This window comes from Gymnogyps californianus, chromosome 7 (assembly GCF_018139145.2).
Source record: "Gymnogyps californianus isolate 813 chromosome 7, ASM1813914v2, whole genome shotgun sequence".
Classification (NCBI taxonomy): domain Eukaryota; kingdom Metazoa; phylum Chordata; class Aves; order Accipitriformes; family Cathartidae; genus Gymnogyps; species Gymnogyps californianus.
Window position 1 is genome coordinate 43,905,300 of NC_059477.1, and position 487,587 is coordinate 44,392,886.

The 487,587-nt window shown below is 44.3% G+C and overlaps 9 protein-coding genes and 1 long non-coding RNA gene across 16 annotated transcripts; 4 read left to right on the forward strand and 6 right to left on the reverse strand.

Moving 5' to 3' along the window:
* The first annotated feature begins 36,549 nt into the window (after nucleotides 1-36,549).
* GALNT5 (polypeptide N-acetylgalactosaminyltransferase 5) lies at nucleotides 36,550-54,671 on the forward strand. The gene is made up of 11 exons (XM_050900061.1): nucleotides 36,550-36,726; nucleotides 37,215-37,828; nucleotides 42,619-42,785; nucleotides 45,026-45,145; nucleotides 45,615-45,750; nucleotides 46,129-46,248; nucleotides 46,737-46,854; nucleotides 47,057-47,380; nucleotides 50,684-50,764; nucleotides 51,565-51,726; nucleotides 54,150-54,671. The coding sequence occupies exons 1-11, from the start codon at nucleotides 36,550-36,552 to the stop codon at nucleotides 54,288-54,290; spliced, it is 2,160 nt and encodes a 719-aa protein (XP_050756018.1). The 3' UTR covers nucleotides 54,291-54,671.
* A 5,508-nt stretch (nucleotides 54,672-60,179) lies between these two features.
* On the reverse strand, nucleotides 60,180-63,589 carry ERMN (ermin). The gene is made up of 3 exons (XM_050899557.1): nucleotides 63,343-63,589; nucleotides 62,931-63,017; nucleotides 60,180-60,616 (listed from the first exon to the last, which is right to left on the reverse strand). The coding sequence occupies exons 1-3, from the start codon at nucleotides 63,587-63,589 to the stop codon at nucleotides 60,180-60,182; spliced, it is 771 nt and encodes a 256-aa protein (XP_050755514.1).
* Nucleotides 63,590-71,633: 8,044 nt separating this feature from the next.
* On the reverse strand, nucleotides 71,634-84,114 carry CYTIP (cytohesin 1 interacting protein). Its single transcript, XM_050899558.1, has 8 exons — nucleotides 83,935-84,114; nucleotides 80,648-80,697; nucleotides 80,258-80,312; nucleotides 77,404-77,506; nucleotides 77,177-77,270; nucleotides 76,634-76,703; nucleotides 73,027-73,093; nucleotides 71,634-72,493 (listed from the first exon to the last, which is right to left on the reverse strand). The coding sequence occupies exons 1-8, from the start codon at nucleotides 84,097-84,099 to the stop codon at nucleotides 72,021-72,023; spliced, it is 1,077 nt and encodes a 358-aa protein (XP_050755515.1). The 5' UTR covers nucleotides 84,100-84,114; the 3' UTR covers nucleotides 71,634-72,020.
* Nucleotides 84,115-102,248: 18,134 nt separating this feature from the next.
* ACVR1C (activin A receptor type 1C) lies at nucleotides 102,249-119,715 on the reverse strand. 5 transcript variants are annotated; one of them, XM_050899552.1, is made up of 9 exons: nucleotides 119,551-119,715; nucleotides 108,276-108,282; nucleotides 107,343-107,588; nucleotides 104,801-105,031; nucleotides 104,399-104,566; nucleotides 103,707-103,863; nucleotides 103,068-103,192; nucleotides 102,703-102,833; nucleotides 102,249-102,374 (listed from the first exon to the last, which is right to left on the reverse strand). In XM_050899552.1, exons 1-9 carry the CDS (start codon nucleotides 119,698-119,700, stop codon nucleotides 102,249-102,251), a joined length of 1,341 nt encoding a protein of 446 aa, XP_050755509.1. In that variant the 5' UTR covers nucleotides 119,701-119,715. The 5 variants fall into 5 exon arrangements, with proteins under 5 accessions (XP_050755509.1, XP_050755511.1, XP_050755510.1 ...); XM_050899554.1 differs by lacking the exon at nucleotides 108,276-108,282 and adding an exon at nucleotides 110,999-111,017 and having other exon boundaries at nucleotides 107,343-107,567; XM_050899553.1 differs by lacking the exon at nucleotides 108,276-108,282 and having other exon boundaries at nucleotides 119,547-119,715.
* A 31,950-nt stretch (nucleotides 119,716-151,665) lies between these two features.
* On the reverse strand, nucleotides 151,666-220,687 carry ACVR1 (activin A receptor type 1). Its single transcript, XM_050899549.1, has 10 exons — nucleotides 220,597-220,687; nucleotides 186,210-186,283; nucleotides 176,998-177,264; nucleotides 176,291-176,508; nucleotides 169,623-169,722; nucleotides 167,161-167,307; nucleotides 164,327-164,602; nucleotides 160,596-160,793; nucleotides 153,991-154,121; nucleotides 151,666-152,920 (listed from the first exon to the last, which is right to left on the reverse strand). Exons 1-10 carry the CDS (start codon nucleotides 220,602-220,604, stop codon nucleotides 152,786-152,788), a joined length of 1,554 nt encoding a protein of 517 aa, XP_050755506.1. The 5' UTR covers nucleotides 220,605-220,687; the 3' UTR covers nucleotides 151,666-152,785.
* A 31,844-nt stretch (nucleotides 220,688-252,531) lies between these two features.
* Nucleotides 252,532-260,120, forward strand: UPP2 (uridine phosphorylase 2). Its single transcript, XM_050900307.1, has 7 exons — nucleotides 252,532-252,557; nucleotides 253,212-253,329; nucleotides 254,410-254,568; nucleotides 256,790-256,904; nucleotides 257,546-257,755; nucleotides 259,372-259,518; nucleotides 259,948-260,120. Exons 1-7 carry the CDS (start codon nucleotides 252,532-252,534, stop codon nucleotides 260,118-260,120), a joined length of 948 nt encoding a protein of 315 aa, XP_050756264.1.
* A 4,944-nt stretch (nucleotides 260,121-265,064) lies between these two features.
* On the reverse strand, nucleotides 265,065-346,859 carry CCDC148 (coiled-coil domain containing 148). 3 transcript variants are annotated; one of them, XM_050900204.1, is made up of 15 exons: nucleotides 346,818-346,859; nucleotides 326,833-326,902; nucleotides 321,656-321,777; nucleotides 315,247-315,350; nucleotides 314,533-314,615; nucleotides 314,204-314,367; nucleotides 313,847-313,942; nucleotides 313,574-313,755; nucleotides 305,096-305,234; nucleotides 302,739-302,945; nucleotides 283,921-284,061; nucleotides 275,422-275,540; nucleotides 269,943-270,060; nucleotides 267,179-267,319; nucleotides 265,065-265,211 (listed from the first exon to the last, which is right to left on the reverse strand). In XM_050900204.1, the coding sequence occupies exons 2-15, from the start codon at nucleotides 326,885-326,887 to the stop codon at nucleotides 265,065-265,067; spliced, it is 1,818 nt and encodes a 605-aa protein (XP_050756161.1). In that variant the 5' UTR covers nucleotides 326,888-326,902; nucleotides 346,818-346,859. The 3 variants fall into 3 exon arrangements, with proteins under 3 accessions (XP_050756161.1, XP_050756162.1, XP_050756163.1); XM_050900205.1 differs by lacking the exons at nucleotides 265,065-265,211; nucleotides 267,179-267,319 and adding an exon at nucleotides 269,020-269,342; XM_050900206.1 differs by lacking the exons at nucleotides 265,065-265,211; nucleotides 267,179-267,319; nucleotides 283,921-284,061 and adding an exon at nucleotides 269,020-269,342.
* A 475-nt stretch (nucleotides 346,860-347,334) lies between these two features.
* On the forward strand, nucleotides 347,335-450,448 carry PKP4 (plakophilin 4). Its single transcript, XM_050899494.1, has 22 exons — nucleotides 347,335-347,379; nucleotides 377,509-377,642; nucleotides 391,639-391,751; nucleotides 404,147-404,181; nucleotides 407,953-408,078; nucleotides 408,236-408,426; nucleotides 409,248-409,806; nucleotides 414,022-414,213; nucleotides 415,779-415,999; nucleotides 418,456-418,584; nucleotides 422,716-422,929; nucleotides 436,335-436,518; nucleotides 437,960-438,077; nucleotides 438,571-438,762; nucleotides 438,901-439,074; nucleotides 439,932-440,082; nucleotides 442,234-442,429; nucleotides 444,383-444,467; nucleotides 444,571-444,688; nucleotides 447,342-447,473; nucleotides 448,206-448,279; nucleotides 448,877-450,448. Exons 2-22 carry the CDS (start codon nucleotides 377,514-377,516, stop codon nucleotides 449,123-449,125), a joined length of 3,582 nt encoding a protein of 1,193 aa, XP_050755451.1. The 5' UTR covers nucleotides 347,335-347,379; nucleotides 377,509-377,513; the 3' UTR covers nucleotides 449,126-450,448.
* Nucleotides 450,449-468,579: 18,131 nt separating this feature from the next.
* Nucleotides 468,580-476,019, reverse strand: LOC127018127 (uncharacterized). Its single transcript, XR_007766719.1, has 3 exons — nucleotides 475,972-476,019; nucleotides 473,144-473,233; nucleotides 468,580-468,679 (listed from the first exon to the last, which is right to left on the reverse strand). It is a non-coding gene; the product is annotated as an uncharacterized LOC127018127 (long non-coding RNA).
* Nucleotides 476,020-476,365: 346 nt separating this feature from the next.
* On the forward strand, nucleotides 476,366-486,241 carry DAPL1 (death associated protein like 1). Its single transcript, XM_050899499.1, has 4 exons — nucleotides 476,366-476,465; nucleotides 480,494-480,581; nucleotides 484,506-484,569; nucleotides 485,951-486,241. Exons 1-4 carry the CDS (start codon nucleotides 476,408-476,410, stop codon nucleotides 486,068-486,070), a joined length of 330 nt encoding a protein of 109 aa, XP_050755456.1. The 5' UTR covers nucleotides 476,366-476,407; the 3' UTR covers nucleotides 486,071-486,241.
* The last annotated feature ends 1,346 nt before the right edge of the window (nucleotides 486,242-487,587 follow it).

The following is a 487,587-nucleotide window of genomic DNA, read 5'->3' on the forward strand; positions in this document are numbered from 1 at the left end:
AACGACTTGGCAGCGGACTCGCTGTTTGACGCTACCAGGTAGGAGGCAATTGGTCAGAGCACGAAGTAAAATGTCACCCAAATGTCACAGCAATTTCCTAAGTGTCCACAAAATGGCAGATGCTCCTTTTCAATGGCACGTCGGCTTCTTCTTGGAACCGCAGCACCTCGCTCCTATCCGCTGTCCCCCTTGTCGTTGCTCTGCGCTAGCTCGGGGTGCTGAGGGACACGGCTGCCATCGCACTGGAAAAAGAGACGTCGTCGCATTAGAAGAAGAGCCCGTTCCCGGTCACCGAAGCAGGCAAGTTCATCACAGCCTTCGCCTGTTCCGGCTTGGCTGGGGAGTAGCTGGTGTCCACTCAGCGGCCGAGGCAGCCCATGTCTGCCGGCCTGGCTCTTCCTCCCTTTGACGTCGAGCCCCGCAGCCAGAAGGAGGTCAAGCGCTTTCCAGGGCTGAACAAACAAACTAATCCAGTCTATGTTTCCTCTAATTGTAGAAGGGCAGAGCTGAGGGGTAGCGCTCTGAAACCAGTGGCAAACATGGACAAACAAGTGCCCGCACGTGCCTCCTCGGGGCTGGGGACCCTTCACACTCACACTGCCATGTACGCTCACCTCTCATCTCCCAAACCATTAACCACTGGATTAAACAGTGTGACCGCAAAATTATCCTGGGCCACCCTAAGCACCTTGCATGCTTTCGCTAGGATGGTCGCTCCGCATCTGCCTCACCTGTGGAGATGCTCTCCTAGGTGCACTAGACTTGAGAGCCACCTGAAGTCCTTCGTGGAGGCTTCCAGAGTCTGTTCATGGTTAAGGACCAAGCTGCTATTTGCAGTACTTGCAGAACCACTGCACACCACTTTCTGTGGACACCTGAGGTTGCCTGGACTGCACCAGGTGGGGAAGAGGAGAAGCTGCCTCCAGCCCATCCTGTTCCCAAACCCTCCCAAGGTCTGTGAGAAAGCCCTCACCCCACTCCTCAGACATGGGTGATCTTTTTGCGCTTCTGATTCCTGCAGGACTGGCTTCCAACAGAGACAGCTGGGCAAACCCTGGTATCACCAGGGCTCGATTCCTGATGGTGGGATAGCTCTTCCTGGTGCTGCTGCTCCCGACTAGCAGGTTTCCCACAGCAGCAGCAGATGGTCACCCTGAACAGGGCTCCAGTTTGGTCTCACCTCCTCTTGTGCCTGGCCATCTTCATACCATACATACTGCTGGTACTGCACTTGCTTCAAAGGAGTGGAAGATGCCCTCTAACAAATATGGCCATGATGGCACGCTGGCAAGGTGGATTCATCTTCACAAGTCTGCTGCGTGTGCGGTGTCTTGCTGTGCCTAGCACTCCCGTACAACACGCACCGCTAAAGTCTGAGCTGGAACATTTCTGGCGAGGCTGGCAGAGCCGCACAGCCTGCTCCCTCCTGGCAGCACGCTTTCTTGGACATGACCTCATGCGACTGAAAAGACGTTGCAGTAGGAACACCTCTCCCTTCTCTCCTGCTCATCATCAGCGCGTATGCAATACAACACAACAGTGACACATGCTCACAACGTAAGACAAGTGTCAGAAACAGCGAGCTCTGACTGCTCCGATGAATATGTAAAAATATCACCAAGAGCCACAGAGGAAAATGGACCAGAAATAAGAATACATATTCTGAAATAGCACACCATCTGCTGCATAAAAAAAACCTTATACAACCACAGACAACCCATTGGTACGTGATGTATGGAGACACATCTCCCCTTCCCAAACTTCTTCAGCAGTCTATTCTTTACAAACCTGGAGGGAAGCCACATCTTCTGCAAGAGCAGGAGACCCAGCAGAGGGTCCTGCCACACATGTGGTCTTCTTTCAGTTGAGCCCTGTTGCTTATCCAACAGCAACCACACCGTCATCCCACCACGGCACCAGCACACAAACTATTGACTTAGTGGAGGTGAAACCCTGGCCCTGTCCAAATCATGGCAAAAATCCTATTTATGTGGCTATGAGGACGCAAATTCTCCAGCTGAGTTTGAGGGCGGTATGTAAAGCCGCACGTTGGCTGTTGCACGCAGCTGCTGTGCTGATGGGATTGTTTTGCCTGTGATCACCCCGTTATTTTGCAACATTAATTCGTCTGATCCCTTCATGCTTGTATGTGCATTTAGTTCTCGCAACTTCAGGATCGGTTTTCTAAATATCTATATAAATGTATGCATAAATAGCTACACTTTCTATTTTGCCTGCTTAGTGCATTAAGGACTCTAGACATTGCTTTAACTGACTTGTCAGACACCTACGAAATATGCATTAACATCATAGCTAATTTGATGAGCTGCGGTTTGATAGCTCGCTTCTGATGAAAGCCCCCACCCCTGCAAATACAGGAAATTATAGTGTTACAGAATGCGCAGCCCCTGCATGGCAGTGCTGTAATTATACAACTTCTAACAATTAAGTGCTTACTGATTATGTGTTGAAAGGAAGCTGAACACCATCAGATCATATCATTGCTGGTTTATTGAGTTATTATTGGCCACATCCTGAAGCTCTGACTGTCCTTCCTTGATCAAAACTCCTCACTTACCTGAATAAAGATGAAGAATTTCGCCCTGTAGTATTTCAGGCAATAGTGTGTAATCTCAAAACCTTTTCAAATGCTATTTATAATCCTGAAGCATATTGTTTTATGCTTCTTGGGTTTTATAAACAACTATTCTTCCTGCAAGGATAAAAATAAAGTCAACCAATGGCTTCTGCATTTAAGTCAGGTCACCACAAAGTGCAATAGGCAGGATTTTAAAAGGTCTGGTTTTACAATTTATTGAAGACGAAAGAAAGAAGACTCTTGAAATCTTCCCGATTTTGTGTGCGCTACAGTACGTTGTGTATAAAATAAGGTCATACATGCATTATCTTTATGCTAGACATTAGGCATGAAATGAAACAAAGCTGACAAGCAGTTTACTGCATGTTTTTTGTTAATATCACAAACTTAATTCAGCCGCGAGAAGACTCTTTGCATAGAGCATGTCATTGACAAAAAGGTACTAGACAATCATAAAGAGAACAAGGTAAGTGATCTTCATCATTATTATTATTATTTATTCCATCTCTTCCCTTTTCCCCCATTAAGCATTTCATTTGGAAATTCACTGGGGAAAAAGAATGGGAGGAAATGCATTCTGCTTTCCCATCTGAATATCCTTAAGTCACATATGTTATAATATATTTGCATTTTTAAATAAATACCCCTCACAAAAACAAATTAGAAATGGTTATTTATGTCTTACGAAGCTCTGTTACCCTGCAGTGCTGTCAAAAGGTCAACCATTGCCTCTAACTTTGCTGTGCACACAATGACCTGGAAGTACCATCGATAATGACCCTATGGCTGCAAGTCTTGAAGACTTAATCATCTGACATACAAGGAGCCCTACGGCGTTCGTACTTGGCATTTGCCTTATTGAAATGTACACAGACAATATGCATTTTAAACAATTCCAAGCTGCGTGCCTAAAATAGTCATCGGGCCACAGATCCCTTTCTGAAACAGGCTTCTCGCTATTTCAGCTCTCTCGCCTTGATGAGCAAGTCAGCTAACGAAACAATCTGATGCATCTGGAGCTAGAAACTAGCTGCATTTATTATTGGCATTTGCTCCATATTGCAAGGGAAAGTTATCATCTGCGTCATCTGGAACTTAATTACTATCTGCCACCAGCCAAATTTGATTTTAAGCCTCTCTTAGAGAGAGTTCATAAAACACAACAACAAAAAGGAGGGGAAATTCTGCATTAAAAAAGAAACCCATACAAAACTGAGTTCCCCTGCAAAAGCAGCTGCACCTTGAAGCCCTGCGCAGCTTTGGTGCTCGGTCAGGGGGGTCTGCCTGCAGAGCCAATGCTCTGCCCCAGGTCTGAAAATGGTCCAAAAAAGCTAATTACTGCAAGTCTTCCTTCGGGCCGATAGAGCAAACCCAAACCTACAAGGAGGGAGGTGAGAACTCCCTTGAGTAGGAAAGCCAAAGTCAACGTTAACTATTGCGATCACGAAGTACGTTATTTAACGATCCCCTGCTTAGGAACACTTTTGCAAGACCACCATATGCTGCCGAGTGAAACAGGCCTAGCAGGAACAATTTCTGATGTATAGCCACCGGCAGGCTCTGCAGAGCATATGCTCTCACCTTGAGTGTCTGCGGACACGCAGATCGGGAGAAGTGCCTGCTCACCTCTTGCTGTGGTCGTCACGCTCCTTCCAGCTAATTAAAAGCGGCTCTTGCAGAAGTCAAACCCCCAGAGACCCACGGCTGTCTCTGGGTAATGGTGAACCTCTGGGTCCGTGATGAGCCCGCAGTCCTCTAGTAACACCCATATGATCCTCCTGAGATGGTGTCCTGTGCCCCCCAGCCCCGGCGAGGGGGGACGGTGTGGTGGGCAGGGATGGACATCCCCCCCCTCCAGGTCTGGCCAAGGGGCTGGGAACGGCCACGCACCGGCTCTGCCCGCTCCACCGGAGAGCGGGTCTGCTCCACGGGGGAATTTTTGAGGATTTTGAAGATCCTGGAGCCCTCGCTGCCGACTGGGCAGAGGCAGACGGTTTTGAGATGGCGTCCAGCTGGTGGTGGGTAGGTCGGACAAGGTGGGATGTCACCGCATTGCCCGGAGTGACCTCCGTTGATGGGAGAAGCCCGTGCACACCTACAAGTTCACATGGGCAATAACGACCGTACCAAGGGGAGAAGCTGGAGGCACCCGGGCCCCGCAGCGATGCCGGGGCACTGCAGTGCCAGCAGCCCAGTCCGCCCCGGGCAGCCCCCGGCCCGGACCCTCGGTCCCTCACGCTGCCGCAGGGGATCGTGGAGACGTGGTGGCTGCTTGGAAGAAGAGGCGACATATGTTAGTGGAGACGTAGCTGTTTTCTCTTGCGTGTTTACCCTCCTACGTATCTTCTCGGAGGCTCGGCGGAATTATGCTTGATACAGAAAAAAAGAAAAAAACTCAGAAAAAAATCTTCCCTTTTCTACCCACCCTTGAAAAATATGCCCAAGTGATGTCTCTTTCTGGTATTTCACATTGCTGGGAGTCAGGAAAACTAGCCCGTGCACTTTCCATGTCTTCTGTTTTAATAAACTGCACATTAGTTTCATTCAGCAGCTCCAGCCTCTGGCTATCCGTTGCGCTGTATATTAGTTTTAAATACACATTGCTTGCAATAACACTGGAGCAGGAAGCTGTGCCTCAAGTTAAGAAATGGTTAGGATTGCTTTACATTTGCAGTCTCATTGAAAACATTTATTCAATCAAAGGGAAAAATAAATGTGGTCCCTCCGCTCTGTCAAGTATAAACTGCTATTGATCCCCTAAATGAAATTTGTCCATGCTGATCGATCAAACACATTATCTTTTTTCCCCAGTCTATTACCAGCAATTGGAAACTCTCAAGCATCAATAGCAGATTGACCACACACAACTGTAAATTTAGCCTATCAGCTCCCAAAATCCGAATTACTCCGGTCCCCCTCCTTTCCCTGCAAACAGCGGGATCTCTGCATTATGACTATATTTTTCCTGAGCTGAAGGTTAGAAAAAGTTAAATTTCATAAAATGCTGGGAATCATTTGTGTCGTGTTAAACTCCAGCCGCGTGGTAATGGCTGTGTGACAGCGCGGGGACGGCACCGGCGCCTGCCCGGGCTCTCCGGTGGGGTCCTGGGGACGTGCCTGCACGCCAGCCCGCGGCTTCCCGGCTGGCCACGTCCGCCGGAGCAAACCAGCGGATTTTAGTATTTCCTAGTATTTCATTTTTGATGAAACTGATATTTATCATGAACACTCTGCCATATAAGCTGCCTCGCGTGTTCCCGCCTCCGGAGCCGGCCCCATGACCCAACACCAAACTGCGGGCCCGAGCGAGGCATCCCACTGCACGGGCACCCTCCGCTCTGCAGCACGGCTGGCACCGTGCCCCGCTGCTCTCCTAATTCCCTCCTTCATCTTGCCTTCCTGGGAGCTGCACCACTTCGGCACAGCCCCGGCCCCCGCTCAGGGCCGGGCAGGATCTGGCCATTCCTCCCCATCCCTGCCCTTGTGCCACTCTCTAAGAGTCTGCAGAAGGTGCCAGGGGCAGACAGCACAGAGTACACACAGGGCTTTGATGGGTCGTCACGTTACCGGTCCTGTTTGTGGTACTCCTCATCTTCACAAACTAGTGAGAGCTAGGGAAGAGGGGAAGGTTTACACATCCTTTTCTGACTATCGGGCTTTTTATATAAGGATGTGGAAATGCCGTGTCACATGAACCTGGCTAATGAGAAAGCTCAGTAGATCGCTAATCACAAAATCTTCACCATCCCCAGGGCCAGGCTACGCTCGCGGTGCTCTCAGCAAGGGAAGATGCTCCAGGGAGAGGACGGCGTACGCAGGTGCTGCAGGCAACCCAGTGCTTCCCGTGGGTGCGGGAGCAGGAGCGGGGTCCTGGTGAGGTTACCCCTGCCCGGGGACGCAGCCTAATCCTGCCCTTGCAAACCGCCTGCCTTACGGACACGCTGAGGTCGTCTGACGTGAACTCCCAGGGTTCAGCAGAGCACCGATCTTCAAAAAGAACTTAATTTCAGGTAGGCTCTGGAAAAAAAGGTAACGCTTGTCTCTTAATAGCCATCATGAGGGGCTTACTCTCCGCCGCTGTCAATAGCTCATGTGTTTGTCTTCTGTCTTGCTGATAGGTAATAATTTTCCAAGCAAGCTTAGGGAGCAGTGACTCTTTATTAAAACTAATAAGGGAGGGAGTCACGGGTTTTTAAAAATCACTCAGGAAATTATTACTGACAACTCTTTCTTGCCTCACTCTACAGAAGGAAAGCAATGAGAAGTTAAGATGCCATGCATGCTGTCAGCTCGTGGTTTTGCTGCCACATACGCTCAGGACATACAGGCTTTATAATGCAATGCCTTGCAACAGTGGCTTACGCTGCAAGTAAAACAGTCCTGAAACTTCCCCTGGAGTAATAGAAGCTTCAAGTGTAAGTTGTTACAAATGTCTAATTTTGGCTAAATATGGCAGAAATTACATTTTAAGGAAATAAATAACCGTGAAACACTCTGGGTGCTTTTTAGCGCCTGCTTAGGTACTGAAAATTCAAATCCTGAGAAAAAGTAGTGAAAGACAGCACCGACCCTATGAAGGCGGAAGAGCCAAGCGCTGGGCACGTCAGAGGCTCCGCAGAGCCCATCTTCTTCCCAGGTGTAAGACAAGGGCACAGCACAGCACAGTAAAGCCGACCCCTCTGCCCGGCTCCCCTGGGGCAAACCCTTCCTGGTCTGTCCCTCTGCCCCGGGGAGCCGCACCGCACAGGAGAGCTACCGACGTCTGCAACCCCCAGCCGTCAGCAGGCTCGTGGGTTTTAAGGGACCATGACAGAACATAGCCAGAGCTTTTTTGCAACCAGACCAAAAACTTCACCCATCCGTATCAAGATCAAATCTCCTGAGCTCACATATCTCTCTAAAAAAACCCTTATCTTGGCACAGCGCAGAACCAACCCTGTCCCTAGACGGGCTGTTCTGACGGTTCATTGCCCGCACAAAGCTGGACCGTATTTCAGTCTGAATTAACGCAGCTTCCGCTTCCCGCTGCTGCTCTTCATGCCGCCTTCGCTTCCCATAGCTGGAGCCGGGCAGCCCGCGGAGCATGGCGGGTTCACCACGATAAATGAAACCGACTTTCTAAGCGTCGTGCCTCCAGGCAGATTTGCTGCATCTCTGGTTACTCTCACGACTGTTTTCTGGCCACTTTCTGACTTCTAAATCTCCTTCCCAAGGAGCAGGCACCAGACCTGGATGCAGCGTTCCCATGATGCTCCCGCTGGTCCTGCAAGCCTCACTTCACCTTTCCCGGCCGTTTCTCCTTCCCTTTCAGACACCCAGTAGTTTTTCCCCCACCTTGGCTTTGGCACAGCCGCAGGGACTCAGGCTTGGCCGTCTGCCGGGCAGTCCCTTCTGCACCACGCTGCACGGCCGGACACACTCTGGCCGCATGGGCACGGCTGCACTCGGAGCCTGCCGGCGTATTGCCGCCCGCCAACTTGTTCCCCTCTTTATTTAATATTTTCCATCGCTTTACCCACAGCATTTATGTGGCATGTGTGACATCTTTCCCCTCCCAAGCCCCAGGGTGGTATTTCCCCCTGCCCCATCCCACGGGCTGGCCAGGTCCTCGCCCCCCCAGGGTGGGAACCACCACGCTGGGTGCTCATTTTGGGTGATATTTAGCCCAAAGTCTGCTGCTTCTGTTTCAGACCTCAAGAACAGCCCGTGCGCCCAAAGCCTTGTCTGTTTTGCAACCACACAAGCAGGTCTAATAACAGCGATGACCTCTGCCCGTGCTTCAGCTGAGAATGTGATCCCAATGAAGTTACTTTTATCAATCACGCTTTTAACCTAATAAAAGAGATGGCGGAGGAAACGACATAAAGACCAGTTTCTTGCCAATATTGTTGCATTTCATACTATTATAACAATCTTCTGTGAAAAAAAAAAGAACATGACCATGTGCGGCCACATCCATTTCCGTCTTGAGAAATGTCGGCAGAAACGCTGCCTTATTACCCGCCGGGATTTGTCCCGCCGCGGGGAGCAATCCTTCTCCCTTACTGGCGGGGGGGTTGCCTCGGTCGCCTGCAGAGCTCCTCCTGATTTTCCCCATCGTGGGATTTTCCTCCTGTGCTGGTTCACAGCTGGACTATCACAAAGATAGTGATGTGATTTCTACTTCATCACCCATGACAAGGGAAAGAGAGAGCCATTTTTTCCGGAAAATTTTGAAATATTGACGGTGTTGTCGGGACAGCAGCAGAGGAGGTCAGAAACTGGCCTTGGCTAAGGTGCAGTGTGGGCATCACCAAGAACCGGTGCCACCGGCCACGGCCCCCGCGAGGCTCCCTCCCAGCGCCGCCGTCACACCGGCAGAGCCTCCCGCGCCCCGAGATGCTCCTGCACGCCAAGCCTTCTTCAAAGACAAACATCCAGTGCATCTGTGGGAAGCTCTCGCAGGCTGCCGAGGCCAGGGGGGCAGGCAGACGGCCGGCGGACGACTCTTCACCCCAGCCACGGATCTCCCGGTTCAGCTCGGTCACGCACAGCCGTGCCTGAAGCTAGGCAGGGCCGCTGGCACCCGGCGTGAAAAGCACTTTGGCTGCACCGCGTCCTGCCAGGCACGTCGGTTACAGGGCTGCACGGGCTTTTCCTGATTTTCTGGTTTTTGCATGCCTTGGTCTGCTCCCTTCGCAAAGGTGGGAGGGTTCCCCCGCCGGCGCATGGCCACGGCAGTCCTTCCAGAGGCCCCTGCCCCAGGCCAGCTCGTTTGTGCTGGGCGGACTGGGAGACTGTCCAGCGGCGTATTTACAGGAGGGAGGAGGAAAATGGAGACGAGGAATGGGATGCCCTCCCTGTGTTGCACTGGGATGTGCCTGCATGCATAAGCGACCTGCCAGTTCAGTCGCAATGTATTAGCACTATCAGCCCCACAATACGACCATGGTTTTCCATTAGTATTTCACTTTTTCATTCTCTTTGTGTTTAACTTCCAGGCTATGGGAACATAAGTGCCTGGGCCGGAGCGAGTGCCAATGCCAGACCCGAAGGAGAGAGGCGGAGAGTGCAGGGGCTTCCCAGGCTGGGACCCGCACCCGGGTGCCTGCCCGGCAGGCAGGGCGAGGGGAGAGCTGGGGTCCCATGGGGCAGAGGAGCGGCAGCAGGAGGGCTCCCACCGCGGGCACCGGCTGCTCAGACGACGCTAACCCGGGCAATCCCTCTGCGCTCATTCGGTACCAAAAAAAGTTACTTTTTTTGCAAAGCAATCTGGATTTCGAGGTTCAAAACCAACAGTGATGATTGAAAAATTTAAGTTATTAAGTGTGCAATGATGCAGGATTGGCAGGGGGTGGTTTCTGCTGCTCTTCCACAGGTCCCCTGAAGCAAAGGAAAGCGCTCTGTGGTCTGGGATGGGCATGGGTATTTGGGATGGGACCCCACGGCTGGGTTTGGTGCCAGGTAGGTTTGGGGGGCACCTTGTAACAAAGTCCTCCGAGTCCTAAGGGCGGCCCGAGCTTCTACAAACGAAATTAAAAGGAAAACAAAACTCGAAGAATAAAGTGGCACAAAGCACTCTTGGTGCGAGACCTGCCTTTGCCCTTGGGGCTGCGCTGGAAGGAGGAAGGCTCCCCCAGCCCCCACCTGCCTCCGAGCGCGTGGCATCACAGCGCGGTGACACGAGTTGCAGCAGGTCTCAGCCTGCCTCAGGTCCCGCCCTCCCAGCGGGAGGGCAGTTGGCTATGTTCTTAATTACCAAAGCCAAAGTGGCATCAACTAATAGAACAGAATAGAATAAGAATAAGAATAAGAATAAGAATAGAATAGAATAGAATAGAATAGAACAGAATAGAATAGAATAGAAAAGAAAAGAAAATAAGAATAGAATAAAAACTAAGAAATAGAATAGAACTAAGGACCCTTAGTCCTGAACTTAGACTTAAAAACAAAAAGTTAACTTTTAATATACCTCTTTTTTCTTTCTGTTTGTCCATCTAGATAAAAACAACCGATTTAATTATGCTCTGGTGCCTCTTCTCCCATGACCCCTTTGGCTCTTTAACAAATTATATCAAAATGCGGATGTTCTTCCCCAAAACATCCCTTTTCTCCTTTACTTGCATTTTTCTGGCCGTGTGCCTATTCCATTTTCCATCTGAGTGATAAATTCCCTTACTCTAAAGAACCAGACAGAAAAAGAAATCCACTTTACGTGAGGCTTTCTGGAAGGGCCACGCAGCTTCAGCAACCGCAGATGCTCCTGCATCCTCCTGCCTGCGCTCGGCCCCAGCCGGCCGGGGGGGCGAAGGGCTGGCACCAGCAGGCTGATGGCAAAGCACTGGCGGGGCCCTTCAGGACCTGAAATTTTAGCAACCTGGCGGTCTTAGTTTGCAGAGGAAATAAGTTTAAACATTTTTTTTTTTTTTAATTCTAAGTGTGGAGAAATATGGAGTGCACCGTGAACTCCCATAACGCTGCCAGGTTTATCCTCCGGAGCATATACCACGCACTAATGGCGTGAGACATGCCAGCTTTCCGTGTGCTCCTGCCTGCCCTTCCTCTGACACCTTGGACTCAGCAAAAGCCTCAGAGCCTCGAAAAATAAAACTCACCCTAAAGAGACGTGGCTTTATTAGGTGCCCAGCATCTCCTAGTTCAATACGTTGTAATTACACAAGCCGATTTTTCTCTTCAGTCATGGGGTGGGCTTTTAAAAGGAAAACAGCCAAGTTAGTCAGGTTCTATATATGATATTTGCTGGTAGATAATTCAATTATTGTAGAAAATTATTTTAAACATTAAGATGCACAAAGTTCAGTTTTTCCCCGTTTCTGCTACTATCACACAAGCTATTGATAAGATGTCTAAATTTATTGCAGAATAATTCTGCAGGAAAAGAGATAAAAGGTTCCTGAATAAAATATGAGGCGAGAGCTGTAAATTGTAGCAATGCATATCATTTCATTCAAATGTAGGAAGCAATTACCATCTGCTATACTCATCAGTTCCCTCCTTTATGACTTAATTATATGTTTAATGCTATCAGATCAAGGAAAGGGCACAATAGATGAATGAGTGAAAGAAATAGAAAAGATTCAGCAACAAGACAAAAGGCAGATGAAAAGTAACCCAAGAACAGAATTGATTTCATTTGTTGGGAGAGAAGTTAATTTAAATAGTATATTCTATCATCTCCTGTGCTGTGCTGAGATAATATAAATCATGTGTTTGTGAATTTGCTTCATACAATTTTAACAAAAGCATTCAAGTTTCTGAAAACCTAGGGTCTGCAGGTTTTGATTTATTTATGAAATGAGTAACATTTACAAAGACAGAGCAGTGACTGACAACCAAAGCATTTAAATTATTATTAACAGTACTTTGCTGTACAAGTATGAGATGACAGAAGGAAAGCTGACGAGCTCTTCTCGTTCCCCTCCTATCTGGGTTTCAATATCGGCCGAGATCACCTCCCGGCAGCCACGGCCTCGCCGGGGCCGAAGGCGCGGGGCGGTGAAGGGACCCGGCCACTGCAACCACCTCCATCCACCGTGCCGCCTCCTCGCCGGCTGGGCCGGAGGGACGGGGCGACGCGCTGGGCTGGCAGCCCTGGGACAACTCAGCATCCCTCCACGGGATGCCCTGCACCCTACACCCCTGCACGCTGCACCCTTGGATCCTGCATCCTACACTCTGCATCCTACACCCCTGCACCCTGCATCCTACATCCCTGCACCCTGCATCCAACACCTTGCACCCTGCATCCTGTACCTTGCACCCCCAGCCCTAGAGCTGGCTGTGCCTGCTTCCCTCACAAGTACGGAAAGCTGGGAAAGCTGTCTGTCTGTCTGACACCGTGGCCTGTGCCCTGCTTGTTCCTCCCTTCAAGCAGCTCCCCCGCGCCCTTGGGCTGTGTCATGGTCCCGCCTTCCTCAGTCCGAGACAGATCACATCTCTTACCATTAGCAGTGAAATAACAGGTCACATGTTGCTGAAACCCTTAGCGCCAAGTATTTTCCTACATTTGAAGGTCCTGCTGCTTTAAAATATTTATCAGTTAAGTTTGACAACACACCTGCCTGCTAAATATTGTTTTTATATTGAGGGCGCTGCATACTCGCATGCAGCCTGGCTCCAAACAGAGGGGTTCCTCCTCGGCCTTGGGGGTGCAGAGGTGAGCGGGGACCCCACCGACACAGCGCAGGTCACGCATTGCCACAGAAAGCTGAAACTGCCTTTTCTTGACATTTAGAAAGGATAAGTGCTCGATTTAAACTAATCCACTTTAGCTAGCCCTCGTTTGTCGGGGATTGTTTTGACAAAACAGTGTGACACCCTCCAAAACTCTGGGAAATTGGTGGAACAGAGAGTACCTGGCTGTGAGCCCACCCGCCTTGCCTTCGCCGGAGCATCCCGGGTCCTGCTCCCCCCCAAACGAGAACCAGGAGTTGTGCCCAGGCTGCCCGGGAGGCAGGGGCCGGTGCTGAGCAGAGCCAGCCCGCGGAGGTGGCAGCCCAGGGGAGCAGCCGGCGATCCAGATCTGCCTGTCCCGAGTCCGGCTGAGCCGGGCGGCAGCCGGTGGGGCTGCCCAGGGTCGGGGCTCGGGCTGTCGGGAGAAGGGAACCAAGCAGCTGCAGGCAGCGATGCTCAGGAGGGAGCCTGATCTGCGCCGATGGACTCGAGACAGCTCTGCCGCTTTCAGCCGTCTCAAAAGCCCTTTTGCTGAAGTTCGTGTAGAGTACGAGCAGCAGAACTCAGGCTCAACGGCTTTCCAGAGCAGTCCTGTCGAAGGGGCCGTATCCACCCCCTGCGAGAGCAGTTTGGGACCGCTGAACCCAACCAGGGACCTGTGTGACATTGCAGGTGAGACAGACGCTGCCTGGCCGGGTCCCCCAAGCCTGGACAGAGAGGAGAAGCAGCTCCGCGGCCCCAGCGGGGCTCCCACAGGCGATGCCGGCCACGTGCCATAGTCCACGTTAACCTCGAGGACAGCAGCACAGCTACGCATCCGAAATGCATCGCCTCTGCAGAGTGCTCCGAGGGAGAAGGCTAACGCGCTGCTCCAGGCACCCAGCCTGCAGGATGGAGGCTGGTCCTCCTGCTCTTCCCCGTCGGAAAGGCCACAGCCGGGCTGGGGTGACCGGACTGGGCCACGGCGTTTCAGAGAAGCCACGGGCAGGCAGAAAAGGGAGCGCAGCGGGAAGAGCCGGGGTGCAGGACGCCTGCCTGCGGAGGGGAATCACTCCGGCGGCCACACCACGAGGGGCAACGGCGGGGCCCGGGGCGGGGGAGACGGCAGCCACGGCATGGGTTGCAGAAGAGGCCAGCGACAGGGACTGTCACCGCAGCGAGGGGGTGAGGATGAGCGCGGAAGACACTTTTGGACAGTGGAGGAGTCTGGCAGAGGAAGAGGGGCGGAGGGGAGGAGGAGGGAGCTGCCTTACGTGGGACCTTACAGAGCAGGTTAAATGCACATCTGCTGCGACGGAGACGGGGCCACCCAGGGAGCGGGTGGCCTGTGGAGGTCCCTTCAAGCCTGTCCTTCAGGGGCTGTGTCATGTCTGGGCTCCCCCCCCCCAGGTCAGGTACTGCCGGTCCTCGATGAGATCAGGGTTGTAACCTGAAAACTGGACTCAGCAAATAATCATGAAGTCCTGCTTTCATTCCTAATGTCCAGAAGACTGGCCTTTGTTTTGAAACACCCAGTTGCGGGAGGCTTCCCACAGCTGACAGAGCAACGGCCACAAAGACAAAGGCATTGCTCGCTGTGGATAACCAACTAGGAAATAAGAAACCCCGGAATAATCCTGGCAGCAAGCATCCGTAATTCGTCCAAGGGCTCAGACTTTCTTAACTTGCTTAACTATTTATTTTTGCCTTCCCCTTTTCTTCCCGGCAGGGTCAGTCACCAGAGGGAGCTTGGGATGTCCGTATGGCACCGAGGACAACGGGGGACTGTGCCGAGCTGTGGACAGTGGGGCTGGGACCTCCGGGCTGGAGCGGAGCCCAGTCTGAGTCGCCGTGAAGAGTTTCCACGTGACGTTTGAGATAAATTGTGAGCCGAGCCTGCTGTGGAGCCGGGGGCTGGGCTGGGGGAGCAGCGCCCGGAGGGGCGGTCGGGGGGTCCTGCGGGCACGCTGGCTGGTGGCACGGGGGTGCTTTGTGCTTTCGGGGCAGTGAAGGCGAGCTCCGGCTGCCTCTTCCTCAGCTAGCTGGGTTGCAAAGGGAAGAGGGGAATGCTGCAGCCGTAACCGCTAACTGTACCTCCTCGCCACCGCCCCTGCCCTCGCACAGCACACCGGCCACACTCTGGGGTGCCCCAGACGAGCGGCAGTGGGTCGAACACTTGCCGCCCACGCACGTCCCCATCGCCCGGAGGGGCCACCACATCCATAACAGGGCACCGGCACAAAGGGCACTTCGCGTGTGCTTTGCAGCCTGGCACGTTAACACCAGCAGAAGCTGATTTCTTCAGAAATCAGACCTGTTGCCTTGCCCCAGCACGAAGGCAGAGCCAGGGACTGTTTGAGATACTGGGAGAGGGGTGGGAATGTGGGAAACTCACGGGAGACCAAAGCCATCCCTGCTGTCCAGGTGAAGGCTGCAGCGCGGATCCTGCCGGGGAACCCACCTGCAGACGCCGGAGATCAGCACACAGGTCTGATGTTCTCCCTGCATGGGGCTGCGCCTAATAGAAAAGCAGCGGCTCCCTGCACTAACTTCATTTCCCGGATGGTTTTAAGGTACAGCCCCATGTTGAGTCTATTGCATTAATCTGTCCTTAATGGCATTGCATACGCAGGCATTTCATTAAGTGCCTTCCCTTTATCTACGTGCTCTCACCGATGTTGATGGGTCTGAGAAACTTGCCATTGATTCCAGTGGGAACTGTCTGGTCCTCTCCGTGTGAAACGCAGTCTATTTTCCAGCAGCTATCGGAAGTGAAAATTAAGGCACAGGCTCTCTCTTTCCACATTTCTCAGCGTTTCCAGAGCTGGGCTGGCTGGGTTCAGCAGCGAGCTCGGCGCCGGAGGGGATGTGAGGGCGCGGGGGGATTTTCAAGGGGGCGGAGGGGATGAGCGGAGGACGGTGCAGGGTTAAGGGCTGTGAGGTGGCCTGGGCTGTTGTGGGGGGACAGGGAAGCCACGTGCCAGCCCATCCTCTCCCCTTGGTTTGCTCTGCAGCCGCAGCCACAGCCACAGCTCTCCATTGCGTCCATCCCCACGGCTGGGACCCCCGGACCCCCCACAGCTGAGCTCTGCACTGGAGCAAGCGAGGGGCTCGTGCAGCGCTGCAACCTCCCTGACCACACGTGTCCATACAGGAAAATAATAATGGAATAATGCAATTTGCTTAAATATCACATGGTGGGGTTAGGACACAAAAAAGTACGTCATCTTTTAACATACCTTCTGATGCTTTTAATTTCCCCTACTGCTTTCAGTAATGTGCACAAGGCAATTATATTGCAGCCAGAAAACATGGGGTTGTAGGAAATAAAGCAGTATGCCTTTTCAGAACACCCAAGCAAAACTGGAGTTACAGACTAGCTAGGCAGTTACAGACGCAGTAACTTCCCCACGGGTGGTATCTAGAAGTACTCATCCCAAGAGTTAAATGCGATGGGCACCGAGTGTTCCTCTAAAAGAGTAAAGCAAATAAAGTTTTAACGCTTCTTACTTGAAGTCTGAATCCAGGTTACATTCAGATCGCAGCATCACACTGTTTCTTGCAAGCTCAAACAGTATAGCTTGTTTGTCTACAAACGTTTTTCTCACTTGCATACATGAAGCACAAATTATTCGAGTGGCTGATGGCACCAAGGCGGCTTCAGTCAGCCACTGGACCCCTCCCTAAATTAAAATAAATATCTGCTTTGAGTCCCCAAGCACCACTGAACGTGCTGAGGAGCAATCGTGGCAGGTCAGCTAAGCGTGCCGGAGCTGGCGCTGCCGAGGCCCACTGCAGAGTGCCAGGGGAAATGCCCAGTCCTGCCCTGACGTGACAGCGCTCGGGGTGCAGGCAGTCAGTAGGGCCCAGGGCACACAGAGCAGGCAGGGGGGAGAAAGCAAGCGGAGTCGTTACCTGAGGCTGCCCGCGCGGTGCCTGGAGCAGGCAGGAGCCTGGCAGCGCAGCAGACTTCACACGGCATGCCAACCTCGTACAAGGGGTCACAATGAAACACGGGCGGCCAGCCGCCGCTCCGGCCCCTCCAGGGTCTCCGAGCAGCTGAGGGGCACGTTGGCAGCGCGCCGAGCGTCGGGTTTGCTGGCTGGCCCTACGCTCCGCAACCGGCAGCCGGCGAGAGCGTTAGGGCTGCTTTCTTGGGACCAAGCCGGCTGCACGGTGGTGCGCGAAATCCCAGCGGGGATGCCTCGGCTCCAGAGTCGGGTCAGAGCCTGCGGAGCCGGAGGGAGGAGGTGGGATGTAGTGACGGGGTCTCAGTTTTGGACCATCCCCCTGCGATGGCTGCTGTACACTGCTGCATTCCCCCGGCACAGCAGGGTACCTACCGACGGGTTGTGCCCCCGCTAAGGACGCGCAGGGGTACTGAGAACGGCTGAGGAGACATCGTCCTGCGCCGCGCTGCAGAGCTGCCCTAGGGCTGTCTCTTCATTCCTTTGTGGACACACAGACACCGTTGCCTTTACAGAGGCTACCCTTACCAAATGTACGTGCGTGCAGATATGTGCTGGGAAGTCTATGAAGAAAGAACGCAGTTTTATACTAATTCCCTTAATTTATTCACATCAAATGTCAGTGCAGTGTCATATAAAAATCTTTAATGATTTTAAAACAAATGGTCCCTGAGGCAGGAAAATAGTTATAGTGCCATTTCTAAAATTAATTTAATTCCTGTGGAATAGAAATAAAAAAAAAGTGCCTGCTCAGTTGCATATGCATTACAAATAGCATTAGAAAATATCTGAAGAGTCTTTTCAGCTGAAATCACACAGGGTTTCCCAGCCTTTCTGCCAACTCTCTCGACACGCCAGTGCTGGGAGCACCTCGCTTTGCTCCCTTGCGCCTCGGCAGCGTGCTGAGGGCAGCCCTCTGCCTGCTGCACCCCTCCTCGCTGCTCCCCTGTGCCACGGAGAGCACCCAGATTAATTAGTATCTGTTATTTTCTTTACACAGTAGCAGAACCTATTTTTATTACATTTCTCAATGACTCATAATAGTATATCTTCTCTGCCATATGCGCACAAGCTCAGGGCAGCACTGCACTGATATTCTGGGCCTGGAATCCTTCCTCTCGCAAGCTCATGGGATGATCATATACGGTCCCGCTTCACTGCCCACCACCCCGCTCAGATGCTGTCGTACCTACTCACCATATGGTACGTTGGTTTCACACTGGGACGGTGCTGGCAGCGGCTCCGATGGGCAGCCAGCACCGTCTTCATGCCACCGGTTTCCCCTCATCCTTCTGGCGGGGGGGGCATGCTGCTGTCGCACCCCACTCGGCTCTGCCCGGCGAGCCCGGCCATCTCCCGACGGAGGAGGGCAGCCGAAAAGCTACTCGGCTCCCGCAGCTCTGGGCGCGATGTGCCAAACTCAGGGAGTTGGAGAAGCGGCACGAGCATCGCTGTGCTTGGTGCGGGGCTGCTGCGGGCTCTGCCTCCACATCCTCCAGACCGGGGAGCTGGGGGGCCGCAGCGAGCCCGGCCGGCGGCAGGGGGCCAGGGAAGGTCTCAGCCCATTTGTGTCAGGGACCACGTGCTTTCCGGAAGAAACCAAGTCAATGGAGCAAAGATGAGCTTAAGCAAATGTTAAAATTAAGCTCAGCCCAAGAAATCGGTAGCAAAAGCCAGTCCCTCGGCTCGAGCTGCCACAGAACGGAGGTTTGGCTGGCTTTCGCACAACAGCTCCACCTGACCAGCTGGGACCTCTGGGGACACAAGCAATAAATTCAGTGTAAGCACCAAACATTCAGGTCGGTCACTGCCCCCAACCCACGAGTTTCTCTCAGAAATCAAGCACGCTTATTTTAAAGATGATACTATGATATTGAATTTTCATCCGCATTTTTAGATCATTTGTGTACCCCACCAAGTCTGAATTTGTCGCCAGACCTCCTAAGTGCCCTGAATGAGATGAATTTGGAGCTAATAATCCTCCATGCTGCGCATTTGTACAAATTTCCTAGTCTCTTCCCAGACTTCCAGATCCTAACTAATGATTTTTCCCCTTGCCCCAGCCCCGAAATGAGTTACATATGCCTTGGTGGTCTCCCACCAAGAGGCAAAGTAACTCTGATGTTTCCGAAGTTTAAAGTGTTTGACTTTGCAACCTAAAAGAACTAATCTTCTGGCTTTTTTAATGATGCTTCTTTAACAAAAGCATCATTCACCCTCTGCAGCTCAGCCCCTCTAAAGCCAGAAGTCATTCTGCCTTGCTGCTGTGGAAGCTGTTGGTTCCCTCCACCGCTCCCACTGGTTCCCTCCCCTCAGCGAATGGGTTAACAGGAAAGCTAGGCAAAGGAAAAGTACCTCTTGCCAGATTCCTCGATAGAAGCCGAGAAGGGACAGCATCCGATGGCGCTGCAGAAATCGGCAGCCCCTTCCCGGCTGGAGTTGCAGGGCAGCTCCATGTGCGGGGCAGGGATTGCCCCCGCCTGCCCTCCCGGGGGAGACGGGTCCCCGCTGGAGCAGAGGGACATGGGTCCCGGCCGGAGGGGCACGGACAGTCCTGCAGCAGTTGGGACATTGGTCTGCACCTTTTGTGCTGAAGTTGAAAAGGGATTTCCAGAATTTACAGACTAAGTTTTGGCTCGTGAACCGGCGGAGAATGTACGGAAAAGAAGGATCCAGCAAAGGGCCCCGCAATGAGAGGGGCTGTTGGGAGGCTGCTGGTGCACCCACCTCCCGCTTCTCTGCCTGATGAGTCAGTCAGGACATCGGGACTTGGCTCTCAGCCTGAGATCCGGTCCTTGCACGATTAAGGAGAGGCTGGCGCGCTAGGGAAAGCAAAGGGAAGAGTTGGCCATAATAATTTTCAGCACCTTGAACGAAGAAATGTGTTTGCCGTTTGTAAATCACTTTTGCTGAAAGGGTTTCTCAGTAATTCTGTGGTACCTGTAACCAAAGACATCGCTGGTACGTTGCTGTCTGTAGCTGGGATGACACAAACGTGCAGTGCTTTCTTCCAGGTACAGAACAGTAGCCTTATCCATCCTTCCATCTCTTGGACACTGAAGTCATCGCTGCATGTCCTGCATGCACAGTTGCAGCACAAGACCACCTGTAAAGGCAGACTAATATCAAATACAGCTGCCTTTTTATGAAAAGGTGCCTGTGATTGATAAATCAGCCATTCGTTCCATAATTTCACCTTCTAAGTAAACCTCTGGGACGGCACAGGGCCAGACTACTTGAAGGATAAGCCTCTTCCCCAGCCTTGCCGTCATGGTTGTGCTCAGCCCGTGTCTCGGGCCGGGAGCAGAGGCGGGTTGCTGGCTCTGTGCTGTGAAAGCAGGCCGGCAAAAGCGGCGATGCTAACCCATGCCTCCCATGGATGCTGGCGTCCGTGCTGGTACCCAGAGGGGAGCACTGGGAGGAGCACAAAGGTGGGAGATTTCCTGAAAACTGCCGGTGTGGATAATTAAAATAAAACCCAAACACATGAAATTATGTTCAGTGACTCAGTCCACACACTCCCACTCTCCTCCCACACGCCTTCTGATGCTCGGGGAGAAATTAAGCACTTACGGCTTTTTCATGCTTTGTGCTTAGGGCTTCACATTTTCTCTCTCCTTCTGCCCATCTGAGGCCACCTCCAGCGTGATGGTGGGTTTGCAAACCTACCGGAGATGCCTTCAGCTATCCCGGCTAACCTGAAACCCTTCTGGAGAGAAAACTCACAGCAGCACAGCTGCGTTTTTAGGATAATTATTTTACATTACTTATGGTATCATTTTGTCCTGGTTTCGGCGGCTGCATGGTGCTTAGTTGCTGGCTGGGGTTAAACCACGACACATTTAAAGTACCCAACGGGTATAAGCTTCCTTAAAAAATTGAGAGATCATTTAACTACTGGGTTCAGGGTTCAGAGCAGAGCTGGAACTTGCTGTGAATTATGCTCATTATGATTTTGATGGAATTCTGTGGAATAATTGTGCATTCATTTTTCAGCCCTTCTCCCTTTTGCGTGGTGGAAGTAGTTCACAAATGCCTCAGGTTTGTGCTGTCTGGTGCTGAACTGTTGGTTGGTGGAGCTATTCACCAGGATCCTTCTCTTGGTTCTCCTGGAAAACCCCAGAAAATCACACGCAGCGATGTGACGCGTGGATCCTCCAGCCAGCACACAGACCAGCCGTTCCCTCAGCTTTTAATGACTCCTCTGGGAGAGCGGGTGTGGTAAAAGCCAGGATCCCAGAGGAAGAGAAAAAGAGAGAAATGCTCTTAAATACTTCTGTTTAATTTCAATTCTACTCAATCAATTACCAGACAGGCGGTCTCTATTGTGGAGCTAACACTATGTTTAAAGGAAAACATTTCCAAAGGCATAAAAGGGAGCTAGGTGCCTAAATCACATTCGCTTTAATTAAGGAAGAGGTAAACAAATCTGTTTAAATGTATAGAAAAGATCTGCTGTCAACAATTCAGTGCCCGTATTTCCAGCACTGCTGTGAAGTAAGCTAAACACCATGACTTTGAATTAGTGGCTGCACTTAAGCTGAGGTGCCAGGTTCTAATTATTAACAGATTCGATAGCATCCACATGAGAGTAGATTACATTTCAAATGAAGATTTGACATGTTAATTTCAGCTGTGCCTTTAAATTTATTCACGTGGAAAACAGAGCAAATGACCATCTCCAAATACATCGTTAAGCCATATGTTCTTAGCCTGACTCTCCTTTCCTTTTCGTTTAAAAACTGAGCTAAAATGCATGTGTACTCCAAAAAAGCTCCAGTCCCAGCCAGCTGAAATGCTTGTTGTCACCCAGGGTGGCCACTCTGCCCAGCTCCTTACCAACGGCCGTGAATTTCTGAACCTTCCAGAAGCGTGGGGAGAGGACAGAAGCGTTTGAACGTGGCAGCAGACTTCATACGGTGGGCACGTGTGATCCGGGCAGCTGCGGGGCCGGCAGCCGTGCATCTCCCACGCACCCGGCACCTCGTGCGTCTCCTGCCCACCCTCACCATGCTTGCCAGCCCTGAGTGCCAAGGACTGCGACAGCACCAGTAACGCCTGCGCAAATGAATTTGCAAGTCACTTATGGACCAAAACACTTTCAGGTCTTTGAGAAACCTGTCTGTGTAGGACGGGGCCTGCCAAGGGCCATATGGCTTAGAGCCACAAACTTTTCTGACTCCTGAAACTCCGTTGTACGTGCTTATACTCCTTGCAATAGGCCTTGCAACAGGTCTTGTGCTCCAAGATCTTTCCAAGCATTTTAAAAAATCTGTCCTCAGGGTCATCAGCTTCTTCCATACTGGCCAGCCTCTGAAGGATGGGAATCATTTTTTGGACGTGAACATCAGGAAGATTGGAACAAACAGCAGAAATCCTCAGCATCCTGGACAGATGATTGAACATCATTTCCGAAGCCACCAGTTCCATCTGTAGGATGTGCAATTCAGGAAAATAATGGGGGGGTAAAGAGTCAGGGCGTTAAGCGCTGGTGGGGTATCAGCTGGCGACACATGGAGGGCCAATGACAGATTTTAACATTGTTTGTGCATGGAAATAAGCTATTGCGGCTCCACACACAGAGTCGCACCCAGCTTTAGCGCTCAGACCTCTCTTGAAAGTAACTTTTGCAAGAACGGTCTGATCCACTTTAACCTAACTACTGAAAAGTGGCACCAGCCATCACCTGGGAGAGCCCACAAATCCGCCTCCCAGCAGAGCCAGAGCCTTCATAAAATGCAAATGAAATTGTATTAAACCCTTAGAAAAATTTAAAGATCGCTAAACTTGGGACAAGTGAGAAGAGGAAAGTAGTATCATTCCCGCTCCATTTAACATTTTTGGACAGAGCAAGCCAAAATGTAGAAGCCTGCCCAGCCCGTGGCCAGGGTACCGCAGTCTCTGCTCTGGCATCACCCTTACTGAACCCCAGCGGGGCGGGCGTGGGGTCAGCTCGGTGTGGGGTGATGGGCGGGGTGCTCCCACCAGGATTTTGGAGGGGCCAGCCTCTGGTGGGGCGTGTGACGGGTCCTCGTGTCCCCAGGCTGGGTGAGTCCTCGTGTTCTCTGCCTGACCAAGGCTGAAAAGGGGCAGAAGCAGCTCGTGGTCCAGCACAGCACGGCATGCCTCTGCAAAGGGACAAGGCACGGGATTGCTGTGCTTATGCCTTGGCGGGTAAAACGTGTCTGAAACAGGTCACGTAGAGCAGAACAGGGAACGACAGCACTTACGTAGATATTTGAAAGTGTCCTGCAGAAAGCAGATAGGCAATTACACCTCTGCTACAAAACCTTCTGACGCAGCTAATAAAACATAAGGAAACGTACTTCATTTCTGTATTTGCAGAGCAGGGCTCACCTTGGCTCAGTCACTATGAAATCCCGACAGACTTTCCCACGAGGAAAGAGGCTGCGAGGGTGTGGAGTTGCTTCACGTGTTGTTTATACAAAGGCCTTCACGGGTTGCGGCCGGCGTCCTGCGGGCAGGCGGGCGGGCAGGCGGGTGGGTAGGTAGGTGGGCAGGCAGGTGGGTAGGCGGGTGGGTAGGTAGGTGGGCAGGCAGGTGGGTAGGCAGGTGGGCAGGTGGGCAGGCAGGTGGGCAGGCAGGCAGGCGGGCAGGCAGGCGGGCAGGCCGGCAGGCCGCAGCAGGCTGCTCACACCCAGCAGCAGCCCTGCCAGGAGCAGAGCCTTGCCTCAGCCCCGGCGCTTCACAGCAGCCCCCGGTCCTGAGGGGACAACACCGGAGTCCCTGGGGGGTGAACGGGGCGGGGGGGCGAAGCCTTCCACTCCCACCTCCGCACCCGCAGGAGTTCCCGCGGGGTGCGGGGGGCCGGTGGTGCGGGGCCAGGGCCTGGCGGCCTGCGGGGCCCTCCCGAGCCTGCAGGCCCCGGCCCGCGGCCCGGCGGGCGATCCGGCGGGCAAAGGCACCACCCTGCGGCGGCCGGGAGATGCATCCCCGGCGGCACCGGCCCGCCGCTGCCGCGGGGGCTCCGCCTTCAGCCCTCCGAAAGCGGGGTGCCGCCGGCAGCGCCCCGCGGCTGCCGAGAGCCAGCCCCGGGGTCCTCCGAACCCTGAAATCCTCCCCCGACATGCCCTCCGCTTCCCGCGAGGGAAAGCAGGCAGATGCATCGCGTTCCTGGAAGGGAAACGGTGTTTTTCGGTCCAGGCCCTTGCATTAAGGCTGGATCGTTAGTGCACCCCGGACGGTAGCCCAGGAGAGCCCCCGGCCGCAGGCAGGGCGTGAAGCTCGCAGGCTCCCGGGCTCCAGGCAGCCCCTCGCACCCCGACGCCGGCCGAGCGAGGCACGCCTGTTCAGCCAGCCGCCCTTTGTGACCATGAAGGTGTCCTGGTTTCGGCTGGGATAGAGCTGATTTTCTTCCCAGTAGCTGTGTTTTGGGTTTAGGATGAGAATAATGTTGATAACACACTGATGTTTTTAGTTGTTGCTAAGTAGCGTTTATACTAAGTCAAGGACTTCTCAGCTTCTCATGCCCAGCCGGCACGAAGGCTGGAGGGGCACATGAAGCGGGGAGGGGACACAGCCAGGACAGCTGACCCCAACTGGCCAAAGGGATATTCCATACCATAGGATGTCATGCCCAGTATATAAACTGGGGGAGTTGGCCAGGAGGGGCGGATTGCTGCTCCGGAACTGGCTGGGCATCGGCCAGCGAGTGGTGAGCAGTTGCGTTGTGCATCACTTGTTTTGTATATTCTAATTCTTTTATTATTATTACTGTCATTTATTATTATTATCATCATCATCATCATCATCATTATTATTATTTTCTTCCTTTCCATCCTATTAAACTGTCCTTATCTCAACCCACGAGTTTTACTTTTTTCCCCGATTCTCTCCCCCATCCCACTGGGTGGGGGCAGTGAGGGAGCGGCTGCGCGGTGCTGAGTTGCCGGCTGGGGTTAAACCACGACAGAAGGAAAACTCATGGTGGCCGTTTTGCTTCAGTTTCCCTAAATCTGCAGTTGTTTTTTCCTCCGTGAAAGGGAGGGAGGCAGCCAGCCCTCGTGCCCCGCTGCCTCCCCGTACCATCCAAAAAAATCCTCCTGTGTTATGTCCATAGCCTACAATGCCAGATCTAGTCCTGACCAACCTCGGTGGGACAGATCAGTTTCTCAGTTTATTATCACTGCTATGATGAAGAACAACTTTAAAATATCAATTCCTGGTTATTTGCTTCTTCCTTTCTAAGCAGCAGGGTCAGCAGCGGCAGCCTGATGAGCCTGTTCCTTCCTACAAGCACCGGTGTGTGATGGGGACAGTTGGGACTTGATTTTGGACGCACCAGGAACAAGACCAGGAATTCATTGTTAAATAACCTATGGGCTTTTGAAATTGCTTAGGAAACCATTTTGATTGGCAAGTCCAAGGAGAGTACGTTACATATTACTGATTACTTTCCCGGGCTTGCAATATAGATTACTGATTATTGTTACCTTCTTATGCATCATGCATGTGAATTGCTCAGCAAGACAATGACAGACTGCCTTATGGCGATCGTGCTGACTATCTTTACATGACATATCATTTCATGGCCATCAAACTACCAAAACATCGTCACTCATTCTCAGGACAGGACTGTCAAGCGCAATGACCGCCTGGTTACCCCAGCTTTCATGGGAGGTTTTTTTTAGATTAATCCATTTCTGTGATCACTCAGGTTAAAATATTATACAAGGAATATACATTTGCTGCTATCAGCTGCTTTACCAATTACAGTGCTTTTTAAATATTAACGTATCGCACGAGCAATTGAGGATAGAGCGCACACACTGCCCAGTGTCTTCCAGGAGAGATGAAACAGGTAACTCAAAGGGAACAGTTAATTCAATGTTGGAGGAGCCGGGGTCACGTTCAGGCAGAGCAGCACTTCTGTACCTGTGCAGAGGCGTCCTGCCCTGCCCTGCCTGGCCCTGCCTGGCCCTGCCCTGCCCTGCCTGGCCCTGCCTGGCCCTGCCCTGCCCTGCCTGGCCCTGCCCGGCCCTGCCCGCAGCGCTCAGGACAGCTTCTCCTCCCGGGGGGGAGGACACTCACAGTGCAGGTAGCTCCAAGTAACTGCGCGGGGCTCCAGTATATCATAGAGGGTTTTCAAACCTTTGCTCACCACCAGAGAGAGGGAAGTCCTGAGGGAAAAAACATCCAAACCCAATCACTTCGGTTTTGCTAACGAACCCTTTTGAACTCCCTGCTAGTTTTAATTTCTGCCAATGTCCTACTTGAAGGGATTAGCAAGATCCATGACCAAAACATTTCAAGAGCATTTCCCAGAAATATGTATGGTAACAAAATTACAAATCCCTAAATATTCACTTTGCACTAGAAAAGCGATGCTGTGCAGAGAGCGGGAGAAACCAGACTTGTGCACCTACCTGCTTCACACGCGAATGGGGAGCTGCTCCCGCCACACTATGGCACAGGAGTTAGGACCAAACACGCACCCGCCTACTGAAGAAAACGTCCCTCTTTTCTTAAAAGATTGCGTGCACAAACTGATACAAGTGATTCATTTCAATATATTTACCCAGCAGCTTTAGTCCCCAAACAGTAAAACATTATCCCTCAAAGAGAGATGAAGGAGTAAGCTGAGACTCAGAAGGGAGACTCTTATCTTTGATTTTACATTGATAAAGATAAGCAACACCACGAGCTTATTTTACCAGACTTCTGGCGATGGGCTGCACGTACTCGGGGAACAACGAGGCCTTTCTTCCCCGCCTGCAGGAACTGCCCCCAGACTTTACGTCCTGCCTTACTCACGCTTTTGCAAGTGTCGTCCAACATCGCTGGATGTCAGGGAAAAAATCAAAGGGTGGGAGGAGAGTCCCTGCACACCAAAACTCCAGGTGCCCGGCTCGCTGGGAGCGGGGAGCGGGCAGGAGAGCCCCCGCCGAGGCTCTCCGCATCACCTCAGGTGCTGCACAGGGAAGGAGCTGCAGGAGTGCCTCGACAGGGTGGAGTGTGCCTGCAGCCGTCCCCAAAACAGTGTTTGGAGACGTTTGTCTCAATTCCTGCTGGCGATATAGGTCAGCCATGTCCCGGTCCCCTGTTTGCTGTTCACTAACATATGTGTGCCCGGTCCTGCTCGTGCAAATGTTAGAGGAGAGTTGCCTTTGGTGCTAATGTCTGCTGTCACCGGCAAACAAAGGTGTGCATGATTGCACACCTATAACTCGTTCTATAGAACCAGCACTTTTGATATCTTTATTAACGGTTTTAGCCTTTCAGGCAGGAGACAGAGAAAATAATGTACAGCTGAGGTGAGCTGTCAAGTACCTCAAATATTAAATAATTATTTTGAACAGGCTTCGAACCCCCTGCCCCGTGAGCTGAGCACATACAGAAGTATATATTTACAAAAATCTGGGTCCGTCCATGCATTAATCAGGCTGAGGATGAAAGGTTGAACGCTCCTGCTAATGCATTCATGGCGGGGCCGCCATCCTCGGCACGCAGAAGGAGCCGCTGCCTTGAGCAAACGGCTGGGGTCTGCCCCGCCGGCAGGGCTGGGGGGTCCCCCCCCAGCTCCGTGGCCACCCCGCCGGCAGGGCTGCAACCCCCGTTTTGGGGTACGCCCTGCGGATGGAGTGTCGGGAAGGAAAGATGGGGACCGGGATGTGCAGAGGGCAGAAGGGCAGAGGGGAGCTGGTGGCTGCGGGGGCGTGCAGCGGGGGTCCTGGGCAACGGGGGAAGGCTTACCCCCCCCTCCCCGGGGAGTCTAATAGACGGCTGCTGGAAGGTTGGGGCAAGACTGGCTTTCCCGAACCAGTGGGCCGGGGTGGGAACAGCCCAGGAAAGTGTTGCAGTGGGCGGGATGGAGAGGTGGGGAGCAGGGCCCACACCGTCCTCCAGAAGCTGTGCACACTTGCTAAAATTCTGCGCAGAGAAAAAAGAAGAAAACGGTCCTATCAAAATGCACATGCTCATGTCCTTGTTGTTGCAACGTTGCTTCTTTTCTAAATCTCCTCCTTTAATAATTCTGGAAGTAATTTCTCTTCTATTGTGTTGTATGAAATACCCTATTTTGAAGTGACTCTTGATTTTTTTTTTTCTGGAAGTTTCTTGCAAATTCGGACACTTTTGATAATAATTTGAGCTCAAAGTTGCTGAAGTGTCAAAATCCTCCGCAGAAGGTAACTTTCCCCCTCTAGGAAGCTCTGCTGGTCAGGACGAGGAAAGGCTTCCCCTTTCACAGTGGAAACACGAGACAGTTAGACCCTGGATAACGCTTTAGCTGGGGGAAGAGGAAGGGTACCCTCCTAGGGATGTTACCCCCATAGCCCATAGCTGGGCTGCAAGGACACAGGAAAGTTACGTGCTTTGTATTTCTTTGGGTTTAGTCAGGTACAAAAGGAAAGAATTCAGGAAGCTTAAACAAAATGCTGCTGCAAATCTGTTTGCAGCAGCAGCAATGTACTGCGTCAGTGTATTTGGTGTCTGCGACCTACAGGAACAAAGTATATTTGGTGCATTAACGCCACGCTTGGGATTCCTTACTTGTCCTTACTCTCGCAGCAGCACATAAAACCTATTTAAACAAATTTCTGCATGACGGGCAGTCAGTGAAGCTTTCTAGCTCACAGCATACAGGAATGCAGGTGTCTGCCCTGACTGAGTTCATGGTTCAAGGTCTGCACTTCGAGTACCCCAGCAGACCTAGGCACTGTTTGTCCAGCACTTGGTTTTGGTTTTATCTTCCAAACTTTCTTTCATGGCTCCTGGTCCAAAAAAAGGAAATCTCAGGGTTGTGTCAAGAAAAGGAAGAAACCCGGCAGTGTGCTGTGGGCTGGACAAAGAGGCTACAAACCCAGTTTGCATTGGTACTGCCAGGCGTTGCAAAAGCCGCTTGCACTTCACCGCAATGTTTCTGCTTCCCTCCGAACGGATCTCCTCCTTGTCACGGAGGAGCCAGTTGGAAAGTTAGAGTCTTTCCTTCCGAAACTCAGAATCAGCAAATCACCCGCCAGGGCTGCTGCTGTCAGCGTGCTCGTACTGGCAGAGCACTGTCTGTCGAGGCTGGTTTTCTTTGGAGAGAAGTGCAAAGAACGCAGACGACCTCTGCCATCGCTGCCTGTCACGGGCAGCACCACTCCTCTACCAGGCGTCCCTCTCTGGCCGCACAGCTGAGCTGGGTGTCCCCGTACCCATCCCCGGGTACCCACAGGTGCCCACAGCCTTTTCACCATCCCCGACCCGGTGAACCAAACCCCACGAGAGCTGCCGACCCCAGCCTGGTCCCTGCGCAGTCCTGGGGACACGTGCCCGGGCACGGCGAGGCTGCCCAGGCAAGGCGCGGGAAACAACACTCTTTGGGGCCATGAGGAGGAGGAGGAGGAGGAGGAGGCCGACCTGGGATGCGGGTGAGGGGCGAGGGTGGCGAGGTCCGAGGTCTGCCAGGAGGGCCGGGGAGGACGCAGGGGCATTGGAGCCAGCGGAGGATGTCCGGAGGGTCCCTGCGCCCCGCGGGGAGCTGGGGCCGGGGGTGATCCCTGCGCCGTGGCGGCGGCTCCAAACATCCCAGCGCTTTGCCGACAACTTGACAAATTTAGTTTAACTATTTTGATGTAATAATGTAATTAGGTAAAAGGGTTCAGCAACCGATTGCGTTTCACTGATTTCAGCCATCTGCTTCAACATTTGTTCTTATGTGTACCAGATTTCAGAGTGTCTTTGCTCTAATAGTAATTAATGAAACTGTTAATAAGCTACATATATCATATTATGCTGCAATAATTTATCAAAGGATAATGTTATGAGACAAATTATATATAACAATTATAGAAAATGGCTTACATTACTAAATGTTGCACACTGCTAACTAGTTTCTTTACTCTTCTCTTCTTAATGAATTCCCTAATTAATTTAATGCATACTTTATGCATAATTTGAAATTTAAAAACATCGCTGGGTCAGGTTTTAACCATCCTCTTTTACATGCTGTCTGCTTCTACAAGACACATATTAGCAAAACATGACCTCTATGCAAATTACCGAGCCCCGCTGCTATTTCCATTCCCAACCCGGGTGAACGCGCTCCAGCGCGCTCCCCCTCGCACACGGGTACCCCAGCCGCCCTCGCCGGCCTCCTCGCGCCCCTCGGGTGCCACAGCGCACGTAACGGCGGCGTACTGCTGCACGAGAGCCGCAGGGAATCTGGGTCGCTGTTTATAACAGAAAATAAACATAAGTGGCTATTCTAATCTTTTATTACATAACCAGCTCCATTTTGGGGAAAGCGGCTCTCAATCACGCTTTGTGCAAACAGCCATCTAAAAATAGAGCTTTGCCGCCATCACGCACCGAAAATCACCCCGCCCCCAGAATAACGAGGTCAGCTTAAAAATCCAGAAACCTTGCAAAATAGAAATGTAAATTTTGGTTTCTTCATCTTCACATTTTTAAGCGTCCAACACACAATTGCCTGATATTTCCCAGTTTTCTACGTCTACAGCTTTGCGGTTTTCCTGTGGAACACGACCATAAACTTTTCTTTCAAAGCCAAAGTTTCCATTCTCATCTGACTGTATAACTGCTGTGTGTGGAGACTTCAAGAATATCACCAAATACCCTGGCAGTACAGACGAACTACCAGGGGATTCTAAATTCAGTGTTTCCTAAATTTTTACTGACTGAACTTCCATAGTAAGAGAAATAAGATATCCCACCATGGAGGTTACAGTTAGTAACTTACGGACCAGACTGTTCATGAAATGCACAGTGAAGGTGAAACTCCTTCTTGACAGTTACATGAGAACTGAGTCTTAATTCAAGTTTTGAGGCTTATCTGCCATTTGCCAACATACTGCAGGACACATCTGTGTTTATATAGTGCACGTACCTACTACTTCATTATATTAACAACTTATATCTGGAAAGTGATTGAATGGAAAGTTGTGGATTGCACTGAGGAGCAGGCTCTCAGCTATGCAGATGGCAGATGTGTGTTTCTGCAGCACAAACATTTGCTGACACACAAATACTCGACTCTGCCCCTCACTGCGGGGCCAGCGTTTGCCAAGGCTCCCTTGGAAAACTTCAGAGGTTCAGGCTTCTGGCCCCTGTGGTGCAAACACGGGAGGCAAACACGTGCCACGCCACCCGAGAGGCTTGGGATGGCTTTGTGCTGGCCGAAGGCTGCGATGTCCAAGACCTTCTGCTGCATGTAAACACAGCCTCACCTCTGGCATCAAATGGACAAAACCAATTCTTCCCAGCAGCAATAAATACCCAATAGGTAGAATTAAGGTTTTATTTGGAAGGGACTGCATTATTAACCAAGACTCCAGAAAGTGATCAAACGAGCCGTCGTGGCCGCGGTCACAGGCTGCCTGGGCTGTGCCCGGCCAGTGTCTCCCAGGGAAGGGTGGCCAGCATCCGTGCATCCATCCTCGCGGCTCGCAGATTCCCACTGCGTGAGTCACTGCCTGGAGCAGCGCCCAGCCCCTGCCTGACACCGCTCAGCGGCTGGCAAGGAAAGCAGCAGAAAACGAAGCAAAACAAGTAGCTCCATGACCAGAGGAACGTGCGGATCTCTGCGCCTTCGTGTTCCCTGGTGCCAGGTATCCCCGCTGAACGGGGCGAAGGTCTGGTGAAGTATGCCCTGCAGCTGAGCCCCCTGTCACAGCCCACCGGCGTGGATTCTCTGATGTCTAACAGAGCAGCTGAGCATTCTCCTCTCCCTTCAGCGGGTGCTGAGCTGGGCCTTTCTTTCCTCCACTTGGGTACTTAATGTCCTCAAGTCATGTATCTTTCTGTCAAATTCAATTAAAGTTAATTAGCGGATTCAAAAGCCAGCAGGACCTCAGAGAGGACACAAAGAGAGAGATTTATCATATCACTCTTACTTAATTGTGCTGGTTTTGGCTGGGGTAGAGTTAATTTTCTTCATAGTACCTGGTATGGGGCTATGCTTTGGATTTGTGCTGAAAAGTGTTGATTGATAACACAGGGATGTGTTCGTTACTGCTGAGCGTGCTTACACAGAGCCAAGGCCTTCTGTGCTCCTCACCCCAGCCCACCAGTGAGCAGGCTGGGGGTCCACAAGGAGCTGGGAGGGGACACAGCCGGGACAGCTGACCCCAGCTGACCACAGGGTTATCCCATACCGTATGGCATCGTGCTCAGCATATAAAGCTGGGGGAAGGAGAAGGAAGGGGGGACGTTCGGAGTGATGGCATTTGTCTTCCCAAGTCACCGTTATGTGTGATGGAGCCCTGCTTTCCTGGAGATGGCTGAACGCCTGCCTGCCGATGGGAAGTGGGGAATGAATTCCTTGTCTTGCTTTGCTTGCGTGCGCGGCTTTTGCTTTACCTATTAAACTGCCTTTATCTCAACCCACGAGTTTTCTCACTTTTACTCTTCTGATTCTCTCCCCCGTCCCACCGGGGGGGAGCGAGCGAGCGGCTGGGTGGGGCTGAGTTGCCAGCTGGGGTTAAACCACAACATTAATATAATTTATATCTTAATGAACAAATCATTCACAAATAATTCCCTACTATTCTAGTAGTATATTAACATTTGGTAGGTATGGTTGTATTTCAGAAACAAAACCATGATTTCATAGCTGGAACATGCACGAAGATACGATGTGAACTAGATGGGAAGAGCCAGCGCGCTCAGACAGCTGTAACGTTTGAGATGCCCGGGGCCCTGGGATGCAGAAGGGAAGGACCTGTCTCAGGGACCTGCTGAGAAGCTCTCACAGCTCTGGAAGTGCCAGCTGGGCACAGCCCTGCCCACGAGGAGCCAAGCACCTCACCAGGAAAGTCGCAGCTGAGACCAGCGTTTTGCAGGCAGAAGTCCTCTCCCGACTCCTGCCACAGCCACAAACTGTCCCAGCTGGAGGGCAACGGGCCCAACGACATTTTAACCACCTCGACATGACGGACACGTCGATGCCTGCAGCGCATGGAGGCATCCCGGGCTGCTAACCTGCCAGAGCCCATGCAGATGTTCTCTGTGCAAGCCTCTTCTCCCCTCCTCACTTGTTTTTCCATCAGGATTTCCCAGTTTGTATCTTTTGCTTTCATTAAGGATCATTTGCCAGATTTTGCCTGAACATCATGCCAGGCTGCAGAAAGCTTGGCGCTTTTGTGCTCGGGAGGGAAGCATTAAAGTCAGTGAAAAGTGAAATGAGGAAGATCTAAACTACTGAGATGTATTTCATTTAAAATAGCTTCTGTTACTGTGGGCAGCCCTCAAGCACTCGACGATGGAGCAGCCTGAGCTACCGCAGCCGCAAGCAGGCGTCGCGCTGCCAAAACTCCTGCTGCCCCGGACTGTCCCTGCCCGCAGGGACACGGCTCGGCTCTCAGACCTGGCACCACAGGGACGTCACCCCTCTGGGGTCACAAAACCAAGCAGGCGCACCTAAGCAGTGTGTATGGCCGTTCCCCCAGCAGAACGCGGCCACGTGTATGGCTGCAATGACAGCAAAGAAAGGTATCCTGGTCTTTCGGCAGGTTACTACAAGTCAAATAGCCACCTATTCTAGCATCACCTTTGCTATATTCGTAGGTTAAATTTTATACTCACAAATACATATACCAGTTTCTGAGTGAGATCCTCAATTGTTACATCTTTCCTTCTTATGTTTGCATTCATGCTTAAATGTGTCTGCTTTGCTGCTGTCCCCTTCTATGCACAGAGCAGGTTTCTTTAAACAAATGTCTTTTTCAACATGATTTGCTTAACGCAGTGCCTGTGTCCACACCCATGCTGGTTGCCCATGAAGAGTACACTGTTGTGCTCTATGATGGAGAAGTAATTAAGTAACCAAGTAGTTAAGATATAGCAGATCCTGCCTTGTGGGAAGAGGAAGAGCTTGATGGCTTTTTGCACTACCCGTTTGCACTATTTTCCGCTATTTTCAGACAAAAGGGCCCTTGTATTCTGCATGTTAGACTCAACCACACATGTCTAATCTTGCCCTTTGTGGACCACTGTGTTGTCTTCGACTCTGCACTGTCTCTTATGCTGCAGAGAAGAAATACAATTTACCAAGCCAGCCAGGCTTTAGCAAGAGAGCATTCCTTCATGACTTCTCTTAGGACAGTATTTTTTTTACATTACTAAAATATTATACGGAGATCCAGAGTGACTTCTTATAATGTTACCTCATCTTCTGGGACACTTCTGGCTGGAAAAAATGTTGAGTTTTCATGTTCAAGTTAGCTTGCTTCTGTGCTTTTCCATCTGACACTTCAGATTATTTTAATGATGGAGTAGCCTTGATTAAATTAATTCCTCCCTACAAAAGCAGCTGTCTTGTGTCAAGGAATCTGTTCAACTATCTGGAACATTTATACTTGCCAGGGAGGAGAGCCAAAGCGCAGACTTAGCAGAGGGAATGCCTGACCATACCAAAACAGCAACGACTTTGTCGTAACTCATAAGTGTGAAGCCGAAGTTTAGAGGAACGTCTCGGGTCCCTCTCCCGCCCCGCGCAGGGCTCGACCTTGCCGGTGATGTGCCCGGCCATTAGGAAAAAGGCTGGCTGGCCTTTTCTATCTGCAGAGGAACGCACTTCCCCGCGGCTCCTGGGGACCGAGGTCCCGGGGGGGCTCAGGGCTCACCGGCGTGCACCGCCAGGTCCCCCCGCACGGCTGCGGCTGAGCCGTGCTGCACCCCGCGGCTGGCTCCCGGGGAGGGGGCTTCGCACGGACCGAACGCCCGAAGCGCAGCCCTCGGGCACGGTGGCCCAGTCCCAGCAGTGGGGACCCCGGCCGTGCCAGGACGGCGCGCTGGAGTGGGATGCTGAGCGCTCCTGCTGCTGGGCGAGGCGGTCAGGAACGGCAAGGGAAGAAACCAGAATAAAAATGAAAAACTAGTGCCAGCGTGGTGAATGAACCCACAGTCTGTGGTTTATCTTAAACTTTTATTTCTAAACCGAAGGTAGTATTTCATTTAAGTTTAATTATGACTCCAAGCTTCCTTACTCTCAAAGAGCTACTCATTATTTTCCCCTTTTAACAGTCCTTTTGCAATCTTATCCTTCACTCCCTCTTACTGAAAGTTCTTAAGCATGCACCATCCACACACGCAAATCCTGCTGAAATCAGAACTGCCTGCCACGTCTGAGGGGAGTTTGCTTTACAAAGAAAAGCCTTGGAAAAACAACAGAATTGCCATTCCTTTTGGTTTTGATCTCACAATATAACCATAGACTGGACTTTGAAATTACTATTTTTTTAAAGTATGCATATGAACGTAATTTTTTTCCACTGATTTTTTTTCCTTTCAATATTCATATGCACTGCAGTGGGTTGGAGCCCTTTATTTAAAAAAATCTCCTGCTTTGTGATTTGGGATACCGTGCATTGCTTTTAAATTAATACCAGAGTCTGAGAGAGCTGCAAAATACTGACCAGCTCAGGCTTTTTCCTCTTCCACTTCAGTGCCTGTATCCTGAGTTTTCACAACTGATGCCCACACATTACACCTGACCTTACAGCTCTTTAGCCTGACTGTGTCTACAGGTGCAACGGATGCCACACCGACTGTGCAACGTTGTCCCCACTCGCGGGCTGCACAGTGGTCACTAACGGAGGGAAGCTGCTTGACGGGGACCCTGGCACGGGGAATCGAGTCTCCCAGACAAGGCAGTGGGCCGGTGCCTGCTGGTGACGGGGTCTCCGCTGCAAGGCTCCGGGCAGTGGTGGGACGGCAGAGACTCCCCGAGCCGCAGTTTCGCTCGGTTGGTGCAATCCAGTCATGGGGGTCCTGTGTGACCGTCCCAGCACGCGGGGCTCACCGCCACTGACGCACCTTCGCCCCGCGCAGAACGTCTCCCACGCATCCGAACCCCGCGCGGGCCGCCCGAGGCGACGACGTCTGCAGGAACAGCTTCTGCTGACGATTCGCCGCGTTCTACCCATGCACGGCCTGCCACCCCGACACCAGGGGATGCCGGGGGACACCGCGGGGGGGTCACTGCACCCAGGCCTTAACCCGCAGCCACAGCCGTACAGACAGGCGCAGCGGGCTGCCCTGCGGGTGTTTCTAGGCCTCCCCCGCAAAGCCCACCCGAGCGCTGCCCGGTCCCGGCAGGCAGCCCCAGCCCTCGCCTGCCCGCACTGCCGCCTCAGCCCGCCACGGCTCAGCCTGCGGCCCAGGGCAGGGGTGGGAGAGGGGGCTCCCCGGCTCCCTTTGTAACTCAGCTTCGGCTCAGCGCGCCGAGGGGCTGCACCGCTTCGCCTCCCGCTCCCTTGCCCGGCGCCGTTCAGCCGCGCCTCGCGTGCCCCTCTAATTGCAGTGGGTGCGCGAAAAACATCCACGTCCTCAGCAGAGAGGCTGAGCCTGCAGACTTCCGCGACGAACTGCCACGTAAAGCACTGGCACCCACACCGCTCCAATTCTCTGCGACGACCCTCTTCCCCAGAGCCCTGTCCGCAGCCGCCTTCCCGCCCGGGCTGGCCTGGCTGCCCTGCCGCCCCACCGAAAAGAGACACTTTTCGTTCACCCGGTTCACCCTGGAACGGCCCGTTCCAGCCTCTCCGCGCCGGCCGGCGGGCTAGCCCCGCGCGGGGCCGGGCACACAACACGGCCGGGGCAGCCAGGACGCCTGGCCGCGGGCGGCGGCGGAGGTGAGAGCCGGCCGGAGCTCGGCGGGCCGGGCCGGGCCGGGCCGGGCGGGTTTCCTCCGGTGTTGGGTTACAGCGCGGGCTGCCGGCGCTGGGTGGGGCGAGAGGAGCCCCGGCCCCGGCCCGGCCCCGGCCCCGGCCCCAGCCCCGGCCCCGGCCCGCCTCTCCGCTCCCTCCGGGCACGGCGTGCGGCGGCGGGGTTGTTCTCTCCGCCCGCCCGGGGCGGCCTCCGGGGATGAGCGCTCTGCGGCGGCTCTTCCGCGGCAGCGGGCGAGCGCTGGCGTTCGTCTTCGCCGCCTCCGTCGTCTGGCTGCTCCTCGACATGGCCGCGCTCCGCCTCTCCCTCGGCGACGCCGGCGGGCGGCTGCTGAAGGAGGCGGCGGGGCGCGGGCAGGGGCGCGGGCAGGGGCGGGCAGGGCTGTGGCGCGGCCCCGAGGCGCCGGCCGGCACCCCCCGGCCCGACCCCGCCGGGCTCCGCCGCGGGCGGCGCAGGGACGGAGGGAGCCCGGCCGCCCGGGCAGCCCGCCGGGAGCCCCCCGGCCGCCGAGCCCCCCGCCCTCCGCCGCCGGGGGCAGGGGGCAGCGGGGAGGGCAGGCCGGGGAGCACCCCGCGGCTCCCCCGGGGGCTCGGCTGACCCCGCCGAGGTGGGCTGCCGGCTTGCGAGGCGGTGCGGGGACCGCAGCGGCGCCGGCAGCGGGCAGACCCCTGTCGAAGGCGGCGGCGGAGTTTGTAACAGACCCCGCTGGAAACGGAGCCGGGCTGCAGCAGGCATCGCCGTCCCGGGCAGAGGCCCCGCGGCCTCCCGGCAAGCCCCTTTCCCCGGCCCCGCCGGCTCCCGGGCGCACCGAACCTGCACAGCGAGCTGGGGTCGGGGTGACAGTGGTGGGGGGACCCGGCCAGGCCGCCGACGGGAGCCGGCAGCGACCTGCCAGCACGCAGGGGAAAGCCGGCCTGCCACCCCGGGCAGCGGGGCTGGGAGCCCTGCCTGGGCCGGAGGAGGCAAAAGTGGGAAAGAAAGGAACTTCCTCCGAAAATCACTTTGTCCTTATTAGCAAAGAAGGGGTAAAACCCGTCAGCCCAGCAGCCCCGCGTCTGGGACCTGACTCTGCGGGGAACCTCACGAAGAGCCAAGAAAAGCGCAAAGAGCGGCAGCTCGCTAACGAAAACGGCGACGGTGCCCACGCTGCAAACGCCATCACCGGGGCTGCGGCGTTGGATGGCCGGAGCCGGACACTGGGTGTGACGCAAGGAGCGGCTCCCGGGACACCTGCCGCTGGCAAGGACGGGCAGGAGCAGGCAGGCAGCAGCAGCCCGGGCTTGCACAGGGTCTTGTCCGTGGATGCAACGCTTGCACCAAGAGACCCCCAAGCTCCCGGCCAGTTTGGACACCCTGTTGCAGTCCCTGATGATAAGCAAGAAGAAGCAAAAAGCAGATGGAAAGAAGGAAACTTTAATGTCTACCTCAGCGACTTGATCCCCGTAGACCGAGCCATAGCGGACACCAGGCCTGCCGGGTAAGATCTGCTTCCCTTGCACAAATACCTGTGCTGCACCCCTGGGAACCTGCTCGGTGGCTCCTGGGGAGGGCTGCTGGGCGCACCGAGGCCTTTGCATCGTGCACGCTAGCCATGAGACGGCTTTTGCCTTTCCAGGTAAGAGCAGCTTGTTGTTAAACATAAAACTGGGTAAAATTTGCAGATCGTCTTAACCTGCTAAGCCCTGCTGTCCAAAGAGGCTGGGGCACACGAGGCAGGCAATGGGGCTCAGGCCTCCTTGTGCCTTAAAACACTTTTATCTGGTTTATCAGGTGCAGCACTGAGCGCTGTTTGGTTTCCAAATTCGTGCATTTAGTTCCTGGAGCACTCCTGCACCCGGTCGATTTGTCTCGGCCGCAGAAGCCCGCCCTGCCCGGAGGTACTCTCACACCTGCAAGCTGCCGCTGCCCATCCCTCGAGGCAGAGGCACCCCAACGACCTCCCCTGCCCAAAGGGCCGGCTGGGGCTCCAAAAGCCTCCGCAGGAGACAAAGCCGTGCGCTGAGCACTGACGCGATTAAACGGGCACACACCGGCCTGCAGTCGAGGCGCTCCAGGGGACGCTCCCGGGAGCGATCCTTTATGCAGACCGGTGGCACCGCTGCCCTTGTGCTGCAGAGCACTGCGGTCAGTACCCGCTCTGCGGAGGCGGCTCGGGGGACTCGGATCTGTGGGCACACGCGGGGAGGGACGCAGAGTTTTGATTTGGAAAACTGTCATTCAGTTACAGGTGTCCCCACGAAACGTGTAGCTGATTCTGCAAATCTCAGTATTGCACTTCAAAAAAGACGCTCCTTCCCCGTAGTGCCCATAGAACAGAAGAGGGTAAGGTGCGGGCAGCACCTTGCCGATGGAGGGGGTGAGGGGCTGGAGGGGCTCCCTCTCCTGAGCTGCTGTGCCCAGGCAGCTGCAGGGAGGGTCCAGGGAAGGTGCCAGTTCAGGTGAATGGCAGGTTTGTCTTATACTTGGCTTTTCCTGCTGCAAAAGTCTCTCAGCCCCTTGGCAGGTGAGAGACCTGGCTCATGCAGAGACCCTCCCGTGTCCCTCTTCCCACGCTCACAGACGACAGGCGCGGTGGGATGGGAGTTGTGCCGTGATTTGTCCCCCATCCCACAGGACAATGCACAGACATTCCCACGACGCTGTCGGTGCTCGCCTGTGAGCCGAGGTGAGGCCCTGCACGGGAAGGAATGGGGCAGGGAAGGAGGGAGACAACTAGGACTGCTTTCTGGTGGGCAGAGGATGCCAGCTACAGAAGCTGCCTGTGCACAGAAAAAGAGCCATGGCGACTCAAAGCCAGCGCTGTGTTCTGGTCTTTGACAGCAAAGCCCTGGAGCTGTGGAGCAGAAACCACCTCCCAGGAGTGCCCGTAAGCGCAGTCCGCCTGCCGCCGGTGAATCACGTCCCTGCCCGGGAGGAGATGGCATCGCTGTTTGGGCGTCACAGGGAACGGCTTGGCCAAACAAGGGCGCGTCCCTGGCGGCGCTGCCTGGGGACAAGTGCCGCCGTGCTGGGGCACGGGGCCACGGGGAGCTCCCCTGGGTGCACCAGCGCTGGCAGGAGCCTGTCCAGGCTCTGCCCTCAGCCTGTTGGCACGGCAGAAATGGGGCCGTAAGGGCCAGCTCACGGCAACGGCTGTTGGCAGCTCTCGGTGAGCAAACAACACGTTACTTTTTTGCTGGATCGTTCCGGTCTCTCCCAGCTGAGACCCCGGTTCCTCTCTTGATCCTTGCTGGAGTGCTGGACTAGACTGCTGAAATTTGGCCAACAGGAAGCTTGTCCTGTCACAGCTTTCAGTCTGCCTATCCGTGTGCAATGCTTGCTCCTTTCTGAGCTTTACTTACCGTGCTGGTGCTTGCCGAGCACCGTGCTTCTGCAGAAGTGCGTGCAGGAAGAGTCCCACTGAGGAGGAGCGAGATGCACAAGCCGGGGTGTGCGTGGGACGCACAGGTGAAGGCGGGGGTGGCCAGGAGGCTTGCAGGGCGCGCTCCCTGCAGAGCCCGCTTCAGGAGCCCTGGCCCCATTTCAGCCCAACACTGCAGCGCCGGCAGCGAAGGTCCCTGCGTGCCTCTGGCCTCTCCCCAGGCTACCGTCGTAGCTTCTCTGGGACAATCAAGTTATCCAGGCTTAGACAGGGATCCAGATTCCCTGGCCTGGCAAAAAAAGTGTCGCGTGCTGCATGGCACGGTACAGTCTGGGTAAGTTAGCACCCGTGCCGGCAGGCGTGGGGAGGGACCCCAGCAGCGCCTGCCAGCTGGGAGAGGACGGGGCTGGGCACCCCTGCAGCTCGGGTCTTCAGTGCCAGGCTGCTTCCAGACTCAGGGGCAGCAGATCTAAGGGGACGTTTTCCCAAAGCAGCTTTAGCAACTTAAGAGCCTACGTTTTGCTGACTTTCAGGGTGATGTCAACAGAACATAAAAGGTCTGGGCTATTTTTGTTTAAAAGCCTGTTTAGGGGTGGAATTTCAAAAGGATTTGACTTCAGCTTAACATTAGTTATATATATTAAGTATTATGTATGCATATATAAAAATATGTATATGTATGTGCATATATGTATATAGTTAGCAAAGAAACGGAGCCCAAACTCACACAGGACATAGTGAAATATCTTTAGCTGGGAGTCAACAACAACAAACCCATTGCTCTCTGCCTAGAAATCCTACTTTTTTAGGCAAGAAGGGAGAAAAAGATGTTCCTCAGTTTGAGGTTTCCCATCGCCCTCGTGCAAATGCTTCCCAGCTGCCCGGGGTACGCGCAGGCTTTGGCCGACAGCCGGTTGCTGCTGCTGAAGGGGCTAAAGAGAAAAGTCCTCTTAGCAGGTACTGCCTGGCTGCACGCAGCCTTCATGGCTTGGGTCTCGGCTGCGTTTTCTCAGCTGCTCTCGCATCCCTCTCTCCACGCAGTGAAAGCTGTTGTGCTCGGCTGCTGTCTCCCGCTTTATCCATGGCCTCTGTCCCCCTCCATGGGCTGCCTCCTTGGGTTTGCTGTAAGAGCAACTACAAATTCGTCTCTTTTCTCCAAGTTTTGCTGTCCCTCGTTCTGTCTCCTCCTCGCAAGCGGCCTCCCCGGCAGTTCAGCCCCTGCCTTCTCTCCATCGACCCCGGGAGTCCCACCGGCATACCCAAACCAACCCCCGGCGCTGCAGAGAGGTCCCATCACCACGGGCCAACACCCTTATGGCTTCCAGCCAAACCATAGCAAACAGCACATCCCCTCCTGGCTGAGCCAGCCCTGGCCGCTGCCCGAGGTGAACCAGGCTACAGATGGAGGAGGAAAGACACGTCCCAAGGATTGCGACAGAGGGTAACTGGGGTTATTTTCACTTACCCAGAGCACTTCTGATTAGCTGCGAAGCCCTGAAATACCTCTGAATTTTCTTCAAAACACCACATGCTCTGAGCTGTGCGGTGCCCTGGCGTCAGCATCTGAGCCAGCACCAGCCGAACCCGAGGGCCCCTTCATTGAGACGGAAGAAAAAGAAATCAATTTTCCGTACGCTCCCATATACCTGTCCCTGTTTTCTGTCTGTTGTTGACAGCAGAGTGAGCAGTGGTTTTGATTCATCACTGAGAAATTAACTGTCTGCATCCGCGGGTAGGCTGGTGCCTGTCCTGCCTGCAGGAGGTCTGCTCTGGAAGGACAAGAGAGAAGAACCTGCTGTCAGACTTCACCTTATTGACAAGAGAAAGAAAGCAAGTCCCAGCGATTCGTGGGTATTCTGGGATAAACCAGGCGGTCTGGGGGAGAGGAGTGCTCTGCCAGCCGTTCTGCAGGCCTGGAGATCCACTCGGAGATAGGAGAGCTAGGGAGCCCCGCTCCCCAAGGCACGCAGCGAAGCGGTGCTTGAATTGCAAATGGAAGATGAGAAAAGCTGCTCATCGACCTTTTGTTCAAACACTGAAGACTCAGGCCTGACCCAGCCGTTGCATTTTTGGCTGTCACAGAATAAAATGACAAACCCATAGACACGGGAGAAATTTTATCACTCCTCAGATCCGCCGACGCGTATCGCTGGCTGTTTGCGAGGGAAGCAGGCGCCGCTCGGAGCCCCTGCACGTGGGCTCGGGGCACGGCCGGGCGGGCCGGGGCGTCCCTGGGGAGGCATGGGTGGTGAGGGCATGAGATACGGGGTGCTCAGGGAGCGGACCCGCCAGTACCATCGTACATGAAATTTGGACGCTTGAATGTTTTCCCGTCCTCCACGATCCCCCGAGTGAGGTGCAGAAGTTGGACTGGGCGACTCTTCCTCACTGTCTGCATGTTCGACAAGTTGCTGTGCTGAGTAACCCTTCATGGAAATAAATGGCCGTTTCCCTGCATTTTGAACGTAATACCAATTCTGTTCTTTTGCCGAGGCTATCTCGCGCAGCCCGGGATCCCACGTCCTGTGGGTGCTCGGAGCATCGCAGGATCCTTTCCCCGCTGGAGTCCCCGAGACCAGTGGTGCAGAGCTGCGATCAGCCTCGCTCCTGGGGCCTTTGCACTGTTTGCTCACAGAGAGGAGACATTATCACCTGGGGGTAGGGAGTTAAGAACGGGTCCCTGTTAGAAAGGAGTGAGCACGTCCTATCCCGTGGGGCTGTGTGGGGAGTTTCCCCCGCTCACCCCTCTGCTCCCTCTCCCGACAAAATCCCATTGCAGGGCTTTGCCTCCGTATTTCACATTTGGCATTTCCCCCCTCCCTGCGCGTTTTCCCAGCAAATGCTAAGCCTGGAGATGTTCAGGAGCGCGACCGGCCGTCGCCTGTGAGCCCGTGTTGCCGTTGCAGGTGCTCCGAGCAGCGGGTTCACGACGACCTCCCGACCACCACCATCATCATGTGCTTCGTGGATGAAGTGTGGTCCACCCTCCTCCGCTCCGTTCACAGCGTCCTCAGCAGATCTCCTCCGCACCTGATTGAAGAAGTCATTTTGGTGGACGACTTCAGCACTAAAGGTAGGTGAAGCTTCTTCTACCTTTATGAAACTAATATAACTTGAGGCCGAAATACAATTTGTTCTCTGTAATTCAATACTGAATAGTAGAGAGAAATCGCATTTTCTCCTTCCGATGTATTGAAGTGTGTCCCCAGCCTGCACTGTTATCTCTCCAGAGGAGGGGGATCAGAGGCCAGATGGGCACTGGGGGGTGGCTGAGGTGGATCGAGCTGCAGCTCTTGCCTAACACCCTGCCAGACTTTATCATTCACGTCTCTCCCATCCCGGTTCGCTCACTTAAACAGCTGCTGCGTTTACAGCTGTGCGTTGCTGAGTTTACCCTCGTGTGCTGCTTTGCACGTGTGCTGGAGGCTGGCGGAGGCGCTGCGGTCCGGGAGCACCAGGGAGCTCGGTCCTACCCAACCCGCACATCTTCGGGGCGTCCTGGCTTAAGGGCTTGTGCGTTCGTAAAGACGCTGTCACCCTTCTCTGTGCCATTTCCAGACAAGTGCCCCGTGTTTTCAGCGCTGGCGGCAGGGCAGGAACAGCATGCACTTCCCAGGTTGCTCAGAGAACGGGGTAGTTGCAGAAAAAGCAGTGGTGAGCCGGGCATCTGTGCATGCACGGTGGCTTTGCATGCGTACTCAGGCATTTCAGATGATGTTGAACCTCTGCTTTGTAATGCTTTGGCTCTCTGCTGAGTTCAGCCCTTAAAAATTTAGGAATGATGTAATTTTCCAACTGCTGGTTCTTCACGGAAAGTGCTGTCTCAGACAAACTTCAGAGCTCATGCCACGCATACAAAGAGCCTACAATGCAACAAGACAGCAGGTGCAAGAAAAAGGAAAAAGGCTCAATTTGCTCGTTGTTAAAATAACCATTAAAACATGTTCATACCATTTCCCCTCAAAAGCGTCTTTTCAAGTTTCCTCTTTACTTTCTCCCTATGGCTTCCCTTTGTATCTCCTCGTTAGCCAGTGAACGTCTGAAACGCTGGGTTTGCAACCGAAACCTCGCGAGTGCGGGTGAATTACGGAGAGCTGTGCTCGGCATTGCTGTCATCCAAGTAGCAGCAGCAATAACCTACAGCAAACGTGTCCACAAATGTTTCACCTTTGGAGCCTTTCAAAGCTTTTAACTGGCTTTTGAAATGCAAACGGTTATATTCCCCTGAAGAAAACCAAAGAGCACCAACGAAGCCCATCGGTGAGGGAGGTCGGGGGTCCTCCCCGCAGACCAAACGATGTAGGTGGGTGGCTGGCTCCAAACGAAGCGCTTGGAGCAGCAGCAGCCGCAGCACCGTGGCCGAGGCTCCCGGGCTCCTCTGCCGGAGGGAGAATGCCGGCGAACAGGACTGCCCAGCACTCGAGTCCCCCAGACCACCTTTCTCGCACCCTCTCTTTCCTGAGAGTTTACCACCAGCTGCCTGCACAGCCACGGGAAACCATGACAAAAGCAACCTGAAAAGTAGAGATATGCCACGGCAAACCCTCGTGCAGCTGAAACCTGGGCTGAGTCTTTAAATGTGGTGCTTAATATCGAGAAATTCGTAGAGCACAAAAAAATATTTTCTTAGGCAAAGGGAAAAAATTTACAACCAGATTTTAATTGCAATTACAGTGCAATGAAGGAAAAAACCTCATTTTGGAGTCTTTGAACAACCGTTCAATACCTGGTTTGGATCATGAACTACCCAAGTCGGGCCACTGGGATTTTGCTCATGGCCTGTCACCAAAAGCCCTGCACTTGCTGCTCTCCACTTGCCACGTCTCCTGCATGCAGCGAGTCACTGCGCTCACCCAGCACCGGGTACGGGTCCCCCTTTGCTGCGTCCGCTGGGTTTGTGCCGATGCAGAGCGGCCGCCCGCCGCGCAGGGAGCAGGAGACGATACCACCGCCCGCGGCCCCGTCCTTTGGAGGAGAAGATCCAGGGCAGCCCGTGGCGAGCCCCCAGGACCAAGCAGCGTGCTCGTTACAGAGTACCGGGAGACACGTCTCCAACAGAGATTTTTAAACTCGTCAACATCAGCCTAAACCTGCTGGCACTGACGTGGCTGGGAGTTTCACTGGAGAGCAGGCTTGGACCGCGGCGCTGTGCACCAGAAGCCCTGCAGCTGTGCCCAGATGTTCGCACCCCAGACCCGAGGGTCCTAGTGTGTCCTGGAGATGCTTCCAGGGAAAATCTGCCCACTCCTTCACCCTGGAAGCGGGTGCAAAATGGGTAAGTCAGCCTCACCCTCTCCTTCTCCTTTGCTGCAGAGTACCTCAAGGAGAAGCTGGACAAATACATGTCACAGTTCCCAAAAGTGAAGGTCCTCCATCTCAAGGAGAGGCACGGTCTGATACGGGCCAGACTGGCAGGAGCGGAGATCGCCAAAGGTAGGACGAAAGCCATTTTACAGCCCTGTCTGCCCTCCCCCAGAGGTGCCAATAAGCCATCTCCAGCACCGAGTTTTAGTCCCCTCCCAGTGAACTAAGGGCATCTTTTTGGTATGCGAAGCACGAGGGTCTGACAAGGGGACGAGCTGCGGCTTGTCCGGCACCTCAGCACAGCCCTAGCAAGCGGCAGTCGGGATCTGCAGCCGTGCCACCCCGGCTCCACGGCCTGCACAGGGCTGGGCTGTGTCAGCACCGAAACGGCCATTTCTGCCGGGAGCCGCCCCGCTGTGCTCTGCAGGCCGCGATGGCCGAGCGGTGAAAACGTGCTCTGGGCTACGGCTGGGAGGCTTTTGGGAGCCATGGAGGGTCGTGGCACCATCAGCAGCACCTCGAGCCCGCGGGGAGGCCGGCCGGCGTGGGAGGGGGACAGGGCGCCTGAGCCCTGATGCCGCCCCGGCCTCTGCCGCAGGCGCCGTCCTGACGTTCCTGGACTCGCACGTGGAGTGCAACGTGGGGTGGCTGGAGCCGCTGCTGGAGAGGGTCCGCCTCAGCCGGGCCAAGGTCGCCTGCCCCGTCATCGAGGTCATCAGCGACAAGGACATGAGGTAAGGCGGCTCGCGCCCCTGGGAAACCCAAAATCCTTGCCAGTGGCTTGAGCAAAACCTCTTGCTGGGACCACCAGCGTATTAATTACAGGAAGACGCGGGTCCAGACCTCCTAACTGGCCTTCAGCGGCGTTTCATGAGGGATACGTAACATTGCTGTACACCAGAAATTAACATTAGCAGTGGACGTGGCCCCTTCATTTATCGCATACACCTTTTGCCTTTTTCATGGCTTTTAGTACATGAAGAGGATTCCTGACGAAATTCGTTAAAATCCTGTTTTAATTATGTACAGATATTCATCTTCACTCATTAAGGGTGACATTTCAATCAGGAATGTGACTCAGAATTAGTCATCCCGATCTTTTCCCCGTTTAGTTACATGACCGTGGACAACTTTCAGCGTGGGATTTTTACTTGGCCAATGAATTTTGGATGGAGGCAGATTCCGCAAGAGGTCATCGAGAAAAATAAAATCAAGGAGACTGATATAATAAGGTAAAAAAAGCAAATGTGAGAGCTCTGTGAACCAAACTTAATAAGTTAGGAACAAAAGCTCCTTCCAGGCCGAATGTTGTTCCTTCGCTTGTAAGGACGACAGAGGCAGTGGTCGCTGTGGGCAATCACTTCACCAGACATGGGCAAAGCTCAGCAAGCCTTTCTCAGCCCTCGCGGTACCGCCGGCATTTCATCGGTGCCACCAGGGCCGGGGGGACGTACCATCCCGTGTTTCCCTTCCATGCCCCATTACGGCTTTCAGGCTGGGTAAAACCACCCAAGTACTGTCTGTTTTAACGTTGCATCTGTCGGCCTGCAGCCAAGTGGCAAATGGGGTGGTCCTTGCTGTCTCTGTAAGTGCAGGCTCCGGCACCGTCCCGGAGCATTTAGTAGCCCGCAGCTTCTCAATGATTCTCTCATCAAAGCAAAGGGAAAGGGACGGGCGCTTCCCAACCAGCTGACACGCCGTGTGGCTTCTCTGTTCCCAGGTGCCCAGTCATGGCAGGTGGCCTGTTTTCCATCGATAAGAAGTACTTTTTTGAGCTGGGAACGTACGACCCAGGACTAGATGTTTGGGGAGGTGAAAATATGGAGATTTCATTCAAGGTACGTCACTGTCTCACGCCTGCATCCCTGCCAGCCTGGCTCGGGTGATGGGGCTCAGCCAGGGTCTCCCCAGGGACAGCCCCATGCTGGAGACCCCATCTCTCCTGGCAGCTTACTTAGTTTTCTGCTTCTCTTCTGGCTTGCACAAAGCCAGCACCCAACGTTTGCCCATGTTTCTATCAAAGCAACCTCTGTTTCTCAGGTCTGGATGTGTGGAGGAGAGATTGAGATTGTTCCGTGCTCCAGAGTTGGGCACATTTTCAGGAACGACAATCCGTATTCCTTCCCAAAAGATCGGGTGAGAACGGTGGAGAGGAACTTGGCCCGTGTTGCGGAGGTCTGGCTGGACGAGTACAAGGAGTTATTCTACGGCCACGCTTACCACTTAGTCTTGAAAAACCTGGATGTCGGCGACCTGACTCAACAAATCCAACTGCGAAAGAAGCTTCAGTGCAAAAGTTTCCGGTGGTACCTGGAGAACGTCTACCCGGACCTGGAAGCTCCCCTGGTTAAAGCCAGCGGGCTGGTACGTACCCAAATGACTGGCTATCCTTCATTTAAACATGTTTTCAGTGGCTGGCTAGGCACTTGGTAGCATCCCGGTACGCTGTCTCTGAGTTGCTTCCCTGGCATTTGGTGACATTTTTGAATATTTAATATGTCACGGTGGTCTGGATTGCCCAGTGCCTTTATAAAGAAATAGGTCACGATTCCAGGAGACAGATTCCCGTTGAAGAGCCGGTGCCGTGTTTGAACACCAGGTGAGCTGCCCGTGCAGCAGCCACGGTCAGGGGACGTGCCTCCAGGGCGGGAGGTCCAGCACCCTCCCTGCCTGCACAGCTTGCTTTGGCCACGGCAGGAGAGAGAAATCGCTTTTTGGGGCTGGTTAGCGGCGCCTGGGCAGCGCAGGCAGGGAAGGGCAGGAGGCCGGGGCCGCGGGCGCAGGCAGGGTTTGTACCGGTGCTGGGCTGCCAGCAGAGCGCAGCAGAAATCCGCTTTTCCTCCGTGCAGGCAGAGGCTCTGCGCTGCCTGCGCACGGGCAGGGCAGCAGCCGGGAAGAGTCCTGGCATTGCTGCAGCCCGGGTGAAGCCTGCGCCTCGGGAGGGCTCAGTGGGCAGAAAACACCTTAAAGCCCAGTTTGGATTAAGTCTTCCGTCCTGCCTCCACAAGCCCCTTGCTGGCTGGGCGGCTGAGGAGCGTGAGCGGGTCAGGCTCCGTTTCTCCTCCACCATCCCTCCGTCTCCACGCCGGGGAACTCGTGGTGCTCTCTGGCACCGGGTCCTACTTGTGCAGCTACTCCATGGGTGTTCAGTGTCGCTTCACCAACATTAAAAGGTGAATTAAACAAGAATAAAACGCGGGTTCTGAATTTGGCCCAGCCCTGAGCCTCAGCAGAATGTCAGCTGCTGCTTTGAACGTTCAGAAACCTCAAATGTTCTGCCCAGAAAAGACACAGCATTGATTGCAATCTAGTTTTAATTGCAGTAACAAAAGTAAAATATCTGGTTTGTCAGAAAAATTACAGCGCTGCCAGGAACGAAAACTAAAGGGTTTGCTGCCTTCCCCACCCGTCCCCATCTCCCAGTGCCGTGGCAGGAGCAACGCTTGCCGAGAGGAGGTGGCCAGGAGCCGGTGACCACAGGGCTGGCACGGCCCGGGGAGTGAGAACAAGAACTGCCTGTCCCCTCGGTCCCTGCCAAGGCGCACGGCCTCCAGTTACTGCACCGGCCCTTCTGGGAGCCAGGAAAAAGCACAGCAACCATTTGGCCGCGTTTCAGGCTTGTCTGCGGGCCAAGGGCATAGCGTGATGGTTCCCCATCACAGGGATCCCTAGGGATCAAGCCAGGCTCTCTGCCAGCCGCAGCTGGTGCGTTACTTTTATGATCGAGCCGTGAAGGTGTGGGAGGGTAGCTCTGCAGAGAGCACGGGGAGGGACGCCGTGCTTCCTCTGGGTGGCTTCTTGGCACTCGTGGAAAAGCTGTAGGAAACCGCTGGGTTCGGGCACTTCAGTGGATTAAGAGCTGTGCATCCCTCCGGACGCGTCGGTCGGCCTCGCTGTGGCAGCAGCGGCCGTTGGCTGCTCCGAGCCGCTGGAAGCACACGTACCCAGGGCTGTCTGCTGGGGCAGCCGCTCCGAAACGGTTGTACGGCTGAAAGCCCGTGTCCCTGCATTGCCTTCTAGAAAGCACCGTTTGGATTAGACTGAAGGCTTCAGTGAAACATTGGCTTAAGTGACTTTTTTTTAAAAGAATTAGCAGTAATAGTCTTGAGAACATCAAAAAAATGGAAATTGCTTGAGAAATACTCACTTTTTCAGCTCTTTTGTTTCAATCAGAGCAATAAAACTTAATGTCAAATTCCGTGCAAAGCAGTTAGAGCATATAGAGAGACCTCTGTTTCAACTGAACCAAAACCTCAACTTTTCAGAGGTGTTTGTGAAAATTTTCAAGACGTTGCCTTGCTTTCTGCTGATGCAGGCCACCTGAATCGCTCTTTTATCTTCATGCTCAAAATTTAATAGGGCAGAAAATCTGTTTTGCAGCTAACTCTGCAAATTCCAGCTGTGCTGAACACTATCCAAAGTTACTTGAGAACTGTTTCCTGAATAGCCTATTTATTCACTGGGATTAATTCATAAAGTTCTTCAGAAATTCTGAAAGAAGGAGAAGGAACGGCGTTTGCAAGGAATCGGAGATGTGAGCAGCCCCGACTGACGCACCACCGGGGTTATCAGAGGAGCCGGTGCCTGCAGACTGTGGCTGACCAAGCCCTCCGCGGCTGTGAGTCCCTGCAGCGAGGTGAGCTTCAGCCCAGGAACTGGAGGGGGCTGGCAGAGCTCAGTCCAGTGTTTCCAGCTCTCCCATATAATCTCCCGTCCTCCTCAGCGACCTCTGAACGCACCGTAGGAACAGCGTTAAGAAAACGCCTCTTGCAGAGCACGCTTGCAGGCAGTAGGGTGCCGGCTCACCGGTGGGGGACGGCTGCAGGGAGAAAGAGCAAAGAGAAGCGGAGCAGAGGAGCAGAGCCTGACCAGGAGGCAGATGGCTGGGGGCCGAATACACAATGCTCTTAGAGAAGGATCTGGTCTGCACTGCCCAGGGTGCAGCGCTCACTCGTCCTCTCTTTCTCCCCACCAGCGCAAGGTAACAGCAGCTTAGTTAAAAACAGCTTGATGATGATGTTCATGCCGGGGTTCCCCACTTTGGGGGACCACGGCTGCGTTTCCACATTGATGAGGGGTGCCAAGACAACCGACCTGGATGGGAAACGGGAAGAGTTACCTCGGGGTAAGGCACTGAGCACATCACATATAGTGATGGAGTCGTTCCCCGGGGCTGGCTGTGGGGTCTGTGGTGGGCAGCCGGAGCCCCGGGCCCCGGGCCCCAGCTGGGATGGGACCGTCCAGAGCCGGGATGGGACCACCAGGCGCTTCCATCAGCTGCACACAGTGGCTGCTCGCCTCCTTCACGGTGTAGCAATGGGAAGAGATTCTGCAGTTGTTATTGTTGGGTGCTGCTGTTTTGGGGTTTTGCAAAACAGAAACATGAGCTGTGTCCAAAAAAAACCCAAAAAAGAACATGTCACATCCAGCCTTGAATGTTTCTGGAAAAGGTTCGTGTCAGGCTTCTCTCAGTAGAAAAACATATGTAGTGGACCAGATGTGCATTTACACACCCCTCCAAGGACTATGACACATCATCTCTGCTTCGCTCAGTTAAGTGGGCAGTATTAATCAGTGTCCTGTGAATCCAGCAGCTTAACTGCAGTGTAACAGCCTCTCTTTCTTGGGGATTTATGTCTAAATTTGCATTTTGGTGCTATTTTCTAGCTTGTTAACGTAGCCATGGCAAGATGCATCACTGTGGAAAACACCACTCTAGCTTTTGAGGCCTGTGATGTTAACGACAAGGTAAGGATACCCTGCATGCTGAGTATGTAATACTAGTTTTAAGGCACGGCGTAGAGCTCCTCTACCTCCCCATGCTGACCCAGCCCCCGCGAGCTAATGCAGTCCTTCGCACCGGGGGACATGGCCAAACGATGCCTGGGAGCAGCGAGGGGCAGGCATTGCCTCTGCTTGCAAAGCCTGTAGCCAAGCAACGACTCCAGAACCAGCAAACTGAGCTGGAATAGGAAAGTTTGATAAAGCCATGAGCCTGCACGTGAAAATGAGGAGAAACGTTTAAATACAAGCCTGGGTTTTGTGTGCTGCTGCAAAACATAGAGTTGCACTCCGTTGCTAGACGGGAAGCAGCTGCTGTAGAGAACCTTTCCCTTCCATTACAGACAGCGTTTCTTAGGCAGTTCCCCGCTCGTTGCTCACCACTGGCACAGGCCAGCGTTGCGGATCGGAGCCCTGTCGTGTTCGGGGGTTTATCCATTTGCACCCCAGTGCTGGGGTGCAGCCAGGGGAGGTGGCAGGGCAGAGGAGCACGCAGCGATCGGGTTTGGGGTCCGGGCTGCTGGGGCGAGAGTTGCTCCCAGAGCCTGCACCGGGGCTGTCCTGAGCCTTTTAGCTCTGCAAATCCATAGGAGAGGTCTTCCCATGGATCACGGCTTTCCTCATCCCCTGGCCCGGGGTGAGGGCAGGAGGAAGGCGAGGAGAGCCTCTGCTGGGGAGCCTCTGACAGCTGCTTGCCAGCCCCGAGCAGCCAGCCCCGCTGACGGAAGGCGAGCGGGCTCACGGCTCTCCCCGGTCTCTCCCCACAGAACCAAAAGTTCAACTACACCTGGCTGAGGCTGATCCAGCACGGAGAGCTCTGCATCGCCCCGGCCGGCGCTGCCGGCACGCTTGGCCTGCGCCGCTGCGAGGGCAGGAGCCGCAGCCTGACGTGGCTGCACAGGTCGCTGGCCGCCTTCCAGCCGGAGCTGGTGAGTGAAGCGCTGGCCAGGGCAGCCCCCGTGATCCCCAGTTTGGGTTAGCGTGCCGGCGTGCAAACTGATGGGCAGCTGCAGCCCAGTGCAAGGCGCGGGGCGTACCCCGGCCCTCTGGTCCCGGCTTTGCCAAAGCCATCTTCTTCACCTGCGGTGAAGCGTTGGTCCCCCGGCGCCGCTGCCTTTGCTCCTGGGGGTAGAGACGCACGCCCTGCCGTTGGGTTGCATCGGTCCAAGTGATGTGCAGCCCGACGCCCCGACATCGCGTGCCTGGGGGCTGGGGAGACGCTGGTCGTGCCGAGGCGTTCGCTCCGGCAGGGCTCTGCCGCTGCCTGCACGGCGGTAACAAAACATCCTGGTTTTACAGAGAAACCGCTGATAGCACTTACGTGGAGATTACTTGATAACTGATAGGCATTCAGCTCACAGTGCTTTTTTAAAAGAAAGCATTTATGAAAAGGAAAAGAATGGATACTTACATTTATTACCTGCACTGCAAAAGGCAAGAGAGTTGCGACTGTATCTCTGTCAGCCTGGTCTAAGTAGTTGTCCAAAATGCTATGAAATGGCATACTTTAAGAAAGAAATACTCTTAATTTAAGAAAGAAAAAATGTAGCTAAGTTATACACTCATCATATCGACATTCCTCTTTAGTCTGAAAAGATAAAACTTTCAAAGCCAGAACGCCGCACCGCCAAGGCTCACAAAGGCCGGGGTGTTTTGTGAAAAATACATGAAAATTGTCATCCACTTAGGAGTCCAGACAGCATTATCAGTGCACGGGCAGTTTTTGTCTCCTGTTCCAGCCTGAGCTCACCTCGAGCTGTGAGTTAGATTGATAGATATTTGGTGGTCCCCGGCAGAACAGGGGGCTGGGCACGGGCAGATGCTCCCGGCCACGGCAGGGGACGGGTCTGGCTGCCCGAAGGCACAGGCACCGACACGCTCCCTGGGGACAGGCGGCCTCGGTCGATGTGGTTGCATCAGGCTTTACTGGTGCCAGCAAGGGGAAGTCTGAAGAGCAGCTCAGTGGCTGGTGAATGCTGGCTGAAGGAATTACGATGTCTTACCTTCTTCTGACGTCACAGTCATTGTGTCGTATTAATGATGTGAAGTGCATTTACTATACGCACAAAGATCCAACTTTTGCCCAGACAACACTCTACGTGTCATTCCAGGAGTACTTCATCTAGGTATTAACCGACTGATCGTAAGAAACGCTGCAGTGCTATGCGGTGACACGGAGATGTCCCTTACCGTTGGCAGCACTTGCAGCATCGCCTTGCTGGCCACGCGGGTTAAATAGAGAAAGCCGAGCAGATGTGAAAAGCAAAAGGATGGCGATCACTGTTTTGGTTTAACCCCAGCCGGCAACTCAGCACCACGCAGCCGCTCGCTCACTCCCCCCACCCAGTGGGATGGGGGAGAGAATCGAAAAAAAGTAAAACTCATGGGTTGAGATAAAGACAGTTTAATAGGACAGAAAGGAAGGAAAAATAATGATAATGATAATAATAATAATATGACAATAATAATACTAAAAGAATTAGAATATACAAAACAAGTGAGGCACAATGCAATTGCTCATCAGTCACTGTGACCAATGCCCAGCCAGTTCCCGAGCAGCGATCCGCCCCTCCCGCCAACTCCCCCAGTTTATATACTGGGCATGACATCCTATGGTATGGAATATCCCTTTGGCCAGTTTGGGTCAGCTGTCCTGGCTGTGTCCCCTCCCAGTTTCTTGTGCCCTCCAGCCTTCTCGCTGGCTGGGCATGAGAAGCTGAAAAATCCTTGACTTAGGATAGGCACTACTTAGCAACAACTAAAACATCAGCATGTTATCAACATTATTCTCATCCTAAACCCAAAACACAGCACTGTACCAGCAACTAGGAAGAAAATTAACTCTATCTCAGCCAAAACCAGGACAATCACTCAGACTTTTCATTCTTTCATAATCCAATTTACTGTCCCAGCATTTGAACTTCAGTGCTGAATTACCTAGCATCCCTTTCAGCCCAGTAAATGTGCTTTGAGTTCATCAGCCAAGAAACTCCAAAATACAAAAATCGGTCTCCTGCTGTACGCTCCCCTATATAGCAAATACCACCCGGAGTGATTTCCCTTGCATGGTAGTTACCACTCGGACAGCGAGAGAACTAATCTTTCCATGTCCAGTGACCGAGAAGCCGCAAAGCACAGAAGGTGTGGTACGATCCTGGCTCAGCTGCAGGTGCGGGCTTTGGATCCCACCCGGAAGGCCCTGTAAGTCAGCAAAGAGATCTTATATATTAGGGAAAGGTGAAAAAAAGGGCACACCATAAAGAATCAAGCTTTCTCGGTGGAAAAATAAAGCTGCTGCTGCATGAGTCCCAAAGCCTAAGCCTACCTAAAGCCCTCTCTCTCTCCCCTGCAGAAGGACCACATCGTCTCAGAGCACCTCCAGCAGCCGGCGTGCTTGGAAGTGGATCCCTCTCACAAAGCCCTGAGGGTAAATGCCTGTGACTCCGCAAATCCTTATCAAAAGTGGCAGTTTGGCAATTACTATGCAGACTGAAGGGAACACAGTTGAACCAGAAACGCTGTGTTTTCATCTTGTGAACTCAGCAAGGACATCTCTGCGACTTGTGACAGCAATTACAAAACTGGAAGTTCATTTCCAAATGATAATTGAAATCCGTAATTTAAACCAGCATATTGAGAGATCAGAATACCAAGAGCAGCACGTGTGGTTTAACGATGTCTGAAACAGATAGGCGCGTTTTTCCCTCACTGTGGGAGACTGGCAAAAACTCAAATAATTTTCTGTATTATTAAATGGAAAAATTTTCTGAAGTCCCCCATCCTACTGTAAGCAAACCTTCATCAGTTCCCCCCGGACAGCAGCATAAGCTGCAGAAATACTTCCAGGGCTCTGTAGTCTGTAAACAGCAAATTGGTCTGCTTATTCTTCCACAGAAAATGGAAGTTTATTGACCAACGCATTAAAAAAATCCATCCGACATGCCCGTGCTGGGTCTGGCTGCAGGATCCTGCCCTGTGGGACCCATTGCTTCTGACAGATGAGTATCAGGGTTCCATTAGGAATCGATTGCTTATCGAAAAAGCCTTCTTTTAATAATGGGAGGCTTATCCTGCTTCTTGCCGGTGGCACATGCCAGAGGCCAGCCGGGGAGCACCTCGTCCCAGGGCGGCCGGGCTGTCCCCACCCTGGGGCTGCCGCGGCCCCAGCCGTGTCCCCGAGCCCCCATGGCTTTTTCGGGGCTCCCCTGGGACCACTGCAGCTTTCCTCGGCCCCCGGCTGGCCGGGGCGTTGGGTCGCGCTGGTGCCTGTGCCGGAGCCTGGTGATGCTCGGTGCAGCCCCAAGCAGGGTGGCTCGCCCTGCTCCTGCCAGGGCCGTCCCAAGGGAAGCTTTACCCACCGGCAGTGCGGGCTGGGCACCTCTCCCCATCGTGGTGTCCCCCCACCGTGAGTGGAGGGAGGGCAGAGACCTCCGGCAGGACGTCTCGCAACCCAAAATTTCTACCCGCCGGCACTCAGGATGGATGAAGATGCCCGCTGAACTCAGTGAGGGCTTTTCCTCAAAAAGGGCTGCAGAACACAAGTGCGTGTGCATGCACACGTGTGTGTGTACACACGTTTCACAGGGACGGTTGCAGAGGTGAACGCAGTGCCATGAGACCTCGCCCGGCACCAGCCGCTGCACAGCCCGGGCTGCACGGAATGGCCAGGCTCCGCACACCGAAAGTCCCTCTGAACTTACTGTCACGGGCAAATTTTTTTCTTACTGTGAAACCTTTTATCTCCAAAAGCCGTCACCCCTTTTTGAAGGGACAGATTAGATAGGAGAATAAATTCTGCTGTGACAGGACAGTGAGATGCAGGATCTGTAACACCAGTGCATCCCAGGCAGGATTTCTTCCCCCGTTTCGGTCAGGACGTTCCCGCTGTGGGAGGCTGCTCCCCCTTAGAGCTGCGGTGTTGCTGGGGAAGGTAACGCTTCTCCTCCTGCCCCGCTGCCCTGCACTGGGGTGAGGGGCTTCTCCAGCACAAGCCGCTGGGGATACGGGGGGCCGAGCATCGCACTTGGTTCTCACGCCGCTGTTGACCACAGCCGAGCCTCCACCGTCCCGCGTTCACAAAACCCCTCATACCTCTCCTTTGATTTTTCAGAAGGCCCTGGCATAACGTTACCTCTCACGTGGCGGATCAATGCTGACAGCATCTGACAGGCTGAGTCTGCCAAAATATTGACTGGCCCAACAGATTTTCCCAGTTGGCTCCTATTCCAACTGTCTTCCCGATTTTCTCTCCCTCCTTTAGTGCAGCTAGCCTGCAGTCGCCATCAGAAAAATGACACAGATGTTGTTTGTGCAGTCATCTTCTGTCAGGAGCATGAATCTCATCAAGTTCTGTTTGCTGACATTCAGTCACTTGTCACTGAGTAGGCACCAAGTGGTCATATGTCACGGTCACATCCCATTGCCAGGCTTGTCACTTGCACTCTGATTCCCCACTTGTGTAAGTAAGTGCTCACTTCCATGTTGGTAGCTTTTGCTTAAAGACTGGAGCGCGCCTTCGGGGCTGCTGGCAGTGAGCTGTGGCCCTGCTGTTACACAATATTGAGAAGCGTTCGGATTGTACCAGTCAGCCTCGTCTTCCAGAAACGAGAGCATTTTTTCCGGCACGCTCGGCAGATGTGGCAATAGGCGTCTCGCTCCTCCCCGGCGACCTGCCTGCTCCTTTTGCCGTCTCCGCTGACGGCGCCTGGGTGCGCATCGCACCTCAGGGCACGAGGAGGTTTTTGGGGCCGTGCAGGCTGTGTGAGCGTTGAGGAGAGGGAGGAAGGCACCACGGGTGGGAAGGACCGCTGCTCGGGCTGGGGATGGGGGCCCCCGCCGTCGTCCCCAGTGTCAGCGATGGGAAACAGGCGCAGCTTTTCCGAAAGAGAACAAATGCCTCCTGCGCTGTGGCAGGGAGGGACACGGCACGTTGTGCTGTGCTTCCAGCAATAAGTACCCTGAATTGAAGTGGCCACGGTTGGAGGCCCCATTTGGTTTGTTTAAAAAGAAAAAAAAAAAGTTTAAAAAAAGGGAATAAATGATAGTAGATGAAGCTTCTTCCTCTGAGCCCTGTGTGTTAACTCTGTTTCTGACTGACTTGGACCCTTTCTAGGGACTCTCCTGCCTGAGTTACTGCCAGGCTGAACCACAGAACATCACCCCGGGAAGAACCTTTAAACCACCAATTTCCCCTGACTTATGGCTGCTCTTTGGATTCTCGTTTTAGTGCGCGATTAGCACAGGCAATGGCAACAGCCGGCGCTGGCTGCTGTGCCCCACAGCTGCTGCAGATGTTGTGGCAACTGGCAAGCTTCTGCCAAAGTGGTTTAATTCATGTTCAAGTTCAGCGCACAGCGCTGCTAGAAACAGCTCCCAAAGGCGAGCCAGCACCACGCGGCAGTGTCCGGAGAGGGTGGAAAGGCGTCGCAACCCTCCAAAAGGGTCCAGCTCTTGCTTACCTGCCATCGGCCCTCATCTGGCACTGTGGAAACGGGGAGAAATTATTTTCGGGCTAAGGCTGGCTCTGTAGTTACCGCGTCCGAGAGCTGCGCATCCTGGTCAGCATCCCCACCCACTTTTCCCCCTGAAAATGCCTCTGCTCCAAGGGGCAAATTTTCAGGTCTTTGGGTGCCCTTTCCCCTCGCGCGCCAAGCGCACAGCTCTCTGCCCGGCTCCTCCACACACCTCGTCCGACTCACTGACCGCGGTTTTGGCCAGATGCAGACCCTGCCCTGTCTGACCACGGCTCCCCAGCCCCGGCGGTGCCCCGGCGCGGGTCAGCGGCGCTGCCTGCGAGCTGCCTGCAGCGCAGAGGACAAGCACGCCGCAGGAGAGCGCAAGCTGCGGTTTCTGCTCGTTTCATTGCCCGTGCACCCCTTGATTTCCATATCGCACCCACCCACCCCAGGGTTAGGCAAGAGGTGGTGTGTTCGTAGGGGAGGCCCTCAGGCCCCTAGAGCATCCCAGGACTTTTTTTATTTTTCCAGCTGCCAAGGAAAGCAAGAGAGGGAGTTGCAGTTCTCAGCTGATCAAACACTGCTTTCCAAGGAAGGTAAAAAACTAGTCCCAAGTTTCTTTAAAGTCTCAGCGAGACTCCACACTTAGCTGGAACCCGAGCCCACAGCCAGTACACCAAGCCTCTCATCCCTGCACTTACCCAAAAAGTCGGGAAACTGTGTTTTAACTGTCACCTAGGGCATAAGCCAAAAGTTAAAAACTGTTACAGACAGGCGTATGATAAAAGGAGGAAAAAATCTGCCTTTTGCTAAAGCGAGCACGGGGCCCGGCCAGCCCGTGCACCCATGGGAGAGAGCAGGAGGGTGCCCAGCTGGCCAGCCAAAGGGTTGATCCTCGCGCCCGGGCGCTGAGGGCTCGGCCAGGCGATTCCCCGGAGGAGATGGGAATCGTGACGGCGAATGGCCGGGCAATGAAACGCTGCTGCCTCTCCTGCTACCGCTCTCCTCACCCCGGGAGAGCACGGGGAAGGATTTGAACTCTGGCTTTGCGTCCCATCGGGTGTCTGCGCTGTTCTGGGACTTGCCCTTGCTCAGCCCCAGCGCTGAGCCCTCCACCCTCTTCAAAGACGACCTGCTGCAGCAGCCCATGCCTTTTGCTGCGGTACGGACAGCTTGTCCTGGCGTCTCACGCTGCTGAAAGCCAGCTCCATCATCAGCGTGAGCTGGGTGTTCGCATCCCGCCTGTCCGGCCTCGGCGGCTTTTCCAGAGCCGGGCGCGAGCACCCGCGTGTCCTGTTGACCCCCGTGGGCAGGGGCAGATACTGCCCGTCAGCCCCTGGCCTTACCGCAATACGCTGCCTTAAAAACTCCTCAGCAGTGCGCAAAGTTGCTCGCTTTGGCTCTGATTTGTATTTCGCTTTGGGGTTTTGTTGTTTTCTTCCCCGTTGCGTTTTTTAATTGCAGTAAAGCAAATTTGTAATTGACATTCTGAAGCGCAGATCGGGCCGGACGGCATGGCGGGGAGGCGGTGGCCACCAGCCCCGCCTCGGCGGGCGTGCAGATACTTGAAGCTGAGGAGCTGGTCAGCTCGGAGCAGCGCTTGGCCACCCACAACCTCAGCGGGTCACCGACAGCCCAGGCCATGGTCACATCTTTAAGAGAAATGTGCTGCTCTTACAGGAGCCGCCGCGAGAGGAGCGATGGGGGGGCAGCTGTCAGCCGGCAAACAAACCCGCAGTATAAGTTCATACAAGCAAACCTCTGAACTTCCACAAACCAAAGAGCGAATAAACAAGTCTGAATAGCACAATGAGGGCTGTGTCTGGTTTGTACAATACAGAATTGCCATTTATTATTTTCACGTTGCCAATAAATAATTGCCTTTATGCAGAACAAGAAAAGTCAAAACGATATTCAGTGCTGCTGGAGATGTAAAACTAATCCTTAAAAAAGCGCTTATGGCTGAAGGAGGCTGCTGCAGCTGAAGTTGGAGTCTTACTTCGTTCTTACCTCCTCTGCCTTTGCCAGCTGCTCTCAACTTTCCCAGATGCTTTCTGGGATGACATTTGCAAAGCTTAGTCCCAACTCGAGACATATCTGTCTGTAAAATACTTAAAAAAAGACTGCATCAACAACACTGTAGTGACACAAAGGTTTTTAAAAATGGAGAAAGGTTGTGTTCAGATGACACAAAAACAAATTATGCATAAAACTTGCCTGGCTTTGACAAAAAGATCTTTAAAGTTTTGCATCTAAACTTAGCGTGAAAATTGAGAAAGACATGGGAGGTGTTAGGGATGGCAGTGGGGGAACAGGGGCCTTGATGCCTTCCCGTCTTTATAAATTCCTGCACATCAGCATCTACCCACGAATGCAAATATCCCTCCGTCCCACGAGCACCAGGTGGAAACGGACGGTCGCTAGCAGGAGGCGGCTGTCAGCGCACCGTGAGACGCCAGCATGGACGGACAGCAAAACAGAGCGCGCTGCGGTTGCAAACACTCATCTCTTTTATTATTCACACTGCCCTGGCCAGTGTCACTGAGCTGCTGCGCTGCCAACTCATTACCAGCACGGCTGACGGCATGGATCACGTGTGTGTCGGCAGCTAGAGAAGCCCCAGCCAGTTCAAGACATCCTATTGTTTGAATATGGTTACAAAAGTGGGATAGGAAATGAGAGGATAAACTTTAAATCAAATGGTATTATATTTAGCAAACTGATTATTTATTTTCCTGCGCTATGGATGCCTCTGCCCGCTGTCAAAGCGAAGTTGTTAAATTTTCACAGTGTATTATGAAATCATGTACAAAAAGGAAAAAAGCAGTGACGTCATGTTGTGTGAAGAGACATGTCTTGGGGGAAACAAAAAAGAAAAACAAAACCAGAGTGAACACTCGGCTCGTTAAGCAATTCTCCACCTCAGTTTATAAGTGCATCATGGATTCAAATTCATCGATTCGCTGTTTGGTGTTTCCTTTTCTAATCCTCCGGTAGGAGATTGTGTTGTATCTGGAATAGCTGTGTCTGGAGATATCATTTTTTTTCCCCAGGCTGGGCTGCTCCCCCAGTTTCTCCACCTGGGAGTTGCAGCCGGGGCTGGTCGGGGGAGATGCCTCCTTGCCGCTGTCTTGCTGCTTTAGACGGGACGCCTCGCTGTTCTTGATTTCGATCACCTGAACTTCATCCTCTTCAGTGTCCTCCTCCTCCTCCTCCTCCTCCTCCGCCTCCTCCTCCTCCTTGGCTGCATTGCCTCTCCCGTCAGCGCTGGCTGCGAGGGTCTCCGCCGCCTCCCCGCCGGGGCTGGCCGCCGTCCCCAGCTCTCGCTCCCCGCTGCCCGCAGGCGTCCCCTCACTGCCCGGCCCTGCAGCAACACAGAGGGAGTGCGGGTGAGGACGGGCTCAGCACCGCCTTCGTGCCCCCCATCGTACATGCTCTTGACATAGCATCGCTCTTGGTGACTCCCCAGCGCCCGCCACCAAAGCACCCGTCCTCCAGAGGCGCCTGGTGAGGAGTGCCCCACGCCTCCAGGCTGAACCCCCATCACCACGGATGCTCGCGTGTGCTTTAGAAAGGCTTCGTACATTCTCACACTCATTCCTTAAGGCCCCCTGCCCTTGCCTTTTTTAATGCCCGTCTCTTTTGTACCACCTTTCCCATGGAGCCCTCCCCACTACCCTCCTTTACAAGGAGAGGCGATGCAGATGCCAGTGGTCGAGCCTCGAGGAGGGAAGAGCAGCACAGCATCCCCCCTGCGCCCCAGGACCAGAGGCACTGCCCCCCTGCACGCACCAGGTCTGCTCCTGCCCTCGCAGATCCACGGCTGGCAAGCATCCTACGGCAGGGCCGCCCTCCCCATGGCTCGGGGCTCCGTGCAGGCTCTGCCCACCATGTGGGGTGGGAAGGGAAAGGGAAGGGAAGGGAAGGGAAGGGAAGGGAAGGGAAGGGAAGGGAAGGGAAGGGAAGGGAAGGGAAGGGAAGGGAAGGAAGGGAAGGGAAGGGAAGGGAAGGGAAGGGAAGGAAGGGAAGGGAAGGGAAGGGAAGGGAAGGGAAGGGAAGGGAAGGGAAGGGGGGGGGAAGGGAAGGGAAGGGAAGGGAAGGGAAGGGAAGGGAAGGGAGCCCTTCTGCACGCAGCACCCAGCTGTGCCGGGGATGCAGCGGGACCCCGGCACTGCCCTCCTGGGATGCATCCCTCCTTCAGAGGTGGCCGACCAGGCTGAGATGGCTATCTCCTATCTGTCCTCTTTGGCACGTCTCTGCGCTAAATGATGCTTTAGTGTCGCAACAAATGGTCTATTCAACATTTTGCCTGTGGGGTCCTGAGTATTAATTAGACTAAATTGGTTAGGTACTAAAAAGCTGCCTGCAATTTAGAGATAAAGTGCTTGTGGCTGAGGCAAGGGGGGAGTGCGGGGGGGCTGTGCAAGATCATTTAATAGGTTTTATTGTGCACTCATAAAGCAACACAGCTGGAATATGGGTGTCAGCTCTAAGTGGGAAAGCCTCCATCACCTCCTCACAACCTATGCAGCTGCTGTGAAATATTATTTTGCCCATGACAAATGTTCGTGTATTTTTTCCTTTTCTTAAGCAAAGCAAAGTTTCTGTACGGCCCACACACTACGTTCAACGACACTAGCTTTGCCAGGACTGCGACAGCTACTCTGGGTTGTTAATCTGCTCTTCTCCGAGGAGGGGTTTCATATTTATGTGGCAGCTGACATATAGAAAATACCAACTTACTGCGGCCAGGCGGATGTGTAAATGACAAGAGGGATCCAGCACGGCCGGGTGCCGGGGAGAGGGGCAGAGCTGCCAGTCCCCCCCGGGGCCCGGGTCGGTGGTGGGGAGAGCATCGTTAGCAGCCCACAGCCCAGCCATCCCTCATCGGCCAGAACCGACGAGCTGGGCAAGAGCCCGTGGGTGGGAAACGTGGAAGGGCAGCAATGCCGAAAGCCCACCCGCAGAGAGACGTAGCTTTCCTTCTTTAATAACACTCAATAAAATACTCCTTTTTGGAGGAGTGGCTGCATTTTGCATAGTATAATTAAATATGTTCATCTATGGGTATATACATTCAATACACTTTAACTTGCTGCCGGGGACGGGCAGCGAGTGCCCCCCCGCAGCCCCGCTCACCGCAGGAGGCAGGCGCGAGGTCCAGCCTTGGCTCCAACTGATTTTTACCATTTTCCCCTAAGAATGAGGAGAGAGAGACCCAGGAGCAGAAGTTTAGGAGAGCAATTTTCTGCTAGATACTTGGGCATCAGGGGGATTTAGACACTTGGTGAATCAGGCAGGAAAAAAGTTTGGGTTTCGGGGCTGCACGTTTTTGACTGACAGCCTCCCGAGGTTATCCTCTGAGCTCCCCTGCGTGGAGCAGAAGGTAAAGCATCTCCCAGCCTCACAAGGCTGTTGGAGACCTCCTGGTTGAAGACCCCGTGGTGCTTTGATACCCCATGGTCATGGAGATACGCGCAAGCCTCAGGAAGAAAGATACCCGCCGTGTTCTCTAAGGTGTGGCAACTCTATGGATGAGAAATGAGCCACTGCTCTCCAGAATATAAGGGTCTGACCGAGCTAACAAAAAATAATAACCACCTATACGTGATTGTCTTTGAAGGCTACTCATTGCTATGCTTCGGGAAAACCTCACATCCCACAGCACTTTCCGTTACCTTCCTCTGATTCCTGGCCGTCAGTCCCTGTGTCCTGGGTATCAGCTGGTCCCTGCTGTAGTGTCCCATCGTTTTCCTCTCGCGTTTCTTTAGGAAATACAAAGCACAAGAAACGGACTGATGGAGCAGTTAGTGACGATAATTAGGTTTTAACCGGTTGCAGATTGGCAGCAGATTTTCAGAGAAGATTAAAAAACTGCTTGTTCCTTTAGTTACATTCTTTTCATCGCATCCTGTGTAACTGCTAGCTCAAATTTGTCCCTAACTCTGAATTACTCTGTGTCATTGTTACAACTACCATAGGTTAGGAATTTTGACTAACACACATAGTACATCCCATTATTCACAAGGCTACACATAAAACAGAGCTTTTCTTTCCAAACACTTAAAGAAAGGCAGCCTTGTACTTTACCTTTGCATTGCTTCTCTCCATCAAAATCCCCATGAACTACGTCCTCTGCCAACGAATTTCTGTTTTCCTCCTGATTTTCTTTTGCAGGTGGAGCATCAGCGGTCGTTTCTGCATTCGCGTAAGGAACCGTCCCGACAGATTTTGCTACTTCATCGATGACGCCGATGACCTGGAGCGGGGCCTTCTCCGGGGGTACGCTCCCATTGCACTCGGGCATGCCGGACGTTGCTGGGACTTCTTCTGTCATGCTTAGGGCCGTGCCGTGCCCGCCGACCGGGGCCGTGCACCTCCGGGGGCCCCGCTCCTGCACCCCGGGGTGGGGAGCGCTACTCCTCACCCCTTCTCCCCCGGGGATTTTGTCCCCCGGCGCAAACGGTCAAGGCGCGTCCCCTCTCCTGCGGGCGCTGCAGCAGAGCGGGCTCCGCGGCCGCACCATCAGATGTGCCGAGGGCTTGCCAGCGGGCTCTGGCCACGGGGCGATCCAATCAGCACCTCGCTCGTTGCTGAGGCTCGTCCCGTTGCATAATTAAATGCACCATTTTAATTTACATAAACAAACAATCTGAAGCAAGGAAGCTTTTGTGCTGGCATGGAGAGCGGGTCTTTCAGCATGTCAGCCCCGCGGTAATAAACAGAGATTTTGTCCTCTCGGCACAATGGCTCTTTGTGTCTCCGCCTGGCCACAGGGACGGCGATTGTTCTGACCTCTAATCCCCGGAGGGTGACCACCTTCCGTGGCGCTGCCGCTGCCACCTAACCCGCTTAACATTCCTCATCGGGTTTGTGTGCTGATAAACCTCGCCATGCGCTGGCCGGACAATGAGCGCATTTTGCACTTGTCGGGGAACAAACCGGCTGGCTGGAAGGGCACATGCCCCGCACACGGCGCAACACCGCGCTCCGCCGCCGCACGGCCTTAGCCCGGCCACGTGTGTTTTACAGGCAGGGCCGCGTCCTGCCGGATGCCGAGCATCTGCAATCACCTGCTAGGCGAAACGCATCTCAAGGGCTCGGCCCTAGAAGATGAAAACCAAAAGCACAAGCCAAAGTGACGTTTTGTGACAAGATGTGAACCGAGGTGGCAGGTCCCCGAGGCCGAGCCAGCCAGGCGACGGGACACTCGCTGCCCGCTGACCCCCAGCGGGAGCCCCCCCAGAACCCAGGCAGGTCGGCGCAGCGCTTCCCCTTCTGCACCCACAGCACAACCCACTTCTGCAGAAGCAGCTTCAGGCCACAGCAGTAGAAACTTGCTTTAAAGGAATATCAAAGGGGCAAGGGGCGAGATTAGCACTTACACCAGTAATTATCAGTCGGACCTAAAGCTAGCAGGAGCGAGAGGGGAACGTTTTACAGAGGGAAGCAGGAGGATCGCCCGAGCAGCACCGGGGCATTTTCTGACCGTAGCTGAACTCGTCTCAACCCCGGTGCCCAAAGCCAGGTTTACGTAAGAGTGTAATCTCCTGCTGTGAATGACTTTTTGTGTTCGTACAATACAACATTTTTGACATCTTTGGGCTTTAGGATTTGGAAATCCTCTTGTCGAGTTCAGACCTTGGTTAGAAATGGACCCAAAGCCTTTCCACTGGTTCTGTTCATCTGTGAGTTTGCATCTTTAAATCAAAAACTTTTCATCATTGTTATGAAGATGAGTTCAGCGTAACTGATTTATAAAATCAATCCTATGCTGGAAAAATTTGTCCAAGAAAAATGGATGATGAGGTTTGAAAGTGAGTTGACAACACACAGCGGTAGGTGCCCTCAGGAGGAGAGGCTGGGTACCCGGCACGGGCTGATGGCGAGAGTCTGGGTACCCGGCACGGGCTGGTGGCTGGAGAGGAGAAGGTTACTTTCTACTCTTATCAAGCTATTTCCACATCCCTGAGATAATCCAAAGGGCCCTGCAGGTGATTTCTCGTTTGACAGGTCCTGTCCCCAGCGTTTCCCTCAGTGTGGAAACACCACTGAAAAAGGTTTCACGGCTGGGACTCACCTGAGCATCCCTGCTGCACCGCCAGCTCGGGGCTGTGCCGTCAAGGTACCTGTGAGATCAATGAGCTGCGGGCAACAGAGGCAGCACCGACCCGGGGCACATCAGCCGAGACGCAGCCAGAGGCCCGCGCTGCCCGTCCGCGCCCTCACACCTCGCGTTGTGCAGACCCACAGCCCTGGGCAGGGGAGCCGTGGGGATGTCCCCCGCCGGCCCCGCACGGGCCAGTCCGGCTCATCACTGACCCGGCGGCGGGCGCGAGGGCAGAGCGGGGATGCGGCCATCGCACGGGGGCGAGGGGCCACGGCCGCCCCGGGACGGGCACCGCACCTTGCTCGGCGCAGCCAGCACGAATCCTGCACCGGGGCTCGAGCATGGGGCAAACTCCCGGCCAGGCTTCAAATTTGAAATAACCCGAAGCTGAAAACATGGCACCAGGCTTGACAAGCGGGGAGCCCTGCTGACCCGGGAGCCACATCAGCTCCTGCGGGGACAGGGACAGGTCCCATCCCCACATCCCCAGGAACCTGCTTGCCTGACTTCTTGATTGCAAAAAGATATTGAAACCATTTTAGGTATTTCCTGGTGCCATCTATTGGTTACACAACCCATTCTCGACAATTCACATTTTCCCAAATGAGCGCCTCGCGGTCGAAGCACGATTTGCATGAATCTGTTATAAATCATTTTCCGTGTGACCTTTAACGCAGGAAGTTTCCGTTTGAGCTATCCTTTGCTAAAATTTCAGATATAGCACCTGGGATTTCAGAGGCGTTGGGGCACAACCGGGATTTGAAAGTCAGTGAGGTAAATCATTAGAGCCACAGCAATTCCAATTCATTCCAGAAATAGGAAGAGGCCGCCATGGCAGGGTGTTGGCAGGGTGTTGCAAGGCTCTGTAGGCTCTTCTGTCCTTAACTCTCTGCTCCCAATTTCTGCCCCAGTGATGGGTTTCCAGGAGCAGCCTGTGCATGCGCCTACACCACGCACGGGCACCGGAGCAGCTCGAGAGCAGAAGCCACGTAATCCGGGGTCCCCATGAGAGATGCAATGCCACCCGAAAGCCAGGGCAGGATGACAGGCACGGTGGCACTGGAGACGAACATTCCCACCGCTGTGCACAGCCAGGAGGGATTACATTTCACTTGAACACCCAGAGAAAAACCCCTATGGATCATGTCAACAAACGACAATCAAGCATTTCCATTTTGTCAGCAAGATAAATACTTGGGATTTAAAACGTACCTTGGGATTCCTCTATCTATAGAAAATTTCAGAATTTTAACTTTTCACCCAGCGGAGGAACGAAAGGAAATGCGGAAACACGGGCATCCCCCCTGGCAGAGCTATGTCAGGCACCAGCCAGCCCTCGCACGTCCTCGGGGCTGGGATGCTGCTGCTGCTGCTGCTGCCGCTGCTGCTGCCCCGATGCTCCCGCTGGCCACGCTTGGCTGCAGAGGGGAGCTGCAGGAGGAGCAGCGTGTTCCCTCTGAAAAACAGGAATACATGCCAGAGTGATGCAGCAAGGGCGTGCTAGTTACAAACCATGGGCACATACAGGGTAATTCAAGTTTTGACAGCGTTAAAAACAGGCAGCTGCTGCTTTCTCCCTGGGAGACACTGCGCAAGGAGCCCGAAGGGATCGCTGATGAGGGGAGAGCAGCTCCTGCCTGTTTGAAGGCATTTGCCCGCACAGGTTGTTCTCCCCGTACTGTCCTCGGGAGCTGAGGGGCCGCCCGTCACCCCCAGGTCACGGCGGTGACTGAGAGCCTGGAAGCTGCTCGGATGCTGCAGCATCCCCAGCAGTATTTTTAAGCAGGCAGAGTTCACAGCTGGACTTGGAAAAAGGAAAAAGTAGCTGCGGGTTCCTCCCACCGCAGGCAGCTATTTATAAACAGAGCTGGGCAAAACCACCTCTCAAGGCTAGGAAAACATTTCATTTGCACAAACCCGAGGTGGTGTGATTTCTGCCTCTTTAAGCTTTTAAAAAAAGAAAAAGCCTGTACTGAAAGAGCCAAACGTTACGGAAGCAATTCAGGCTGCGGACCTTTCCCCGAGCAGAGCGTCGCCAGAATAGCCCTGCTCTCTGCTCCATCTGCGCTGGAGGAGCTCCTGTCCCCACCTGCCCATGGGTGCCACCGGGGCATTTCTCGGCCGTGCAGCCCGGCATTGCCAACGGCAGCAATGTGGCGTTGCCGTCCTCTGTCACAGGCCATCACCTTTGCACCAAGTTTGCAAGGCCTCAGCACTGGGGCTGGTCGGACGGGCTCTGTCTGGGCTTCGCTGGTTTGGTCTCGCTGCGACGGTGGTTTCTGTGACTATGGTGAGTTTGCTGTACTTTTGCTTATCTGTGTGTGGCACAACCATAGTTTAATGCAGACAGCAGTAAGAAGCAGCTGGTCTGTGCTGGGAGCACAGCAATAAGTTCTTGGCTTTACACACGTATAAGGTGTGCTTCCCTTTTGCCTTGCAGCGGCAGGCAGGACAAACTCAGTCACCCGCGATAACTATGTTTCGTGATCTTCTTTTCAGTGCTGCGAAAGCTGGGTGCAACCAGCTGCCACACATGAAAACTTCTAAAACAGCTGCATGAGAAAGGAAACGTCGGGTACGAAAGCAGAAATCAGCAGAGCAGAACTGCAGGCGGCAAGGCCGAAGCACAGCCATCCCTGAAAAGCGTGCACAAAAGTGGTCGCTGAAGGGATAGCCACCTGCTCCGAGCACAACTGAAATGGAGCGAAACCCAGGACACGCAGAAACACCGGTCAGACACAGAAACACAGGAACTCCTCACGGATTTCAGCAGCTTCCAGGGCTAGACCTTTAATGGGCGAGGGGAGAGTTTTTGCAGGATAGTACAGCCTTGAAGCCAGAATGATTTTCCACTGGATTTGAAATGTTCCCAGCAGAAGCCACAACCTGTTTCATGGTTTTGTGGAAAAAAACTTCCCAAGTAGAAATTACAGGCCAAGAGATCCCAGCAAAAAAAAAAAAAACAACCAAACCTGAGATACTGCAAAGGCCATAAAAAAAGGGCAAGGCTGGCTAGAGAGCTGCAAGCCAGCGTGAACGAGGTGAATAGGTCTCGGGGCAGCCCAAGAGGCACTTCTAGGCCCTTGGAAGACGCTGCTGCGATGCCCCATGATCAGCGCTGGAGCCGCAGGAACCAGCGCGTTTAGCAGAGGGGCCATGCCTGCGCCCCAGGAGCAGCGAGCGTCCCCCGGCACCGCGCCGGCCCCTTCGCCCACCCAAAGCCAGCCCCGCGGGGCTGCCCTGCTAAAGCAAATTGGATTTGCCAGCTCTTGCGCTGGAGATGCCTCAGCTCACTCCGTGCTGCGCTAAATCAAGCCAAAAGATTTAGGACCCAAATGTTCCCCTCACCTCAAGCGGGTTTTCTGCCTCTTTACTGCTAACCCAGGGGCTGAGTGCCGTGACTGTGTCTTGCCCGTATTTGATGCAGGGTCTTGAGTTCAGGGAGGGGGTGCCTAGATCTGGGCACTGGGCAAGACCCGGTTAAGCAGTTAAGATCCCTTACAAGGTCAGGCTCAGTAGCATTCAGAAACTTAATCAAAATTTTAAGTTTAAAAAGGAATTGCATTCTCCAGAGCAGCCGCACTTCTTTCTGCAGTAAACTCGCGTTGGCCCCTTTATCCACGGGGGATAAGAAGAGAAAAGGTAATCCCTTGGCTGTTAGGAAATCAAGCAAACCCTTCAATGACCCCACGATCAGTGAGAACACCTCCTCTGCTCAAGGTCCAGAGCACCTTCCACACACATTGCTCGGAGCCCCAGCCCTGTGAACCACAGCATCACCACGCAGTGTTGCCCATACGCCCACCCTCCTCCTGCCCCGACTCCCGGGAGGCAGAGCAGGGATCCTTCCAGATTGCTCTCTGCGAGGAGAGACGCCATTTTAAAAGAGTTTTCTCGTTCGTTTTGCTCTCTGAGCTGTTTGGCTTGCCTGTGAGCTCCTTCCTCCCCTCGGAAGGCTGGGGCACTGCTGATCTCGACGACGACGCAGCCGCCCCGCAGAGCTCGCCTGTCACCCACATCCTGTTTTTGATCGTGGCCGTGAACATGTCATGTTGTCATCTTGTAGCAACCAAAGCATGCTCTCGCCGCCGCTGGAAGAGCATCATTTATTTGGTCTTTCTTAAGGCCTTTCTTAAGCTTGTTGGGTGTCCAGGCTCATTCGGCCTTTCCACACTACAAGCAAGCACCTATCTCCCAAGGTATGTCAAATTAACTTTCCATACCAAAAGGAATCACTGCTTTGGACGGTAAAGCTGCACTAATTTCCACCAGAGACACAGCCTTAGGGAGTAGAGTTCATACAGTGTTTTAAATACCTGGTTTTTTCCCCTCTATAAAACAAGGCGGAGGATGTAGGCTGTGACCAAGGCACCCTGTCCAGCCCCACCTCTGCCACTGGGTCTCTATAAACCAGCTGCAACAAAGGCAAAAGGAGACTTCAATTCAGGAGCTGCAGGGGGAAAAGTGAAGCAGGCCCCAGTCAGGCTGACACTTTTTTATCGGTCTCTGCAGATCAGTCAGCCCACACTCTCCAAGGCAAAGAGCTCTGGCCTGGCTTTGGGCATGCACTGATTTTCACCCAAGTGAAAGAGTCTGTTAGCACCGGTGGGCAAAGCTTCAACCCTCTGGTCAGACACATCGGGCTAGGAATATTTTGTCTTCTGACACAAATGCATGCAACAGTCGTGGGTCCAAATACTCCTCGGCCAGGTAGAGAGCGGAGTGCTCCCGCTGCTGAGGAGGAAGGCACCACCGGCCACCCACAGCCACGTGCAGCAACGCGCCAGACTTAGACCGGCTGGAAACGTCCACGTGTTTCTGGAGGTGAGCATCCCCCAGGGGCTGGGGGATGAACTGACGGCAGAGGGGCTCACGGGCTGCACTGCAGGTGCTCGGTTCAGCAGCGCCGACAGAACATCATTCCCGTACGTAAAAACCTCGTGAGCGGCCCTCCTCATTGCCCTCCAGCTCTCCCAGAGACTTGCCATATTACCATCTACTTAATCCTTTTAAGAGAAATTACAGACACCAGTACAGACTCTGCTGGCTTAGCAATGTCCATTAATTAGAGAAGTATTGGGAACAGGTTGTTTTTATTTGGGGTTCATCTCGGAGGGAAGCTATTGGGTTTAGCCTGAGGTTTCTGAAAAGACCAGGAAATCCTGCCACAGCAGTACCTGAATGGTAAACAACCACATCGTCTGCTCGGTCAAAAGATGAATGAGTCACACAAGGTATTTAAATTATATTTTAAATTCTTCCAATTGTATTTGAAAAACATAATTAGGTTGCTTGGGCTGAACAAACAGCCTATTTCTGTGTTGCCTGAGAGGGAAATAAAATTTCTCTTTTTTCTTCACATCTATGTGCCCATATTTATTAAATCACTTCATATAAGCCATCAAGTCAATCTTACTGCCTGAAGTCTCTGCTCCTGAAGAAATGTGAACAGCTAATGATCTTCCTGCCGACGAGCAGTGGGAACACCAGCCCAAGGGGCATCTCCCCCAGCCCCCGGGTCCGCAGAGGGACCGGGTGCCAGGCATAGCCCTCGAAGGAGGTCCCCAGAGTGCAACCTGCGACCTGCCACCGCGTCCAGGCACAGAACGATCCCGCTCGTCCCTGCAGGACAATCCTCCGCCTTTACTTCTCTCGCCTTAAAGAGGTCAAACCAATCTGAGCTATACAGTTAGACCATTGTAAGCGGACGAGTATTTTCTCAAATCCGGCAAAACTGCAGAAAACGCTGTTTCTAGCACGGCTGGCAGGCACTGCAGAGAAGAGTGCCGCGACTTCGGCAGGGCATGGCAGAGCCGCGCTGGGAAGCAGGAGACGCACAGAGACCGGCCGCCCTTTGCTGGCTGCCCGCTGCCTGCCGCCTGCACCCTCCCCACGGCCAGGGGAGCCGATCCCTGCTTTGGAGACTGGGAAGCCGATTGTGGAGTTCACCCTTTCTTTTTCTGTCACACATACCGAGCGTGCACGTCCTCGAGCAGCAGCAGCGTCTCAGGGCAATGGCCTTGCACAGGCAGCGGGAGCCGGTGCGGGCAGCCCCGCGGTGAAACGGCCGGCACGGGTCCTGACGGCCACGCATGTGCCGGGGGAGTTGGCGAGTGTGCTCCTGGCCCGCTCCAGCACGCCCACGTAAATCACCCACCGCAAACCACAGGTAAATCTCTGCCCTTCGTTTCAAAACGTTACTGCCCAGGGTCTCTCTCTGTCGTACGCTCTGGGCTCCGTCCTCTTTCTAACGGGGCTCTGTCACTGGTTTTAGTAGAAGCACTTGCTTTATTAAAGACCTTTGGAAGACCATGACTTCGGTAACAGGAAATAAATAGCTATCAATTTTGCATTCAATTAAAACCTGTTATTAACACTAAAGTATGCTGAGGAAATTCTGCAAAGGTTCTTCACATTTCAGAGTTAGTCATTTTTCACGTTAATGAAGAGGTCCACAGTGTGCTCTGATTAAAAATTAAAATAATTAAAAACCCCAGAGCTTTTTAAATATCATCAGTACTGTTGTCTGGAGGACTGCCATGCAGTGCCACCACGCTTCACCCACTGCGTGCTTCTGGGTGAGCTGCTGCCCTCGGTCCCAGGCCACGCAGCAGTCCCACGTGCGGAGCCCCAGACATCAAGGATGACACGTGCGATGTCAGACCCGACTTTCTTCCTCTTCCACCGCCCGGTGAAGGCCTGGAATGAATTTCAAAAGATGCTTTCGGACACTGGATCTCCTGTTTTTCCGCGGGAGGGTCCCAAAACTACTGGTGCAGCTGCTCCCCTCCCAGAGCGGGGACATGGACCCGCTGCTGGCCAGGCTGATGCTGCGGTTCCTCCGCAGGGAGGACCTCCCGGCTGCGCCGTCCCCGTCCCTGGGGAAGAAGCAGTCGTCATCCACGCTCGACTGGCGGCTCAGGCTCTCTGCAGCCGAATCCTCGAAGGCGCCGCTCTGGTAGAAGCTGTCCTCACTGTCCACGGTCATCGAGCTCAGCCGGCTGCGGGAGCTGCTCTCGCTGGAGAAGCGAGGCTTCATCGGAAAGAGGGGAGCCGGCGTGCTGCAGCCACCAAGCGAGCTGGACTCTTCCAGCTCCAGCATGCCCAGCAGAGCGTTGTCGTTCACCTCCCCTGGAAGCAGAAGCCAAAGAGGAGCGTTATTGACCGGCATCTGCTCAAGGCCGGAGAGCAGGACGCCTGGGCCACGGTGGCAGAGGCGAACATCATGCCCAGCATCGCAGCGCAGGGAGCAGCCCCTTTCCCTCGGGGGAAGCCGCTTCCCGGCTGTGGGGTGCTCTCTGCCCCTGCCTTCCCCCATATGCAGAATCAAAGCTGCTCCCTGGGCAACCCAAAAAAACCCCAAACAAACATAACTCTCCCCTGATAAGTCCAAATTAAGAATGGAAAAAAACTTTGCAACCCACATCAACTCCTTTCCTAGAACTCATGCAAAAGAGCCTTTTGTCTGCATTAGTCAAGCAGCATCCCAATGCATTACTCGCAGAAGAAAAAGCTTTCCCTGGGCCAGCCCCCTGCCTTCATTAACAGGGGAAAAAGAAAGCAAATGAAAATCAGATTAAAGAATTGCTTTTTACTGATCAGACAGCGTTTCCGCAGAAGGACTCAGCAGCGCTGCGGTTTCCTACCCGGAAACGAGGACGTACCGTGCAGCAAGCGCTGTTCCTGTAAGAGCAGAGAGCGCAACTCCACCCATTTCTGCTGCAGAGTTTGCTGTAGAGGAGAAAGAGGGCTCTGTCACTCATACACTTTCACAGAAGCATAAAACACTTGTAAAGAAAAACATGTATCTAGAAAATACAGGTCACCTAGAGGAAGCACTTGTATGCCCCTCTTTTTACCGACACCATTTTCCCAGAGTTTAGCAAATTTCTTCCAGAAAGCACAAGCCCACTCATGTCCTGGGTGCTTCGGCTGAGCTGAGGTACCGTACACGTCTGAGTTGAAAAGCAGCAGCCTGAAATCCGGAGGGCGTGCTGCTTGCCTTCAGCCAGCAACGGCGACACCGGCTCTCCTCCGCAGCCCGCAGGCTGCCCTCCTCCAGCCCTCCGCAGCTCCGGAGCCCACCAGCCGGGAACGGGCACCCCGCTCCTCCTTCCTGGGTCCGGCAGCGCAGCGTGGGGATGGCACAGCTAACCGTCCCTGACCCTGTGTTAAGAACACACCGCCCTGCGCATCCTTACAACCTCTAAGTGCTGCATGCCATCCAACACCGAGCAACGTTTTTCTTTCCCTCTGTTGCGGGTCAGCTTTTGGTGTAAAAATAAACTGTTGCATAGTTGATTAAAATAAACAAAACCAACAGGTGAGCCTCTGCCTGGAGATAGTCGCAGCAGGCACTTCCCCAGTAACCTGCACGAGCCCGGTGCGCCTCAGACACACAGCCGGCAAATCACGCGTTTATACACCCAAAGCGACCAGACTAAGCTTGCGCGGGCGATCCTGTTACTGCATTCACATTTCTTCTCTTTCCCACATTTCGGAAAAACCAATCACAAAATGAAAACCGCGGCCCGGCTGCAGGGTGGTGAGGCACTGGGATGCCCGGCAGACAGCACCGGCACGGCAAGCCCCCGGCACCCCGCAGAGGCCAGGCAGCCCCCCCAGCAGCAGGAGGAGGGGGCGGCACGGGGGCTCCTCCTGGGGCTCCCTCGATGTACGGAGCAGGAGCCATTTACAAGGGCGCCGGGAAACAAGCCTTCTCCCAGCCGCTCTTCTCGCTGAATCACTTCCTAGCGGGTTTGGACATGCTCGGGCAGAGCGCTGGTGCATCGGGTCTGACGGGCGCCGGGCAGCTGGGCAGCCTTCGCCAAACCAGAGGTACGGGGTGGCTCCAGCTTCCCCCCAACTGCCGTTCCTACAACACTAAAACAGGCTCGCCTGCACAACGGGAGCAATGACAGCTTTTAAGCTGTCTGCTTTTACAAGCTCTACACACTGTTGAATAGGTAGTTTCTAGAAGTTTATAGTTCAACTAAACCTAGGAAATTGTACGCAAGAGGTGCTGGGGCGTTGCCCAAAGGTTTTCCCCATCCGGACCTAACCAAAAGAGCAGCGACCTCCTAGTCCTGGTTTCTCCCATCTAATTAATCTGTAATAGCAGTGGGACTGTCAGAATAACTGATGCACGGAGCGAGTACCTGCTCGCGGCAGGGTGCCCGTTCCGCCGGCACAGCAGCGGTGGGCGCAGAGGGGTGCGTGTCCCAGCTGCAGTGCCTTGCACGGGCTGCTCCGCTGGCTCCTGTGTCCCAAGGGCAGGACACGCTTGTGCAACTGCACGGCCAAACCTGTGATGCTTAGCACTCTCGGGCACGTCGTCACCTCGCTGTGGTTACAGGGGTTACAGCACAGCCTTCAGCAAGGCGTCAGAGACAATTATAAACAGAATTAGGTTCTTTCTGCTGCAGCCACACTGGTGTGAGGGCGCGGGGCCAGGCACACACCCATATCTTACTCTGTAATGATGCTCATTGCAGCGGTTTGGCACTTCTGGGAAACAGCTGTTATCTAAAAACTCCCCTCTTGAAACAGAACCTTTCACAGCAGATTTTGAGATTTTGGCTTTTTAATTTCCCTGGAAAGGGAGCGGGGGGAAAACGGCCCATTTCTGGTGACTTTACCGGTTATTTCATCCAGATCTCTAAGGGACCAGACAGAACGGCTTGTCATGGAGCACTGACTGTGGCCGGGATGGAAGCATCCTGCTGCTGCGTTCTCATTAACACAGTGATGAGCTCTCTGGCTCTGAGGTCTGGCTCGTTTCTCGCCATGTCTGGACTAACCAGCCGGCTGGGCGGTCTCAGCATCCCCGACCACTGTCCCGGCTCCCGCCAGCCTCGGGCACGGGGGACACGGTCACGTGCAGCTCCACGTGAGGCCGGTGTGGCCCCTGCACTCGCACCGGTCTCCCAACGCCTCCTGCCCTGCCAGACCACGCCGGGCGTGCAGGGGTTTGTCCCAGCCCCAGCCCCACAGGGAGCACCAGCGCTGCCTCCAGGCTCGGCTCTCCCAGCGGTTCCTGCACCCGAGAGCCGAGAGCCCCCCACAGCTTCTTGGTCAGTTTTACCTCCTTTGGAGAGAAAATAACAGCTGGCTGCAGGGGAGCAATGCCTAAAACCATCCCAGCTATTTCCAAAAGCATCCTCCATAGCCCCTGTCAATTTAACAAGCCTTGGAGGGGAAACCAAGCTCATGGGGGTCTCACCCTCGTCTCCTCGCCCCTGCCCATCTTCTAGGCTGAAGTGACGGTGACCAAGATATCGCCCGTACAGCCAGGCACTGCCCTCGGCACCCCGCCAGCCGCAGACCGGCGGAGCTTGGGAGGGAGCCCTCCTCTCCTCACCCTCCAGCCCCGACGGCTACCGGTTACATCACCTACAGCATCAGTGTCGTGCAGCAAATTACAATGCCCCTGTGCTGTACTCTCGTAAATGCAGCACAAACCAAATTAAATAAACATTGTTTTAAACATGCTAAATACTAAACATGAAATCGCCCCCGTGGCAGGACTTATATTTTATAGGCAATGGCACATATGGCAAACCCCGTCCCTGCTGCTCAGCTCTGGCAAGCCTAACCCATTTGGCATGAGGCTTATTCTAGCCAGATTAATTTTTAATGCACTTTTTGACATACCATATTCCTATGCGGAGGGTTTTGGCGTAGAGTTGCCATAAGGAAAAACCCGTCACTCAGGTCAACCGAGTCCTGGCTTTGGAAAGCCCCGGCCTTTGCGGTGCCTGCGGCACTGTGGCTGCAGCGGGGCAAGCAGAGAGGCACGCCGGGGCCCCGGCACCCGAAAACCTGCTGCCAGCCCGGCTGCCTCAGACTCGGCTGGGGGAACGGGAGTTCTGCAAGTCGGAGGTGCCGTCAGCGTGCTGTCGCTAATGAGCCTGAGCTCTGCTTGTGAAAGCCTGCCTTCCCTTTTTGCTAGATACAGAGTACATTAAAATACGCTGTTCTGTTCTTACAGGGGAGGATTGCCTGCCAGCTGGGCACAGCGGAGACACAGACAGAAACGGAAATATTTAGAGAGTTAGAGAAATTATTGTGGGGGAAAATGTTACAAAAAAAATATACAGAAAATATTACAGGGACCGTGGCTGGGGGTGCTGGCAGCAGGGGACACCCGGGTGTCTGCCCCCTGCCAGGACACCCAGCCCCACGGACACCCACCTACCCCCATTAGCAATGAATCCACAACAGCCCTCTACCTTTGACAGCAGATTAACTAATTAATTACTAAGTAATTACCTTCAGTAACTGCAGCTTGGCCTCCAGCTCCATTTTCCGCAGAAACATGGCCCCGTTGACAGTCTCTAACCTGTGAAGAACAGGCGATGTCGGCACCGAAGCGGAGAGGAGCGCCGAGCGCTGCTGGGGCTGCCGGGCCCCGCACCGCTGCTCACCGCAGCGCACCGCACCGCACCGCACCGCAGCGCGTGGTGCCGTGGTGTCCTCGGGCAGCGGCCGCGCGTGGGGACGGGGAGCACCCAGCCCGGCTGAACCCTCTCCTCCACGGCTGTCTTCAGCAGCGGCGGTGCTGGTGGAAGACGAGCAAACACATGGCGGGGCAGGAGAAAAAGGACCGGGGGAGCAATGCTGGGGCACCTTCCCGGAGCTCCCCTCTCCCTCCCCAGCCCTCACCTGCAGTAAGAGCGCAGCTCTGCACAACCAAGCCCACGGGGATTTCTGCCTCTGAGACAGCGCAGGGCTGCAGCGTAGCACGAGAAGCTTTCTTGGCTTCCAGCGGGACAGGCTATTAAGCTAAAAACCATTTGAAGGAGGGGTGCCTACCTTAAATAGTTCCCTGAAGACTTTATCAAGTCTACTATTTGCTTGTGACTAAAACCATCAGTGTTCACACCGTTGATGCTGGCGAGGATATCGCCTGTTAGAGATACAGAGAGGTGAAAATTAGCATCTGCAGCACACGCACGCCTTCCACATGCTCTACAATAAAAGCAATTGGGAGAAACGCAAGATAGAGCCACCCACAGCAGGAAAAAAACACGAATAGTTACCAATTTGAAGGCCAGAAAGATGGGCAGGACTTTCTTCTTGAATTTTGCAGACGCAAGTGCATACCTCCAGGGAGTAATCATTTTGGTGCGGAAATCTAATAGTCTGTTAATACCAAAGTGACAGTGTTACCAATATTAAAGCCATGAAAACAATTTTAAAATTAATCTTTTCACACATTTTTTCAATGAGAAACCTGTGATGAGCAGGCTATATTATCATGCAAGTGAGAACACCAAAGTGTTATAACCTAACAATTAGAAATTGCATTTTTACGATAGAGAACAGCCGACACCTGACAGATGCCTGCACGTTGTTTTTGCAAAAAACTAGTTTTAAAGCAAGCTGGTTATTCATTGTCAAAAACTCAGCGACTTCAGTCAAGAATATCTCTTAGCATGGATGCGGATTGCTTTCTGGAAAGATATTTCGTGTTCCCAGCCACAGCATGGCAGGGTGTGACTCGGGCTTTTCAAGTGATCGACTCCTACTCATTCTGAATGCCGCGTGAAGTCAGCTGGTGCTGCCAGATAGATCGGTTCGCAATGAGAACTGAAAAGCAAGAAGACTTGAACCTACTTTTGCTCTTTTGGCCCCTTAAACTCATTATCCACACACGTCCCCACACCCCCTCAAAAGTGCTTTTTATTCTTGACTTATACATTTAAATATATATTAAGTAATTCTAAGTATAAATCTATCATGTGATTATCAGTGCTGACACGTATTTAGAAAAATGCAAAAGTAGGCGATGCAGCCTGACCAGATCTTGCAACGACAGGAAATGTCTTCTTGGTTACATGCAAATATCAGTATTTAGCCACATCTTCCTACCAAAATTTAAGACTGAAGCTGAACTTCCTGAAAACCTGTGACAGCCACATCTAACCCAGATATAAGAAGTCATGTTAGATTCCCAGATTTCTCAGTCAGCGTGGGACAAATAGGGAAGAAGACTGGGTGAGTTCAGAGCTTATCTGGCCAACTCACAGTGATTTCAGCCCTTAGACCAACAGTAAAACTTTTGGCTAAACTAAGAGCGCCAAGTGAAACACGAGGGTCTTGGAGGACATGCCACTGCAGGTCACACTTGCCTTTTATTTTTTTGACCTATTTCAGAGTGGTAGGTCTCACCTACCAACCTGAAAGATTAGGCCAGCTTGAGTGATACGAGCTGGACAAGCAGGATGGGATTCGTCACACCTAAATGGAGCCATCTGGACAGAGGTGTCTCGACGTCCCCACCGGAGCCACCGGGAGAGGCGGACATCTCCAGGGTGTGACCAATGGCCCCAAGAGAAGCACTCCGACCGGGAGGGTGGACTTCCCTCTCGGGTACCACCTTCTCATGGACTGCGGAAGGCAGCTGGGCCATGGTTGAGGAGGGGACACTTAGCTTTTAGGTGAGGGGAGAGACGTGCTACGAGCGCGTCTGCTCTGCAAACACCTAGGCACTTTGGGAGCCGCACGGCGTCTGTCTCGGCCCCAGGCTCTGGTCCGCAAGTGGGAAGGAGGAGAAGAAGCGGTAACACGCAAGAAGCTCTGGTGTTTGGCCATCACTGCAGTTCTCGTGAGCTCCCTGCAGATGGTAGACCTGGAGTTTCACATCATCTTATTCTGGTTTGCCTAAATTTAACTTGCAGTAATGAAATTACAGCTTCTACATAATGGCTTATCCTTAGTATCAGACAGATGCTGCCTTTCCGTAGCCCCGACTTTCTAGTGAAGTGCTCACGCTGAATGTACGTTCAGGAAGAAAATGTGCCAAGAACAATTATTTTTAATCAGAATGTCACATATAATGAAAATCTGCCCTGACAATTTATACAAAAGCCCAATAATTGACTCAATTATCCTCTCTCCTGAAAGCTCTCCACTGTTCACGAGCTGAACGCTTACCCGCTCATTAGTCACAGAACCAAATTTGAAAAAGTTAAGCTTTTCCTAATACACTAATTTCACTGAAAATACTGTTTTCCTTTTGTGCACAGATATGGGCAAGCACTTTGAAGATGCCCTGCCACCGCAGTAATCGAAACAGAGGGGCGACGTGGGAGGGTCTCGCAGGCACCGGCTCACGAAACCGGCTCCTGCCTGCAGGTCCCGCGGCAGGCAGAGCTCTGTGGTACTGCCACAACCCGCTGCTCCCAAAATGACATCCTTTTATTCCTGGGATTATTTTTTATTTATAACCAGGATTTTAGCAGGCCTACTGATCTCAGAGTTACCTTTCTCACAAAAATCTACAGAACAAAAATCTCCCGTTAGCAGTACTCCTGACAAGATTCTGGTTTTCCTATTCGATGATTTACTGACTTCTACATCTAACAGAATTTCTTCCTATATGATTTAGCCCCCCAAAAAGTCATGCTTAGCAGTTATTTATTAAAAAACACACCGATACTGTACATGTATTTCAAAAATACATGTGTCTATATATGTTAAAGGAGGTAGCAAAATGCTAGTACAAGGTATTTTTTGGAGAGAGAGTTTTTTTATCTCCCTCTTTTTATATGAAAATATTCTCATATACAGTTCTCCCCAAAAATATTCACTTATGGAGGTAAGAAGGCATTGCCATTGCCTCATATTTGGATTTGGATGAGATCTCTCCTGCATTCAACGCTCTGACTTGTGAGGCGGCCAGAAATGCTCATCTGTGGCCTTCGCTATGAAAAAGCCTTGGAAATGCATCCTAGTTCTGTATCACTACTGTAAGCTCTTCAAATTTCACAAGGAACTGGCAGATACCTTTCTCTGCTCTATGCTGTCTTAACCTAATTTTGAGGATGTGACACTTAAGAGTTTGCACCATATTTTATTTTTAAATGAATCGACTTGTCATTTAAGTCTTACCTGGATTTCAAACCCGAATGTCTCTTTATCTTCTTTTAATATAGCAACGAGGTGTCTGTAAGAGGAATGCACAGAATTCCGTATGAACACTGGGGTGCCACACTTCGTGCACTCTGTATTTCTAACCAAAACAATCGTGTCCCCATCATTGCCCCTCCCTGTGCTAGCAGGGTGTCAGCATGCCTTCCCTCAGACATTGCAGCGGTGGTGCTTGCTCTTTCCTTACTCAAACTACATGTCACAAATTCACCTGCACGTCCCAGGTGTTGGGTACCACTCTCTGCCTTGCACCCTTATCCCACACAGGGCTGCTAAATGGGAAGATTCCCAGGACACACGTTTCATGCAGAATAAGTAAATAACAGTGATTACAGAAGAATATCTTCATACCTTTGTGGCCTGGAGGAGTCGCCCAAGGAGCTGGATCTGGCTAAGGCAAGCTGTAACCAGAAATGGGAGTGGAAAAGGGTCAGTAGGGTCATGGTTCTTTGAGGCACATGGCTAAAATCAGCAGTTCAGAGAAAAACTAGAACTAGCTGGTGGCCTCCCACCACCAGCTTGCACCAACGCAGCCTCTCCCTCAGTCAGATGAGAACTTAAACTTTCAGATCAGGAGGAAGAGCAGCTAGGTACAGGACGCAAGACAACTCATCATCATGTTCAAAGCCACTTGTTAGATGCTGATGGCGAGCTCAGCCGGGCACAGGCAGAGAGTCAGCAGCCAACAGCAATGACCTCCGGGTGTGCTGACCGCTCTCTGCAAAGCTTGGAAAAGGTGCTCCCTCCTGCCCGAGAAGTCTTCCTCCACCCTACAATTCCTTTCCGAGTGAGTTAGAGAGTATTTTTACACAGTAACAGGTCTGATAGCAGCACCCGTGGAGGATGTTTAACTGGCATTGCTGCAAGGCGAAGTATCCACTGCAACACATTCTGCTGGGAAGGATTGCACTAACCTACAAGAGGTGGTTGTTGAAGGAATTCATGTTTATTTTTATTATGTTGGAAATTAAGCCCTGGAAAACTGGCTATAGGTCTGCTTTTTCATTTTTCCAAACCTTTTAAATACAAAACTGAGTATTTCCAAAATAAAAAAAAACATGGGTACTCTTAGCACATCATAATATTGTTTCAATTGTTCACCTCCAGAAAACATCTGGGCATCCTCGCTGGGAGATGGTAATGCAGTACCCGTTCCAACTTTGTTAGAAAAAATTGGCCACCCACTAGCAATCCAGTCTTCCCTGCAATAAGTTAAAATTGAGAGCTGAGCTACCACCAGCCAATATAAAATGAAGCAACACAAGGCTTTTTTTGCGCAGGGGTGATAATTTGACATCTTCACAATTAGCTTTCATAAACTTACAAACACCTACTTTGGAGGGAGAGAGAGGTCTGGAACCAGAAGTATCTTGGCTGGGAGACCCCTGCAGCAACACCTTTTGGAAGACCCTGCGGCAGGAAGGTGCTATTTAGGGTGATAGAGGTTGCTGTGAAAAAGCATGAGGACGAGCAGAAAAATTCAGGTTGAATCCCAAGGAAAATGTTCTGATGGCAAAAGTGCTTGGAGCTTCCCCAAACTGCTGGAGGTGTAATTTCTGAGGACAGTAGAAATGGGAAAGACAAGAGGCACGACCGCTCAAGAAAACCCCTGCATCCAACAAGGCATCGGAGGCGGACCTCCCACTGGTCCTTGCAGTGTCCACAATCCTTTTGTCTTACTTTGCATAATTTAAAAAAAAAAACCTACATGGCAGCCCTGTGTTTTCAAATAAGAGAAGGAATATTCCTTCTCTGCAGATCACCTTGCTTTATTGCGGTGCACCGTTGGGGGGCAAGGGGCCAGCCAGGGCCGCAGCTCGCCCTGCAGCCGCCCCGAGCCACGGGCTGCGGCTGGGCTGCTCCGTCCTCGGGGGTGCGCAGGCACTTGTGCTCTCGTGGAAGGACGAGGGGCTGACGGGCACACAGCACCGGGGCATCTCTCCAACAGTGGGGACCCTTCAAAATGCTAAAACGGGTGAGGCTCCAAGATTTTGAAGGCCAGGGATTGCCATCATTCCCATTAACGCTGTAACTATTATCTATACAGTGCCCAAATCACGTCTCTGTTACAATAAGACCTCACCTTTCTTCTGTACCTTTCCCCTAAAAATATGTAGGCATTTATAAACTTAATGCCTGTCAGAAAAGGCAGAAAGCACGCATAAATGAAGGTGACTGCAAACAGTTCTCTCTGCAGTTTCTTGTGGTGGCTGCATAGCACTTCTGAGCTGATGCATGCATGGTCAGGGCAACGAGCATCCAGGATCCCCGCTTCAGGCTAGGTAGACCTGTGCCTGAAGAGGTCTCTGGAAAAAGCCAGGATCAGTGTTAAACATTGATTCTTCCCATAAAAATGAACCACAAATAAGGAATTACATTATCACTGAAATGTTTGTAGTCAGTGTAGCCAAATGTCTCAGGCTTCAGCAGTACAAAATGATGCCACAGCGTGACCGCCTATGGAAACGCCCTGCTTTATAAACACGCATTGACTTGGGGAGAGAAAAGGAGAGGAGGGAGAGACCACATGTGTAATCACAAACCGCACGCCAGGTGAAAGAGCGCATGGCAGGCGTACGCCTGGGCTGACGGGCCCCTGCAGCACGCCAGCATTAGGTACGGTCCGTGCAGAGCGGTCCTCGCCTGATGCCCGTGTTGTAATTCATCTTTAACAGACACAGCCACGTCACAGCCATTACCGTCAGCCTCCCCCTGCGCCGGCAGCAATTGCCACACAAAGGGCTGCTCCATCGCAGCCGCGGGAGCTGGATGCCACCCAGCAGCAGCGTTCCCAAGATTAGTCTGGCTCTGGCTTTCCTTTATCTCCCACACTTGTACAAAGAAAAGGATTAAGTGCGTTTCCGTTACTGAACAAAGCAAAGCCTTAAGTGCGCAGATATTATGTACCGGTTTTCTGATAATACTTTCAGATTACAATGTGTCTCAAACATTTTCTATTTAGGCTTCTTCATGCTAGACAAATAGACCAAAGCTGGAACTGCTCAGCTGGCAATTTACAGCAACAGCAAGAGAGAGTTTTGTGGGAATCCAGTTGCAAACAGCAGAAATGTGCTGTTCTGTGCTGTTCTGGGGGAAAAGCCCACACGAGAGAGACAGCCCAACCAGCCCCAACAGTTGTACCAAAATACTCCAAAATCCAGATGGAAATAACTCATGGTAGGTGCTTTCTGTAAGCATTGCAGAACAACGGACAGTCCAGCCAGGCCACTATACTGAAGTAAATGCGAGTTTAAAGGAACACCCAGCCAGCAAGAGCCTCTTTTGACTCGCAGCACTGCTGTAAATGGAGAAGAAACACAGCCGGGGCGGGATCTCGGCTGCAAAAGCACTTCACGCACCCAAGCCCCCGCAGGCAGAACACCTCTTCGCTCGCTCCTCTCCGGAGCTTCCCACGCTGCCAGCGCTGCAAACATTTCATTGCAATCCCCAAACCGGCTAGGCTGAAGGCGCCCGGCAGTAATCCTCCTAGCACCCTGGAATCGGGAGCCGCAGTGAACCTGTGCGGTCACCTGGGGAAACTCGGCCGTTGCCGCTCACCCCTGCAATCGCGGGCAGCAAGCGGCTCTCCGGGCAGCATGGAGCCATCAGCCTCCCGGCGCACAGGAGCGACCCCGTACCTGCTTGCGCCCGCGGGGCAGCGTCCCCACCGTGTTGGCCAGGTGCTGGATCCTTCTGCTGTCCATCGGCAGAGCCTGCTCCTCGCCGGCGGCGCAGGCGGGGCCGGCACCGAAGCCGACGAAGTTGGCGTTATGGTTCTGCTGAATGAGCCTTCTCAGAGCCATGTCGGTGGAAAGGCATTTAAAACGGCATTGCTCAGCGCTGCGGCATGGCTGAGGAAACTAAAACACAGTCACCCCTCCGCGATCAAAAAGTATGAGACCGGAAAGCCAGCCACGTGACCTGTGGTTGAGGTGCACATTACATAAATCTCTTCTAGCACATCACCAGGGCACTCGGTATGTGTTGTGCTCACAGGAGAGTTAAGAATTAGGCTTGGCAATCAAAGAAATCTGCTTAATTTTTCCATTCCTGCACACAACAATTCTCACCGAACAGCTGCTTCTCTCTGTGATGATTTGTCCTTAAAGCACTGCTTGCTTCAGACACTTGCCTGAATTCAACTTGTTCATTCCCCGACTTGCTCGGCATCCCTCGCATTCCTCAAATTACCTTTTGGCAAAGATGGGAAAAGAATGCTTTCTTTGGATAACGGTGTCGGTGCGTGACTTTCCAGCCACAGGGAGGGAAGCAAGAACTGAAGGCCACAGCCTGAGCGTAGGAGCTGGAAACGTCGCAGAGCAAGGGCAGAGCAATGCCCTCAGCAGAGCGCTTGCGTTTTGGTAGGGAGCAATGACTTAGCCAGCAAAGCAGGTTTGGGATCGAACAGCAAAGTAAATGCAGGGCCTGAAGGAAGGGACACGAGGGGCTGCCTCAGCAGAGCTAGGGGCAGGCACAGCGCCGGGGAGAGCCTTGGCCAACCCTCATCCTTGCACCTTTCCTGCCTGGCCGGGGCCAGAGGAAGATGGTGCAGGCTGCCCACAGGTGAAGAGGAAGGCAGCCACGCTGTGCCCAGCCGGGCGCCACGCACCAAGCCCACCCGGCCGGGCAAGTGGGGCGGTCGCAATTGCCAGCGACACCCCAGGTGCCCTGCGGACCCTCCCAAGGCGCTGGCTTTGCCCTCCTGCCCGACCCGACACGCCGTGCCAGCAGCCAGGGAGCCGAGCCATCGGTCCATCCCAGAGCAGAGCGTTTCCAACAGGGATCTCGCCCCGGTCTGCACCGGCCAGAGCGTGGACTGACCCGTGCAGCCAGCTGTGGCTCTAAAATCAGGTTTTACAGGGGGTTGCTCTCTTCCAAAGGATTTTGTCCCAGCATCAAACACATTTGGGAGGATTCATGACTCTGAGAATTTTTGGCTGGTTTGTTTTTTCACGCCAGTTATCGTCTGACCTGTTGTTCAGTTCAGCGTGGCTTTTAATAACCTTTAGGTTTTGATGACCTCTGGGGAGATTACTTGCTCCGGGCTTTCATGGAGAAGCAGGGGAAGCAGCCCTGAGCACGGGTGGGCAGCAGGGCTGCCTGTCCCCGCTTCCCCTTGGCCCCAGGTAAGCAAAAGGAGGACCGGCGAGCCGCGGTCAAGCCCTCGGGCAGCACAGCTTGCCAGCTCTGGCAGCCTCACCCCAGCCAAGTCCTAAACACACGTGGACCGGGAGCCACCCCCGCCGCCGCGCAGCTCTGCAGCCGGAGCCCCGTGTCCCCGGCCAGCCGGCACTGCCTGCTGTCGGTGGCCAGCAGCAGCCGCTGAGGAAGGTTGGACATCCCAATGGGACTCGTCTGAAACACACTGTCATTTTTTGTTGAGTCAGCTGGACAAATACTGGGGACAATAACTGCAAAAAGGAACCAGAGTCCGTCACAATTAACCATAGCTGGCATTTGAACCTTCGCAAGGGAAAAGCAGGGCTATTGCTATCAAAACAGAGAAGTAACAAAAATGTGCGAGTTACATTCATTTTTCTCAGTAGAGACTTTTTCTGCACCTTGACAAAGTACTGCTACAGGCGCCTTGGACACCCAGCTCCCAGAGAAAAGCTGGCAGAGGTGCAGGCAGCATGGGGCACAGGCAGAGGAGGAAGGGGAGCAGCCAGCACCGTGGGGCAAGGGCTGTTAGGTTTTGTGTCTGCTAACCCTGTGGAAGTTCAGTGCAGTCTGGTATGTGCTGTCACAACAGATTAATTCAGAGCTGATCTGCATGCCTTTTGTAATGGCCCTGTCTCTATACGTGGCAGTGGAGGAGGTGCAGGGATGGGTGCCCGGCTGTGGCCGAGAGCGCCCACCCACAGAAAAGGTAACAGCTTCGAAGTAAGGGATTACAAAAGAAGCAGAATGAGTTTTTAAAATGAGTATCATTTGAAAAAAGAAACCTGTGTCTCCTCTTGTGCTAGAAACAAGTCTGGTTTTGGACTGCTGAGCACTATAGATCACATCACGATCTCAGCAGAAACTCAGGGTAAGTAAAAAAATATGAGCATGGTGGGACGGGCCATTCAACTAAAAGATAAGTAAAATTTAACTCCTAGCACTGGAGGTGGGGGTGTGTGTGTGTGCTTTTTTGGCAGGTCTGATTTTAATCATATTTCTGACACAGTAAGTTTATTTTCCTCCTACTTGCCCAGCCCCTCGCTGCGTCAGGTCACCGGGGAGGAGCTGCCTTCCCCTTGCTCCCTGCACCACCAGTCAGCACGCGCCCGGTGACGGCACCGGCACAGGAGAGCCACTGGCTGCTCCTCCCGCAGCACCAGGAACCACGGCCAGCCGTCCACCCCACGTCCTTCTAGGTGCTCTGCCGTGCCCAAAAGGACAACCGGGAGAAGATGTTTTCACACACAGATTTCAATGTACCTGGACCGGTTGTTTGGTAAAGGTGTCACTCGCTTTTTTTTAATCTTGTGACACCTCATCTTGCCATCAAGCAAAAATTCCCAATAATTTTAGGGGCAAAGTGAAATATTCCATAAGAACAATAGCAAACAGGATACTACGTGCTATTGAAAAATACTGTATCGCTTTAAGCCTTCAGAAACAGTCAGTGCTGGAGAGGAAATCTGAAATGACTTGGAGAAGGCGCGGAGTCACCCACATTTGTGTGCCCCAGCAGAGATGCCTCGTCTGGCCGCTCACTGGAGTACTCCACCTTCACCAGTCCGCCCTGGCAGGGCTTGCAAGTCCTGGGAGTTAGAAAAAGGGAGCATACAGCCTCCTGGGCAGGCTGGGCTCTGCGCTGAAACCCGCCCCTTGAGAGCATCCCACTGCCGTGCTGAGCACGCGGACCCATCTCACGCCGCGCAACCGGGCTCTTCCCTGCCCAGGGGACAGTGCCCAGACTGGGGCTTCCGATATCGCCCGGGGCTGCGGCCGGCCGCCCGCGGGGCTGCGAGCGCCGCTGGAGCCAGGCACCGGCCGCAGCGGGCAGCCCTCCTCCTGCCCGCACAGGCAGCCGGCTCCTCGCCGGCGGTGGCCAGGCAGGGCGGGCTGCCCAGCCAAGGGAGGTGAAACGGAGGGAAAAGCAAGGGCCAGACTGGAAATCAAGACGGGAACAATGGAGCCTGGAAAATGCCTTCCCTTACAAAGCAGGCAGATAGTTATGCCCTGTGCAGGATGATTTTCCATCCGTTGAGAATTAAAGAATTTTTTCCACATTGTTGTCATCTCACAAACCATTTTTTAAAAAAATGAAATCACAAATTTTCACCAAAAAGGAATTTTTGCAGAATTGGACTGGCAGCAACTGCCGCCGGCACGCTGTCGAGGGACCCCATCGGTGTGCGGTTTCACCGCTGCCGGGGAGACCGACCACTCGCCATCCAAAGCAGCCAAAGTATGGACCCAGGGGCCTCCTGCAGCCTGACGGATCTGTATCTGCATGAAGCACCCGACTGCATGAAAAAATACTTAATTCAGAGTTTTGGCACATGAGGTTTCTGTGAGAGTCTCAGTCAAGCCATCCGAGTCCTAAGCCATAACACAACGTGTGATTATAAAACCCCAAAACAATAACCCAGTATGACATAAGCAGAAACAAGAACAATCTTAGTGCCTGTACAGATTACAATCCATTCTAACTCATTACTTCGGTAAAGTTCATTTTAAGTAATATTTAAGTAACGTTGGTTTATGCAGGTCTGTGAGCTCCGTTGGTAAATGGCATTCACCAATCAGCCTGATCTGCAGAGTGAAGCCTTTCCCCTCTACACTCCAAGACCCCAGATAACAAGACAGAGGCGAGCAGGGTGCCGGCATTTGCTGGACTCGGAGCCGCGGGCGGCTGGCCCCAGCCCTGCGCTTCGCCTTCCCGGGTCGTTACACCGGCTTCTTCAGCTCAATGGGCGCACGTCTCCTGGCTTTAGAAGTGGGTTTGTCTGTCAGCCCAAAAAGAGGAGACTGTTGGCACACTGACGCTTCTGCTTCCTGATAGCCAACTTCTAGTCTGACAAAAGCTGGATAAAACCTGGATTTTGCAGGAGATATCGGTGATACAGCAGGCAGGGAAACGGTATTTTCCACTTTTAAAGAGGTATTGGCAATGGTTTGGGATGTAATAGTCAGCGAAAGGATTTTTGGTTTTATTCTTATTGCATAGCAGTCCTGATGCCTTGCCACGGACGGCCTGTAACTGCCCCGGGGAGCGAGCCTTCAGACATGGCCGAGTCTTTATGTGAAGGACATTGCCTACCGGTATCTTCCTGGGGATCTTGAGGAACATCGTTTCTTTCGTCAGCCAAAGGCTGGGTTAGCGTTAGCATATATTATTTAGTATCACCAATTTAAAATGTGGCCACTGAAACATTTTTATATTTGGCAGATATCTGCAATGACAAAATAATATATTCTGGCCCAAGCTCAAACTATTTCAGTCTGTAAGCGCTACCAGTGCCACAGAAGTTCATGTTTCCAGTTCATGTTCCCTCTTTACACTAAACTGCTGCTACCGTTCCACCTCGCGGAGCTCCCCCATGCTCTGCCCCCCAGCCGCTCGGGAAGGCGTTTGCCGGAGCAAAGGAGCTCTCGGTGCCGTTTGCCGGAGCAGAGGAACTCCCGGTGTCAGGAAAAAGTTGGTGTGGGGCTCCCCCCACTCCAGGGGATCTACTCATTGCCCTGGATTGCTGAAGTGTTGGTACTTTCCCATCTTAAAGGTTCATCCCTCAAAAACCCAGCATCTTGCAACAGAGAAATACCCTGTCAGAAAACATCTGGTCCACACACCTGGAGGAAGGTTTGTGGCTGACGTGTGACGAGTCCCTGCGGTCCCCGTGCCTCTCCTGGCAGACAGACGGGGACAGACATGTGTGGCATGTCACAGCAGCACCATGGGGACGGTTTTAGACATCCGTCCTTTGCCCCAGAGAAGGGGAATGAGCGTCCGGGCAGATCCAAGGGGAACCCCTCCAGGTTAAGGGGCAGCACCGACCCTGCTCACAGTTTATGTCTCTCTTATCTCCTCCATGGTGCTTGTTCAGAAAAAAAATGTTAAAGCAGCAATGCACAACAGGGGGAAAGCTCTCTCCTTTTTTCTGAGAAAAGTAAGCTGTATCTCAGGGATGGCATCTTCTTACTTGCTAAAGCACACTGAGTAATGTGGGGACCGCGGTGACTCAAAGCCTCTTCCCCTTTTCCTGCTCACAATCACCCTGCTAAGTGCCTTTGAAAACAAACAAAGTGCATTTCAGTTCCTCAGGCAACCCTCTTTTACGTTTGTGAAACCAAGTGACTCATCTCCAAACAAGCTGAGAGGAGAAACAAATAAAATCTCCCATCAGAGCCAACAGCGGGACCTTGGTCCGAGCTGTCCCAGCAGCCCCATGCCACCCTCCGCACCGGCGTCGATGGGCCAGGCGCTGCCCCGGCCCTGGGCGATGCCATGCGCCCCTGCGCCAGCCACGCACCCCACGCCCCTCGCACGCACCCCGGCTGTCACAGACCGACTGCTGTCCTGCTGGCCAGGCCCGGAGCCGCACGAAGCCGAGCCGAAGGCAGAAGGGGAGCGCGAGTCAGACCCTGCTGCCCACGGCGGCTGCTCACACGTGTCCAGGGAGACCACAAAGGATGCTCCGCTCCAGCCTCCTCCCCGGCACGGCGCTGGCTCTGCATCGGGGCCGGAGCGACGGGCAGCCTCGTGTCCTCTCCAGGAGTCCCGGGGCAGCGCGGCAGAGAAGTTGTTCGCAACCCCCTGGAGAGGCAGAGCGGGAGCGTGCATCAACGCTGCTCTCGGGGCTGCCCACCACCAATGCAGAGCCTCTGCGGCTCTTCAGCCGAGTCCAGCTCGGCGCTAAACTCCCAAGCAAAGTACACACAGCAACATACAGGTGCCAGGCAGCACTGCCAGGTAATGTTTATCTTGCACTTTAAACCTCCCTAACACGCTGTTGCTGTTGGCAGACTAGCAACCCGGTGCTGTGAACACACCATCCTTTCATCCCTCTGGTCTCCTCCAATGTGCCCATGGTGCTGACACATTCTGGGCAGACACATGGCGCTGGTTCCTCCATGCTGACGGCCATCAGCTCAGGGAGGGTTGATGGGAAAGGGAAGAGCAGAGAAAGCACGTTGGCAGGGCTCTCCTTTTCTCCTACCGGTTTCTGTGGAGGGAAAGCAGAAAATCCTCATCTTCCTTCCTCGGACCCCAGAGAGCTGCTCCTTTGCTCCTCCATGGGGATCTAGTCCTTGGTCGATCCCTGTCTCTGCCCCTCCAGTCCCAGAGCTCCCAGTCTCTTTACAGGCATCCCAGTTCCCAAAAGTATCTCCAGCGCTGGTGTCCGCAGAGGGACTCCCCATCGCACATCAGAGCAGATCCCAGCCTCTCCGGCACTTCCCAGGAGCAGCACTGGTCCGAAACGGAGCTCAGGCACTGCTGGCTCTGCTCATCCCCACCGCCCTGCAACAGCTCCGACTCGTGCCCTCAGCCCGGGATTCAGGGCACAGCACCATCCTGAAGGACCACAACCCTGAGACCTGAGGCACCTTTGGGATAGCTCGATCGTGACAAGTAGCTGCTGCTCGATTGCAACCTTATCTGTCAAATCAAGCTTGCTGCTTTCTCGGTGTCGTTACCTCCATAGGTTGGGCTTGGCTTCCCCATGCACATTCAGGCCCTGGCTTCCTTGCAGACATTCAGGCTCTGCTCTAACCATTTCTCCTATTCTTTACACAGCTTCTTTGAACTGCAAATTTCTAGCTGTTTTGAAAGGAAACCAAAACTGTTGTGACACTAAGGGACTGATTGTGCATTAAAATAATTGGATGGATGACCACAGACTTAGGATGGATTTGCATTTAATGAAAAGAGAACTGGGTTCCTGCATGATCTTGCTGAGAAGGCAACATGAGGATGCTCCTGCAAGTCGGTCTAATCTGAATAACTTCATATGTTGTGATACAGACTCGTTTTATGAGTGTGCAAACCCTCCTTGAGGCTGTGATGAAATCTGCTGCATGATTTCAAACAGTCTCTCTCCATATTTTTTGAATAAGGTTTTGTATCATCATACTTAACAAGTAGACAAACCACATGAGCTATTTTAAGTAGCTGGTCCTTTGTACTACCAACTTTTCCATTTGACAAGTAGCTGGTGAACCATGCGATGACTCAGAATAACGGTTTGAGTACTGAAATGACTATCACCCCATATATCTCTCAGCATAGCTGCTGATCTATCCCATGCGCTCTTCTCTGCTTTCCTAATCAAAACGTAAATTTTTCAGAACACCAAGATATGAGGTATAGGGCTGATTTTGAAGAAGTCTTGAACAACAAGCTTCTTGCTGAGGGTTGGAATTGTCCTGAAAGTTTAGATTCCTAACCACCACATAACCTCAGTTTCCGTGATTTTATATTAGATTTTCAAACACTTGCAGAAGTGTAAGATAACAATCCCGAGCAATAATCTTGGTGACTCTTTTATAGCCAGTAAATTTCCAGCACCTCTCATTTAACTCACCAATGAAATCAGAAAGGTGTTTTAGAATGAATCAAACATGAGCAGCAATACAGAAATATGCCAAATACCTGTACAGTTCATTTTTAAACAAATACATACCAAGGACTCAATAGTACATTTAAGGAAAATAACCAGTTGGAGGGGAAAGAAAAAAAATCCCACAAACCCCTCAAATTTGTCAATGCAGTATAGAGATTTGTATGCTTCCATATAGTATGTATGAACAGGTGTGTCTGCGTACAAACACTTACAGGGAGATCTTATAGACACACAAGAAGACGCAGAGATAAGCAGTTTGTGGGCAACGTCACACGGAGCTCGGTGTCCTGCCAGCGAGGGTGGAAGAGCTGTGCTGACCCGTGGCAGGGAAGGACCCCGAAAGCCGTGCGTTTGCTTGCAGCCGCCTGCCCGTACTCCCGGTGAGCCTCGGCCACACCGGGGTTTCGCCGCGGCTGTCTGCTGCGCACCCCTGGGCCGGTGTCTCAGAAAGAGAACGCCAGGTTTGTGGTACCAGGGGTAGGTCAATACGTTTCACAGCAAACCTGGCACGTTAAAGGGGATTTCTGCCAACTAGTATCGGAGTAGATTCAGGGCACACAGCTTAGCAGCTCTACCCCCTCTCAGGAGCAGGTAAAGGGCACTCAGCTGCATGCATACACAATAACATACAGATAACTGCTTGTTCGTAACGGAAGATCCTCAGACAACTGCAGTACCACTGTGTTGTAGCATCCCATACATATTGCTGTCTCATTAAAAGGTAATTTTCACCTGTGTTCATCTTATTCGTCATTCAAAATAATCTCAAAAGCTTTAAAAGAAAGCAGATTTTAGTATTATATTCCCCCCACTATGAAAACTCAGCTGAGTATCAATTTCGTCTTAAACTTTCCCATAATTTTGCGAGCATCGAGACACCAGCTAGACCGAATCCCTCCTGTGGTGCAGTTCTGTACGTTACGGCTTCTCAGCCATTGCAGTCCAGCCCAGAGGAGAACGAGACAAATCCCATAAATCTCGCTGAACCCGAAGCCTGTCGCTGGTCTGTGCCATCACCACCACAAACCAGCACGGAGTGGCTTTACGGGGCGCCTTCCCCGCACTCTGCTCCCGCTGCAGCGGTCCCGGCATCCACGAGAGGGCCCGAAGTGTCACCACACCGATTTTTACCCCTCGTGATTTGTTCCCTGTTTCGCTGGAAATAAGTTTCCGAACAGCAAAGACAGGTGCTCCTGTTAGGGCAGTGCTGTGGAACAAGAGTGCTGCGCAGGAGGGCATTCCCCGGCTCCTGGCGGCATCTGGAGTTCCAGCAAACATTCCCAGCACTGAGCAGTTTGAAGCAAATCTTTCAGTGAGTCGCTAACCATCACCTTTGGAGCGCAGAGAGCACCTCTCCTCCCCTCAGATGCTTTACTGAAAGGCTTAGCATGAAATAGGAGAATAATGCATTTGTAGGATACGTACCAGGTCTGGAACATGAGCTTATTAAAGTATTATAAACATACTTAAACACAAAGTCCATTGCAATGTTTTAGAAAGTAATTTGCAAAGAAAAAACTTTATAAAAAGAGAATGCAAAGAAAAATCCCAGCTTCTTTCAGTCTCCTTTACATTTACTTTGAGCCCAGATTCTAGTCATATACCAGATCCTATACTCATGCTGGTATTAAGGACAGCAGTATCTAAAGTAAGTTCTTTAATATTAAACTGACAGAACCTTCAAATATAGTCCCTTGCTTCCAGTCTCCAAAGACAGGCCAGTCCTCAAACTGTGAGGCAGGTTCATAAAATGGTGTCCTACCTTCCAGACTGTGGCAGCCACAGGATGCCTGGGCAATGACAAAGAGTGCAATTAAATTGATACCAAATAATTAAGAGGCAATCAAACACTTAATGGAAGAGGAAGAGATCCTGCCTCTGCAGCATAACAACACTGCAGCCTATTGACTGGAGAGGCTTATTTTTGCTATTTTCTCCCCCTTTTTGTTTTTTTTATGGACCACCTACACATCTCCTGGGCTCTTGTGAACTCACAAACTTCCTAAATTCCCACAGTCCATCAGGCCCAGGAAAGAATTAATAAAATATTTGAAAGAAAACAAGATGCTACAGCTTTCCAAAATCCACAGTCATTTGCCAACCGGATTGTGCCATTCCCATAGCTGTGAAACAGGCGGTGCGTCGCCCGGGCAGTGACTGGGCAAGCGCTTGGCAGGTCCTGTGCAGATGCACACTTCTCTCCTCTGTGCGCACGCATGCAAGCTCTTTATACTAATCAGTGCACGCGTATACACCCTCCTTCAGCCGCTTAGAAAAGCCACAGAAATCTTTAAACTTTATAAACAATTTCCGTTACAAAACAAAGCCTTTCTGTACTGCATGCTAAGGTACAGCGGTTTCTAGTCTGCCATTTCTATGAATTCAGCTCACAGCATCATGAACAGAGACAGGAAGCACCAGCTACAGAGCTCGGAGGGGAGTTGCATCCTTATGAATAAAAGAGCAGTGGTTCGTGTCTCAGCAAGGCTTTACATTTGAGTTCACCGTTAACCAACTCTAAAATGCACAGAAAAGGGTGGGAGACTTTCCTAGGAGCAGAGCTCATGCAAAGCTGCCCGCTTCTGAAGCATCCATCCTTCTAAGGCTGAGATGCCTGCAGGGTTTCTGCCCACACTCACATTACTGGCGCAGAAGGAACCAGCGAGGAGTCATCCTCTGCAGCACATGAACCTGCACCTTCAGGGACTCATGAGCTGGCTCTTCTCCTTTGCTGCCAGCTTTGTACCGATGACTCCTGTGGACTCCTGTGGAGTCGCTTTACCTAATAACGAGAAAATGAAGAATTAGCCCTTTCTCTTTTAGACCCAAATCCTCCCCCGAGCGGTTTCTCATGAACACCTCTCCCCACGTGAAAGCCCTTGGCATTTTGCTGGCGTGCCAAGCGCCACGCCTGCCGCCGAGCCGGGATGCAGCAGCCGGGGCGCAGCACCCGCACACAAAAGCGCCCATCTGGCTCACAGGGGCGAGCAGCTCCTCCCTCCACGCGTGCTGGAAAAGGGGGTCTCCGAGGAAGCAGGAATTCCTCAGGCTGCTGGAAGTGCAGCGTTTTGCTCTGCTGGGTGATGGACATCCGCCCGGTGCGGCGCTGGCCAGGGGATGGCAGCCGACGTTTGCAGATGAGCTGCTGCTGTTCCGCTGGGGACCCGCTCCAGAGCCACCGCTTGCCTTACAGCGACCAGAACCTGCGCTTTGTAGCCAGCATCAGACCTGGCAATCAAAACTTCCTTGAAACGTGCCGTTACCAAAAAGCGAGAGCACAGTTACGATCCCACCGCCTGCTGCAGACAGACCGAACTCACAAGTAATTGCCTGTAATAGTATGGTCTTTTTAAGAAAAACATAAAAGCCCACAGTATCCTTCAAAAGCCATGGAAGTCTCGATACTCTTGGGCAGTAGCGTGGTGGATTTCATTTTGACATGCCTTAAATTTGAACAAAGCCTGACTTAAATCCCTAGGTTATGGTTATGTTAGGGGGACTTTCCAGCAAGCAGACTTCAGAATTGAAGTGCTCTGTGTGAGCGGGTCTCGCTCAGATTCACGCCACTGAAAACCTAAATAGCTGGAAAAGTGGGATCCAGGGACGCTTGTATGAAAGGGAGCTCAGTCAGAGTTCACATCAGCACAGGTGCCAGAACAACGTGCTAAGGCCGAGGGCAGGCTCTCCTCCCTACAGGTACCAGACGTCAACCCCTTATCTTGGGAAGGTTGCTCTCCAGCACGGGAGAGAAGCTGCCGTTGCCCAGACAGGGAGGCATGAGGGTAAAAGGAACGCTCCGGTTCAGCACCAGTGCTTACTAGCTGTTCACCTCCTTTACTAGAATAAGGGTTCGTCATAGCCACAAGCAGAAGCTGGATGTTCCGTGCATCACCGTGTCCGCTATACACCAGGAAGAGCACGTGCGAGGAGGAAGGGCAAGGCAGAGCTCATGCACCATCGCTGCACGCTGCATCACAGCACAGGAGTCCGGAAAGCACGCAGGATGCCCGTCCAGACATGACTTATTCCCCATTTTGCAGCGCATTGGCCAGGAGCGGCAATGGGAAGCGGAGGAAGCGGTGGCCAGCAGGAACTTGCCCTTTCCCAGTCTCTGCAGAGACCCAAGAGCCCCGTGCTGGGTGGCAGCATCCCCCTGCCCAGCACGCCTGCGGCCGCAGCCAGCTGAGGGGCTGGGGCACGTGCTGGCGGAGGAGCTTTGGTTCATGTTTGAAACCTCCAATGTCTACAAGTTACCTGAAACAGCCCTCAACCCTTTTCCCCTCACAAAATGAACATTAAAAAAATAGTTTTACACTTCATGGGAACACAATTGCACAGTGAACTTAATTTATTAAAATCACCACGTCTTTCCGAAAGTATACCAGTATGTAAAATATGCATACAAAATACAACATTTAAACAAATTATTTACATCCAGGGCAGCTGCAATATCAAGCAATAACTTTAGCAATAGTTTTAAAAATAACTTGCTGCAGTGTACACTAGATTAGGTATTTCACAATATGAAGGTTGAGTTTTAGCATTGTACTGCTATACTAAGTTCTAAAATATTACAGTACTTCCAGAGAAAATATTAAAGCTTCTTTAAAAAACAGACAACTCAGAAACTGGTTTGTAGATTGACAAAACACTACACATTTCTCTTTGGGGACTGAAAACCACAGCAGATTTAGACACAAATGTAATAGCTACATTCAAAATACATTCAGTCTATTTATGCCAAAAATACATTCAGTATAAGTTACAACTTATTGCACATCTCTTATATTCTGTAGAAATATATTGTACCTCTTAATGCTTATTCCCCGTACATTCATAAATTGTGCTGCCTGTTAAAACAGAACACAGATGTCTTTCCCTAAAAGCTTCACACGGATTGGGGTACCACAGCACGTAGGGATGATCCCTGCCGCATCGCCTGGAATCACAGACACGCAGCTTGCACCGCCAAGGTAAGAGCGGTCCGATCCACAGGAGAAGACCCACTCCCGGTGCTGCTGCTGGTAGCACCCACGCGCAGTGGCACAGGGCTCTGCATGCAGGCCAAGGACAGCTTTATAAAACCGATACTAAACCATGGCAGGAGTTTTTGAGCCATAACCTTTATCGACACGTGCTACTACACAAAAATGCGCTTGTGCATCTGTATCTGTAGACCGCAAACAAGGCGACGGAACGTCTTCCCGCCCGTCCTCGCAATGAAACCTACCGTGCGGGCGGGAGCCCTGCAGAAGCACTACCTGCCATAGCCACAAGTCCTGGTACTAAACATTTCCATGTAGTGGTGAGGCAGTTCGTAAGATACCGTCCTCAACAGCAACAAATGAAACACAAAAACTTCCTCCCTGTCAGCAAGGATGTGCTGGGGACATCCTCGAGCCCATCAATGGTCACGGGAGATCCAGGCAGACAGGGACCGTGAGATGATCTTGCTCCATTCAATTTTAAGACCCATTGTAGGGCCTAGACATATTTCTAAACAGATTTATTTATAATTCCTGAATCTATTACCAAAAAAAGAAGCGACGTAACAAGGACTAAAATATTATAGGATTCATTATAGGGTTACATGAGGGAATGATCTTGGTTAAGTGCAAACGACTATAAAAGTAGCAAAGTGCAAAAGAGATTACAGTCTGAATTTCTCAAGGGTTATTTGGGGGGAGCAGTTAAGGAAACAAAAAAAATTAGGTGTGAGAGAAAATGTCAATTAACTTTCCCTTTCAGTTCGTATTCCATGCATTAAGTTTTAGGTTGTTATTAGAAAGGAATTAAAAAAATTAGTAACTCCCCCAAACTAGAAGCATCAGTTAGGAGAGGCTAAATGTGGTGACTGGTCTTGAGCATCCTTGAGCTTGAAAATTTTTACGAGCTTAAGAACTTGTGCTTTAAATGTAGATTAGCAGGAACATTAGTAACCTCTCAAGAAACCTAAGCCTCCCTAAAACTGCAAAGAAGTGTCTCAGCATAACCTCTGTTCTTGAATTTGAACAGGACAAATCTATGCTGAGGGAAAAGGCCACTAAAACAAGGGGTGGGTTTGGTTTTTTTTAAAAGGAGCGTACAGTTTACAAACATCTTAAAGCCCAGTACAACAACATCAGCCCCTTGGCTCAGTTACGTTTAACTCTAGTTTGCTGTCCTGGTTTTGGCTAACGTTAAACCACGACATTTGCTAAAACGTACATTACCTCTCAACAACAAAAGAAAAAAGAAAACCAGTGCAAAAATATTGAGCTAAGTGAAAAGCTAGGGCAAACAGACCATAATGTCTCACACCATGAGATATGTGCAGGAAAAGATTTAAAGTATTCGCGGGGCTGGAGCTGTGACCCGAGAGAGCTGCAGCCGAGTCGGACCAGCGTGCGGCCGCGCAGAGCATCCTCCCCCTCGCACACCGCCCCAGCCTGGCACCAAAAGGGTCTTTTTCAAATTCCTGGGTGGTTCAACAATTTTCAGAGACTCCAGGAGGGAAACTGAAAAAACCATGGCCTAAAAATCCACCACCACGTAAGACTGACCGAATGGATAGGACAAAGCAAGTGGCATTTACAACTAAAAGGAAGTTACTGATGGTGGTTACGCTGCTGTCTGAAGCAAGATTAAACTAAAAAAAGCAAGGGGAGCTGGCTGTACCCCAGGGCAGACCGCGGAGGAGCCGCAGAGGAACGCAGGCTTGTGCTGGCAAGCTCCCTGCTGCACATCCTGCCCGATTCCATTACACCATGGTGTAAATAAAAACGGGGTGTGCTGTGACATAAGGCCACTCTAACAGCCGCATGAGCCTCGCAAAGGCGGGGACCACATTTATTTCAGTAGACACAACGCGTGCAGCCCGCACCTCCGTCCCTGGAGCCGGGGAGGGCTTCCCGAAACACCCAAGCAGCCGCCGGCAGCGCAGCGGCAGCAGCACCGGACCTGCAGCCAGGAGCAGACAGTACCGTCCCTGATCGCCGGTTCACTGCCATGGTACTCAGTAAACCCTCCTGTAAACATCTCCTAGCGCTACCCCGAGAGTGGGTCACCAAAGTGCCTTACGCCAAAAAGCACATTTTTTTAATTTCACAGCGCGACTTTAGTCTACCACAGCTCCTGACCCAGAGGAGCTTCTGCACAGACGCCAAATTCCGCCACTCCAATTCACAGGGAAAGAATCCTCAGGAACAGTTATCAGATACACTTCAAGGGCATAGACACTTTCAAAGGATAATATAGATAAAAAGTGCATAGGACTGAATTTAAAATGGAAGAAAAATCCCTAGAGAGCATTCTGATCACTCTCCCCGTGAAGTTCAAGGAATGCCTCAATTTTAGGCAAAAAAAATCAACACGTTTTAAAAGCGGTATAAGAGAAGCTAATGGTGTCCCTTGCTCATCTTGCATTTTGTATGGCAACTGATCAAGTTTTCACTAATGAGTCTTAATGCATCAAGACTGCTGCAAACATCACAGGCTTTGCTATCGAGACGGTTCCTTTACACTGCTCAAACACCACTCTTCCCTCTGCTCCCCCCTGAACTATCATGAACCTGCTCAAGCACAAACCGTACTGCTAACACAGACCGTGCCGGCTGTCAGCGTAGGGGCGGCTGTACTTGGGATGAACTTGATGCTATTCCATTCTCCTTTTGAAACGACAGTACTTTTTCTTTTAAAATTATTTCCTTCAGTGATTTCAGCATTATTTTAAACAACTATTTGCGTTTCGTGATTTACGGCTCCAGCGCGGGTAGGCAGTGCAGCGATTGTGCACCCGCATCACGCTGCGAGGAGCAGACGTTCAGGAACTTCAGAGTTCCTCAGGCTGGCTGTTCATGGGTACCCCATACCGGCAGGTCACTCTGGGAGACGACTCTGTCACTTCAGCAGGCTTCACTCTTTGATACGTTCTGCTTGTTGTTAATTGTTCTAAATGACTGGTTTTAATGCATATTTTAAACACACTACTCTGGTCGTTCACAAACATTTGATTCTTTTTTCTCAGAAGAAGAGCTAACGGGGCCTGCAAGCACCCAGAGCTCTGGAAAGACGGACCGTTCCTTTTGGGCACCTTCCCGAGTGCTAAAGCAATTCTGAAAAGTTCATCTCACCTGCACAGTTCAAATACTTTTGAAGAAACAGCCCTAATACTATTTTAAATTACCTTTACTCCACTACCACTGATTTCAGACACCTTATTCTGCAAATTCAAGATGAGTTGATTTCAATGGATAAGACATTTCCTTTTCCCACTTAAAAAAGAAATAATCTTTGACTGTTCCTTTTTAACGTAAGGATTTTTTTCAAGTTACGTTCTACAAGAACAAATGCTGGATCTTATGTTTGCAAATCTTTTGATACTCAAGGCAGCATCACGCTTTGGATCATGCAGTTGCAACAATTACCTCTCGAACAGCTTAGAAAGTACGCATCTGTTGGGCTCCCTGGTGTAGTTTATGCAGTTGAAGCACGTAAGAATGAAATCTGTAAGATGACTTCGACTATATCTCAGAAAGCATACTGGAGAAAAACCTACTAGCAATCTAGTAGAAATATTCTCCACCATTCAGCTAACAGCCCATGCAAAGACCTGCATTATTTAACACAAGCAGGAGTGACTAAAAGTTATGCAAACAGGTAAACTGCATTAGAGCCAATTTATGGGAGAATTAACATCCATAAAGAGTCCATAATGTCCTAGAGCGTGTCTGTCAGGATGAAACATGGAGTACTGATACTACTGACCGTCCCACTCAGTAAAAGTTTAACCCATTCTTCCACGTAGAGCCCCAATTCAAGAGGTTTCATGTCAAAGACTGAGCGGAAACACCATAATTAGCTAACAGCTTACGCTACACCGAATTTTTGCAAAGCTTTGCTATTCTGGAAATATCTCTGGGCTTAATTTCCATGGACCACCTGGATTTATAAACATTTAAAGAACCATATTATTACGAAATGTATAATTTTGGTTATTAAAAATATTAGAATACTATATTCAAATGTGTGGACCACAGAGTGGGGCAGAATTCACAAAATGCCAGAACATCAGTGAATTTTGAAAAAACACCCCGCTTTTGATAGCTTGCAGTATTATGGAAATATGATTAGAGCTGTTAATACTTTTCATCACCAGCCTGGTGCTATTACAGAAATCCACATGAAACCTCTGAAACGGGCTGTATTGGCTTCGTGCGAGGACATCAGCGCTTTAAATGTACATTTTAACAGGTCCCTGGGCTGTGACAGACGACAGCAAGCAGTGATCCAGTCCAGCGTGCAGGTACATTTGAAACATTAAGCGCCAAAAGCTAGGGTGGCAGAAAGCACGTCAATCTCCCGAAGTCACGGGCACTGCTCCGGCACGCAGCCTCAGCAGGAGCTCTGCCGCTCCCGAACGCCGCAGCGGCGGTTCCCGGTCGTGTGGGCATCCCCAAATCCTCCGACACAGCGAGGCGGGCTGCGCGGGATGTCACTGCAACGAGAAACGAACCTTTCTGCCAGGTTTCAACTGTTTTCCAAGAATAAATTTTGTTAAAGCTTCCCCCTATAACAGCAAAAGGCACTAAAAAAATGCTACCAGTGACAAATTGGCAAGATGTTGTTTAAAAATATATACTTTCTCAGTTTAGGTAGAATTTCTCCTATTCCATCCCTATGTATCTATCGGAAAAGTATTGCCTCTATTATTTTTCCTACTAACTGTTGAAAAGAAAAATTGTCCCTTGATCGATATGTTCAATGAACAAATTAACAGAGTAAAATAACTCCAAATCCTAACTATAATATTTTATATGAAATCAAGACAATAAAAATAAAAGTTAATAAAAAACTGACTAGACGCTTTTGTTCACAATATACATGCTTAGTGGAATTTTCATCTTTTTTATTTGCTTAGCTAATGATAAATATAGTATTTAAAAATGTATTTTACTGACAGCCCCTTTTCAGATTCCTGGATAAAAATATGTAAAAAGCTGGATTAAATTTGGTCTTTTACTTGGTTTGAGGATAAAACACATGGTTGCTGTTGCAAAAAGGCTTTAACCAATACCAGCTATTTCCAATACATTTGGGGTTTGACTAGGATAAAAAGCGCAATAGCGAAAGGTATTTTTACACTGTCGTGGTGTTTTAAGCCCCTTTCTGTAATTAGCCTAGTGTCTGACTTACTTTAGAAAACCAAAGCAAGTCATCGACTTGCTGTGTAAAACAGGAACTGCGAGTCAAAAGCTGCCCCTTCCAGTGGCCAAAGGTGAAGCTAGATGCCAGTGCTCTGGTTTGGGCACTTAAATACTGAACCACGTTATCTGAGGTAGACCAAAAATAAAAATAATATCACATGTCAAAAGATGAACAGAAGAATTCATTCCCCTCTCTTCCTCCAGGGAGCTCCGTCAGGCTTTGGAGTCCTCCTGCACACAGAGCTGTGAGATCGTCTTCTTAACACGCAGCGCGGTCAGCCGCGCGGCGCCGTTGGCGTACCAGCACTCGCGCATTATCCTGCCCATCACTCGCAGCGCCTGCAAATCAGAGACCAAAAGAACAGGTCAAGAATAAAACCGTCACCTCCTGCTTTTAGTTTTTCAAGTGCAACGCTGGAAGATAAAATATCGCTCTCTGAAACGGTAATACAACAGCAATGTCATAAATTAAGACCTGTATTCGAGAGAGTTCAGCACTTGGTGCAAAGACAGTTTTCTCTGTATTGATCTGGGAGCTGAGAAAGAGCTAGACATCTGAAACACATTTAAATTCAGGAGAGGCTGGACATGGCGTTCCCTTTGTCACACTGAAAAATTCTGTCTTAATTCACATGTGCTTTGTAATAAACTGGAAAACTGCTTTTACCTCACAGCTTTGCCACTGGTTTGGAATATTTGGTCTAAGCTTCTGCTCACAGACTACCCTTCTCATATCTTCTATCGAAGGATCAGAAGGCACAACGTCATAGTAAGGCAACTGGTATTCCTCAGTGATTCCTAGGAAAGATTTATTGTGTAGGTAACACAAAATCCAAAGTAGCTGCTCCAGAATAAACTCTAATTGTTTTTACAGGCAATGAGAGAGAACAGAGGAACATTTGGGGCCACCTTGGACAACTGCTCCACAACAGACTTCTATCGCCACATACTGCCAAGATAATTGAGAGTGCTTTTGTTTTATTGAAGATAAAAGCGCTCTGGATTGCAAAATGAAAAGGCCAGAAACCTCACCTCCAACGGAGCACCTTCGGGCTATCTCCCAGTATACTAGGCCAAGAGAGTATATGTCCGCACGCTTGAAGGACTCGAAGATGTTCATGTTCATCCCATCATCAAGTATCTCAGGAGCCATATACCTTTAAAGCACACAAAGGTCAATTTGCTAGAGGGAGTTCATACAGAAGACTGCAGCGGCGCTGTGGCATGCCGGGGCCAGGCAGCAGCCGGTCCTACTGGGAAAAAGGGAAAAAAATCGCTTTTGACAGCGATTCCGAGCGAAAGCAAGAGAGTCGGCCTGTGTGACGAACTTAATGCCGCGGCTGCCTACATCCACACACATCGCCGTGGCTCTTCACGGCGCTGGGAGCGATGCCCTGACTAGGCCCAGAAGCACACGGGGCGGCCGACGCGCGACGTCCATGCTGCAGAGCCGCGCTCCGTGTGGGGTGGCGAGCTCCGTCCCAGGCTGGGGCTGGCAACCACCTTCCGCACCCACCCAGCGGGGACGGAGGGCTTGGGTCTGTTCCCAACGCTCGGCAGACGCCGAAAGCAGAGGGGGAAGTCACCGATGGAGGGAAGGACCGAGAGGCTGAGAGGAGCCGTCCCCGCGGGGCGAACCGGGCCGGCGGTCGGCAGCCCGCCCTCACCCACCTCCTGGTCCCCACCCTGGGGTTCTGGGGAATGTCGATGGTGTTCAGCACCGAGTCGTGCTTCACCGCTAGGCCGAGGTCCGCGATGGCGCAGCTTTCGTTCCTCTTCACCAGGATGTTTTTGGATTTCAGATCTCGGTGCGCGATCGCTGGCTTGCCTGTTCGCAGAAAGAGAAAGCGCCGTCAATTTTGGTAACAACAGTATGGATTTTAATATAACGAGCAAGGAAGCAAAACCAGTTTTATTCAACTTTGTTACTATACCCTGTAAAAAAAACACTGAAGCCTATTTTGTACCAAGTAAAGCTCTGCTAAATGCCATCAAATTAAAAAAAAAACCTTGCAGGCATTTTTGTTCCGATATCTGTATTTCAGGAATAAAACACAAAAAGAGAAACTCAGTTCACCCTCCGAATTCATTTAGAAAATCTTTCATGAGCGCTCCCCTTTAGCACAGCTGCTCCCACAGGCATCCACTTAAAGACGGGGAAGGAGGCGCAGACAGTGCAAGTGGGAAGACAATACTCCTACTCTCTGTTTATACCGTACCACACATGCTTACGCTAATACTGTTTCTTGCCGTACAACAGTTTGTAAAATGCTTTACTATACCACGTCACCCATAAACGTTTTTGCAAATACCACTGAAGCTCCTTGAAATACTTGAAGGGCAAGCGGGAGGGAAGCACTTGCCTTGCGTGCTGACGATCTCCATGTGGAGGTGTGCCAGGCCGCTGGCCACCGACAGCGCCAGCTTGACCATGCCCTCCACCGTCACCGTGCCTCTGTTCAGGTAGTCGAACAGGGATCCTTGCTCGTGGTACTCGGAGACAAGCCAGAGCTGAGTCCACGTCCCATTATCTACCCGGAGGAAGCAAGATTATTCAGCTTTATTAAAAAAATCAGCCAGGAAAAGCCTTCCTCCCCATCTTGTGGCCAGCTCAGGCATGCAAAAGAACAAGTTCGCCGGCCACCCCACCGGGAAGGAGCTCAGGACAGCTGCGAGGTTCGAAGTGGTGTTTCAGATGGGAGCGGGGGCAGCGAAAGCAATTCTGAGACAGACACCCGGGATTTCACACACGACTCGCAGCATACCCTTGTTATCGGCAGCGATAAAGCCCAGGATGTTTTCGTGTCTCAGCATAACCGTCTGATAAATTTCTGCCTCCCGAAACCAGGACCGTTCGTCTCTGGAGGAGAAGATTTTCACAGCTACATCTTCCCCACACCATTTTCCACGCCAGACTTCGCCAAATCGGCCTTTTCCTACAATTTCCTGCAGGACAATAGTCCTTGCGATTGTTCTTTGTACGAGCAGAGGTAAACCTAGTTTAAAAAGAAGAGATTGGTATTTGTGAAATAGTTCAGCGGTGATCTTTAAATCCCGAAGTTGGACATTTTCCAGTGAGCTGTACTCATGACTTTGCTTTCAAGGAGTACCAAGGGAAAATCCTCTCCCAACCAAAATCTCCCAAACCCATCCTTTTCAATGTTACTTGCCCGATGAGTGTACATCGTGTCTGTCACTAGGTACAACAGACAACCTCAGTCCTGAAGCGATGTGGGTGCGAGCCCTCCCTGCCACCAGCTCCGTGCAGACCGAAGACCGGAGTGTCAGGTTCTGGTGCGTGCCAGTGACAGCCTAGCGCCTGTTAGTCTGCCAAGGGATACCAGGGAACCCCGCTTGCACTGGGGATACGCTCCACGGATGCCTTCAAGAGCCATAACCCAGTCTGGGTCACAACAGGAATTACATACCCCTCAGAGAAGGGGGCAGGGGACAGAAACAGCAAAGGTCTGAAAAACTGGCGTGTACGCCATGGCCTGCCTGGAAAATAAGCCCAGCTTTGCTATTGTGTTGACAAAGGAAAAAAGACTGGCTGTGACCGGTGTGTAAAAAGCCACAATAGACTGCAATAACCGTGCACTGGCAAACGCCGGGGCTGGACCTCAGCCCCGCCAGTCCCCACACCGGGCATCGCCCGCCGCATCCTTGGCAGCCTTCAGGGTCTTCCGCCCCCGGCTCTGCCCCGCCACGGCTACCAGCCCTGCCCAAGGTCACCTCTCGCTTCCCCTCCCGCTCGTCCCAGTAAACCACTACGCGGGTAAACTTCCCAGCAAAGCCAGGAGACCCGTATGACACAGGTCCCCTTCTTCCCCCACACTCCACCTCCCTAATCCCAAATAAATTTAAAAAACCCACAAAAAACAATAAAAATAAAAAAGCAGGCCTGAACTACTTAATTTGGTTTGATACGGACTACAGTTTGTTTTGCAGTCAATTAGTTGATCTGTTCTGGCTGAAATTTAAAAAAAAAAAATGAATTATCATAGCAGTTTCATTTTGTTTCACTAGCCATAAACCCCTGCCTCGTTTGATTTGATACTGTATTTGTTTGTGACTTAAAACAAAGAATTTTTTCGTTTGTTTTTTTTTTTTAAATCAAGACAACCTTGCTTTTAACAGGGCAAAATAATCGGCAGGAAAAATTAGAGTGTGAAGGCCAGCTTACTCAAATGCATCCAAATTTTCCCTCCGGTTTCCTCGACAGAGCCCTCACACCCTGCAGCCGCTACTGCCTTTAGAGGGGCTTGTCCTGGCTGCCTGTGGCCGACCCCCGGCTCGCCTCCGGGCACAGCGGGGCAAACTGGCCGTTTGGCTGACGTGAGAACAAACCGCACCGGTGCGCCTGAGGCTCGGCCTGCCTCCACTGTGGGTCAGCACAAGTAAAGCCCCGTTATTAGCTCAGGGATGTCTACGAACTGTTAGCACTTCAGGGTAAATAAAGCCAGTGTCTGCTCATTATATCTGTGAAAAAAACATTAGGGAAGTACAATCAATTAATCCTGAAAGTACGCAGTTCATGGAAAATAAATGAAATTAAGCACCATTTATAAATTTTTCACTTACAAATAAAAGTCAGCATGATTTACATATTTTTCAAGTAAATAAAAATTCTAGTTACAGAAAGCTGGGCTGTACAGACCAGATGTGCCACCAGCCTGATGAGCTGGAATTTTTGAATTCCACCTCATTTTTGCATTTCTTTGATTTAACAAGTTCTCAATAGCAATGGAGGCATCATAGTAGATAGGCTATCAGAAATGGGAAAAATATTAAAAAGGCTGGCGTTCTGCTCAAAACAAGAATTTGGAGTAACGTTATTTTGGTACCGCTATAAAAATTTCAGGAGTGGCATCCTGCCTCATTCAGTTAGACTTAGCACCTTTTATCATCAGCAATGCCACATCAGACGGCAATGTTTTGCTTCACACTTGAAACTGACTTCTGAATTAACTTGTTTAACTCTTCCATTCAAACAAAGAATGGAACTTTGTAATTTGACAGAAAAAGAGCAAACAAAGCCCTGTTGCTGCTGTAAGGTGTGGCCAAGCGTATTGGCACAAAACCTCCCTTGACATAAAACCTGTTGCTGGTGTAAGAGCCTCTGAGATAAGACCCACACCCACACCCTCTGCCCAGCAGGCAACGGTCTTCATCGCCCTACAAGCAAGGTGGCACGTTCGCCTTTGCTTTAAGCATCAAGAAAATTTGCTCCGAAAGTTGGCAGCGAAACAACGGCAGCCGCGCCGAGGCGAGGGCGGCGGGCAGGGCAGCTGGGCAGCCCCCACGTACCAGAGCCGGAGCCAGAGGTCGTCATGTCGTAGATGAGATCCTTCAGCGTCTTCCCGGAGTTCACCAGGTTGCACTCGGAGAGGGGCTCCTCCACGTTGGGCTGCTTCGCCCTGCCGCGGGCGCAGCGCCGGCCCTGGCAAGTCCACGCCGCCAGCACCGCCGCGAAGGAGAGGACGCAGACCGGCACTGCCACCGTCACCGCCAGCACCACGGGTCCCACGCTGGCTCTGCCGGGAGACTCCGACGCTTTCGGAAGACACAAGGGAGAGCAAGGGAAGAGGATGGTAAGTGAAGGGCTGCGGAGCGACAACATATTAAGATTTAATGATTTCCCACAGTCGTCCTGACTGGGACGGGCAGCAGCAAGACAGACCACATCTCTGGAAGCTACGGAGTCTTTTCCCCCCCACACACCTTTTTTGCCGGTAGCTTGGGCTCAGGTGAGCACTGTGATCACCACTGAACACCACCGTCTCAGACAGATCGCCCCACCAGCCGCTCCTCAAGGGAACACCAGTGGAGACGTCGAGCAGCGCCTGGCCGGTGGCAGCACGGCTGGAGGTAAGGAGCCGTACAGACCCTCGCCGCGCCTGCCCCCGGGAACGGCCCCAGGAAAGCTCCTCAGGCACGCTGACCCCCCCTGCACGGTACTGCCCCGTTGTACCTCCACTTATCTGTTACTAAACCCACACAGACTTCTCACAGCACAACACATCCTGGCCACCAGCTTCTCCAGCTAGTCCCACCCCACCTCTCAGTACCACTCACGACAGCAAACACCTGAAGAACATTCCCTTGCAATCGTTAGTTCCAAAAACGCAGCAGGGACCCTACAGAGAGTGCGGTTTTAATCTGTTCACGTTGGCAAAATGCCATTCGTCTGCAATCAGCTGATCCCCCCCCTCCCCACTGCAGAAGATCAAGAGACAGGACCAGCAAGCTCTCTGCGGGAGCCCGACCGAGACGTAGCCGAGTGCACCGGGCTGCGCCAGCATGCCCACCGCCCCGACGGCCAGCAACCTGCGCTTCGCACACAGCAGCACGGGCGGCAGCTCCATACGCAGGTCACCTGCGTTCAGCGAGAGATACCTTACCGGCCGTACAACCGGTGTGCACAGTGCCCTTCCCACACTTGAACGCTTGTGTACAAATTTCTCAGCACACTGTCCCTGCTGAAAGCAAATCCTTGGAAAAAACAATTTCCTAGCACTTAACGCCTACAGGAATACAAAGTTCTAGTAAATGAGGCATTAAAAGGATATCTAAGACAGAACACTTTTGGAACTTGTGTTCATGAAGCTGTATTTCACAAGGGTCAAGAAACAGGACTGTCCTAGATAATTTTCCATTTTAAAACTACAGGGGTAAAAAACATATCAAGAAGCTATAGGAAGACATTATTAAGGTATTTACTTGCACATGCACGCACACACACACAAATCCCTTAATTCCCCCAAAATTGTAAATAAGCTTAAAAAAAAAAGGGAAAAAAAAAAACAATCAACCAACCCCACCCGCCCCAAATAAAACAAAACAGAAACACGACCCAAAAAAACCCCTCAACACTCAGAATCACAAGTACCAAACAGTGGATCCAAAGGCTACGGAAGATTTAAGAATCATGACCTCCACACCATGCAAAGTCACCCCTTAGCCGTTCTAGAAAACAAAAAGGCCCTCTCTCCCTTTAGGCAAATGCTAAGCAATGTGTACACTGTAATCCGAATTTTGAGAATAACTGAGACTCCACGTCACTTCAGTGACGTGGAGTCTCAGAAGCAGCAGCCTGACGGCCCTCAGCATTGACTGCTACTTTCCTCCAGTTAATATTACAATAGAAGTACTTCTTCTTCAAAGGGCCTTGTCAAGCCACGCACTCCATCATTCAGAAGTGCCAGGAGCAGAGTCAGCTGTGCAAAGTTAACCTGTTCCTTTTTCTTCTCTTCCTTACATTATAGCACTATGCACTTTAACTATGTGAGAAAAGAAAATAACCAAAATGTTAACAACAGAAGGCCCCATGTCTATTCACAGTGCACAATTCAAACCCTTCTGAAAACAAAGCTGTTATGTGTTGCCCACAGGCTTTTCCTTTAATAGACTACAACAGGACTCTCAGGGGGTTATCTGGTAGGTTTGTAAGAGGACTCGCAAGCAGGATTCCTCCTTGCAACTACTGCTTGTTAACCGATACACCGTGATTTCCTAGGCTGTTTTTAATTATATTTCCGGGTGGCAGAGATTTCCCCCGAAGTAGGTATGAAGTGCAGTTAAGCATGTATCCTCTATCACACGAACTTCGGTGCTGTCGCTGGGCTCTGCACCTTGCAGAGCTGCTCCTGCCGCACAGGACCGCACGGCTGAGAGACGCTGCGTACAGCTGCGAGGTGCCGGCTTTGGGCACGCTGAAGGCTGCAGAGGGGGACTGCCGCGCTACGCAGCAGGGCACGTAGCTGGTGCGATGTGTCAGGGTGAGGAGTTGTCCCCTGGGTGTTCAAAACACAGCACTTCTAGTGCATCACCCACATCAACGTCCTCACCCGCAGATCCAAGCAGATTCATTATCTATCAGCAGGGGCTGTTAAAGACAAACATGCACAAGATACTTACTATGTCAGTTCTTCCCACCGACTGCTGAAAAACAACCTAGCATGAAATGAACAAAACATAAAACTTTATTGTTCTTAGGCCAGTGCAAACAGTATCACAAGGAAAATAATCAGGAAGCCTTGAACAGCAACAACCGAGCCAGTGGGAAGAGAGACTCAGATGGGCGTTTTCGCAGACTGGCACACGAGCTCAGCACCCTGAACCGGAGCAGCGATTCTCCCTGCTGCAAGCAGCAGTGACAAGCAGTCCTACCGCAAAACGTGTGCTCGTAGCAGTGAGCAATCTTAAGCACCTGCAGAGCCCGTGGGTGCTGCACGTCGCACGCCAACAGGCAGGCAGAGAGCAAGCAGTGGTCCTGCTGGGACATCCTTCACCTGCGCCTCCTGCTCGTGCCTGCGAGCCTTGCCGTACGCCCACGTCGTCTTCTGCTGGAGAGCCGATTCGCTTCATCAGCGTACGGTCTGCTGCCGGGTCACAGCAGTCCCTTCTCGCAGCGTACGTTCACCGCTGTCCTGCATCCCCCTCCCAGTCCTTCCAGCTCCTTCCTTCTCTTCCTTCTTTTCCTGCAGCTCCCTCCATTCCGGAGCACCACTCTTTCCAGAAGCAAACTTCTTAAAAATCTCCACTTCTGTTCTCTTTTTCTCTACTTTCAAGCCTGTCTCCTTGCAGTCTGGATGTTACAGGTGGCAAACCTGTACAGGCAGAAAAGAGTAACAGTTACTGTTGGCTTTCTTTTTATCTTAAAATTATATACATACCTATGTATATACATAAAACTTCCCAGGATCTCCTGAAACTGGGAAGCAGCTCCAGCAGTCCTTCAAATAGCAGAAAAGCCAAGTTTTCTAAGGGCACAGTACATTACTTTGCTTAGCTTTTCTTAGCTGCTCCTGAATGAGCTGCACATCACATTGCTGCGGTAACACCTCACCCTGCATTTAGAGAGACTGCACAGGCCATGATTTCAGACTGGCAGCTAACGGAGTAACTGGGTGACGACAACAAGCACAAAGGATTGAGGCGTGGAGCGAGGCGAGTGGAGAAACGTGCATTTCCACAAGCACTCTTTTCATTGCAGGACATGCTCCCGACTCATGATGAACCTAAAAGAAAGTACCCATCTTTGAAGGGCTTTTAATATTAAAGCCATATTACCATACTGGCTATGTCTACACTACCTTGTCATACGTTCCGCAAATCTAGGTTCGGTTCCTAGATTTGCCAACAGAATTAAGTGAGACAACAATGCGGTTTAGGCTTCTGGGACCTGACAATTTGTAACTCGCAGTGCACTGTTTGTACGCTGCAAAGCACTGAAACAGGTTTTATAGCAGAATTTTAAGGGGCTCCTAAAAAATGCTCAGTGTATCTTTAAAAAAAGCAACAAAACCATTCTTATCAGAAAAAACATCTGCAATTTTAACAGAAAAGTGATCTGACGCATTTTTACTGAAAACGTGTATGAGCGCAATTTGTATCATCAAAGAACTGCAGTGCAGGCCTTGTGAGAGAACTGCAACAGAACTTAATTTTTAGAGCTATTTCCCTCCCATACGGCATTTTGGGAGCCAGGCAAGCAGCAGGGCAGGCTGGAGAAGCGGCAGGTCTAGCAGGGACCCGGTGAGCACAGCAGGCCAGCAAGCTCATTTTGACACTCTGGGGCAAGGAGCAGGAGAAACCTTGGCTGGAGCAGGAGGACGGAGGAGGGAGCAGAGAGACAAAGACACTCACGGCCATTCTGGGGATGCAGAGCGAGACATCAGAGCAAAGCAGAAGCAAAATTCAAAGACTCTCCCACACCCACTCAGGAGGGTGACATCCAGCATCAGGAATACAAACAGACACCAGCTTTATGACTTATGCAGTGGCAGCTGTTCACAATAAAATCAAGTTCAGTGATGCTTACAGGTCTCCTCTGAGATGCCGCTAAGTTGAGAGCGCTCAGGTGCAGAAGGCAAGTTGGCAGTCGGACTGGAAGCTGAGGTGTCCGGGCCAGTTTGCACGGGGTCTCCACCGAATTCCTGGCAAATGAAGAGATCCTGACTGTCTAGAGAAGTTTCTTGGAAGGAGTCAACCGGAAACCTCCTTTGTCATCCTTTAGTCTACCGGCCGTACCAAAGACAACGTGCGGATCAAGGCTGGTGGCAACTACTCAAACCCTCTCCAGTTCTTCACAGAGCACACACAGGAGACTTGAGAAGTACCAGCGCTGCGATTTCTGCTTTACAGTTGGTTGTGGGCCATCTTCAATCCTGACCTCTTGCAGCATGGTGTCCTGCAGCCAGGACCGCAGCCGTGCCCATTTCTGGGCTTGCACACCATGACCCCTTGGGGATCCTTGGGGCTTCCCACAGCACAAACCATACACCGGAGGGGTGACAAACAGCACAAGTGCAAAATACAGAACATGCAAGGCACAAACAGTAATTAAAGGCGACATCACCAGATCAGTGTGGTAATGTTTACAGCAGTTGTGCAATGTTAAACTCTTTGGGAAATAAGAAAATCCCTCATGACTACCTAAAACCATCAAATCAACACCATTAATCATAACATTTTGCAATCTGATTTCGAATGTACTATTCAATGACTTACTAATCAAGAATAGAAGCTGAAGACATGTTGCCATGTATGAAACAAAACCAGCACATCTGGGAACATTTAGCAATTTCACAATATGGTATAGTTATATTCCAAGTTGTGTAAACAAAATAGTACTTTTAGGCAGCAAAAAAAAAGGAAGGATTTTTTTTTCCCCCTCCAATGAAAAAGACACTCACACACAATGTTTGCCTTGCTTTTTACATATAATGGGCACCGTAAGACTTCTAAAAGCCCGGAACAACACATGTTTAAGTTCCTAAGATACTCAGGGGGAAAAAATTATGTATTCTTTCCAATGTAGTAAGAAAATATATTGCATCTAATGGGGGGCTCTAGTCAGACATACAGAATATTTTTAAACAATTTCAACAATACACAATTTGGACTAGAGACTAAAATTAAGTTTCTCCAGCTTCCACCATAACTACAGACCCCGTCACCCCTTTCAGGACATTCAGAAATCAGCTGGGAAAGGTCTGCTTAAGGATCCAGAAGTTCAAGCAAACCCATCAGGGATACAGCTACGAGATAAACAGACGCATTATCTGAATTGCTATTTCCCCCCTCCCCTGGCCCCAGCCCTGCCTTCTCTTTGCATGGCTGTATTCTTACCAGTCCCTCCAGAGAACACAAATCTGGGATGGCCAAGATGGACAGAAGTATGTGAAATATTTGCGGAACAAGACATCCACAGAGCAGCTGTGACATGCGCAGGCTGGAGCTCTGCCCACAGGGGTTTTGTTGAGGAGAACCTCAGGAGATCAGTCCAACCAGGGGATTATCCCAGGAACTGCACCAGCGGTGCAGCACTGAACCGCACCGACACGAAGAGGAAACAGGTTTGGCACATCTCGTGCAGCTATTCCAGTCTCTGAGCAGCTCTGCACCACTACAACCCAAGCTGACAGCCCATGTTCTGGGTCACGGACCGCTAACCTCCTAACAGCCAGAAAGAGAACGTCCGTAATCTAGAGGCTGATGTGTTCAGGCCAGCTGTTACTGGACTGAAGCACTTCTCACACTGGCCCACCTAGGTCCCAGAGACCACATCTTCTCCGTAGCCCCTGCCCAGGCTCAGCCCACCCCTGGCAGGCTGGAAGGCACCAGACCCAGATGGAGGTTTGTCACAAGCGGCTCTTCCTCCCCACTTTTTTTTGAGTCCTGACCTCCATCCGAGGCTGTCCGTGCCACAGCAGACAAGCTCATTTTCTTCATTAAAAAAAACAAAACAGAAAACAGCCAGCTAAATCAAGTTTCTATTACTACTTTGCAGCAGAGTAGTAACACAAACTGTTAATGTTGGCTGCTGAACTCTAGCAGTGGCTTTCAGAAACCATCAGTTAAGAGGAAACAAAGCAGCCACAGAGAAGAGAGAAACAAATATATAAAAATATTTCCCCTCCTCTTCTTTTTTTGCTCCATTCCCCATCCTCCCTGCTTTTATCCATCACTAAAACGTTAGGAGAGCTAGTGAGAAGAATTGTGTTCTGTCTCTTCACTCATTGTTCAGACCTTCCTTCTAACTCTACTCTTGGACCGAGTCCATGCTGGGAAAACAAAGTGAGACCCTTTCATCCTGTTCAATAACAGATGAGCCAAAAATAAAGGAGAGGGAAAGCCAGAGCTCTGCCCTGAACCGTACCCTGCAGCACAGCCCGCACATCTCTCTGCCCTTCAGGACCTGGGGAAGCTCTCAAGGGCCATAAATGATTTAAGAGATTTCCCTTACAATTTATATTCAAACGCTGGGTTTTATTCAGCAGGTTATTGGTTGAAGGCTGATTTTTCTCATTTTCTGCATGAATATGTACCTTATAAAACTTCTGGTAGTGTCTGACTTCTTTAATACTAACATATCCATGTATATCATTTTCCTAAAAGGGCTTTAATGTCTTTAGGCATTTTCAAACAGGTAAATGAAGAGTAATTATTTGTTCATGCAAAATCTACAGATTATATTAAAAAAAACCCAAGAAAATACAAGAATCTTGCCCAACAATTAGTCTAACTGGTACCATTCGTCTCTCTTGGCAATATGAATATACTCAAGGGATTTTTGTCTTAGGAATTCTATTATATTTCCCTTTCTTTCATCCCAGTGAGTACCACTGTAGGTGATATGAGGGCCATTTGTGCCTTTGTACAGTTTGGGCAACAGAAATAAAGAAGAGAGCTGGCAAATTACTTATTATACAGTTTGTTAATCCCAGTATTAGCTTAATCTTGTTGCATAAAGCCTCCTTTCTCCTCTGACTCATCTTCCATTATGCAAATACAGAAAGAAATCATACGCTTTTTATCTCAAGTTCTGGAGATGCTGCTGTGCCAGGTCACCCAAAACAGAGCAGAGAGGAAACCGTTCTTGCTGCGTGCTGCCTTTTGCTGGAATGACAGAGATACTTTGGAAGGAAAAACCCTAAAACCAGAGAATTCTTTGCTGTGCTGAAGTTTCCCACCAGCTCACGGACGTGTGGCTGTACACACTGAACACATCCCCATGTTTTTTCTCAGGGAGGCTGACATTTTCTTTAGCCAGCCTCTGAAAGCAGTCTGGTCAGAAAGCCCAGAATCCTGTGACAAATCTGCAAACCCACCTGCACCCATCCAGCCTCAGTTGCCAGCATCTGTAAAGACAGAGACTTAATATCCAGCGTCACTAGGTGTTTCGAGATCAAGAGGTTAGAATGAGCAGCAGCGTGAACTTTTCTCCACACACCTGTAGACATGCAAAGACACCAGAGCTCAAGAAAGTCCTGTTAACTGTATCTGGTGACAAATGTAAAGCGTCTGAGCCTTCAGGCTCCGGTTCAACAGCTGCTGAGTCACTGCCTCCATCTAAGGAGGCAATTGAAGCCAACATCAACTTTGCTGCTTCGGAGAAGGGATGGGAAACAAGATCCGCAGCCTGTACTTACTCTTCCTGGGGCCAAACACCACCCTCCGCCATAACCAAATGTAAGCATCGGGTTATAAGAAGCTCCAGTAGTCTACTCCCGGGCTGCAGGTAAAGGTCCGTCATCTGCGAACAGGCTTGTGAGCGGGGTACATCCCGCTCACAAGCGGGGTGCGGGCAGAGATCACAAGCACCGTCTCCCAGATCTGAAATATGGTCTGAAAATCCTGTGAGACACAAGCCTACAACTACAAGAAGTCTTCTAGATCTTATTAGCAACTCCTCAAAATAGCCTGTTACACGCTGAGGTGCACAGAGGCAATTTCTCATAGAGAGAGAGATTCACAGAAAGGTGCAGCGAGGAAGTGGCATGCAGGTCATTTTCTGCAGCCCTGTCATGACATCCCACTGACGGGGGAAGGTCACCTCAAGCCACCTGCTGGGGCAGAAAGTATCCCAGTGAAAATGGTAGAAAACTGGAAATTAATTCAGGGTAACACAGAAAACCCCTAATTACTGCAAACTAATCCAGCACTTTGAAACTCAGCACCTGTTAATGCAAAGTACTGTAATGAAATCCCTGCCAACAAGAAGTATATAAAAAGCAGATATCCAGGTTGAATCTGTCCTTAAAGATGTGTATTTTCAGACATTGTAAAAAAAAACCAACTCAAAACAAGAACAACCTCCTCATGCAAGGCACAGTAACAAGAGCTCTGCTGCTGACTGAGGCACGCAATGCCATCTACAGTTTTACTATGGAAATTCATGCACAGGCAATCAAAACAAACAAATTGCTTTCTGCCCTCAGAGATCCTCATGCTGCAAGTCATTTGATTGTTTTCCAGTCACTCTTGATACATTTACAACATAAGCCCTTGGTAATTAACACACAGTGCAGCCAAAGCAGGTCGGCATGAAGAAGAGCTGAAGGACGGGCTTGGGTCCCCGGCTGGATGCAGCTGCAGGAACCCGGAGGGAAGAGCCTGCCGAAGCTCCTGCCTCGGCTGGCAGGGATGTGCACCACACTGGGCCTTCTCAAGGCTTCTCCTCCTCCGTGAGATTCACTCCTGCCTAAAGGCAAGCTTTTCATATCCACGTGCTCTACTTTTAAACTAGAATCTGCATAATGGAGAGAGATAGACAGACAGACAGACAGACAGAACTTCCATGTCAAGATGTCTGTACCAAGTGTCAAACTGCATGTATTATTGCTCTTTTAAGAGAGGGTGGTGGGAGGTGGGCTGGCCTAAATAAGTGCCTTGACAAAGCAGGTATATTTTAAAGACCAGAAAGCCTGCGTGCTAAGTTAGGCACTAATAAACAGACCCAGTAGCTTACTTAGTTACCCACCATGACTGGCAAGGGACAACCAACCAACACGAGACAAGCCATACAATGGTACACAGTGACATGCCGGAGGAAGAGGTGACATTACACACGGACCTCTGGGCCAAGCAATCCTGCCTGGGGCCTTGCCCCAGCACGGGCCGAGCACAGCTTTTATAATGTCAGTAAGATAACGGACTAATCACTACACCTAGAACTGCCTCCACGTTTTGTCAGACCACTTGACAGTCCCAGTGCTGGTTATTTGCTATGGTGCCTCCACTTTAAATCTCCTGCCCTCAGTCAGAGACGAACCCAAGATCTAGATTTGGATTTCTGAGTGCCATGTAAGACCAGAAGTGAAAGAAGAAAAAATGCAAGCTGAGCAAGGAGTTGCCTAAAAACTCACTTTGGAAACAGCAATTTCCTCAGCACAGGAATGCACCTACAAAGGCAGCCTAGGCAATAAACTGGTTTTCCCCGTGGCAGAGCCCGCTGCCGCCGGCACGGCAGGTACGCCTCCGGCTCGAAACCTCGGGATGCGAAGGGCGCGGGTGCTGCAGAGGCAGCCCGGCACAGCCCCGGCTCGTGCAGCCCAGCTCCCTCACCTACATACTCAGCAATGCCCCTTAGAAAGTTTATTTTTACTGGGGCCCAAATGAAGCTTTCCTACAATACGAATTATGCGAAGAAGGGCTGTCAGAAAAGACCAGCAAACAAATAACATCGGCACTGTTAAATTTTCGACTAACATGAACTCCCCCAAATGTTTAGAGCAAAGGGCTCAGGCTAAAAATTAAGTAAGTGATTTTCTCTGGTACTGAAATATGAAACCAGAGGTTTTGCAACTACCAGTTTAAGCGCTAGGACGACAGACATGCCTCCACCGCTCCTCTATAAATAGCAGTTTTCTCCCAAGATTCCAGCATCCCAACCTGAAAAAAAAAAAGCATGGTATTTTATTTCTACATTTCCAGAGCACAACCGCTATTACTATCTCCCTTCTGTTGTCAACGGAAAGAAAAATACTTAAATAATCCTTATTCCTGCCCCACGCAATGGGTGAGATGAGGTACAGGGGTTCAGACCTCCCAGCTGTCAGGCTTCTATCTACCTAGGCTGGCTCCTGCAGAGAGGCCGGTGGGAACAGACCTTCCTCTGGCAGCATCCAGCATCTGCCTGTCCGCACCAGGAGATGACGGTCCCCAAGGCTACCCCATGGTCTGCCCTCCTGTATCTTATATGATACAGCAAGCGCTTCCAGTAACAGCCTTTTAAATTCTGTTAAGTACTATATGATAGCAGCTTAGATGCAAGCTATAATTGTAAATTATGTATTGATTTGCATCCTTCTTACCTGTAACATCTCTCACTGGTATAAGTATATAAAAAGGTATCATCTGATAAAGCAGTATATTTTACAGCTTTTAAAAAGAAGCCTGGATTAAACACAAATCTTGGAAAGAAGAGTCAAATAATTAAACCTAAAAATAGTATAAATATTTATTTTTAAAAAGCACTGAATCAACTTCATTACACAATTTTGAGTCTGGCAGACTCAAGTACTGCACCAGCTGTGTAATACACAGAGCTCCTGGAAGTGCAAATCTTTTTCCTCCTAATTGGGACCAGGAATCTTACACTTTCTCGTCCCTGCTGGGCAAGAATCAATGATACCGATCTAACACCGAAGAAAAGCTGCCTTACGAGCTGCTAAAACGAACTGCAGAACCCCACAGTTCAAGACAGACTAACAAGATTGCTGAAACGGCATCAGCCGCAGACGTCCCTCAGCGATGACCCGGTGGCCTTTACCCCTCTCGCCCCCCAGCAGAAGACCCTACGTGCCGTATGACCCCTATCAACAGAGAGGACACATCTGCCTTCCTGACCGCAACGGAGCCACTGCAAACCCCTTCCTTCTAACGCACAGGCGCGCCAACGTAAGCTGCAGCCACTGCTCATCAATCCAGCTCACAACGACATGGCGCTCGGTGACACAGACCGGCCAAGGACAAGGAGGAGAGCGGCTCCTCATGTGCCGGGGGACTGCCCCATCACGGGTCGAACCGCACCGCCAACCCAGACGCTTGTCTGTCCGAAAACACAGGGGTGCATTTCCCATATACAATTCACAGTCAGCACCTACAACTAACCGCCTTCCTTCCAAATCTCTCTAGTCTGAATTCTTACCCGAGCCAGCAAAAGCAGATCTTTTAAATTGTGTGCAGAGATGTTTGGGACTGTAAAACTTCAGCCAGTGCAAGGTCTTCATTATTTCCTTGTGACACACCAGTTAACAGCTCTCAGTTCCTCACAATTGCCAATTCACAGCTGCTATACATTGCTGATCCATGCCCCATGGAAAGTCCCCAGTACATCAGATATCACCTTCCTAACATCTAGACTAATGCCAATTCAAATCACAAACGCCCTTAAGATATTCCAGCCCACAAAATCGGTGAGGTTACAAGTCTGTTTCCTTCAGACACTTCCTTTCATCTTCACGGTTAATGCCTCGTGGGATATCAAAGACAGCATTTGGAATATCTTTAGGAGATGCAAGAAAACCACTCTTCCCCAAATAGTTGCAGTTTAGATTTTTCCTGTCTGAAACAAGTTGGGAAAAAAATAGCTACTGTTTTATAGACAGCCTTGAAAATCGCCATTAGCTGGCTCTCACGGTCACGTCCTCTGCACAGCATTTCTGCACTCTCAAGCTGTCACACAAGCGTTTGAACAGTGTTTCGCACTCGGACGGCACTTACCGACGGGCAGGCGGAGGGTGATGTTGTTGCAGAAGTCGGTGTAGCAGCACTCGGTCTTCGTGATGTTCTTGGAACTGTGGCAGAAGACCTGCGCGTTCAGCTCCGGGAGGGAGACGCAGGACTTGATCACCTCCTCCCGCCCGTTGGTCAGCATGACGGAAGCCCAGCAGGCACCCTCCGTCTGGCAGGTGAAGTTGGTGTGCTCGCACAGCTGGCACACGCACTGGAGACCTGAAAAAGAGGTTTCCAGCTTTCGTGAGAAGACCCCAGGAAGACAGACCCCAGGAAGACAGACCCCCACGGCAACCGTGCCAGCTTGTCTTGCCAGTCGGCCAGGCTAGCCAGTTCACCACGAGCACCCCACGGGAGCTCCAGCGCAGGTCCCGTGCCGGGGCCGTCGCCTGTGCCGGTGAACGGGCTCCTGGGCTACAGGAGGAAGCCGGTCCTGGGAGGCCCCCGACAGCACAGGTCCCCAACACCGGCAGATGACAAGTTTTTAAACCAGGTGGTCCTTGGTCACAGGAAAGTGTACAGCATCTCTCTCATGTGGTGGCGAAGACTGACCACCCCAAGAAGAAGTTTCTGTGAAAGCTGCCTTTTGCCTAGGTGGGGAGACGGAGGTTCAAGTCTTCAGGTTTATGTTCTCTGCTCCCACGGACTCAAGACACCACCTCAGACAACACTCAGGACAAACACATGGGCACGTGCTCAATTTCGAGATGTATATTTAGACACAGCTACGTTCATTACGTACTGAATTTTAAACAATATCAACAGCCGCTGTTTAGGTAGCTGCGCTGACTTCCCGAAACACGGCCACCCCTCACCTGTGCCAGCCACCCGCCCCGCGCCAGCGGCACGCACGCCTTGCCAGAGCCGACTGGGTTAGAGCAACGAGCCTGAGGAATCGCCGAGACGCAAAGTCCTGGCACGCACCGCCCTATGCCCCGCAGACAGACACAGGCAGGAACTACGGACTTCTCCTCCCCCCGTCTTCTGAGACGATGCACCTTTTTCAGGCACACAAACAGCTGCCCAATTTCTTGTGCTGCAAAAGTCTGATGACTTCTAAACTTCGCAGGTTTTTAACCATATCTTCATGTTTTACCAAATCAAACAGAAACACATTTAATAACGCCTACATTTTTCAGGCTTCATTGACTCTTGGAAGATGAGGGGGAAACCAAAGGCACATCATCTCAGTGAAACACCAGATGTCGACAATAAAATTTTTTTTGCCTTCCTTGTTTTCTTCTCCTGCTTCATAACAAACAATTTTTGCTTGCTTCATGCCAAGTTTAGGAGCCCATATTAGCAGTGCTACGATAATCAAGACATCTTAACCTTGGGCTGAAAGCAATTTCTACAGGAAACCCTTCCGGCAGCGCTCGCCACATGGCAGGAGCAGCAGAGACTCATCTCAAACAGAGTCTCCGGAGGAGCGGAGAAGTCCTGACAGACGTCAGCGCAAATCTGATTTCTGTTTCTGTGACACTATTTGTTTTCTTTACAACAATCTTCATCCTGTGAAGATCTGAAATAACAGCTTGTAGTGTTTATCTTCAGCTCAGGCCCGCAACAAACTTCCTTGGCACCATATGTTCCTGTTTATCCTGGATGCAGGGTATGCTAGGAACCATATCACTGTCTGTCTGCTTCGGCTTTTTCTCGGTACGGGGAGTGAGCACAATCAATCACCCAGCAACAGAACAGGTGAATCTCTTCCTTAAAGACATTACCGTAGTCCTAGAAGAGATGCCAGGAGCAAGACTCATCAGATCCAAATAAATAAGACATCTAGCAGAAGAAAAACAGACACATCATCACCAATACTGCAAAATAAAAGTATTACTTGAGGAAATGAACACAAGACTGTCGCAAGCGTCTTCAGTGTTTCAGACGCGTCATTATGCTGTTTTTCTCCCCCTTCTCATGGCCTAAAAATAAAATGGGAAATGGTCTTTACGACGTCATCCACAGTAGATAACTGACAGTTTTATCCATATTCCGGTATTTTGCAGATTGCTTGAGAGAGGAGCTGATCAAAACTGTCACTGCAAGTCCTCAACAGCTCCAAGGGTATTCCTCTAAGCACTGTGAACACAGGGTGAGAAAAGGATGGCTAAGGGGCTCTCTAACCTCTCTTTGACCAAGCTAAGACAGTCACTTATTTCCAGAATGAAAGGGGCCTTGCACCACTTCGAGCCTATCTGTGACCAGAGCTGGCTGGAAGTCGTGCTGGCACACAACTCTGACGGTTGGCTCACTTGGCAGGGAAAGCAAGGGGTGCCACTGCTTGAAGATCGGTATTTTCTAATGTTGTATTCAGAGAGTGTTTAACTCCGCTGGATGTCCTTTTTTCTGTCTGCCTCACTGGTAGAAAGACTCTAACCCCATTTTTCCTTTTAGTTCTGAGTGTTTTGCTCGAAACCGACTGGTCCAATCTACTGCTCACAACCGAAAGTTCACAGACCTATGGAAATCAGCCCTGTTCCCCACAGAGTTGTTTCTGCGAGAAGCCATTATGCACAGAAGAACAACAAGAAATAAAGTTTTGGTTAAAATTCTCAATATAACCCAACCACATTATTATTGCTTCTGAAAGTGAATGCATTGAGCAACGTGATGACCAGCTGGGAGGAGCAGGGACAGGAGCATGTTGAACTCAATACTTCCAGAGAATTTTCATGCCCACTGGAGAGCAGAAAGTCCTGGAGACCAAGACGGCTCAACGAGCATTCCCTCTTCTCCTTCGGAAATACTGAGCTCACAGAAGTCATGTGAGACTGGCACGCAAACTTCTGATGGGAACGCTATGTTCAGTTTGGAAGAGGCAAAAGAGCACCCGAAGAAAAACTCGTCCACACCCAAAAACATTACATCCTAAAAACATTTTAATGTATGTTTGTCCTATCACACTCGAACTGTTGCCTTTTTTAATCATTCCTTTTAAAAAAACCTGAGAACCACTGCCCTGGCGGGTACAAAGCCTTCAGCCTGTGCTTCTCAACCCAGCTCCTTCCATCTGTCCTGTTCTGGTCCTGACTCTCACCGTGTCCCAGTCCCCATCTCCTCACCGTTAGGCAGCTCCAGCATCCCGCTGCCACCTAATCCCAGGAGCTCTCCCCAGGAGTGCCCACAGCTCCCCTCCACTGCATCCTCTGACTGCCTCTGCTCTCCCAGGGTGCCTCACACTCACTATTTACACCCCGCCAGCTCCCAAAGCCTCACTGACACATCCTCCCAGTCCACACGTCTCCTCCGTCACCCTCTCCCAGTTCCTGCTTTTCTCCCCTGCTCTCGGTCCCGCTTTCTTTCCTACAGGGTTGCCAGCTGCAGCATTATCCCCCACAGCCTCTCAGTCCCGGCTCCATTAGACTTCTCCCACATCTCTCGGCCAAGGCTTCATCCTCTCCCTGCTCGGCAGCAGCGTTCAGTGCCGGGGCAGGTGAAGCACCGTGCTGGCAGCACCGGGGAGAGGCTCCTCCGCTCTCTGCTACTTCGGACAGCCCTGCACTAGCCTGCATCTGAGATCATCTGCTCCAGCCAAGTCTTCGTAAACCGAGACTCTCTGGGCTGCAACAAACTTGGGCTGTGAGGTGATGCATGGTGGAAGTCAAACGGACAACGCCGGGAGAGCTGGGAGTAACACAATGGTTGGCAAGAATGACGACTTCACACGTCTCTGCTGCGAACAAGATTCAAAGGGGTCCTGCCGAGAGGTGAAATCTGCACTCCCTCCCCTTCAGCCTCAGGCTTCAGATTTTCCTAGCGTTGTGTCTTCTGCCATTGCCCACCCAAGGTTAAATGCTGCCCTTACACAGGAAAAAAAAACCCTGAAAACAGTGTGGCTAAATCTATTAAAAGACAAGATCAGAGTTTGAGTCGTGGGCAAGACAAGACTCTTCCCAGAAGATTTACATAGACCACTTTTAAATATAATTCTACAAAAATAGAAGCCCAAGGTTCCCCAGATATCTGCCTGTGCTACTGGCTAATTTCTCATGTAGAAAAAAAGGACAGAAAACTCAAAACAGATACAAATACCTGACCTTGTTTCCAAGAGCATTTATGTACATCAAGAATCCTTTGTTAATAGAGCAGAAAGATGATCTTGAAATATAACCATAAAAGTACAATTTTTCTGCACTCGTGCTATTTCAGCTGCCTCACCTCAGTGGAATCAGAAGAGGAGCCTGCACCCTTGTGAACATGCCCTTGGGAAGATCCACGCTTTTCCTGCTCCCAGTCCCACCGAACAGGGGTAGGTGACAAACCCCATCAGCTCTCAGCTCTCACCCAGCGTTGCGTCCCCGTGCTGCGCCACGCGCGTAGCTCCTCACAGACACTTGTGCAACCACTCGCACTCTGCCGAGCCCATATCGCCATCCCCACAGACACCCTCAGGGACACAGGACTTGCCGGAGTTTGCGACTTATCCGTGCTGATCCGCCGGGCATGTCTCAGTGCTGCTCCATTTTATTCATGACAACGTCCTCTATTATCCTGTTCTTTTTATGGAAAAAATTGTCCATAGTCAGTTCTGTAATCTGGCAATCTACAATCACTGGCAATGTATTTCAAGCTTTCACGTTACATATTTGCACAGTTTCTGCTCTAATTTGACTCCACTGCTGTCCCAGAGAAGCTGGCAAGATGCTCCCCTCAGTTTACAGACCAGGGGGATAACAGCACAGCAACGAAAGATCTTCCATGCCTCTCACACTGCTCAAGCCAACACCACCTTTGAACCATCCTTCCCCTCCAAGTAGCCATTCTATGGCACGAAGGAAGAGGAAGAATTTGCAAATATCGACTGAAATTCTGCAAGTCCCTACGTGCAGCAAGAAATGCCTATTCCCTCCCGGGGGAAGGTGCACCGCACTTCTCCAGCTCTGTTCCCAGGGATGGTCCTGGCAACGTTACCGGGGATGGATGTCGCAGGGGGAAAGTCAGGACTTCCACCGCCACGGAAACCAGAGAAGTGGAATAAGGTGATTGTGAAGGAGTTAAAGGGAAAAGGATCAAAGAGGCAGGAGGAAAACGTGCTCCCAAAGTTTCAAGATTTTTTGGAGCTCTTTAATCCAGTAACAGACAGGACTCCTTTATTTACTCAAGCACAACAACATTTCCCTTAAAACGTTGCATTCTCTGGTTGAGAAACTAGGAGAAAGTGAACAACTGCAATATGCCACGGCCTCAGAGAGCTATGTTAGGCATCCAAACTTGGTTACCAATGGTTACAGTTCTCTGAGCATGTAATTCTCCAGCAGTCATTAACAAACTTGTCCGGAATCTCCCCAAAGCACCGCACCCCCGCAGAATCTGCACCCCCGTAAGGACCACGTGCACATTGTCCTGCCGTGACCGGCTGCAGGGCCCAAGGCAGGGCCAGGGACAGAGCAGGAGAGGACGCGCCGTGGGTTCCCTTCAGTAGGGACAGCAGTTACACAGACACGGTGCACGACAGAGGTGCGCAGCTCCTCTTGTCTTCCGAAGAGAAGCGCGGCACTTGGCAAGACCCAAGGGAACAACAGGAGAAACTAACAGCCAACCGAGGCGACTGGGAAGTTGATTCACGAGTTGTCAGATGATACACAAGGAAAGCAACTTTTAGATATAGAGGCCCCAAGGAACAGGCGTTCCCTGGTTTTAGCATTTTTAAGACATACGTAGTTTTCAAGGATTTTTTTCCTGCTGTTATTGCAATAGGAGCTGAGACTATATACCAATTTCTTGGATGAGACCCACTATGAATCAAGGACAGGATGACTTGCTCTTCGGAGCAGAAAATAACCTGCACGACTTACATAAAAAGCAATGTTTTTTTTCCTTTTAGTTTTCAAAGCAACTGTAAGAAAACACACAGTACAGGCAAACACACTGCGCTATTAACTCACGTAGCAGGAAGAACTGAACTAGCATCCGATTCACAACAAATCAACACAAAGATGCACAACAGGATTTTTTTTTGTATGCTTCCACCCGTTTTTCCTCAAGTGTCAGCTTCAAATACATGAATCACTAGATAACTAAGGAACAAGAACGATACTACATGTGAACAACAGATGGAAGAATATGAGTTTAAACACCAGATTAATGAAAGCAGCTAACAATTAAAACAAGTAGATAGACATAGTGCAACCTCAAAAGTTAAATGGAAAGAACTGAGCATGTAATTGGCATAAGCTGACTAATACTGTGGGACTAGAAGAATAAACTAAAAACTATGGGAATAAAAAGCCCAGACTTGCTATCTCTTATGAACCACACAAGGTTCTACATTTCAACACAGACTTTTTACTATACAGATTAACAAGGCATTAATCTTCCGTTAAGTCATAAGCCAGCGCTACCCACAATAGTTAGCAGTTTCTTCCTGTGACTATACAGGGCAGTAGAGCATTGCAAAATTAAATTGGAAAGCAAATCTATAAGTGGCCTTACAGCAATTAATTGTCTTTAATCATGACGGGAAGGAGGGCTGAACATCCAGAACGTTTCCATCCTCGATCATTCTGTACAGTCATTCTGTATTATGCACGTCTAGATATACTTTCATTTTTATTCCCAAATTAAGGGATCTGGGGCTCATGTGAGCGTGGGCTCTCCACACTGCCCGGGTCCCCTGCCTCGGGCACAGACCCCAGCGCGAGGACACAGCTGCCCTCCAGGCCACCTTGGCACGGGAGGCGGCGTTACAGCTCCGCAGGACGCGTACCTGGACCTCACCGACCAGCCGAGCCGTCCGCCTCGCGCTCGGCAGGCTGCCAGGCGGCAAAAGCTTCACTGGTGTAAAAAGGGGCTCAGAGGAGACCCCAAAAACTACAGACTGGCTGTTTCCCGTTGTCCGGTCCGTTGGTCATGACAGAGCTAGAACAAAGACCGGAGCAGGCGCTGGTAAAGGTGCCGCAGAGTCGGTGCAGGTCTGGCACCGTCCCTCAGCAGGCGTTCTCTGACCGAGTCCACACGGCTGCTGGTAACGGACCACGGGCAAAGAAACTTCGCTGCCACGAGGCAGAGCTGCTTCAGTCTTGACCAGAGGTCAGCCCGTTTGTCTGGTAGCAGCCGAGATGAAAGGTGGGGGGAAACCGTCAGCTTTCACAGTGAGAGGCTGTTATCTGCAGAGCTGCACAGAAATGTGTGTTGTGTGCTCCAGTGATTGGGAAAGGCGAATCGATAATAAAGCAACAAGGTTTGCTGAGGATAGAAAATGCAGAACTGACTTCAGAGCATCGCAAAGAAATCTCACCATGCTGAGGGATCAAAAGCCAGAGGGGAGTACAACCATGCAGGAGAAAAAACAACTTCAGCTGTGTATGTGCAGTAACCAGCCCGATATTAGCCATCACCACTCGGAACAGAGACGGCTCTGCCTTTCTGGGGAGCTCTGGAGAACATCAGCTCAGCCTACGGCGGGAGGCACAATCAGGAGAAACCAGGAGGAGACCCGGCGCCCCGTTCTGCCATTTGGGATCGGTTCCCCTTCAAAAGGGCACAGGAGAAGCAGAAAGAGTTACGGGACAGATGGCAAGGGGGACTGGACATAGATTAAGAAACTGGGCTCCTTCATGTCAAAGGCAATTTTGGGGAGATACGAAAGTTTTACAAAGAAATCATAGATCATATCGAGAAGACGAATGGGATCAGCTACTCTCCATCTCCCATTAACTCGAAGCTCTCGGGCAGCACAGACGTTATTGACAGCAAATTTACAATAAGCAAGAGGAAGCTCTCCTCTTTCTCATGCTGCCTTCCCACCTTCCCCAACAGCATTAGGTGTCGATATTACTGCCACTGCTTAGGATAAAGCATTAGTGTATTCAAAAAGTCATTGGACAATTTTCCACCTTTATGTACTAGAGATTTATAGAAACTGCCATGCATAATGATACAAATACATCTTCTAACCAAGAGCCCTTAACCCGCAAGCTGCCGAGAGCTGGGAGAGTTCAGAAAGCGCATTCTGCACTCGCATCGTGTCCCACCCTCCTTCCTCGAGCATCTGCTGGAGGAGCAGCGGTGGTCGGGGCTGCTGAGACCACCCTTCTGCCTCCCGCACACAGCCACGAGCGCGGCCAAGCCAGGAGGGGAGAAGAATTAACTTGCAAATATTGACTGAAACTCTGCAAGTCTTTTCGTGCAGCAGGAACCACGTATTCCCTCCCAGAGCACTGCGCCCCTTCGCACGGGCAGAGAGGGATCTGTCTCCTGGAGTCAGCCGCATTCATGGAATTGACAGCGTGTCGCTGTCAAATTTATTCTCTTGTAACACATTTCTTCAGAAGAGGAAACCAGAATCTTGAGCAATGACAGGTCTTAAAAAAAACTTGCTTTTTGGACTACTATGAAAAATATGGAGAAGTTCCCTCTCTGGAAAAAAAACAGTAGGAGCAATAGTAGATTAAAAGCTCACTATATAAACATACTGCGAAAAGGACTGATACCAAACTAGGCAAAAACTGGAAAGCCGTAGAGAAGAGAGGAAAAGTAATTATTCCAGAACTGGAGAAAATGTCTTAGAACGAGAGACATCAAATAGTTCCAATGTTTTCATTTCTTAAAAATACGTACGGGAAGTGATTTTATTAACATATAGAAGTATCTGAATTTTGGAAGGAGGATACTGGATACTCAAAATCCCTGTTCTAGAAAAGCTCAGCAACCGTGACAAAAAAACAGCAGAGAGAAGCTGAGACCAGGCATTTAAATTAATATTAACTGAGCAGGGAAAGGGCAGCAAAACCCAGTGAAATCATTTTTGTTGGAATAAGCTGTCAAAGGACATCCGCTAATTTCTCATTAGCTTCAAATAGGCGAGGTATCCTTTGAAAAGTTATGCTTTATGAAACATAAGCTATGCGGCAAAACACTATGCGTGCAGGAATGTTGTGAAATACAGCATACACATAAAGCTGAAGAAGAACCTGCGGGGCTCAGTCTGTAAGGCGCTGAAGGAGGATCCAGCGTAGGGCTGGGGGTACAAATTCCATGGGGAGGCGGCTGCGATAACACAGTGCTGACAGCATTGACTGACTCCAGGTCTGAAACGGCTTGCATAAAAAACAATCCCTAGCATTGAAAACTGAATATAGTCAACACCTGAAAACAGTCTGACAAGGTATTTTACATCCAGGAAATCACACTGACTGACTTTTCCATTGCCACACAGTTCCCCTCTAGTTAAATACAGCTTTTTTCACAAAAAGTAGGTAATACTGAAGAATGAAATTTTACTTTTAAGATGAAAATTTGAATGTTTTCAAATTACTGTATTAAGAAGAGCAAAGTATGTCAAAACAACATTTGGAAACCTAAAATGTCCCTTTTACTTAACTGCCGCTGGTTTTGCCCCGTTGTATGTCAGACTGAAAATGTGTACTGCGGGAGAAGAAACAGGGATGCGAGTTCTGCAAACACTGCTCTGATTACCTAGAATCAGCTCCTGGTAAACATGGAAGCAAGAAAACATTGACTTTTTAGTGTACTTTATTTATTTTTGCCACCATCAAACTTAAGACGGACCAAGAACAGAAAGATAAAATGCCGATTCCATACTAGCAGTTGGACGAGACGATCGTTGTAGGTCCCTTCCAACTATTCTCTTCTATAAGAAAAACTGAACTTGCAAAGACCATTTATTCTGGAAGAAAGCATTCCTAAGGCTACACCCAGCAGTGAAAGGCAGCTGCCTGTGAACGAAGGCTGGCACGGGCAGGAGCGCAGCCAGGGTTACCTCCATCCCTTCAGCGCTAAGGCAATCGAAGACTTCTCGCGTCTTGGGGGACGCCGGGATGACAGCATCCCCGAGAGCGCTCAGGACAGGACAGGACGTGTGCTAACGCGACAAAACCTGCCAACCTCCATCAGAGCGACTTGCACGTGCCCGGATTCATCTACACGTGTCCAAAGTTGCGGGAGGGGCAGGGGGGGGCTATCCCCCCCTCAACAGGTATTCACAGCACCTAAATTTAGGCATCCAACTTGGGCTTCAATTAGGACTTTGTTCTCTGCATGATAGCTAGAGACAATCCAGGATAATTCAGAGCCTAACAGCACTTGAGGCACAAGAGGGGAAATTGCATTTTTGAACTGGGATTGAGTTATTATCTAAGTATCTCTTCCCTATCATCTGCTCACTGCTCAACACTTCCATGTTGCGGTTCCGTTAATTACCAGGTTATCAGAACCTTCACAGCTAGGCAGAAGCTGAATTTCTAGCCTACAAAAATAAGCACGGAAGAAAAGCCCCGAGCCTATTCCTCCCAGCACCTGATACAGAGAAGAATACGGTAACAGACTACAGCTCTGAGGGGCTTCAGCATGATGTCCGGGACCCTTTTTTCTAGGGATTTTTGCTGAAAGCTCTGACACCTCAGTGCTGTAGACAGACTTCAGCAGACGCTCCAACACAAATCTGGCTGAATCGACAGGCACGTCCGACAGCTCGCTCCCATCCTGACAGAGGGACGGACGGCTGCACTGCCGCACAGCGCACATGGAGAGCAACCGTACCGCTCTCGTTCCAGCAGTGCTCTTCAGAAGTGACAAAATATCCTGGCCAGATTAAAGCCTAGGATAATCATTTGCAAGCAACTGGTAAGGATCTAGAGCCTACTCCAAAAAAGCAGAATTCAATTACACCCACTCACCCCACATACAGTCTTTTATCTCTGCGAATTACTGGCCGACACTGTGGTAGATCATGCAGTCAGGCCATTAAGTATTTGTAGTTCTCATCCACATTGTTTCATGAAAGCTTTTTTATTATTACAGCTTTTTACTAAAAGCTAGGAAAACAGAGCTTCAGTGACCCACAGAAATGAGAAGATAGCATCATACTGATAATTTGTTACATAGCAGTGAATTAAATTGTTTAGTGAAGTACAACTGCTTTGCTATTGGGGTACTTCTTTCCAAGGACATATTTTTGGTGCTTGGCAACACATAGGCTTTTCAATGCTACCAGTTAATAAGGACTAAGCAAACCAAATTATTAAGCTAGAACAAAGATGCTTTTTGCAGAATGTGGCTCTCTGGACCTGTCAGCAACACACGCTCACACCGATGGGCAGTGGCTGCTTCACAGCTTTGTGTGCGGGCAACAGCCATCACTGTGCGTGTTACGTACCTTGGACTTTTATTCCAAGTTTACATTCTATAGGAAACATTGGAATAAATGGAGTGTGCTAAAAATTCAGACTTAAGATTCACAGGGCATTTTCAGCGACTGTTTATAACTCAATACAAGGATATTATACAGTATGGAAAAGACAAGAAGATAAAGTTATTTTAATAGAGTACTACTCACGTACCAAGAGTCCAATTTTATGCTATTTTCATGTATTTACCCTTATGTAGCAGTTTTCAATAGCAATCTATTTTTAAACAGAAAGTTTATATTATACCTGGCTGTAAGCAGTAGCTGCCCGTGCGTGTGCTCTCCGCTCTGCTTTCAGCGACACAAACCAATGGCACTCCCACAGTTACGGTGAAGGGCCACACTTGCCGTTTCACACCTACCTGTTTGACTGTACATACAGGCATCTTTGCCGTGCATCAGGGATAGCTTACGGTTTTTGTGGTTTGCTTTTTGGAGGATTAAAATGCATTTAAGTGGGAAACAAACTCTCACAAACTTAGAATACGTCTAAAGGCTCTCTTAAGAAATACAAAACAAGACAATTCAGTGCTGAGTGCTACAAGAGGCTCACATGCCACTGCCACGTACAGTAACGCGTCTCCTTACTGCAATCCACACCGTCAACTCCTTTATTTAGAAATGCTACAGCACGCTGAGTACTCTCTACCTCCCTGAAATAACGCTGTGAAGAGTATGGAAGAGTATGCAAAGCTTTTAATACAACACAGATGGAGGTGATGGAGAACAAAGGCGGCAGGAGCCAGGAAGGGGAAGCAACTTTGAGAAGCCCATACGAGGTAAGCAGATAGGAAACAGCAGGACCGTTCACCACATCAATAGCAAAATACTGTTCCGCTTAATCCTACAAATATTCCTGAATACTGGGGCACAATGGAAGTTCCTCAAGAGACCTTCACTGCCCAGCACTGCATCTTCAAACTTGCATGAGAGAGAGCAGAGGGTAAAAAGTTTACCAGAGCATGCTTAGTCGTGTACCTTAGTCAAACAGGTTTGTGGTGGAGTACGAGCAGATGCAGAGTAAATCAAGCAGATGCACAGCTAAACACTTGACACTCAACAGCAACCGCTGCTCAAGACCTGAAGACCCTTTCTAGGTACGTGTAACTCTCCTTGGTGCCCCCTCTAAAGAGCTGTACGGGTGAAGAGGATGTCTGCCTATCCTGGACCATACGCACACGTACCATACCTGATCTGGACTCTGAAAAGATAACTAACGGGGTAAGAAAAACAGAGGACAATACTATTGCAACTTCAGAGAGCAAAGCAATGCAAGATTGTTTTATATAAATAACGATCAGAGCCCATGAGATTCGTTAGTGTACTGAACAGTCTCCAGAGGGAAGTGGTAATGGCCACAGCACTGGTGACGCTTCAATTCAATTCAAGCATACCAGGGAAAAATGAGAGCAGCACGGGGTTGCCTATTTCTGTGGTTCACTTCCAAACTCGAGTAATAAAAAACTAGACAAACAAAGAGAAGAGCTCAGATAGATCAGGTTTTACGCTGCTTGAAAGTAACAAAGATTTACCAGATGTACGATACTATACAGAAGTACTTCAAACAGCAACAGCTGAGCTTTGTTACTCCTCCTTTCCTGAAAGAAGGGATTATATGAGCACTTCGATGGGGGAGCGGGCACAGTCCTTCCTTTCAGCTTGGGGCTGTGACCACCCCTCTCTGCAAGAACGTAATGAGCACCACACCAAGGAACTCTTGTGGTGAAAACATTGAGAGAAAAGTAAACTGGAGTAAACCTAACAGAAAAAATTTAACATGTTCTATTCTATACTGCCTTACTAACTGCTGGCTTACAGAACGTTATTTGAGAGCATAGGTTTAGTTTTTAAAGGAAAGATTGAGGGGAGTGAATGTTTCATACCACCTGCTGTGCAATTCAGAACCTGTATCGGAAGAACCCAGACGCCGTGGGTTTCGCACCCCTGCCCGAAGCCCTCCAGTGGGTTGTGAACTTTGTCCCATCCGCGGTGGGATGGGATGGGATAACATACGCCACCCTGGGCGGCCCCGCACGACACCCAGCACGGGGCAGACACGGGGGCCTCTCACCACGACCGACAGCGCTCAGTCTCAGAAGCTGCATCCGAGCACGAAGGAAACGCCGCGCAGAGCTTTGGGTGCATGCTCGAACACCCTCAGGGCAAGATCTGCTTGTCAAAACCCAACGGATCAAGAAGTGTTGAGAGCGCGGTACCCAAACAGTGTGGGCTGGAACCCGCTTCGGGCTGGTTATTCCCCGTAAATCCCAGCTGACCTATTTCTCGTGTATACATGTTGACCATAATTAAATGCATTAAGCTCCTTAACCTCCCGAGAAACAACGCTGACCCCGGCCGGGAGCGGGCATTGCTGCCGGGGCGCCGGGCGCATGGCGGGGCGAGTGGGGGGGTCCCGGGGCGAGGGGGTGTCCCGGGGCGAGGCGCCCCCCGCCCCGCCGCGATCGCGCATCCCGGTAGCGGCGGTGGCGCGCAGGGCGCTGCCGTTCCCGGTGCCGTTCCCGGTGCCGTTCCCCGGCTCCCGCCCTACCTGCGCACAGCGAGACGGCGGCGCCCAGCAGCGGCAGGGCCGCCCGCAGCGCGGAGCTGGGCGCCCGCCACATGGCCGCGCACCGGCGGCGGAGCCGGGACGGATCCGGATCCTGCTCCTGCTGCTCCTCCTGCTCCTGCTGCTGCTGCTGCTGCTGCTGCTGCTAGTGGTGCTGCTGCTGCTGCTAGTGGTACTGCCGCTGGTGCCGGGCGCCGGCCCCGCCGGCCCCCCGCCGGCGGCGGCAGCTATAGCGGTGCGGGGAGGGGCCCCGCCCGGCTCCGCCCGGCTCCGCCCGCCCGCACTCACCTTCCCCGCCCGGGCAGGGCCCGCGGGGCTGCGCTACCGGCGGCCCGGGGCGGGGGACGGGGACGGGGCCGGGTCCGCCCCGCCCGGGAGCCCCCGCAGCGCCCCGGCCCCGCCGGCCCTGCCCTGCTCTCCCCCCGCCGAGGCTCTGCCTTCCCTCGGGAGGGGTTCGGTGCGAGCCCCGGGGTTCGCCCGCTTGCACCCCTGCTGCCGGCGGGTCCCCGCTCCCGCGGCCGGGCTTGAGCCCCGAGGCGGGTGAGGTGCGGGGCGGTTCGGAGCTAGACACCATCTCACAGCCCAGCTGACAAGCCTTCATGGGTCATCGTTACAGCCGTCCGGGAGCGTTAGCTGCAGACGGACACGAAAGAAGCCCAGAAAAAAATGACTTCTCGTCACGTTTTTATTCGTTTGTTTGTTTGGCCAAATACCTACTAGTGCTTTTTGGCATCTTTCCCTTAGTTGCTTCATCCGGCTATGCCAAATTTTCCACAAACAGCAAAATTCTGAACTGTTTTCAGCGTCTCTTCAATATCTTGTTATGATCTATTCCGTATCGAGACTGTCATAAACCCCATCATCTCCTTACAGCCCAGAACAAGCATCCCAAAAGCTCTCTTACACACTACAAGCCCCCATGACATGTTTTGAAGCCATCGTGCCACTCTAACCCAGAACCCTCAGTAGTACTTACGGCTATCATCATAAAAATCAACGAAATTTAAATCAAGGTATAATCAAGTCTATTCTAAAAGTGTTAGTGGAGCAGAATGTGTAGTCTAAATTGTCTTTAGGAAGGCGTTGCACATGCTCCATTTCTCTGTATTTGTTTTAAAGTAAAAATGCTAGCAAGATCCCCATTTCCCACACATTGTCAGATGCACCTCTAGATTTTTATTACTGCCGTGTAATACTTTGACACCTCTATTAAGCCTTTTAGACTTCCCTAGACAGCAATTCCTAGCAGTGATCTTTTTCCAGTTTTTTGAATACTGAAGTTAGTGACATTTGTCAAATCAGCCTTTTGCAGCCTACCTTGTTCTACCTGATATTTCCGAATGCGCTGGCAGAGATTCCATAATTGTATCAAAATGCCTAGGTGGAAAAAAAAAAAGAAATCATCACCATCTGTTGGTTTTATTCATGTAATTGTCCATAAGTATTTATTCAGGGTTACAACACTGGCCATATTCACAAGGTCTTTACTAGCTCCTAATCCCAGATGTTTCTCCGCTGTAGGATCACAGCTGAGCCTCCCTCCGACTCGCTCGCTAGGCTGCTTCCACGCACCATTTCAGCCGGTGTTGTTCCAAATGCCTTTTCCGAGGCAATTATAGTTAGGGAGTTTCAGCAAGGTCCTGGGATTTGGGAATTCAATGCATTCCAATGCTTTGCTCGTCACATTAGAAAATTAATTTAGGACTCAGTTCAATTAAGAGTCTGATGCTGTGGAATGGAGACCCAAACAACCTGAATGAAAGCTTGCCGATAATAAATGCTAAGCACATGGACGTGCTGATGCTCTGGCTCCATCCCTCTGAGCTTAGGCACCACAGTGAGGCATCCCTACTGACTTGGGATCCAGCACCTCGGATCCTCCTTCATAACCTCCTTTTGAAAAATTAAGCAGATCTAACCAAACTCTTTTAAAATATCCCAGAGGAGGAGTGCCCAGCTGTGTAGAAATAGAATCAGTGATGGAAGCCTTCACCTGGGAAGTGAGAAAGCTGGGCTTGGTTCCCTCTGCAACTGGAAATGCTGTTCCGGCTCCTGGGGAAGAGCCTGGACCAGCTGACCACCGGCGAGGGCTCGCCGCGCTCTCATACGAAAGGTGTTTCCAAGGGAGGTGCCTTCCAGGGAGTCAGAAAGGAAGAGAACGCCACAACACACAGGCAGTAGCAGGGGTACGACTGCCCTCCTTACCGGCTGCACGGGCACTCGGACACAGACCAAAGGGAAATCACCCGGGGTACAGGGACAAAAGCCCCAGCACCCCCTTGTCCCCCCCCGCTGCGGAGACGTGCAGTCTTCTCTTTCTTCCCTTTCTCTCCTCTGAGAGCACTGGTTTTTGCTCAGTGTGCTGACCCAAAGGACAAAGCCTGCCAACTTAAACAGATCCAACTCGCAGTCCAGTAAACCAAACTCAGCATGGTTTTTTTGTTCATTTCAGCATTGTGGGTTTGTTCCATGAATTTTATTATGTGTTTATCTCCACTAATGTGCTCAAATTAATATTACTCAATCTGTGTTTCTGCATTACTCTTTCACAAGCAAAAATCATTTGAATAATGCTTTTAGAAAGAAAATTAATTAACCTATACCAAGATACAAATACAGGAAAGATGAAATCCAAGTAGTGTAGGATTAAGTAGCCATTAAATGAGACCAAAAAAAAGCTCCTCTTCTACAAGGTGTTGTGGGGTTTTTTTTTCCAAATTGTCATCCAAATATATCCAGGGAAGGTATTCAGGACTTCCATGTCACCCCATCATCAGTTAAATGCAATGGGAATTACAATATCTTATTACAATTAAGTCCAACATGTTGACTATTGCGTAGCAAACACTATCGGTATATGTAATATCATACTGAAATATAACACAGCAGCATATTATATACCTTACTGCTTTATAAATAATGGAGAGTGATTACAAAATACCTGGCAAGATCTAATTAAAAAAAAAAAAAAAAAAAAGGAGGTTTGTGTGTCAAAGCAATAAAATAATAGAGGAAAAATTTGCAACTCCTTCCCTTCTGAAAGCATAGCGTTAGTAACTGCTCTCTGACTACAGCTTGCCAAATGCCTGTTAAGCCATATATTACTTTCATGTAGATCCTAGCTTGCTCCTGGGAATGCCATGAGAGAATGTCAAAATCCTCACCAACATCTAGCTACTGCTCATCTTCCTGACAAAATCAGATAAACCTAACACTGCTCTTGGCAAATCCATGTTTTCTTTCTTTCCTTTTGAAGACTTACAAATAATTTACTTTATTTGCTCAGTGCTACTAGGAAGTGTAAATATATCTCATTCAGACTCATCTCTGGTTCACAGCATGTAATTATTACTTCTGCTTTTTTATTTGAAGGAAGACATAGAATTATGAATTATGTAATTGAAGTAGTTAAGGTTATTCTTCAGTTTTAAAAAAAAAATCTATAGAACACATTTGGTCACATTTTACAGAAGTGATGAAGAAAACAGTATCTCCTGTGCTTGTCAAGAACAAGAGTCAAAGTTTATAGAAAGAAATTTGCAGCACACACACTTGCAAAAAATAGTTCTTAATAAAATGTCCATTCTGTTTTTAAATAAACATTTTGATAAAAAAATGGTTAGCTATTTATTTTAATAGCATCCCCAAATGTACTTTCTATCTCACTATGTAAATAAAAGGGAAAGGCTTTTGTTCTAAAATTTTCCATTTTCATTACAAGCATTAAAGGGGTACAGCAGGAAGAATGTTCCATACTTTCTCCCTTCCAGTATAACAACAGAGCAGAGTCCAGTCATTTACTGTATATCCTTTCTCTATATGTATCCTTTCTCTATATCTCATCGCCTTTGGAAACCCATTGTGTAAACTTACTTTCAAGCAGGTGATAGAGCCAAACTCATCTCTTCCCTAACGAAGAGATCATTACAGTTGGTACCTGAGTGCTGGAGAAGACTGATTAAATCTATAAAAACACATACACTCAGCGTGACCAGGGGTAACGGTGACGACAATTTCAGCAACGTGTTTCAGTGTGACCCCGATACTGCCGGTGTACAAGTTCACCGTGTTTGGAAAGCTGTCCGATCGCCCGCTGACGTTCTTGCGTGCAGCGAGTGGTTGGATCAGGCTTTCTCTTCTGGAGCAGCGTGGCTCAGTTCATCCACGTGCTGGACACCCTGGAAGCAGGCGGTGCTGCCCACACCCCTTATACAATTCCTAGGAACCGCGTTACAGTAGGTGACAGAACCGCGTCAGTGCTAAAAGCCAAAGCCTCAGGCAGAGACAGAGGAACACAGAGAGCAAATCGCTGTGTCGGTGCAGGTGTGGGTAAACCGGGTGGTCCCTGAATTGTACGGAGGTCCTCGACGCCGCTGGCTTCGGCTGGAATGGGTTTGTTAAGCAACACCAGTGCACAAAGCCCAGGGACCGCCGAGCTCTGCCCGCCGGGGGTGTCCTGCGACCCGCGGCCGGCAGGACCCTGCGCCTCCTGCATCCCCCAGACCTGCCTCGGGGACAGGGACTCGCCAGCAGCCCCCGCCGCCTAACACAGCCTCTCCTGGCGCGGCTAAAGCACGCGTACAGGTCCTTTCCCATCCTAGGAGCATGGCCCTGGCTTATTATCAACTCCTAATTATGACTACCCTCTCCTTTTGTTTCTGTCCCATTGTTAACAGTCTGGGTTGCTCGCTTTGATAATTTTGCCGAAGCGCGGCACACCATGGAAGAGCCATGCTCCGTCTTCTCATCAGCAATGCCGAAATCAGACTTCATTTGTCCTAATTAGTTCGTCCTTAGTGTGCCATGGTTTTTATTAAGTAAAATTTGTGGATGTTAATGGTTTTTAGTTTGATTTTCAGAAAGGCAAGGTGCCTGACCTTGCATTGAAGTCAATGGGAGCTCAGGTTATAAATAGCTAGAAACACTTGTCTTGTATGTACCACCTACAACAAATTACATGAATTTGTATTGGGCATACTTCTGTCAGAGATTTGGTATCAACCCTCGCACTTCCATCACACAAATATAGAGTGGCTGCTAAATCATCTAAATAGGACAATGCAGAACGATAGTTTTCATTTAAAAGTTCATGAAGATGTCAGTCTAATTTTCTGTTCCTGCCCCCCCTTCCCCATTATAACAGTTTTTTAGCTGCATCTACATTATTCCTTGAATAATACAGATACTGAGGGTTTTTTCAAGCATTATTTTGTTCTACATCCTGGCTTTCAGGTTGGGTTTGTTGTTTTGTTTTGGTTTTTTTTAGTATCTCCTTTCCTTCTCACATCCACTATTGTAATTGCTTTTTTCCTTGAGAATCCATAATATATAAACATTGAAATAGTTAAACTCTCCCACAAGAAGTCTGCCATTTTAATTGTGTGTTGTAGCAACCTTAACCCCTTCCTTCCTATTCCTCCCTTCCCCACCTTCCCTAATAACGTGTGTGCATGAGTTTTTCTTTACTTGTTGATACCAAGAGGCATCTTGTAGTTAAACAGATCTAGACCAAGAAATGCTACCTACAATTAATCTGTTGTTAGATAGAAAAGTCTAATCGAATCTCTACTCCTTCCAAAAAATGAGGGCTGGTCTAGAATACATTTTCAAGCAAATATATATATAATGAGTACCCTAGAAACTCATAAAGAATAAAATTGGGTTTTTATATATATTATTATTATATATAAATTATTTGCAACCAGTCAGTGTTTTTGGTCATGGCACTCAGTCACAGAGATAAGAGTACGAAGTGGCTTGTTACTACAGAGTTTTGGTACGTTATTCAGCTGCTAAGTTCTACGTGACTTCTCCTTTATAAATCTGATGGCAATCTCTATCAATAGCTTTATTTCTTGTTTGGACCAAATCTAACCAAAAACGTCAGGCTGAGATGATGCACAAAGATTACAAAATTGTTTTCCAGCTATACCAATGAAACAGCATGGTTGCGTAGCTTATTACTGATGAAGAACTACATGACTAACTCTATACCACACTATTATAAAGGCGAGAAGTCGGTTTAAAAGCCAGAACCTTCGTTCTCATAGAGCACCTTGTTCAGGTGCAGAAGAAGGGTTTCTCAGGTTTGCTCAGGGATTTGGGGGTGCAGGGTGGTGTGAGCGATGCTCTAGCATTGTCTAGTGCCAGTTTTTAAATCCAGTCCACTTTTATCCTTGTTTACAATATCCCCTTTGTATTTAGGCTGCAAGGAATCTCTAAATTTGTACCCTTGTACTCTTGCCATACAGATGCAGTACCCTACGGGGAAATCACACGGGATTATTTGCACCCAGCAAAGGAACTCACCCTAGTATGCGGTCTGTCACCACAGGAACAGTACCCACTATTGCTGCTGATGCAGTGAGACAAGTGAAGAGCAGCAGAGCTGAAGGAAAAACTGTAAATGCATGCAAGTGCAGCTGTTCTGACTTCAGAAGTGCTATCCCTAACCAGGATAATCCCGTCCTCCCAGTTACTTCATGGAGCAGTGAACATAGGACACAATTCTTGAGCAGCACAAGCTTGCCTGAAATTGAAGAAGATGAATTGGAACCTTACCCCCTCCAGGATTCCTATTTTCTGTGACAGTTCTCATCTCAACTTTTTTTCCTTTTCCCCAGCAATCTTCTATCCCTAGTTCAAGATAACATTTTTAGGGTGAGGAGATCCACAGAAAATTATCACTCACCTGAATATACTCCATTTCAGAACATTTTTGTCTTCATGTCTTGACGAGACCTGGATGGGCAGATTTGCATTAGGAGCAGCAGACACAAGTGGACAATAACTAAAACCAAAATAATTTTGAAAAGGAAGTGCTCGCGTAAGAAATCCTACTTGCAGTAAAAATGGAACTTTTTGGCCTGCAAACAATATTTAAAAAAAAACAAACCACACACGAATAGCCCAGCCATGCCCCACCAACGCACGTCAAAGGACAGAAACGCATCCCACGATGCCATCCGTTACGCGCTGCTCTGCAGCGGGGTTTGTGGAAGAGCGCGGGGGGTGTAACTGTTTGAGGAGAAGCCCCTTCCCTGGGCTCCCCCCTCCGCCCCTCACCCCCAGCGAGTATCTCTCCTTGCTCAGAACCTGCTGGACATGAAGCGAGTGCTGTATTTTCTTTCCGAGCGCCTCAGGGCTCGGAGAGCTCGCATGGTGGGGGCTATTGCTAACTACAGGCAAGGATGCAAAAAGTTGAAAATGTTGCCAAAGACAATTGTTTGCTAGAAATTGTATTTCCTCTTCTGTCACGATACCAACTTTGTTCCAAGGTAACATCTACAGCGTCAGTGCCATGGAACCCTGCACAAGAGGTGGTAAATTACTTTTAATGCACTGCTGACAAATTACATGAAAAAAATTATTAAAACAATAGATAGATTTGGGGGGGGGGGGGGGGGGGGGGGGGGGGGGGGGAATGAACCAACCAGTCTTTCTTTTTTTCGTTGGAGTTACAATAGAATACTGATGATGCATTAAGGCAAGAAAGTTTCAGTGAAATGTATACTTCAAATCTAGTTCCACTGAAGTGGACAGCAAAAACTCCACCCAAATTGAAAAGAATTTAGCCATCTGAATGTAGCATCCGCACCTATCCAGCTCCCACCAAGAGATTATACATGTTATTTTACACAATTTTTATAGATAGATATATATATATAGTTTGAAAACTCTGGTTTTATTCATATCATACACATTGGGAATGAAGAAGTATCATGACAAAATCGATACATCTGTTAATTAGTGGAGCTCATCCTAAGGGATTTCAAACCATTCAGTGAACAGTGACCACCCCATTGTCAAAGGCTGGATGCGCCCAGTCAGCGTTTAGGGACTTAAGCAGAGATGGCTTCGTTTTAGAAGAGATTTGTTGAGCTCAGGAAGAGATGCCAGACATCCAATAACTGGGAAATAACTGGTACTTTTGGCGCAAGTAAGATATCTTGTCTGGGACGGGAGGCCTAATCCTCTGGCAGATGTGACCTCGAGGAGAACAGAGGGGTGGGAAAGTCCTCTCTAAAGCTGGCGCCAGGCACGAGCCTGCCCCACTGTTCTGGCCGATATTTGTTCTGTTTTGAACAAATGTTTCATCAGTAAAAGACAAGTTTAAACACCAGCTAATTACCAGTTTGGAGACACAAGCCCTATATATATAGATACATGTGTATCTAACTATCTATCTATATATGTATGAGAATCCTAGTAGGGTAATGGACTGATGGACTGAATAATTCCAATGATTGAAGACTTGTTTATGAAAAGCAATGTCGCAGATACTTGCATGCCAAAGCTGGAGTATTTTATTTGGGACCTCAATACATATCTATTAGAAATGTTAAGGCTTGTTGACGCAAATCAATCCATATTGCTTAGAATACGGATATTTGCAGTATATTTAAATATCTGACAAGTTTTTCCATTTCCCCCCTCATTTATATTTTTATTTATGAAAGAAAAGTAGTATGTCAGAATACTAATCACATTGCTCCATCATACCTATCAGGTCAAATGCTCTGTCCAGCTTTTTCATACATCACATGGCAATGCTGTCCATGTTACCTATTTTAAACAAGGCCCCCTTCGCATTATCTAATACTGATAATGCTGTGTGTCTTCAAAACACACTTGAGACCTTTTGTTTCCATCTAGGCCATCAAAACCTAATTGTCTGGGCACTTCGTATGCTATTATATTCTGTATTATACAATGTCTGCGAAATCTGGAACAATGCATTTCAAATTGTGTGTCGGGTTTTAACCTTCTTCAGTAAGGTTTCATGTAAATAAATGGCATTATAACTATTATTGATACAGAATTACAAGCTGTTTACATTTTAAAATTGTTTTGAAACTGAGTTTAAAACAAAAAAAAAAACCACCAAACCCATTCGTATTCTCTCAACCCTTCTCTGTATTTGTTTGCCTCCAGCCCTCAACCTCACCCACTGTTTAGGAAGTACCTAAGGTTACTACAATACGTAATGAAGCCCATTGCTAAAGCAGCAGCATATACGCTTAAATGCCTTTTCAGAAAGCTCGTGCTGTGAACACTGGCCCTTTTTTTGTTTTTTTCAAAGATTACCAACACTGCTTAACTCTACAGCCACGAATTTGGTGAACTGTTTGAGGTGTGATAAGAGTAGAAAATACATTTAGATTTAAATTGAACTTCTGTAATTTAAAAGTAGAATTCTCCACGTATGTTTCTACTAGTGTAGGAGTAAGAATGAAAAGCAGCGAGTGCCCCCCCTCCTCCTGCCGCCTCCCAGCGCCCCCGGTCGGGGTTCGCCTGTGCAGGTGCTGGAAGCAGCTCCTGCTGAAAACAGCTGAGCTGAGGCAGAAGTCTGTAGTAAGGGGCCGCTGGTTGAAACAGCCCTTCAGGAACTACTAAAAGGCATGCTTAAGGGTGGAGAGGGGGAGGAGAGCCAGTTCCTCGCATCTTACCGCATTTCTAGAGCGTTCAGTGATCTGCAGGTTTGGGTCCCCAGTTATCCACGATCACTGACCTTTCACCCTTGGTCTCTAATCTTCATCAGGCCTTTGACACACCAAATGCCAGTGAAAAACAAAAGAACAACAAAACAAGGGATGGAGGAAAAAAAAAAACCCACCACACTTTGAGGCTATTGTGAAGCAAATGTGCTCCCAAGTTAGATGTTTGCATGGCATGGTTCGTAGTAGGACAGAAATAGTGTATCCTGGGGATTTAAGTGTCTTTGGAAACGGGTAACACCATAAAAACGTTTGCCAACTGGAAGTACTTCTAGGGTTGGCTGGAAAACAAGAATTTTGTTTTGTAATTTGTTTTGCTCCACATCAGGACAAAACTAAGACCTATTGAAATTTTGTGCAAGCAAAACAAAACGAAATCCATAGACATCCCAGAATGGCCAGCAGGTCAGTAGTTACCACTTACCTTGGTCCTCTACCTCCCAGGTCAGTGACCTAACTATGGAGCTGTCTTGCAGTCTGTCTGTCTCCCACTCTGTTCATCCAGAAATGCTATGAAACCTCCCAAAAATTGCTATCATCAGAATGATACATTCCTGCAAAAACATTATCTTGTTGACCACGGCAATTAGAAAGACTCAAAAAATTCCCAAACTGTTCCAAGAACCATTTTACAATTCTTCAGTCACACCCCCCTCCCGCTTTCTACAGCTCTGAAATCTATTAAACAGTAGCCCATAAATCTATTGAAAAGTTCATATTAATCTGAGCAGGTGCCTTTTTCATGAGGAGGGCAATAATGGAACTTCTCGGCACATTTTAGCATCATTCAGACATCATAAGTGTCCAAAGAGTGAGCATTAGTGTAATTAAAAAGTTAGTTCTCTAATGGGACTGCCCCCTCTGCTCCTCACGTCTGTTCTCGGGATGAGTGGCAGTGTCCTCCTCTCTCACCATCTCAGCACTGACGGTGCCACCTCCTCCTCACCCGCTCTTGCTTTCCTCCTCCTCCTCCTCACGACACTGCCGGTGCCGAGACAGCAGTCGCTGCAGGGGAGACGGCGGCAGAGCCCGAGCAGGACAAAGCTGCCGACTCGGGCGCTTGGTCCTGGCTCCTCTCTGTTGCTTTCTGCAGCGTTAAGCGTGAAGCATAAGCTAAGCCCAGGCCAGCTTTTTAGCTTGTGCTCTGCTTCATGCCTGACCTAACGCAGTAAGGACTTGACCTTCCGTCCATTAATCACCAGTGAAAAGCACAAGCAGAGGGACCACTGCTCGGAGGAGGACAGTTGCTAGAGATGTTCCTGAAATGGTGTCCTCACCAGTCATTTCTGTGCTGGTGTGGACAAGAACGCACCCTTTCAGTCTTCCCATCGCTTCGTAACACTAACCCTGGGCTTTGGATCAGGTCGGGTTGTATTGGGTATTATTCAGTGTATTTTCTATGGGGAGTTCCTGGCGGCCCATTTTGGAACCATCTCCTGGGGGAGCGAGATGAGAGGAGATTCGCCAGGAACAGCAAAAGGAAGACTGAACCATCCGCTGGTAACTGCTGGAAATGGCCAAAGGAACAAAGGGTAGGAGTAAGGGAAAGGGCCGGAGCCCTTTCCCTAAAGGCTTCCATTTTAGTTCAAGATGCTTATAAAACAGAGCAGAAGACACTAAGAATATTGAATTCTGTGAAGTCTCTCGGGCAATTTTTTTAAAAAGGTGCTTGCAGAGAAAATACAATTTAAGATTATCTTATTTCAGTGAGCAATCGGAAACAGTAAAATACTTTTTTTTTTTTACTGTTATCAATGTTCTTTCTCCTAATGAAGATGGGTAGTCATGTATTTTAAATTCACACAGAATCTCATTAGAAGAGACTTGACATAGTAAATTTGTCACAGTTTTCAGCTTGTTTTCAATGTAAGTTGAAAAACAATCATTTGAACTCTAGCCACGGTATCGATCGATTGCTATACAGTTCAGGCATTACATTGTCTAAAGCATACGTTCAGTGCTTGAACTCCTGTCAGAAAACACTTGTGTTCCACATTTCTTAAACAGCTCAAGTGTATGACAAATATTAAGCTATTTTTAACTCCATGCATTAAAGATTGCAAGATCCAGATACAGTAAATAATCAAACAAGGATAAATGGGTAGACAAAAGGCATTATTTTTCCCTCCTTATTTTGCAGCTTCTTTGTACACTGAGTTATGGTAAGCTTTTCTTTGCTAGCAGTTCTGCTATTCTTATAAACTGCTCTTTAGACCTTTTAACTTCCTCCTTTTTAGCACTTATGTTAAAGATATGTTCTCTTTATTGGAGGTAGACAGTGTAATGTGATAGCTATTTTTGCATGTTTTTAGAACAAAATTCCTGACTAGCATCCGACACTTCACTATCCCGCCACCACCTTTGGTAGGTATCACATTTTAAGGCTCCAGGTTTACCAGCAGAACATTCCAAGAATGAAAAGAGATCTATGCCGTGAATCTGAAACATTTACGATATTTGGGGCAGGGGGTTTTTTGGGTGGTGAAGCATGGAGAAGACTGCTGCAGAGACCTATGGGGGAAGAGATTGGTGTGATACAAAGTCCTTAAATCTAGTTAGCAACAGCCATCAAGCTTCAGTCAAGTGTGTCATGATCTTTTAAGATCAAAAGACCAAGCTGACTGCAGGTTTTAAAGTCTTTATCAAAAAAACCCCTGGCCTAGCTAAGTCTGGTTTCCTTCTGGCACAGCTCTCCACAGCCGACGCACAACTTTTCTCCAAGCCTGAAAGGAAAAAGAGCAGTTCACGGAGGTGAGAGGCCGGTGGGCACGGCCAGAGCTGCCCTCGAGAAGAAGTCGTCCCTCCGCAGCGACGGCTCCCAGGACCAGCGAGGGAGGAACGGACACAGAGTGGGAGTTTGGGAAGGAGGAGACAGAAAGGGCGGCAGATGGGGCTCCAGCACAGCCCCGGCCGGCCCGCAGGAGGGGTGGACTGGGCTGGCAAGGGGCTGCGGGGGGGAGCGGGGCAGGACGGAGGCTTGCGCAGCTCTGCCGAAGGGCACGAGGCGCCCACCCCAGCCGTGAATCCACAGAAGCCTCACAGCCCTCGGCTGTCGCACACGTCGTGGTGAAACCGCTGGGACGGGGAAGGAGCGGGCAACGCTTCAGCAGCGGCCCTTGCCCGAGCTCAGGGGCGCCTGGGGCGGCACGGGCCTGAGCCCCCAGACCCTGCCCGGCCTCGCGGTTCCGGCAGCGGCGAAGCGGCCCGGTGCCCACGCCGCAGACCGGGCCCACACCCCGCGGCCTCTCCAGGGCCCGGCGGGAGCTCAGCGCACTGGGACATCATCCCAGCTTATTTAAGTAAGCAGCGCAACACCCGGCAAGAGCACGCAGGCTGGCCGCTGTGGGCACGAGCAAGCGGAGCGCTCAGCGAGACTTCCCAGCGCCGCAGACACCTGTATCATCATTTCCATCCAGAAAACCTGTAACGTGCACCTCATTTCCAGCAACGGCAATGAAGCTCCCTGGGCTGCGTACACAGCCACCCGGACCAACGGCACCCGGCACACCGAGCCCGACCGTCAGAGGTCCCACGCCCCGGTGAGGCATCACTGCGTGTTTAAAAGCTCTCGCTGCAGTTAAGCGATTAGAAAAACACGGAAACCACGTAAAATCCTCAAGTAACTCCCAGGGTTGGATCTTGATTTTTCACTTCTACACTGACAAGAGATGAAAATTGCAGCCTTACTCCACTAAGGCACTCCGATAGCTTAAAATCGGTAGAAAGAAGCAACCATAAAGTGCGGCATTAACTTTGGAACTGACCTGAAAGCAGTGCAGTACTGTAACCAGTGCACTCTCTGCCTCTTCCTCCCTTTCCTAAAGTACTGCTTCACCAGTTAATCAGGTCAGAGTGTGCTGGCTCCTTCTATATCCTTCTATCCACCACAAAAAACAAAATAAAAAAAAAATTAAGTTCCCCAAGATGCCTACAGGAAGAAGAAAAATACAGGTGCTGAAGCTGAACACAGCATCAGTTTTTCATTTTTTGAAAGGAACAGATTTTAGCATAGTAACAAACACACGGAGTTGCTAAAACTGATGCCAATATCTGAATGTTGTTGATTTTAGGAGTTCAGGGCTTCTGCGACAGTGAAACCCTCAGTCGTTGCACTGGAAAAGGTGGTCAGCGTTTTGGTGTGGACTGCAGTTGGAAAGTAACTATTGTTGTTAGGTAATTTTTAAAATCCACCTCGCATCATCTGCTTCATCAGTTTACAAAGATGTTTACAAACTTCGCATCAGTTTACAAAGATGAAAAAACCTGGGACAAAACCCTCAGCATGCTTCGGAGTGTGCGCTGAGGCCCCATCAACAGGCGACCGCCCGGCAGGGAGGAGGACGGAGTGGCTTTTTCGGTCAGCGGCCGCTGCGGGATGCTTCCCCCTCTCCGTCCGGGGGTGCCGCTCGTCCCGCACCCCGCGGCAAGCGCTCAGCCCTGTCCCCTGCAGCAGAGCAGCGGCCTCCCCGTCCGGTGTAACCCTGCCTCGCGCCAGGGCAGGGGGAAAGCACAGCCCCTGGGGGCTGCACAGCACTGTCCACCCAGTCACAGATATAAGGTAGGAACGTTTCGGTCTAGAACAAGCAGAGATATTTATTAGATCTGTGAGTATAAAGAGAGTCCCGAGGAGCTACACCAGACTGGAGGACAGGACGTGTACACCAGCGCTCGTGCTGCTCTGCCACGGCTACACCCCCCAGTTTAGACACGTTGCTGGGCAAATGCCACTACGCAGAGCAACACACAGCAACAACTGTGGTGGAAAGAAGGGGGACACTTTTTTTTTTTTTTTTTAAAAACCCAACAACTAAGTCTCCCAAGTCTGATAGCTGGCAGGCACTTTGGTGTATCATGTAACAGGCCACCATCCCCAAGAGGACCATGTTCCTGGACCTCTAAGCAGTCTGGCTGGTACAGAACAGGTTGACCCAGGGAGCAGATGTCCCAGACCCCTTGGAAGATTGCCTTTTGCAGACTTCACACAGCTCTCCACCACGCAGGATCTGGAGGTAGCGAGACAAGTCCGTAACCAGTGAGAAACTGCACTTTCCGCAGAGGAGGTCCCAGCTTCTCCTCCACGAGTACCAGGGGTCCCTCTCGCAGCCTCTCTTCTACCGTGACGGGCCGAGACTGACGTAAACTCTGTACGGCTGCGCTTTGCTTTTCCTGGCACGCTTTGGCTTCTGTCTTGGCACGGTTTCTTGGTTCAGGCACTAGAAGCGTGGTGGGTTTTTTCCTTCCAACTGGGGATAAAGCAAATGTGCTATTCCCAGGTGAGAGCATCTGTCACAGTACATCATTAACTCTACATTTGATAAAAAGCTTACTTTTCCCACACAAATTAGATTTAAAATGTGAAAAAAGTATTCTGTGTTTGAGAAGGATTTAACTTCTCTCTATATAAACAGAACAGCACCGGTAACATCTTTGTTTCCCTTCTCCAATGCCACCCACTATGCCAAGGCTGATCTTTTTGCACAGCAGACATTTCACCCTGCAGGGAAGAGAATTCCTCCTTGTCCCTCCCTATCAAAATAGTTGAATCCAGGTAAATAAAATTCTGGAAGGCTTGATATGGATTTTTTTCTTGGAAAATTCCAGCACAGAAGGCCCACAAGGGAAGTTACAGACAAGTGGGAGGAAGCCTTCAGTGACTTCGCTACAGCAACACTAACTTGAGTCGCTGGCCTCGGGCTGCTTTAGGCAGCTGTCCCCGGGACACCCGTCAAAGTGCAACATATTCCTAACCAATAATAAACAACCCTTCTGCATATGAAAAAGGGAAATCCAAACAAAAAGCAACCACTTCCCCCCCCCAAATCTAAAGTACCTCTGTTTTTTGGCCTAGCCTTCCTCCTGTAACTGGCAGGTGGTCATACCTACCAACAGGATAGCTGAATCGGACAGACAGTCCCACTCACGCGCTGAGGCGTCACTTTATTTATTTTTTTTACACGCAGGGCCTCTTCTTGCCAGGGCTCTGATATATGGGCAGGCACTGTTCGAATGACAACACCCCAGATCCATATTGGCTGCGTACAGTGCAAATCCGCCAGACACATGAATAATTCAACTATGGAACTGCTTGTGCCATCTCCATAGTAATAAATGCAGCGACACCCTTAATGCAGCAGATTATATATAAGCATTCCAAATCACTTTAGAAGATTAGATTCTATGGGGGTACTAGAGGAACATCGATTAATAAACAGGCTGGAAAAATAGCGTGGGAGGTGGGGGTGTTATCTTCCCGTACATCAACTGGAAACTCTCCCCCACTGCCCGAGCCTTGACACCTTGAGGGGAAAAGCAGCAACAAATTTTCTCCTGTGACTGTCCAGACACTTGAAAATGAGGTTAAATAACACAGACCACAGATAATCCTTCACTGGCTATCGCTTCTCTGCTCCCAGGTGCACCACCCTCTAGTTCCCAAGGGGACTGTTCAGAACACTGCTGTTTCTGCTATTTTTGGAAAGCATGGACCCTGACTATCCTCAGTAGCAACTATACATTGGAAAGGCACAGTGCTGAATGACTTATCCCTAAGTCAAGGGACAAGAAATTGCTGAGAAATTACTTCTCATGATTATCTTCCATCAATTTTCTTGATTCAAGTTTGCCAAATAGTCACCTAGTTAAAAAAAAAAATTAGTTAACATTTCAAATAGTTCAGTCAAAGCCTGGACCAAGAAAATACATTAGCAGGGCATGAATGTGAATTTTGTTTAAAATAATCCCTGGATGTTTTGATATGCAAAAGGAAGCTACTAGCAGCAGCACCGATGGAAATGAACTTGTCTAGCACATCGGTGAGTGCCTAGGAGTCCTAGCACTGGACAGACTTTTTTACCCTGCCAGTAGCTTGCTTGGATAATCTTCTTTACCTAACACGGGATAAACAGGATATTACTGGGGTGTTTCTATGGTTTGTGTTTTTATCCTTTAGTTGGTTATCCCTGCTTTATAGACAGGGAGAGCCAAGACTCCAGTTTTAATTCGTGCTGAAGTTGCTCAGTCAAGTCTGTATCCAAAGGCGGAAGAGGCCAGTGGGTCCCAGAGCCCAGCCCTGGAAGAGCCCCCGGAGAACTGTGCGCTTCAGTCCCGCAGGCCCCGCATCCTGCGGCATCCCAACTAGTCCTAGCACAGCTAACAGACGGGTACCCGATGCTGCGGTTAGAAAATTCAGATCTTCAGAGACAGCAGAGTAAACCGCTATAGAGCATACCGAGCTGTTTCCAACCTGAAGTCACGTCTGTCTTCTACGTACACAATACTTTTCAGAAGATGCTACAGCGCAAAGAAGAGATGGATCGAGTATTTAACATGACCATCTTCCCTAATATCTAGTAAGATGCTGTGACTCAGTACGTTAGTGTTTGAGAAAGGCACCACAAATTCAGCCAACAAGGCCAGAAGTGTTATTAATCAGTCATCAGCATGACAGATTGCCTCTCTCCTCCAACACCTGTACTGGAAAGTGCTGGAGATATGAAAACTCAAAGTAAAAAACTTAACCAGCCACTTTAAACCCACATTGCACGCTGAACTTTCACCTCTGGCTCTGTCCCTGTCCGTCTGTAGAGCTACCTCCCCTCTCGCCCTCCACTGTCCAGACGTCCCCGCTGTCCTCATCGCCGAGCACTGCAGCAGCCTGGGACCTCCACAAGCAGGCTGCCTCACTTCCCATTTGTTTTAAATACTGTTGCCTGTTCCGTCATATAAATACATGTGAAAGAAGTATATATGTGTGTGCACCAGGCACCTAGAACTAAAGAACTTCAGGCAATACTCTATATGTCAGAAAATTATCACTAATACAGCCACTCACTTTGCAGCTGTAACTGTCACTAGTTACTTCCATTCATATAGCATCTTCAGTCCAACAGACTGATTCACTCGAGTCATTGCTGAAACACTGTCCCTCCTGGGCTGCAGTTATTTAACACTTAGCCCAGCATGCATCGCATACACAAACCAGTTTAAAGCAAGCCAGAATGCGTTCAGGCAACTGAGTCTTTGACTTCCTATTAAAAACTAACAATAAAAACTAATGAGATCCTGTCCTTCCTTTGTTTTTTGCAGCACTGGATCTGCTCAGATTCTCATCAAGTATAATTAAGAGACCTACAACTGGTATCAATTCAGTCTGCTCTGCATATCGTACCATGCAGTCTCTTAGCCCCATGCAGTACCTAGCCCGCAAACTTGGCTGTTATTTCTACACTAGAAGTGTGGAAAAAGAAAGGCATGCCACTTGGCTGGAGTAGGACAAGGAAGACTGGGTCTGAGAAGGAAAAATTACAGAGAAACAAGAGAGCAGAATCTGGCGGACTTAAAGCACAAAAGGGAACCTCAGAGAAATTTTTTAACCCAGAGAGGAAACATGTCTGAACAGCTAATTACCATCCAGGTCCTTAGATTACCTGGAGGATTTCAAGCCCATGAATAAAGGAGTTCTTTTCCAAGGATGAAAGGGCACTGTCACATCCTAGTTACTCTTCCACTTGGCATAACAATTAAGATGAGAGTATCAAGAGGTACAGGCAGAGAAAACAGTTCTCTGGGTACAAAGCTGAATTCTTCCCCGTAAGGCTAGGGGATAACATACCTCCTTCTGCAGGACATGCTCTAGGAGGTCTGCACGGACATGGCTGATGTCACGTCCAAGGAGAGTACACCAGTTCCCCGCTGGACTACTTTGGGATCCAGTTCAGTACAGGAAAAACACACCCAGACAAGCAACTGTTAACAGCCTCGGTACCTTGGTGTTCCAGCCAGTATGGACCTGGACCAGCTCTATTCACCTGCGAGCATATGACTGGAGATACCCACTCCTGCATTAGTACACCTTTGTTACTAACAGGCAGTAAGAGAACTAAAACACTCTTTTGTTTGACTTGAAAACATTCTATTTAATTTATACAAATAACTACTAAATAGAAAAAGTAGATTAAAACAAAATAGTTATTTTTCTGGCAGAGTTTAAATGCATATTATATAGCTTAGAAGAAATAAAATGCATTTTCCCCACAGCATTCATGACCTAAAATTCTAGTTAATTCCTCCATTGCTTTCCTTTTCTAGATCAGTAAGATACTAGACACAATGTCATGTGGGTAATGGCTATATATGTTCCGTATTTGAACTGAAAAATATGTTACAGACCACACACCTACAAATGTGAAGCACTTAAAATGTGACTATCGAGTTGTAATATGATAATACAGAAAACAATTTATGTTTCAGGTTATATTGTGTTACAAAAACATCTGTGTAAGAAATCATGAAAGAGGCCACATAAAAATAAGCTTTAACTTTATGCACTTATTTTACAGTTTAAAAAACTGGCAAGTGCACTAGTAATAAATAATTTGCAAGTTTTGTATAAACGAGAAATTCCTAATGTTCAGCATTATTGTAAACATCAGTACACATGTAAAATGCAGCTAAAATCTGACAGTTACATTTTCAGTTTACCAAATTCATTTCCTATTATTCAGGCATAGATCAATGTAGTATACAGCCAATCATATTTTTGGCAAGTCATGTCATTAAAATTAACAGTGACAGTGCAAGTAAGGAATGCAAAGAATTCCTAGTGCAATAAAGAAGAGAAGCACAGGCAATATTGCTGATTAAAATTTACCACTTCCATGTGTTCACCCTGGGAGTGATTAGGAGAATTTAAAAAAAAAAAAAAAAAGAAAAAAGCTGTTCAAAGCCATTATTTAATGCCCTGATCTTGTCTTAGGATTTCTCTGTCTTCCTTCAGGCCACTACCTTTGCAACAGTACATCCAGCGTGAGTCCTTATAGCTTGACCATTTGTGAAATGCCCATTGTAGTCACTGAGCAAAGTCCATATGGTTCTGATGTCTCCCACACAGATGGCTTGGTAAGAACTTCTGCCTCTATAAGTAGCCACATGGGGACCAATTGTATGAACTGTCTGGCCAGACTACTTCTGAACCAGACAAATGCCTTCCTATCAGGAGAGCACCATGAGAAGAAGGTCAACAGTCAGCTTTCAGTTTATCTAGGGAATTATCAATTTTGGTCAAAGTCTTTTTGATTCGCAGGGCTGTTAGTCTCGCTGATGGATTTTGATACCAGCATTCTTTCATCAGCTTGGCAAGAGATGTTAATGTCTGGGAAAAGAATAAAAAAAAAAAAACACAACACAAAACACGCATGTAAGTACACAAATCACAAGCCAAGAAAGCACTAGATTGGGTTAAGCACTAACACAATAAGGTTTTATTGCCTTATTAATACTCAATTTTTAGAGTCCACAGAGAGTTTACTGCTATCTATCAAATATACAGCTTTCAAGTGCTGGGGGAAAAAAAAAAAAAAACCAACCCAAGTTTGATAACTTGGTTAAACCAAGAGAATAACTAAACAATGGGCTGACAAGCTAGCGTAATTTTAAACAATGGAGTTTTGGGGTTTTTTCCTAATTAAAAAAACACTCTGCAGAATCTCTTTTCAAAGAAACTGACTCCTGCAAGATCAATGAAGGAAGCCAGAGAAGGTACAGATTTTCTGCCTGTGATTTCATCATGTCCAGCACAACTTTAAATGGCTGGGATTCACAGCGGGCTGGTGCGGCAGCACAGGTCATGGCTCTACAACCAAAACCTTACAGATGGGACGTCTCGTCCTCGCTGGCCCTAGCCAGCCGTACAGATTCAAACCGACCTCCACAGCTTCAGTAATAAGGAACAAAACAGCTGGTCAACCTGGAGAGTCCGGACTGATTGCAATGAAGAAACTTCAGCACTAGCCTTTCAAAAAGAACAACAGTCCCTCATCCTGTAGGCAGGAGAGATACCAAAACTCTGTTCTAATTCTGCATGCTTATAAGCCACAGAAAGTCCTATGCAGACTACCTTCCCCTTAAAGAAATTTCCCCTTGGAGAGCGAACAACATAGGAAAAGCAGCTTTAAAATAGTTATTGTTAAATCCTGCTACTACAAGGCTAATCTGTGAATAGCTCAGACTTAACAGTCGTAAATTTGCTCATTGCATTTTCTTCCTGCTCCAACATAAAGGTCCATGCCAGCTGGCTTCTGAAATCTGTACAGGTGATGCTCCTGACAAGTAGCATTGAGATCATTTCAATTTCAAGAGATAACTGAAAATAACTTTAATGACTTTATTTCAAAAGAAGAAAGGTCAGCTCGTATCTTCTGCAAACCACGCACACCCACTTACAGGGTCTGAGAACCATCTGTTGGGAATGTTCGGCCTTTGCTGATCTACACAGACCACTTTTCTCATGTCTTCAAAACTGGGATCATTTGGAACCAAGTCATAAAATGGTGGTTTATAGTCTTCCACAATACCTGGTGAGACACAAACAAGAGAGGCATTATTTAATGACTGTGTCAGTGCAACAGCATTTCTGCACAGAAAGAGAGAACACGACCTAGCCGTCTAAGCAGCACAGAAGTCTTTTAAAAGTTAACACCACAGTGTCAAGCAGCCATTAAACAACATAATAGCACTTACTGTCACAGGAACAGCTTTTTCTACCCAAAATGTTAATTAATTGGCTCATATTACAATTCCACGAAGCAAGAACTATATCCATTTTGCAGACGCTTGAGCTGAAATGATGAGAAATAAATTCACTTCCCAAAAGGCCGTCTTTTATAATGCTTGGAGGTTTACTGACTACCACAAAACTGGGATTTCTACTAGCAAATGTAAAAAATTTAAGGTCTGCATTGTGGTTTTTAGTAGACTTACCACACACTTTGCATGGTTTTATGATTCCTGAAAGAGTCCAATAAGCATGTCAGCATCTACAGACCTTCACGCTGGTGCTTCAAATAAAATTATTTCTTGTTATTAAAATAGTAAAATACTTAGGGTAATTGGCACCACATGCCAATTGGCATCACAAAGCCAAACAGCTGAGAGTCTGTGGCACCCAGTGTCTGAATGCATTTTCTAGGATTCTGCGTTAAAAAACGACTTTGTGTGTGCTCTCACAACTTGTCACCCAGCTTACATAAAACTGGCAGGCTAAAAACCCTTTTGCCTACTCTGTAAGGCATGCTTACAGAGCACTGCTCTTTCATCAGTGGATTAAGCTGACAAACGATCTATAGGGAGCTCAACTTTCTTAGGAAGCCAACTTAAAAACTGGTGTTCAAAGACAGGCATTTGGGGCAGCAGCTTGGAAAAACACCAAGCGAATGAGGCCCTCTATGTACAGTAGAAATACGGGCAGAACAACCTTAAAACTGCTTTTTAGCAGACTGGCAGCTGTCCCACAGTCAGACGTACAGGAAATCCAGGAGAATTTCTGTTGCTTTGGATATAATGAAGTTGAAGAGAGGTTCTCAAACTTTGCTACAGTGGTTGAGTTTTAGTTTTCTTGTTCTATTGGAGATGAAGATCAAAATCCCATAGATACTCCGTAAAAATCTGTAAATCCCTATCTGTGATGACTAGTTGAAAAGGGAAATGGTCTTAAGGAAATTACAACTCCCTTAGAAAATAGTAGGACAGTTCAAAGATCTAGCTACCCAAGGGAGTTACCATAGCAAAGTCACTAGCAGACTGCAGGATTTGCCCTATGGGAGTCTGACATGGCTGCAGAAGGACAGACTATATCACATGCTGCATAAAGAAGCATCACCCACCCTCCTCCTTCGAGGAATTCATAATTGCATATGCCAAACATCACCTACAGGGCTGAAATCTTGTCTTTACACTCCTCCTGCTTCCTCCCAGAACACAGAAAAAAGTTTATTGTGAGAACTCAAGAGTACAAAAAAACCTCTCATGTATCCACATTGTCTATACTTCCGCTTCAGATAAAGTAGTGGCTTTATACGAGTCAAATGCAGAGCTTCAGAGCTACGTCATATAGCTCTGAAAATGTTTCCAGGGTCATTAGGATATTACAGATGAACTTTATCACTAAGAGAGTCTGGCTCTAATTTACTATTTTCACGTGGTCTTTCCAAAGTATAGGGTACATAACTGGCTATTTCAGATAAGACATATAGCAATAAATATGAAATGAAGTGGGTCTAGCCTTTGCTCCAATAGAGTGATTCTAGAGTACTCTGATCTACCACAGCCAAGCGTCACAGACCCCGCGGGACCACCGCCGGCTCCGCAGCAGCCCATCAGCAGTGCCAGCAAGCCACTGCAACCTCTAGCCCACACCGCTCCGCTCGCAAAACCGTCACTGAACTGTGACACGCTTCCCTCGCCCACTGCCCCGGGAAAGCGAGCCAGCTGCTCGCTACGAGGGAGACCCCAGAGTCCTTCAGCGCGACCTATAGCTTGCCACTTTCTGGACAGTTTTAAGATGACTTCTGTCATTTATAATATATTGTATTTTTTTTCCCCTGGGGTTGCTGGCTTTTTGCGACTCAAATCAACTAGAACTCACACATACAGTAGTGTTTTCTTCACCTTTATTCCTTGTTACGTTAACGTCAGCTTGTCCTATGCACGCACGAATCTAACTGTTGGAACAAAGCAAGATCTACACAAACACTTAAGCAACAGACACAGCCTTGCAGATAAAACCATGATCACACACCAGAGGTGGCTTTGAGCAGTAACCATCTTTCAGCTTCTGGTGCTACTATTAATATTGAACAAGATCACAATACTGGGAATAATAGTGAAGATTCACAAGGAACAGAAGTCCAAGTGCCAGGTAAGCAACGGTGCAAGGCACCATACACTAGGAAGGGAGCACATTTAAAAAGCAGTGAACAACCACTCTACAAGGAAAACGCACTGGTCTATTTAAAGAGAGTAAAATACTGATTTGGGGGCTTAAATCGCATTTTCAAGTACAGAGAGAAATGCTGAGTGGCTCCTGCTACAGCACAAAGACAATATGCAAGTACTCTTGGTTGTGGTGAAGGAGTTTCCTATCTCATTTTCCTCCTTATACTAAGCCACAACAGGAAAGTACTGAGAATCACTGTGTCACCTTGAGGACCATTAGATAAGTTTAAAAAAATATTTAAAATTTTAAAAATTCAAAATAAGCATTAAAACAATTAAAAAATTAAAAATAAAATTTTAAAAACTATCAGACTTATTAGTCAGATTACAACAACTTCAGAGTCTCCACAAACTGAAGTACTAAACCAGGCTGACTCACTGGAACAGACTCTGCATTTCCACCCAGTAAACGAGAGATGACAAGCGTCCATCAGTATGGGATAGCAGCAAAAATTTCTAGCATACATAACTGACAAGTGCCTCTAGCCCACCTAAGATACACCATCACCCAGTTCACAGGAGCATGCTACCTTGACCTCAGCATGCTCACTCCCAGTGCCAAAGTCTTACTACAAATCAAACAGAGTTATCTGAGTGACCACCTGATGAAGTAATGATTTCCACGCAGCTCAACACTCGGATTTGAGAGAAAATGTTTTCTCCATTTCAAACCAGTGCAAGGAAATGTAATTACTTATGGCAGCAGCCAGAAATACAGAGCAACTGGAAATAAGTACTGTGGAATTAGTACCACCATTGTCTTAAACTTAAGACTTTATTGACATGACCAATGTCATGACGTATCTGTATTACCATTAAAAGTGCTTCCATGGTGGCACTGAGCTTAGCCTGAATCAAATTACCAAAGCACTTACCTATCATCTTTGGTAGGTCTGCAGTCCATGCTGAGTTTCATAGCATCTTGGTGAAGCTGCCAGCACAATCTACGCTTGCTAGTTTAAGAGTGGCTCAGGTAAATTGTCTGTGAACTGCAGTTACTGCAGCAATACATACGTATCAAAACTTCAACACAGGAATATTTAAATAGTAGGTACCGTTTCATGGAATTTTCATTTCAATGGGTAACTAGGTAAGACTGTGTGTATTTTTTACATATATTATGTACAGTACACACACACACATATAAGTATAAACGTATATTCATATACAAAGAGAGCAAGACATCTAATATTCCACAAAGGATTACTAGCCTCCAAAACAGCACTGTGGCAAGACAGATTCCAGATGAACTACTCAAAATTCAAGACTGGCAATAAAAACAAACTTATCAAAAGCTTACATGTGAAGTTACATGTAGGCCAACTGCTATGTTCAAACAGACAATACTCTACATGGTACCTATGTGTAAGCAGGTACCCCTGTAAGCACTGCTCGTCCCGCCACCCACAGCTACAAGCATGGTCCCTCTGCCAGCAGCGTGGAGGAAGACCGACTGCCTCCTCTCATGCGCTGGCTTCCCTTCCCATCGCAGCAAGCATCACCTATTGCACAGTGAATTAATCAACCCCTGCCCAGCAAGCCCATCATATTATGGCAACTGGTAAACTACAGTGCTCACAGACTGCTGAGACAGGCAAAGTGCAGAATATAAAACTGCACTGAAAACAATGAAGTTACAGCTTAAATTCTCAAGGCACTCACACTGACGTGAATTGCAACCCAGAGGTCTCCAAATATTGGGAAATGCAATGAGCAAGTCTTCATGACTGCCTACGACATACATTTGCCAATAAACAGAGTGCATCATAAGAAAAATTAATGCCATGCATTCACAAGACTTTCCTCCTTTCTCTAACCACATACACCTTCACCTGAGATCATCATCACACTGTGATTCAGCTGATGTATGTTCTTGTATCAGAACAATACCTACTCCTTTGCTGCATACGTCTTCAAGTAACTCCTCTGACAGTGAAGGGAGAAGGAAGGCAATGTCATGAGCTAAGCTCCAGCCACCCCACAGAAAGCCTATGCAAGTTCCCTTCGGCTCCTGGAGTCAGTCCCATGACTGCCACCAGCTTCCAGCAAGACAGGAGCTGCTCGCTATGGACCCTGCAAGTTAAACTGCATCTCCCCGGAACAGCTGACCACCCACACAGATTACCCTGCTTTCTTGATTGCAGAGAACCCATTTTGGATCTCTTCACAGCTATCAAAGCAAGCTCTCACACTTACAAGGAGACTGAAATTAGCCACCTGAGCCTACCTGATGCATTTTGCTACCTCCAAGTCAGCTTTGTTGAAGCACCTTGTAAGTATCCTAGAGAAGACAGGGGCTTGGGACAGTGCTCCAGGCCCCAGGGAATCTCCCAGCAAGCTTGGAAGGTCTACAAATCTTCTCAGAAGTGCCACGTTCCAGCAGCCTTCTCATAACAAGCCTCACTGCAGTGCTTCTGGAGACAACTAGCTGCCTATGCCTGCTGTGCTGAGAATTACCCTGAACAAGGGAGCAGTACTTTTTTTTTTTCTTTTAAACTCATAGTTAAATTATTTTGGCCACCAACAGATAACAGATGAAGTAAAAGCTTCAGATTTAGAAGGAGTCCTGTACTTTAATAGAATAACAATATTTGTTTGCTTCTAGAGCTGTTGCACATGCACCTGTCCTCTCCCCGCTCCTTGTAGTCCAATGTAACACCATTTGGACAGGATTTCCACTGGGGTCAGGGAACAGAGGGAAGATAATGCACGCGAAACAACACAAGGCAAGTACCTTAACTTCCACTAGAATTTGAGGCAGGCTTTGTTACTCTGTACTGGCTACCACAAGCCTTCACTGTCATACCTTATTGCAGCCTACCTCTGTCCACTCACTGCTTCTTTGTATCCATCTCCACAAACCACTCACAGTCCCTCCTTTGGCTCTCAACAGCTGCATTTTGAGAAAATCTCCAAAGCTATCTTAATCCTTTCCTCCAAAGTCTTCCCTCAAATTCTGACTTGCAATAGTTCCCACCAAAAAAACCCCCACCCCTCAGTTCTTCAGTTAGAGCCACTCTGACTACTGCCTATTGTTCTGACCATGCCTCCTTCAAACGAGTTTGTACCTGGATCCCAAGCTGGCAGGCACCCTGGCTGGCACCAGCCCTACCTGCCCTGCGAGGTTCCAGCCTACCATCAGGGCTTGGAGGTACCGTAGCAAACAACTGACTAGTCGTCTTTTCCTGAAGAAGATAAACCCGTTGTCTGATGTCAGTTACAGAATCCCAGATTTGGATTTAGTGGGAACAGATCAGACAGACACAGAGCAAATAAGTACATACGACGATCCAGAATTTCCTCAGATTTGAACATGCCACCGTTAACAACCCATCACTGCCAGTGTCTGCAGACAGGCCTGAAGGGCATCTTCTGCGTTCTCCTGTCTGCTTGGGTCCAGAGAGCACAACCTGAGGTCCAGAAGTCAGAGAGGACTTCTGAATTGACAAGGACAAGAAATCACACCAACAGATACCCAGCTTAAAGGTTCTTAAATTCAGACACCCTTGCCAAGGAAACACGAAGCAACGCTGTGCACTACAGAACAGGATGGCAGTGGCACTTTTCCCAAGCAGAACTGTACTTTGACCAAGTGCTGCTTTGTGAGTGCATTTAACTTGGTAAAGCAAGAGCACCCCTGAATTCTGAGCGCTTCACTTCCTACATATTTTCCTTCTGTTCCTTAGGTTTTGTCACGAGAAACAGCCCCCTAAAAGTATTCACTGGGGTTTAATGACACATGGAAAAAGTTTAGAGACTTTATGATTTAAAATTTTAACTTAACTGACTATTCGGCATGAATTATTTCTCATGATTTAGAATGTAGCAGGGGACCCTCTTTCTTCTCTACCTTAACAGAAATAACAACAATATTTGGCCACTGTACCCAACATACCAACAACTTCAACACAGGCAGCAAAGTGTCAGGAATCAAAATACTTTGGAGGTCCAGATTTTACTGTGCATCCTATGCATTTTGGCAGCAGATGCTTTGCCGTGAATTACCATTTGCTTAACCCCTTCTAAAAACAAGTAGAGGAGTCCCAAATACTTACCGTTGCTAACCATGCGTCTAGCTACTTCCCAAAGGACCAGCCCAAAAGCCCAGATATCGACCCTTTTATACGAGTCAAAGCAGTCTGCCTGGATAGTTTCATCCAAGACTTCTGGAGCCATGTAGCGTTTGGTACCCACACGGGGATTGTTCCCCACATCCAACTGATTCGTGCTTTGGGAGTGCATAACTGCAAGGCCTGAAGGACAGGGAAAAAAAAAAAAAATCACTGTTAAGCCCCCTTTAAAACTATAGCAGCATACGTTTAAAATTACATGTGAGCAGTGACACCCATCAGACAGTTTCTTAAAAAGAAGGAGCTGAGAGTCCAACCGTCCAAAGACCAACTGGGTCAGCTCCAAACTAGCTATCAAAAACAGCCACTGTGTCCATAGACTTAGACCAATTATCTCCTCAGGGATTACCATTAAGCATGTTATTGCACTGTTGCAAAATGTTGTCATTAAGTGTTTTGCAGCCACTGGATGTCACCAGCACTCCAGGCACGTATACACAGAAGGCCAAGCATCTGTTACTTAGAAGAAAACAATTTTACGCAGCATTCAAATTTATTTATAGAACTTTTGGGTAGGTGGATATATCCGAACTGTGGGGAAGAGAGAAGAAAAACACTGCATGGTGGATATACACAAGTTAAAAAATAAAGCTGGAAAATAAAAAACACCGTATTTGCAGTAGCTTGAAAAATAAACATCCTCAAGCTGATCTAAAATGAGTCAGTCAAAACCACTCTACCTGGTTTCTGCTAATTACTAAACATTTAAGCAAAGAACATTATGTGAGGGACTAAATTACTGTAAATTTGGAAACGCGCAGAGTACTCATTTTGCCATGGTAAACAGAGAGCACTGCAAATTGAACAGCAACAGGTCCATGACATAACTAAGCAATAGAAAAGATGACACAAACTCTCCCCAATTTCCTCAACAAATCTTGTAAGAATAACATATACTATTTACATTTAACATGAGTTTATTTTAGCTGAAACTTAAAAAGCATTTTAACTCAGTCCCAGAAAAAATTAACCTATCACCAAATTAGTAATTTTTTTTCTTTCCAAAAAACAGTCTGTACTTCACCATAACAAAAATTTGGAAAAACACAGTCCTACAATTTAAGTGCACTTCAGGTAATTTCAAGCTGCTAAGAAAATGCTTATGGCAGCTCTAGAAAGATACCATCTACTAACCCCATGACTGCTGAGAAGATAATTTGGAAAGCCTGCTCTCCAGATAAAAAATATTTTTTGTCACACATATACACACACAGAGAGGACATACATTTACACACACACTTATACATTTATGTATTTGTTTATATTTATATTAGTTTATATTATACAATACATATGGGTTATAATATTAAAAAAAAAAATTGCACACTGGAAACAAAGGTTAGAAAACAAATTTCCTGGCAAACTCTGAAGACGTCAAGACTTTGGAGAACACTTTGATAAAAATCATAATAGTCCATCCAAATTGGGCAAAACAGATTCATTAGATTGACAGGTCAAAGGTTTAAGGCTGAGGGATGCAAGTCAGCATCCCGCACACTACAAACTAAGAACGTGTTGCAATAAGGTCAGGGGACAACAGTGTTGTAATCAGGTTCTCATCATGGTGGCATCTGTGCTGTTTATGAGAGTTAGGAAGCAGATATTGCACTGCTTCAGTTTCTTTTCACCTCAGGAGATCTGAATGCACATTTAACTTAAGGGTGCATAAGTGCTTGTCAGAGAAGTTCTTACTTTAAGATACTAATTCTTTAAAAAAAAGAAAGAAAAAGTTTGACAGGAATACAAGTGAGACACACTGGTTTTCAAGACACAAAAAAATCCTCTTTAGTATACTGGAGTATCTGCTAGAAACAAAAGTTGAGCAAATATGTTTTGTTAGCATTCTTTGCACCTTCCTAACAAACACTGGTGTTTGTTTCAAACAGACATTCACTACTCTATACAGAAGGGCAAGGGGAAGGAGGGAGTAAGAGGAGAGAGAGCTGGGCTGCTGCTTCTTCTTGTATAAGCATTATTCTGCTGTTCTACAAAGTTGCTCAACTAAGACCTACTACCATGCATGTGAATTGCTTTAGAAGTAGAAGGACAGAACTTTTCCACAGTGCTGACAGATTGAAGCGAGACTGACACCCATCCTTGGACTTTACCACACAGTTTCTGCTTAGCTAGAAGATATTTGAAACAGCCAGTTTTGTAACTGCAACTCTGGATACTCGGGTTGCTGTTTGAGATACAAGTTTCCAGCACACTTGCTGAAGGACAAGTGGCCAATTCACAAAGCTCCTGCACTTGCTGCCAGCCAGAAGGACTAGGACTGAACGGCAACAAACACCAAGCTACACTGCAGTTCAGGTGTGCGGCACCCAGGCTGCCGGCAAAACAGACAATTACAAGATACGCATCAAAGCGATTTTATTCCTCTTCGTTTTTAGAGCTGATACCTATTCTTAACAGGTACTTTGCAAGGCCAGAACCTGGTGTGACCAACAGAACCCAAGTCCAGCTTGGCTCTGGACAGCTGTAGTGAATCTTTCCATCTGCTCATACTTACCAGTCTCTAAGTGCCATTTTTCTTGTATGGTGCATGTGTTGAAACAGAGGAGACCAGAGGAGGAAAAAAAGACAAAGCTACACACAAAAAAAGGGCATGAATATATGGCAGAAGCAGCAAACTCTTTGGTAACTCTCCTTTACAGGTAAGGAACAAACAAAGAACACGTCACATATGCCCCTAAGGATTTCACGTTTTAAAAAATAGCTATTTTACCACCGTAAAAACTAACTGGGAAATGTTTATTGCTGTGCTTGCTCAGAAAACCTCTCAAATAGCTGAAGCCTCTAGATAAATAATGTAGTGGATTTCACTTTATTAGCGTGATGTCAATCAATGCCAGTATGTACTGCCCCCTCCTCAGTGTGAACTACAAATTTATTTAAAAGCCAATCTGAAGTTTTGTATTTTCAACTGACTGCTCCATTTTTTACATACTATTCCCTCTGTAAATTTAGATAGGCCCAAGTGTGTGGCTTTCATGTTTTCCCTGTGTGTATCTCGTGTCCCTCAGGCAAAAGTGATAGGAACTATGCAGCGGAATTATTATTGAAAAAAAATCCCATCTCCCAATACACTTTTTGTCTAGCCAATGACTCCCCAGTACTGTTGTTGTACCGCTATTTTCAGAGAAAATAAAAGAAATGCTGCCAGACACACCCCCGAGGTGTGAGCGAGCCATACTGCTGCAACCGTTTCGCAGCATCCTACCAGCCTACGGCCTAAAACCAGCTGGGCACGCAGAACGCCATTTCGGGCTCGCCGAACTACCTGGCAGAAGCCTCAAGCTGGATGGACCTACGGAGCTCGGGGCAGCGAGCACATAGTTCTCAGACCGCAATCGGAAGGACACCGGTGGGTTCAGCAACGGCCTCGCAGCTGCTGCCTGCCGGGATCCGCGGCGGGCCCTGAGGAGAGCAGCGCGAGGAACGGCCCGCCGCCCGCGCCCTGCTCCCGCCCCCCGCCCGCGCCGGGCCGCCTCCCCGCGGCGCGCCATTTGCAAGCCGCAGGCGCCATCTAGCGGCTGTCCCAAGCCGTCAGGGCAGAGCCGGGTGACGGCGAGGCCGGCCCAGGGTTACTGTAGGGCTGCCCCGGCTGGAGCCACCCGGGGTATGGGATCGTACCGGCACCCAAACGGACTCACCTAAATCCGCTATGCAGCACTGTCCGTTCTTCTTCACGAGGATGTTTTTGCTCTTCAAGTCCCGATGAGAAATGGCAGGCTTCCCCTGGGTTCCAAATATCTCTATGTGCAAATGTGCAAGACCGCTAGCTATGGACAGGACTATGCGTAGGCAGCTGACAGTGTCCAGGGTAGTGAGCTGCAGATAGTCATACAGAGACCCCATTTCATGGTAGTGGGTAATTAACCACAACTGGGTACTAGAGTTTCTGGAAGTCATATCGGATGCAATAAAACCTAGAGAGAGAGGAAGAAAAGAGAGGAGCAACAACAAAATAAAGTGACAGGGTTCCTTCAAGACTCCCCCGAGAAAAGAATCAATACTACTCGGCCCCTCTTGCAATTTAAAACTCTGTTTAATTAAAATTTTTCCACGATTGTACTGCACTGAAAACAGACTGCAGGTATTACCATGATGAAAAAAAAGAGCTGACATATTCTGGAACGCTAACTCAAGTCTCTTCACAGGCATGTATTTATGTACTTTGTCAGTCACGCCAAACACAACTACCTGTCAGGACCACATACTTTAAAAAACCAAACCAAAACTGTTTGGTTTTGGTTTTTTTTTTCCTTCTTTTTGAAGGACTTGGGGGTGGGGAAGTCCCCAGTTAAACAAAAAGACCACCAGGTTGTAGCACATCTGCTGCTGCCCACTCAACAGGATCACACTGGAAAGAAGCAATACCTCAAACAGACGAGTCATAAGTAATCATTTCCATTTTTAAGGACAACAAGCAGCCAGTGCAAGCTGTGAGAAAAGGGTTAAATGCGTTTCATGTAACGCACCACATCCCAATAAACAGACACTATATGCTGTGCCAGCTTCACATTTACATCCAAGGTAAGTCTGTTCAGAGCACTTCCAACAATCAGCCTCGACATGTCAAAAAGCTTGCTGTCCCCGCAGGAAACATCACACCCTTCTGACCAAATACGGATTGAAAAAAGCACATCTCACCACAGCAACAACTTGCTCTCCAATGATCTCCGATTGCTTAAAAGGCTGCAGAGGGATTGCTGCAGCCTGATAAATCATCAGACCTACGGGACTGCTCTAAACTGCTGTAAACTCCAAATGCCTGACCTGAACTGTTCACCAGCTCGCAACAGAGCCATGGGATATAAAAAGTGGCAGATGGCTAAGGACAGCGTGGCAACACCAGAAGCTTAGCATAGCAAAAACCAAAGAAGAGTAATTCTTCTACTTCAAATACTAGACAGTTCAACTGGTGTGCAACTTCCATGGTGAAGTAAGGCAGAGCACCTTCATGCATCATAGCTGTATTACACAATTATTTTCTACAAAGGAACAGAGAAAAACTTCTCTTCAAAACTCATGAACCTCAAGAACTGCTTTCAAAAATATGGAGTCTTAAAACTGAACCCAAAATTCAGGAGTAGCTCCCTTCCTGTTACCTCTGAATTTATTGTGTATCAGCACACTGTTGACCGCAACAGCTTTAGCTGGAAAGCAACAGAAGCTTTACTCCCAAGTTAGAGGAACAAATCACGTTTATTAAAAGCCCACATATGACATTTGTCAGAAAAAACACCCACTACTTTCTCTCCTGAAGTCAGATTTCTGCACAATGTGACACTTTGTAATCTGTGATATTGTTTAATATTGCATCTAAAAAAATTCTATAAAATAGCCAACAAATTTGACAGTTATCAAGAAAGACTAAACACAGACAGAGGAACATGGGAAATGTGTAATGTAATTTCAGCCAAGTTACTTGCTCTCTGGGGAAGGAAAGTTCAATAATTCACGTTTCAGGAGGCCACCAAATTATTTTTGTAGTAACAAAGGAACTGCTTCAGGAAACATTAGACAAACGTCTGACAGAGTGAGCTATAGAGCCAAGGAATATTCTCTGACAGGAAACAAGAATAAGGAGCCCAAGTAAAACTGATTGAAGACAGACAGATTGCGGGTGAGGTAATGTCAGCACTCAGAAAACAGGCTGCTGCTTTTATTTGTAAAGGTGGCACACCAGTGAAAGAAGGTCATGTCTACCAGGAATCAAAAGGGCTGCTTAAACTTCAGCCATGGCTCACAACACAAAAAAGCCATTTTCTAAGCTCTCAGAACTGAGCACACAAGGTACAAGGGATGCAGAAGATTCAAAATCATCGTACTTTTGTATTTACAGGGAAATGACATACATCATAAAGGGGCAACTATAGCTGAAGTTTAAACACCAAAGGAGCTTAGTTTGACCCTGAGCAGAACAGTTAAACAGAAGAAAATAATGGATTCATACTGCACTTTATTCAGGCACAAGGAAAAGTATTCAAATATTTAAATCTCATTATAAATTCCTCCTCACTTTTTCTCCTTTCATTTCTCCCAGATAAACTGAAGTTATAAGAAAACAAAGATCCACTAGAACTTCTCCACCTAACACACTGTGCAATACTCTTTTGCCGTTTGGCTGCCCTGCAACAAGAGCTGCAAGGGTGAATTCTTAGCACATGGGTCTGTGGCACCTCCATTCCTCTCTACACACTGTGCTGCCAACAATTGATTAATCTGGTTGACTGCTTCTTGCTAGAATATTGCAGGAGGACAATGATTCATGGTTACTACGACACTTTCTCCAGTTGAGACTCAGATTTCAGCACCCTCCTGGCAAATCTTCCCCTTAAAACTATTTATCGCAAACACAAGAACCTAATCTCAAAGACTGCAAGACATCTGGCAAATCTGCACTGCTTTCAAGTGAACTGTTCAGTTAACTCACCTTTACACCAGCTACACTAGGATACATGAATATGGTTGTCCTACTTACCTAAAATATTTTCATGCCGCAGCAATACAGTGTTGTACAATTCAGTTTCCCTGAACCAGGATTTTTCATCCCTAGAAGAGAAGATCTTCACAGCAACATTTTCTCCTTGCCACTGACCCCTCCAAACTTCTCCATAACGGCCCTTTCCTGGTGGGGGGAAAAACACAGTAGAAGTTGTCAACTAACAATCTTCATAGGGCAGAAGGACAGGATTAGCTAATAGGATGGAAACTCAACAGTCATGGCCCAAATATCACACCGGTGTAGTCTGATCACCCCTGCATACACTTTTGGCCACTTAACAGTCACGCTGTGCTCCACTGTGCCTTGTTTTTTCCTGTTTGTTTCAACTGCAAGCTCTGAGAGTATGGATCTCTCCTCCTTGAACGTTGGTACAGTATACAGAGTGTTTGTCCTGGGCAGCTGTAATCATTCAACTACCAACAATGAAAGTGCCTTTGCAGCTTAAGCAACTTAGGCAGCATACTACAAGGTCAGTGTACACAATACAAATAAATCTATGAATTCTGAAGTTAGGAGGACAGGAAGGATATATAATGCTGGGGATACAGCCTTTACACTTCTATTACATCAGCCCTTGCAAAAACACTCAGCACAGCCAGACACACAAAATGCAGAATGATGATTTTTAAAAAAAACCAACCAAACAAAAACAACAAAACAAAACAAAAAATCACCCACAAACAAAAAAGGATAAAAAACCTCCACAAAAAAAACAAAACCCCAAAAATCGACCCCTGTCCTGTGGAGATCAGGACACACTGTCTGCATGCCAAGCTTTTTACCCAAGTAGCTTAGAAGAAACATATGAAATTATCAGGTACTCAAGAGCAAAGCAACATCCTGGACAAGGCACACTGGAGAAGTTCTGGTCGTTGCCATTTTCATCACAGCCCGAATACGATAGCCTCAGGCTTCATGCAATGGATTGTGCTACATTTGACAACTATAAATACCCAAATTCTGCCTTTCATTGCTCTGCCGTTCAGCGTTCTTTAGAGGCACGTATGAATCAGCAGCAGGTATAACCAAGTGAAGAGATACCCAACACCGACGTCTCAATGCTGTCACCCAGAAGAGACTTCCTGCACAAGCGCTTTCATCTGGTTCTGCTATACAGGCTAAAACACATGGTCTCTGGAAATAGTGCCAGCCTGAGTTAACTTGTGTGTGTCTCTGGAATTATGCCCACTCCCTTACTCACACGTATATACACGCACAAAAAGATGTCTCTATATCGCAGGCAAAATCATCATGCATATCCTATTCTACACTTTCTGATGAAGAGAAATTGCAGAGCATCAGAGGATGTACACTTGGATTTAATGCAAGTGTGAACATTTGTGCCTACTCAATACATACTATAAGCCAAAAGCAAAGAAACACTGGTAAAATGTAGGCCCAGTCCCTACAGAGTCACAGATTCATCTGTTTTAGTCAGGCTTGATTTAACACCCTGAACTAGAGTTTAACTAGAGTTAAAACTTCTAGTGACTTACAGGAAGGTGTTAACCCATTCTGAGGCCAAATCACTGAAGCAGCAGCATAAAACATATTTAAAGCAGTCTTTTTTTCCTACTAGAATCAATCATTATCATGCCTTCCTCACCTCTTTAGTGCCAGTACAGCATCTTGGCTCAACGTCACTGCCTCAGGGTATCTTTGACCCAAATGCTTCCTAAAATTACTAAACTTAAATTTAACACTATTCAATTAATAATATATATATGCTGAAGAAAAATTGAATGGATCCTTAAAATTAACACTAAAGTCCTGAAAAAAAATAAAGACCCAGAAGAGTTTTAGGGAAGAACTACTAGAGAGATTCTCTCTTCAAGGGGGAAGAGAGCAGCAACAGTACATCATTGCCTGTGCAGTCCCAAAGCAACAGTGCAGAGCAACTAAGCTACAAAACATTTGGGTTTCCATTCTAATGGCACAATTACAGGTGTGTTTTGGTTTTTTTAAATGCCACATTAGCCACTTTGCTTGATGCTTCAACTCCAGATCTCAAATTCAGATGATCCTTTTTCTAATTCTAAAGATTTCTGATTGAACACCATTTCATGAACAAATGTTTGGTTTACAGTTTGACAGTTTCAGACTTCAAATTGAGCTTGCTTTTCTAAAAACATAGTTTATTTTGCTTACAAAGTAGCCAAACAAGCCTAGTTTGTATTTTCTAACATCACCTTACTAAACAAAGCTTATATTTTTCAGTTATAAAGCACAGATGACATTTGCCCCTTCTTCTGCACAGAGCTGAAAGGAATTTTTTCACTTCACTTTCCAAAACCAAGTATGTTCTGTAAGCATGAAAAGTTTCATATATTATATAAGCAACTGAGGAGAAACAGTTGATTAGGATGGGAGATAAAGCTTTCTCTCTGCATTTGTTACCAAGACTTGGCACTAGACGTGAACAAGAGACTTATACTAACCTACGCACTCTACAAGTGTGATCTGGCGAGCCACCGTTCTTTGCACCAAGAAAGGAAGTCCAGAACCACTTCCAGATGTGCACGAATGGTCCAATAAATCCTGTTCAAAAGGAAAAGCAGAAGTTTACAACCCATGAGAAACTACATTTTTCCCTGTTTAAATACACAAAGGTACACCACTTCACAGGACAGGTTAAGTTAAAGCTCACTGGTATCTCAGTAGCTCTGGTGATGCCATTTGGTCACTCAGGGTCAAGATGTACTGTTGCCATCACCATACAGATGGACAGAGAATGCTCTTCACAAGATTTTACCACTTCAAAGAACATCCCATGCATAGGAGAGACTGGTAGGGGAGCTATAACTCAGGCATAATCACTTTCTGTTGGAAGTTTTACAAACAACACAACAAGGAACAGCAAACAAATCAGGCATTGTTTCATTCTCAGATTTCTTATTCTGTCTCTATCTTATATTTGGCCTTACAGTATCATTTTGTTTAATAAATAAATCATTTTGTTTAATAAATAAATTACAATAAATTTACTGCCTGTGAACCTGGAAGCTCACTCATAGCCTACGAGCTATCCCCTGTAGTGAAATTCCATCCTTTTTCAGCACTTTGTTGTTCTCTTACTTAGCTTATGCTCTCTCAATTCTGTATCTGTCACCTATTTCAAATAGGTTAATATCAACTTTTTTTTCCCCCCAAAGTTTTCTATGTCTTGCAGTAATCTGAGCCGCCTCAGAAAGAAATAAACTTACTTTCTCTGACGTCTATACTTAAAACCTTCATCCCTATACAGTTAGGAGAAAGAAAAACAGCATTTACTTTTGAACATTCCTGCAGACTTTTCCCATTCTTCCAGTCACCTGTGGTTTCTTCCTAGTAAAGATGACTAGGAGGGCACAGCAACACAAACGTGTTTTCACTAATTAGAGCTAAGGTCGTGTCCCAGCCCCACTGACCTGTGGTATCGGATACTCTCAAAATCTATTTTACAAATTCCTATGAATACACATGTATTAGAAAGAGACATTCAGAACTTCGAACTTTTTTTATTACTATAAACAGACTCTAGAAACAGCCACAGCTGAAAGTTTCTAATTGAAATGGTAAGACAGATAAAACCAACATATTCCTGTGATACAACTTGCCTTTTCAGCACCTTTTTAATCCGTGGCCTGCACACAATTTGTGCTCAGCTGACCATTTTATCTGAAGTCATATGGGGCAGGGAGTCAGTTTTGCTGGAAAAAACCCTACAGATGGGTGTCTTTTGGGTCCATATGAGCCGAGTGGAGAGGTGACAGCCCACAGCTCGCGTCTGGGGGCTCACAGCCAGGGATGCCTCAGGGGCACCCGGACCGGAGAGGCACCCGCCCGCGGGGACAAGCCGGCTGCCGACGCTGCTGCCCGCCGGCCTCCACACGGCACGGCCGCCTAGGACACCCGCGCCGTCCTGCGCCAGCGAGTTGTGCCGCTTGGCACCGTAGAATCGGCATGATCTGTCAGTAAGGGAAAAGCATCACTTGCTTGTCAGATGTTTTCCTTCATTTTTTAATCACGCCTTCAAGGCCACTGACCTCACCAGGGCCAGAGGTTTGCTTCGCTGCTGTGCTCTCCCGGCGAGCCCCCCCCCGCGAAGCATGCTCTGGCAGGTGGAGCAGGCGAGCGCCCCAAAACCAAACCCTTCTGGAAGGGCTGAACCAGCGGGTGGGCTTGCACAGCAGCCCAGGCCCCGCATCGCCCAGGCACCATCCTCCCCACTTTTGAGTCTGAGCGTGGATTTGTGAAACTACAGGCCCCTGCAAAGCGGAGCTTCAGTTGTAACAGAGCAGGAGGAAGGCTGCTGCAGCAATCTTCACTGCCTTGCTCCTGTGTGCCCCACTTCGCTTTCGACAGAGTGGAAACCACTAGCAAACTGCTGGTTAACTGCACCCAGCGCTATTTGGGATGTCCTAGTGTATCTCGCTGAACCTCCAGACACCACCCCAGAGAAGAACAGGTATCCGAGAGGTCCTGTACCATACCCGTCAGACTTGCACAGATGCCCTAAAAACCACACAGCACCTTAATGTTTAAGGTGCCACCTCTGTTTTAGCAATCAAATCCCAAACATAAGTGCTAAAAGTTAATTTGGTAAGTAACAGAGAAGAGAAACCAAGTCATGCAATACTTTGCTGTTATGCAGGTAATCTGCCAGGTTAAGATTTGGAGATACAGAGTAGATACATCCATCCTCTGCAGTATGGCAACAAGGGCTAGCTGCAGAAGCCCACTACCTTCAGCAGGGAAGAGAAGGAGAGAGATGCATGCTTAGGTTAGAGTTTATTCCACATGCATTACACAGAAAATTGAGATAGTAGAGAACTGTTACTCCCAAACTACAGGCTCTCCTTTGCTCATTCTGCCCTGTCGTGGTTTAACCCCAGCCAGCAACTAAGCTGAGAGAGTTAACTCTGTCCCAGCCGAAAGCAGGACATGCCCCCATCCAGTTTTCTGTCCTTTTCCTCCATTCCATTTTCATCTCCTCCTTCCATCCTGGTTCCAACCTTCCTTCCCTTTCTCCTTTGCCACACGCACCTTGCCCATTTCCCACCCCAGCTCCCGTTTCTGCCCTTGCTCTCATTACTCCCTTGGCCCCATACGGTCAGCGACCGCCTCCCCCACCGCTGCCCGCCCCAAGAGGCACGAGTGCCGCACACCCTCCTCTTCTCCACCTCGGCACCCACAAAGGTGCCTCGGCTCGGGGAAGAAACATGCCCCGTCTCCATGTGGAGCACCACACAGCACCCATGGGGGAACGGACTCACATGTCTGTGAACAGATCTTTTAAACCATCAGCTTCCGAAGTGGCTCAAAACAGAGAGCCCCGAGAAGAATGGCCACGAGCACGTCTGGCACCACAGGGGTTTCTCTGATAAATTTCAAGTCCCTGACCCAAATTAGAACTTCTTTAAAAGACAACACCCAAATAGTTTATTGTAAGTCTCCCTCCCTGAAGTGGCTGAACCACACTAGACCAACAGTCCCGCAAAAAAAAAAAAAAAAAAGGTCATTCTGTGGTAGATAACAGTCAGGGGAAGTTTTCGCCCAAACTGTTCAAGTTTGGTACAGCTATTTATAACTGAAGACAGTTTTAAAATAAACAATGTGACAGGAGATTTACCTGTATCACCTACACTAGGTATGTCATTGATACTCCAGAAAATTTTCCACAACAAGTCTTTCTTAAAGGTTTTTGTCAGTTTCTGGTATTTTTAGTGCATTGAAACCAGACTTTAAGCTGTAAGATTATAAAAAAAACATGAGTAAGATTGTAATTGAATGTTAAAATCCTATTAGCCTTTTAAAGAGCTAATACCCAGATACTTTTATGGCTAGGACTTTTGTACTAGTTCAAAGCATTAACAACTGTATTACTGGACTTTTTTTTCTTTACAAAGGAAAATAGGATAAAAAAAGCATAAGCATAACCAACTTTCTAATATTTCCAGCAAACTGCACTACTGGGCTTTAACCAGATGAAATCTCATTTCTCCTAACAATTTTTTAATGATTGCTCAAGAAAAGGATAATCTAAGAATGACAAGAGACTGCTATTTTGCTTTTTAATACAAACTGAGAGCTCACTTTCCTTCCTGCTTGTATCAGAGGCAAAAAAACCCCCCAAACTTATCTGCAGTGACTGTAAAAACAAGATTTGAAGAGGCCACAGCTCTTTCCATTCCCCATTAGAAAGCTTAGGGCTTTAAGCATTGCTACACTATGGAGACTAATCCTAAGTGTAAACTAATTAATGTGTAACAAAACCAGCGATTTAAAACACACAATGGAGAAGAAAAATCTGGAATTTAAAAAAGACTTACTGTTTAGATGAACATTTAGAAGCAAGCAACTATTAATAATTTTTTTTTTTTTTTTTTTTTTTTACATCACCAACACTCAAGAGGCACACCAGAGGCACTGCAATCATAAAGCTCAGAGGGTCTGACAGCTGAGAACAAAACAGCTCCATTAGACCAAGCCTTTACAGTTAGCAACTTCTCCTATTTCTTTTAAAAAGAATTTTGATTTATTCTTCTCAGGTTTTATCACCGTTTCCAAGTAACATTAAATGACTGAAGTGCAAAAGGTTTGCAAATGGAATGGAAATGGTCTTGCACTGATAAGAGATAAAAGCTGGTAAAAGCTGGAAGTCAGTGCTTAAAGACAGATAACCAGTTGCACACATGCCTAGTTCACGGTGAACATATCAAAACTGGCTGTTTCAAAACAGTAACACAGAATCAACCCTTGTGGGCTAGTTAGAGAGCCAAAGGCATTAAAAAAAAATTACCAAGTATAGTTTATATAGGGCCAAGCTGAAGCAAAATAGCAGGGCAGCAGTAGAAAGCTGCTGCAGTTTGCACCACACTTGATCCTGCAGTTACATGAAGTGCCTGGACATTGCAAGCTCTAAGAGGGAGGCCATTTCCATTGCTCCATCTCACCAAGGAAGCTAGCATTTAAAAGCCAAAACTCTGTTATCAGAGCGGCCACCCTAAGGTCCCTCTAGCTCAGTATCTTGTCTCTGACCGTACCCAAAAGCAATGCCCTTTATTAGGGTATTAAAAGCAGAGTGAATTGGGGTAGTAGACATATAGGAGTATTAGACATATGGAAGTATATAGGGGCATTAGAGTATTGGGACACTAGAAGTGGAGTGAATTAGAGGCTAACATGGGAATACTTTAACATACACAACACTTTCCTCTAATGCTCTCCCAGCCTCCAAGCACATTCAGCTCAGGGACTTCCTTAGTTTGATTTTTTTTTTTTTTTTTTAAATGAGCTTAACAACATACAGTCTTCTCAGCCTGTTGCTCTTTGAATGTATACAAACCTGTAGCATCTAGAATAATCATCAGGCAAGGCGTTCCACTGGTTCAATTACTACTGTGTTAAGAACCACCTTCCTTATTTTTATCCTTGCTCTTACTTGCTAATTTTGATGCCTCCCCCTGTTATTGTACCGCAGAAGGCGAACAACTGATTCCTATCCATCCTCTCCTTACCCCTTGCCATGTTGTGTGTCTCCTTCATACCCCTCACCCCCTTAAGAGAACCAGGCTCTTCTTCCTGGCTGAAGCATTGGTTTACTTACTCATTCCCCATATAGGCCGTTTCAAAAATGCATATCGGGGCATCCAGATGACCAGGAGTCTGACTACTCAGTTTTAACCTATTCTTCCTTAAAGAAGAATCTTCCCTGCTCCAATGGTATCCCATTCTGGCCATCTCAAACCCTGAAAACTTACTTGTCAGGACATACTGTCTTGTGAATGAAAGGGTTTTCCACATGACTCTTCCAGCACTTATTCACAGCAGTATTTTATAGAAACATCTCTGCTTCAAAACAGAGAGATGCAAGAAATAGTTTCCAGCTCCCCAAAATACTTCCATTTTTTAAGCGGTCCCACAGATCTTTCTTTTAATAAATTCCCATAGCTGGGCCTGCAAAGAAGCTGTCAGCTTTCAGGTGAGGAGGCGCAACCATTTTCTAGGGTATTTTTTTGGACATAGTCAAAACTGTTTCCCTAATTGGTGGTAACCAACACTTTCTAAGGAAGATATCGAAAGTTATTCCTCACTTAAAGAAATACCCATATCAGTTTCTCTCTCCTACAGAGAGAAACGCAGTCCAAAACACAGAAAGAAAACACCCAGTCAATTTATTTAGTAGCATATTATTAAAAAATATTTGTGTTTTGGACCATTTTTCTTTAGCCACTTTTTAACCCTGCAGTGAAAGCACATTATGGTGGGAAAGCACCAAAATGGAAAGTATTTTCCAACCTCTTAATGTTGAAGAGATTTTATCTTAGAAATGCAGGGAGGAGAAAACTTCTCCTCTTTGCATTGGTTTCAGAAACAAACACTCAAGCTGCCTCTGAAGCCTTACTTGCTCAGTTTCGATAAAGCATGGGAAAACTGCTGGGAACACTTTTTTCCTGGCCTCAAGTGAAAGGGTAAGAGAGAGTAAGTCTTTAAAAAAGAAACAATCCTCCATGTCATTTTATTTTCCAGAGACTACGTGAACAAGAACATATTTTAAAAACTGAATTTTGATTAAGCAGTTCTCATTTCTTAAAATTCCTACCGCTCTTCTGTCTACAAAATTTCACTAGTTTCCTAGTCATCCAAGAGCCCTTCTACTAAAGTCATGGGAGTCAGGTTTGAAGTTTTTAGAAGTTAAAAATATCTGTATTTTCTTCTTCCCCTAGCATCACATCTTTCCCAACCTTTCAGGCTGTCTTTCGTATGCCAAAGATGCAGTACATTTTTACACCTTTCGTATCACTTCAGGCTGTCCAACAATCCGGCATACTCTGTTTTGCTGTTTAGACATTGCTTCTAGGAACATAAACAGTTTGACTATAGTTCATAGCAATTCTCCAGGTCAAAGGAGCTATACTTGAAAAAGCTATCTTTTGGTTAAATTTCATTTAAACTATGGCTTTGCGAGCATAGGAATGTCACCACAGAAGTCCTGACGCTAAGTGGCATCCCCTGGCAGCAAAAGGTCCTGTTATTGATGCGGCCATGCCTGAAGGGTACAAGAGAGTAGTTCGGAAGTGAGGAAAGCTCACACAAATTTTCACCACGTGCACAGGTTACTTACTGCCAACGTGCTGTCTCCAACATTTGATGCAATGAGTCCCTCAATTGTGCCATATTCTGCATCTCTAGAATTGAGCCTCTCCATATGGTTTTTCTGTATTCTCCGGATGATCAGCACAGCTACTGCAGAAAAAACTATCAACACTATCACAGGAGCCAGTATAACAATGATTAGTGTTTCCACGCTGTAACCTGCGGCTTCTCCTTGAAAGCTTTGCCCTTGGAAAGGAGAGGGGAGGAAAAAAGAAGAAAAAAAGAGAGAGAAAAAAATAAATTTGCGAATTCCCAGAGAAAGTCTTTAAAACCAGTAGCACTGACACCAACATTTAACTTGGTAGCCACCTAGTCTGAAAGAGAGGCCGTGACACAGCCAGAGCTATGAGTGTGCACTTACACAAAGGATGCTGCCGCAGCGACTCCCTGCAGAACTCTCAGAACAACCCTGTCCCTTCAGAACAAACCCCACCTGTGACTGTGCAATTCACCCACAGGCAGAAACTCAATCCTGACCCTGACTGTGCACTTTAACCCCTATCATTCATGCAGCAATACAGATCATTCAACCTGTGGACATCAGATGTGTGCCAGTGGACCCCAGGGTGGGGAACAAAGTAGAAAAGGGCCTTACTGCGTCGATTAAACCCTTACTTGCACTAGCCAAACCTTTTTTCTTTCTCAAAATTCACTATTTATTAATTAAACTCTCACCTTTAGAAGAAGGCAACTGTGCAGTGATATTCATGTTGCACAGGTATCCTTGGCAGCACTCAACAGCTTGGTCAGGAGACGGAGGTGTTTTGCACGTCATTTTCCCTTGTTCGTAGACTTGGAAGCAGCCTTTCTGGTAAACCTTAGCACCGTCATTAATGCTCAGGGAAGCAAAACATTGCTGGCCTTGGCAACGATCTCCATTCCCACAGGACATGCCTTCACACACACATTCGTAGTGGACCATATTTAGCTTCAGTTCATCATCTGTAAAAGGGGAGAGTTGAGAAAAAAACACCATTGTATTCTTAATAGCTTCAGTTATATAGAGATAATGAAATCATTAGACAATAAAAATCTTCTGTTTAAAGGAAGAAATACTACTTGCAGCTAGCACTGAAGAACCACCAAGGAGGAGCTAACGATACTAATTTAGCCGTTTCAGCAAGACAAAGATATGAGCTTGCACCATCAAAGAAATACCAGTCATATCTGCCCACTCCAAGTACTCAAATTTCAAGAGTTCAGTGACATTTTACATCACCTCTGGCACATACACCTCTGCGGGTATACAACATGGGAGGGTCATCTACACAGGGACACTTAGCAGAGGAAAAAACCTAACAAACAGTGTAAATTTAAAAACGATTTGCTAAACCACATTATATTTCTATATGGAAATAGTTATTCTCAAGCATTCCGGAAATTACTTTAACTAAATCAAATTAAGGCCATTTAAATTTGCAGTGGACGCAGCTACACAGGATTTAGCGGGCTTCACTAGCTTGCTTGAAAAGTAAATCTGGACCTACTTTCCCAGGAGGACAAGCCTTTGAGGAGTACCTTGCGAGTCTGAGTAACCACGGAGATAAAAAGTGAAGCGAGAAGCAGCACAGACTATCAGCAGGTACACCACCTCCCTTCCAACTCCAGATGCTTCAGCTAAGTAAAAGAAAGAACTTTTAAGAGAACGTATAGAGTAGGAAGCTAAACTTCTAAGTATCCTCAGCAAAGTGTCCGGAGATCCCCAGCTGGAAAAAACCCACTGTCTCTGTGCAGAACCACACACACTGCCGCTTTCAGGAATGGCACGTGCCTTTAAACACACAGCACTGGGTCACTCTGGTCACTGCAGGAGAGGACACCACTTTCAATTAGCGAATGGAGAACACTGGAAGCTCTTCAGTTTCCTGGAAAATATAGGTGCCCGTGGTGGTAAACAGCCACGTGCACTCACAGATGGCTGAGAAGAGCAGCACAGCTGTGACAGACAGAACAAGCCACTGCTCTCTATTACACACATCCCGTGCATACACACACACGTTTATGGCAACTTAACTCATGTTTACATTCTCTTTTTCAGTTCTAACACACAAGAAAAATTTCCAGCCACAAATACAGTGGATGCTCCTAAAATAGCAGCTGAGCATACCATGTGTTGGACTTTTTCAAGCCTATCATTAGAGTCTGCCCACTGGGAATGTAACTCTGTTTTCCGCTTTGTTTTCCTCCCCTCCTCCCACAATGAACAAATACACAAATATAATCTTCCATTTTTGAACCACTAACAAAAACTAAATTAGGGAAAGAATCCTGAAATCAGACAGCGTCTGTCACGTTGATTTCAAGTACTGGTATACACAATCCCAGTCATACACATACCAAGTAATAACTTCACTGATTTTGAGGAACTTTTTAAAAAAAGAAAAAAAATTATGCCAAACATTCCTACAATCAAAGTTCTGTTCCTTCTCCTCCCACGACAGCAGCACTAAAACATAACGGGTATTGTAACACACAAGCCCTTAATCTTGGTTCGTCTGGCTGGAACTGCCGAAGGCATTCAAAGCCAGAGCCCTACAAGGGTCCTCCTCCCAAGGCATAGTCACGACCTGCCTAAAAGAGTACCAGATCCGTACCTGTGGTTAGGACAGCCTTCCCCAGACAGCCCTTCAGCAGCAAGGATTTCAGTACGTCCTAGTGAGCGAGACTCTTCTGTCGTCATTGACAAACGCTGGCCTGTGAGGACAGAGCTGAGGAGGCCTGCAGGCTGCAGGAACAGCCAGTTCAGCTATTAAGTAACAGCTGGAATAGCTGCTATATGGAGTAGGACAACTAACCTACCATCCAAGAGCCATACCAAGTCCACAAGGGAAATTCACCTGGCTTGCAGCCTGATCCAGCCTAATGCTTCCCTCTTCTCTTGACCCAAGGACCCTTCAAGACTGAGCAAAGCTCACGCAAGCCAGAGGAGCAGTTCTGGCAGACAACCACCCCCCCTCGTATGCCACCTCTTGGAGGAGCTCTGCAATCCCAAAACGGGCTGGGAAGCAACTGCGCAGCCACAGGGCAGTTAATCAGCCCATGCAGAGCAAACCTGACATCCCTCACAGCAATGAACTGAGGCATTGCAACTCCAAACACGCTACCTGTCTTTTGAAAAGACTGCTCTAGTCTGAAGGCAGGGTGAGCGATCTAACATGACACACAGGCTGTGGATCCATTTAATAGAGCATGAAGACAAAGTAACGCTGACTACATACATCTGAACTGCTGCAGATCCTGATGTGTCCACGGACCAATACAGATCAATTATCTGCTGTAGAAATGAAACATTTCTGGTGAAGAACTCCTGGGTTGGAAACAGAGACACTCTCCTTCATGACTATTACTATTCCTTATGACCAAACTGCTCCTTTTTTACGTAGCTGGTGTTCCAACTCCACAGTATATTACCATGTACCAGCCACCCCTTCCCTCATTACCGCTCCTGCAGTGCCACACTCACTTAAAAAATAGGTTGAGCTTTACCCAAACAGGAAGGCTTATTCAGGCTGCAGAACCAGCCAAAGCACTGACCGTGTCCTCCCGTTCCTGCCTCTGCAGGCCACCAGCTGAGACAGAGCTGCAGGTCAGAAGCCTGAGAGCAGACAGACAGGGCGATGCTTCAGTGAACACATACAAGCTAAACACTGTACTATACCCACAAAGCACTCTCCCCGTGCACACAGCCGGCTATGAAGGGCTGGATATCAGAGCCATATTTCCCCAAAGTGAAGCCAGCTGCACTAGCAAAGCAGAGTTTTGTTGGCATACGGTGAATCCACAGCAGAGGCAGAGCTGGACTGGGTGATACTTCTCCACAGCTCTCATGAGCATGGCTGTGCGAGCAAGTCTTCGGGACAGACGTGACCAGCAAATGCCACAGGCCAGTTGCAATCAAGAGGTTATGGCTGAAGCAGATCAACTCCCCCAAACACACACGCTCAGAGGTGAGTACCTACTCAATAACAGCTCCAGGTGGGGAAAGCTGTCAGGACAACTACGTATGTAGCAGTCAGGCAACACACGCAGGCAAAAAGCCAAGCTTAAAAATACTTCCACTACCTAAACACGTTCACTGCATATATTTTTGTTTCGTAATACAGAGACTCACTGCTGCACTTCTGGCCCATATATATTGCGTGCACACACACAAAAATCTGACTTGCCACACAAAGATACAGAGATTTGCATTAACTTCTCATTAACTAGTTTATTAGTTCATTATTATGAAAGTGTCAAAACTGAAGTTCCCTTATTTTGTTTGCTTATTCACTTTGTGAAAGTCAACAATTAAGGGTGCTGACTAATTATCTAGGTATTTCAACAGAACAAGAACCAAGACACTCCACGTTTTAATCAGTAAACTGGAAGGCCCAGTGTTTAACCCTCTTGGTGACTGCACAGGACACGTTATGCTGCGTGCAGTGCTCGTGTGCAGGCACACAGCCCCAGCCGTCCCAACCTGAATCCACAGGACACCAAACTGCAAGACTCCGAGAACGCAGGTTAACGATGGAAATGCACAGGCGCAAGGCAACAAAGACAAGTTATTTATTTCTATGTGAAGGTTATTTCACACAACCAGTTACCAATCTAGACAGTTTTATTTCATATTTTATATCCAATTCCTGGACTGTAAACATTGTTAACTGTCTGGGAAAACACCAAACGACTTCTCTCCAAGGAGAGATACACTACCTATGTTTCTGGTAACACACCTTAATTTTGAGGTGATCTCTTCACATTTAGAAGAGTGATTCATTTTCCGTCGAAACAGCTAGTACAACAGGCACTTGGCTACCTTTTCTTATTGGCACTACAGCAACACAGTTTCTTCAACTATTTTTGATGTGAAAAAATGCCTATGTTAACTATGTGATATGGTCAGCAAATAGAGAATTCAAGTAATTTTTAAAAGCATAAAAATGTAAAAACATATACCAAAAGAGTCTCAATTTTCTTTCTAAAGACACAGTCTCTAATTATATTACATGTACCTTTTAAAGAAGGGCTTTAACAACATCAAATCATTTTCTTCCGGCAATGCACCACCACTGCATACCCTCCCTTTCAAAATTTCATAGAATCAGAGAATATCTCAAGTTGGAAGGGACCCATAAGGATCATCAAGTCCAACTCCCTGCTCCTCGCAGGACTAAATTTCACCTTGCGGATAAAGACTAGTGCATTTTACTACACAGATATAGTATACATTTAGCACATGCACGCAAGCAAGTGTTCAGAGGGATAACCTACATGACACCACAAGACCTCTCAGTATGTGGCTGGAAAAAAAGCCAGGTGGCCAAGGACAGACAGAGGTAAACAAGCCTTAAACAAACTAGTCCTTCGCTCACCAAGACATGACTTTATAACGGCATAAGTTTAAGAGGAACAATTCCACCTAATTGATTCCCCTTTACCGAGGAGTGAGGCAAAGCAAAGAAGGAGTGACACCTTCAGTCCCAAACGAGCGGGCAGAGAAGATCCGTCCGGGAGCTCTCCTCCAGCCCAGCCCACAGCTGTGCAGCAGGAAGGCGCCGTGCCTCCGTGGCCGCATACTGAACATGCACAGACACTGCAGTCATCGGCTAACCTCGGGCACGCGCGGCCGATCCCAGCCCTCAGAGCCACCGGGATCCGGCTTCCCAACCCGAGACCACTCGGAGCCGTACTACGGTTGTTATCCCCTTTGTAGGCTTGCTGCTAGGCTTGGAGTGGGACTACCCTTTTCAAACGGAAAACCTTGAAATCAAACCAGAAAGGTTACAAATCATAGGCGAAGCTTATTTCAGAGCGCTACTGAAAACTCTAGTCTCTGAAAGGTACTTCATGCTCAAAGGCCAAAATATTTAAAAGCAGCCATATTCTTTTTCTTTTTAAATTACTAGGATTGGGGGAAGAGGTGGATCTGCCAGGGCTTCATATCATAATGAACTGAAGATGAAGAAAAGCAGACTTGGAAAAATTAAAATCTTTAGAGTCCATTTAATTGTACATTAGACAGCTCTTTTTTGGCGGTTAGCTTCCCTTTATGACTCTTAGCCATTTCAGGGAAACAGAAAATAAATAAGCTTGTAGAGATGACTACTCCATTCAGAGTTTTATTTTCTCTTTCTCAATGCACACAGTAACAAGCATTATACAACAGCCATAATAATATTCATCATCACAGAATCATTTAGGTTGGAAAAGACCCTCAATGATCATCGAGTCCAACCGTAAACCTAACACTGCCAAGTCCACCACTAAACCATGTCCCTAAGTGCCACGTCTACGTGTCTTAAATACCTCCAGGGATGGTGACTCAACCACTTCCCTGGGCAGCCTATAATAATTGATTTTATATAGGATTTATTAATTTAACAAAAGCCTTTGAATTTTCCAGCACTGAGAAACAGCTGTTTAGCCTTATTATTGTTCTCCATATTACAAAAAAAAAACCCCAAAAACCCTAAAAGAGAAAAAGCACAAGTGCTATGGACACTGACAGTCAGTCAGAAAGCTCCCGGGCCAGGCAGAGGTGCCCGGCTCCGCAGCGGGGCAGCCTGCCCCAGCCCAGCTGCTGGAGAGGGGGTTAGGCTGTTCCCAGAGCCAGCTTCCCACGGGCCAGACAGTCGTTTCTGGAGTTTCAGTAGCTCCCAAACACTTCCTGGCCACGGTGTGACACGAGAGCCTTTCCAGCCTGCCCAGTTCTCACGCCCAGGAGAGAGGCTGTGTTTGGCAGGGAAGCCGTGGCAGCCAGAGCAGAACATGGCCCGGACACCTTCCCCCAGTCGCTAGAGAGGGCAGAAGCATCGGCAGCATTTCATGCACCGTGCTCCTAACATTGCGATCGGGATCAGGAAATGGCATTCCTGCACGGTCGCTAGTAAGTGAAAAACCTCACGCTCCTAAGCATAGGCATTACATTATTTACAAAGTGCTCTGCTTTAGTCAGGGTTTAGCTTCTTGGGAAATGAAGAAAAGCCTCTTTCCCCGCTTTACAGGGCTAATAGAGAAGTAACACGGAAGTAAGCGCTGCAATAAACCTTTAGAATAAAAGGATTTTCTGGACACTGAAGTAGGGAAGAGACGTGTTTCTGCACTTCAAATTCTACACAGTGTTTGATTTCTTGCGTTGGGTTGTGGGGTTGCCTTTTTTTTTTTAAAAATCATGTTTAATCTCATCTTCTGAAGCCTAGTGGCAATGCAGAAATAGTCAGAGTCCTTCCCTGAATGCTGCCCAAAGATATGCCCAGACATTTTTCACTCATAAAAAAAAACCACAACAAAAAAAACCCCAAAAAAACCCCAAAAAACCCAACCCCAAAACAAAAAACCTGGTCCAAATCCCAGTGAAAGGAAATTGACTGATCTCTGATAAAATACACAGGGAAAAAAATCAGAAGGTTTCACGCTTTTTTCGGTTATTTTGTGCAAAGGGAAGACAGAAATAACTGTTCTCCCCCAAAACATCAGCTTTTTTAAAAATTCAGAAAAAGCACATGGGAAAGCATGCTGCTCAGGGTGCACCAGACCCACCTCCGTGGCCTGTTAGCAGGCAGCGGAGGATCAGCTTCCATTCCCTCAAAGGATCTCCAAAGGCGCGCTCTCCCTTGAAAAACACTCCAAACACAGGTCTGTGCTTCTGGGCTTACCACCTTAGCCTGAGCACAGGCTGCTGGCTCATAAGCACCGAGCGGCACTTAGACCCTCAAGGAACAAAGTGGTGAGTTCTCCCACTGCTACTACGTGTCCGACTGGTGAGGAAGCCAAAACTGAGATGAAGAGACATGCATGAAAACTTGCTGAGGGGCCCACTAGGTATTTCTGCCTCCCCAAAAGCTCCTCTACAACCAGCTTGGAAGTAGGAAACTATTTCCAAAGGAAACAGAACAGCATTACTACTAGCAAACATGAAAAGGGGGAAGAGCAGTATTGTTTACGTGCACTAAACAAGTAATTGCTCACAGAAAAAGAAAACTCACCATAGGAAGTACAAGGGGAGGAGAAGGGAAGGAATAAAGCAACAAAAGCAAAGCAAAAGCAAGATTGTCACGTCTTCTACAAAGTCTTTCACAGGAGCTCTATCACCGTGGGAGACAAATGCAGGCCCAAACACAGAGTTCTTTAAAAACTATTATTGGACAAGGTCTCCCTCAGCACAGCAGCTCCACGTTGCGAACAGGAAACTGCTCTTTGTACATGTCCAGTTGGCACAGGGAGACGGACAGCAAGAACACAGCATCTGCACATCTCTGCTCACACGCTCCTGCCCCCACACAAACTCTGTCCAAAGCCCCTTCCAGCAGCACATCTGGCCCAGCTCTGCCTTTGCTCCCAGACGAGGCACGATCCTGTACCTCCAGCCTTCGTATCACAGACAGCCGGGAAAAGAAAGCATCTTGGCATGGATTTAGTAACTCTTCTCTTGCTGATCACTTATTGGCATCTTTTCAACAAAAAGGTAACGTTTAAGCCCTAGAACCTACTTTCCTCTTTTGAAGCGGAGTCAGGTCAAATAACTAAGATTTGAACACCTGCCGGGTAGCTCTGGAAGAGTAGGGTGGGTTGATAATGCTGCTCTATAGGTTGCACTACGCAGGCAGCGCAAGTGTCTGATTCCACACATTGTACGAGAGACATTAACCAGAACTCCAGACTTTAACATGCACCTTTCCCATGTGTTTCTCTTCTCCATCTACTGCTCTTCATGTTAAGGATGTGAAAGGCAGGTGATTTAACTTTAAGATTTTTAATATAAGCAGCTCTGAAAGCTGAAAAAAATGTTTTTGAGAAGCAGATAGCTACACTTCAGGAGTGATAAGAAGGTACAGTGTGATAACTGCTACCAAACCTTATTTCAAGATAATATTGTATCAATAACATTAGCAGTTTAATGTATTTCCACAAACATTCATCCAATGTTCCTCCCTTTTTAAATTTTGTCTCAATTTCCTATTCATAGACATGACTAAAGTAAACCACTAGACTGCCGTGCATTTTTAATCTTCGCCTTCCACCATCCACTCTAACATTCCATTTAATATACTATGCTTTTCATCAACATTTGAAAATAAATGCATTTCAGCAGAGTAGTTCAGAAAGATATTTCAAAAGGTAAATACAAAAGAGCATAGATATGCCATAACACTAGATACACCTCTCGAGTCACTTAGAATTTAAAATTGAGAAAACCAAGTTACTCACAGAAAACCTTTAGTCAACGTTTTTTAAAAGGCTGTTTGCGAAGTTGCAAGTATGCATCTTTCAGGAGGTCATCTCCCAAAACATCCAGAAGACCTTCAAACGAACCATTCCTGCGTCTCCATGGCAGCGGAAATACCCTTCTCCCATTTTGCCGAGGCAAATCTTAAACACACTGCACGTCATAAAAATCTTTATGTGCACACAACTGCGTGAACAATTTATGAGAAAGTCACTTTCCATATCCAGAGACCTTACTGGAGCAATCATGGAAAAGTTATCAAACACCATACTAAATACTCCAAAGAGCCTTCCCAGAGAAAAAACTTTGCTTTTAAGAATGCAAGCTACACAACTGCGCCTCAGCCCATGGGCTAGAAAGACTTATCCGTTACATAGCTCAATAATTTGCCATTCAACTAAGGTTTCCCATTTCCCCCCACCAGGCCCTGGCAAGACCTATGCCAATCGCACATGCTATAAATTTTATACATAAACGGGCAACAAATATCCTTTGAAGCAACTTGAAATAGAAAAGCAAACATCTCATTCCTGAGAGGCATTTGCCCGTGCTGTCAGCTCGTGAAGCGAGCAGGGTGCCGCGGAGCGGTGCCAGGCGGCTCCAACAGCTGAGCCGGCGCTCGAACCCGGCTCCTCCAGCAGCAGACGGTGACTGCACCACCACGCACGTCACTCACCTTGCCAACTCAGGGAGGGAAACACCATCATGATCAGCACAGGAAGAATCATAACTCCATCTACCATTGTAGAGCTGCAGAAAGAGAAGAGACATGAGAGCTGTGTTCACTTTCACTGTTGTCTTAAAACGTAACCCCCCCAAAATCAGTGTTTAGCAACGTCTTTCATCAATTCCTTATACAAAACACAGAACAACCAAGGTTGAGTGGTCTCTTTTTTACTGTGTCTTGTTTCCTAAGTCATTTCCTGCATTTGTAAAACTCATAATTTACTGCAATTTCTTAAATCTGATTTTTTTTTTAGATTCATAGAAACATCACATGCAACTACAGTGCACATATAGAAACATGCTAATAGGAAAACATGAATCCTTTCAGTATCAAGCAGGCATGTAAAATAGAAGGTATGTTCTTTCACCCAGGTATTAAAAAGTTAAATTATGGTGAACTCAAAAGAAGGTCTGTAAAACTGTGTATTATTTGGGCTTTGAGGGGAAACACAAAAGATCTCAGCCAGGAAACTCTGAATAACTTTCTTTAACCAGCAGAAACCATTGCTAGATGGCAAAAAAAGAGCAAGATGTATTTAAGGGAGACACCACTCTCAGAAGAGTAATTTCCCAGTTTAAGCTGCTTTTCCAAGGTTTTTCCTTTCAACGGCCCAGTTTCATTTCCCTGCTGCTGAAGACAGGAAACTACATCTTGTATGAAAACTCAGGCTGTTTCCAGCATATCAGTAGAGGCACATGCTCCCTCTAAAACAGTAAATAAAGGAGTGAATTCTCTTGTGTATTTCAAATCTTTTCCAGGATACTTGGTCTTTAGAAGAAAATAAAAGCACCGCTTTTTACTGTGAAATAAGAATTATTTAACAGGCTTCTGAAAAGAAACTTTTCTGCAGTTTCCTCAACTCTGCATTTAAATGATCACTATTACCAAGGAACAGAGATTAACTACAATCAATCTTCATTGGGATTTAACCCAACGAGCAGGACTGGATGACTCGGAATGGCTCGTCCATCCTGTGCTACTTGGTTCCTACAGAGACTCTCTGGCCTAATCATATGCCATAAAGTTTCAGTCAAAAGCAGCAGCAAGTAGTATGTGCAAAACAAAGTTACTCTCCTTGACCAAGGCACTGAGTCATTACCATTCTTCTTACATGTAAGTATTTGTCTTCATTTTTCAGATTTAATTCTAGTGAAGCAGATGAAACTTGAAAATAAATTTAATATTTCCATTTTTCTTTCAGATATGTTCTGTTGCTGCCTTTTCAAATCATTAGCAGGCTGCTTAAGTGCTTAGTGATGAAAGCCAAGCCATTTACTTCTATATTTATTTCCTGACCTGGCTTTCTTTTGCAGAATATGAGAAACATTTCAGTAATTGCTTCCTCATCAGTTAAAATGATAAAAAATTTCTGAACCCAAGTATTCAGAGTCTTTGTCCTTACAGGAAGGATCAGGCAGCGCTCACCACTTAACCTCCAGGAGTGAAACTCTCACTTTCAAACATCCATTCACCAAGTAACTTTGCCTTCCTCGTTCCTGATACACGTCAATGCATTTTTAATACATGCCAATATTTAACCTTCAACAATTATGCTGGAAACGCAATGAAATGAAGTTACACATAGCATGATCATTAAGCAATCCAATATAGGAAGTTTAAAGCAGAAGAAAGCTATCCCAGGGACCGATTAGCTGCTTAGTGCTCTGGATCAGCTCAAAGGGGTCCGTTGCTCCAAAGGGGGGCGGCTGCAGGACACGAGAGCGATACTGTCCCCCTCAGCCGCCCAGCCGCCACGTGCGCTTCCTTTGGCTGAACAGCTTACACCAGCGTTTTCCTCGGCATTACACCCGGATAACTCTCTGCAAGTCTAGACAAAGGTGGCTCATGAGACATGCCCTCTTTCTTTCAACACATCAATGGTTCAAAGAGCAGAGGCAGAAAACTTTGATTTTAATGATGCCGGCCCGCAGCCGCAGCAGAGCTGGGCGAGCCAGCCGCCCTGGAGGCTGCTGGGCGGAGGGGAGCGGAGGGGAGCACTCAGGGTGAGCCTGGCAGGGACAGGCAGCCGGTCCGCCCAGAGAGCCCGTCAGACAGCAGGGACACCAAGCCCAAGGAAAAAGGGCTTTACAAGAGACAAAAAACGAATTTAACAACACAGAGTCGGTTAAGACGTTAAACAGTAGCATGCTGCCAACGCGCAGAGCGGTTGCCGGGTGTTCTACAGATCTGTAATTCATGGGTGCATCCTCCGTGCCCAAGTAAAAAGCAACAACGGTTGTTTTCTGCTGGTGGGGAGCCATCACACCGCCTCTGGCACTGCAGGTCGGCTCGGAGACCCGCACACACCGCAGCCTCCCCTCAGCAGGGCTCTCTCCCTCCTCCCAGCCACCCAACACCTGCAAGTCCCCCCACCCTTGGCCATTTCAGCCCTTCCTCCTGTCAAACCCGGCTGAAGGAGGGAGAGCCGGAGAGGAACCTGCAATGAGTTCAGTTCAGTTCTGCCAGGAAAGGAGGCCGAACACAAGAAACACGAGCTGGCTAGAGCAGAGGAATTTAAGATACAGGAAGCAGACAACAGTACGGAAACCAGGAAAACTCTGCAAGTTGCATGTACCTATTTGTTTGCTTTTCAAACAGTTTATTTAAATTCCCTAAAATAAATAAAAAATAAATATCTATATATACACACAACCCCCTGCCCTGTATTTCTCAGAGGGAGAAGGAGGAAGGAAATCCAAACTGCACCCCTCTGAAGAGGCAAACAACCTCCCACTGGAGCTGGCCCACAGTGACTACTTCCCATCTCAAGAAAGGGAGTTGTAACACACTCTGGGTGCTAAAATCAGCTCCCCATCTTCCGATTCCACATGCCCTCATGTCCCCAGCCACGTCCACGCTTCAGGTCAAAGCCAGCACGGGTTGAGACAGACAGCAGTTCATCAACAAGTATGAGGATTTCTACCAGTCCTCACCAAAGGGATCACATCAGGAAAAAAAGCCATGAAACCACGATAATAGTAATTCTTGATCCGTCATCTGAAACACTGTTCAGAGTTCCTCTTCAACAAAGCCCAAGGATGACTTCATGGAGTAACACACCTGAAATTACAACAATTTTTTTCTGTTAAATGCATTTAAGTGCCTAGCACAAAAAAGGCTGGCATCCTTCCCCTGCTTTGCAGCTGCAAGAGAGGTGCCCACACCGAAGTGAAGCCACCTGCGGTGACTCAGCGGGCAAGCGCCGGCGGGGACGGGCAGGAGCTGGGTCAGAGACTGCTCCAGCCCGGATCCTGGTCCCGCAGGCCAGAAATGGCTTGCCCAGTGCCTATAGAAAGGCCTGCTGAACGACCCGCGTTCAGCCCTGCATTAGCAAGCAACTATTTGTGCAAGCCTCTTTGGTAGGGTTACATTTATGAACAGACTTTTCCTATTATAAATGCAAACAACAACAAAATCAGACTATTAACAGACTTTATGCATTTCACAGCATGCATGGCCCTCTCAAACAAAAGAGCCAAATACTATGAATTTAAACCCTACTTCTATGAAACTTTGTTCCTGTAGACATTCATTTTCCCAAAAGCCTCAAAGAATATTTTGTCTGCTTTCGCTGAGAAGTGCTGTGCATACTTACAACAGCCTATAAAAAAACCACCCTGCATGTACTTATCACCAATTAAAATCCTCTGCTGTGTATGTGCAGACTCAGTACAGCTATCGGGCTTTTGGCAAGCTGCCCGCACAGCCCTTAGCACGGCACAGCCCAGTTACACCACCTCAACTGGGTTTGCTGGGGTTAGGAGACTGGAGGAGGGAAGGAGTTGGGAGGGAGCCTCTGACCTTTGCAAAATACTGATTTTCCTTCAAAAATTATTTGAGAGCAAGGGCATCCACTCTAAAAATTAAAAATGACAAATAACACTCTTCACTACGTTAAAACCACGTCAAGTCCTTAATCCCTGCTCTAAGACAAGGGAATATTTCAGGTGGGATCAGGCGAGGTCTGCTCTCAGCCCACGCCGTTACCCAGCACTGGCCAACACACTGTTTTGATAGCTGAAATCCTGCCAGAGCCTCGGAAGCAGTGTCATGATCCCTTGCTGGTTGCCATTTTGCTCAGGGTATGCCATATCTGCCGCGCGCCTGTTAAATCAGCAGTTAAAAATAAGCCTGGAGAGCACGCCACTTGCAAGGCGGCTGTGGGACGCAGGGCCAGGGGTCCGGGAAGCCCCTTTCCAGGGGTCCCACCAGGCACCAGCCCCGCTCAGAGCCACCGCAGGTGCTGGGGCGGGGATGGAGCCGCGGTGTCCTGCGGCTCCGAGACGGTGCTCTGGTTTTTACAGTCATCCGCATTCCCACAGTACCCTTTTAAGTGAAGGCACAAAAACCACTCACAACACTGCAGCCAGGCTTTTGCTCTAGTTCACTTTCAGGTTATCCCAGTTGCAAACTGCAGACGCAGCAGGGGATGAGTTTAAAAGTCCTGTTTCCATCGCTTAAAAAAAAAAAAAAAAAGACTTTTTAAAAGCAATTAATAATACACATACATAAGAACCAAAATCTGGTTCTAGTGACACCAGCAAGCACGTCTCTTCCACTTACTACTTGCTTAGAGAGAAAGAAAATCTAAGTTTTAACGTAAAGAACAAAACATTCTTTAATAAAACTCCATAGCAAGTTGCTATGGATCTAGAGATCCATAAGATATCCAGTTACTATCTGGTGTTTGAATTCACAAGAACTTTTTCCCCGAAGGGGAGGACTGCGATTTAATCCAGATAAAGAAAGAGGAACTAGAAAGCAACCAGCACATAATGCACAAAATTTATTTTCCTTTCTAGACGTGTCAATCTTTACTACTATTCGACTGCAACTCGTCCGCGTGTCCTACAGGAGATCCATTCCAGCTGCAGCAGCCACTAGAGGGCATGGAAAACATGAGCACCTGGGACATCCGCACCCCACGCCACGCTGCGTACCCACCCACGCTGGACGCTGAGCTGCAGACAGGACACAGTGCCTGTGAACTTCATCCGTGTACAATGGAAAGAAGATCATCTGGTTTCAGCTTTTTCCTACAAAAGCATATCATCAGAAGTCCTGAAGCTTGCTATAGATCACGATGGAAGAGTCTCCCTTAAAGTGGCAGCTATCAGATTTCCAAACAAATCTGTTGTGAAGTGCAGACGACAAAGTGAACCTAGCTCCAGAGCAGGCTGGTATCTACTCTGAAGCCAGCTTTGGATTCCAAAGAAGGAATCAATTAAACTGTTTTCAGAAGCCTAAATGAACAATAATAAGCATATCATATGGCAGATATAATACTTGGTTAGGATACTCAACTTAACATACAGATGCACAACTGTTTTAGACAAAAGAATTGATAGAATTCTTACGGTTTGTATTCATAAAGTCCCAACACTTTAAAGAATCTATCCTGAAAACCCCAATACCTTTTGCAATTTCACAGCAAATATAAATTCCTTTCTCTTTTCTTCTTAAGAAAACTATTTGTCTCCTGTCAAATCATTCCTTTATGGCCTGACAGCAACACGGCGGTGAGGGAGACCTCAGATCCATAGCTGGGACTGCCGAGATCACTGCTGCAACAAGCCGCAGGGGAGAGAAATACCAGGAGTTAAGACGACACGAAACACCACACCGACACCAGCACAGGCTGTTGGGAAACTGTGTGTAGTCTCTAACGCCATCACCCTGACACAGAGCAAAGACCGCGCCAGACAAAAGAGCAAGTCCAATTAGTGAAGAAATTTAAGATTACATTTCATCTCAATATGACACAGACATGGGAACACGAACCATTAGAGGAGTTCAGACTTTTCGGATGAGATCAGAAGCACCCACACTATCACTGACAGTCCTGATGGCAACCCGCCAAGAGCCCAAGGGCTGTACATATTTTGCATGTACCTCACCAGATTTGTATCAAAAGAAAACATCCATAATACTGGATTGTAATTCTACCATCCACAATAGCCACACACAAGCTAAATTCATCAACAGCTGTGTCTTTAGAAGGAAAGATGTGCATTTAAAAGCAATAATTCACAGCTTGCTTTTTTTTTTTTTTAATTGAAACTCACACAAACTAACAACCTCAGAACAGCACACACAAAGGCATTCCTAATGTCACAGAACGGCAACCTTGGGTATTCCTTTCTTAAATTCTAAACTTTGTTGCCAGAATTCAGCAAGATGGAAGCCAGCCACGAACTCCATTTGGCATCCACCTGCAAGTGCACAAGGCACACATCAATACACTTCAGCTCAAGGAAATTTGCAAGATTGCCACCTTGAAAGGCTGAATGTCTCAGATTCAAATGACCACAAAAACAGAGCAAGTGAAGCGTGCAAGATACTGGTTCTCCTATACTCCTCATATACAAAGCAAAATCACGACACTGTTGAATAAGAATGAAACCGCCAGGAGGAAAACAACCTATACAATGTAAAATGTCATGAAAGTTACTCCTTGAGGTTAATAGCTCTGAATATGCTCATGAAAAGCCGCTCCCCAGGTTCTTAAAAGAAAAGAAAGAGGTAACAAAGCATGAGCGTCACTTACAGAAATAAAACCCTGTTCGGTCTCCCTCTTGGCATATGCAAGTAAGAATCCATTTATTGCCTATGCTGTCACCCAAAGGCTCCAGCTGACACACCAACTGCAGAAATGGCATAGCATGGGACAACAAATAAGAAACATTCACAATGTCAGGGTGGGGGGACAGACACATGACGACACGGAGGAACAACACAACCACTTATCCAGGAGAAAAAAAATCTTACCTAGGCAAAGAAGTGAACCAGAAGCAGCACCAGCCCTCTCCTGAGCGGGATGGGGAAGGCACGCATCACACACATAGCCTCTCCTTTAATGGAGGGGAAGGCAGGGCTCTCTTGTGCCCAGAACAGGGGTAATCCCCGGAGAACAAGCAGAGCAGCTGAAGGCCCAGGATGCACAAGGGGCAGAGAAGAGACCAAAAATAATGCTAGCTTCCCCATGCAGGTCAGCTGGTGAGCAGGTGGACTCACGACCTTGTACACGGGCAGCAGAACTTCTCCGTGTGGTTGAAGGAGACGGAAGACAGAAGTGGCTTGTCATCAGAAAGCCCAAGTGTAAAAGTTCGGGTTGTGTGTAGGTATTGCACCAATACCGGGTCTAGGCAACCTGACGGTGGATGGCTTACTCAAATGATGAAGTAAGCACAGACATTTTTAAATTGATCTGAAAACCCCAACATACATTGCAACTTCCTGGTGCCTTTGAAGCCACATGCGTATCTTTCCATATCATTTATTGCCTTGCAGGGTAAATAAACTCACCAGGAGGCAGCTATCAAGGATTAACATTGCACCGTGGAACAGCTTTCCTCTGCAGAGCCTGCACACAGCAACATCCCCTAAAAACGCTCATTCACTAAGTTACTGCGTACGGTTCACTGATCATGTCATCGCTGTGAGCATCTTGAAAGTTAGGTATGCAATTCCACATGTGCAAAGAACCAACTACACATGGTTTCGTTTATATGGGCAAATTAACAGATATGAATTTGCAAGCAGTTTCATGAGAGAGTCAAGTGAACAGTGAAGCATGCAGTAACTTCATCTTACAATACACGTGCCTGAGGCATCGAGAAGGTATCAGTTCAAGACGCTGTTAGATATACATGAATTATTGTGGCTTCTCACATATTTCACATATAAACAAAGATGTTATTTTATTATACTACATACATTTTATTGCTACACAGGTATTATTACATGGTGCACAGTTAGTTCCTACCAGAGGGGAACACTGCATTCTGTAATTGCCATGAAAAAGGCTCCATTGCGCAGCTGCAACAAAGTTTCTTGGACATTGTCCCTCCTAGAAACAATTCAGAGTTGTAGACAACCTTGGGTACCACTCACTTTGCTAAGGCCATTCCAAGTGCCCAAAGTGGAGATAATTTCCATTAACAGCTGGTGACTTAATTGGTGCTGGGGCCTTGGGCATAAGAGGCAAGCGCAATACCCTTTCAAATCCTGCTGCAAGACACGGTACTTTTTGCTCTAGAATTGTTCTCTCTCAGAAGCCAGTACCTGCTGTCAGATCTCAGCGCAGAACTTTCAATGAAGATAGAAACTCCCTTGAACCTAAACAGAAAACCTGCCTTTATCCACCAGCTGTGAATAAGACCCAAACACAAATATTTTCAACTGACAAATTATCAGAAGTTGCCTGTTTCTTCATTCTTTAGGAAAAAGAAAATAACCACACAAACCCAAAATGCACACAATAACAGCTACTTACTTTTAACTTACTCAAAGTCTACCTTTTTGAGACTTCGCCTGCTTTCATCCAGCTAGCAATACTTTATTTATTAAAGATTTTATCTGTGCAGTATGTGACGAAGGAGTTCAGGGAGGAACACACTTTCACGGCTTGCAGGTGTTTCAAAATTGCCTATCAAACACTGCTTATATCACGTCCTGGGCGCGTCTGTCTTGACAGGTGAGGAAAACAAGAAGTAGGGGTAGAAACACTGAGCTTAATTCATATCTGCACAGAAAGGGCATATAGTCTGACACAGGATCAGAGTCAAGTTTCATTAGGGTACGGTTTCACAACCAGTCTGGACCAATCTAAGATACAGCAGTGCCAAAACTGGCTGTCCAACTGTGTCCTCAGCTCACTGCCATCACTCTATGCAGGCTCTCACCCCTCCTCTTGGCTGCGGTGATCGCAAGGCTATGGGGTAAGCCGGATCAGGCCACTGATCAGACCACACACTGTTTAGTCTTCACTGTGACTAAACGTGCAAGGCTCAGCCCAGCGGTGCAACGTTGCCAGTGCTAGCACGGGAGAGGTGGTGGGAACACGGCTGATCTCAGAGACAGGCATCCCTTCAGTGGCAGCAATATCTTAGGTTGATTTAAAACAAACAAACAAAAAAAACCACCAAAAAAACCCCCAAAACCCCCAAACAAACAAGAAAAAGATCACAGTGAAAACACACCTTCAGTCCCTACGAGAGAATTAGCAAGCAGACAGCAGGGTCTTAACAATCACCCCCCATAGCTCTCCAAATAAAATATACTTTTTAAAGCAAAATCCTAACAATCTGCCAAGTAAAGAAATATTTTCATCAGAACATTCCTCTAGGTTTTTTTTGTTTTAGTCTAAAACAAAGCTCCCATTTTTATTACTCACTTTCACTTTCCTTTCATCAAGCAATTGCCAGCTCCCTCTCCTGATACAGGCTTGGTTCCGCGAAGAGCCCTCCTGGCAGGCTGCTCCTTGCCATTTCGTGAGAACACTTAAGAGAAACTGCTGGTATGTCCTCAAATAATATTTTGCTCTTGAAAACCTAAACACCTCAGTCAACCTCGGGAAAGTTTCAGACGGCAGCCTGCAAGACAGGATGACAGAAGATCTCTCTGCACTGCAGTTTTACCAGATGGTCAAATACGTTACATCATCACGTTGGACTGAAACCAGGTATCAAAACCGCTGCACCTATGTCAAGCCCTGCAGAAGTCCAAGGTTGTGTCATGGTTTGTGTACACTACCGAGATACCGAATACCCCCACACGGCCCTGTCCTACAGTTTGTTTTAACTCTTCTAGAGAGTTGCATTATAGTCTTAACAAAAAACTGAGTTGAAGTTACGGTCTAAATGAGATCAATGACTATTAATCTAAGATGAGGATTTTTAAATGCGTTTTATTAACTATTTAAATATTATATAGATTGCCTGTTAAAAGTTTCTCAACACTTCAGCCAACACAAACATTTCTGAAAACAAATCTTTAGCTTCAGTCTCACCAAAGTCCTAATTTTTCCTCAAAAAAGTTCATTTTTTTCTGGTTTTCCTCTTTTTTCTTTACACAAATTTTAAATACTCATTTCTTTGCCTTGGGTCGTTTCTGTGGGTTTTGGTTTTTTTTTTTTTTTTTCTTTTAGTAGAGAAGCCAGGGTCTGATTATATGATATGAACAGCTTTTAAAGACCATCTCTCACTCTGGCAAGGCCTGCTGAAAGATAAAAATGTAGTCTAGTTCCTACAAATGTATTAATTAAGCAGTGTCTCACTACAGTCTAGTTCTGTGTTTTCACATATGCAGGGACCTTAAGAGGTGCAAATGCTTTTTATTTTCAGCCTCTGATGTTATCAGGCCGGATGATTCAGAGCCAAACTCAGTAAGTGAATTGAAGGAGCTGCTGGAAGCTCCCTCACTGCCGCAGGACTCTCCGGGTGACCCCTTATCTGTGTCGGTATTTCACCACCAGTGAGGACCCTCATTTGCACATCAATAATCTCAGCAGGATTTTGCCTGCCTGGGTAAACCTGAACCCCTACAATTATTGTCACAGGGTCGTTACCACAATACTCTACCTACATCCCTTAGCGCAAGCATCCTAACCAGAATGCAACTCATGGTATTTTGGTAAAAAATCAGCTAAAAAAAATTTTTAATCCATTTCATTGCATTGGCAGAATAATATAACCGCAGCATGACACAGCAAATGCACAGCTGTTCGTTAAGATAAAGCCACCAAACCTATAAAAACGAGCAGGACAGGAAAGCGCCACGTGCAGAGGAGCAACTCACCGCAGCTGCCCGGTGAAAAGAGCTGCGGCGGCGCAGGGCTGCAGGCACTGCAGGCACTGCAGGAGCAGCCCCACCACGTATGGGCCCCGCTCCACGGCGAGGGGCACGGAGGAGAGGAGGACTCCGGGAGAGCCGGGTTTTACACCTCCAGCTCATCACTCACGGATTACGCTGGGATTAGAACAGCATTCTTCAGGAGTGATGGGTTGCTACAAAGTAGGAAAGGTTAAGGGACGCGAAAAAGTCAGGTATTCGTTTTGTGCGCCACTTAAGGCTTAGCTGCTCCCAAACGTCAGCGAGCCAAAGGAAGCCAAATACAAATTAACAAAATATTTTTAGAACAATCAGATTGAGAACAGAAGTTCCTAACGGTCCATAGGCACGTGTCACTGAACAGCCTTTCATCTCATCAGATTCTTTCATTAACTATTACCTTTGGAGTCCAAAAAGCTGAATGCAATTAGCAATCCAGAAAAGAAGGAAACACCCTGCTGCACGAGAAAGTAGAATTCTTCAGAGACTGTATTACACCACCACAGAATTTTAACAATATTTTTCTACAATTTGGTCTTGCCTGTTTGGACAGGCCAGAGCCGTATTATTCTGTTCTTAAATACAAAGTACAGACAAAACCAAGTTATATGGACCTGTTGGAGCGAGTCCAGAGGAGGCCACAAAGACGATCAGAGGGCTGGAGCACCTCTCCTATGAAGACAGGCTGAGAGAGTTGGGGTTGTTCAGCCTGGAGAAGAGAAGGCTCCGGGGAGACCTTATAGCAGCCTTCCAGTACCTAAAGGGGCCTACAGGAAAGATGGGGAGGGACTTTTTACAAGGGCCTGTAGTGACAGGACAAGGGCTAATGGCTTTAAGCTGAAAGAGGGGAGATTTAGGTTAGATATAGGAAGAAATTCTTTACTGTGAGGGTGGTGAGGCACTGGCACAGGTTGCCCAGAGAGTTGTGGATGCCCCATCCCTGGAAGTGTTCAAGGCCAGGCTGGATGGGGCTTTGAGCAACCTGGTCTAGTGGAAGGTATCCCTGCCCGTGGCAGGGGGGATGGAATTGGATGATCTTTAAGGTCCCTTCCAACCCAAACCATTCTATGGTTCTATATTACAGGCCTGGTGGTCCACAACCTTTCTTCTTCCGCTAGCATTATGCAAATTGGATGCTACCGCACAGAGGCATACAGAACCTCATTAACTCTAGAAACATAATATCAGAAGGTCAGTCATCACTACGGTGAATGTAACTCAAAGCTGAGTTTAAGGATCTAGTAAGGTGAAGAACAGTTGGGGTTTTTCCTCCATCCTAGACCTCTCCAATGATATTTCTGTGTCGTCCCCCCCGACACCGGCAACATAAACCTCAAAGTTACTTGTGCTGCTGTTCACAGCACAGCTTTACCCTCTGTTCTCACCCTGCACCATGACCCTTTCCCCTTGCTCTGCTCCAACTCCCTCAATGCATCCTGCAAGCTGTTCTCCTTTCTCACCTGAGGCTTCATGAGGCTCCACAACCTCCACCACAGGTCCCTGTTCGGCTCACGTCTTACCTGTGGCAGCCTCACCTGCCAACACTAATCCAGCTAACATTCAAACCTGTATGCTAAAACAGCTTGAGATCTTTCTTTCCAAGTTACTCTGTCCTGACATTCCTTAGTTGCTGTTTTAGCTGCGTCTGTCTTGATCTCACAGGCAAACATCTGTCCCCCTCCTGGTAATGGAACTACCCTTTCATAGTCACAACTGACGCTCATCATTGCCATACTACACAACCCTCACTCTACTAATCAGGCATCTTGTCACCTCTCCCTACATCAAATTTATTCCAAATATATACAATTCTGACACTTCTTTCCAGAGCTGTTATAAGTGTTCCCTTTCCACCTATTTAGCTGTAAGCTTTCAAATTCACACATCTCACATGGCCTTGCCTCACCTGACTGTACTTGTATATCTTCGGAAAACTGTTCATATATTTACCCAGACTTTTGTTTTAATTGCTGTTACAGATGCCAAAAGCCATCAATCAAATTACTATTTAACAGCTAAATTACCATGGCTGACCTCGCACATACTCCTAGCTGCAAATGTGAAGTGAAATGCAAGCTAAAATTCTCTTTACGGACAAGTCTAGCTTTGGATCTCTGAATGAAGGACTGCATAAGAGCAACTCATCTATGATCCCATAGAAACAAAGCCATACTCTCTTGCTTAAAGTGAGCTTATGACATACATTCACTGGTGATTTCCAAGGTTCAACATGTCCACACAGAGGATCCAGCCATGATTGTTAATAGACTGAAGACAACAAGTCAAAGATAACCTTCACCAAGCGCTTCTGCAAAAGGAAGTGCCCAAGTTTGCTTTGGGTCAACAGCCCTCCTCGCTAATGGGAAGTGATGGAGTAAGAGACCATTCTGAATAGGATACAAGAAAAGACAGCACTTGTTCATACGGAGTAGGTGACCACACCACTTTTTTTCAATGTCAGGAAGTATTTGGCATAAAGCCATTTTCCTCCGAGATGAGAATGCACAAGTTAAAGGAGTGAACATACTTCCCACAAATAACCTTTTATGGAAACTGTTCCTACAAAAGGGGCCAAAAGCCTTGTCAAAGGCACAAGGAACTAAATTTTGGACGCCCTGGATAGTTATTGTCATCAACCTGTCAGCACAGATGATAATACTGATGAAAAGGTCCAACAGTCAGTATGAAGAGGTTTCCATGTCCTTATTGCTGCTCAGTGGAAATGGAAAGCCAGATTGGTCAGCAAGGCCAGATCTACTTCCACAGGAATCTGTTGAGTTTTAACCTATCTCCTGGCCACAAGATAGTTCTGAGTTTCATGCTGCAAAACTTCCCACTCAAAGAAAAATAGCAACAAAAAACAACCTCAGGTTCTCACCAGTGTGGATCTAATTCTGAGCACTCTGAAGTTAGCAGGAACACGGTTGCACAGATAAAGGAGTAGCTGCCATGTCTGCCTATGAGCATTCAATTAGGCCAGGAATCATCTTAGCTTCAGCTGGACTAGACGCTAAGGAAACCACAATAAAATGGACCGAGGCATCCAAAATTATTCTCAGAAAATAGGCCAGACTGGGCATGAAAACATCTGGGCTTGGCTTGAATCATGAACCACATGAGCAAGAAAACCCACTGCTGCCTCCGGGCAGCCGAGCGAAGGAATGCAGAGCAGCACAAAGGTAGGCAGCAGGAGTCTCCTACACCCAGATTTTCTTTCTGTATCTTCCTCCAGCCAACATGTGCAACAGACCATTTATTCTGAAGCTTTTCCTACAGCCCAGTCCTGTAGGATTTCTAACGATGGTGTTTCTGGGGCATCAGCAATGCTTACACAACCACAGCTGGTCAGCCAGCCGGCTCCAGGCACGTACTCCCACCTCCGTGGCAAAAAAGGCAGAAAGGGTTAAATCATTACAATCCTAGCCTATGTTAACATGCACGTCCAACTGGCTAAGACTATACATGCTCCAAGTATCTCTTACTCTGTTACACCAACACACACCAGTTCCCTCCCACCCACCCAAAACACAAAGCCAAACCCTTGTTTCAATAAATTACACAAATTGTGACATGGACAAGTTTATCCCAATTCCAAGCAGCAAACAGACAAGACTTCAGGTATCAGAAGAGCTGTAACAGCTTGGCTCCTCTGTAACTTAGATAAGTCAGTGTCTGCACTATTAACTTTTAGCTTTATAGTATTAAACAAGGCAAGTGAACTGAGCATTCTTACAAGAACTGTTCACTGAGGTCAAAAAACCCTGAAGGACAACTATGCCACACTGGAAGGGACAGGCAATGAGGGAAGCAGGCCACTGACCAGAAACTGCTATTTCCTAGTCTCAACAGTGGAAAAAAGAAAGGAAAAAAAAAAAGATTAAGGAGGAATTAAGCAGAACTGCAGCAATCATTTAAAAATAAACTGCTCGTACATTTTAGAAATAAGCATGACAAGAGGAACAGGTCAGAAAGAGACACAGGACACAGCATACTTATATATTTAATATAACATGGAAAATGGATAGACTATTATACATACAACCTATAGACTAGTACAGGAAACTGCATTCCTGGCCACCATATATACTCCTAACAAGCATTTCAGCAGTTTTACTTCAGAGCGGATTTAGCCTGGTCCCTTTACTGGAAGTTGCCACTACCACATCTGGCTCAAAGCTGTCCAGAAGAGGCTGAGACCTTTACGCCCACGTTTTGGGATAGAGCACGTTTGGTACACACCAGAGACAGAGCTTGCAGCTTAGTTTTCTCCAGAAGGAATCCAGCACATGCATGCCCAAACCACTCTGCAACTCACAATAAATGGAGCTCATCAGGGGGATGAGCTTCAAAAACCACCCTGGTGCTCCAAGACAAAACTCTGATGTAGTTAAGAGCCATAAAGCCATCTGACCCTGAAAGCACGTTTTACTGACATCCCTTCACCCCAGCTTTGCACCCCCACTCAACATCCACAGTCAGCTACCGAAGGTAAGCAAGCAGGACTCCAAGACTGGGGGGGGGGAAGGGGGCTAAGAATTAACTTTTAACTGGGAAAAAAAAGGGGGGGGGCGGATTTGCACACCCAAACAAAACCCCACTGCTATCCAAGTAAGTAATGTTTAGTTTTACTTTAATACTTCTCAGCCTCTGCAGCTGTCTCCTCTTGCAGTTGGCACTGATCATTGCCAATCTGGGACTTATTTCCAGTGAAGACGGCATTGTTTTGTTGGCTACTTAGGCAGCGCATGCACCATTAACGGAGGTTTTATCTCTCCATTTTCCTGTCAGTACAGAACCAGCCAGTCTGACTCTGTTAACATTAAGAATGCTTATTCTTCCCCTGCTCACTATCTCCAAGCCAAAACAACATCTGGAACTTTAGCTTGCCACACAAAGAAGAGACAGATTAAAACTGGAAAAAGCTACACATCAGCTTCCAGAGCTTTATACATTTCAGCTTTTACCCAGTTTTCCCAAATGTACCTTCCAAAACAGCTCTACTGGGAGAAAAAAAAACAGTCCCTCATACAGACTCCCAAACACAATGTAAAGCCCTTTCCACTTCAAAATAACCTCAAAAAAGATTATCAGAAAAATAACAGGAACAAAACTGATACAGAAGTTTAGAGTAAGAATTTACCATAGCTCTTTAAACAAAAGAAAGGTGACATACCAGTGACCTAGAAAAGGAAATTAAACAAATATTACTGGTGTGTGTTACTTGATAAAATAATGGAAAAAAACCTGGCGCCATTTCAGCATACATAAATGTCCCACTTTAACAGACAGCTGTCTCCAGTGTCAGTTAAGTATGCTTTTTGCTTAGATCATGTTCAATGAATCATGAAAATCAATACAGAGAAAAAAAACATAAAACCACGCTGTAGACATGCACAGAAATCGAGCATGTACCAACTAGCACCAGCCTTTTCTGGAGAAAGACGTGCCAAATAAACACAGACTAGTTTTTCCAACAACATTTATTTAACTCTTAGTAGTTAATTAACAGAAGTCATGACTACTGGTTATTTTCTAACCAGCTATCACACTGAAGAGAATTACGAACTTAAGGCTTACCACCAAAGAAATACTCTCCCACTTGTTTGCCTGCCTTCTCCCCCCGACAGACGGCACACCTAGCCTTGACGAAGACCTGGCTTCCAGCCCAACACATAGCTCTCTGCCACGGGCGCACATTCAGCATAACTGGGCGCTCCAGGAAAGCAGAGCCTGGCAATCGTGGCAAAGGTGTTTCCCACCCATCGCTCACCGGCAGCGCCCGCCGTCCGAGCCCGGGGCTCCCAGAGCGCGGTGCTGCCTGCCGCTGCGGACCGGCTGCGAAACCCATCCTCGGCCCTCGCAGCAGCGGGTGCATTGAGCCAGCGCTGCCTCCTGTCCCTCCCCACGGTGCCAGCAGTTTCTGACAGCCACGCTGACGTGTGCTAGGCAATGAACGCTGTCAGAAAAGGAATTTTCACTTCTGTAATGCACAGCCCCCCCCGGAAAAATTATACAGTTTACAGTCCTGGGCCACAGGAAGCTGCCTTGCTGCTGAAGTGCTGCCAAATGCAGTATTTTCTTTCAGCTGACAATCACGTAAAACGAATTTGAATGACCAAAGCAGAATAAAGTGTATGTTTTCAGGAACAAACAAAACATATGTCACAGGTTTCTACATCTAGCAGCAGAGTTTTAACATAACACAGAGTAGAAACCAATTAAAATAGTTCCTGTTGAACAGAATCCATCGTGTTGCAAGTGGAAGGACAGAGTGCCAACTACTACATTGTACAACCGTTTTAACAAAGTCTCATAGCAATGACTATCAGCTTCAAATAGACATCTCATGCCAACTTCAGCCAGCTTCAGGGAAGCAACAACAGCATACGCTCAAATGGCAATTTGCTACTGAATACATACAAAAACACATCTACGCAACACTTCAGAAATTACTACTGTTTTAGCAGATTTTTGCTTTGCACCCAGCTGTTGCCTATTCCCAAGGCATCTATTAACTTACTAGCTATTTCCTTTTTGAAAAGAAGGATTAACTAAAAGCAATAGTACTCAGAAGCACTGACATCGCAATAGCTTCCCCGCACACCCAACTCTGCTAACAGCAGGACTGTGCCATCACCCAATGCCCCCTGCCACTGCAGGTCTCCAATCCACATCGCAGGCAGCCTGGCACTCCAAATAAAGCTAAGCACCAGCGAGCAAACAAGCAGATAAGAGCTGATCAAATGAATTCTTTATCAATGCTTTTAATACATTATTTTTCCATGTCAGTTGGCTGAGTAAACACAGAAATTACTAAAACATCTCCAAAACTCCCAGAATTGACTGAATAATATGAACTAACTTGACAACTTCAGCTAGTAAAAATAGAAGTCATCCCTACTGATTTGTGCAACAGTCATTTGCCTTTTGTTTGTGTAACATTCACCATGGACATGGGTAAGACTGCATTCATTTGTACTAGAGCTTTGGGCTTGAACTGTCTTACTGTTGTCTGATGGAAGGCACTTCCTTCTTGTCCTGCTCGCAATTTTCAGAAAAGATCATCTAGTATTCCTCATGGATTCCCAGAGCAAAGACAATCAAGACCAGGGCTAGCAGAGTTTGAAACTAACAAACCAGTGAACCACTGCATGAAGTTGTTTGTTGGTCAGGTTTGTTTTTCATGAAGAGCCATTTATACAACCAAACAAAATCTTCTCTCTGCCTAGAATTTTCCTGAATTAGAAGAGCAATGCAGCATTTTCTTAATAGCTAGTTCACAACAATGCATTAAACCGAAGTTTAGCTACCTACAAAAGTGACACGGCATAAATCATTTAACTAAGAAAAGCACTTCGATTTCTCCTCTTTTTCTGTTCCCTTACTAACACCACGACCATTTTCACTCACTCCCAAGTCCTTCAAAGCGATCATTTCCACTCCATTTTCTGGAACCTCCCCTATCCTTCACCTTGGCATCTGCCTTCCAGTCCATGCACTCTCTTTTGGGCCGCCTTCTCTTCTGGCTATCTTCTGCACTCGAAGAACTTCACATATACTACATAGCAGATAATTTTCAAACATTGTCACCATGCTTACAAAAGGATTAGATTGAACTTGTGCTAATGTCAAAGAAAGAAGTTAAGGGAGGCAATCATGAACAGTGCCTGAAATATTTCCTCCTTCAGCTGTGTAGCTGACAGGAGCGTGGAGCCTGGGGTAGATCTCATTCAGGGCACCTCAGCAGCAGAAGGCTAAGAAGAGAGAGGCAACTGACCGCCTTTTCCACCCTCACACTTTTTTTTTTTTAAAGTAGTTTTTATAACTGAATGCAGTGCATGATCTCAAACTACTTTTTTCTAGCTGGGATCAACACCTTTTTTTGTTCCCTTTTTTCCTATCAGGTTGTGAAGGGCACAGCCAGGGTGCCAGTCAGCTGTGATCTGTAGCAATGACACTAAACGTTCAACAACACAGCATCTGGGTTTTGGTGAAGACAGGTGTTGCTGGACACAAGTTAACACTGATCCACAGATATAAAAAACACTGCTGCAAGAAACATAACTACTAACAACAGATCTTTAAATAACAGCCCTTGTAAGAGATGACTTCTTACCTGCAGCTGTTTAGAGGGCCATGTATTTCTGAACCTGCAACTGTATGTTACCTTCCAGTTCTCCTCAAGCAGCGATTAAACTACATCTCACTGCTGTGCTCAGTCTGTTTTCTTTCTTTGAAGTCCTGCAACTGTTATAGCTCTGTATGACCAGAGGTAGACAATCTCATATTAGCACCACATGCAAGCCAGAGAGCATAAGGCAGTTCTCGTCTATAAACTGCTGGGAACGTGGATTCTGAGCACAGGCTCTGCTCAATGGTCTGTATCTGACCCTATCAACGCAGCCTTAGCTCACCTGTCACCAGCTGGGGAGGAAAGGGTAAGAGATATCTGAACAGCTCTGCCATCGCCCATGCAAAAGCCTGCGCTGCCATCGCACCATGACACAGGCACCAGCAGCAACGCCAGCTCAGTGCAGGCAGACTTAGCCACAGTACAAAGCTCCAAACACCGAGGTTCCCACAAGCAGGACTGCAAAGAAATCAAACAGCTTCAAAATAATTTTGCGGTAAACTTCCTAGCGGCAGAGTCGCCAAACTAGCAATTCTGGGGAGGGCTGTATGAGCTACGGATCTTTGCAGGTCTGCACTGCTCCCCAGGAGAAAACAATCCCTGGCCACCTGAAAATCCAGCCAGCCTGCACAAACTGCTTCAGGCAAGTAACACTGCACAGAATTATTTTAGCACTATATAGAGTATTTCCATCCTTCCTAGACTGCTCCAGTTCTCTGCATCACAGCTCTAGGGGCTGTGTTGTGCCACACTGGCATTAGAGAAATTTTCTTATGGAAGGGTAAAGGTTTCTTTGGACCTTCCATGCTGCTTTAAGACTTCACTCCATCTTCATCCCCTTCCTCCTGTCTCCTCTCTCAAATTCAAAATCTTACGCTTAGAAATGCATAAAATGACAGTGACATTATTTCAAAGCACTTCATACCCCCGATCCTTATCGGCTGACGTTGGATAAATCCACAGAATGAATACCCAACACCCCTGTATGCAGCCACACTCCCCCTGTTGCTGCAGCCACTTTACTTGCACAGGGAATTCTGTACTCCGGATGGATGCACAGGATGGAAGTTTCTTTGGACTACTACCAGGAAAAAAATAGCTACGGAAGTGCAAAATGAACCCTACTAAGTAATTGTGTGAGTATAATGATTCAAAGAAAAGCTAAGCAAAATTCAAGGTTAAAAAAAACAAAAACAAAAAACCCCACATCATTTGGAATTTTACCCGTTTTCTGAAGTTTTCAAACCAGCATTTTACACAGGTGGAATATTCATTTCAGGTTTTGGTATGTATTTAAATACTTCCAAGTTGATCAAGTTTATTTAAATTACCAAGTTAAGTCACAATTTAAATAACCAATTTTATATCTGATTTCGCACTTATTTTTTGTTCTTTTCTAAAGAAAGGTTAATTATTGTCCAACACAAATGAACATATTATTAAGATTAACTAAATATGGACTTTAAAGACCATTTCCCAGGGAAAAATGCAGTGTTGTTAAGACTAACAGGGGATGGAAGGGAAGATGACGACTTTTGACTGTTATTGAGAGCATGCTGTGCTGGTTTGCAGTAATGGGGAAGGACAGCCCCCAAGTTACTGCTGCAAATCTTTGCTTACCCCAACCAAGAATTCAGGCAAAAGAGATGCAAAAAGTGTGTGGAGTAACAGACAGCAAGAGAGAGAAACAGAGCAAGCATGCTGTGAGGGAAGCATACAGCACGGGAAGGAGGAGGGCACAAATGGCAGTTCACATGAAAGGGCAGCGTAAGTCACAGCTGTTTAGGAAGGTCTGCTTTACACTGCACTTGGTGTATTTCATTAACCACGCCTTAACCAAAGCAGCTCCACGCCTCTACTTTAATATCCAGGAACCCAGGTTCCTAGTTTTTATAGTTCACGTTTTACCATAATAGAAAGCAATACATTTATTTTGATTATTCACTCTCTTACAAATAGAGTATTTCAAAAGTTTACCTTTAATTGGAAGACAGGTTTACAACAGCTGGACTGTGTTAATTATGCAAGAAAAATTATCAAAACATTTTGCTCTTAAAGCCCGTTTATTAGACAAAGGACACCGTACCTGCAGTTACTGAACTAAACTAACCAAAGCCAGCCAGTTGATCGTGTTGTCTGGGTGACCTGGGGGGGGAATAAGATCGCCCTGTTTCTCAGTTCATAGATCAGATGGAAACACGCTTTTCTGCTTTCAGAAGTCCCAGCTGACTTCCCAGCTCTGAATCCACCCGCCCGGCCAGGCGGCAGGACCAGTGCCATCACAGCCGGCCTGCCGCCGTACCTGGCTGCGGGCGCTCGGCCCCCTGCCCACCCCGACCCCCTCGGCAGCAGGCACCCATCAGCCTGCGCACCACCTCGACGTGAAAGATCTGAAGAGCTTTTTAGGAATCTCTGAAATGGCTTGGATTGGGAGGGAGTGTTTTTAATCATCTTTAAATGACCTTCATTACGCAGCTGGGGTGCGCGTTTAATAAACTTTGTTTAGCATTTACTGTGTTCTTTTATGAAAAACAACAAGCAAACAAAAATACAAATTAAATTAAACTCAAAACAGTTCAACCATTTTGGTTAATTTTAACTTTTATACTCCAAACACACAACAGCAAAGGTGAAGTCTATTTCTTCAGGACCTCAGCCTCAGTATCGCTTCAGGGGTGGGTCAGCTCAGGGATTAAAATCTCATTATTTCCTCAAATTCTTCCACAGAGGTCTAAATTTTAGCTTTCCGGTTTTTAACTCAATTCAGAGTAAAAATCAAATGCTAATTTTTTTTTTGCATGTTTTACATGCAAAATCTTTACTATGTTCATTTATTTTATTTAAACATTTTAAATTACTTACAACAGAGAAGACATGTTTTTGTGGGGGTTTTTTGTTTTGTAAGAAAAGTGGTCTTTCAAGACCAGAGAATCAACAGAATCTCCTTTTAACATTTAGATACTTAAATATTTCCTCGGTGTCTCCAGAAACTGATTGAATACTACATCAGAAAACCCAGTGTACCTTTTTCTTACCATGTGAGAAAACCCACTTTAATACTAAGCTATAACTCATGGTTAGCCATACAAGCCTGATTTCTTTCCTTTGGTGTTGGCTTGTTTCTTGACACAGTAGCTACTGTAGCCTTATTGACCAATAATTATTACCCAAAAAAGAAGATAACATAATTAAGCATACTTTTTTGTTCAGTTGTTAGAACCAAAGATGATTGCATATCGGCTGTAATCCTAAGAACAATTTGGGTAAAAACTGTAAGCTGCATCAAGTTGTCAACGAACACATTTAACAGACATCTTTTTCATACAATTGTGATATGTAAATTGAGAGTGTTAAGTCAGACATTTTTGGCTTGTCCAACATTCACTTTTTAATTACTATGCCATTACGAACTGGATCTGGGACATTCTTCATCCTCCTGGGATGTTCAGCAGTGCCGACAGAGTGCACACAAGCCACCCTAAGGCACTTGCACATCTCTGTGCAGAGGCACCTGGAGCACAACACAAAGGACAAGCAAATCTTCAATATAAAGCTAAGACAAACACTAAACTAAAAAAAATGAACCGTTTTTTATGCAGTTGTTACAGGAAGGCTATAACTCCAGAAGATGAGCTCCAGAGAAACTGGAAGGAGTGTTCTCAAAGCACCTTCAAGAGCTAAGGATAAGCAGGCACATTTTCAGTACACTACATGTTTATGCACCAACTTTTAGAACTGCAATGTGTTCATTTTCAGAAGAATCCCTCACTTCACATACAACCAAACACAGCTGTGGGACTGAAACAAGATCAATCATGTCAAAAGCGCCTTAACATTTTGGAAGAATATTTCAGAACTTTGAGGGAAAAAATTACATTTCATTTCCTTTCACACTATTGGCACACCAAACCCTCAGAGATTTCATTTTACAGCTAATTGTTCACTTCTGTTCACAGTTTGTTGTTTTTTTTTTTCCTTCATGTTCACATTGGTCAGCATTTTACAAAGAAACCTTTTCTATGCACACTTAACCACCATGCAACAATTTAGCAGATGCTCACGGAGCCCTACTCCTTTGAGGGACCTTGAAGTTCAACCTGCAGAGGGTCATTGCCAGTGCAATCCACACAAGAGAGACTGCAAGGCCTCCAACCTTGCACCTCCCACTGACAAAGAGCTGTTAAAAGCCACAGTCCTCACCCTGTGAGATGTTACGTGTGCTACTAGGAACTGCTCAGGTAAGACAATCCTGAGTCAAACATGCAATCCGATGCCATCATATTTCTTCTGATTTGCCAGCAAGAACCTTATCATGGTGCCATGGTACTACGGCATACCAGTTAGTGCATCAACTAGGACACAGAAACTGCAGGGCAAACACCAAGACACACCACCGGAAATCTCAATGAAATGTTTTCAGCTACTGTTTTACCCACAGTCATGAAACGCTAAGCGTACACACAGAGCTAAACAGCACCAATTAACAGCCGATAAGCAATAACTTATTTTGTTATGGATACTCAGGCACATGCCTGGCCTTTTGCCATTAACCCCTCTCACTGTGACGCAGAGTCCCACGAAGCCTGCCTGAGCATCCCTCTTGCACCTCTACCCCCACCAGTTACTATCTGTAAAGAGAGCCAAACTCCATCTCAGTTCTCCAGAACTTCAAGAGGCCTGACAGAAGAGGAGACCGTCACTCCCAGCACATGGGTTCTTCACCCAGTAAACCTTGTGATCCCAGTGCCAGGGCCACTTCCAGTTCACAGGTGTTTGAATTCCAAGCTGAAGACCCTACACAAAGCAGGTCGCGTTGATTCTCCAAGTTCCAGGCTGGTTCCAGTCTCACTTCTACAGGCAGTTACCTACACCCAAATTCTGTGGTCCTCCTTGCCTAACATTCCCTCAGGTCTCCGCCAAAGCTTGCTGAAGGAGGCTCCTTTGCTCTCCCAGATTCTCCACAAAGTCCTCCAATTTCCCCAACTGCTGTGAAGTCCCACAATCACATAATCCTACAAAGAAGTCCATCCTGTTATGAATCTTTCAGGAACAAAAAGAGCACAGAGAGTACTCTTTAGGGAAAAGACTATGTGCTACTCTCAACTAGGCAGCATCAAGAAAAAAAGAGCCTTCTCCACTCACCCTGAACTATCAAACCCCAGCATCCCTACTAGAAGGCAGTCAAAAGCTATGAGTTAGGCTCCTTCCCTCCCCAGAAAAAGGAGGGTTTGCCAATTTGTTTTGCTTTCAGTCACCTTGTGGCACACACATGCCTGAAGAAGCACACTCGCTTCTCTTTCCAGATTTTCCATCACAGCCAGGAAAAACGGTAAATCTCCCTCTTCAGAGAGGGAACCTGTTGATTTCTTCAACCAGGTCTCAAAAGAACCATCAAGTACCACAAGACAAACACCATAGTCTTTCAAAAGCTGCAAGTTAAAGGCTTCCCTACATCAGAAAATGGCCAGGAATGTTTCTCACTATTCCTTGCGGGAATAGCGCGGGCGCTTGCAGGGAACTTGCTTAGGCCATACAAGGACTGATACTGCAGAGTAAGAATGGTGACAAGAGGACTCTGTGCAGAGGAACAGTAGCCTCTGAATTGCATCTACTTCACTTCCCAATAGCCCTAAAATATAAACAAGCTCTCAAAATCCCTTTCTTTTGTCTTCTTCTGTCACTGTGTTGATGTGCTGTGGCTCTATTAATCCAGCCTTGCGGAACAACTTCAAGTTAATTCACCTTTTCCATTTGCTTCAGTCCACTCCCCAGAGCTCTATATCCCATAGATACTTATTTTAAAGCTAAGCCAAAACCATTCAAATGCTAACATTTCAGGGCCTTCAATACTCTTGTTTGCATGCAGTAGGGCCTCTTTTAGAATAAAGAACATCCACTTTGGGAACTAAACCAACATAATTGTAATTGGTCTACATGTCAAAGCTATACAAATCCCCAGACTGCGACTAAAGCAAGTTTTACTCCTAGCAGACCCTTTGTTAAGGAAGGCATAAACCTGCATCACAGACTCAGAAACACCAATTTCTCACCAGACACTCCAGTAACTGCATAAGAAAACTGACAGCTTCTAAAAGCAAGTTTGGTCTTCTGGCTCCTAACTGCATGTAATTTTGGCCTTCCTAACAGAGAAACAAGATAAAGTTCCCTCAAAATCCTGGACATTGTTGTACAAACATTTTATTTGAATGTCTAACCAACATCCAGGATCAAATCCCAACTAAAAAGATGAAGTCCAAGACTTTTCCACTCATTAAAAAAATGCCACTTTTGCACAAGGCGTGGAAATACCGTATTTCTTTCAAATGGTATTTTAATGGTGCTGAGGTTTTTATTTCCATAATTGAGGAACAGTCATATTGATGCACTCATTTTTCAAAATACTATTTGTGTTGTAAGAACGTGTACGGAGGGAAGGGTCTAAATAGCTTCAGATTTTAGAACAGGTTTTGCAGAACAATTATGCACAAGTTTGCTTCAGAGGTATGGACATGAGTCTTACAAGTGTGTAAAATGCCTACACAAAGACAGAAAAAACACTCTAGGCAAGTTGGAACATGTTACTCATTTAGATTATTCTCTACTAAAGGCTGATGCAAACATGCCGGGTCCACAAACACACACAAAAGTGTCTACGTGGCATTTCTGGCACATTTGTAAAGGCCTAATTGACAATCAACTAATGTGAGGTTAAGAGAGATAGCAAAAGCAAAGCCAAGGAGTTGTTCAAGAATTTAAGAAGTGCACAGTCCCAACAACAAAAGCCAAGGGGCAGCATCCATGAGAACAGGCATGGAGGAAAGACCAAGTTACGACACATTTGAAAAATGGGAAGCCACCAGCCATACTCCAAGCTGTGCCTTTACTGGTGCTGCACGGGCATGATGCAGGAATTTGCAGGTAGGGGCACCCTATCCCAGGTTTCTTCGCAGTCTTTTAGGTGGAGCTTTTTCTTCTATCCCAGTGACTTGAAATAACTTGCATGTTTCTTCCTGGACAGAGAAGGGTTCAAATTATGCAAAGATGTTGGAGGACAGCCAATACTCAAATGATTTAACCTTCATCATAACCACAAAGTAAAGACGTACCTCTGCTCTTAGACAGACTTGTGTTTGGTTAGCTAGTCTGGACAGAAAGGGCTTCTAAACTGCAGCAAAAGGATTCTGCCTGAGAGAGAGGAAGGACTACATCAAGACAGACCCTGTGTCTTCACTCTTCAGTGAGGACAGCTCCTGAATCGAGATAAGCAGAGATGGTTCCACACTACATTTGCGCCTAGTTACCCCTGAGATGAAAAGCGGGCGGAGTGAAAATTGCCATGCAAGCATCTTTTTATCATCATCATTTCATTTAGACTCTGGATGCACACAGGTTTTACAACTCAGTCCAAAAATACAGGTCAAGTGAATAAAAATTACTTAGATCAATGCTCAATAAGTAAGAATGAATGTCCAGAAAAGAATTTCAGCCTAAGTTTTCTAAATATTTACTTTATTTTTCTATCGTAATCACAATCACCAAAAGCACAGCCCCCTGGTTTTTTTAATTCACAAGCATCAGCACTTTTTTCATGAGCTGAGTACATCTAAAATACTTTTCATTATCATTTAACTTGAGCCAGTATTTAAAAGTCAAATTGAAAATAGCTTTTTTAAAATGCACAACTTACTTTAATTCCACCCCTAAGTAGATACGAATTAGCTAATTTAATACTCAAACTAGTGCACTACAAGCTGTATATCTTTTCATTCTGACAATAGAAAATAAGGAGTCGCACACATAATACTACAAGATTGACTGCCACATAACATCCATTGCCAAATCATCCTACAGCCTGGGATTTATCCAGCCTATGCAATCAAAATCGATGTTTTAGCAGGCTGCTACACAGAACTGCAGCTTCAACAGGCAGTTACACTCCAGCATCAGTAAAGAGCGTAATTTAGTGGATAAAAAACAAAAAAATATTACTCCTTATGAAGTCAAGAAGAGTTGCAACACGGACATGGTTTTTACCAATAATAAACAACCTGCAAGGTACCATCTATTTTTTCTCTAACGTAACACGATACAATTAATTTATTCTCTTAAACCAAACCATTATCTTTTCATTTTATTTTCTCTTTTAAGATTCAGCCTTAAAATGACTTAATTGTTGCAGTCCACCCACACAAACACAAGAGACAGCTTTATTGCAGTGGAGAGCCCTAAATAGCACAGTCTGTTTTAGGCTGACTAATACAAACACGCATTTTGTTTAATTTTACATTTGTTCCTAGGGAGATTTAGATCTCATCTCTTCTACCTCCAATTCAATACTAACTGACATTGTAGGAAATTATCCACCCCTAAAGGGATGAGTAACACAGGGAGATCTGCCATCGTGCGCAGCGTCTCACAGAGGACAGGCTGGCCGCCATGCTAGTCACAATCCTTACAAGAAGGAAGGACAGGCAGGCGTTAGAGCCGTGGCACAAAAGCCGTGGCATGTGGAACTTCCAAAAAGGCGTGTTTGAGCAGGTCCCGGTGTAACAACCAGGGCCAAGAGCAAGCAGGCAGCAAAGAAACATGCAGGAACTCTTCCAGGAGAGTGGACCACACCAGGTCCATTCTGGCACCGACAAACCGGGCCAAGGCACTCTGCAAACAGCCTTGGTCACAGCCAGCAAACTCAACACACCCACGACGCACTCAAGTAAGGCAACGGTTTTCACAAACACATCGAGGTAGCACACACGGCCCTCCTCATCTGCCCAGCCACTCATACCCTCAGAGATCCCTCCTTAGCACCAGCACAAAAAACCAAACCAGGAATTAATTCGGGTTAGAACTAATCTGGCAAAGACAGACTAAGTTTTAACCAAATTTATGCCTTATCCAGTTGACCACATGGCCACAGAGATGCCAGAACAGGAGAAAGAACAGCACACGGAGAGGGACAAGCATGACTACTTACGTCCCTGGCATTAGTAGCCAGCGAAAAGGCTTGCGCAACCACAGCACCAACTGCCTAAAACTGCTCAGCCAGGAACCCCAGGCCATTCAGAGAGGAAGGTTGGAGGGGCCTGCTGAGGCACACCGACTCATGAAAGCAGAGATCAGCAGCTTGCAGGACTTCAAAAGGAAGCCACTTCTAGCCTCCAAGCTATCCGCCCAGCCAAAGACGGCTGTCGAAAAGCTGCCAACCTGCTCCTACTGTTACAGGATACTTGCCAGACAAACAGCAGACCTGCAATTAGAAGAGGTGTTTGTTGGCCTCTCTTCTGCAGCTTATTAGCAGAGAGGTAAGGTCTGTAGTCCCAACAAGAAATGCCTGACCTCCAGTGAGCCCAGATAGTTACAACTGCTCTGTAAGATGAGGAAGAGGTCCTCCTACCAGTTTCCATTCAACTGAGGACAATGTGTGGCTTCAGCATGCTGAGAAGGAACGTTTCAGGTACTCAGGACAGAAGGTTAAGAGATGCAGCATCATCTCCTCTTCTGTAAAAAGGCCTAGATAGTTGCCGTTGGTGTTCCCCTCCACCATCTCCTGCTTCCGTCTTTGTTCAATTCATACATGGCAAATGAAGACATGCCTTGGACAACCACCAAACTGGAGGTCTTCTGTTTTGATAAGCTTTTCCTAATCAAGCCGTAGTCTTCCTTTTCCTAAAACAGACTTGAGGTAATTTACAACAAGCTACCGACACTTCCATATGCATCTTTTCAGAAGCTACAGGTAGTGAACAGTAACATGGTTTGACACTGCCAGGAGCATTTCAAAAGGGGGAGATGCACTGACAAAAATGACTTCTGGGGACGACCAACCATTTAGCTGCCTTTTCAGGTCAACAGGAGAAACAGAAGAACAACAACATGTACACCTAACTCAACAAAAACTGGCTGACTCTAGAAGAGGCTAGCAGCAGATGCTTCGAAGAAGCATAAGGACATAGCACGCAAAGGTCATTCTTCCACCCTCCTCTGCCCCCCGACCCCATGCTTCCCAGTCAGAGGTAAATTCCCAAGCCCAAAACTGCATCTGGACCACTGCATTTAACGGTCCACCCACAGACCTATGAACATATCCAATTCCTTTCTTTTTTTAAAAAAAAAAAGTCTCTCTTGAATGTCCCACTGCAATCATTCTATAACTTAAACAGGCACCATGCAAAAACCACATTTTTTTTAAATTTTAGAACTGCTGACTATTGACTACACATGGTATTCCCTATTTCTTACATCATAAGAAATAACATAAAATCATCACTTCCCATTTACTCTTATTTCAATCGCGATTTTAAGACCTCTGTAATATTTCTGTTCAAACATTTCTCTCCTCAGCAAAAGAGTTAGTTTATTTAGACACACTGTATCTACACCATCTCACAAAGCTTTGTAGAACAAGACTGAGCCAACCCCATGTAAAACTACAACAACAGGTCCTGAGCATAAGGAAACTGCCGATCTGAAGGAACGAGTTATCCTAATTCCTTAGAGACTTATGCTGCCTTTGCACTTAAACAGAACAGAGCATGATCACTTGAGATGAGGGACGATGATCTTGGGGGCTTTAGAGGTGTTTAAGAGCTGGTGGCACATTAATTTGCAGGCACAAAGAATGCAAAACGTGTTCTAACCAGAACTGGGCAGAATCCTCTGTCCAACAGGCCCAGGGATCCAACACACTGCCTGGCCTGCCAGGCATAGCCACCATGCCACAGAGCAATATTCACGGCCAGTACTGGTTCAGCAAACAAGGTGGAGCACTGACAACCAGGATGAATTCAGCATGAAATGAAAGAGCAGATCAAAAGAACCCTGTTTAAAGACGGGATCGTATAATAACTGGCAAAGACCGTGATGCAGCACCTGATGTTGACTATTCACCGGCAGATGAATCATAAGGTCAGTTCTGGCCTTCCAGGGGAAAGTCAGCATCTGAACTGCTAGCAAAGAACATACAAAGAACACATTTCTAAAATACATTACTACTTTCTTTCACATAAAGAAGTAGTAATGTACTTATTTCACTAGGAATATCCGCACACTCTTGATGTTCCGTCTAGAAAATGGTTAGCATCCCACAGAATTAATGTCAAAGGCTAGATTCAATGCTACTTTATAATCAATTAGTTCACTATAGATCTTGTTATGAGTGTAAAATTTTGAGAGCATGTACTGAATACCAGTAAGACTTACAAATGCAAATAACTTTGAAATAGGAACCTGTGAACACTGAGCTGTATACACGTAATTGCAAAAGACCACATTTTAAGGAAGGGATTACCCATCAGCTGAAACTGGATCACATGCATACTCATGGTCCAATATAACAAAGAAAAATATTTCATTACAACTACTTACTGCTATTTGACTACACTTTTATGCTTTTGAAAGCATTAGCCTAAAACTGTGTTTTGGCTGCAAACATAGCAAAGAAAAAAAGGAATTTCTTGAAAGCATTTCCATGGATTTCCATACATTTCATAGTCAACAGCAATTTCTAAATTCATGATCCCAAAACACTTTGGAAAGCTGAATTCACATAAATTTACAACACTGCTAAGAAATACTATCATTCCTTATTTTACAGATACGTAAAAGACATAAATGACTTACATCCTTAATGTGTAGTCGCTGAACGTGTCTAGAGCAGGATTTAAAAGGTGTGTTTTTAGACAGTGTTGGATACCTTTGTAACTAACATGCTCTTAAACTGTCGCAGTCTTGACTACCCTCAGGTCCTAAAGCAAATAATCTATCCCCTAATACACGTGCATACCCTCATCAAGGCCAACCCGCAATCCACCCCAATGAATCTCCATGAATTCTCATACACAGAGAGGCTGGAAGAGATCAATTATCACTCGGAAATCTACTGCTTTCAACACCACCACCATAATCTTCTGTAGCTCTATATAGCTGCACAGGTGAGTGGGCTAAGTTTTTAACCTGTTTATACACAGTAGAAGAGATAAAAGATGCAAAAGCAGGTACTGAGATGCCCATTTGAGAGTTCAAACACATAAGAATGCAAGTGAATTCAAGCAGCTTTTTTTTTTTTGGCAGGGACGAGGGGGCTACAAGAGTGCCTAATTATTTTACAACGGCTGTCCCTAGATCCTATTTTAGCATCAGGCTTTCATTAAATTTCAGCATGACTTCAGAGTACCAGCTGGCCAAAAAAACCAAAAAACCACAAACATCACAAACGCAACCCACCCACAACACCCCACTGGTGTTCTTTCCCCCGCCTATGTGCTCGTCCTACCCCAAGAGCTTCTTCGCTGCTAAAGAGCCCACTGCTTTCTCCCTTCCCAAGAAGCATGCAGCTGGTGAAAGAGCAACGCAAGGACAGAGCAGGGGTTGAGAGAGAAAGAGGGTGTTTCTCTAAACGGTTTTCATCCCTCTCCCAGACTCATTTGCATCCCTCCCAAATAAGCTATTTGATGCCTCTGCTGCTGCTGTCTGGCAGTTTTGGCAAGATGATGCAAGTCTCCATTCCTTCCCTGCTGGACACAGGCTGAAGACAGGCAGACGATTCCATGTCGAGTTACATTGCCACATGCCTTCCCATCTCCCCCACCCCTGGTCACCAATCCCTTTGTTTTCCCCGACACCTGCACTGGGACTTAGCGACCACAGTCAGGCTGCAGACAACTACAAAGTTATCTGTGAAGAGTAAAACAGGAAAAGAAACCCCCTCCGTAGCCTTGGGAAGACATAAATTTCATTTGGAGAGCTAACCTCAAAAAAGGTAAGTTTTGCAGGAAATGGCTATGTTTAGCCCTCCCCTCTCACCTCAGCTCCTCAACACATTCACGTTCTCCTGCAGACGAATCTTTCTAAATGGTATTAGAGGTGAGCTTTAGCAGGTCACCTCAGCAGAAAAAATGCAACCAACTTAATATATGTTAATATAGACGAGTGTAAACAATCATCAGAATATCAAATATCCTGCTACTAAGGCATAAAAAAAATTTCTCATGTCTCAAAGTGCGTTAAATTGCAAGCTCCAAGAACATAATATGGCCAAAGTTACTTCATGAGTTAAGTCCATGGAGGGTGAGGCTGAACTTCTGCATGCACCATTCAGGTCTTCACAAATACTTTTGTAACTAACTAATGCAGCCATACTATTCTCTACAGAGAGTATAAACATTAAGTAACAACCTTAACTGCTATGCAACCAAAATATTTCCAGTTTCCTAATGTACATATAAAAATAAGTCATGAGAAAACAAGTTAGCAACAGTTACTGTGCAGTGGAACTTACGCAGAGACTGTCCACGATGTCTCTGGAAACATCATCAGTACCAGGTCAGTAGGATTTCCCTTTCTCAGCTTGCAACTTTGGAACATGTTATAAGACTTAAAACTAAAAATATGTAACAGTTTTCTTCCCTCAGGCTGTTTCATTTAAATAACAGCCGCACCTGCTATAGTTTTGGCCTAACTATGATCTAGGGCCGTAAAAACTGAAATGGTTGAGGGGTGATCTAAGTCACAGCAACAGACCTTAAAGTTTGTCCTGAAATGGAGACAGCAGCAGACAAAATGAAACACACCTGTCATTACAGCGTGAGAAGACAAATAAGCAGAGATTTACAATCGGTACCTACTCCCAAGTCCTGTGCCATTGGGCAAGGAGCAGCACCCCCGCCCCCCGAAACGAAGCAGAGGAATGCAGGCCTTATCCCAGCAAACAAAATACTGAGAGGGAAGGCAAACCTCTCAAAACATTGCACACACTTAACGCCTCCGAGGGAGAGCACAGTGCATACAGGAACTTTTTGTTCCCCTAAAACGGACCTGTTACACCTCCTCCAAGAAAAAGTTACTGTCATCAAAGGAACCAGACATGCACTTGAGAGCTTTCCACATCCAGGATTTCAGCTTTCGCCACAGTACTCTTCAAACAGTACTAGACCTTCAAGGACACAACTTGGAGAGTATTTACAAAGTGTCTGCTGCATTCCAGGTCACTACCGTTTCTCTTAAGATGAAGTATAAGGATCATAGTAAAGATCCTATTACAGGAAACAAAAGAAAACTGAAGATTTAAAAATAGACCTGTCATTGCCCACAGCAAACTGCTACTACCATAGGAGTCTTCTTAAATGAAAGGCTGAGATCCGTGACAGATGAGCTTCAAGGCATACCATAAAACCACGTGAGATTTGGGAAAAGAACCTGTTCTCTTCTGAAAGCTCAATGCATCATTTCTAAAAAGCGTTTCTATACAAAAGTGCCAGTTCTGCAGCTCAGTCCAGAATCTGAAAGTTTCCACCTCATGATGCCACCAGTAACAACACCGTTTGGGACAATTAGTCCCTCCAGCACACAAACCCCTACTCTTTCAAAACCTGCTGAAGATGAGTTTCTCTCTCAATTTTGGAAAATAAAGTGGTTTAGTCCCAGTTTGCTGTAAAAGTACTGCTGGAAACAAGTTACTTTAACACATTTTTACAGACTAACAGAGTTGGAAGGACTGCCCAGGCAGCTTCCCCTACTATATTCATGCCCCAGATTTCACAGACCAGCATGTGGTTTTAAAAGCCTCGAGGTTAATACGCGGATCTGAGCAGGCTGAAAGAATGACGGCCTGCTTCTAGCGACCCGTCCTCCATCACCAGCAAGAGTCTTGACAGGGGTTCAGGCGACAGTCCTGCCGTCCCCTTTGTTTCCTCCTGAAATTCAAAGCTGCATGACTGTAAATAAGCAGGCCGATTTAGACCCCTACTGACTCACTGCGCACAACGCCATCGCATCTGGCAGTGGAAGAAGTGCCTTTAACAGACTAATATGCACAAGGGACTTTGGCCTGTAACTTTCTTTTTCCTATCAAACCACGGACCTTCAGCGTATTGACATCAGTAACGCCAGCACAGACACACTTACAGAGCTCATTCTGATGTAGCGCAGCTCTGCGCCTCCAATTTGGATAAGTTTATGTAGTTTTGAGAGAGAGAGACAGACAGGCCCCAATCACTGCCCCTCTCCGCAGGCACGGCAGCCTTGTTTACCGGAGAACAGAGCAATATCGTTAACCACGACAGGCGCATTTTGCAACAGTCACAGGGAACTGAAATCCTTTGTGTCTCCTCCTGCAGTTAAGCTACAACTCCGTGTGCGCGACGAGGGGAAAGCCCGGGTGCGGAGGAAGGCGGCACCCTCAGCTTTTCTTTCGGCGAGAGCAGCCGCTCATTAGCTAAGTCTTGCCCGTGTCGGGGGGCGAATCCCTCCATCCCCCCCGCAGGAATTTCCCCTCCTGCATTTTACGACGCTCCCTCCTCCGCACCCCCCCCGGGCCGGGACCGCGGCGGAGGCAGCCGCCGGGCCGGCGGAGCGCGGGCAGGGCCCGCCGCGGGCGGGCAGAGCCCCTCACCCCCGCCCGGAGCTCCCGTCCCGGCTGGCGGCGCCCACCGCCGCGGCGCGGGGACCCGGCTCCGCCGGCTGGACCCCAGCCCCGCTCCCACGCCCCCGCCGCGGCGGCCCTCGGCCGGTCACCGGCGTCGCCGGCGGGCCGCGGCCCAAGGCGGCTCCCCTCGCAGCCCCGCGCCACCCCACCCGGCCCGCCGCGGCTGCACTCACCTCCTCATCGCGGCGGCGGCGGTCGCGCTAGGGCCGCGGCGGGCTGGCCATGGGCGGCGGGGGCGGCGCGGCCGCCGCGCTCTAGGCCCGGCGCTCGCCCTGCCCGCGGCCCGCCCGCATGCCCGCGGCGGCGGAGCGCTGACAAAGGGGACGGCGCGGCGGGCGGGGCGGCGGCGGCGGCGGGGGCAGGGGGGGGCGGCGGCGGCGGCGGCGGCGGCGGCGGCAGCGGCAGCGCCCCGCCCCGCGAATGGCCGCCGGCAGCCGTCACTCCCGGCCCTTCGCGTCACTTCCGCCCGCCGCGCCGCGCCGCGCCGCGCCCCCTGGCGGCGTCCCGCGGGGCCCGTCCGGCCCCGGCATGAGCGCGTATGGCCGGCCGGGCGAGCGGGCCGGGGGCCGGGGCCCGCGGGTCCGCCTTGCCCCTCCCGTTCCATTATCGTACGAATCATCCGCTCACCAAAGGCGGACCTCAACACACCACACCGCGCGTACCGGCCCTGCGGGGCAACGACACCCGCGCCAGCCGTAAGCGACAGAAACGCCGTCGCCCGTGCCGAAGGCGGGGCGGTCTCCACGCCGCCGGAACGGGGAGCACCCCGCGGCGCCGGCTTGGCCGGAGCACGGATCCCGTGGCTTCCACCCTAAGGAACAGGATGGCCCCGAGCCGGGGCTGAGAGGCCGGACCTCCGCACCCCGCGCCAGGCCCTGAGGGAAGGACGGCTCCAGCTGTCCCAGCTCCGGGCGGCCCTCGCGGTCAGGAGGAACATGGCGGACCCGCTGACAGGAAAACAAGGCCCACAGGGCGCCGGGCTGCCAGCTTCCCTGGCGCCGGGGGAGGCGGGCGCGCCTGCGGCCGGGCCGGGGTGGGGAGCACCCCTGCACCCCATGCGCGGCACAGCCCGGCACGGCGGGTGAAATCGCCGGGCGTGCATGGCGTCACGGTCACCCACCTCGGAGGTCTCTACAGAGCGTGAAACCTGAGGGAAGAGAAAAGCACGCGGCGACAGGAGTTGGACTATGGGCAACTGTTGCACCGCTTTAGGGTACGTTAAGGCTTCCGTGACAAAAACGCCCTTATTTTGATTGTTTTGGGTTGAACCGCCGTCACTGTGCCGGTTGCACTAAGCAAATGTCACTGGAAGTTCCTGAAAAGGCATGAGTTTCTTTCTAAGGGGGATAATGAAGCAGATTTCCAGAATAGTTGCATCTAATTACTATCAACGGAGCACTTAAATTATCACGTGAGGAATTATGGACATGAAAACCTACATTTTAAACAAGGCTGAACAATTCTGAGCAGACCGACTACATCAGAAACTCCCAAATAATACTGGCTTTCTGATGCTCCGCATACCTTCCTGACTTCAGTCCCGTGATACAGGGCTTCCCTGCCATGCTCCCTGTTTCCTCAAGACAGTGATGGGATGGCAGAGCGCTCAGTAGGCAGCGAGGAAGCGAGTCCCACGACACCAGCAGCTCAGGCTGTGTGAAACCATTCTGCCAGGTCTCGTCTGTCAAACCCTGTCTGAAACACTCACTTTGTTCCCAAAGACTTCGGACTTTATCACCAGCTATTACGTGTCCCTCTGCGATCAACGTGGGGCTACCATCATCGCCCCATGGTACACTCTCACCTGCCCGGGAGCATTGTTCTGCGCTTACGGCTGAGCTAGACCATGTTTGTTTTCCCAGGCAACACCACCGTGCACGGCTCTGCTGCTGACGGACGTGGAGCCCAGCAGGCTTTAACGACCCACAGCACATACCAGCAGGCCAACCGCAGAGGTTTCCTTCCTGATCCAGGGGAGGCAGACACCAAAGGTCTGTGCAAGGACAACGGCAAACCATGTTCTTGAGCCGGTAACGAGACCCCGAGGCTGGCTGAACCGCCGCCTGCAGCTGTGGAGGTGGCAGGGAAAGATTTCAGGCCAGAGGAGAGGCATGCTGCGCCCCGTGTCATTTCTCCTCTATGACAGAGGACGTATTTTGTTCTTTTTCTCAACACACATGGCACTTTCCAAGCAGTGACACGAGCATCTGTGAGACAGGAGGTGAGGGACTAAGAGGAGTGAAAACAGAAGACATGGAGACGTAGCATGAGTCAGGCTGGGACAATACGGGCAGTAATCACAGCGGTGGTGGTGGGGTGGGAAGCAAATGCTGGTTCCCTTGGGAAAAGGCAGGTGCACAGAGGGTTTGGCACGTGCTCCCTTAGAAGCTTCTTTGTGCGTACAGCCCATTTATGCACCACTCTCCGAATGGGGCCAGGATTTGACTCATTATGAGTAATAGGAATGTTTTAAACAGAGAAAAAATACTAATTCCCTTAAAAATACAGATAGGTCTACATTTGGCTCAACAGTGCAAGGCCAGTAATTTTCCACAGTGTACTGCCAAATAACTGAATGTGACATTCAAGTAGCTCATGTGTAGGTGTTCCTCAGGAGAAAATACAGCTCTAACAAGGACCATTTTCCAAAAGAGAAGACTAAAGGCTTGGTATCTAAATACGACTTTACAGAATCTAAGTAAACAGCTAAATTTCCAGAAATGCCAAGCTTCCCTTGAGGCTCCACAGGTGGTGCTGACAGCCAACACTTCAGAAAATCTAGCTGCTTATTTGCAGCCTAAAGCACTTTTGAAAATAGTAGCCCACGTAGTTAATAGAGCTCATAACAAAGGGTGACATTGTTGGATTAAAAGCCATCTCTAACTAATGACAGGTTGCAGGATTTCCAGGCGACATGAGAAGCTACATGGGTTAGAAACACTTTGCATGAAAAAGTTTCTACTTTACTTTTGGTAGAACAACATGAGTTTTGGAAACTGTCATTTTCTAAGTAGCCCACGCATGGCTGGCTAAGGGACAGCTGTTGCTAAGTGCTCGTTCAAAGCCACAGAAGGAACCAGTGCTAGAAACTGGAATTAGGACTCAGCAGCTCCTGCCCACAGCCTTGTGTAACTGGATCACATACAGTTTACATGCAGCTGATTTTAATTAATAGCGAAGATGAGGGAAGAATTAGGTTAGTGAAGTAATATCAGCATAATCTGTAAACATGACTGTTTTTCTGTCCTTTTGAATACCACTTCTTACTCATCATCATAAGCATCCTTACAAATAAATTTGCTTTCCAAAAGGTGCAGGGTTTTTTCAATTATCTTGTCTATCAGTATCGTAAGTGTTGATAGGAAATTCCAGCTGTGAGTAGAATTTTATCTGCAATAACGTTATTTGGGGAGAAAAACAGGGCGGAAGTCTAAGATGAATATGGTGACAAGGTGTTTCGTTGAGTGGCTGGCAGTGGTGTCTCAGAATCAGGACCGCTGGTTCTGCCGCTGACCGGTGATTTGGGGAGGATCGCAGGGCCGTCTCTCTGTGCCTTAGTTGCTGTGATGGCACAGTGAGGCCAGTAAACACCTAGCTTTTCAAGTATTTTACAGTCCCCCAAGGAAAGGTGTTACGGATTTCGTGAGCGTGCTCGTACATAGCTGACTTTGCACAGCTGTACAAGGAGCGGAGCATGATTAAATTTGGGGTCTTCCCGTTCACAGCAGAGGACCTCTTGTAGCTACTCCTTCACGCCAGTATGTAGTTTGTAACTTTTTCCCGGATAATGTTTGTATTAATCAAGGTGTAATAATGGCATGTCCATGTGAAAGGAGTACTATGCGCATAAATTGCCACACACATTAGAATAAACCCACTAATGTTAATGCAAATACCATGTTCTTTAGAAGTATGTGGGCCCCAGAAAACAATTGCAAGCAGAGCACTCCTTTTGCTGTAGAGCAGGTTCACCCTGTCATCCTTCCACGTAGAAAACTCTCCCAACAAGACAGAAAGTATAGCAAAATCAGGCTCCTCTGTTTTGAAGTTATTACCATGGTAACCTGAAGCCCCTTTGTACTTCATAAATTCTGCCCCTCTGGAGCAGCTGAAATTTCAAGTAAGACCACTTCGCAATGCTTTGTGAGTGTAGAAACAGCTCACACAGTTTAAAGATGACATAGAGGAAATTTTTGGAAGACTAAGGAGTTGTTGGACGCCAGACCAGTCACCTCATTTGGTAAAATGAGCTCCCTTTAGACTCCTGTGTCTTTTCAATAGAATGGGAGATTTGCCGTTCTCACGAGCGCGGCCCCGACTTGGCACGCGCAGCAATTAGCCAGATTACTCGGCACATACTTGGAAACATGTCTACTTCAGGAACGTTTGTGGGAATTTTCCTGTGCCGACGCAGCTCCACGCGACCCCGCGGGCGAGGCGCGGGAGGCTTCGCCGCGCAGCGGGCAGCGTGGCAGCGATGCTGCGGAGCGGCGAGCACCTTTCCCCTCCCGCCGCAGGAGAGGAGCAGGCAGGGCTGGAGGGATCTGCCCGGGTCTGGGCTGCCTGGACGGGCACCGCTGCCAGCAGAAGCGCAGTGGGATGGCTCAGGGTCAGTACGGAGCCGAACAACGAGGCCTGTCCAGCAAAAAAACCCCAGAACCAACACTCTTATTCCTTCTAAAATACACAGGAAAAGATGTTTTTGTTAAAGTACATGAAATGAGGCGGTACATGAAAAAGCCTACCTAATAATTACTTGGAATATTGCTACGGTTTTAAACTCTTTTAGCATTATTAAAATCAGTACATAAAGACTTCGCTTATGTGTTGGAGGTGAACTGCGGTACAGAAATAATAATCCAGATGACCTTCCAAGCTGCTGCTTGTCATGAATTATTTTCTTTTGCCTTGGGGAAATTTTATATATATATATGTGTGTGTATATATATACATGCAAATAAGCGAATCTTTCAGTTGTAATGTAGCGACGGTTACATCACTGCCCCTTCCCAAGCGTACAGCACAGCATCGTTCTGAGTACAGCTGCTGAGAAAACCCCGGGAAGTACTTGGGTTTGAAATTAAAGAGCTTGTTTTAATATTTAGCTGTGATAAATTTGACTGAGAGTACATGTATTTCATCAGGCGTCTGTGAGTCAGGCGCGTGAGTCACAAAAGGAGCCGCGCTCGGGCTGCTGAAGACAGCCGGCGAGGCCTGTCCTAACAGTTCCAGTGCGTGCGTGCAAAACTCCCATTAATTCCTCTGAGGAGATTTAATTAGCGTGAAAGCAGGACGGAGGACTTGTGTGCTGTCCCAGCTGCTCTGGAAAGGGTCTGACCCCGAGCACCTTCTTTGCTTCTCCTTGTTCAAGCCCTTACATTGCACGCGCACCTTTACGTCGTAAATCCGACGGACTTCGGTGGCGACGGGGAGCCAGGTGCGATTCAGTATGAGCACAGAGAGGAGAACCCAACTCCAAGTAATTAACAATAACATATAATTGCTACTAATTCGGTTTTACACAAATTACACCGTATTATTAAATTAAGCAAACCATGTTCTTGCATCTGAGCATTAGCAGCATAACTCATTTTCATTCCATTTTTTAAAATAGCGCTTGTAATTAGTCCTCTTTGCTTTCCAAACTGATCACATGCAACATTTTGTTTTTACCAAAACACCCACCAAAAAGTGTTCAAGTTCTCTAATTGCAAAGATTCACGTCACACGGCTGTGCAACTTCTTTCTGCTCTGGGTGTTATTTAGGAACAGCCAACTGGAATTTATTGAAATTATGTCGAAAAATGAACGATTAAAATTGCTCCCCAGCTGGGTGGGAGACCTCGCGTGCCAAGTTTCAGCCCATGAGAACTCTCGCAACAGAGTCGCGGGGTACGCGGCTGAGCGCGGGAGGTCCAGGTGGAAAAGCCGGCAAGCTCTTTACCATTTCGAACACCAAGACCGTACTACGGGCGAGCTCTGCCCACAGCGCGTCTCTGCGGGCGCTGGACGCTGGCATGCCTCCGCTTGGTGCTCCGCTCGGTGCCATGCTCGACGGGGCTTTGCTGAGCGATGCACCGGCCCCTTCCTCCCCGCAGCCCGAAGCACCGTGGCCAGGCCGTCCCCCCTGCCCGCTCCTGCCTGGTGTGGGCATCCCCAGCGCGCCCAGTGCCGGCCCTGCGCCCCGACAGCCCCCCAGGCGCAGTCGCCCCCTTCTCTTCCCGTTTGGCTGGGAAGGGTGCTTTTTTTGGCCTCTGCTTCTGTCATCTGGCATTTAAATGTAACGAGATCTCTCGTTGCTAACATTTATAGCAGCAAAATATTTAAGTTCCAGGGCTTGTAACACATGTTATTAATGTCCCGTTGCCAAGCCCAGCTGAAGGCTCTCCAAACCCTTCTCTGCGCTCGCTTCGGGTCCGTGCCAGCAAACGGACGTTGCCCCTGGCTGCGCGGCGGCGGGTGAGCGGGAGCTGCCGGGGATTACCGGTGAGTGCCGCCGGCACCGGCACACCCCAAGACAGCGCTGGAGCCCCAGGCGCACTCGCGGCGCCAGGACAGAGAGGAAAAGCCCACCGGCGGCACTCCCCCAAGGTAATGCCGGGCCCCACAGCAGCAGCGTGGCGGCAGTGGCTGCCTCTGAGCGTACCCTCGCGGGGCTTCGCCCACCCGCTGCCGGTGGGCGTCGAGCTCGCAGGTGCCGCCACGTGCCGGCTGGGCGGGAGGTGGCGGCGAGCTCAGAGCAGCGACGGCCGTGTCGCCTCCATCTCCAGCCGGGGATCGGCTCACCGCTGGGGCCGGCTCCAGGTGCTGGCTGCACCCAGAAAGTGCCGGCACACAAAGGGCGAGGTAGGGTTTGTCAGATGGGTCCGTGCGGTGGGGCAGAGGAGGAAACAGGAGAAGGACAAGCTATGGTGATCAGCCTGCCACGACTTCAATCAAAGGCAGTGATTAAAGAGGGAAGGTGGTTTAAAGTGCTTGATTTAGTGACGCGTGTGCCAGGGCATGTATTTAAACGCTCCCGCCGCTCCCGCTGCAGCCCTGGCTGTCAGTCTGCAAAAACCACCTGGAAAGGAAAGGCGGAGAGCAAGCACGGCCCGCTCTGCGCGCGTGGAGCCGGCATGTGGCCTCCTGTCCCTCGCCCCCCCCTCGCCCCTCCGTGGAGCCCGCAGTGCCAGGCTGCCCGGCGGGATGCTCCTGCCTCCCCAGCGCCCGTGCAGCGCAGGAGGGGAGCTGAGCAAAAGCACCGAGGCGAGCAGAAAGCGATGCCTCAGTCCCACAGTTGTCTAATACGGATGTTCCTGGCTTTTGAAAAAGCCTAAAGCAACATCAAACGTTACCAAAGAGTCTCTCCTTCCTGCTCCTGTTTCACCCTTTGTTACGATAACCTCCGAGCTTTGAAAGCTGGTCTTGATCAGTCTGTGCCAGGGCGCTGCGTGTGCCGGTGTTCCTCCCTCGCACGCAGGTGCTGCTCGGCACCGCCGCTCTGCAGCGGGCGAGGGACGGCGGTGGCTCCCGGCCATCGCTCACCGGCCCATCCCGGCAGTGGTTTGAGGTCGTCCCAAAGCCACAGGTCGTGGACACCCTGGACGCCTCAGGGGTTGTGAAGAATAAGAAGAGAGGCTCCTGATCCTTATGGTCACAGCAAGGAGCTTGAGGTGTAAACCCCAAAGGCTCACTCAGATAATACAGCAAAAAAAAATTTTTAAGCCTCCAGATTTTTGAGCCGCTCTCCAGATCTGTCTCTTTGTGGTCTGAAGCACTGGGTTGGAATTGAGGAGGCCCTCGCCTCTGCAGGAGCAAAGCAGGCAGCCAGCAGCTGTCTTGGCCACCGGCGTCCTGTTCTCCCACTTGTCTTTTTCAGGATTTCGCACCTCACCGTGGGCTGAGGAATCCCACAAAGGTCTCGTCGCCTGCACCACCCCTAAAAGACCCACTCTGTGACAGATTTCTTCAGCCTTCTGCTTGGAGGTCATGGCCAGGCTCTGTGCTGGAAAACCACGGCGAGTATCTCGGAGCAGCTCTTGACACGTGCTCTTCTGTTTGAAGAGCAGACACAGGAAAGAGAAGCGGACTGCAGTTGCCGAATTTAGACCTAGGAGTGAGAGGAGGTATTGGATGTGAGGGCTTGGCCCACCTTTTCACAACATCTGCCAAGCAGAGACCGCGATTCAAATGCCTCCAAAGCACAGGGCATGAGATCAGAGCAGCAAAGGATAGGTCCTTAGCAGCTCCTCTGAAGTAAAGGCTAAAAGGGGTGGCAGCCTCAGTATGAAGATAGTTCTCATAAATCAGTTCTCATAAAGCCAGGCACCATTTTTATTTTCCTCTCCAACAGCTGATTAAGTAGCTGGTGAAGGGAAGACTTGTAATTCATCGTCTGACTCAGGACAAGGAACCAAAGTCTGCTCGCTGTGATGCTTCTGAACAGCTGGAAAGGGAAAGAGGGAGAATGTCTGTTAATATTGGACGTGACAGAAATAACCCGGCAATACATCAGAGGGCAGACAGCCTAACACAGTTAAGGGCAGTGTGTGCTGTGAGATACCATTATATTTTAAATAAAGCACTTTGGAAGGTCCCAGATTTCTTCAGATCTTCGGTGAGTGGCATGGATGAGGCTACAGCCTGACTTACGTCCTTCTCTCTGGGACGAGCTCAAAGCGACCCAGCTGGCCGCTAATCTGCAGGGTCCTTTCCGGGGAGCGCAGTTGTTGCGTGCATGATAAAACATGGCTGAAATATACTGTGGTCCATGGCAGAGTGCCGCTGCCATAGCTCAGCTCCAAATAGTGCTTGGGTGAGCTGCGTGTAGGGGACGGGGAGCAGTTATGGACAGTTGTGTAACATCTCCTCCCCAGAGCAGCTGCTTTCAGCAGATAGGAGTGCCAGCATGAAATAAGAAATAAAGCCAGGTCATTGCTGTAAAAAGGATGCTTCGCTCTACTGGCCTTAACGTGATTTATTTGTTTTAGGCGTCTTTTTGCAAAGCAATAAGGAAACTTTATCGATTTGGTGATAATCTGAGACTCATCTGAATGACAGAATCGCAACTGCTGGCCAAATGAAGGAAGTGCTTTCATAATTTAGCAAAGTGAGAGGTATATGAAAACAAAGAACAGCTACACAGAAAATATACTACATGCACGCCTGACTCTTTTGCCACATTATAACCCTGCATAGTTGGATATTTGGGAATTAGAGGAGTTAACAGCTCATATATAAATTGTCCTGAAGTTGTGAGTGCTGAAATCAGGCTCCTCTATGGATCGATTGGTAGGATGTCTGCCCTGGCATACTTAATTCAATTGCCTTTGTCGCATTACCTGAGATGAGAAATGAGCTGGCAGAGTTGTACCAGGCGTACGGCTGAGCAGGCAGGAGGGCAGCGGCGGGGAGTGCCTTAAACCCAGGGCCATGGCCAGCGCGCATCTCCTTTGCTAGGGTGAATGAATGGGCAGAACGAGCCTCTTTCACCAATCTGCCTTAGTTTTGCCTTCTTTGACTTGTCTCCTCCATGAAAAAGGCACCAGAGCCACCACTCTACAAAGATACAAATTTAACAGTGCTGGCATTTAAAAACATGAGTTACTGCCCAAAGCAATGAAACTGGCCTAAACACAAGAAGGCTGCGCATTTACAGGCTGCAGGGCAGGGCTCCTCTGTAGTGCTCGGGATTTTCGCTGGGTTTCCTCCGCAGACCCCAGAAGATGTCCACGCGCAGACCCTGTGCGCCCAGCAGCATCGCACCACATCAAGTTTTGTTCCCTGCCTGGCGTCACCTGTGGCCTTTTCAGGCCCAGCACGCAGATACGAGAACTGGAAACGCAGTAGGAAGAAAGCGTAAGCTGTGATTTTGCTTGGTTGCCGGGAAAGCACCCACCTACTCTCGGATGACCGGTCCTGGAGTACCGAGTGACCGTGAGTGGCCCTCAAAACGCCGCTGATGCCAGAAGTGACATGCCTCCCCAAGCCGGGCACCTCCGGTGCACCGCCTACCCCCGCACTGCTCACCTCCACGGCCCCCTGCCCGCCCCGACCCCCTGCCTGGCACCCCCAGCCCCCTGCCCACCCCAACCCCCTGCCCGGCACCGCCAGCACCCTGCCTGCCCCCGCCAGCACCCTGCCTGCCCCGACCCCCTGCCCGGCACCCCCAGCCCCCTGCCCGCCCCGCCCCCTGCCTGGCACCCCCAGCCCCCTGCCCGCCCTGACCCCCTGCCCGGCACCCCGGCCCCCTGCCCGCCCTGGCCCCCTGCCCAGTGCACCCAGCCCCCCACGCCCCATCCAGGCCAGGACCGGAGCTCGGCACTGGAAAACTCCCACCAGCCCTGGTTTTATCTTTGCTTGAGGAGCTTTCCCCCGGGCTGCCTGCATGACTGAGGTGGCCTGAGCTGTCCGTGAACGGCCCTCCTTCACATTTACAGAAATCGAGCTTCAGTCCACCCGGTTTTGTCTTTCAGGTCCAGCTCTGCTGTCAGGCTCTCCTTCCGTTTCACGGCATTGGGCGAACAAACCTGGTTTTGACTCTGCGGTGAAACACTCAAATCCCAGTTGCTGCACGCACCCTCCTCTGGTATTTGGGCAATGGTGTTTCTGAATTTAGCTATCACGGGAAAATAGGGCTGAACAGGGCCAGTGGAGGGAAAGGGAGGCCGGTGTTGCTCTGGCAGCCTGCAGAAACAGCACCTGGCCAGAGCCAAAGGGTGAGCAACTGTCCCTGGCTGGGGAGGGCTGGGACCAGTGACACAAACCAGGGGAAAGGGAATAAAAGGGAAGTGCTCTCCTGGATGGGGGCTGCTAGTTTAGCTTTGACTTTATAGCCATTTAATTAAAAATCTGTTCTAATAAAGGCAGAAGAAAATGAGCACATTTTCTCAAAAAAACCATAACGTTACTGAAATTAGTTCTGAAACATTTATGTTTAAGAGCCTTTTGCTGTGCTGCGCCTTATGTAGTAAAGGCAAAACTGAGTAATGCTCCCTTGTAGTGGCCAACACCCCAAGCTGATATGTATTTTGTAGGCAAATACAACTGCAAGCCCCAGGTTCACAGATGCCCTCCGAGTCCAGCCTGCAGCCACGCTTGAGCTGCCCGTGCTGTCCCCGTGCGCTTACTTGGGGTCTAGCCCAAATCCCCGCAGCTTGCAGACAAAGTGATTGCTCTGCACCGGGGATGCCGCTAAGGCTGGGCGGGCTGATCAGGTCGATGGCAGGGGTCAGGACGAGGGACGAGGGCTCCCTGCGCAGTGCTGAGCTGCAGGGAAGGCCAGCACGGTGCCTGGAAATGCTGCTCGGGGTCTGACCCTGCGTAGCAGCGTCCCCACACCAGCGGCCCCGTGTCTCCCTGGCAGTGGACGTTGCCTGAGCAGGAGCAGGTCCCTCATGCGCTCGGCCTCTGCTCTGCTGGAGCTGCAGCACCCTTCAGTGCGTTTCACTGCCCCATGGATCCCCTGCTCAACACTGTGGTCCTGTGGATGAGAGCCACAGAAGGTTCTTCTGTGGGCAAAAAGGACATTAACTTCATGGCAAGGCAGCACAGCTCCGAATCTGTCACAAGCAGCTGAACCGCTTGTGTCCTGCCCTCGGGGGGCACAAGCCCCGGTGAGCAGTGGCAGCCCCGCGGGGGCATCTCGTGCCCTGCAGCCCCGCTGGCACATCCCCGACGTGGCACCAGGGTCAGCCCAGCAGCCCGCTTTGGCCTGAGTTCTGAGCAGCCAGGAGGGTCCTGCACGCCGCTGTCCTTGCCAGCTTCAATCACCCCATTCTTCTTTCCAGGCACCCGGCTCGAACTCCTGATTAATTGGAAAAAAAGCAGTTTCTTTTAGCACGGGTAAGTTTCCCAGCCCATCACCAGGGATGGGCCAGCACCCACTGCCCTCTGCGCATTTCAGTCGAGCTCAGACTGCCGGGAGCTGTGCTCCCTCCTCGAGCAGCTCGCCCAAGTTACTGGCAGTGCCGGCATCTCCTTCTGCCAGCGCTGCACCAGTGGGTCTCGCTCGTGATGCCGGGCCAGCAGCGCTGCCGGCGTGGTCGGGGTGACCTACACCTTCAGCCTGAGGACATCGATTTTCAAATTAATTTTTCATAAAAGCTTGGGATACACAGCTCAGAGTCAACCGCTAGTGCTGTCTTAAAGGATGCTATTTTTATCGCCTTGATAAAATAATTACTGCTAGAGCTGGAGGTGAGCGCAGGAATGTAAATATTTATTAAATGGTCTGTGTGCAGATATGGAGATGGACTGCCAGCTCGGGTGAGGACTGATGTTTCATCAGCATGCCTGCCCGGCCTGCCAGGTTTGCTGGCTAGCACATAAATAATTACACCGCGAGCTGGATTTGGTTTTACAGAAGGAGTTCGTACAGCATCTGCAGCACAAACAAGGTAAGGCTTTCAGAGCAGCAGCGCCTGTTACAGTGCAGAGGCAGCGTAGCACAGAGGGGCCCCGAGGTCGTTCAAGTAAGCCTCACGGCAATGGCAGGGCAAGTAATTAATAAATGAAGCAGACGAACAGCAGGGAGAGAAGAGAGAGGGTGGTGCTCCGGTCTGGGCTCTGCCAAAGGCCCGAGTCGCCCAGCCGGACGCGCAGGCTGGGGAGAGGGACCCCTCGTCCTCCCTCCGGCTCGTCCACACTGCTCCTGCCTCCCAGCGGTGCTGTGAAAGGCAGAAGCGCTGACACTGTCCACTTTTATCCCTTATGATTTGTCCCGTTTTGGTCAGTTCGCTTCATGTTCAGGTGCACAGTGCCAGGGAGGACAGCCTGCTCCTGCTCAAGCTCAAGAAAGAGCCAAATGGCTCCGTTTTCCTCACTTTTACGTTATGTTTCCTCAGGTGGTTCTTAACAGGTTGGCTACAGCGCATTTGTCCTGCCGACACTCTTCAGCACATTCGCTGATTTGCTCTTACTGTTTATTTTCCTGCCTTGTCTTTGACAGCAGCAAGAAGTGTGCCTGATGCACAGCCTGGCCGAGCCTTGGCTGGCTGCAGAGCAATGCAGTGCCCCACACCACCTCCGATGGACGGCGCTGAGCATCCCCCACGCGCCCGGAGACCCCAGACACGTGGAAACACGCGTGTCCCCCCGTGCGTGCCGCAGACAGCCAGCTGGCCTGGCAGGAGCGCACGATACCAACAGCCGTCTCCGTTTCCACAGGGCTGCGCACAGCATGGGGATTGCCTGCCGCGGGGCAGATCGGGGCTCGTCACCACAGATCTGAACAAGCCAGTCTTCACAGACAATGATTCTGCTCTGACACCTGCAGCGAGTCAGCACAGAAAGCCATCGTGGGGCCGATTTTACTTAAGGCAGAAACGTCTGATGAAAAATGTGACAGCTTCAGTTAACCCTGCAGATGTCCCCATCTCACAAGCCTCTTGTCATTCGGCTTTTGAGCTTGCTTCAGTTGAGCATGCGACGCTGCAAGCTTGGAGCAGAAATGACCGGGACGGGTCCATCAGCGACAGCCAGCGGCAGCAGCTGCAGGACAGGCACGCACGCCAGCTGCTGCGCGCACCCTGCGCAGACAGCACCCACCCTGCAGTGCGCTGCAGGGGGACCGGGTGCCCGTGAGGGCAGCGGGGGCTCCGTGGGTGCAGCCCCCTGCTCCGCGGAGAGCGTGCTCAGCCTCCGGCACCTGGTGCGGGCCCTCTGCATCTACCCGGAGCCACGTTTCCCTTGACCCACCGTGGCCGCCCGGTCTCTGTCCCGGAGGCCCCTGTCCCGACGGCCCCGCGGAGACTGTCCTCGCTTCACGCTGGGGACAGGGGAGAGGTTCCAGCACCGGCTGTACCTGCCGCATTGCGCGGGGCCATCGTGGCCTGGGCACCCGGCTGGGCCCGAGGGCTCACCCTGTCTGGAGCAGGGAAATGCGGGCAGGGAAGTGTGTTAGGCGAGGGCAGGGGTGCACCAACAAGTGGAGAAACGAGGCAAAATACTTAAAAATGCAAACTGCATCTTTCTTCATTGTCTGTGCGAAAGTGGTTCTGTGCTACTGTGCATTTTTAAAGAGCTGGCATGGCCTAATAAAGAGCCGGCTGCATTTCAGTGACAAGTGAAGAGTTTATCAAAGACGTGACCAAAAAAAAAAAAAAAAGAAGGAAAGAAAAGAAATTCTCTCTCTGTGCCTACTGCATGAAGAAACGTTTCCACTCAAGGTGGCACCTGTCTCCTTCCCTTCTAGCCTCAGCTCGGGAGAAGCTAAAAGGCACCTGAAACTCCTAGCAAATAGGATGCATAATTCATCATTAATTCACTCATTAGCGATCATTTTTTTCCTAGGCACTAACAATCAGGAACAGAAGTAAATTTTGCCGTGATCGACACTGGTGTTTAGCAGTGAGGGGCGGGCAGGACGGATGAGGCGGACAAAAGCTGAGTCAGCTCCCGAGTGCCCGGGCTTTGGGACAGGCAGACCTTCACTCAGAGCCTCCCGAGGCACAAGGACGGTCCCGGGAGCCAAAGGGGACCCCTGCCCAGCCACCCCCGGCTGCCCGAGCTGGTCCGGGGGCACCCCCGGCCCCCGGCGTGCGGGCACTTCACGTCCCGCTGCAGGTGGGCAAAGAGGTTTATGTACGCCCAGCAGATCTGCCCGGCACTTTATCTGATGTAGGCACATCAGATAAAGTGCCTTTATCTGTATAGGCACAATGTTTTGGGCCTATAATTTTAAATCACAATTAAGGTATTTTAGAATATTTTTTCATACGCAGTCCAGACCAGTTATAGCTCTGCTGACGTATGACATGCTTTTGCATTCAAATGCGGGATGCTGAAGAGGCCTGCCTTCCACTGCCGGCTTTTGCTTTTGATCCTGACCTTTCCACACAAAGAAAATGCAAAATATTATTACATATGAGAAATACAGTGTAGCTAGAAATAGCCTCTTGCATCAAGTAGCGAGAGGCTAACACCACTGTGGCCTGGCTGAGATGCCCGGGCTGTGCTGGGCAGGGTGTTCATCGCCTATGCCAGCAGGATGGCCCGAGTCCGACAGCCCGATGTGCCCACGCTCATCCCCGGGTCCATCCCAGAGCTGTCCTGGAGCCGGTCCCATGGCTGGTAAACTCAGGGAGTTAATTTTCTGCAGGATCTGTCTAGGTGAGCAGACTTCAGAGAACAGCAGAGTTATGAAGGAATTACAAAGATCATGCCTCTGTCATGTTTTCTGTAAGAAACCGAGGATCCTGGATTATGGGGCTGTGGCAAGGAGGCTCCACTTTTAGACAGATGCTTCCCATTCTTCACATTCCTCTCGAAATGCAACAAATACATCCCTGAAGGCTGGGACTGGCCGCGGGGAGTGCATCCCTGGAGCTAACCTCAGCACCAGCTTGGACCCCTCCACCGGCAGAGCCGCCCTGGGCAGCACGGGGGGAAGCACGCAGGGCCTTGGGCGTGCCGCAACGCAGAACTGCTGTTAGACTCACTACTGCTGTTAGACTCAATTACTCATTGCGGGGTACAAAATGCCATTCTTGCCAGCAGCGCCAGTTAATGCCTGTCCCAATACTGAGTGGAAGTTAAAGCTTCAGTATTTCTCCTAAAATAAGAGCTGGGTTGGAGTAGGGGTAGACTTTTTAGTGTATCAAAGCACTGTGCTCCAATTTCAACTTTTTAAAAATGGCCTTTTCTAATATAAAAGGAAATATATTTCAAAGTAATGAAGTTCCTACATGGCAATCTAGACATCACGTTCTGAAAATGTCAGCTTGGGATGACATTAATGAATCATTTTTTGTTTGGGTATTTTGCTGACGTGGAAATTCATCAAAATGGACTGTCTTCACTGAAATGTATTTGCTTTTGACAAATTGGCCTTTTACAATGGGAAAATGGTCTGTGCGAAAATTGCCGACAGCCCAGCCCACAGGGTGCTATCGAGCCCCTTTTTCCTTTCAGAATGCGACCGCTGTCGGCTGCAGCCTGCACACACGCGCTGCACCTCACCCCGTGCCAGGGCGATTTCGCCAGCTCCTGGGTTCCCATGGGTCAATCCCAAATACCTTGGCTTTGAAGGTGTATCGGCGCCAGTCGTTTCAGAGGTTAACCATTAACTCTGACGGCGATGTCTGCTGCGTGCCGCTGTGATGTACCACAAAGAGAAAAACCTGGTTTCTGCTGTGCCGTTGGATGAGCGTGTTCTGTCCCAGTGCACTGACTCTGTTCAGTTTGGTTGTTTTCATAACTTCTCTGTGGACCTGGGGTCGGCTCCTGTGCTTGCAGGGATTGCAGATGGGAGCCTGAGTTCAGGCTGCGGCAGAGGGCAAGCGTCGCCGCGAGCACTCTGTGCTCTCCCTTGCTGACACCCCTGACTTTTCGGGGGTGGCATTACTTTTGATTCACCATTTCAGCACACAAAGCTGTGAAAGGTTAATTTCAGATCTCATGAACACTGGCAGGGTGTTACTGCATGGGAATTGCACGTACTGCAGCTGAATCGGTTCAGATTTAAACCCGTGTAAGTGAGGGCTGGTTCTGGGTCTGAGAAGTAATTTATCTAAATTCCTGCCTCATGAAATGTAGCTACCGTTAAATGTCCCATTTCAAAGTCGTCAGAAACATCACACCAATACTTACCAGACGCTGCTGCTGTTGTGAAGTGAATTTTCGTGTTCCTGAGTTGCAGGAAACAGAATTCTTGTGCTGCAAATGGATTTGAATATAGCATGAAGAAATTCACAAAGAGTGCTCTTTCTGCAGCTAAAACTGTCTTTTTTTCTGGCACATGACAGCCTATGGAGGTACTGAGTTTCTGTGGTGGCTTATGCATATTTAACTAGCATGCGTATTTGCAGAACAGCTGGAATGATGGCATTAAATTGAATTGCTGCAATATTTGAATATACAAATATACATACACGGTTTAGTTTGTCCAAGACTGCAGGTGAGGTCTGACCTCACACGATAGCCCCGATTCGGGCCGGGGCGGGCCCAGGTGACCTCCTCGGGTCCCTTCCAGCCTGGCCGTCCCATGCCTCAGCGTTCTCCAGAAACCGTGCCGCGGGGCCAACATCTGCCAAAGTCAGCAAGATGCTCCAGCACACAGGTCCTCTGATGATAAACTCGTCCCCGGTGCCGAGCTACGGCACTCTGCCACGGCCCTGCCAGCAAAATCAGTGCATTCGAAAAGAATGTAACAAACCGGTGAATAAAGTGACTGGAAGGCCTACTGATGCAGGGTTGAAGCACGTATATACCTGTATAGCGACTTTCCTCTAAGCCAGGGATTCTCTTGATTTGGGAGCTTGCTTGGGGCGAGCAGCGGGTGCACCAAGGCGAGCTCCAGCCCGCCGCCGGCTGCGCCCAGGGGGGTTTCCAGCAGGCGTTCCCAGCTCGGCTCGTGCCACCGCGCGCCGCCGGGCCCCCGCGCCAGCCGTGCCGGGAGAGCCGCCCGGCGCTCGCCGGCCCAGCTTGCAAGCTGCTGGTTTATGCGCTGATGCAAATACCATTAACGTTAAATAGAGGAATCTAAACAGCTGCTAACCACTGGTACCTCTGCGCATGCAGAAAAAAACCCAAACCCAGTCACGTATTGACTCGTTCACAAAACTCTTTTTCTGGCTTTTTCTTGTTTTCTTCTAAAGCCTCTGTTTTACCCATCCTGGCACATCACATGCAGGCTGAGAAAGAGTCAAAGTCACAGAGCTCTCAGCTCTGCAATTATGAAAATATATGACCACCTATTTTTCTGAGTTGTACAGGGCAAATTATTAACCCACTTCTCTCTGCTCTGGCTTCACATGCCACTTATTTAGTTTTCTAATGAATTTCTAGTTTGAATGGCTAAGTACCTCATCTGTTTAAAATGCTCAATTTTATAAAAATAGACTGTTTCGAGCACTTCTAGCCCCTTCTGTTTGGTACAAGAACAGAGGAACATAGAGGTTTTCATATCTTAAGCTAGAAAAGAAAAAAAACTGGAAGGTCAATTTTGTGAACGACTTTCAGGGTGATGAAGTGATCAGCTTACTCCTACCTGAACTGAACATCAGATGAACATCATGCAACAGGGACTGTAACGTTGACTGCTCTGTAATAAACGCTTAGCCAATCTGGAACAGTTTTAAGATAAACTGTGATTCTTCTGGGATATTTATATGCTTTATTGTACGCTTCTTATCTGCATCCAGTAAGTGCTTGGCACAAACACATAAAAAATTAAATGGGACATGCCAAAAGTGTACTTTCAGAGGGTTACCACACTTCTTGAAGTGTGACTAAATGCCTAAAGCCACTTGCCCTTCAGTCCCACATCTCACACAGCACCGGAGATGCCGTAAGTCCAGAAATCCCTTGTCTTAGTGTGCAAATGAGGCATGAACAGTGCCTCCGATCTGCAGCCGTCAGAGATACTAGGGTTGGATAAGGAAGGGATCTTATGGGTCATCTGGCCCATTTACTTCCATCTGTAGGTAATTGGGGTTTATGCAGAAGAGTCACACTAATGAAAAGTCTTTCTGAGCCTCGTTCGCAGGGTAAGAAAGGAGCGGGGCTGTCCTCCGGCACCTTGTGACCTCGGTACCATGCTACCCTACCTGCACAGAGCCCGCTGGGCACCATCATGACCCGCCGTCCCGGCACAGGCGCAGGGATGCCCTTCCTGAGCACCTCCTCTGGCAGCGTTGCCAACAGCCCAGTTTCCACCCAGCCCTTCTCCAAGGGCGTGCTGTGGCACACCTGACCACCACAGCATCCCTTTCACGTGCATTTTCCAAACTCAGCTCGCATGGCTGTGGGGACCCTTAAGGCCCCATCACCATTTATTTCTAACCCCTTCCAGCCTCCAGTCTTGGCCTGTGGCTTGCTAAATCCTTGCCTTCATGGACCATCAGATTTCAGCAGAAACCTTGCAATGTTTGGTGTTTCTAAACCTTAAAAACCTTGGTGAAGCTATGAAGCTGCGAGATCAATTACTTGCATTGAGGTCCTTGGTCCTCAGAGCTGCAGAGAAAGGCAAGGATATGTCCTGACGGCTGCAAGAAACCAGTCTGATTTTCATGTTATTATTTTTAACCCCTCTCATGCTTCTCTTCCCTGTCTCCAGCTGCATGGTCTCCACCTGCCTGGTGCTGGCACAGTGGCTGGGGGCTTGGGCTCCCATGCCCGTGGAGTGGGATGGCGGTTGGGGAGGAGTGCAGGAGAAACACTCCTTCTCCAGCCTCTGTGGAGGAGAAGGGGAAAGGCCATGGGGACATGTGGCCAAGGATGAGAAAGGAGACCTGTAAAAAGAAAGAAATTATGATAATTACAGGGAAAAGGAAAGGAACTGTCTGAAGAAGAAAAAAATACACATTTCAAGCCTGCTTGGTTGAACTGGGTGCAGGGAAGAGGGAGGAAAGGCAAGGATGGTTTTGCAATGTTCCTGCACATGTGTCCACAAGGCACAGAAACGCAGAGCCAGCACCAGCAGGACCAGGACGCCTCCTCTGAAAACAGTATTTATTCCCTTTATGTGTTTCCATCTCAATAAAGTTGGATAAGGTGAGGTCTGGACACCTCATTTTACAATAATGGAGCCAGCATAGCTTTGTCATTGCCTGGAAGCCCCTAATCTGCTGTGGGGTGTAGGAAACTGCCCGAGCAGCTGCGCAAAGAGAAAACTCAGATCCTAACAAATTTAGCACACAAAGTGATGCAGCAGCTACCACCAAGCCCAGCCATGCTGCCCGGGGCTGGGGACCAGCTCATCCCCATGCTCCAGCCCTGCGCCAGCCGCAGGCACACCATCAGCGCAGGGCATGCGGGCAGGAGCAGGCAGCTTTGGAGGGGACAGGGCTGGGGCACGGTCAGCCAAACCCCCGTACGTCGCCTGAAGAAAAATTGTTTCTCGTCCTGGTTTTGAGCTGTGATTAGGCTCGACAAGCACAGCGGCCTTACGAACTCCGCTCGGGCCCTGTGTCATTTGCCTTATTGTGGTCGAAATCTCCCTCCCTCCTTCTGCCTGCACCCACAGGCACCGGCATCTGTAACGTGCACCCACAAGCCCAGAGAGGGAAGGACGAAAGGATAAAAATACCCATGTAAAAAAAAAAGAAAAAAAAGAAAAAAAAGAAAAAAAAGAACCCAGGCACCATCTGGATTCAGAGCCTGGAAAGCAGGAAGGGAGCAAGCAGAGAAGAGCGTGTTCACCGGTGCGGAGAGTCGGGGAGCACTGCCGAGCCCATGTATGCTCTCACCACAGCCGGTCTCTCAGGTGAGGGAGAGCCGCTTCCCTGCTACGTCCCAGCAAACTGGGCAGCGTTTTATCCATCTGCATTTTGCATAAGCCTCTGTGGATGCTCTCAGCAGATGACCAGGGGACATGGGGCCGCTCGGGAGGGCTGGTGGCTCCACAGGAGGTGGGCAACCCCCGGGAAGGGGCTGCTGCTGGCTGCAGAGGGGATGGAGCAAGCCGAGAGCTTGCTGGCGATGACATCCCCACGGTTTGTGAAGGACTGGAGCAGAGGCGCAGGGGAGCAGACAGCTTAATGACAAAATCTTGCATTAATTTCTTGTTGCATAGGGCAGGGACGGCGGCTGGACCACGGGTGAGCGTTCACGGGGTGGTTGGAGGGGGGCCGTGGAGACGCGCGAAACTCAGACGTCACAGCACTCAGTGCCCAGGAGCAACCCCATCGCGGGACACCGGGTCCCCAGCTCTTCTTAAAGCAGAGGAGCCCCTCCGCAGCGGAGCAGACGAGCAGCAGATGGAAAAGGAAAGGGCTGAGCCTGACCATGGGCACATGCATTGCACCAAGCAAACACAGGTTGGCCAGGAGAGTCTTGGTGGCCCTGGGCCCTTAGTGCTCCCCGACGTCTCTCACACCCATCCTGTGGCACGGCAAGGTCCGGTCCGGCCCCGCAGCAAATGCTTCCAGCCAGTCCTCCCTCTGCTGCGGGAGCATCTCCATTGCAGGCTCCCCAGCCACCGTTCGTGGGGCTACCCTCCCTGTCACACTGAGTGATGCATAAACAACACAAACCTGCGCAGACATACCCTCCATAGGCAACACAGAGCGCAGAGTAACACAGAAAATATTGACAATTAAGCTGAGAATATCACAGAGATCCTTTCTTTTTTCAGGATTGAGTTAAATACAGCCCTTATTCAGGATCTTGCAGATTGCTCCTTTTAAGACTGGAAATTCATAATGAAGTCAGGTATTAATTTCTTGCAATCTGTTAATTTAAAAAAAGTAGTCTCAAATTCTTTTATTTTCTGCACATACTGCAGGAGACAGTTTTCTTGCTCAAAATTAAAATGTCTCTTTTTACCACCAGCATTGCACCCAGAAGTGTCCACCCTCCTTCCACAAGCCTTGGATCTTCTGCTGATCCTTGGCTTTCTGCTGCCAGCGTTGCCTGCGGCCGTAGTTGCTGGTGGGCACATCCCAGTGCTCGTGCCCAGCTCCCGGCCCGGCAGTGCAGACGCGCAGCCCGTGCCAGCCCCCCATGCCCACGGCGGGGTACCTGCCCTGGCACCGGGCAGGCACGGCAGGCACACTAACCCCCAGAACAGCCCCAGCTGAAGTCAGTTCATTCGAGCCAATTTCTAAGCAGGGACAGAAACCTAACAGAGCTGACGTCTTTACCAATTAACAAAACTATGTCCCGAGGCTGTTTCTCCAGCCCCTGCTTCTGAGCACAAACCATCATTTTATCATCTACAAGCATCTGTGCTTTTGGAAGGAAAAGAGGTCTCACGCCTGACCCCGCAGCAGGGTTTCCACTTGCGAGGCCTGACGAAAGGAAAGTCTGGGACTCTGCTCTGCTGTGCAGAAGAAACTGCTGCTGCCTTTGCTTCGTGCTCGCTTTCATGTCCCTGCCCTGGCACGCCGCTGAACCAATTTGTGATTGCTAGTGGCAAAGCGCTCAGATCCCAGGTTGCTCTCTTCCCTGCATTTCCCTCAGTCGTGCCGTGTCTGCACAGAGCCTGCAGCAGGGAGCAGGGGGCACACAGCCGGAGCGGGGGCTGCTCCAACGTGGCCGTAAGCGGGGCTCTCCATCTGCCGCGGCTCAGTCGTCCTCGCACCCCACCGCTCCCCTCGCGAAGGCCACGCAGCTTGCAGCTGCCACCGGAGTGGTACCGGGGTCAGCCGGGGCAGGAGCCGCATTTGCACAGAAGGGCACAAGGCAGGTGAGGACGACGGATGACCGGATCCGGGCACCCTGCGCCCATCGGCATGGGTTCCCAGCTACAGGATGGAGACGAACAGCAGCGACAACCATACAGCATTGCAACACCACCACCATGTTTACCAAGCACTTAAGAAAATTGCCTTTTGGGAACAATAATGCTTCACGGGATAAAGCATGCTTATTCTCTGTGCTACCGGCTGAGGCAGGGTGAGAATAACAAACGACCTGCAGGGTGATGGCAGAGCTCTGGCAGGAGCCAGAGGTTATTTCAGGGCGGGGGGAGAGCACTGCTGGCGGCAGGAGCAGGGAGGCAGCAGGCCAGCCGACGGGGTGACCATGACACAGGAGAGAGCGGGAACGACCTCACTGTGCATCGCCTCGTTGCATGCTTCGGCAGTGAGCAGCTCAGTGCTGCCAACCCCGCTGGTCCCTGCGGCCCCGCCAGGCAGCACGGCGGTGTCACCGGTGGGAGCAGTGACCGTGGGGTCTGCCGGGCTATGGGGACGGCGCCTGGCTCAGGGTACCCTGACGGGCACCGCTGGGGTGTGTGGGATGGGGCTGTGAGAGCCCAGCCTGGGCACGCTGCCGGCTCGGCTCTGCCCGGTCAGGTCACGAGGAGACGGGGTTTGTTGTGAAACAGGGAAACACGGGACCAGAGTCTGCCCAGCCACCGTGCCCAGGACCCGGCTGTCCTCCTCCGTAGCAGGTCCCTTAGCAGGGTCCTCCCCAAGCCTCTGGTTAACAAAACAGCACTTCAAAAAGAAACAAACTCCTGCAGTCTCTAGCGACTCTGATTAATCAATGAGCAGTAAAAAAGACAGGAATTAGGCCAGCTTTAACCCAAAATTCCTGCGGGGGCCAGCTACTGGCAGAGCTCAGACGTTGCGGTTGCGCTGGCGGCGCTGGGGACCGGCCTGGGTGGGAGCTGGCGGCGGAGGCTGGTGGAGGGGCTGCGAGGTGGCACCAACTCCTGCACAGCCCCTTCCCCAGCCGGGGACGCTGCTGGTCGGGAGCAGTAACCTGGTGCGACAGAGCCAGGGAGAGCTGGACCGTTTCCCATTAGCTACCTCCAGGCTGTGGGTTTCTGCTCTGGGATGGGGAATGTTTGCTCCGGTGGATGCACTAGCTGTCCTGCAACAAGTGTGCCCCGGTCCCTCTGCCCTCTCAGCAGAGGAGCAGTCTCCAGCTGGGCTGCAGCGCTCGGTTGCACTACAAGCAATAAATAAGCTCCTGTATTGCATCTTCCTAGCTCCTCTCACATGAATATGGCTGTAATTGAGTGCCCACAGGAGGTGCAGCAGCGGCTCGCAGGCAGCCATGAGCCCGGTTCTCTGGCCCGGAGGCTGCGCCTGGGTGTGTGGCACCACGGGGGCCCTGCCGGGGATGGCCCGGGCAGGTCACACCGAGGTGGTCGACTCCACACGCCTGGCCCTGACCGGGTGCACACTCAGCCGCTGCCCGAGTGCCGCGTTCGGTGCAAGTGCCTCTTCGGGAAAGGCAAGCCCGCACGGCTGCGCTGGGGGAAAGAGCCCAGGGCCGGGAACACTGTTTGAAGGTGTGCATATGCAGACAGCCAAGTCCAGCTCCATCAGTCCCAGGGATCGGAGAAGGTGCGTCAGGAAAAGCAGGGGTCCAGCCTGGTGTCCAAACCTGGCACCCGGATTTCACTGACCGAAGGGTGCCAGGCAGACGGAGAGCTGGCAAGGCGCGTGGAGGACGCACGCCACAGAGCACAGCTCCTCCGACTGACCGGCCTTGCTCAGGAAAGCAGCTGGCGGTGTTGATAAATAAGTGTGATAAAAAAAGTATAAGTGTTGGCCATCAGTAAGAGGCCCCCACGGGGTGGGGTAAATGAGTTCAGCAGCACGGAGCAGCGTGACAGCCGCTCAGTGGGGTGCTTTGCTCTGAGCCTGCAAATCTCATCTGAGACGGGAGAGGACAGCCCCAGACACCGGAGGAGAAGGGGACCACGCTAGCGATGGGACGGGACGGCAGCTCCTCGCCCGGAGCTCTGCTGGTGACACGGCATGGGGACTGGCAGAGCTGACGGGCAAGGCTTCTGCTTGCCACAGGCTGTTCTGGCGTTCACTGAAGTCTTCGAGGATCTGATCCCACAGTGCCAGCAGCGGCGCAGCAGCATTGCCCCGCGCCAGTCTCCAGCACAGCATCAGCCTGGGGGTCCCCGTGCCCGCGCGGGGTCTGTGTCCGGGGGAGAGGCGGTGCAGCTCCCTCCAGCCCGTCTCCATAAGCAGCCCTGCGTGGAGGGTCTAGCGCAACTGCCGCAGCCGTCCCCCAAACGTGGGCTCACCGCAGCTTTACTGCATGGTCCCAGGGACTTGCTGTGCTGCCCTCGCACTTTCAAAGCACATTTTGGGGCTGCAGCAAGCAGGAACAAAAAGCAGCTTAAAGGAAGGCAAGGTGAAACCTAACCCAGCCTGGGCATGGGGTCCCTGCCTCCAAACAATCCCACTGCTGATCTTTCTTCTCACTTTAATTTCTACCCTGCATGAAGGCACGAAAGGAACTCTGCATTTGGAGAAGCGATACGCCAAAAACAATGTTTGCTGTTGAAGCTGATCCTCTGTGCTGGGCCAGGGAAGGAAGTTGTCCAGGAAGGTCAGCGATGGGCAGCAGCGATACAGCAGTAACTACAATAAACCCTCACGCTGCCGACTGTGAAGACAGCAGCAGGGCAGACCGCGCTGGGCGCCAGAGGGAAATGCCATGCGGCTGCTTGCGCCGAGGCCGCCAGAGCCGGTGGGGCTGGGCAAGGCTGGGGCAGTGCCTCGTGCTCCTGCAGCAGAGCCAGTACCGACTCTGGCCAGAAACCGGTGGGTTTAAACCCAACCGGAGCAGCTTTTCCTAGGGTGCACGAGGGGCCAGCCTGGTGCTCCCCGAGCGCGCATGGGCAGGCATGCATGGCTGCCGCCCCGGCACCTGCACCTCATGGGCAGCCCGGTTGGGCAGGACGCCGCGGTGCGTGGGCATGGCACCTCCTGTCTGCCCGGGCAGGATTTGGGCAGAAAGGGGTCTGCCGAGCAGGCAGGCTCCCTGCCCGTCCCCAGGAGGGAGCCAGCATGTTGTGTTCAAGGCTACAGAGTGGGTACAGAGGGAAAAGTGACTCAACCTTGTCCACAACTCCAAGAAACATTCCTGCAATGAAGCTGCAGTGCTCAGCCCCTCCGGCGCAGCAAACACAGGGACTGGCGGATCAGCGGCTCCTTGAATAGCTACACACGTCAGGCAGCTGATTTCTGCCTGAAATAAATGGGTTTATGACAGTGTTTCACCTCAGGGGAAGACATGTCCTGACAAGCTGTAGTTACTCGCGTGCCCCGAGGATTTGTGGTGCCTGGTTTCTTCAGAGAGCATTTTCCTGACTCCTCCCGAAGCCAGGAACAGATTTATACCAATAATAAACAAGGCAAAACAAAGAACCAGAGCAAACAGTTGATAAAAATCTACATTTTGCCCACCTTGTTTGCTATTCTGGATCTGCAACACAGGGAAGGGAAGGGGCAGGGGCAGGGCAGGGGCCAGGGAAGGGGAGAGGGAAAGCTCTGTACTGTTGGCACATAGCCTTGTTTCTGTCAGGTAAAAACTCTCGCCAGTGCTTTTTCTGCTCCTTTATGCTGATTGCCAGGAATCATTACTAGAGGAATACACCAGACATCTCTTAGATTGTGAATTTTCATAAGCTCTCTGCTAACGAACCAGAACTGCTAATTTAAAAGCTGACGCTAATGCACTTGCGTGAGCATGGGCTCGCACACGCTGCTGTGACGGTGGTGGAAGAGCCTGCTCCTGCTACGAGCACAATCTGTCCCCTCCTGCCCAGCCTGGAGACCCGTGGCCGCAAGGGGCTGCCGGGGCTGCCGGGGCTGCCTGCCGTCGCTCACAGACCAGGGCTGCTCTCCAAACTGTTGGAATATCTCATTTATCAGCAGCTTCAGGGAGCACAGCGTTGCAACAGAAGTACCACAGGAGAGAAGTCAGAAATGAGCTGACTTGGGAAGAAACTGCTCAGGCTTGTTCAGAGCAGACATTACAGCAGCTCGGGCAGGACACAGCGGGTGGAACGTCTTTCTGCTGTGCAAAGGCTGACATGCGGCTGTCTATTTTAAAATAGCATTTAACATGACTAGAGGTGTTGGATGGGTGCAGGAGCGCTGGCTCTCCCGAGCTCTTCTCTTGCTGAGAGCCTGTCTAGATTGCCATATGTTATTCTGCTGTATACTTCATCGTGCTTTATTTGTCATCCTTTAGCACATATGCTAACAGCTCTACTGCCTGGCACTCAGAAAGTCTGAATTTAGCTCTGAATCAGTCACAAACAAACACTTGCTCAGGGCAATGATCTCTGCTTCTCACCATTCTCACTTCCCCACCCTGCCTCGCAAAAGAAGAATACAGTCAGGCAGTTGGACTACATGATCATTGTAGGTCCCTTTCAACTGAAAATATTTTCTTTTCTATTCCGTTCTTTTCTGTTCCATTCCATTCCATTCTATTCTAGTCCTGCAGCCTCTGCCGTGGCAAGCAGGAGGGCAAACCGTGCCTGCAATGCATGAGTTGCCCTACAGTCGGTGAGAGAGAACAGCCACGCCTCAGTTCAGGATATATTTAAAGCCATACTAAAGAAGAACAACCACGAGAAAAATAATCACAAAGGAGGGAACGAAACATGAGGGACTTTCTATACGGGCCAGGCAGCGAGCCGACCTGCACAGAGGCAGGCGCCGAAACCTGTGTGGCCATGGCGGCTGCTGTCCCTTCCCTTCACCATCAGTTCTGGGAAGCCAAAAGCGCAAGTCAACTGTTTCCCTTGCTGCAATCATGTTTACTTAAAAAGAACACGCTTGTTCCTTTTACCTTGAACACAGCAAGGACAAACACCACCAGGAACATTGCTTACTCACGATTTCTCAGCCTACCTTTCCAGGCGGAGCTATGGCTCCAGGAGATTTCTGTCTCTGCTCACGCAGCAGGGCCGCCCTCCACAGCCCGGCCCCTTTGCCACACGCAGGGTGCGGGGGGCTCCCTGCCCGGGACCGAGCACACCGGGGCAGAGGGCTGCGGCGGGTCGGGGATGGGGTTTCACTGACCACCATGCAAGGGTGTCACGAGTGGCAGCTGGGTCTGCTGGAATATTATTTTTAGTTCATAAGTAAATATTTAACTTAAGAAGTTGTCCATGTGCTCCGGGAAATTGTTTTATCGTGAGAGAGTTTACAGTTGTGCAGGTGCAGACCTTGCCAGGTGTGCCCAAAAATACTCCACCACAAAAGGTGGAGAAGGGGGACACACGGAAGCGCTGCATTTAACAGACCAAGCCAGCAACCTCTGCCCACAGGAGTGTGCTGGCTCGGGGCCATGCGCACTCCCACCTTGCCGCAGGGTCACTCACGTGACGACAACTGTCTGTCCATCCGTCCGTTCTGCCAAATCCTGCCTTTTCCTCCAGCACCGCTGAATACTTACTCCCCAACGAAGCCCCTGTCCAGCCGTGCCCTGTGGGTCGCAGAGTGCCCACGGATGGGCTCAGCCCGCTGCAGAGCCGGCATTTCACAGGGCCAAGACGCTGCCGTGCCAGAGCAAGACCAAGGTCCCTCCTCCTCCGAACCCCCTCAGGACTGTGGATTGCAAGTCAGCATTGGAGCCATTGGAAAACGATGAAGCAGGGCGAGGACTTGTGCCGTTCCTTCCCTATCAGCTGCGCTCCCTTTGCAAGCAGGTGATTTTTGTGCCCACTCATCCCACGGACTCATCTGGGCTCAACGCACAAGCTGTTCCTTCTCCTTTGTGCATCAACAGCAATAATACGGGCCCCGTCTGCCAAATCAGCCTCTTAACGATGGCTGGGTAAGCGCCCTGGCTTCAGCCCATCCGCACTCGTGCGGGCAGTGGGCACGTGGTGAGCGTGGCTCACGGCACACAGGCAGGGGCAGAAGCCAGCGCGCCCTCCCAGCTCTGCGCTTCCCACGGGACCGGAGCGCCCGGCGGGGAAGGCGTTTCCATCGGGAAACGAGGGATGCTGAAGGCAGGCGCGGGGCAGGGGAAGCTCGTTTCCCTCCACCAAACAAGCGCATGCCCAGGGAAGCAGGCAAACCCATGGGAAGCCTAAACCATGAGCTCACCTCCCCCAAAGTGTTTACAGCTGCCATTTACAAGCAGCAAACCTTCCTATTGTATGCTCTAAATCAAGTAATGCTAATTGGACGAAACTGTAAAGATCTGCGTGACAATCACAGCATTAATTGCGGCGTGCCTGAAACATACAGCAATTGCACTGAGTGACTTAGGCAGTTCAAGGCTGCAGGAGGAAGATGTGTGTGCAGCCCCAAGGACACTTTTTTCTGTGTATCTCATGGTGCAATCTGGTGCAATCTAAAAGGAAAAAGAGACTCCAGATCCTTATTCTTCAGGAGTGCTGTGGAGCATCAGTAATAAGCCATCTTTGGCAGGCATATGTTAACAGCATCCAGGGAGGGGAGAACTTCATCGGAGCAGAGAAATCATTCCAGCCTGACTTTGGTGCGACTCCAGCAAGTCTGAAATACCCGTAAGGGCTCTGCTCCCATCCCTCCTCAGATCCATCCTGACCCTGTCTTGGGCAAGATACCCAATTTACACTCTTCTGTACCACTGGTTTGTAATGCTTATTTGCTTTTACACAGTGTTTTGCAATTTTAAGGGTTTGGACATGTATTTGCCCAGCAAAAGGCTGCCTCAGTTACAGCAATTACCTTCCCTGCCCTGTTAGCAAAACAGGACCTCGTTACTGCCTGGATGCTGTGCTGCAAGTGGGCCACACACAATATGTTTTTAACTACGGCTGCAGCTTTGAATGGATGGCAATTGTGCTTTGATTTTCTTTCATTTATTTTTAGTGCTTATTAACCAGCTAAATGGCAAAGAAGAAAACCACCATGCACGAAGGGTAAAGGCATCTGGAAGGAGGCGGCCTTGCAAATCACTTTGAAAGAAGCCGAAGAGGTCGTTAAGTACCAGTCCAAAAGATGGGGGCATGCCGTGGCAGGAGGAGGGGAGGTGGGCAGGAGCAGGGTGGTGAGTGCGGCAGCCTCATCCCCCAGCCTCGCGGGACACCTTGCAGCCCGGGACGCAGAGGACCTGCCTGTCATAGCCAAGCACCCAGCCAACATCAGGATTTTGTGCTGATTTTGGGCTAACTCTGGACTGCCGGTTGCCCAGTGTCACAAGCCCGGCACTCAGCCCAGGACCCCGGAGATGCGGGCACGGCCAGTGACCAGCTGAAGGCAGGACGGCAGGGGACCAGCTACTGAACCAGGGGCATGGAGGGCATCAGCTCTGCGGGGGGAGGCAACCCAGGCCGCTTGGCCGTCCCTGGCCGGGCGCAGAGGGGTGGTCAGGCTGGGGTCCTGGGCGCAGGAGCCCACCAGCACCCGGAGGACGCCTGGCCCCCAGCCCAGATCTGAGCAGTTCAGTCTGTGAAGTCCATGGCCGGCCAGGCCCTGCCATGTTTGCACAGCTCCAATTACAAAAGTTGTCAAAGCTAAAAAAAGAAAATAATAAAAACCTCTGTAGGCAATTAAGGTTGCCCAGAGGCTGTAATGAGCGCGCTGGCTGCTTCTGCAGACTCTTCGTGCTTCTCTGCAGTTCGCTGCTAGGACGAGCATTTGTCGTAACAGCCGGGGGACCTGCGATGGTGATCACATAAATCACAGAGAAGTGATCCGAGACGGCAGCAGATCAAAAGCATTGGCTGACAAAATCTGCACTGAAATCAGACGTGTTTATTGGTTCAGTTCACCATGGTAATTAATTACCTAGCACTTATCTAATTAACCAGAGCTTTCATCTGCCATTCCCAGAGGCCAACAGCTCATGCCAGATTCTGCCCCTACAGCCGCTGCCTAAAATATCTTCTAGGGCAACGTCTCACGTCGTGTCAGGACAGGCAGCAGGACCAGTATCTCCAGTCTTCTCCTGCTCCTGAAGCACAGGACGCCTGTGCACATCTGTCTCAAACAGCAGCTCGCTGCTGCTGAGACAAACCTGGGAAGCGCCAAGGCAGAGACTGAGCGCCCGCAGCCTTGCTCCGCGTCCTGCAGTTCACGCTGCGAGCAGGGGGGACCCGGCCTGGCGGGTGCGGTGCTGCCTCCATGCTGCCCTTTGGTCTGAGCCGCGAGCAGGGGCTGAGGTGGCTGCCCTGGCACTGCTGCCTGCTCCCCAGGCCCCGTCCAGCACCCCAAGGCACGCCCCACATCCCACTGCATGCTCCGTGGCCCTGGGGACAGCAGGCAGTGCTGTGCGCCCCGCGGAGCACAGCCATCGCCCGGGCGTGAAGATGGACGCCGAGCACTGCTCTGACACCCGCAGCTGACGTCGGGCGCTGGGGTGCGACGGGCTGCTGTGCAAAGTCCCTTGTGTCCTTAGGAGGGGTCTGAGAAGTGACCCCGGCTGGGGCACAGCGGCACCAAAGGCTGCTCCTGAACTGAGGGAGCCGAGGGAAGGGCTGTGCTGGAGAGAGGCCCCAGGGAAGCCAGCACGCGCTCCCCCCACAGCCCCAGAGAGCCAGCCGGCGTCCCCGGGACCAGGGCAAGCCTGCCGCTGACACCCCCGGCCGCAAACCATCCTGAAGGGCTCCTGGGCTGAGATGGAGTTGGGTGCGGACAGTGAGAACAAACATCGTTGTCTGGATGTTGCTGAGAATAAAATCAGCCTCTCCAGGCCAGGACCGGTCGCTCCAGGATCTGTTTTAGAACGGCGGTAGCCTATCTCTGTCCATCGCCATACCCGGGCACCGCTGTGGTAATCAGCAGTGCTGCCTTCTGGGGAGCTTAGCCGATGAGAGCAACAAATCTATTGCAAGTCACTTTTTTGCGTTAAGAGCCATGAGGGTGAAGACGGCGATTAGTGGGAATGGGCACATCCATCTTTTTATGCTTACCTTGTGAGTGTTTTCCTTCTCAGACAGTTTTCTGGGCCACCTGGGAGGACCGTGATGGTTCAAAACGTAAAAGGCATCCCGGCCTCCAGTGACCCCACACTCAGATAAGCTGGCCAGGGCTGGGGAGCCAAGCGTGCCGAGCCCCGACCCTGGAGCCAGTCCCCGCACCGAGCCCTGTCCCCCCTGGCGAGCGTGTCCCCTCCGAGCGCCCTGGCAGGCTGGCACCACACAGACACACACCTGGGGCATGCCAGCACCAGCGAGCACCGGGTGCGAGGCAGCTGCTCCGCCGGCGCGGGTCGGTCCGCACCCGCACAGGCACCCACGGAACAGCCAGGGCTGCTGCAGCTGCGAGCCGTGGTGCCAAGCTGGGGTCTGCGGCACAGCCGCTCCCGATGCACCACCACCCCTTCGCAGAGCCCATGGAGGTTCGCTACGGCATTAACTCTTTCTTTGTGCACCTAAGGAAAACACAGGGTGGTTTCAAATTTGCACCGAACGGGGCCAGAGGAAGGCACGGCCTGAAGCCGGCGGCCGGGGTGGGAGCGCCGTTTCGATCCCGGGGCGCAAGGGGAAGCACAGCCCGGGGGAGGAGCGCAGCGGCGGCGAACTCGGGCAAACCCTTGGCACGACGCCGTCGCCGCAGACGGGCAGGCCTGCACCCCGGCGCACACGATCGCCTGCCACGCGCCCCGGCGCCCGCCCCGCCGGCCAGAGGGCGAGCGGGTCACCGGCCCCGGCTCTCGCCGCCTGAGCGCGGCGGCGGAAGGCGAGTCGAGGTTAACGGTGACACCCCTGCAAAAACAGCCAATCTGGGAGAAACCGCGGTGCCGGCCCGGAGGAGGAACCGCTCGCAGCTGATGGGGCAAAGGGGAACGGGCGGAGGGCGACCGGCCACTGTTGATCTTGGGAGCCGCACAAAGCCAGAGAGGGTATTTAACCCCCTGCAGAGCCCCTTAAAACCTCTTCTGAGCTCCGGAACCCAACCGCTGAAGAAATAGCAGGGTGTTTTCCTTACCTTTTCTGCAGAGTATCGCTTTCAGCTGACTCTGGTAGAGCCGCTATGACCGAAACAACAGATTACTCCGGGTGAGTAACAAGGGAGGGTTTGAATTTCTTTTAGTAAGACAAGAAAACTCATCTCCGGGTTTTGTTTAAGCCTTATTTATAAAATTGACCTGTATTGTTACTTAGTTGCTTTCCATCTATTAAAGCAGGTGGAAAGGGAAGGCAAATTGGCCTCCCGCTGTCTGCAGAATCTGAATTTAATTTGCACTTGTACTGCTAGGCAGTTATTTGGGACAATATAAATATAAAATCCTGATTTGCTAAGAGCTTAATAAGCTGTCACATACAAAATAGCACAGTACATTACCTGCTAGATATTTCTAGCAGAATTACATGAAAGAAAGACCTAAGGTTGCCATTGACCAAATGGATAAATACTGAGAAACATTTTTTGCCAAATAAGCGGACATAATAAAAGAGATGTCGAAGAGGTTACCAATGGTGATGGCTGTGAGGAGGAGGACAGCTCGTGTGGCAGCAGGGCTCTGACAGAAAGGCAGCCAGCCCGGACGCCATGCAGAGCCGCTCATCCCTGTCCCATCCCTTCCCTGACACCAGGGCCATGCGTGCCGCTCGCGGGGCTCCCAGGCCACCCCATGCCCCGTCCTGCCCTGTCCCCATTCCTGCGGGCACTGCCCGGTGCCCCTGACCCATCTTCACCCCGTCTCCCCGCAGCAGTGGGCTCGTCCACATTAAAAACCCGCACTTGGACTCGATGGAGGAGGACGTTCTGTATCACTTGGACTTGGGAACGAAGACGCACAACCTGCCGGCAATGTTTGGGGACATAAAGGTAAACAGCAGGTGCAAGAGCGAGGCAGCAGCTCCCAGCCACGCAGGGCTCTCCAGCCCCTCGTCCCACGGCTCTGCGGTCCCGTGCTGGGGCCCCACTGCTGCAGATGCTCCCGCCGGGGACAGGGTCCGGCTGATCGGCAAAGGGACTCAGCAGGCTGGGGCAGCCCGGGCAGGGAGGTCATCCGTCCTTGCTTATTTTGGGCAGAAATCCCAATAGAAAATTATCCTTTTAAAAACCAGTAGTTTTGTAAAACCTGATTTTATATTGGCCCCCATGTTGGAGGACAGACGGAGGAAGCATTTGTCCAAAGCATCTGATCATCATCTACTGGAGACAAGGGAAAGAGGATGTTGTATTTTTGGCTGAGACCTGCTGTCAAAACCAGCCTGTCACGACTGCATCCTCTTCCATTTTAAATCGGAGCATTTCCCCAGCGGCACGGGGGAAGAGCTGCAGTGCCCCGGGCCTCGAGCAGCCCGGCACAGCCCTGCCATGTACAGGCTCCCGCTCCCCTGCGCCGCTGGCAGCCGGACCAGCAGTGCTGCCCTTGCAGCCACATGCTGGTCCCCCTCCTACATTCAGGGAGCGTTTTTTCCTTTAATATGTAAAATTTGTCCTTTTTCCTCCCTGAATTTACGGTCCCTGTGTCATCAGCAGTGCTCACTAATTGCAATTGGTGCTGTTGATAGAATAAATTAAACGACTAGCTACTCTAACATCTGGTTTTGCTTTGCTGTCAGTACGAATACTAACAGCTTAAATTTGCTGAATTATTTCAGATTTTCTTGGTCTAGCATTGATACCCAAGTATGTGCAGCTGTACAGCTATCTGGACCTAGCGTAGTCTCAACCCTAAAGGAAAAACAGCTTGGTTTTAGTGTTAACTCCTGTTTTTGAGACCCTGGGGTTTTGAGACCCCAGTTGTTCTAATGTCCCTCAACTGCCTGCGAGGAAGCGGCATCCCGCTGCGCTCTCTGGGGAGACGTGTCTGGCGCAGCCTGCCACTGCCACATTAAGGCTGAATCTTGGTACCTATTTGAGCTAAGAAGTACCAACATATTCATATTTTACATCCAGTTTGTCTGCGTTGGCGGCAGCCCAAACAGGATGAGGGCATTTGCCCAGTTCATGCACAAGGAGCTGGGACTGGCAGGTGACGGGGAGGACCTGGCAGACATCTGCGCGGGGACGGACCGGTACGCCATGTACCGGGCTGGGCCGGTGCTCTCCATCAGCGTAAGTACCCCGCCGTGCTGCACCGCACCGCACCGCACCGCACCACGCGTGTTTTCCATCCCGGGGAACTCACAGCAGCCCCTGCCCCGGGGTCTGCTGCTGCCGGCACGGTCCCGCAGCGGGCTGGCACGGGGGCCCCGTCTCCCCCAGCGGCAGGGAGGGTGGCCGGCACAACCTCTGCCTCCTGCGCCTCCGCCTCCCACAACACCCACTGGCAGGTTTTTTTCCTCTTTCCAGTTTTCAGCCATTACCACCAGTGCAACCTTTCAGCTGTGGTAAAGCTTCTTCTGTTTGAGTGGTATTTCTCAGCACCCTACATGTTCAGTTTAAAAAGCATTGTATTAAAAATGAACACGCACGTATTTTGCTCAGCTCAGCTGTCTGGCAATTTGAGAGGCAAAGACCACTTCCCACCACACGTGAACTATGAAATATTGCTGGAAGTATTACATTGACATGAGCTCTAAACTAAAAACCTAGCTTTATTAATTGTTCTTTAAGAGCAGAATTTTTGGCACTGCACAAAGGAAAAGCAAATACAGGCTGTGCTGGTGAGTGCTCATACCCCAAGGCTCGGTCCTGCCATCATTTCTTCAGGCACAAGATTAGTCTTAAATCTGATTCACAGGAGACAGCGCCACTCACACGACAGAGCTCACGTTTGGTCTCTCTGACAAAACCAAACCAAACCTGACCGATGGAAAAGCCTGAGGGAATCAATCTGATAGGATCCAAGGGGGAAAAAACCCACAGGTTTTGCTATTCCCCAGCCTGGCAGCAGTTGTGACACAGCTAGAAGAAAAGCCTACGCTGAGCTCTCGGCCACGCACCAGTTTTGCGCCAATGCAGAAGCCATCGACCCCCGGGCTTGTCCCTGCGAGGGGACGCAGGGCAGAGCACGCAGCGAGCCTCCCCCAAAACGCTTCGTGCAGAGCAGCTGCCAACATCACATTTTTGCAAGTTGCTTAGAAACACAAATGAACTCAAACATACCGGAGGCAGGAACACCGTTTCCTTCTTTGAATATTTACAATGAGAATAAATTTTTTAGGCATTGGCAAATAAGTCAGGCTGATGTTCCAGAATAACAACATGCAAAAAGTTTTCATATTTAAAACATGATACAAGCCTAATAGACCATCAGTCTCACAGCCAAATGGAAAGAGACAAAGCAATACGAGAACTGACTGCATACATTAAATTAACTGTGCTTCTTCACTTATGCTTCCTTCAGGTTTTTGAACATGATAGCAAAAACAAAAAAATGTGAGGCGTTTTTCATGGGAAAAAACAAACCCCACACCACCAAACACCTTTTGTTTTTAAAGGTAAAGCCGAGGAAAGGACGTCAGTTGAGCGCTGGAGCAGAAAGCTAAGATGATCATGTGAGGGAGCGCTGGGCAGAAAGCAGAGGCAGCCTCGACGGCTCGTGATTTGCAAAACATCTGCCAGCCCAGAGGAGCAGCAGCGAGACGGGGCAGCGGGGCACCGCGAGCCGTGGCAGAGGATGGGGAACGGGCCGGTGCCAGCGGAGGGGAGAGCCTGCAGGCAGCCAGGCAGATGCTGGGGACGGAGGGACACCGGGGTGGGTGATGCAAGCCAGGAAGCAGAACAGGTAGCCTGCAAGGCGCGAGGCTTCACGCAGCAAATGCCTGACCCCGAAACCGGTCCTCATCAAGGGGCACGAACCCATCCGTCGTCCTTTGCGCCCAGCGACGTGGGCAGAGGTGCTCCGGCATGGGGCGAGGACGGGCTGGGAGGCACCCGGAGAAGCAGAGGCTTGGGTTGTCCTCACTGACATGCACCACTCCAAGAGCACAAGCAGGACACGACAAAGAATGGAAGTCAGCCCGTGGTGTAAGGATGGGCAACACAACGGGAAGTTCTTGGAGCATTCAGCCGTCGGGATGTGTTTGTGGAGAGACCTTTCTTGAAGGAGAGACACCATCTGCGCGCCTGACATACTAGTCCCCAGGGATGAACGCCAACTCTATTGATAAGAGCAGCCTTAAAAGCATTAAGGGGAGGCGAAGAGGGTTAGGTGCTTTACCTGGACAGGCTACAAAGACCCTGAGATGTCTCTCCCCGCCGCAAAAAATTGCTGTTGGCCTCACCAGCAGAAAGAGGCCACAGCGTAACCCTCAGTGCATTGCAGTCACGTACCTGTCACCTGCCGCAGCATCACGGGGAATGACATTTTCCTTTTCTCTCCTCCCAACAGCACGGGATGGGCATCCCTTCCATTTCCATCATGCTTCATGAACTAATCAAACTGCTGCACCATGCAAAATGCCGAGATGTTACAATTATACGCATTGGTACTTCTGGAGGCTTAGGTAAGCTATCCGTGGTCTTTCTTCAGAGCAAAAAAGCTATTAATAAAAAAAATTCTCAGCAATAGGTCATGCAATTACGAGCTTCAGTATTTTGTCAGGTCCCCAAATATCAAACAACATGGTATTTTGTTTGGGGTTAAAACCCAGCAAACTTCTAGCGACTGGCTTAGCAGAGTGCACATTTTCATAATGAACAAAGGCTTTGAATTCACAACAATTGGGTATCACTTTTCAAACAGAAAACACTTGACTGGAAGTCACTCCCATGCTTTGAGATCCTCCCGGCTGTCCTGGTGCCTGTAGTCCTCTGCGCTGGTGAGACCCCTGGCCAGGGCAGTGGTGCTGCTCGTGCCTGCACAAGCTAGTGGTGGGGCATGATCTCTGCAAGCCAGAAGCAATTAAAACGCTGTCGCTCAGCATGTTCCCACAATCAGTCATCGTGTGCTGATTCTGTACATTTTACTTGTACATCTGTGCTACGGTATGAATTTCAATTATTCTCTCACATCTGTTTTACTCACTAAAAAGAACAACCCCGCAGTCACACATATATCTATAGAGATTTTCCTGTCATGCTGAAGTTTTGCAGCAGGTCACAAGTGTTATGAGCTCTGGCTTAGCCTCAGCCTTCGTTTTCACAGGGATCAAGGCCGGGTCTGTTGTGATCACGGACAGAGCGGTGGACTCCTCCTTCAAGCCACGGTTTGAGCAGGTGGTGCTGGATGACGTGGTGGTGCGGAGCACTGAGCTGGACAAGGACCTCGTGGAGGAACTACTCGCCTGCAGCAAGGAGATTCCTGACTTTCCCACGCTTATCGGCCATACCATGTGCACCTATGACTTCTATGAAGGTAAAACGATCTTTGACTGTCCTTCCTCCCCCCAAGCATAATGCCAAGTCTTTATGTTCTTATGTAGGCAAAACTATCCATGCTACCAAAGCCTAAGAAGGGCTGCAGGAGCAGACCCGCCTGATACGTTAGAGCTCGTTCAGCGCTCAGAGCAGGGTACGCCTTCGGAACACACGATACCAATTCTGGCACTTGGCCAGGGCAAGACCCCCGCTGCTAACTGGTCTCTTGTGCATCTGACAGTTAAATTTTGTAACGTCACCTGCAAGGCCAGCGCTGCTGTAGCTGATGGTGGATCAAGAGTGAAGATCCACCCAGCAGCGGTTGCTCCCTGGGACAACGCAGATGCCCGGGGGACCTCTGCTGTCCCCCGCTCCGGCCGTTACATGGGAGCCACGCGCGGTCAGAGGCCCTCCGAAAGCGGGAGGTCAGTAGCTGCACCCTGGCAAAGAAAACAGCCCCTATTCCACAATCCTGTAGCAAGCCTAGCAGATGGGTTACGCCGAGCTGTTTCCTACAACAAAATCGTAACTTCAGAACTACCAAACACTAGAAAAATGTCAGGAAGTGTGTGACATTTACATAAACAAACTTCGGTTACTCTGGAACCATATCCTTTGCAAAATTAAATGCTGATTGCAGAGTAGATGAAATGTAATAAATGAAGAATTAATAATCTGAGGACTATTTATAAACCTTTGGATCTGCTTGCAAATGCGACCATCTGTGTATTGCTCAAGGCCATGTTTTATTTAACCAAAAAGCCATTTGTGAGGATTAACAGTAGGAACAGCAACAAAATGAAGCACTCTGCCCAGGTTAGCACAGCCGCAGGTATACATTTTGCTTGTGTTAAGGACTTTACATACTGTGTGAGAGGAGTAGCTGCACCGGGCACGGGTCTGCTCTGTGGACCCAGGTGCGGCTGCAGGACAGCCAAAGCCACCAGCGGAGTTAGAGGAGAGGGTCGGGATGGGTGCCCGAGCCTGGACACACCGAGCACAGCATCAGGTCCTGCCTGCGGCAATGCCCCGGGGCTGCGGCGAGAGCGGGAGGGAGCACCAGTGCCCCGGGACCCAGCTCCCTGGCCAGCACCAATGCCACCCGAGCGGGGAACGCCACTCGCAAGCGGCTCCAGCTGCCTGCCATCCGTGGCAGCCCCTTAAGAAAAATTAAACCTAAATTAAGGGGGTTTTTCTCTCCCCAATTTTCCCATTCTGCACAGCTTGCTGTGCCTCTTCCGCAGTAATTTGGCATTTTTTTGGATTTAACCTGGCGGACCTTCACAGCTGACGTACGCTATGGGCCTCAGAGGAGCTGCGGTGACTTGCCCCTGCAGAGTGCAATATACCCCCTGTACTTGACACCTGTGAGCTTACTCCTCCTTTTTGCAAATGTTAAAACCTGCGTAATTTTCTCCTCTATACAGAGACATAGCGCACTGGCTTTAAACACTGAGGTTAATATGAGTTAAGTAACTATTCAAAGGAAAACTTAGTTGGCTTCAGACAAAACGTAGGCATTCTGCTGGACTTCCCATTTGAAACTACACCGCATTCACCATGACTGTAAACCCACGCAGGGCCAGCACTGACACTTCTCTGCTTCCTTTCAAGGTCAGGGGAGATTAGACGGAGCATTGTGCTCTTTTTCCAGTGAAAAGAAGTTAGAGTACTTAAAAAGAGCTTATGACGCCGGCGTGAGGAACATTGAAATGGAGTCCACGGCGTTCGCTGCCCTGTGCGGGCTGTGTGGCCTGAAAGGTGAGTCCTTCCACGTCCTTCCCGCACCCCCGCGCTCCCCGGCTTAACCCGACCTGAGGGTTCAGTTTGGAGCGAGACGCAGACAACCTGAAGGCCAAAAACACATTCCTAATGATTTTAACTAGAAAAGTACACTAAAACAAATTTTGTGGCTCAATAAAAAACAAGCGTGTTTTAGAAGGCCTGAGTGAGTGTTGGACAAAACAAAACTTAATTCCCCTCCATCCCTCTCCTGGCCTTAAGTCCTGGCCGTACTGGTGTAGCTGCCTTCCCCTGTTTTGCTGGAAAAGAGACGGGGCGAGCATCCCCAGTGAGCCCGGGGAGGGCAGCGGGAGCGGGCCCTCCTTTCCTTCCCCACGGGGCAGCATTTTAAGGCCGGGGTGCCTGTCGTCAGGCGTGAGGTAACGCAGCGCTTCGGCCGTCCTGCAGCCGCCGTCGTCTGCGTGGCGCTCCTGGACCGCCTGGAGGGGGACCAGATCCGGGCGCCCCGCGAGGTGCTGCGGGAGTACCAGCAGCGGCCCCAGCGCCTGATCGCGGCCTTCATCCGAAAGCGCCTGGGGCTGCACCCGCCGGCGGGAAACGCGCTTTTCTCCACAAACTGATGGGCGATGCAGCACGAGCAACGGGGCGCCGGGTCCCAGCCGGCGCAGTGCGGGTTCGTGCTCCCGCGCCGGGAGCGGGTGTGCAGGACCTACCCACACCGGCGCACCGTGGCCCCTTTTTCTGGGAAATGGAAAAGACAGACTTGGTCGCGATGCACTCCCACGGGCGAGTGCTCTCCACGGCTGAGTGGGGCAGCCGGATCCAGCGAACACCGCCGTGCAGGAGCTGCAGACCTCCAATACAGCTTGAATTGCACCAACACACTTGCACACCCAAGAAGAGCTCCAGCCAAAGTTTGCACAGAAAGTAGGACTGTGTTACCGAACTGCACGCTCCTCACTCCTGTCTCCAGCGGTCATAAAGGACTGTGCCGTTAGGGTCGCTCCTCTCCACAGCGATCCTCTAGGAAGGAGATCCCTTTGCATTTGGCATAAAGCCAAAACCTAAGTAAATGACACGCAAAATTAATCCGCATTTGTGACCGTTATTGTTATTCATTGCTGTTACAAAGGCCGTTCAGACTTTCATTCATACAATATTGAAAGATCTGTCAAAAACTGACGCACACCAGAGTGTTTGAACACAAGAGGTCGGCGTGCGGGAAGCCCACCTTGCGCAGACTGTCCCCAGCCAAGCAGGAGCAGCTTCGCCCCTGTCGCACGGTCGGCAGGTTTGGATGTGGGGCACACGGGGACCCTCGAGAGGGAAAGGGATGGGGAGCACACATAACTGATATAACCTTGACCTGAATTCACATAACTGCCAGGGACTGCATCTTGCACATTTATCTGCTAATCAATACAGATCAACGATCCAGAAAATCATCTTTAAGTGTCTCCACAAGCTGTAAGAGACTAAACTGCGCCTGGGTTAAGTGGAGCGGTTTTTCACGGAGGGTCACTTACAGCCTGAAGAATTTCCCAATGAAATCACTTCCAGTTCTTAAGGTTCACTAACAAGCTTGCTTCCAAATGAATTTTGACACCTTTCAAACAATAACTTACAGGATTTAAGAGCTCTGGTAAACAAAATTTTGACATATCAAAAAACATGGGAGAGGATCTTAAGATATTAACGATATTAAGAGCATGAAACACGTAAGTCTAAAGATACTTACAGACATGCCAAGGCACCATCCCCGAGGTACTCGTTCTCCAGTCAGCATCCTAAAACCTGCTTCATCAGCAACCTCGGGGCCCCTCTAGTCCCGGAAATATTTCCACACGCTCGGGTACAGCTCGATTTGCCTCCCAGATGTGCGGGTTTCTCTTGGCGTCCCTCTCGTCACCCCACTGCACACTGTCACGCTGCCTCCTCCCGTCCGCAGAGGCCCGCTTCTGGGGCGTGGGGCCGGCGGCGGAGCGGGGCCGTCCGGGGTGCTGCCCCGATGGGCTCCCCTGGCGCTGGGACCCCACCTTCGTGGTCCCTGAGCTACTCCAACAACTTACCCGCACTTTGATCTGGGATACATTCAGTTTGCTGCCATGAAAAAGCAAACTCCACTTTTTACAAGAAAAGGAGATTGGTTCCTAGTTTCCATTCCGAGATTGCAGTTTTTAGGCTCAAATGTTAATCTGACGGGGGAGGAATCCCAGGACAGGAGCCAGTGTCCTCCCAGAACAGAAACAAAATCACTCCGGTCACTTAACACGCAATCTAACCTACCATTCAAACTCAGTTCTGCTAGGCCAAAGTCCACTTAAGAAACTTCTATACTAATAGCAATGTACCTTAAGTCCTTTGTGAAAATAATTTAAAACCAATCCAGGGAAAGAAATATGACACTGGAACATTTTGCCTAATTTGATAGGTGAGGTTTGCTCTGCCGTAGCTTACGGAAACACAGTCCTGGTTATTAACTTTGCAAGAGAGAGTGAACTCCATTTTCTAGAACATTGTGCAGTGAAGAGACTCTGGTTTTTCTTCTTTTGCTTTTAGCACAATGATTACGTTGTTAAATGGTTTTTCTGCTGCACATTCTAAGTTTGACACTCTTTAAGGGTTTCAGCTGAGTCAGTAATTTACAGAGCTCTGAATGCGTGTCCTTGGTGAGCTCCTTTTCAAAATATTGACCATTACTGCAAAGCCCTCTCTATTCTCAGAGGGGTCAGAACTGGCATTGCAATCACTTATGTTTTTCTTTTTCTATAAATACACTCATAAATGTGCATATAAGGTTACGTGCACATAAGTTGGCACAAACTTTAAGTGTTTTGCAACAGCTGGATACCGCACCAACTGATCTTGCACCAGTTGGGTACTTGACTTTCAGGCACTACTTAACATTTAAGCCACTTTTCTGACTAACAAAATTCACAGATAAGTAGTATATCTTGAAACCGAATCACTTAATTTTCACAAAGAAGTTCTTCCTCAGGCTTTAAAAAATCAGATTGTTAGTCAAACTGCATACACTTCATATACTGGCATAAAGGATAGCTGAATTCTGAACTGTTACCCTCACTGAGTCAAAAACAACAAAGTAGGGCTGCAAGGGATGCTGGTTGAGAAGTCTATTTCCCATCAACATTTTCTGTGCACATTTTTATGTGCAAGTAATTTCAAACATCTTTGTACAAAAATAACTTGCAAAATTTCATTTTTTTGAAAAAGTGTGGAAAGCATTTATCGTGAAAACAAATGTCCTTATAAGCATCTCCATTTCCTGAAGGGTTTTGATCATCTCTCGTGCACAGTACTAAGGTGAGGACGATGAAGTAAGGCGAAACATCCACCTCCTTCCCGCAGGAGCGCGGAAGAGAGGCACTAGGCCAGGCCAGGGAGAGCGGCTGAGGCGGTCTGCAGGAGCTCTCCTGGCAAGAGCAGCCTCTGGTTGTGCTGAGCAAACTACCTGAAGCCAGTTTCACTGACCTGCACGTTTTCCATGCTCCGCTGTTACATGAAAATCCCTCTAAAAAGCCTCATTCTGGCCTCACCGTATCAATAACAAGCCCCGATTCATGGCTGCAGTGAGCTGGCACAGACTCATCTATGTAAGCAGACTTCTACTCAGTCTATTCCCTGAGAAACAACAGACGTGAATACAATCACAAGACGCTGCCTAAAAATCAGTGCCCTTTATTTCAAAAACAAATGTCTGCTTCATTTAAACTTTCTTTTTTTGTAAGTGTCTTGGTATTTATAAAAGATGACAACTATAATCTGAAAAGGTTTTGCACCACTGAAATTATCTTGTAGATCTGCTTTTAAAGGCAAGGAAAAAAAAAAATCAACTGCCTTAAGTTTGGGATCTTCCATTTCTGGGAAGCAGTCTAGCAGCCAGTCTGGTCTCCAAAAGAGAAGAAAAGTAATGCTGGTCTCCCCTGCAGGAACATCCAACAAGTTGTGAAGCTGGCCAAGTGTGTTTTAAAAATAATGAGTTACCCCAAATGAGATACCAAAATAAAATGCACAAATATACACAGAATTGTAATTTTAGCACAAGCATGCAAAAGCTAAATCCAGAAGACATCCAGCTCCCACGGCTTTTGGGAAGTCTCTGTAGCATTTCTCCCCCCATTAAAATATCTTAGCTTCAATACTCAGATTATGTTGCTCCTGGTCTTAAACTTTGCTTGCTCTCGGGAGTCTGTCGCACCAGCTCTTCCCCAGCCTTTCTGGCACCCTTCTTAGAGTCTCCGTCTGCTTCTGACTTTGCACCTTGAACACTCAGGCCAGAGCAAACCTCCCTCCCCCGGGGGCTCAGAGACACCTCCTGAGATCAGGCTTACGCTGCAAGATTTTGCCAGTGTTACTCTCGGTTTGAGGTGTGAAAACTTAACATTGCTTGTCTCCGATTGCAAAACATTTGGTGTAGAGTCACTGAATATGTCAAGAGAAGCGGGCCCGTTGTCTGTGCCGGGTCAGGAGGTGGCATACAGTGGCTAGCAGTAAAACTGCTCTCGTGGCATTTGCTGGACCTGCGCCGTGGGCTCCGCTGGGAGAACACAGACAGGGCTTACCCTGATCCTCAATTTCTCATTTCGACAGTGAGGAATTACTGTCTGTTTCACAAGGCATTGTAGGTATGTGATCCATTAACACCTATAAGGCATTACAATATTACATTAATGAAGTTCCTATGATTATCTAGATACACAGCTACGGACGTTCAGGTCTTTCTGATATTCATCGTCCTTAGAAATTTTTGGTTAAACTGCTGATTTTAACGTGTTTACATACATTTTATACTTATCTTATGTAAGGCTTGAAAACATAATCAGTTACAAAATGAAATGACATCAATTTCCCTTCCATTTAATAGAATCATGTTCAGTAGTTTCAGCTCCAAAATAAAGATCCCAGATCTGAAACATTATTTCTAATTTATAATTTATACTGAAAGACTAATCTGCAATACGAAATTGCATGACTGGTTTGCAGTAAATATGATGCAGCAAATTGGTTTCTAAATATAGACAAAGGTTAAGTTTCTTCTTATAGTAATCAAGGAATAATAGAAACATTCATGATAATGAAGATTTTATAATTAAAAGAATCAAATTATCAAGAAACCTGGAATGAAAGTTGTGGGATGTATTCATGTATCATAATATAATCTAAAGTGACTGTTCTGCAAAGTTATTTTGGATTTATGCTGCCAATTAAAAAACGGAGTTCCTACTCAAGCTGCTATGTATCAGATTGGCCTGGAATGTCTGTAGGAGTCTTTCGTGTACAGGTGTCCATCTCCCAGTAGAAAGGGACATGGGTAATTATACTACAACAGCCTACACCCACCAAACCTCTATAAAACCTTCACCAAGGCAGGCGTAAAATGGCGTAGCACTGCCTGAGAAAGGCACGCTGTTTTTTTGAATGGCTGCACACACTGAGAACTAAGTAGTTCTATGACACAGCCTAAGGGAAATTTATTTAAAATTTTCACGTTATAGGCCAGACAATACCCCTGAAGCTTCTCTACTCCCGATATGAGAGGTGCTCTACATTTTAAAAGCTGTAGATTCCATATCTCTTCTTGGAAGCTTCAGTGGAGGAATTTTTGGTAAAATCTCTTTTGCATAAAGTGTTGTATGAAGTCCAGCTTCTCGAAGAGCTAGCTCAACACGAAGTCTAGGATCAGAAATGATCTGTTAAAATAAACCACAGCAATGATAAATAGAAAGAAAACAATACTTTCCTCATACACACAGTGTATCTTACAGGTTATCTGTGGATGTATATATTTAAAAAGTTTTCAAAGACAGTCCGAAAATTATGGTCATAAAATAAAACCTTCAAAAGCAGAGAAACTCTACAGTGAACAAGCCTTAGCTCACTGCACATACCTTGATACTATCCTTTTTAGTATTAATGATCACAAACTATTTTAATAAACAGCCCTGGTTGTCATTCCTCAGCAAAACTCAAAGGGTAGATGAGAAACTGAGAGACTTTTAATTCAGCCTACTCACTGAAGAGTTGCTGACTTCTCTAATGTTCCCCATCAATACAGCCCTGCTTGCAGCACAAGACTTTTAATCCCTTCCTGTTTGTTTCTATGGCATCCGAGTGCTTCAAACGCGTTTATGATTTTTCTCACAGCATTGCCTTGTGACTACATGGCAATACCACTTCCATGTTACATAATAACAATTAATGCCCAGGGAAATTACTTCTAAAATTTGTCAAAAGGTTATCTGACAAAATTTGTAAGCCTCTTTCAAATCCTTCTTCCACGGGCTACAGTGGGAGAGCACTGAAAGTACAAGAGAAAGCGCCACATTGCCTTCAGTTCTAGCATCACCTGCTACAGTGCCCAGAGCCGCTGGGAAGACCACCAGTGGGGAACACTATCCATAACCACTGCAGCTCTGGGATGGAGCATGCGAATATGCTTGGCAGGAATCATGTATTGCAGCCTGAGCAGTACCAAAACCTGTTTGGAGTCGAAACAGGAAGAATATTCTGAGAATTCAGGTATCAATCCCAAATACACGTTCAGAGCATTTTTAAGCTAAGGCTTTTCAGAACCTCATACATCAGTCAGATTTGGGTAAATTTTAATAGCCAAACAAAAACTACATCTCTTGTACCACATCTCCCCTTTACCAAACTGAGAAGCTTTAAAATGTCTTAAAATTGGAAGTGCTGGACAAGCTTAATTATAGACGTCGTTAAATTTCAGCTTATTCAGTGCTAAAAGAAAGCTTTTATGCCATAGAATTATATCATAGCACTTCTCTTTCTGTAAACATAATTTTCAAATTCCAGAGTGGGAATAATTTCAAATGCATAGACTGAGCAGATGGGGAACAGTAAGGGAATCAAAAAATCCTCCCCTATGTTTCCTAATTCCATCTGAAATTGAGCTAGCACTGTCCTCAGCAATCTGAGTGACCTGAAAACAGGAGTATAGTTACTTCAGTTTCCTGCTTCATTTACACCTCACTGGTTTCTTCTCCTTTAGCCCTTGCATATCACATGCCAACTGATCTTCAGTCCAGCAGTAGTGTAAAGATAGTCAGGATACTAATTTTCAGCTTATGAAGAGATTTGTGCTGTGCATAATCTTCCAAGGAAAAAAGAATACCCCATAATTAAGTTACCTGTGACATAGCTCTTTTGTATACAGTCAGGAGAACTTTTATGCTGAGTCAATTCACTTCACATACTTAGTACAACACTAACTGGAGCAGGTGAAAAGGAGGCACTTTTTTAAATAAATGCATAAAAATGTAAAAGGGGTGAGTTTTGAAAGGAAAAAATAGAAAACAGATCAGTCAAAACGCCTAGCAAACACAGGAACTGCCCAATGGTCCATTTAGCCAGTATCCTCTCTCCAGTGGTGGCAATGGGAGATGCTGTTCAGGCAGAGCCCAGGAGTCCTACGCTGGACCTGAATGGACCTTTGTGGTCCACTCTTGTGCTCTTCCAGCATCTACACTGGGTCAGAGAGATTACCCCACCTATTACTCCTAATGTTTTTATTTTTACACACATTATATTCTACTGTCAATATTTCTATTTAGGATATATTATTAATATTACTATCATATATCGCTATTAAAATATATGTGCATACAATAAACTGTATAGTATGATTACAGACAATTACCTGCTGCTCACTGTATGTATGCAACTTAAACAGTGGCTTCTGAAGATCAAACTCTTCTTTGGTTCCAATGCCCATCCGAGCTTTAGATGCCACCGTATCAGCCACTACTCTAGCTGGATCTAATTTTGCAACGACGGCAACCTAAAATACATGATATGAAAACAATTACTCTATCTATGTGGACCTAAGGTGAGAAAAGGTTATTATCAATAACACATCCTTTGAGAACATGACCATTTAGCTGGTTTAAAAATTTCAAAAATTGTCTTAAACCACCTTGTATCCGTATATAAAAGTTGTAAAGCTTAAAACTTGAATCCAGAGTGAAACCACTCTGACAGAGAATAATAATCAGGGAGATTTTTTTCCTGTTTCCCAGCACAGACAATTTAATTGGCTGGACTTAATACAGCACTGTGCATGCCCAGAACTGCTGTAAAGTGGAGAACTGCCTGTTATGTGGGCAGGCTTAACACAGAATAACCTGCATATTGTGAATTCCAATTGTCAGTCCTTGAAAATATAAACTTGAAAGCTGGATGGCATTTCCATAGAGAGGGAACTTATGTTGCTACCTCGTCATACCCCTGGTAGGAAATAAGCTTATGCTAGGCTACCAGAAAACAGCACTTCCCGAATATGTGCACTACTGATCTTTGCACCGTAACAGCGGCGTGTGGTCCTGGCTGCAAAGGAGGCCTCGGCTCAGCAAGGATGCTATAAGAGAGAAGCAATAGCATCCTCAGCTCTCTAGCAGAGATTGACATGAGCTCTGACCTTCAAAACCAGTAACCAAAAGGAACCAGCAGACTTGTAATTTAGCAATACCCACAATTCCTGGAAGTCCAAACTTTCTTCTTTTTCTTCTGATGGAAATAAAAGTGTTCAAATCAGTAGTTCACAATTTTTACAGTCATGGGCAACAACATGGAGTGATACGCCACAAATAACATAATTCTTTGGTTTTCTTCTTAAGTGCGTCTGTTTTAACTGTTTAATTTCCTGTGGGTAGATCAGTATCAAAGATTCTCTCAGACACTATATTGTGCAAGAGTCAACCTTTATTCATTGCTTGTTTTCTTTGTGTTAAAATATTCAGATACAGGCTAATACTACTTTGGAAAATACAGAAAGATGCATGAGCAAAATAATCAAAGTCAAGACACCATCCGAATGGCTAAAACCAGAAAAAATATTTAAAATTGTGTATGATATTTTTTTTTTTCCAATCTCTTTAATAAAATGTCATCTTTGTATTTACAGGCTGTCAAAATATACAGACTGGATGACTTTACTAAAGATCTTTTTTTTTTTCCCCCACATACAACCAAGGGGCATATTTTATGAGGAGTATTTCATTAGTGTGAAACACAGAGAACAAATATTGGTTAGAAAAATGTAATGAAGTAGGAACTCTGCCATCCTGGTCAAAGGCCATTCTAGAAGCATTTTCTACTTTGGTAAGACAATTGGGTCAGTCAGAAGAGATCAACAGATCATGACTCTCAACTAGTCTCTTGTAAAATCTGAGGCAAAAGACAATGCAATTCAACCAGTAACTTCAAAAAGACGTAATAGAGTTATTATTAAAAATGCATTGACAACCTAAAATAACGCTGTTAATACTGCAAAATATTTAATTGAATCAGATTATTAAAAATAAAGCATTATTGACTGGAAATGAGCCTGAGTTCAACAGTTTAAAAAATGACGGCAATAACAGACCAATGATCCCTTAGGTTTATTTATTCCTGTTACTCGCAGCTCTCCCACAGAAGATGGCTTGGAGTATTTGACCTCTGTTATATTTTTTCTTTCTTCTTGTCTTTGTACACCCAAATGCTGAAGTGAAAGCACTTATAAGGCCACAAACAGGCCATGGGGGACTAAGGAAGAATTTCACTGGCATGCACACTGTACTGGGATGGTTAATCCTGAAGCCAAAGGACATGCTGAAGGTGAGGTCAAGGCTGCATCAAATACCGTATTTTTAATCACGGGTAGTCCCGGGGAGAAAGCTGCTGCATTAGTGCTGTTTAAATTATCCGAAATCAGAAGGGTTTGAAGAGCACCTTTTCTCCCTCTCTTATTTTCCTTTGGCTGCACATTTAGGGTGCAGTTCCTGGAGTGTAAAGAATGTGAACTCCAGATTTTTCCTTTTAATCTTTGGAGGAAAAAACAAGGAGATTAGATACAAAAATATCAATGAAGGTAAAATTACTCCTTCAAAAGTCAGCAGTAGAAAAAAACCACCACTACATTTACTATGACAAACATTAGCAGGCATTTTGTGGGATGTCCTTTTTAAAATAACGTGCAAAAGTTTCACAGACAGTTAAATATCTCTCTGAAGAAAAGTCATCCAAGGTCTGTAAGTTTTCAGAATTTAAAAAGATTTTACATTACTCATAAGTCTTGCCTAAGACTCAAGGCAGACTTAAGATTATTAAAAAAAAAAACCCCAAAAAATCAAAGAAAAAGAGAAATCACATCCAACCCAGAAAAAATAGTATCTATCTATTTTCAGATATCAACAGCTTCTACAGTGCAATTTAACTTCATAATGTTCCTGTTGTCAGACTTACAAAGCACATAGGATTTATAACATGACAGAATTACTGTTAAAGTCAGACCAAACGTGCATTTTAACTTCTTCATTTATTTGCTTTTGATAGATTGTTCTTTTTATCTTTCACGTAATATGACAGTATGTGTTTGTGTCATTACTGTATATGAAAACACTATGTACAGGAAATAAAACCACCTGTTGTCGGAGTGCTTCAAGGCATTTCTCTTTCTCCTTTTCTTCACGTGCTTCTTGAAGGGCCAGTTCCTTTTTCTCCAGCAACTGTTTTTCTAGTAATGCTTGTCTAAACCTTACCCTGCAAAACAGCATACACACAAATGAAAACAACATTGGTCAAGTGTAATTTTAAATTTGTTATGACATTTCAGTTTGAAAACTAGTCTGATGTTTTCTATATCCACCTAATAATAATACGGTGGTTCATCAAAACACCTGAAAAATGCAAAACATGCTTTTTCATTTGAATGTGTTATTTTTGTTGGAGTTTTTTTGTTTGGGGTTTTGGGGGAAGGAACGTTTGGTGAGTTGTATTTTTTATTTGGCTTTGGGTTTTTTGGTTTGTTTGTTTTAAACAACTTGGCTAACATTTCTAGAACGCAGATTTTCTCTAGCATGCTTTATATAGCCCTGTTACTCTCTTTTTTTCCCCATTTTCTTTGCCAAGAAGAAATGTTCTGACATCTGTGTATGGCAGAAGAACTCTTTCCTATAACCCTTTCCATTAAAAGAAACACATCACTCCCAATCTTGTTACTGGAAGAAGCAAGAAAACTTGAGAATTACATCCTTCTTCAAAAAGAAAAAACTGGAGGTTAGCACAAATAATCCTGAAACTTTACCTACGGCATTATTTTTGCTGGTCAACTTTTCACAGTAGGTTTTTATAGCCCCGATAGTACTACCATGACCATATTTCCTAATAACCCTCAGTCCGCTGCCAAACTCTGTTTCTTATGAAGCCATAGGGTATTCTTTGGTATGTCACTTCAGACCTTATATAGGAGTTGCCATTGCCATGCCTTGCATTCAGGAGTTATCCTTCTTTTGCCCTTCAAATTTTAACTTGCCTTTAGAGAAATGGAGGAGAAAGAGCTGCTTCAACTACAACAAAACTTGTATTTTTATTTTCTTACTCTCGCAATTTTAGTAAGCTCAAAGGAGTATATAACTTGTGCTATAAACTGCAAAAAACGGAACTAAACGTACAGTTATGTTGGTAGCTAGAAAAGACCACTCATCAATAATCCAATAACAATTATCAAGACAAACAAATTTGTCCCAAGAGAGTGGTACAAAGCTGCCTGAGGATGCCCCAGAGCGGCTTTCAGTTTCTCACTGTAGCCATTGTAGTTTAGGCAGATGGATGCTTACAATAGTAATCTTCAGAGGTAATTTTGTTCCAGGGAGAAAGCCTAATCTTCTTTTTATATGAAGAAAATTTAATAAAAAGCAGATATTCATATTTTTCTGAAAAATGACAAAAATTATATTATATTGAAAACCTTTCACTCTGCTTGAGCTGACCAGTATGATACATGTTCTAAAATACTCCAGTGTTATCAAATATGAAATTCAGTACCCTGGAAACTTCTGTAAATTACCAAGAAGGAAAACTGAGGGGCACTCATCCGGGTCTAATTTCAAATACTTTGTCTCTACTGCAGAAGTTTTCATGTACATAGGAATGTAAAGCATTGCTAAATGGAAACATTTTATGGCATTTCCATGCCCAGTTTGAATAGGTGTAAGTGATTGCAATTCATTGCCAAAGTAACTGAGAGGCAGGTCAGGGCAGAGCAAGGACTTAGCATCTTGATGCAGCATTTGTTGCTCCTAAGAAGGTGGTTCATGTTCTCATGACTATGTTATCCTAAGGAGATCATCATCTTGCTCGTGCTGGAGAGACCAAGGCCAGTATTAACAGAGATTAAGTTTCATTGTCAGAGGGCAATGGCAGAGCTATGAACTCTATGCTCAGGGAAGGCAGAGAACCTTGTAAATACATATTCAACAGTACATTGTGTTCCTAATTTGGAACATTCTTCCAGTACTTTTTATACTTGGATTTAAATGTTTACTTGAGCTTTGATTTCACAGTGTCCACATCCAAATAAAGTTGTTAATTCTCTTTCACTCCATTATACTTAGTAATATTTTAGCTACTATTTCTTCAAAGTAAACTTAATTTTATAGAAAAGCTTAAAATTAAAATGTCTTAATACTCAATTTTGACTTTAAGTACCACAGTAAGTAACAATTTTAATAAATCACCAGCTGAAAAATGAGCTTAGCTGATTAGTTTCAGTAAAGCTACCTTTTTGAAGGACTGTGGGTACACACGTAACTTTTGATAAGCATAATTTCATTAAAACTCTGCTTTCAGACACTGTCTCATAAATATTCATAGGAAATAATGAACTACTATGTTTATTATGAAAGCTTTAGCAAAACTTTAAAAAATTGGGTTATAATATAGATAGGTTTTTTGCCCTGTATCACAACTTATCCTGTTCACTGTTGTCAGTTGAATAAACCTCATATAAACAGTAGAAGGCATTAGCTTAGTGGCTAAGGTCTGCTTGTGTTTCCACCTGTGATAGGCTGAATCGATGCACAATGTCGCCCAGGCACGAGGCAGCTGGGATCGAAAGTGGTTTACACACTAATTTGAACATTTCAGAAGTAGCCACCGGTTCCCGTGGCAAAACTGATGGGCCAGATCCTTTGCTAATTTATGCTGCAACTGCAGTCAAAGCGCTGTGGCTATGTCGAGGTGCACAGCCTAACCCAGCCCTCAGCTCTAAAGACATTCCTAAACATAACAGCACAAGCTCGAAGCAAAGCTGCTGTGAGCATCAGCTCCACCAACAGCCCTCTCGTTTGCCCAGCTTTATGAATGGCTTTAACACCCAATTATTCGTCCACAGTTTTTCTGGATTCTTTCTGTTCTGCGTCCCTTCCGTTCTGCGCAGGACATCCCTGCCTCCCTGCTGTGTTTCTGGAGCATTTCTCTCCCTGGAGCTGTCATCTACTAAACCTTTGATTTTTATTAAAAAAAGGATCAGAAAACTCTGCTTTCCTTTTCAAATGTGGCCAGCCCAGACCTTTTATGATACACACCAGTAATCAGAGCTCTTGTCCAGACAGTTTTAGTCTCAGGTTCTTAGCCTGAAGGAGTTCAAATCTGCATTATCAGCAAGCATCACAACCAGCGAGAATATACAATAGTCTAGGTAAAGGCACCTCCACCCCTGTTTTAATAGCTGGACCACTATCAGCAAACAATACAAAATGAATGGGAGTAGAAAAAAGCAAAAAAGGAGTATGATTTTTGCCTACTTGCTGGGGCATTTGACAGGATCTGGGCAGACCTAGGTTCTTACCCCAGCCCCCATGATTTTTTTAAACACTGTTTTACAAATTTTGTATGAAATAACTGTTGGATAAAAAATGAATATAGAATAGGTATTGTGCTTGGAGCAGAAATCACAGCACAGTCCTTTTCCCCTCTCCCATGTTTCTGAATGCAGATAGCATTGCTTATTAGGATTTTGTGTTGAACTCACTACTCTCACCATCTTTTACTTGATCAACATCTGCGGGGTTTAGGCAAGTGCTGGGTAGCCAGCTGCTCTGCAGACAACAGTTCTAAGACATGCACACAACATAAAACTGCAGCTACCTAGGAACTTCCAGGCCAAAAAATGAAATGTCCAATCAGCTAAATGTCTCCTCTGTCAGATAGTCACTAAGCAGAGGAGTTGTAGAAAGCAAATTTGGACTTAGTCACTTGAAATTCTACATCCAGTTTCAGGCGCCTTTAATCCTTTTCTTTGATCTGGTCATAGCTCTGGCTGTTCAGCATCTTGCAATTACAAAGTGAGACCTGAATAAATAGAGCACCACAGTGACTCTGTGATAATAATTTTCTTTTTTATAAACCTGATTACTTAATTTTAAATTAATTTTAAAAGCAATTCAGGACACCACCAGACCATTTTTTAATATCTTACTGTACCTATTAGAAACTCTATGCACCATCCAGGCCATATCTTGTACTTGGAACAGTCAGTCAGCTCACGATCCAAAAATCTTTTCCTTTCCCAAAAAAAGCCTGAAAATGTGTCAGATCAGAACTGTCATACTGGCCTGTGCCATCTTTCACGATCAGTTCTGCAAAGACTCAAAACCAGTTGATGTGCTGCAACAGGTAAAACATGTAAGAACACTATTAGTTTCTACAGGACTGCAGTTCTGCACTGTGAAATCATTACGCCAGTGTGTCTACCTTAGTTCAGGACAACCCATATTTTAAAATGCCTTATACCATACTTGTAGCACTACAGTATCTAGTAACACTAACATCTCTCTGCCCTTCTTTGATTAATGTTTCTGAAGGCTTTGAAGATGAAAAGCATTAAGTAATTTCAAAGAATTATTAATCTCCACAAACAGTAAGCATTTTTCTTTAAACTGTTTTATTTTGTACAGTACGCCAAGTCTGGGAAACATAATGCTAAGCATTTACTGACTTTTGATTCATAATAGCCTGAAGGTGTGATTATTTCCTTCCTGCATTCCTCAATGAACTGTGCCATTTCCTTATATTTTATTCTGCAACCTTTATTAGCATAAGAAAAGAACATTCCCCAACTGTATGGCATAGTGCAGTACACAGGTTTAAAGAAAAGTCATTTTTTCCTGATCAGTTCTGCTGAAAACTCAGTAATTCAAGTATGTGTGTTTCTTTTGCTATGAGCTAAAATCATTGCAGGTATGTTTAAGGAAAGGTATAGATACATTTGTAGCGTAAGAATATAGACATTTAAATTTAGCTGTCAGCAAGGTATCGTAACAAAATAAGGTCAAAGTAGTGTTTCCCACAGAATGCTTAAGAGCAAGTTTAATATTCTAATGCCAATGGTACTTTAACCCTATTTTAATTACATTTCTGGTTCATGCAATTTTGTGGCTCCCTCTATGTAAAAAAAGTAAGCCTGTGATTTGAGAGCAATTATAACCAGACTACATACAGGGTTTTTTATGCTCCTCTGTGACAGAGGAATTCCTCTGTGAAATCAAGTATTTCTTCAACAGGTCATTAAAGGCCATATTCTGCAATGAAGACTTGGCAAGGATTCAAATGTGAACAGGCTGAAGTCCTAAATTACATCAAACAGGTGAAGGGCATCTACAACTAGATGCGCAGTTTAAGACCCCCTAAAAGAATAATAAATATCTTTGAGGCTAAGTGCTTAACGTGCTCCTCTCGTTTGCCTCTCAAACAAAACAAACCTGATTATAAATAATTTCACAAAGTGGGAATGTAGAAGGTCTTATTACCCAGCTACAATTAAAAAAGTTACAAAGGGAGCTGGTTTTAATGTGTGTACCCTGTCATGACTATGACAGTTTAGCGCTTACAAAGGTCTAAAACCTTGATGGATATGAATTAATTCAAACTAACAAATAAATTGCATCCAGGATACAATCATGATGCAACCTTGGTGTATAGACTGGGGTAACTGCCAAACAGGAAGAAAAAAAACTTACTTATCTCAATTTATTCTAATTTAGAAAGTTGGGAGATCAAAGCATGTTAGATTATAAGAAGTTCCCATTGATACTATAGGCATTTACATTTAATTTCTTTTACCTTTCTCTGTCTTTAACTGCTTGTTCAGCCATTAATTTTCTTAATTCCTCCAGACGTTGTAGATCTTTCTCTTCCTGTTCTTGCCACTTGAGCTGTTTCTCAGCCCAGTACTTTTTCACCTAGAGTTTGAACAAATACAGTAAACAAAATAACAATCATTCACAAGCCAAGGTAGTGAGAACAAATAAAGTAAGAAAAGCATAAAGTTAAAGAAAATCCAATTTTGATCTTTTTTAGAATAAAATTTATATTTTAGAACAGTATGGCCTAACAAGATTTAGTAGGAGAACGAGAGTGTGTGGAGCCCCCACAACAGAAATAGTAAAACTGGACTGCGGACACTAATTTGAATATAATTTTCAACTGCAAACTAAAGACTACCACTTTCATTTGCTCCTTGCTTTCCTACTCTGCCATCAAAACCTTCAACTATGCTGCTCAAGTGAGTGGATGTTCCTTGAGTTAAATGTCCTAGCTTAGCTCAAATAGCTGGATCCACGCGAGCCCAGTTCATTTTGGCTGAGGTGGAGAGCCCGCTGAGGAACAGGAAGAAGCATGTGAGCGGTCCTCGTGTAAGTATGAAGCTTTTCCAAAGCTGAGTGAGAAAGAAAAGCCTCAAGCAAGACGGTGAAACCTAGGCAGGGAAGCTTATCTGGAAAGATGAGGGGGTTTGGGTGCAAAATGAGGAACTGGGACTTAAATTACTAATAAGTAAATATTGCTGAAGTGAAACTCTGAATTCTTCATTTGAATAAATTCTACGGGATTCTATTCCTAAAACCAGGGCAGTTCTTCAAAGACAACTGGTGGAATTTGCAGCAAGCTTGTAATTCCCACCTTGCCATGACATATATTACAAATCATAGAATCATAGAATCATTTAGATTGGAAGACCCTTAAGATCATCAAGTCCAACCGTAAACCTAACACTGCCAAGTCCACCACTAAACCATGTCCCTAAGTGCCACATCTACACGTCTTTTAAATACCTCCAGGGATGGTGACTCCACCACTTCCCTGGGCAGCCTGTTCCAGTGCTTGACAACCCTTTCAGTGAAGAAATTTTTCCTAATATCCAATCTAAACCTCCCCTGGCTCAACTTCAGGCCATTTCCTCTCGTCCTATCACTTGTTACTTGGGAGAAGAGACCGACCCCCACCTCGCTACAGCCTCCTTTCAGGTAGTTGTAGAGAGCGATAAGGTCTCCCCTGAGCCTCCTTTTCTCCAGTCTAAACAACCCCAGTTCCCTCAGCCGCTCTCCATAAGACTTGTGCTCTAAGACCCTTCACCACCTTCATTGCCCTTCTTTGGACGTGCTCCAGCACCTCAGTGTCTTTCTTGTAGTGAGGGGCCCAGAACTGAACACAGTATTTAAGGTGCAGCCTCACCAGGGCCGAGTACAGGGAGACAATCACTTCCCTAGTCCTGCTGGCCACACTATTTGTGATACAAGCCAGGATGCTATTGGCCTTCTTGGCCACCTGGGCACACTGCCGGCTCATCTTCAGACAGATCTCAACCAACACCTTAATGCTACCTTAAGAAGAAAACTGCTGCAGTGGTACACTTCCCAAAGTTTCGAACGGTGACTCGAGCTAACCTCACAAGCCACCAACCAGCTCGGAAAGCTGATAGAGCCGGTTTTCTTAGACACAGGAACAAGAATCACCTTCTCATCTTTGAAGTGCTGACTTCAGATTTTTTAAATACAATTCTCAAGAACATCTGAATTACACTGAAATTCTGGTAGATGACTCCAACACTGCATTCCTAAGCTAGTGTTAGGTGAGCCCGTTCAGGTACTGGTCACAAACGCTGGAGCCACTACAACACAGGGTTTGTAGGGATCTCAGGAGGTCATCTAACCCACACAGTATGATTGGCATCAGTTAAATCACTCCCGTCTAGGTAAGACATCCCTGAAATACAAATGTATTTACTTTGCTTCTGAGCAAAGTCCTATTACTATTAATTTTCACCAAGTCCCAACTGCCATAGTTGGATTGCCAGCAGTACTGCTCCTAATAAGCAATGTTAGGTATAAAGTATAATATCTGTAATACGGTACAAGGTCAGCAGTGACTGCAGTACTGACAACTCTCTAGCCCTTTTATTTTTCAGGTACATTTACAGGAAGCTGTTGCCTGTCACTTTCACAGAGATAAGCCGCTCTCACTTCAGACCCCTGGTAGGGGCACAGAACTTCAAATTCCTCTCCTGTAACAGAAAAAAGCCATTCTGCTTGCAGAGCAAAATGCAGGGAGTGTCCTCCTGTAAATCTTGCTCCGCAATCCAACAGCAGCACAGCAACATTTCCTGATGATGCTACATGCAAATGAGGGCCCATGGCTGACAGCAAGCAAGGCTTTCAGGAACCAGTGACTGCAGGCCGTATTAAAGCTGATGACGGCACGCAGCAACTTTCACAAAGGCCAAGAAACCATCCTCTGGGGAATAGAAAGCGCAGAGCTCCATGCATGGCGCAGCTGAATGAGCACTACACCCTGAATTCGAGTGCCACCGACCAAGAGGGCACCTCCAGCCCTCCTGTGACACATCAGCTCTGTGCACAGCAGCAGTCGAAAGGCAAATCAAATGTGTCTAGTGTCAGGACGCGGTACAAAAAGAATAGGAAAAAACAGAAAATATGTTTATAGTCAGTCCCACGTGCAGTTCTGATCCCTCCCTCTCCGAAAGGAACCTTTTCATATGGAAAGAGAAGAGAAACAGTAATGATCAAAGGTTCATTGTGTTCGTATGAGTTTTCATACAGGCACTGAAGGAATGGGACGGGGCTATGCAGATGGAGAAGTGACAATTTATGGGGGATTTGATAAGAAGCCTACAAATTCATGAGTGTCACAAAGAGGCTGGATGGAGATCGATTCTGCCTCTCCAACATGAGAATGAGGAGGCTTCAGCTGACACTAGCAAGAGCCAGATTTGGAACAAAGAGAAGAAACAGCTCTCCATGCAGTGGGTGGAAGGCGGGTGGAGCTCCTTGCTGATGGACGCAGGAAGCTCACACGTGTTTCAGGAAAGACTGGGCAACTGCCCAAAGAGAGAGCCCCTGGGGAGGGGTTACTAAATTGACAAACCACATCAGCATCAGGGAACAGCTAGAGACAGGGAAAGTAGCCGGGAGGGAGGGAGGGAAATTATCCTATGTGTTTCCTCTACTGTTATGGCCACTGCTGGAGAGAAAAGACAGGGCTGGGCGGGCTCCTGGCCGGTGCCAGTGCAGTCCTTCTCCCCACCACCCGTGGGACCTCAGCTGCTTACTGCAAAACTCAGTGCCAGGGGCTAGGGCTAACCTCATCTCATGGCTTGGTGAAAACCATGCATTCTTTGGAAGATTATCAGCGATACAAAATGTATGCAAATGATGACCATTAATACAGAACAGAAAAAACAAAGAGAAGGAGAAGACACATAAAATTACAAGTAAGATTTTTTTAATAAGCACTAATAGACAAATTATATATTAGGACGAAAAGCCCTTTACCTAATTTCAGCAACTAACTTTCAGGAAGGGTTTAGACATCTGTAGATAGGAACCTGCGTATGAACATAAGTTCAAAGACAGAGGAATGTATTCAGGGCGCTACACTCCTTATTATGTTAATAATATAAAACAGTTCAACCTACGTAAGGTGATTGGATATGATCATAATTCCTCAACTCAGTCTATGAAAGTATCAATTATGCTCATTGGCAACATGATGCTCCAGCCATTTCTTGTATCCTTTTGCCTACGGAAAACCCCAGCACACCTTGGTATACGACCTCCCGTATTTCCTGATCTTGCAGCCTCTTGCCCTAGCTGAAGCTAAGCTGACCTATCCTGCCTGTTCCAGTTATTAACACATAATAACACCACCACCACCACACGATAGTACAGCTCATATTCCATGTCATCTCCAACAGGTATCATATATTCTCTGTCCTGCGTTATACCAAGTACTCTGCTATCCCAACACGAAGAGTTAGGATGACGGTAGCTCTACAAGGGTTAGCACTCTTGCAATTTCTCTTTGTTGTACTTCTCACTCTTTCACTTCCACTTTTTTTTCCATTCCACGTGCAGGTACCAGAAGGGAAAGACAAGCTGGGACACAGAAATAATGACATATCCTGATGTACTTCCAAATCAGAAACCAAAAGAATAGCCAGAGAATGGCACGGTGCTTCATACCACCTCAGGGCTGACTGAGAAACCCCTTAATTCCTTAGACCTAACAGACTTCTTGGCAATTGCTACGAAAAACAGAAAGAGAAAAGGTACAAAATTCACTAAAAATTATTGCTTCCAGCAAAACAAAGATAGTGTTTACCTTGAAAATCAAGACTGAGTTTTTGAAAAGACTGTTTATGATGACAGAAGTGTATGACAATGCTGCCACTTGTAATTCACTGACAAAACAGCATTATGTTTCTAAAATTTAAAATACAGCTGGAAAAATAGAGAACAGAAGCTTTAGAAAAAGATGTAAAAATATCAGAAAATCTTAAGAATTTTAATAATCTAAAAAAATGTTAATTATAAAATTAATTATAAAAGCAATTGAAATTATACCTCAATAATCTGTTGATTTTACAATCAAATGCATAAAGTTTCTGTGAAGGTCTGAGACCTTATCCTACCTCCCAAAACACAGGTAATTTCTTACAATGAAATTTACTTATGGAATCATCTCACATAGGAAAAGCTTCATACAATGGCAATAAAAATAACTTCTGTATCATCCACTGAACTATATTGAATTTAAGCCTCTTTTGGAGATTTCAGCTGAAATGGCAGTCAATACCATCCTCTTTATATGATTGACTGTGCAGAAAAACCTTTAACTATCATGATTCAGAATAAAACAGGTCTTCCAAACTGTGCTTGTATTTCAGAATTCCCAACCTATAAGCCAATCATTTCTTTATATAGGCCATTTTTTACATGGGAAGGACATGAAAACAAGGACGGCTATAACCGTATTTCTTAGAGTGCTTTTATTTAATATTGTTTGGAATACTTATATTTATGAAATAAAACTCTCTCTTTTGCAATTATTCCCTTTCTGTATTCCACATTGCCTGAAAGGCTTTCTCATAAACTCTAATTAGGGGCCAGTGGATATTTCTGAAATTCCGTATTTAAATATATAGGAAAAAATCTGATCTGCAGTCCAATAGAGCAAACGTAGCATTGGTATTTAAGATTTAATGTCATTTTACTACATTCTCAGGTTTGGAAGTACTTGACATACCCTGCCTACGTTACAAACTAGGTAGAGTGCGGGCATTTCTTTTACACTGATCATGGATACTTTACATATTCTTCTTGCTGCCACAGAACATTCACCAGAAAAGCAGCCGCAGTATAAGGTTAGCAGCCCTTTTTAAGGATCTAAGATATAATATTCTCAAATGAAACATATGACCGCTGACCTCAAACAGCTGCTATTCCATCTGTGCATAGGCAGAGGACTGTTCTATATAGACATTACACACAGGCCAGAGAAAAGTGGAAAGTTTGCACAACCAAAACATTTACACACCAAATGAACATGCTGGTGGTTAGGTCAACACAGCCTCTCCAAGCCGCTTCCTTCCTTGTGGTTTCAGAGCCACCTGCCACTATAAACACGGTGTGAGTAAAGACAAATAAGCAGAACAAGCTGTAACAAAAAGAAAGGCAGCAGCGAAGTTTCTCATAACCTAAGCAGCAAACCATCATTCCATACGGGCTGCCCCTCTCTCTGTACCTGTTTGCAGTGCTGGTGGAGAAACCACAGTCTCACAATCACACCCTCCAACTGAGACAACTTACGCATTATCCACACCAGTCAAAATTTCATCACGTCTCTTCCTGAAAACTCCTATATACAACATGAATGCAGACACCACATATAGAAGTTCTCCCTTAATTTGTTATTTTATAACTTCAAATCCAGCACGTAAGAACAGTAACAACATATCAACCAAGAACAAATACCAGGAAACATATGTCGGGGGGGGGGGGGGGATATCAAAAAATCACATATACAATAAAGTTTTGTAACACAATGCACACACACATAATCTTGAAAAATTCCCTGTGTCTTTTTATAGAGGTTTGTGTCTAAAAAGTTCACCAACAATATCTACAATAAGCCAATTAAAGGTAAAGGTAAAACCAATACTGATTTAAACTGAGCCAGGATTTCTCTGAAAGCGCATGGTTTGCAAACACATAAATATGGCTTTCTCAACTTTTGAGCCTGAAATGACAGTCTCTAATATTAGAGATAAATTTAAGGATTAATAAAACAAATTAAAATAAGGATAAAACCATGAGTTACCTGGTCAGACCTCATAACTGAGCAGGAGATTGGACTAGAGACCTCTTGAGGTCCCTTCCAATCTGAACTTTTCTGATTCCTATGAAAACTGAGAGTATTCTGTGTATTTTGACGGAAAGAGAAACATCTCTTGAAACTGACTTTTGGACAATTATTTGCAATTTTGCTAACTATATGATTTAGCATAGTTTAACAGAAAGATTGTGCTCTGCCAAGAATGTATACTTCGTCTTTAAGATAAATTGCAGAAAAAGAATAAAATCAGGTGACCAATGTAAGTAGAGACTTCTTCAGCTAGAGAAGAAACTGGATACAGGCATTATGCAAACACAGTCATGACCAAGAAGAATGAACTCACATATAAAATAAAATCAATTTGAAATTCGACAGCTTTTCAAATGTTGGCTCTGGGGACTTGCAGCAATGAGAAATAATGAGGAGATAACAGTCTCTATCTGGAGACAAGAAGGCTTCAGCAGCTTCAGCTTCTTTTCTCCAGGTACCACTTTCAGTCAAGTGCTTCTTCGCAGAATTGTTGATATAACCAAATTCAATGGTTATGCAAACTACCACCAGAAATACAATAAGCCTCAAGAGCTTCTGCTCTTGACCTGTTTGACATGGCATGAAGACATATTTCTTTGGACAAAGCAAGGAAAAGATATTTGAGTGCTATAAAAACAGATAGGGAAATTCCAAGTAGTGTAGGACTTTATTTTCATTCTTCTGCTAAGGCAGTCAGTTTCACCCGCCTGCAGGTCATTTATTTTGCTCTGCTATAATTTCTTTTTTGCTTTTAATAAGTGTTGTAAATTGTTTTAGTAACAACTTAATCAAATTGCTGTAAGTATGGATAGTTTTGTGTTTGTTTTTTTTTCCCCTGCAAGGAATATCACTGCAATAGACACTGCTACCAACGTGAGAATCCATCAAATTCTAGGGTGTCTAACTGGCCATGTTGTAGTCCCATCAGTAAACGTTTGCTCCCAGTAAGATATGTTACACAGAAACGTGGCAGATAAATAAAGACAAGAAGGCAAAATCTAAAGAGAAAACATGGTAACATATATAAAGATTTTGTTTTCTTCCTTCTTTTGCACAAGCTTTCTGTAGTGTGATACATACTGATGTCACTAAAGCCTTCATATGCATCATGAAATTACTCTATTTGGAACAGTTTAGCCTTGTTTTCTTAACTCTGCTTCTAACTGGCATGTTATAGAGCACAGCTTTTAGTGACCCTTCTTACAAACATGTGTTTGGCACGAGTAGTCCCATAAGAGTAAGAGAGACTATTTACTCATCAGCATTTGAAAGAAAAAGCAATAAGAATCTATTACATTCTCTGACTTATTTTTTCCAGAAATAATTATGCAGTCTTAACAAATACGCCACAGGTGAGTTGGACTCTAAGCATGCCAGATTTCAGCGTAAAAAATAATCAGAAAAAGAGGTAAAGGTCTAATAAAACAACCTCCTGGATTTTTGCCATATCACTTAAATACAAAGGTCAACACAAATACATATGTGACACAGCTTGATTTTCTAAAAGCTTTACATTCACTATAGTGGATTTCTGATTTTCTATTAAGTTGAAGTTTAGACTTATGCATCAAAGACATTTCCCAAGTAGTCACCACATAAGTACTTCGAATAATGTAACATAGACTTCTGATATCCTGAAATGGTTAATATTACCGTTGTGCTTCAGGCCCACTTTTAAGGTCCTTGTGCTGCAAAGTGCAGTGCGCTATCTTGCAGACAAAATACTGTAAGTCTCATTTGCTGCATTGCAGCATACTTAACTGCAGCATTGGTACCTTTCAGTCTTTGCCACATTGCTAAAAAGCACAAATCTGTAAGAGTTACAAATCCAGTAGTGCCTCTGCACTGATTTTTTGTGACACGGAGATAGTCACATACACTTATTTGTGTAAGCCTTTTTTTTTTTTTTTTTTTTAAACATAATGAAGTAACACAACTGGTGTGTAAGAGCAGGCAGGTTTAAAGCCAAAATGGACAGTAGCAAGACTCAACTAACCATTTGCTCATCTCTATACCAATACTTAATACTTTACAAGAATACAAGGTAGTGAGATCAGTTAAAGATTTTAAAGGCAATTGTACACATTAACATATGCAAAAATGTACAAAAGTTTCTCATACTTTCTCTTTCTCCTGAGCTCTACGAATCGTTTCCTGTTCTTTCTGTAGCCTTTCTTTCTCATCTTTCTTTTCTTTTCTTCTGGCAGCTACAGCAGCTTCTAGTTTAGCAGCCTCTTCCTGCTGTGCTTTCCACTGTAGAACCTGGAAGAAACGGTTGAAAAGACAGTCCTGCAGCAGACTTGTGTAATACTGTGATCCTGCCAAACTGAGATTAGGAAGGAAACCCATGTAATCCATTTACAAACTAAGATCTATAATCTTAACAGCAATGCATAATCATTTAGTAAGCACCACCTTTCCACATGTTAATGTGCAATTTGCAATTGACTGGCATAATATGCAATAAAATCACATATGAAAAGATTTTAGGCAAAATTGCCAAAACCATCTCAGTAACATCAGATCTTAAATTCCCCTTCACTGCTTAGACTTTCAACAACATGTAAATTTCTTAATGAACCTATGAACAAATGGAGACCAACGCTAACAGACCAGAGTCCGCTCGCATCCTTCAACTCAGGCATTTCTGTAACAGCACTTCACTTCCAACCGGGACTCAATCAATGGGCTCCAGTGACAGAGACTTCACCTTCTGTCAGCTTTTAAACTGTGCAAAATTAGTCTAGGATCCCTGTCACCTGTTCAAGGGTTGTGACCGGTGCCTATAATGGTCTGGTATACCTGACATCCCGCTCCTCTGCAGGAAGAAAGACATCAGCTGCAGCTCAGCTGCCCGGCAGCTTCCCGGACCGCTGGTTAAGTGCGTGCAGAAGCAGGGCAGGGACCAGCTCCACCGCACCTCTCGTTACAGGGCCTGCCACACTTCTGACAAAACGTGTCTGGGACAGGATGGATCCTTTAGCCCAACATGCCAAAAATCCATTCTTGACATATTCCTGACACGCTGTATTGGTTAAACAAGACAACAGGTCCTCAGTAACTGGTAATGGGTAGTGACTTATTTTCAGTGTTCTCAAGCGTGCTGTTCTCAGTCAGCGTGGATCCCCAATTTACCTTGGTGTTGTCAAGAGCAGTTGTATGCTCATCTGTTTCACACTGGTTTCAATAGGATTAACGATGTCTCCTTTTTGTTGGCTTGCCAGCTCTTTTTGCAATGGATTTGTCAAGTGCTAACAGAACTCTGCATTCCTCAAAGGAACAAGCATTTCAGCCATTTTTCATCTGGTTTTCTATACTACAGTAAGTACTTTCATACTAAGATATTAAAATACTTATGTTTTTTCCACCTTTACTGCATTTCATTAGCTGTGTGCACAGACTCTATTAATTCTTCTGCTCTGTGCTTGTGAAAGATTTTTGTTCAGAAATCCAGCGCTCCCTGTGGTCCGAGGTTCTCAGTGAGTTGCATCTCTGAGTGACGCTGTTTGCCCCGCTTCTTTTCTTAAATAACAATTACATTTTGTTCTTTGCAAAGTGTCCCAATAGACTAAACACTGCTGTGACTTTTCATGTAGTGCAGGCAAAGTAATAACATGAAAATAACATGAAATTTTACAGTGGTTGTAAAATCAAACTCTCTCTTTATTAAAAGATTTAAAGACAGCTTGTTAAAGAGATACTCTGCCTGTAATGAATGCCATGTGTACACAGACTAACCAACAGTTACTTTCGTCTCCTGCAACCTGAATTTATCTTTCAAAGTTCAAAGCAGTTTGCTACCATGCCCAAGCATAAGCATTAATTGGTGTGTTTTTGTGTTTTAATAAAAACTACTGAGTTTTGGGGTTCTTCAAGTAACTTTCATTTACACTGTTATTCTCTCAGAGTACATACAACTTTTCCCAGCTTCAACTCCATCCCCAAAGTTAAGAATTATGATTTAGCTGAGCCTTAAACTCTTTTTAACCTCTTTTCTTCCATTTTTGTAACTAATTCTCAGTGGAGGCCTGTTCATAACTGTGTTTTACCTTCTGAAATCTCCTTTCTCTCCTTTCTAGAAAAAAAAGCAAAGCTCTAGGAAACAGCCATCTTCACCAATTAGATGTTTCACAGGAAGAGAGCAAAGGCCCAAGTCAAAAATTATCCTCGTGACCAGGAAAACGTAGGCAGTTAGGAGAAAAAAGGCACAAGATCCTGAAAACCCAAACCTCTCTACTTTCCTCCCTCTCCACCTTATTTGGACAATGCTACTAATTATTTTATGGGGCAGTGGGGTAGAAACAGGGATAAGTTTGTCTGTGCCAGCAAGTATTAATGGCACTGAATGAATGTGAAAAAATGTAGTGGGATAGTTTGCAAGGAGGGAACATAAACGTGTGCACATGGAAACTGCAGTTGGGCATGGATGCTTGAAAATATGCAAGAAGGATCAATTAGGATACATACATGCAAACTGCTCTTGTCCATATGTACTGGAGTGTGCAGTAATGTAATGGCAGACAGCATAGAAACAGCTATTTCTCTTTTAGCTATTCTTACAAAATTATTTCAAACTGGAATTCAAACTTGTACAGTATGGAAAGAAAAATTAAGAATGTTACTGCAGTGTTCCTTAGCACAGATGTTACTCTTCATATATGACCTTTCTCCTCAGAATTTTGAAAATGTTCCCTTAACAGGATCTCACGTATATGATAATAATAATAAAATTGTTAATGAAAGACATATTTGGTAGAGCTTCTTTGGCAGTGGTAAAACTATCTGTTCATTCCTAAAAAGAAAAAAGCACCCCCACCCCTCCAAAATCCTTTAGCCTGCCAGTCATGGGTATGTTAAGCGTCTATAAGAACTGGGGAGCCCACTGAGCACTTGTGGGACACACAGAACACCTGTTCTCCTCCTACCCCCCAATTTTCTGTTAATTAGAAGTGACATATTAACATAAATAACCCTTAGACATAAGTACTGTAATATAAATAGCTCTAAGCATCTGCATTAAATGATTTCATTTTTTCAGAAAAGAGAACTAAATATGACTGGTCCCACTTGAATATATACTGCATATGAATCATTTACCTTAATTTCCTCAAAACAGGTTATTAAAAGAAGTACTGGGCAAAAATTTTTGCTAAGTAGTAGGTTTCCCCCCCAGTAATATCATGCTTTTGGTCATTCCAAATACATTAATGAATTCAAGCAGTATGTTCAAATAGTTTCCAAATTTTTATTTAATGACTTGATTAATCAAGACTGCCATATCACAGCATAAATACCTTGAGCCCTCTTACCCAGGCTGTGGGAGATGCACATTCAAGTCTTTATTCTGTAAAAAGGAATATGAAGCCATGTTTACGGTTAAAATTATACCAGGTTGCAGAAAACAGAATCAGAGCAGCTGAGGTTGGAAGGGACCTCTCAAGACCATCTAAGGCCACCCCCTCTGCTCAAGCAGGGTCAGCTACAGGTGGTTACCTAGGTCCATGTCAAATTGAGATTTCAGTATCTCCACAGGGTGGAGGCTCCGCAGCCTCTCTGGCCAACGTGTTCTAGTGCTCATCCACACTCTCAGTAGAAAAGCGATGGATGGAATGGAATTTCAAGTGTTTCAGTTTGTGCCTGTTGCTTCTCATCCTGTCACTGGGCACCTCTGAAAAGAGCCTGGCTCTGTCCTCTTTGCACCCTCCCTTCAGGTATTTATACACATTGATGAGATCCCCCTGAGCCTTCTCTTCTCCAGGCTGAACAGTCCCAGCTCTCTCAGTTTTTCCTCATAGGAGAGATGCTCCAGACCCTTCATCTTAATGGTCCTTCACTGAACTCACTCCAGTAGGAAAGAAATAATGAAACACTTTTTGAGGCAGGGACCTGTATCCAGCTGTCCTCAGAATTAAAAACAACATCGTCATTTCTAGACTAGCTTGAACCAGGGTCTTCTCATTCCCTGACACGGTAGCTGTTCCACTTGAAAATCACCAAGAAGCAGAAGAGCGTCTCTCTTCCAGTGTCCAGACATTCACTTGGGAACATCTTTTCTGCTGTCCACTGTCTTTTCTTTAATGTCAAAGAATTACTCTGGTGTAGAGAGGCGAACGCACTTTCTCTATAGTTCAGTCCTCACATCATTCTCCCATACCAGTTCTCATACTCAGTTCTGGGACTCCAGTCTTTCTCTCCTGTCACCTGAGATCTTATTTCCGTAAGTTTGTTCATAAGTTAAAAACGTCAAGTCAACAAGCAGATGCTGTAAGATTTAAGCAAGTTCCAAGAAAAAGAATCAGGCGTTTAGCTATGTTTTTAGGCAAAACAGAAATGCATTTTCTCGAGGAATATGCAAAGCAAGGATTCTTTTGATGTAGTTCAGCGTAGGGGCACTACCAAAAAGGCAGGAAAGAAGCAGGTAAGAGGATCTAACACGCTTTCTTGGGAGAGTTGTCTGAACTCTCCCAAGTTCTGAAGAGAGCCACTGAAGGTGAGGAACAGCCAGGAGCAAGATGTACTGAGACCTTTATTTCAGTGTTTTCTCTAGTCCTGACACTGATAACAAATTCAGCACTAGACGGGGTCTAAACAGCTTGCTTAGCTTGGCACGAATGAAAATGGATAAATGAGGACTTAAGCAAAAGATTGCTACGTAGCAGAGGTTTATTAGATGGATGCTACAGAGGAAGCCAGTGGGTTTGGGCCTGTCTCATACAGAGGGAATGACAAATTAGTTGGTTCTAAGCCATACAAGAATAAGAATACCATCAAGTGGGCAAAGAAATCCATAGCAGCTCTGCATCCTAAAGCAAGCAAGTTCCAAGGGAAGTGTCAGCAGAAGAATGTGTATCACTTTTAATGAAAACAGCCAATTACAATTTCAAACCATCCATCTAAACAGAAATATGGAAAACAATAAAAATGGAACGAGGATTACATGAGATGACCATACTAGCAGCTAAGAGACTTCTAGAGGGAAGGTGTCAATTTTCATAAGACCCTATTTTCTGGAGCTTAGCTGTAATACCTGAATGAAACCTCCTTTGTAACACAAGGTCTTTGTCTAAATAGAGATTTTTATTTAGCAATTTTGACAGCAGTCTGCTTATGCATTTTAGCAGTTTAAGAATCTAAAATAAAATCCTAAATTGTTTCAGTTACCCTTCACTTGCTACACTAATAAACGTAAAAAGGAATGTTTTGAAAATGAATGCAGAAGAACACACAATCATTTCTACCTCACTTTTGAAACAGACTGAAGCAAAAACATATACATGAAGCTTTAAAATCTAACAACAAACAAAAAATGAATGAAATCTGCTAAAAGTCTACGCAGATTGGAGCTAGAATAAACTGCAGAAGCATTCGAAGGAACTTTAAACTTCTGCAATAACATCATTGAGATTTCTGAACTGAAATGAGGTAACAGTCAAACTATGTAACAAAATAATTGCTTTTTTAAAGCTCGTATTTTCCTACATCCTGCTTCACATTCCTTTCAAACTCTCTTCAATAATGAGACAGATGCCAATGTAAGAGGGCTCATGACATGATGCAGCTTCAGTTTCCTCCGAGTCTGAGAGCCCTCTTGACCCTTTAATAGTCTTCTCTAGATATGAATTTACCTGTTAACCAGGGATCTTTTTTAGTTGTTTGATTGCAGCCATTAGTTAGCATGGTGAGTCCATCAAATTGGTCTCAATAAAAGTTGCAGTTAACTGATACTTCAGGGGAACTACTGACTGGAAATGGATGTTGAGAATAGAATTGGCCCAGCAGAGAGTCTGTCAAGATGAAAACTGATTGAAGGAAAGCAAACAACAATAAAGCAGTAAGCAGATACAGATACTAATCTAGTCTAAAATCATCTCAAGCCTCCTTATTAAGTCGTTTTGATTAGCAGTTGTTTGCATGGCGTATGTTACACACCAATCTCATGACAGGCCATAATCACTTTCCCTAGTTATTTTCACATAGCTCTTCTGTTAAAGCCTTTTGATTCAAGTGAGAAATCAATATTGGGGCACAATCTAGATTCTCAACAGGTTTCATGCTCAAACAAGTGAGCATAACCAAGCATCAAATATATAACTTCACTCAGTTGACAAAACATTAATCATGCAGATTAATGGTATGCAGACAAAACTGGTATGCCAATAACTCAGTGCGTATCTCCACTACCTTCTACAATGCTATCTACACTGCCCTAAATCACTACTAAACACACCTATTTACTCAGTGGGTAGAATCTGCTTTCCATTTTTATCTAGTTAGTTTTTTTGAATGCATGAGCCCATTGCCAATCAAGAAAACGGGTAATAAGAATGACAGAAGGAAGGGAAGTTTCATTGTATTATACTTTCCCACAATACCCATTTATTCTTTTCTGTAGGCAGCATATGAAGTTAGTCTACATTACCCCTGCCCCTCCCACATTCATCTAATCCATGCCCTTTCATTAAGGCAAAAGAGGAGTCACTTCCTTTAAAAAATTATTCATAATTGCAACAAAAAATGAAAAATTGGTAAAAAACAGAAAAGCACTGTGTGCAAAATATTTATTCTATGTATCCAGCCTGCCTATAAAGGGGAACTTCTCAAGGGAGTACTGTCCACAGAAGATGGCAGGGGCCAGAATGAAAAGATTCCCAAACCAGTCCTCTGTCCATATTGTCACAGGTTCAAAAATTAGGAGCTAGACTATCTTAACTCATAATAACAAAGGATATAGTGGACCGCCTCTTACGGAAACCCAGCCTGCATCTGTATTTACCTTGCAAACTACAGTTTACTGTGAGTTTGTACAACGCATGGCACGGTGGGAACCCAATCCTATCTGAGAGCCTCTGGGCACTGCTGCAAAACAAACAACAACAACAAAGGGCAGGCAGTGAAATGGAGCATAATAGTTGAGGAATCTCTGTGGCGTGCATTTCCATACTTTTAATATTTTGCTGTTTAAAAGTGACTACCTGATGCTGAATTTCCAGCATTCCTACAGTTTAAGCTTTTCAAGAAAACCCACTGTATTCATCAGGTTTTTCTCCAGAGGTAGTACCATGCAGATCTGAAGAACAAAAAAAATCCTGAACAATAATTCTGACTCACTAAGGCAGTAATCTGGGACAAAAATGCACACAAAAAAAAAAAAAAAAAGTGTTCTTGATTGCATTCTTTCATTCCTATGAGTGCAAAATCAGAAGGATAGAGTTTACTGTGTCAATAGTAAATGTTCTGTTTAAATATTAAAAAAATCCTAGTAGTTAAACTAATATTGAAAATACACTAAAACCTGGATCCCCTATTGCCTGTTTCACAAAGAAGCTTACATTTTAGCAGTAAGCACTGCCAACATTAAGCTCTGAAAGTTTTTAATTACAACCAGCATTTCAAGTACATTTCACAGTTCATGTATTATTAGAGGAGCTTTTGCCAAGTGAATTATCAAATTGCTGTGCTGAACAGAATGCGTACATACCTATTTTCAGTTCATTATTTCAATATTGCGTATCACAATATAAAGTACACTAGAAACTAATTAAAGTAATAAATTAGTTCTTTCACTCTAACATCTGAATAGTAATAATGTATTTACCATGTACTTAATGCTACAGATACATCTCTTTTAATGACAAAACAATTTTTGAGATATTTTCCTGGGAATTCCCACGAAATTAGCACACGGTAACACAGCACCATGTAAGGTTTTCTCTTTAAGCAACACTGACTTACATTATAAACAGATCTTGAAGCTGCCTAGGCTGACACAAGAGAGTTGGCATCAAGTTCCTTCTAGCAGCTAAACTGCATAGCTAGGTAAATAGGAACACAGGACAACTGACTGGTGTAGAGAGGGTCTCCATGGTAAAGATCATGCAAGGAGTAAAACTAGCCTTTGAAAACTGAGGCAAAAATACACTACAAACAAAAAGGACATAAAATGACCGGGAGGAACAGTGTCACAAAAATGATCAGTATTCTCGCAGGTTACACTGTGCTACACAGATATAATAAGTTGCTAGAATTCAAATTCTAAGCAAGAATCCCCAATAATGATGTGATTAAAGTCAGTACTGTTTGTCATAACTAAAGGCATAAAAAGAAAATCCTCTGATATTCCCACTCTCATTCTCTCTATCTCACTTTTTCAACCTTATGAAATGACCCAATCTCCATACACTTTCAGAATCTCCCAGAGCTTTATTAATCTCTGAAACATATCTGCACACCTTTCCTTATTTTTATTATCGTTTGCAGGTTTTTTTTGTTCTTCAAACTGATCAGTTCACAACTGATTCTAAGAATGCCTGGGAAAAAAAATGTAGAGGGTCTCTTCAAGAAAAGTAACTTCACAAATGAAGATGCTACATAGCAAAAGTAGTACCACAAAATTTGAATGAGTAAGTTGAGGAAGCATACAACAGAATTCCAGCACTGGTGAAAGAACCAGCATTTTCATGGTGGCATCACCATGCACCTGAAAGCAGTAGCAGCTGCAGCAATCAGGGTTGCATGGTCAGAAATGTTGAAATGTGATTGCAAGATGACTAGAGATTCAAATACTATTTAAAGAAATTCAGTATAGAAAAAATCCTAAGCATAAAACAAGGAATCACAGAAGGCATCTACATACATTTGTCCCACAGTTCTCACTGGTTGTTCTGCAAAGTGGGTAGGAAATCCCAACAAGTAATAGCCATGAAGTGTTATTTCATGTTTCGCAGTTGAGACAGCACAGACTACCTGAGCTTAGTGTTGTACCGTGCATGTCATCTGCACCAAAATTGATGTAAGTAGCAATAAAATTCCTATTGTGTGGCAAAGCTCCATGTTAGGCTACTGAAGGTACCCTTGAAAAGAGAGAACAAGTTCAGCAGCTTTTTGGCTTGTCCAGATAGAGCCCAAGTAGTCATTCAGAACCACGAAATAAGCTCGGGAAAGGATGAGCACCAAATTGCATGGGAACCCACATCCACTCCCTTTCCATAGGATTATTCAGGCTAGAGTCCTCTATGTCATCTAAGGCTTTCCTACGGCTACTTACACTACGCTCATATGAAGCTCAAAAGAAAGAGGAAGCTTGGAATCAACAGAGTCCAAACGCACAGCAAGAAATGTCCACAGTTCAGATAACCAGACTGATCTACTTCTATGGCCAGGACTAGCTCCTCTCCTTTCTTACCCTCCTTCCCACTTCATTGCGTCATCTTCTCTGCCCAGCTTTTCTGCCCTGTTTCTCGCTGAATATGGAATTGGGAGTTATCCCATTTATGATAAGTCAGAGATATCTCTTCATTTTTCCAGATGGAAGCCACAAGGCACATAGGGGGGAAAAAATGCCTCTTAATTGCAAGTCTGGATTCAAACCACGTCAACCATGACATTTTTCCTTCATGTTTTTAAGATAAGGACTGCAGCCTCAGAACAAGTTGGTGACCTAAGGAATTCTGTTTACAGAGAAAAGGCCATTTGAGTGATGCATTTCTAGTGTGTCCTGAAAAACAGAATTAAGCAAAGCAGGTGTAAAGGGTGATTAAGTGATAAAAAGTTATGGGCTAAAGGAATTACAGGATTGCAACATCAGGTCTTCAGTAAGGATATTCTTCTCAGTTCAGTTCCTAACGGACACATCATCCAATCAATGAAGATGATTTAATAAATTTGGCAAACTTCTTATTTCCCCACACAGGAGAAGGTCATTACTTTTTATCTACTATAGAACTGGCCAAAGAGCACAGTCAAACTGAGATCACTAGAAGATTAACATGGAAAACTCATTAAAAGGTGACTTTCATTACCAGCAATGTAGCCTCTTCACTTGCAATATAGCTTAGTCGTTAATACTTCAGATAAAAGTAGTGCATGCTGATCTATGTCTCTTGCCTGAGCAACTCCCTTCCATTCTAAGGTGGAAAAAAATGAAAGATTTTTAAGACAAGGGGGAAGGAAATGTAGAGGAAAATAAAAAATTAAAGACCTAGTCTCCCATAGAAGAACAAGGATTCACCCAGATAATTTCTATTAAGGTTAATAGAAGTTAAGCACATAAATTCCACTTGGGTTAATGGGATAATAAATCCCTTAGACTTAAATATTTTATAAATGGAACAGGACAATAGAAGTATGTGTTACAAAACTGAAACAATTTTTTTAAGTCACTAATTATACAGAAATGTCTATTCAATGACTACTCAAAAGCAGTGCATTTCATTTAAAAAAAAAAAAGTGTTTTCAAACTTACTTGCATTCACTCACAATTTCTCATTACAAACCCTACTTCGACTACTCAAACTTTTAATACTTTCTGCTAGGGACTAGGAAGAAGGAAACAAATGCGTGTTGTAAAACATTTGCATCTCCAGGACAGAACTGCTACAGCTTTTCCCAGACAAATGTGAGCCTCCACAGCATTTGCACAGCAACCCCGACACTCACAGGAAGCAATGGCTGGATACACGCTTTATAGATGGTTTGGGCATGTGTGGAAAGTATGAAATTTAGGAAACACTGGACCTACTGGTAACATATGCCAATGTGCAGTAGCTTCAACAGCTCTCAGACATGCAGAACTCACAGCACAGGTCCTGGAGAGTAGATTTACGCTTGCACAGTGGGCATCTCATGGATTTCCGGATTTCCAGTTAATGACTTGTTTGCCAAGACTTTGGAAGTCACAGGCAAATTTTGCCCCAACAAAGCTGACATCTCCAATGAAACTGGGATGTATAGTAGACCTGCTACTGATGTATAATTGTATCAACTGAAAATAATAAAAAAACTTGCACTAATCAAACCCACCACACATTGAAATATAAAATATTAACAGTGTTATTCTTGGAAATGAAATAAGAATAGAAAGTGTATGCATATATTCCTAAATGGAAAGATAATGAGACGGGTGCCTCAGGATGTGAATACTAGAGCTTATAAAAGGGAAAAAATTAAAATGTATATTAAGAACAATTCCCTGGAGTCTAAAATATTACGGGGCAGGGGGGAGTTTGTCAAAACAATGTGAAAAAGCCACCAGTTTTCAAATTTAGAAAGTCCTAGAAAGTCCTTTTTTATAAGCGTCATACATATTGTTTTCCTTTTCCTGTGTGTCAGGAACCTTATGAACCAACATGAATGTTTAAAATAGCAAATGTGTCAATTACTAGTTTACTGTGGAAGGAAGTTCAGATTGACAAGGGGGGCTCCATATTAAATATCATGATCAAGTAGAAATATTTAGCAAGAATCATTGCTGTTTACATGTTTTGGTTCATACGCTGGTGGTAGCAGCCCAGAGAGCTGTGGTGATGAGTTACTGTCTCTTGCCAGCAGGTTAAGCAACATGCTGATCAAACATCCTGCTGTCTGTGCTCTGTGATACAATGCTTAAAATTCTGCTGGCCGTTAGCTTCACAACAAACACTAAGCATTCAAAATCCATGCTAACACCTAATCCTAAATACAAAAACCCAACACCTCCCCTGCAACAGAGGTTATAGGGCAGCAAACACTCTGAAACAGCAGGTCACTCAGTAGTCCAGCAGTGAGAATCATGCTCACTTTCCTTGGGGATAAGGCTTAGCTCTACTGTCATGGTGAAGAACTCATCTGTACTACTTTTGCAGAGAGTGCAGCACCTCCTGAGACCACTCAGTTAATAGAAGAAGTTTCTTACAACATCAACAGTTATTGACATCAACAGGTATGTCAACAACATAAACTATTGTGATATTAAAGATGGTGGTCTGAAGTCTCCAATAACTTTCAACTCTAAAAACCTGTTCCTTCTTCTCTAGACTGGGGATTCTTCTACCCTGAAAACTTCTGAACAGCACCTGGAATCATGTCCAGACTCCACAGGGTCTTGAATGACAAAACAGCAAATGGTAGAAGCTAACAGTATGCTGCTTCTTACTGACTTACACAAGACCTACGAGAAGTCCAGTATTAGAGCATTTGGCAATGGGATAATTAAGAAATACTACCCTTGCGAGTTTGTTTGTTAATCTCAGAAGATAATCTCATTCTGGCTGTGATTAGAAAAACAACAGAAGTTCACATCCCTAGTAGATTTTTGACTGGTACTGTTGAGCAGCTGGTGCTCCACAGGCTAATTCTAGGAGGTCTGCAAGAAATAATGGAGAAAAGCAAGGCTACTGGCACTAGGATTAATTTTGTTACATAAAAAAATCCATATCCGCCTCTAGAAAAATTTTAATTTGAAAATCAGAAAGTGGTTAAAAGTAACTGTTCTGATCATTAACAGAACTGTAGACCTTTTCTTCAGCTATAAAAGTGTTTAAATCTGAAAAAGGGATAGGAGAGAAAGCATTTGAGCATAATCCTCAGTCGTAATCTGAAGAGTAAAAAGATATATTGCTTTCATTTCAGAAACTTAGTCACAAGGGCTAGGATTGGTACCTATAAAACTTGTGATCCAATATAGGACTGGTTTTAGTTCCCTGGAGCTGAAAGCACGTCACAACACCTTTGCTCAAGACCGTGTGTGAACAGTTTACTTTTCACAGCTTGTCCTTGTGTTTCCTCTCTCATCTCAGTCAGCATTATTCAGAACATCTTTCTGTTCTTGATAACGGGAGTGTCAACATTTTATTAACATGTTTAAATATTATGTAGGCTTAAATATTCACACATGCATAACCTTAAGTAAGCCACATTTCTATTTACAACTACTTAGCTAAATTTGCTGTGCTTTTATGTACAGTATTATCTCTTCTAGTTCCTTCTGCAGTTGTATGAAGAGCTCCTTTGATCCTTTACTACTTTTGCAAAATTTTAATGCAAATTATTTTGCTTGCCTGAGGGGCCACTTCCCTAGCTGAAGAAGGAAGATAATTCTCCTAAGAAAATAAGGTTAGCGTTAGCTGTCTGCTGTCCAGCTATCCATCCTCAAGTAATTTTGGGGATCGCTGGACAACTTCAACTAAATTTGACAGATAAGTGTATGTCTCAAACATACTCAAGATCCTACAAGCCTTGATAAACCTAGCAGCCAGGTAAATGAGCAAGATACATCTCAGGCTGACGCACTATGTGCTCCTCCGATTGGCTGAAGTTTTGGGGAGCAATGGGTTGTTTAAATGGATCTCAGAGCTGACAAGTCAGTCCATGGTCTCCTCCCATGCAGGGTACCCCTGCAGCACCCTGTTACCAAAACCCTGCAATTTATGCCCAGTACGTAAGATTAAGCATGCAGTCGTGATAGCGTCCTCAGAAGAATAAAAAGAAACACACACAACGGAGTTACCATGGTTTAACAAACTGCCCCTTGTCAACTTCACTGGAGCGTGTGGCTCTGTGTGCACTCCTAGTCCTTCCCAAATTTGTTATGGTCAAATAATGAAGAAAGCATTTTCAAATTTGTACGTTGTCGCATATAGCATAAATTCTAATTACAATGCTGGAGCAAACCATAAAGGCACTTTAAATTAATACACTTTCCACGCAATTGGCATAGTGCAGGGGGTCCACTGCAGTGGCTCAGCTGGTAACTCAATAGTTATGTTAAGCTGATCACTTGCAATCACCTGTGCATTGCCTCGCACAGCCATCAAACTTACAAGGTGTTGTGTGCAACCAACAACAAAACTAAATCACTGGAAGTAGAAAGAATGTGTGGTTATAAATTACACTGCAAACACAATTTATGAAATAGGCAATAGCTAAAGTCTGAAATTCTATTTCTCTCAGATTAGTATTTACTAAACCCCTCTGAAATACAATGTAAGGATCCAGTTAACATAATGAGCATCTGGTTATTTATCTTTGTATTCTGCTAATTACTTTTTCTTAATTAGCAAAAAGGACAATTATTTTTTCATTTGTATCTTAAAATGTAGAGAATGTCTGCTTTTTACACACTTCGTAAATTGGTTTATCAACTACTTCTGTTGTGTGTGTATTGCAAGAAAGTGAAGTTATAAGAACATTTCTGCCTTTTTATTGTGGCCTTACAGTTGCATCACCATAACAAAGAGCTGTGAACTGCACCAGGAGGTAAGAAAAAACATTTGGCATGGTAACCCCTTAAATCTGCCGTGTCCTCAGACAAAATATTAGGTAATACATTGTGAGAAGATTTCAATAGAGAGGTTGATAGATTCAGAAATAACATCATGTGACAGAACACACGTGGTATAGGAAAACAGGGGGGGAAAAAAGGAGGGGTAAAAGGAAAATTTGCAGAGACGATCTCTGCATGTGCTTCAAGCTTACGGCATATGAGCTTTATCTGACCCAAAAGTCATGTAACTCATCAATGCTGTGCTGACCTCAAACTAATAAATCCAGGTTTATTAGCTCTGCATTGAAAACATACTACTGAATCAGTTAGCTCATCTTTGGTGAATTTTAAAATCTTAGATATTTGCTCACATCCACTTTGGAGAAATACTATAGAATCCTACAACTCTTAAGTTCACCACATACTTCCTGAACAAGTATCTGTATTTAAAATCTAGGTTATTAAAACTTCCTTGTACTTCTCATATCCAACAAATGAACAGGTCACCTCAGTGGTGAACAGACAATGCTGCTGAAAAAGAAAACACTTCTTTTAAATATCCCACTATTTAAATATTTATTTTTTAAAAAGTTTCCTGCAAAATGATCAGATTATAGTCAAAGTACTAGATTTGATACCTCTCCAGACCTTCCCCCCCCCCCCCCCCCAGTTGTAATATTTCAATGTTGATCTCCTATGGCAGTCAAATCATTCAAATCAGTGACTTGACTGTACACTGAATAGGGAGATACAAGTTTTTTCCCTGAGTTTACTGACACATCCTTTCTTCTCATTATACAGGAAGGGAGAAGGAAGGCAATCCGCAACATGCTTTATATGATTTGCAATATCCCAGTTAACACCACCTAACTCTTTTCCTTTTGAAATTAATTTATCCTAGTTTCTGCCAGGATAAGGCATTCAAGAATTGCTCTCCAAAAATTCACTATGTGTTGCAAGAGATTTTAGCACTGGAGTGGGGATTAATCCTGGAACACAAAAAGAGAAAGAGAAAAGATTTAAAGGAAGGCAGGCACATAGCTTTATGCTAAGGAAGAAAAAGCCCACCCTATGCATCATACACAGGAGATTCAACTGTCCTTTTTTCTACTGTTGTGGGTCTTCCCTTGAGTGTTCTTTTAAAATTGTTTTATATGAAGATGGAAAGTACTGGATTATAAATATTTTAAGATAAATTAAATAGAAAAATAATGTTTTGAATGCATGCAGATACCTTGACTGGATTTCTAAATGTATTACAGCAAGTACTTCAATCCTTCAAACACCAACTGTGAAGCAGCACCCTACTAACCCTCTTAAAAGATTGCTCTCTCACTTCATTACTTAACTACCTCGTGACATAGAAGAATTTACTTCTCTATGTTGTTTAGAAAGAGGAATTTTACACAGAAAGAGGAATTTTTTACACAGTATCTGCTACAGAACCCTTTAAGTGGTTAAATCCACACATTATAAAGCATACCAAACATGAGTGATTCTTGATCACTCATTGAAAGTGTAACCCCTCCATGTTTTTGTTTTGTTTGTTTTCCCACGGCAAACAGGGGTGTTAAAGATATGTACCAGAAACATTTCTTCTTTAGGAATGTACAGTATATCCTCACTAGTATTATCCATTTCATACTTTATTTCATTCACATGACTACCATACGGCCCTCGTGATTTATTCCACCTGAGCTTCTTGAGTTGTTTCAAAATTCCTCCTTACAGACTCTGATTTCTGTTCAGGACACATACTGATATTCTGTGAGATGGAACATGGAATAAGAATTTGAAAGCCCTTTCCCCAAGTAAAAACTGCTATAAACATTAATTTAACTTCTCTGCTGCTTTACTTTTAAATTTTTATCACCTCTTGTCAGTCACAAGGTCTAGAGTCTCACTGATGGCATAGTTGCTTCTAGTGCATTTAAAACAGCTTTAAATAATGTATTTTTTGGTCTGTTTGCTATGCCTTTGGTTTGTTGTTGACAGATGAAAAGAACTATATAAAAATTAGGTGATATCATGGTTATTGCAATAATAAAAAAATGCACAGCCTGTCACATATGAATATTTTCTCTCTTTTGCATTGCTCAATCTGTACTACAATTAGGAACAAACTGATTTTGACACACAGAGAAAGAAAACTCTTTTGAAAAACCCCACAAACTCAAAGAAGCACAGAAATTTACAGAAAGATATCCCTTTTAAACCAAATAAGTAAAACAGGCTAAATGGTTTACTGAGTGGAAGTTAAATGAAAGATGCCACATTCAGAGTCTAGTCTTCTCCCACTCTATCATTATCAGCTGCTTAAACAGTCCATTTTGATTTTAATGTATTTCTGCATATTCTGTCTGCAAAATGGATCTAACGACCCTTTGCATTTCTGGAACTGCTTACATATCTTACAGTGTGTGTGTCATAACCTCATTTTACAGCTGATGTAAACAGGCATATAAATGCTATGACTTTCTCTGAAACCTGCTGGTGTAATGAAGATCTCTCTCTCTCACATTCAGGATACAAACTCTTCACCAGCATACCTAGAGTTTACTATACAGCTAAATCATTATAGCAACTACATTTTCCCTCTGGTGAAGTGATACGAGTAAGATTTTCTTATGCTAAACTTACTAAAATGCAAAAAATTAAGTCAATTAATGGCCCAAAAGTGGGAAAACAGCCCTAATCCCTGATTTCCAGCTCTACACTCATTCCCTTAGAGACAGATTCACTTTTTACCCCATCTTATGGATCCTTGTCAGGATGGGTTTTTATCAGTGTAAATTAACTCACTAGACTGAGAGCTACTTTTTACCTGATAGCTGCCAACAGCCGCTTTCCACAGTATGACATTCTGTAGTTGCACACTTCAGAAGTGTAGAAAGACTAGTCTGTAAAATGAACTATAACTGGGTAAAGTATGAGTTTTCAAATGCATATACCCATCAAATCCAAAGAAAAACCATGGATACATTCAGAATAATTTCTTTGAAAAACAGCTAGCTCCTTGTCCAATTTCAACTTCTGTCCTCTAGCCCTTTCAGCTGTAGAGCTGATCAAAACAAGGTCACAATGATATCCTCCTTTAATGAAAAAAAAAGTACCTTTTTCATTCCTCTTTTCTGGGAAACAGGTGAATTGTTTTTGTTCAAACGTTCAACATTTTAACAAAGCCACCTTTGAAAGCAACCCTTCAAAAGTGTAGGCCTAATAGGTTTAAGTTTCAAACAGTTCCAGGTTACTGGAAACAGGAGGTCAGAATCCAAAAAACTTTCAGACAACGTTCAATGCATCAGTGAGAATCTTAAGCTATATGGAGACAACATAAGTACTCCAACACTTGCTTGTTACTTTTTGTGCGGGGGCGGGGGGGGGAAGACTGACTCATAAATTCACAGTTCTGGAATGAATGGTCCTTCCACCTCTAATTGTGCAGAAGAGACACACAGCAATTCCAGAAAGAGAGGCCTAGGTAAAAAAAAAAACAAACAATCCCCCCCCCAACTCCAGAGAACCGCTCCTTACTCCACTTGGCTCCAGGGAAGCCTGCCACAGGAGTTAAAATGGGGTACTCCCCACTTAGTCAAGCCCAGACAGTTTCTAACCCTAAAACGTTTAGATTCAAACCTTCCTATGACAGATGGCTCCAGGAACAGGAGACAGAAGGTTTTTTGTATTATTACTCTAGTGAAAAACTAGCACCAACATCAAAAATCTTAATCACAGTACAGGTTTTACCGTGTTTTTCTGCCTGTAGAAAACCAAAATCAAGTGTTTAGTATTTCACTGAAAAGTAAGGTTTCAACAGAGATAATCTTGGTAAAGTGAGAATAATACACCGTGTATGCTTTCAGATGTTAATTTCTGTGCAAGTGGAAAATCAGAGAGAGCAGTTTAAACAAATCTTAACATGTCTTTCATGCCCAGAAATGTGGTTCCCCTTACAAATGCCTTAGGCATCAACATCATAACACTTTCCGCTTGTGTCTAGGCTCCTCCCATTCTATTTTATTACCAAAAAAACCCCAGGTATTTTTATCTTTTTTCACCTCTTAACACAGTAGATCACCTTTCAGAATATTGCGAAACCTCCATAACAAGGGCAAACAAGTTATGGGATCCATTTTTTCAGGTCTTAGAAAGCATTCTTAAAAATAGAGGGGAAGACAGATATTCATTATTTCTGTGAAAATAGACTAGCATTAATCTAAAAAACTGGTGATAGTGATGATGAATGGAACGTTTTGCTTCCACTTCTGAGGATTCTAGTGTTAAAAGCAGTTATGAACTAAGCCTCAGACAGCATAGATATCAATCCCACTTTGCTGAGGAAGAAACAGAAACACACAAATATTTTGTGATTTGCCAAAGTTACAAAGGAACCCAAGGAATATGATGCCAGACCTTTACTCCTGTAGCTTGCTTACAGTCTCTCATATTGTAAACTGCAGAACAAATCTTGTTCTTCCAGTACTGAAATACAGTTCAAACTCCTCAATGGTGCTCAAAATCCATCAAAATAAATGTGATTGCAGTTTATACAGATATTATACCCACAGTATGAAACTCATAGTGAGGCCTAAAGTGTACTAGGTAATCAAATTCTTAATCAAAAAAAGACAAACTAAGTTCAAGAGCTGGTTGAAACACTAACAAGGTTCCTTATTGGTAATGAAACAGAGCATCTTCAAAACCATTTGCAAGTCAAGCTTCACAAACATACTGATCTCTGCCAACAGATTATAGTTTGCTTTTTTCCCCTAACTGCCCAAAACAATTTAATCAGGCCGGTAAAAACAGGATTATGACAACTAGCTTCAGTTAGGTTTTTTTCACTTAAACACTGTAACTTCATTTTGAATTCACCAGTAAAAAACAGATTTGCATGTGGTAGATTTATAACTGAACCTACCTTTGCTTTCAGATCAGCACAAATCTCCTGCTGCTTTTGTCTGGTATTAGCCAACACTACTTCTGTCTCATGAGCAGCAGAGGCTTCAGCAACAGTCTTCACTGCCTTAAGTAAAAAGGCTTTCCTAGCTTGAGCCCAATTTAATATCAAGACTCTGCGCTGATTCCTAATGAAATGGTAATGATCCCAAGCTTTCTCATGAACAACCTAAAAAAGTAAAGCATTTCAGAAAGGTTTAAAAACTATGCATTAATAAAATAAAATAATTCTAGACATTTTTGCAAACCTTGAATATAATTGATTTAATTATTATATCACCAATATTCCTACAGAATCCACAATCTAGGGCCCAAAAGTATTCCATCAGTTGCCAGGTACGCTGCAGTCTCCCAATGTTGGCAGGCGGTGATACCACTCCAGCCTTTCCCTGTTCGCCTGTACCACGTGGCACTTCAATATCCTGATGTCCCACTATTCTTTTTTGAACTACGCTTTTGCAATATGAATAAATTCAATGCAACGGTTCCTTCCTGCCCTAAAGTATATAAAATGCAAGCAGGTCCTTTCAATACATCTTCAGAGATATTGAGCACTTGCAGCAAGATGAGGGTCTTTGTAGCAAATTATGATCTATAGAGAAACAGAACATGAATTAAAGCAATTGTACAAATGGAGTACAGATGAGAATTGGCTTCACTTTTTCTTTCCTAACAGGAAATTTGGAAACAGATTTTTATCTTGCCAAGCAGCATACTGCCACCACCAATGTCACCACCTGACAAAAATGGTGAGTGTTTAATCTTAAATACACCTTCTTTGGCCTTATTCAGTGAGGTTCCCAAGGACATTCAAGCTTCAAGACTTTGACGGAAGTAGTAACAGGTAAGGCTGCATAGACTGAGGCAGTAGAGTCTTGGACCTGTCTTATATCCCAAAAAATACAAGTTACAAGGACGAAGGAGATTCTAGAGGTGGCTGTCTGCTCACAAGTGTCAAGGGGACCATTGCTGATGCTAATTTCCAGGCTTTTGGCAGGGGACAGGGGGATGCTGACTCGTCTGGTGCCTAGCTCACAGATATTCCTATCAGCTCATAGCTAGATGAAGATAAAGTGGTACCACTACCTCTGGAGCTTCTCTTTGGTCAAATGCACATAGGCCACCACATCAGAAGTTCACATTGCCATTGTTGCTGCCACAAACTCAGGTGAGCCTTGCTAGCAAGCACCTGAAGCTAAGACACTCATAAGTAAGAAATGGGATGGAGAGTTTGCACTTCTAAAAATAGACCTCGCTGATGAGCTGCTCCTGGATCAAGCACTCATGCTTGTCCACTGATCCATTCTTCTTCAGAGGAAGAAGGCATAGAAGGCTCTAAGTTTAGTATTCTAATGTAACACAAATGTTTTAAGAATAGATTCTTAGTACTGTTTTAACATTTCTGTATTTGTCATACTAATATACATACTAAGAGATATGAATTCAATGCAGAATTATGATTTTTAAATTTAGAATTTTTAAATTTTAAATGATCCTTCAAAGATCATTAATGGGGAGAGTCATTAATAATGGCTATGCTTAAAACATACCTACATTGTACAAAGCACGTAATTATTTAGCCCAGTTCTCACAGGCAAAAGTTCCAAAATCCACAAGAACTTTATTTTTGGTGAAACTATGCTAATTATCAGTATCATTTCACTGTCACTCCTTTGCACTAGGCACTCCTCAAACACAAGCAAGTAGATGGTCTAAAAATACCTGCAGAGATAAAAAAAGACTCCTACTTTACTTATGACATCCTGAAGTGTTCTGGCCTTGAAATGGGTTTCTCTATTAGCTGCTATATGCTTATTCACTGTGGAGTGTAAAAGGAATCAGCAATCAATTTGAAAGGCATTATGCATATAAAAATAGCCTCTCCCTGAGAGCAGGAGATAACTTTCCACTCTTCCTGCTATATATGTGCCACAGACCAATTAAAATAACTATTCCTAGACAGTGCAACAATGCTATACATCCTCATAAAAAACAAAAATACCAAGAGAAGCAGAATAGCATGACATAACTATAAAACTGTACAGCAAAAGCAATGCTAACAAACTAATTTTGTGAATTTGGCTGCAAGAGTATGTGGAACTATAAAAGCTCCACAGTGCTTATTTTGAAGAAGTGATAGGTTTTCAGGTTCGTGCATTTTGAAGACAGGGATATCCCTTCTTCACTGTGCAGAATAAAATTTATAATTAAGAAATTTTAAAATAAAAAACTTTGATGAGCATTCTTTAATACAAATGTTCTCTACATGATTTATGTAAGAATTTATATACTTGATCTAATATTTAAAACAACACTGACCAGATCACGCCTAGATTTGTGAGGAAGGTATCTCTGCAGCACATCAAGGTACAAAGTCCTCCTCCTCTGAAGATCACTTGGATACTGATTGATAACAGCCTGAAAAACCCACTGATCTTCTTCCTTCCATTCAATGTTCCTATAGAAAAGCAAAACAATCAGCCCCAGTATAACTTAACGTTTGAAAAGGAGGAGTTTGGTTCTAGTTTATTTTTAAAGGCCTAACCTTCCAGTGGGCTCACAATCCTGAACCTTTAAACTGGATGTTGGATCAGAGCTGAGAAATTTAGATTTACTTTAATGAAACAAAGCAAACCTATATTGCTTTCCTAATGTGACCATTTATTGTGCCATCATTTGAGTCAATTGTTCCTTTTCTAACCTAGCTTTTTATTGGGGAATGATACTGCTTTTCTCAAATACGTCACATTAATGAATAGTCACACCACACGGAAAATACAATGTGAAAAAGGAAGAAGATGATCAGTGTCTACCACTGAGCACTAAATAAATGCTCAAAATGAAATGAACAAAGTGATAATACCTGTATGTAGCTAAATAAGGAACTAGTTTAAAAACAAATTTCTGACAGCCATAAACTCATCAGCAAGGCATAAGAGTCACACTTTTTTAAAATAGGAGGTGTAGTAATCAGTATGCATTCATGTATTTCAGAAAATTAGAGTAGCAAGAAGTAACATAAAACTAAAACAGAATACCACAGGTTTGGATTTAGTAGATTAGATTCTACCCTCAATCTGAACTCTTGGCCTTGAAGGGATTAACGTCAGGCTTTTATTGTCAGCATTAAGGTACGAGAAGCAACACTGACTCAGACCAAAAGGTCTCTCTATCCCAGTGACCTGTTTTCAAAACTGACTAAAAGCCTAGGGAAAATTAAAAGACGGCAATCATATGACTCTACCCCCCACCAAATTCCTCCAGCCTCCAACTGTTTGCAGCTCTCGGACTTCCTGAGCCAGCAGTGGTGTCTTGGTATTTAACAGCACTGCATTCAGTAAGATGTTAGAACAACTTTATCCTTACGCAGGCAGAAATACCAGGTATTTAAAAAAGAGGATTTTTTATGAGATGCTCGTATGTAATTAATATTAAACTAGATTTTATGATACGATCTAGCATTATCTCTGAAGAGAGCACAGTGAACATAAGTATTAAAAAAAATTGTATGTAATCCAGTTTAACACAACTTTTCTTTAAAAAACATTGTACAGTAAAACCACAGTGTATTATCACCATTGTACAATATTCTGGGACACTGAAAGAGGAAACAAGAAAATATCCCTAGACCTGTTAGTTTTAAGAAAAGGAAAGCTTCACCTACAGTCATATCTCAAGAAAGCAAAGACACAATATCCCATTTCAACAAACTGTTTTTGAAGTAATATCCTGTCAGGCAAGGGAACCCAATCTCTTGATGACATGCATTTCACCTTTTTTTCTCTCTACTGGCACTTCCTGCTGTTGCATGCTTTGCCATGAAGTTGGCTCAAATTTGGACAGAGGTCCACTTATCTTCACCTGCCTAAAGGCATTTATTTTACAGTTTTCTTCAGGCAGACTAATGGGCTTTATTTTTACCCTTATGGTCTTGAGAGGGATTTAACCTTCACTCATCTTTCTGGAGACAGCTAGCGATCAGAGGTTCTTTCCTCCCTGCTTCAATTCTTCATCCTCTGACTTTCATGAAATAAAAATGATTCTTAGTTTACTGTAACATTTTCAGCACAGAATCATTATTCCAGGATCAGAATGGTGACAACTTAATGAAACTAAATATGAGGAAACATTGAAATTACTATTCCCTAGTAATGAACACCTTGTTTCTTGCACTCTACGTGTACTTTTTCTGTATTTTGTTTTTCTTTGAATAAGTGTTAAAAGTTACTCTTGTCTTTAATGCAGACAGCATCACAATGAAGATGGCCAGGTAAGGAGAAACACATCCTACCTCCTTCAATAAACTCCAATAACATTCTGATGGTCATTAGTGCTACAAACACATCAAAACCGAGAGCTCTGCAGTAATAACGTTTGTGTTGTATACAGAGAAATTCCAGTCAGGAAAGGGTTTTTTGCGGGAAAATATGAAGCACTAACTCTTAGCTGGCCCTTTGTGGTAGTGCTTTTGAGTAGCTTATCTGTTTATGAGTGGAGTAAAATGAAAGTGACACATAGAAAATTAACTTTAAAAAAAGACTGAAGTGCCCACAGGTAGCAGTATCACGTCACAGGACAAAGAGCATACACTGATGCTTTAGTCCTTGCTGTTCCACGGAAGAGAAAGGTTCACAATCTGCATTTGTTGACAGCTCTAGAGTAATTCACAAAACACAGCCAATAAAAACCAGAATTCAGCAGCAACCTAACTTCTCATGACAAGAATGCCAACCAGCCAACGGGGTATATAAAGTATCACTAAGTCATACCTTATCTTGCAGCCCATTGACTTCCCCGTTTACACAAGACTTCAAACACTTGCTGTGTGGGGCTGTATTACAGTACAGCAGCACAAGCTCACACAGAAAAGCTCCCCACCACTTGTGCAGATACAGATTTAGGACTAGGAATACTATAGTAATAATCCTGACTTGGAGACTCATTAGGCTAAAACTAATAAAGTTGTGGAAGGAGACAGCTTTCCCTCTACAAGCTTACATGAGATAGATATTATTCATACTTTCTACCTATTTTCCTTTCTCTTCTTATAAACTGTGTGAAATACCTGACAAACTATTTCTAGGACCCAGCTGTTTGCTATTAAATCCAGCCATCATGAAAAGAAATGGAGGTGGCTTCGAAACAGGGGAGAAAAAAGATCTAGCTCCTGTAAAAAGTTTATTTGCAGTGACTGACAACTACCAAGCAAATGTTGGAGACAACATAAAAAGTGAAATTACATTAGCAAAAGCAGACTAGCAATGAAAGTGTTTCTTTATAGGTGATTGCTTAAATTTCCCATGACAGACAATGAACATAGATGTCTGAGCTGAGTTTTCGTCATACGCTAAGTCTAAAGAAGAAATAGTCCTCCAGAAAGTGAAATGGGGCTAAGGACTCCTTCAAAAAGGGAGCGGTTGCAGTAATACCTTATAGCCCTAAAGCTGCAGGTCTTGAACAGCAGACAGTTCTCCAAAGACAAGAGTCCCAGAGCTTTGACACAGAGGTGGTACTGGAAAGATGTGCTATTTCTGCAACATCTACTGCCTCTAAGAAAAACATCTTGCAACTGATCCTCAGAAATTAATGTTTTAAACTCCTCCCTTTTCTCTAGAGGGAGCTTTTCTATGAAATCAGTTCATTTATTAATTTTAGAATCTGTGTCATAATTTGGTATTCTGAGGTATAGGCTTTCTGAAGAATAACTTTAATGAACAAATTAATTATTCTTTGCTACGATTTAAATCTTTCACTGCAACTGCTCCTACTGATGCTAAACTGACTACAAAACTATTTTTTTCTTAAGATAACACCTAGCATTCTTGTCTTTCCAGCCCCAATATTTTATTTATTTGTTTATTAGAAGAACCACCATAAAACCATGCTAGCCTTTACTCAGAGGGAGTACCAGCCATCCTAAGAGAGTGTTTACTAGTTTATGGGTTGGATTTTGAACTGCCTCTTGTAATGTCTGAAAGAAATCAGTAATCCTCTTCTGTGAGTCCTGATACACCTCGGTATGGTGCTGTTTGAACACGTTATTTTAGTGACAGTAATGAGACAGTTCTAAGAGCTGAGATTCTCTTTCTTAACGATCTACCTTAGATATTTCTGACCACAGGTTTGTGAACAAATACAGGTCTTCTATCTACAAGAAGAGTAAGGCAGAGTAAGATACATCTTGGTCAGGAAACATTACACCATGAACTTGAGAGCAGGGAAAACCACAGATTCTGTGGTCCGAAGGCCAGTCTGGTGATCTCCTCTGCCTCCAGCACACAAGGGCAGATGCTCCAGCTGCTGCATCAATTTCTGCCTCCTATATCTCACATATCTCTCAAGGTTCCCTCTGACTTGTATATTCCTCTAATGGCCAGCTAACAATGAATCTCTACACTACTCAGGAACAAGATGGAGAAATTAAGGTTTGTGGAAGATACTCTGAGGAGCAATCAACTATAGCTAGAGCTACAAGTAGTTTATTGTAAGTAGGGACAAAGTGACTGCCAATGCCTTGGTTTGTCAGCTGTGCCAAAATTTGTCAGCTGTGCTGAGATTTTGTCAGCTGTTCATAGAGGAATAGCCAAAACCAAAAAAAAAAAGCAGCATGATCCAGCCCAGTGTATTCATAACCATTAGATGCACAGAGAATTTAAAAATATCCTGCCTGATTGAATTCAAGATGTCACCTCACTTAAACTTTTGTAAAATTCCAGAAAGGAAGATCTCATCTAAAACAAGTTTGAAAAGTGCCAACACATTTTACATTAATATTTAAGCTAATATCAGGCTTCTTCAGTGGCAAGATATTGACGAACTTTTACAAGGCTGAATGCATGACCCAAATTTTAAATGTAGTGCTTGCTTTTCTTGTATGTATCATTTTACTAGAAAACAGTACAATCTTTATTTTGTTTCAGAACTGAAACACAGCAATTGTCTTATATTCAACAACCCTGAGGCAGCTGCTTCCTTTGAAACAGATTTACCCAGCATTAATCCCTGGCTTTACACATTCTAAAGAATATAAACAACTCAGAAGGGAAGCTACCCTCTCCGCCCTATAATCCCCACATATCCTTTGCAATAGCAATGTATACTTGATGCACTGCTGTCTTGTTGAATCTGCAGGCACACAGACTGCAACAATACCACCAAGCGAGATGTTAATCTCCCTGACTATTAATTATGTCATTGCCGACTGTTGTACCAGAAACATCCTGGTAATAGGCCTGAAAAGAGGAACTAAATTTACTTGACTTAGTCCTAATATCCCATTCATTTGAAAGGGTGCTGCAGAGGATACAGTGCTGAATATGCAATACTCCATTCATCCTTCAGTTATTTAAGTAATTCAGACATCCTTGGAAATTGTGGCAAAAATGTAGTAGTGCTTAGAGAATCATCAGCTATAACACACACATCAGTTCCACGTCCACAATTTGTGGGATAACTCAGGACTTGGATATTTCCCAAACTCAAAAATTTGTGGTTTAGCAGCAGTAAGAGAAGTGAATTTAGATTATAAAACATTATGATCATACATTATGCTTGAAAAAAACCAAATTCTTCTTCAGTTTCTAAAAGCAATAAACACTGTAATGTGCATTCTAGTAAGACTGAAAAGCACACAAAGAATATAGCAGACCAGAATATTATCTTATTTTGATTTTCTGATTTTTCTTTTTTGAAATTCTATGCACATTTTCCAAATTTTCTGTTCCAGACAGTCTGAACAGTTAAACAATGAGATGTGTAACACCAGAAGACTAGTATTGACTCAAGGTTTCTTTACTGTACATTCAAGCATATGATGAGAGAGGAATAATGACAGAGAAGTAATCCTCAGATTAAGTGACTAAGTTATCATGTTATCATATAATCATATTGTTCTACTAAGCAACTTCTCAAATTACAAAAATGAGAAAAAATGTATTGCAGGAGAATGTTTGGTATCTTTGGGTATAGAGCAATGACAATAACTGCAAAGGCTTCATTAAGGCTATATTATTCAGTAGAGTACAGTGGATACATACCAAGATCAAAAATCTGTCACTCAATTTTTGACAGTATTATCTGTGTTAGTTGGATCAAAGTTAGCTTGATGAATTACAGAACATTTAAATCACAAGTCTGTATCTTTGCAAACTCATAAAATATTTTCATGCAAATTAGCCAATATAAATGTAAGAAGTGACAAAGAGTGTTGTGTCTTTTATAAAACCCAGATCTTGGAAGTAAGCAATTCTACAAGAACAAAGTCTTGCTTTTTTTATTGAAAACACATTTTTAACGTTGTTGTGGATATAATCATAGAATACATTAAAGCAATACATTAAAGATTTGGAGACCAGAAGGCAAACAAAAAAAGACCAAGATTTAGCTTTAAATATCTAGGATAATTGCTGATGGTTCATTTATGATTTCATACATTCCCAGCTAACAATACTGGCAATACACTGATCCAAATTGGGTAAATTGTCCTACGCAACCTTCCCTTACATCTCACCAGCAGATTGCTGCCACTGCCACTACCACCAGCATTTCTTCCAGCTACATCCATTTCTTTTCCCCCACCTAGATATCATAACTTAATTCCTTCAAAGTACCACCGCATATGTTGTCATGCCTACAACTGAATTTCTTTCCCTTACAAATAGGGTGTTGTCTTGGTTTCGGCTGGGACAGAGTTAACTCTCTTCTTAGTAGCTGGTACAGTGCTGTGTTTTGGATTGAGTGTGAGAATGATGTTGATAACACTCTGATGTTTTAGGATAAGCGCTACTTAGCAACAACTAAGTCAAGGATTTTCAGTTTCCCATGCTCTGCCAGCAAGCAGGGGCACAAGAAGCTGGGAGGGAGCATAGCCAGGGCAGCTGACCCCAACTAGCCAAAGGGGTATTCCATACCATGGAACGTCATGCCCAGTATATAAACTGGGGGGAGTTGGCCGGGAGGGGTGGATCGCTGCTCGGGCATTGGTCAGCGGGTGGTGAGCAACTGCATTGTGCATCACTTGTCTTTTCTTGAGTTTTAGTTCTTTTTTTTTTTTTTGTTACATTCCTTTCCATTACAAATATTATTGTTATATTATTATTAGTTAGTATTATATTTTATTTTACTTTAGTTATTAAACTGCTCTTATCTCAACCCATGAGTTTTACCTTTTTTTTTTTCCGATCCTCCTCCCCACCCCACTGGGAGACAGGAGGGGGAAGCGGCTGTGTGGTGCTTAGTTGCTGGCTTGGGTTAAACCACGACAGGTATTTTATCTTTAAGTCTTGATGTTACTTAATTATCAGTGCAAAATTAGCTAGCTCAAGACCTAAATTCAAACCTGGCATATGATCAATGAAAATACCATGGCAGATTTTTCAACAATTTTCATAGATTCTGTTGTCTACATTGATGTTTGTCTATTATTCAGTAGCACACATGCTGTGTGGATCAAGGGATTTAAATTTACAAATGTGCACCAAAATTGTGTTGATCATAAACTTTAACACAATTTTAATTAAAACCACTAGAAAGACTTTGTACATATTTAATAATTTAGTATTTGTCACAGGTTTTCTCATAGAGGTTGTTAAAACTTCTTCCATAAGAGCAACTGTAACAAAGTATCAGAGACAGCAGCAAAGGAACTGCTGTAAATTTGCCGCTTGCTGCTTAATAAATGCTATAAATATGGGAAAGATCAGAACACTTTTTAATAAATATCATGTTATAATAGCTAGGACATTACAGTAATAATATATAGGTTTCAGGTAACAGAAGAAGAACCTACAGAATATCTGTACAATTTATACAAAAGATAAGTGGATTATAACATCACTTTCTAAGGGATCCAACATCTTAAACCTGTTTCAGCACCCCCAAACTAATTCAGCAGCAGTGGCAGAAGAGTGAAGTGCTGCACTGTAGGTGTATATAGAAAAAGAGGGAGATTTAGAAGCAGCATATGATTGTTTTACCAAAGAAACTTAGGGACTTTCCTGCTCTCCCCAGTTTCTTCTGCCCAGGCTTCAAGCAATTCCACTGACCTTCCTATTATCAGTCTTCTTAAAACCTGATGCCATTCTAAGCCAGAGGAATATCAGTAGATGGCAAAAACAAGTCAAGGCTGGTCCAATATCTGCAACTCCATATCTCCTGGACTCAAGTTAGCCTCAGCAGAAAAGCTAAGCTTTATACTATTACTATATAGGTATGTTACATTTCTAGATCATTATGAATATTATGCTCTTTCTATAAACTTTTTCATTTACAGAAAAATCTCTCCTCCTTTCAGTTATTCTGAATCACAGCTACTTACATTTTTTACAGTTCTTTGTGATGAGAATTACTGCAGTGATCCAAGATTTGTGAAAAGATTGGACCTATTTATCTGCTTTGTAGACAAGTACATTCTAGATCTCCCTCAGAAAGACTGTACTTTTCTGGCATAAATTTGATAGTGTAATTACCATACAGAAAGAATCATTTCTATTCATACAAAAGCATGTGAAGAGTACATTTGATGCACACCAGATTGTTGGTTCTTTAATCCACAAAATATTTCACTTATCATTTCAGATGAGAGCTTTTGAAAGGACTGCCTCAATTCTCTCAGCTGTGCAAACAGTTACCAACTATTTAACCCCAGAGAGCTGGGCAGTGCGTCAACTATTCTCTGTTCTGCGTAAGACAGAACCAACTCTAATGGTAAACGCAACTGCAGGATCTATAGATTACAAAACACATGATAGTTATTTATTTTATACCCAACAAAAGAAATCCAGAAACAGATGTCATTACCTATATAAAACTTTTAACTGTTGATCAATCTCTTGAAGCTTAGACCAGTACCCACTTGCAAGCTTTCGGTATTCATTGATAACCAAGGTCTTCAAATCAGGGTAGGGGCATTCCAAAGACAGTAGTGCTGAAGGAACTTCAAGGAAAAGTCCATTTTTCTCTTCAAAAGAATGTGCTAATGCCTGTGATGAAAAAATGCTACTCAGCAGACTACTCTGCATTATATTTTCTCTCTCAAAAAATTGCTAATTAAACTTGTAAGGAAAAGCTTACTTTTGTTTTATAGTCTTCAAGCTCTCTTTCCAAAGCCAGACTTTCAAGGATAAGGAATTCCAGAATTGCCTTCTGTTGCTTCTTCACAAATTTGATCTATTTCATGAAATATGTTACTGTTACTTCTTTATCTTGTTATAATATGAAAGCTCTTATTTAGAGACAAAGAGCCTGATTTCCAGATCTGCACTGCTATGCTTTTACAGATTTTAGTGAAGCAGATTTACACTACAGCAAGTACAGAGGTTACAGGATACTCTGAATGTGAGTTATATTCTCAAAGTATTCCATAAAAATAAATGAAAACGCTAAAAATACGGTGATAATAAATTGTAAAAATAAAGTTAAAATACCAACCTGCTGTAACATCTCAACTGGATTGATCTTAGATTCCAGACAAGATTCTTCTGAGAGGTAACACTGCATTTCAGACAGCCTGAATTTCAAATTCTCTTTTAGTTGCCAGATAGGAACTACAGTATTTGTTTGGTATGTATCCCGCTCCTTTGATAATTTACGCTCTATATCCAAATGAAACATAAAGCTTTCTCAAACACACAAAATATTACACAGCACTGTGCTTTCTAAATCTAAACCTGTTAAGACAGGGATTTAAAAACTCAAACAAATAATCAAGGTAATATTGATTATAAGAAATAGTCAAGAAATGAATAAAAAATTCTTACCGAAGTCCCTCATATCCAAAAAAAAGTTGTGCTTATGGCTTTCTTCATCAAGAAAAGTCTTTATTTCTGCTTCTGCTTTTTGCCTGGAAGGTATGAATACGAGTTTTACAGAAGCTTTAATTTCTTATTCATTAAGTTTTCAATAATGATAAGCCTCAAATACTCTAACAATTAAGTAAAAAGGAGGATTCTTTGCCTGGAAAGGTATGAAGTGCAGGACTTGGACATGAAGGTGGTATGGAAGCCACCCTCCTCTGAGCAAAAAATGCTCTCATTGATCTGCTGTATATACAATACACAAGCTAATAGACAAGAACAATATTAATGTTCCCTCTTTTAAGTGTGAACTCAATACGCACATCTTGAGGCAGCCTTTGAAGGAATTAAAAAGTATCTGAAAACTTCTGATACTCCTACAAATACATGCTCTTCAGATGTTGATAGGTCAACTGAACAGCTATGAGATCATCATGGAGAGGTACATGCAGAACAACATCCACTCTATTCTCCCCTCCCTTTATGTGTTCTCTTCATGTCTACAGACCCTTTCAGTGTAAATCACACACTTCCATGCCCTGCACAAAAAACTACCTTCAGTTCAGGTATTTTAATCTTTTCCTCTTAATGTCCCTTGAATCAAGTATGCCATACCAGAATCTCTGTCTACTGAAGTATTTCTTTAATAATGGCTAATTAAAATTCCTCATCTCTTACCTGTTCTCACTCAGTCTTTTATGCTCTTGCCACCACACTTGCCGATGCTGTTTCAGCAGCATTTGCTCTTTGTTAATTTTTGAAACTTGCTCTGTTTTTTTAATCTGCAGGAAAAATTAAAGCTTGTAAGTATTTTGAATCTGTTCAATAGCTTTATCAAATGCCTTCATACGGAAATTTTTAACTACAGAATGGTGAACCTAAAAGCTTTTTTCAAAACTGTGTTTTTCTAAAGAACAACGCGTTCAAATGTAACCAATTTTCATTAAAAAAAGTATTCCGTTTCAAATCACAGTTAAATGAAAGTGAAAAAAATGAAGTCCGTTTTCTTCTTTCCCTTTTTCTCCTTTTCTTTCCCATCCCTATTTCCCAGGAGGTGAAGGGGGGAAGATGAGCAGGAGAAAGAAAAATACACTTTCTTACAGGCAGGAAGATGAAAGAGTGAAAGTGTGTCTTTCAAGAAAAAGAATTTCAGAAATTAATTACGAAAAAAGAGTGCTTTTTCAAAATCTATCCAATTAAAGAGGCTCTGAAACTGTCTGAGGGCTTCACAAAAACATTGCTTCCAACTTCAGATAAAATAGAAATACATGGTTTTGAGAGAAATGGAGTTACTGCTTAAACTAGAGGAAAAGCCATCAGGGAAAGGCTGATGAAGTGGTAGCCAGGTGTCTCTGGCCAACCATCAATGAAGGAAAAAGGATCAGAAGAAGTCTCTGGCTGCCAGAAGCCCCTGAGACAAGTCAGTTTTCTCTCATCCTCCTGCTATCCTCACTGTCTTCTGGCCTCTCAGTGGATACTCAGGACAAAGCAGCATTTCAGTTCAGAACTGGCTCCTTTCCTGCTCCTTCTCTTCTTGCCGCCTTGCCACCACCTTCCTCCATAACACCTGACCTCATCCTTGCCCCAGCCAACTTCTCTGAGTTGCAAAAGCCCTTCTGATTCCAGAGGCTCCCACAATTCACACACCCCCCCCTTTTTCTTTTCCTCCCCAGACTTTCCTTCATGCAGATACATTATTCTACTGCAGAATGGTAGCAAGACAAGAAAAAAAAAAATTGGAAACTCTTGTCCTAGTTCATAACAGGGAGAAATGAATATAGATCTCAGTCCATATCTAGTTCAGGAAAGAAATGATGTTCTGAGTCAAAAATGCTGGTTTTCCACGTGGCTCTGTTTAAAATACTTAGTCAGCTTTCCTGCCTGGTGAAAGCTGGACAAAATCACACATCACCCCCTCTGTGTTCACATGCATGAGAACATGGGGAGCAAAAGCCCCTACAGGCGCGTTCTCCGTTCCCTCCACCAGCTGGGCAGGTGATACCAGCAGACTTCTCAAAGGGAAAAGCTGTAGAACTTCTCTTTGCAGCACTCATGCACAGGTAAGCAAGAATCCCATCACTTCTCCAATCACAGCCTCTCATTCACCCACCAACAAAGCTAAAATCTTACTGTAAAATAAAATACCTAAAAATTTGAAACTAGAAACATTTACACCTCTCAAGTGAATCTGAGTTTAATATATCTGGTTGAATATACCTGATTTCTAGATAGTCACATAAGGAAGAACCACAACTAAAATGTGGTTAATCCATTGTGCTTCTGCAGCAAACCTGCTTTAGTGGTATTATTTGGGTAAGAAGTTGCAATAGATGCTATGGAGAGATTATGTGACTGTGAATGAGAAACAAGGTGTTTATAGGAAGCTGCATATGTGACTGTAGTGTAAGAGAGTTTGAAAAAAACTGTTTTATTCTTTCAATCAGTATGTTACAATGCTTTTGAATCACAGATAATGTCTCCTTATTTTTATTGCTTACTTATTTTCATGTTTAAAAAGTTACTTATAGCTTCCTCTTGATTACCATTAGCTGCTTAAAATCAGACTTCAGCAAACAGAATACTGTACTTAAAGTAATCTGAAAATCCACACATCTTCAAATCAATTCTAAAACTAAAGTGAAACAAAAGTTGAAGTAGATCTGTACATAAAGTTTAATATGCTCTTGAAATTATTTTATAGCAACAGCAATGACATTTATGTATAACTGCTAGAATATTAGCTTTTTTCTGTATGTGCTGTATTTTTCTTTCTTAAATGGTCAATAACTGATTTACCATTTGCTTCTTTGGTTCTACCTCAATGGAGGAGTAACCCAGCACTTCAAAATTTGGATAGCCTGAATCAGCAACAAAAAAGTAGTAGGTGGGAACACATTCTATTCTCTGTGGAGCTTTCAGCATACATATTTTACTACCTACTCAGTTACAAAACACTTGAAAAGGTGAAATACCAAAAGACAGATGATGAAAAATTAAAGCTTGAATGAATTCAGTAGAATTTTGTACTGCCAATCCATGAAGAAATATCTGCAAGAGCTTTCGATATATTATACTTACATGCATTAAAGGAAGCAATACTATAAAGAAAGTATGTATTTTTTCCCTCTCATTCACTGTCACTCTTTTCTATTTTAAATACAAAGAGAGGAGCTGCATGAGCAACCCCCTTTTTATTGCAAGGCCTTCAGGATAGTAGTGTGAACTAGTATATTATGCTTGTTGGTACTGTATATATTCCATTTACTAAGATTTTGGAAACAGCATCAGAACAAAAAAAAAGTATATGGTTACATCACTAACCAATATATTTCATTTAATAACTTCTGTTCAAAGAACTTCTAAATATGTTTTAGACATGAATTTAAAGGAATTTTTTTTTTTTTTTTTTTTTTTTTTTTTTTTTTAAGAACTTTATCATAATCTCATATTCCTTCAGCAAATTTCCCTTTGGACTCTGCAATCCTGTCTGAATGAAGACTCTGAATTATATTTTATACATGCCAAAGACATCATCTGATCAGGTCCCTTAGTCATCTACACAAGAAAACTTTAGTCACTGTATTTTGCAGTTTCTAAACTCTTCAGCATAGTCTTTCATTCTAAAGGCCATCCACAAAATTGCAACTGTTCAGAGGAATGGCCAAGGACTGGAGAGACAATAAATTGCCATGTTAGCATAGGTTAAGCATACGAAACTGTGTTATCCTTACGTTGGATTTGCAGTTTTCTGAAAAAGCATTCAAATAACATTACTGCTGGAGGGGGCTGTTTCAAATTGATAATTTTTTTCCTCTTCTATTTTGTTTCTCAGCCTAAAGGAACTACTTCAGCTGAATGTGTATCAGTGTCAATTTCTTCAGAAATCACTTCTTTCTGTGAATTTGATTTTTATTTTTTTTTAAACATGTAATACTCATCAGTGAAACAGTTATACACTAAAAGTAGTTGCACTCTCACAAGGAGTTATCACTCCACAGTGTTTCTGGATCAACGTTTTACAGTATTTCCACACAACTGAAAAGGAAAACATACAGAGCCAGCAACACATGCTCCAGAGAGGTTGGAGACTTCTTGGACATCTGCATTTCTGGCAGTTTGACACATACTCTCCTTCAAAGAAAGCACGATTTTTTAAAGGGAAGTTCTTAAAAATACGAATCCAAAGAATGTTTCTGGACATCCACAGCTAAAACCAAAACCTGTTTATTCCTAACCATCTTCACCCTCCGACCCTGCCCCAACTAGTTGCAATATACAAGTACTTATGCACAATCCAGTGTAAAAGAATACCCATGTCTTGGCTGTCCCATTAAAAACAAGAAGTGCAACACTTCAAATTCTGTTGTGGCTTAATAGCCACAGCATGATGATAAGCTGTATGGAAAAGATCTAAACTCATAAATAGGTTTCAAAGAATTTCTTTTCTCCAGACAAACGTGTTGAGACTAAAATATGTTATTTTCTGCCCACTGCAAAATCCTGAACAAACTAGTGTACAGCTGGATGAAAGCTAAGATGAGCCGCAGTCTTCTCATACGTTTGAGTTTGCTGTTTAAGGAGCTTGTTCACAAAAATATTCCATGTTCTCCCTGTTGGTTTGTAAGCAATGTTGGAAGCAATCAGAACCACCCCCTCAGAATGGCACAAAATATTTAAAAAAAAAAAAAAAAAAATTCATCAGCTCTCCAATGTTGTCTGTAACCAAGACTGACAAGCCAGGTGATACATATTCATAGAGGACACACTGGGGAGCAAGATACAAAGACACTCAAGCACATCATCTTTTAAAAGCTACCTCAATTCAACCGGACTGGTTCTACCCAATGAGGTCTGGCTGCCATCAAAGCCACTCTATGATTTCCCCAGTACTGTAGGTCTCAGAACTCACGCTACCTAGTCTGATTGCTAATTGCATGGTGTCACACACCAGCTGGTCAGTCTTACTGGAACCTGCAATGCAACCAAGTATCAGCAGCCAGCTCAGGTCCACAAGTGCTGAAACCATCCCAGTTCCTGAAGTGTGCCACAAAGGCACCTGAATGGCTCCACGCTGAGGTCCAACAGGACCTAAGAGTTTAGTCGTCATGTCACATGAAAGCTAAACTGTTTCTCAAACAGATTCTCTGGAGGCAGAAGAGCTGTGTTTGTGCAGCAGTGAACCTAAGCTAATAAACCAGGCTAAATCCAAATCTGCCGGCTACATCAATGGCAAAGGTAAACTGCGTTCCAGGTAAACAAGGCACCTGAGAGTTGACATGACAAAGTAGGTCTCATATAACAGTTCTGCTTTGGAATGTGACCCAAAGAAGAGACACCTTGATCAGCAGGCTAGCATCCTGTGTGTCTGAAGTAAAATCTTCCTTGATATTGTGAAAAAAGTACATTTTCATTCCCGCAAGCGTAAAACCAATAAAGCTTTGTAAGAATAGAATGTCATTTTTACAAAGCCTCTTTTCAAAGCAGTGATATACATTATTGATTTTAGTATTATGTTAAAATAAAGATGGGGAAATTTTTGAAGGATGGGAATAAGAAAGAGAATACGACGATGCTCCAAAGTCCTGCTTAGGTTTTTGGCAGAAGAAAAGAACAAAAGCCAATCTGCATCCTTGCATTTGCTTGCCTAAAGGTACTTCAAAGCTAAGCAAACCAGAACAGATTCGTACATGAGTGGTTTATCTGCAGTTAGTTCTAGTATCAAGTTGTCAAATTTCATTTACCTGTTACATAGACTTGTATTAACATCAGTAAGTATAATCAATACCATTACTCAAAATACTTCAAAATTTTTAACTCCTTTAGGTTTTCTTATGAGGGTTTTTTCCTTTATTATTTGGGAGTGGGGGGGTGGAGGTGTACTATAATGATGAAGGTCATATGCAGTATTCTAGAGTTAGCTATGTCTGAGCTATATCTTAATCTTTCCAGTGCTGTCTACATTTTCTCTAATATTTGGTCCTTCTTCTACAAAGGTAAAACTCTGTCATAACATTTGGCATATGCCTAATGTAAAGGATGAAATGAGGCTGTCTGGAGAGCTACCAGTGTTCACCCTGTCCTCCCCCATATTTAGAGACTGGTCCTCACTTTCCATTTTCTTTCTTGGGTTTACAAATTCTTCTCTTCACCTTGTACTCGAATTAACTTGCACATCATCAAAGACTTTGGGAGTATCATTGTCAAAAATGCTTCCAAAATTGTATCTCCTTTCTTGATATACTAAGTTACTTCGCTATTTTCAACTCATATGGTACCACCCACTGTTGCATGGGTTTATTAAATGTCTCTAAGATCAGACTTACAGAAAATATGAATATGTGAAATTGCATTACTGGATGGAGAAAATCTGGTACTTAAGTCTTCTTTCCAGTTCAACAGCCCCAACTTTTGCTGCTTCTTCAGTTCTGCTAGTGACCCTGCTTTGTCCACACATTATAAATCATCATTCTTAATAAAAGTAGAGGTAAAGTTTTCATTAAACTTTACCAGTATTAAATAGACGACTTTCTTATTTACCATTTGGGCCATACTGCAGCTATTTATACCTTTCTAACTGTCTAGCTCTACATTTACATTTTATGGCTATAAAATCCTTTTAATTTTCTTTTCAAGATCTACCTCAGCTTGACTTTTGGAAATCCTCACTTCATATCTTTTTGTTTTGGTGGGGGTTTTTTTGGGTTTTTTTTTTTTTCTTTCTGGATCAACTTGCCCTTCCCATTTATTCCCGTAAATTCTTCATTACCCCCAGTATTTTGAGTAGTTTATGTAATAAGTCTGGATGAATTTCCTCAAAGCACTCAAATATAAACTTTTTCTGTCTTTTTGGGAAGCAGAATCCACACATATTTTGCATCTCTGATTCAAAGAAATTCCACACTTTGACATTAATGTGTCCAAATCACAATAATGCTGTGATAAACTCTCATCTTTTGCCCCCTTTTGCTGAACACTGTTACAGCAATTTATTATCCCTATTCATTCTCAGATTCCTTGGGGCAGTGAAAAGAAATATGATCATTGAATTCTAAAATCATTCACATTACAAATAATATAAAAATCATACCTTTAATTGAATATTTGCAGATGCCTTTTTTTCTACCGCAGCAAGTTCATATAGATGTTTGTAGTCAACAGGTTTATACTTCTGGCTGCAAAGACCATTTCTCATAGGAATCACCAGATTTTCTAGTTATCACATAAAACACACACAGTCATTTCAAATTCTGGAGAAATATTTTAAGCGCGAGTCATAAAATGAAAGCATTATAGATAGAAATTAGAAACAGTATATTTTAAACATTAAAAGTTTCCATAACAAAGGGATTTTTAGTTGGTGAATAAGAATATGAAACAAACATAAGCTAGTAGAAATAATATAAGGAACATTAACCTTTTGTCTGTTTACAACGAGTTTATTTAAAAAGGATTTTTTACATGTGAACTTAAAGAATAATTCACTTTAAATGGGGTTTACTGGAATTTTTAGTAAGTTCTAATACAGAAATATGTAAGTTTCAGTATATGCATTATTTCACAAATTGGAAAACTACCTCAATATTTATTGGAATCTATGGATTGAGCAATAAGAGTAATTTTTTTCTAAAAGGTATATAAACTACTAATTATATGTAAACAGAATGAGTTGCAGTTACATTTCCTATTGAAACTCCACCCATAAGAACAGCATCATTTCTCTATTAAACTTCTGTAGGCCCCTGGGGAAACAACGTACTTCCTTAAAAAAGAGAAAGGCACTAAATTGCAAGGAAAACATTGTACTTGGTTTCTGCTGCATGCAGTATGGATTTTAATGTCCACTTTCTACAGTCCTATCATCAGTATTTGAAAGACCGTGACAGTATTGAAAGACTGTTGTCCAAAAAAAAAAAAACCCAAAGGAAGTAGTTTTGCTGAAAAAGCATTTCAAGTCAATAAAGATTTAACCAAGCTGGTCTTTCACCACACAGTGAAGATAATTTACAATGATCCCTTTAAGAAGTTTCCTTGAGGGATTACCATATTTCCAGAACAACAGTTACCTCAAGTTTACCATGGAGTCCTCTTTTGAGCTTACGTTCACGTTCCTAAAATCCACTACCTTTATTTCTCTTCCCCCTCGCCAGCTTCCTAAGAATGATAACTTCCACCATTTCATGGTCACTTTAATCCAAAGCATATTATGTATACACTTAAAACTGAGTGAGCCAAGGACGGAGAAGACCAGCAGCCGTATCAGAACAAATTCAGAAAACCAAGGCTGCAAATCCTGTCTGAACAAGATTTGTCAACAGAAAGAGAGAAGCACGCTCAACGTAACCTCAGATACATAGCTGCCTCATATTAATCTACATATTTTCCTGGCTTATTGGCCTGCGCCAGACTCCCATCAAAACAGAACTGTGTCTTTCTTCCCGTCTAATCATCATCTACAGTTTCCACAGGCAATCCCTTTGCAGTTTCCACTCTCTGAACTTGAGAGGATACACCACCTACATACAGGCAGGCTTCCTCCTTTCCTCCTGCTTGTCAACCCTGCTTTCTTCACCACTAATCTTCTCAACATGCAAATTATTCCACCAAATCAGTGTTATGCTAACCAGGTTATAGCTTTGATCTTGTATTATGACTACTTTTTTATTCTCTATATACCTTACACAAAAAAAGTTCAGCAGTTTGATCCACTAATTTCTTCCATTTTATCCCTCCTATGAGCTTAGTATGAATAATCTCCTTTCTCCCAGTTTTTAGGCCTTTAGGTAGCTTTGTTCATCCATGGGCTTTTATTCCCATCAATCCAAATTTAAAGTTCTCATCCTTAAGTCAGCAAGATTTTATGTGAAGATTTTTTTTTTCCTTCTTTCTGAGATTGCTTACAACATTGTCCAGCAGAGATCATGGAACATCATTCCATGTTCAAAGTAGTAAAAGTTCTGTCACCAAACCCTCTGAAAAGCCACTCATTCAGTTCTTCCTCCTAAGCCCATTACTCCTTCATTACTGCTCCCAAAGGCTTACAATCACTTCTAGTCTGCTAGGAGTCATTTCAGGCAGTAACATCAGTGTCCACACACATGAGCAGCAGGGCATGGCAGGAGCTTCAGAGCAATTTCATAACATTTCTAATTCAGGCTCCCTGCAGGCCAATGCCTGGGAGCACCTGGAATATAAATTAGCAGATGCATCCTGTCACATCCATTAGAAAAGAATCAGTAGCTGTTACTAGTACTACTAAATGACGTTAACTACTGCTAGAAGTCATTAAGTACAACTCCTTGGTATGGTGCTTGTGAACGTCATGATCTTTGAAAAGCATGATAGCGTAACGTTCCAACATCAGAGATCCTCAGTTAATTCCAGGATAGCACACTATGATGCAGGTAAGTGTCAGAACAAAGGTGGGACGCTGTCATCTTCCAGAGGAGATAAAGATCTAAATCTCTCCCTGCAGCGCCTGTTGCAGCTGCTGCAGAGACCTCTGTGAGTACCCAGTGTCAGTGTTTTTGGAAGTGTTCTACATGCATCCTACACGCATGTCAATGCATGCATTGACAAAGTCCTCATGCTATAGTCAGCTTTTAGCCTTGCCACTCTAACTTCCAATTCCGGATCTGAAGGAGTTCCTAAATTATTTCACTAGCATGCATCTCTCACACCACTTGTTCTGAATTGTGGTATAGACATCCAGGGGTAGGAACCCTATCTGGGTATGGCACTCAAAATTGCAATATCCTGACCAGTTTTCTTTGGTCTATGTCAGCATTGTCATCTCCTTAAACTACTCAATGAAATCACAGTTTGCTGTCCCTGTTTGACAGCTCTCACTCACCACTGGCTTTTGAAACCCTGCTTTCTCTATGCCAGCTTTATTCCTCAATACAGTGTAGTAAGGATAAGAGATACGATCAAAAAACATATCCATGTCATCTTTTTTGCACCCTTTCTTTCTCACAATATAAAATGAGAGAAGAGGGTTGACAACAAAAAGCATGGAAAAACAGGATGAAAAAATGTAAAAGTGTACTAATGTACAGGAAGCAGTAACGAATACAGTACAGAAAACAACTAGGAAGGGAGAATGAACCATTCCACTGAACGAATAGGTGGAAAGAACAAGGAATGCTATAAAATATCAGGGAGAAGCACTGTTTTTCTTTGGCTGAGTTGTCTTAATCTGTTCTAACCACAGAAAAATGTATCAGAGAACAGTGCAGAGGGAATCCATTTACTTATAAAGGTTAAACTTGGTGGTACCTAGATTAAAAAAAAGGTTATTACTATGTTGGGTTTCTAAACAAAAAAAGCTTGCGGCAATGTTTGGAAACCTTAGAGTTGTCTCTGAAAGTCCCAAGTTTAATTTAGCAACATAATCTGGTATTTTCTACACTCTTAAAAAAGTTTTATATAAAACATATAAATATACATAGCTACATATAGAACTAATGTAAGAGAAAGTAGGTACCTGAGGTACTTCCTCAGGTAACTCATCTTCACCAACTTAATAATGTCCCTCATATCTAAGAAAAGAATGAGGAGGAGTGAAAGATTCAATTTCCAAACCTCTAACCCCAAATAATTTAATTTTATCTTTACTTTCAATATGCTTTTTCCTTTCGCCTGTATATCTGAACCTTATGAATCTCTGCTACTAATCTTTATCTGTTTCTTCTTCTACTGAGGACTTTACTCTGAGGAATTTTCTGAAGTCAATAGGGTCTATCCATGTGAGATTAACTCCAAAATCAGGGTCTTGGCATATAGGATGCAAACTTTGTATTTAATAGGTAACGTATTGCATGTGTCTTATATTTTAAAAAGAAAATAAATTTTATATATTTTTATATGTTTGTATACACCCACAAACATACACACATATATTCACACACATGAATAAAAATATAAAATATTAAACTTTTAGATTTTAAAATGCCTTTTCACAATTTTCTGTAACAAATATTTGCTAAAGCCTGAGATACAATTATAATGGTAAATGAAAATACTTGAACTTTTGCCCCAGTACTGTAAAGCTTTAGTGCACAGATCCTCAGTAACTTTACATAGCTAGGAAGCTTATAGGGATAAGGAATGGGCCTTTTCTTTCCAACCTCTTTTTTAGGTTCCTTTAGTAGTGAAACTTGTCATTAGGTATTAGCAGAAAGATTTTTTCCATTCACTATTAAAAGCATAGTGGCTGGAAGCGATATGTCTGACATACGGTTTTGCAGAGGGGTCCCGTATAAAATGTTAAGGTAAATTCTGCAAAGCTATCCCATGATCCTCCTTCAAGCCTCCCCTAAGGACTTTCATTTGCCATATGCCTACAGCAAGTTTGACAAAATGACTCCAGACGATGCCTCATTGTGGAAACATTTTTTCAAGTCCACCACCAGGGCACTCCCCAGTATGAGAACAGGCTGGGCGCTGAATGGATTGAGAGCAGCCCTGCAGAGAAGGACTTGGGGATCCTGGTGGATGAAAAATGGGACATGAGCTGGCAATGCGCGCTTGCAGCCCAGAAAGCTGGTTGTATCCTGGGCTGCATGAAAAGTGTGGCCAGCAGGTCGAGGGAGGTGATTCTCCCCATCTGCTGCGCTCTCGTCAGATCCTCCATGGAGCACTGCATCCAGCTCTGGGGTCCCCAGTACAAGAAAGACATGGACCTGTTAGAGCGGGCCCAGAGGAGACCATGGAAATGGACAGAGGGCTGGAGCACCTCTCCTGTGAAGAAAAGTTGAGAGCATTGGGTTTGTTCAGCCTGGAGAAGAGGAGGCTCCAGGGAGACCTTATTGCAGCCTTTCAATATATAAAGGGGGCTTATAAGAAAAAACAGAGAGAGACTTTTTACCAGGGCCTGTAGTGACAGGACAAGGGGCAGTGGTTTTAAACTGAAAGAGGGCAGATTTAGACTGGATATAAGGAAGAAATTTTTTACAACGAGGGTGGTGAGGCACTGGCACAGGTTGCCCAGAGAGGCTGTGGATGCCCCATCCCTGGAAGTGTTCAAGGCCAGGTTGGATGGGGCTTTGAGCAACCTGGTGTAGTGGAAGGTGTCCCTGCCCATGGTGGGGGGGTTGGACTAGATTATCTTTGAAGGTCCCTTCCAACCCAAACCATTCTATGATTCTATGATCAGAATGCTATAGCAGCTTTCATATGCAGCTATTAATTGCATAGAGTATTTCACAAGTAGTTTATTCTAGATTGTGATAAAACAATTAAATTTGAACATGATAGCATACATACCTACATCTCTAATCCTATGAGTTGTAAAGAATGTCCCATGGTCCAGTTCACTCATTTTTATTTTTTATACCTGTTGAGAAACAAACAGATGTTTTGTGAATACCAACATTGTGGATGCAATCTAAAAACACATTCAAAAAATATGTATTGTTTTCTAAGAAGAGAGGGCACATCTCACTAAAAATGTAATTAGACAGAAATTCCACAAGTTCATCTTTCATTTTAAGAAAGATTCCATGCACCTCACATCATTTAGCAGCTAAGAAAAAGAAAACAAAATATTATTTCCTTGATGAATCTGTAATGCCGTCACATAGATCACCTATTCTTTGCTTTGTGCTTTTCAAAGTATAACATTCCTATTGACCCAAATATAAGTTTTTGAGGTGTTATTTGCTTTTTAGAAATTAAGCCTGAAAAGATCTTTTCTTATATTTAGAGACTGTGGTTTATGTATAGATCCCTTTAAGAGTCTCTGTATTAACACTTGTCAACCCAAGTCAGCTGTTTCAGCAACAGTGGCTTAGTTCCTGATGAGCAGCTATGACAGGCAGCATATATCAAGTATTCACATCATCTTGGGATAAACTTGACATTTAAGATGCAATAAGATATACAACATAGTAAAAAACTTTGACGTCTTAAAAACCTTACTTTCACCTTAATTAAGCACGCATGGGCACCATCACAGGTCTTGCATACAAAGAAAAGCGATAGATCGAAACAAGGTGTTTCAGTTGAACTGAATCAATAGCTGAATAATGCCAGAAGGGGAAGGTCATGTTCAGCCAGCCTCCTCACAAACCCTCCCCCGCAAACCAGGCTCTACCATACCAAAAATTTCCTACACACAAAATTCCATCCACTTTGTCAGACCTTTGACATTTGTCTGGTCCCACAGCAAGTAGCCATACAGTAAACAGTAGACCAGCAAAATCTGTTAATTTGTGTATTGTGGAGTTATTTCTCTGCTGTTCTAGTGAGTTGAACCAGTTTATCCATATAAATTCCAAGGATGGCACAATGCAACAGGGAGGGAAGGAAGAGCAGCAGAAGCAGTGGAAAGGGAACTACTCTGACAAGAGAGCTACTATTTTCAGTCAAATAAAAATGTGAGACTGCAACCAAAGATACTTAGCATTGTACTTTCCTGTGAACTATGTTTCTTCATGACAACATTCTGCATTGCAGAATCATCAAAAACAGCTAAAGTGTAAAAATCTGACCTAGATTGACAACAGTTTCATGAATGAGCTTCCACTATTACTGCAAATAAATGGTAAGTGCAGTTGAAATTACACCCACAACAGTACACAGACATGTACACACTACTGTTCCTGTGGCTCAAAGTCAGTTTGATATTAATTCTGTACATGTTAACTATGCAAGTTACAAGGCAAAGAAAATTCATGACCACTAGGCTCTGTACAGTGAATATTCCATGACCAAACCAAGTAGAAAATAGTGAACACTCATTGATAGTGTGACATTTCTCAATGCTTCTTCATGCATATTCTTCAGTGTTATTTAACAATGCTATGAAACTGTCCCTTGCACTAAACCAAAAATATCAAAGTCTAAATGTCATCTGTCTTCACCCAAGAGTGACCATTCATTAAAAATAAAGGGACCTTTTCAAATTTGTTCTGAAAGTAATTGACAATATCAATTGATCAGAAGCTACATTGAACGTCATCATCTGATCACAAAGACTGAAATTAAAGATACACGAGAGTAAGAAAATATGACAATACATGAGGGAGTTCATTCCCCTTTTGGAAGATTAATGTGTATTTTACAATCTAATAGTCACCTGTAAATAAATTCACAGTTCTATCCCAAAGTCTACACACTCCTCAAAAGTCAAGGGAAAAAGAAAGGAAGAAAAAGGTTAGCACATTCATACTGTTGATTCCATTTTTCTCCACTTAAAGCAATTATTTGGTTTCAACTTGTAACCATATAACACTGCCAAATACATCCAGACAAATGAGGTAATTCTCCATATCAGAAGAAACTTTGGCCTATTTGTCATGGTAATGTTTTATCTATACATCAACTTATCTACATATAATTTTCTAACTGCATGTATACTTCGGTTGGAATAGATGTTTTTAAAAATCAAATTAATTATATATGTAAAGCCTTAAGGTACGGATTTACATAACACAGTAAAGTATGGGATTTACCTTACTTATTTCTTCAAGATGCACAAAGACAGTTTAAATGTTGCTTGGAAATCACTGGAAATACAACTGGAGCAAGAAATGCTCAACCACCAATGCACAAATCTTTAAGCTATAGGCTGATCAATTTAGAAAGGCATTTAAAGAAAATTGTTTTTATTCAGGTTGTTTGCAAGTCTGTAAATTAGGTTTAGTTTAGTATCCCTAGTGTCATAATGCCCTTAGATTTCCAGCCTCCAAAATCTTCTTCCTGGGAGCAGGGGGAAGTAGACACATAATGAAATTCTGTAATTAAAAAAGTGGCCAGAGGGGGAATCTTTAAAAAAAAAAAAAAGAGAGAAAAAAAAAAAGAGTGAAACCCTGCAAACTGGCATAATTTCCCGTGGAATTCTATAATATTCAGCACTTTCTGAAAACTCCAGCACAATTATGTCACATAGTCTTTCACTGAATTTATAGTCATTAAGGTTGAGCAGGAAAACTTAAACCACTAATAATAAAAGCTCAAAAAGTAGAAAAAAAACTATAACAAAACTCAAAATATTTGTTTAGTACTACTTTTCAATTATTTCTTCTTAAGGTTTGCAATGTGAATCACAAAGAAACAAAACCAGGCATATTTTTTTTCCTTTGCTGAATTTTACCCTTCCCTTGAGGAGTAAATCAGCCACATACCTGAATTTAGAGAAAAGGGAAAGCATCACAATATACTGAAATTCTTTATTTTAAAGCTTTTTGGATTGACCAGTCTAAAACAGACTTTCATACATCTCTTTCTTAGATCATAAGTCATCACAATTCCTAGCCTCATTCAGGAAGACGTGAATATTCAACTGTGGCTTGATATTTCCATAACCCTACTGATATTCTTACTAACGTCAGAGTGAAGAATAACTGCGCCAAGTCTCTTCTCATACCATCAGATATAACCTATATTTACATAGGGGAAAGAAAACAAGGAGGAAGAACCAACACAAGGATTCTGAATGAGTATGACCGTTCTCCAGTGGAGCCACTCAAGCTCTACAGATCAGCAGCATGATTTTTAAACAACAGCAAGTTCTCTTGAGGGTTTTTGTGTACTATGGTTAATATTTACACAGCAATGTTGATTTTCCTTAGCAGAGATATCAGCAAGGCTACCACATTCTGAGACTCTGCAAACAGAAATAAATATATCTGCATTAGACTTGAAGCGGATTGTCTGCATATGCTTTGTGGAACCATTTGGACTTTTCAGATTTGTAACAGCCCAGTGACAGCAGCAGCTTCGACCAAGTTGCCAGAATTCCTCAAATTAAAAGCAGGAAAATATATCTACAGAGGAAAACACAATATGGGATAGTCCTAACTACAGAGTGGGACATCAAAGTTCCTTGCAAAGTCAAAATGAGAGATTTGCAACAATGAAAACTGGCTTTGCTTTGCCTGCTAGCACTTGCAATTCTTGGCACCCGATTTCCCAATGCTTAAGTTAGAGAGGGAATTTAGTGGTATATTTGAATACAGTGGTGCAAAATAAACAATTTACCTCAAAAGATTCTCTGACTCTGCTCTTTTCACAAGGTTAGTCCTTAGAAAGGGCATTTAAGCCTCCATGATCAGTTTTACAGTCCATATTCATTCATACCAGTCTTACAGTAGAGATACTTTCTATTAATATGGGCAAACTGCTATCAGGCAGCATTCTTAGAGCACAGGATTTGCATCAGTAGTCTGAGGAAATCCCTGCTGATCTCAGTCTCCCCAGGCCGAGTGGAAGAACTGTGATTCAGCAATTTCAAAGAGCATAAAATCTCCTTCCATTTTTCATTCTTACAAGCATAACCCACGCAAAATCATATGTAGCAGAATTTTTTTTTCTACTTCCTCTTGCATTTCCACTCTAGTTCATGGGAAGTAATGCAAATATTTCAGGGGGTGTTTTAGTTTTTAACAAAAGCCACTGGATTTTGCATCTCAATACCTCTGGCAGTGCTTTTAAATGCCTTCATCCTTTTCCTCTTGAAAAGGCCACTGGAATTTTTGCATTTTATAACCTTAAAAGAGTAATTTCCACTATGTCAATGCTCTCATTAAATTCTGAGATCTGTTAGTATTTCTCCTAGTTGTGGAGTCCATATTAAAAGGGGAAAGGAAATCAATTTAGGGTGAGGCTTGGTATATTTACATCATAATGACACTTTTACAAAGATGGAATTATTTGAAGGTTTAAAGATGACAAATTTAATTGATAGTGGTGGGTTAATTCTGGGGGTGCTTGCTCAACCTCTACCCTGCAAGCCCCCTGTCAGCTTCAATTGAAATTTTGCACTGAATGAATACTACAGCTTACAACCCAGACTTTACATTTCATGATGAAAATTATTAATTTTTAAAGGTTTGCAGCTGCTTGAACAGAGCTAATGAGTTACAGCTAATGATTTTTTCCATACACCTGTGTTTTGAAGCGAAAAAGTAGAAATATCAATTTCAGTAAGAGTTCACTGCCTTAAAAAAATCTTTTCCCCTTCACAGATTACAACAGAATAACTTTAATTCACATACTTCTTTTCTAAAGGAAGATTATTCAGTAAGTAGTACTCCTTAGAACAAGAGTAACTTCACCTCTCTTGCTCTGGTACTAACAGTATATTTTCATTGGGAATAGGTTTGTTTCTGTGGGCTTTTTTAGTAATTAGTTTATTAACATCCATAAAATGCAGCTTGAACAAACACACTATCCAGGAACTTGGTCAATCCATTTAATATTTGTGACCAGAAAGATTAAGAAAGGATTCTGGAAGGTTGACATCCTAGCATTTAAACTTTTAAAATACTCTTTAGAATACAGCCACAAGGAAATCTGGGCACCATTCACAAAAGAGAAAAGGATCTTTCCTTTCTTAAAACATTGTATCCCAGTGGTTAGGGATAAAGAGACATGAAGGAGGAAAACTTGGGTTTCCAATGCCCTTTCTGAAGGGTCTCCTAAGCACTGGAACCACAAGGATTCCCACATATTGGATGGTTGTCTTAACCATACATATTAAAGGATAACCTACTCTGAAAGTTTTTGAATAGTGCGTACACCTCACATCCAAACATCGTAAACCAAAATGAGCTATCATGCCATTTGAGTGTTTAATCCAAAACACTTTATATAATAACTCAAAAAAATTAAAAAAAAAAAAATCATCTCCATTTGGGTTCCCTTTCTTGGCTCTGCCCCAGTGTGGTCAGACTGTAAAGCAGAAAAACTCCAGAAGCCCCCTGGGACAACAGCATCAGGAGGTACGGACTTTGTCCGCAGTGCCCCACAAGGCTTTGATCCAAAGCAGCTAGGGCATGCCATACTTTATTTGCCGATCCTAAGCGGTACTTATGAAGCTGTTAATGCTTTGTGCCATATAACATTGCGTCCTTCCAGGAAAACACCCAGACGATTGTCTGCCCTAACACTGCTGCCATATGTGGAGGTAGCCAGGCCAGGATGGCTGTGCTCCCACATAACTGATGGATGCAAGCTCAAGTCCAAGCGAACAGGCAGCACAAGCTAAGGCCTTCCTCCTGTTCACTCTGCAATCTGCAAGGCGCTTCAAGGCCTATGGGTGGGTGCAAGCTTGTCTCCAAATACCTGAGATGCAACGAAGTTGAAGCTCAGATTTGTTCTCAAGAACAAGCAGGACAGGCTGAAACAGAGCAGTTCAAGTACCCGAGAGCACTGAGTAGACATGGAGCTACCTCCTGTCACTGTGTGAATGCAAGGACTGGTCAGGAGTTGTAACTAACAGCAAAATCAGACTAACTTCTTGCAAACGGAGAAGTGCTTCCCTCTCCACCCGTACTATGATAAACAGGATGGCATTTTTACTAAAGATACTACCAGCATGGAGTCCAAGCCCGGAGACCTAAGCAGCAGGGGAAGGGCAAAGGAGCATTTTAGCTGGAGAACTAAGAACTAGACAACTCAGCAGATTTGGAGGAAAGCTCTAAAAGAAGAAGAAAAAAAGCTGCATTAGGGAGCTCCACCAATTAGTATTACATGCTGTACAATTGCACAGGAGGACGCAAACTATCTTTTCTAAGTATCAGCAATCTGTATCCAAGTTTGACAGAATGAGCAGTGCCTTGCACAGACAAACCCATACTGTTCATCCCCAGTGTGATTTCTAAGCTGGTTTCTGGTTTTTCTCCTGCTTTCCCCATCAGCTCACAGTACCTGTTCCGGCTCTGTTGTACATGGTCAAAGCACAACAGCATGGGATTTAAAAATAAAAACAGGTCAGGGTCAGGAACTTCAGCTGGAAATAAAGGGGATACCACCTGACAGTTTCATTACGGCATCAAACCTTTAGTAGGGTTAAGATTTTATTAGGTTAAATAAAACATATCAGGCTGAAGAGATATTTCAAAATGATGAGTAATGTAAAGGCCGGACAAAACATCTGTCTTTAGAAAAATAACTGCATAAGGAACTAAAAATCTAGTCTCTCACAAGCTTAAAAGAAATTCTATTCCTCTGCTATAGACAGTCAGCCTTCCTCCTGCCTGCTTTTTTTGGTTTCTGACCATCCTAGCACTACTTCCATTGATAAATTTGGGAAGAGAGTACTACACAGTGACTCTCGTCTAACCCTATATTAAGGCAAAAATAACTTATTGATGAAAAATTGGGAATACTTGAAAGCTTTAAGAAGACTGGATCCATCGCACCCACTTCTCTCTATAAAAACCTTTTATTACTGTTCCCTGCCCAGCTGCCACATTAGCGTCATTCTCCCATATTACACATTTTGGGAACCATCATCCTAATCTGGGTCCATCTGGCCAGCTTTAAATGACAAGCTTCTTCCAACACAATAAAAGGTTGGAACAGAACTGATGCAAAAAACAACTTACTGGCCATTTTCTGTAATTTTAGGGCTACTGTGTTTGATTAAATAAGTGCTTATTCCCTTCCAGCATACCCATTTCTCTCTTCTGCAATGATGTCATACATTCGTATTTGATCTCAGCCTTTTAATGGACATTATTTTCTGTTATCACAAATTCAACATCACAACTTCACTAAACCACTGAAAATTAATGTTAAGATGGTTTCGGAAAGGGCAAGATCTGTATAAACCTGTATTTTATCTTCAGTAACTAGAAAGTGTACCAATCAAAATGATAAAAGCACAGCAAGTTAAATTTATTTCTGCTTTAATGCTGACATATCTAAAAACCTCTTCAATACCCTAAAAGTTCATCTAAGCCTGAATTCAGATACCCTGCTTCAAGGCTTTGTTCAAACTTCAATACAGCCTCTAGGTTGGAAGTCTTGATGCACCTTGGAAAGAAAAAGTAGAAAATATGAAACAGACATCGAACAGAAAACTTTAGTACATAGAAAACTGTTCCCCAAGAATGCTCAATCAGCTATGCCTACAACCAGCCATGACTAAATCTTTTAGTAACAGTAAAAAGCACAAGGCTTACCAATCCTCTGTTTCTCCTCCTGATGATAACTTAGTATTTCACTACAATTCAGAACTCTTTTAGGTAATAACAAATAAGACCTCTTAAAAGATTATGCCTCCAATTCAGCTAAACACTTCAGTGCATTCTTAATGTAAACACTTGCTTGTGCCCGAGGTATAGGAGTTAAGTATATTCTTAAACATGGGAATACCAAATATTAAGGCAAGATCCTACTCCCTTTCATTTAAATACAAATTAAACTCTGCAAGTGTTAGTCAGCATTTCTGGAGCAAGCAAAGCCTGCAGTCTGCCAATCACACCCTGTCACATGTTGCTACTGGTGATGATTCATGACCAGTTAAGGTCCCAATTCCACAAGCAAGAGTACTTCCAATGAGTTTAACCATTAACTTTAAAGGAGCCTAGATTTCACTGCCTCAAATCAACAAGTCATTTACATACATAAATCTTTGCAGATTCGGGTCATGAGTGTCATTTTTCCTCTCAGCTAAACTGCTGCTAATCAACAGAAGGGCAAAATTACTGGGTGGGGAGGCACAGTGTTTAATGATCTGGACATGCTATTTAAAACAAAACTTTCTGTGCATGTTTTAAATCAGTCAAATTATTAAATGTAAAAATCAATAACATGAGGCCATATCAACTCTACACAAAAAACAATTTAACAGCATAATCAATGACAGTTTAATAGCTACTCATATTTTGTGCGAATGAAGGTTGCTTAATTTTGCAACAGCAGGTGTTACAATCCTGTCAGTAGTTTAAGTAAATTACTAGTGGGCATACACAATTAAAAACCAGAAATGAACCACTGACTTCACTGAAAACTTTGAATACAACATCAAGGGGAACTTTGATTATAGATTAGTGTCCTGGTTTCAGATGGGATAGAGTTAATTTTCTTCTTAGTAGCTGGTACAGTGCTGTGTTTTGGATTTAGTGTGAGAATAATGTTGATAATACGCGGATGTTTTAGCTGTTGCTAAGTAGCACTTATCTTAAGTTAAGGATTTTTCAGTTTCCCATGCTCTGCCAGGGAAGCAGTACCCAAGCAGGTGTACAAGAAGCTGGGAGGGAGCATGGCTAGGACAGCTGACCCAAACTGGTCAAAGGGATATTCCATACCATAGAATGTCATGTCCGGTACATAAACAGAGGGGAGTTGGCCGGGAGGGGTGGATTGTTGCTCGGGCATCGGTCAGCGAGTGGTGAGCAACTGCATTGTGCATCACTTGTGTTTTTCTTGTGTTTTATTTCTCTCTTTTTTGTTACATTCCTTTCCATTACAATTATTATGGTATTATTATTATTAGTTAGTTTTTTTTTTTTTTTTTTTACTTTATTTATTAAACTGCTCTTATCTCATCCCATGAGTTTTACCTTTCTTTTTTTCCGATCCTCCTCCCCATCCCACTGGGAGGTGGGAGAAGTGAGCAGCTGTGTGGTGCTGAGTTGCTGGCTGGGGTTAAACCACGACAATTAGGACAGATGTTTCCTAAAACATCCAAACTCAGGAAAAAAACCAAACATAGAAGTTTCTTATTTTCAGCGCTCTCTTTTGAATATCTGGAGATTTCTTAAATATTTTGTGGAAGGTTTTTTCTAGATTTTAAAGTTTAAAGGAAATGTTAATTGCTTAGCTACTGCATGTTTCCATTCAAAGAAGAGGAATATTAACATGCAGTTGTTGGAAACCTCTGATCTAAATTATTGTTAGGGAAGAGAGGCAGAGAATCACTCCCATTGTACGGCATGGAGTAAAACCAACAAACAAATAACCAGCTTTATCCTTTAAGCAGATCTATTCTCCTCTTCTAGTTGAACTAACTATCTGAAAATGGCACCCATCCAGAACATTTTAATCTTGCAGCAGTCAATCCTTTCCCCGGGAAGAAAATACTTTTATCATTCAGTGTCAAAACAGTTGCTAGAGAAGTCCCATAGTTTGATTATAATTTAAATTTGCATTTCCTAAAGAAAGAATTATGGATCTGTTTGAAATAAAGTATCGGAAATTGTATGTTCCCAAAAGAGACATAAATCCTTTTTGTCTATGATAATCTCATTACTTTCTCATTAAGTAAAACTTAATCCAAAGTAGGAAGATCAATTTGAGTAACACTTAAAACAATCAGCTTCATGGAATACTCTGTCACACTGCAAGGGGGGCGGGAAATAGCTCATCTGCTTTCTGAGTATCTGTACATTACAAGAGAACTACTATTCCCCATCTATTCTTTGAATATTCCAAGTAGCAAATTCAAGATAAAATAAACTTAAAAAACACTTTATATAGAAAAAAAATTGCAACAAACAAATAAAAGAAAGGAAGTAAATTTTAACAGTTGGCAAGCTGACATAAAAAGGGTAGGAAATGAAGTCACCCATGTCCACCATGCAACCTTGAATCAAGTGAGTCAGCCGGCATTTTGTTGTTTTGAACAAAACACGCACAATCCATTTTCACTGACCAAATGCACCCACTTCAAAGTTGGCCAGCTGCAGACAGCACACCTGGCAATTTCAAAGTTTAACTGAAAGAGAAGATGAACTGAGAAAATGCTCTGATGCTTTCAGTAGTTAATTATCATCATAGAATGGTTTGGGTTGGAAGGGACCTTCAAAGATCATCCCGTTCCACCCCCCCTGCCATGGGCAGGGACACCTTCCACCAGACCAGGTTGCTCAAAGCCCCATCCAACCTGGCCTTGAACACTTCCAGGGATGGGGCGTCCACAACTCCTCTGGGCAATTCCTGTCATGTGGCTGGGCAATCCTGGACAAAATCCTGCTTTGCTGAGCTAAAGGCAAAAATCCCGAGGCATCATTTACAGACTTGGATTTGAACACAAGAAATTTGCAGAGTTTTATTATATACTTTTTTATTAATGTTCCACCTAGCTTCCTATTTATTACCTCCATGTCTAACAAAAAGTAAGTTACAAATAAAACAATATGTTTCAACATATTCATTTAAAGATTTATTGGAAGATGTGAGTTTGAGTTATCCATTACAGCACCCTACAATTTTCTCCATTACTTAAGAAATAACAAATGTATAGTTAAATCGACCTTTAACTGTCTGACTCGTAAAGCATATCTGCTTATTCGCTAGCCTATGAGGAAAGCAGGATATTTGTAATGGTGCAGTGAGCAACTTACCACTCTGCTGCTCTGGCATCCATCAGATAAAAATGCTTAAATCTACATTACTCATTTAGCACAACAGAAGTAAAGATGCTGTAATAGAAAACTGCCATAAAAGCAACGTTCCCTGCATTACAAAGTATCTAGGCTTTGCCTTGACTCTTTTTTTTTTTTATTTCCTTTTTTCCTATTAATGAAAAACAAAGCCAAAGCAGTAGCTTGAGACTCTATAAAGAGATTGATATTAGTGGAAAAAAAATATAGCAATTTCATTATCTCTTAAGGCCCACCAGTTTTGGAACCAAGCATTTCAGCCACCCATATAAAACCAATATAGTCTTCTTTTTTAAATAAAAAAAAAGATCTGATTCACATGAACAAGGAAATGAGACCTAACAGTGCAGAAAAGTACTGAGAGAAGTAATTTTTTTGTTTAGGATTTCTTTGCTTAACAGCACTGATGAAATTATGCTCCTGGTCCAAAATTTGACCCGCCTTCTAACTGCTAAAACAAATCAAATAAATTCTTCTTGCTTGTATTTAACTAGAACATTTAACTTCATGGTAAAAAATAAATAAATAAAACTATCACCTTGGTAACTTAAGAAAATGCATTCTTTCTCTAACAAGTGGCACCCAGAGCTGTGCAAGGCACAGCACTTCAAATTGAACCTGTACGGAAATTAAAAATCACAGTATTTTCACCATTTAAAATATGTTTCAGAACAAAGTCATATTATTCATACAGATCATTCCAAATTGTGTAAGAAAAAATATCTGCCTGTTTATTTCCATATAAAAGTTTTGGTGCCATTCTTCTTCCCATGCACTTAAGACTTTCTCCTGAGGACTCTTTTCTGCAAGATAATGGCCATTCTAGCCTGGATCCAACACAGCACATAGCTGCATGTGTACACTTAAACACACCAAAGTATTTTGTAAAGTCTGGGTCAGTATTAAATATTCTTGATACTATACAAATACACAAGAGGAAATAAATGATTGTATTTCTAAGAGAACTAGCATACATTTTAAAAAAAAAAAAAAAAAATCACCAAGACTGTGTAAGTAACCAGAAAGGAAGGTTTCTGTCCTGGTTTCGGCTGGGACAGAGTTAACTCTCTTCTTAGTAGCTGGTACAGTGCTGTGTTTTGGATTTAGTGTGAGAATGATGTTGATAACACTCTGATGTTTTAGTTGTTGCTAAGTAGCGCCTACGGCCATAGCACCCTGAGAATGCCCAATCTCGTCTGATTTTGGGGAGCCAGTCGCGCTTATCTTAAGCCAAAGATTTTTCAGTTTCCCATGCTCTGCCAGCAAGCAGGGGCACAAGAAGCTGGGAGGGAGCATGGCCAGGACAGCTGACCCCAACTAGCCAAAGGGGTATTCCATACCATGGAACGTCATGCCCAGTATATAAACGGGGGGAGTTGACCGGAGGGGCGGATGGCGGCTCTGGCATCGGTCAGCGGGTGGTGAGCAATTGCATTGTGCATCACTGGTTTTTTTCCTCCCCTCCCCCCCGCCTTTTTTTTTTGTTATATTCCTTTTCATTACTATTATTATTATTATATTTCATTATTACTATTGTTAGTATTATATTTTACTTTAGTTATTAAACTGTTATCTCAACCCACGAGTTTTACTTTTTTTTTTTCCTCTCCTCCTCCCCACCCCACTGGGACAGGGGAGGGAGAAGCGGCTACCTGGTGCTTAGTTGCTGACTGGGGTTAAATCACGACAGTTTCATAGGACTAATACCATAAGCTAACATATAACTTTCTGATGATAACCTAAAAGCGGTAAGGTTTTACAAAAGAAGCATCTTTTCATTACTGTTTTCATAGAAAAAAGGAGGGCTTAATTATAAAAGAAAATGTGTTGCTAGAGGTGCAAGAACAGCAAGGAGAAAAGGACTGGGGTGAGAGCAGAAAATACTTTAGAACAGATATTCAGGAGACTAAAAGGAACCGAATGACGAGAGAAACTAAGGAGGTTAGAGAGCTCACAGCCTGGGGACAGACCAGTCAGCAAGGTAAAGCAATGCAAGCAGAAGGGCTGGCTCTCAGGTGGCTCACTTTGGAAGGTGATACTGAAGTGCTCTCGATTAACGATGGCCTCCTGCCACCGGATGACCACTCTGATGTGGGAAGGACTGACCATATGTTTCTGCAAAGAGGCATCTTTGCAGGGAAGATATAAACATCTCTTTGCCCTTCAATGCATAGTGCTTGATTGCTTGTAATCTTCCTGAACCAAACAGGCACCAGTCTCCTCATACAGAGGATCCTAGTTGCAACAGGCATCAATGAAGTTGTAACGTCATAGGCAATCTGATCTTACACAAAATAAGCATAGGCCTCCTCTTTTCTGGTAAGAAGTTATGCCTATGCAGTATGCAAGGATTCAATTGCAATGACTTCTTACCAAGAGGTAGGATACGCACTGTACCACAGAAATTTCAAAGATGGATTCCATGTATAATAATGCAGGGCAAATGGAATAAGGATGTAATTTTACAGGCAGGGATAGGTAAGGAGATAGACCTTAAAGGAGCTGTGGCAGAACAGTGTGTCCTATAACAGGCATCACATCTACTAAACCATCAGATACTAAAATAATCAATACTAAGTAGTAGCAGAAGTTCAGTGGAAGACAACTAAAGAAGCTCCGAGTATGCAGAAGTCATCAAGTCACTCTAAAAAAAAAATTACCTACTGAAGACTGGGCTTAAAAATTCAGTACAAAGTATCTGGATTACTGTTGTTAAATCACAGCTCCATTGCTCTTCAGATAAACCGACTGATGTGATTTTGTTTCCAGTGCTGCAAAATTAACAATTAGAGATACACACTTTTCAGAGTCGTGATAGTTTTATTTTCTTTAACTAGCTAAAGCCCAAGTTTTCTCAAAGCAGGAAGGGAAACAGAAGTCCAATTCTTTGTTTTATAGAATGAACCAGGTGCTTTTAAGTTGTCTTCACCTTTTGCACATGCTCCTGTCTTTGCTCTTGCCTTCTGTGTAGTATTTTACATTAAAGCATTTCCACCTACCCCATTTTCATGCTAGCTTTGTTACTGATGTCTTTTTCTTTAAAAAAAACAAACCTGTACGGAAAGGTTCACTGACACACTGCTGGAGGCCTCCTCCCCACAGCTCTGCTGACAGACCAATTTGTGTAAGCATTTCTTAATGAACTTCAGGCAGAAGTCAACTGGCTTAGTTTATACTGTATGGGAGTATAGTTTTTCTTTATCAGTGCTTCCAAGAACATATTACTGTTTGAGTAAGTCCAATTTCTCCTTAAGCCGAGATACTTTTTCCTATTATACCCTATGAGAAGCTACGGCTTTCTCAGTTGCAGTGATTTGCACATTTATGGTTATACTTAAGAGCAATTCTGCATCAGTCCTCTCAGAGTTTAACAGATTGCTTCACCAACTGAGCTTAAGGTGAAGATACACAAACAGGGCTAATAGCCATTAGGGGGGAAAGAGGAACTTGAGGAAGCAGGACCTTGTGAGTTAGTGCTGACACCAGACTCCGTATCACCGTGCCTTAAGCTAGCCTAGGTGACTTTTGTCTGACAGTAGCATAGCTGGAGTCAGAGAAGAACATTTGTCTGCAGCCTATGAGATTGCAACCAAGAGGGACAGATAATTCATATGATTTATACGCCACTGCAGGTTATTTTGTCAGGAGCATCAGTATCATTTTGTACAGCTTTTGCCAGTTCTGCTAGGTGAAATTTGCAGAGTTATGTGCAGGGAAGCATTTGGCACATCTTCACTTTAAATTACTGCATAATGTTGTCTGATATCCTACTACAAAAAACAAAGCTTGTCTGAAGCCTCTCATTTACAACCCTTGGAAATGTACAGTCCCTACACAAGAATCAGTCTTCTTTTTGCATATACATTTTCTTTGTTGCCTCCTTATTCATAAGGATCTCTATATTTTAGTTTGAAATTCTGTATCCCTAGTCTGATAAAAAAGATTACAATTTGGTAAATTTCTCAACATTTTTTCTAGGCCTCAAATACAGCCTAGTAAGAAGATGGGTAATATTTTGTTCAGCTTGAGAATTGGAGCAGTCAGTAGGAAGTGCAAAGGATTTTAGCAGGCCTTCACCTGTCCTTGAGCAGATATAAGTACCTGCATTCTCCAGAGCTGTTTTTTTTTGTTGTTTGTTTGTGTCGTTGGGGAGGGGGTGTATGTGTGTTTTGTTTTAAAGGTTGTTAGTTTCTACAAAAATTACTTGCAAGCTTAGGACCTGAAAACCCACAGAACAACTGCTAATCACCTTTTCTTTACTGGACATCCCACTCAGCTTTTCCTCACATCCTCGCACAAAATCATCCATTTGGCTGCTGCCGAGCTGCCCAGTTCTGTCAGATGCAGTAATATCCAAGAGCAACCCTGACTTACAGGTGCACATGTGTGATGAAGCCTGGTTTCACAATTAGCTGGCTTCAGCAGCAAAGCTTACTTAAGGACGTCCCTTCACTGGGTGCTTCTTCCTACCCTCCCACTGCAGTGTGCTACCCGCAAACAAAATACCAACAAAACCACTCATGGTGCCACACTATAAGCTGTATCAATATATTGGTACAGGATTCTTTTGTTTTGCCAAGAAAAGGTTACTTTTCTTAAGCCTGAATCAACTCAGCAATTAAGCTTATATTGCGGTCCAGCAAGCTCTTGTTCCTCAAACCTCCATTTTGCTGAAACAGGTAGCCAGGGCAAAACATTTCACATTGCTGCCAAAAGACGAGGTCCCCCATTCCCTCTGTACACGGCTACTTGCAAATATCTTAGTGAAGGCATTAGAGGCAGGAACAGTGAGCTAGATCAGGAAATTGATCCAACTAAAAAAATAAGAGCGTATGTTGTGGGAGGTTTCTGGGGAAACTGGATCATTTTTGTAATCTAGCTCACTTCACAGTTGCACGATCATGTTTGCTGGCACAAGGAAAGCTGGAGAGATATGACAGGGTAGCATTGTCCCTTTCCATTGCAGCTGGGCTTGAGCCAGATTAAAGTGGCTGTGTAATCAGAAGCTTGGTGATCATGCTGAGCACTTTGCAGGATCTAGAATCAAATATTCATATCTGATGCTTCAAAGTCATGGAAGAAAAAAAATGATGAAAATGCAAACAACTTGGCAGCATCCACATAGTTTTCCTCAATATTTTGACTTCCAACAGGGAGAGAGAAATCTATACCCATGATAGAGCAGTAGTTTTGAATGCCACCACCTGAAACTTAAATTTTCTGTAAAAACCCTCGCTGAAACAGCAAAATGTCAGTCCGCTACTACTTCAGAAATACACCTCCTATTAGGTGCCATTCCTCCCCAGTTCAGCAATAAAAAAGCAGGAAAACATTTACTGCTTTTTAAACCAAATGAAATTACAGTTTCCAAATTACCCAAAGTCAATTGTATCGTGATTGACTGAGTTGCTGTGACACCAACACAATGGCCTGCAGTAACTTTTGAAATCAAATTGCAGGTTTTCATGAGGGGAAGAAACCCGCACGTCTAAATAATTTCCTCTGTGAACGCTAAACAGCTGCTCATTTGTTCAGTTAGCCTGCCATGAGCATCACTCTCTTCTCCAGTTATTTTTTTCCCAAACCTTTGTAATTTCAGTACCTGTAAGAGATTACAGGTAAAACAGGTAGCACTAAATAGTTTCCAGAAAAAAGAAGAGAAACAAAGGCAACACTGATTTTGTGACTGACATTTATCTTCATAATCCCGCATTTCCAAGGACCAACCATTCTATGCTGACAATTCCCACTTTCTAGCCACAGTGCCTGCGTGCTTACATCAAATGAGAAAACCTAGGTAATCTTGCAAATAGAGAAATAATTACTAAAATTAAAGATAGGCATGCCAGTGTTCTGCAAGGACTGTGAACATCTGTGGAACATAAAAAAAAGACTCCAATTTGGATTAATTTCAGAATAGATTAAACGAAGCAGAAAAACATATTAATGACTTGAAATACTGAAGGAGCACAACAGCAGCAAAACAACCAGCAAATACCCGTTAACTAAATTGCTCATCTAAAAAGCTGGAAAACGAGCACAATCATTTTAAGAGACCAGATTTAAGGCTCATAAGAAACCAGGAAGGTTCAGAAGGAAAACATGCCATTAGATTTTTATAAGATTTGCAAACATAATGGAATCAGTGCTTTCCAAATGATGCTAAGAGTGAAAAAGAAAGATCATCTTACTTTCAAGTCACATCCTAAGGAAGGTAAATAAAAAGAAACAGTACTTGTTTGTTGCTGATCCTAAAATTGATATAAGAGTTTAAATGTATTTGACAAAGGCTACTGTCAGCTAATGGAATAAGAAATCAAAAGAATCACTACACCATGCAGAGCTTTGTATTGGAAAGTTAAAATGGGGTGCCTTTCCATAACATATTTTGTCCCTGTTGGGCTTAGTACAGTGATAAATGGGTGGGAATTGATGGCCTGTGATACGCAGCAGTCAAATTAGATAATGTATTGGCTGCTCTGGGTGCCAAAACAAATTTAAAAAGCTATGACTGTATGACTAATACCAGATAGAATGAAATAGCTGTTATTCACTGATGTCATTCAATATATTTGCAAATCTGACAGGACCTCAAATTATTATTTTTAATTCTTTATACTTCTGTTGTGCCAAAACAAACTGGCTCAAGATCACTTTCTCCTTCTCGGCCTTATTTCTTACCCTTTCCCATCTTGCCCCAGTGGCAAACTCTAAAATACAGAGAGACCTTGCAATGCATGGCTCTGCAGGAATACAGGGCACTTGGAACAGCCTGTTCCTAATAATATTGAGGGTTACAGCCGTCCACCTGGAACCACCCAGAATCTGGAAGGCCTGGAGATGGCATTATGCCACCTTTCATGTCCTGCCAGTAGACTGAGCCTTCCGCAGTCACAACAATAACATTCAGAAATGGTTCAGTTTACCAGGGGAGGCAAGTAAGCTTCTTCATTTTCTAAAAGCTATTATCTGTGGAAGCTAAGCCAATGTAACAATATCCAAATTACAGGTTAAAACCAGTTGAGACTGATTTGAAGTTGATTTAATTAATCCAGTACATCTTTGGTAGAAGCAACCTTGCAATTAATGAAAGTCATTGCGCTCACAGGTTCTGTGCTTTCTCCTCCCTTTATTCTGGATCTACTTACTCTGATTTCACATTTTATTTTTCCTTTTCTCTTGCTCTCCACTCTCATTTGACCCTTCCCCTGCTTATCTTATTTCACCCTTGTTACTCTTTGTTTTACTAAGTTTCTGCTATTATTCCTCTGGACTCCTGTTTCCTAGGAGGCCACCATTCTGGTTTGGTAACATTTTATATCCACTTAATGTAGTATGAATCACGAGATTTTCAGGGCAGTGAGGAATCAAGACCCCTGTTTACATCTGCCAAGTGTTTTCCATTTGGCATACGATCACACTGTACAAGTTCCTACTGTATTAATCCGTACAAATAATACAGAAATTTAAAATTATACCAATAGCCTACATAGTTTCCAGCGTACCAGATTACATTCCAAGTGGGAAACTAAGAGAAGGGACTATATGAATTCTGAGTTTATAGGTGACTCTCTATGTTCAGCTACCCCCTACTCTTTACCTGCAGTTCCCTTCTGAACAGACGGTAAAGAACATAGTTCTACTTGTATCATCATAGAATGGTTTGGGTTGGAAGGGACCTTAAAGATCATCCAGTTCCAACCCCCCTGCCACGGGCAGGGACACCTTCCACTAGACCAGGTTGCTCAAAGCCCCATCCAGCCTGGCCTTAACACTTCCAGGGATGGGGCATCCACAACTCCTCTGGGCAACCTGTGCCAGTGCCTCACCACCTCACAGTGAAGAATTTCTTCCTGACATCTGATCTAAATCTCCCCTCTTTCAGTATAAAGCCATTACCCCTTGTCCTGTCACTACACACCCTTGTAAAAAGTCCCTCTCCGTCAGTCCTTTGTAGTGTCAGCACTGATTAAACCATATCAGAGTTGTCATGTGTCCTTATGCCAAGATAAAAATATAGTGCCTCCCATTGCACACTAAACTGGAGAACTAATCAGGGTGGAAAAAAAGACACCAGTAAAAACGCAGGTACCACTTTAATGGTTATTTTTCAGCAGGATTCCTACACAGTCCGCATCAATGCAACAGGGGAAGGGGCTAAATAAGACAACATCTTAAGACAGCAAGAGCTGATTGCTGAGTTACACCCCAAATACAAGATTGCCTACAGGAGAATATCTGGAGCCTTCTTAGTGCACTAGACAAGTATCAGGAAAAGATAAAAGGCAAAAGCGTAATAGAGTAAAACGAGAATACATGCACTTCTGGGAAGAGTCAAGTGGCAATTTGATCTTGGCTTCTTTTAGCTGTTTACAGCGTCATCATCATATTAGTCAATGAAGTGGTGAACGTCCTATCGCAACTGTAGCAGCAGCAGACTGGGAGGAGAGGAAATGGTATCAGTCAGAAAACCCTGAGGAACATCGGGAGGTTTTGTGTTCGGGACAGTCACATAACTCAAAAAGAAGACCAAGCATTTAACACGCATGCCCTCTCACCCAAAACCTATTTTTAAAGTGTTTTACAGTATCTTCAGATATATTGGCTTTCCTTTTCTCCATCTGTAACTCTCTATGCCATAAATAGAGCTAGGCCAGTACTAGAAGCTTCAAACGGTGAGATTCTGAAACACTATAGAAAGTATTTTTCCTCTCTCTCACAAACGCCTTGACTTCACCCGTCAGGGTCTGAGCAGAGTTAAGGGCCGTACGTCCTGCCGGGAAACCTGCGTCGCCCACACCGCGGGTCTCCCGTTTCTGGTTCTTTACAGCCCGCCAGGAACCACCGGAGAGCCCGAACCGAAGTCGGCTCCCGCTCCCGCGGCAGCAACGCCGTCCCCGACGGCTTCCAAGGCCGCCTTCAACGGGGCAGCAGGCGCCCCCCGCAACGGCAGCCCGCCGAGACAGCCACCCGCGGCGGCCAGCCTCGCCGGGAGAGCCCGGCCGGCGGTGAGGGGACGAGCACACCCGGCCACTGGCAGCGGCACGCGCGGGCACCCCGGCAGCGGCCATTTTGCAACCGGTTGCTCCAGCCACCTGCGCCCCGCCCGCTCCCGCGCCGCGCACGGACACTCACCGCGAGGAGGCCGGCGGGCTCCGCGGTGGCGTCGGAGGAGCCTCCCGCCCCAGCGGCCTCGCCCGGGCAGGCGGCCCCGCCCAGCGGGCACTCCCGCCTGCGGCCACCCCGGCCGCGGTGCGGGGCCGCCGCGTCCCTCCGCGCAGCGCTGCCGGCAGCGGCCCGGCCCGGCCCGGCCCGGCCGCGACCCCCTCCCGCCGCGCACCGCGCTGAGGGGACGGCAGCAGCTTCCACTCCGCCGCCTCACAGCATCGGTAACCATAGCAACCTCAAGTCGCGCCGCCATTGGCGGATTTAACACGAGGCAGTAGCCAATGGAGCGCCGCCCTGCGCCGCGCTTGGCCAATGGGCGCGGGCGCAGGGCAGGGCGCTGCGCTGACGTCGCGAGCGGGGCGGAGCGGGGCCAGGCGGAGCGGGCGGCGGGGCTCGGCGGCGCCGGCGCCACCACCGCCACCATGGAGACCCCGGGCTAGGGCCCGCCGCGGCCCGCCGGCGCGCTGAGCGGGGCCGGCCGCGCCGCCCCGCCGCCGCCTCCTCCGCCTCCTCCGCCTCCCTCCGCGCGGTGAGTGGGCGAGGGCTGGGGGAGGCCGTGGGCCGGCCGGGGCGCCGCGCGGGCGAGGCGGGAGGCGAGGCGGCAGGCGCAGGCGGCGGAGCCCGCCGGGGGCCCGGGGCAGCGGGACCGAGGAGCCGCCGCCTACGGGCGGACCCGCGCCCGGCCCGCGGCGCCGCTGCCCGCCTGCGCCGCGCGCCTTCCGCGCGGGCGGAGCACGGCGCGCCCTCCGCGCCCGCGCTGCCGCCCGGTGCCTGGCCGCGCCGCGCGGGCCCTGCGGGCGGAGGTGCCGCCGCCCGGCCCCTGCCCCGGGCTCCGCGCCGGGCGCCCGGGCGGCCGAGCGCAGGAGCCCCGGGGGCGGGCGGGCGCCGCGGGGGCAGGTGCGCGCGGGCCGGGCCGGGGAGCCCGCAGCGGGGGTCGCGGCCAGCCCCGCGGCAGCGGCGGGTCGGGGGCGCGGAGCCCGGGCCCGCCGCCTCTCTCCCGGGCGCGCCGGCTTTCCGCGGCGGCGGGGCGAGCCCGCGGCGGATGCGCAGCCCGCGGCCGCGGCGTGCGCCGAAGGGCGCCGTCTGCGCGGGGCGGTGCGCGGCGCCGCGGGCGGGAGCCGGGAGCCGAGCCGCAGCGGGCAGGGCCGCCCCGCCGGAGCGGCTGCCGCGCCGTACCGCGCCCGCAGCGCCGCGCAGCCCCCGGGGGCGCGGGGCGGGGCGGGCCGGGGCACGGCGGAAACTTTCGGGGATCGCGGGTGTCGGCGGGGCGGGCCGGGCCTGTGCGCCCGCCCGGGCAGGGTCGCCGTGCCGCGCCGTGCCGCGCCGCGCCGCCGGGGAGAGCGCGGCGGCCGCCGCCGAGCTGGGCCCCGCCGGGCACCGCGCTGGTGCGGCCCCGTGCCGGGTGCCAGGCTGCGGTGCTGGCGGCGGAGCGGCGGGACGCTCTTCCCGTTCCTTGTCGGGACGCGTCGGGCAGCGTGCTTTCCCAGGAACGCGGTATTGCCATACCGGCTGCCTTGTGTCCCCCGGTTCCGAGGCAGGCTCCCGTCGCTGCGTTCCCTGAACGTGATGTAAATGTGTGAAATTTTTTTAACCTTTGTGTGACCGCTGAGCTTCGAGTTGTGTGCCATTAGGCAAATACTGGAGAGCTGGCAGAGGATGCTCTGCCCGCGCAGTGGGAGCACAGCTATTGAAGCTAGTAACTTTTTGCAGCTTCCCCCCTCCCCCCCCCGGTCAAAAAAAATGAAAACAAGCAGGCGAGAAGTAGCACATGCACCATTTGAACGCATCTAGGTGGGTGCTGTGGCACGCGTGGACATGTGCTAGCTGATGGATTTTGCCTGTGGAGGTGAAGCAGGCTTGCCTGTACCTGAGGCACTCTGCAGTGGGCTAACAAAAAGTGTAACTGTATCTGTAGATACAGATTACTGAATGCAGCTACCGTGTCTAAGGCTAGGATAGCTGCGAAATGAAGTCTCGGAAGAATGAAATTAATACTGACGCTGAACCTAGGCTGTTTCAGCAAAAAATTATATTTATGTGATTGTAATTTGTGTGGAAGGTAGAAATACCAAATGCCACAGAAGAACATAGTTTTGGAATTGAGCCCTCCCTGGTCCTTTTCCCCTCCCAGCTAACGCTTCAGAATGCATCAATATCTCACTAAAGAGGCACTGTGTGTTTCTAAAGTGCTTGTGTTTGGCCTGTAGACCTTTGTACCTTTTTTTTTAAATAACCACCTGCTCCGTGTTAATTTTACATTAATCATTACTTCAGGATTTGACTGTTTGAAGGAAAAGGTGTGGTTGGACTTGCAGTAGTAATGTTTCATTAACTAGCTTTTAAGTTTTTTCAGCATTCTCATTTTTTGATAGCTGGGAGTTTAGAGATTAGGAGAAGACAAGGATGATAACATTTTCCCCTTTAACTAATAACTTTTTTTTTGAGGCAAAGGCCAAATAATATCTTCACTGAGATAAAAATATGGGAACCTACTAAATATACTTGTTTAGTTTATGGAGATATACTAATTCGGTCTTGTCCATCACATTTAAAATAGGAAGAGTGTGTTTTGGGGGCAAAAGCTTATTGTTGGCACTGACATGCTGTAGTGTCTCGGTTAAATATTACAATATTACATGCAAATGAATGTAACCTGTCTGTGAAAAGACAGATTGCAATAACTTTCTTCTTTTGTTTAAATTGCTTGTAAAGTGCTGTCTTGCTACTGAAATAGCTATTAATATTTTTAATTAAGGTAGAACAGCTGATGGGCCTTTTCCAATATAAATGATGTCTTTTTTCTTTTCATCTTGTTAGATGTTAAGGATAAATAGCAGTAATAATAACAGAAGTTCTGCTATAAAACACAGTTGGAGCAAGTTTCGTGAGAGAGTGGTCTTCTATAAGAGGGGAGAATTTGTTCTAATTTTTCTTAAAATGTCGACAATATAACACACCTTTTGGTGTTTGCTTTTTTGATAGTAATGCAGGATCCTTTTGTACTGAACAGATGAATTCAGTCACAATGTAAACAAGGAAAGTGATGGGATACATTACTTTTTTATAGCAGTTTCATGTACTAGCAGAATAGCATCTTTAATGCATTTTGTTTTTTAATATTGGATGATAGCATGTGCTATGTAAAAATAATAGTAATCTTAATTAGTAAGATGTGTCAGGTGTTTAGTATAGGAAATCTGCATGCATTGTGAGAGAAGCCTCAGTGGAAGAAACACTCTGCATTTTAACAAAACAGGAAACATAAATAAGAACTTTATGTACTTCTGCTTCACTTTATGTAGATTATTTGAATACATTTATAATAGATGAAAGGCTAAAGCAATTCCAAAAGATGGAACTCTGTGAGTACTGTCTTAATTTCGTTGGTTTTTTTTTTTTTTCTTAAATGTGATGCTGAAGATGAGCAAGTTCTGCAAGCGTTTATCTGATTATTTATTTGGTGCAAGAAGGCACTGACTAGTTCAGGGACCTCAGTGAGCTAAACAAAGTTGTTATAAGTGTAATCAAGCATAATTAGGTTTATTACCAGAATATAGTTATTGTAATACGGTGTAGAAAAGACCCCTAAAAAGCAAGCAGAACTCGTGATACTTGTCTGGAAAAAAATACCAAAGAGCCTGTTATCAGACGTATTTTGTATTGCTTTCATTTACCTTATTATTTTCAATCAAATCGGTGAGTCTAGGTTAAAATTGGATTCCTCTGTATGAGAAGTTGCACTCCTTTTTAGCTATTTACAACTCAGTTAAACAGAGCGGTTCCCATAAGCGGAGGGGCTTTTATAAACAATACGCAAGGTTTTAGTTGTCTGTCGTGGCAGGGAAACCCTGATCGCGACCTGGGACCCTGTTCTGCTAGGCAGCCTGTCTATGCCTTCCTTTCCTTGAGGGCTCAGCCTGGTGTCCGCGTGCTGCGGGCGTGCAGAAATGCAGGGCGAGAGGCTGCCGAACTAATGAGCTTGGAACAGTAACTTCATTTGCCAGGGTTTGGTGGGCAACAACTTGTAAGAGCTGCTGCAGAAAGAACGTGTTTTGCCATCTTGTATAAAAAGTGCGTGTATGTCTCCTGAGTAACTCGTGTTGGTGCGGTTCAAAATTCTGGAATTTTCAGAGTTTTTGGTTAGGTTTGTGTGGGGTTTTTTTCTCTGGTGAAAATAAGACAGCAAATCATTATGAATACGGCATGTACTGTCACTCCAAAAGTAAACTGAACTGGTTCGAACTTTACTAATTAGAGAGGGGGAAAAAAAAAAATTGAGCTAGCATAGCTGTATGTGCAAGTGAATAGAAAGCCGGACCTGAAACTGGAGTTTTGGGCATGGCTTGTAAATATTGCTTGCTGCTGTTCCTATCTTGATTGCAAATATTGCTGACAATAAGGCAGTTCAAATACTAGTGAAGATGGAGAGTAACACATAACAACAGCTGAGCACAGAACCAAAGCCCATGGAAACAGCCCTCCTCGCTGTGAGCTGCACTTGGTTCCTGCAGCAGAACCGCACCTAACGAACTTGCAAACGGAGCTGGAGGGACTGCCAGCGCTAAGTGGTTCTCTGGGCATGCTTAGTAGCTTTTGTGATTCTCAGCTGCTTTTCCTAAGGCCTGTGATGTGTCCTAGTTCATTGGATAACTTTTCATGTTCTTTTTATCCAAACAGAATACTCATTTATTCTGCTCGGGGGAGGTTTGCAGAGGGAGGGAGGAGGTGGATAAGGACAGCTGAAAACTGCCTCTGGTGACCTTCCCAAAGCTTTTGCTTGCATGGAAGAAAATCGCAGCTTCTTGTCAGTTAAAATCTCTGCAGCTGGCACCAGTGTTCAGACCTTTGCTCCTTTCCCACTGCCTGCCTCTTTCCCTCTCTGCCCTTAGTACCTCGCTGCTTTCTCTTCCAAGGCAGAGGAGAGACGTGCACGTTCCAGGAAGAAGGAAGGACTCCTTCAGTTTCACAGTAGATTATTTTTAAATTATGAAATCCCCAACACTATCATTAAAAGGAAAGGCTTAAGGAGAAAGCTCTCTGAACGGTATCTTGCAGAGGTTTAATTGCTCTCTGAGCCACTAAAAGGCAGGAGGACGTGCCTTTCCAGTCCGGCCGCGCTCTGCGGTGGAGCAGGCATGTGTCACAGGGTCAGGGAGGTGACTCCAGCACAGGCTTGTCCTCCTTTCAGGATCAGCTTCGTGAGTCAGCCCTCCGCTTCCTGAAGAGCAGTGTCTCGCAGTGCGGCTGGGAGAGCGCAACTCTGTGCACCAGCTCAGCCAGTTTGCTGCCCGCCTGGCCTTGCCTTTCCTCCCCTTGAGTCAGCAGTGAACGGCGAATGCAGGAGCTTCGGTTGAAGTGATCCGTGGAGAATTCCTGTGGCTATCTTTAACTTTCTAGTCCTTTTCATTGCATCCCACTCTTACAAGCAAATGAAGATAATATAACATTGGGAAAAGTTAGGGAAAATCTGTTCTTAGTGTTCAGTATTTTTAAACAAGATGCCTTTTTAACAGAAATAAAAAAAGTTAGGCATACTTTTAATGTACGTGTGTTTTCCTCCTATTATTGCAATTTTAAGATATTGTGGTTACAAAAGAAAAATAAATTACTGTTTTTCTCCAAAATGTCTCCATGGCCATCTCTTACAGTTCTTCCCCCCGCCCTTTTTAATTTGCATAGCATTTTACAAAGTTCTTGCCTAGCACTAGAAATTGAAGACCAGTCAACTTCCTGTTTAATGGCTTTTAAAAATCATTTTAACTATGCCTTTATTTTAGTGGAGAAAATAAAACTGTGAGTTATTACTTTATTTGAAAGTGATTGATCCATTCTTCAAGGAATAATTAAAATGAAGACTTCTTCACCCTCACCCCTGCGTAGTGGGGCCTTTTGCTTATAAAAGACTTGTGATCTACGCGTTCTAACTGAAATGTAGTGGGGTTTTGTGAACCTTAAATCAACGTTATAGCTAATCTACTATTCTGATTGGTATTGTGATTAATTCATTATTAAAGAGAAAAAAGGAATCTGTTGTAAATCCTTTGAAGGTATACGAGCTGAAACTTGCTTTCTGCATCACAGCTCAATGGGGGGATTTTTAATGTATTTGCTGTTTATGCAACTGTGGGGTGGTAATTGTGGGCAGTGAATAAAATTACCCTTTAGCTATTGGACCTGCAAAGCAGATGGTTCATAGATATTGTGTAGGTTGTATAATTATCTAGCCTTTATTGTTCGCTGAATTTGTAAATAGGAGTTTAGAGTGCCGGGTCCCCATTCCCTTATGAGTGAGGTACATCTCGGAGCATTAAGTGGGAAAGCTCCGGTGGGATTCACTTGTCTGGAGAGGACTTGTGCTAGTTGGCAGCAGGACAAAATGCAGCAAGAGCTGCTCTGCACAGTGTCAGTTCGGTCCAGTAAATGTCCTTAGCTTAACTGGAGCCATCTCCAGGCGCAGTAGGAGCAAGAGGAAGAATGTCCTGGAAGGAGATGAAGGGGCTGAAGGCAAGAAGGCAGGAGCAATTTTTCTAGTGCCAGGCAGAGTAGGAAGTAGCATAGATCTGGGGAGCAAGTGAGGAAAAGGAGGAGCTGGAGTGTGTGGTGCCAGACATGGCCTTTTCTCAAATGAGGTTCAGCTGTAAGGGAACAGGGAAGAAGCATTAGAAAAATTCTGGATTTCTGTTTGTTTGTGTGGGTGCCAAAAACTTTTCCTCTCTTCACCTTCTTAACAAAACCTCATTATGGTGCGTATGTGGTGTGGAAAGCCTTAGGCTATCACCTGTGCTATGCTTTTAACATTTTTTTGTAAATGTACTCAAAAGCATTTGCATTACACGTGTCCAAATAGAAAGCATCTAATCTATATCTTAATTTGCTTTAAACTGTTTTACTTACGCCATCTCTGCTAGAAATATGTGAACAGGAGGCTTTCCAGTTTGTTGTGGATTTCTGTCCTCTTCCTGCCCAGAAAGACGGCGGCAGGCAATGCATCCTTAGCGCTCCTAAAGGAAATCTTTTCAATTCCAAAAACATGTTCTTCGTTGTCTTGTATTGGCAGAATTTTCTGTTATTGTATAACACGTGAATCGAGTATTCGTGCATTTGTTGTTACGAAGGTAAATCTGACTGGTGAAAACTAGTAAACTTGTAATCGTTCCCATTAGCCCATTCATGTGGAGTACGGTTTACGAAAGCTTGCTCGTGGGTCGGGACATAGTGTGTATGCAGCTGGGTCAGCCGGCAGACTCGCCGCTTTCTTTGAGGTATCCTTTGGAAACTTTCGGTTGCTGATACAGTATAAGCACAGGATACAAATTCCCAGATATTTCTTCCTGGATCAATTTGTGCATACAATGCTGGTGCTGATACGTGTTACCTAATACGCTGAAATTCAATACAATATCTCCACTTGGAATTAACTCTTTTACTTTGTAGTAGCAGGTTTTGTAGTAATTCCAGTTAAAAAAAAAAAAATAAAAGTTCACTGATCTCTGAAACAATTTCAGACAAATGATAACCCCTTAACTTCCATGTCACACTGACGTGCTTAAAAATGAAATGTTTCATATCTTTCACAAAAATAAAACCAAGACGGTGTATGTAATGCAATTGATTTCAAGGGCTTCTGGACAAGTGAAGTGCTGGAGTGTTAATTGGAGAAATTCTGTGTACAGTGTGTGACACTGTTCACTGATTGTCTTTTGCAGATTCCTACTCAAGTCTTGCATGGTATCTAAAGATAAATAGGGAGACAGATCTTAAAAAGGGTTAATATTTTCATCTTGTTTTTATTTAAAACCAAAATTGCCAGATTTTGTTATTAAGAAATAAGACAACAGTATCAAAATGATAGCATATCATGAAAGGAGATTTCATTTGTACTGTAATAGTGCCTAAACTCCAAATTGATGTGCTCTTCTATGAGGTAGAGGGAAATCCTTGCTCCATAGAGCTTACAAACAAAAAGGCAAAACTTAAGCAGATAGATGAAAGAAGTGGAGGAGAAGATACCAAGAACATGACTTTTTGTAATACATACCTTCATCCAGGGTGCTTGTGATCCAGTAATAATGCTGAGTTGTTGGTCTATATTGTTTGATACAGCCTTAATCAAAGATACGCTAGCAGAATTTGCCATCTGTTGCTGCTCTATATCCTTCATATCCAGCTTTGTCCTCGTAACTAATGTAATGAAAATAACCAGTGCCATATTTTAGCCGAAATGGAAAATATTGGCATGTGAGATGACTGATACAATACATCACTTGTTTCTGGGAGCATGTTTGTATTTCAAACGAGATGAAAAAACATTGAACCTAGAAATTTCATATTGGCTCATTGATCTGTGAGATGTGTCTGTTGGCTCCGTGCTATTTGGACTGTCCAATAAAGAAAGAAAATTACTAAGTTTTCTTAGTTTTGCTATTGTTTCTTAGTATAAATCACAGCAACAGCATACACTGACATTTGTGAGATTTCACTGTAATTAAATATATTCTTTTCCAGAAGATACTTTTAAAAATCATTGTTTAGAATTCTTTACAGAATAGAAAGACTGACACAAAAACTTGCTGTGGTTCAAAGACTTGAAATTTTTAAAGGAAGTTCTGAAGTTCTGGTAGAGAACTGCCTATTGTGGGATGCTTTTTTGTTCAGGCTGATGTAATCAGTCTTCCAGTACTGACAGAGTTTTTTAATATTGTTGGGGAACACAGAGGTTATTTTTAAGCAACACAAAAAATTCACCAAGTCATGTACTGACACTGAAATAAAAAATAACAAAACCAAAAACAACAACAAAAAACCTGAAACCAAGCAACAAAAAAACCCACCCCAAAGATGTTCAGTAGCTTAAAATATGTTGAATTAGCAAGGCAGACCAAATACAGGAATTAGATTTGTCTGATGAGCTACTGAGTTTTATTTTGGCCAACCCTGGGTGCTTAGAAAGGAGCAGGAAGACCGCCGTCCTTCAGTGAGCTGCTCCTGCACTAATAAAGTCTGAAAATCTGCTCGCGCAGTGTAGGAAGATAACACTTTTTATTAAACTTAATATATTTATTGGTATTCATAATGATGAGATTTTTTTTATATCTTTTTTACTCTAATAGATGTAAAAGATGATACCTTAAATCACAACTTGCCTGCTTTTAGGAAGCGTGTAGTTCACCAAGCTTAGAAAGCCTTGCCTTACTTGAATTTGAGCAAATGCTGTTTTAGTGACATAGTTCATTGTATTATTTTATATTATTAAATTAGTCTTGTGTTAGTAGTATACTGACTTATTCAAATATAAATCTTTATTAATATATTTCAGAAGGACTGAAATTTGAAATAGAAAAGGAAGATACAATTATTTTTTTGTTTTAGATAGCAAAGATAAGTTATTGCAATTTTTCCAGAGTTTTCCTTTGTTTTCCCTTCATCTCAAAGCATCATAGGCATCATATTACAACAGAACAAAAATATTTTACTGTGGTAATATTCCAGATAATTTTTGTTACAGAAAGTTGTAAGTAATGCTTTATAGATAGCATCGCAAACTGTGTGATGTTATTTTCACATGTTCAAATTTTAACAGTTTCAATAAGACAGACCATCTGATTAAAAGCTCATTTATTAGTTACTTAGTCCTATGTGCACATCTTTGCAGATTAAAACAGTTGATGGAAAAATATCAGGTTGGTAAACTAGTTAATTTGCATGCAACTTGAATGTCAGGATGCATCCCTACAAATAATAAAAATATTGTATTGTCACCAATAGAAACATCTCTGCAGCAGTCTGTAGCAGGTTGTTTTTAAGTTGCTGTTTTGGTTGCTTTAAAGAACACCTGTGATCCTCAACTTCTCAATGTTTGTTGGGGTTTTTTTCCAGGGTATTTACTGAATAATGTCTTTCTGAACTGATTGTTCTCAAACTTGCATGTTATGATTGAGTATTGTGAAAACAAAGTATCTTGCTATGCAGACACTTTCTGCATTTTGAGGCATTCTTCTCCTCGTGAATGGAAGCTGAGATTGATCGCGCTTTAGAAGAACGTCACTGTATGAAACCTTATGACAGCACCTCCTTCAGTTGCATTTTGTTGTCAGAATAGCAGCTCAGAAATACTTCATCTTACAGTCCAGCAGTCGAACGCATTCTTTTACTTGTATAGAATTTTTTTCTTACAAAGTCAAGAACTACTAACACTAAGCAGGTAACTTCTTCGATATTTCATGCTTCTCTTGGAGCTAATAATTGGTTCTGTATGATCCTAACCAAACTTTTTTCCCCCAGGTTCACTGAAACAAGCAGGCAATTGGTAAAAGCATGTTACTGTTGTCTGCGTGGCAAACAGCCACCTGCCTGCTTAGGCTTTTCTTTCAAAATATTTGATGTGTCTGTCTCACTTCCAAGTCTTTAGATGGGCAAACTTAAACATGTTGGAGGAAGGGGAGACAGGAGATACTACTGCATGAACTCCATTTCTGCTCTTTCCCTCCTTGCCCAGGATCTCGTGGAGGTTGCCTTCGCTTTGGTCTCCTAACTTAAAAACAGCCTGTAGCTGACTGAAATGATTTGCATGTTGCACAGAATTATAGCCAGGCTAGAGATTTTTATCTTGGGTGCAAAAATTCCTTCTAATTCTAGAAATTCAGGTATGGTGTGTCCTTTTCCCCCCAGTATGAATAAATACTAAGTGTGAAACCTCTGCAATGTCATTCTACTAACATTCATTAACTAATTAACCAACTACAGAGCCTCTGCTCTGGCAATTTATAACAGCCTCAAACAGGAGGAGAGCAAAGATGTAGTTGTGATAACTAAACAATCTTCTTAACTTTCTTAATTTTTACAACTTTTATTTTATCAACCCTCCCATCGAACGGCTGTCTTTTATATTTACACTTGTCAATGGGTTTTATAATTTCTTAAACTAAGGCATCAGGTGAAAATCCTTATGGAAGAGTATAGTCTATTGAAATTCAAAACTCCTGAGCTTGCTTGGCCTGTTTTGGTTCAGAATCAAGTTTTGGTTCCAGACAACAGATGAATAACTACTGTTCTTCAGCATCTTTTGTTGCAAGAATCTGGCACTTGTATTTAAAACTTTTAAAAGAAGATTCTTTACAGAATATGGGGAAAAAAACCCTGGGAAACAGCTAATATTCTGTGTTCCTTGAAAATATTTCTCCTTCATTTTACACAACTTTTTAAAAGATACTGGAAGTTGGGACTTTGTATCTGCTTTACCATTAAATTCCCATAATTCAGCTGAATCTCGTAATTCAGGGTTGGAAGCTGTCTTGTTTGTACAGCCGACTTGTTTCGTTGTGGTGGCTGGGAGAGGAACTCAGGGATACAGAACTGCATACTTCTCCGGTCCTTTTTTCTCGAGTATCTGCTATAGGCCTTTGTCAGTCAGGATTATCATGCTAGATGAATCTCTAGTCCGATGCAATGTAGTTTTTCTGAAGTTCTTATGGATAGCTGGATTTACTACATGCATTTGATATTTTGACTTTTCAGTCTCTGAAACAGGACAATCCAAGCTGAAGACAGTGCTTATAACTGAGGATATACTATTTTTTGAACTATAATGCTTTCTTATTTTTAATGCATTTAATAATCTCTTATAGAGTGCATGGAGTGAGCAGCTATCTTTACAGTAGTATTGGTGACTTAGTTTGCCTTTCAAAGGACCTTACTGATGGACAGCCTTGTATGGTCCAAAGTTTAGACTTCTTGCCAGTGTATATTTTTAATACGAATGTGAAGCAGTTTGGTGTGATGTTGCCTCATGATGTAACGTGTTAAATTTGTAAGACTTATGACTTCACAGGTGTACAAACACAAACTGCACCTTTTCAGTTTTAAGTGCACATTAGCTTTCCACCCAGCTTTTCCTTGAAGATATAGCTAGTGTTCAATATAATTAACCTTGTCCAGTATACTGGAAGTGGACCTAGTAACATTGAATGATGTGGTGCTAATGCCTGACTTTATTTCCATTTTGCCTTTTTTATCTCGAAGTATGTATTAGAAGATGCAGTGACTGTGCCTCTCACCTGGCCAATGTCAAGATCATTTCTTCACCTAGATGAAAGAATATGTGGCTGTCAGGCTTTCCGCAGTATAGGATTTATGTGTAGGTTTGTATGTTATCTTCAAATAGAATGGTGATTTACATGTGCAGATTTACTTGGGTAGGGGACATTCAGCATTTCCCCCAAGTAAGTCGTCATTTATCATGACGCAACTACAACTGTGTAGATTTTCTCCTGTGCTACTCACTTTAGATTGGTTAGAGCAGCTATGGCCTTGACCACCTTGACTAGCTTTAAACTGAACAGACAGGATCAGATCCCCATTTAGTCCCAGGTGAGCTTAAACCAAAATGTGAAGTCTTACCGTAAAACTAGCAGAGGGAGACGCGGTGGCTTGAACTAATTGTTTTCAAATGCCAATTTGTACCTTTAAACATGGTGGAACCTGAACACGTGATTCGAAAAATCCTGTGGATGTCCAGATGTACTTGGCGTTGTTAGAGTGCTATGGGTGGATGCTAAATATAGTAATAGCTTTGATTATCAATAAGTTCAGCTACTGTATGAAGGTATTTGTGTATATTTTATTCAAGAGCCCTAATTGAAACGGCCCTACCACAGAAGGAAAGCAAGCAAATCACCTTGATTTCACCTTAACATTTCCAGTTGCAAAGATGCCAGCAGGATATGAATCAAAACAATACTGACTGTAAACACATCCCAGAGGAGCCGGCTACTTTCTGGCGTTTTAACTGTGTCATTGAAGTAGTTTGACTTCCCTTATGGTAGATAGGATTTTATTTGTATAAATAAGAAAAAAAATTGGGTATACCAGCATGATAGGAATCCACTTGAAGGATCCTAACAGTGCAATTACAACAGTGAATAAAATAGCCACCAATAATTCTATTCTCAAGTGATATATTCAGTATATTTTTTCACTTTTCCAAGATGTTAATTACACTGAGAAATTTCCTAATTTATAGTTACAGAGATAAATTTCTTTATGGTCATTTAAGACCTATTTGGTCTTCTCTCAAATGTCTCCTTATCCTCATTTTTACCCCCAAGTATTCATGGAAAACAATATCTCCTCAGTCTCTGTTTTATAAGGTTTCTGCCTGTCAAAAAGGAGGGTTTGGTCCCTTCATCATCATGACAGCCTTTGCATTCAGTCAGACCAGCACAACCAGCTGCAAATGTGGGAAACAAGACCTGTGCCAGGCACTGGGTTAACTTGTATTTCATTATAATGGAAGCAACACTTCAGAATCTCTGCTGGAACTGTATTTTTGATGTATTCTACAACGGCATGTGCCATTACTGTGGCCATCTCACAGGAACAGCTAGTGAGTCCATATTCTTCTCGCTAGTCACTTCTTTGTGATGACCTTATTGTCTGTTATAGAAATTTTCATTGGTCGCCGTCTGTGGCTTGGGTAAAGAACAGCAGCAAGATTAATTCCTTGAGGTCTTCCGTAATAACATGCCTGCTTAATGCCCCAAGCCCTTCTTGCCTGCCAAAGCCCCCACAAATTTGGAAGACATGTGAAGGCCAGTTGTTTTGACAATGTTAAACATGATCAATCACAAGGGAATTCCTGGTGGAGAAACTTCTTTCCAGATGGAGCTTCTCATTAACACTACTTTTTTGTCTTCCTTCCCGTAAACAGGCTGAATACATAATCATGATAATTTGAAAATAGAGACCATGTTTAGCTTATTCTGTCTTAGGTACGTGGTAGGGTATTAACTGACCATGTTTTCTCTACAGACAAATGTTTGTGTTACTCTTGGACTTTCTTTGCTGCTTTAGGAAGTCTTGTTTGGCTTGATTGTCTGTAACTTTCACATAACTCCATTATTATTTGACTTGGAAAACAACAGTTCTGAAAATTCATGTATGTGTAGATTTCTCCTCTCCCCATAGGGTGCTCTACTTTTTCACTTGTATCCCTTTTAAAATAGGGATGCTTCCCAGATAAGTAAGTCTTTGTTGGCTTAGATGTACACTGCATGCTTCTGCGTGTCACCCCTTCCACTGCTTTGGATGGGTATGGATTTGTTTGGTAGCACTAGCATCAGACAGCTCTACTGAGCTCAGCTGGTTGATTTCACCACACTGTTTTCAATTTCATAAGATTTGTTCTGTTCAAACTGACGACTTCAGTTACAGGTCTGCCTACTTAAATTATCCTTAAATTTTAAATTTAACTCAGTCCATAACAATGTGGTCCATGGCTATTTCGGCAACTGATTTTTTTTCTGTTCTGTCTTTTAGGCTTGAGTTTGTTGAGTAAGTAATCTTTTTTGTTGGTTTAATTGCTCTTTCGTCACCATATCCATGAAATGAATACCTGTGCCCCACCATTGTGGTGATTATTCATGCATCAATCAATGTCTAGAAAAGCTAGATCTTATAGGACCAAGTTTCCAGTGGTATTTGTTTCTAATAGAGCTTCCACCCCAAAGTTTGGCCACTACTAGCAGCTATCTCTTCTCTGCTGTTGGAGATTCACTAAAAAGCATTAATGGTTATGCTATAAACTCTATCCTTTTTCACATGAAGGAACACCAGTTACAGAAATGAACAGTCTCCAGAGAGATGTCTTCTCTCTGAAGTTGAAAGCTGGTAACATGACTATTCCTATCTTTTGAATTTTGCTTTGGTCAGTGGATCTTACAATTCACCAATGGATTAAGTTTATAACTAATAAATTGGAAATATCACAAAACAGTCTGTTGTGAAGATACTGAATCAATAGTTTATTAAGGAGGACTTTTTGTTGTTGTTGAAAATTTGTAGCTTTGAGCATGCTGTACTTGGCACGGATGCAAGTCTTTCCATCTTTTGCACATAGGTCATCAGTGAGGCTAGATCATCAGTTCTCCAGAATTCAGTGTGAAACCTGAAGTTCATATTGCCATTCCAGTAAATAAAGTGTTTCACTTTCATGAAGACTTACTTGGGGATGATGAGGTCTAAAGACTTTGCCCACCCCTGTGAGGTGTTTGTTGGTGACAAGTATGGAACAGTAACCAACCTTGTGTCAGAGCTTTGTCCCGTGCCAGTTCTACTACATTTCCTTTGTTTAAATGCTTTACATTTATAATTCCTATTGAGGATAGGAGTAGTGATGGTGATGACCTTGGTTTTGAAAGAATTTCAGACTGGCTTCTCCGGAAAGAGGTTCTGACTCCCTGGCATCGGTCTCAGCCCTGGAGATGGGCCCGACCCCTGAAGCGCAGGCATGCCTAGCAGTGCGGTGCAGCGCTGTGCAGAGGTCCTCCCGCTGTCCCCGGCGCTGGGAGCGCTGCAGCAGCAGCAGTTTGTGGGCAGGATAATCCTCCTGGGAGGAAGCCTAGGTTGTCCTGGGCCGGGTTATCAACCTTGCGTCGTTCTTCTGTGTCTGCCTTTCACCGCACCAGACACGCGTGCTTTGTTCAGTGGTGGCGGCTGGCCTGTGTCGAACGCCAGCGTTGCTCAGATCCCTGTGTGCCGCTTCGCTAGTCTGAGGACGGAAACTCCGGAACAGCGTGGGCATGTTACTCTATCAGTTCAGTTGCAAGTAAATCCTACCTTTTAAGGTGACCATAAATGATAAGTTGAGGGACTTCTGGCTTATTCCATGTATCTGACAAAATTGTTGGGCATATCCTTCCTGTGTCTCAAGAAGAGGATGTTGACAAGCAGCAACAGCATCAGTGTTAAAACCAGATAAAAATGGGACAAGGTAGTATGTGAGTGTGTGTGTTTACCTTTCTGTATGTGGACACGTTGATCTGAAGTCTGCGTTAATAGCCTCGCTGAAGTCACTTTTAAAACATATCAAAAAAGATTTTAACAATGTTCATCAGAAGGTGTGTTGAGAGGTATTTGGAGTTAATCAGCAGCATTACTGTAAAGAAACAAGTTACAAACTGTATTTGCCATTGTAAGGAAGCAACTTCTTTAAAAATGTTATTTGAAGAAATAATTATATGCAGACTATATAATGTGGACATTTTTCTTTAAGTTTTTATTGTGCTTTTGTTTGACAAAAGGAGTGGAGTATTATACAATTTCCCTTAAACAAAAAGAAGTGTAAGGTAGATTTTTGAGCCTATTTTTGCCCCTCCTTTGCTGGCATGTTAACATTTGCTCTGGCATTTGCAGCTTTACCTGTCTGGTCATATGAGAACTGAACTAATAGAGAATGTACTTAGGTGAGCTTTAAAAGAAAAAGGAAAAAGAGGTTAAACCCTCTGTAGAACCTCTTCTGTGCCTTTGCTGAAAAGCTCCATTTTAAAATTTTTGGATTTGAAGTGGCCTCTCTCACAAATAGAAAGGCAAAAAATGCAATTAGGTTGATACATACCCTGCTAACATCTGTAATCTGTCCTGCTGTCTGTGATACTGAAAAGATAACTAGCAACTGACTTAAAGCACCTTGCTGAAATGTTTCATTTTTAGATAGCATAAATGATATATGTAACAAATATTTTCAGTTCCTGTGGTATAGTAATACGGGTGTTTCTTGTTGATTCCTCCCTTTCGAATAGGACTGGTTTTAGTACTTTATTCTGCTGAGGGTGTTCGAGCTTTGTTTGGCTTGAGGTGCTTTCCTGCCTGGTGCTCAGCTGCTTCCTGTTCCTTACTTTACAGTGCTCAGAAAGTTCAGTTCAATATCAGCTATCTGAAATTTTATATATTTTTATGAAGCTTAAGTAAGACATTCTAAAAATGGAAAGATGTGCCTCTAACTACAATTACTATTTAAGTGTTATATGCCATAGCAATCTTGCAAGTTCTGAAGTGCATTCTTTTCTGCTGTTGTCATCCGTGAGTGTATTTCCTGACTTATATATTGACGTTTTCCTGGACTTGCACAGTGCAAGCAAGAGCAGGCTTTCTCTATTTTGAAAGTGGAAATCCCCTAAACCAGTAATTAATTGCTGTGTTTTTTTAAGACTTAAAATTGTGTAATTTTTCAACTACTTCATGTTATTGAGAAGATTTGCTTTTGATAGCTGTGTTTTAAACCCCTTATTTTGAGCTTTATGTTAAAGCACAGTGAAAATAACTGATTCAGTTCATAACTTTTCTGGTGGTAGAGTTGCTTATTTAAATATATCAGTATTGATTGTCAGGCATATCTAAATCCTAACTGTGAGCATTTAAATTTTTTCTGTTATCAGTAGTTACGAAAAGGTCTAAAAAATGAAGTTTATTTGAATTTGGAAGGGGGGAAGAGCACCCCAGTATCCCATTTAGAAGAGACAGTAACACTTAAATAATTAATGTCATTGATATTGTCTGATACCTGGCAAGAAGATAGCAGTAGCTTTTAAATATTATCCTTGATAATTGTTTTGGCTTTCCTGCAGTGACTTCAATATTTCAGCTGTTACCACTTTTCCCCATAGTCTCTGTTTTGTATACAAAACCAGGCAACTCCTACATAAAATTTGCATAGCTTTGGTTGCTCTCTTCTGACTTTTCAATTGATCCAACTCGAAATTGGGTGCACAAAACTGGATATACTTCTTTAGCTAAGCAGACTGGGAAAATTGTGCATTTCAGTGCAGTGGGAAATGGAGAATAAGCAGGAGTGATTAATGAGGTATCTTTTTTTTTTCTTTTTCCCCGCCTGTTTCTTTGTCACAGGAAAGTGTGCTTTGATTACAGGCAACCCAACTTGATGATGTTTTCCACAGAGCTGTTGTCTTGCTAGTTGTCTTCTGTACTGCATTTGTTCCTGTTTCCGTGCAGGACTTTGATCGCCTTGGTAGCCTGGAGGAACTTGAATATAGGCAAGGCAGGATTATGCATGTGGAGGTAATACAAAATCAGTGGGTATCGCTGGGATGGATAGACAAGCTTCACGTTCAGTTTTAGTTGGGATCAGCTGCTTTTGAGCTTGGCATTTGTTTTTAGATAGATTCTCCTATAGTTCACGATCTTTGAATGCTGGCCCTACCACTCAATGATACGCGCATTCCCCTCCCCTGCCCCCAGCCATCATCTACAAAACGCTGACAGTGCTACTAGCTTTCCTTTGTCATCCCAGGTAACCCTGTCCAGGCAGTACCTGTGACAGAGCCCCATTTCCAGCCTTCTTTCAATGCAAGGGAGCTAGTAACTACTGCTTTGATTACAACTTTCCAACAAGTTACACTGGTTACCTCTTTTCCCCCACAGTATTTTCACCTATGCTCTCTAGGCTGCTTGTCAGAAGGCGACGTGGCAGTGTCAAAATCTTTACATTCAAGATGTATTTCTTCTAGTGCTTTTGTCATAGAACAAAATTAGGTAGAATCTTGACACTTGACACTACTCTTGACAAATCCACGCTATTTCTTAACACTCGAAGTTCTAGTGCCTGTTACTGGTTTTGGTGTGCTTAATTTTCCCTGCTCAGAAATTAGAATTAGACTAGAATACGGGGCAGGGAATTAAAAGGTAGAAATAAGAATGATGTTGTTGTGGCCAGTATTTGAGGCTCCTTTCAAACTTTGGATTTGAGCTTTTAAAATACATTTGAGTCATATTTTCAGTCTTTCAGGAACTGAGGCAGGAAAGCTATCTGAATTGCGTCTCCTACTGGTAAACTTTGATGCAAAATATTGCCATCTCATGACAAAATTGTATGCCTGTAGCAGATTTTACAGGAAGAAATATTTTTCACTGAGAGAAGAAAATCACATCTTAGCATCATTGTAGAGTTTTGTATAAAGATGCAGTACTTCCACACAACAGGAAGCCTGTGAATACTGGTCTGAGAGTTTCTTCTTGTTTTAACTGAGCATCAGTAAAAAACCTGAACTGTTTGCCATCATTCAGTATTTGTTTCCCTTGACAATTTCCACACTTAATCTTCATTCCTTCGGTATATAGTTTTCTATACCTCTGTATTTTCTTATTGCTGTATACTAAATTGTCTAAGTTTTGCACTGTGGGCATCTGTTTCAGAGTGTAGTTAAAATTATTGACGTTATTTAACGTACCATTCACCTGACTTTCTTCCCTTATGGCACTTCTGCAAAAAGTCTTCATGCCTAGCCAAACATTTTAACCTAAGTGTGTCTAACTTTATAGTTATGCTTCTATCATCCACCCCCTACTATGGGAAGGCATATGGTTCACTTTGATAGGAATAGTTCATATAATTTTGTATTTATCAACATTAGCTCATTCACCTTGCTTTATGGTTTTCCTCCAGTTACTCAGTTGTCCTTGATCTCCTCTAATTGTAATGTCACTTGTAAATTTTGGTGCTTCACAGCTCTTCATCTCTTTATAAAGTATTAGTAGAAATACTAAATTCTCTGTAGAGTTATGTGTAGTCCTGCTACCAGTACCTAATGTTTTTAAGGGTAAGCAAAGTTAAATATACCTCAGAAAAATAATACCAATGATACCTCTTTTTTTTGGGGGGGAGATTGGAGAACTCGTTGAAGTATTGGTAATTTGGGCCTTAAAAGCCAGATGCTTCTTGTCTAATTCATGTAGAGTTTGCTACTACATGCAACTTTTTTTAGCTTCTGGCTTGGAGAACAGGAGAGGAGAGCTCTCCGTTGGCTTAAATGTAGAAGTTTGCACGCAGAGCATTCTTAACAGCAAACTGAGTTTTGCTGTCCAGTTCTGTTTCAGAGCAAAATTTTACAGGGCTAGGAGAAAATATAAGTGGAAATTGAATAGCAGCTGCAGCTATTGTTCTGCTTGGTGGTGTTTATATCTTTACTTACAGTTATTCTCAGTTTAACGCCCATTTGCTTGTTTATAGGAGTTTTCAGGTGGGAGATTGAAAAGTGTCAGTTTGGAGCTCCGACACTTTGCAAGCATTTGGTAGCAGTACTGCACAGCATACACGCACTGCAGTTACTCAGCTGTTACAGTTTTTAAGTTATGTTGTTCTGTGACATTCATTCTGAATGACTTCATACCCTAAATTAATTGAGAATATTCCAACACCAAACTAAGAATTTATCCTTCTATGAATGGTTGAATGAGTAATTGATGAATGTCTTTGTCACCTGACAGTCTGTTTGGAAAATCTAAAATCCTTCTGTGATGCTACATATCCCTCCTCCCCCTCAGTCTGCACTGGGATAAGACTGAACTTTATCCCTCGAGATAAATCTGCTGTTTGTTTGCTAGTCTGCAGAACTGGTTTTGAGCACTGTCCTCTGATGAAGTTGTTCTAAATGGCAGTGAATTCAGATATATCGGTGGAACAGAGTAATACAGACTTGGGATGGTCCAAAGGAAAGGTTCAGATTTGGGGTCTGTTGTTTGCCTTTTCTTTAAGGCACGGAGCCTTGTTGACTTAAAATACTGAAAACTCTATTTATTTCCAATTAGCTTGTGGTACTTCATACATTTGTGAAGTGTGAACGCTCTCCAGACATCCTTCAGATGACAAAGATTCTTCTTTTTTTAAGGTGAGCTACAAATGGTGCCTCAGGCCTTGAAGGATATGATCGTAAATATGCCTTTATTCAAAATGGTTGTCTTGCTATACCTGTCTCATCTCTTCTGCTGAATGGTTAGTTTGAAAGCTATAAAAAAATATTAATCTCATGAGCATGTTACAACTGGGTATTTGCGGATGTAGAATCTTGCCTGCTCACTAGAGTGGAGTTAAAGTATGTAGCCGTTGGCCAAAAAAAAAAAAAAAAAAAAGGCTGTCTTTTACTAGGAGCTGTAACAAAAATACGTTTATCCAAAAGCTAGGGTAATAATTTTTAACATTTTAAAAAGGACATAGCACCAAATGCCTTTTGAATGTGCATGTATTTAAATTTAAAAAAAAAAAAAAAGAGAGGGAAAAAATGTATCCTGAAAAGAAAAAGGGATGAGGAAGACGCTACATTTAGCAGTAAGATAGTTGAACACATCTCCCACATTTCTCAGACAGTGTATCGGTTGCATGTAGGTTTCTTTTGTTACTGTGGGACTCAGTCTGCACAATTGTGCAGGTGGGGTTTTTTATCCTGTCATTACAGAAGTCAGCTTCTTACATGTTTTCATCAGATAATATATTTACTTCCCTGGTTTCATCCTTAAGTCCACATGAACAAAACTTCTGCACTACTAAGGTCCATAAAGAAAAGTGGTATCTTAACAACGTTTAGCCTATAGTGTGATATTTGAAGTATCTTGACTTACTGCATCTGGAAGTTTTAAAACCTGTTTTTCATGTAAACGTTTGAGGCATCTTTCACATAATCCATGTTTAATTGCTTGCATCATCTTTGGAAGTGGATAAGTTGTCACCTGCTGTGTTTTCATCCAAAGACATAACTATAGGCTGGTAGACATAATACAGAGTTTGTCTTAGTTCAGTCACTTGGTTGCACCAAGCTTGAGAATGTAAGTCACTGCCTAGTTTGTAGGAGAGCAACACTCCATCCTTGTAGCAGGATGGAGCTAATGGGAACTACTCATACCTAGAAGTGTACTGACATGTCTGTGAAGTGACTCAAAACATAAATAAATTTTAATCATGTCTTCATCTAAAAACTGTAGAAATGTAGTAAGTCTTGTTTTGGTTTTGACTTTCACATATACTTTAAAGGATGAAAAAAGAAGAATCTTTGACCGAGAGCTGAGATGTGCCTTGTTGCTGAAGTGTAGGTTTGTAAGAATAACTTAGTTGTATAATAAATAACATGTCAGTGTCCCAGCAAGTTGATTTTAGCTTATTGGAGCTTTTTTCTTCTGTACTAATGAGTATCGTTCTGATGTCCTTGGTGATTTAGTCCTGTTGCTTGAGTTAATCTTGTAGCTAGATAAATGTGAGGAATTTTAGTGATGAGATGTTGCTCGTTGTTTTTCTCGTGTTCCCTCATGAAATAGATACAGTTTATCCTATCCTAGTTGACAGTGTTCATAAGAATTATATTACCTCTTCAGCGTGAATTACTCTGGTGACTGTTGTTCCTGGCTTCAGGTCAGCAATGGGAGGCTCAGAAACAGGGAATACAGATAAGGAGAAAATTTGGGAGAATAACCTGTGTAAGGAAGGCAAGAGGAATGCGAAGGGAAGTGAGTAGGAAGCTGTGGAAAAGCACCGCTTTTGCTGTCTTGCGGGGAACATGGAAAGGTCTGGCTTCTCCTTGGGCCTGCACTACAAGGAGAGGGATTACTCTGTGCTGGCAAAACTATCTGGATATCTCTGAGAAAATAACAGGAGGAGCAGGGAAAGGTGGGGAGTGGAGACTAACGAGAATGAAGAATTAAAGCATGGTTTCCTACACTCAGTTTAGGGATTTCTCATATTTCTTCTCTCCTCCTCAACCGTGATTTCTTGTTCCTTCTTTGCATCAGTGATTATATGGCTTCAAGATCGGCTGGTTCAGAAAAACACACCCCCACCTCCGCCCCCAAAAGTATAGCTTTGTGTCAGATGAACTCACTGAACCTGTTTGCTTTGCAGCTGTTTGACCAGTCGATCAGACACAAAAGACAGTGTTACCCATTTTGGCAACCTACAGCCTCACTGCGTGCTTAGAGGACCAGTATGAAAGCCAGGATTGGCAAGCTACTAAAGAAAACTGGTGAATCTGCCCCATCATCAATGCTGGGGTGCCAAGAAGTCTGCTCCATTTGTACAAAAGGAGAACATCTGGGAGGTTTTTAGGAGTTGGCGCTTTTGCGTGCTAGATGAAAACAAGCTAATTGTGCATCGTGGAGGCAATAGGTATCCTCTAAAGAGGCAGTTAAAGTGGCTGTGTAAATGTGGCTTACTCAAGCAAATCCCTGCAGTTGCCTAAAGGAGATGGTCTCTGCCATACACTTGTTGGATTGAAAGCTAACACTTTGATGGCTTGGTTTGCTCTGATCTGACTTACTGCATGGTTTCAGGAGACCATTTGAGTGAGCCTCAATGGTACAGAGGACGGAAAAGCTGCTATTTTCAGAATTATTGTAGGCTATTTCAGACTAGAGGCTTCAAATTGAACAGCTTTACTTTCCTTGCACACTTGCATCTAGTTTGAAAATGTAAACGCAGGCCAGCCTAGAGCTAGATTGTCACTGCTTCTGTTCTTTTGTCCTTTACTTTTAAATAGAGAATTTCAAAATTCAGAATAGGTGTTAAGAATTTTCTCAGATGTATGCTACAAGGTGATGCATTTAACAGTTTTTCTGAAAAATTATTTAAATGATTGAAAATACTTTTTTTTTTTATCAGAGACTGAAATCCACAGAAAACAGCAGCAAATTCTTACTGTTCTCTTCATCTGCTGTTAATCTCCCCCAAAAGTTTCAAAGGATCTCACAGTACACTTTTGAGCTATACTGGAACCGTTTAGACCATTCACAAATCTGTAGTTCTCCAACATCCACCAAAAGATCATCTGAAAACATTTAAATCTTTCAGTTCTCATGCATTCTTTGCTATAGCAGAGAACTTAAATCTGTAAACTTTTCTCTCATATTCAGTAATTTTAAGATGTGAATAAGGTATGCTGAAATGCATTGCACAGAGCAGTAGAACAGTAAAATAAGTTTTCTGAGTTTTCATTATGGCTACGTAGATCTCCGTATCTTTAATGTGCAGGAGCAATTGGAGAATTAAAAGAGCTGGAATACAAGGAAGCTTTAAGGTGCATTTATAAATGGTACCTGTATATATTGTCTGATTCATCAATGCATAAGTTTTGTAGAAAGAAGCCCTGCATCCATCCTCTGACTGCAGTTTAGTAGCTGTGATACTGCAGCAAAGGGTTGTCGGGGATGAGGATTTGGACAGACCGGGAAAGATGTAGGGACAAAGTCCCCCATTCTGGATGACACCTAACTGCTGGGCCATGACACAACAGGCAGGCAAAATAACTATGTACCTAGTTCTTTGAGGGATGAAGTCTGGTTGCTTGTTTTCCAATAATGAATCAGTTATCCATACCCAAAGGGAGGGAGTAACACAACTAAGTCCAGGGAGTACCTTCAGCCAGTAAACCCCAGTCTTGCGTAAAGAAGAAACAGGTTTTCATAGTAACTCCTCATGAGTTTTACTCGTGCCTGGTCTTAAGGCTCTCACAAATACTGCATTTGGCATTTCCTGTTCCCGTGAGGTGAATATGAGACTCAAAATTGACTTTGTGAGTTCCTTTCCTTAAACAGTGTGCCTAGACGGAGAGATGGTGGTGGGGACTGGGTCCTCTGTGGGGCTGGGCCGTGGAGAGCATCTCCCCATTCCTTCCTCTCCCGCACTGCGTCACCCGAGCTCACGTGCCTCGCAGCTGCCTGGCCATGCAGGAGGTCGGAGTGAATGAGCATACTCGTTTGTACATAAGCGTTTGTAGGATCGAAGCCAACAGTTGTCTAATCTTGAAATCGAGATTAGAAAACCAGTAACTTTGCCAAGAAATGTGTTAATTGAAAGAACAGCAGTTAAAACAACTGCCTATGTGGAAGGGTATAGCTCTCTAATTACACCTCTTAACACAGAGATAGATGTACGTTTAACACTGACATCTTCATTAATAATTAATTTGCTTGGTTTTCATCTGAGTGTTGTTATTATTAGAGACTCAATATTGGGTATATTTTCTGTTCAGACAAATTACCGTACCTTCCAGCTAGTTCAGATGTACATTTCCTCGACTGGTTTGTTACAGAAACTTACTACAGATAGGTTGAAGTGTTATTTCACAGTGTTGGGGTGAGAAGAGAGTGACAGATAAAATTATGGAAAAGACAAATTGAGGTCATCTCACATCTGTGCTTATTATATCATATTTTTGTAGAGGTGTTTAGTCAGTCCAGTTTGAAGCATTCATTTAGACAATATACTTTGAAAGTGATCACTTACAAGGAATCGGCACTACATTTTTGTAGGGCTTTTGTGGCACATCATAGATGGAAAAAAACTTGACTTTTTGAAGATTCTAAGTAAGTAAAAAAGAGGTGTGTTTTTCTTCCGAATGTCTTAAAGAAAATAAAATTAAGAAGTCTTTTTTGTTTGATGGAATAAACATTGCACTGATTTCAGTGGTTTAAGGTATCTCATAACTTATCTTTTGTAAACTGTAGTTAAACCTTTGGAAATAACTGGACATTTAAAAGTATGACCATGATGGCATGTTGTACTGGTTTTGGCTGGGATAGAGTTTAATTTTTTTTCATAGTAGCTCCTATGGTGCTATGCTTTGGATAGTGACCAAAAGAGTGCTGATAACACAGGGATGTGTTAGTTACTGCTGAGCAGTGCTTGCACAGCCTCGAGGCCTTTTCTGCTCCTCACCCTGTCCCGCCAGCGAGCAGGCTGGGGGTGCACAAGGAGCTGGGAGGGGACACAGCCGGGACAGCTGACCCCAGCTGACCACAGGGTTATCCCATACCGTATGGCATCGTGCTCAGCATAGAAAGCTGGTCGAAAGGAGGAGGAAGGGGGGATGTTCAGAGTTAAGGCATTTGTCTTCTCAAGCCACCGTTATGTGTGATGAATCCCTGCTTTCCTGGAAGAGGCTGAACACCTGCCTGCTGATGGGAAGCAGTGAATGAATTCCTTGTTCTGCCTTGCTTGCACTTGCAGCATTTGCTTTCTCTATTAAACTGCCTGTGGCGGGTTGACCCTGGCCAGATGCCAGGTGCCCACCAAAGCCGCTCTATCACTCCCCCTCCTCAACTGGACAGGGGGAGAAAATAAAATGAAAGGCTCGTAAGGTCGAGATAAGGACAGGGAGATCACTCACCAATTACCGTCACGGGCAAAACAGACTCGACTTGGGGAAAAAATTAGTTTAATTTATTGCTAGTCAAATCAGAGCAGGATAATGAGAAATAAAACCAAATCTTAAAACACCTTCCCCCCACCCCTCCCTTCTTCCCAGGCTTAACTTTACTCCTTATTTTCTCTACCTCCTCCCCCCCCGAGCGGCGCAGGGGACGGGGAATGGGGGTTTGGGTCAGTTCATCACACGTTGTTTCTGCCGCTCCTTCCTCCTCAGGGGGAGGACTCCTCACACTCTTCCCCTGCTCCAGCGTGGGGTCCCTTCCACGGGAGACAGTCCTTCACGAACTTCTCCAACGTGAGTCCTTCCCACGGGCTACAGTTCTTCACGAACTGCTCCAGCGTGGGTCCCATCCACAGGGTGCAGTCCTTCAGGAACAAACTCCTTCAGGAACAAACTGCTCCAGCATGGGTCCCCCGCGGGGTCACAAGTCCTGCCAGCCAACCTGCTTCAGCGTGGGCTCCTCTCTCCATGGGGCCACGGGTCCGTAGGTCCTGCCAGGAGCCTGCTCCAGCGCGGGCTTCCCACGGGGTCACAGCGTCCTTCAGGCATCCACCTGCTCCGGCGTGGGGTCCTCCACGGGCTGCAGGTGGATATCTGCTCCACCATGGACCTCCATGGGCTGCAGGGGGACAGCCTGCCTCACCATGGTCTTCACCACGGGCTGCAGGGGAATCTCTCTCTCTGCTCCGGCGCCTGGAGCACCTCCTCCCCCTCCTTCTCCACTGACCTTGGTGTCTGCGGAGTTGTTTCTCTCACATCTTCTCACTCCGCTCTCTCTCGCTGCAACTGCCACCCCCTGTAACTTTTTTTGCTTTTCTTAAATATGTTATCACAGAGGCGCTACCACTGTTACTGATTGGCTCGGCCTTGGCAAGCGGCGGGTCCGTCTTGGAACCGTTAGCATTAACTTTATCGGCCATAGGGAAGCTTCTAGCAGTTTCTCACAGAAGCCACCCTATAGGCCCCCCCACTACCAAAACCTTGCCACGCAAACCAATACACTGCCTTTATGTCAAGCCAGGAGTTTTCGCACTTTTACCCTTCGATTTTCTCCCCATCCCACTGGGGAGGAGGGAATGAGCAGCTGCGTGGGGCTGAGCTGCCCACTGGGGTTAAACCACAACACATCTAAATATGTAATTGATTTAAAGCTACAGACATGCGTAAATGCATAATTGAGAATTCAGTGCTGCTTTTTTTGTATTTAAGAGATTGGCTTTATTTATTATTGTACTGTATTTTGTGCTTCTCACCTGGAAGTCCCAAAACACAATGGACATTCCCCTGGTTATGGTGCAGGTGAAGACATGTTGGGATGTATAGACAAGAAAGCAGCCCATTTCTGAAAGAAGGTCATGTGTAACTTGTGAGAGTTTTTGAGATTTGGCCTTTTGATTACTTAGCAAATATTCCTAAATGAAGGAAAAGCTTGACTGGGTAGTTTTATTACTTCATGATATGCTTGCAAATTTAACAGTCCATTTAGAAACCTGAAACACCAAGTTGTACTCGTAAAAGAACTGTGGAAAGCGATTTAAAAAATCAAGTATGACCGAGGGAATCATAACATGTATTCTGTGATTCTTTGGGTTATTACAGCTTGGTGAAAGAGTTGATTTTTACAAGTAAAACCTTAAAAGAATACATATTTATTTTCTAAAAGCTTAAAGTTACACATTTCACTTTGACTTTTCAAAATCCTGTTATATAACTGTTAGAGCACGCTTTTTATTCTGTGTTCTTGAATGCTATTTAACTCGTTCTTGTAGAAACAAGGGTACTCGAGGCTTTAGGTGTACGCCAGGCTTACGGTTGGCTTGTAAAAATCTCAGTGTGGCAGCCTTTGTATTTGCAAGCTTGAAACGAATGAAAATGTTGTTTCAAAAACAGCCAGGTATGGCTGGTTATTCATTTGGTGGTACTTTGGAAGCCGAGTAGCAGGTAATATCACTTTATATCTGTTCTCCAAGAGTAAGTTGTGTTCCAGTTGCAAGAGACCCACCTCGGTCCCCTTCAGGCATACACACCCGCAGGCATTTCAACACAGACTGAGATCAGTTGGGTGTGATAAAGTTACAGTGGAAGAAATGGTTGTTACCCTTGCTTTTCCCTTTTTTTTTTTTTTTTTTTGTTTTTTGTTTTTCCGTTGTTATAGAAATCAGCTTACCGTATTCTAGCTTCTCTGGTAGAGGTGGGGCTCCGGTAGCTGGAGGACTCGGCAGCGCTGCCGCTCTCCGTCTCAGCCCCCCCGCGCTGCCTGCCGTGCCGGGCTCGGCCGAGCCGCCCCGCCGGCACCGCCCGCCGCCGGTCCCGTCAGGTGCGGCCGCCCCGCGGCGGCTGCGGAGGGGGGCAGGCACAGCGGGCGAGGGAGGGCCGGAGAACGGCCTCTCGCCTGCCTTTCCCGGCCTCCTTTCCCTTCCCTTCCCTTCCCTCCCTGTGTCTCTCACCAAATCTCTGGCATCTGAGGGAAGAGCGTGTTTATTCGGAGCCAGCCAGCAATGGGCGGGTGGGAGGCGAGGCGGGCCGGAGGCCGCGGGCCGGCTGGGGCTGCCGCCTCCCGCCCCCGCCCGGGCCGCGGCGGCCTGGGTGCGGAGGGCCGGGGGGCCGCGCACCCCGCGGCCTGCCGCTGTGCCCCGCTTCCCTGCGGGCAGGGCGCGAACACCTGCCGCGGGGTCGGTGGTGAGGAGCGGTGCCGGGCTGGAGCCGGCGGGCGCGGCGGTGGCGGGGCCTCCTCTCCCTCAGAGAGCGGGGTGCGGGCGAGGTGAGGCTGGACGGGGCGGGAAGGGCTTTGCTGGGGTGAGGAGGTGCTGCGGTTGCGGTGGGAAAGGAAGAAACACGCGCTCTGGACTTAAGTGTTTTTAGATTAGGAGAAGGGCAGAGTGTGGCGCAGTCTTTATATTGCCATGCTTGTGGTTTGGTCCTGTTGGAAGGTGAGGTGAGGGAAGAAGGAAAAGGAGTTGCTCTTTGTGTCGCTAAACTAGTGTGCTCGGATTTCCCTCTGCAATCCTGACGCCAGAAACCTGGCAGCACAGAATTTGTGCAATTTCTTTTTCCTTGTTCCAGAAGATAAATACAATACGGACGTAAGGTGAGAATGGGCTGTTTATACAGACTCTTTTCAGGTTACTGGACAGTCTCCCTGCATCACTTGTGCGGTCGCTGAGGGGAGGAGAGGCCCTTCTCCAGAAAGTAGCTGCGCCCGAGTGAGGCTCTTCCTCTAATGGGCTTTTGGACGCAGCTTGCCTTTTTCCATTCATAGTGGTAGAAGCTGATGGGTGACCAGGCTCCTGCACCATATGTTACCCCCATGACTACTCCACTGCCTCTCATCACTCATCTCACTTCACTTTCTCTGAAGCTGTTGTTTGACTCCCTCAGTGGCTGATGTGAAACTGCACATTAACTGTGTTACCGGCTCTATTAGCAGACTAGAATAGTGTGGTTAATAAAGACCGCCTGCTAATGCACTCGAAGTGGCTCGTAAGCCTGAGCAGAAGTCATCCCTCTCATGGTGCGCATGCCACTGTACACGAAGCAGAATGAAAGTACTTTTTCTTACATCGTCTCTCTTGCGTTTTCCACTCATCTTTTCTGCCCAAGGCTGCCTGTAGTAACATAGAAGTCCTCTGACAACATAGTGCTTTGGCTGTACTCGGCCTCTGTGTATAGGCACAAGTGCAGAAAATGTCCCGAGAGGGCGAGCGGTCCCGTAGGGTGATTCCAGAAGAGATCCCTTGAGGGTCAACTCAACTACTCTTCCAACCAAATCAGAAATGCGCAGCTTTACAGCACAGCCACTGATCTTGTAGATTGTCCTGCATCTTTTTAGCGTGGTGTGTGCCCAGCTTTATGCTGATTTGGCATTTAAAAGGCAGGTGGTGGAGAAGGGATGGTCATGGTTAAAACAGGTCAGGACTGAGATGTCTTACGGGTCCGTTCCCAGCCTTGCAGCACGTTTGCAGTGTAAGCTGCTCCTTGCTCTTGGTGAAATGAGGGGAAGGAAGCTGCTGTTCATATTTGTCTCTAAGAATATTGAGTTTGTTTGTTCTGAAAATCTAAAATGAAATATTGACTGCTTTTAACATTAGACCTCACAAGCTTTATTTTCTTTTTTTTTCTGAAGAAAATTAAAGCATGGTTATATGTGCAGAAGCTACATGAATACCACCTACATGCTAGTTTCAAAGTATTAAACACAATTCTTAACTATCTCTGTAATGTTAGTTAATAGTGACTTCTGTAGTTAAACAAATGAATTGCTTTTTTTACATGTACTGGAATTGTTAGTGTGCTGCCTCCGCGATAATGAAGCTTGGGATTCTTGAACGCTAATCCTTCGGTCCTTTCCACACTATCCATAGCCCAGGGCAATTGGTTTAACTTTAGTGTTTTAATTTCCTCTTTTGCAAAAAGAACACTAGAAGCATTATTCCTGTTAACTTTTTATTAGCATAATTACTCTCTTCCATGGTTTGTTCCTAACAGCAAAGCATTCTGCTGTTACATGTCATTCTTCTATGCTAAAAACTGCACTTGTGGTAAACTTTTACTGATCCTGGGTGTTCTTAATGTTTAACACTAGTATTTTTCATGCATCTTGGATTTTGCTACTTTTAGTAACTACCACAAAATAGTGTTTTAAAAATAATCTTTAAAAGCCATGCTGCCTGCTTGCTTCTGCCCGGCCCTCACGTTCTGTATGTAATTCTGATTTCAGTTTGTGAAGGTGAAGCACAGTAATAGCAACATACGTTGATATTAATAATACGAAGTTCTCTGCTACTTTGGTTAAGTTTGGAAAGGTTTTAGAAAAAAGACAAGAGAATTTATAATCCTGAAAACTTGAATTTTAAACATCACTGGCTCAAAATGTAAACTATTTTAAAATATTGTTATTGCAGGCAAAATGCCAGCCCCTGAGCAGACCCCAATGGTGGAGGAGGGGCTGCCGCAGACAACACAGGAAACTTCCACAGGCCCAGGCATGGAACCAGAGACTACTGCCACTACCATTTTAGCTTCTGTAAAGGAACAGGTATATGCCTTGTTTTCAGCAATTCAGAAATTCAGTATGCGTTGTGGAGTTAAACATTGTCTCTTATTGCATTGCTGGAAAAAACCGTCATTGTTTCGAAAGTGTGTTGCCTACCGTTAGTATGGTATATTTTGTATATCAGAATGTTAGAATCTGAATATGAAGGGTTCATTTAATTGCATTGAACAGAAGCATCATTATGGTATTCTGTATCCCTTGGAATGTATGCACTGTTGTAAATCAGACTTGAAATGCAGGTTTATTGTTTAAAAAAGAAAAGCTAGTGGAGAATTGATGCAACGTTGAGAACCAGTCCTTTTTGTACATTCTGCAAAGTTGTGTACAGTGTTACAGAAGTTTGCACATAAAGATTCGGTATGATTAATTGTATTTTGTTAAAGAATGGGTTTTAAACTGTGAGTTTGGTTTCAGTTATCAATACCAAGGTAGTAATATACTTTAAATCTGCAACACATTTATGGACATGTATCTTAGTGATAGTGTCTATAGGGAAAATAAAATTGTGTTTGAAATCAAGTTCAGCTTTAATTTGTAAAGATCATTGAAGGGGAAAAAATTTGCAGTTTTACAAAGAAACATTCTAAGTAAAGTTTGGGGTTTTTTTTTGTTTTTTTGTTTGGTTTTTTTTTTTAAAGAACACAGAGATAAGTGTTAGTTTGCCTTTCATTGTCAGAACTAGAAATAATGATCATCTCTCTTGGCTTAATACATAAATTGTAACATCTGAATTTCAGAATAAATGTGCTTTGCTGCCTCTGTTTCAGAACTTCTTTTAAGATAAATCGGTACTCGATTCCAAATATTAACTCTGAATGCAAACACTTGATGTATTAGTTCTCATATGTTATCCCATATTAATATTTAAAAAAAAAGGTGAGAATTAGATTATATCGTCTGATATCAGCAGATTTCAGACCCATAGAACTTTCATTCTTAGATTAAAATTTTCTGCAGGATGATGAAACTTGGATCTTTATTTTCATGCCTAAATTAATAGTTTCAAAAGTATTTTAAGATGACAATAGCAACCCTAATAATTTCTTAGTGATATTAAAACTAATATTAAATCTTCCAGTGTGAAGGATATTAATGCTGGAGGCTATTGAGATATGAGTAATCACAGTCATCTGAGTTACAGTGATGTTAAGTCACTTCTCATCATCTGAGACAGTAGTTTGCCTTGTGCTGTCTTAACTTCTCACAAATGTCAATTAGAACTCATTCGTGGTGATTTTAAGTTGGTCCATTTTATTTTGCAGTTCACAAAGAACATGCTCATCATGGTAGCTTAGTTGATGAGCAGCATTGCGATAAATGACAGTACTGTAATTGCTAGTGATCACCAGCCAGTAATCTTACTGCTGTGATTACTGTCCAGAATTGCTTTTGTGCAATTTTAGTGCAATAGTGATTACTTAAACTGAACATACAATTATGACAGCATTGTCTATAATAGGTTGATACATAAGTATACAGTAAAAAGGCATTTGTTAGCATTCCCTTTCCTAACCAAGTAATGTTTTTCTTTTTCTTAGCGAAAAAATGATAATGGAATATTTCTTCATTTTAAAAAGGAGGTTAAAACCTCTTCCCCTTTCCATTCATAAAAAGACTGTTAAATATGTGGACTATTAAGTAACTCAATTCTGATGAAAGGAAAAAGTAAAATTAAAATTGTGTTTAATAGTTAGTGAAACACAAACTTCAGAACTGTATCCTAACTTTAAAATGTATAGACATATTAGAATGAATACAAGGGAGAGGAAGATGTAAATTGTACTTCACTCTTGAAAGTGATAATGTGAAAGAATTAAGAGCTGAACTGTTGCTTTCTGGTATTTCTTCTGTTGATAATAATTACGGACACTGAGATATTCAACACCCTTCCTGTATGGCAGAAAGCCCAGAACAGAATATTTTCCAGTGCAGTTATTTACTTTATTAATCTTGAACAGAAACTACTATGCTGTTTGCTGTGGCCTAACTTCCTTTTATACAGGAATCTCTCTTTATTTGCAGTAGGTCTGTATTTGTAAAATAGAGTTGCCACACCTTAACTTCATTACTTCAGAAACACTTATTGCAGTGGAAGCACAATTTAGAAAAGCCTTTATTATTACTTGTCAAATTGTGCAAGACTTTAACTTAATAAAAACTTTTAAAATTACTACAGTAGTTCTGAAATAGGTAGATAAATTTATTGAATGACTTTGTTAAGCTTTCTACCATAGTGGCATAGATACGATTCTATAAAAAGTTGCACTAATTAGTCTATGAACCCTACAAGCCACTTTAAATAAACTCTCCATTTGTTTCTTTTTCCGATGACTCCAAATCAGTTTAAAGCAACTTTTTTACCAGAGTGTGTCCCCTGAACTCTGAACAGTCTCTCATTGAGACAAAATTGTCAGACAGCTGTGTAAATCTTCCTCACTTTTAGTGTTATAAAATGTGCAGAACAAGTGTAATCTGTGAAGAAATTTAGGTTGCTGCAGCTTTGTGCTTTTCTGACAAAGCACAAGTTTTGTTTTAATGTGAAAACACATGCCTAATTAGTATAAATTATGACACTACCACCACAACCACCACTGGCTTTGATTGGGGTAGCAGGGATAGTTCTTTTACCAGGTTAAGTTACTCTGTTTGCGGGTACACTAGTGGATATACTTTTGGATGAACGTCAAGGGAAGGACTGACTCTCACTGGTATAAGTTGCATGTCTAGTAGAGGAATTCCTTTCTGAATGCAGGCGAGTCCTAAGGCTAACTGTAATGAAGCTGAAGCATATTTTGGCCTTTTTTTTTTTTTTCTTTTAGTGGATTTGATGATGGGTTGTGGGTGTTTTGGTTTTGTTTTTTTGGTTTGGGAAGGGGGTTGTTTTCTGTGGGTTTGTTTTGGAGGTAGGGTTGTTTTTTTTTCCCCAAAACATGTATTTCACTTCTAAAACGTTATGAAGTTTCCATGCTATAATCAATAAAAGTATCTTAGGAAATGCTGAAACAAGTTTTAAGTGAAACTAAAGCATTAAAATGTACGTGTCTATATTTCTGAATCCTGGGGAGTATTTGGATAAAAGTTTAGTTGAGTTCTGTGGGGAGTCTCTTATCCATATTAAAAGTAAATTGAGTATTTCCATACTAAAATAACAAGTTGTTAAAAATTGTAGGAGCAACATCATAGCAGTAACTTTTTTGGGGAATTGGAATGTAGGGGCAGCTAGTTGCCAACTACTCCAGATAGATTTGTGTAATCACTGCTACTTTACACATCCAAGCTGTACACTGCTGAATTTGGAATGAATTGCTGCTGAACTGGCAAGATTAAATGGGATCATTTGGAATTGTGAATTTCCTGCTTAGCATGTTAGTTTTCCTTTTCAGTGATTGGGCTGAGAGAAAAGGTCTCACAGGAAAAACTACCCATCGATCCAGTTTTCAAAACTAACATGAATATGCTGCTTTTTATTTCTTTGCCAAGAGAGAAGCACTTGCAGCAGTGGCAGGGTTTTTTTTAGTTTCTTTGTTCTTTGGTCTAGTTGGTTTTGACACCTGAAGATGGACAACTTTTCACCTTTTCTTTTGTAAATAATTGACAATAGAGAATGAATGGATATGCTTTTGGATGAATAATCATAAATCTCTTGGGGTTTCCTATGTGTTTTCCTAGAAGTGTTCACTTCTGTTCAACACTGCAGCAAAATCTTTTCCTTTTGTATAACTGTATGGAACCATATCATATACTTAGAAAGTGTGCACTTTTTTCCCTTCTTTATTGTTTAAGTACAAAATTCTTTACATAGTTCTTGAGATGTTTTTTATAGGGTTTGCGGGGGAGGGTGGGGTAAGGCAAAAACCTAAGTTTTTCAGATGGAAATGGAGGAAAGAATGTATTCTCTGTACAGCAAAGAATTTATTATTGCATGTATAAAACCATCTTTACTAGAATGACAGTATTTTGATATTAAGTTTGGGAGATTTCTTTACCAATTCAGATATGTAGTGCTTTATATCAAGTACTCTGTAATCCGACTGTGTAGGCATGTCGCTTCAACGAGGTACCTGGAAAAAAGACTTACTAAATGCACTTTCAGTAATTAGGAACAAACATTGAACAGTCTTGCTTTGAAATTCTGATTTGCATGCATCTAGTGATCAATTAGGTGGATAAATGTGTATCAGTTCTGAAATGAAGGCGGTACTTTTTATTAAATGGACTTCCAAGCTTTGTGTGAGTGAAACAAAAATCTTTGTCAACATTTTCTGAATGACTGGAAGAACTGGTTTTTTTCCAACTCTCTTAATATTGTGTTCAATTGCATAGGTCATTCTTCCCTATTTAATCCCAGAACTTTGAAGTTTACTGTTTCTGCTGTTTACAAGCATTTCCAGCGTTGGTGAATCAAGTCTGAGAAGTCCGCTTCCCAAGGCCCTTATTCTAGGACAAAATATATGCCACTCCTGCCTCAGATGAAACGACTCACTCGTTTCCTTAATCAAAATTCTGTGTACTCCTTTATTCATATGAAGGTCTAGAAATTAATTTTTCTTTCTAGCATGTACTGTTAGGCTGTTGAGGAGAAACTCCCCTTGAAAAAGAGCCTGCCTAGAACTGTGGGTATCCCTGAAATATACTGGAGTATTTATACCTTCTGTAACACTTTTATGTTTAGATTACCAGCCTATCTGCTCAGCAGCAACTGAACTCTAATCACCAGCTGGCAGAACAGTATACTTAGCCTCAGCACCAATTTAAAAAAAGGTAGCATTGTAACAAACAGTTTCCAAAGAGGATGCTGCTCAAGTGTAGTCAGTGAATACCTCAAGTGGTATTCTTCTTTCTACCATTGACTAAGAGTAAGCTTTCTATGAATTGCTTAAATTTTGATCCCTCATCAGCTAGAGCAGCACTAAACTGTTTTACCAGACTAGTGAACAATGCAGGCATAAAAGTATTAAGGGCTTTAATGGTCTACTGCTGTTGAATACAGAGTAAGTACGATCAGCCAATAATTGTAGCTGTGTGATTTCACATCCTGTAATCTGTGATTCTCTTTACCCTGTCCAATTTTTTATCTTTTGTCTTCTATTTTGGAAGATCCTGAGATACTGAAAGCATGCAAATGCAGTTGTGTGCGTGAGTAAACTTTATTTTTACAGAAAATGTTAAGGTTGCTCTAACATGGTTGGTTAAAAGTACAGGTTTTTTTCTCAATAGATTCTGGTAGAGAATGTAAATATTAGGTCACTACAGTATGATATTCATGTTGAAAAATACAGTATTCAATGTGTTTTTAAGTAGTCAGTTGCTTGATCTAGCTCCGGATTACAGCAAGTGGAAACATGTAGAACTCTGCGTAGGTCAGTGCAGGAGGTTAATGTGAAGAAGGTATAAGTGAACTTAATTTTGTTTGTCCTCTTCTCTGTTGCACATTTGTATCATGAAAATGTCCAAAATGTAATTGCCTTTTCTTTAGCACCGTTTGAACTTTCATAGGCAATGGGAGTTGTGTGGCTCTGCACTGTATGTTGCAGTTGAATGAGAAATAGTAAATGCAAGGTAAAAGCATTCCTCTCAAATGTAGGCTACGCTTTCTTAGATCATCAACTTGTACTGCTGGAAGAGGCTCAACTGAATTGTTCAACAGGCAACATTTTGTGACTAGGAAAACGTTCCATAGTTCAGCTTAGAAATACCTTCTTAGTCTTTCAGAAAGACAGTGACATTTGGGAATTGAAGCAACTTAGCATATCCCAGTGTTATTACAACTTGAAGTAACATCCCATCCTAGCCCTGTCTTCTACCACAGCAACCACTGAGAACTGGTAGAAGCCAAGAAGCTGCAAGAGATGCATCTCTCTGTCATTGGCATCATCTCTCTCGGGTGTCCCAACTGCCTGATCCTCGTCTGACTAGCCAGGCACATGCCATTCAAAAAGAGTTTGTGAGTTGTCTTCACTGCTTGTGCCGTTGCTGCTGATTCTTGCGTAGTTGTCACCAGAAAACCTTCAGTTAGCCACTTGGACCACTGTTTGTTTAAAGTTTTAAGTTATCTGTGTTTTGCTAGAGCTTTTCAAATCACAACAGGGCAGGAAGAAAGTAATTTTTATTTTTCAGTGTTATGAATGTAGACTCCTCGTTCTCATCCATGTTACTGAGGGGTAAAAGTTCCTCGTTAACCAAAATGTTGGATCTCTGCAACATGGTGGTATAGCGGGATGCAGATAGAAAGCACAGAATTGCCTCTAAACCTTCTTTTATTATCCAAAGCCTGCAACAGGAGAATGACAGTCTTCATGGTCAGTCATATGAATTACGTTCCCATTACTTACCTGTTTTCAAATATTTGCTGTTAATAGCCCAGCATAGTGTGTTGGCAACTGTTTTCACTTGCCAGGGAGCCCCAAGTCTGTCAGAGGTACTCAGCTTTCAAACAAGAGTATTTTGTTTTCAGGATTGGTATAACTTGTGTCATCTGTATCTTGCGGCAGTGAAGACCTTGAAGTGTCTTCTTCAGTGAGATCTCAACATTGTTGCAGACGAATTACCACTTGCCATGCAGAGCTTGCAAGTAAGAGCTGTTGTTGGTCACCTGGGGTATACACTACAACACTGACACCCCATGCAGGGTTTGTCCCTCCTCCAGAAACTTCAGCCTCCGAAAGGAAATTACACAGCTCTAAAATTTCATGGGTTTTGGTTTTCACTCATGGAAGCTTGTCTGCCTGCAGTCTGTATGATTGCCTTGATTGCCTTTCCAAAGCAGGTTGCTTTCTTCTCTGTCTTGAACCATGTATATGCTTCCTGTGCCTTAAATGTAATTGTATTTAAAGCCAGCATTTTTTGTAGCTTCATGTTAAGAAATATGGTCTGTGGTTTTACAGTGGAATTTAGGTTATGAATACAAAAACTGTAGTTTTATAAGGTGATTAAGTAGTTACTGCTAAACAGGTGAATAGGATTATAGGGATTTTTTTACCCTTGATGTATATTGGATAATTTTGGAAAAAAGTAGCTCTGGCCAAGGCATTGTAGTGTGTTATGTTTCAGAACATTTGGTGGGTCCTTTTTATGCAGTATGACAGCGTATTCTGTAATCTACATCTATAATTTTAGTATGCTCTTGCCACATAGATGATGTTCTGCAAATGAAAACAAGCTTGTTAATTGTTTTATTTGACTCCTGTCATGTCATTTTGTCACAAGCCAGTACTATAAAAATCAGTTAATTGTGATTTTTGCCTAGGGCAGCACCTTCTCTGTATTGCTAGCAGCCAGCATTGTATGGGAGCATCCTGTTTGAGGAGCATGCTCTCCCACTGCTTTCAGAGAAGCTGGCTAGAGAAACAAATTCAAATAGGTTCCTGTAATAAGTAGTATACTGTCTGATAGATAAACATGGTGGTGGTAGGTATCTGTTCAGAGTGGTATAAAATGTCATTATAAGGAAGCATAAACTATGATGGTGATCAATGCACTTATTTAGAATTGATTAGGACTCAGTTTTCTATACTAGTATGATGATTTAAGGTAAAAGAAAAAAAGGCTTAAAACATGAGGTATTCCAGCTGTAAAGAAGATGGTACCTCTAAAATTATCCCTCTTATGTATTTATGCAGGTATTTAAGACATATCAACTACAGCTGCAGATACCAAATTTAAGAAGACATACAAAAGTGAGCACTTATTGTTTCAAAAAGTATGTAAACTTTGCTACTTCATTGGAACCACAGACTGCACACATAAGAACATTACTCAGAGTAGAAAATAGAGCTGAATTTTTTTGCTGCTTTGCTTGCACTTGCAAAAATACATTAGATCTTCCTATGCATCAGAATGATTTAAAAATGGCAAATCAGTTGCATGCCTTTTACACCATTGCAGTTCAGTGCACTGTGGATTTTTTTTTTGTCAGCACCAAAATATAAAGTTATGAAGAATATTGTAAATAGACAACTGATGGTGTTGGTCCAAAATCAACAGTGCAAGTACCTCAGAAGAAGTGGCCAAACGGGGCTTGGTGTTTTTTTCCTCTTATTTCTACTTAGCACAGTTTTTCTGATAGAATACTAGTGAGTTTTGCTTTTTAAACATAGTATAAATAAATGAAGTAAAATTTATTGCTATGTTGTCCATTTGTTGCATTCACCTCTTCCACCCCCGAGAAAAACAGAAATACAGTTCTTCTGTTTTAACTGGGTTTGGATTTTTGCAGTGTGGGGAAAAAATAGGGTTGTTTACTTAAATGGGCAATTTGTTACTTTGGATGTTATGCAACTACCTATACCAATTTTATATCGCAATGTTGGGTTTTTTTAAGAGAAAAATTGCCTGTATTAAGAACTCTGGGCAGGCCACACAACAGTCCAATACTAAATGTATATCTCTGCATCATTCTGCCAGTCAAAACCAAACTGTGTAATTTTCTAGATAGGGCTTACACTCTCACTGTGGAGACCAAACTGCATACGTTTAAGAGATTATGTATCAAGTTAGAAAATGAATTATCAGCAGAAAAATAAGAGTTCTTCCCTTTTCCTACTGTGATACTTTCAGTTAAATTAACTGAAGATGATTTAGTTTTAAAAAGTTAAATTTTTTTGCCTCAATTTTCAATGGTAATCTCTTCCCACGTCTCTCAAATCGCTGAACCTCAAGGCAGGTACAACATCCCTGCCACTGTAAGTGAAGATCAGATTTGAAACCACCTGAGGAACCTGAACACACATGTCCGTGGGACCGTATAAGATGCATCCCAGGGTCCTGAGGCAATTGCCTGATGTAGTTGCCAAGCCGCTCTCAGTCATATTTGAAAAGTGATGGCAGTCAGGCGGAGACCCCAGCGACTGGCAAAAGGGAAACATCACAGCCGTTTTTAAGAAGGGTAAAAAGGAGGACCCTGTGAACTACCGACCAGTCAGCCTCACCTCAATACCCAGTAAGATTATGGAGCAGATTCTCCTGGAAGACATGTCAAAAGATATGGAAGACAGGGAGGTGATTAGGGATGGCCAACGTGGCTTCACCAAGGGCAAGTCCTGCCTGACTAATCTGGTGGCCTTCTGCGACGGAGTGACTGCATCACTAGACAAGGGAAGAGCTCCTGATGGCATCTACCTGGACTTCTGTAAGGCCTTTGATATGGTCCCCCACAACATTCTTGCCACTAAATTGTAGAAAGAGAGGTTTGTTGGATGGACTGTTAGATGGATAAGGAGTTGGCTGGCTGGCCGTGTCCAAAGAGTTATAGTATGGCTCAGTGTCTGAGTGGAAACCAGTAACACGTGGTGTCCCTCAAGCGTCCATAATGGGACCAGTACTATTTACTGTCTTCATCGGTGACACAGTGGGATTGAGTGCACCCTCAGCAAGTTTGCAGGTGACACCAAGCTGAGTGATGCAGTTGATTCATTTTGCTAGAGGGAAGGGATGTCATCCAGAGTGACCTCAGCAGGCTTGAGGAGTGGGCCAGCATGAGCCTCATGAAGTTCAAATAGGCCAAATGCAAGGTGCTGCACGTGGGTCAGGGCAACCCCCAGTATCAGTACGGAATGGAGGATGAAGGGATTGAGAGCAGCCCTGCAGAGAAGGACTTGGGGATCGTGGTGGACAAAAAATTAGGTATGAGCTGGCTGGGCTTTCTTTTCAGCCCAGAAAGCTGGTTGTATCCTGGGCTGCATCAAAAGAAGCGTGGCCAGCAGGTCGAGGGAGGTGATTCTGCCCTTCTACTCAGCTGTCGTCAGACCCCACGTGGAGTACTGTGTCCAGCTCTGGGGTCCCCAGTACAAGAAAGACATGGACCTGTTAGAGCAGGTCCAGAGGAGGGCTGCAACAGTGATCAGAGGGCTGGAACCCCTCTCCTGTGAAGAAAGGCTGAGACAGTTGGGTTTGTTCAGCCTGGAGAAGAGAAGGCTGCAGGGAGACCTGATTGCAGCCTTTCAATATATAAAGGGGGATCGTAAGAAAGATGGAGAGAGACTTTTTACCAGGGCCTGCAGTGCCAGGACAGGGGGCAGTGGTTTTAAGCTGAAAGAGGGCACATTTAGATTGGACATAAGGAAGAAGTTTTTTTATGATGACTGGAACTGGAACAGGTTTCCCGGAGAAGCTGTGGACGCCCCATCCCTGGAAGTGTTCAAGGCCAGGTTGGATGGGGCTTTGAGCAACCTGGTCTAGTGGAAGGTGTCCCTGCCCATGGCGGGGGGGTTGGACTAGATGCTCTTTGAAAGTGCCTTCCAACCCAAACCATTCTATGATTCAAAATCTCACTATTCCTATTTTTTTCAGTTGCCTGAAATCCTCAAAAATTGGAGATGATTATTGGAATTGGGTGGATCTTTATTTTCCAGGTGAAGAATCTGAATATACTCTGAGGAGTTCTCAGGGAGGGTGGGAAGGAAACTGTATACCTATTAATACTGTATAAAGAAAGTACACTGTGAAATGAGGAAAAATATAGCTTATCTTCCACTTTCTCTGTATTTTATCGTGATCCTTTTTCTGTTCTGCAAAAAAATAGTATTTCCTGTAGCTGTTACACTTTTGTAGTGTTTTAGAGAAGACTTCTCTTACATTGGTCGTGCTTTTAGCTTCAGTGGGGCTTTTTTGTCTTTTAAACCTGTAATTTTTTTACACTTGTAAAATGTAAATCATTATTGATTTTTCTGATGATCTCAACTGGTTCATCTCTTAAACACCTGTAGGACAGAAGTGTGTGACAAATTAGTTTAAAAAGCTGTGATTGTGTAGATGCAAGCTTGGTTGACAAGCCCAGATTTTATTTTCCCTCTTGTGTGTCTGATTTCTGCCACTGTAACTGTTGGAACTGGAGCTCTGTCCTGTTTCCTTTGTTACATGCTCCTTTTTATTTGATTCACTTTATGTAAAAAGGCTTTCTAGACAATGTCAACCTTTTTGTGGGATTTGGTAATTTAATGTCATTTTTTCCTTCTGGAATGCAAAATGGCAAAAGTTGCCTAGTGATAACATTTGCCTTATAAAATGCCTTCCTGCAGAAATACATGTGAGCTGGTGTAAAGGACTGTGTTAGAGTGCAGGAGGAGATAGCGAAGGGAGGAGCGAGCTCAGATGAATGTGTATTCATAGCATGTATTAGAAGTATGTTTTCTAGAATAATGTTATTTTCATTAATGCCTCTGCCTGTAATGAAAAGGCAAATTAATAGAGATTGGTTGAATGGAAACAAATAATGGCTAGCATATGTTTTATTTTATTCATCTAATTAAGAGATCAGTAAATAAGAATAGGCAACTTGAGTTGTGTTCAAATTCATAGTTTGTATCAATGACATTGCTATTTAAATATTGATTTAAAAGTAAAGAACAGGAAACAGCTTTAAACATAAGGGTAAATGTTTTATATTATTTCTGCAAACAAGCAGTGCAATACTGTTTATTTTAAAGATTTATGTTTGTTTTATGCTGTACAATACATCATTGTTTACTTGGGAAAAAGCTTGTCTTGCTGACATTTGCTTCAGAACTTACAGAGCTTCAGCGTCTGAATGTTTTTTTTGGTTTTGTTTTGTTTTTGTTCTTTTTTTTTTTTTTTTTTTTAAAACCACGGCATTCTCCACTAGCATATTAATGACTGCCTAGTGAATCAGCTTTTAGATGGATGTATTATCTACGTTCAGACTTAGAATTGGAAAACAAATTCTCATTTATAAATTTCTTTGACTTTTTTTTTTTGCTTAATACACTTTTTAGTATTTTCTCTCCAAAAGACAAAGTGTCCAAACGAACTGACTGGGCGCATGTGTACCTCTTTGGTGTGACATGAAGTTGAGTCGTGCTAAGACCTGATACCAGACTGTGATGACTGGGTCTCTGCTGCTGGATGCAGTTACATGTCGTACAAACCTTCTGATGTTATCCATACTTTCTAGTCCATATACCGGCCCATAAGATTTGCTGTGGTCCACAGGTTATCATGTTTGTGAGGCTTTTCATATCAGGTCTCAGGATTAAAAGGATTTAGCTTTAGAATTCTGTCTAAAAGCAGGTTTTAATAAAATCCAAGTTTAGGATGCATGTCCTAAAATGCTCTTTCTTGTCTGAGCATTGACTGTGCTAAGCTTTTCTAACACTGAAACTTGACGGTAAATGCCAACCTAATGGAAGGGGTGGCCAGGAGCAAGTTGAGGACCCCATCTCCCTCCGCTGCTCCTGTGGTTTGCGTATTTATTTTTAACAGAACTACAAAGTATTCTGTTCTGTTGACCTGTTCTTAGTAGAGCAATAGCAGAAAAAGGCAGTCTTGCTCTGTGGATGCTTGTGTCCTATGGCAGTAGTGGGTGAGTTCCGTGTCCTGGAGGCAAACAGTGTTGCTGGCCAATATTTGGAATATTAGGGTGTGTTTATTCAGTTTGATCAGTGAGCTCTGAGAAATGTTTGAAAGTGTCTACAATTCCTTATATCATCTGGGAGGGGCAGTAGCTTGTGTGGTGTATCTTTAACAGGCCAGTTTGTTGTATGGAGCTTGAGTCAGGCTTTCAGAAGTAGCTGCTTTTTTTTCTTGTCATCTAATATATGGAGTTGTTTTGGCAGTATGGCAGCTGCTCTTTGACTTAGCCCTCAGCTGACTTCCTATTGAAATCAGTGCTAATTAGCCTTCTGTTTGGGGATTCTTGGAGGTAATCTCGTTGTGTTGTCAGTAGAAAAAACTTTATCTCTACTTCTGCAAGGTATATCTTGGTTTTAGAGTAGCTTTTTACTACACTGTTACTCTGACCTCTCTTTTGCACTGCCGTGAAGCCCTCCTGGACTGGAGCTGTGAGAGGTACTTGCAGACTGCTGAAAGCCATAGGGTGCGTTGCTGAACCACACTTTACCTTACTGAAAAGGTATACAAATTGCAAGTAGTAGAGAGCTCTTTCAGGGACCATTAATGAAAGTAAAGTATTTAAGCCTCATTCCATGTAATGTAAGATGTGAAAGAATAGTTTGCATTAATTATAATCTATGAGTGAAGGTGACTTTGTAATATGGCAAGGCATGCAACTACTATGTAATACAATTACATGATTTACATTCAGCAAAAAAAACCTTATTAGTAATTTGCACTTTAAAATTAAAGGAATGCTTCTGTGCTGTGACTTGTATATAAGACTTGCTTCATCAGATTATTAAATATCGGTGTTTATTTATTTTTAAATAGTATTGAACAGTTTACTTAAACTTCAGGGGATGTAGAATATCAGTTTGAAAAATAATACAATTGCTCGATAGAATCCTTTTCTATCGTTAATAAAAGCGAACTGTGGATGAAAACATCACTAATATCCCATGATGACATAGCATAGATTTCAGAGTATCATGCTTATAGAAAATGTTTCCAGATTTCAATAACGCACAAACATTCTGTGCATCGCTTGTATTTCCCAGCCTTCCTCTGAGCATTGTGTTCCAAAAGCCTTTTACAAAGGCTGAGGTTTGGTACCTTTGACCAAGAAATATAACAAAAGCCTAAATCGGGAAAGGTGAAGTAGCACATCTCTACCCTCAGCCAGTTTGAAATGACAAATCTTAAGTTTTTGAATACAGAAGTCAGAGCATAGTGTAGCTCAGGATTTGAAGTTTTGCAATTGGAAAGATTAGGATACAATATTTTCCAGGATACCTCGTTTATAGATGAAATTGAAGAGTGACTTCATAGGCACCGATTTTGTTAGATTGTGGCAATGTAATGAGACACAAAAATTTTAATTGCAGGAGGAGTAAAATCCACAAATGCTTAAACATGTTTTTCCTTTTGTAACAGGTGATAAATCAATATTTGCATGAATCACTGATTTAAAGAACCATTAAATTCCCACTTTAATCTTCTAATAGTTTATTCCACTAAGGAAGAGTCAAAACAAGAAACATGATTGTGATGAAACAGTGATTGTTTCAGAATTAATCCACACCCATTTTTTAACATCAAGAATGCTTTTCTTTCTATTTTGAAATTTCAGGAGCTCCAATTTCAAAGACTTACCAGAGAACTGGAAGTGGAAAGGCAAATTGTGGCTAATCAGCTAGAAAGATGTAGGCTTGGAGCAGAATCACCAAGTATCGCCAGCACAAGGTACAAGTCCTGATGACTTTACTTTCATGTGTCCCATAAATTAAAGGGCTTTTTAGTGGTGCTTATGTGCTACATACATATATTTTCACTGATAGCTGTTCACCTTCCATTAATACTGAAGCATAAAAAAAAAAAAAATGCAGATTTGCTGTAAAGAGTTATGGGACAATTTAAAGAGGCCTCTCTAATAATTGATTACATTTTCAATAGAGTGTATGTAAAGCTTTAATTTCTCTTTAAATATGTTGAATTTTACTTTTAAGATTCAGCCAGAGAGAAAGACAGTAGACTTATACATATTTGTGTCAAAGTAACAGTGCTAGTTAAATGCAGTAGTCCAATTATTTTTCTTTTCCTGAATTAACTATTTAGTTTTGTCCAGCTTTTCTGAAACACTTTCTGTTGTTACATTTGTTTGCAGGGAACATCTTGCTATAAGTGTATTGTTAGCATATTTAAATAGTGTGAAACATACCTAACATATTTCACATACAATGACAATAACTATAGCAAAGCATTTTGTTAATATTTCAACTGTAACTAGTATTCTGATTATTTTTTTTAGTTCCTTAGCAAACTTTTTAACTCTAAATGTGTTTGGACACTCATTCATCTTAAGCATATCAATGACTGGTAGCTCTTGAATCTGAAAGCCTTGATAACAATGTGTTCTCTTACAAAACATTTATACCTGCATTTTGGGTTACAGCTGGCTTCATGTTGGCATGTACATAGAGAGTATGCTCTGAACATTATTATTTCTTGCCTTAAATTCTGTTTGTTTCTATATTCTGTCAGCAATAAACTTGGGTATCATTCTGAAATGTTTCCTCCTGTGGCCATAATAAATATTTCTGCAAGTTAAATGGAAAGTTGTTCCTACAAAAACTTAAGAAACAGGAGGCGATTATTTAAAAATAAATTTTAAAAATCCAGCATACCAGCTAACACAGTTGTTTTTATACATCAAACTGCTTGACCTGAGTTGTGATTTGACAGTATTGTTACTAGCATGAGAACTTTTGTTTAAGAAACTTTGAAATATTCAGAAATATTCGTTGGACAAGATGACTGTTTCATACCCTTCATACTTGCCTATCTTCCCTCTAGATCCACATATTTCTCAAGCTGTTGCTCAGATTTTGTTTTGAAAGCTAAAAAAGTTGAATTCCTATGGAAGAATAAGTAAAAAGCTTCAGTTATTTTATGCCTCCAACCACCTTTCATTCAGTCTTGAATGTCCATTTTCCGTGAATTAGCCTGAGTAATACAAAGGAAGAGGTTTTTCTATATCCCAAGTGCAGAGAATTTTGCATACAAAGAACACCAGAGTTAGCTTATCCCACAAATAATATTGTGTAGTTTTTGAAATAATGTACAATTACCAGTATCTACACAATAAGTTAGATCCTATACTTCTATCAAATACTACCATTTACCAAGATGGAAAACGTAATTTATGGCATCATGGAGTCATTTCTTCTTTTGGTTGCTTCCTTATGGCTCAATGATGTTTATTTGTATTAAAAAAAAAAAAAAAGATGAAAGTTTAGGGGGAGAAAATACTAGCACGTAAGTTGGTTTGTAGTATAATTTGGTATGAGTACATTTGTGAATCTAGATAAACTCTTCAAGCTATTGTTTGCTGGGCCATAAATTTTCCATAGTTACTAATAAAATATTTTACACATTTAAAATAAAAGCCCAATTATATTCTTAGTTCTTACAGACACCTCTCTATTCTGACCACTGTTCTTATTTTTCTGAATGTTCATATCCCAGCTGAGTCTGGTCCTGTATAGATGAGAATGCTATGCTACATTACTTTTTTACTGAGGGACATGGGATTAAAACGTGGTTTAGACAATATGTTCTGAGATGTATGTGTCCTTGGTTAATTTTTTGACTTATTCTTTACTGTGGATATCCCTTTTAAGAGATGTGTGAGAAGCTGGGGGGGGGGGGGGAATCTGTATTTGAATTAGATGCTGTCATTTCTTCACAACAAGTTGCTTCCAGTGTAGTTAGAAGAGTTGTTGAAAGAATCAAGGGAAAACAATCTCTAAGAGGAGTATCACAGTAGGCACAAATATACAGCAAAATTTATAGCCATAAAAAGGTACCTGTGTTTCCCCAAACTAGGTGATGTAAATGTTTTGCTAAGGCTGACAAGAAATTAAACACAACGAGAGCATGGAGAAAAGGCTTGGAAACTGAATGCTGTGTTGAGAGATTGATCATGGACAGATAACATCCTGCTCCCAGAAACACAGAGGAGTTAAGCATTTAGAGAGGAAGATGATGTTTCTCCTAGGCAGATGTAAGAATTGTCTGACAGTCTTATATAAAAAAAAAAAACAGAACCAAAACAATGACAAAAACTAAAAAAGCATAAGATGTGTATGCCTTTCTATTTTTATCCTTTGTTCAAGTTTTCTGTCCCTGAGGAAATCAACGATGCTTTGTTTCAAAGATAGTGCTTTAATCTCCTTTAATGTGGTTAAAACGTTTGGGAGCATTTCTTTTCAGAGGTCCAACTGAAGGTTTTGTTGACCTCAGTGGTAATAGCAGTGCCTCTGATTTACCTACTTTTAAACTGGATTTACCGACTTCTAAGCCAGCGTTGGCCTGGAGGTGGTGCTGCTTTGCAAAACAAATGCTGACATGAAGTCACAGGTACTTTTGTGGCAGCATACGCCTGTCTTGGTGGTTGCAGCTTGAGCTTCAAGCTCTTCTTTGTGTCAGTCAAGTCATCCCTCTGAGCCAGCTCATCACCCAGTTGCACAAGTGCCAGTCCGAGGGAAGTTATGGTAAGAGCCAGTGAGGGAAGGGGGAAATGTGACATCAGTACCTTAAACCAGCTTAAACTTCTGCAGCTAGTACATGTAGCTTCTGAGCTGGTCTTCATGGCTGTGAGCCTGAACACTAGCACAGTATGGAGTGCAGGCCGTGCAGATGTACACCTGGATAAATCCATCTGGAGGTAGGCACTGGTGACCAGACTGTCACCTACTTGAGCGCGCCTGAGAAGGACTCTCATTTCAGAAGCATGGTTCATTCTGTTACTGCTAGTCCTTAAGAAATGTGTGTGTTGCTTTGTACACATGAACAAAGCAAAACAAACAGAAGGTACTTGTAGTTCAGGTTTGTTAGTCTGTTGCCTGCCTGTATTACAACTATATTGTAAATGCAAGCAACACACAGGAGTAGTTGGCTGTTTTGCTCTCTTAAGAGGAGTGTGAAAGATGAGAACAAGAGATCTGCAGATCCTAAGCAATTGTAGTGTAATGGGTGGAGAAGGAAGCCCTAGATCAGCTGCAGCCCTGGATTCCAACACGGCTTTATTTTTGTGTACCTGTAGGTTACATGCCTGTTAAAATTACTTCTTCTCATAATTATTTTTATAAATGGGTATTGTGCTCAGCGCTTGTAAGATATTTCATGGCATCCTGTACACTTTCAAACCTCTTAGGAGCCTGAAATGATACATGATTAGTGTTACATGTAAGTATTAAATATTTTGACCCATGTTATACACTACAAGATTGGAGATGATAGACTGGGAAGAACAATGTGAGGTTTCAGTTGTGTCTGCTTTCATTTCATGCTATAACATGCACAGGTTTCTATGAAGAAGCCACTGGGCTGTTCAGCCTCCCATACAAACAGATACAGCATTGCCAGTAACTTTCCGTCTGTAGCGTTACTGATTCAGTTGGGTTCAGTTCTGGGCTGCCAGATGTGTTGGGGTGCATGCTGATGCCGGTAGATATCAACATGTATCAAGGGTCAGTAGTCAGACTCACTTTATAAAACACATTGCCTAACCTCTCAGGTAGGAGTTGGCTGTATGACTCTCACAGTTGACTGATTCTTTTTGTGAGTTATGTATTGTGTGTAACTCATGAAAACCGAGTGGTGTTGGGAACCAAAAGGCTCATACTTATTAATTTAATTGTAAAATACTGCGCTCATAATAGTAGCTTGTCACAAACACTTTAACAAAAGGAAAGTACATAAATGGCACACTAGACTTCATCAGAATGTAAGCCCTTTTGGCAGTACAGTAAATAATAAAAAAAATTTAACACTTCACGTACTGAACAGACAGTTTGAGTAATCATGTGCCTACCTGAAGTCTTCTGAGTTTTGTAAAATTAAACGTATTTCATAGCTACTAGGATGGTTTATTTTCTCCACTTTTCACTATGCCAACTGAAATACAATGTGCGCTTCTGTAGTAGTAGAAAATATTCCAAAGTGATTCAGTAACATATTGCACTCTGATTGAACACTGTAAACTTTGTGAGATGAACATGTATTGCATTTCATGGTCACACATTTTTTTCTTAGAAAATGGGAGAATGCTTATAAAGAGTGTAAACAGAGCAAGTAGTTTTGCTTGAAAGCCAGCACGCCATCACATTAAGCTGTGTAACTTTTGTTCCACTTGAGGAGCAGTAACATGCGAGACACTTCCAAACTGTGCGCCGCCCCCACGCTCGGGGCATTCCACGGCATGCAGCAGCAAGTTTATCCTCACAAGACTGTTCACAGTGAGCTGATCTGGGTGTAATTATCCTTACAGAAACTAGTTCAATTTTGTTCGTATGACGTATCAAATATTTCAGCATTTCCAAAAGGTATATTTGAAATTGCTTGCATATATTGCAATATATGATGTCACCAAACTTTCATGGCAAATTATAAGCTCCATAAAAATTACCTTTAGAATCAGTATGTGCTTTCGAGTCAGAAAGAGGGAAGGAATCACAGTAATTTAAACGATTTATTTATTTATTTATTTACACTAATACTACACTTACTGAAATTTGAAAACAGGTCAATTAAAGGGCTACATTAAATTTAAAAGTAAGAAAGAAAAGATATACTTAATTTTCTTTGCAGAGCTTCAGCATACTATAAAAGCAGGGCTAAAATGTATTTGAATTTAGCAAAGTAATGAATAATTTTAAATCAAGACCTCCTGGTTGATCATAGAGCTGTTGGAAGAATATTTTGGGCACAGATATTAATAGTCCATTTATCCTAACAGTTTAGAAGAAATGGTGATTAATTCTGTCATTAGTAGCTAGCTAGGAACTGCTTGCCATGTTAGATAAAATTAGCGGTCATCGGGTCACCTGACAGTTGCTGATGCTAAACATTCAGAGGAAGTGCCCATCTCTGTTGCAGAATGAAGGAATCTCCTTTTGTTAGAAATTGGTCCGTGCTATGATTGTTTTAGGCGTTACAGTGCTTACTTAGCATATTATAAATCTTCTTTAATCTAGCTGTAGAGTTTCTGTTCTCTCTATTACAAATAATTACATATAAAGATTTGGTTTTTATTTTTATTATGTTTTAGACTGTAATGATATCTTGTGACCTTAATTTTGGAACTTGAGAATGGACTGTGTTAGGTTTGTTCTGTTCTTTAAAACAGTCTCATTGAGTGTCTCTTCCTCTGTCTTTACTATTTGATTGAACTTTAGAATTGTCTTAGGAAATGAATTTATTTTTTCTTATCTTTCATTTCTCCTAATTTGGGGTGGGGTGGGGGGGAGAAGAAGAACAGAATCATTGGTCTATGTAACATCCGCAAATTTTCAGGATTTTTTCATGTTTTCTTTACAGTTGGGTTCGGATTTGCTTTTTTGACTGTACCTACATGTTAGACAGAAGTTTCTATTGATGTGTTTCCTTCTGGTTTGTACAGTTTCTTACTTGCTTACTTCAGGTCTTCAGGCAGTACTGGGAATGTAAATATAGTAACAATCATGCTTATAGGTAGATTCATTAGTGGTTAAGGTGGACATACAACCTTTGATGCGTATGCAATGTGTGTTGCATATTTTCTAGGTTGTAGTTTTACCACACTACTTCAGGAAGCATTATAGGGTCCCCTACTCTAATTTTTAGGACCTAAAGAGTCACTGTATTTCCAGTCAATCCATCATTTAATAAGGCTATTTAAGATGCTTAGCTTAGTGAGTGGGTGATCAAAAGCACTTATCTGAGATATAGAAGACATCGTTCCAAGTCTCTGATGCTGAATGCTATGTCTTTCCTTTGGCACTTCAGCTGTGGCACTCAGGCAGCATCAACTGTTCGTTTAAAATTACAGGGTGTGCTATCATTTGTCTTGAGTCCACAGAAATTTAGAAATGCTTATTTTTTTGCATGTCTACATCGAAAATGAGTGAAGCTTGCAAAGTTTCTTGTTATAGCTCCAGTATTCATATTTTTGTTTTCTGTTTACCCAGACTGTAAGCCTTTCTGAAATTCCATCAAAGCTTTTGAATGCCAGTAGAATTGAGGAATTTTGGGGGTTTTATGCAATTTGCTGATGTTCAAATATGAAAAAAAATTTGTAGCTTACTGATGAGTTGCTCTGGTGATAAATTGAAGAGTGATGATTTAATATTGACTTCAGCTGCATATGTAAATACTTACTAGCTAACCCAATAATAGACTAGGCTACAAAATAGGATTGTTATTTTTACTGTGAATGTACATCTACTGCACACTACAGATTGAGATGCAGTAGGTGATTGTGTGTCAACTGAATTATGGTAACTGCTCGTACAAGTGCTCATGCAAGATGACCTGAAGTCTCTAGTGGACAATGGTGACGGATCAGGTGGTACGTGTTAACCTGTCACACTGAAAATGCCTGAAGAACTGAAAGGGCAGTGAGTGTCATGGTAGTTACTGTGGTGCATCGTTTAGCTAAAATAATACTTGAAGGACTGTTAATTCTTTCGGAAGACAGTAAAACATGCCAGAGACTTGCATTTTGAATTCCTATTTTGTGGTACCAGTAGGAAGACGTTGGTGATGGGCGGTGTGCTGTTACTACTGTCGCAGTGCTAACTGTGCATGGTGTCAGACAGCACAGGCTGTAGGGTGGCAGCAGTGTTCTGCTCTCCGTAGGGCTGGTGTTTCCCGTGCCCAGCTGTTCTGCGTGGCTGCCTGCTGTGGGGGCCTGGGAGTCTCAGTCGCTTCTCAGCGTTGGGTTTCAAGCTGAAATAGCATCCTTCAGTACGAGTGACCACATTTGGGTGTAGTATTCCAGATACAGCTTTCTAAATTCGTACCCAGAGCATTAGTGCTTGCCTGTGTCAGCTGAAAACATCTAGCGAGTCGTAGGACCACTTGCTCTTGGTGGCAGAGCTGTTTAATTTTTGTATGTGGGACATAAGACGGCTATGGTACTTTGTACAGTGTCTAGCAGAGTGGGTACAGGAATTAGGTGTATTAGTGAAATCAAGAAGATAGCTATTAGAAAACTTGAAGACTGAAAATTACCTCGTTTAGTTAAAATATTTGTGAAAACTTCTGCTGACCTGTATCAACAAGAAAAGCAAAAATATGAAATTTCGTTATACTGATTTTGATGGTTGCCAGTTGCTTGTAATGTGTATTACAAGTTTGTGGGATTTAATATATGCCATTTTATTAGAAAAATCCCCTTATACCAAGAATTTACAGTTATACAAAGCTTTAAGCCTTCATACTGCATATAATTGTAAATGTGTTCTTGATGTAGATATTTAAAATGGAAGATAAAGGACAAGTAAAAGAATACATTCAGTCTTAACAGGCACTTAGGTGGAGCTGCCAGCCAAAACTTAAGTAGCAGGCACGAATCCCTGTGAATAAACCATTCGCTACTGGGTGCCTGACAGAACAGATGTATTCCGATGATGAAAGCTTAGCCAAGCAGTAAACTAAAATGCTAAAGAAATATGTGTGAAGTACATACATTTTCAACATAATTATATATTTAGCTTTTTACAGCTTTTCACCATTTTAGAAATATTTAACAAATAATACTTAATTTTTTCAGCTGTTGCCTTTTTTTGATAACAGCAGTATATTCACACAGTTAAGACAGGCAATGGAAGTCACTACTTTTCTCTCAAGCGGTACTGTTTAAATCAGAAATACATTTCATCTTATGGAATACTTGCTAAGATAATAGGCTTAAACTGTTTCATGTCATATAAAACCTGCAAAAGATGTATGTAGCACCGAGAACTGTTCCTGTAGCCTTGCTATCCTATACACAGGTACTGTCAGAGACCTGGCTGTGACCTCGACCGGCCAGTTCTGCCTTTGAAGTGTGGCCAAGTCCTTGAGCTCTCATAGCCATTTGACTGAGACGCATGTTGACCTCCTTTCCTAACTTGCAAGTCCAAAGCTGGAAACTGTTTATTTGAGAGGTATTGCTTGAGGAATGTAAAATGGTACTAATGATACTTAGTACATTTTGTCTCTAAATGACTTCATACAAAACCTTTTCCATTTATCAGATTATTATTTTTTTCCAGATTGGCAGCTGATTCAATTTTGTGTCTAAGACATCAGCTTTGAACTAAAGCTGTAAGATGGCAAAGAAAAGGTGTGAAATTAAGAAAGGGACCAAAAAACTCCAAACAAACAAAAAAACCAAACAGTTCCCCCCGCCGTCCCCCCCCCCCAAATAACCAAACCACCAAAACCAACACCAAAACAAACAAACAAGAAAGTCCAGATACTTAGGAAATACAAGGGGGGTGGGGGAGAGCAAAGGATAAAAAAAAAAAAAGTGAATAGATTGATTTCAGCAGAGTTTGTATGCATGCTCCATCTTCAGTTACCAAATATTTGTGTTACTGGCTAAAAAGTTAGTGTTTTGGTGTATGTATTTTGTATGCACTTAGTGTAGAGGTACGTTTTTATTTCACTTATTCTTTGCGCTCTTGCGAAGCAGATTGAGAAGGGAAGAGAAAATTCTGTTTGTGTACATGATCGTATGTCTGATATTTTATCTATGCTTTCCTTCCATAGCATTTAAAAATAGCTGCTATACTGTAATAATATTTCTCTCAACTTCTTTAATTGAAAACTATATATGTCATACCAAACTGTTCTGAAAGAAAAACATAATTTCTGCATGTCTACCCTACTAACCTAATTCTTTTTCAAGGATAGTAGTGGGCTAAGTATTTTTAGAAGTGCAGTGCACCGCATATGGGCTCTCTTTAGATATATTACATGTTAATGTCAGGAGGAGACAGCATAATGACTAGTTAATGGCAGCAGCTTCTCATTGGTAGTGCAGTATTTGACCACACTGTTTTTTAAACAGTGGAATAAGATGCATTAGACTTACTTATCAAAGCTGAAAGATTTGGTAACTTCAAAACATTTCATCTGTAAGGTGACAAAATTAGATTATGAAGTCAGTAGGTGGTAGATGCTGGACTTTTGCAAAAATAATTTAGTAAGAAGTTAAATTCTTAACCAGTTTATTTGTTCATGAAGTAGCTTTCTACTTATGACCCATAGTCAGAGCAAGCTTTATCGTTCATAAGTCCTGTACATGTGAAGAAAGTTCAGTTAGCCGGATGTGCTGGGTAGAGATACGTTTGGGGTTTTTTATAATCTTGTGTATGTAGGAGTAAAGTATTTCTGTATGCTTAGCACTTTTTACCTTTGCTAGCAGCACAGAATGATGTCATCTCATTATAAGAAATTGAGTTTCCAGTAAGTCTGAGGGATAAAGTAAAAGGTGAAGAGTGTAAAACTTGACGTTCAGGTAGCATGAGAATTCTGGGGCCAGTGTGCACAGGATCTGTCAAATAGTCTTCATATTTCTTCATTTCAGTGGAGCAACGTATTAATGAATAGGCTAACAGTAGTTGATTAAAGAACCCATTATATCCCAGCTTGCTTGGTGAAGAGTAAAGAATATACTCTGTAAAGAATTCATGTAGATTAACTAATGTTCAGAACTCAGCTTTCAATAATTAAAATTCATTCAGTTTTATACAAATTCTTTTGAATTCAGTACCAGTTTTCGTACAAATTTCCGCATGAATTTTTAACAATAGAAATATTTCTAAAAGTTTCATCAAAATAATTACAAGGTTCCGTTTGCAAGCAAAAAACCAGTAAAGTTGCACAGAATTTACTTTGGCATGTAGTTACAATCCCCAAAATATGCCAAAAAAACATTCTGGAGTTAATGCACTAGTTAGATTCAATGGTAGTGTACTAGAAATGAGAAATCTTTTTAGTTTTTTATTTAAATTGAATGAACTTTAGCCCAAGGCTGTGCAAAAATTGAGGTTTGGTGGTCTTGGCACTGCTTACTGCTCTGGAATAGCCAGGTGATGGTAGTACAGTTCCTTTGCTGTAGAGTTCCAGGTGTCTCTAGATAGTTTTGGTTTTTCACAGAGCTGTCTGGCTTGTGTACCGTGTTCGCTTAGTCTGTTCTTCTGCAGAGAAAGTTGTAATAGCTTAAGAAATAACCATCTGTAGCTGTTTGTTACCTCCTGTTAGCTGGAGGCTATGACCTTCTTTCCTGAAACGCCTTAGCAGGTTCTGTCCTGCAAGATCTGAGTTTGTTTAAATCCCAATTTAAACTATACCACTAAAGGTGGTTTAAACTAGCCTGCCTGACTTTGCACTCAGGTGGAATGACAGACCTCACGTGGTCACAGTAGCTGAGTTTTGGGGAAGGTAGCTGCTGGTTGTTGTAGGGTGAGTTCTTAAACTACCCTACTTAAACCCACAGTATGACATTCAATTGAACTAGTTGCTTATCCTGTTTTGGCATGTAGTTTGATTTTGTTTATGTGCTTATTTAGTGTTTCTGACATTGGACTTGTGTTCCAGTACTGCTAAGTGATTTCGTCTTTGTCTAAACTTAAGATATTTGTGCCTCTGGGCTTGGACAAGATGGTCCTTCAGGAAAGAGAAAATATCTGTGGAAGTTGAGGCATGCATCTGAATTTGATGGAGTCTGTGTTTGAGCACTCTTCTCTCCACAGGCATCTCAGAAATACAGTAGACCACAAACTTCTGAAGGCAGATGAGCCTGGAAAGTCTCAGTCTGGAGTTCAGCTCTTCACCTGTAATTCTGTACACCAAGTTTCAGTCTATTTAACTGGTCCAATTTATGTACGTTCTAAAGAAAAAATTAGCACCCCAAAAGACACTAAAATTTTAGACTGAGGGAAGGAATAGCCAATACATAGTAAAAATTCTGTTACTACCTAGATATGAAGTTGGCTTTCAGACACTTGAAGCCTGTATTCGAATTCTCCTTTTTCTTTAAATTTCATTGTAATTGTAGTTTAGTTTGTGCTAGTATGCAAGTTTAGCACTCTTTTATACACAAATACTTTGTTTCTAAAAAAGGCTCCTAAATGATTGTTTTTATTTTAGAAAATAAGTATCTAGTGCTGTTCATGTTGCTGTGCTACAGTTTTTTGTAATTGGTAGCTGTGGTAGAAAGAAGTAAAATAAATAACACTAATTTAGAAATAGATACATCTTACCCAAAATCAGTTTCATGCTGATATTTAGACATCATAAAATCTGATGGACTTGCCTATTCTTTCCTTTAAATAGCTTTTTGTTTGGAAAATAGCAGCTTATAATCATTGCAAAAATGATTTAATATTCAAAGTTTGATAGTTCATATGTAGAGTGAGGAAATACTCTACGTATTCTTATGGAAAAATGTATCTAATTTTAGTAATACCTGGGTGAATTTTGCATTTGTCTGCAAAGGCGGTTGTGCATCAATACTATTATCAACACATGAAAGAACATTGCTTTGTAGAAGAAACAAAATGGTTAAGATAGTTCGATACAAAATAGTTATTGGAAAAATACAAGAGAAGTAGGGGTTTACACTGATATTAAATACCTGTTTGATCTTGTGAAATAGTTGTTTCTTAAGGCATCTCTTTAACCTTGACAATGTAAAATCTGTTACCTGTTTACCCTTAGAGGTGTACATGTTTTGGTATGTCAAATGGTCTGACTTCTCATCATATGCAAAGGATCAGAATTCTCTCTGGAAAACTGGAAAATGAAATAACAGTAAAAACTGTAGGTCTGTTTCTGTTCATTTTTTTCAAACTGCTTTACATGTAGAAGCAAAATGCTCTAGAATTGTGATTCCCAAACTTCCTTTGCTAGACCCTACCATAAGCAGCGAATGCTCCTGTCTTTGGTTGGTTTACTGCTAATCATACACACATGACTGTGAACACTTGCTGTATACTATTTTATTTATGTCATTACACCTTAAATAGAAAGTGCGTATCATAAATCATGCTCTTACCTGTCCTGTTGGAGATAGGTTACGCTGCTTGATAATTTGCCGTACGGTAAGTTACAGGGCATTCCCACTGAATAATACAAAATTAAAATCAATAACCAATGATTTAGTTGTCAGGTGTAAAGTGCTGCAGAGTGTTATTTACATGGGCTGTTGAAACTTTATCTGCTGGGGTTTTTGTACAATTCTGTATGCTTTGGTTAAAAAAATAAAAAATAAATCCAAACTAGACACATGGTTCATTTTTGTGATAATTTTTTTTCTTTTGCAGCTCTACTGAGAAGTCATTTCCTTGGAGATCGTCAGGTATCATCTTTTATGTGTACATTTTGCTTTAAGCCCAAAAAACTTTATTTTCTTGGCATTCATTGCTTGTTTTGAAGTGAACTGAATGTTAGCAGCAATGCTACATATCTTCTTCAAGTATCTTTTCTAAAGTATAACATGAATATCCTCTTTCTCACACGTGAAGAGACTTGTGTGTTCCTCTGTTATTGTGAAAGGTTGTTTTGGCTTAGAGGTAGTGGCAGGTACTTTTCTTGCACCTTTTTGTGCCTTTGCATTTTTGTGTGAGATGTGACCATAACAAAAGTCTTGTGTATTGGGTCTCCTTTGCAATTAATTCAAAAATACTTTTGAGTCTTCCCCTTGGCAGGTAAGAATAATGAAAAAATACTGTATGTTTTAAGCTTGAAAACTGATTTTCTTTTTACAGATATTCTTACTTAACTCAGAAAATCTCCAATAAGTGAAGGTTTTTCTGACAGTGCTTTTTTTTATTTTTGTGTCTCAGGATAGCTTGAACTTTGTTTCCAAAACAAGAAACATTTGTCCTGTAGTACTTCTACATCTACTCTTGAGTATATTAGGTGGAATGGATAGGACTGCGTCTTAAAAGTTACATTCAAGTGCCTGTTGAAATAATCTAATCCATCCTTCATCGATCAGAGCATTTAACTAGTTAGGTTTTCTGCATCAGTTAAAATATTTAGTATTGAAGAGTCAATCTTCTGAACGGTGGTCGTCTCTTTAGAGTGATGAAGCGTATGTGCAGAAGCCAACATGTCAAAACCACACAGCAGGACCAGAAGTGGGACCTTGACTCCCTGCACATTGCTTTTTGCACTGGATCTTGTTTCTCTAATTCAATCACGTACTCTTGACAGAATGTCGTATTAGGCAAAACTGGTCTAATGTAATCAAAATGCAATTAGCATTTTAGGTAGCTTGTTAAAAGTTTTATTAACCAAGTTCTACATAGTGTTAATATCATATCTTTATATAAGGATGCATGCAGTTTTAAGAGCTATCCAGTTTCTGCTGTACAAAGAATAACACACCGTAGTTATCTGCTTGTTCACTCAAGCATATTCATAATTATGACAATTGTGACTATTTTAGGTAAATAAGTCTCTCAAACTGTCTGCTTTCCCTTCCCCTTCCTGTTTTGTGTTTTATTTAGAGACTAAGCTCTTAAACTTGTGTATAATTGTATTTAAATTATTTCAGTTGCCATCATGGTATTGCCTCAGCTGAGGCAATGATGTGATAAGATGTGACCTGACTGTAGCTGTAATTGTATAATTCTACTGATGCATAAAGCAGAATTTTTAAGAGAAATATAAAATGTTGTTGTTTTGCAGATGCTCATAAATAGAATATTAGATCAGCAGCCATTTATAAAAAGGCTATTATTTTACTCAGGGCACTCTCCTCATGATTTATAGTAGCAGAGAGAGATAGACAACAATTCACTTTATTGTGCATTCTTGCCTTTGTTAGACAGCTTAAACAATCTTTATTTTTTAGCATTGTGAAAGCATTTGCTTGGTGGCAAATGTGTGATGGAAGCGAGGTTTTGGTTCAGACCTCTGTCTTAGGAACATCTGTATGGCACTGCACAATTGAACTTTATTCTTCCTGTGTGTTTCTCCCAAAACTGATTATTTGTCAGTTTGACATTGATTTAGTATCATGTAATATCAAGTAACTAATATAACAGGGCCTTGTATTATTTAAACAAAAAAGACTGAAGATTAAAATATTGAAGTTGAACATAATTATAATTTAAATATCCCAGTCCCCGCAAGTATTTTATTCTAAAGAATATGTAATACCCACTGATGTCTGTTACAATCTGTTATCAAGTTAGTGTAACAGGAGCTGTGGAAGTGAGTTATTTCAGTGTTGGTTCTCTGTATCGTTTCTAGGCATACTGATGATTAAATTAATGGAAGTGTAGTAACACTTCTTATTAAATCTTAATTAAATTTGGTCATAATACTCCTATTATAGTAAATTAATTAGCTTCAAATTTTGCTGGATGGCTTTGACCTAAGAATGTATGACTGATAAATAACTGTGCAGACTGCCTGTAATTTCTAAGATATATTGATTTTTTAATTTTTTTTTTAATCTGGTATTTGAATAGTGTTCAAACATTCCTCATAATAGCAATTAATGAGTAACATTTTTAGTATGAATGTTCCATCATGGCTAATTGTGCAAATAGTGAGACACCAGCATTTTGTGTACAGCTATTGGTAAAAATCAGAGTATTTCTTTACAGCTTGATAGGTACAAATACTCTGTTTTTTATTTCTCTTGTGAAGTGCACTGTAATAACAACTGTTATAAAGAATTTCCAATAGCTCATCTGTCAGGGTTTTTTCTTTTGTGCTTTGTTGGTTTTGTGTGGGATTTTTTCCCATGAGTGCCACTAGATTTTATATCGAGGTATTCTTTGTCAGTTTGAGAGAGTTTTTATTAGCTGTTGCATAGAATTTATTTCAGCCTTTTTTTCCATCTTCCTCTTAGCATCAAACTTGTGCAAGCTCCTAACAGTTTTGCCTCTTTCTGTAGCGTGCTGTTATATTCATTTTCAAAGAGCACTTAGCAGGCTTCACTGTCCACAACTCGCAACTTTTGACATGAAGCAGTCGCAGAAGTTTTTACTAGACTGTTACTTCTTAGCATGTTTCTTTTGGTTTCCACTCTAGACTCATTCATATATTTCTTCAGCAAGAATTTACATATCTGGTGTTACCTTTAAACGTAACCCACATTTCCTGCTCCCCTTCCTCAGGGGAGGTTTAGATTGGATATTAGGAAAAATTTCTTCACCGAAAGGGTTGTCAAGCACTGGAACAGGCTGCCCAGGGAAGTGGTGGAGTCACCATCCCTGGAGGTATTTAAAAGACGTGTAGATGTGGCACTTAGGGACATGGTTTAGTGGTGGACTTGGCAGTGTTAGGTTAGCGGTTGGACTTGCTGATCTTAAAGGTCTTTCCAACCTAAATGATTCTGTGATTCTATACTGCATCTCTGATGCCTGTTCTTCATCAGTAAGTGTAACATGATGGCAATTGAATGCTTAATATTTCTGTCAAAATAATTTTGATTCAGTTTTTCTTTTTGTTTCATGTCCTCATCTTTGTCCTTTTTTCCAGACTATGTTTAACTTTTTCCTTTCTTCATCATAGTGTTGTGATGTCTCTTTTGCTTTCTCTTATGTATGATGACGCTTTCCTTTGCTGTCTGTAAAGTTCAGCTAACATTCTTAGAACTGAAGTTAGCTTAAGAGTTGTTAAAAAGTAAGCATTTGGATAGTAGTATATGAAGTAAAAAAGGTATAAAATTTGCAGCAACTTCTGTTGATGGTACACAAACAGGGATGAAATTCAACTCAGCCTTTTACTTATGAAGCTCTTGAGATTATAGGACCTTAAGACAAGTGAGAGCTATCCTCTGTGCACTACAACACAGTTGCACAGTGTTTCCACTGTGCAAAGTATATTTACTAGGTAATCAATTACATTTTTCATTAAAATAGGTTGGAATGTACATTTGAAAATTTAGAATTGTAGAACTACATCAAAACTGTAGGAAACAAGATTCTCAGGCATTAGTATTAATGTTCTTTTCATTTAGTTTGGTAGATGATACCTGTCTACCAGTAGACTCTGTTTATGTTGGAAGTAAGTTCTTCGTTAGTATGTGTGGGAAAATTACTGTGATTAAGTTTGCAGGAAACTTAATATGAAACATTGGATTTATCTAATTAATTTATTCTTTCAGATCCTCCGACCACCAGTGTAAACAAACCCCAAGTGTCAGAGAGTGTTCATACCAATGCCTATGACATTAGGACAGAACCAGAACAAGGGAACCTCTACTCACCAGAACAGACATCTCTCCATGAAAGTGAGGGTCTGTTGTGTGCATTTTAAATATTAGAATATATTTCTGTATTGACTGTATAAAAATGTAATACAATTATGAATGCAACAAAGTTATATAATATTTTATTTTTGTGAAGTTGTTCGATGCTTTTATTCTTATGCTGGCTTCATATCTACAGGGTCTGTAGGTAACTCAAGAAGTTCAACACAAATGAATTCTTATTCTGACAGTGGTTACCAGGAAGTAAGCAGTTTCCATAACAGCCAGAATTTGAGCAAATCAGAAAACAGACAGCAGCATTCCCTTATTGGAACCGCTAATAACCATTTGGTGAGAAGCTCGCGAGCTGAAGGGCAGACATCAGTCCAGGTATGCTCAAAATAGTACACTTTATCTCTGTACACTGTCTGTAACACAGTTTTAAAGACAATAATCATATAGCTGGACCTACCTTTGTACAGGCTGGAATTGATGTTATGAAATTACACTTTTATTTAACACCTGCACTGGTTAAAAAGCAGAAATGGCTTGCAGCAGACATAGACTTATTCGCTGAAATCAGCATGCATGTGATCTGGTTCATTCACTGCAGCTGAAATTAAGTAAAACTTCTGAGGACTCCTGACTGCAGAGTACACTGCTAATATAATATCAAGAAAGTATCACTCACTTAAAATTCAGTTGTGATATTGGGGAAGGCCTCCTAGAATTTAGCCTGTGTGTAGTGCTTAAAGGAAGAAGGTATCTGTGTTCTGTACCTTCTACTGTTTCTGGCTTTTTCCCCCTCCTTTTTCATTAATCAGAATGATGGTAAGACAGTGATTGACAAAACTTTATTAGCTTATACTAGAACTCTTTGCATTACTGTTCCTGAATCTCCAAAGTGGGTAGAGTAGTGAGGAAAGAAAGCATAGGTGCATATTAACATAGAAAGCCAAATAAGAATGAGGAATGGATGTTTTTTTAATGTTAAATTGCCATTTTATATATTAAGAAATACTGGTTAGAAAAAAATCTATTTCATAGGAAAACTTGAAGGAATTACGTTTAGGGTAAAAGCTACGCTTCAGCTGCTTTTATATATTGTTAAATTGTGTGCATTTCTTGTTGAATTCTGTGTCTTATGGGAGAAAAGTATCCACTACATGGCCTAAATGATAAAACTAATAAATGTTTTTGTTTTTAAACAGCCTTCAGTAAATATTGCGACCAACCGAGTCATGAGACGTGTCAGTTCAGTCCCATCCAGAGCCCAGTCTCCCTCTTACATGGTCAGCACGGGTGTTTCCCCTTCAAGGGGGTCGCTGCGAACGTCTCTGGGTAGCGGGTATGGTTCTCCATCAGTTACTGAGCAGAGATCCCTTACTTCTCATGCGTATTCATCCACTACTCTGCCGGTACAGCGGGCAGCATCCCCGTACGCTGCACAGAGACCTGCCTCCCCAACGGCTGTGCGGCGCATCGGCTCGGTTACATCCAGACAGCCGGCAAATCCCAATGGCGGGACTTCCCAATACCAAACGTCGGTCAGAGTTGGCTCTCCTCTTGCCCTTACTGATGTACAAACCAGAGTAGCTTCTCCATCCCAAACTCAGCTGGGATCTTCTTCCCCAAAGCGTTCTGGCATGACTGCAGTTCCACAGCATTTGGGAACAACACTGCAAAGAACGATTCATGATATTGAACAATATGGACAGCAGTATGACATATATGAGAGAATGGTCCCTCCACGTCCAGATAGCCTTACAGGTTAGTAAAAAGGTAAAGACACAGCTTAAAACTTGGTGCAAACCTACAACTGTAGAAAACCTGTAATGCAATAGTCGTTTTATGGATGAAACATTGTAGCACTAGGACATAATTGTGGATGTATCAAAACAGTTGTAAATACTGATGTCAAACACTATGTATCAATCGTGCCATAAGTTCCCTGTGAATACCGTCTTTCTCTTCAATTACTACATTGCTAGCCATGCATTAAATTAAGTAGTATGTTTTAAGTAGCTAAGTGAAATTCTGAGTCTTCCAAACAAAGGGATTTCAGTATTTTCAAAGATAAAGTACATTTAAATGTATGTGCAGGTTATACGCAATGTAAAAGATACTAGGCTGGAACTAGTTTTATGTCTAGTTCTTTCTTAAAATATGTGACTTAGTACCACTGAATTTTAGTTGTCTTTTCCCCTAATATTTCTAGGCTATCTCAAAGTACTTCAACTTAAATAGAGGGCAACCATTGTAATATTAGCTTAAAATAAAGCCCTAAAAGGTAGAATCTATTCATCTGAGAGGCAGTTCTTATTAAGATGCAGTTACTTTACATTTTAAGTTCTATGTGTGTAACTGGTTTTGTTCTGACCTTCATCTAAATGAGCACAGACAAGGTGACTTTGCCGTTAGACCATATGCTTTTTTGAACAGACTGCAATGTCTGTTTTTTCTTTTAAACTATTATACTGCAGGAAATTCCAAAATATTCTCATTCCTCAACAGAAGGTGTAAGGTGTCTTCTCCCTCACCTCTGTTTGCAAGACACAGTAATCTACCAGTTTGATAAGGCGGGGAGGGGGAGTAAATCAATTTGACGTGAAAAGCTATTCAGTAGTTTAAATGAATGCAGTCCAGTGGGCTGCATAATTTGTGACGTAACAGCAATCTTGTACTCTTAAAATATTAAGGTACTTCACAAATACCACTGCTTGAGAATATCACCTTGTCTAAACAGTTGAACTGATACATCTTTAGAAAAAAGGAGTTATTGGGATAGTGAATCAGTAATTCAGAAACAGATGCTTTAAATTTAATGCTTTTAGTGTTAAGGAAGTAATTAGCAACTGTGGTAGTCAAGCCTAGAGAGCATCTCATTTTATAGCCATCTCCACTGTAATCTTTCCAGGAAACTTGAAATGGTATGACTTCCCTGTGCTCTGTGTTACAAACTATGAGTAAGAATCCCTCAGTATTATAAAAAAACCTCTTACATTTTCTAGTATAAATTAGTTTTCATGTTTCTTTAGAGGGAACAGTTCAATATAACACCTGAAATCTTAAACTCAAATTTGTATATGATCAGTTTTCGGAGAGGACGTTTGGATGTGGGGGAAGGTTAGTACTGTAGCAGCCTTTAGGATAATCCAGAACTCTTCCCTGCTATGTAAGCTGAAGGAGAGGATGGATATATGATCAGGTCCTCTCTTCCTTCTGTGCTTACAGTCTCTAAGAAGGGTATCCGTGTGGTGCATGCTCTGGGAAAACTGTAATGTTAATAAGATGAGTGTCTTCCCAGGAGATAGCATCGTCATCTGGGAGGTGTAGGTCCAATTGCCTGCTTTGCATTGGACATAGGTCCAGTTGCCTGCATTGCTTTGGTGAAGTCTCTGTGTTTTTACCACCTATAGTTGTGTTTTCTTATTGATGACCTGTGAGACCCCCAAACGTTTCCTTGCAGACACTGATAGAGCAGGTCTGTGATTTTTGGGGGGAAAAATATGCAAATGCAGGATACATTTGGTTACACATCACTACTTTAATTGTATTTTGAAGTTGTTCCGTAATCTCCATCATTTCATTACCTTTGCATAGTTCACTTAGCATATTCTATTGCTTTGATAGCTGCTAAAGCTTTAGTGCCTACAATGGTAATGCTGAAGTGGACAAAACAGTATTAATTTTGTAAAATAGTTTTTAAAATACCTTTTAAAACCAAAAATTATGCTGGTTTTATGCCCTACTTGAATTTGTGAATGACTAAACATTTAAAAATGTGTTTGCCTTGGCTATACCACCCATATGTTACATACTTATTTGCTAACTTTTTTCTAACTCTTTTAACAATTTATGATGTAGCGAGTAAATGTTGTAGATAAACTCTGCATATAATTTTAGGCAAGAAAGATGACAGTAAATTATGTTGTAAGATTGAAAAAATTAGATTAGCAGTCTAGGAAGGGAAGCATGAGGAATGCTGGTCTGAGACCAAGTGGGATGTATGTGATTGTCACACTTATGTACTGTAGTACAATGGGAAGTATATTTGGTCATCTTTACTCTGAAGAATTTAATTAAAAGAGCAAAACTGGTGAAATCACAGAATAAACAAAGAATACCAAGAGCAGAAGGAACTGGAGTGAGTTCAAAAGGGGTGAAGGGGAGATTAGGCCACTGCAAGACGCAGTAAAGAAAAGTCAGAGAGTGGAAGAGGACCCCGTGGCAAGGTAAACCTCAGAGGCAAAAGGAAAAGTATTGTGTAATTGTTTCAAAGGAAGTAAAAATTCAAGAGACTGGAATACAGATGTTAAAAATAAAAGCTTTTCAAAATTAAAGAGAATTTTCCTGGTAGTGTAATATTCAAAAAACAAGTTGGTGTAGGTGGCAAAAGTGTTATGTTGCAATTACATAATACATAAGTAAGCCAAGTTTGAAAATAAATATGGGTTTGGCTTACATTTTATTAAATATGAGCATCTGAGGCTTGTTTAGTACTTGGCTAGCTAAAGGTTCAGCCAAGGAGACTGTCAGTTAGGGGTGTGTAAGACAGTGAAACAGATGATACAGAAGTGTGGAAGATTGAGAGGAGTATTGAAATACAGCAATTCTGAAATGCTTCCAAAAGAATTTTTTTTAAGAGTAGGGGTAGGGGAGAAACTGATGAGTGCAGAAGAGCTTTTCCCTTGGGTGATGCATCCTGTTAGTTGCAAATGCTCTGTACCCTCAGTAGGAGATGGTGAAGAACTCTCAGAATTAACTAAATTCTAACTATTTTTCTGCTCTCCAGTTTAGTATATTAGTGCTTCTCTGTAGACTCTGGAAGTATAACTTACAAAATAGGGGAACTAGGATGCTTTAAATGAAAGCATTAAAAATAGATGAGGAGGTTGGTGGAGGGTAGCTAGTTAGCACAACACCAATATCAGGAAGCAAAGTGTATACAAAGCACACATTAGAGAGTCAATGGGAGGGGTGGTACTACACGTCAAAAACAGTTTCCAGGCTGAAAAAGAAGAAATATAGGATTAAGACTGTACCACTAACCTCCTAATCAGGATGGCAACAGTGAACTTAATAGGAGATTTTTGCTAACTGAATTAGCAACCATAGTAAGGGGAAAGATACATACAGAAATACAGTAACACACCAGAATGCATGGAAAGAAATTCTAGGCAACATGAATGAAGTTTTCATGGAGCAGATGGAGGGGGACCCTTCACAAGGAGAAGCAAGTCTGACCTTGTGCAGTGCTATTCAAAATGCTGTTATTGAAAAGCTGTTCTGCACCTCTGCCCATAATGTACTTGGATCTAGCACTGCAGAAGTGGTAGCAGGAGGTCCACTGCTGAGGAATTTAAGTTAAACGAGACAGAGATAAGTTAAAAGGAACTCAAGAGGGACAGCTGAAAGGCAAGGTGAAAAAAGATTCTCATACAGCTGCAGCATAGCAATATATATATATACACACATCACGGACTATTTAAACCTTTATAAAGACTTTTCTCCACATGCTTAAATCTCTGCCACTATCAAGGTGACTTTTGCTCTTACTGCTATGTGTTGTTTCATTTTCAGGATTATGACCCCCTTTAGGCTGTGCCCTATTTCACAACTGGATTTCTGTCAGGTTCACAGCTTACCTTGTCATTGCTGAATCTGTGAACTGCACATGCTGACTTAGCTTTTACTCTGTATGTTTTAGACTTTCAACTATAAATGCTACCGAAAAAATTGACTTGGAAAACTTAAAGTTGTCAGTGTACGCACAAAACTTTTCATGAAAGAAATGGTGCTTTGTCAATGAACCTTTCAGTGTGGAGCATTTAATAACAGAAAGAAGTTTAATGAATAAATCTTTATAACTGTAGATATAACTAACACCTTTTCTTGGCTAAAAGAAGAAAGATTCAAGCATAACAGCTTTATTATTTTTAACTGATATGGGCCATGTACATATTTCCCTCTTCTTGGTTTTAGGCCTGAGGAGTTCATATGCTAGTCAACACAGTCAACTAGGACAAGAATTACGATCAACTGTATCTCCGGACTTGCACATCACCCCTATCTATGAAGGCAGAACTTACTACAGTCCTGTGTACCGTAGTCCAAATCACGGAACAATTGAGCTCCACCAGGGATCCCAGTCAGCATTATATCGAACAGGGTCAGGTGGGTAAAGGGCTTCCAAAGCTCTTCCATTGACTGTGTCCCAAAGTCATGCTTAATTTACTTACTGGAGTTTTTCTGGAACCTATGGCATATAGGAGAACATCTATGAGATACATCATGCTAGTTTAAAAGGAAAAACCAGATGTTATAAATTAATGGAGATAGAAACTAGGTTTGAAGGACTTAAAATAACCAGTAGGAATTAAAAAGTTTTTGTGATGTTTGCAAGAAATACTTAGAGCTATATATCAGTGTCAGCTTAGGGTCAGAATATTTTCTGTTTGATATCACACACTCAGGTACATCCAAGCAAAGCGTATTTCATGACACACAAAATTTATTGCTTCCTCTTCATTCTCTGTGCATCCTTCTCTTACGAATTGAGTTTGTTCATATTTTTTTTTATTCATCAGTACAGTAAAATGATAGGTTGCACACTTAAATTACCTACTGCATCTTTCACAGTAAAAATACTGGTTTTACTCAACTTCTCAGCAAAGGATAATGTTAAAATACTATATCTGAAGATCGTATATTGAAACTGAAATATTTCTATAGTATTTCATAGAATTGCTACTCATGTATTATGAAGTGCATAGGCATTAGATTAATATTAGAACTGATTTTCTGTAAAGAGAAATGTAATATATGTTGCAGTGCAGTTTGTTCTTTAAGGTTGATTAATAATTTGTATAGTGAAGTAATTTCCAAAAACTCTCAAAATATTAAGAGTGATTTAACTAAGTTACTATCTAGGAATATTTGTAGAGAAGTGTCCGATTCATGTCATTTTTTCACACATTTGAAAATTGCTTTTTAATGTTTGTTAATGTAACTGAAATACTAAGAGTATGGAATGTTGGAGGAGTCAACAGTTTTCGCAATTCTCCTATCTTCTACAACCTAGAGTAAACAAATCTAAGTTTGTCAGGATGTGCCAATGAGGAAATATAACTAGAAATTGGAATTCTCTGTTTACTTGTCTACCTAATATCACTTACCTTGGAAGAACAAAAGCTACCACAACAGCTCTGTTAAGTCAGGAAGATACATGTTCCTGTTTTTGAAATGATCAGCTTAATCTTTGAAATCATCCTCTTGTTAGCTTTTTGTCAGGGAAAATGTACATGTAGTTGGGAACAGGAAAATATCATATAAACTACATAAATTTTTGTTCACTTATTTTTCCTTTTTCTTTTTCATACAGTTGGCAAATTGACGTTGCTGTTAGTAATTGAATTTTATTATAAACCTTGAAAACATTTTGCATCCTGATTTCTGCTTGGTGGCACAAGATGCGTTCCTTACTTTAAATATTTGTTGAGGCAAGCTGAGGCATAAGCCTGATTCCGTCAGACCTTTAGTTCTGTAACTAATCTCTCTGTCTTCCCTGGGACATTGAGTAATGGCTCCCTTAAATCTAGCAATAGCTTTCAACATTCAGCACGGTACACGTTTTTAACACTGATTTTTTTATTATTATTATTTTTTTTTTAAAACTATGTATTGCCTCTTCTCTTCAATAGACATTTACCTGGTTTGTTTTAATACTGGTTTTATACTAGGAGTTGGAAATCTGCAAAGATCATCCAGTCAGCGTAGCACACTCACATACCAAAGAAATAATTACGCTCTGAACACAACAGCTACCTATGCGGAACCCTACAGGTCAATGCAGTATCGACTGTCAGAGTCCAGTTATAACAGGCTGCAGCACGCAACGCCCGCCGATGATGGGACCACACGATCTCCATCCATAGACAGCATTCAGAAAGACCCCAGGCAAGTCCATTTGTGCTTTCAAGAATCATACGTATTTGCCGTAATAAGATTTTTAATACATTCCTTGAATATATATGGCACTTTGTTGTGCATATTCCAGTTTTACATTGTTTAAACCATCATGACTAATTTAGATATTAAGAGCTATACCTTTATAGCCAAAGTAATAAATGCAGTCTACTTGTTACAGTAAGTAAGAAAGAGCAACTTTTATGCATTTACTTATTATTACCTTTTTTTTTCCATGTTTATTTTCACGTAGAAGTTATTACAGGAAATATGTATAAATTTGATGAGAATTGACTGGATTATTCCAAATATTTTTGAGTAACTCCACAGAGCAACCTGTAATATTGTAGTAAGTTTTCTCTTTATGGGAATGGGAATCAGGGTTTGAAAATTAGAAAGTATCTACCTAATTTATTTGAATGAATTTTTCATGAGCAGCCTGCTTAAATTTCAAAACAACGTAAGTTTAAAAATGATACATAAATGTACCATTTTGAAAGTGAATACACATTCATATTTTTAAAATAGTTACTAGTTTGATGTTGTAAATGTATGTACACAGTGTACATTGTGACAAGTGTAATATTATCATTACAACTTACTAGAGACACTATTCATTAAAACCTCGTATGTTAAAATGGGAGTATCAAAACCCAGTCCGTGCAAAGCTTGGAGGGATTTATGGTACTGTTTATCTGCAGTATGGGTATGTGATTGCTAGAAATTCCAGTCCATCCTCAGGTTGCCAGTTCATTGAGGCAGCTTCTAGACAGTCCTTGGTCACGAAAGCACATCACACGTTCTGCTGGTTTAGAAAGAACTGAAAGCAGAGCACCTCATACTGGAGGATATGGACTCCAGTGATGCCTCAGGAGTCTTTCGTATGGAAGCATTAGGGCACCAAATGAACTTTGAAAAAAGATAGCTAATAGCTATGATCAGACTCGAGTCTTACACTGAAATCTTTTGGGCTTCCTGCATTACAGAAGGCTCATAGCGTGATTCAGTTATTTTCTAGTTTAGCCCTGTTCTTCAGTCTTGAAAATAAAAGAACTGTTTTTAATAGATTTTGTTGTTCCATTTATTAGTGGAAATTAATCTTTGTTTTTTTTTTTTTTAATAGATATTGAGAGACTGGATTAATTTTATTTAACTGAATGGTACATTCATCTAAATGATGTTAATAGGATAATCTTACCTCTAAGTAGTAATGCTTGCTAGCTGCATGCTACTGCTGGCCTATTCTAGCATGGCTTACAAGAAAAGTTACTTATAATAGAGATGCTTCACATTCATAACAAGGAACTTTAAAGAAATTCTGACTCGGTTTTCACTGCTGATGCACCTTCTTATCTTGTAATTTCACCGTGGATTAGTTTTTACCTTACATTTTAATCTGTTTCAGTTTCTGATTTGCATCTCATGCTATTGCAGAGGTTAGGTTAGTGTGACAATAGCTTCAGACTGGGCTGTTTGAAAGCATCTCTCTAGAATAAGAGTGAGGGATCATTCAGAAAGCTACTAGCTTTATTAGAAAGGCAGTTTTCCCTAAGGTCTTCCAATCATTAGTATGGAGAAATAAACCTCTAAGTTGTTGAACAGTTCAACATAGGCATATAACTGAACTTTCCCTTTTTGGTGACTGTAGGAATCCTGGGGAGACGTGACTGGCCAGGCTAGCATTAGCCTTTGAATAGCTCCCCAAATACTATTCTTGGAACTTTTTTTAAATTTACTTGGATTTTTGAGTGTGGGAAAACTTCGATACTACTCTTTTTTTTTTCTTCTCAATCTTCCTTTACAGAAGGAAGATAGCCCAGCAAATATTAATATTTCTAGATCTGTGAATTGGGCATAGGTATGCTTAATGACTTTTCCAGGATTTGTCTGCACAAAATCATTTTGTTTAATGAAGGAGATTTGATTTTAATGATTCTAAGTTTACAATCCCTGAATAACTCAAATTATGCAAACTTCCTGCATCTGATCATGATGATGAAATTTCAGGCTGTGCGCAGCTTTTGTTGAAGTATAGTTGACTTCAGACTAGGAAGAACATTGAGCACTGAGAAGAAATGTTGTGTGGAAGAGATGCCCCTGAGCAGCATTGCTAAGTTGGTATCTGTTGCATTATGTATTTAAGTTTTGGGAGATTCATGTAGGTTGTAGTGTTTGAGTTGATATAATCTTAGTATATATACATTTGTGTGATCAACAACAAGCTAACTGAAGAACGTAGGATATAAAGTGTCCTTTTCCAATTGGAAGACTAAAAGGTGATGTGACCCATAGTTGTTGTAATATACCCGTTTTTCCTCCTAGCCCTGATACTCCAGAACAAAAACAGAATTGTTGAAAAACACTTAAGATGCTCTAGTAATTCTGCTTAGTAAATAAACATACATTTATAACTAATGCCTTCTCTTCAATGTGTTCATCTAACAAAGGGAGTTTGCTTGGCGAGATCCAGAACTGCCTGAAGTCATTCACATGCTTCAACACCAGTTCCCATCGGTTCAGGCGAACGCAGCTGCCTACCTTCAGCACCTGTGCTTTGGAGATAACAAAGTAAAAACGGAGGTACTGTACTGAGTGCATTTCTGTTCCTGGGGAAACTGTAAACGAAAAACTAGACCTCTCACCTCTTTTTGGTTTTTTCATCATAACACAGTATTTTGGACCCTTTTGTGTTTCTGTTTGTACCAGATGTATGACAATATTGAAGTACCTACGTGTGTGTAGTTACACACACAGACAGAGATTTTTCCTGTCACAAGAGGCTGCATGGAAATTATACGAAAATATTTTACATTCAAGTTGTGTAATCTAGCAGAACTGTAAAGTATGTTTACTAGAGCCTATTTTTGTGTAACCTGTTGATGACTGGAGACTGAGAAAAAACGAGAATTGTGGAAGGCGTTCCACTGGTTTTGATCAAGATATTTTAAGGCATCATAGGGAATGAGTGAGCTGTCAAGCAAAGGAAAGAAATCCAACCCTAGAAATATATAGAGGATAGTATTTATGTCAATATGATGTGGAGGAAAGATATATCTGAGTGAAAATTCAGATTATTGTTGAAATTTCTAGAAACTGTTTGCATTTGAAGAGCTGCTCTTTTTGCAGAGCAGCTACAAGCTACTGATCTGAAGGAATTTGCTTTTTTGTTTATATGATATATGTGTGTGTTATCTGTTATTTTCAGTATAAATATTATTTATGTTGATAAAAAGTTGGTGCAACTTTTATAAGAAGATAGCCGAACATAATTCACTGTTGCTGGAAGGCAGATGAAAAAATGGTGGTGGTTTTGATGTTCTGGTAAAGTTTGCAGTGATAATCAGATGTAGACAGATTTGTAAATTAGTCTTGCTATTTTATAAGGGATGTGACAGCTTATTTAGGAATTCTTGGGATATTATTTGTCTGCACATGTTCATCTATAGGAGATTTTGTGTTTCTTCACTGTTTCCATTTTCATTATTACAGAATTTGTTTTAGAAATTACGGAATGTCTGCTTTAATTTTTTCAAAAGTACACAAAACTGGAAGAAATATGCCAAAGTTTAAGCAGAATTTGAATGTGGTGCTAACTTGTATGTCATGTATGAAGTGATGTCTCAGTTGTTTACCCTACTTAGCATTAGAAATATTTGATATGTTTTTAAATCAGTTCAGGTATAAAGGATTATAGATGTATTATACCATATAATCAAGCTCATAAAACGTTATCCAAAGAAAAAGGTTGTCTTTTTGATTTAGAAGATGAGTTACAGTAGTCAGAGAGACAACTGTAAATGTAGCTTGCCTTCCACTTAGTGTGTGGAACTTTGGAACAGGAAATTTCTCCTTTTCAAGCAGAGAAGATTTATGTACTGGCAGTTATTTCTTTTGAATGGGAATAATCAACTGTTAGAAATTCTTAGAATACTGTGACAGAAAGAATGCAATTGTCTGGCTTCTAGGAGAAAAGAATATTCCTGCGCTTTTGGGAAAGCGAACCTTATGTCAGTGTTTCCTGATGAGGCTTTCAGTCTCTTAAGCTGTCCCTTGAGTTGGGATGGTGGGTAGAGATCAGCATGTTTTGCAAACATGGTGGTACCTGTGGCAATAGGAAAGCTGCAGTTCATGTTCCCTTCAAAGCAGAGGCCAGCACAAGAAACTATTTGGAATAGGAAAGGATCATAATTATTTTAGTGCCAAATTCAGTAAAGCCTTATTTGAGGACTGGTTTTGTATTTTCATTCATTATTTAAATTTCTTATGTTATTGCTGTGGTAAAGACCAGATTAATTTGCTAGACTATTAAGGATATTAAAAGCCTGGCGAAATGAACTAGAATGCTTATATTGCTAAAACCTGAAGGTAAGCGTAAGAAACTGCTTATTGTGCGGGGGAATCTTTACCATTTAAATTAGCTATGAAACTACACAGAATGAATAAACTACACTTCCATGTAATGAATATCTATCTGTAAATACATACAATACTGATATATTAGTTCATTAATATATCATTTTACAAGAATTCTGATTTTTTAATTTAAAAATTGAAATGCCTGTCAAACTAGCAGCAGCTGCTACGTTTTGAAATAGTTAATGACTCAGCAAAATACAAATCTTAAGAATGGATTTCTAGTCCAGTTTTATTTTGAATTATATACACAAAAACTGTATCTCATCAAGTTTTGAGTACAGATTGAAAAACGATAAAGCTATTTTGTCATTCATAACTTGTATCTGTATTATGGATGTGTAGTGTAGATGTAGTGTTTGTGCTGTATAGACATACAAGAGGGAGATTTAACTGAAAAGTATGAATAGTTATTTGTTGCTTCATTATTTAGTAACAGAAATAAGAATTATTTGCCTTGAAAAAGAACAACTCTTTAAATGTTGGGGTTTTTTAATAGCATCTTGCAGTATATGCTTTCAGAGTAGTCTGTATCAAATAATCTGTAAGGTAATATTCATTTCCTAGCTACAGAAGTCTTGCCAGGTGAATAAGCTTAAAGTCCACTGAATGCCTCTAGATACAGATTCCTGGTGGCTTTTGGCATAGCAGTGGCTTGTCTAGTTGATCAGTGCCAAACTTTGTATCCCCTGGATTTATAACTTACATGGTAGATATAGCTAGGTGTGTAAATATAGGTTTCCTTCTGAAAAATACACATTTTAAACAGAGGTCTAAAAAATTTCCAAGTCACCAGTCTTTCATTTTATTTCTTTTATTCTACTTCAGAGGTGATTTGACAGGTAAAAATCACATACAGTGCTGGTCATAGACCTTGCATTTCAATTGTTTTTTTCCAAGCCTCTTCAATTTGGCTGTTTTAAGGTGTAGGTAAAGGTATTAACCGTTTTGATACCCAGTGCAACTTTCAAGAATGAAGAGAGAGAAGATTCTGTTTTTCAAAGCATCAACTTAACTGAGGTTTAGTCAGATAATTTTATGTTTTCATTGAGAATAATTTTATTCTTGTGCTATGGCCAGTAAAAGACACTGAACTTTTTAAGCCTAAAATCCATCAAAACTTGTACACATTAATGTATTTCAAATAGCCCTGTGGCTTGCCAAAATAATTATTATACAGGTTAGAATAGAAAAGGGGCATCTAAAAGTGCTTTTAATGCTGAACTAGAGAATCCTTAGGACTGTTATGTTTTACATGTCTTCTAACTGTTTGGCCCAGAACCACATCCTGTATAAGCAAAGTATTCGGGAATGATGGTGTAGCTCTTTCTTTTCACCATGGGATCCCCTTCTTAGGGCAGCAGCAGTTTAGCTGCTGTAGGTGTGGGGTTTTTGAAGAGATCCTATGCCAAATTCATTAGGCATATACTATGGATAGTATGGCACAAAAGTTACTGTGCTGTGCTAAAATAATACCAGGTTATAATAGATCAATCTTATATTGCAAAATAGATCATATTTTTTAAAACAGTTCATAGAAAATATTTTGGTAGCCTTTTGGTAGTGATTTTTAATTTAAAATTAATGTTAATCTTGTAAGTCATACTACTTAGTTATCTCTTTAAAATATTTTTTATTTAGTAAATATTACAGAATTCTAAAATGCTTTAATCTTATCATTTCTGTAAGTTATTTTGAACAAAGAAAAGTACTACATGGAAATGAGGTCTCAAAACACAATTTTAAAATTTTTTAAAAATATATATCAAAGAATAAATGCAACTAACCTGCTTAAAGCAGATATAAAAATTTCTTTTTGTTTTATGAAATTTCTGCAGAGTAGACCTTCCTTTTAAAAAGAACTTCAGATATGCAAATAGGACTGGATATATGCTAATTTGAACTGATTTTTGTGTGTGTGTGTGTAGCTAAGTGTAACAGTTGGCATTTAAATCTTTGCAACTTCTTATTTCTAATATTCCCTAAAAAGATATTCTGAGGTATAGGAAATTACTTTAAAAACTGCATTACTGGGAAACAAAACTTCAGCAGTAACAATTCTTCTCTGAACACAGCAAATAACTGAAAATGTCCATCAGCCTTTTCAACAAGGATGTGAGTCGTTCACAGGAATTTTCAGTACAGTGTAACAATCAAGTTATTAAGATTTACCAACAATATTTCTTCTTGCAGTAGAATGGAATGTACTGTTTTTATAAAAATAAAAGCCTTTTAAATCTGTAGAGTGAAATGGGTGAAATCAATGGGTGCTGATGTTCCCGACATTCCATTTTCTAGGTATGTAGGCTAGGAGGGATCAAGCATCTGGTTGATCTCTTGGATCACAGAGTCCTGGAAGTTCAGAAGAATGCTTGCGGCGCACTGAGAAACCTTGTTTACGGAAAGTCTACTGATGAAAACAAAATAGCAATGAAGAATGTTGGTGGGATACCTGCCCTTTTACGATTGTTGAGGAAATCCGTTGATGCTGAAATAAAAGAGCTTGTAACAGGTAAGTTTTGAATAGAAACAAGCAGAGAACTATAATACAGATTATTTTTCTGAAGTGGACAAGACTGGAATAACTGGTAAGTGACTGGAATTGAGTATATCGACTGTATTTTTATTTGTGCGTTGGTAATTTTTGTGAATACAAAATCACTTATTTTGATGACTTACAGTTAAAGTATTAGCATAGAAGTATAGATTCACTGGCAGAAGTGAATCTTGAGGTAGTTGCACCAAAGCTCCACTTAGGGTAAATTTTCCCCTGGTATGATTCTCCTACATACACAGCTAGGTCTTGGATAGGTATTTCTTTATTGACTCCTAACATTTGTTTTATTACAGGCTTTTTTTTATCATCTGCTGACAACAGTTTTAAATAAGATCTTGCAGAATTCATAAGATGGACCCAAACTTTGTAAATGTGTGTAAAAGTACAGACAGAAAATTGCAAGTATGCAAATTATAGAAGCATCTCAGTGCCCAGCCTGCTAGTAGAGTCCTGGCAAGTGACTGCATACACACTCCTAGTCTCTTGAGTACGAGGTAGATTTAGCTTATAACCCATGAACGTACTTGGCACTTGGTGCAGACAGAAAGTGCAGAAATAATAAATTATTTGCAGTTCTAACACATGAAGGAACTCCATTTCCATCAAAACAAGGTGGATTTGTTGGGTACTGCATACATCTGCTATCTCTTTTTCTTAATGTGGGAGTGATTTGTCAATGAAGGTTTTAGGGGATTGAAAAATATGAGAGGATAGAAAAAAAGCAGAGTTTTCACTTTCTTTAAACACTTCCTCTTTCAAGTTTTAGTAGGTCCCTCGTTTGATTTTGTTAAGCTACGAAGCTTAACTACTTACCTACTAAGCAAAGCTGCACAACAGTGCTCAAGTTAGAAGTAACAGAGGTGTCATACTGGGAGCCTTTCCAAGTTATTTCCTTCTTTAGAAAAGCTATTAAGTAGAGAAAGGACTCTGTACAGAATGTATCCAAAGCGTTTAAGTTCATCTGCAAGCTATTTTCATTAAGTATTTTCCACATAAGCAAGCATTAAGATAACGTGCAGCTTTCATGTTCTCTCTAGAAGGATACAGGTTTTTTGTTAAGAAGTTATGTAAATGGAATACTTAAAACTAGAATTACACATTAGCTGCCTTGTCTGCTCTACAAAATTCATGTTTTATGCATCTAAATTACTTGTGCTTTTAAGATGTTAGGGATGGTTCCACAGACAAAGCCAAAGTCAAATTCTTAATTATAGAAGGTACTTAATCACTATTAAAAAAACCAAAACTACACTGTTATCTTTCAAAAAAGATATAGCACATCATCTGTAAGTAAAAAGATTTTTCAAATAAATATGCTATTTAATTTGAATTATAATTAAAGATTACACTTCAGAAGAAGTGACTCTTACTTTTTAACACACATATTTTTAATTTTTTTTTTTAACCAGCTACAACAAAATGGAAAGTTTTGACCTAATTGTCTTCTGGTTAAGTCAGTGGGATTGACTTCTGTTAGAGTTAGACCAATGCTGAATGCTTGAGAAGAATCCACAGCAGACTTTCGGAGCTCAGGGATTTTTAAATGCTTTCTATAAATAGCAATATAAAGAAAAGAAGTGGAAAAAATCCAATGATTATTTGTTTAATCATTAAAAAACTCCACCTATGTCAGAACTAAAACTAGCAAACCACACCCAGTTTGCTATGTTCCCAGATTTAAGATAGTGTAAATACAGAGACATTGGTATCAATCTACACCACTAGAAACACTATATGTCTGATTTCTAGATTAAAATTAGCACTATTCATTACTGCTGTAGTTTATTCATAATTTTGCATATAAAATGGATTTTTATATGCATTTTGTGTAACATTTATATGCATATGTGTAACATTTCTTAAGGAAGTACAATGCTTTTCTTTTTCCTGAGGATGGTCTGTCTTCCTTACTAAATGAATTATACTTTCATTATTAGCAGTATCAATTGCCTTTGAAAGATAAAAGGTATATTAGGTGTCATTGCAAGTGAAATTCATCCAGTTTACTTCAATATACAGTTAGATACATGAAAACTTTATTATCCCAGATAAGTGAAATTAGAATAACAAACTTCTTGCAATCTGTGTAGATATTTTTCACATGAATTCATTTATATAAAATTTGTGAGGAATTATTTAGTCAAAAGCAATCTTTTAACCTCAGACATTATTTGGGAACATGCCCTAAAGATTAACTATGACAAGTTTGAAAAGCTAGCATACTGGGGGAGGGTTTAATTGCACAAACGTGTCTTAGAGGAGTTAGAAAACAGTAGGAATACTGAGGTCTATATTTAATTAACAGTAACTGAAATGACAAGATTGAAATGCAGAGAGATAAAGAAGTGGAAACTGAATAGAAAGTTACATTAAAAAATACGGAAAGCGTAATTGCAAAACCACAAGAATGTTTTAAGAGGGAAGCAAGTAATCTTTTTAATGGCTATAGATTATTCAGAAAATAAAATGTGCTAAATCACTTTCCATAATCATTATATGAAAATGAAGTAATACTTTTTTCTTTTTAAGAAGTCTTTAAAAGTTGGACTTTGGAATGCATTGGGAGAGGCTCACTCTTCACTGAGCTTGCTCCAGCTGCATGCAGTTTCCATCGCTGCTGACTCATGGCAGCCTTGCTGCCCTGTGCTCTGCAGTCAAAGAGCTCTTAGAAGGGAAACTACTCTTTTTTTGGTAACTGCAACACATTTCATTAGATTTCAGCACCAGCGCTTTCTGGAGGCTACTGTTTTTCCCATTCCAGCACAGCTTCAGCACTCGGCAGCAGAAGTATCGTTGGGGCCTTCCTGACTGCGTGCAGGAGCTCCATTCCCTAGCAAGTGACATGAAGGATGTGCGCTGGTTTATGCTGTCTGGTTATGTTTTTTACGTTGCAGTCAGCACAGCCTGGAATCAATCTATGAATTTCAGGATCTCATGTCTTGGAAGGCTTATACAGCAGAAAACTGTCCATGAGGTAGAAATCAAAATATGCATGTTCTTGAGCCCAGGTGCAGTTTCTAACAATTGAGTCTACTTTCAAGAGACCCTCAGAAACAGCCCTTTAATATGTTAAAATGTAGGAAACATGGGTGTATTCCACTACTGCAAGTTTTCCAGAGAAAGTGAGTCAGATGCTCGCTTATATAGTGTTTGGTTAACACCACCTGACGTGAGCAGTGGCAGTGAAATTCATTGCAGTAGACTTGTCTAGGGTCTTAAAAATTTGGATTAAAATGCCAACACTCATAACCAAAATAAAGCATGAAAAAACACAGTTGGATACCGAGGAGAAACAAAGTTCTTTGCCACGGGTAATGCCAGGGTTCCATGAATAGTTGAGGCCCCACAACACCCCAGAGTACAAAGCCATTCAGCAGCGAATGAGTAAATCATGCTTTTTTCTTTCCCATCCAGAAATTTTATCTGCACTTTTTTTTTTTTTTTTTTAAAAAACCATGACTGAAGCTTGACTTTAAACAGCTAAAGCTGTTGACTAGAGACACAGACATCATTATGCATTGATGTCCTGTAGTCCTAATGAAATTGCTGGCTTACCATATACGTTTCACGTATTCTCTGAATTAAGTAACGAATAAAGCTTTGAAGAGTTACCACATAAGGGATTTTCTGGACAGAGCAATTATTTTACAATCCTATTACAGTTGCTTAAGTTACATCAGTAATGTAACCAACTCAACACTGAACCTGTAACCAGTGGAAACAAACCAACAAAAGAAAACCCGTACAACACTAAAAGCTGCTGAATCAGAGAGAAGGTGGTTTTTAATTATCCTCACACTTCATTGCTATCTATTGGAAAAGACAGATTTGTCACCTGAAAATATTGCCATAGATCCAAGTCCAGAAGGATTACAAATAAATACCAAAAATTTTGTACATCAGAACAGTCGATACACAATTGTCTTAATTTTTTTCCCTGAGGAGAAAAAGTTAGAGACAAGGAGATGTTAGGAGATATTTCCCATGCAACTTCTCCCAGTTAAGGGACACTGCTAGCCTGTCATCCATGAAGAGCAGCTAAGGATCAACAAACTCATTCGGTCCCGGCTTACTTTTAATGATCCGTGAGAAAGATAAAGCCAAAGTTCTGCTTACAGATTACAGCTCTTCTAAGTAACTCCAGCAACTGTTAGTAAAGTGCCTGAAGATCTAAACAGAATTATTTATCTTGCCTGCTTAGTTTTTGCTGTTACAGAAGCTAACCGATCTTGATCCTTGTTGCCTAAGTCTTGAGGTCTTTTTTTGTTTCTACATAATTTTTTGGTACATTGTGTGAGTTAATTCATGCATATGTCATCCGCACAGAAGTTCAGCCAAGTTGTCTTCTCTCTGTACAGCTAGATCAGCGGTTTAGTGTCCACTGGTGTTACAGGGAGTATCATAGCTGGCATGCGGAGTTTGATCTCTGGACCCAACTGGCAGACGTTTCCTCATCACAGATCTTTGAACCTCCCGATGTGTTCCGAGTAAAGTGATACAAAAACATGAAGACTGAAAAGAGGGGACTGTATTACTCCAGAGTCTTGTCCTTTTTCCTTTTAATAGTAATTTACTTCTTGGGAAGAATCCTTTTCTCCATTATTCTCTAAATATTCTTTGAATCCTTAGGAAAAAAAACCAGAAAACGACCGCCAAAAACCTCAGTCACTGAAACTTAGTGGTTTAGATTTGTCTCTCTATTTCTGCTCTGTTACAGTTTGTAGAAATCTCAAGTGCTTTTAAGTGTCTTCTACATAAGGAAGGAACATCATCAGTTAAAATCAATTTTTATTATTAAAGGTGTAGTGGAACAGTTTGACCAGCATCTTAGAGCCAGAGACCCAGGACCTTTAGAACAAAAAGCTGATTCTTTCAAATTTTCAGGAGAAAACTGTTAAACCAAACTCTCTCTGCTGCACTATTGTGTGCATGTGTTTCTTCAGTTTGGTTCATCTCCGCTCCTTTTAAGCACTCACTTCTGTAGTCAGTTCCTCAGAAGAGTCTTCCAGATGATCCTTTTTTTTTTTTTTTTTTTCTTTTTTTTTTTTTGCTGGACCAGAGTTTATGTTAGATAGTCAGGATCATTTGGCTTTAACCAAAGCTTGTCAGGTTCAAGGATGGGGTCTAAATTATTTAAGATTTCTTCTCTCTATTTTCAAAGTAGTAGGGGTTTCAGTCTAGAAAACCAGAAGTTTATGGGAAGGCTTTTCTTTTTTTTCATTTGCAAGTGTTAATGTGTGTCCCAAATCTATGTGGAAAATATCCTCAAAACACCTAGCAGTACTATTTCCAGTTGCCATCATTTTTAGAGAACAGACTACCTTGGCTTTCCTCACCCTCTCTGCACCCATTAACTTCAAACACGAGCTCTGTTGTGAAGTTGACTGTTAAAACAGAACTCTGTTCTGCATCCATAAGGCAAACCTCAAATACCTTGCCCTGCTATCGGTAGTCCTCAACTTCATTCATGGTATTGTGTTTGGGGGGTTATGTTCTGTTGTTGCCTCCCATTTACAAGGTTATTGTTACTTCCGTATACTTTTATCAGCTAGCACTAGCTGGTCCTGTCCCTTGTTCCATCTTCTATTTATTTATCCGAGGTCCAAAAGAACTTCAAAGCCTTGTAAATACCAATTGCTAGATCTGCTGTCAGCAAGTATTGTTATGCCAAGGAAGATGACAGATGGGGTCAAAGAACAATCCCTGTGATCTGCTTTAGGAGGCTGTATAATTCAATATTTTTTACTGTTTAAGTGTTTCTTTGAGAGTCCTCTTATGCAGGACTTCGGGCTTCTGTTTTCACAGAATCACAGAGCAGTTGAGGTTGGGAGGGTCCTGTGGAGGTCAGCTTGTCCACCCCCCCGCCACGTGAGCAGGGTCACATAGAGCAGAATGCCCAGGACCATGTCCGTGTTTTACCTGTGCGACAAAGATCTGTCTAACACCCTGATTGGTGATGTGACATCAATTCTAAAAAATTGTTTCAGGACAGGATAGGAAAAAGATGAGTGGGCTCTAAAACACCTTCAGTGAGTAACTTCTGTTAGCTAACTTAAAAGACTCATCTGACTCTGTCAGTACTCCAGTGTATAGTCCCTAAATTTTGCTAATTTTAAGATCTAGTGCATAAACCTATAGACTTTCCATCAAGATTCTTTTATTAAAGCTATTAGGATTTTTATAGTGACTTTGTTGGGACCTGATCTTATAGAAGATGTATGTCTACATCTTTAAACTTAAATTATACCTCTGAATAACCTGTTGAGCATTTTTATTCTGCTTTCATCTTCCCACATAATCTTCAACTTTATTTTTCTCTCCTATTCAGCCTCTTTAGAGGAAAACATTCTGGCTCATCAAAGTAGTTTACATAGCTTGATATTTTATTATATCTTGTACGTACATCTCAGCTATTTAAAAGCATTTTATCTACAGTTAAATCAGGGTTACATGTTTTCATTATTTTTTAATACTTTTGCTAGAATATTTCATTCGAGAGGCAGACATCTAGGTTTTTTCTATACTAGGTAATATTAAATATGACCTGGAAAGTTTCTTTGTTTTTGAGAAGGCAGACATATTCCTTAAATGTTGTTTTCATTTTTATTGTTATGATCTAATCAATTTAAATGACTGGATAAAACTTTGGAGGTGGGTATTTGTGTTTGTTAAAGGTTTGTGTTCCTTGTCACTTCAGATGCAAACGTCAAGGTAAATTCTTTGTCTTGTCTAAAATAAATTTTCTGACAAAAATGTCCAACGATTGCTAATGCCAAAGCAGTTTTGTCGATGATAGCAACTGCAAATTTTCATGTTGATAAGGCTCTCAACTTTATCATGCTACTTATTTTAATTTCCCGAGTAGGCTTATTTTGGACAATGTTCACAGAAATGTTATTTTAGCATGGTCATCTCTGAGAGCCGTAAGGGTCAGAATTTCAGGCAAAATAGGGCAGGCAATCCCTGATCAAAAAAAGAAAACAGAAAGACCCGCTTTTTTTTGGAACTACAGAAGCTTTTTCATATGGCATTTTAAACTCTCCTGCAAAGCTTACTGATTTCCCCCCGCCCCTGGTGCTGCTACTGCTGATTTCCTTCCTCCATTAAGAATTATCCATGCTTGGTAATGCTGATATCTTTTGAACTTTAGCCTTCTCTTCTCAGGTTTTCCTCACCTCTATGCAGTGTCAAGCACTAATAGTGGTTTGTGATTTTTGTGCTGTATTTTATAGTACGTTCACAGACTAAGCAAGAAACATGAGGCCAGCTGAAGCAATCAGTTGAATTATACACAAACTAAAGTGTAACATGAGTAGCAAGCAGAAGTTCCTCTCCTTCCAAACCCAGAGATGCTAGGGACAATAGAGACCTGCTTAGGTAGGTAAATGGACTTAGCACTCCTCTTGCTACACAGAGTTGTTTGTGAATGGGATGTTCACCAGTCTTCCAGAATGATGGAATTTGCAGCTAATAGCTGTTGAAAAATAATTTTTTGGAAATTCATCCTCTACCTACGGTTTCAAACTGTCTCTTTGGACTTTGGCAGATGATTCTGTAACAGTTAAATACTTGTTTTTAAGTGTACCTCCTCAACAATGAGGAATAAAAAGGCACTGTTATTTAAATGACGTACAAAATTATACTGTAATCCCAGAAGTCTCTTAGACCTTACCTTAATACAGCATTCTACCAGCTCCTACCACCATTTTCCTTATCTTTGAATGGAAACTTCACAAATTATAACTGCCTTTGCATTCAGGGTTTATTTCTAATAAGTACTAAATGTGGTCCCAATTATCTTAAAATAAGCACTCAACAAATAATCAGATTGTATTCTCATTTTTAACGTGGAGACTAAAGGGCTGTGTAATACACAGTTCTACTTCGTAAAATAAATAGCTGAAGACTTCTCCCAAATTAAGAAACGGAGTGTCCTGGTGAGAGCTTTTGCCTTCACATAATGAACACAGGGGTAATAAATCAGCACTCATTTAATCAAGCTACCTCGAGAGCCCAGCTTCTGGGCAAGTTTTGACATAGTTACTCAGTGGAACTCTAGTGGTTTGCTCTTCGAACACTCCGAGGCTAATCCTCATGGACAAGTTAATATTTGCGAAAGTTTAACAGGCTTCTTGGAGGGGTTGAGTTTAGGGAGGTCCTCTAGCTGGTCTTTCCAGTCTGTGCCATTGTGCCCACATATGACAAAAAGATGCTGCTGGCTATTCTCTTCCCATTTCTTAGCGAGCATCTGAGTTAGCGTTCCTCTGAAGGCAAGGCAGGGTGGTGTGTGCCACGTCCCTTGTGCACCTAGCGAGTGCTGCTGCGGCTAACTGCATTGGTCCAACAACGCCCGGGTACGGAGTGTGTCATCTTTTCTTGCCTTGGCATTTCAAGCAGCACCCAGCTGCTCCAGCTTTTTCACGAGCTATAGGTTAGCCAGTAAGTATTTAGAGGCAGTCCTACTTAGCAAGGCTGAGAGATTTACCTCTGTGTGAATAACCATACAGTAATATTTTCAAAGATAGGTCACAGAATCGAGCAGGCTATTTTCCAGTATGTGTTAGGTAACTAATAGTAGTCTGAGGCTCAAAATAGAATTTTTCTCTTGCATAACTTGCTTTTACAACAAATGTTTGGGGGGCGGGGAGGAGGTTTAGGTGAGATCTAAGTTCTAGTTTGCATCACAAATTGCATGAAATAAGGTTTCAAAAACTTAAAGCTATAGGTCAGTGAAGCATTTAGATTTCTCACTGTTAGTTACCCATGAAGTACTTTTCTTCAGCAAGGGCATACAATCACAGAAGAGATTTAGGGTATGAAATTGGATATGTATTTGAAATAGCTTGCTTTATGTAATCAAACTGTTAAACCTGAAGAATAAATAAACTTCAGCTTATTTTGAGTGTGTAAATGTAATGCAATGCAAAGTTTGGTGAAGCCATAAACAATTTTGGAGAATCACTCAAAACTTTTATGAAAAAACCCTACACAACAACTTCAAAGAGTACTTGTTTTTAATTATTTTTTTAATTTCCCAGTTTGTAATCAGTTCTTTTGTTACTGGAAGTCTTGCTGTACAGGCGCTGGAGTTAAAAGTCATAAATAATACTTCTAACATGGCTCTAAAATGGGTCTGTGATGGTATTAAAAGTATCAAGAATCTCTGAACACTTTAACATGCGAAGTATCCATTGTTGTAGATTTTTCCTCTTTAGTTCCTCAGGATTATCAGACTGTGAATGAGATAGTCTGCTTTTTACTGTTTACAAATTAATTTATTATTTTGTTCTGTGTCAAACTATTGGAAGGAAATGTATAATTTTCACAGAAGTAATATTTCTGTGAAACCGCAGGCGATTTAAAAAGTAACCAGACTCTGGGTACAACTAAGAAGTCCAGTTGTAAGCAAAAAATCTAAGCAGGTGTTCTGTCACACAGGAAGTCTAAAAATACCAGGGTCACTGAATGGGTGAGGTGCGGTTCCAGAGGAATAAAGGTGGTGTGGTCAGAGGGTCTGTGGTCTGTCGCAGAGCTCTGTCTGTGTGTACCTACTCCTGTCTGCTACCTCATGACTATCGATGGGCAAGTCCAAACGGTATGTCCTGCAGAGGTGCCAGAAACCCATTCAGTTTCGTCAGGAGGTAAACTCTTAGTGGTGAAAGCAAGTGCTTCTTGTATTGGAGAAGACTCACTTAGTCCTGTGCATTAGCTATTGAGAGCACAGAAAGGGGAGGAGAGCAGGAGAAACAAATCTAACAAGTAAGAGTTGGAGGTGTACCATCTTGTGCCAGGCCGGAAAAAATTAGATTTAAGAGCCTGGAGTTGGGAAGGAGAAAAGAGCAGTTCTAAGATTGCTGTCCTCATTTGATGAGGATCAGGAACTGTGGGAAGAAGATACCTGAACACCAGGAGGAATATAATAAACAGGTGGTATGAAGGGTAAGAAAAAAGGAGGCAGCTGGGCATGTATTCTTAAAAACTTTTGAAGATTTCAGTTGGAACAGACAGTAGGTTTGGTTTATTTGTTCTTGGTTCCATATCCAGTCCCTTTTGAGAAGACTGGATGAGGCGGGAAGGGGTTGTTGATGGCAAGATGCAGCAGGCAGAGGAAGGAGTGAGAGTCATGGCAGACTCTGCTGCTCATGCAGCGTCAGTGGGACAGCTAAGAGGAGCAAGCAGCAGACAGCTCAGGCACGGTGCAACATTTGCTTCCTGTGTGGACATTCACAGACAGTGTGTTTTTTAAAAAAATAAACCCCTAGCTTTTGGGGGTCTTGGCATATGGTAACACCCAGGGAAGCAGATTACTTGAACAGAATGGTTTGTCACTTCTAGATGGTGACAGGAGTCCCTATTGCAAGAGCCCTTGCAAGGGTGTCTTTAGCTGCACCAGCTGAGAACCGCTGTTCCGCTGAATTCTTATACCCAACTGTCGCATGGTCCTGAGATCTCTCCAGTGTATGCATGATCCATTGCTGTTGATCATCGTAAGACAGCTGGGAGATGTAGTTTAATCGTATTCAGAAAACTGCCTTACATGACTGTTTTTGCAGATGCCGTTTCTAGGGATTATTTCCAAGTGTCTTTTATATATACTATTTAGCCAGCTCTGTAGCAGGACAAGCATAGGGCAGTCTCTGGACTTCTTTTTTTTGTGTGGCTGTATTAAAAACTTTTGCTGCCTTATAAACTTTTGGTTTTGTTGACTCTCGTAACATTTACTGTCTTGTCCCCCCCTAATTTATTTCTGAGGAAACTAAATGTTCAAGATCCAGTCAAACTGAAAACCGTATGGAGTAGCAATTTTATTGGGCTGTTGTGGAAATGCTGTTTAATGGTTTTTGCTGAGTGTACACAGCTGTGCTACGTTACAATTAGCAAAATACTGTATGTGAGGAAAATAGTTAGTGAGATGAGTACCTGGTGAGAATTTCGATGAACTTTAAGCTGTGTTTCCTGATGAAAAAGATGATTAAATGCCATGTTTAGCGTATTACTTGCATATACAGTTCCGCTGATAATTTATGTCAGATCTCATACTTTTGTATCTGAATGTCACATAAGAAGACTCTGCAGGGTAGGGAACTATAGAATTCTGCCTGAGGATGAAAGACTGATAGCAATTTCATTTGGCTAATATGTGAATGTGAAATAGTCTAGACTTCTTGCTGTAATTTCCAGGAAGAATGTTTCTGTAGGATTTTTACATTAGCTCTTGTATGTTCAGTTCTGCACTTAAGTATCTGATATCCCAGGCATACAATGCAAGAAAGCAGTAATATCAGTGCAGGCCACTCTTCCCATGTTTATCATTGGGGGGAAAAAAAAAACCAAAACAAAACCGTATCCCCCCCTCCATTGTTCATCTTGCATTCCTCCTTTTTGGACACTGGCTTTCCAGGTTCTGCCTGATCTAGAATCATGTCACGTCACACACTTGGGACCTTTACTGAAAACTCTTTAATGGCTACCACCCATCTGCCAATCTACCTTGTCATTTTTTCAGAAATCTTTTCACAAGACCTCATGTTTGCAAAACACTGATGATCTTTCAGCCATGACATCCATAGATTTGGTTTCTTCTCCCTTCATTTTTGCTCTTGTATTCTTATGACCTTTCTTTTAGCTGTTAACGTCTGCCTGCAAAGTTGTAGAGATTTCCAATGTAAACAATCTCTCTCTTAAGAATATTGCCGAATCTCTTCCGTGTTCCTTTTTAAGTAGTTTATAACTTTAATCTCCAAGTTTCATATAAATCAGGATAATGATCTGTTTCTTCCCTCTCCCAAACCTCTTTCTTACAGGGTTGTTGAAGACTCACCCTTTGGAGGTCAGATGTTCATGCCTTTTTTTGAATAGGATGAAGAGTTCAGAAAAATGCCTTATCTCTTCTGATAAATATGCCTTCTCATCTCAGACTGCCGACTGGCTAGAACTGATGAGGCCACAAATGAAAATGCCACTAGGGATCAGGTTACACACTCACAGAGGGCATGCAGTTTCAATGGCATCTGTAAGGAGCATTTTTATTTTTGAGATTTAGCTGCCTGGTTTTAGCTGCCCTTCCACTGAAGGCTGTACCATTGTCTGAAGTACAAAGCATGACACCTTTCTCTTAACAGAGCAGTGACGGTTCCAGTGGTGACCTCCCCCACACAGCCTCTGCAAGTCAGGAGCTTGCTGCTGGTGGTCACCCGTAGGTGCAACATCCGTATGAACGGTTATTGGAAGGAGGTTACCAGCAGCTGCTTTCTTCGGAGATATTTTTTCTGTTCGTGTAAATATTCACACCTTTCCTTCTACACTGGAATTCTCCTCTGGGAGAGGAACCAGCTAGTAGTGTAGGGTGCCGTTCCTGCCGGGCACGCTCGGGAAGCAGTGTCACTGGTACCCCACTCCATTCCAGCTGCAGTGACTGTGCGTGCACACCTACAAATGTGCGTACAGATGACAGACATCAATAAAACTCTAGTTAATAGTAAAAGACTTTCATTTTTTTGCTTTATATGAAGTTTTGTGCTGAATTAATCTGGCAAATCCCTTAGTGTCGCCTGTTTAGGAACAGAAGTGTCTGCTATGGCGTGTTTATACCAGCTTGCACTGATTTGGCATGTTGCCTGGCATACTGCAAAAAAAGACAGATTTTTCTTCCCATTACAGGTAGTCAGTATGGGATTGATCTTTAGATATCTAAGATAGATATTAGCATTAGAGAGATATAGCGAGCTCAAGGCACATATGTTTCAGAAAGATGGAAAGGTGTTTTGCAAATGAGATGAGTTTGTGTGCTTGTAGGGAATATTCCTCTAGACTCCTGTAGTGCAGTGGGGACTTCCCCTCTCCTGTCAGGTAGCAGAATGAGCTGTACCTCAGGAAAGAAAGAAAGGAAGGAACATCTGTCAGTCAGTGTGTGTCTCTGCTGAGTATTTTTTCTTAAGAGAAGAGTATTTACTCACTGATATGCATGTTTTCCTTCTCAGTATTGTGGGAGACCTAGCTGCTGATCTATTAGGCTTATTCTGATTATCATCTCGCATTCCAACTCTTTCGTCAAAGAGCTTACGCAGCAGCAAGACAGATAGAGTGAAGGCTGCTGAATACTTTATAATCTGAAGTTTAGAAATATTTATTTCAGTCTGTAAAGTGAACCTTTTAATGGCAGCTTTGCTGACCACTTATTGACCAATAATGTTGGAATAATATTAAAGTTACATTGCAGACTAATTATATTTCTTTTGGTTTTGCATAGGTAAATTATCTTTCTCCTGTTTAAAGCGATGTCTTTTAAGTTGTTAATGTTGCTTTATATTTGTTTGCTAAGTCTTTTCTGACTTCACTGCAATGGAAATCTTTTCTTAAGGGGTTCTCTGGAACTTGTCTTCATGTGATGCAGTAAAGATGACAATCATTAGAGATGCTCTGTCAACACTAACAAACACTGTGATAGTGCCACATTCTGGATGGAACAGTTCTTCCTTTGATGACGATCATAAAATTAAATTTCAGACTTCCCTAGTTCTGCGCAATACTACAGGATGCCTGAGGTAATTTGCTGTTCTAGGAGACTCTCTTTTACAGAGTAATCATGTTATCCAACAGGTCCTTTTTCTACTGTAATTTTTAAGACAAAAGAGTTGTTGCATTCTATAAATTACATACAGTTCTATCACTCAGGCAGCTTTTGCTCCCCCCCCCGTATTAGAATAAATATGAAAAGTACAAAGTTTTTGTACTCTCACTAACAGCTCACTAAGAGCTGCTAACTATAATGGCTAGTGGTTACATTTTGGTTGGGGTTTTTTTATAAATTACTATCATTGCACTTTTCCCCTATTAATTACTGCAATTTTTGTATTGTGTGTAGGGCTTATGAATATTATTCAGGAAAAAAATTGTGCATTTGGTGATTCTTTATTGTTGTATACATTTAAAAAATTATGTTTGTATATGCATACATATCAGTAAAGAAGTGTTTGACTCTGCTTTGTGGATTTCCCAAACAGCAGTAAGAAGAAAAAAAAAGTATTCAGACTAATAAAAGGCAAAACTAAAATATCTGAAAAGAGAATTCAAGGGCCAGGGGTACTATATGAGCTATTTCTGTTCATTTGTAGGTTTGTTTATAATTTTCATTTATTAGATTTCAGATTGTGTTCCACTAAACAGCAGAGTAAGGCCATTGTGTTTAAACAGAACTGGAATTGCTTTTTATTTGCTCATAACCCTTCTAAACTTCAGAATATTTTCCTAAACTCCTTTGTTCATTGGGTTGTTTTTCAAGATGGCGAGTTTTACGCTGCGTTTGAACATCGGGCTGTGCTAGCATAGCAGTGCAGACATGATGTCTAGAGAAAAAGCACCTCTCTGGACGGGCATGGTGGCATCTTTCTAGCAGCAGTACCATTTCCAGGGTGCATCCAGTCACAGCGTAAGCTTCAGGTTTTGCAGGATGGTGGCCTTGAAGGCAAATATGTGTCTCCATCCTTTGCTGCTTATTCTAAAGCACAGTGCAGCCTTTTCCTTTCCCTACACCCTAATTTATACATTCATACTTCTGTATGTAGCACTATTACAAATGTTAATGACGCTGCACCACAGAACAGATCACTGAATGGATCGCATTTAAAACAGATGGGTATTCTGAGCACAGACAAGCTCAGCGATCTATTCTACAGCGCATACAAACCATAGATTTGGGCTTGTACCACAGAGAGGGCTTGGAATGGAAAAGTCTGTGGGAAGGGGTTCTACTTACGGCCGTTTCTGTCAGTGAGTCAATGCTGCTATCTTGAAATTGCAGTTTTGAGTCACATTTATAAGAATTGGGGGTGAGTTGCTGCACAAAATGGTATGTTTGCTTTTAACTTCTGAAAGTCAGTTATCAATCATCTGTGTAAAAAAACTTCTGCAAACTGTCTAATAAGATGATTGTACGTATGTCTGTCTGTGAGTACACTGTGTTCCTTTATCATTTCAACCCTCTAGGAATCTAAGCTCTGCAGGTGAAGAAGCCCGGAAGCAGATGAGGTCTTGCGAAGGGCTGGTTGATTCACTGCTATACGTGATCCACACGTGTGTGAACACATCAGATTATGACAGCAAGGTGTGTGCCCATTTCATCTGAGTGATTTTTAGTGCTAAACTGTATGTCTGGTAGGATCTTTTGGGGTTTGTATAGTATAATTTAGCACTGTGACGTGCTTAGCTCAACTGGTCTTCTCTCCCAACCCCAGTTTACTGATGCACAATCAAATTCTGTTGCATAATACAGTGTAACTTGTTCTGTGCTTTTCATCAGTGCTGAATTATTCATTCTTTAATAAAATAATAAGCTCTTGTGCTTTTCATTTTCAGAATACTAAAAAATGAGCCGCTATAGTAGGGATTACCATTATAAATATTTTCATATGTGAGGATATCAGGAGAGAGACTGCAATTTTCCCAGAGAAACAGACAAAGCAATGCCCACGGCCCAGAATTAGAATTTGGTGCTTGTGCTCCAAATGCCTTTTCGCCTCTACCTCATTTGTTTGGTTTGCTTTATCACTATGTAAGAAAGTAACTGATGACATGACATCTTTCTGGTTTGGTTTCAGACAGTGGAAAACTGTGTGTGCACCCTGAGAAACCTTTCTTACCGTTTGGAACTGGAGGTACCTCAGGCACGTCTGCTAGGAATCAATGAATTGGATGACTTGTTAGGAAAAGAATCACCTAGCAAAGATTCAGAGCCGAGTTGCTGGGGGAAAAAGAAGAAGAAGAAAAAAAAAACTTCACAGGAGGATCAGGTTTCCCGTTTTCCTTGTATTACAAATACATGAACTGTAGTTTAGCTAATGATGGGGAGGAGTACGTAGCTTGAAGAAAAACTGTTGAATGAAAATATAGAGGTTTCATGTAGTTACAAATATATGTTCATTTCTCAGTGGGATGGAGTTGGCCCTATACCAGGATTTTCCAAGTCTCCTAAAGGGGTGGAAATGCTATGGCACCCATCTGTGGTAAAGCCATACCTAACGCTTCTAGCAGAAAGCTCCAATCCAGCTACTCTAGAGGGCTCTGCAGGATCTCTCCAGAATCTTTCTGCGGGCAACTGGAAGGTATGTGAATTCCTACGCTTCCTCCTGTTGTTGTATTTTAGCTGGTTTTTTAAATAAGATACTGGAATGTGTTTGGAAGGAACATGTAATTTTCTAGTATGCATCTGAGCATTTCTCTCTAGTGTGCATCATTAGTGCTTATGTGCTGCAGTAACGTTACTTCTACGGTGAAAAGCAATGACAAAGATGGTAGACAGGAAGAGCAATATGGAAACTGGCCTTGAAATTGGTACCATTTATTTCAAATAAACAGAAGCAGCTTTCTTCCGGTGCATATTAGGTCAAAATAATCTTCTGGCATCTTCTAGCTGCGAGTTCTGGTGGGAAGTACTGTCAAAATAAGACCAGCATAAATTGTTTGTATTTGCTTTATTATTTGTATTTATTTCCATACATTCTTGCTTGTGGCCCTTGTACACAATATGTTACAAAAGCACCACATAATAACATTATTAAGTGTTATTATTTGTCATGGAGAGATTAAAAAAAAAACATTGCTTCCTCTGCTTGTAGAAAAACAGCTAAGACTTTTTCATTTTATGACCATTATAAAATTGGTCTTTTAAAAAAAAAACAAAACAAAAACAAACCCCAAAACTGTTCCCTTTTCAATAACTTGTCATCTATGAAGATATTTTGTCTGTTAGACCACTTTTTTTAAACATTGCTTTGTAAGAGGAATGAGTGAAAAACAACAAAGAGCCAACCCTTTATAATAATAGAAAAGATACGCATTTAACATGTTGTCTTTTCTTTGGAAAATGTCCCCTAACATACTTAAGAATGACAATCTAGTAAGAGATTATTTCAATCAGAATGTTGTAGTACATTTGTGAGTAACTGGAGTTTTATTATAGTTCGCAGCATACATTCGAGCTGCTGTCAGAAAAGAAAAAGGACTACCAATCCTTGTGGAGCTGCTGAGAATGGATAATGATAGAGTTGTTTCATCTGTGGCAACTGCCTTAAGGAATATGGCGTTAGATGTTCGTAATAAGGAGCTCATTGGTAAGTACGGAACTGCACTGAAGGAAGCACGATTACCAACATGTCAGACCTTCTATTGGAAAAATACTGGGGTGAGATTCTACCACTAGGAATAGCATGCCTTATTTTACTGTATCATGTCAGTTGTGTCACAGAAATTAATCTTTTTGACAGCAGTAGCTTTTCAGAGTAATAGTGACATTTTAGTTTGCCTTTAGCCATCTTGCATGGCAATCTCTTTACGATGGATGGAAGCCACCTCAGCTAACCTAAACTGGACAGGAAACTGTCAGTACAGAATATGATGGAAAACACAACTCTGCTTCCCTGGAGCTAAACGGTAACCTTCTCAGAGGGTTTCAAGGTCCCTTACATATTCTAAGAGGATAGGACAGCTCTGCTGCCAGTACATCTCTAAATACTTTATTTAATAGTATTGGATAGGGAGAGAGGGAAGAAATCCTCTCCTAGTAAAATATTTCCACGAAAACCCAGATATAGAGCAGTATATATGTCTTTGCTGAATTCAGTAATCAACAAGGGTGCTTGCTAGAAAAACTTACTGTTTCCCTTTTGTCAATTTTAATATTTAATACTTTAAGCGTTCACCTGTGCCTTTCTCATCTAGCATTTTAAAAAACCCCAAACAACGTTTTTCCTGCCTTGATCAGGAATCTCAGTCTACTATGGCAAGTGTTGAACATGCCTCACCCTCAGCTTCAGACTGCTGTGGCCTAAATGAACCCTGCTAACACATGTCATGATCTAAAAAAAGTTTCATTTTTGTTACAGAAGCATTTTCTGTGTTGTAGACTAGTGGGATAAGTATATAACAACTATTTATACAGATAAGAGTATCATTATTCTCAAAAACATAAATGTAGGTGAACAGAATTTTTTTATATATTTCTGAAGCTTCTCCATCTTGGATGTTCAGAACATGTTTTCTTGCAGTGTAGGTATTACATACATAAGAAATTAGTAAAAAGAAAATTCTGTTCCATAGCACCAGCCATATACAGGTCATACTCAGGTGATATTCTTTTTTCAGGATTTTTTTTTTTCCCCTTCCTGGCAGAACTTTTCACTTCAGGAATGCACCTCCACCTGTTCCCTCTCCCTGTCAAAGCCTTAACTACGAAAGAATTATTGGCTTTCCAGATACTCTCTGAAACTAATCTTTGTACAAAATATTTTGAGACATGAAGTGAGTCATAAATTACCCTATGCTAGTAATCTATTTTATGCAACTTTACTGCCGTTGGTAGGGGCAGGAATAATGGGTTTACACGGTCTAAACTCTGAAGAAAATAAGAGATTGGGGACTCTGACAAATAACAATATAAATTGGTATATGCAAACATATGTTGATGAGCTTGCCAAAAATTGGCAGTGACAGGGTACTACTGTATACAGCGTTGTTGGTGATAGTTTTCCAGTGTGTTTAAAAAGTTGTTCCTCTTGTTTGCAGAATTCCTTTTTGGATTCCCCCCCCCCCCGCCCCAGGCACATTATGCAAATAGATAGCTAATGGCTTTGTGTAAAGCTTATTCATTATTCACTGTTCTGTACAAATACACATCTTCAATAAAATCAATCATTCAATTAACAGCACAGCCTAAACGGGGGGCGGGAAATTACCTTAGCTTTAGTTAATTTCCTTTGTCTGCAGTGTGATTATTCCTGTGCATCAGTCAGTAATTGAACTCTGAAAGAGCTGAGATCTGATCTCTTATGGGTAACAAATAAGGTGAACAGAATGTCTGAAAGAAAAAAATTCCAAGTTACTGCAAGGTTTTCTTTAATCCTCCCATAAATGAAGCCTAGGAATGTGCACCACTCCTGCAATCATAATAAGTAGCATAACTTTTTTCCTTGAATGATTCTGCTTTCTCCAAATAATTCCTGTTTACAAATGCTCCTGTTTTAATGCAAAAATGCAACTTCTCACATTTTTAAGCTAAAATGGAGAAAAAAAAAAAAGGGCAAAAATTGATCTCTAGTCTCTCTTGACTCTGTGTAAAAATGTGGGTTCTTGGAAGGTTTCCATGGTTTTGACCCTGTGTTTCTTTTTATTGCTTTCAGATGCAGTTTTGTGATGAGTCCTATAATTTCAAATCTTAAGTACCAAAATGTATTTTTTTACTTGGTTCTGTTGATGGGTTTTTATAGGTAAATATGCTATGCGAGATCTGGTTAATCGACTTCCAGGAGGCAATGGTCCAAGCATACTGTCTGATGAGACTGTAGCAGCAATCTGCTGTGCTTTGCATGAGGTCACTAGCAAAAACATGGAAAATGCCAAAGCCCTCGCCGATACTGGAGGAATAGAAAAGCTGGTGAACATAACGAAAGGAAGAGGTGACAGGCAAGTAGGCAATAAAGTTCAGACCTAAACTGTTTCTCTATTCCGTTTAAAATGCTTAAGAATGCAGGAAAAGGTTTTCTTGAGTAAAAAAAAAGGATCTGCTTTTGCAGTCCTGATCTGAGTAGCTAACAAAGTCTGAATCACACTGGGGAAGAAGAGGCAGCCAGTACCACCGTTCTCTTGCACTGTATTCTCTGTCTAAAGCTTTTGGAGGCTTTTACAGCTGCATGCAGTAATCACATTAATGGGGCCTATTCAGGTTAAATGGTATTAAAAAAAAAATTGTTCCCTCTTAAACACCTGCAAGATTAATAGAATATTTAGAGCTTTTCGAAGTCAGAATACGTTAGCACCTTTGAGTAGTAGCTATTAATTATATCTAGCATGGCCATTTGGTAGGTTGTAAGGAAAACTTGGCCTACCCAGCAGTTTACCTAGCCAGTGGGATTTTCTCGAATAGGATTGCAAAGCAAGTGTTGATTGAGAAGACCTGGCTCTCTGCAGACTTACTCAAGTATAGCTGTGCCAACCCCTGTGCTAGGGGTTTCGTTAGCTGAGTTCAGCGCTGGGCTTCATCAGGCGTTGTGTTTGTTCAGTAGTAATAAAACCTTTCAGAACTGGACCGCTGAGCACCAAGGGACAGGAACATGTAATGGCTCCTGAGTCGTGCAGGGTCAGCACTAAGTCGGCTCGTGGACCCCACCTGGCTTTGATCAGCATCGCTGCTCTGTACGCCGTAGCAATATGACTGATGCAAACCATGTGAGCAGGACTCTTGTATAAACCAGGGTATCACAGATTTCCTTTCTATGGATAGCAGGAAGCTGATCATACAGTCAGCCCTGTGTACTGTTCCCAGTGTTTCATCAGATGGTAAAGGGGAGAAAAGGATCTCTTCTCAGAGAAGCTGGTCAGTGTGAATTAAACATACCACAGTTTTAACAAAGTCTTTGCCTCAAAAGGAACTGGGCTATATTTTGAGTATCCACAATTTATAATACTTTGTATGTTCAAGGGACACAGACTCATTTCAGCTGCAGGTGTGAATGCAGCGATGCTTTATATGACTTCATTGGTCTGTGAAGACAACGTGTAAAGTTGCATTTGCACTTTTATTTATGAGGCAACAGGGTACACTAAACAAATTTAAAATCTTGTGAACATATTAAGTGTCTACTCATTGATTAACACTATCAACTGCAATTTTTTTCAGTCTTTTCTTTCAAAAACTGTGTTTGGATGAATCTTCATAGTGACAGAAAAAGGCGTATGTTTAACACAGATGTCATGCTGTGGCATTTAATGTCAAATCACTACTTCAGTACCTCTACCAGCTTACTACCATTTCTCTTTAAAAAGATGGCACGTTTTTATTTTGAATAATAGCTAGAGCAATTTTCCTGGCCTTGCTCTTGAGAGTGGAAAAATGTTTTCCCAACCAATAAAAGTTTTCAATAGTGCAACACAGAACTGAGAAAAAAGTCTCACTATGAGGATGTCTGCAGGCTTTTAATACCAGCTCTCTTTTATTTATTCTTTTTCTACAGTTAGGAATTTTGTACAATGATTTAAAGTACGTAGTCTCAGTGTTTATGAAATGCACTAAATAGAATGTTTCTTTTCATGATTTTTAATTCTTGCAGGCAATGACAGTAGCTATTTCAGCCCTTCTATCTGTATTCCTCACGTGGGTGACCTGAAGAGAAAATGTCTAGGCGGGAGAGGGAAATGATTGTCCTGCTTAATCAGGTTCTGCACCAGCCTTTTGGTGAGGCTGCTGACACAGCTGTGTTCACGCTGTGGTAATGCAGGCATGCATTATTGAGAGGTGGCGAGATGACCTGACTTGCTTCACAGTATCAAGGTTTAGGCTATTATGTAGCTCAGGAACACTGTTCTTTTTAAGTGGAATTAAGTGGCTTTCTAATAATGTAATATTCTTTACTTCCTTAGATCGTCACTGAAAGTTGTCAAGGCAGCTGCCCAGGTACTGAATACATTATGGCAATACCGAGATCTCCGTAGCATTTATAAAAAGGTAAATTACAAAATTAGCCTACGCTGGAAAATAGTTCTACAAAACCTCCTAATTTAATGAAAAGCGATTTATTTTGATGTTTTTTTCTTTTTCCACTCCACAGGATGGATGGAATCAAAGTCATTTTATTACACCAGTATCAACACTAGAGCGAGAGAGATTCAAATCACATCCTTCTTTATCAACAACGAATCAACAGATGTCACCTGTCATACAGTCAGGTCAGTCAAGAAACGTAAAGAGATTTACTGAAGGGGTACCTGGTATCCCGTTTCTTTAACTCAAATAGCCTCTCAGTTCACTACTAATTCTATCTAAAACACGGAAGTCATGCTGTCTCTCCTCTGTGTTTAAACATAAGTACTTCATGTACTCTGAATGTTACCTTAGCTGTTGTTGGCAGGCTTCAGATTCCACAGGATTTGTGGATGTCTCTACATTAGCATTTTAGTTTGGATAAGGAGCACTTCGAAGCAAATCTCCCCACTTACTCCTTAATGCCAATCAAACTGCAGTCTCAGAACGTGTGAATTGTATTCCTTTTGGATGAAACTAAATCAGATGGTGTGCTTCCAGACCACTGATGTACTCTAGCTGCTAATGGGCATTCAGTTCATGGGACCAGGTTAGACTTGGTGCTAAGTAAAATCCTCAGAGTACACACCTGGACTTTGTTACCAACTATTTCCCTCTACAAAGCCCCTCCTGTGCTGTGTGACTCGGCATTGTAGATGTAGCCTCACAGAACATGGGTACTTGATAGCATAGAAAGCAACAGACCAATAGCAAGGAACCTATTTTCATTCCCAATTATGTAATGTCGCATTAGGATCAGCCAGACAAATACAAAAATCTTTCTTTTCTGACTCATCTATTTCTCGCCTTTGTACCTTCAACATCTTCAGTGCTAGGATTTAGATCTTCATGAGGGGGCTGATACAAAACCTACTTGAAGCCTTGTATATTGTCCTCATTTGGCATTTTATTTTATTCAATTTACTCTTCTATTTTTATGTGAATAGATCTCTGTTAATACTGAGAAACATCTATCTACCATGACTGCTAAAATAAGGGACCAGTTCCTACAATACTCTTGTTTAATTACTTCTTCACATAAAAGTAACAACCCTCACACATTCCTTCAGGACGTGATTGACTTGAAAAACAAGGACTCAACCAGGGATTTATTTTCCTACAAGAAGTATACCTATAGTGTCTTAAGAAGGGAAAGAAAGCGTGTACCTCATGCCCGGAGTTCCGCTCAGCCACCACAGTACAACATACAGGACCGACGCCTTTGTCTAGTGCCATACAACAGCAGACTGCAGTTACCAGTTCTAGAGGATTTTGTTATTCTGATCTTACTGTGTTCCACATTTGGTTCTCTCCCAGCCCTTCAGGATTCCAAAAGAATGTCCTGACCAACTATCTTTGTCATTCTCAAACCACATGATACTGAAGGCAGTTTTTACTTTTACACCTAGTTGCGAAGTTGCACATACTGGCATCAAAACACCACCTTGAATTCACAGACTGTTTAAGCTATGTATCTACTGCCAGAGCCAAAAATATCTTCTCAAAATAAGCGATGACAAGGAAGCAAATACGGCTTAGGCTCAGGGAACTGACCAGATTCTACCAAAGTGTAAAAGGATATTCCAATACCTGCTGTCAAATTCTTATCTCAGTGCCTTCTCTCCCAAGATACACCAGCAGGACAACTGTGTTACTCCAGTTCTTTGAACTACAAATAGGAAGTAAGATGGGCAGCTCTAACATAATATTCAGAAGCTGTTGTACTTCAAGAATGCTTAATAAAAAATCCTAATAGGAAGTGTCTGCTTTTCTGTTCCAGAGCATGAACAATCTTAAACTAGTGAGGTGGAAGTTTGGTGCAAAGAACATGTCCACAGAGGGTCCTGTGGCAGCAGCCTTGCTGATCACAGCATGCACAGTAGATGCGTGGCAGAACAGTTACCCTTGGCCTATAACAGTTGTTCTTGTTGCAGTCACTCAATTATTAAGACACACATTATGTTGACCCGTGTCAGAATTTTAGTGACACCCCCAAATTTAGCTTTTCTAGCCATGAATATGCTGGTATAATATTAGTAATTAAACTGTCTGTAATAACACAAAATTGTGAGATATGATGTAACGGACACAGCTAATGGAAGAAGATATCATTGATTAATATTTTGAAGCAAAATTTCTAGAAATCATTTTTATTTCTCTTGTGTTACTGGAGTCTTTCTAAGCCAACCAAACCTGAGTGGTCTGTAAAACAGGGAAGATTTAGCAGAACAAACTTCTTACAACTACAGTAGAGATTCAGCTGTTCACTGTAAGAATATAAAGTAATCCATTGTTATGATCTTACAACGGTTGTCAGCCAACTGGAGCACAAAATGTCCAAGATACACTTCTGCATGCTAATCAAAGAACAGTAATACAAGTGTGTACATGGATCACTTCAGCCAGGCAGACTGTAAATTTTTCTGTCCAACTTAAAGATTCTATTTCACTATAACTTACATAAAATTGTAAACATTAGCAGGAGTATCATCTTCTAAATGCAAACAAATTATGTCATATGCAAACTGAAATGGGTAAGGTCTCTTATTTCAGTTGTAAGCATTACAGAGCAGTGACTCTCCATTAAAAGTATAGAGTTATAATCTCATGGTACATTGTTGATAGCTTTTGTCATTGGGGTTCTTCATCCAGGAAGAACTATGTACTAGTTTTGTCTATTACCCACATCTTTCATTTGTTAATCCTTGAGGAAGGAAGGGATGAGGAGAGAATAAGGAGAAGGTTAGGTATGGGAAAGGGTTTTTTTGTCTATACTGATAATCTTTCTTTTTTCATCAGTTGGCAGCACATCCTCATCACCGGCTTTATTAGGAATTAGGGAACCCCGCTCTGAATATGATAGGACGCAACCTTCTATGCAGTATTATAATAACCAAGGCGATGTCATTACACATAAAGACATATATACTGGTAAGATACCAATTAGGTGAACTTTTAACTGGAATTCGTAAATATTCTTTATATGAGGAGTTTATACAATCATAACACAGACAGTTGCCTTAGCAGGCTTGTTACTACTTAATGGTGTTTTCCATTTTTATTCATTCCGTGTGGAACAGAGCAGGTTTTTCATCTGTCTCTACTATTTTCTTTAAAATGGCACACATTACCAGAATAAGAGAAGATCTGTTTATATATTGGGAGGTGAGAGGTGTTTGGAATTTTTATTTAAAATCCTGTTACAGAAAATTGTTTTATTATGCACATTATATATAGTAGTAGTAGTTATAAATAATAATGTGTGGTTGTATATTATAATAATATAATATCATTATATTATTAAATTATACCAAGATTTCATCTTTTCCCTCATCTCCCTTTTCCTTCTTACTATTTGACACAAGTCGCAGAACAATAGAGATGACAGTGAATAAAGAGAAGGAAATTCCTTGTTTTAAAGGTTATTAGTCTGTAAAACAAAAAATAGCAACACAGAAAAGCCTCTTGGTTTCAGTTTAACTACTGCTGAGGGACAAAATTTGCCTGTATTGTGTTGTTATATTATATTATTAGTAGATACTAAAATCTGCAGACTTAATTGTTTGGGTGCTACATAATTTCTTCTAGGTAAAATAGAAGCAAATAGACTTATAGACAAAAGAATAAAGACTGAAGTTTATGCCATAAACTGTTTTCTCACAGGTTCCAGCAAACCTTCACCAATTTACATCAGTTCCTATTCCTCACCAGCAAGAGAACAAAATAGACGACTACAGGTGACTCCAAAATTTTACTTTGAAGTGACACCGATAACAAGACTCAGCATATAGTGTTGAAGGGAACTTAAGGGAGTTTGAGTATACTTTGTACTATTAGAGTGCTTTTTTATAGAGTATATCTATAGCATAGTTAATTTGTTATTGGGCATTAGTGTACTTAAACTAACAGTTGCTGATATACTTCTATTACCTTTGTGTTTTCTTTTTATAGTCACTTATTTTAGTGTGTTGTTCTTATGGTGGGATCTGAGACCACTTTTCTGACCTGACTTTTGGGGTTTTTTTGATAGGTATGGTCAGGTTCTGTACTTTCTACTTATGCTCTAAAAGTCCTACTTTTGGCGAGTTAGTAGCTTCCCAGTGAAGGCAGGAGGAGACATGCAGGCAGGCTTAGAGGTTTTTCTGCCATTTAGTTTCATTTTAAAATTAGGTACATTTAATGGAGGTTTGAAACTTGTGTTACTATCATCACTGGTAGAGCTGCACTTAACTTTTTAGGGAATGGTTCTGTATAATGTGTGTAAGTTTGAGAAACAAGTATTTTCTCTGCTAATTATATTTTGAAAGCTTATTTTTCTATCATTTTGTCAACAGCATCAGCAATTGTACTACAGTCAAGAAGACAGCAACAGAAAAAACTATGATGCATACAGATTATACTTGCAGTCCCCACATAGCTATGAAGACCCATATTTTGATGATCGAGTTCACTTTCCTGCTACTTCAGATTACACAACACAATATGGACTGAAATCAACCACAAATTACGTAGACTTTTATTCCACCAGACGATCTTCTTATAGAGCAGAACAGTACCCAGGTTCACCTGACTCCTGGGTGTAGCATCAAAGAGAAAAAACAACCGATTTCTCATCTTGCTTGAGAAGAAATGGAATGGCCTCATTTGTTGTTTTGGTTATGAAATGTGAAAGTGAAATAAAAGAAGGAACAAGGAAGATTTTTTTTTTTTTTTTATTTTTTTTTGAGTGAGGAATTGTCAGGAAGAAAAACTGGAAGGGATGGTTTTTTGCTCTGTTTAGATGTTAGGTATAATTACTTGTAGCTCCTGTAGTCTGGTGAGGGTGTGGGCGATGTGATGAAAGGTTTGAGAATTGAGTAAAATGAATTTGGAAAGTGTGTAGGTCAGAGCAAATTAAAGCTGATTTTTTTTTTTTTAATGTGAATAAAAGTCTTGTTCTGATAGTTTGTACAGAAAAAATAAAATGGATGCCCTTGTTTTATTGCTATTACTAAATGTCAAGATTGTATGCTATTACGTCTTGTAAATTTCTTTCGTTGGTGTAAATATGGAAATGCCACATTGGTTTAAAGTGCCATCCATTTGTAATGCAGTGTGTCATTTTAAAAGGAATTTGAAACATCATGCACAAAAAAAAAAAATCCAAGAAAACATAAATTTTAAAAGGAAAAAAAAAAAACTTTTAAAAATGAATAGTGTAATTTTGAAGCACAAACTCCAGTCCAGTATATCTACACTTCTCCCATTCCCTGCCTATTTCATAAGAAACTTCACTGCCATTTTCTATGCACATGGAATAACAATAAATATGGAAGTCTCATCCATGGAAAGCTGTTCCCTGTTCATTTTTATTTTTTTTATTTTCTGTGTGTGATATTTGGAAACAAATACCATGAAATATGAAGTCTAATTGCATGTTTTTAAGCAGGTTAAATATATCAAAACATTTGGGCCATTTTCCCAGCTTTCTTCAGTGCATATATTCTGAATTTGTCAGGCTGGCAGACCAAAGTGTGAAATTATGCACTTTCTTCCCATTATTCCTTAGACTAGTATTTTTACTTTTGATATGGGCAATCCAAGATATTTCAGAACTCTATCCTGTTTTCTTCCCATCACTCCTCTACTCTTCCCCTTGCTGTCCCCAAGAAAATTAAGATGATCTTGCTTTCATAGAAATTATAGTCTCCATTTTTACTACATTCTGCTTGGATTTACTTACAATAAAAATCTTTGATTGTTTTAAGTAACTAAATCACTTTCCTCATGCTGTAGAGTCTGTTAACTTTATACTGTCTGTAATCGTAATTATTGTTCCCCATCATTGCACTTTTCTTTGGTTTTCAGTGTTTCCAAATACCCTGATTGCATCAGTGAAATGAGAAAAGGTAAGCAGAACTGCTCCAAGTTTAGATTACAAGGCAAATTCACTTTTCCTTAATTGGTTGGGCTACTTCAGCCCCCTGACTGGAAAAGGGAAAAGAAATGAAGGGGTGAACAGCACAGTGAAAGTAGTGAGTTAGGTCTTAACTTTGATATACAGCCATGCAATTCCCCACTGGCTGCAGTGCGGCGTGTGTTGCTGAGGGCCAGTATTGTGCAGATGGTGCCTTTTCTTTCCTAGAGACTTTATTCTTTCTTAAGATAGAAAATAGTTTCCATTTACTTGAATTTGAGTTTGTTTCTTGTAACAATAATTTTGCCACTGATCTTTCATTATTGTTCTAACTACCTTCAGAGTCATGTGCAAGCTTTGGTACGCAGACTAATGCAGATCAATGTTGATTATCTGGTATGCCTATAACCTACTAAAGGTGGTAAGCTCTCTGAGCCAAATATACTTATTTGGCATTTCATTGTCCCAGGAAGATTTAAATTAGCTTCAGATAACAAAATAATAGATGGAAAGGGTCATGAGTCTGTTATTACTTGCTGCTTCGAATCTGCTAATAACTCCCCAAAAAAGAGGGAGGTAGTAATTTCAACAAAACAGCTGTATGATGGAATGATTTTTGCTTCTCATCTGAGGCAGTTTCATCAAGATCAAAACCAGCAAGATTCGGGACAGCACCCCTAATTTGGATCTTTCATGCTGTAGAATACATATATATATAGTTCATTATGTTAGTTTTCTTTTGTTTTTATTGGTCTCATTTATTTATGTATTTTTTACACATTATGTCTTGGTGCTATACTGATTAAAATTATCTGTACAGTATATTTGTTGGTTAATTTCCCTTTATGTGTAGTTTCAGACTGAATGTGTGGAAGTGGGGAAGAAATAGGGCACAATTTCATTTCATTGTTGACTTCCATAGTGCAGTCTGGCTTTTGGGCCTGTCTCAAAATGTCAAGAGCCATAAATTTAAGCTGAATGCTTTTAAAATGTGTTGTATTCACAATTTTGTATTCAGATTGATACTCCACTGAGAAAGATAAAAATTGTTAACTTTTTCAAAAAGTGGATGTCCTTTGGAGAAGGTGATGGTCATCTGAAAGTTAAATAGTAATAGTGCCCTGGGAAATGCACTACTTTGTTTCCACCTTCCTAATAATTGCAAATATGGTGAAAGAAAAAGAGTAATTAAACTTCAAAAGCAGGGAGTTAAATATGATTCAGATTAAAACAGATTGAGAAGGTGTACAGTGAGCCTGAACAGCAGACTTGTATGTGTCCTTTTGTGGAACTCCCTCCCACAGAGGACAACTGAAAGTAGCATTGACTTCACTGAAACAGTTATGCTCACGAAATGCCAGAGAACAATGGGAAACAAGTGCTTAAAGCAACATGTGTCTGTGGTCCTCTCTCTTGTAAAAAGCCTACATACAATACACTTAAGAAGGAGATGAATCCTAACTGAATTAGGATTATTATTTAAATAGGCTCAAAAGAATCCTGGCCCTTAAAAAGATACTTTTTTTTTTTTTTTTGGTGGTCTTTACTCCTGCCTGAATGAGAAGTGTCCATTATGAACAAGGTAGGCAATGTAAGTCATACATGAATGTTCGTAACTGTCAACAGTCTGACCTGAAATTTTGGTGAATTGATATAGTTACATACAAGAAGTTTATATGAAAGGACAGATGAGAAATTTTTTTCAGGATAGCATTCATGAGATGATTCTTTGCCTTCTATTAGTTGTCTTAAGAGTATGCCTGAATTGTAATCAGCTTGTACCTTTCCTCAGATACTGTATCTAACATTTTTAACCACCGTGCACTTCATTTGTTCAGCTAGGGGTTTAGGTTAGTCAGCAGATCGCTTCTGCCTAAGCTGGGTATTGCTACTTCCTACCCAGTCCCCTGTAACTGAAGTTAAATGTAAGTGCTGCAGTCTTGCACTGCCTTATAAAATTTCTCCTGTCTGCTCAAAGGGAGAAAAATGGTGTGACTCATCTTAGTGTAGCACAAAGATCTAGGATGTATCCTAAAATACTAATTCCAGACACACACACAGAGGCATACAGCTCCAGTGAGAACACTTAGCTGTGGCATGACAACACAGCTATGTGAAGTCAGAACAGGCCTAATGAATATGGGTGAATGGCCAAGTGAAACAAAACCTTCACGGCCAAACCCAGCTTTACAGGGTAGCAAAAGAAGAGAGACATGGAGGAGCCTGGTAGGAGCAGAGATGAGTTATGCAGAAAAACAAGATTTAGCTATAAGAAGAAGAATTGTGAACACTGGAAAAAAGACAAACTCCTTAGCCTATCAGAGCTAACAGACACTGGCTTAACTGAAAACATCTCAGCCAAGGACACTAGTCATGTGTGTTCTGTGTTTGAGTTACTGTAAGAAAGACTAATGCTCATAAAAGGTAACAATGTAAACATCAATCAACTTTAAAAAAACAAAACATGACTTTGTGGCCATGGGTAAACTATTGCAGCTGTCAACAACAGTAGATAAAGGGCTCAGAAGGAAAGCTGTCATTTTCAGACCAACTATGAAATTTCTCATAGGTAAGGCTGGATAGAAGAGACTGGAGGACTCTTCACATGCTGTGGCATAAAGGTGCAAGGATTCATTTCTGGCTGTGAGGCAGAAATGAGGCAAGGGCTCATTTCTGGCTGCACCACTTGCTTCACTCCATCAGTCCTCGGAACTGGACAATTATTACTGAAGTTTAAGACTGTCTAATGCTATTGTGCACAATGTTGCGTTCCTAACGATGATCAGCATCTGCTGAGGTGTCAGTCTTGTAGATTTGAAAAGGTCCACGAGTCTTCATCAAAAAGAAAAGAGCCCCTTTTCAACAAAACAACTTCAGAATAACTAGCCCACAGACAGTGACACTCCTGTCTTCCAAGCAAACCTCGGTTCTCTGCAGGCTATCATCAAGCTGAATATCAGCATAAATACAGCTACATTAGGCTTCCAAAAGCCTAAAGTATACAGGTCTGGAAACACTTTAAGGGGAGAAATTGCTATGCATCCTATAAAATGGAAAGAGCAACAAAATTATTTAGGTACTTAAAATACACAGTTGTCACACTGTGTTGTAGCCTGTAACAGTTAATTCAACAGATTAGGAATTAAAACTTGGTTAGGCTAACTGTACTAAAATTACACAGAAGAAAAATCCTGTGAATAGGTTTTCAGAAACTTTCATGTTGTAATGTGATCTCTATTGCAGAATCATCCATGAAGAAAAAAAGGCAAGTCAGGTAATTTTTAAGCTGACCCACGGTAAGCTAGGCGAAGGTACTACACCTTTTGAGATCCATGTAAATTGCTGACAATAGGGTTATTTCTTCTGTGCCTTTTTTCAGAAACAAGTCTCCAGCTGATATGTGACTCTCATGCAATAGCCCCTAACATCGTACATTGGTATGTATGAAATTAAGAAAGAAATCATGGCCTTTATTAATTTTCTACCATCTGATGTTTTTTCACTGAATTTACATCTGATGGCAGCTCACGTTTATATAAAGCAAATGAAATATCACTGAGGTAGTAACTTACAATGATAATGGTGACAGGAATAACAATAGCATTTATAAGCTCTGAAAACAAACGCCGAGTTGATTTTTTTATTGCCAATTTCTGTGACTAAATTTTGAGCCTCATGTTGCACCTCTTCTGATATATCTAATATTTGTATTTCTTCTCAAAACCTCAGTCGGGTTGGAGTAAGTCTAATATGATGCAGTCATATTAGGTCCATGTAACTAAATGAGAAATTTTAGGTGATTCTTGTAGGTTAAAACTTTGTTTCCAAAGATGAGCTAAGGATCTCTGAAGAATACCATTGGCTTCTAGTTTGACATACTTACTTTTAAAACTGTTTTTTTTATAAATCAAAGTCTAGGGACATACAACAGGCTCAGAAGAATACACAACTCGGAATGAGGCAGTCTTTGAAGCAAAGCATAAAAGCTTGGTATCCTCAAGAAAAGAATAACACAAGTTGGCAAGAACTCCGATAGCAAATGGTAAGGAACAGTCTGAAGGAGGAGGAAAAAAACCTATTCCTAATTCAAAGGGTTACCAAAAAATTGAAAATGAGACTACAGCCATACATACTTCTAAGAAGCCTGGTTGGATTAGAATGCTTATTTCTCCCTTAAACAAGATCTCTGGGCCTAAGCAGGAAACACGTGTTGCAGCTGTATCACTGACTGCCGAACGAGAATGGCAAAGAGTGATTTAACAGGTTGAGGAAGGTCCGTAAGACTGCAAGTTCAGTAAATGCAGTAATAATGGGAGATCTCGATTACCTCCATGTAGACTGGGAAAATGCCACATTATGGTGTGATGCCCAAGCTCATTTTTTACATACCATAGCAGATTGCCACTGGCGGGGGGGGGGGGGGGGGGGGGCTGGGGAGCAACCTCTCCCTAAAAAAAAAAAAAAAAAAAAAAAAAAAAAAAAAAAAAGTAATTTCTCCATAACTTCTCCATCAGAGGGGAAGTAACTCTTGACTTGCTCCTAAACACCCAGATCCTGCTCCAAAATGATGAAATTGAAACGGCACAAGCAGTGACTACAGTGTTTCAGACCTAGTACTCAGGAACTGTCCTTTTCACTATTCCATTGTAATTTTTTTAAACAAGGTTAAGGAAAAGTCAAATAGCTATTATTATGATGTTTAAACTCAAAATGGCAATTACATAAAAACTGAAAGTTTGTAAAAAAAATAATTGAAAAAGCACTATGAAAGCGATGTTTGTGAAATGAAGGAAGAGTACTTAACGGCACTACATTAAAGGCTCAAAGCAAATGCACAATATCTATTGAGACATTTCAAAAAGGTAACAAAAATAAAAAAGCTAGTATGATTAAACAGCAAGATAACAGAATAAGAGAGAAGTAAACATCAATCCTTCAAAAGACTGCAGTTATGTACAAATGAGGAAAAGAGAGAGAGTCAAAACATTTGGTTGGTTAAATGCAAAAAACTACAGTACACTGCCAAAAAAAAAAAAAAAACTTTACTTGGGAACGGATTTTGAACACTAATTACTTTTTCAAATACTGAAGAAACAGTAAGTCTGTCAGAGGTATACTTGAAGGTGCTAAAGGGGAAAAAGGAAGGAAAAAAAAAAAAAGAAATGCCAAACATCTAACACATAGATCCCCTTGCCCCAGGGTAATATGGATATTAAAATGTCATGTACACTGAAAAATTACTAGGTGAATCCTTCTTGTATTTATTAATACAGTCACTGAAGGTAGTGAGAGTTTAATACATCTGTCCTATCCTATTCCCTAGCCAAGTCCAACAGGTCACTGTCAGAGCAAAGTGCTCAGGTCTTTTGACTGACAGGGTAAAGCTGTTGCTAGGTTTAAGGTGGACAACAGCATTTCTGAAGATCAAAAATACATAAAACATTATTTTTAATGAGTTACTGGGGGGAAATAAGCTGCTGAATTAACTTTTGACTTCTAAAAGCCTAGGTTGATAGACAGACTGCATTTACATGGCTTTTGCCTAGCTTGCAGCATAGGCAACACTAATTCACATCCTCACACCAAATCCTATATAGCCAGAGCTCATAACACTAATTGTAACCAACCTGATCTCAAAAATACCTGGACTTATCCATGTGTATACAATTCACCTGGGGCCTATTCCAATAGAACTTTCTAAACATTCTGGAAAAATACAAACCTTGCTCCAGTGTCATGGAACAGATACATAATTTGGAATAAACTTTTTTTCCTACTATTTTCAGATTTTGGGGATTGTTATCAAGTAATTTTTTTAATTAGGATAATCACCTTGCGTAATACAGTTTAACTCCATGTCTGACTGCCGTATGGATTCAGCTAAGGCTATTGTAGATTTATTTCCACACCAAGGAATTCAGACTACCTAGACCTAATATTTCATCAACTTATACCTTTATACAGAGCTAGAATGAAGCATTTTAACACCTTGTTTGCAGAGATTATTGCTACCACTGACACATAGTACCTTGCTCCAGACAAAAGGTGCATTTCTTCCCCAGGCTCCTTCTAGCTGCTGCCAAAATGACAGCGGCAAGCAAGGACTGAGCATTTTTTACATATTCTTCAGACTGGTCCACAGGACACCCTTCCTTCATCTGTGCTTGTGTAATCATTTACTGCCATGCTAAGGAAACATAAGAGATAGCAATGCAACTCATGCCTTCAACTATAAAAAAAAACCCACTTAGCAGAGTTCTAAAACAACCACCAAGGATATGGAAAGATCTTAAAGTACCTGTCTACAGAGGGCACTGTTGAGAACATGGTCTGAATTACGCTGCATGGCATGGTGAGCATGATCATAGTTAGGCTTTATTGATTATGACTATTAACAAGCTCATTAGTGAAGCTCCTGAACTGTTTCTTCTGTTACCCTTATGTGTCAGCAGCTCATCTGCGTTACCAAGGCTCACTAAGGGCAGGGAAAAAAAAAGGCAGCGCAGCTGGTCTTTGAATTGCTTGAATTGTGCTTGTCCAAAGTAACTTAGTGCAAATGACCGTGACTGTCTCTATTATGTATTCTTCCTGGATTGTTACGCTAGGTCCCGAGATGTACTGCTTTAATTCTATAGCTTAAATATTTTATCTGTCCATGTGCTACTACCCTACATTTAAAAAATCTATTAAAATACGCCTCTGAAGTCTGCTTGTCTCTTCAAAAGCTTTGTGCATTCTGTCATTAACCTTCAGGAGTGAAAACGATAAAGAGGACAAACTGAGTTTCTTAGTGCCTAGGTTAATGAGCTAAAGTGGAAACGCAGAGTGACTAGAGAGCAGGAAAGCTTAAAAACATCAAAAGAAGGAAAAACAAATCTTTTGAGATTCTTACTGAGATTCATTTTTTATGTAAAACAAGTTAAGTTTAGAGTCACTTAGCAGATTAAGAGTAATTATTGAAATTCCCAGTACGTAGTGGCCATTATGACGACCAGTATCTGGAACTTTGATGTAAATCATTTTCTCATTTTCTTGCTTTATTTTGATCATCACTATTTGCAAAGCTGTTTGTTTTTCAGAAAACATCAGAACAGCAATCATATTTATCATCTTTATGAAAGAACTGGAACGTAAATACAAGCCAAGTATCTCTATAGAAGATCTGTCTAGCTCCCGAGGCATGTGTGTTTTACACACTTTATGTGGGGATATTTACATCCATGCATGTTTCTCCCTATTTATTTTAGTTTGAAGATCAGACAATATATTTTTAAACTTTTTCCTTTGATTAATAAATAGAACAGGGATGGTTTTCAACACAGGTGTATCAAATGGAATGTGAACTTCCAGACCTGACCACATAAAAAGTATCTCCTGTGGGACAAGGTGAAATTAAGGGAAGAAACTGAGCTGAATCTACTGGTTTTGTACTGCTGGATATAAAAAAGACTGTCAAAACTTGTATTTCAGGGTTGTTTTTTCACAGCAAAGTAGTCTGTGTGTTCTGACTATCTTTACAGATACCATTAATGGCCTGTTCTTAAGATGACAAGAAAATACACAGCAGTGATTATATGTTTTAAGCTAAGCTAAAATTTGACCATGCCCTTCCCCACAGGAGCTGAAATATTATGGAAAAGGATATGGTTAGCACAGCATGATCTGATAAGTACATATGTTCACTAACTCAGTGTGCCAGTTAACATCTAAGGAGGTGGAAGGGGCCATGTCTAGTCCACAGTTTGAGCAGTATATGGCAGAACAAAAGCTGGGTTCTCTCGAACTGCACGGAAAACGTGCCTGTTTTTTATCTTTCCACAGATGGAAAAAGCACGAAGAACTTGTTCATCTCCACAGCAGTTGCAAATAGCACTGAATACAGCTTTCTGCTTCTACATAAGGACCAGCAAATACCTCGTTTTCAAGTTGATATATACAATATCTCCTCCTCCTTCTAATATTTAGAGTTCTATCCATTCCAGAATACCAGCTAAACCACTGCTTAGAGACTACTGCATTTGCATAGCATTCACATACTTCTAGGAAGCTCTCTTTCCATTGGAACCATCCCATTTGAGTCATTTTTGAGCGACCATTGCAGGCTTCAAATCAAGGCTGATTCATCCGAAATGCATATTTTCATTTTAAAAAGTCCTTTCTAAACACAGGCAGTAAACAGAAGAATATGCAAACACACACAGCTCACTGCTTTTCCTGTTTCTGTTTTCTCCTAGAGATGGAATCACCTCTTGCCAGGGAGAAGTCATGCCTTTTTAGCATCAGCACCTTGGCCTGTGAGACCGAGAATTCCCTCATCAATCCGGAGCCATATGTTCTTGATGTCCCATTTGTTGATTATCTTCCTGTCCCACATTTTCCTTACCCCTGTGCTTATAAATTCCTAATATTTCCCACTTAAAAAAAAAAAAATCCAACCCAAAAACTCACCACATCTTGGCAAATAACTACTGCATAAAATACTAAGCACAATCAACTTCTGCATGCTCCACTCCACTCATACAGCCAGGATTACAATTTAACACACAGAATTGAAGAACTGTACAGAAACACCACAAACTATAATTTTCCTAATGCAGCAAGTGACCTTGCCTTAAAGATAACTGGTTGTTAATCAAAGCACTTGGAGATTAATCCTTTGAATGTACGCATCTTTTCCTACTCTCAAAAAATCAGAAAATGTACACTCTTTCTATTGCCCATTTTGGCACAAAAGAGGCAAGGCCACAGCATAGATATAATTTCAGAATAAATATGATTTTCCCCCTTTAAAAAATGTACATGTTTCAAGTCAGTGAAAGAACTTGTCTGGTCTGAAATTTCTTCCAGATGATCTATAAACCATCTTGTATTTACACTACAAAGGAGTAATGAGAGAATTAAACAGTCTTTACAAGCTGTGGGTTTGCCATACTGATTCTTATCTGAGCTCATATCTGAGATGCCACACTAGCCTTATTTTCACTAAAGCTGAGATATCCAATTTCTTGTTTGTACAGTGTAAATGCTTATTATTATTAACTTACGTTCTTCTACAGTTCTTCTGAGCATCATCCTTTTCCTCCAGCTAAAAGGGACAGTAAATCAGCAGACTTTAATACTCTTGCTGATTTGCCATTCACTGCTTATGGAAACTTTGACAAAAGATAAACTGTATCCAAAGTGCATCCATTCCAAAGAGAAGTGCCCCAAATCAGTTGGATAGTTGGATTCCAACATTTACATATGCCCTAAACTGCATGGGAGTTATGACTACTTCTCTAAGGTTGACGTTTCCTTTGTACAACCAGCAGCATCTCAAGCAATTCAATTAGATTCATATGAACACTCACTCTACCCATGTGCAATTCTCTACAGACAGCCATACCATACTTCCTCTTGTTGAAGAAGAGCTTCAACAATCTCAAAACCTATGCCATGCTGCTTCAGGAGAGAACATTTTCAAAATGATCTGCTAGTGACGCAAATCCCACATTTTACTCATAAGAACTATGCCAAATGAGATAGCCATAGCAACACAACCATAAGCTTTGGCTGGCTAAACCTGCTCACCTACGGCAAAGGTTATTCAGCTAAACTTGTCACGCACATGGCAATAGTTTTTAGTATCAAGAAACCACTCTCAAAGCTGAGTTTCTGCAAATCTCTTCACAAACAACTAACAGCTACACATCCCTCCTGCACTACTGGTTTGAATGGGAAGCCTGACAGGAAATATGTCGGTGCAATTGTCGTCACATTACTGAATGCCAGTAGAGAAGACTGCCAAAAGACAATTCACAGGGGATACGCTGCCTCCCATCTTGCCAAGCAACATGTAAGCATGGCAACTGGACTGCAGAAAGGGAGACCTGAAAAGGCTGACTTTTGTCAGTTTAGACATACAGCAAAAGGTCCGATGCCTTTTAGACCAACTTTTTCAGAGGAATCGGCTGCAGAGGCCTCAGGCCCTGCTGTGAGTACTGAGCAACATTCACTACCTATCACAACCATTTTCTATGAAGCACATAACAGCATTTTCCAAAGCTAAAGCATGCCTTCAGCACAATGTGAATGCAACATATATACTGCATTGTGGATCCTGTAACATCTGACCATAAAATTATTCCATTATTGTTTCTGTCACATTCTCATGAAAGATGTGTCTGCTTTCTACTGGGTGGTCACTGGGTGAGTGGTCTTGAATAAACACAGCCATGAACTTGCAGGACATTCTGATCTGAAGTATGCTGCTGGCTGCGTTCTCTGAGCACCCCACCGTTAGCTTAGGTTTTGAATACTGTCAGAGCCTGGATCCAAAACTCAAGTTCTTAAAAGATTAGCACTTCTAATCATCAAGACAGATTTGAAATAAATAGTCAGTCACCAAGTCTGGCAAATGTAAGACAGGAAAACAGCCAGCAATCCAATTTCTTTCCCAGCCAAGCCCTTAACGTATGAAAACACGATATAAGACTGGTGTACATAAAGCACTATTTGCAGTATGTAATTACTTCTTGTTAAGGAGGAGACCTGGACGTTTTACCTCAGAGAAGCCTAAATCAGGAGCAGGGTAATGTTCAGAGCATTGTCAGGCGATATGGAGAGATACATCTCTGCAAACACGTAACATAGGTGGGAGAAGTCACAGTCTGCAAAGGAAGGCAGAAATCAGCAGCAAGGTTCTTCTTTTGTTCATAATTAGCATCAAAGTGGTATTTTGTGAGTTCCTTTATCCAAAGATATCATTACCTTATTAGAGATTCTCAATATTTTATATTTAGATGCATACAACTTACACGGCATTCATCAGTTTAAAATACATGTATTTTCAAAAAATACGGAATTTCCTTTTTGCTCTTATTAGGCTTTCCAGGCTATAAAAATTTTTTTAATATTTACTTAGCTTTCTTTACGGCATTTTAATTAACAGTAGAGTTGATAATTACATCATAATTAGACATGCTAGTGTAATCATCCTAGATGTCCTATTTTCATAAAACCTAATCAGGTATGCTTAAAACGTCTAACTGGAACATTCTAGAGGACTTCTAAATTAACCTCAGAAAAACAGTTCTGATTGGGTTTTGTGTACATGATGTAGGACCATCAAATCCATCACCAGCTATATAGCTTTCCACACCAGACATCTATTCTGAAACCATATTGCTAAAAACAAACAAAATATATAAAACTGAAGTAACACACAGACTTAGAGCATGTACCAGCTACTCAACTACTGCACTGAGAGTTTGCTTCATTAAGCCCCTCCTCAAGTCTGTGTGGGACTGTGTTTGTATCTCCACAAACCTGGTACAAGTTTCAGGAGAATATCTGGAATAGATTATTTCCCAGAGTAAACGTTAACTGTCAAAAGCCTGTGTTCTCAATTTTGAGAAGAAAACACGGAGACTTCTCTGAGACTTGTGTACTTTAATTTCAATCTGCCATGAGCGCAATTTCATTTATGGCAGCATTTTAAAATGGGCAGTGCCAAAACAAAGAAACAAAGCACCCATAGCTCTACATCTCAAAGACTTTGTATCAGCTATTTCAGCAGCCAGAGCATATATGGTAGGCGAAAAGCAATAGCATGCATTTTTCCAATGAAAGAAGCCAGATCTTTAAGTCTTTAGAAAGTAAACCACCTACAGATGAAGAGCTGAAATACAGAAAACCAGTCATAATTTATTTTTCCCTTAACCTTGCATGTTGTCAAGGAGGGTGTTTGAAGGGAGAAGATTCATTACATTTTTCTAAGTTCTGCATATGTTTAATAAGTTTACTCAAAAAGTAACTTAATGCTTTGTGAGATTTTAGCCTAATCTCCTTTTACTCCCTTATGGAACAGTTATGTTCTCTGTATAACTTGCTGGTGAAAAGAGAAAAAAATCTGGAAAAGTATATTTTTTCATTCTTCCACGGCTTAGAGCACACTGAATGCTCACATTTCCCATGCAATGACTCACATCTGGACTGAGACCAAATGCAGAGCTCCATATGGATGCATCACTTTCTTAAAAAATAATGGACATAGGAAATAAGAAATTTGTACTCTATGAGCAAACTCAACTAGAATGCATTACTTATTCTATAAAAAGCATTGACTGATATCAATCAGTCTTGTATGTAACAGTGGGTGCCTCCTTCTGCTTTAAATTGACTTGCTGCTTCTGCACTATACCCTCTGCTTAAATGCAAATTCTGCAATAGGGTTTATTATAGTAAATAAGCCTCATGTGCTGTTGATATCAAGTTCTAATATCAATTGTTTTGCTATTAAAATGAAGGTTAGGAAAGGTATATTCAGGATAATATACCATCCATCCTACACATATAAATGTACATCAGGTAGACAATGGGCTATATATCCAAGTATCCCTCTAGAACAGAGAACAGCAGGCTCTGCTGAACCTAATTCATATAAAACTAAGTTTAAATAAACTAAGTAAAGAAATAAAAGCTATGAAAGAAGGTCCTGTGTGTTACATACTCCAACCTAACACAACCCGTTTAGAATTTGTCTACATTTCACTTTGTTGGACAAAACTGGACCTCATTTATACTAGTCATACTTATCCTTCAAAAGCAAAAAGGTAAAATGAAAGTAACTGAAGTATAAACACTGGAAAATAAGCAAGAATCAGAAACATAATGTGCAAGACTGAGGATCTGTGCCTGAGAAACAAAACACCGTTCTAATGAGAGCACGTCAAAAGGCTTACTTTGATGCAGCCTTCACAACCTATTACTGTTTTGGCATTCTGCTTTGCTCCGCCTTGTCATCTACATGTATGACTGCCCACCACAGTGGAAAATGTGTGAGGCAGAGTTGGCTTGGTTTCTTGACAAAGGTCAAGACTTGACAAAGGTCAGTGGAGAACTGCAAAATGGGGGAATTACTCGTATATTCCACACAAGAGAATAATTACAGTTCATGAGAGAAGGAAAAAGCATATTGGACAACAACATTCAGTTCAGACTAACCCTTAATTTACATTGACTTCATTTATCTAATGATATTAGTATGTTTCAACTTTCACTCAGGAAAGTAATCATCTGGCCAGAGGAACTTATAGAATACAAAGGAGATTTAAAAACAAACAGACTGATAACACAGTTACATTGGATTGTTGTATGTATGTCTTACACTACAGGAAGGAGCAGGAAAATGGGTTACAGTTATGTGTTGGTAACTTGTATTGCATGTCAGTCTGTCTCTTCATATGTGTAACTGGAAACACTGTAATGACAACACACTTCTCTAAAACACTTAATACGAATTCAATAACCCCAAAGGCCCAAGTGGCACAGTTTGGGAACTAAAGCTTTAGTCTACTTTGATTATTGTTAAATGTGTAGCTTCAATAGCACGGAACTCAGTGGAGGCTGCAAAATCTGTCCAAGAAGCTAGGTAAATACTCGAGCTGTTAATTGAGCTTCTTGTTATTCCTAAATGTGCTCACACCAGCAAATTTAAAGGCAACTTCTCTATATCCTACATAGGACACACATGTCCTCAGACTGTAACATGCATTTATACAAAACCTCATATGAATGTTAGAAAATAATTAAAAAGTAATATTGTGGACAAAAAGATCAACATTTTTTATCCCTATTTCTGTTGAAGTGAGTCCTGCAGTACTTTCACACAAAGGATCTTTTTTTTTTTTTTTTCATTAGTTACTGAAGATAAGCTGGGAAAAAGTCAGTGTGCCACATGAAAGCTTTACATATCATAGCTAATGTGCAGACTATCTGAAATTTCTAGGGTAGACTTCCTTCAGTTCACACAAGCTGATCACTAACACAGTGGACATTTTTGGATTCAGAGATCCATCAGTGTGTTAACAGAAGGCCTTATGAAGAACAGTGAAAACCTGCCAGTCACCAGCAGCAGTGTTACCCTAGGAAATTAAACGGCAGACACTCATAGCTCCATCAATGGAACTATTAGGAGGAGGGTTAAGCCTACATACAGAGCAGAAAACTAAACGTTTGCTCTTCCACTGTGAAGTCTGTCACTATAAATATTTTAAAATAGGCTCTTCCCCAGAGCAAAAGGATTTAGTAATTCAAAGTATGATGATGATGATTACCTGTGCTAAAATACTTTGCCAATGAGAATACTATGAATCTGCACATTAAATCTTCAGTGACATGTTGGCTCATGCAAGCAAACAATTAAGACAAGTTTCCGTTGTCTGTGGAACCTAGAGAGTTTAAAAAAAAAAAAAAAAGAGTGAAGTTGAAAAAGAAAATTGAGGTATTAATCACATCTGTAGGCAAGCTCTAGAGGGGGATGTGAGGACTAGAAAAAGTATCAGAACAGGAATACTTTATGAAGTTTAAAAAAAAGAATGCAACAGCTTCGTCAGAGATACCATCATACATAACTGCCCATTCCATTGTTGAACATGGGCATTCATACATAATATTAAGGTCTTGATTCTCTTTCTATGTTCAAAGCATTTCTTTCTGCTCAAACCGCATGAAAAGTTGATTCAACTCCTACGCATTATTTAAAGATACGGGCAGTGCTACCACAGAGTAAGGGCAGACTAGTTAACAAGGACAGATGAAATTTCAGGTGTTGATCACAGCCCTTCTGAACACAGGCCAGGAGAAGTACACAGTAAGGCAGTGTTCACTGGGAAGGTATGCTATTAAATTGCAAAAATAGAAAGTTCTTGCTTCTGTGGTTAGTCTAGGGAATAAAAGTGGTTATAAAAGAATGTAATGGGTGTGGCAGTGGCGAATAACAAGCAAGGTCACAGCAGCTGTCTGGTCCAACTGCCTGCAGGCTGTTTGTGCAAACAGGACTATCCTGCCACAGGAAGAAACAAAGTTCAACTTTTTTTTTGTCATGCCAATAGAGATTGATAGTGCTGTAAAAACCAAAACAGGCATTCCCTTTGGGAGATGACAGCAGTAGCATTTCCACAGACATCCGAAGGGCTGGATCAGCTTGTCAGGGTCAGCTGGTTCACTGACCTTAGCCATGAAGTTGACCAGACTCAGTCCTAGAGCAGGCCAATAATCTCAGGCACCGTATCTCCTTACTGCTCCAGGGCACCCTAAATATTAGTAAATATCTTTACGCATACCATTTTTTTTATACTAAATAGCACCTTGTAGTCTCTTCTACTTTATAGGAATGACGTGTAAAAGAATAACAGAAGCAGCAGGATATTTAATGTGGTAATTTCCAGCTAGTTCTTAAAGTCATATGCGGGTTCATTTTTCTTGACTAGGAAGAGTGTGAAATGAATTATCTGTCAATCGGCACAAAGTAATCACACACTACGAGAAGAGATTGATCTCCATTAGGGCTAAATACAAAAGACCTCCAGCTCATTACAAAAGGCTTATAATCAAGTTACTGCATTGTAGCACAGTTCATTTGACTATGTCCTAAAATTATTGAAATAGTTAAGCAAATCCAGAATCTGCCAGTGCATCCCTAGAATGGCCAGAGAGATACAGGAAACTGAGATCGTCATATCACATGAAATGCTGAATTACGACTGTTGACAATCTCCCCTCTGCCCAAAAATCAATCCTTGTATATGAGTGCTTGATAAGGGAACAAAATACACATTCCTTCAGTTTGGCTGTAAATTCTCCAGCACTGCTATTGATCCAGATCCTATTTAAAGCTGTCACTCATCCAGAGAGGTTAGTATGTTGTTTTAGAAGAGGATTTATCTAATTTCAAATATTGCACACAATTATAAACCCATACAATGAAAGAGGGATAAGGCCATTCATCAATTGTCAAAAAGGCATTTAGTTTGAATTTGTCTAGCTTGCTGATATTATTAAACATTCAAGCACTGGAAACAAAAAAAAGAAAATCTTTTAAATTTTATAGGTATGTCAACCCCTGCTCATGCCTGATGTACTAAGGGCTACAAAGGAAATTCTGTTATAACCCTACTCCTTTCACATGACTGTGAACATCCATCCTGTTCGACTGTTTACCAGTTACAAATATTGACAATGAACCTTGTAAAAAAGACTAAGCAAAACCACTCTCAGCTGTTTTTTTAAACTTTTCCCGTATAACACAAGTAAACTTCTATTTGTTTGAACGAGGTTGAAAATGACCCATGTTTGAAACCAAACTTGAAACCTAAGAATATAGTCTTCAACAGAGCCTACTGACTTAACAAATTGCACAAAAAAGCAAGTCACACTGAAAATGCTCACTAGATGTCTCCATATATTTTTTGCAGATCTAGCTGCCATGCAATTTGCTTTGCCTCAGTGATTATCTTCCCTAATCTAAGTGGTTTTAAAATAACGTGCTAGATATGGTGGCAGTTAACAAGTAAGACCATAAAGTCTGTTTGGTCCAATGGCACAGAAGGTGTTGTGCAAGTAGCACTATCCTGCTATAGTGCTAGAGGGACAAACTGTCTGGTTGTAAATTATAGGGCTATAGAGACAAACTGTCCCTATAGCACTATAGCTGCTATCCTGCTACAGGAACAAACATACTAAGATGAAGATTTCTCTTCAAATAGCATGAAACTGTCCTAGTGATGCACAGGGGTATAAGTTGTGTAGTTTACAAAGCCTGTGTGTTAAGAGGAGATATGAAGCGCTGGGAAAGCTCATTTCAGCTTGCCAGCTCCGTTGGTCCTACAAATGCTAAAATCCTCTACTTCATGACCACCATCTAGTGGCAGTTTATCTATACAGTCACATTTATGAGCATACGAAGTACTTTTGTTTCCCTGTCACAGTACAGACAAATCACTTCCTGCACTTTCCAAGCAGCATGTAAACGATATCATATGGAGGATGTGCTTCCCCAAGACTTCTACTTTCACAGTCTGCAACACATATTATTTATATAGCATAATATGTATTACTGCCCCATACACACTGATCCTATTCTATAGTCTGATGGGGGAAAGAGAAGAATCCTTGTGTCTCTGTTTCCTCCTCATTTTCTTCTGAGTGATTGGCACCTCACAAGACAGAAGGACTAACCCATTCTGTCTGCACAACACTGCCTTTGAAAAAGCTAATCGGGTAGCAACTAGAGAGGAGACTTGCAGTTTACTTATCCTCAGCCTTGACCTGTACACTCAAAAAATGAGACTGTAATCTAGCTCGCAAGATGAATCTCCCCATAACTATCGTAACAACGCAAACAGAAGAAAAATGGGTATACTAAAACTAACTCTGATTATTCAATTTTAGCACCTTTGTATAATTTTTATGACATTCTGCAAAGACTATCAATTATAACATTTTCCTCTTGTTTAACTTTAATTTTTATTCCTCTATGTAAATACAGCAATTACATTTTAGCACTGTGCAACTACAATGTTGTCCCAATCCTGCTATAAACCATAACCAGCCAAACAAGAGCAGGGGCAATTCACAGTTCTCTCCCTCCATTTTCCAGTTTATTGATGTGCTTCCTAGGAGTATCCTGTAATCACTAGTGTTTCAGAAAGCTGCTATTCCAATGGCAATTACTGGAAAATGTGAATCAGTTTCTACCCACCATGAAAAAGGTAAATTTCTTGTTTACACCTAGGTCCGGTATGCAGTTATGTATGGTAAAGAATTACCACTCGATTGCTGAATATCACGTGCCCTCTAGTGGCTAGTCACTCTAATACAAAAGTTGCTTTTGTATACTTGTTCAGAAAAATAGATACGATGACAAGTAATTTGCAGTTGGATAGCTCCAAGGAGTTCAATATCACATGACATGTAAAACCTGCAAGATACTAAAAAATATTTTGCTCTACTTTGTTTCCCACCATTAAGCTGTTTTCTGAGGGTGAAGTTCCAAAGCCATGATCAAGAGCAACAAAATACAGTGAATTCTCATGTTTAACCTTTGAGGAAACAAGTATTACTGTTATGATATGACAGAAATAGTGAAATTTGTGTAAGGGCTTCCATACAGCTCAGTGTGTTGCAATTTAATTCTTTAGAATTGATTCACTTATTCCACTACCCAGTAATATTTTTTTTTAACAAGGACACTCAGGTGAATAAAACACATGATGACAAAGGTATATCCTTCTAGTCATTCTGTCAAAAAAGTTTGATTCTATAACCAAAAATCAGCCAGTAAGGTATATCTTCTCCTTAATGATATTACCCTTTACCTTCCAGCACTATCGTACAGTGCCTGGACACTTCTTTCTTCTCTTGTAGTCTGTGAAACAACTGGCATCCAGATCAGAACCAGGACTTGAACTTCTCAGGTTTCCTAGAAGAAACAGGTAAGCTTTACAGATGTGAAGCCAGACTTCCTACAGATTTTGTCAGGTGCATAATACATGCACTAGTGAACAATTATATCAATATAAAAATCACTGAACATATGGCTGCCTTCACTAATTGGTCTTCTCCATGCTTTAGATACTTAACAATAATGTTCTTTGCAACATTATTAACTTATGCTGAACGACTACAAACAGACAATAAAAACCTAGAACAGAGGAAAAAAAAAAATTTTTAAAGCATGTATTAATAAAAAATAAGTCATATACCTGCACCAGAATATTTGTTGTCTCCATCATGCTCCTGCAGCATCTAAAAATAGCTATATTGACTCAATTGAAAAATCTATTGCCTATCTGTAACTGAGCTTAAGAAAATAGCAATAGTATTTCACCATTCAATTACCAGGCATAAAATCAGTATCAGTTTATATCAGTAGCCACAAATTAGTAATTCTGACATTTGAAAATGAGCAATACTGGAGATAAGGTGCATAAGGAAAAATACTGCAGAGTCAGGAGCAACAGATTTAACAACACAGAGGTATGAATTAAAACATGATACATGAGGAAGATATTCCATATGCCTATGTGCTGAAGTGCTTGTTTTAGATGTGGACTATGCCTGGTGTATAATTATGCTAATAGCTATTAGCTAGATTAGATCAAATAATCAGTCTGCTTGGAAACATGTTGATTCTTGATTGTGCCAAGTGACTTTTCAAACTTTGCAATCAGGTAATAACTTGCCTGTAGAATGTAGATTCTAAAGGAGGAATTGTCATGAAAGGTGAAAGAGTTCCAGAGCACTGAGAGCACCGCTCAAAAAAATTTCATATGACTATTGTCTCTTTATCACAGTTAAAATTCTGTGTCTGCCCCCAGGCTTTCCCACATCTGCCTCCATTATGAAAAAAAAACACATTCGAAAAATACATAGAACCATTACAATATAAATTCCATTCCTAATTCAGTCATTCACAGACTACTACTATTAAAAGAAATCTATCCCCAGCACCAGATGAACATCTCTGAAGTCTGATATTTATGTGATTGGGACTTCAAGGGAAATAGGACTGAGAATGGCAGGAAAAGGAAGAGATTTCAACTACACTATCCCATGGTCACAGAAGAATGATTCTCTCACTCATTCCTCCCACCCAGACAAACCAGTCTAATAATTTCCAACAGAAAAAAATCTAAATAAATTAAAGCATTAAATAAAATCAGATTTACAAATCCATGCTGATGTTGTGGTATTTTAATAGTGCCAAGGGCTACCTGTCAAGAACAAGGTACTCTGATAAGTACGATGCAGATATGATTTCCATTCACAACAGCTTCTGGTTTAAATATATAACAAGTGACAGAGGTACTGAAGTAAAGAGAAAGAGGGTGGATGAAAAACTAAAAAGAAATGGTGAATTATATTTAATATCGTAAGAAATCCACAACATCAACTATTTCTTGTTTAAACCAAGTTCCCACGATTTTCACAAGAATTTTGGGAACAGATGTGCAATGGCACTAAACTTTTTTATTATTAATGCTTTAGGCTGCACACCAAATCTGTATTACATGACTGCCTTATGTGGTAAATTATGAACCATCACCTCTCCAATATGTATGGTAAAAATGAGTTTCTTTTATGTTCCATATATTTCATGATTCACACTCATTATCAGATTGCACAATGTGGTTTTCATTTTTGCACTTACATTTCCATACTATGGGACTAATTTAGCATGGGTCAATGGCTCAGTTTGCCGCTATGGTTTTAGCATTAAAAGCATAGACTCTTACTAGATGACCTAAAGTCTGGATTTTCAAGGCAGTGAGGGAGCTGTGTTTTAGACAACTCTCTGAAAATCCAAGCTTAAACATTCAAACCAACAGATGCAAATCTAAATCTGTTCAGAATTGCCTTCTTTCAATCAGTTTTATAGAGGCTGTGGAAGATATTGCAGGAAGCATGGATGAGAACTGCTATGGTTTTTATGCCTTAGTAGGAATATTGTTTTGTTTTTAACTAAAGCCACAAGGACTAGGTTTCAACACTGAAGTATGCTCATAGACAACGGGTAAGGATGGTTACCTCACTAACACAGCTACTGTTTTAAGCAGAAACGTGAAGCCAATATATATAATTATTAGTTGTCACACTACCAAAAGTATCCCAACAGTCCAACTGCCAAACTCCAAGTTTGAATTGAGGGTACTGTGAGGGAACAGAGTAATGGAGAAGAGTTTGACACTGAACCTGCATGCAGGAGATGCAAGCTGCAGCAAGGTAAGCAGGCTCACATGGGTTTTCCAGATTCTTCTGCTCTCCATGCTTTATTTATTTTAATTTTCTCACTCTTGCTTTTCTTCACATCTATTTCTTCCTTGTCCTGCTAGCAGATTCAGCAGCATCTCCATGATACCTCATTTTCCTATGTGAATTCTAGGTCCACTCCCAAAAAAGTAAAGTAGGCTGTGTCAGCACATTAAAATAACAGCTGTTTACAAAAAGTATCCACTGGTGAGGGTTATGTCTGATCTGAGTAGATAAGCTCTAATGGAGCCTTAAATTTGAAATGAAAGCACCATGGATGGGAATCACCACCACAACCTTCCAAAACATGTCAATAATGAAATACGTAAGTTCATAGCTCTTTTGCAATGTCTGCCTGAGAACCACGCTGCTGCTGGCAGAAGGAACGATATAGATTTAATAAGTTTGCTATTGCATGCTTGAACTTCTAGGACTGAAACCTGTGGACAATATCTAATAGTGACTAGCATGCAAATAGAAAAAAGAAACTTCTGATACCTAACCAGTGTAAAGAGATACCGACTTTGGTTCGTCATTGCTGTTAGCAGATGCAGAGAAAATAAATGCTGTATTATCTTAAGGCAAAGCTCCTGAATCATTCAGCTCTGATATGAGGAGGGTACCACACCCAAGTTCATGTAAATAAACTGAAAAATTAATATTTCTCTGCTGAGGCAGAGTAACATTAATATGAAAACCCCTTACTACTGAACAAATACTTCAGAAAAAGTTTCTTTTGTTATCTCTCCTTCAGATCGTTTTATCTGAAAGAATTTCTTTCCCCAATCAAAATTGTCATCATCCATTTCAAGCTAAATACTTATTGGCAGAGACATGCAGTACTATTGACTTTAATATTTGCAAAGTAAGTTGCTTTTCTACGGAGGAAATTGCTGCATTTCAAAGCTATTTCCTGCCTCGCACATACAGAACTAAAATATCAAATAGATCTGGTTTAGACTGGATGTCCTTTAACTTTTTCTGCTCTAAAAATCCAAGCCAACAGTAGTCATCCATAAGGTAGCTGTCATGCTGTAAATCCCTACTGTTCTCTTACTCCATGTTATCTTCTACTTTTTCTACTTCATTACCCCCTTCCTCTGATTCCACTTAATCACATCCTATTTTTACATTCTCTCTCCCCTTTGGTTTTTAATTTTTGACATCCAAGAATAAGATAATCCCAAATAAATCATGAGACTAACGATTTTTTCTTCTTTCATGTTTTGCTTTCAGAGTCTCTGAAAGAGCTAATTTTTGTGATGAAATGCTTTGGCACAGCAAATGAGAACACGTTTACAGCATTCTAGAAAAATCTCTTTAGCATTATGTGTTATGGTTTCAGCAACTGCTTGCAGATAAAATTAACAATCTCATCACAATATATACAGATTTTGCTCTCTGACTCAGGCAGGGGTTATTCTTGCATGAGTCAGGGAACTGCGAGCATTGCTTTCGTAGCTTCTTTTTAAGCCACCGAGTATTGCAACACAATAAAATAGCAAGTGTTGGTCGTACTCTAATATTGCTTTCTATTCTCCCTCCCCAGCACACACAGGCACACAAACACATACACACCTTTTTTGACTCGTCTGGTTAGGGACAGAGTAAGAATCGAGCAGGAACTAACTTCTACTTTACCTGCCCATCACCTTACATAATGCCTAGGGACCTGCAGGTACCATTATCTTAATGCAAAAGATTATAATCAGTGACAGATTCAAGAAAATGCCAAAATTTGTGATGAAGGTTTCTTCATCCACAACATGGTTTACAATGTAGATGGTAAACATTAAAAGATAATTCCTTAATGGAATTTTTCATTTAAATACTGAAAATGAAACTGTGAAGAAGTTTATCAAATAAATAATTCCAGATTAGTTATATCTACTTCCAGTTCTTATATTTCATTGTAAGATTATTATAATCAGACATTTATCTTGGGTGATGCTATTCCTACATAGGACATTTATTTTGGACAATGCTATTTTCAAACAGTATGAAACAGGATTAACTACCAGAACTCTGGGATAAAAATCACAGATAGGATTCAGAAAATCTTACTGAGTAATAGTACACAGTAGAGTTATTTCAGAATTAGGTACTAATCACAAAAAACATTAATGAACACTACCTTTGAAACCAGGTCCTTTGTTGTTTCCAGCAAGTACTTCTCTTCAACTTTTGCAGGGTATTCCAGTAGCCATACTACCTTGATATTGATCTGAGGCAATAAAAACAGTTTAAGAAAACATGCTAGCTGTTTAGATGCCTTCAGCGTCAATGACGGTATTTAAACAGAATGCACCATATATCATTAACACTCTGTCACTATGTTGTTGGTTTCTTATTTAAGAAGGAAAATAATTACAATGAGCTATACATGGGAAATTATGTAAAATCACACATGAAAAATCCGCTTGTGCCATCCAGTGCTGGAAAATTTTTAACTGAAGCCTACTACGACTATTTATACGAATTTAATATATTAAGCAACAAAGAAAAATAATAGATGTTCCTAGTTCACTGCCGTTTTGAATGTCATTTTCATTGGTACAAAATTTTATCACTGATGTTACCACTTTGAAAATATATCTGTTTAACACAAATGTCACAGTCACTTTATGGAGATTCTGTATTAATTAAGGGTGAAATTATGGTGCTACTGAAGGCAAAGAGAATTCATTACAGCCAAAGATTTAATTTTATACCACAGCTTTTCAAAGAGCAAATGAAATTCAGGCTAGATTTTCTGAATGACAAAATCGGATCTTTTGGCTGAAGTGACGAAATACTTGATAATTTAAACATTATGGCAGGTGAGTATTTTTAATAAATTCTGTGAAACTTTTACACACGTTAAGTAGCGTAACTCCTTCTTATTACTATGCATTAGATAATTTAGAAGGGTTTGTTAAAGGCTGCATTGTTGTATTTTTGAAGTGTGACAGTAAATCATAACAGGCCTGGAAACAAAGGGGTTTTTTGAAACGTTTTTTGATATGTTGTCGTGGTTTAACCCCAGTCAGCAGCCAAGCACCACACAGCTGCTCCCTCACTCCCTGTCCCCCTGCCCCTGCTCCCGGTGGGACGGGGAGGAGAATCGGGAAAGAAGGCAGAACTCGTGGGTTGAGATAAGAACAGTTTAATAACTAAAGTAAAATATAATATTAACAATAATAATAATAATGAAATATAATAATAATAATGATAATAGTAACAAAAAGGAATATAACAAAAAAAAGGACGGGGGGGATGGGGAGACCCAGTGATGCACAATGCAATTGCTCACCACCCGCTGACCGATGCCAGAGCCGCGATCCACCCCTCCCAGCCAACTCCCCCAGTTTATATACTGGGCATGACGTTCCATGGTATGGAATACCCCTTTGGCTAGCTCGGGTCAGCTGCCCCAGCCATGCTCCCTCCCAGCTTCTTGCACACCTGCTTGCTGGCAGAGCATGGGAAACTGAAAACTCCTTGGCTTAAGATAAGCGACGCTACTTAGCAACAACTAAAACATCAGTGTGTTCTCAACATCATTCTCACACTAAATCCAAACCACAGCACTGTACCAGCTACTAAGAAAAGAATTAACTCTGTCCCAGCTGAAACCAGGACATATGTACACAACTCACAACAGAGAAAGTATCTGTATCTAGCAGCTAACTATTCCGGCTTGATTTCAGAGTACATGTAACTCACCGGTATGCTGCATGTGTATTTTGGATGCTATGCTATAGAGTATTTTGAAACTGTCTATTATTTTAATGGATTCTTTCTCATATATTAAGAATAAAAGCTTGTGAGTATCACCATGCCCTTTTTGTATTGTTGCCAACATACTCTTACTAAGTTTTCTTCTTTAAGCACACAGAGCAATAATGAATACTTAAGTAGGTTTTGTACACTGAAATGCAGAGGGGGTTGCTTAAATTACTCAAGGATTACAGTCTTTGCTGCTTAACTAAAGCCCTATTTAGTTAAATCATATTTAGGCTTTCAAAAGTGAACTGTGATGTTTTTCAGTTGAATAGGCTGCTTCTGACCTCATTGGTAGGCCAAATGCAAGTTTGGGACAACTCCTTATGCTACATACAGAGGTAGAATTCTGAACCCAGCTCTACAGAGGGGCAGCCCCTGTTTTCCCACACAGGTGTAGCAGTGACTAACAGGACTGAAGCTGGGTGTTTCTGGATACGCTCCAGCTTCCACAGCTTCACACTGCATTACAAACTGCTGGCAACAGTCCTGTCTAATCCCAGTACACCAACGTAACAGAAAAGATAGTGGCTGAACGGACTTGCCCAAGACTCTCATTTGGGCCATTCCAGATAAGAATAATAAATTCATCTACATATGCATTTTGTGGAAAATGACCTACATATGTATTAGAGGATGTTTCCATGGAATACACAGCCAGTAGGTGACCGTCTCTGGTTCTGAGGGGATGGGAACTCCAAACGAGATGTCCTTTAGCAGTGAGATTCTCTGCTGTCCGCCAAGGTGTGAACTCCTACTAGAGCCTTTCCCTCAACTGAGGTACTAGCAGCTGAGGTACTTCTCTACCCAGAAATTGATTTTTCACTACATTTAGAGCACGGAACCAAATCTGCAATCTCTAGCCTTCTGTCAAATGTGGCCAAGAGCACCCATGGGGTTCAAAAGTTCTCAGTCACAGGAAGGAATACATCAAAACACACGAGCTGAATGCATAACCTTGGATTCTGTAGGAAACCCAGCTAAAAATTTTAACAAAACAACAAATCAACAAAAGCAATGATAAAATTCCAAAAACAACAATAAAAAACTTGGGACACATACAAGTGAGAAAAATTCTAAGCAAAATACCACCGAAAGTAAAATATGCTGAATGAAACTTCGAGTCTACAGCAGTAATTTTAAAAGTCTATGATGAATAACCACGACAAAACAAAGAAAAAGGAACAAAGACAGGGCGACCTGGATGCAGGCTGACTAAGGCGATGGAGGTTTCCACCAGAGCGAGACGGGACAGCAGTCAATCTAATACCAACCCCCCGTACAGCTAATTTTCTTCCTTTAGTCGCTCCCTTCCTCCTTTTCGCCTGACTGACACGACGCCCTCACGCTGCAGCGCCGCAGCCGCCGTTTGTTTCAGCGCCGCCTCCGCAGTCGGGAGTTGCAGGGAGTTCAACGCCGCGTTAACCCGCTGGAACAGAGCACCCGACCAGCCGCTTCAGCCGCCGCCCCAGTCACCACAGCTCTGCCCCGGCCCGCTCCTTCCCGCCCCTCACCGCAGCGCCGCCTCCGCGGGAGCCGCTCCCGCCCATCCTCGCGCTCACGCGCCGCCGCCCGCCCCGCCCCGCCGCCCATGGGCGCTGTCGGCTGCGCGTCCGGTGCGGCTCCCGGCCCCGCCATGGTGCGAAGGGAGCGCGTTTCGCCGTTCCCGCCGCTGGGCAGGCGCCCTCCCGCAGGTAGGGGCCGGGGCCGGGGCCGGGCGGGCCGGGCTCCCTGTGCGGGGAGGCGGTGTGAGAGACGCTCCCGCTCCGCGGCGGCCGCTCTCCTCGGCGCGGGCGGGCGCCCCCCGGGCCGCGGCACCCGCCGGCGGCCCGGCCGCGAGCAGAGGGAAGCCGGCTGCCCCGGTGCCCGAGGACCGCCGTGCGGCGACGGCCCCGCGGGCAGCGTGGCGGCTCTCTGAGGGGGCGCGGCCGCCCAAATCGACCGTCCTCGGCAAACGCGGCTCCTGGTAGCGCCCGACATCCGCGGAGCCGCCGGGACGGGCCGCGCTGCCCCGCCGCAGCCGGCGCGCCCGCACCTGCGGGCTGCTGCTCTGCCCCTCCCGAGGCCTGAGGGGCCGCGGGGCGGTGCCGGCAGCGAGGGCTCGGGAGGACGGGACCGGTGGGCGCCGAGCGGTCGGGGCCGCCCCGTCGCCTTCTCCCGGCGCCGCCGGGCCCGCGGAGCCGGACCTTCTGCGGGAGGAGCGCTTCTGAAGCGTCCGCGTCACCTTAACCCGCCCTGGCGCAGACGCGCAGACCAGTCTGTTGTGCTCAGCCTTTCCCGCTGCATCCAGAGACACCACACCTCGATGTTTGATACTATCCCCGCTCCATTAAATTTAAACTTGAACCGCTTGACTTTGGATCTGTTAGAGCAGGGTGGCCTGAGGTGCTGCTGCTCTCTTAATCAGGAATGTGTTATCAAGTAATAAGGAGAGAAACAGGTATCAGTGTTCTAATGAAGTTGGGGTTTTTTTTTTAGCGTTCCAGTCTTTATTCCTCGTCTCCTATCGTGAGGTCTTTATCTGACTAAACAGTGCCTTTGAGTACAGGCTGATGAGCGTTCAACGTGGTACTCTAACCACTGCTCTACATAATGGGAGATTTGTAACGATGTGATACTTAGTATTTAAATGCATGCCTAGGTTTCTTGGAAAGTTTGTAAATGCGTACAGGCGGTAATCAGCTCCTATGCTTGCCTGTTCGTTAATTGTGTGGAGCTAGTATCTCAAAACACAGAGGCAGCATTAGTAGTTGGTTTGTTTCCCGCGTGCACTGGGTACACATACAGAGCTTCTATAGATTTAGCCTTTAGAACTGTCATACCGTCGCTGCCTAGTTTAAGCCAATTAGGGTGTCATGTCCGTGTCCCCCCGGGTTATTAGGAGCAGTTATTGCCTGAAGAGCACAGGGCATAACTTCTGTATCTCATCGTACCCCTAAAATCTGTTGTGTTTTCTTGAAAGTTTATTTTTTTTAAGCGTGCTTTTACGAGAATTTGTAAGTAGTTTTTTTCACCTTCACTCTAGTCCTTTCCTGGATTTTTGTGTCTCTGTGTGGCACGGATGGTTGAGTTGCACCTGAAAGGGCATTTAAACCCCTACAGTCAGTGACCTAGTGCGGTTTTTCTTAGTTTGCATGACAGTAAACGGCATTCTGGTGAGGCTTATCTGTCACTGCAGTGGAGGTGACCACCTCTGGCAGAGGAGTAGGGATGGCAGGCATAAGTTGTTTCAACTATGCACTTAGTGAACAAAGCAGGTTGAAGGTGGACACCTTTCTTCTGACCATAGTATCCATAAGTAACCTCGGGATTCAACAGAGCTCAGTACCTTTGTTTTCAGTTTGGATTTTTGGGTTTGGTTTTTTTGGTTTGGTTTTTTGGGGGGGGGAGGGGAGGAGGAAGAAGGGGGATATTCCTCCTTCCTTCCTTTCTTCCTCTCTTTCTTTAAAAATACATGGTGTTTTAAATATGGAAAGATTTTGGCACTTAGTTCTTAACTCTTAACTGTTAGATTACATGGCTTACAGGGCACTTAGAAAAATCAAAAAATTGAACTGTGTATTAAAACTTTGACATTTCTCTTAGTTGCTTTGAAAAAAACAAATCACAAAACAGCTTTCTGGTGCATTCCAGAAGCATCCATATTCAACTATTCCACTGCCAGGGATGTGTATGAGCAGGTTTGACAGCTGCTACTAGCAGCTATTTTCAAGTCAGTGAAAAGATTGAAATAAGTCCTGCATTATTTCTCATCATTATAAGTAACTTTCTTCTGTGGGCTTGTTGGTAGTAGAGACAATTCCTGATTGGCTGCTTAGTGTTTAAATATCTTTTCCCACTTTGGGTATCTCTCTCCTTCCCGCCCACCCCCCCAACACCCCAGCTCCTCCTTGTGCTTTTTGTAAAGCTTCATAGTGTTAAAATGTCTTTGCTTCCCTGTGTGTCTGGATCTCTTCACCCTGCTAAATTAAAACTATAAGACATGCTTGTATCTAGAAATCGTCAATCCTGCGTGTGTGTGCTTAGTGAAGGTCCCAAACCAAAAGTCGTGGATCTAGATTCAGTTATGGTTTTTTTATCTACTTCCAAAATTTTAGTTGGGTTCCCATTTGCAGTTTGACTCATTCCTAAAAAGCCAAAAAAATCTAAGCACCTAACAAGCTGTGGAAGAATACTTGGGATAACTTGCATTGGTGTTCTGGATGAATTTGTTATAAAGGGAATGGGATGTCAAGAAGACGTCAGTCTAAGATCTTGAAATATTCCAGGGGTTTTTGTGTTTTGTTTTGTGGTTTGTTTGTTTATTTTTTAAATTCTTTATCGTTCTTGTTTCAAGATGCATCTCATGTTATCTCCCACTTACAAAGACAAGGAAGAGTTTCACACCTTGTGAGCTGAGGGTATTTAGAATCTTGATTCTCTTTACTGGTAGATAATTGGAAATGGTTGACACTTGCATTTCAGAGGAGACTTTTCATTTTGCAGTTAAAACTCCCAAAAGAATTTGGTTCAGTCTAGGTCTCTAGTGTATTTGCAGCTGTAAGATGGCTAGGCGATTAATTTGCACCTTATACAGGAGTATAACTAACTGTATGTATGTAATTTTACAAAGAAAAGAAAAGCCAAGTCTAGATATTGCAGAACTCCAGCACTGTAAGGCTGCTTTGGACATGACTGAAGGAGAATTCTTGTTTCTAAAACTAAACCTGCAAGCAGGAAACACAAGGTGAGTAGTCAGATTTGGTAGAAAATGGGTGTTAGGTACAGATGGACACATCTGCTCCCCCGAAAATGGCCAAATACATTTGTCATGGTATTTAGCTGAGTGATTCTTAAAACTTTTCTCCATTCCCTATTTACTCCTGCCCCCAAATATTTGAGTTTGAAAACTCTGGTCTTGATTCTTCATGGTAAGAATAGAAACCTTGCTGTAAGATGAAGCAACTTCTTCAAAATAATGATAAATGCATACTAAGTTTGTTCTTTCTTACTCTCACAGTTTTAAAACTTAAAAAACCCTCATGAACAAGGAGAAAGTATTTCTTTCAACAAGATGTTTTAGATAACTTTACACGTTCTTTGTTCAGAATTGAATTTGCTGACATGTCTCGGAACTTAAATTGTTATTGTTAGGTTGTCTGTAGCTTAATTAGGGCTAATTGGTTTTGTGATTGGCAGATATCTTAATAAAATATAATTAAACATGTTAGAACACAAGTACAAGATAAGTATGCAGCTGGTTCTTATCTGCATTGTTAGGTTTATTCTAGAATACCTTGAGCAAATCATGAAACCTTTAGTGACATTTGAAAACTGTGAACCTGAAAGTGTTGAGAGGTCGGTTGGTTTGGTTTGCTTTTTTAAATTTAAAATGGAAACTATTACCTCTGAGACTTATGGGGGAAGAATGCATATTAACATAATAAGGTGTTAAGATTTAATATAGTTAGCAGTGACCAAAACCCCTCTGACTTCTTGATTATAGTATTTGGAAGTTGACTTGAGTATGCCATGACACAGAAGTTCAGAGTCTTTGTTGGATCTCTCTGGCTTGCTTCTGTGTATGTGTGTGTTTAAAAGTGAAGCATAGAGTTAAATATTGAAAGATGATTTCTTGTTAACAATTATCTGGCATATAAGTGTTTTTTTCTTCTCCAAGTGTACATAATGTAGTATGTGATTCTGTCGATATTTTTACATAAATTGTATTTTCTTTTTGCAGTCAAAGCTGGAGGTATGAGAGTGTCTAAAAAGCAAGAAAATGGACCTGTTGAGAAAAATGCTAAACCTCCAGGAAAAGAAAAGACAAGGTATTGCACTGCAGGGCTTGTTCCCCCTGCCCCATAGTTAAAGTTCAGAGGTAATGGGCTAAAGGTTGAAAACAAAGACAACTCTTAATCTCTGAAGAGTTTAATTCTTAAATTAACTTGTGCAATTTATAGATAAAAGGCAACTTTGAGGTAATCATCAACTTAAAAAAAAAACCAACAAAACAACAACAACCCAACAAAAAAAAAAACTTCAAAACCTAAGAACAATGCCTTGCAATGAAAGACAAAGGCTGAATCTCTTCTCTATCATCATGTGTTATGTAACAGAAATTAAAACAATGTGTTGCCTACCTGCACTTGACAAAGTAATGGTCAAACAGTTTCCAGTGAAATAAGAATGAATTTTAGGCTGTCCTCATTCTGAAGGAAATTAAACCCACATCTCCCATCCCCCACAAAGAGTCTATTATCTCCTGTATAGGCTATATCTCCTATTTCAGTCTGAAATCTAATTTGGCTTTTTCTGTTTTCTACTTCATAAGATTACTTAAGCTATTTTGCCCCAAAATGAAGGCCTGCTTCTACTTTTGAATAAGGTAGCAGTGACTGGTTGAAGTGGTCATCAAAACAAGTATTTTCTTACAGCTTTTTCAAACAAAGACTGAATGTTTTTCTAAAATACATGCACTTTTCTTAAATATCACTTAACAAAAAGTTAAGTTGACCAATATAAGGATAAGAGGGTAAAATTTTAATGACTTGTGGTGTTCCTGAAATTGCATTAGAGTCCAAATCCTAAATGGAGCACAGTGCCTAAACAGGATTTAGACACTCACGTTTTTGCTTCTGTTGCAATTTTAAACCTTCTCAGTGGCCACCCAGTTTGGATGCTCCTTGTCTCACCACATTCTTTTTTTGCACAAAAAGTTCCCTTAAAGTCTGCTGTTCTTTTGGGGCCTATCTAGAACTGCATAGTTACTGCAGAGTACCTGCACCCCTCGTAATTGCTGTGATGTTCAGAAACCAATCAACGTGACGCTAAGATTTTGTTCAAAGGGGCCTGATCCAGTGATTTGCTCTTGGAACCAATCTGCTGTGTCCTGATAGTTATGACCTTGCTATGCAAGGAAGCGGTGTACATATCCTTCTCCATATGATGATTAGGTTATTTGTGAGGAAATGGAAGACCTGAATTTTAGCCTGTTGTCAGCTAAAAATGCTACATATCTTACTATGTCACTTGCCTTCACCGGTGAGCTAGATGCTTCCTGTTGAAGTTTCATAGAAAAAAAGACTCATAGAAAAAGACTTGAGATTTGTGGGGATAAGACAAAATGTAATGGTTAAAGTACTGTGCTTGGGGAGGTGGCTCTAAAATTCTACTCAGCATTGTAACTTGTGTGCATTTAATACCTTTATCCCTTTTGTCAGTGTTCAAAATAATGTGTAAGTTGAGACTGGAACTTTGATATCCTTCTCTAATGAGTGCTCCTGCACCTAGTGTACACTTTTTTCCTAGCCCTCTAAAACATGAAATTTTTGCTGCTCAGTGGCCCAGCTCCAAGAGGGGAGCACAGTCTGACCTTGTAGACACTTGAGAGCAGGAGATGAGGGTTTCGTTCCCTTTAGAATGAGGACGGCCTGGAATTCATTCTTCCCTTGGAAACTGTTGAGCATTACTTTATTAGGTATGGGTAGGAAACGCATCTGTTGTTGCTTTAAAAGTGACTTTGTCATCTTGCTATGAAAAAGCACTTGTAAGCAAATATTTTTACCTGTAGGAGTGGGCTCTGATTTCTATCTGCATGTAGATGCCTCTCTTGTGGTCCCAATTTGGGACTAGTTTTATGCATAAAAATAAACTGAAACAAAACCAGATTAAGTGTTCTGTTGTATCTCTTAAGATTTAGGGACATCAGTTACTTTTTACTTATAAGAAGGGCGCTACCTATACTATGGAGTTGCTGTAGTACCCAGGTAACCATTTAAAAAGCCTGGATTAGACAGGATAGGTAAGTGGTCCGGGTGACTTTGTTCTGATTCCCACTTTTTTTTCCCACACTGAGATACAAGTTCCCTGTATTACTTTTGATAAACAGATTTACCTCTGGTGTTTCTGAATATCTTTAGCTGCTGTCAAGAAGGCTTCCTTGTTAGTTGAATGTCTGTGTGTACATTGCAATCATAGTAGCAGAGTGTCTGACAGTCACTACAAAGTACTGTAATCTAGTAACGTCGTCGTGAAATATATTATTTTGCCAGGAGTTAAAAGGGATGCTTGTGACTAGACTGACAGCTGAACTCAGTTTTTGGACCAAGATGTGATTTTATTTTTTTCCTCTAAAATGTCGTAATCAGCTGGGTAACTTTTAAATTAACTGGGTTTAGCCATATTTAACACTGACATATTGACACTATTTCTTGGCAGGCTACAGAAATCACTGCTGTAGGTTTTTGTTTGTGTGGTTTTTTTTCTCCTCACTGGCTTGGAGGACACTAACCTAAAATAAAATTTTTTGGAACAAAGCTGAGGCAGTAACACTGACTTCTTTCGTGTTTACTAGTTCTCTCCGCCAGAATCAGTGGTTACTCAATACAGTATACATACCTTGTGGGGATGATGGATTTTATTGTCAGGTTGCAATCACAGAAGTCACAGAGAACTTTGTAAAGTAGTTTAGTAGCTATCATATACAGACTCCTTGCCTCTAAGTTTCTGATTCAGATGAGGTTATCTGAGAGGCTCAAAGTCACTGTCATAGCTTAAAGTGGCTCCTCGGAGCTGAGATTGGTCTTGGCAGGAGCTGAGCTTTGAGATTTAGTTCTTAAAAAAAAAAAAAACCAAAAAAACAAACATACTTGCTCTAAAGTTGTCATGTAATATACGGCATATAGAATTGAATGCATCATGTTAATAACTAGATGCCTGCCTGACAGTTTTCTGACAATACATTACATTTGGCTATACCTCATTATTTAAGAGAAACGATTCAGTTTGTTGTGTTCTTGGGTTTTTGTTGTTGTTTAATAACTTGACTTGGGGTTTTTGTTTGTGTTTTTTCTGGAGTTAGAAGGTTTTTATTTTCATTGATTGCCAGTTGTCTGGGTGTAATTGTGCTGCTGTCTTTTCCATAGTCATAGTTATCTGATGGCATAAACAGATCTTGCGTAACTTATATTTGTCAGTATAGCAAACTGTATCAATTCCTAAATTGAAATTTCAGTAGGAAGTGTGTTTTGCCTGATCCACAGAATCATTAACTTAACTAAAGCAGTATCTGCTTTTTCAAGAGCCACATTTAAGGTATCTGGTTCCATGTGTAAGGGTAATAACGATTTTTCTTGACTCCATTTTAAGCTACAGAGGTGTCACTGCAAATGGTGGTGTCATCAGAAGAATGTGCAATCCACAGTTCTTCCTGTTGCTGAACTAAATTATTGTTTACTTGTGGAATATTGGTAACGTGGCTGTTCCTCATTGGAATATGAAGAAGTTAATGGGATAATCTCGCGCAAAAAGTTCTTGCTTGACAAATTGCTGCTGTCAAAGGAAACACTCCCCAAAAGCAGAGGGTGAATTTTTTTCATGGGTCTAGATTGGAATCAAGAAAATTACAAAGTCAAATTTTGTAGTTCTGGATATCAGCGCTCAGCTTCTGTGAAGCTACTCCACAGTGTACAAAACAAAAAAATCCCTTTTGAGATATTTAAGGATATTTTATATATAGATTTTTGTATAAAACTATATCTAAATAAAGCAGCCTGCAACACAGAATTTGCATTGTTCTATTCTGAGGCAGCATACCTTTTTTTAATATCATATAGTCTTTAATGTGATTAAAGGATTTAGCTCCAAAACCTGAATTTCTGTTACAAAATGTTTTGTATTATGTCTGGAAAATGAAAGTGACAAGTGTTTCTGTGAGATGGAAATGCTAAATACCGTTTTCTTTTGCTTTACAGTGCTATTGCCAGTTTTTCAAAAACTCAGAACATGGGTGTCTTGCTAGCAGAAGTGCTGAGCAAAGTAAGTACATCTGGAAGAACAAGATACATGTTTGTCAGGGCTTCTCCATAAAGCTAAACATTTAAAAAAAAAAAAAATCAAAAAGTGAATTTTCCTTAAACTGCTGTCATCTGACATTTGTAGGTTTGTCACTACCACTAAATATTCTTGAGATGATCTATTTCTTTAGTGGTTTTGTAGCTAAAATACTAGATGGCTAAAAAGTAACTAGCCTTCCTCCTTGTTCTGCTATGTTTGATTCCATTCCTATTTAACACTAAGTAGCCCCAGGGTAGTTATGTATACCTGTTACAGAAAAGTACAGCAAGATATTAAGGTGTGTACTTTTTTTAAAGTGGTATGTTGATTTAGATTTATTGAAATGTGGGGCAGAATTATCAGTAACATAGCAAGTTTGTGGCAGAGCTGGGATTACAACCCAGAACAAAACCTAATCTTCTGTTCTTTATCCCACTGTGGAAATAGCTTTAACTTCTGGACGGGTCCAACTTCGAACTTTCCAACTTGGAAGTACTATGAGATCATTTAAAATTTTGTGTCGCAAAGCTGTTGATGGACCCTTCTATTCGTCATTATGCTTACAACTACTGTCCAGTATCCCTTGCGAGGCTGTTGATGCAGACTCTTAGACCTACGCTTTGCAAGAGCTGATTTAACAAGCAGCTTTTTAATTTGCATGCTAATCTGAAGGTCTGACAGTTATCATCTATTTTTCATACACTTGCAGTCTTTAGATTCTGAAGCATACAAGAGTTCCTCATCCATGGAGCTTGGTAAAACATCAGTTGCATCATTTCAACATAAGCCTTCCATCAACAGATGTGATTATAGCTTTAGTATGTAGATCTTGAATTTTTGCTTAGACTTGTTTAAGGAGAACAGATAGAACTCATCCTGTTTTTCTTCCACTTGTCCCATCTCCTCTGTTCTGACTTACCATCTCCTTTTCCTGTTGGTTTCCAGAATCTCATACCTGAAGCTTCCTCAGTAGTTTAGCAAGTGATAATTAGATACTGTAATGATGATGATTTGAATCTGGGAAAATAAGAATTTGAAGCAACTTACTGTTAACTCTGGCATACTGATTATTTGCTCTGCTTTCCTTATCTTGACAGCTCATTCTATGAAATACTAAAAAAAGGGAGTAAAAAAAAAAATCGTTAGTTCACTGAAGGTAGTCAGGCTAATATCACTTTGAAAACAGAAATTATAATTAAATGTACAGAGTCACTATAAGTTTTATGTATTGATCATTTGAACTTTTTGTGGAGTTAGATTTTACTACCATTTTTAAACTACTTTCATATGATCGAATTTAGGAAGAGAATAGCAGAAACGCTGTATTCTATCACAACTTTTTTCCCCCCCTTTAATGTTACAGATGAGCCACAAAATTCATGCAGGAGCATTACAAGTGGCTCACCAAAAGCCACAGCCTGCCTTGGAGAAGTTCATACTGCCTAAAAGAATTTACATTATTCAACAGCCACGGAAATGTTAAGATACTCATTAAAATACTCATGTTTACTTAAAAGTGAGTTTCTATTCTAAATAGCACTTCGCACGCTGTGGTAAAATGATCAAAAGCTGTGTGCCTTGTATTTTACTGTATTTCTGTTACTGACAATAAAATACTTTATAAGAAGTTACTAAATGTACTCGGGATTTATTAAAATATCATTGCTTCTGTCTAACCTGGTTTTACTAGTGTACAGTAATGACTCAATGCCAAGAAGTCTGACAGCTTCACTTACTGTGTGAATTTTGACTGAAGTACTGGAAACTGTCAGCCCTCTTTTCTTTTTTTTTTTTTTTTTTTTTTTTTTTTTTTTTTTTTTTTTTTTTTTTTTTTTATTTAATGATAGCAAAGCTGAAGTGAACATGATCCTAAGAAAGCAGGTCACAACTGAAAGGCATGGTTTTTGTTTTAATTTAGGCTGAGGTATTCCATGCTGAATGTATGCCTTAGGCTTGCTGCATAGTAAGAAACTTCAGAAAGTCCTGGGAAAGATTTCCATGCAGTGGAAAAAATATTTTTTTTTCTTGCATTTCTTTCTGTAAGGAAATTCAGCTCCTCTGCTGGGATCCAGACAATAGGAAGAACCAAGTGAAAACAGTCTGTCTGTGCGAACCCCTTTGGGCTTGGGGAGGATGCGTGAAGGAAATACCTGACTGGAGTTGAACCTCTGGGATGAGAGTGCAGATACAAGGGAGGAGTCCAGGTGCAGAGAATGCAGTGGTTTGAATATGGGGTTTAAGGTTGGTAGAATGGGATATGTGGCTGAAAAGTGATGAGACTGAGCATGGACTGGTAGTAGTAGGGTCTTGAGGGGCCAAGCTTAATAATGGGGTGGAGCAATTGTAAATACAAGTACAGGAAGTATCCTTGAACCTTGCCTGCTTATACTGTCAGCAAACGACAACAGAAATAGTTGGTCCTGCCCAGTCCAGAGGATACTCCTCTCTTACTGCTGCTAATTAGTTGGGTAGCTCAGCTGACTTCTTGCTCTGAATTTAATTCTGCTGGGACTGTTTTTTTTTTAAGGTAGTGATTGCAGATGAATATGCCACTAAAATTGTAGTCAAGGAGTCCAAATAGACTTTGAAAGGTGTTGCTCAAAAACGTTTTTATTGTCAATGAGGCTTCTTTTTATAGTGTGCTTTCCACATGACTACAGTGGAAATCTATTACAAACATATGAAACACACTCCGTCTTAAATAGAGGGATCCCAGGTGGGTTACCCAGAATTAGTGTTACCGTTTAACATGAATGTCTGCTTCATTTCATCCATCCATAAAATGTAAATAACTTTATGTGTTGATTAAAGATTAAATTGTGATCACAGGAGGTGGTGATTAGTAGTATGTGCAATCAATGATTTCGTTACACCTTGAATAAGTAAGAAAAATTAAAATAGTGCTGCTCCTATGAAGAAGACTGTTTATTCTCCAATGTTCCTTAACTGACTGGTAGCTACTTGCAAAATATTGTCACTGTTATCCTGGACAACAACAGC

Coding starts and splice junctions, on each gene's coding strand:
- GALNT5 (XM_050900061.1), top strand. CDS start 36,550: ATGAGCGCTCTGCGGCGGCTCTTCCGCGGCAGCGGGCGAGCGCTGGCG. Junction 37,829..42,618: donor GCGGACACCAGGCCTGCCGG/GTAAGATCTGCT, acceptor TTGCCGTTGCAG/GTGCTCCGAGCAGCGGGTTC. Junction 42,786..45,025: donor GGACGACTTCAGCACTAAAG/GTAGGTGAAGCT, acceptor CCTTTGCTGCAG/AGTACCTCAAGGAGAAGCTG.
- ERMN (XM_050899557.1), bottom strand. CDS start 63,589: ATGACAGAAGAAGTCCCAGCAACGTCCGGCATGCCCGAGTGCAATGGG. Junction 63,018..63,342: donor TGGAGAGAAGCAATGCAAAG/GTAAAGTACAAG, acceptor TATTTCCTAAAG/AAACGCGAGAGGAAAACGAT. Junction 60,617..62,930: donor CGGCCAGGAATCAGAGGAAG/GTAACGGAAAGT, acceptor GTGTTGCTGCAG/GGCCGGGCAGTGAGGGGACG.
- CYTIP (XM_050899558.1), bottom strand. CDS start 84,099: ATGGCTCTGAGAAGGCTCATTCAGCAGAACCATAACGCCAACTTCGTC. Junction 80,698..83,934: donor TGCCCCGCGGGCGCAAGCAG/GTACGGGGTCGC, acceptor TTCTGGTTACAG/CTTGCCTTAGCCAGATCCAG. Junction 77,507..80,257: donor CATTCGGGTTTGAAATCCAG/GTAAGACTTAAA, acceptor TGGTATTAACAG/ACTATTAGATTTCCGCACCA.
- ACVR1C (XM_050899552.1), bottom strand. CDS start 119,700: ATGCTGACCAACGGGCGGGAGGAGGTGATCAAGTCCTGCGTCTCCCTC. Junction 103,864..104,398: donor GGAGATCGTCAGCACGCAAG/GCAAGTGCTTCC, acceptor TTCTGCGAACAG/GCAAGCCAGCGATCGCGCAC. Junction 103,193..103,706: donor CCCAGGGTGGGGACCAGGAG/GTGGGTGAGGGC, acceptor TGTGCTTTAAAG/GTATATGGCTCCTGAGATAC.
- ACVR1 (XM_050899549.1), bottom strand. Junction 167,308..169,622: donor CACACTTGTAGAGTGCGTAG/GTTAGTATAAGT, acceptor TCCCCCCACCAG/GAAAGGGCCGTTATGGAGAA. Junction 152,921..153,990: donor ACAGATGGTTCTCAGACCCT/GTAAGTGGGTGT, acceptor TTCTTTTCCCAG/ACATTAACATCTCTTGCCAA.
- UPP2 (XM_050900307.1), top strand. CDS start 252,532: ATGACCGAAACAACAGATTACTCCGG. Junction 254,569..256,789: donor GGCCGGTGCTCTCCATCAGC/GTAAGTACCCCG, acceptor TCCTCCCAACAG/CACGGGATGGGCATCCCTTC. Junction 256,905..257,545: donor TGGTACTTCTGGAGGCTTAG/GTAAGCTATCCG, acceptor TCGTTTTCACAG/GGATCAAGGCCGGGTCTGTT.
- CCDC148 (XM_050900204.1), bottom strand. CDS start 326,887: ATGAGTGAACTGGACCATGGGACATTCTTTACAACTCATAGGATTAGA. Junction 314,616..315,246: donor AAAAGACTGAGTGAGAACAG/GTAAGAGATGAG, acceptor CATACCTTCCAG/GCAAAAAGCAGAAGCAGAAA. Junction 284,062..302,738: donor GTGCTGATCTGAAAGCAAAG/GTAGGTTCAGTT, acceptor CGTTTCTTCCAG/GTTCTACAGTGGAAAGCACA.
- PKP4 (XM_050899494.1), top strand. CDS start 377,514: ATGCCAGCCCCTGAGCAGACCCCAATGGTGGAGGAGGGGCTGCCGCAG. Junction 408,427..409,247: donor AAGGGCAGACATCAGTCCAG/GTATGCTCAAAA, acceptor GTTTTTAAACAG/CCTTCAGTAAATATTGCGAC. Junction 438,078..438,570: donor CATCAGATTATGACAGCAAG/GTGTGTGCCCAT, acceptor GTTTGGTTTCAG/ACAGTGGAAAACTGTGTGTG.
- DAPL1 (XM_050899499.1), top strand. CDS start 476,408: ATGGTGCGAAGGGAGCGCGTTTCGCCGTTCCCGCCGCTGGGCAGGCGC. Junction 476,466..480,493: donor GGGCAGGCGCCCTCCCGCAG/GTAGGGGCCGGG, acceptor TTCTTTTTGCAG/TCAAAGCTGGAGGTATGAGA. Junction 484,570..485,950: donor TAGCAGAAGTGCTGAGCAAA/GTAAGTACATCT, acceptor TTAATGTTACAG/ATGAGCCACAAAATTCATGC.